The 572,204-nt window shown below is 40.5% G+C and overlaps 4 protein-coding genes and 1 pseudogene across 14 annotated transcripts; 2 read left to right on the top strand and 3 right to left on the bottom strand.

Moving 5' to 3' along the window:
* The first annotated feature begins 9,733 nt into the window (after nucleotides 1–9,733).
* Nucleotides 9,734–19,722, top strand: MTRES1 (mitochondrial transcription rescue factor 1). The gene is made up of 4 exons (XM_007190650.2): nucleotides 9,734–10,125; nucleotides 12,454–12,935; nucleotides 14,876–14,948; nucleotides 19,445–19,722. The coding sequence occupies exons 2-4, from the start codon at nucleotides 12,466–12,468 to the stop codon at nucleotides 19,622–19,624; spliced, it is 723 nt and encodes a 240-aa protein (XP_007190712.1). The 5' UTR covers nucleotides 9,734–10,125; nucleotides 12,454–12,465; the 3' UTR covers nucleotides 19,625–19,722.
* Nucleotides 19,723–33,551: 13,829 nt separating this feature from the next.
* BEND3 (BEN domain containing 3) lies at nucleotides 33,552–77,063 on the bottom strand. Of its 5 annotated transcripts, none has more exons than XM_057528149.1 (5): nucleotides 68,623–68,892; nucleotides 56,228–56,655; nucleotides 54,373–54,420; nucleotides 53,677–53,879; nucleotides 33,552–39,386 (listed from the first exon to the last, which is right to left on the bottom strand). In XM_057528149.1, exons 3-5 carry the CDS (start codon nucleotides 54,407–54,409, stop codon nucleotides 37,140–37,142), a joined length of 2,487 nt encoding a protein of 828 aa, XP_057384132.1. In that variant the 5' UTR covers nucleotides 54,410–54,420; nucleotides 56,228–56,655; nucleotides 68,623–68,892; the 3' UTR covers nucleotides 33,552–37,139. The 5 variants fall into 5 exon arrangements, with proteins under 5 accessions (XP_057384132.1, XP_057384133.1, XP_057384135.1 ...); XM_057528150.1 differs by having other exon boundaries at nucleotides 56,228–56,472; XM_057528152.1 differs by lacking the exons at nucleotides 56,228–56,655; nucleotides 68,623–68,892 and adding an exon at nucleotides 76,946–77,063.
* Nucleotides 46,207–46,760, bottom strand: LOC114238964 (60S ribosomal protein L17-like; annotated as a pseudogene).
* Nucleotides 77,064–87,800: 10,737 nt separating the features above from the next.
* PDSS2 (decaprenyl diphosphate synthase subunit 2) lies at nucleotides 87,801–373,007 on the bottom strand. 4 transcript variants are annotated; one of them, XM_007190653.2, is made up of 8 exons: nucleotides 372,446–373,007; nucleotides 261,794–261,928; nucleotides 204,270–204,468; nucleotides 183,674–183,748; nucleotides 144,781–144,954; nucleotides 143,709–143,840; nucleotides 124,406–124,438; nucleotides 87,801–88,375 (listed from the first exon to the last, which is right to left on the bottom strand). In XM_007190653.2, exons 1-8 carry the CDS (start codon nucleotides 372,724–372,726, stop codon nucleotides 88,295–88,297), a joined length of 1,110 nt encoding a protein of 369 aa, XP_007190715.1. In that variant the 5' UTR covers nucleotides 372,727–373,007; the 3' UTR covers nucleotides 87,801–88,294. The 4 variants fall into 4 exon arrangements, with proteins under 4 accessions (XP_007190715.1, XP_057383983.1, XP_007190714.1 ...); XM_057528000.1 differs by lacking the exons at nucleotides 87,801–88,375; nucleotides 372,446–373,007 and adding exons at nucleotides 91,035–97,890; nucleotides 307,537–307,595; XM_007190652.3 differs by lacking the exon at nucleotides 87,801–88,375 and adding an exon at nucleotides 91,037–97,890.
* A 30,901-nt stretch (nucleotides 373,008–403,908) lies between these two features.
* SOBP (sine oculis binding protein homolog) lies at nucleotides 403,909–562,576 on the top strand. Of its 4 annotated transcripts, XM_057528006.1 has the most exons (8): nucleotides 403,910–404,600; nucleotides 418,233–418,371; nucleotides 420,158–420,343; nucleotides 446,427–446,578; nucleotides 495,408–495,503; nucleotides 503,410–503,550; nucleotides 541,116–543,056; nucleotides 560,469–562,576. In XM_057528006.1, the coding sequence occupies exons 1-7, from the start codon at nucleotides 404,505–404,507 to the stop codon at nucleotides 543,051–543,053; spliced, it is 2,748 nt and encodes a 915-aa protein (XP_057383989.1). In that variant the 5' UTR covers nucleotides 403,910–404,504; the 3' UTR covers nucleotides 543,054–543,056; nucleotides 560,469–562,576. The 4 variants fall into 4 exon arrangements, with proteins under 4 accessions (XP_057383990.1, XP_057383989.1, XP_057383992.1 ...); XM_057528007.1 differs by lacking the exon at nucleotides 495,408–495,503 and having other exon boundaries at nucleotides 403,909–404,600; XM_057528008.1 differs by lacking the exon at nucleotides 503,410–503,550 and having other exon boundaries at nucleotides 403,911–404,600; nucleotides 560,469–562,574.
* Nucleotides 562,577–572,204: the final 9,628 nt, after the last annotated feature.

Here is a 572,204-nt window from a genome sequence, read left to right as displayed (position 1 = left end):
GAACACCACCCTGCTACCTCACCACCAACCAAGCAGATGAAAGTCACACACCCTGCAGCCCTCACCCCAAAGTTTTCCTATAAAAACCTCTCCCCAGGGCTTCCCTGGTGACGCAGTGGTTGAGAGTCTGCCTGCCAGTGCAGGGGACACGGGTTCGAGCCCTGGTCTGGGAAGATCCTACATGCCGCGGAGCAACTGGGCCCGTGAGCCACAACTACTGAGCCTGCGCGTCTGGAGCCTGTGCTCCGCAACAAGAGAGGCCGCGATAGTGAGAGGCCCGCGCACCGCGATGAAGAGTGGCCCCCGCTTGCCACGACTGGAGAGGGCCCTCGCACAGAAACGAAGACCCAACACAGCCAAAAATAAATTAAAAAATAAATAAATAAACCTCTCCCCAAAAGCCATCAGGGAGTTTGGGGTTTTTGAGCACAAGCCACCCATTCACCTTGCTTGGCCCTGCAATAAACCTTTCTCTACTCCAAACTTGATATTTTGGTTTGTTTGGCCTCACTGTGAATTGGGCACCTGAACCTGTGTTCAGTAACAGAACCAAATTTCTTTGCCAATTGCATTGTAATTAAATCTTTAACCATGCCATTTTAAGTCTTTTGTCATTTACAAACTGTTATAGTTTTATTCTGATGCTTTTGTAAAGTGCTTTATCTTCATGGAAGGAACTCTGAGTACACATTTCTGATAACTTTAAGATCATGACTTTTGTTTGAAAAATTGTTGATTCTTTTGAATGCTTTGTTTTTCCAGATGGGAGGAAATTTTCTCTTTTCTCTTAAGCTAACTCTGATTTACAGCAATTTTTAAATTATATCTTTGTAAGCAGAATTGAAACATTTATCTTTTTTCCCCCCTGCCTGATCCCTCCAGAATTTCGAAACTTCATGAGTATTCAAATACAACTCTCCAAACTAATATTTCTAATTTTTCTCCCACTTTTGACTTGGAATCATGGTGAGCCAGTGCTGTACCATTCCTGAAGCCCTGAAAATGGAAGCTGAACAACTTGATATAAACTTGAGAGAGATCACCAAAATAGTCCATGTTTAGAAAATCTTCAAGCCTATTGCTGTGCAAGTCACTCAGAAAGTTTACCTGAGCACCCAATGACATCATCAGAAACATTCTAATTGCAAAAGGTGCTTTGACCCCTACATCTAGAAATCTTCTGTCAATTGACTGCCCTCCAGACTCAGACTGAAACAGAGCAGGACCCTGTGGGGCTCCTGGGCACAGAAGCCTCTCTCAGTCCCCTGTTCCTTGTTTGTAGGAAATAGGCTTCAGCCTCCATAACCTTCCCTGAATTCCAAAGGGCATGTTCAAACAGTTGCTAATCAGGGAAGGGAGGGGATGCAGAGACAAGGGAGGAGTGGCCAAGAAACAGTAGTGCAGGCTTGAAACAGGGTCCTGGTTCCACCTCAAGGGATACACCTGACAAAATCTTTGAGCTCTTCTGCAGAACTAAAACCCCCAACAAATGGAAGATGTTAACTATTTGATGAAGCATTCTTCATTCCAGAGAAAAGGTCAGAGTGTGATAACCTTGAGAACCATAGAAGCTCATCAGGAGACCATCTGAGGCCAGATTAAAGGAATACAGGCCCTGCACATACCCTGATCCCTATCATCAACTCTGCTCTTGAACCATTGCTATAAAACTCCTCACCAAATCTCCCTGGGTTGGGAAACACATTTTTGAGGGCATGAGCCCACTGTGTCCCCCTTTGCCTGGCAAAGCAATAAAGCTATTCTTTTCTACTTGACTGAAAACTCTGTCTCCGAGATTTGGTTCGGCACCAGTGAATAGAGGCTGAGTTTTCGGCATCAAGACTGGCTTTATAACTTCCTCCAACCATTAACTTTTATTTTCGTTCTGTCTCTGTAGAAATGCTTCTTATTAAATACCTAACTGCTTGTACCCTTAGGCCTAACTTTGAGAGCCCACCTCTCTTTTGAAATGAGTAACTGAACTGACCTAGTGTCAGGACTAAGAGACTGGTTCAGTGAGATGAAACCATCTACCAACTCACCTTCTGGACATGAAATTTCTTAAAAGAAGTTTCAGAGGTGGTACTGTAGGGGAGCAAAACTTGCCACCCTAAAATATGTCTCTTTGGCATATTAATTGTTTTAAGCTGGTTATTCTCTGAAAATAGCAGACATGGGAAGGGCTCTGGAAACCAACTAGGAGTTGTCCTTTTGTAAGAAACATTTACATTTGTAAGAGAAATCTCCATTTGTAAGGGTGTCTCCCTCTCTGTGCCTGGAAGAAGAGGATGACCAAATCTCTAGAAACTCTTATCAGTGCAGAAGGCCCTAACTTAAATCTGCATCACGATCACCCTTGTTTACTGTGCTTTTCCTGGGAACCTCCCTTAACTGCCTCTCCTCACCCTCAACATCATCTTTTATCATTAGCTGAGGATGGTATTTCAACCATTTTGGTGATTCACTCAGTTTTTCTGGGTCTCTCTCATGTATACATGTTAAACTTTGATTTTCTCCTGTTAACAAATAATAATAAATTAAATTTAAAAAATAAAAAGGCAATTCATAAGCACATTTTCCATTATATCAAAACAAAAACCAACAAAAAACCTAGAAAGAAGTCATAGTCCATCAACAGAAGAATAAAAAATAATGGTACACTAACGTAAGTGGTAAAAGAAATGGGTGAACTACAGTTGCCAGCAACAAAAGGGTGTATCATGAGACTGAGTCCCCCTGAAACCGAATTCCCTTACCAAGTTTATGATTAACCTCTCTATCCAAAACTTTATTCCTGTTCTTGTTCCCTCTGATCCCTCTCTATCCAAAACTTTATTCCTGTTCTTGTTCCCTCTGTGCTAACTGAACACTAATCAACCATAGTGAGATGACTAAAACTGCTGTTGTGAATAGCATCCTTTTTTTTTTTTCTTTTTGTAAACTGATTTGGAACAACTGCTTTATTTTTTATTTATTTATTTATTTATTTATTTATTTATTTATTTATTTATTTATTTTTGGCTGCTTTGGGTCTTTGTTGCTGCACGCGAGCTTTTTCTAGTTGCGGTGAGAGGGGGCTACTCTTTGTTGCGGTGCCCGGGCTTCTCATTGCAGTGGTTTCTCTTGTTGTGGAGCACGGGCTGTAGAGCGCAGGCTCAGTACCTGCGGCACATGGGCTCAGTACCCGTGGCAGGCAGGCTCAGTAGTTGCGGCTCTCAAACTCTAGAATGCAGGCTCAGTAGCTGTGGCACGCAGGCTCAGTAGCTGTGGCAGTCGGGCTCAGTAGTTGTGGCTCTCGGGCTCTAGAGCACAGGCTCAGTACCTGTGGCACATGGGCTCAGTACCTGTGGCACGCAGGCTCAGTAGTTGTGGCTCACAGGCTCAGTAGTTGTGGATCTCCAGCTCTAGAGCGCAGGCTCAGTAGTTGTGGTGCACGGGCTTAGTTGCTCTGCAGCATGTGGGATCTTCCTGGACCAGGGCTCGAACCCGTGTCCCCTGCATCGGCAGGCAGATTCCTAACCACTGAGCCACCAGGGAAGTCCCAAGAGCATCCTTAATGTACTAAAATTGCTAGCACAGATATTGTCATAAATACATCAACTCACATTGTTTCTCGAGGGTAAGATGAGCTCACAGATCCCTGAGCCATGGACCACCTGGCCAGAGAATCATAAACCAGAGACATCCTGACTCTCAGAACCATAATTTAAGAAATGTCACAGAGGGAATTCCCTGGCGGTCCAGTGGTTAGGACTTGGCGCTTTCACTGCTGTGGCCTGGGTTCAATCCCTGGTTGGGGAACTGAGATCTCACAAGGCTTGCGGCATGGCCAAAAGAAAAAAAAATGTCACAGAGATGTCACAAGATGATTAACCCCAACTTCTTTGTTCTTTCCCTTTAAAACATCCCAAACTCAAAAACCAAGTTGGAGTGTATCTGAGGCTTTTCTCTGACTCCCCTGCTTGGTGCCCTGCAATAAACACTGTATTTTCCTTCATCACAACCTGTTGTCAGTAGATTGGCTTTGCTGCACTTCAGGCAAGCGGACCCAAGTTTCGTTTGGTAACATAGAAACCTAATGTTGAGTGAAAGCACAAGTCATAAACATATAGTATGTTGATGACATATAGCCATCATATGTGTGACATTTAGTATGACACAATTTATGTAAATTTTAAGAACAAAACGCCAATACATTGTTTAGAGAAACACATGTATGTGACTTTTTAATTTAAAAAATTTTTTTTAAATTTTTTATTTTTTTGGCCACACCACAGGCTTGTGGGATCGTACTACCCTGACTAGGGATTGAACCTGGGCCCCCTGCAGTGGAAGCACAGAGTCCTAACCACTGGACCACCAAGGAATTCCCTAAAAAACTATTTTTACAGATAGCAAAGGCATCATAGACCCAGATCAGAAGCATGGGTACTATGGCCACTACACTGCACAACCCCAGGGGTGCTATCTCCACTGCAGTTAATGTGAATGGTGCTGCAGATGAGTATGAGTGAGTTCCTAGAGTTATGCATGCCCATACGTGGTGGTACTGGCGTTTACCTTCGGGACAGGTAAAAGGAAAAGACAACTATTACAAAGAAAAGCCGGCAAAGGATATAAACTGGCAAATAAAAGAAGAGAAACCTGAAGAGCCAACGAATATATAAAAAGATATTCAATCTCACTACCAATCAGGGAAAGTTTACAAATTAAAACAAGGTACCATTTTTCATCCATGAGAATGATAATACTTAACATGAACTATTAAGAAGAATGGGGGGGGCTTCCCTGGTGGCACAGTGGTTAAGAATCCGCCTGCCAATGCAGGGGACATGGGTTCGAGCCCTGGTCCGGGAAGATCCCACGTGCTGCAGAGCCACAAAGCCCGTGTGCCACAACTACTGAGCCCGTGTGCCACAACTACTGAAACCCGCAAGCCTAGAGCCCGTGCTCCACAGCAAGAGAAGCCCCGCAATGAGAAGCCCGCGCATCGCAACAAAGAGCAGCCCCCACTCGCCACAACTAGAGAAAGCCCGCGCGCAGCAACGAAGACCCAACACAGCCAAAAATAAAGAAATAAATGAATGAATGAATGAATAAATAAAGAATGGGGAAAAATATGATGTTCATGAGCTTGTGCAAATGTAAATTAGTAAAATTAGGCCATTTTTCAGTAAGATTGAAGAAAATATAATTACTTTTGGACCCAGAGATTCCTATTCTTTTTTTTCTTTTTAAAAATATTAATTAATTTATTTATTTTGGCTGCACCAGGTCTTAATTGCGGCACATGGGATCTTAGTTGCAGCACGCATGCGGGACCTAGTTCCCAGACCAGGGATCGAACCCAGGCTCCCTGCATTGGGAGCTCGAAGTGAAGTTTTACCCACTGGACCACCAGGGATGTCCCCAGAGATTCCTATTCTAAGTAAACACCCTAGAGAAACTTTCAAAGGATGATACCTCCATAAGTAAGCTGCTGCAATGTTTGAAAGAAACTTTAGGAAGGAAACAACTGGGAATAATTTATATATGAATTGTATAAAGGAGTCAAAATATATGTATAAACATGGAAAGAATCTCAAAAATAAAGTGGACTGAAAAAAGTATCACCACATTATTTCTATTAAATTTTTTAAAATTTAAATATCTCATATATCTTAGCTATATATGACATAATCAGAACTCGGTAACATGTTGTGTTTGTGTGCTGGCAGGAATGATATGGAAGAGTGAGAAAGATTCAGGAAGGAGGAGACTCAAGAGTAAACTCCTTGAGAAGGTGAGAGAGGGTGGGGCTCAGAGTGGAGGGAGGGGGCTTTGGAACTGATCACGCTTAAAATATCTTTCTTTGGTGATTAGCTAACCTTGAGGTTTGTGGTAAGTGAGGAAGTGGAAGGAACTTTCTTCTCCAGGTAATTTTTCTTCACTTAAACAAGCAAACAAATAAATAAGTAGTAAATTGTAAGAGAAAATAAAAGAAAATAAAGCCTATAACAATGTTGAGAGTATGGAAAGTAAGGCTGCTCCTCCTGCATTAAAATATAACTTAAAAGTCACCTACAGGCCCCAACTAAAAGTGCTCTGATTTACTCATCACTTTATGTAAGATTAAATATTTGAGCTAAATTAAAAGCTGGAGCCCAGGGACTTCCCTGGTGGCGCAGTGGTTAAGAATCCGCCTGCCAAGGCAGGGGACACAGGTTCGAGCGAGCCCTGGTCTGGGAAGATCCCACATGCTGTGGAGCAACTAAGCCCGTGCGCCACAGCTACTGAGTCTGCGCTCTAGAGCCCATGAGCCACAACTACTTAGCCCGCGTGCCACAGCTACTGAAGCCCGCACACCTAGAGCCCGTGCTCTGCAACAAGAGAAGCCACCGCAATGAGAAGCCTGCGCACCGCAACGAAGAGGAGCCCCCGCTCGCCGCAACTTGAGAAAGCCCACGTGCAACAACGAAGAACCAACGCAGCCAAAAATAAAATAAATTAATTAAAAAAAAATAGAACTTCATTTAAATAAATAAGTAAATAAATAAAAATAAAAGCTGGAGCCCAGACTTGTAGGCTCAACTCTGATTTCAATTCTCAGTGTCTTTTGGTCTGATCCAGTGCAGCCCTGTTGATGGAGTGAAAATTTAGTCCACTAGGTGGTCTAAACCAGTCAGAACTACAATCCCTACAATGTACTACAGCAGGGGCAGGTTTCTGTGAAAAAAATTAAAAATCACAAATATGTGTATACACACATACCACTTCTTAATTTCACAGCAGTTTTTTATATTAATTAGCATTTTAAAGTTAAAAATCAACTTGATTCATCTAATGAAATGTTTATTTTTTTTAAAGGCCAGTGACTAAGTTGATTTTATGTAATCCAATAGCACTGAATTCTTTTATCTCCTTCCATAATCACGTATAACCATACAGCAATTTTGTCAGTTTATAATAATAATGATTAACTCCTATTCTTGGCAGATTTAACAATATATTTGTAGTCATTTACAAATGACTTAAACTAGTAAACGCAACTGTATATTACCTGAGTAAAATGTCAACAGTATATGCTAAACTGATACAATATATGAAGTTCTGTCACTTTAGCACTTGATACAATTTGTAACTGCCTTTGCTTATTTCACAAATGCAACCAAGCTGGTTATAAATTCTGGGGGGATGGGGGTGTGTGCATTTTTCTGGAGACAACAGTCTATAACTCTCAAAGATGTTCAAAGGGGTTGGCGATCCCAGAAAAATCCAAGACCCACAGCATTAAAATGAGTTCTCTTCCCAGAAATAAACCCATGAACTAATGGTCAGTTAATCTACAACAAAGAAGGCAAGAATATACAGTAGAGAAAAGAGAGTCTCTTCAATAAGTGGTGCTGGGAAAACTGGACAGCTACATGTAAAAGAATGAAATTAGAACATTTTCTAACACCATACACAAAAATACATTCAAAATGGATTAAAGACCTAAATGTAAGACCAGATACCATAAAACAGCTAGAGGAAAACATAGGCAGAACACTTTGACATAAATCACAGCAATATTATTTTGGATCCTTCTCCCAAAACAAAGGAAATTAAAAGCAAAAATAAACAAGTGGGACCTAATTAAACTGAAAAGCTTTTGCACAGCAAAGGATACCATGGAGAAAATGAAAAGACAACCTATTGAATGGGAGAAAAAAATTGAAATGATATGACTGATAAGGGGTTAATACACAACATGTATAAACAGCTCAAACAACTCAACAGCAAAAAAAAAACCCAATTAAAAATGGGCAGGGACTTCCCTGGTGGCGCAGTGGTTAAGAATCTGCCTGCCAATGCAGGGGACACGGATTCAAGCCCTGGTCCGGGAGGATCCCACATGCCGCGGAGCAACTAAGCCCATGCACCACAACTACTGAGCCTGCGCTCTAGAGCCCACAAGGCACAACTACGGAGCCCGAGTGCCACAAGTACTGAAGGCCGCACGCCTAGAGCCCATGCTCCACAACAAAGAGAAGCCACTGCAATGAGAAGCCCACGCACCACAACGAAGTGTAGCCCCCCTTTCGCCACAACTAGAGAAAGCCTGCGCACAGCAACAAAGACCCAAAGCAGCCAAAAATAAAAATAAATAAAATTTAAAATTTACTAAAAAAAAAAGATAGCTGTTAAAAATGGGCTGTTAAAAATGTTCAGAAGAACTGAACAGACATTTTTCCAAAGAGGAAATGCATATGGCCAACAGACACATGAAAAGATACTCGACATCATGAATCATCAGAGATATGCAAATTAAAATCACAATGAGAGACGAAAGAGGGAGGAGATATGGGGATATATGTATATGTATAGCTGATTCACTTTGTTATAAAGCAGAAACTAACACACCATTGTAAAGCAATTATACTCCAATAAAGATATTTTAAAAAAAAACCCACAATGAGATATCACCTCAGACATGTCAGAATGACTATCATCAAAAAGAACACAAATAACAAATGTTAGCAAGGACTGGAGAAAAGGGAACACTTGTACACTGTTGGTGGGAAAGTAAATTGATGCAGCCACTGTGGAAAACTGTATGGAGGTTTCTCAAAAAACTAAAAATAGAACTACCATATGACCCTGCAATTCTACTCCTGGGTATATTTCCGAAAAAATGCAAAAACACTAATATGAAAAGATAACATGTACCCCAATGTTCATAGCAACAGTATTCACAGTTGTCAAGATAGGGAAGCAACCTAAGTGTCCAACTTGGAGGATGGACTTGGAGGGCATTATCCTAAGTGAAATAAGTCCGACAGAGAAAGACAAATATTGTATGATATCATTTACATGTGGAATCTAAAAAACACACCAGCTAGTGAATATAACAAAAAAGAAGCGGACTCACAGATGTAGAGAACAAACTAGCTGCTACCAGTGGGGAGAGGAAAGAAGAAGGGTCAATATAGAGATGGGGGATTAAGAGGCACAAACTATTAGGTATAAAATAAGCTACAAGGATATATTATAGAATATGGGGAATATAGCAAATATGGAGTATAACCTTTAAAAATTGTGACTGACTATATTGTACACCTGTAATTTATATAATATTATACATCAACTATACTTCAATGAAAAATAAACTACTTAATTATTTATTTATTTTATTTTTGGCTGCATTGGGTCTTCGTTGCTGCCTGCAGGCTTTCTCTAGCTGTGGTGAGCAGGGGCTACTCCGTTGCGGTGCGTGGTCTTCTCATTGCAGGGGCTTCTCTTGTGGAGCACACACTCTAGGTGCGCGGGCTCAGTAGTTGTGGCATGCGGGCTCAGTAGTTGTGGCTTGCAGGCTCTAGAGCGCAGGCTCAGTAGTCGTGGCGCACGGGCTTAGTTGCTCTGCGGCTTGTGGGATCTTCCCCAAGCAGGGCTCAAACCCTTGTCCCCTGCACTGGGGGGCAGATTCTTAACCACTGTACCACTAGGGAAGTCCTACTTAATTAATTAAAAAGAAAAAAAAAGAAAAGCTTTCTTCCACAATGTGGAATCAATCACTCAGCGTGGGCTCCCCGCTCAGCTCAGAGCTGGCTCTGTACTCTCTCAGCAGCCCTCCCGGCGCAGTCCTCCGAGGCGCGGCTTCCAGCAGGGGTCGCTGTGCCGCCGCCATCGCCGCCCTGCCAGTGCGCACCGCCCAGCCTGCTCTCACCGCGCCGGCGCCGGCGGAAGGGGAGGGGCAAGGGCAGGGCGGGGTGTGGAGTCCGGAGCTCGACGAAGCCGTGGGGTGAGGGGGGGCGGGAAGGGGGGAGCGGCGCTGACGTACAGGTAACTGAGCCCCTGCCCGGCGTGCGGTGCCCCCTGTCCGCTCCCGCTTCTGTTGCTTCACAGCAAGCACATGGGAAATACGGGCAGGGCGAGCTCCAGTCCCCCGCCCGCGCTCCTGCCAGGTCTCCGCGTGAGTCTCTGGCGTCCTGCCCCAGCCGGGCCAGCTCGGGACGCCCCGTGGATCCGGGGGCTCTTAGGGGCCTTGCGAACCCGGCGGGCCGAGGCCGTCTGCCCGTGGGCCCGGCCGCTCCTGTTGGCTGCAGAGACAGACCGCGAGATCGAGGACGTTGGTGTCGTTTCCCTTGACCTTGAGGACCCGGGAAGGTGCGCAGCTCGACGGGGGTAGGGAGGGAGCGAGGGGAACATGACCTTATCTCAGCACTTGGTCAGCCTCTGAGGTCTCCAAGAGAAGAGAAATGAAGATTTTTGCTTGCAGTTGAACTAAAAGCAGTTAAATCAGGCTTTCCATACGGAGTAGTTAACAGGCTCAGGAACATGGAGGAATTCCAAATGTCCCGCAGGTCAAGGACAGCGTTGCCTCTACATTCCAGTCGTTGTTTTTCTTACAGCCTTCGGTTAGTTCACCGATTTTATATCTCTCCTGAAGATCTCACTCAAAACCTCCTTCAGGCTTCCTTCCGTGATACTCCCCTTACGTCCACGCTGTCGCCAAAGAAATCTTTTAAAAAGCACTCCCATCAGATCACTTCCCTGCTTAAGGTCTTGCTATAGCTCTCATGCGTTCTGGATAAGTCCAAGCTTTGATAGGAAAGGCCCTTGGAGATCTAGCCTCTTACCCATCAACCCAGCCCCATCATTGTTCTTCATTCTAATGCACCGGTTCTTTTGACCTACTTTCACAGTATTTAATTAAGCACTTACCATGTGTCAGGCACTACTCTGGGCACGTGGGATTGAGCAGTAAATTATATAACATAGCAGATAAGTGCTATTGCGAAAGAAAGTGGAACGGGGCAAGGGGAGATTTGGAGGACAAGACACCTGTTAAATGGAGTTGGAATGAGTAGACCTCATTGAGGTGAAGATGATTTATCCATGCAGATATCTGGGCTAAGAGTGTTCTGGGCACCTGGAACAAAGGAGTCTACCCAGAAGTGTGCCTGTTGTGTATGAGGATCTTCAGGAAGGAGCTGAGTGAGCATGGGTGAGAGAGGCAGGAGATGAGGTCAGAGCGGAAATGGAGGGGCCAGATCACACAGGGACTGTAGGCCAAGGGAAGGATTTTGCTTTTCTCCGTGCTTTTGTAGGGTTGTGAGGGAAGGAGTGACATGATATAAATTACTTTTTAAAAGACTCACTCTGACTGCTCTATGGAGAACAGACTGTAATGGAGCTTTTGTAGTAATCCTGGTGATAGATGGTGGCCTGAATCTGTGGTAACAGTGGGAATGGTGAGAAGTGATGGGACACTGGACATATTTTGGAGATAAGCCACATGATTTCCTGACATTATGGATCTGAGTATGGGGGAAAGAGAAGAGTCAAGAGTGACTGGAAGCTTTTGTTCTCAGGAACTAGAAGGGTGGAGTTACCATTAACTGAGATGGGGAAGGCCGCAGGTAGAGCAGATTTGGGGTTCGAGATATATCAGAAGTTTGTTTCCGGGCCAATTAAGTTTGAGGTGCCTGTTATGCACCCAAATGGAGATGTCGAATAGGCAGTTGGATATTTTGTCAGGATTCCCAGGACCACCCCTAGGTTCATTGATTTCACTAGGAAGACTCAACAGGACTCAGCTGTGGGTCATGGCTATGATTTATTACAGCAAAAGGATAAAACATGCAAGGTAGAAGATGCATGGGGCAAAGTCTGGAGGGAACCAGGTGCAGTCTTCCAAGAGTCCTCCCAGTGGAGCACACAGGACATGTGGCATGTCAGCACCTCTACCTCAGGAAACAATTACCTAGTTTGTGGGTCTCCAGGCCCCTTCTTCTCTGCTAGCTACTGCCTCTGTTAAACAGTGGGAAGAAGATGTGAAAGGAGGTGAAATGCAGATCTGTACAATTTGCTCATTCCTAGCTCTGATTTGCTGGAGTTGGAGATTGAAATAAAGTTTAGAGACTCACTGGCTTTCATGAAGTCATGATCTGGTATCCTTTGCAAAGTCAATATTGTAAGGATGTAATGTATGTCAGTAAATAGTCTTTCTCGTCCTGAGATTTTCCTTTTTAAAATAAATCATTGAGGGAGTTCCCTGGTGGCCTAGTGGTTAGGATTCCTGCCGTGGCCTGGGTTTAATCCCTGGTGGGCGAACTGAGATCCGTGCAAGCCGCATGGCACGGCCAAAAAGAAAGAAAAAAATCATTGAGAACTATTGTTAATATTTTTCAGTAGCAATCAGTACGCAAGCTAATTTAGGGGAGTGAGAAGAGTAGAACCTGTTTTCACACTTATTAGTATCTAATTCAACCTTCATGACCACGCTGTGAGGTCAGCACGTTAATTACAGCCAGAAGACTCACCTAGTACAGTGTGCATGGCCCTTGGTACATGTGGACCAACATGGCCTTTTGTAGGAGGAAGCATAAGTACAGTACTAGATGTAAAGTGTGCATGGTGTGTATGGTTTATGTTGTAAGAATGCCAGGATACCACACTTGGGAAGTAAAACTGAATTATTGTGTGTTTCAGGTCATATGAGCCATGGCTATGACTAGTGTCAGATTGCCCAGCGGTATTTTAAGAAAGCCAGATGCCTGGATTGGGCTCTGCGGAGCGCTACGAGGGACACCTTCACAAAAACACTGTGCTTCCTGGAATCGATACTTATATTTGTCTAGTACCAAGTTAAATTCTTCAAATTATAAAACATTTTTCCATAACATTTTCTCACTGAGACTCTCAGGGCTTTTAACATCTCAAGAATATATTTTCCCATTTTCCATAAGACTCAAAAGTAATGTAAGCTCTAAAAAATCCACTACAAAGACTCTGCAACAAGTGGAGGATGAAGGGGACTCTGATGAAGAGAGTGAGCGTCATGAGATGAGTGAGCAGGAAGAGGAGCCAGAGGACGACCCCACTGCGGTCAGAGACTATAAAGACCTGGACAAAGTAGTGCAGTCCTTCCGATACGATGTTATCCTAAAGACGGGCCTAGATATCGGAAGAAAGTAAGTATGTGCGTTTTAATACAAAATCACTTGTCTTCTTGTTGGTTATTTTAAAGCAGCATTACCAATTACATGGCTCATAGTATGGTGAAGAGTAACCATAGATGTGAAAGGATCTTATAGGTAACCTGTTCCAATTATTTCATTCTATAGATGAGAAAACTAATTCCCAAAGAAGTCAAGTGACTGCCTGCAAATCCCACATGGCATTATTTCCTTGATTCTAAGACACAATCAACTGTAAGATGAACCGTTGATGTAAAAACAGCTTCTTGAAAAAAAGAATCACCATGTTAGATGTATATAGCAAGCATAGAATGCACCTGGGTTTCACAAATGCTACAGTGTGAGAAGGTACCTCTTAGAATCAACAGAAGCAGTATAACATGGTGGTTAAGACTGCAGGCTTGGGGCTTCCCTGGTGGCGCAGTGATTGAGAATCTGCCTGCCAATGCAGGGGACACGGGTACGAGCCCTGGTCTGGGAGGATCCCACGTGCCGCGGAGCGACTGGGCCCGTGAGCCACAACTGCTGAGCCTGCGCGTCTGGAGCCTGTGCTCCGCAACGAGAGGGGCCGCGATGGTGAGAGGCCCGCGCACCGCGATGGAGAGTGGCCCCCGCTTGCCGCAACTAGAGAAAGCCCTAGCACAGAAACAAAGACCCGACATAGCAATCAATCAATCGATCAATCAATCAATCAATCTTTAAAAAAAAAAGACTGCAGGCTTTGTAGCCAGACTACTGGGGTTTCAATCCCGGGTTGTGTGTGACCTTGGACAAGTTACTTAAAATCTCTGTGCAGTTTCCTCATCTATAAAATGGGGGTAATAGAACCAGCTTTAGAAGGTGGTGGCTAGGATTAAATGAGTCTATCTACCTAAAGCATTTACAACAGTGTGTGGCACATAGTGGGTACTCGGTATGTTAGCTATGATGATGAAAATACTATGTGTGTTCATATATAGTGCATAGAGATACTAAGCGTAACTTTCAAGATTTCTTTAACATTCTCATTCCTTCTCTGCTAATTATACAAGAATAGTGATCCTCATTGTTCATTCATTCCTTTAGCAATCATTGTGTGCATACTGCATGCAAGATAAGAATTGTGGTATGAATAATAAATTAAGAAAGATTCCCTTGTGGAATTTGTATCTTTATGTCCTCATTTAAAGGCATAGTTTAGTTTTTAACTCTGAACCCACAGGCACCCTGATCGGGACTTGAATGTTCTCTAAAATCTGGCAGGCTCATGAGGGGCCTCTCCCTCTCTGACAGTAGTAATTGCCGCTGTTCTTATTAGGAGAACCCCAGATGTCAATTGCCTGGAGTCAGAGCACTAAAACGAAAGGGCACTCATTTTTGTGTGTATCCTGCCCTGGTCTGGTTACCCCAGTGATCAAATTCAGAGAGATGAGGAGCTGCTGGATTGGAATTTCCCCATCTCAGTGCAGATTAGCAGAGGGTTTCTCAATAGCCTCACCATATATGTGGTACCTGGTTTTTCTCGGAGCACATGAAGGGAAGGGAGTGCCCACTCATTTTGGCTGTCATGAATCACAGGCGCTACCACCTCTAAGGTGACTGCTGTAGGGGGAGTCACGTGGAGAGCGCCGGGCCCATCCTGAACGCGCTAGATGCCGGTTCCAGCCCACTTGGCAGCCCCAGCAGGGCGCTGGTTACCTGCCTGCTAGCGCTAGCAGGTCTTTGCAGCAGCCGGCATCGGCATCTACTCGGCAGTACCCTTTGGTCTCCCTGTTTAGACGCATATGGAAGCAGTTGACTTTCACTTTCCCAGCACCCAGAATGGAGATTCTGTGGGGAGGCCAGCCACTGTCAGGATAAGCATTACAAACAGCTGGTACTTTTCGCAAAATTATATAATTGTTTTGAATATATTTCTATTTTAAAGCACTTTGATTTTTTTTTTCTTTTTTTAGCAAAGTGGAAGATGCATTCTACAAAGGTGAACTCAGGCTGAACGGGGAAAAATTATGGAAGAAAAGTAGAACGGTGAGGGTTTTTTTTGTTTTTTTGGCTGTGTTGGGTCTTCGTTGCTGTGCCCAGGCTTTCTCTAGTTGCAGTGAGCGGGGGCTACTCTTCGTTGCAGTGCACGGGCTTCTCATTGTGTTGGCTTCCCTTGTTGTGGAGCACGGGCTCTAGGTGCGCAGGCTTCAGTAGTTGTGGCACGTGGGCTCAGTAGTTGTGGCGCACGGGCTTAGTTGCTCTGCAGCATGTGGGATCTTCCTGGACCAGGGCTCGAACCCGTGTCCCCCTGCATTGGCAGGCGGATTCTTAACCACTGCGCCGCCAGCGAAGTCCACGGTGAGATAATATGACAGCCAGATATTTTTGTCTATTGTTCTGCCAGTACTCAGTTAATGCCTCCCCCAATTTCCCCCAGGGCTCCTTTGAGGCATCAGTGGCTCCTCGTGTGTGTCTGTCTTGCCCCCTCTAAGGTCTCCCTCAGGCCTGGCCACACAGCTTCAGTTACACAGACCACTTGCTCTTTGCAGCCATAATGACTTTGAGATGAAGCTTCCCCTTTTGTTTTTAAATTTTAAGACAAGTCACTATCAGAACTGGCAAAAATCTATTAAACTTCTAAGTCATTAATGTTAGCCCCTGTGAAATCATAATAATCAGGCTAAATCCATGTAGAGGTTTCTTTGGCCTGCTGTTACCTGAGCAGATGTGCAATTTTGTTCAGCTCAGCAGTAGCCCCCAACCCCCAGTACCTGCTGGATACACTGCTCTGTGTGCAGGGCAGCCATCAAAACGAAGGTTCCATATTTCCTGACAGCTCCATATCAGTACTATTGTTAAGTGAAAGAATCACTCACAAGTGTTATGAGAAAATGTATTTCTAGTATCCAGTGTTATAATAAATGATATATATATTCTTTTAAAAATGTATTTTTGTAAAAAGTTACATATATACATACATAGAATTAAAATATTAATACTACTAGTATTTATCTTTGAGTGGGGCACTGTGGGTTATATGTTCTTCATGCATTTTATTTTCTGAATTTTTTACGAGTATGTCTCACTTTTGTAATTGGAAAAAATAATAATGATAGTAAAAGTTAACAAAACGATTTTAAAAAGTATATGACAGAGACCCTTAAAAAGTTTGGAAGACACAGACTGATGAGGCGTTGGCGGACATGATCTAACTCTTAGTCAGTGTCCAGGGAATAAATGTTCCATGGAAGTTAGACACACTTTTGAAGGTTGTTTTTGTTTTAGCTTCTTTCATATTTCAAAACACTCCTGGGATTGGAGGACCTGAGCTGCATCCTGTACCCCTGGGACATGGGAGGGTGTGAGCCATTGGCCATGGACCTGGGTGAGCACTGAGGCTGTCTTCAGAGTCTCTGCTCCCCAGACTCAGAGTGGTTCTTGCAGCTGAGTGGACAGGAGGGGGGATCCCCAGTACTTGTCTTGGCCGCCAAGTCACAAGGCCCAGATCCCTCTGATGGCACCTGACCTGACAGGTTCAGACTGCAGGTGTCAGTCCTTGCTCAGTGAGCTGCAGGAAATGAAGCACTCCAGACATGCACCTGGAGATCAGGTCCTTCTTGTCCCTTAATCGCTTTTCCCTGCTTGTAGCCCAGCCCCCTTCTCACCAGCCGCAGTGTTCCAAAGACAAGATCTGTTCTTGGTGCACAGTGTCTCTGCCAGGGCCTCATTTACAGACACCGTAAATCTATTTTTCTCCCTCTGCTTTGAGATATTGTTAACTACAGTCTAATTGCTGCTTCTTCATTCTGCCTTGGGTGTTCTGTTGTCTTGGCTGCCTTCCAGATTTCTCCTGAGGGTCAGCAAAGGAAGGGGCCAGCATTAACACTCAGCTGCCTTGTTACTAGGAGGCCTGGTAGCCATAGTAACTGCAGCTAAGGGGAGATTGGAAATGTAGATGCTTGGAACAGCCCCTAATCCCAGCCAGTTTTGCTTTGTGTCTACTGTGCCGTCTCCCACAGTGGAAGGGACAGGGCTTTGCAGGGAATGAGGAGCACCTCCCCTTCCGTGGCCTGCTCCGTGGGGCCTGTGCCTGGCTGCTGACTGAAGGGTCAGGCGCCTGTCTGATGCTGCAGCTCTAACCCTGGCTGCCTGCAGCTGAGCAGAGCTTTTTCTGTGAGTTGCACACCAGATGGGGCCCAGAGTGCTGTGGGTGCTGGGTAACTGTTGACCTAAATAGAGGGTGTATGGAGCCCAAATATGGGGACTGAAGCCTTCCTAACCTCACCTCTCCCTGGGATTGACCGGGTAAAGGAGAAACATTCCTTCCCTATTCTCTGCCCTAGAAGAAAGCCACCAGAACGATCCACTCTGCTCTTAAGGGGCAGACATCGCACATAGTATATCTATGAAAGGATACATAAGAAGGGTTGCCTTTTTCTCTGTATCTCCTTTTATACCTTTTACGTATTGTATCATGTGCGTATATTACTTACTAAAAGATGAATTTTAATGACACAAAGTTATGCCAAAAAAGGTAAAGCAGAGTTCCCAAGCCTTGTATTTCTTTTTTTTTTTTAACAAATGAGTGTTTTTTTTTTTTTTTTTTTTTTTTTTTTTAGAATGTATGTGTCTTTCATATCAGTGATGATGTTGTCTGAGGCATATGAGACCAAACCCCACCCAAGAGTTTCTTTAGAACCAATGTTTATAGCTACTTTATTTATTTATTTATATTTATTTTTGGCTGTGTTGGGTCTTCGGTTCGTGCGAGGGCTTTCTCTGGTTACGGCAAGTGGGGGCCACTCTTCATCGCGGTGCGGGGACCGCTCTTCATCGCGGTGCGCGGGCCTTTCACTATCGCGGCCCCTCCCGTTGCGGGGCACAGGCTCCAGACGCGCAGGCTCAGTAGTTGTGGCTCACGGGCCCAGCTGCTCCGTGGCATGTGGGATCTTCCCAGACCAGGGCTCGAACCCGTGTCCCCTGCATTAGCAGGCAGATTCTCAACCACTGCGCCACCAGGGAAGACCCCAAGCCTTGTATTTCTGAACATTGATTTTAAATGTCTACACAGTTTGGGCGAATGGTCATTTAAAAAAAAAAAATTGAATCCAGCAGAACTTCAGGAGGACTGACCGCCCCTCCCCGCAACTCCCCACTCCCCACCTCTGCCCAGCCCAGATGATGCCTTCAAACCCACAAGGAGAAGCAGTCTTCATGCCTCGCTGTGGTTTGAGTCTCTCTGCTTCTCAGCCCAGAGGGGAGAAAGTTAATGGTTTAAAATCAGCCCCTGTGAGTTTTACATCCAGCTGCCTGGATTGACCAGTGTGGCATCGTGGTGAGCAGGCGTGCATTCCCAGGTTGTAGACTTAGTATTGGGCCTACGGAAGCCTTGAGTGGGTGGCTTGCCCTAGTGAGGTACAGATATCCCAACAGCGTGAAGTTATGACTGCCTCAGGGCATTCATTGAAAAATGAGGCAAACAAGCATTTGGCACCATGCTCCTTAAACAGAAGCCCCCAAGTAGGCTTTTAAATGGGTACCTGTGCCCACTTACAGTCCATGGCCCACACATGGGAGTCTGTCCCTGTCTTTCTGTCCATCTCTTCACCACTGCCCCCATCCTTGGCTTGGAAGCGGTGGTGAATGGTCTGAGATGGCCTCTGGTCATCCTGGCTTGTGTTCTAGTAGAAGCATATGGCATCTGGATCAGTTTAGTCCCTTCCTAAGTTGCTGGGCAGATTCCCTGGGATCCTGAGCTGCCAGGACCAGGTGTCTCATGGGCTGTTTGCACCGTGGCAGCACCGATGTGACTGCCCCCAGGGCATGTCCTGCACTCGCTCAACCCAAAGCTCCCATCTGGACAAAAACGGGTTTGATCTCAGCCCTTTTAACCCAAGTCAGCATCCAACTCGACCCTCTTTTCTGTGGCATTCCATCCTTGTGCGTTGAGTCCTGTCTCCTCTTGATGATGTGGCATCACTGGCGCTAGCCAATGCTGGAAAGCAGTTTATTTACTTCGATTTCTTTAGGAGATACAGCTGACCGTTGTTCCACTGTGACAGATTTCCAACAAATTGTGCCCTGTCCCCAGTGGTGTAGCTTAACTGTGTTGAAATCAGTGAAAGTGTTAACAGTGAAAATTGTCTTCTCAGTGCATGTAGTAATTACTGTGCTCGTAACCTCTAAGGTTGTGCCCCGCTTCATCTTTTGCCACTGTTAACAAAATAAATGCTTCCGTTCAAGTGTTTCCTTAAGTCATGCAATAGACGTGAAAACTGAAGCCACACGGCCCTGTCCACAAGCAGCCAGTTGTCTCAGCCTGAAGGAGGGACACTGGCCCCTATTGAGCCACATGGGTCTGAGGCATCTGCCCGGAGAGGGGGGCCCTTACACCTGGAAGCACTAGGGAGAAGTGACCATTACAGAGGAGTCACCTGTGCCCCGGGTGGTGGTCGCCCAGTGAAAACTCAAAGGAGAGATGTTTGCATTGGCCGAGTTTCCCAAAATGTAATGAAGGTTCTGTTTTTTTTTTTAATTTTCAGGTGAAAGTGGGAGATACATTGGATCTTCTAATTGGAGAGGATAGAGAAGCAGAAACAGAGACAGTGATGCGGATTCTCCTGAAAAAAGTGTTTGAAGAGAAGACCAGCAGTGAGAAATACAGAGTGGTGTTACGGCGGTGGAAAAAGTTAAAATTGCCTAAAAAGAGTACGCTCAAATAAATGGATTGCTTTTTAGCGATAAAGCTGTGTTCTAGTGGTGGGGAAGGGGCCAGGTTAAAAAGAGGACGTTTTTATTAAAATAAAGTTCTCCTACCATTTGTGGAATCTCCTGAGCCAATTTTGTGGAAGTCAGCATTTGTATCGTGGCTCCTATAGACGCTTCCCTTGGCCTGGATTTCCCTCCCAGGCTTGATTTGTTCACATTTTGACCTCGTGAGCATGAGTGAGACATGCGCTGAATGAACTAAGCCCAGAGAGGGTTTTCATGACCAGCCTGCTGTTTCCCACGTTAACTACCTCAGGAGGCAGTGTAAAATAAACTGGCCTTGTTCTTAGTGTCTTCATTTCAGTTTTATCCCCGTCAACCAGCTTCCCTGGGTTCAGGCTTCTTAAGGCAAAACCAAGCTAAGTCAAGGTCCCCTTTATCTCCTTAGGGGAGCAGCACTGGCCTCTCTGAATTACTAACAAACATGCTGGCCTTAGTTCCCTTCAGTTTGTCTCCAGAAGTCTGGATGGTAAAGTTGTTCCAACTAATTCCAAATGGGCTAGTTAGGGCCCATTTAAAATTAATTGTTTAGAGCATGGGGTTGATAGACTAAGGCAGCTGGAGGCCTTTTTTTTTTTTGACATATGTTACATGGAGCTATCTATCTATTTATTTATTTATTTCCTTATTCATGGCTGCGCTGGGTCCCCGCCTCTGTGCGAGGGCTTTCTCTAGTTGCGGCAAGCGGGGGCCACTCTTCATCGCGGTGCGCGGGCCTCTTATCATCGCGGCCTCTCTTGTTGCGGAGCACAGGCTCCAGACGCGCAGGCTCAGTAGTTGTGGCTCACGGGCCCAGTTGCCCCGCAGCATGTGGGATCTTCCCAGACCAGGGCTCGAACCCGTGTCCCCTGCATTGGCAGGCAGATTCTCAACCACTGCACCACCAGGGAAGCCCCCATGGAGGCCTTTTGTATGGCATGCAAGTTAGGAATGGCTTTTACATTTTTAAAGGGTTGTTTTAAAAAAAGAGAAAGGAACATATGACAGAGACCTTATGTAGCCCACAAAGCATAAAATATTTACATTGACCTACAGAAAGAATGTGATGACCCTCCCTGGTTTAAGCGATGGTTTACTTTTCAGGTGAAAGTAGAAAATACACAGATTTTATCAGTAAAGAGAATAAAGAATCAGAGACTAATTATTCTAATTCTCAAGAAAGTGTTATAAAAGGGACTAAAAAAATAGAGTAGTAATAGAAAGGACACACACATAATACACATCATCTAAGAAAAGGGCATCTGCATAAATAAATTGGTTTGTAGATTCCCAGGAGCAGTGTGCTAGCACTGGAAGGGTTGGCTCAAATAGACTTATTAGACTGTGTTGTGTCATAAAGACCGACTATGTCTGGGTCCTTTTATTTGCCCTCCAGGAATTCTTGAGAATTCAGGTTAACTGATAGAGAAGGGAAACTTCTGTAGCCCAAAGCAGTGAGATGTTTGGTCACATGAGTCTGGAAGTCTTACCGGCTTAGATTTCAGAAGACTCAGGAAAATTGATTTTTTTTTTTTTTTTTTTTAAAGGATTTTCTTATTTATTTATTTATTTATTTATTTTTGGCTGTGTTGGGTCTTCGGTTCGTGCGAGGGCTTTCTCCAGTTGCGGCAAGCGGGGGCCACTCTTCATCGCGGTGCGGGGACCGCCCTTCATCGCGGTGCACGGGCCTTTCTCTATCGCGGCCCCTCCCGTCGCGGGGCACAGGCTCCAGACGCGCAGGCTCAGCAATTGTGGCTCACGGGCCCAGCTGCTCCGTGGCATGTGGGATCTTCCCAGACCAGGGCTCGAACCCGTGTCCCCTGCATTAGCAGGCAGATTCTCAACCACTGCGCCACCAGGGAAGCCCAGGAAAATTGATTTTTATTTGAAAGCTTAAATAAGCTCTCAGGAAGCAATAATATATACTGTGCAGTGTAACAGAAGGAATTTTTCTATTTTACCACTTGTTAATTAGGCTTTTACATCAGTGAAAATAGTATAATTAATTTCAACATGAGTTAATTATGAGTTTTAATTTAGGAGATTATAGTAACGATGATGCTTTTTTCTCATTTTCTTCACCTCTGTGCCTTTCTGTCTCTCCTTCCCTCCCACCCTCTCTCTCTCCCTTCTCTTGATTGCTCTTTGGAAAGTAATAGAAAGCCAAATAAGTCTTGCATGGTGAGGGGCAGCATGACCTAGTGATATGTCAGGGGTCCTAGTTTTTAGGCTCTGTCTTGCCCTTAGCAAGTTCGGTTACCTTGGTTATATTCTGGCCTTAACCTCTCTGAGCTTTAGCTTCTTCACTGGTCAGAAGGGGATCAGGATACTAATTTCCTTACCTTGTTGAGTTGAGTTGAGTCTTCGAAAGAGTTAAAATGTGTTGTGTGAGGCAAGATGAGTTGATAGTAGCTAGAAAGCAGGAAGGCCCATTTGAAAGGCTGTTGGAAGCTCTATTGGTAATTAAGTACCTCAACTTAGCTGGTGGGATTTGACTCATTACAGGCTTCTCTGTTTTTAAAAATCAAAATAAGCAAAAAGACGTCTGATGGTGGAGAATGTTGGTTTGGTCATACCACCTGGCAAAAACTGATCTCTCATAGTTGTCTACAGCACAAGGGATTTGGAACATATTTATGAAACAGCAGAAACAAAAGCAATTCATAAAGACTTATGGAACTCTTGCAGCTCACTCTTTAATAGCTGCTTTATAATGCCGTCCTGGCAAGGCTTCCTCAGTGAACATGTGACCAACATGATGAAAAAATTAAAACATTTGGATGTTTCTAATTCAGTGCTTCTCAACCTGGCATGATTTTACCCCCTTGGGGACATTTGGCAATGTCTGGAGATATTTTTGTCTGTCACAACTGAGGGGGTGGGATGGGCGTCAAATGGGTAGAGACAGGTGATGCTGTTAAACATCCTACGGTGTACAGAGAGTCCCCACAACAAAGAATGATCAGACCCTAAATGTCAGTGGTACTGAGGCTGAGATGCCCTGCTTTAACGGGGTGACAAGAATTTTTATTTTTTCAATAGGTCTGGCTTTCACAGCAGTCAGACAAAAAGAAAAGATATCCAAGTCGGAAGGGAAGAAGTAAAACTTATTATATGCAGATGACATGATACTCTATATAGAATACCCTGAGACTTCAGACAAAAACTATTAGAACTGATAAATGAATTCAACAAGGTAGCAGGACAGGGGCTTCCATGGTGGCGCAGTGGTTAAGAATCCGCCTGCCAATGCAGAGGACACGGGTTCGAGCCCTGGTCCGGGAAGATCCCACATGCCGTGGAGCAACTAAGCCCGTGTGCCACAGCTACTGAGCCTGCACTCTAGAGCCCGTGAGCCACAACTACTGAGCCCACGTGCCACAACTACTGAAGCCCGCGCGCCTAGAGCCCTTGCTCCGTGACAAGAGAAGCCACCGCAATGAGAAGCCTGCGCACCGCAACAAAGAGTAGCCCCCGCTCACCGCAATTAGAGAAAGCCCGCGCTCAGCAACGAAGACCCAATGCAGCCAAAAATAAATGAAATAAATAAATTTTAAAAAAAAAGATAGCAGGATACAAGACTAATATACAGAAACCTGTTGCATTTCTTTACACTAACAATGAAATATCAAAGAAAGTAAAAAAAAAAAAAATCTCGTTTAAAATCACTTCAAAAGAAAAACAAAAACAAAAAACAAATACCTAGGGGCTTCCCTTGTGGCGCAGTGGTTAAGAATCCGCCTGCCAATGCAGGGGACATGGGTTCGAGCCCTGGTCCGGGAAGATCCCACATGCCGTGGGGCAGCTAAGCCTGTGAGCCACAACTCCTGAGCCTGCGCTCTAGAGCCTGCATGCCACAACTACTGAAGCCTGCACGCCTAGAGCCCGTGCTCCGTAGCAAGAGAGGCCACCGCAGTGAGAAGCCCGTGCACCACAACAAAGAGTAGCCCCCGCTTGCCACAACTAGAGAAAGCCTGTGCACAGCAATGAAGACCCAATGCAGCCAAAAATAAATAAAATTTAAAAAAACCCCAAAACCCCACAAATACCTAGGAATAAACCTAACCAAGGAGATTAAAGACTTATATGCTGAGAACTATAAAACACTGATAAAGGAAATTGAAGATGATTCAAGGAAATGGAAAGATATCCCATGTTCTCGGATTGGAAGGATTAATATTGTTAAATTAATATTGTTAAAATGGCCATACTACCCAAAGCAATCTACAGATTTAATGCGATCCATATCAAATTACCCATGACATTTTTCACAGAACTAGGACAAATAATCCTAAAATTTATGTAGAACCACAAAAGCAATCCTGAGGAAAAAGAATGAAGCTGAAGGCATAATCCTTACTTCAGACAGTACTACAAACTTAACAGTAATCAAAACAGTGTGGTATTGGCACAAAAACACATATAGATCAATGTACAGAATAGAGAGCCTAGAAATAAATACACACTTATGGTCAATCTTCAACAAAAGAGGCAAGAATATACCATGGAGAAAAGACAGTCTCTTCGGCAAGTGGTGTTGGGAAAGTTGGATAGCTGCATGTAAATCAGTGAAGTTAGGACACACCCTCACACCATACACAAAAATAAACTCGGAATGGCTTAAAGACTTAAAATATAAGACATGACACCATAAAACTCCTAGAAGGGAACATAGGCAAAACATCCTCTGCCATAAGTCATACCAATGTTTTCTTAGGTCAGTTTACCAAGGCTATAGAAATAAAAGCAGGGACTTCCCTGGTGGCGCAGTGGTTAAGAATCAGCCTGCCAATGCAGGGCACATGGGTTCGAGCCCTGGTCCGGGAAGATCCCACATGCCGCGGAGCAACTAAGCCCATGTGTCACAACTACTGAAGCCCATGTGCCACAACTACTGAAGCCTGTGTGCCTGGAGCCTGTGCTCCGTAACAAGAGAAGCCACTGCAATGAGAAGCCCTTGGCAACTAGAGAAAGCCCGTGCACAGCCACGGAAGACCCAATGCAGCCAATAAATAAATAAATAAATAAAATCTATTTTAAAAAAAAGAAATAAAAGCAAAGATAAACAAATGGGGCCTAATCAAACTTATAAGGGTTTTAAAAAAAATATATTTATTTATTTGACTGCGCTAGCTCTTTGCTGCTGCATGCGGGATCTTCATTGAGGCGTGCAGGATCTTTAGTTGCAGCATGCGGAATCTTTAGTTGTGACATGCAGGATCTTTTAGTTGCAGCATACGAACTCTTAGCTGCAGCATGTGGGATCTATTTCCCTGACCAGGGATCGAACCCAGGCCCCCTGCATTGGGAGCGTGGAGTCTTAGCCACTGGACCACGGGGAAGCCCCCAAACTTTTTTAAAAAATTAATTAATTAATTATTGGCTGCATTGGGTCTTTGTTGCTGTGTGCAGGCTTTCTCTAGTTGCAGCGAATAGGGGCTACTCTTTGATGTGGTGCGTGGGCTTCTTATTGCAGTGGCTTCTCTTGTTGCAGAACGTGGGCTCTAGGCACATGGGCTTCAATAGTTGTGGCATGTGGGCTCTAGAGCACAGGCTCAGTAGTTGTGGCGCATGGGCTCAGTTGTTCTGCAGCATGTGAAATCTTCCCGGACCAGGGTTTGAACCCATGTCCCCTGCATTGGCAGGCAGATTCTTTTTTTTTTTTTTTTGGCAGGCAGATTCTTAACGACTGCGCCACCAGGGAAGTCCGGGAAGTCCCCAAACTTATAAGCTTTTGCACAACAAAGGAAACCATAAACAAAAAAGGAAAAGACAACTTACAGACTGGGAGAAAATATTTGTAAATGATGTGACCAACAAGGGCTTAATTTCCAAAATATGCAAACAGCTCATACAACTCAATAACAAAAACCAAACAATGCAATCAAAAATGAGCAGACCTAAATAGACATTTCTCCAAAGAAGACGTACAGATGGCCAACAGGCACATGAAAAGATGCTCAACATCGCTAATTATTATAGAAATGCAAATCAGAACTACAGTGAGGTACCACCTCATACAGGTCAGAATGGCCATCATTAAAAAGTCCATAAACAGGGCTTCCCTAGTGGCACAGTGGTTAAGAATCCTCCTGCCAATGCAGAGCACACGGGTTCGAGCCCTGGTGTGGGAAGATCCCACATGCCGCAGAGCAACTAAGCCCGTTCACCACAACTACTGAAGCCTGCGCACTGCGATGAAGAGTAGCCCCCACTCGCCGCAACTAGAGGAAGACTGCACACAGCAACAAAGACCCAGTGCAGCCAATAAATAAAGAATAAAATATATTCTTAAAAAAAAAAAGTCCATAAACAATAAATGCTGGAGAGGGTGTGAAGAAAAGGGAACCCACCTACACTGTTGGTTTGGGAATGTAAGTTGGTGCAGCCACTATGGAAAACAGTATGGAGCTTCCTCAAAAAACTAAAAATAGAGTTGCCATATGATCCAGCAATCCCACTCCTGGGCATATATCCAGAGAAAACTCTATTTGAAAAGATGCATGCACCCCAATGTTTATTGCAGCACTATTTACAATAGCCAAGACATGGAAAAAACCCAAGTGCCCATCGACAGATGAATGGATAAAGAAGAAGTGGTATATATATACAATGGAATATGATCAGCCATAAAAAAGAATGAAATATTGCCATTTGCAGCAACATGGATGGACCTAGAGATTATCATACTAAGTGAAGTAAGTCAGAGGAAGACAAATATTATATGATATCACTTATATGTGGAATCTAAAAAATAATACAAATGAACTTACTTACAAAACAGAAACAGACTCACAGACATAGAAAACAAATTTATGGTTACCAAAGGAGAGGAGGGGCAAATTTGGAGTATGGGATTAACAGATACAATCTACTATACATAAAATAGATAAACAACAAGGATTTACTGCATAGCACAGGGAAATACATTCAATATCTTATATAATGGAAAAGAATCTGAAAAAGTATACATATATATGTGTGTGTGTATATATATATATTTGAATCACTTTGCTGTACACCTGAAACTAACACAATATTGTAAATCAACTATACTTCAATTAAAAAAATAATAAAAATAAAAAATGTCTGGCTTTCCCAGGAAAGTCTGAAAATGCTTCTAGTGTATGTTTGTAGTTTTTTAAGGATGAACAATTTAAAGTTATGACTATTTTTGTAGAGCAGGGGTCCCCAACCCCTGGGCCGCAGACCCTGTTAGGAACCGGGCCGCACAGTAGGAGGTGAGCGGCGGGCGAACAAGCGAAACTTCATCTGCCATTCCCCATCACTCCCCGTAGCTCGCATTGCCACATGAACCCAACACCCACCCCCCTGGCTGTGGAAAATTTGTCTTCCATGAAACCGGTCCCTGGTGCCAAAAAGTTGGGGACTGCTGCCGTAGAGGCCTATCCAATCCTTTTACCAGTAATGGTTAATCCCTTCAAAGAAATAGCTCTCCCCTGGGCAATGTGATGCTAATTGCATTTCTCTGCCAAATAGCATTTACCATCTTCCATGGAAAATTATATAGACAGCTAGGGAATAGTTCCATTATATTTTTAGCATTTTGGGGAGAAAAGTAGACATTTGGGGGAAAATTCTTAGGTCACGGTTTATCTGGTCAATAATGATTGAGGGAATAGAAACTACCATTTTTCAAGAAACTAAAAACAAAACAGATTTCCTTTGGAGAGGTGGTGTATCTTCTATGAACTTTCTTAAAGGGTGTGCAATGTATACGAGGCAAGTAAAGAGACACTCTACGGAAGTCCTGCCTTATCTTGGTCGTATGTATTTTGGCTTTCAAAAAGTTACTGTCAGAATTAGATAGATAACCAACAAGGACCTACTGTATAGCACAGGGAACTCTACTGAATATTCTGGGATAACTTAGAAAAGAATCTAAAAAAGAATGAATATATGTATATGTATAACCATCACTTTGCTGTACACCTGAAACTAATACAACATTGTAAATCAACTATACTCCAATAAAATTAAAATTAAAAAAAAAAAGTTACTGCCAGGATTATCAGTCGGCTTACTGACCATCTTGAGAAATTAGAAACTCCATCGAGCAGACTCCATAGAGCAGAATGTGAGCATCTCCCAAACGGCTTTCGAGTCATATGGGTGGCTTAAGATGAGCCACGGTAGGAGGATTTTCACCTTGGAAATCAGCAAGCACCGTGAAACAGAATGGATTTTTCCCTTGGAGAGCCAGTTGTCACACATTTACCAGCACACCCCTGGGTGGAATGGGGAGGCGCACCCACAAGAGTCTCCACTGGGAGATGCCGGGGCACCAGTACCCACCCTCCAAGTTCTTCTTTCAAGTTATCTTTTCTCTTTTCTTGTTCTCACATAGTTCCACATGTCCTCCTCCCTTACTTTAGCTAATCATTCTGATGTGTTTAATGTGTATCTTTTTGTTGGTATGCCTTCTTATAAAATGTTTTGTTGTTCTGTGCACATATTATAAATATATTTATATATTATAAATAAAATTATATTTATTATAAATAAAATAAAATATATTTTAAATTTCATAAATGACATTACTATATACTTCATTTTGTATCTTACTTTCTTCACTAAGCCCATCCATGGCACTCGAGGCACATCTAATCCATTGCTTCTCACTGCTGCATGATAAATACTGGAGTACATCCACCACATTTTGCCCACCCACTCTCCCAGTGACATTCTCCCACCCAACTCCCCTCACCACAAAAAACACAGTGCTGCTTACTCTCCAGGATGGCTGCACCAGGCTGCCCTCCCACCAGCAATACCCAAAGTGCCTATAGACTCATAGCCTCACCCAGCCCCTGGCATGACCCAGCTTTCTAATTTTTGCCAGTCTAATTATGAGTATAAAGAGATATAGTTAGTTTGACATACACTCTTCGTAAGTTCTCTCCACAGCCTGTGCTTTCTGCCTTTTAGTAGCTGCTACAACCAGTCTGTGCTTGGCATTTCTCTGAGGGCTCTGAAATTGGACACAGCTTTCTGAGACTGCCACTCTCCTGTTCCTCTCAAAAACACGCTTGATGGCCCTGTCTTAAGTTTTTTTGTTCGTTATTAGTTAACAGAGCAGGTATATCAAAAGACGGATGGTGAAAGTCAACAATTTTGCAAGATCCCGAGGACACGGATCATTCACAATGCACTTCTTGATTCCCTTGTAGAGATGTCAACTGTATCCAATGGACCTTCGATCCTGGGACTTTATCCTTAAAGGTGGAGGAACCTTCCCCAGGGCAGACAAGTGAAGGCCCGAAGACTGACTGCAGTCAGAGTAGAACAGCAAGTATCTAAAATGGGCAATTTCTGTTTAGAAGTCTGGACTGGTAAAGCCCATTTCTGGAGTCCCACTCAGAATCCCTTAACTCTTGATTCTGAGACAGATAAATCAAAGGTGAGACTACAATAATAGCAGCCAATTCTTTGGACTCAAGCAATCAGTATTAATTATCTGAAGACAAGGCAGCCATCACCATATGCTGAAGGACATGCCTTGTCACGCCTGGCACTGTGCCTGCACTGAGATATCAGCTGGTCAGATACAGTGGGGAGACGTGGGTTTAATACCTCACGTCAGAAATAGCAGGATACTTAGCAACCGTGTTTCAGCCTGTGAGAGACAGGAGAGTCAGGAACATGCACTCCGGCAGGTGTGCCTCAGTCCAAAGCCCGGCCCTGTCCTCCTGCCACGGCCTCAGCTGTCTGCACCCGGGCAGAGCCGATGTCCTCAGCCTGCTTATACCCACATGCATCTTGAAAATCAACCGAAGGCAAGAGGCATCAGGTTTTGTACTGTTTACCATCAGAACCTTCTCTCCAAGCTCAAACAGGCTTCGTACCTACCAACTAACGAGGCTTGCCAGAATCATGAAACGGTGCCCAGGAGATAGTAGGGGTTACAAATATTTTTGCTAAATGAATGAACTTCCTTTAGGGGCAGAGATGAGTCTTACTGCATTCCTTGTTCTATTTCCTGTGGCATTGAGAGGTTTCCTGAGTCAGATACACTGACTGGGGTGGATCCAGAAGCTCAGCGACTGTGGACAGTCAGCAAAACCCCAAGTTAAACAGCCAGGAACCACCAGGCAGACAGACGAACAGATTTAGTCCACACAGCTACATAAGCGGCAGCGTGGAAGTCAAGAGCACAAACTGGGGAGTCAGCCTGGCCATCATTAGAGGCTCCCAGCTCTGCCAGCATTGTGACCTTGATCAAGTTACTTAACCTCTGAAAGCATCCCCATCTGTAAGATGGGGAATACAAATATCTATCCCACAGGGTTTCCGTGAGGAATAAATGAAATAACGTATGTCACATCCCTAGCACATTCCTGACCCACTGCAGGAGCTTAGAGAATGGGAGCTCTTCTGAAAAACACAACTCCCTATAATTTAAGGCCCCACCGTCACTTCTGAATACACAGCTGCCACACCGCAGAAGCTTCTGGAAGGAGAAGCTGTGGCATTCCATGTTCTCAACCTCTGTCAAGGACACAGTTCACCATCTGGACTACACATTCTAGAAGAACAAACAAATTCCTGCTCCTTAAAATAAAAGCAATGGACAGGCCTCCCCCTGCAGAAATGTTCTGGCAAAAGCTACCACATTTGGCCAGTGACCCTAAGCCCTGATGCTGAAGCATTTGTAAACCTGCCTCTTCCCACTGACCTGAAAGCTAAGATTTAGTTTATCACTAGTTAAGAAGAAGTCAGGATGGCAAGGTGACTAGAACACCAGCAGAGGAAGGCAGCCTTATTGGGCTGAGAAGGCAGAGTTCAACACGATTGTATCAGAACAGAATATTCCCCTCCCTACTTAGAACAGGTGAAGGGTTTCTTCTTTTCATACGGATCCAGGGACAATTTGGTGAAAACAAAGTCATACAGCCCTGGACTAATTCTGCAGGTTCACGAAACTCCTCCTCCTCCTCTAGTTCCAGCCCCATTGGCTTCCTTTTATTGTTTCCTAAGGGGTTCTTCTTGTACCCCAAAGCTTGTTTGCATGCTGAACTTTTCACCTAATTAATTCCTCATTTTCAAATCTAGGCTAGTCATCCATTTCCTTGGGGAAGTTTTCCCTGACAACTCCAACAAGGACCAATCCACCTGTTTCATAGTATTAAGTACTCCTCATTAATAAACTTATAATTTGTAATTTTAAAAAAGGTCAGTTTTATTTGAACACAACAGGAAACCACTTATTTCAGCTCAGATCTATTTCTACTAATCAGGAAAGTGCTAAGCCTTCAGTTTCTGAGATGTACACAGTGTATTTTTCGAAGTCACTGTCATGTAGTGGTTCTGCAGCCCCTGGACATCAGCACCAGCATGACTTGGGAACTCGTTAGAAATGCAAATGCTTAGGCACCACCCCAGTCCGACAGAATCAGAACCTCTGGGGTAACGTGCCCTCTGGTGGTTCTGCCCCTTAGTGGATGCTGATGGAGTCCCACCCAGATTCCCTTTCCAGCGCACCCGTGCCCTCGCTGCTGAGAGCCAGCTAACCACTCACAATGGCCCTTCTGGAACACTGCCCTTGGCAAAGGGAGCCACCCTGCCAGGCGAGCTACCCCTTTCCCTGGAGAAGACCTCACCGACCAACTGGCCCCTTTGCTGCACCTGGTACTAATTCTGCCAAACAATTCATGTTCTAGGGCCCCCCAGTGGATGGCAATGAGGCCGGACTGCAGAGGAGACCACACTCTTGCTCACAGCCTTCCCTGGGCCTGTCCTGCTTCCCATCTCCTGGGAGCAGGTCCTCAATCAATTGCACAAGAATCCTAGTCTCAGGCTCTGCTCCTAAGGAATCTGATCCATGGCAGTTACTTTCACCATCTCAAAAAATTTACTCTTACCAGAACATGTCTGTCCACAATTGCCACAATTATTTCACCCAGGGCAATTTGAGAACCGGCACCCCCATATCTAAGATCAGACAAACTGGGGCTTAGAGGATGTGGGTGACAGGACACCACTGACTTGTAACTGGTTTCAGGTCTGAATCTCTGTGTATTGTGTGTGGCTCGGGGGTGTTTAGTTTCTGAGATGGTACGGCGGAACGAGACAAACTTGGGTTCAAATCCTGGCACTGAAGTTTGCCAGTTGTGTGAACTTGGTCTGTAAACCTTCTTTCTGCTTCCTCACCACAAAACGGAGATAATGGCATTGCCCCAAGACACTGAGTTTTTATGAGAATTAAATGAGATAACACACATACCCTTCAGGGCCTTAGCTTTCTTGTCTCGACCGGCATAATTAGGGAACTTACGTCACAGGGCCTCTGAGATGATTACAAGCCGTGACCCAGGTGCAGCTCTTAGCAGTGTGTCTTGGCACTGTTGTATATACTCCACGAATGTTAGGTATGCCCAACACTGCCGTCACAGCAAGCAGGCAATGAATGTTCGTTCCCACCACTGGCCGAAGGATTTTAGATTTCTCTGGAAGCTCTCTTAAAGAGTCCATTGCATCTCACCGTTCCAATCTTCAGGATAATTTGGTGTGGCACTCTTATTTCTGAGAACCGCTTTTACAAGTGAAACCACATATACTGAAATTCTCCGATTTTTTTTTTGCAAGACCAACAGAAGCAAAGAGTTCAGCTTTTTTTTTTTTTTAACAGTTCAGCTTTTTGTTGAACGTGTTATGTTTAGTCAAAAAAAAAAAAAAAAAGTCCGTGTCATCATCAGACTCCTCAGATTCTTCTTTCTTTGCTTCTGCTTTCTTCTCCTCAGCTGGGGCAGCGGCGCTGGAGCGGGCAGGGCCGCCTCCCCCCGCCTTGCAGATGAGGCTCCTGAGGTTGACACTGGCCAGAGCCGCGGCAAACAAGCCTGGCCAGAAAGGCTCAACATTTACGCGGGCTGCTTTAATGAGGGTATTGATCTTACCCTCCGTGGCCGTCGCGTCACTCGTCGTGCAGGCCGAGGGCCGAGTAGATGCAGGCGGGCTCGGAGACGGAGGCCGCGGCGCGGGCGAGCGCTGGGCGGCGGGGCGCCGGGGGCGGCGCCAGTCGCGGCTGCAGGGCGGGCCTCCCCCCCGTGCGGCCTCCGCTTCCTCGGAAGCAGCGAGCACCTTCGCGGCAGCGGAGGAAAGGGACTTTTTTCTTTTCTTTTGGTCGAAAACAAAGATGCCCTCAGCCAGAATTGGACCTAAAGAATTTAGTCTTCCTTCAAGTCTTGCTTAAACCTGCTCACGGAGTAAATGTCTGAGGCTCCAACCCCGATCAGCCCTGACCTGCGCGAGGCTTACAGCACAGGTGTCAGGACTCAGGGCTGAGCGCTCCCGCCCTGGAGGCGGCGGGCTCCAATCGCAGGCCACAACTCACTTCAGCCCGCGCGAACCCCGGGTCCGAAACAGTGTTGCTCTGATAGCTTGAGACCTTATTTTTACTGTGAAGTATTATTCAATGATTTATAATTCACCAAAGGGGCGAGAAAAAAAACATGTATCCTTTTGTTACCAGTTAATAATACGTCAGCTTTGAGGAACGAAATCTCATTTAATCCAAAGTGGAAAAAAAAAGAGTGAACTGAAGCTCTGCTAGTTTAGCAGCAGGGCGGGTCTGGCACCCGACCAGGAAAGGGGGGCAGTCAGCCGCGCCCCTACTGCATGGCCAGGAAGCCGTTTGTGTGGAGACGTCTCAGTCACTCGGCTGTGACAAACTGCACCCCGATACCCAGAGCGTGTTAAGTCCGAGAGGCCGAGGTGCCCCGAGTGCCCGCGCCCTCCCCGGGGACAAGGGGGGAGGGGGGAGGCCGCACGCAAAGACAAACACACCCAGACATTCCGAGAGACCTCTGCCTTAAGAAAATAAGATGTTACGAGACCATATATTTTCTATTTTTATAACATTTTATATAACTCATAAAACAGTGCTTGTATAAAAATTCACACAAAGTTGCTAGAGAGCATACAATTTCCAAAAATGTCCTGGGTTTTTGTTACATTCAGTTTTCTAAGGATGCACTCAAATCAATGGTAAAATGCAGACATTATGCGATATTATCTTTGGTAAAACTATACTCATTATTTTGTCTCCTCACAGTATTAATTCTGATATCCACTTTGTGCAGGGTCTGCTGTCACTAGGATGTCAGAAGAACATTAAGGCTGGATCTACAAGAGGCAAGTATCTCCACGTGACAGTCGGAGCCCCTCGGCCCCCACCCCGTGCCCACTCCATATCATCCATCTACACAGCGAGGCAGGGTAAGAGCTCAATGGCCTCCAATCCGGGGTCTCAAGACCCTCCTCCTCAATCAGGCAAGAAGTAAACATTTGGGGGCAAAGGTGGAAACTGAGGCCATCTCTGCAGGAACCCGAGTAGCCATGCTGTGCTAGGGTAGGCCAGTGACTCCTAGCATTTAAACAGCTAATCCATTCACCACTAAGTAGATCCCATTGGTTGGTTGATGATTGCTGCTGAGGTGGTGCCCCTCCCCCCAAACTTAAAAAGAAAGGAAGGTTTGGAGCCAACACTGAAGGGGGAAGGGGCACACTAACACCCATGACACTGGACACGACTTTATTCCCTGTCAAACGTGTGTTGTCATGTAGACACAGCCAAAGTGAACTGAAGCAGGATTAGAACACTTAGTACATTCATGACTATCTTCATACATTCTTTTAAAACTTACTAACAGAGAAAAAACAAGGGACACTACCACCTATTGTGACTTGCTATTTTACTCAACATCAGAAATGTATCTGTGCTACTTCTTTAGTCCTCTGGACATGAAGGGGAAAACATTCCAAAAAAAGCAAACAAGTAAAAATCAAAGAATTTAGATGGGGAGGGAGACGGGGTTTTGCCAACAGATTTTATGGAAAACATTAAATTTTGAAAAAAATTTAGTATTTTGTACTTCTATTGCTTCGTGTAAAAAAAACTGGCCCTGGAGCCCACCTGTATGGCTGGAGCTCTGAGGACACCACACAGACAGACACGGGACCCACAGGCGGTTCCTGATGAGTCAGTCCAGAGAGACAAGAAACAGCTCACAGAGTGTGTCCACCTCTCTTCACTGGAAGGGACGCTAAGATTTGGGGGGAAGAAGCCCTACAAGGAAAGGTATTAAGGAAACCACCAAAACACGGTTTCCAAAAATTGAACATGCTTTAGGTTCTAAAGAGACATAGTTCATTCCTAGAACCTGTTGATGTCTCTATCGTGGGTAGATAGGATGATTTTTTTTTTTTTTAATTATTAAATGATTGTGCTTCTGAAGTTGCAGGGTCACATTCCACCCTCTAGAAAGCAGGGCAATTTTCACATGGCTTGGAATCCTCTTGGATACATCCTAGAGACCAGAACAAATTCCACGGCACCCTCCCGCCCACAGGGCTGGTGGGTGAGAGAGTGCCACTGCCATCTTTGGGTGTGTGCACGCGCGCGCGCAGGCATGCATTTATGTGCTGGAGAGACTAAGGCATAGAGGAAGGCCCAGGAGAGGGGAAGTGAGTCTCTGGCTGCTTCAGTCCTCCTCCTTTCCAGGCACAAAGAGGTTGAGCTTGTTATTCATGTCGGTCCCCTTCCTCTCACTTCAGTTTTTAACTAAGAAATGTGTGTGTGCACATGTGGGTGCGTGGGGAGACAGTCATTTATTAAGTCCCTGTGCATTTCTAAATTGCAATAATTTAGGCCCGCAGTTTCAATAGAAATAATCTGTAAATGACATTTAAAAGCAAATTTACTAAAGTTAGATCAGCAACTTTACACTGCTCAGAATCTTGTCATATTAAAAAAAAACAACTGCCCGCTGGGTGCAGGCAAAATTCTGTCATACAGCCACTGAAACTTAAGTCCTTATCTGTATGAAGAAAAGTCATAGATTGTTTCTATTTTTTCTGCATTTTAAGGTAGCAAAATATTAAGCCATTATATTATTAAATCAGTAACATTCCACAAGGGCTTTAGGACTACCCTGTGTGATTCAATTCATTTTCTAGCTTTCTGGTATGATGTACTGTGTTTGTTTGGGTTAGACTGTTTCCTTTCCCTCTTAGGCACTGGCCCCCACAGTCAGGTAGGTAAAAGTATTGTTTTTATATTAAGGACTTTACCTGTTGGGGAGTTTCCTCCAGGTTGGAATCCTGGAGAGCATGCCGCTGGCCTGGAGCAATGTGACCTTCCCAACCAGGGGAGAGAAAAGAGGTGTCTCATCCCAAGGCCAAGGGACCAGCCAGATGTAGGATAGCAGGACCTTCTGAGGGCCCAAAGGGAAAGCTCTGAGTGGACCCTGGGAAGGGATATGGGAGCCCCATTTGAGATGGCCTGTGTCCTTCCAATACCAGGTATCCCCAAGAGAGCCCAAGGCTGGGGCCCGCCCTGAGGAACAAGGATGTGTACTGACTGGCGGAGCTGACACTGAGGGGTGGTGAAGTCACTGTAGCTCCCAGAACCCGGGTTTTGTTTTGTACAAATACACACATGGAAAGTAAACAGTTCTTGGTGAGCCCAAAGGGGCCCATCCTTAGATCAAACAAGAAGCCAAATATCCACACACACTTTTCCAAGGTAATGTGTCTGCCCCTCCAACAGCATCCTTGCCTAGAGAGGAAAGGGGGCAGTGGGAGGACACAGCTCAAATGAAGACATTGTGAACGTGTTCCCACGTCTCTCTACATTCATATCATCATCATCATCATCATCATCATCATCATCCAGTGTTCTCGTCTACAGAGTGAGCACAACATTCTACCGGCGCAGCAACCTGGGCCAGGCCAGGCCAGGCCAGGCCGCCCCCTAAGCCCCTTCCTCGGCACCACAGTGGGAGGGAGAAGGTGACTGACCATGGTCAGAAAGACATCGCACTATTCCATCCCCTCCACCGCCATCCAAGAGGCATCCTGACTCTTCCAAAATCCGATGTAAAAGACAAGGTCAGTAAAATCCGTCTCTATGCCACCTGAAGCTATTAGCCATCATGCAGGAACATGGCACTTCTAAAAATTTCATTTATCTGAAACCGTCTTAAAAAAAAAAATTCCCAGCAACTGAAGTCATCTTACAGTACTTCATCTCAAATATTTAAAAGATTTTTTTTCTAAGTAAAATGGCCTCCACAGAGCCCAATGATTTTTTTAAAAAGGGTTTCTTTTTAACTTAAAAAAAATTGATAAAAGTGGAAGATGTAAAACGTGGGAAGAGGACCAAGAGGGCTGCTCGATTTGCATTTCAAATTGTGAGGGGACTGGGAGGACACTGCCAAGGAAAGGGAGCCCTGACTCCTGAGGCCTCTCTGCTATCACAGCTTGGCCCTCCCCAAACTCTGGCTGCACCGCCAGGAACACAGGACAAAAGTCGTAAGTACAAGAGGCCAAATGCGAGGCTTCTTTCTCGCGGCCGTGGCCGGCAGGGCGGTCACGTGTGCAAATGCAGCAGGCCCCTCCCCGCCGACGTAAGGTGCGCGGCTGTGGACACGTCGCGGGCTCCGGCAGAACGCTCAGTGCCCGCGGTGCCCATCACTTCTCCACCTTCTTGGCTTTCTTCAGGATGTCGCATTTCTTCCTGTTGGGGCGGCGGCACCGTTCGTCGATGCTGGGGATACATTCGTAGTGCCACACCTCCTCCATCTTCTCCACCGGGTACACGGCCTCCACGTAGTGGCGGATGAGCCTCAGCCGCGTGGGGTCCAGCTGCTTCTTGTTGCACGCCCCGGAGTGGTTGTACTGCAGCCGGAGGTTCTCGGCGGTGAAGAGTTCGGGGAAGAGCCTGACGAGCAGCCGGGCGGCGAAGTTGCCCACAGAGAGGCTCTGCTGCACGATCTCGCGCACCTCCTTGTCTGACAGCAGGTACGGCGAAGGCACCGGGAAGTCGGGCGAGGGCACCACCAGCTCGTCCAGGGGGATCTTGCAGAAGTCCTTGCTGCTCCTTTCGGGGGGCAGCGGGGGCCCCTCAAATTCCTCCCGGAACCGCTCGGGGTTGATTGCATAGCTGGCCAGGTCCCTGCACTCCGGGCCCGGCACATGGACCTTGCGCTGCTGCTGGTAGGAGCGCCTCTGCTCTGTGTCCCGGCGCCGGCAGCGCTCGTCCAGTTTGCCCACGAACTCCAGTGTCCAGACGCGGTCATTCTTGGCCCGCGGGTAGAGCAGCTGCACGTAGTGGCGGATGAGCTTGATGCGGGACGGGTCCAGCTGCTTCTTGCCCAGGGAGCCGCTGCAGTTGTACTGCTTGCGCAGGTTCTCGTGGGTGAAGAGCTCGGGGAACAGGTGCACGAGCAGGCGTGAGGCAAAGTTGCCAATGGACAGGCTGCTCTCGTAGATGCTGCGCAGCTGCTCCTTGCTGAGCAGGCAGTCGGCGCCAGGCACCTCGAAGTCGGGCTGCGGGATCTCCAGCTTGTCGAAGTCGATGGGCACCAGCCAGATCTTCTTGGACCGCCGGCCGGGCCGCTCGCCCTCGAAGCTGTCTTCCACCTTGACCACGGAGATGTCATCGGGAAGGCTGGAAGAGTCGTAGCAGTCGTCCCGCGGGGGCTCGCCCTCGCTGCCCGCGTCCAGCCCCAGGCCCTCCAGCTCGTCGTTCATGCGCTGGGCGCACTGCTGCAGCCAGGCCTCCTCCTCCTGCATGTCGGGGAAGTAGATCTCCGTGTAGTTGCGGATGATCTGCAGCCTCTGTGGGTCCAGCTCCTGCTTGCCTCCGTCCCCGTAGCAGCTGTACTGCTCGCCCAGCTTCCGGTGGTCGAAGAGCTCGGGGAAGAGCCGGTGCAGAAGGAAGACGGCGAACTCCCCGGGCGACGAGGCTTCGTCCAGGAATTCAGTTAGGTCCTGCGTGTCCACCACGTGGTCCGAGGCGATGGTACTGCTCCGGTCCAGGGACAGGGCCTCCTCCTGGTCTTTGCTGTCCAGGAAGTGGCCGGTGTCCACCTGCTCAGCCTCGAAGAAGCCGGCGACCTGGCCGCCAGGCTGGCTGTCCTCCATTTCCCGTTGGGCCCAGAAGCGGCTGAAGAAGTCGTTCAGCTGGGGCAGGCACTCAGCCTGCCACACGGCCGTGTCCTTCACCGATGGGTAGTAGACCTCCACATAGTTGCGGATGAGCTGCAGGTGCAGCGACTCCAGCTTCCGCTTGGCCGCAAAGCCGCAGGCGCTGCAGCCCCGGGAGAAGTCCACGTCGCTGAAGAGCTCAGGGAAGAGCTGCACCAGCAGGCGGCAGGCCAGGTCGCCGCCCGACAGGCTCTGGTCCACGATCTGCTTGAGCTCGGCTGCCGTGAGCTGGTACTCGGGGGGCGGCTGGAACTTGGCTACCATCTCGGTGGGGCTCACCTGCTTCTTGATGCGGCTCACCTCCAGGGAGAGCAGGTCCACCTTGCTGTGCAGCTGCGACATGTTGGAGGAGAGCGTGTTGAGCATGTAGAACATCTTCTGGATGAGAAAGTAGATGTTGGGGTCACCATCGGTGGCTGCCGTGGCACCGCCGCCGTCCCGCTTCTGTGGCTCGTTCAGGAGCCGCAGCGGTGAGGGGCTGTTCCTGGGGTTCGCCTTCTCGAAGAGCTCGAACGTGTTAAGCGCGTCTCCGGTGGGAGGGTTCTTCTTCTCCATGATCTTGTGCGAGATGCCGTACAGAGGCTTTTTGTAGGAGGGCGTGGTCACGTCGTTGCTGGGCTCCTCCTCGCCCGGCCACACGGAGCCCGAGCTCTTGCCCCTGCCTGCCTGCTCCCCGTTGCCCTGGCAGGGCGAGCTGTTCTCCCGGTTCCGCATGCCTGCTAGGAGCGCCTGGAAGACAAGAAGTGCGTTAGCTGAGGGCTCTGGTTTACTACCCTAGACACAAAGAGGGGCCAAGGTCGATCGCAGGAGCCTGTGAGAAAGTGTTTCCCTTGCCCGGGAATCACTCTGCCGGTACACAGCACACCACTAACACAAACCTGCATCCCAGTGCCAAACTTGCTCGCTCTCCCTACTTCCTGAGAGGCTCAGGCTGGACCTCGAAAGCTTCTAATTCCTGTAGGACACAAGCCCTGAACTTCCTGTCTACAAGGCCTGGCAGGAGACAACACAGATCCTGGCAAGGCCGGGCAAGAGTCCTCGAGGGATGGGAGAGACCCCGGGCACAGGAAGCACTCCTGTGGCAGTTTAGCCTTGGGCAGGTCACCTCATTGCCCTGACTGCTCTCAGACAGGGAGGATTCCTGCCAACGGCAGCTCCAGAAGGCAGCAGCGTGTTGTCCAGCCTGCAGCCTCTAGGAGAGTAGGTGTCTCCACTCTGGACAGGTCCCAAGATGCATGGTGTTGAGCACGGAAGAACTGGGGTCCAGCGGTCCCCAACCTTTTTGGCACCAGGGACCGGTTTCATGGAAGGCAATTTTTCCACGGACAGTGGTGGGCTGGGGGATGGTCCAGGCGGTAATGTGAGTGATGGGGAGTGATGGGGAGCGGCAGATGAAGCTTCGCTCGCTTACCCGCTGCTCTCCTCCTGCTGTGCGGCCCGGTTCCTAACAGGCCGCAGACTGGTAGGGGTCCACAGCCCAGGGGTTGGGGACCCCTGGTCTAGAGAGTGGCAGTCTGTTGTCAACTCTACCACTGCCTGGAGTCACATCTAATCTCAGACTGGAAAAGGCCCAGAACTCGCCCAAGCCCGGGCGACTGTGGATTCTGTGAAGTGATGAGGCCTCCCAGGTTTCCAAGTCTCGGTCTCCTAGCCCTTCTTGGTCCAGCAGCTCTTCTCAACCAGAATTGCAGAAGAGTATTAAGCCCCATGTCCTAAAGAACCCACTGCATGTACTGAATTAACACCTTTCCTATGCATCTAGAAAGGTACTTTCTATGTACTCTCCAGCCTTGCTCAATAGAGGACAGCGAGCGAATTAAGCCCTACCAAAAATGATTTCAGGGATTATCTCAACTCTCCCAAGGTTGGCACACTCTGCAGGTCCACTCCTGATGGACTCCCAGGGAAAGTTCAAGATAGACTTTTTTTTTAAAATAAATACATTTATTTATTTATTTATTTATTTTTGGCTGCATTGGGTCTTCGTTGCTCAGCGTGGGCTTTTCTCTAGTTATGGTGAGCGGGGGCTACTCTTTGTTGCAGTGCTCGGGCTTCTCATTGCGGTGGCTTCTCTTGTTGCGGAGCACAGGCTCTAGGCACGTGGGCTTCAGTAGTTGTGGCACGCGGGCTCAGTAGTTGTGGCACATGGGCTTAGTTGCTCCACAGCATGTGGGATCTTCCCAGACCAGGGATCGAACCCGTGTCCCCTGCATTGGCAGGCGGATTCTTAACCACTGTATCACCAGGGAAGTCCTGAAGATACCCTTAAAGACTCCAAAGCTTCATACCAGAAGGCAACTGCCCAGACCATTTGGGATCCCAGAGTCCTCAGCTTTCTTTAGTGGTTTTCCCTACTGCCAGGCCCTGGACGGTTTAAGAGGCTTATTTATACATATATGGACAAGTGATTTTCAACACAGGTTCAAAGGCAATTCAGTAGAAAAAGGAGAATCTTTTAAACAAATGATGCTAGAAAAATTGGATACACATATGCAAAAAAAAAAAAAGCAAAAAAGTTTCATCCTACATATATAAAAAATTAACTAAAAATGGATCATGGATGTAAAAATAAAAACGAACTTAAAATTCTAACACTTCTAGAAGAAAGCATAAGAGCAATCTTTTATGACCTTGTTTTAGGCAAATATTTCTCAGATACAATACCACAAGCATGATCCATAAGAGAACAAACTGATAAACTGATAAACTGGACTTCATCAAAATTTAAAACTTCTTTAAAAGATGAAAAACAAGCCCAGACTGGAAGAAAACTCAGGCAAATCATTTATCTGATAAAGGACTTGAATCCAGATTACATAAAGAACACTCAAACTCAATAATGACATACAACCCAATTAATGGCTTCAATAGTCACTTTGGAGAAGCCATATAAATAGCAAAAAAGCACATAAAAAGATGCTTAGTGGGACTTCCATGGTGGTCCAGTGATTAAGACTCCACACTTCTACTGCAGGGGGCATGGGTTCAATCCCTGTTTCGGGAACTAAGATCCCACATGTTCCACAATGCGGCCAAAAAATAAATTAAAAAAAAAGATGCTTAGTAACCTGCACATTAAAACCACACTGAGATACCACATCACCCCCACTAGGATGGGTGTAATCAAAAAGACAGACAGTACTGAATGACGGAGATGATGTGAAGGAACTGGAACTCTCACATGCTGCTGGGGTGGATATAAAATGGTATAGCCACTTTAGGAAACAGTTGCTATTTTTTTAAGAAGTTAAATATATATGGGACCATATGATCCAGGTATTCCATTCCTAGGTATTTATTTACCAAGCAAAATGAAAGCACATGATCATACAAAGACTTACATGCAGATGTTCATGGCAGCCCTGTTTGTAAATAGCCCCAAACTGGAAACAACCCAAGTTTTGAACAAGTATATAGATATACTGTGTTATACAGCAGAATGCTACTCAGCAATAGAGCTGATAAACATGATACTCATGATGAATCTCAAAATAATTAAGATGAGTGAAAGAAGCCAGTCAAACAAAAGAGGCCTGTAGGATTCCATTCATATAAAATTCTAGAAAATGCCAACTCATCTTTAGTGATAGAAAGCAGACTAGTGGTTACCTGGGGATGCAGGGAGGATGCAAAAGGGCACAAGGAAACGTTCATGGTAGTAGGTGATGGATATGTTTCTCATCTTGATTGTGGCATAGTTTCACTGGTATACACGTCAAAACTTATCAAATGGTATGCTTTAAATATGTGTCGTTTATATATCTCAGTCATAAATTTGTTTTTGACAAATGTTGAATTTGACCCCAAAACATACTGGAATATATTTTTGAGGGTCTAATGAAGCAGAAGAACTAATTGGTGAGCACCTGTGGGTGTCAGGGGAGCAGGCAGGGTTGAAGCACAAAGCATGTGCTTCCACAGACATGCGCATGCCTCAGGCAACTAGAAAATGGACAAGGACACAGGGCATCCTTACGATGCTTCCCCACCTGGGGAAGAATATGGTTGGCATAACCTGGCCCAGCCCAGCGCTTCTGGAAGTCTAATATCCATATGAACAGCCTGGGGTCTAGTTAGAACACAGATTCTGATTCAAGGCTCTGCATTTCTAACAAGCCGTTGGACCTCTTTGGGTGGCCAGGGCCAGGTGGTCTGCCCTCAGTTTATCTCATCCAGGCAGATTCAGTGTCATTTGTAAGCATTCAGATAACTAATGCCAGCACAGCACAGTACATGAGGTGCTTTTCTCTTGCAGCCTAAAAAAATGTAGGGAAGAGACACTCTCAGGGGGGCAGCCGTTACAACGGCAGGTGAGCAATACGAAGGCCTGAGGTGGAAAGAGACAGTGAGGCCACATAAGCATGTGAGACACTGATCCTTCTGAACCTCCCACGTTATTGTTCATTTAAATGAATGAATTACTTCCTGGACCCTCTCTTTTAAATAATGGAATCATCAGACTCATATGAGACAAAGGCTAATTTTTCTCTTCCATCTCTGTTGACAACAACCACGCAGAAGAACAGCTACTTTACTCTCTCAGGACCCTGAAAATAAAGGAATTCTTTCAAGTGTTTCGATTATCCCACCGAGGTAGGCAATACTTTCTTCAGGGTTTGTTTGTCTAAACTGATGATGGGGGCTTCCCCGGTGGCGCAGTGGTTAAAGAACCTGCCTGCCAACGCAGGGGAAAACGGGTTCGAGCCCTGGTCCGGGAAGATCCCACATGCCGCGGAGCAACTAAGCTCGTGCGCCACAATTACAGAGCCTGTGCTCTAGAGCCCACGTGCCACAACTACTGAAGCCCACGCGCCTAGAGCCCATGCTCCGCAACAAGAGAAGCCACCGCAATGAGAAGCCCGCGCACCACAATCAAGAGTAGCCCCCGCTCGCGCAACTAGAGAAAGCCCGCGAGCAGCAACGAAGACCCAATGCAGCCAAAAATAAATAAATAAAATAAATAAATTTATAAACTGATGATGGGTCAGAGGCCCCTGGCCCTCCTACCCCAACCCCCAACCCCGCCAAAAAACTTCCCCAAGAGCAGAGGACCAGGGGCCTGCTGGGCTGGGGCGAGCCTGCCACCTGCCCCTCTCCCTCGTGGGGTCTCCTCCCTGAGCTATCCCCATCCTCATCACACTGCACAATGGTTACATGATGGGACCAGGTCCTTCCTGAGTCCATCCCTAGTGTCCTGCAAAGTGCCTGGGACAGAGAAGAGCTCACTGAATGTTTGTCAAGCAGGGTAAAGTGTCTACCACCCTCAAATATATGCTTAAGAAAAAGAACCTGTTCAGAGAGGCCACTAGCTTAATGAATAACATGAGTGTAGGGAGGTATAAAGGAGTGGATAGGTTCTCTGCATGACCTTTCATGCTTCAGCTTCCTGTGTGTAACTCAGGGATATATCATGGTACCTGTCTCTGGGTACCAGGGTAGCTATGATGACCTAATGAGATAATGTATATGAAGCACTGAGCCTGTGTCTGAATCAGTAAGTGCTTAATAAATATTTACTGTTTTAGTATGATTATTATTAAACAACGCTCTTCCCAAGCTGCAGCAGTGACAATACTATGGGCCTTTTATTGAACTAGTTGTAATGGTTACTCTCAACCAGTAAATAAGAGAAGAACTTTCCTACAGTGCAGCAGGGTAAGTCACTCACGGAAGGCATTCTTAGAGGTCTGTTTGCTCTAAAGACTGGGGCTGGGAGGAGTACAGGAAGGACAGCTGAGCTCAAGGTGGGGTTTCAAGCTCTTTTCAGTTCTGTAGTTCTGCTACCTGGCAGAAAGCAGAGGATAATTTTAAAAAGGAAGGAAGAGGGACTTCCCTGGTGGTCCAGTGGTTAAGAATCTGCCTTCCCCAAGAAGCACATGAAAAGCTGCTCAGCATCACTAATTATTAGAGAAATGCAAATCAAACTACAATGAGGTATCACCTCACACCAGTTAGAATGGGCATCATCAGAAAATCTACAAACAACAAATGCTGGAGAGGGTGTGGAGAAAAGGGAACACTCTTGCACTGTTGGTGGGAATGTAAATTGATACAGCCACTATGGAGAACAGTATGGAGGTTCCTTAAAAAACTAAAAATAGAATTACCATATGACTCAGCAATCCCACTACTGGGCCTATACCCAGAGAAAAGCGTAATTCAAAAAGACACATGCACCCCAGTGTTCATTGCAGCACTATTTACAATAGCCAGGTCATGGAAGCAACCTAAATGCCCATCGACAGATGAATAGATAAAGAAGATGTGGCACAGATATGCAATGGAATATTACTCAGCCATAAAAAGGAATGAAACTGGGTCATTTGTAGAAACGTGGATGGATCTAGAGACTGTCATACAGAGTGAAGTAAGTCAGAAAGAGAAAAATAAATATCGTATATTAATGCATATATGTGGAACCTAGAAAAATGGTACAGATGAACTGGTTTGCAGGGCAGAAATAGAGACACAGATGTAGAGAACAAACATATGGACACCAAGGGGGGAAAGTGGTGGGGGTGGTGCTGGTGGTGGGATGAATTGGGAGATTGGGATTGACATGTATACACTAATATGTATAAAATGGATAACTATTAAGAACCTGCTGTATAAAAAATAAATAAAATAAAATTCAAAAATTCAAAAAAAAAATTATTAAAAAAAAAAAACCGAATCCACCTTCCAATGCAGGGGATGCGGGTTCGATCCCTGGTTGGGGAGTTAAGATCCCGCATGCTGCAGGGCAACTGAGCCCTTGCGCCACAACTAGAGAGCCCGTGCACCACAACGAAGATCCCGAGTGCTGCAACTAAGACCTGACGCAGCCAAAAATAAATAAATAAAATAAATAAATATTAAAAAAAAGAAAACTTAAAACAAATGAAAATAAATAAAAAGTAAGAAAGAAAGGAAAGAAAGAAACCGCATACACACACATCAGAAACTTGGAGAAAGAAAGGGATGGAGATGGTTGAAAATCTTTACTCCTGACACAGTGTGTTTAGAACTATGGGCTGTCACGTGACCCATTACTAAATGATGACATTGATTTGATGGGTCAAGACCAGCATAAAAGAGGGAGGGGAGAATTCCTTGGCAGTCCAGTGGTTAGGGCTCCATGCTTCTACTGCAGAGGGCATGGGTTCAATCCCTGGTCGGGGAACTAAGACCCTGCATGCTGCGCAGTGCAGCCAAAAAAACAAAAACAAAAAAAGAAAGAGGGAGGGAAGGAGGAAGTATGAGAGACAGGAAAGAAAGAAAAAAAGAAAACAATAGAAATATCAGAGGGCATTGAACACAGTAAGTAAATTCAAGAAGTTTTGTTCTATTGCTCTGTGTCTCTTTATTTACATACAAATCCATATATGTGAACCAGATGGCTCTATAAGGTGAATTTATAACTGTGGGTCACTGTTGAAAAGCACTGTCCTAATTCAAATTGTCTTACTTGCTAATTCCTATAGACTGTAAATTAGATTTTTAGCAATTTACTCACCGTTAAATTTTTTTTTTTTTTTTTACTTTTATTTGCATTTATTTTTTGCAGCATTTATTCCCGGGCCATAAGTTTTTGTTTCTTCAGTTTCTTCTGGGATATCTTTTTCTTCTGGGCAACCTCCTCTTCTGGTTTAGGAACAATCTGTTCTTTTTCAGTAAGGATCATCTCAATGTGGCAGGGAGAGCTCATGTATGGGTTGATCCCACCATGAACTCTGTAAGTCCTGTGCCACATCTTGGGGGCTTTGTTCACCTGGATGTGCTCAATGACCAGAGAATCTACATCTAAGCCCTTAAGTTCAGCATTACTCTCTGCATTTTTGAGCGTGTGCAGTGAAAATTCAGCACTCTTTTTGGGCCACTGACCCCGCACCCAGCCCCAGTGTTTGGCCTGGGCACACCTACCAACTCCACCATTGTAACGACGGAACGGCACACATTGCTTCTTTAAGGTGACATCCTTCAGATACTTGGTGGCTTTCGGATACGCGTACCCTTAACGGCCTGGGCAGTTTCACGAGTGTTCTTAAGGTGAACACGAAGATTTGAATCTCCTGACTTGCATGATTTTGTGGGGTTTTCTGGGTCAAGTGAATAGTGAACCATTTTTAGAGGTCACCTCAGGCCGCTTACCGGAAAGGAAAAAGCACTCACCGTTAAATTTTATTACACCAAAATAATTTTGGAGGTCCCATGGATCATAAGATTTCCATGAGGTTTTACCAATATAGAGTAATTTGAGTGTGTAATGCCAATCATGAAAAAAAAATCATAATTACATTACAACTGATTTTGGAAAGGGGCAAAGCAAAGGCTTTGTAACAAGCAGTTCCACTAATACATTTAAATAAGATTCCATGCAGAGAAAGATCACCAGAAACTCACATGCCATGCAATAAGAGTACACGTTCTAGGGGGTATCTGCCCTTATTAACACTCAGAGTAGAAAATAAGCACAGGGACAAGTTTCTGGGTGAACTATCTGAACAAAACAAACAGAAGTCGTTTGACTCCAGCACATTCCTATGGCGAGCGAAGAGCAGAGAGTATCAGAACTGGAGACCCCCCATAACTCTCACTAGTCAGCCTCATTAATAAAAACATTTCAGTTTCTACCAAGCATGTTAGAAACACTGCCATCAATACAAACATTTTTGGCTAAGTTGCTTGAATAAAAAATTAAGTTAGAGTCCCAGCAGAGGGCAACATTCCTCACTCCCAGAGACCTTGGACACACAATTCAACACAAAGCATGACACAAGCACCAAAGAGAAGGTTCTTAGATATCCCCACACTGGTGTCCTGTCAACTCAGTGCTCCAATTAATTCCACAAATGCTGCCAAGGCACGATGGGCTGGCTGCATTTGCTGCTGCTGATAAAATCTCTGCTCAGCTGTCTAGGAGTATCAAGAAATCTTTAAATCTGTGCTACTTGGCACTAGTGTCTGGCTGACACCGTTACCAGTTCTCCGAGGCTCATCTTCCAACCATATGTGAACTCTGCTGCACAGCTCAGGCTCTGCAGTGCCAGCGTCTCTCCTGGATCCGATCCGTGCATTTCATTCTACCACTAGCACCCTTAGGCTCAAGCGGGAATGCCCAAATCTCTTGGCTGGAGAGTCTGACCGATCAAAACGAGGTTGATGTAAGGTTACGGATGTGTCCATGCCCAGTGACATCTTGGGGACTGGGTCACCGTGGAGACGCTCCAAGTCCTGAGTCTTCCTCAGGACTCCAAATCCAAGAGCAGTCACTGAATTCAGTTCAACGAATGATGAGTGGCTAAATGGTGCCCAGTCAGCTAAGTGGAACACCAAGAAAGCAGCATGCCTTCAGAGGAGTAGGGAGTTGAGAATTAATGTGGCATCAAGGGCAGACCATGAAAAAGGGTTCCTAGGGGGCTGGCATCACCACCCACCTCCAAATAATCGAGACGGGGTGATGCTTTTCATTTTTAACAGAATGTTTATCTTCATCATCATCATCATTAAATGACCAGATGTAGCTAGCAATAAGGAATGGAAGAGCTCTCTACCACACAGAGTCAGTAAACAAACATTACTGAGTGCCCAACATCTGTCAGGCACTATGCAAAGCCCTGGGGACACAGGGAACAAGCCTGTCTCTGCCCTCATGGCTTTTATCCTTTGGGCTATCCTTTATACTGCTGACACTGTGTGGTGAGGATGGAGAATGTGTTATCATGCCTGAAAAAATAAGAATCCGGGGAGATAAAGCAACTTATAGGAAGGGAGAAGAGAAAGACCATAGGGATGGCGAACTATCAGGGCAGGGCATCCTCAGAGGCTCCTTACAGCATCTTACAAATACCGCACAGTGCTCAGGGCCACCAGTGTTTTTTTTTTGTTTTTTTTTTGCCACCAGTGTTTTAAGTACACAGTTCCAAATCAAGCAGGCTTGGTAGTGCTAGCTTCTCTGAGCCTCACTAAAATGGGAATGGCCCCAGTACCTATCTGCTAGGGCTGCTGTGGAAATGACTACGAATCTCCAGCTGGGACCATAGTGAATGACACCTAGGAGGTGTTCAGTACATTTGCACTGAGCGAATGAGATGGCAGTTCCATTCTCCAATTGAAAACCAAACTGCAATGACACTTTAGGATTAAAAACAAACAGAGAAACAAAGAACCCCAGGACAACAAGGCTAACTTCTGCCTGGCACAGGGCTCTTGAATATCACCCCCACTTCCATGAACAAAAAGATGATTAGCAATAAAAACGCTGGCTACTCACCTCCCACATCTGCGGTATCTGGCTATCATGCCTTTCCCAGCAGAGGCGCCAAATATGTCTTTATACAGCCTTTTGTTAGATTTTTTGAGGGAGGTTTTATTTTTCTTCTAAGCATTGTACTAAATGTCACTCATAAGCAGGCCGTCAGCACTGATGGGAGTTTGAATGTGACAGACCTTTAGCATCAGGGCCACCGCTCAAATCCTCCCCCCTCGCCCTCATCCCCCTTCCTTGGGGTCAAAGAAGATGGAAGGTGCTCAGAATCAAGGGCGCTCAGGCCGGGGGCGTCCAGGAGGGCATGAGGTGGCCTCTCTTGGCACTTCCATGCCATTTTCCTTCTGATAAACATGGAGGGAGGCAGCTGAATACTGACCGTAAGGGGTAGTAGTTGGAGATGGGGGTTGGGGAGCGGTAAATAAACATTTCTGAAGGCTGATGTAGGGCAGGCCCCGTGCTGGGCTCCTTCCAGGGGTTGTCTCGATCCACACAAGGAACCAGTGAGGAAGCAGTGTCACCCCTCATCACCATGGAGGGACCTGAGTTTGGGAGGTCACGGAATTGGCCAAAGGCTCCATGGTGAACTCCCCATTATCTGACTCCAGTCTCCATTCATTTTGGAACTGACCATTCCTACGGGCTGGATCAGAGAAGGTGGGGCTCACCTCCTGGATACAGAGCGGGGAGCTGAGTTTTCCCAGTCACTCCTGACACCTCACACCAGGAACAAGGCTGCCCCACTGGCATGCTGGCACTTGACTTTAACTTATGTCTGAGCTGGCTCTTCTCTCTGGGGGAGATATTAATTCTCTCATCACTGTTACACGGATTAAATGAAACAAGAAAAGGAGTGGGGTTATTTGTCAGGTAGGGAGTCAACAGCTGTTAACGTACATGCTTTCCACTTTTTTGGATTATTGCTTGTTTCAGCCTCCGTTCCTCCGTCTTACCCTGTGATGAAAGTGCTTAAGATAGTCGTATATACTCCCTGCTTCCACTCTCCCACCTCCTCCTTCCCCACCACACATGTAAGACGGATCAGAGAAAACCCAGGGAGAGAAGGATAAAGGGCTATCCACTCTAAATTAGGACTAGTACCATTTTGAAAAATCAACACATGCTATAATTTCATAAAACCAATGGATTGTTCTAAAGCCCCCAGGGTTCTGAGGCTACTGATTTACTGACATATCAGCTTATACAAACATTTAAAAGGAAACACTGCCTTGACTTCACATGACACCATTCTACAAGGAGCTCAAGAATTTCAAAAGGTTTATACTTACATATATATATATTTTTACAGAACAGGAAGGGGAGCAGGGCTATCAACCTCACATTATCTACACTAAGGGAAATGAACAAAGCTAACAGCACTCCCAAAATAAAACTCAGGACTTAAAGTGTCTTTTCTACTCCAAAATCTAATGGGTTACAGCTGCCTGCTGTATCCAATCCACTGAAAAGTAAACATAGGGGACTTCCCTGGTGGCGCAGTGGCTGGGAGTCCCGGCTGCCAATGCAGGGAACACAGGTGGGATCCTGGTCCGGGAGGATCCCACATGCCGCGGAGCGGCTGAGCCCGTGAGCCACAACTACTGAAGCCCATGCTCTGCAGCAGGAGAGGCCACCGCAATGAGAGGCCTGCACACCGTGATGAGGGGTGGCCCCCGCTCACCACAACTGGAGAGGGCCCACGTGCAGCAACGAAGACCCAACGCAGCCAAAAATAAATAAGTAAAATAAATAAATTTTTTAAAAAAAGTAAACATAGATGACCAATTAGAATATGTAAATTGGACAAGTCATATTAGAAATATTCAAGTATATATTGGTTCCCTTTTCTCCAAACATGTCAGAATTCCTGGATGCTGCTGAAGCTCCGGCCAGACAAAGCTTATTGCCTCACCAGATCTAGAAGAGCATCTGCAACCTTCAAATCATTTCTGTGATGCTCAGGCAAATCCTTCCATTGTGAACGTCAACGGCCCTTTCCCCAATGCAGGACCTTTCCTGACTTGCTTCATACACTGAAGGATTCAACTAAAATACAAATCATAAGAACCTTCTCCTTCCCCTTCTATGCCCAGAAGACGAAGATGCTCCCTTCTCTACGATGCCAATAAAATGTGTTGGATGAAAGGATGAAGAGTGACAACATTTGTGCAATGAGGCAATGGGGCCACCTTGGGCTGTCCACAAAGGCCACAAACCAGCCTACACGTGATCAGAATTCCTTCTTGATGCAAGAGCTGGCTGTTCCTTGCTGTGGTGAATTGTTTATAAAAATGGCCATCATAGTTCCCCTGTCCTTGTGTGGAAATCTCTTTGCAACATGACTTTGTTGCTCCCACCATCGGGGGGTGGTGTCTACTTTTCCACCCCTTGATCTAGATTTGGCCATATGACTGGCTTTGACTGGTGGCCCATGAGCAAATGTGTTGCAAGCAGAGGCATCAAAAGTGTTTGCTCCCCAGAGTTTGCCCTCCTCGCTCCTCCTTGGAAATCTTCCAGGCATATGAGTAAGCTTGGACTAGCCTCCTCCTCGTAGGGGGTGAGGAAGTGCATAAAGGGAAGCTGGAGTCACCCCACCAGCCCAGGTGAGGCCCAGATACGGGAGTGAGGTCCTCCCTTACCGTCTGGCCCCAGCCACATCAGGCCAAACCAGAGGAACTGCCAGCTGACTCACAGAACTGAACAAAACAGTGGTTATTTTAAGGCGGCTAAGTTTTGGGATGGTTTGTCACAGCAAAGGTGAACCAATACACTCAACTTTGTGCTCCATTTCTTGAACTCAAGCTTCACTTGTAAACGTGAAAGAGTTTGCAGAATTGATCATAAGCAGAATTTAATGTGACACACAGACGATGTTTCCTGGAGTTCCTTCAGGGACATACCATAGTGCTTCTCAAACTTCTCAACCCTTTCAGAACAACCTCGAGGAGCCTCACCCCTAGAATCACTCACAGAAGGGCACGAGGTTTATGGATATGGATACGGATGGTCCCTGTGGCACTATATGTAATGACATAAAAGTTCCTATACACCAATCGTTAGGGAAAAGGATAACAAATTATGGTTTAAAATAAAGCATTTTTTAAAAAGCAGATGGGTAAAAAGGTTTTTCAAACAAGCTATTGCACTAACCATCTTGTAGCTTCATTGGCCACAGCAGGCATCTCTCCAGTCAGGAATCTGAGTTTTCATCTACAATCAATACTTACTGCACTGGAAACTGCCGTCCACACATGAAACTTTCCCTAGAGTCCCAAGGTATGCAGCAAGTGGCTGGTTTAGGCAGCCAGAGTCAAGGGTGGGGTATTTTTAATTAATCCTTCATAAAAAAATGCTCATACAGGTATAAGAAAATTCAACTTTTTTTCTGGGTATTATGGATTTTCTAAAATGTATTGCTGGAGTACTCATGATAGTCAAAAAGTGGAAACAACCCAAATGTCCATCAACTGATGAATGATAAACAAAATGTGATATATTCACACCATGAAATATTATTTGGCCATAAAAAGGAATGAAGAACTGATACATGCTTCAGCAAGGATGAACTTTAAAAACATTATGCTAAGTAAAAGAAGTCAGATACAAAAGGCCACATAGTCTATGATTCCATTTATATGAAATGTCCAGAATAGGCAAATCCATAGAGACAGAAAGCAGATCAGTGGTTGCCAGGAGCTAGAGGAGCGGTGGATGGGGAGTGACTGCTTAACTGGGTACAAGATTTCTTTGTGGGGTGATGAAAATGTTCTAAAATTTATCACAGTAATGGTTGTACAACTCTCCGAATATACTAAAAACCACTGACTTGAACAATTTAAACTGGTGAATTGTATAGTATGTGAATTATATCTCAATAGAGCTGTTTGGAAAAAAATTCCAAATAAATAAATGAATGAATGTATCCCTCAATGTTCCATGATGTGGCATGCAAATCAGTCCTCATTATAATGTAATATTAACTTGCATATTGAAATCCTGGTGAAAAATCTTAATCTCATCACTTTACTAAATCTCTAAAACCTATCAATTCCCAATTTATTTAGATCTAGGGTAGCATCTAATAGAGGAGAATTAAAACAAACCAGTAACAACCCAGAGTCCCAGGCTGATACCCCATGGTGTACTGGCTAATGATGATGAGCTCTGAAACGTGGGCTCTATTGAACAGACATGCAGAAGCTGAAATGCCTATCTGGGTCCCTCACAGAGCACGCGCGCGTGTGTGTGTGTGAGTGGTGAGCAGCTGCGTTGGAGAGCTTGGGAAAATGTTCTTCTAAGAGTTTAAGTACTGTAATCTGCCCGTCTGTGGAGAGGCTCTGTGGACCAGGCATTCTGGGCCAGACACCTCATCTCCCAAACTCCCCTCTGTCCTCAGTCTTAACTGTTTTGTGTACCTGTCTTGTCTCCCATCTGGACTCCAGGCTACTAGAGGGGACTGCTATGTCCAGTTCCATTTTCTCTCTCTCTCAGAACTTAGCAAAGTTCAATATAATCAGCAGGTGATTAAGAAATAAAGCAAATTCATAAAATAGGTAGGTTAGGGGTCACGGCCATGTTATAAAATAATTGGTCTCTTTACAAAAAGATTCAGTGAACAAGCTCCCCTAATAGATGGATCTGATTTAGGAAAAGACCTGCTAAGTCTCACCTTCTCCAGGAATCTAGGTAAGGTGTGCGCTATGTGAAATGTGGTAGGCTTTCACTAACAGTCCTTGCTATCAACAAGTTCCTGCTTTCCCTGTGAGCCCTCACCTCGGGAATCAGCCGCCGCCTCTTCACGCTTGGGACGGAGTCCGGCGGGCCCTCGCCGCCCGGCTGCTTTCTCTTGCTGGAGTCCTGGAAGCCAGTGAAGACGCTGTCCAGAGCGTGCTTCTCGGAGGACCTGGAATTCACTGAGCAGTCCAGGGCCGCATCTTCGGCCTCTGTCTCCACTTTCACAGTGTTATTTTTTAGAACTGTGGCAGAGAAGAAATAGGGCTCAGCGGGGAGACCACCTGGCGGCGCTGGGATTAGCAGGGTCCCCTGAGCGGCAGGTTGTATGCGGCCGCCCTTTGATACTATCACTCAGATAACAATATCTGAGTAACAGATCACAATAAAACTGGCTTTCCAATCAAGCAATCTGTATCTCACCACACTAGTGCTATACAATGATACCATGTTCCAAGCACATTTTGTTCAAAACAGCTTTTAAAGTCTTTTCTCAGGGGAGGGAGAGGAGATGGAAGGAGAGAAACTACTCTTTTAAAAGATGCTTTTAAAAAAGTAACTCTGGAAAGATACATAAAATACCACAGGTGTGAGTGGAGAAGGATGGGAATCAGGGGTGAGAGGAGACTTTTCTTGATTTTTCATCAGGTATCTTTTAATATTTTTGAACCATGTAAATGTATCTAAAAAAAGTATTAAGTTAAAATATTTTTTAAAAAGAGGCTTTTCTTTTTTTACCTTCTTCTACATCTTCACTGAATTCAGTTGCATTCATCTTCTATTCCACTAAATGAAAAGACAAAGACAAAGTCTTGATTTATTGTTCGTTTTTTAAAATTTTACCCACCCATAAGAAATTCCCTTTCCCTCCCAACCCTGGCTCCCGGTAATAGAAGGTTAAGCCGATGCGACTCTGCAACATCAAGGAAAACTTCATCCTCTTGTTGGCAGTTGCTCAGAAACAGCCAGGCCTCCTGTGTGCTTCTCCAAGACTTTATGTGGGCAGAATGCATCTTAAAGCATCAACTGAGAACCACTTATAGAACGAAAGGAACATATTTGAGAAAATCAAGTCTTACAAAAGACCTCAGTTTGGATGATCTGTTAGTCCCTGCCTTAAACATTCTAGCCACAAATTGAAAAGGCTGACAAAGGTCCACAGGAGGCTGTGGACCCTGTGGACCCTGTGGACCCCGTGAACCCGAGCTAAGGTCTTAGGTGGTCCAAAAAGACCTGTGCTGTCCATGACGGTAGCCACTAGTCACCCATGGCTCCCGAGCACTTGGAATGTGGCCAGTGCAAATGGAGACATGCTGTAAGTTTAAGATACATGCTGGATTTCAAAGACTCAGCATAGTAAAAAGAATGTGAAATATCTCATTAATAATATATTGACTACATGTTAAAATGATAATATTTCAGATCTATTGGGCTAAATAAAACATTAGAATTAATTTCACTTTTTTTTTAATGTGGCTGCTAGAAAATTTTAAATTACATATGTGGCTTGCATTATATTTTTATTGGATGGTGCTGGTCTCGCCCTTCCTTCAGAAGCAATGAAGAGAAACAGGCACTGTGGGTTCTTAAAGCTCCCGAGCCATACGATCTGGTCCAAACCACTCTTTTTATTGATGAGGGAACGTGGCAGGAGGCAGTGGCGGCACCCGGTATGGGCTGCAGGGTCTGGGGCAGAGCCAGCCCCCGACTCTCGCTGCCCCAGCCGAAATGCAGTGGACACCATGGCTAAAAGCACCATTACGTCTTGGAGATCCTCCAGATTACATAACAGCATGTCCGTAACTAGGACAAAGTATAAATGAGGCAGTAACATGGCAGAAGAACACACATGACAGCCTCTAGTGTTGGCATTGAGGAGCTGTGATTCCCACAGCTGGTGAAGCTGCCCGCAAACCCTGAGTGCCCATTCTGCTTACGGGTCAGAGGGGGCAGGCTCTGGGGTATCTTTATGAAATTTCTATAAGCAGGAGGGATGCCATCCACAAAGTTCAGTAAACCATTCACGGAGCAGCTGTGGAATGGTGTGTGGTCCCGTTTTAGACGGATGGATGGGGAGAGAGCAAGACTGTGTCTAGGTGATCTGTGCACAGGATAATAACTTCAAAACTCACTAATAGGAGGGAGGGAGATGCAAGAGGGAAGAGATATGGGGACATATGTATATGTATAACTGATTCACTTTGTTATAAAGCAGAAACTAACACATCATTGTAAAGCAATTATACTCTAATAAAGATGTTAAAAAAAAATAAACAACTCACTAATACAGCAACACTCATATAGTGCTACGACATATGGCACTATTCTCAGTCGTCACTGTTACTTCATGACAGGCACAATTGTTTTCATCCCTGTACTACTGATTTTCAAAGGAATGAATAAGGAATTTTAAGATTTATTTGAAACTGAGATTAATTCCTACTTAACTATCTCCTGTCTGAAAAACATAACATGCAGGTGAGACTGAGTGAAAATAAACAGTAAGTCAACTTCAAGGGGCCAAGAACTATTTTACCAGAGGTGAATTTCAGCAAAGACAATTTCCATTGTATTTCAAGGAAAGAAATCTCACGTTTGGGTGTCTCTGAGGGGAGGGAGTCCCAGGCAGGTTAGGTGAGCACCAGTACTCTTTTCAGACAGCAAGGTTGGCCAACGCTGGGCAGAAACTCAGGCCTGATTCGCAGCCCAGACAGGGGGCTTCTCAAGGAGACGCAGGTGAGCCTCCCGCCGGGTGAAGGCCAGGGGTACCATCTGCCCCGGGAGGCCCTGCCGCACCGTCGCATAAGCCGTCTCCTCGAGTGAGAAGCTGCAGAACAGCTGAGGAGGAACGAGTACAGGGTTGCTGGAGAGGGTATGGTGTACTGAACAAATTACATTCCGAAGAGAAAAGGTGGGAAAGGGAGGAGACGGCACGTGGTTAATTTGGGGGGAAAAAAGGGTCACGGTGAAAAGCCACAAAGCCTCTGGCTAAGTGGAAAGCATGAAAACGACGAGCGAATCCTAGAGGAAAAGAAAACAGGAGTCGATGAGAAAACCCAGCACAGAACCACGGGCACTGAGCAAGGAGGGTCCGCTTGTCTAACACTCCATTTCTGGGAGCGAGGCGCGGGAAGGCGACTCGGTGCGCCGAAGCGTTTTCGCCGAACCACCACCAAGTGACCCTAGTGCAGGCAATCTTAGCACCTGAATTCTGAGCTCGCCCCGATTCTCGCGTCATAAAACGATGAGCGAAGGGCGCACACCCGAGCCACCTGCGGGTGGGAGGAGAGCCGGAGGGGGCTGGGCAGCCTCACGGAAGGGGCGGCGGCTTCCTGGGCGTTCAGGGCGCCCAGAGTGCATCTGCCTTGGGAAACATTTCCGTGTCCATTTATAGACCAGCGACAGACGTTAGATTGGCACAGAAGGAACCCAGAACGCAGTGTGGTGCGCCCCTTCCCTCCTAGCCGGCGAACAAGCCACGCTCATTGGGAAGCCAGGGAGTTTCCCGTTTGCAAGACCTGGAAAGCCAAGTGCCTGCGGCTCGTGTGGGGCGGAGCGAGGTGAGGGTCCCCGTTAACACCCGCGGCCTGCGCACTTGGGGCCCGGCCCTGCCTGCCCACTTCGTGCGCGCCTTGATCTTACCCTGAGCTATTTCAATCCCAAATGAATAAAAAAACTGAGGGCGTACACCTTAAATATTTACAATTTTTGTCAATTATACCTCAGTGAAGGTGGAAAATTATTTTTATATCATTTTGATTACAGAAATAAGATGTTTGACTACTGGAAGGGGGAGGAAGGGAACAGAGGGCAGGTACCTACCTGACCAGTATAACACAGCTGTTTGGTGGCAGAACTAGGATTCAAACCAAATCTGTGTGTATCTCCCGTCAGCCACCAGGAGAGGGAATAACAGAATCCTCATTCTTCTGTTAAGGTTCTTCTCATGAACACAGAGGCCAGTTTCCAGCCTTGGATCTCTCTGACCACTAGCAGCTGGAAATCTCCTTTCATCTCCGTATCACTAGCAGGAAAATGAGGCTGCTCTGTGCTTATATAGAGTCCACTTCGCAATACAGAAGTTGCTACAAGAGGGATGGGATGTGTGGGTCCCTTGCCAGCATCCCGAGCTGACGTAGACACAGCACATCAACACCGCCCGAGCTGGGTAGAAAGGGGATGGGTATCACACGTTGCTACCTCCGTTTCCTGGTCATCTGCCCAGATGAAGGTCACAAGGTTGTTCATCCTGGGCGGACACTAAACACCCGGATGCCAAGCATGCCGCAGAAATTCCTTTCGCTTACACAACTATAGGTTATGTAGGAGCTACCAACTCTGCAGCATCCGCCCGCTGGGCTGCTAGGATTACAATCTCCTTTGCCTGCAGGACTTTGTAGAATTTCTCATTTTAACATTCTCTCCTTCTCAAAACCCTCTTATTCCTCTCACCACGAATCTCGAATTGTGAGACAGTCTAACTATGCATCCACATGTTCCTGAAAATCAGCTTTTCCCCAGGGGGTGCCTGTTCCATGTCCCTGACCAATCCCAAGGGAAGATTTAAACGAGTGAAAGGGACGCGTGTCAAGGAGACACATGTAGCTTGCCGCTGCCTCTAGTTAAAACACACAGCTTCTAAGACATGGGTGACCTATGGGAGGGTAACTCTCAAACAGAACCAATCTCCAGTGGTTAATCCAATAAGTGAAAATGCTTTTTTGTTTGTTTTGAACCCAAATAGCCTAGGAAGCATCAGGCAAAGTGACTGTCAGCGGTAAAGAAAGGTTTTAAATATCGCAGAGCTCGTAGGAGCATATATCATTTTATTATAATACCTAATAGTCTCTATCTTTCTTCACAGGGCGAGATGACAGTGTTCGATTTTCCATGCAGGGCACATGCGTGGGGTGGGGGGGGGAAGCAGCTATCAGAAAACCTTCAGTTTTTACCAAAAGTGCAAAAGGAACGGTAATCCCAAATGTTTAAGATGCTTTAGACACTCAAACATCAAATTACAAGGATAAGTTGCTTAAATTGGCTACATAAATGCAGGACCTGGCAGGGCCACCTCAGGGCCTCCTGCTGCAGCAGTGGCTGGATCTGCCTCCTGCATTTCAGTGCGCCTGGCCCACAGCGGGAAGCAGGGGCGAAGCAAGACAAGGGGCAGGCAGAGCGGTGAGAACCGGTCACCGGCGCTTCGAAAGAACCAGTTCTAAGAGATGCCACAAAGAAGTGGAAAAGCTGAAGACTGACAAATTATGGATCAACTTAGAGAGTTCATTTTAAGAAGGGAAGATGCTTAAAGTCTCCTTTTCTTTTGACTGGATGGGCATGCATCTGACAATTCCAAAGGTATAAAAGGATATTTGGTTAAAAAGCCCACTGTCGGGGGCTTCCCTGGTGGCGCAGTGGTTGAGAATCTGCCTGCTTAATGCAGGGGACACGGGTTCGAGCCCTGGTCTGGGAAGATCCCACATGCCGCGGAGCAACTAGGCCCGTGAGCCACGATTACTGAGCCTGCGCGTCTGGAGCCTGTGCTCCACAGCAAGAGAGGCCGCGATAGTGAGAGGCCCGCGCACCGTGATGAAGAGTGGCCCCCGCTTGCCGCAACTAGAGCAAGCCCTCGTACAGAAACGAAGACCCAACACAGCCAAAAATAAATAAATAAATAAATAAATATTTAAAAAAAAAAAAAAAAAGCCCACTGTCCTCCAGTCACTGGGTTATACTCTTGGAGGCAACCTCGTCGGTTTTCCTGAGTCCTTCCGCAGACACTCTGCCAGAGGTCCTCAAAGTGCGACATGAAAGCAGTACGCTGCCTGCACAGGCTGCACGTCTCTCCCCAACTCCAGCACGAGTGGAGTCAAGTTGGTAGCTTGAAATTGGCACACCGTGGAAAGTGACACTTTTACAAATCAGTCCTGTTCCAGGCTTTGTTTTTTTCTTTCTTTTTTCTTTTTGGAGACCCAGTTTACTAGTACAGCCAAGGCCCTTTCGGGGGGGTCCATGAGATCAAAATTATTTTCATAATAAAACTGAGATGCTGTTGCCTCCTTCTTTTCACAGGTGTGCAGGAGAGTTTTCCAGAGACTACATGATACTTCATTTTGCAAAGATTGAATACAGAGGCAGATAGGAAAATTCAGCCGTCTTCTATTAAGTCAGATATCAGAGATATTTGCAAAAATGTAAACAATACCACTTTTTTCACTTCTTTGGAAAAATATCTTTTTCACAAAAATATTATTGACATTAACTTGTAATATATTTATTTTGGTTATTTTTCAATGAATTGGTAAATAAATATTTAAACGTTTTTTCTTTTTCTGTTTTAGTTTCTACCATGGTAAATACTGACAGGAACCCATATAAACAAAAGCTATTTGGGGTCCTCAATACTTTTTAAGGGTAGAAAGGGATCTTGAGACTAAAAGGTTTAAGATCCTTGCTCCTTGCTTCTTTTGCTTAATGTATCATGGAAATTTCGGTATCACTTCTTTTTTTAGTGTAAGTTCCCCCAGAAGTAGATTTCGAGACAAGGATTTGGAGTAGTCCCTTTGGGAGGAGACAGAGAAGGGCTGAAAACCAGTAAGGGGGCCTGTTAATGGGCATCCGATGGGAGAGTCCCTGGCTGAGGTCAGCCCTGAGGGTGCTAATGGAGGTGTCCAACACGGGTGTGGCGGGAGCAGAGGGACACCCAAGCTCACCTGGGCAACCCCTGGAAGGCAGAAACCCTGCCGTGCCATTCCCTTCCAACTCCTCGCCACACTGCCCAGTGCTTTTGCACACTTGACGGAGACTCAATGCAAACAACAGCCTACAATGCAAACAACAGCCTACACTATGGAAGATGCTGTGCTAAGAGCTCTACTAAGTGTAATTAACCTAACAATCCTAGGAGGTGGAAACTCTTCTTAGTCTCATTTTACAAGTGAGGAAACCGAGGCAGAGTTTTAGAGCCAAACGGAACCTCAGAAGTCATCTCGTTGTATAGGTGTGAGACCTGAGGCTCAGAGAGGTTCGTAACATGCTCGAGACCATACACTGGGAGTATGGTCTCCCTGTGTATGGTCTCCCTCCCTATCCAGGAGGCCTCCGGTCTCCCTGCCCTGTGCTTTGGTGGCTACACTCCCCACTGTGTAACAGGGAGCTGTTGGTGCCGGTGGGGTGACTGTCCTCTGTGCAGAGGGGATCGATCGACTGTATAGCTTATTTACAGGGATTGAAACCAACACAGGGTAGAGATGGGAGGACCTGGAGGATGAAGACAGAACTCTGGGAATTTCTGTTGGAGGGGAGGATGGGTAAACACTAGAAGATAACAGTAACAGGAAGGAAAGAGCAGTCAGAACCTCAAGGTTAGAAGATATTACATTAAGGTTTCTATAACAACTGTAACTCACATCTAATAAACACAGGCCGCATGCCACAGCTGTGCAGACCACCAGTGCTTACAATTTTGTGATCTGGATACAAATAATATTAAATTCTGACATATATCTACAAGATTTTTTTCCTTTGGGGTAAGAAATAACATTAAAGCAAATTCTAGGGGAAAATATTTGCTCTGGAAATAACGCTGTCAATGTGTAAATGGGCATATCTTGATCTTCTTCATCACTTTCAGCTTATAAAGACCTATAGACAAATTTTTCTGTCACTTAGAGCCTCATACACTTGAAAATTATGATACAAAATGAGCAAAGGCCAGAAGGGCAAAGAACCTGGGCCAGGGGGTCTTTTACTTCGAATTGATCTTAGGTTAAACACAGGCAGGAACTCTAGGGTCAGGCTGAGGGTGGAAATCCTGGTGCAGAGTAAGCCCTCTGTAACCATCAGTCACTATTAATTACTGACAAATTCCACAAAAAGCTGCAGAGAAGATGGAAGGGACAACAAACTCAATGTGACCTGGATTGAGATCACCTTTGATCACTATTGTTATTTCCAATATACAAAGTTAGAAAGTCAACTTCTACACATTTTTCTCAACACACGACTTCAAAACCTCTATTGACAGAAAGAGCCGAACATTAAATTATGTGTAAAGATTCAAAATCAGTTGTTCATTACAGGGCCACCCAGTCAATAACAATGTACTTCAAAGTTCATGGGGGATATCTTGACAATGTAATTGAAAAATGCCATAAAGCAGACAGAAGAAAACATGCCAAAATGTTAATTACCTCCAATTAGGATGATTATGGATGATTTTTCTTCTTTAGTTTCCTCTACTTTCCAAATATTCTACAGTGAGCATGCAATTCTTTGAAAATGAGACTTTTTTAAAATGAAAAAATAAGAAGTTTAGCAATCTTTACTGCTAGCCAGGTCATATTCTAAGTTATACCCATAAATAGCAACAAGCTAAGAATGTAAACTCAAATCATTTAAGTATTTAAAATACTGATGCTGGGACTTCCCTGGTGGTCCAGTGGTTAAGAATCCGCCTTCCAATGCAGGGGACTCGGGTTCAATCCCTGGTCGGGGAACTAAGATCCCACATGCCGCGTGGCAACTAAGCCCGTGCGCCACAACCACTGAGCCCGCACGGGGTGACGAAGAGCCTGTGTGCTGCAACGAAAGATCTCGCATGTTGCAGTGAAGATCCCGCGTGCTGCAACTAAGACCCGACGCAGCCAAATAAATAAAATAAATTAAAAAAAAGAAAAGAAAAGAAAAATAGACTGACTGTCCAGGAGCTTCTTGGGACCTCCAGGGCATCAGACTAGGAGGATATTTTAAAATACTGATGCTCTAAGAAACAATATATAACTGACAAACTAGTGCAGACCTTTCATTTCATAACTGTCTCTGAATTATTGCCTCTGAAGGTGTAAAAAGCTCCTCAGTATGGGGTGACGGGGAGATCAGAAAAAATTCTCAGTTCACAAGCCAAGGTGTGAACAAAAAGGTGAAAAGATCAGCTTTGAACACTAAGGAAATGCCATTTCCTGGTGGGTGTATTATAGGCCCCATTAGTGCATTGCCTGATACTTGGAGCGTTTTTCGAAATAAGTCAAATTTCATGGGAGGAAAAAAAAAAAAAACCAAACCAGGACCAAGTCTCCTGGATTAGGGATCCAAGCTGAGTGCTAAAGCCAGGTCATTTAGAGAGTCTGTGGCTGGCTGGAGAAAACAAATGGGCTGGAGAGCAGCTTAGCAATTCTCTAGGCTGGACTTGCTGGGTTCCTGCATTCTGGATGATGGACGGTGCTTTCTTTGGGGTTCTCTCATGCCTGTGTCTGAGCACCCTGGGAGATTTCTGACCCGAACCTGGAGCCCTCCTTCCCTGATTCCTCAAAACCGGACAAAACTGGGCAAATCAGGGGCCTGCTCTAGGGGCCCTGGCTCCAGGGTGAAGCAGCAGGATGCAGTGGGGAGAGGGGAGGGGAGGTCTGGGGAGCTGAGGAGTGGCTGGGCCACAGAAAAAGGAAGGAGTGTCCTGAGGTCACCAGCTCAAAGTGCGTAATAAGGAGTCACGCGAGAATCTGACTGGGGGGTTGGGAGAGCCTGTCTTTGTCAGGAGCTGGAGGCTAGACCACGGTAAGGCAAGCAGGGGGCACCTGGCATGGCAAACCCCTCTGCCCGCACAGGATCATTGGGCTCTTCCCTAAGCGCCCCACAGGTTTCCAAAGAAAAATGTCCTCTAGTGGCGCCCACAGGGGGCTGGGAGTGACCTGGGGTGCCTCTGCATTGAGTTATTTTAGGAGAATCTAGCCCAGGCTAATCAGAGGCGCTAGAGGCTTGCGGCTGCCCGAGTCTCACAGGACAAGCAGCAGGCTCAGAAATGGGAAGTACTTGGGCTTCCTGAAACCTCAACATTCAAATCCCAGGCGGCTGACTCAGGACTCTGCCCTACCACATCGGAAACGTCCACGGGACTTAGGACTCCCCCGCACGATGAGGTCAGGTCCAAAGACCTGGCCCAGCAGCCCGACCTCAGGCCGCATTGGGGCAAATCCTCCCGACCTCCACTCCTGTTTCCAGATGGAAAGCGAGGCGAACTCGCACCACCTGAGGGTCCCCTTGAGAACGTGAGCCCCAGAGCCCCAGAACAGGAATGCTCGGAGCCTGAGACCCCCGGGATGGTGGCTGTGCAGCCCTGCCACATACAAAAGGTAAAACACGGAGATCAGGCCCAGACCATTTTAAAGGTGATATTAATAAAATACATGCAAGGATTTAAACAGTTTAACTAAGACCTAACTAAACCTTACTTCATCTTGCCAAGCCATGTGATCTGACTTCATGAAGCCTCCCCACCACAGGTTATACTGATTTTTAAAAACTAAACATAGAAAAGGAGGACAGCAGCTGACATTCATGCAGTGCTGCCTCTGAGGTCTAAGTGTTTTACACGTTCACCGGTGCAGTCCTCACAACAGTCCTCCCAGTTTACAGACAGAGAAGCAGGGGGGCGGCGGGCTGTGCCTCGCTTGGGGTGGGTGCTGCTGAGAGCAAGAAGAGGGAAAGAGGCAGGTGGACTCGGGGTGGTGGCCTCGTTCCAGCCTTCCAAGAAGAGCTGGGACCGAAGGGGGGTGGACCATCCCCGCTCTGCCTTCCCCCTTCCCTGCGGAGCACACAGTTGTAGGCTGGGCTCAGATGCAGGAGCAAGTCAACAGGCCAGGTGGGCCTTCGGATCACGAAGGTACAGCTGATTTGGATGAAAATGGAATTCCCTACTAAACTTTAGGGGCAGAAAGACCTGTGTTCTATCTAACCCTGGCTTCACCTACGTTTAGCTTCTAATCCTGGGCAAGTGGCTTACCCAGCCAAGCCTTGGTGCTTTCTTCTGTAAAAGGAGCTGCACACACTACCTTTCCTTCTAGAGACTCTGTGAAAACTACAAAGGAAAAAGTGCCTGGCACACAGCACTCAGTAAACGTTACTTATTATAAAGCCTTTTTTTTTTTTTTAAAGATGTTTAAAGTGCATCTTAACGGTGAACAGTTTTAAAAACTAAAATAAAATGGTTTAAAACTTTTAAAAGGTTTTGTAATGTTTCTTTCAAATGAAAGAAAAAAGAAACGTTAAACTGGAAGGGGTGAAATCAAAATGCTCTCCCTAAGGACGGGAAGAATGTTCCCATGCCATCCACTCTTGCTGGGCTCCGTCTCTGGGTCTGCAGGAACGGCTGGGAGCCTTGGGGATCTCAGAACCCGGCCCTCTTGGCTGTGGCATCCAGCCCATGGGACTTGCAGGACATGTTTGCAATTTGTTTTTATTTTTAGACACATCTTCAAAAAAAGTTTGAAAAATACCAGTCCTCACAAAACCAGGGCAATGCTCCCGAGTTTCCTAAAGCTGTAATTGTCGCTGCCTTCCGCATTCAGAGAACAGCCTTATCTTTCAGCGCGAGCAGCGAAGGAGAATCACACAGCCCCGCCTGCCTGCGATGCGGTGTCTCACCCTTCGGAGACTACGTTTTCTGAATGTGACTAAATGTGATGTCTTCCTCAGCTAAGGGCTTCTACTTATTAAGCCCTCCCTGGCCTCACGAAGGACTGGCTACCTCCTTCGACATCAATGGTAGGAGGAGTCAGACTCTGCTTTTAACTTTAACCATGGAACCCAGAAGCTGGGGTCAAGGAGAAAAGGAGGGCCAGCATATCCCAGCAGCCACCCATGTGACTGATTGGACAATGGTGACTAATTTTCCTAGGAGGTATAAGCAGAGTTTCCTCTGTACTTCCCACTTTTACAAATGTGGTGTCTTGTGACCACATGAGCTAACTCGAGTTGGGGCATAGTCGTGTGTAAGCTACCCCCCTCCACATCCCCAGCCTCCCCCCTTCAATTTACTAGCTCCGTGCTCAAACCAACAGCCCCTGGCAAACAAGAAAAGACCAACATGTGATTTATTCAACTGAGCATTCAATGCCTTTACAGATACTGTGTTTCACTGGGCAGTGATAACTGATAACTGAAAATCAGACAAGAGGAGAGGAGAGGTGGCCGTTAGTAGAGAACAAAAACCTAAAAGTGCTGATTTTAAATAGTCAGCCTTCCAAATCTGTGGGTTCGAAATCCGAGGATATGAAGGACTCGCTGTAAGGGACTTGAGCATCTGTGGATTTTGGTATCTGAAGGGGGTCCTGGATCCAATCCCCCACAAATATTGAGGGATGTCCGTACATGTGTTTCAAGTTGAATTAAAAATAGAGGAAGGGCATGTTACCAGGTGAGCTGCTGAGAAAAACTCAGCTCTAAAACGATAGTTTGTAAAAAGTCTGATCATTCAGGGACTAACATGCCAGGCATTAATGCCACTCCAAATGAAATCACACCTCTCCTGTTGACACACTGAAGGCTTGATGCCAGCGTGGAGAGCCCTTAGCTTGGCATGTGCGGGTCATGTGTGGCAGCTCGTTCCAGAAACTACAAGAGCCTGGGCTGAAATAATGTTGCAAGAGATACTGGAACATCAGACGGGGGAGAAGAGCCATTGTCCAATGTGAAGTGGGAAAGAAACAGCAAGAGCAAGGTGAGGCTCACAAAGCACATAAAATATCCCTTTTGGGATCATGTTTTGTGTGTGTGTGACTTCAATTTCTATTTTTTTAAAATTACCATACAGTAAAATTTACTTTCTGGAGGGAGGGGGTGTAGTTCTATGAAAGGTAACACAGGTATACATCCCTGTAGCCACCATCAAGAGGATACAGAAAAGTTCCATCACCCCAAAGACTGATTCTACAAATAATTCCCCCAAACTTGCTTTAGCCAATAATAGGCACAATGAATAACGGGAGAGGAACCATAATTTGTCATCAAAATTAAGTGCCAGGAAAAACAAAAACATTACACCCCAACCTCCCATACACTAACACCAAATTATTTTCGCTGCTTGGCTAGCAACCTTCATGTGTCTCTACGTTATAAAATTTGAGGTCTTTAAAAGACAGATCCCCCAATTTTTCACCATGGTGTCAATACAATTCATAAAAAGCATGTGGTTTCTTTCCCTGTTGCTTCAGGGGCTTTCTAAACAGCTCTCCTGCTGGACTGTCCCACCTGTGGCAGGTGGAACAGTCCAGCAGGAGATTAAATTTTCACCTACTCAAACTTCTGTCAGGGTTGATTCCAGTTTTTTTCTTCCTAATTATTAGACATTCTACTCCTCTTTTGCTCATCTATGAGATACTTAGGAGCCCAGAAGTTTGGAAGAGGGTAAAGAAAATGTGTCCATGTGGTACCTTTAACAGATTATTGGGATGCTGGCCATCTTGTCTACTAGGTAGTAAGTGGTCTCTCTTCTATTACTAGTGCTTTGTACGTGGTGGGGGAAGGCAAGAACATAACACTTTTCTGTTAAATCGCTTCAACAAGGACATGGCCTCTACGGTAAAACCCACGTTCAGTGGTGGAGTGTTTATGTGACAGATTTTAAAGGCTCTGGTTTTTCCATGAATTTCATTTCAAGGGCCATGCACACGCCAGCTAGCCCACTAGCAGGAACAGCATGCACTGGCCCCGCTTTCTTCTGTAATCCAAGAAGCTCTCCGTTCATTCAGCAAAAATTTATTGAGCACCTACTAAGTTATCAGACACTGGGTTAATGGCTCGGGATGTAAAACTGTGAAGATACAGAATCTCAGCAAATCTCAGTACTGAGGGTGAAGGAAGCTGACAGGGTCCTGTACGGCGACATGAAACTGGAAATTAGGAATGGATGGTTAAAAAAATAAACAACAACAACAACAAAAACCCCAGAAAAACTGAGGGGGGCGGGTTTGGGAGTGTGGATAACAAAAGAATCTCCTTCGTCTCTGTCCCTCTGGGCCCATCCCGAGCCAGCCCCAGCCCGAGAACTCACTTCCTAGCCTCAGTTTCCCGAAGCCGCAGCTTTCGGGCACTCTACGCGTTGCCCCGAGGCACGGGGAACAGTTAAAAAGTTACAAAAATTACTTTTAAGAAGGTGAAGTTGACACCGAAGTGCTTAGCCCTGTTCCGTACATCCTTGCCTGGTTGGCATCTGCATGTAAAATTCTTCCGGACGGGCCACCTGAGCACTCAAAAGTCCTTTACCTCTGCAAAAAACACCTTGGGAAAAAAACTGTGTCGACACGCAAGGCCCTCACGCGCGTTGCAGAACAACTCACCGGCGCAGCGAGGACCAAGGCTGCGTGGGAACTCACGTTTACGAGAAAGAGGGGGCGGTCACGAGGGGCGGCGGGCGCCTCGGCTCCGGCTCGGCGGCCGGCCGGGAAGGCCTCGCGCCTGCCGGGCGCCCGCCTCTAGCTCCCGGGCAGCGGGAACCGCGAACCGCGCCGTGGATGGCCGGGGAGGGAGCGCTGCGCCCCCTGGCGGCGGGGCCCGTCCCTGTCCGCTCCCGGCCGCCGCCGCCGCCGCCGCCGCCGCGGGCCTGCCTCGCTCCATTTGCTGACTCCGGCGGCAGCGTCCCTCCGAGAGGCAGCTTCTCGGGCCTCCCGCTCCCCGCTCGGCATCTCCCTCCAGTCCCCGCCCCCTGCTCCTGCTCTGACACCCCCTTCTGCACGCCGAGTCGTCCCCAGCCGCAGCCCGCCCGAACGCGAGCGCCGAGTCCACCGCGGGCTTCGCAGAGCCTTCCGGCGGCTCCGGCCGCTCCATCGCGGCGCCCGGCGGGGGTGCGGGGCCGGCGCGCGGCGCGAGTGGGGCGGCGGCGCGGACTGTTCCACTACGCGTCCCCCCCCGCCCCCGCGCGGCGCGCGTGCTCCCCGGAACGACATGGAGCCGCCGCGTTCCGAGCGGGCACAAAGGAGCGCGCGGCACAATGGGCGCGGCGAGCCCGTGGGCACCGGGCGCCCGCTGCGGCGTCCCGGCCCTGCGCGGGGGTGGGCGCTCCTCCCGGCGAGCGCGCTCCGGGCAGCCCCCCTGCGCGTCTCCTCCCTTGCTCCCGCCCCCACCCCAGCATGGATGTTGCAGCCACTCTCCCGTCCGTCTGCTCCGGAGCCGCCGCCGCCGCCGCCACCGCGCGGCCGGCTTGAACCGCCCCGCACTTACCTGGGACACGAGTTCTGTACTTTGCAGAGCGGGCCCGCGCCGAGTTGGGGCACCACGTGGGGGTTGGGGGGAGCGCGGGGCTGGGGAGTGGGGGCCGCGCGCGGAGGGCCAGGCCGGGGCGGCCCGGGGAGTTGCTGGGGGCAGCGGGCGGGCGCCGTGTATTTTCCCCTCTCTTTGTGTGTGTCCGTGCGCTGCGCTCTCGCGTGACGTGACGGGACTCCGTGTGTCATTTCCGCACAAGGACACAGGAGCCCCCGCTGCAGTGGAACCACAACCCCTCCGCCCCCACCCCCGGCCCGCCCCTCCCCCTCAGCGGGGCACACGCGGGACCGGCGGCGGCGCTCGGGCGTGAACGGCCGCGGCAGGGAGCTGGGGCGCGCGCTCCGGGGACCCGGGCTGCCCGGCGCGCTCATCCGGTACCGCGCGGCTCCACGTGGGCCCGCGCCCGCTGCCCGGGGCGGGGAGCGGCGGCCGCGCACCCACGGTGAGCCGGGCCAGCGCTGGCTAACAATGTACCCTGCACACCGTGTGTTCTCCCCATCGCGAGTCATTTCTCTAAAACGTGGTTTCTTAGATACGAGGAGTTTGACCTGAAAAGCCTCTTTTTCTACTTTTTTTTTTTTTTTTTTTCCTCTGCGGATCGGCGACTGTACTGGGCGCCTCCCCTCGCGGCCGCGCCTCTCCAGCATTTTTGGTATCTCCGCCGTGGCCCTGGCCCCCCGGGCGAGTGTTCCCGCGCCGCGATCGGCACAAAGACATCGGGGCGCGGGGGCCCCGTGGCCCCGCGGAGCCGGCATGGAGTCTGGCGGGCCGCGGGAGAGCGACCCCGGCGCTGGGAAACACTGGCTCTGGCCACTCCCCCAGCAGGGTGGCCGCCCTCTCATGTAAGGCTGAGAGCTAAAAATCTGCCTTTTACTTGTAACCCGAAGTTTTGAGGTTTGAGGCCACAGAGCCAGAGATTCAGAAGTGCGCGCGCTCGCAGACCCACATGCCACAGACAAACCCACGGGGTATCTGCGCCAAGCTCTTAAAATAGAAAAACACGAGTCACCAACTCAGTAAAAGCTGATTCTTTCTACTCATGACTCCCGGACTGGAGATTCCAAGTTGATAAACACGAAACGTACCGCTCAGGTATTTTCTCAAGTCTCACTGACTTGAAGGAGTGTGGGGTGTGAGGGTCAGGGAAGCCCAACCCAACAGTTAAGCCACGTTTATATTTAAGGCAAACAATGAGAATGTAAATTTTAAAAAAATCCTTTAATTTGCCGGTCGAAGAAAGTATAAAAAGAAAAATGCAAATTATCCCATCTGCTGCTCACAGCTGACTGGCTGCAAGGAAGGGCCATGTGGCCCAGCCCTGCGCGGTCAGTGAACTGGTAGAATAGATTTTACAAGAAGGCATATGCTGGCTCCTTGCTGCCCAGGCGCGGGGAGGGTTTGAATTAACGTATCGTTTTGGATTACGTATCCTCTGCCAGACCGCTCCAACTGGGAATTTAGCAATTATGCAAGTTCTTCCCCTTCGGGTTTGAAATCAAGAGGCAAGAGGTTATCTAAGACCTTTGAGGAACTACGTGGAACGTTCTCGAACTGTATTTGGATAGCCGATTTTGAGAAGTCAGTACTAATTGCTATGCAAAATTAGCAAGCAGCCGGGAGAACCAAGCCCTGCATCCAGGGGGTGCTTTTATAAAAGAATCCATACGTGCTCAGTGTCATTCAAAACAGGATGAAGAAAAGAATGGGGCCGAGATAGCAGCCCTTCAAATTCAAAAGACTTGGGTTGCCCTATCTACATTTAAAATAGGGCGGAGGGAGGAAGGGAGGAGGACCGCTTGGGGCAGAATGGTTAATTTATACATTCCCTGAAGACAGAATGGAGGCACTTCGATTTCTGCCGGGAACTTGACTTTTAACATTCGCACATTAAATAACACGTATGATATAGTACATCACTTGACTTAGTTAACAGATATAGCAGTTTTAGTCTCACCTTCAATTTAATGTGACAGTTATAATTAGAATTTAAAAAGCATAAGTTGCATTTCATTAATTCAGTTTTCTAGGGTTTCCCAGTGGAAAAGTTAGGAAGAGTTAAGAGTAGCATTTAAGCTCACTTTGCATTTTTAAACCACTTTATGGTTTAAAAATGTAAAATGACCTTGTTACATTTTTACAAAAGGGACTAGATGAAATGTGTGTTAAGGGATATGTCTATAGCCAATCATTCACAAAACAACTCAGGTATTGGAGGAGAAATTAAATAATAAAACAATAGATATAAAATAATTAGAAATTAACATTTCTTTGTTCACATTGTTCAAAACCAAAGTTTTTGTCAAATACAATAATTTTATTAATAAATAGCATCTAAGGCAAGCAGCGTGCTTAACTGACTTAAACTGACTTTTCAAAACATAATCTCTCAGGAAATTACAAAGTGACCTTGAGTATTATTCAAATTAAAGTATCTTAATTTGCATAACTGGATCAGCATTGCTACTTAACAAAGTAAGCTGTTCCAAATAAGTTATTAACAGATAGGAATGGAAGTTATTGCTATGTGGGAAAGGAAACTACCTACCTTCAAATGGTTTTGTATGTTTATATGAATTTCTATTTTTTTTAATAAGGAGAAAGGGAAAACAAATGCATTGGAATTGTATTCCAGTTGTATCTTGGAGCCTTTAAAAAAACAATAGTTTTGAAAGTGCTATTGGATAAACGTAATGCCTTATAAAAAATATGAATAAACATGGAGTAAGATGGGGAGAGGAATGAGGTTTAAAAAACACAATGCTTGCCTGACACAATCTTAAAAAGTCAGTAGGAGTGACTGCTACTGGTTCATAAGGATACTTATAAAGACCTGAAAGAAATAACAACCTGAGATTTAGAAGTCTACTTGATTGGAAATTTCTTAATTAGCAATGCATTTTTCAAGATTTCAAATTAGAGTTGCTGCAATTGATCTAATGAATTCATTTCCAATTTTACCTGAGTAAAAGGCAGCAGGGGGTGAACTGGCTACTTGGCCATATAAAGGACTCACATAAACACTAACTGTAAAAACTCAAAAGGAAAATTACACAGCATTTAATGAAGAGTGGGATATCTTTAATGTCAATGTATATAATTAAGAGTGGCAGACAGACAGACATCAGGTTTCAGGTATCTTTTAGCTGTTTTTCTAAAAGTTTTGATCATCGCTAAAATGTATCTATAGTTGCCAAGACAGTATTTAGTAGGACTTTTTTCCCCCCAGTAGTTAAGTCAGAACAATGTAACAGATTTCACTGTTACTTGTAGACATTTCCACTTTATTTCTTGCCTGATGCATGTAAAATTTTGCCAAGCCTTCAACTTCAAACAGAAGTAGCTGGCAGATCCAGATTCCGTGAATACTCACAACCGAGAAGTAAGAGGGAAAAAGAGGAGGGACAGAGGAGCCTGTATTAACTTTATTATATAGAACCTATTGAAAGACACCTTGCTGAATAACTTGCAAAACTGACTTTTGTTTGGGAAGGTGGGCTCAGGGAGTTGAGTTTAACCCCTTGTGTGCTGGGAGGTGGCGGGGAAGCCCTACCTTCAGTGGAATCTGGAGCAGGTAATGGCACATTGTGACCCAATGTGGAAAAAAATGAGATTTTGAATGAAAAGCTGCAGAGACTTTATGCTGGGCAGCTTTCCTTATGAGTAGAAGAACTACTGAATAATTTATAGCACCTTGAGATTTTAAGCACCCAGCATAACCATTAGCATCTGATTTTAGTTGAGTATCTGGTTTGCACAATAGGAGTCTGCAAAAAGAAATATTAGGGAGAGTGAGAACTGCTGCAATCCCACTCTCAATCTCAAGCCCTTGAGAAAACAAATGCCAGCCTGAACTATAGCTCATTCTGAACCCAGAGTGCTAGCTGGAGGCGCTGCAGCCACCAGGGCCCCCGAGCCCAGAGGGCACTCAAGGGCCTGCAGTCAGGAGTTCCCCACACTGATCACAGCCGCAGCGACAGGCAGGAAGCAGGGAGCAAGGGGAGGCTGGTTTCCCAGCCAATCAGAGCCCACTAACAAAGAAAAAAAAAAGGAGATATAATACTGCTCTAGTAATTGGCAGGTTTTTAAGAAATTATTTCATGCTGTGGGTCAAAAGGCTCTAAATGAGATGCTCTCCATACATACATATACATTTTTAAAGTCTTAACTTGACTTGCCTGAAATCTCTGTAAAATGAAATACCTCGTAGAAATGAACTTGAGATCCAGTGATTCTACCTTTAGGAATCTATCCTAACTCAACCAAGGCTACATCTACAAGGATGTTCATTGCAGGATCATTCATAATAGAAAAAAAATTGGAGAGAACTTGGAAAATAGTCAAATGGATGACACATGCTATGTTATACTATGTCAGCTTTAGAAAGAGGGGAGGTACTCTTTTTTATGGGTACAGAAAAGTGTCTATGACATATTATTGAGTAAAAAGAAAATTATAGATCTCTATATAGTGTAATCTCATTTTTGTAAAAAAAGAAAAACATGTATGTACCTATCTGGATGTGAATAGAAAAGGTCTGGAAAACACAGGGGTAACAGTGGATACCCCTGAGGTATAGAACGGTGGGAAGAAGGACTTACTTTTTCATGTTAAACCTTTATGAAATGTTTGATTTCATTTTTTCCCCCCACAATGAGCATTTATTGCTTTTGTAGCCCTTTCCCCCTCCCACAGACCAAAAAAGAGTCGAGTTGTCACCTTGGCCTAAGGAACAAAAGTCACCCTGGAGTAGCTAAAAGTCATGCAACACTGGTGTGAGTGCCTGGATTGACACCCGTCACCTGACTCCCCTTTATCAATCTATTGTCATGACAGGAAAAAAAAAGAAGAGAAGAAATCTTAGTAATAATGCTCCAAAAGTAAATACAGTATTTGGCTACAGAATCCACGGCTCCCTTTCCCCAAGCTTCTAGTGTCAGCACGGTATTTTAGAGATGTAACCAAATATGTCTAAGGATTTCCCTATAATCACGGCACATTAGGGCCTGAGAAGTAATAGATGCCAATGGCCTGATTATACCAATAAGGAAACTGAGGCAAAAAGGAAAGGTAGCTTGCCCAAGGCACACTAGCCTCTGGAACGATGTTTTGGGGTTCCTTTTTGTATGTCACACCTACCAAAGGCCAAATAGGTTTAAAAATAAATGAGTCCGGGCTTCCCTGGTGGCGCAGTGGTTGAGAATCCGCCTGCCGATGCAGGGGACACGGGTTCGAGCCCTGGTCTAGGAAGATCCCACATGCCGCGGAGCAACTGGGCCCGTGAGCCACAACTACTGAGCGTGCGCGTCTGGAGCCTGTGCTCCGCAACAAGAGAGGCCGTGACAGCGAGAGGCCCGCGCACCGCGATGAAGAGTGGCCCCCGCCTGCCACAACTAGAGAAAGCCCTCGCACAGAAACGAAGACCCAACACAGACAAAAATAAATAAATAAATAAATTTAAAAAAGAAAAGATGACTACTATCTAAAAAAAAAAACAAAAAACAAAAACAGTGGGTGCCCTAACCCTTTAAAAAAATAATAAACAAACAAACAAATAAATAAATAAATAAATGAGTCCACCAAAGAGTAAAATATACAAGGTTAGTGTTTCACACAGTTGTATTCATTGAAGTAGCAGCTCGGGGAATTCTCTGGCCGTCCAGTGGTTAGGACTCCACGCTCCCACTGCAGGGGGCACGGGTTCGATCCTTGGTTGGGGAACTTAGATCCTGCATGCTGTCGTGCAGCCAAAAAATTTAATTAATTAATTAATTAAAAATAGTAGCAGCTCAGCCTCCAGCCTCATTCTTCAGTCCCTGGCAGCTTAGCTCTCTTCCTCAAGAGGCCTCGTGGGTCCCAGTCTGGGGTGGAGGCCCCTGCTCTGCACCTCCATGGCACCTTGTTCTCTTCCTGTCATAGAGGCTGTTATGGACTGAATTGTGGCCCCTCAAATTGAGGTGTTGGACTCCTAACCCCCAGTGTAGCTCAGAATGTGACTGTATTTGGATATAGGGCCTTTAAAGAGGTGGTTAAGGTTAAATGAGGTTATGTGAGTGGCCCTCAATCCAATGGCTGGTGTCCTTATAAGAGGGATGTGCATACACAGAGAAAAGGCCGTGTCAGGACACGTGGGTGGCTGTCTGCAGGCCTGGAAGAGAGCCTCAGGAGACCCCTGCTGGCACCTTGATCTTGGACTTCCAGCCTCCAGAACTGTGAGAAAATACATTTCTGTTGTTTAAGTCCCTCAGTCTGTGCTATTTTGTTATAGCAGCCTGAGCAGACTGACACAGAGACCTGGCTCATGTGAAGCTGTGATTGCCTTTTTATCTGTCTCCCCAACTAGAATGTAAACTTTTGGAGGGCAAGACCATGTTCCAACACTCTCTCCGAGTGCCTGGCTCTGTGCCTGAGACATAGTCAATTCTCAACAAATAGTTGCTGAAAGAATAAGTGAATTGTTGTTAGATATCATATGTTCCATTTCTCTTTCCCTCTCTATAGATGAAGAAACAAAGGGTCAAAGGCTTGGAGCAGGACAGCTCCTAGTCTATGTGAACGGCGCCTCCTGGAATTGTCCCTGCACCACCTATGTGTTATAAGGGAATAGCCCAAAGGCAGGCAGCTAAGTCATGGCAGGATCTGGGCCACATGCCAGAACCACCCCCACCCCACCCCACCCCACCCCACCCCACCCCCCCGCCCAATCTAGGGCTCCATCCACCCTTCTATACCAACTCTGGAATAATATCATACAGGTACAAAGTTCTTTCCATAGTTGTCTTAGTCTGCTCAGGCTGCTATAATAAAATACCATACACTGGGTCGCTTAAATAGCAGAAATTTCTTTTCTCACATCTCTGGAGGCTGGAAGTCCGAGATCAGGGTGCTGGCATGGTTGGGTTCTGGTGAGAGCTGTCTTCCTGGTTTGCAGATAGCCACCTTCTTGCTGCATCCTCACATGGTGGATAGAGAGCAAGCTCCTTCCCTGGTATCTCTTCTTATGAGGACACTAATCCCATCACGAGGGCCCCACACTTACAACATCATCTAACCCTAAATATTTCCAAAAAGGCTCCATCTCCAAATACCATTATGTTGGCAGTTAGGGCTTCAGCATATGAATTTGGGAGGGACACAAACATTTAATCTATAACAATAGCGTTTTCACATTTTGTCATCCTGTTTGCCCTTGATCACAGACCTGAGAGAGGTGGAATAGCTATATCACCTCGCCATACCAATCCACCCCATTTTTATTTATTTATTTATTTTTTGGCCACACTGCCCGCAGCATGTGGGATCTTAGTTCCCCAGCCAGGAATTGAACCCACGCCCCCTGCATTGGAAGCATGGAGTCTTAACCGCTGGACCACCAAGGAAGTCCCAATCCACCCCATTTAAAAAATATATAAATTTATTTATTTATTTATTTTTGGCTGCGTTGGGTCTTCGTTGCTGTGCATGGTCTTTCTCTAGTTGCGGCGAGCAGGGGCTACTCTTCATTGCGGTGCGCGGGCTTCTCATATTGTGGGGCAAGGGCTCTAGGCGTCCAGGCTTCAGTAGTTGCAGCACGTGGGCTCAGTAGTTGTGGCACTTGGGCCTTAGAGCGCATGGGCTTCAGTAGTTGTGGCGCATGGGCTTAGTTGCTCCGTGGCATGTGGGATCTTCCCGGACCAGGGATCGAACCTGTGTCCCCTGCGTTGGCAGGCAGATTCTTAACCACTGACCACCAGGGAAGTCCCCCACCCCATTTTTAAACAGATGGGAAAAAAAATAAAGCCCAGAGCGATGATATGGTTTGTAATTCATTCTTTCATTTAATAAATAATTATTGCAGGCCTAATATGTGCCAGACTCTAGATGCATAACTGGTAATTGGCATGACCAGCATTATATCCTGAGTACTAATTCTTCTGCTGTTTCCCAATTAAGTCTGGTTATTTTCCAGTTTAGTTGTTTGAAACATAGTAGTGCTGACCAGAACAGAATTTAATCTTTTCCTTTCAGAAAATTCCATTCTACTCTAAGACACACGGGAGTCCTTAAGCACTCCTTCCTGCTCAGGCTGGGCATTTCTCTCTCCTCTGCCTTTGCTTGTGACGCTTCTGTGGTGCCCTTGCCAACTCCTATTCATCCTTTGAAGCCCAGCCAAATGTCTTCTCCGTCGTGAGGTTTTCACCATCCCCCTCCCACACCAGAGGCAGTAGCACCCAGGCCTATGCTCCCAGGGTTCTACGTACTCCTTTATTGCAGACAGCCCCTATCTCAGCCTAACTGGCGTTACCTGACTGTACTGTTCATTCATGTTTGCTATGATGCTCTTGTACTGGACTCCACGAAGCCTCAGATGCATGTCATCCCTCCTGTTGCCTTCTGCAGTATCTCAAGTGGCTCTTCCGTGCTGTGACTGTGACACATGCACTCGACGCTCCAGCTGACTGGACTTGGGGCTGAAGCTTGAAATGTGGGTAGTCACTCGAGGCTGCATGTGGATGATGCCAGACCTTCCCAGGGGCTCGGTGCTAGCCCTGCTCAGCAGGCCTCTGAAACGGACAATGACAAACCCACGCAACCGAATCTTCCCTTTTAAAATATATATGTATTGGGTGATGTTTTTCTTTCCTAGGACTGCCATTATAAATTACCACAAACTGGATGGCTTAGATCATCAGAAATTTATTGTGTCAGTGGTTCTGGGGGCTAGAAGTCCCAAATCGAGATGTTGGCTGGCTTGGTTCTGTCTGAGGGCTGGGACAGAACCAAGGACTGTCTGGGACTCTCTCCTAGCTTCTGGGGACCTCAGGCATTCCTTGGCTCTTAGATGGCATTCTCCCTGGGTCTTCACATCCTCTCCCTTCTGTACATGTCTGTCTCTGTGTCTAAATTTCTCCTTTATATAAGGACACAGTCATCTTGGATCAGGACCCACCCTAACAGCCTCATCTTAACTTGATCATCTGCCAAGACGATCCTATTTCCAGACAGACCCTATTTCACAGACAAGGGGTGTAAGGAGTTCAACATCATCTTGGGGACACAGTCCACCTCATAACAGGTGGGAAAAAGAGGAGTAAGCTCACTTGGACTCGGTCCTAACCTCCCAGAAGCACTGGGTCACAGAGTGAATGTCTGCCGACAAGGTGGCTTCCTCTGCTACGGCACAACTCCAAGGATCACTGCCAACATCTCTGTCACTGCAGGAATCTGCTTTCCCTTTTCTTTCTAAAGAATGTGCCTGATTTAGTTTTGCTGCTCCTTGGGGACTTGGCCCTTTGCATTCACATTTCCATCCCTCCAGCCCTATTGCTGTCCTGCAGGTAGCAGGTGGTGATAAATGCTGTCACACTTGCTGGCTGTAGACTGTAGGGGCTTATGAAGCCCTGGATTTGAATTCAGGCTCCCACATGTACTAAGTGCGAGAGTTTGGATGCTGCTTAAGCTTTCAGCTTCCATTTCCTTTTTCAAAGCATGGGGCAACCCCACCCTACAGGGTGGTTATAAATGAGGCAGGCAATTATGGGTAGCACTGCAGAGCAGCTGGTATAAGGTTAGTTCAATAAAGAATAGTTGTTATTTTTATTGGTTATAAATGAGGTGAGCAAATTGTTGAAATAACTAGCCCAGGCACGTAACAGTTAGGGTTTTGAAAAACACACTTCTAGTTTAGCAGAAAAAACACAAAGGTTCATATGACCAGCCAGAATGCCATCTGGAAGACACCGCTTTAAATTCAAACTCCACCCAGGAAGGAAAAAAGATAGTGTCATATAATTCTAAAACATGTGATGGTCCCCAAACCACAAGTCTAATGTCCATTCTCCTTACCCCTCTCCTAAGGAAAGCACAGTGAACCTTGCCATCTTTCTCCAGGACAGGCCCTGGTGGCCTCTGTTGCATGTTCACTTTGGTGTCACCAAAGCCCTGAGCTAAATGACCAAGCCAGCCAGAAAGTAAAGGTACTGCAAGCAAATCTCAGTCGATACATTTGTGTGTATGAAATAACAATTTTTATACTTTACTTTCTATCTTGAGCCCCATCCTTTTGGAGTCCTCCCCACCCCCACCAGAAGCTTCCAGGGGCCTCTGCCCTCCAGGCATCTGCCCACATGGGTTCTTCCTTGTCTATCATCCTGCTCGCCGTGCCCTGCAGGCAGCAGCTCTGCCATGCCCAACCAGGGACACGTCGTCTCTTTGCAAGGCTGCCTAGAACAGGGATACGTGATGCAAATGCCTACAGGAAGTGTGTAAGGAGAGCTCATGAGTGAAGCAAGCAGTCTGCCTATTAGACACATAAGAACGTCTTCAGGTCTACAAAGAAATGCACCAGCTCCTCTGTTTCTTTCAGCATGAGCCATCTTTAGTCTATCTTGTATTTCTTCACTTACGGAAAAAATCTGGGGTAAAGAGGACCACCCTCTATCGTCTGGAGAGCAGCAGTGCAAGTGTCGTGATGAGTGGCAGCTAACCCTTGGCTTTAGCGTAGGGATGAAACACGGACTTTCAGGGACTCTGGCAAACTAGAGCGTTCATTCCTTATCTGAGGCAGGCAGCCTTGGTGCCATAAACGACTGAACACAGTGTGGCCCAAACTGCTAATTATTCAAGAGAAGCCCCAACCCGGACTTTTATGTAAAATTGCCTAGATTTGTAATGCTGAGCGACGGAAATTCACATGGCCAAACAAAGTCAGATGTAACCCACTGGCCTTTAGTTTGTGGTCACAACTCACCGCTGCAGCTTCTTGGGGGCAGGGCTGCCTCCCAGCCAGGCTGCTAGAGAGCCCACACGGCAGCCCTGCCTGTCCCCACTACTCTGTCCAGGGTCCTCCTGCTTCTGCCCAAGACATTTTGCCTATGGCTCAAGTCTTCTCCCTGCTGGGGCTTAAGCTTTTAGAAACAAAAGCTTGAGGGCGATTTCAACTTTCTGCCCCATCTCATCCCTTCGCCAAGATAATAAACCCAGATGGGAATATCTGCTAGGAGACAGGGAAGGGAAAGGAGGAAATACCAGGAGAATAAAAATATAGTTTAGTATCCCAAAGATATTATCTTGCCACACATACTTATTGAACATATTTGATCTGAGGCTATCTATAAAACAGTTTCAGAATTTCTCTACGCTATGGACTCTAAGGAAGGAAGCACTAGGAAACTCTTTTAGAAAGGAAATCCCAATTCAGCCAATTTATCAAGATTCCATTTTTCACAGTAAAATAGATGTATCTAACATAGCATCTTCTTAATAACATAGTATGATGTAACATTTACTTTTGTTACTATAGGTCTCTTGTATTCTTGATTCTGCCATGGGCAATTTCTGAATTCAATAATAAGGTTTTTGAAAAAATATGTAATACCTTGAAGGTTTGAGTTAATAGTAAACACAATACTAGTTATTACTGAGCCATCATGGATTTAAAGGACTAACGTTATTACTGAGCCATAACTGGTTTAAAGGACTAAAGCAATATAACCCTTGTGCTCTGGGAAGATGACAGATTTGGGAGCAGAAAGTTCACACTCAAATTACCTTTGTTTCACCATTTTCTTTGGTGGTGGGAGAGAGATGCTGGTCTCACTGTGATACTGATTTGAGTGGTCAGGAATGGGGCAAGAATATTAGAAATATACCAGATGAAAATCCTTCAAATAAATGAACTTATTACCCTCCTGACCTATATAATCAGCATGGAGCAAAGAGGAATAATTGCCCTGCGGCACACGAGTATGTGAATTTGAGGGAAAAGGTACCAGAGGAATCCAATAATCCACATGACCTGCTTCTTCCCTCTGCATATTTTACACTAGAAATTAGAGAAGTTTTGGGTTACTTTCCTCCAGTAAAGTTAAAAACATTTTTTAAAAGGAGAGTATTAGTATCAGCAGAAATAAGCAGCATATCTATAGTGGCAGGGAGAAACTCATGTTTTGAGACAAATATGGTGCTTATGTTATGATTCCCTAAGACTCAAAACATTTGGTATTTCCTGAATTCTCCTTCTAGAGATACTGAAGTTTTCAAATGGTGTCTATAATAAACTATATTACATCCAAGTTGACATCTAATGATTTAATAACATTTAAATATTAAAAAATTAAGACATAAAAGGTACAGCTTCTGTAGCCATGCAAATTCTTCGTGAGATGCTTGATGCAATCCTCGTTTTCAGTAAGTAAACTTTGTACTTGTGCAAACTGCATTTATTCAGCCTTGACATTAGGAAAGTAAGCAAATTATTTCAGTGCCAAAGGGATCGCTCATCTAGGCTGGAGTAAGTGAATGTGCTTTCCCAATGCCTACTCTCCCAGAGAATTTTTGCAGTGACTGAATTAGGCTCATGTCAATTGCAGAGAGAGGTGGGGAGACCATTAGTACCTAAATATAGGGCTGAGCACCCATGCAGCTGGCAGCAGGAGGTGAGACCCCTTTGGAAGATGGCGTGGCCGGCTTTAACGTGACAACAGCTTTCAAAATTAAACAAATATTTATTGAACACCTACGACTGCAAAGCTTTGAGTCCTTCGGGGAATTAAGAAACAGATAAGCAAGGTCCCTGTCCTCAAAGAGATGTCATTCTACCCCAGGAATCAATCATGAACCCTGAAAACTGTGATATAAAGCAGAAGGCAGCACCAGAGGAGAGATCCAGAGTGGGGATGAGCGAGGAGCCAGAATAAATCAGGAAGGTTCTGTGGAGAAGGGGCTGTCCTAGGAGCCCGCAGGAATGCTGAGCAGGATTCTGACCCACAAAGGCCGGGTGAGGGGCATTCTGAGTGGGGAAAACTATAAGCAGTAGCTAAGGCAAGAAACTGCAGGTCCTATTTGGAAAACTTTAAATAGCCCTTTTGAGTGAAACACAGAGAGCCTTCAAGTTAGAGGGTGGGCAGAAGAAGGTAAGATGAGAGCAATAGGTGGTGGACAGATTACGTCTTTCGCTGGTGTGTGCCACAAATCTTCCAAAATCCAACACTCAGCTTGGTGTTTGACAATTTCATTGAAGACACATGTGACCTCTGGCAGCCGTAAGGCAAGAAGACCCTGATCCCAAAACGCTACTTCTGCTGGTCTCTCAGACTGCCTTTCCCTGACTCCGTTTTAGTGATCCAGTGGTAACTCAGAAGTGGGAGGATGCCAGGAAGGGTGATGGGGACGGAAACTAAAGGTAACTGATAATTGATCACTGCCCCCTCTATAGTCTTGCACCTCCATGCAGTTTCCAAGAAGCCCAGTGTGTGTGTTCAGGGGGTGTACCTATAAGTACTGGAGCAGGGCAACATGTTTATACAAGGAAGGAAAAGCTCCTCCTCCAAATTAAGAAATTTAACAAAGAAATAACCCAGCTGAGAATTTCTAAACCTGCTGGGCAATAAGAGATCATCCACAAAAGGCACTCATAAATTTAAGATTTCATGGCATTCATGTAATAGGGTTAATATTCTCTGCATGGAATTTTCCACCTTTGCCTGTCTTCCCTTTTTTTACTGCTTTATTTTTTATTTTTTTGGTCATGCTGTGCGGCTTGAGGTATGTCAGTTCTCCGACTAGGGATCGAACCCAGGCCCCAGCAGTGAAAGCACTGAGTCCTAACCACTGGACCGCCAGGGAATTCCCTTGAATTTCAATTAGTTTCAACCTAATAAAGGCTTTTTATAGCCAACCAGAAACACCTGTAGTAATCAAAGGCTCTAAAATAAAAACTATAGTGCTACTATGTACTAAGCATTAGGGGATCCTGGATAAAGCACAGTCAAACTCCCTGATAATGCACCCATCAAAAATATAATTTTAGGGCTTCCCTGGTGGCGCAGTGGTTGAGAATCTGCCTGCTAATGCAGGGGACACGGGTTCGAGCCCTGGTCTGGGAGGATCCCACATGCCGCAGAGCAATTAGGCCCGTGAGCCACAGCTGCTGAGCCTGCGCGTCTGGAGCCTGTGCTCCGCAACAAGAGAGGCCACGATAGTGAGAGGCCCGCGCACCGCGATGAAGAGTGGCCCCTGCTTGCCGCAACTAGAGAAAGCCCTAGCACAGAAACGAAGACCCAACATAGCAAGCAAGCAATCAATCAATCAATAAATAAATCTAAAAAAAAAAAAAAAAGACTTAGAGGCGCCAAAACAATTAAAAAAATATATATATAATTTTAGATATACTTCAGAATTGGCAACTGGTTCCCATTTCTTGCCTAGACCCTATTTGAGAACAAGGCAGGGATAAGGGTCAGGGGTAGGTGTTAAAGTTCTACACTAGGGTGGGGAAGGGGATCTTGGAGTGGAGGCCAAGGTCATGAAGGTGAAGGAAAGTCATGGGAACTTGTTTCAGAAAGAGAAGAGGTGAAGGGTGAGTCCCTGGTCCTCAGTATTCTCCCAGATGAACTTCTGAATCTGGCCAACTAACTGGTACATCTCTGGGATCATGGATGCTATCCTGTTGCCTCTGGACTCAGAATTATCCCCAACAATATTTAAGTTGGAGCCAATCACCACCACCAGGTGGCACCAAATCACAGTTGAGTTGGGCATGAATTTGGATAGGGCAGCTAGACTCCCAGAATTCCTCACCAGCTAGCTCTATACTGGTCATTTTTTTTTGTTAATCTTACAAAAAATTGTGACCTCACATTTCATATCACTGAATTCTTTGGATCTCACATATCCAATTACCAATAATTGAGGCAAGTATTCTCTTAGTAGACTAAAGACCAAAAGAGACTAAATTAGACATTGTGCTAATTGCTTTAGAGACATTAGCTAGTTTAATCCCTCAAAAACCTATGAGGCATAATATGAAACTACCTATTTTTATAGGCAAAAAATTATCAACTATTGACATTTTCATCTAGTACAGTCTAATAGTTATTACTAAACTACTCCTTGGGTGCTGAACTCTATATATACACTTCATAGCTTGAGCTTATTAATTACCTGATTCAAAATTTTGATATGTGTATTTTATGTCTGCTTGATTTATCAATTTCTGAAAGATGTGGCTAAAATCTTTTAACTGTAACTTGATTTATCCATTTCTCCCTGCTTTTTTTTTTTTTTTTTCCAGTTGTTCTTTTGTATATTTTGAGGCTGTATTGTTAGGTGCATACATGTTTTTGATGGTTCTATCTTTTTGCTCTATTGTTCCTTTTATCAGCATATAATGCCCTTCTTTGTCCATTATATGTTTTTGCCTTATATTCTATATTGTCAGATATTAATATTCTTTTCCTTTTTTCTTTTGGCTCTTATTTTTTTCCATGTTTTATTTTCAATCTTTCTGTGTCTTTTTGTTTTAAGTTTCTCTTTTAGACAACTTATTATTGGATATTGCTTTTTAACTGAATCTGAGATTCTATTTTTTTAATTGGTGAATTTAATTAATTTATTATAATTCATTCTAATATAAGTACTAATTTCTGCCATTTTATTCTATATTTTTCACTTATTACACATTTTATACTTCTTTTCCCTTTTTTTTGCTTTCTTTTTTTTTTTAATTGAGGTACAAATACATATAACATAGTTTCAGGTGTGCAACATAATGATTAGATATTTGTATATACTGAGAGATGACTACCACAGTAAATCTAGTTAACATCCATCACCATACATAGTTAACAAAGTTTTTTTAGGATTTACTCTCTTAGCAACTTTCAAATATGCAACACAGTATCACTAGCTGTAGGTCACTGTGCTGTACGGTACCTCCCCATGACTTACATTTTATAACTGAAGGTTTGTGCCTTTTGACCACCTTTACCCATTCTCCTCCTCCCCCTCCCAACCCCTGCTGCTGGCAACCACCAATCTGTTCTCTGAATCTATGAGTTCAGTTTTTTTCAGACTCCACATGTAACTGGGATCATACAGTATTTATCTTTCTCCCCTTTCTACCTTCTATTGGGTAGGGTTTTATTTGTTTGTTTTTGCTGGCTTAAATGTTGAGCATTCCAGTTTGCCTGGAATCTGTCTTACTTCAAAACTCATGTTTTGTCTTTTGTACCACACCAAGAGTTAGATGTCATTGGAACCTTAGAAATTTGTCATCTACCCACTGAATCTAAATCTGGTATTTGTGTGAAAATTATTTGGAAGTTTATAAGAAATTGATTCCTGGACCTCTTCTTTAGAGATTCTGGCTCAGTAGGTCTGGGTAAAGTCCTGAATCTACAGCAAGCCCCTGACTTTGATGCAGGTGGTTCACAGACCACATTGTGGGAATACTGTTCTCATCCAACCTCACAGCTTTCCAAATAGCAAGCTTTACACTTCTCTTTGCCCTTTAAATATAGCTTTTTAAAGATACACCCCTGGGTGGGCTCTACAATCTCCTTTCTAGACCTTTTCTCACTTTATATTGTCCTATATGTTAAAAGAATTCTCTAGACCTACTTTATATATAATTTATATTCTTCTAATTAGTTTCCAATCCAATGCTCCTTTACTATTACTCTATTTTACTTGCTTCCTTCATCATTATAAACACATATTTCCTGGGAGTACCCTGGTGGTCTAGTGTTAGGACTCAGTGCTTTCACTGCTGTGGGCCCGGTTCGACCCCTGGTCAGAGAACTAAGATCCTGCAAGCCGCATGGTGGGGCCAAAAAAATGAAATAAAATTTTAAAAAATTAAAAAATAAAATAAAAACATATTTTCTTTGACAGCTTTTACTGAATGTCAACCTCTGTAATGGGTGCGGAGATAGGTGCTTTCGAGCACTCAGCAGCCACTTTGCTAGTAAGCATGACTGTCTCCACTTCTGAAAGGCAAGACAAAGCTTGGGGAATTTGCCTAATGTCACATTCAATGGGGAAGCTAGTATTTGAACCCAGATCTGTCTGTTCTATTTGTTATATCCCACTCTGCCTTCAAAGAGACTCTGATCCTCAGAAGCCCACAGTATAGTGGTGAAAGACACAAACAATCTCCCTCTCTGGTCATCTTCGTATCCAAGATAGTGCTTTGCACATAGTAACACTTAATAAATGTCAGTGAAAAGAAAACATGAATTTATCCTGGTTTCTTACTTCTTTCTCAGTTTATGGTTTCCAAGTCAGGGGAATCACAATCTGGTAAAAGAGAGAAGTAAAGAGGACCATTTGGAAAAACAAATTTGGAGACAAAACAGAAAGAACACTCTATGTCACACAGTGAGTTTCTTCCTCTGAACAGCTACTGTAACAGATCATCAAAGTCCCATTATGTGAAAATGCCCATTATAATAAGCTAGGGCTACTTTCATTTTGAACTCTTCAATTTATTTTTTCTAATTAATTCAGTAAAAGTCTTTAAGTGATACAATAATGTAATATTACTACTATTTTCTCCTTCCTGGACTCAGTTTTATAATGCTGATGTTGAACATAATAGAGCAAGCAACTATAGGTAATTGTAGACGTTATTGTTGGGAATTTGCATATGAAATACACACCTTTTACTGCCTCTAGTTGGCATTGTTAACTCGGTTATAAATAGTACAGCTGACATACTGCAAACAGAAAGTGCTTTTTGATGGGCAAAAATGGAAGATTGCTATGAATGGAGGAAGTGTTAGCACACAATGTTTAAGTTGGAAAGCTTTCATTAGCACTAGTCAAGGGGGAAAGTGATTAATTTACTAATCACAGCCTTGCTTAAGAATCCAATCATATAGAAAGACTTACGGTAAAGCTTTCTAAAAACAGATATTTTTGCTACTATTTAGGTAAACAAGTAATTCATCCAGTCTATAAACATATTTGAAGAGTGTCGACGGGCACTTTTAAGAAAATTAAGAGGTTCCCTTTGGATTAATCTCTTACTGTGTATATGTGGTGAGGCAAAGGAAGTAATAGGACTGAGATATAACATTGGAGAGTGCAGTTTATATTTATACCACTCTTGAAGATAAAGCTTACACTGGGGTCATTTTGCTGAAATCATCTACTAGAATTTGAAAATTTAAAAACTATTTGAAAAACTTTAACCATTGAGAAGGAACAAAAAGATGCCATTCATTGTGACTGTATGACCATAAAAATTATAATTCATAGGGCAGTATTTTTGCGGTGTTTTATACTGCTTGAGGGCAAAAATTCAATCACTGTTACTATGCAGGCTGTTTCAGTCATTACGAGGCACAGGTACAGACTAGTGATGACTTTTGTAAATGATAAAACATTTGCAGAAATTGTTATATTTTTATGGGCTGTAATACTTCAGTTTTCAAAAGTTTGGGGTTATTTTGTTTTATTTTGTTATGGGTATAAAGCAACTTTGACACAGAATTTTAATGCTGAACTACTCATCCAGATGACAGGAGAGGTGAGGGGGCTAGGGACAAAATTTTCTTCCTACGCATTTGTTTTTAGGCATTTATATTTGCCTGAGTGCTTTGGTACCATGGTGACAGCTTAGCAACAGCTAGATGCAAATTAAGGTAATCTGCCATGCCAGCCTCTGATCATAAAAAGTTGGTAGGTAGGACACTGGGAAGAAAAATACAGATGTTTAGACATTTAATGGTTTAATCAAAAAGAGACTTGCTCTCTCTATTACCTGCCCTAGTCCGTCTCTTCATCTTCTCTCTCTGTCTATCTCTTTATAAAGAGATGAGGATCTAAAAAAAAAAAACCACAAAACACCCAAACAAACCCCCGTATTTAAATTGATGAGATAAAACAAAAATTAAACCTTTTTAAATAGGAAATAAAACAACACTTTATTATTTCTTAAATAGGATCTAATGATCACAATGTGTGCATGGAAAGTGTTTTTTGTTTTGTTGCTTTTTGTTTCTGGCCGCGCTGCATGGCATGCGGGATCTCAGTTCCCCGACCAGGGATCAAACCCATGCCCCCTGCAGTGGAAGTGCGGAGTCCTAAGCACTGGACTGCCAGGGAAGTCCCTGGAAAGTGTTTTGCAAAGACATTTCCAAAGGGTTTTTTCATACTAATGGACATTTGATTTCTGTTGATGGCTATTAAAGGGACAAAGTTACATAAAATATAAATACCTTTGGACCAGCAGACTTGGATGACATGATGGACACTGTCATTTTTAAAGACAACATATGAGGTCTTTCATTATCTTTATTATAATTTATATGTAAAACAGAGAAAGTAAAATAATCTGAAAGGAAGAACATAACCTTTGGAAAGCTAGGAGGAAATTCAATTACCTTGATTTTCAGGGCTATTAATTTTATCTCAAATACCCTGGTAATGGTAAAATACAGGTTAAAGCAAATAGTCATTAGCTAGTTGAACAGACATGGCAAATGGACTTCAACTTGCGTGCTGGCTCTGACACAATAATAGTGGCTGCCTGGAGAGCTGTGTTGAGGAGGGTTCTGAGGTTCTGTAGGAAAGGGCTGTGAGTGATGAGTGAACGCCTGTCACAGCTGAGAGGGAGACTAGAGGGTAAGAGACTTGTTAAGTGCAATGTGGGGGGTGGAATGCAAGGAGGGTTAGCCCAAAGCACCCAAATACAGACTGTAAATTTATTTTAAGTCTTACATTTTATATTGTAATGAATGCAAATCTTACATTTAATTCCATAATATATATATCTGGTATGCTATACAAGTTTAAAGGCTCATTTGTAGTTAAATTACCTAACGTTAACTTTGTGGGAAAAAAATATGTTCTTAGACAATGTGCATATTCATTCTGTGGCTTCCACAGTACCTGGCAGGCTTCTGAGTATCCCTGGGAGTCTCTGCACCCCGTTTAGTGACACCCACACCTAGAAGATTGATAGAAATAAAACAGTTTAAATTTGTGCATGATAATGTAAGACTCAGAGAAGTAAATTAACCTGCTTGTCAGTAGCAGAGCTGGGATTTGAAGACTCTAAAGCCCAATTTCTTGTTTGTTTGTTTTTTTTGGCCGCACCATGTAGGATCTTAGTTCCCGGACCAGGGATAGAACCCATGCCCCCTGCAATGGAAGCTCGGAGTCTTAATCCCTGGATCACCATGGAAGTCCCTAAAGCCCAATTTCTTAACAAAGAGTCTGTCTATATTATTCCAAAGACAAGTACCAGGATTGCCTGGGATTCAGGGTTTGGTATTAAATTACTGATCTGAAAAAGAACTTTTGGGGCTACAGAAGACCATACGGTAACTAGTAAGTTGGCAATTTCAGTACTGCTGTTAAAGAAAAGCATGGTTTCCATTTGGGGTTACGGAAAAGTTATAGAAATAGTGGTGATGGCTGCACAACAGTGTGAATATAATTAATGTCACTAAATTGTACACTTAAAATTACTAAAATAGCACATATTATGCTATACATATATATATTACCACAATAAAAAAAAAGAAAATCGTGATTCATGGATTAGAAGATTAATATCGTTAAGATGGCAATTATCTAAAATTAGATCAATATATTCAATGCAATCCCTATCAATCCCAGCAGGCTCTTTTGTAGAAATTGACAAGCTGATCCTAAAATTTTTATAGAAATGCAAAGGACCCATAGTGGCCAAAACAATTCTGTAAAAGAAGAACTACAAGTGTAAATGCGGAAATCTGAATAAGATTGATGGACTGTATCAATGTCAACATTCTGGTTGTGATCTTGTCCTATAGTTTTACAAGATGATACTATTGGGGAAAATTGTAAAGGGTACCTAGAATCTCTCTGTATTATTTCTTACAACTACTTGTGAATTTATAATTACCTCAAAATTAAAAGTTTAATAAAAAAAAATAAGCTGGAGGACTTCTGCTTCCCAATTATAAAATTTAATATAAAGCTATAGTAATCGGGCTTCCCTGGTGGTGCAGTGGTTAGGAATCCGCCTGCCAACGCAGGGGACGTGGGTTCGAGCCCTGGTCCGGGAAGATCCCATATGCCGCAGGGCAACTAAGCCCATGTGCCACAACTACTGAGCCTGTGCTCTAGAGCCCGTGAGCCACAACTACTGAAGCCCGCGCGCCTAGAGCCCGTGCCCCGCAACAAGAGAAGCCATAGCAATGAGAAGCCCTCGCACCACAACGAAGAGTAGCCCCCGCTCGCCGCAACTAGAAAAAGCCCGCGCACAGCAACAAAGACCTAATGCAGCCAATAAATAAACAAACAAATAAATAAATAAAGATAAAGCTATAGTAATCAAGGAAGTGTGGTTCTGGCATAAGGACAGACATAGAGATCAATGGAACAGAATTGACAGAAACAGACTCTTGTATTTCGGGTCAACTGATTTTCTACAAAGTTGCTAGGGCAACTCAAAGGAGGAAAGAATAGTCTTTTCAACAAATGGTTCTAGAACAACTGGATATCCACATACAAAAAAAAATTAATTTAGTCCAGTGGTTTTCAATGGGGGCGATTTTGGCTTCCCAAAGGCAGGGAACTTTCGGCAATGTCTAGAGACAATTCTGATTGTCGCAGCTGGGGTTGGGGTGCTACTGGCATTTAATGGGTATACGCCAGAGATGCTGCTAAACATCCAGCAATGCACAGGGCAACCCCACAACAAAGAATGACCCAGCCCAATATGTCAATAGTGCTGAGGATGAGATACCTGGTTTAAACCTTTACCTCACACTATATACAAAAATTAACTAAAAATGCATCATAGACCTAAATGTAAGAGCTAAAACTATACAACTTTGAGAAAAGAACATTGGAGAAAATCTTTGTGACTTTGGGTTAGGCAAAGATTACTTAGATATGACACTGAAAGCATGATCTATAGAAGAAAAAATTGATAAATTGGACTTCATCAAAATTAAAGACTTTTGCACTTCAAAAGGAACCATTATGAAAATGAATTTAAGCTATAGATTGGGAGCAAATATTTGCACACCATATATCAGATAAAGGACTTATATTCAGAATATATAAAGAATGCTTATAACTCAATAATAAGACAAACAACCCAATTAAGAAATAGGCAAAAGATTTGAACAGACATTTCACCAAAGAAGATATATAAATGACTAACATGCTCATGAGATGATGCTTAACATCATTAGTCATTAGGAAAATGCAAATACAAATCACAATGAGATACAGTCTCATTCCTACTAGAACAGCTATAATAAAAAATGGAATACCAGGGACTTCCCTGGTGGTCCAGTGGTAAAGAATCCGCCTTGCAATGCATGGGATGCACAGGTCTGATCCCTGGTCAGGGAATTAAGATCCCACATGCCGCAGGGCAACTAAGCCCGCGCACCACAACTACTGAGCCCATGCGCCGCAAGGAAAGATCCTGTATGCCACAACTAAGACCCGACACAACCAAAAAAAAAAAAAAAAAGCAATAATAAAAGAAAAATAAATAAATAAAATAAATATTTTTTTAAAAAGGGAATACCAAGAGTTGGCAAGGATGTGAAGAACTTGGAACCCACATGTGTTGGAAAGGTAAAATGATACAGTTATTTTGGAAAACGGTCTGGCAATTTCTAACAGGTTAAACATAAATTTATTATAAATTTTACTCCTGAGGATCTACTCAGGAGAAATGAAAACTTATGTCCACATAATGACTTGTACATGAGTATTCACGACAGCATTATTAATAATAGGTGAACAGTAGAAACAACGCAAATGACAATCAACTGGTAAAGGGATAAATGAATATATCTGTTCGACGGAATATTATTTAGCAATATAAAGGAATAAAATAATGATTAATTCCACAACATACATAAACCTCAATAACATTATGCTAAGTGACAGAAACCAGATGCAAAAGACTAAGTATTGTAAAACTTCATTTATATAAAATGTCCAGAGAAGGCAAATCTATAGAGACAGAGAGTAGATTAGTGGCTGCCTAGGATTGAGGGTGGGAGAAGAGGTTGACTGCAAATGTGCACAAGGGATCTTTAAAACTGAATTGTAGTGATGCTTGCACAATTTTGTAAATTTACTAAAAAGCACTGAATTGTGTACTTAAACTAGATGAATTTTATGATATGTAAACTATACTTCAATAAAGCTGCTTTTGAAAATGCAATTAAAGCAATTCTAAATCTTCAAAAAAAGAAGAATAAAAGGAAAGAGAAGTACAGAACTGCATCAACAGGCAGCAATTAGGAAGCTCACAATTAACTGATCAGATTCCACATACACAAGTAAGTTTAAGTAACTGTGCGACTCATGATATAAGGGAGGAGGACAGGCAGGGAGACTTCATTGAAATGTGACAAGTGAGAAGTAATGCGAATAGTAAAGTTATGATGATTAAATTAAGGAAGGAAAGGTTGCAAGTGTAGTTTAATTCTTTGAGGATGATGCTGTTTTCTCTTCATTTGAAGGCTTACAAAAAAAGAAAGATCCAAACAAAAGAAGACAATAACAAAACACAATAAACTCATACCGTTATAGCATGAAAGATTTGAGTCAGATAAAGGTTATTTTGTTTCCCTTCAAACAAACCCTAGGAGTTTCCTTCTCCCAAGTCCTTGAAGAAGGAAAGACGGCTCCTCAACTCTTAGAAAATGGTTTCTCCATGGTTTTGGCCAAGAGCAGAACCTAAAACAACTGCCTGAGGGCCTTTCCCGTCCTAGGAGATTGTGAACCTCAGTGGGAAGAAAGAAGTCATCCTACTGAAGTGTGGCTGGCTGAGAACTTGCAGTGAAGCAAGAGGAAAATACATAGAGATGTGAATCCATTTTGAGCATCGTTTCGAAGGAATGGGAACGACCAACTGAAAAGATTAATCATTCAGGCTAAAGAATTTTAAGGGAATTTATTCCACAGTTTTAACCTGCTGCTGTGGAGAACCTGCAGGGGCACTATTTTTCCAAGACAAAGACTTTCTTAGTAGCAGGTTGGGATGTTGACTTATGAGTATTTACCATATACCCATTTATCCCAGAGAAACCAATCAGGAATAGAAACTCAATATACCTTGTTTAGAATTGAAGCTACTTATCAATAGTGGTTATGAAGACTGCAGCACCATGAAAATATGTTTATGATGTATTATGTAAAAACAGCAGGACCCAAAGTTGAATTTATACTATAATTAGAACCATGCAAAAAAGATAGGCATAGCAGAAAAGGCTGGGTTAAATACAAATGAAATGGTGATACTGATAATGTAAGCATGGTGAGACTGAGAGTAATTTTTTTCTATTTTCCAAAATTTCTTTAAAAGTGTTTATTTACTTAAATGCATCAGAAAGTGAAATCTTCCCAACAACAGTCAAGGCAGTGGGGAGCCTACTCATTTGCTCAGGATACACAGTGATGGGTATACTATCAGTCTTAGAAGTGAGCAGATCACATTGAAAGAAAGCTGATAGAGCTTTTCCATGAAGATGGAATCAGCATTTATAAAAAGAAAGAAAAGGAAGGAAAGCCTGAGAAACTTTCTCTTTCTACGGAAGAGTAAGAAATGCATATCTAGGAAGAACATTCCTCCACCGGTAGAGGCCTAAAACCTAGCACTTCAGCGCCCCAAGGGCAGGTGGGGAAGCTAAAGGGAGGGGTGGACCCCACTGTCAGTTCTGGCCCCTCTGGGTTCTCCCCAGGTGACCTTCTTTTTCAAAAGTATGTTATCTCCTTAATGTAAAGGCAGGATCCCTTCTGAAAGAATAAAACAGTTAATCTGAGAAGGGATTAGGAGTGACGGTAGGAAATGGAGAAAAAGGTAAATGACAGTCTTGTTAGATTGCTTTGTGTTTTAAAAAGAAAGTGCAAATAGCTTTATTATTACTAAAGGGTGATTAACAATAATGGAAACTATTAATAATAATGGAGTGACAATTGTGTCCTCACAAATAGATTAAAAAATCAACCCAATCCATCTCTGCCCTTTTGAGTTTTAGCAAAGGTGTGGCATGCCTTCTCCAGATTGAGAGGCAGTCATTAGATTCTAAAGATAAATCCTGGAACTTCTATTGGTCAGAAAGGTGAGATCTTAACAATAGGATTTCACAGTGGGAAGACAAATGAAGGGGCAGGAAAGAATCTTCCTGAAACTAAGAACTCTAGGAAGGAACGTGAAAAGGGTTTTCTGAAAGCAAGGTTCTCCTTATCTGTGATGGACCTGCTGTTTAGTTAGTCTTTTATTTTTTTTTGGCTGCGCATGTGGCTTACAGGATCTTAGTTCCCTGACCAGGGATTAAACCCAGGCCACGGCAGTGAAAGCACCGAGTACTAACTACTGGACCGCCAGGAAATTCCTAGTTAAGTCTTAAAAAAGAGAGAAAGAAAAAGAAGTTTCCTTTAGCTGCAATTTTGTTGATTAAACACAATTCCCCCAAAGCCACTTGCCCAAAGAGATCTATGTTACAGCAACTTGTCAGGTTTTGAAAGATAATCACGGATTATTTAGATTACTTTCTGGTCACCTGAGTTCATTGTGTTGTAGGTACTGGGTCTTAAAAAAAACGTGTACATCTTTTTGGAGCATTTTGCACTAATGTATATGTCTTTTACCCCAAGTTTGTAGGTTTCACCTGCATGCTGGGCTATAGCAATAACATTGGCATAGGTAAGAGAAAGTCTCAAACATTAGAGAATGAGACCTGGACCAGGCACACAATGTCACTGATGATTTATTTTTAGGTGTGACTAGGTTACCACATTATATAAGAAAACATGAAGAGGATTTAGTGTTGTCATCAAGTAAAACTCACAACAAAGTTTAATGATGGTCATAATCCTTATCTTCTTTCAAAGTAACTAATAGTGAATGGCAAATAACTCACTATCTAATCAATATCTAACTGATACTGTTTTTTAGAAACAGTTTTTCTAAGTTGGGGAATTTAAAAGAAGATGACTTAGTGGCACAGGAAACGGCTTTGTAGTTCCTCGGGAAATATAATTTAAAAATTTAGAAAAGAATGTCTCTAGAGGTGGGACTAAGAGAGAGACGTGTGAGACACAAAAGGAAGGGTAGTCAGAGAAGAGGGGAAGTGGGTCACAGGTGCTGGGGGGGTGAGGGCGGAAGCTGTATTAGCAAGGTGAAATGCTGTGGGGAAGTCTGCATGCAGGGGGACGGCTGGTAAACTTCACAGTGAGGCCACCATCTGTGAACGAGAAGGCATCTCAGTGAAGTAGTGCCGTGAGACCCGACAGATTTGTTGAACAAGTAGTCTTTGAGTGTCTACAGTGCTGGCGCTGGTCTAGATGGTGGGGACCCGGCAGTGAATGTAGTGAATGACCAATTGCAAGGGTTAGGAGTTAGTAGCCTGTAAGAAGGTGTGCTGCTAATGCTAGGAAGAAAAAAGTAGAGGTGGAAGGATAAACAGGGGAAGTGAGGGATGTCATTTAGGGGAGAACTGAGCCCATTCATAGCCAGCAGGGGAAACACAAGACTCAAGAATAGGGACATGAGGGAGACAGGAGGCTGAAGGCTCAAGATCTTTGGAAAGGAGTAGAGTCTTATCTGGAAAGAGAAGCAAAGGAAGAGAGAAAGAGGTGCTGTCTGGAAAAACTCTAAAGTGGGGAGATGGCGTGTGAAGGCAAGCCAGTCTGTCAGAGGCAGTCCTTTCTGCCAGCTCCTGCATCTATAAATGGGGGATTAAGTCTTACCCCCAGAGAGTGGTCGTGGGATTCGAACAAGACAGTACTGTTAAGGCCCTTAGCAGAGTGCCTGGTATACGCGCAGAGCCCTTACTATACTTGAAGAAAAGACTGATAGGGAGGAAGGAGAGTGCATGTGGGCTCAGGGGCCTGAAGTGAGTAAGGTTTGCAGGTCCAGGTGGGGGGAAGAGGGACAATGGTTAATGAATGAATTCTTCACTCTAGCAAGAAACTGGGGGTGGAGGGTGATGCAGAGGGGGTAAAGGAGGAGACATTCTAAGGTCACTAACTCTGCCTTGTCAGTACCTTCCCTGGCAGCACTCAGGCAGTAGGCCAAAAAGTGTAATTAAGTGCGTCTTGCTGCCCCCAAATTTCTCCCTAGAGATTGTCTGAAATTATAAGGGCTCAAAATGAATTAATAAATAAATATCCCTGAAGAAGGGGGTACGGAGAAGACTGTCAGTATTTAATACTTTAGACTGACTTAGCCAGCGTATTAGGTTTAACAAAAGCAGAGCTGTCACTCAACAGTGAGGGCAGGGCTGCTGCTCCCAGGGAGCCTGACGGCAGGCACAGGAGAGGGAACAGAGGCCTGGAAGGCAGCTGGGAAGATGAAAGGGAGGTAGGAAATGTTCCAAAGAAAGCAGAAAGGCGGGTGTTGAAACAAAGAGTCCAGGATTATAAGCCATACAAAGGAGAGCTGGGAATTCTTTAGGTCACCTGTGAGGCAGCTTGGCAAGAAGTCTGCCATTAAGTTTTATGCTTTCCTTCTCTTTGGGTTTCACCTTCCCTCTTCCCTGAATTTCACATAGCATCTTTGTTATCTAGAGAGTCAGAAATGGCAATCTTTTAGAAAATAAAACAAAGCTGGAGAGGACCTCATATATTCTCTTGTTTAACCTTATTTTACAAATGTGGAAACTGAGGCTCAGAGGGAAGTGACTTGTTCAAGGTCACACAGCGAACCAGGCGCTAAACCAGAACTAGAAGAGCCCTAGAATCCTGCCTTGTGTTCCACAGTACCCAACCATCTGCTTAATAAAACCTACAGCTTGCTGAATTTTCTGCTCATCCAGAGAACACAAAGCATGACTCCTCCTTTGTGGAAGTTAATGATTAAAACCTAGTCTGATCTAAAGCGTCTAACCATAGTTACTAATTAAGCCAATTTCTGTGAGAAAAGACATTTCAAACAGAAGAGTGGAGTGTTCTCTTCAGCTAAATCTATAGGCCTTCAAATTGTAGTAGCATAAACTGTACAATTACAACATTTCAAGTATGCTTAAAAATATTTCAAAATATAATACCTTAACCTCTGTAGCTTATATTTTCTTTTCATTGCATGCCACATGATGGGTCCTGATAAAACGGTTTTGTAACTTTTGAAGAAGGAATTTAACTAAAGTGACTTCACTTAGTGTTTGAGTGAACTAGGTAATAAAATCTGTTTGCTGTGTTCGCTGTCTCCAGATAGGGCTGTAATTACACCACATAAGGAAGAAAGGTAGCTGAGTCTCAATCTAGATCATTTATGTAAACTCAGCCTTCTTGTCAACGGTGTTCTCATATTGCATGCATGCAAACCTCAAAAATCATCTCCTATGAACCACAGAGAGACAGTGTCCAATTGCAGGCCTGTGAGATTGCTTATATTCTTTCTGTAATTGGATGTCTGTGGTTCAAGACCAAAATTTGACACTCTGAGGCTAAAAAAAAAAAAAAATCACCAATGAATTCCCCAGTACAACAATTATATATCTGACACTTGTAAAAATTAAAGGTATTCTCTACACCAACGTATTACAAATGAATACATTTACTTGAAAAAAAGAAGCATCCCGTTCAGCTTAAAAAAAAAAAAAAAAGTTTGGTTCTTTGAAATGCGTTTGAAAAAATTTGGTCTTCCAGAAAGAAAAACAGGCAATTCCTACTATAACCAAGTTAACATTTGATAACATTTTAATCTCCTACTTCAAATATTTGGCATTATTTTTTCAGCAGTTTTCCCCCCCCAAATCTTACAGAACCCAAGAAGCACAAAGTATATCCATACTGCATCTGTAAATACAAAGACATAATTGCAAGAAGACAGAGCATGTTTTTTTTTTCTTCATCATTAAGCTACCCTCCGTTATGAAAAATTGGTCACTGGTTTTTGATTTGACAGTCCTCCCTGGCTGGCATTGATAGTGTTTCTCTTGACACCTGCAGCTTCCAGCTTGCCCTGTCCTCTCTAGAAGGAAAACCACAGGCCACCGCCCTGGCGCCATCCCTGGCTCAGTCCAATCAATAAAGACTTATTTCCTGTCCATTTGCTGAGGTCACAGGCGCGAATCTCATTAATTATTTCTGCTTCTGAAGCCTCAAGTGTGCTTCTGGCGTGACAACTGAAAACTGCTTGACCTTTATTCTTCTAATTTTGTTTGTAGCAGTTCCAAAAAGAAGGCAGTATTCATTTAGCAGTGTGGTAAAAAGAAAAAAAATGTATATGTTGTTAAAGTCATTAACACATTTAGAGCTTTCATCATGAAAGCTCTCCCCATCACCTCATTCCCCAGGTTTTTTCAGCTAAGGAACAATAGTCTTTTTAATTTGGTGTCACGAAAATCTGGTCACAGCAAACACAATGTTTTCTAAAGCAGTTCTGGCCTCCGAGGGAGGAAAGCTCTCCAGGGCCTCCAGTGCCTTGTTTCCATGGTAACGACACAGGTCAATAGCTGAAGTCACACCTTTGCCAGCTTTGATTGTTTCTCGCAACTGTTAAGAAACAAATGCACAGTAAAAGTCAGTTTTTAAGGTACCACAATTAAATTGGGGAGGAGAGGTGGAAAACAAAGAAGGGGAGAAACAGTATAGATTCACTGTTTCTGCTTTTGAGGTTAAAGAGGACACCATTCTCCAGTGATTTTGAGGCACTAACATTCCCTAAGGCTGCTAGGTTTCAGCCCTCCAGAGCAGAACAATAGGCTCCAATTAGCCTAATCACACCTCTTCCCCAACTCCCGCCCCTTGAAGTGGGCCCTTGCTAGTGGGCCCTGTTAGGGGTGGCGGTGATGAAGGCGGAGGGCATTTACACCTCTGACATTTTGAATTCAGCAGCCTGATATTCTTAGGTGAGGAAGGCTTCATTAACATCCTAGTTAATAACTAATATTTTTACATTGTATGTTGACACAGTAGTCCATGTGAAAATTCCAGAAAGACACATAGTATTAGATCTGAGCACTACATTATGAAAACTGTAAGACTTTGGGAGGAATGAATTAAAATACCCTTTGTGAAGAATAAAGTCAACTCTTGCCCACAAATGGAGTTGATTTCCAATCCCTCTCCCTGATGACTGGAAAGGACCAATACAATGGTTACACTTTAGAGCTGAAAAAGACTTATAATGATTTGGCCGGTCCACTTCCCCTTGCCTTGATTCCATCTTCTCTTTCTCAGTGAATACCTCTAATGTCTGCTTTACTCCCTAAATCAGAAACTCGGGAGTCCTCCTTCATCCATTCAGGCAGCATGGCTCACCCATGACTGAACTTTCTGGCTCCCCACTAGGTTGGCTGGGGCCCAGAGACAAGTTCTAGTCCATGACACATGAATGGTGCATGTCACTTCCGGGCTGTAGCATTTAACAGTCCATGTGAGTCCCGCCAGAGGTCTCCCTCTGGTACATCAACCAGTCACATCGAAGAAGCTCCTCAGGTTGGATCCCCGAGTGGCCACAGTGAGCAATCACGGTGCCTCTCCAACCTGCACAGGACATGTAGTATGGGCAAGAAACGCATCTGTTGTCTGAAGAGACTGTCAGGTTGTCTGTGGCCATCTTGACTGATACACTCACTAAGTCCCAGCCACTCTATCTCATACAAAGTCCTCAAATTATCATCTGCTCTTCACTCTCATTGCCACATCAGTTCAGGCTATCATCATCGCTTGCCTGGGTTATTTTTGCAATCACCTCCTAAAGAGTCTTCCCACCACCAGTTCTTTGCCCCTGGACTCCATCCTTCATGCTGCCAAGGAGATCTTTATAAAAAGCAAATGTGATCTTGCTTAAAACCCTCCACTGCCTTCCAGTAGCTTTAAGGAAAAAAAAGTCCAAGCTCTTTCATGAGGCATGGAAGTCCTTTCCCTTTCCGCCATTTCATCATTACTTAGGGAAACTACTTGCAGCTGATGGCTTGAGACAGTCTCCACACACACCCCTTGCCCCATCAAGCTCCCCAAATTCCACTTGGGTGGAATGTACACAGCTAGTATGACAGCCCTAAGGGGCTAGGTGCCCTTCTTCCTTGGGGCTCCTGGAGTGCCCTGTGCATATGTGGAGTACAGCATTATTATATAGTGTTGTATTTTAATTTTTTTAAAATTTTTTAAAAATAAATTTATTTACTTATTTGTATTTTTATCTTATAAATTTATTTATATTTATTTATTTTTGGCTGCTTTGCATCTTCGTTGCTGCGCATAGGCTCCCTCCAGCTGCGGCAAGCGGGGGCCACGCTTCGATGCGGTGCACGGGCTTCTTCTCACTGCGGTGGCCCCTCCTGCTGCCGAGCACGGGCTCCAGGCGCGTGGGCTTCATCAGTTGCAGCACGCGGGCTCAGTAGCCGTGGCTCACAGGCCCAGTTGCTCCGCGGCACGTGGGATCCTCCCGGGCCAGGGCTCGAACCCGTGTCGCCTGCACTGGCAGGCGGATTCCCAACCACTGCACCACCAGGGAAGTCCCTATATAGTGTTGTATTTTAATTCTCCATTCACTTATCTATCTCTTCATTAGACTTGGAGCTATCGTATAATGCATGAAACATAAAGGAATAAAAGAAATAACCTGCTTTACTCCCCTAATTATATAGAGGAGAGGAGAGGGCCAGAGAAGCTCAGCGGCTCACACAAGATCATAGATGGATATAGTGACAAAGCTGCGATCAGAAGCCAGTTTTCCTAACCCCCAGTCCAGTGGCACTTAATATTATACTCCGCCAGACTCTCAGCATTCTACAGGTATTTCCACACTGCATATGAACTTTGGTATTGTTTCAGCCTAGGGTTCCCTGGTCTCCTGCCATCATTGAATGCATGAAGGCACTAAAATGGTCCTGGGTATCAGAGGTAGCCAGATTCAAACTCCTCTTCTAGCTCCCATCTTAGAGAGGCCAGTTAACTGCTCTGAGTTCTAAATGGGGATAATATCAGTCCCTTGTAGGACTGCTGGGTGGGGGGGTACTGCATGAGACAGTATAGAGTGCTTGACAGTGTCTAAAACACTATAGATATTCAGAACGACTCAATTCTTCTTCCTCCTCAAGCCCTTAGCCATTGCCAAGAAAGCTACCCCATCCACCAAGATCAAGTCTATTTTAGCTTGATGCACAGCAACCTCAAAGGTAGTTGAACTTGGATCAGACCAGCCTTAAAGATTAAAAAAAAGAAAAAGAAAGAACACGCTTCTTATTTTCATTATCTTTAATTCTTTAACCTAAATTAGACTGGCCAACATTCTCTATTCTGGACTTCTAGGTTGGTAGGTAACTGCAGGCAAGTGGATATCTGCATGACTGGATTTCAATTTGTAAATATTAATTGAGCACCTATTATGTGTAAAGAGTACAATGATCCTTTTTTGCTTTATGGGTCAGGAACTAACGAAGGGTATACTGTGAAAAGCAGCAAATGAAGGACTACAGATGACCAGAGAAATGAGAGAGCAACTTTGATTAGAAGAGATTTAAGAAGGCCTTACAGAAAAGGGATTTAAGGCATGTCCTGAGAATGTTGATAAGTAGTTATGGCGTCGGGGTAGCAAGAAAATTATAGGGAAAGAGAATAGCTTGAACAAAGGCACAGAGGAGACCAGAGTGAATGAAAACAGATTGGTGTGATACTTTGCAGGAGTAGGTGTGAGGGGACCCAGGTGGGCTCTGAAAACCAACCTAAGAACTTTATTAAAAATTTTTTTTATTATCAAATATTTTATTTATTTTTTATTTTATTTTTTTATTTTTTGGCTGTGCTGCGTGGCACGCGGGATCTTAGTTCCCTGACCAGGGATCGAACCCATGCCCCCTGCAGTGGAAGCGCAGTGTCTTAACCATTGGACCAGCAGGGAAATCCCTCAAATATTTCAAAAGTACAGAAAAGTTGAAAGACTAGCCCAGGAGTTGGCAACCTATGGCCTCAGGCCAAATTTGGCCCCCCTGTTTTTATAAATTAAGTTCTGCTGGAATATAGCCATGCCATTATAGCCATTATAGCCATTATATAGCAATATAGCCATTAAGTATTGTCTATGGTTGTTTCTGTGCTATAACGGCAGACCTACAGAGTTGAGTAGCTGCCACAGAGACTGTATGGATTGCAAAGCCTAAAATATTTACACTTCGGCCTTTACAGGAAGTCTGTGACTTCTGGACGTAGCATAATTAATGAACGTGTATCTTCTACCTAGATTCAACAACCATTAATATTTTGCTATTTTTGTTCTATCTACTTGTATGTGTGTGTTTTCTGAATCACTTGAAAGTAAGCTGTTTAAGCTGGTATATTAGCTCTCCAGAGGAGGAAAAAGCCCTATTTGTAGCACTTGCAGATTTCTGTGGTATAAATACTCCCATCACAGCTGATTTCAAGCTACCAAGGGTTGTAGAATCACAAAATTCTTGAATATTTAACAACTGGCTCTCAGCTGGTAGGAGGAGGCTTGGACATACCACAGGCTGCAGGATGCTTTACCCTTGTCTTGAGAAGCATCTCCAAAGATAAGAACATTCTCCTACATGGCCAGAATACTATTATCACAGCTCAGAAAGTTAACAGTAATCCTCTCCTATTATCAATATCTAGTCCATCTGCAAATTTCCCCAATTGGCTCCAAAATGTCTTTTTTAGCCTTTTTTTCCCCCAAACCACAATGAATCCTGGTTTACACACTGCATTCATCTGTTATGACACTTTAAACTTCTTCTTCCCTCTATGATATTGCCATTTTGAAAGGACCAAGCTATATTGTACAATGTTCTACATTCTGTGTTTCTCTGATTGCTACGTTTAGTTTGTTAGTCTGTAAACTTTATTCAGTCAGGCTCAACTGAATATTTGATGGTGACTTATATGGTATTTAACCCTACAATGAAGGGTAATTCAGACTAGGGCAAAATAGCACCCAGGAGAACATCACTAAAAGTTACTCAAGCCCTAAAAGAGTTAATTTTTCTTCCCCAATGACTACTGTACTTCCAGTTAATACTCCAATCTGCTCTCCACAGGGTTGGCTCCCAGGACTTTGCATACCAAGGACCCGATAGCTTCCACGTGTAAAATGCCCATTTCAGAACTCATCAGTAATCGAATCCTTCATGGAAGGTATTATTCCTCAAAGGCATCTGTATACACTTCCACCAACTCAACATAAACTACTGGCTCAAAGGAAATCCTTTAGATATAATTAATAGAGCATAAACGAGACTCGTTTTTACTATAAATTAGAATTTGCCATGAGTTTATCCAGAAGAATACAATCTTGTCCTTTGTAAATAAATGCGACAAAAGACACATTAAGCTGGAGTTCCTAAACTTGGCTGACCATAAGATTCATCTGGGGAGCTTTTAAATGCAGATGCCTAGGCCTCATTCCTGGAGATGGATTCAGTAAGGCCTAAAAAAAAAAATGCTTCTTTTTTTTATGCTTTTTTAAACGCATTTTTTTTTTTTAATTTTATAGCTACTTTATTTATTTATTCATTTTTGGCTGTGTTGGGTCCTCGGTTCGTGCGAGGGCTTTCTCCAGTTGCGGCAAGCGGGGGCCACTCTTCATCGCGGTGCGGGGACCGCTCTTCATCGCAGTGCGCGGGCCTCTCACTATCGCGGCCCCTCCCGTTGCGGGGCACAGGCTCCAGACGCGCAGGCTCAGCAGTTGTGGCTCACGGGCCCAGCCGCTCCGCGGCATGTGGGATCTTCCCAGACCAGGACTCGAACCCGTGTCCCCTGCATTAGCAGGCAGACTCTCAACCACTGCGCCACCAGGGAAGCCCTATGCTTTTTTAAAGTGCTAATCACTGGTCATTCCAATGATTAGCCAGATTTGGAAGTACTTCACTCGCTGGGGCATGTATTTTGAGAGATTGTATTTTAAAACTGTCATGTTGGGCTTATATCGTTTTAACCACACTTCCAAAGGGTTGTCCTTGCAATGCTCAAATTAAATTTAGCAAGCATTTGTTGGGCACCTATATGGTGTAGGTATATAGTAGGGGCTGGAGGTACAAAGAGAAACACAGTTGCTGCCCCCAGGACCACCTGTTAGACGGTTTGTCATAGGGCTACAGAACCAGAGAGGGTTGAATGGAACACTGAGGGATTGGGCCCATGACCTTCGTTCTAATAACTGCAAGAGAAAAGACCACAATTAAAAAACAAATAATTCCCGCTTTTGCCTTCCCCTACATTTTGACTGGGCAGATTCCCAATTGATGCATAGGTAGAACTTTCCATATTAGGATGTGGCTAGAAATGCTAGTATGCCCACTCTGGCCTTTACGGCCTGAAAAACACTTTAGCTGTAGGATAAATTAAAAAAATACAAAATGGTGAATTATCAGTCTGCATTTTATTTCCCTGATATAGTACTTTAGGGCAATAATGTAATTAAATCTCTAATTAAGTCAACTGAATAATTGTATAAGTGCAGAATCACCCAAAATAAATTAAGTCCAAATCCCCTGCTAGAGGATCCAATTAAAGATATTAACACAAAGAGGGTCCACAGTACTTAAAATGCATTATTATTTAACATTTATTAAAAGGTGTTATTAAACACCTTTTCCGTGATAAATGTTGCTTTTATGAGACCCTTTTGAGAAATCATTGTATGCCTCTGAAAACTATTTGGTTTGAAAGTCCTCTTAAAATATTAAAGGCAAGCCCTTGCCGCGGGATCTAAGCAGCTTTAGAAGATATGGAGGCAGCAGTCGCTTCTCTCCAATGAAACCAAAACAAGACCTTAGACCTCGAAGAAACCCCAAGCACCATCTTTGCTTCTCACCTCATTTTGCAGGAGAAGACACTGGATGAGAGAGGCTAAGTGATGTGGACCAGAGTCACGAGCAAATTTGAGAAATGGCCTAGGTTTCATTTCTGCACATCCAGAGCTCTTCTACTCTATAGCACTGGAAAAGATTTGGAGATAACCCCAAATTTTCTTTCACCCAACCAGATAGAGTGCTTAGAGAGAACAGGGATACTAAAACTCATCTGGAACACGGGACAGACCTTGTTCTGAAGAAACTGTATAATAGAGGGTAAGGGAGGATGAAACAATATGTTAAAGTTTTGTTTTGTTTTTAAATGGTTGAAAACAGCTGGATAAGGGTAAAAGGAAACAAATGGAAGCCATGCTGTTATGGGAAGAGACCACATACCTCTCAACCAAGTGGTAGAAGTGGACCATGTTTCCTTAATAGAGATTATACAGCTGGCAGAAAGGTATGATGCAGTAATGATACGGGACTTCAACCTCTGAACATCTGCTAAAAACTTGCATTCTATAGTTGACAAATTCCTGGTGTGCCTAACTGATAATCTTATGTATTAGAAGATAGAAGAAGCGCTTTTTGCTTAATTATGTCAGCATAATTGGATATAAAGGTCATAGGAATTAACAAAAAATTAATGCCATCTTGGTAGTAGAATCAGTCCTTAGAAAGGCCTAGCAGGAATGGGTTTGGACACCCAGACTATATGTTAGGAAAGTGCATTGCAAAAATAAGTTTAGTGAAAAGACTGCCATTAACTATAACTGGAAATAAAGTTCAAGGGTGATGGAAGCCTCTGAAAAACTAAATTCCAACAATGTCATACTTAATTATGAAAGTGACCAAAATAATGGCTACTGAATAAGCTCTCTCAGGGCTCTCATTTGAGAAGGTCCAGGTGTAAAAGGAGGAGCCTATGATCCCCTCCACTGCTGAGCATTTCCTCTGCACAGAGCACCACGGTGGAGACAGGGCACTATCCCTGTTTTGAAGGAGCTGACAAGAGAGAGGTATAAAACTGTAAAAATTGTGTGGGACTCCACCCAGAGGCTTGTATTGTCACCAGGACACTTGCCACAAGTGTTTTTAAAGTGCTGTTCCTCACAGAAAATGTTCAGAAACAAACAACCTTGTCAGAATCTGCTAAAGACTGATGGGCATGCATGGGGGAAGGAGATAATGACAAAAATAAGGGGCTCCCAGATGTAAAGGCTGTATGTTGAGTAAGAACAAGTATGTGCAAATATTTGCAAAAGATAATATACTATTAACACTCCCTAGCACCATACACAAAAATAAACTCAAAATGGATGAAAGACCTAAATCTAAGGCCAGACACTATAAAACTCTTAGAGGAAAACATAGGCAGAACACTCTATGACATAAATCACGGCAAGATCCTTTTTGACCCACCTTCTAGAGAAATGGAAATAAAAACAAAAATAAACAAATGGGACCTAATGAAACTTCAAAGCTTTTGCACAGCAAAGGAAACCATAAACAAGACGAAAAGACAACCCTCAGAATGGGAGAAAATATTTGCAAATGAAGCAACTGACAAAGGATTAATCTCTAAAATATACAAGCAGCTCATGCAGCTCAATATCAAAGAAACAAACAACCCAATCCAAAAATGCGCAGAAGACCTAAATAGACATTTCTCCAAAGAATATATACAGATTGCCAACAAACACATGAAAGGATGCTCAACATCACTAATCATTAGAGAAATGCAAATCAAAACCACAATGAGGTATCACCTCACACCAGTCAGAATGGCCATCATCAAAAAGTATACAAACAATAAATGCTGGAGAGGGTGTGGAGAAAGGGGAACCCTCTTGCACTGTTGGTGGGAATGTAAATCGATACAGCCACTATGGAGAACAGTATGGAGGGTCCTTAAAAAACTAAAAATAGAACTACCATATGACACAGCAATCCCACTCCTGGGCATACACCCTGAGAAAACCATAATTCAAAAGAGTCATGTACCACAATGTTCATTGCAGCACTATTTACAATAGCCAGGACATGGAAGCAACCTAAGTGTCCATCAACAGATGAATGGATAAAGAAGATGTGGCACATATATACAATGGAATATTACTCAGCCAAAAAAAATGAAATTGAGTTATTTGTAGTGAGGTGGATGGACCTAGAGTCTGTCATACAGAGTGAAGTAAGTCAGAAAGAGAAAAACAAATACTGTATGCTAACACATATATATGGAATCTAAAAAAAAATGGTTCTAATGAACCTAGGGGCAGGACAGGAATAAAGATGCAGACGTACAGAATGGACTTGAGGACACGGGGAGGGGGAAGGGTAAGCTGGGATGAGGTGAGAGAGTGGCACGGACATATATACACTACCAAATGTAAAATAGATAGCTAGTGGGAAGCAGCTGCATAGCACAGGGAGATCAGCTCGGTGCTTTGTGACCACCTAGAGGGGTGGGATAGGGAGGATGGGAGGGAGACACAAGAGGGAGGGGATATGGGGATATATGTATATGTATAGCTGATTCACTTTGTTATAAAGCAGAAACTAACACACCATTGTAAAGCAATTATACTCCAATAAAGATGTTAAAAAGAAAAAGATAATATACTATTCAAAGAAGACAAAGGAAATAGAACAACTGAAGAATGAGTTCAAAGTCGTAAAGACGGGCTTCCCTGGTGGCGCAGTGGTTGAGGATCTGCCTGCCAATGCAGGGGACACGGGTTCGAGCCCTGGTCTGGGAGGATCCCACATGCCGCGGAGCAGCTGGGCCCGTGAGCCACAATTACTGAGCCTGCGCATCTGGAGCCTGTGCTCCGCAACAGGAGAGGCCGTGATAGTGAGAGGCCCGCGCACCGCGATGAAGAGTGGCCCCCACTTGCCGCAACTGGAGAAAGCCCTCGCACAGAAACAAAAGACCCAACACAGCCATAAATAAATAAATAAATAAATAAAATTAAAAAAAAAAAAAAAAAAGTCATAAAGACTAAAATAAATTCCATGAAGAGGGGCCTTTAAAGATGAAATGTGCATTCACATAGCCCATTACAGGTTGTCAGGGGTGCCTTGGATGCAGCTACCATCCTGGCTTCTGGTGTCCTTTGCTTTCCAAGACCACCCACCCTCCCAATCCAAACATCATATTATAGGACAAATAACTGTGCAGCACCCCACTGAGCCCCTCCCTGCAGCAGCTTTCTCACTCTTTTTTTCTGATGTTCTTGTCCAGCTTTCATCCTCTAATACTTCCCTTCTCTGTCTTCCTCCTCACTCTGGAGACCTAGCTTCTGGTCTAGGGCACCTTCACAGACGCACCCACCCACCTCTGTTCTGCTCTCTCATGCTCAGAACGCACATAACTGTCCTTCCCGGCTACTGAAAGACTGTGAGAAATGGCACAGATGGGAGAGTCAAATGACTAATGCTTTCCAACACAGGACAAAAAAGAAAAAGATGAGGACGAATGTGCATTCTGGAACACAGATCTGTGAGCTTATGAAAATTATGGCAAAATTCCAGAAAAGGTTATTAAATAGACAGTTTGTGAGCTCTCGAGAAAAGGCAGCAGTGATAGCAGCCCCAAGGTAGGTGGCTCACAATGAGCACATTATGACAAAACACTCTCATTTTTCTTTTGATATTAACTTGGCTGTTAGCTTCAGAAATAGTAAAGATAGAGTATATTCAGATTATGGAAACTTAGTCGTGGATAAGACAGAGAAATGGGATCTGTATAAGAGTTTGGCAATATGGATTCAAATATGTAAAATAACTATTCCTAGAAAATGTTTAGTAGTGGATTTATATTGAGCAGAAAAGTGATCTCTAGTGTTGTGCTACAAGACTCAATACTTGGTTCCTTTCCCTTATCACAGTGCTTGAATGAAGATGAAGAAGAAATGTATATTAAATTTTAATTTTCGGATGTCATATAGCCAAGAGAGAAAGCCAACACATGGATAGCATCAAAATCTTAATGGTTTTGACATGTTGAGCAATAGACTGATACTAGCCAGATGAAATGTAACAGGGCAACTGTAGAGTTGAGCATTTAGGTTTCAAAAACTAATTGCAAAAGTTTAAACCTCAGTTTGGCAGTGACTCATAAAAAAACACTGAAAATCTTTGATAACCACATTCTGTATATAAGCCAAAACTATGATGTAGATACTAAAAAAAAAAAAAAAAAAAAAAGCAAACGCAAACTTTGGCAGTATAAACAGATGTACATGTCCAAAAGACAGGCAGCAACAGTCTCACCGCAATCTTTGATGGTCGATCATGTTTAGAAAACTATGTTCAGTCCTGGGTGCCATGTCTCAAGAAGGACACTGACAAGATAGAAAGGGTCCAGTGTTGGGATGAAGAAATATTTGGAAACATATCATTTAAGGAATGCTTAACCTGGAGGAAAGGATTAAAGGAAGATATTAAACCCATCTTCAAACTTCTAAAGCAATTAAATGGGAGAAGGAGCAGTCTTGTTCTATATGCTTCAGGGAACAGAACAAAGAGCAACAAGATGAAGTTTCTGGGAAGCTTTAATTTCAGTAACAAACAAGAAAGACCTTTCAAATGACTAGAGTTGTCTAACACGAATAGTCTTCTTTTTTGACAAGCTGTTAACTCCCTATTATTTAAAGTCCTCAGCGACTAGATGCCCACAGCAGAAAAAGGTATGAATGAAACTCTAAGCTCAAGGGGGGGGTGGCACAAAGCTGCCTCCAAGGTCCCATGCAACTTCAACATCCTAGCTGACACTGCTTCAGCTGAATGGTTTTGCCAGCTTCTGAGTGGCAAGACTTGGTACAAAAGGAAAAGCTACAATTAAAACCTTTCTCTAATACAAGAAACTGTGAAATGTACTACAAACAACATAAAAATTTCCTTTTTGCCTAGAATAACAAATTATTTAAAAGAATCTGTAGGAAAAAAAATCTACTGATCTACTGACCTTAATTAAATATCTTATTTTGGCAAAAGTGGAAGGAGGTGGAAATAAGAGAATTTTTAGTTATTATATTTCCTCAATCACATGAATTCATATGCCAACACACAATTAGAATGGTAGTGCTTCCCAATATTAAAATAGTAATAATATTAATAATGGCAATAACAACAAAGACAATCCCATACATAGTACTTACATGTGCCTAGCACTGTGGTAATACATTTATATCTATATAATATATATATATCTATAAGATATATATAATAGTACCTCCCTCATAGGACTGTTGTGAGGATTGTACATCTATCTATCTATCTATCTATCTTCTGTTCTATATACCCTATGAGGTGTGTGTGTATATCTGTCAATCTATCTATCTATCTATCTAGGAAAACATTAGAATTTCCTTTGAGAAGAGAACACATACCTATGTTAATAATGTCCTTTGCACAAGGGCAAACTTTTAAAATACACATCACAGATTAAAAGAATAAATCAAGTCAAATACTTTTGGATAAAACCATATTTACAGAGATGACAGAAAACTGAAGCCATCATTAGATTAATTATGTACCTCTATTACAATATATACATTTTTTTTCTACCACAAGTAAAAATGCCATATGGTTGTAGAACAAATGTCAATAAGAATTGGAGGTGGAAAATTTCCACATTTTCTGGGAAGAAAAAGCCATAAATATCTCAATTGATTAAGTATACTCTTCTGGACATTCTTTCTTTCTTTTTTTTTTAAACAAAAAGGCACTGAACAAGACTACTGCGTTACAAAACAAAACTAATATATTTGTAGTTTAAAAGTTCTTAATAATAAAACCTTTTTTTTTAAACTAAAAATCTCAACCAAAGACTCTGACTGCAGCAGTGGTATTTGGGGTTTCACACAACAACAGGACACTGCCTCATGTCATTTTCACGATTTTTTAAAAACCAATTTCAGGGTTCATCATACTACATTTAAGTCACTGAACAAAGCATTATTCAGTGCTAATAATAAAGCATTATTCAATGAGTTCAAAATGATAAACATAATTTATCCCATGCTTTAACATTTTTACTGTTCCCTAAAATATCAGAATATTTTTCTCTTGTAAAATAGCCTGCAAAATTACTATAATATAGATTTGTATTGAGCTTTAAGATATTCACTTTTAACAAGTTCTATTTATTGTTTTGCAGAATTAAAATCATTCTGTATAACTGTGTGAGAGCGCAGGACACACATGACGTTTATTACACTGTTCTTCTTTTCCCTGGCCAAGTTCTGGAAGCCCACGGAGATGGGAGGTAAGAGAGGTGGACTCTGGGAAAAACAAAATGCCATGTATTTCCAGACATGATGGTCTTTCAAGCACCTTGGAGCAGAATCCTCCAGATGAAGCCACACAGGAACCTTTTTTTATCCTATAATAGGATGAGATGTTCTCCTCCTAAGACTGATTAATTCATTTATGCTATTTCATAATAATATGAAAAATAATCATAGAGAGGCAGTGAGCAAACTTTGGTAGGGAAACTCTGGACCTGGACATGTGTGACCTTGGGCAAAGCAACTTCTCTAAGCCCACCTCACCTATAAAATCACAGAGGTACTATTTATGCCACAGGCAATTATTATGAGGAACAAATAAGATAATGTATGTGAAATTCCTCTGACATCAATGAAATGCTACACAAAGGCAAGGTTTGAAGAGTAAGTGAGCACTGGGTTCATTGCAAACCTTAACATGTAACATTTATAATGATGTACCTGCCTTTAACTATAAACATTCATAGATTATTTTATACAGATTCATGAAGATGTTATAAATATTTAAAAACTGTGATTATTAGTGAATAGGAAACATGCTTGTTTTGAAAAATGAATTTCCAAATCATCTTGACCATTTAAAATTCAGTCTATTCCCCTTAAAAGGAAAAAAGAAAAAAACATGATAAAGACAGGTAAGGTATCATTTTTCTCGCCCTCTCTTCCACACATGAGCCTGTTAGGCTCGGTCTGGACGGTGTGTGGCCTCCTACTGAGAGTGAGATTTCAGAACTGATTTCAAGGCTCAACCTCTCAGCTAAGTACATTTATGAGTCTGTGCTGTGAACTACTATCCACAAAGACCTGAACATAACCAAACAACTCATTTCATACAAATTATCATGTCTGAATATATATGTATATTATATGTATAAATACCTCTAAACAAACACACACATATATAGTTTAATATATATAACTATATATTATATATATATATATATATAGTTTACAGATATTTTCATTAAAAACATTTTACTACCGTAATCAAAACTGACCTAAACTGTTGACTCTGTGGCTGAGCATTCAGGCAAAGTTATGCTTGCTACTTTAAGAAACAGAGGTCAACCTTGTAGCTCACGATATGAGTAGATGTGCCTGATTTCAAAATGTAATTAAATGGAATAAATGTACAATTTAGTTTAGTTTTTAAAAGTTAACTTATAAACTTTCATTAACATTTGATAGGTAGGGTATCTGAAGTTAGTAATATGGAATTATATTAAATTGAGGCTTAATTCCATAGGAAAAGCAATCTTTGCTTCTTGGTTATCATGTCTTCTGAAGGAAAATTTAATGATTTATAAATAATCACTGATTTATCTATATCCTGACTCAAAAAGCTAATTTTTAATTTTAGTACTATATTCCAAAGAAAAACTTAATTCTATACATTGAAATTCAAAAAGCAAAACTGGGACCATGAAGCTTTTTAGCAAACTCTGTACTAGAAATTCAATAAGCAAAACATATCATAGGTTGTAGATTGCAGCAATGAGCTACTCTTGCCTGTAGCTTTTTTAGGAGTGAATCAATAAATAGTAAGCTCTGCAATCTCATGACAAATGCAATGCTGGTTATTTAATTAAAAAGAACACTGTGGGGGGCTTCCCTGGTGGCGCAGTAGTTGAGAATCTGCCTGCTAATGCAGGGGACACGGGTTTGAGCCCTGGTCTGGGCAGATCCCACATGCCGTGGAGCAATTAGGCCCGTGAGCCACAACTACTGAGCCTGGGCGTCTGGAGCCTGTGCTCCGCAAAAAGAGAGGCCATGACAGAGAGAGGCCGCGCACCGCAATGAAGAGTGGCCCCCACTCACCGCAACTAGAGAAAGCTGTCGCACAGAAACGAAGACCCAACACAGCCAAAAATAAATTAATTAATTAATTAAAAAAAAATTTAACTGGCTGTCCTCTATTCTTCTTAAAAAAAAAAAAAAAAGAACACTGTGGGACAAGAGCATGCACATCATGTAGGTAAACAGTCCTGGGGGTTATTTGAGGAATACATAAACTATGCAAGAATGAATTTGGGTTTCTGTTATTTTACTTGAGTCCATATCTTATACATTTCTTAAATCCTCCTCATGTCCAGGTTTTTCATCTGCTGATACCTGGGGATCAATTACCTTAAAACTACCATTACCATCGCCAACACCATCCACGTGACCCTAGGTTCTTGACATCCTAACATGCATCCTGACACAAGATGAGATCAAAACTCATTTATGATTTCTAGCACTAGAACGTACATCATATACAACTAGAAAACTACATCTACTGAGAGCAATGACAATGAAACCAATGTATACCTCAGCCATGCCTTCCAGGCAGATTGCATCAGACTGGGGGCAAATGCAGCAATCAATGTATGGGGTGACGCTGTTACTCTGTGCCATGTAACTGTAATCATATCTGCAGGATTAACACCTCTTCCAGATGTAGGAGGGCTCGACGTTATGGTGCTAGGGTATTTGTTAACATAGATCCTTACCTTCCTCAAGAGAGCAGTAATGAGAACTTGTTTTATTTACTTTTTTTGGCCACGCTGCATGGCTTGCAGGATCTTAGTTCCCTGACCAGGGATCGAACCTGTGCCCCCTGCAGTGGAAGTGTGAAGTCCTAACCACTGGACTGCTGGGGAAGTCCTGAGAACCTGTGTTATTTTTATTTATATAAATTTATTTATTTTATTTATTTATTTTTGACTGCATTGGGTCTTTGTTGCTGTGAGCAGGCTTTCTCTAGTTGCAGCGAGCAGGGGCTACTCTTCGTTGCGGTGTGTGGGCTTCTCATTGCAGTGGCTTCTCTTGTTGTGGAGCACGGGCTCTAGGCATGCGAGCTTCAGTAGTTGTGGTGTGCGGGCTCAGTAGTTGTGCCTCGTGGGCTCTAGACCGCAGGCTCAGTAGTTGTGGCGCACGGGCTTAGTTGTTCCATGGCATGTGGGATCTTCCTGGACCAGGGCTTGAACCCGTGTCCTCTGCACTGGCAGGTGGATTCTTAACCACTGTGCTACCAGGGAAGCCCTATATTTTTATTTATTAAAAATTTTTTTTTAAATTAATTTTTATTGGAGTATAGTTGCTTTATCAAGAACTTGTTTTAAATGGTTATATCTATAAAACTTTCTTGAAAGAGTGAAGAATGCTTACCAGCTTAAAAAAAATCACAATAATCATTGTACTGGTTCAGCAAATAAATGATAAGACAGTCGCTTACTAGACAATCACTATTTTTGAGACCAGAATTATGTTAGATTACAGAGTAATGCATACCATTTTCTGGATTTTTGTAAGACCACAGCCTGCCTACAAATTCTCTCTTACTTCTTTTTGTAGTATGTCTAAAGCACCTTGGGAAGCAGTATGGTAGTGAAGAGTACAGTGTGGAGTCAGCGGACTCAGGTGGAATCATGACTGTGAGATAGTTAACTGTGAATGCTGTTAGCTTATTCAATCTCTTCTCCATAAAATGAAGGGATTCAGAGACAGAATCTGATAGAACCACTTGATTAAAGTGCTTAGTGTGTGCCTTGAACAGAGTGCACAGTGAAAAACACACGTACGATGGCATGCATGTGACAGAGATCACAGGACGTCAAAAGGCCTACAACCTTTCCTAACAGGTGCACACAAATCTCGTCAGGAATGAAGATAAAAGGTAGCATAATTTCATTAGATCTAGAACAGGGAGACCTTCCATAGGGGGCACCATTGCACCATGCAGGAATCAATCTTCAGAGGTACATCTTTGGCTTTTATTACTATCTGGTGGATAGGTAAGATCTTTCATCAATCCAAAAAGTCAAGGACTTGGGGGAAAGAAAGGATCTACTCACCCGTAATCTTTAGTTAGGAGCACTGTACACATCACCGACCTATGTTACAGGTCCTGTGATCTCTACTGTTACCTCAGTAATTCTGTTTGAAAATCGAGGTGGCACGGTCTCCTTGCTATTTCAGAAAGGTGGTTAAGCACATCCAGGATCAATATTCTGTCTCACGTGTCATTGGGGAGGCTGAGTAGTGCCTGCAGACACTGCTTAGGAAACATGAGGGAATGTCTTCAGAGGTACCAAATGAACAAATTACAGCTTTCTGAAAGATCAGACATCTTGACTAAAATCCTTAATTCTGTAAAAAATCAGTCTGTAGGATTAGTGAATGAGTTTGAAAATATCAATCTAAGGTAATGACAAAGACTTCTGCCTAAAAGCCACATTCAACATCAACACAGAGATGCCTCCCTTTTCATTCTCTTTTTGGAAAACTCATGCCTCTCCACTGTTTTTTTTATGACAGGGAAAGAGACAGCATTCCCTTCAGCTCTACTTAAAACTGTTCCGTGGACTAAGCAGGCTCCTCTATGGGGACAGAAGGATCAATCCTCCACATAAAGTCATACAGGCTCTCCCTGTGCACAAGTGGCTCCTGATACCACAAACTGGGAACAATAATTGAATCCAGCCACCCTACTGTGCAAAGCATTTACCCACAGAACCAGCCTGGTGGGCATCTGTACTTAGCTTTCTAGACTAAGATTCAAAAGGTTACCCCAATTGAATCTTTGTTTCAACCCAGAGAGTATATGGCATTGAGGAGGTAACCATTTGATTAAAAATATACTTGGGGACATGCCGTGGAGCAACTGGGCCCGTGAGCCACAACTACTGAGCCTGCGCGTCTGGAGTCTGTGCCCCGCAACGGGAGGGGCCGCTATAGTGAAAGGCCCGCGCACCGCGATGAAGAGCGGCCCCCGCACCGCGATGAAGAGTGGCCGCCGCTTGCCGCAACTAGGAAAGCCCTCGCACGAAACGAAGACCCAACACAGCCAAAAATAAATAAATAAATAAAGTAGCAAAAAAAAAAAAATATATATATATATATATATATACACTTGGGGAGAAATAAGAGGAGCAAAGATGGAGTCAAATATGTCTTATGAATTAAAAGGAATATAGGCACAAACATCTGGCACATCTTGGGTTATTCATTCATTCATTCAACGGTAGTTCAGCATATATTTATTGGGCACCCAGTATGTGGCAGGAACTGTGTTAGGCCCTCAGGGTATAATGGTGTGCAAAACCAGACTCGATTCCAGGCTTACAATTAAGAACTGGTTTTCATCAACAATCTAAGTTTGCCTTAGCTTCCTGAAAAATGTTAGATATTATGCAGACATATAATTTTTCAGGACCCAGTAATTCAGAAAGATGAATCTAAGGATGGGAGAGATTGCCCCAATAAATACTATTGTCATAAACTAAATAATATTTTATATATAAAATTAGAGATGAAAGACCAATAAGCTAGGAATAAATGATTTGAAGAAAAATAAAGAAGATTTATAACTGCTTAGAGGATTGAATTTAAAGAGTATCAATAGGGCTTCCCTGGTGGCGCAGCAGTTAAGAATCCCCCTGCCAATGCAGGGCACATGGGTTCAAGCCCTGGTCCAGGAAGATCCCACATGCCGCGGAGCAACTAAACCTGTGCGCCACAACTACTGAGCCCGTGTGCCACAACTACTGAAGCCCACGTGCCTAGAGCCCGTGCTCCGCAACAACAGAAGCCACCACAATGAGAAGCCCGCACACCGCACCGAAGAGTAGCCCCCGCTCACTGCAACTAGAGAAAGCCGCGCACAGCAACGAAGAACCAAAGCAGACAAAAAATAAATAAAATTTAAAAAAATAAAATAAAATAAAAATTAAAGAGTATCAATAGTACTTGGGTGAACAAATGAGAGAGTGGCAATATTTTATGATGTCATAAAGAGGCTTATTTTTATCATTTAATAATTTTATTCATGGTCCACAAGGGACTAGAGATTATGATCATTAAATCTGTTGATGCCATTGAGGTGTGTGGGATTGTTAACACCTCAGAGAACAAGAATCTAATTTTAAAATAACATTAAGATATTAGTGGAATAGATCATCAGGGCAAGATGATAGTCACTGGGGACAAATGCATAATAATACACTCAGAGACCTAAGGAGGAAAAGCACTAGCTTTATAATGGGGAATGAATGAATGAATGTCCAGAGGGTGACTGTTTTGCAAAAAGACTTGAGGGCTCATAATAAGGCACAACTCTGGCTCAAGATACTGACTATTGCATGTGGAATTAGAATTTATTTTTTATTTTATTTATTTTTAATTAATTAATTAATTAATTTTATTTATTTGGCTGCGCTGGGTCTTTGTTGCTGTGCGCGGGCTTTCTCTAGTTGCAGAGAGCGGGGGCTACTCTTCGTTGTGGTGCGCAGGCTTCTCCCTGCGGTGGCTTCTCTTGTTGTGGTGCATGGGCTCTAGGCGCGTGGGCTTCAGTAGTTGTGGCTCGTGGGCTCTAGAGCACAGGCTCAGTAGTTGTGGCGCACGGGCTTAGTTGCTCCACGGCATGTGGGATCTTCCCAGGCCAGGGCTCGAACCTGTGTCCCCTGCATTGGCAGGCGGATTCTTAACCACTGTGCCACCAGGGAAGTCCTAGAATTTATTTTTGATTAAAAGTTTCACATGGTACAAAAGCTTCTTTGCTTTATTACAGACAGAAATTGATCAATGATTATTTTTCCATCATTGATAACTGTATTTTGAAGGAGATTTGGAATCAAAGCAGTGGTTGCAAAAACTGGCTTTAGTAAATTAATTGTTTTGAAAAAAAGATTAAACAAAACCTATTCATTATTGCTGAAAAAAAAAGAAACCCAAAACAAAAAATATCCCCCCTTTCTGAAATGTGATTGCCAAAAGAAAAACAACTGGTTTTATCTGATTTTTAAGGAAACAAGGAGTGGAGGATTTAAAACCTTCAGATGGCTGTTCTGGCAGTGTCTTCCAGCACCCACCCCTCTGCTGTGGGTAGGTCATCAGATCAGCGCCTGCACTGCGGGCTCGGTGTACGACGTTTCTGTCTTCCTCAACTGTTCCCCAGCACCTCAACCACAACTTCAGTCCTCACACAAAAATTCACAGTGTAAAAAAAATCACATTTCCGAAAACAAACTTATGGTTACCAATGGGGAAGGGGTGGAGATAAATTAGGAGTTTGAGATTAACATGTATATACAACTACATATAAAATAGATAACCAATAAGGACCTGTTGTATAGCACAGGGAACTATACTCAATATTTTGTAATAACGTACAAGGGAAAAGAATCTGAAAAAGAATATGTATACATATATTCAATTAAATATATATAACTGAATCACTGTGCTGTACACCTGAAACTAACACAACATTGTAAATAAACTATACTTCAGTCAAAAAAATTTTTTTAAAAACCCCACATTTTCCAACAGTGTATTCCTTCTATTGCCATAGAAGCAAGCAATTCTTTAGGAGCCTAGAATTAAATGCTGGTTATGTCACTAAAAACATGAGTTCAGGCAAGTTATTTTTCAATTCTCAGTAGCTCAGGTTGTAATCTGGAAAAATTCTAATTCAAATCAGAGTCTACACTTTTAAAACAGATACCTTTCAGAAAAAAAACCTGCTCAGACGTTATTACCTTAATGCCCTTATTTACATTTTTACACGTTGTCATCCAGTCTTTATCAAGCATATAAAATTTTATATAGCTGCATCCATATCATAATGGTATTTGGATTTGGATTTTTTTCCTTTAAATTGTATTATAAACATCTCATCTAATTGGACCACAAGCCCTTAATGAAAAAAGATGGGAGAGGGGAATGTCAATGCTTCTACATAGTCTCCATAATTATCACTAAAACAGAAATCCTAAATGTTAAGACAGCTTCAAGAGGTTAGAAGACATGAGAGGTTTAGTGCATACAGTGATGCTGTTTGGAATATTTTACCAAAGGAGCTAATGCAAAGTCCCAGGGTAGGAGAAGGAGCATCTGCCCAAGAAAGGGGTACAGGGAAGAGAAAACACAGCAACATCTGGTCTCTAAATGTGCCAATGTGAAAAATTCTCAGAGCCAGTTAGCTAGGGTTATGGGAAAGAACAAGCAGGAAAAAATTGTCTGCCAAAAAAAAAAAAAAAAGAGTCTGGCTTTGTCAGTAAACAAAGGACAGTAATACTTACAGAAAATTTCCTATACTATACTCAAGGTTCAAAAAAGAATTTTGGATTCAATAGGCAGCAAAATGGCTGAAGCAATCTATGGATAATAAATGAGAAGAAATGGCTAAAGGGCAAGCCTTGGAAAGGAAAGACTCTTTTTCTTCTTAAAGGGAAATGATGATATGTGATCATGCAAATGCAAATGTCTGTGGACAGCACAGTTTGCTGCTGGGAAGGGAATTTTAATGTGTACCCTATGCAAATGCGTTTTATAATAAAACAAAATGTGCAGGGCCTTCTGAGGGCAGGGAGGAAAGAGGAGGGCAGGGGCTCTAGACGCTGTGCCCGAGAGGCAGGGGAATGCGCTACTCTGGGACCCTGAACAAATTCCAGGAGAGGGGGCATGGCAAAAACCCACTCCTTTCAAAAAACCTCTCTCACGTTTGACTGAGAACTGGATGCCTGATAAATCAACACCTGCAAAATCTTTCTTTACCAAGTGCTTAACCCTGAGCAATTCTCTGTGCTTCGAGTGAACCTCAGTAAGAAGACATGAAAAACAACTTTCTTTTCTGTACTGAGTCATGGGGAAAATTATATGAACTACACAGTAAAGACTGGAGATGGATACAAAGAAAGCTCCTGCAAACTATTTAGAGTCTTTGCGTCAAAATCAGCATGACTGCCAAAGTCCATGTAAGGCCCAGTCCTAGGCACTTGTGGAAGAATAAGCAGGAGGCTGGCCCACGTGGCTGAGAGTCTGGTTTTGACCAAGTGATATTTATTCATATTTGTATACCTGAAGCAATTATTAACAGGAAATTGAGAAAAAGTCTGTATCTCTGTGATGGAGATATTTAAGCCAGCCTTTTTGAAAGTGTTAAAAAATTAAAGTTGTAGAAAGCCAAACCATAGGTGCCATGTTTTGCCTGAAGTGGTAAAAATACCATCTGCCTCAGTCTTTGAGCAGCATGCTTCTTTCAAGTAGCAGTAGGCTAAACTACCGGCATAAGCTCAGCTCCAGCTGGGGAAAATACACAAACGTTTGTAGATGTTTTTCTAAGTAAGAGTAGTCAACATGCTCGTTTTCCTTCAGACATATATATTAGTTACCATAGCAAACCAAGAGTGAATGTGGCCTGAGAAACTTCTCCACTGGTCCTGACACACGCCCATGAATTTCTACAATTCAATAGGTGGCACTCTTCCCTCTAACACTGAACTCAATCTGCTTGGGGCCAGAAACCTAGGGAACATGGACTAGTTCCGTATACCATGAGAGATACACACTCAGGGCTGCAGACCAATCACTGTAATGAAGATCCCCATTGCATCGCGCATATGAGCAAAACTGTCGGCACCAGTTATTTGGTCACAATTCACTTCTGGTAATTACATTCTGTCCAATAAAACTTCTGCAGTTTTAACTAGGTAAGTAAGATACTTCTTGTTTTTTTCATTTTAGAAGCTGGGTAGAATTGCATTACAGTTAAACAGCTTCCATTCCTCCCCAGCCCTGGGTGGATGAGCTTCAGGAGTAGGTAGAGTGCTCCTGTGCTGGTGTTAACCACCTTCCAGAGGCGGGAGAGACTTAATGAATGAGTAGTTGCTGAGTGCTTTGGTATCTTTAGATGAAAGGCAGTGCAGCAGTGTAAAGCATTCACATCCAGGCTCCATCGCCACAGGAACTCAATTAAGAAGTAATTCAATTTCTTTTCTGAGTGTTTGAGGACAGACCACTGTTTTGCTGAATGTGACAGGCACTCTCGAGATCTAGCTGAGACTGATTTTGATCGCCACTTCTGCCCTCTCCCCTGCTTCCTCGCCATTCTGAGACTGACAAACTTGGAGAGCTGGTATACAAGGCCATAGAGCACACAGCCAAAATAAATTTCTATGGTTCTTAAAATCTGATTTTTCAGATAAAATTTGGCTTTTGAGAAAACACTCACCACTTGGAAATAAAGAAATCTCCAGCAATAAATAAATTTCATGACACTCTCCAGAAACGGCCATTGAGTTTTTCAAATGTAGTTTTACAGAGGGACATCCCTGGTGGTCCAGTGGGTAAGATTCCACGCTCCCAATGCAGGCGGCCCGGGTTCAATCCCTGGTCGGGGAACTAGATCCCACATGCAAGCTGCAACTAAGAGTTCACATGTCGCAACTAAAGATCCCACATGTCGCAACTAAAGATCCCACATGCCGCAACAAAGATCCTGAGTGCCGCAACTAAGACCTGGAGCAGCCAAAAATTAAAAAAAAAATGTAGTTTTACAGATAAACCCACCAGGGGAGTCCTAAGCTGCCTAGCATGATGCCTGCATCAGTCAGCATGAGCACCAGGACCACATCATGGACCCATGATATGCTACTTAAGAGACAATACTGTGAGCTGGACCCTGCAGACATCTCCCTGACACTTGATAGTGATGGATATAATCGTTTTTACCCATGGTACTTGGATTTGGGTCCATGTATGGATGATAGGTCTGGGTTAATCGCCTAGATCCCTTAAATATCAGCACAGCACCACATACTCTAGCAGGGTGGGTTTCTGTTTATTGGCATGAGAAATATTGTCACTGGGCACTTGGGAAGGCAACCTTAGGGCTGCTGAACATAGGGATGGACTGTGTTATATAGTCAATATACTCTTTAAATGGCTAATTTGAGTCTACAAACCCCAATTCCAGACCTCTTAGCTTCCTGCACTTCTCCTAGCATCGCACTAATGCAGCACTCATCCATACGCATTTGTCATGCACCCCTATATATAAGCCTGTGCTGGGTACAAACGATGCAACCATGGACAAGGCCATTGAAGGCCCTGCCTTCAGGGCTCTTACATTTTAGTGGAAGAAGACAGAAAAAACAAGCAACTAAATAAAAATGATAATTTTAGATTATGATAAATGTTAAAGAGAGAAAAAACAGAGAAAAGGTGGACTTTCAATAGGAAGGTCTAAGTCAGTCCTGGTTGTGGCGGTAGTCAGCCCCAGCGCAGCGCCTCGCACACATTAAATATCAGATCCACAGTGCTTGGGCGGATGAAGCGGATGAAGGAATGAATCTGGACCGCAGTAGTACACAAGATAAGAATGTCCCCTCTCCCCCAAAAAAGAATGTCTCCTCTCAAATTTGGGCCTAAAGGGTAGAACAGCACTATTCTAAACTGCTCCTTTTATAGTAAGGAAACTGAGGGAAGACCAAAAAGGTTAAGTGGCTGATAACAGATTTTACAGTGAGTTGGTAACAGCCATTGCTCGGTTCCGGATGTTCTATCTGTGCCCCATATTCTTTTCTTTTCTTCCAGTCTCTTCCACTATCAGGTACTTCTGCAATAAGAAATCCTAAAGGAGTTCTCTGAGTCATAAATAAGCATCAATGAAAAATAATCACTCTATTGCCAAATCATGATGTCATTTCCCTTACTTTTTCGTTTATAAGTTATTTCCTTTACTATCACAGTGAAATCCCAGCATTTATCTCCAAGCTAGTTTATTACAACCTTCCCAAGCAATCTTCTTATCCCTGCTGATACCTGCAACTTGTGTCAAAAGCTTTCCTTTCCTCTCTGATTGAAATAAAAAACTATACCAGAATATCTCCTGTAACTAACTTCATGGGTCTTCTATTTTCTTATGGTCTCACTCACTCCCTCACCATTTACCAAGTGCCAAGCACTGTGTTGGGCACCAAGCATACAAATAAGATACTGTCTCTGCCCTCAAAGAACTCACAGTCTATGATCTGTCTCATAAATGGTCATTATAAAATAACAGAGTTAAGTGCAATGACTGAGAGATGCACAGTGTGTTAGAGAACAGAGGAAAGCCCTCATCCAGCCTAGGAAACCAGGAAGGACTTCCTCTTGGAGATGATGCTACATTAAGCCTTACAGAAGAGGCAGGGGTAGCCAGATAAAGGGGGACACAGCTGCATTCCAAGCAGAGGGGACAGCATGGGTCAAGGCACGGAGAATAGAAACAGTATGTTTTATGTAATTTGGTGCCGCTGGAGCACAGGGTAGGAGGGCACAAAGCTGGAGAGTCCCTCCAGGGGATGAGACCACAGTGCTTTATATGCCACTCTAGCAAGCTCTGAATTTGCCTTATAGACAACATGGAGCCAAGGAAGGGTTTTAAGCTGGAATGTGAAACTGCCAGATTTGTGGTTTAGTTAGACATTCTGGCTGGCGACGGATCTGTGGGGACAAAAGAGAGGCATACAGACCAGTCAGTAGGCTTCCTAGTGGTTCAGATGAGGAGACTCAACATTAAACAATGAAAGAGAGCTCAAGAGGAGGGGTTGGATTCAAGAAAATGTAGGATATAAAACTGATGTGAAAAACAAAAAACAAAAAAAAAACTGATGTGACTTGGTCATGGAACATAGGGGTGAGGGGGTAAGAGCATTTGGGAGTGACTTCTAAGTTTCTCACACGGTTGACTGGTGGGATGACAGTGCCAACATCAGGAGACAGAATAAGTAACAAGGACCAGAGATAAAACACTAAGACTGGACCCTAATGTCAATGATGGACTTTGGGTTATAAAGATGCATCAATGCAGGTTCACTGATTGTTAGCAAAGGTACCACTCTGCGGCAGGATGCTGGTAGTGGGGGATGCTGTGCCTGTGTGGGGTCAGGGGGTAATGGAAACTCTCTATACTTTTTTGCTCAATTTTGCTGTGAACTTAAATCTGCTCTGAAAAATAAAAGTCTATTAAAAAAGAAGGGACCAGAGATGTTGGGAAGATGCTGAGTTCAGTTTAAGACACTTTGAGCTTCTTTGCCTGTGGGAGACCATTTGGGTATAAGGCTCAAGTAGACATCTAAGATAGAGTGACGGATATAAAAGTCCTCAGTTTAGAGGTGCTCCTATTAATCTAATTTTTCTTGAAGAATGCAAAAGTTTGTGAGAAAGAGAAAAGGAGGACCTGCATTTCAGGCAAGGAAAAGGCAGGGAGCCAGGGGTGTGCACTTCAGGGCTGTCAGGAGAGCGCAAGGTTCTGGATCAGCCCTGGAGAGATCACTGAGGGTTTCGGTTGTCCCACTGCAAGCAGAGCCCTTACAGGTCCCACTTCTTCCTCCTTGTCTTTGGCGTGCAGGTGTGCTCACACTCTGGCTATTCTTGACTGTTGCAAAAACCAGATGGTTAGCATGTTCCTTTAGCCAAGCAGCTGTATGCATCCCATACACCTGCTAAAGTATTCCATTTGTTCCTCAGGAGAAAACAGAATGTGACCCAAGTGTGTTCACAGGCTTGCACCGGTGCACTGAAATCTGAAATCCCACAGCAGTTTTTGAACAAGGCTATGTGTCAGAATTATCTGTGGAGCCTTTTTTCAAACCCTTCCATCCTGCCCCTGCCCTGCTCTGCCCACCAGTGGATTTTGATGTTGGTGGAAGAGGGTATTATGCTGTGGTAACCCAGGCATGTATATGTTTTCAAAAGCCCCACAGGTGATATGAAAACTGCCTTTAGAAATCCAAATCTGCCCTGAATGATGCTTCCCAGGTATTAGCTGATGATGCTAAAAGCTGTTTTCCATAGTCCAAAGGCATCTTTCCAGCAATGGTTGGTGTTTACGCAGTTTTTCTTCACAACACTTACCACCATTTGACATTATATTATGCATCCATTTAGTTGTTTATTAGTTACCCACCTTCCCCACTAGCTTGTAAATGTCATGAAAGAAAGAGTTGATCTGGTTCACTCTTGTATTTCCAACATCTAACAGTGTCTGGAATGACACAGGCATTCAGTAAATAAGCTTATCATTAAATGAATCCTATTTTACCTGCTAATCAGCTTTGAATGTGATGACTCTCTTTTGACCTTTCAAATATAAACAAAAACCAAATGTCAAATTGAAATGTATAAAACTGTGTAGAAGGTACAAAATCTACCTACCTTAGCATAGTCTAATCTTCCTTTCCGTTGAGCCTAAAACAGAAAAGAGGGGGAAATTAATTAGTTCTTTAAAAATCATTTAGTACTTCTATAACTTTTGCTTCTCAAAGAATAAGTCAACTCTCTCCCCCCCTCTGTCTCTATATATGTATATAGTGAAATATATATATGTATGTATGTATATACATATAAATAAAACTCTCAAACATATTGAAGAGTTGTAGGAACAGTACCACAAGCACACATATACACTCTAGGTTTGACAGTGGCAGACACCATGACCCCTCACCCCTTCATGCTTCAGCACACATCTCGTAAGCATAGGACATCTCATACATGATCACTTTCAAATTGAAAAAACTAACAATAATGCCATATCATCTGACATACAACCCATGTTCAAATTTCTCCTACTGTCCCAAGAATATATTTTATTTTAGCTTTTTTTCTCAAACTAGAATTAATCAAGATTCACACATTGCACTTGGCTTTTATGTGTCTGTTTCGCCTTTTAAATCTAGACTAGCCCCTCCCTGTTTTTTAAGAAATGAAAATAAAAATCATTAACTTTTAAAATAATTGACTTTTTGAGGAGACCAGGGCAGCTGTCGTATAAAATGTCTCTTTCTGGATTTGTCATATTATTTCTTCATTGTGTCATTTAACTTGTCCCTGTGTGCTTACAAACTGAAAGTTGGGTCTGAAGAAGCTTGCTTAGGTTTAGGTTAAACATTTTTGGCAAGAATATTTTACATGGAATATTATATACTTCATATTGCATCAATGTGGGAGGCACCAAATGTCAGGCTGTCCTACTCTTAATAATGCTATAAATTTGATCACTTGGTTAAAGTGGTGACTATCAGATGGTTCCACCGTAATGACATATTTCCTTCTCTACAATTAGTAATCTATGGGGTCAAGTTTTCCACTTCCTTTGGCATAATTTTTAATATGTTGTATCATGCCAAAAGACAACCACCTCCATCCCACTGTCACCGGGGATGAGGAGAGGGAAGAAAGCTGGAGGTAGGAGACATCCTGTATGAGGTCAAATTTTATTTTAAATTATTTTTAGTTATTAAAGAACAACTTAAAATGAAAACATATACTCAAAAGTGTTATGTATCAAATCTGAACATAATAGAGACAACCAATGTGTTAGTATTTGCTGGTAGGTAAGCTCATTTTTTGTGGACTTCAGAACAAAACTCCTGCCACCTCTGCACAGAGCAAGAGCCCTTCAACTTATGAATAGGTTAGGTCTTGAGACCATTTTGTTCCTGAGTCCAAAATGATACTATACAGATAATAAATGTGGGCAGATTACTTTCATGAGAGAAAATGAGATCTTTATAACATTAGTCCTGACTCTTCTTGCTTCTTTATAATCTTTAAAAAATTTATCCAAAGATGCCTGCATTTTGTTTTTCTTGTATGTATAGCTGTTGGCACTATCACAAATGACTCAGTTAAAACTGTGACTTGTACACTTTCAATGAAACAAAAGGCCTCTGCAACAAATATACTATAAAAAAGAATTCGTGGTTTTCAATCTGCTCTTCAAAGTTGTTTTTGGGATCTAGGAGTTTCAGTGAACTAAGAAAGGTTTAAATTAGTCCTGAGATGCAATATACCAACAGGAATGAGAATCGGTTCTTGCAGGTATTTTAAAACCAGGCTCATTCTTCTCTCTGCTCAGATATTTCATATTTACTTGTTTGTTTGTCTATGGACATCTTTTTCCAAGATAAAACAGTTTTGTCTACACTGAAATCTCTCTCTCCCCGCTCTATAACTTCTGCAGGAGCAGTGTGGAGCCCTTGAGCACATCTGCATAGTGCACTCATGACCTAGCTACTCACTTTCATATTGTGCAAATATGAATTGGCCTTGATCTCATGAATAATCCATGGCTTGTGACCAAAATTTTAGCAGCAGCATTTCACAATATGCTTAGTCTTTAAGTTCTCAAACTCTCAGCTGTCTCTCGAATTCATTTTAGGTTAAGGGATATCTGACATGGAGGCTGATCCTGTGGTCACCAGCTTTCCACCTTTTCAATTGTTTGTCCTTTCCCTGTCTCTTGCTGATCAGCATGGGTTGCTCAGGCACAGCACTTTTCCAATGATGCACAAACTGGGACGCCTGTGGAATTATTCCTACTGTCAAACAACTCATTCCTGAAACACATCTGCCATTTCCTCACTACTTTCAGTCTTGTTTCTGTTCTAACCACCTCCTCTTCATTCTTGCACTTTCAACATCCTCACCTTACAGTGTTTAACACAAAGGACATGGTAGAAGTGTTGAAAGTGGTATCTGTTGAAAGTTAGAAAGTTGAGTACCTTTCATATCTTGAGGTTGCAGTGTAAAGTGCAGACAAACTATAATTTACAATGATGTAGGTGGACTTTTCCTTTTGGACGTATTGAGCCATTTCCCCAATTGTCTCAGAAAAAAAAAAAAATTCAGTTTTTTCAGGTAGTAACAGTAACTGTAATGCTGTTTACAGATAAGGACATATAGAGTAGTCTCATCACATACCTTGTTTATAAACTAATCATCTGAGAGAATTCTATTATTTTGAAGTACTTGTGCTTAATCAGTTACAAGCTATTTTCCTTTTTTAAAAAATTGAAGTACAGTTGATTTACAATATTATTTTAGTTTCAGGTGTACAATATAGTGATTCAATATTTTTACAGAATCACAAGCTATTTTCAAACCTTCTCACTTTATTTTGTATTACTAGCTTGGCCACCCCCTTTCACCCAGTGGAGATATACTTTGCTGGGGATGACGGCAAAGAAACGCCATGTATGTAAATCCCCATTTGTTCAACATCAGCTCTTAAATGTTTTGAAAGCTGAGACTAGAAGCCTACATAAAATGACAGCACGATTACCACAGCCATTACCACCTGAACAGGCTGTAACTGTTGATATGCTGCTCACCTGAATGTTCTTTTTATTTTATCACAACAAATATTCCAGTCCTGTGAAACCATTTCATCCTTGACTGCTTTAGCTTGCACATAAAAGTATCATTTATTTTATAAAACAAAATAGTATAAATATTTAGATCTTTATAGGTATATATTTCCAGCTGCTATGTGAGTTAGTATCTATGTATGCCAGACGCAAGCCTGAAAGTACACACTCTGATATAAAAATTTTTTCACAAAAAGCTTTTAGAGTTTATAAAGTACAGCAAATTAGAAACAAATGTAAATGATTTAATCCCCTACATAAGTAATATTTCTCATTGAACATTACCAAATTCTATTTCTTTTTGTGAAAAAGTTAATTTGGGAGGGGCTGTAGTTTCTATTTCATCTGATGGTGCTCATTCACTCAGTAATTGTCCATTGTGCACCTGCTATGTGTTAGGTATTGCTCAGGCACTGGAGACACAGCCAGGAACAGAACAAATAAAAATCTTCCTCTAGGGGGTTGCATCGTCTTGTTTTCACATACAATCTCCCTCTAGAACTTAAGCTCCATGAGAGTATGGACATTTTCTCTCCTGATCATAACAGTATTCCATGTCTAGATCAGTGCTTGTAGATAGTAGATGGTCAATATCTGGTGAATGAATGAATAAATGGATAAATGCTTTTTCTTAATAAGTGTTGGTTATGTACTATTTATTCAGGAAACTTACAAAGCAAAGTTCCTATTACTCTCTCCTAGTTCTAAGAAAGCTGGGTGTTTAGATTCAGTCAGTATGCAGTTAATGCGGAGCCACTATCTGGTGCCTTACAAATAATTTTTACTCATATTGAACAGTACCAAATTTTGACTTTATAACTCAACTTCTATTTAGAAGTAGATTGAAGAAGGGAATCTATAGAAAATAAATTCAAAGAATTCGTGAAACTCAAACAACAAAAGGATAGAACAAAAGAATAATCTACCAGCCTTCTCACAGATGCAGCGGTTTAGAGTAATTGAGTGCCTCAACCTTGGTATCAGTGTATTGAAGAGAAAAGAGCCTGAATGGAGGTCAGGAGACCTCAGATTTCAAATGTACTCCCCCAAGCCTCAGGTGGTAAGTAGGCCCTGCTACGGAGGGAAACAGGTAGCCTAAGCTCTTAACTATGACCACTCTAAGAGGCACTGTGACCTCCTAGGAAATGGGTATGCTGGGAGCCAGAAAATATGGTTTCTAGCCCATAATAGGTTAATGCCTCAAGTAATTTTAAATTTTTACGTGGGTCTTCATTTTCTTATCTGTAAAGTAAGAGTTCTGGGTCAGAAAAGGCATCCCCAAATGCTGGGCTGGCTGTATCAGAATCACCTGGGTAGCCTATTAAAAATGCAGATCCTTAATACTCTAGCCCTGAATTCTGAGTCACCTGAGGATCACTGGTGTGGACTATGTCTAACATCCTTTTCAATTTATGCTCTGTATGCATCAGTCTTTATTTCAAAGAGAACAACTATATAAACTTCGTAAGTCTCAAGGAGAAGGGAGTGCTGTAACTTTACCCTCTTTTTCTGACATCTGCCACTTACCATGTATATTTCTAGCAGAGCAAGATATTAAAATAACTTTCTCACTGGGGCCCAAAATAGGCTGATATAAAATAAATGCAGACGGTATTTCAATAGCCAGCAGTCCTGAACCTCTTCCTGCCACACTGTTCATCTCCAGAAACCACTGTAAATTCTGCCACACATGGCGATTCCCTGAGGGCTTCATTACTTGGGTCTTTAAAAGGGATTCACTCATCTTTTGCCTCCTGCAGGTGTGCTTCTTGTCAATCCAGGTCATGAGAAAAGAAAGTAATTTTTCCCAGTCTTTAGCAGTTCACAGAGAATGTGTGGTTTGAACCTTGTTTTATCGTAAAAAAATGTGAGAATAGACAAGCCAGTGTGCTCATGACATTGAAGGCCTCCTCTGACAGCTACAGTGAGCACTGTAAAACAATATTCTACACCAAAGCAAACAAAGCCAGTGCTCTGATTGAGAGGATGCACAGAGGGATTAATTCCAAAGGTTTATATACCAGTCTCTGCAGACCAAAGGCAGATAGATTCTCTCTTGGTAAGTAATGGATGTACAATGTGGTCTTTTACTTTAAGAAACAAATGCTTTTTTATAAGTCAAGTAACAAAGAAGGATTGGATGACATAAATGAACTGCTTCCAATTTCTAACTACTGTTATCTGGACTTGAAAACTGGATATGGAAAAACCTTTTTCTAAAAGCAGAAAACTAATATTCCACAGCAGGGAGTGCAGAAATTGCTAGAGACTGATCATCTCTTCTTATCATGTTATTCTTCCCCACTGTTACCAGCTATATTTTAGAATAACAATTTAAAAAATAAGATTCTCTTCTTTAACCTTCAAGAAAAACTATCTTTCTTTCCAATTTTTTAGTTGAAAGAACATAATGAACACCCATTTGCCCTTCAACTAGATTAATTAGTTGCTAACATTTTGTCATCTTTGCTTTCTCTCTAGATGATCATTTGCTGACTATGTGAGAGTAAATTATAGACATAATGATATCTCATCCCTAAATATGTCAGTATTTATCTCCTAAGAACAGTGTTCTCCTACGTAACTACAAACCCATGACCACATTCAACAAGTTTAACATTTACTATAGTATTTAAGATAATGTCTGTATTCAAAATTTCTGGTCCAACCAGTAGTGTCCTTTAGAGCTATGTTTATCCCAATCCAAGATCAAATTAAAAATCACACATTCCCTTTGGATGTCACGGCTTTTTAATCTCTTCTAATCTACAACATTCTCCACACCACCACCTTTTCTTTTATAATATGGCATTTTTTAAAAGAATACATGTCAGTTGCCCCGCAGAATGTCCCTTCTCCTGGACTTGTCTAATTGTTTTCACATGACTAGACTCAGGTTAAAATATTTTTGAAAAGACTCCTACATAGATGATGCTGTACACTTCTCCATTACATCAGGAGTCATACAATATCAGTTGTCTCGTTACTGGTGAGACTAAGTTTGTTCACTTCCTCCCTTTGTCTTCAATAAGTAATCTGTAGGGTGCTTTGAGTCCCTGTGAATATTCAGTTCCCTACTAAGCACTCATCTAATTGTTTTAACCAATTATTCACTAATGATTCTTGTTTGAGTAAAATATTATATTGGTGGCTACAAAAATAATGATATTTAAGAAAAATAATATTTTAAAGGTCTGCCTTGGTACTGGAAGAAATATCATCAATTCCTTTAGAGAAAACAGGTCTTACTGAAAACAGACTCTCTTTGCATTTGCATTGGTATTAAGAGGTTTAGTTAGTTTAGTATATATATGTAAGTTTAGTATATATATGTAAGATTTGTTGGTGGACAGAGGAAGGGAGAAAGGACACATCCCAGAATTGTTTTGGTATAGTGTATGAGGATTTTAAAAGGTCAAAAATCAGATATCTACTAGATCTGCTAGCCCCCAAGTTGAAGCAGCCAGCTAGCTGAGTTTGGTTTGGGAGGAGAAGCAATCCTTTCTGGGCTCTCCAGTTACGGAGCTGGAAAGGTGTCAGAATATAAAGGAACAGGGCAAGCCTTTTCGTTGCTATCTTGACCATTCTTACCTACTAATAAGAGAGCACAGAAGGCATCTGCAAGGAAGTGAACACCCTTCAGAACTGGACTGCTTGGGTACCTGATTTTACCATCTCCTTCACCAAGGAAAACTAATTTTTGGAGGCAAATTTCAATCTCAATGGAATTAACTTTCTCGTATTCTCTTCCTTTGGTTTGATGCGAGAAGAGGAAGAAACAGACAGATGCAGAAGGCTATGGTAACCCATTAAAAAAAGGGGAGGGGGCTTTTATTATTTACATGATAAATCTCTCTCTGTTCAGAAGTCCTGTTATCACTTTTCTTGTTTTTTTGAATTTTTGAATTTTATTTTTATTTTTTTATACAGCAGGTTCTTATTAGTTATCTATTTTATATATATTAGTGTATATATGTCAATCTCAATCTCCCAATTCATCCCACCACCACCACCCTCCCCCGCCACTTTCCCCCCTTGGTGTCCGCACATTTGTTCTCTACATCTGTGTCTCTATTTCTGCCCTGCGAACCGGTTCAACTGTACCATTTTTCTAGGTTCCACATATATGTGTTAATATACGATATTTGTATTTCTCTTTCTGAACTTACTTCACTCTGTATGACAGTCTCTAGATCCATCCATGTCTCTACAAATGACCCAATTTTGTTCCTTTTTATGGCTGAGTAATATTCCATTGTATATACGTATCACATCTTCTTTATCCATTCGTCTGTTGATGGGCATTTAGGTTGCTTCCATGACTTGGCTATTGTAAATAGTGCTGCAGTGAACACTGGGGTTCATGTGTCTTTTTTTTTTTTTTATTGAGTAGAGAACGAGATAGTTCTTGTTCCATAATCTAGAGATCTACTCAGTCCATTCCTTTTTTTTTTTTAATGAGGATCTTGAATCAGATGCGTATGTTTGATTGATTGATTGATTGATTGATTTTGGCTGTGTTGGGTCTTCGTTTCTGTGCGAGGGCTTCCTCCAGTTGTGGCAAGCGGGGGCCACTCTTCATCGCGATGCGCGGGCCTCTCTCGTTGCGGAGCACAGGCTCCAGACGCGCAGGCTCAGCAGTTGTGGCTCACAGGCCCAGCCGCTCTGCGGCATGTGGGATCTTCCCAGGCCAGGGCTCGAACCCGTGTCCCCTGCATTAGCAGGCAGATTCTCAACCACTGCGCCACCAGGGAAGCCCCCTCATGTGTCTTTTTGAATTATGGTTTTCTCTGGGTATATGCCCAGTAGTGGGGATTGCTGGGTCATATGGTAATTCTATTTTTAGTTTTTTAAGGAACCTCCATACTGTTCTCCATAGTGGCTGTATCAATTTACATTCCCACCAACAGTGCAAGAGGGTTCCCTTTTTGCCACACCCTCTCCAGCATTTGTTGTTTGTAGATTTTCTGATGATGCCCATTCTAACTGGCGTGAGGTGATACCTCATTGTAGTTTTGATTTGCATTTCTCTAATAATTAGTGATGTTGAACAGCTTTTCATGTGTTTCTTGGCCATCTGTATGTCTTCTTTGGAGAAATGTCTATTTAGGTCTTCTGCCCATTTTTAGATTGGGTTGTTTGTTTTTTTGATATTGAGCTGCATGAGCTGTTTATATATTTTGGAGATTAATCCTTTGCCCATTGATTGGTTTGCAAATACTTTCTCCCATTCTGAGGGTTGTCTTTTTGTCTTGTTTATAGTTTCCTTTGCTTTGCAAAAGCTTTTAGGTTTCATTAGGTCCCATTTGTTTATTTTTGTTTTTATTTCCATTACTCTAGGAGGTGGATCAAAAAAGATCTTGCTGTGATTTATGTCAAAGAGTGTTCTGCCTATGTTTTCCTCTAAGAGTTTTATAGTGTCTGGTCTTACATTTAGGTCTCTAATCCATTTTGAGTTTATTTTTGTGTATGGTGTTAGGGAGTGTTCTAATTTCATTCTTTTACATGTAGCTGTCCAGTTTTCCCAGCACCACTTATTGAAGAGGCTGTCTTTTCTCCATTGTATATTCTTGCCTCCTTTATCCAAAATAAGGTGACCATATGTGCGTGGTTTTATCTCTGGGCTTCCTATCCTGTTCCATTGATGTATATTTCTGTTTTTGTGCCAGTACCATATTGTCTTGATTACTGTAGCTTTGTAGTATAGTCTGAAGTCAGGGAGTCTGATTCCTCCAGCCCCATTTTTTTCCCTCAAGCAGAAGTCTTGTTATCGCTTATAATCCATTTTCCTTACTATGCACTCTTGGAATCCGGAAGAGACGTGAAATATAAAATTACAGTTTGACTAAGAAAAAAACATCTACCCAGGTCTCAGAAAGCCATGAGCAAGGAAATGAGGCTGACAGGAGAACTGAGCTGTTTCCTCCTGTGGCCAGGTCCCAAGATGATGTCCACCAACCCTGATGGTGTATCTCAAGCCACCATGTCAAAAATCAAACTTATACCAATGTTCCCACTTCACTTTCCTGTTTTTATTTATGGCATAATTCTTTCTGTTATCCAAGTTCAAAATCCTCGTTTTGGCCTCTGACCACCCCTCCCCAGTAGACATCTGCCAGGTTCTCCCTATCATATCAGTTTTCAGGTCCTATATATTTTCTCTCTGAAGTGAATTTTATACCTAACCTCCTTACCTTCCCATTCTCATGGCCAATACTCTGATTAGGACTTTTCCCCTGCACTTATCAACAGATTCCCCACAACCTCCTGACTGATCTCCTTTTTTTATAGTATCTCCTTGTTCTTCTGATTCTATATAACGTAGTTAGATATACCTCTCTAAAACACATTTCAAACCCTGACAATACCTGGCTCAGAAACTTCAATTTCTGCTCCATGACTTCTGAATCAAGTTCATTTTCTACAGACAAACATCGCAAAATCCTTTTTTTTAAATTGAGGTAAAATTCACATAACATAAATGTGAATTTATGTTACTCAGTGACATCTAATACATTCACAATGTTGTGCAACCATCACCACTATCTAGTTCCAGAACATTTTTGTCATGTTGTAACATGTATCAATACTTCATTCCTTTTTATGGCTGGATAATAATCCATTGCATGGATATACCATATTTTGTTTATCCATTCATCATTTGATGGACACTGGGTTGTTTCCACTTTTTGGCTTTTGTAAATATTGCTATACATGTTTTTGTTTGAACCAAAGTCTTTAAGTATAGTCATTATGTACTATTTTGGCAATTCTCCATCTATCCCTATACTGCCCCATGTTTTTCACCTTCCATCCAAATTATAATACTTCTTTTTTCTTTGAATACACTGCATGCTTGCCCATCTGCCACCCTTTTTCATGGTTTCTGTTGTGTAGGAAGCCCTTATTCCCATCTTTGTTGTCATGATCTTCTTCAAGGACTATCTCAGATATCACTTACTTCACAAACCCTTTCTTGACTTTTCCAACTGGATTCAAGCTCTTTTTCCTCTGAGCTGCCCCACTGGCATCAATTACAGTATTCCTTATATTTGTGTGCTTCTCTCAACAAGGCCAAGACAACCGTCAGGCAATTTACTGCTGTATCTCCTACAGTCAAGCACTTTGTTTCCTTAAGTGCTCAGAAAACCTTAAGAAATATTTTAACTTAGGAGATATTTAGAGCCATTTCATAGTCTTTGTGGTTTCATATAGAGTCCTTTCAAATGCCCACACTCTACACCCTCTATGGTAGAGGATGTTGTCAGTATTATTCCTTTTGAAACAACTAAAAATAACCTAAATAATTAGAAAAATATCATGTGGCATTAATGAGGACTCTCTGAATGTGCACTTTCTCTTTTCTTTAAGAATATATATGTGTTATATTCGTGCACATCAGCCTTGCCTAGAAACTTTTGTTTCATTTTTTGAATAAGAAGTAAAAGTAGGATATCTAGGGACAACTGAGTTATAGTTTAGCACTGGTAATATGTAGTTCACTTAAGGTATTTTATGGATGGTTATGACAGTGTCAGAATGTCACAAGTCTAAGTGACATTTCAGTACTTTCAGAAATAGCCAAGAAAAAAATAATCATAATTCTTATTTCTTCAGGTGACTTATAATGGCAGCAGAAAACTAGAAGGATCATTAAAAATAAAGTTTGCTGACCTGCAATAGCCTCTGGACTCCCTGAGAGAGTCAGAGCTCTGTGGTTCTCTGAAGGATTCTACCTTCTTTTATTAGGCATCAAAATGATAGCTGAGTAATGACTTCACCTCCCTAGGGTGAATCACCCATTCACTATCAGTATTTTTACCTGATCATTATTTTTCAGCAGCTACAAATTTAAATTTAAAATTAAGGTAGGGAGGGAGTATGGAGACATTGCTTAACAAATATTTTTCATCTGTTTCTGGTCTGGTCTGGCCTGGTGCTCTAAACTGCCTCTTACGAAAGTGCATAGTGTGTGTACACCTGAGGGTGCGATGGAAGAGAGCTGTCCGATCTTAAGATTTGGGGAGGACGGGGAAGTTGGAGGGGGTAACAGGGCCTGATATGAAAAATTCCAGAGGTGCTGTGCTTCTTGGCTTCGCAGTGATATTGAATGGGCGCTAAGGGTATGTGATCCCCTCTTACCTTCCTTTCCAGTCATTAATTCTCACTCTCCCTAAGCAGGAAATCAAAAGGGTAGATGGAACACAAACCTGTCTATAATTTTACATGTGATAATAACAAATCATAGTTGTCTTCCATCATTGGGAGCAAGACTTTTCTATTTCTAAGTGTCAAAGACAGTATTTAGCTTCTAATAGAGATAAATATTTTCTTATAATGCATCTCTTGCCTAAGAGATTATTTAAAGAAATTTCTTAGATTTATTTGAGAGCTGAAAGGGACCTTAGCAAGGATCTAGTCCAATGCCATCATTCTGCAAAAAAAATAATAAAAAGGATGTTAAAGAATGTGACCAAGGTAAACAGATGCTAGCAGAGCCCGAACTGGAATCCAGGTCTTCCAAATCCTGGTCCTCTATGGATCATTTCTGCTATACCAACTTGATTCTTTCTATTTAACAAAACAGGTTGCCACCAGTTTTGTCCCCCGAAGACCACACCACACACACTTTTTGACAAATACTAATTAGATGACTATTCCAAGTAAGTTACTATACAGGACTATTGGTAATTCAAAGGTAAATGCACTATGATCCTTAAGGATCTTACAATAAAATTTAAAACCTGGGAGAAGAAAGGTTTACAAAAATGCAGAGGAAAAAAATATCACAGAAAGTTGGAAAGAGAGCACTAGAACTAATTTCAGGATTAATAAGCAGCCTCCTTGAGATTCAGGATAGAATGTCCCCCTCAAGTGTTATGCAAATTGTGTCCCCTAACTCTGACTAGGCGGTGTTCACAGAACAAGATCATTTTTATAGAGAGCTTTATATAAACATGAATAAAATTTAGAATATTAAAATAAACTCAAGTAAGGAGTCTTTAATCTGAAAAATGTTGCCCCCTGCCTGACAGAAACTGATTTCTTAAATTTCTTATTTGCTTCAGACGAATTCACCTTCTCTTCTTCTGTGACCCTGTTCATGACTCAGACACGTAGATATAAGGAGAAGGGCCCGAAGTCCATGGAGCAAATCACAGCAGTCTGGTGGGGCCTTGAGGTGGGCAATAAACTGCCAGTTCTTCCTGAAGGGTGAGGATTTAGAGATGATCACAGGGGACCTAGGTTGGAGGATGTAACCTCATCTGCTCATGGGTGTCATCTGGCAGAGTTTACTGACCTCTGGACAAGATCTATTTAATTTACTTGAGATAATGCCTAAGGCATAGGCTATTTGGAAAGGATATCCCTTTGAACTGAAAGTCAAATTGAAGATAATGATTTGGGAATATTTCACCAGCTGTTTAGGAAATCCTGGACTCTCATGTAGTCTATATTTACAACTTTGCATGCCTGCAAAGACACTAACAGTTAAATATGTTCCTTTTCTGTGAAGCTTCTTTAAAATTCATATCTATGCTGCTCATACACACACACACACACACACACACACACACACACACACACACACACACACACATATATGTATATATGTGAATAGCCAACGGAGACTTGATAGCTTTCATTTAACATATTTAGCTGGATCTTTTCAACCAAAATGTATATCTGCAATGTATTCTAATGTAACCCAATTAGAGCTACTAGCACCATCTGTATATACATTTTTGGTTCAGCTGTCAAAAAACACACAAATACAACGCTCGTAATACAATATTCAATAGTGGTGTAATATTTTATTGTACTATACTTCATTTAACTTTTTTCTATTGAATTGAAAATTCAATTCAAATTTTTCAATTTCAAATTTCAAATTCAATTTCAAATTTCAAATTCAAATTTCAAAATTTTCAATTTTCATTTTCTTCCTTTTACAATTAGTATTTTACTACGTAAATCTTTGCCCACGTCTCTGATATTTTTCTTGGGATACATTACTAGAAGTGCAATTACTATAGCAAAGTATATAAACTTTTAAACCAAAGGTTTAAAAATATATATGTATGTATAGTATTTAAAGAGTCTAATAACACAAGACTTCTAACAAAATATCCTCGCACTCTCCAGACTTTGTCTGTCTCATTTCCCTCTCTTTAGCTGTTTCTTCTGTTTATCTTCAAATACTGTTTTCTTGATTTTTAAATTTTAAGACATTATCTATTGATCCTATGATAAAAGGAATAATTACATTTCTTACATGACCAAAAACATTCCTTTCCCCTACCCTCTCCCCAGTGATTATACTTTTTGGTTTAAATCAGTATTTGGTATTTACATTTTTATGCTATATAAATATTATCCTCTAAGCCATGTAAAGTATTATGATTACATTTTCTTTCTTATACATTAAAAATTTATTCACTACAGCTAAGAACTGCCTCATTTTATATCATATGTTTAATGTGGCTGTTTAAAAAAGTGGGTCCCAAATTCTTTGAAATTGTTCCCAGTGATAGGTGAGGTATACAGCCCCTCCCCTTGATTCTGGGTGGGCTTGTGACTATTTTGATAGGAGATCATGAAAATGGCAGGTGATTTCAGAGGCTGGTCATAAAAGAAGATGCAGCCTCTGCCTTGTTTGCTGGAAGGAACACTTGTGTTTGGGGTTCTGAGTTGGCAAGAAAGAAGTCTGACTACTCTGAGGCTGCCATGCTGTGAGGAAGCCAAGCCAAGTGGAGGAGCCATGTGTGAGTACTCTGGTTGGTAAGAAGCCTGGCTTTCTTGACAGCCCAGCCTAGGTGCCAGGTGTGAGTGGAGACTCCAGATGATTCCAGTCCCCAGCATCACTGAATCACCTCTAGCCTCTGGGTCTTTCCAGCTGAGGCCCCAGACATCATGCAGCAGTCATCCCTTCTGTGCATTGTCCAAATTCCTGACCCACAGAATCCATGAACATAATAAAATGGTTATTTTAAGCAGCTAAGTTTTGGGGTAATTTATTATGCAGCAGTGGTAACTGGTACCCTTAGTTTTCTATGTTCCTATTATTAATTTGTCCCTAAATTCTCAATATGGCCAAGTACATTAGGGGATCATCAGTTCCATTGTTTCCTTGGAGATATTACTTCTGGAGATCTCTGTCCTCTTGTCCCAGTTGAGCCTGGATGCAGAGCCAACAGCCTAGGACTTGCATGGGTGAGAGACAGTGTGGCATGTTATTGTACTTACAGATGTGGGCCCTGTAGCCAGGCTGCCTGGGTTTGCATCCTGGCTCCACCACTTACCAGTGCTGTGTGACTGTGCTCAAGTTAATCTCTCTCTGCTTCAGGTTTCTCATTAGAACAGTGGTTGGCACAAAGTAAGTGCTCTTATTGTTGGCATTCTTGTTGTTTATTATTCTTCCCTTCACATTGTCCTGGGAATTCCCATCATCTCACACCTATGTCTGATGCCCTAGTTCCTAAATTCCACATCTTTTTCTTTCTTGGTTATTCCCTTGATAGAATACATCACCAGCTCCCTAAAAAAAGATGCTTAGGAGGTAAGTTTTTTGAGACTTTATTTATGCTTTAATTGTCTTTATTTAACATCACACTTGATAGTATGACTGGCATAAAATTCTAAGTTGGAAACAATTTCTCTTTGAATGTTGAAGTTATTACTTCATTGTCTTGAAGCTTTCAGTGTCACTACTAAGACAATTCTGATTCTTGATCCTTTGTACGTAGGTTTTTCTTTCTGGAAGTATTATGATCTCTTCTTTATCCCCATTGTTTCAAAATTTGATAATGATGTCACTTGGTGTGGGTCTTTTAAAATTCATAATTTAGAGTGCCATTTCAATTTGGAGACACCTTCAGGTCCTTCATTTCTTAGAATTTTTCTTTTCTTTTAATTCTTTATTAATTTTTCACCTCCATTTTCATTAAGTCTCTTTCTGGGACTCATAATAGATATAAGATCTCTCAAATTGGTCCTCTAATTTTCTTATCTTTTCTATTTTCTATTGTCTTTTTAGTCAATTTTCTGGGAGATTTTTTTAATATCTTCCATTCTTCTTCTGAATTTTTTAAAAAATAAATTTATTTTATTTATTTATTTTTCGTTGTGTCGGGTCTTCATTGCTGCACGAGGGCTTTCTCTAGTTGCGGTGAGCAGGGGGCTACTCTTTGTTGCGGTACACAGGCTTCTCACTGCGGTGGCTTCTCTTGTTGCGGAGCACGGGCTCTAGGTACGTGGGCTTCAGTAGTTGTGGCACACGGGCTTTGTTGCTCTGCAGCATGTGGGATCTTCCCGGTCCAGGGCTCGAACCTGTGTCCCCTGCATTGGCAAGCGGATTCTTAACCACTGCACCACCAGGGAAGCCCCTTCTTCTGATTTTTTTTTTTTTTTAAATTCTGCTTTCATATTTTTGTACTTTATAATTCTGACTTCTTATTCTTTTTTTTTTTTTTTTTTTTTTTTTTTTTTTTCTTTTTTTTTTTTTTTTAATCTATCTGGTCTATTGTGTCATTTAAAGCTTGTCTTTCCTTATTAATTTTCTGTCCGGATGATCTGTCCATTGGTGTGAGGTGTTAAAGTCCCCCACTATTATTGTGTTACTGTCAGTTTCCTCTTTTAGAGCTGTTATCATTTGCCTTATATATTGAGGTTCTCCTATGTTGGGTGCATATATATTTATAATTGGTATATCTTCTTCTTGGATCGATCCCTTGATCGTTATGTAGTGTCCTTCTTTGTCTCTTGTAATAGTCTAAAGTCTATTTTGTCTGATATGAGAATTGCTACTCCAGCTTTCTTTTGATTTCCATTTGCATGGAATATCTTTTTCCATCCCCTCACTTTCATTCTGTATGTGTCCCTAGGTCTGAAGTGGGTCTCTTGTAGACAGCATATATATGGGTCTTGTTTTTGTATCTGTTCAGCCAGTCTGTGTCTTTTGGTGGGAGCATTTAATCCATTTACATTTAAGGTAATTATTGATATGTATGTTCCTATTTCCATTTTCTTAAATGTTTGGGTTTGTTATTGTAGGTGTTTTCCTTCTCTTGTGTTTCTTGCCTAGAGAAGTTCCTTTAGCATTTGTTGTAAAGCTGGTTTGGTGGTGCTGAACTCTCTCAGCTTTTGCTTGTCTATAAAGGTTTTAATTTCTCCATCACATCTGAATGAGATGCTTTCTGGGTAGAGTAATCTTGGTTGTAGGTTTTTCTCCTTCATCATTTTAAATATGTCCTGCCACTCCGTTCTGGCTTGCAGAGTTTCTGCTGAAAGATCAGCTGTTAACCTTATGGGGATTCCCTTGTGTGTTATTTGTTGTTTTTCCCTTGCTGCTTTTAATATGTTTTCTTTATAGTTAATTTTTGATAGTTTGATTAATATGTGTCTTGGCATGTTTCTCCTTGGATTTATCCTGTATGGGACTCTCTGTGCTTCCAGGACTTGATTAACTATTTCCTTTCCCATATTAGGGAAGTTTTCAACTATAATCTCTTCAAATATTTTCTCAGTTCCTTTCTTTTTCTCTTCTTCTTCTGGGACCCCTATAATTCGAATGTTGGTGCATTTAATGTTGTCCCAGAGGTCTCTGAGACTGTCCTCTGTTCTTTTCATTCTTTTTTCTTTACTCTGCTCTGCAGTAGTTATTTCCACTATTTTATCTTCCAGGTCACTTATCCGTTCTTCTGCCTCAGTTATTCTGCTATTGATCCCTTCTAGAGTATTTTTAATCTCATTTATTGTGTTTTTTATCATTGCTTGGTTCCTCTTTAGTTCTTCTAGGTCCTTGTTAAATATTTCTTGCATTTTGTCTATTCTATTTCCAAGATTTTGGATCATCTTTACTATCATTATTCCGAATTCTTTTTCAGGTAGACTGCCTATTTCCTCTTCATTTGTTAGGTCTGGTGTGTTTTTACCTTGTTCCTTCATCTGCTGTGTGTTTTTCTGTCTTCTCATTTTGCTTATCTTACTGTTTTTGGGGTCTCCTTTTCGCAGGCTGCAGGTTCGTAGTTCCTCTTGTTTTTGGTATCTGTCTTGGGTTTGTTTTTGAAGGTCCTTTTCTTCTCTTGTGTTTCTCGCTTAGAGAAGTTCCTTTAGCATTTGTTGTAGAGCTGGTTTGGTGGTGCTGAATTATCTTAGCTTTTGCTTGTCTGTAAAGCTTTTGATTTCTCCATCAAATCTGCATGAGATCCTTGCTGGGTGACGTAATCTTGCTTATAGGTTCTTCCCTTTCATCACTTTAAATATATCATGCCACTCCCTTCTGGCTTGTAGAGTTTCTGCTGAGAAATCAGCTGTTAACCTTATGGGGATTCCCTTGTATGTTATTTGTCATTTTTCCCTTGCTGCTTTCAATAATTTTTCTTTGTCTTTAATTTTTGTCAGTTTGATTACTATGTGTCTTGGCATGTTTCTCATTGGGTTTGTGCTGCCTGGGACTGTCTGCACTTCCTGGACTACCCAAGTAGTCCAGGCTTTTTTCTTTCCCATGTTAGGGAAGTTTTCAACTATAATCTCTTCAAATATTTTCTTTGGTCCTTTCTCTCTCTTTTCTCCTTCTGGGAGCCATGTAATGCAAATGTTGGTGGGTTTAATGTTGTCCCAGAGGTCTCTTAGGCTGTCTTCATTTCTTTCCATTCTTTTTTCTTTATTCTGTTCCATGGCAGTGATTTCCACCACTCTGTCTTCCCGGTCACTTATCCGTTCTTCTGCCTCAGTTATTTGGCTATTGATTTCTTCTAGTGTATTTTTCAGTTCACTTATTGTCTTGCTCATCTCTGTTTGTTTGTTCTTTATTTCTTTTAGGTCTTTGTAAAACATTTCTTGCATCTTCTCGATCTTTGCCTCCATTCTTTTTCCAAGGTCCTGGATCATCTTCACTATCATTATTCTGAATTCTTTTTCTGGAAGGTTGCCTATCTCCACTTCATTTAGTTATTTTTCTGGGGTTTTATCTTGTTCCTTCATCTGCTACATAGTCTTCTGCCTTTTCATTTTGTCTATCTTTCTGTGAATCTGACTTCTTATTCTTGAATTGTCCTCTTTTACGTATCACCTGTTCTTATTTCATGGATTTAATATCTTATCTCACTGAATATATTGATTGCAGTACGTTTGGAAATGTCTTTTTTCCCCCTTGCACTGCCTCTGTTTCCTCTAAGTTCCCTCCTTTTTTTTTTTTTAATCAGTTTGCTTTTGACTTGTTCTTTCATGGCAGAGGCTGCTCTCAAACACCTGGTCCTTTATTAGCTATTCTACTTCAGTTGGATATTCTGTGCCCTTGGATACTCTGAGGCTTGTCAACTGGTGGACCTCACTGTAAGGCAGCTGGCCAGGGTTACGGCATGTTTACTGAGGGAGCCCCAAAAGTCCACACCTGCAGGGCTTTTCCTCTGGGTTTGACAGTTTCCCCAGAAAGGAATCCTCTCATTTTCTACCTGGTGAATATAACGTATTTTAAGCTGGCTGTAAGTATTTTGAGATTAGGGAGGAGTGGTTGGAGAGGGAAAATCTTATCTTTCCAAAAGCAGATATCTTAGGCTCTCTCTACTTGAAGTGTGCCATCTACCTCTGCCTCAGCTGTGCCTACTTTCCCATGTCCAGTCTCAGACTAACCCAATCAATTAGAACAACCAAGTTAAATAAATTCCATGAAGTTTTGGATAAAAAGGCAAGAACTTTTTGTACCTGGATTTAAGAAAAACCCAAAAAAGCTCCCTCTCATCTTCCATACCTTCCCTCCCCCACAAAAAAGTAGAAAATTCACCCAAGTCCCTTTACCCCTCCTACTTAACCATACTTTTTGTTTTTTCCTTTGATAATGCCTCAGAACTTGAGTATTCAGGATCCAAGTTTGTTTTAAAATAACCCAATGAAGTGACAGGCGGAGCTCCTGGAATTCTGCAGCTTGTGCTAGAGTCTACATATGGGAAAATGCCGTCAGTTAAAGGGTAGTGCTATTACCATAGCCCAATTTTTGAAAGCCTTTAGAAAAAAAAAATCATCTGAGTTAATTAGTATTCACCACAGGCACAGATTTTGTATTGCAGTATTCTATGAATTCAGATAATAAGAAAACACAGTACTGCAGTCTCTAACTTTTAACTAACATTTACCTCTCAAAAATGTATATTATAAATTAAGAATTTTACCTGTTACATGAATAAGCTCTTATATGACTGATCTATATGCTCCATATGGCTGATTAGTCTTAGATCATCATAAAATATGAGCTATGTTTTAAAATCAACCAAATACTATTGGTACCTAAAATAAGAGTAATTTCATTTTACCTCTCTGATCTGCTTAATCCACAAATCTCTTCCAAGAAACTCCTGATGTAAGACTACAGGAGCTGAGTTTAGATTAAAAGTCAAGGAGTCACTGGTCTTTTCTTTAATAAAAGGCTGGAGATCAGAATTTATCTAGAAGGAGTAGTGAAAAGAGTCAAATCAGTGAAATGCATATACATTGGCATGTTTTAATCATATTCAGAAAGCACCAGTTACTACAGTGAAAAATTAAGCTTAAGGAACTCAGTTTTTAGATGTACTTTAATAAGCAAAAGAACAGCTCATATGATTAACAATAATCTTAAAAAAACTTTAAAAATAGTTTTCCCCTAACATATTCCTTTTTAATTTGGCAGCAGCCTTTATTTTGCTTTTTAAGTTCAAGGTAAGGATCAGAAATTATATTTATTTAATAAATATAATCAAATAATAAATAAATTAATCAAAGATTTAATAAAGTACATAAAAACTCATCTGGAGATGTTACATATTTTTGTATATATTTCCCCTTTCTTATGAGCTATTTAAGTGACATCTAAGAAATATGTACTAAATGGAATTTAAAATTACATATACATGGAGGTAACAAAATAACAGCTAATCTTGAGACATTTTATATTTCATTATGCCCATTCAAAAGAATCAGTTATTGGAATTAAAGCTTTCAATTTTGCTCCATATATTTCTAAATTTCATTAACTTTCCACAGTTTGTTTTACATAGGAACTATAAGGGAACTGTAACAAAAATGCAAATATTCTTCCATTTTGTGACTGGCAACATTACATGTTATTTAATAATTTGCAAGAGTTCTTTCAAGAACCCTTTCAGGTGGTAAGAAGAGACAAACATCACAAATATGGTTTAAGTAAGCTGTAGCTTTCTATCAAAATTATGCAGTACTCACCAATCGTACTGTTTATATTATGTAATAACCACCACGAATGATAGATTTTATGTACTCAATAAACAGTTTTTGAGATATAAAAGCAGTTTATTAAATGGTAAAAGGTTTCTTGCGTATCATTTTAGCTATTTAAATACAGAAAAAATAGAAAGGGTATGCAAATACCTTATGACTCATGGCCATGTGCTTCCCATACTGAAATGCCATATCCTGAACCTCAGCATCATGCTTTGCTAATTCCATTGCAGCTTGGCAGCTCTTTGCTAATAAGGCACCATGGGAGAGAAAAGTCTGCTCCTTCCAAGTCAATATTCCAATATCATCTGTGATATGATTTTCCTAAAAATTACAACAAAAGCCAAGATTAAAAAGGTTTTAGGAGTAATTTAATTGTTTCGGTTTTTGAAGAATAAGCATTAAGAAATGAACTATTCAAAACACTCAGGCTGTTGCAACAAGACAGAACTAAAAGATGCTGACCATCACCTCTACCTAAAGAGAACTAAGGAGGTGGGAACTGCTTTTTTAGGGTAATTGGGAAAAAATGAAAGAAATGCTGAAGCAAATTTTATTTTGAGCTAGGGAACTTCTATTAAAATATACTTATAAGGCAAAATTAGAAACTTAGACCTTCAAACTAACTCTCTTCTAGATTCATATCAGTTCTTAATTAAGTGCTAGTATTCCAAAATACAAGGATCCTATTGTCTTTAACTTATGTTAAAATGTCAAGGGCATAGTGAAGGAACTGCATTCTCTTATAAGCAGGTAGATAGAAAAATCAGAGAGAAGGTAACCCATTACAATGGAGTATGATTAGATCATACTATTCATCAAAGTTTATTCCCATAAGAAGAAACAAGATGATAAGGGAAGACATAACTGTAGTTTATTTAATTTCATCTTTTTACATTACGAAAATCATGGTAGTATCTTTAAGTAAGCATAAGCATACACATACCTACTGACTCTAGACCAGTGATGTCCAATGAAATTATAATGTAAGCCCCATATGCAATTAAAAATTTGCTAGTAGCTACATTAAAAAAGTGAAAAGAAACAGGTGACATTAATCTTAATGACATTTTATCTATCCCAATATATCTAAAATATTACTATAATAAAATAAAACATATAATCAATATAAATTAATAATATTTTACATTCTTTTTTTACACTAACTTTTCAAAATCAGTGTGTATTTTACACTTACAGCACATCACTAGTGACATTTCAAGTACTCAGTAGGTACAAGGAGCTGGTGGCTACCCTAGTGGACAGCTCTGCTTTAGGCAGTTAGCTCTCTGAGGACAAGAATGATGAAGCCATATACATAATGATGCTCATTTTACGGTGTTTCTTTGAAACCTCAAGCTAACTAGAACCCATCCAGAAGGATTAATTAACCCAAACACTTTACTTCCTGCCGCCCATACCACAATCCTTCTCCTTCCACCATTATTTGGGGACAAAATAAAAAATAATAAGAAAACTTAGACACCATTAAAAAATGATCTTAGATTTAGCCCCACCTCTTTCACCATGTTGAAGGGAATCTTCAACCCATTGGTCAGATCAAATTCTCAACTTAATTTTATACGCTTTTAAACAAAAAGAGAGTTCCACTTATAGCAACAGTTACAAATATGCAACATGGTATTGTGTAATAATCAAAAAGCCACTTGGGGAGAAACAGTGCATAAACTGCTTCATAAAACGTTACGGGGCTTCCCTGGTGGCGCAGTGGTTGAGAGTCTGCCTGCTAATGCAGGGGACACGGGTTCGAGCCCTGGTCTGGGAAGATCCCGCATGCCGCGGAGCAACTGGGCCCGTGAGCCACAATTGCTGAGCCTGCGCGTCTGGAGCCTGTGCCCCGCAACGGGAGGGGCCGCGATAGAGAAAGGCCCGCGCACCGCGATGAAGAGCGGTCCCCGCACCGCGATGAAGAGTGGCCCCCGCTTGCCGCAACTGGAGAAAGCCCTCGCACGAACCGAAGACCCAATACAGACAAAAATAATAAACAAATAAATAAATAAATAAATAAAAGAAAATCCTTTAAAAAAAAAAAAAAAAAAAAAAAAACGTTACGAATAAATAATATCATTTAATTTTGGAAATCTGAGAATGGATTTTAAAATATGTGAAGTTAATATCATATTAATAAACCTAGATAAAAACCATATTATCTCTCCAGATATACTAAAGATGCATTTGACAAAATTCAAGTCCTATTCTTGATGGGAAAAAAGCACTGAATAAAAACAGGAACAGATGCGTATTTCTTCTTTTTTTTAAATGTATATACTGCAATTTTATTTCAATGGCACAAATGAAGTTAGCGTGTAGGAAATTTATTTATTTATTATTTAAAAAAATATTTATTTATTTGGTTGTGCCGGGTCTTAGTTGCGGTGGGCGGGCTCCTTAGCTGAGGCTCAAGGGCTCCTGAGTTGCGGCAGCCAGGCTCCTTGGTTGCAGCTCCAGGGCTCCTTAGTTGAGGCATGCGGGCTCCTTAGTTGTGGCATGCAAACACTTAGTTGCAGCATGTGAACTCTTAGTTGCAGCATGCATGTGGGATCTAGTTCCCTGACAAGGGATCAACCCAGACCCCCTGAATTGGGAGCACAGTCTTATCCACTGCGCCACCAGGGAAGTCCTGCGTGTAGGAAATTTAAATGAAACAGTATGCTAAAAATAGCAGAGAACCAAAAAATCTAAAAAGCAAGTATACCTAAAGCATGAGAATTCATTAGTGTTTCATCTTCAATTTTGACTGACACCTGATGCTTGCAAATTTTGAAATAAACTTTGAGATCATGATCACTATTCTGAAGAGATTTCAGCACGAGCACTAAGATTTGTACATTCAGTTGGTTTGCAGTTGACTTGTTAGCCATTTACATACTATAGTACAGATTTGTCACAGGTCAGATCACAGTGTTGAAGGAAAGAAAGACCTTCCTGTAATTATATAGAAAGGATCCCCTACACTGCACTCAGCTTAAGACATCCAATGTACAAGAGCACAAAAACCATCATAGTAATGTGGTTCCAAGGAACATAGTTTTGATAAGGAAAATAACCTAAGCTCCTGTTTCCCATTTTAATTACTGAAATCTCTACCAATGACAAAAATGTCATATAGGACACTAAATGTATACAGTAATTCAAACTTCATGCAAAGAGCACATTTAGCAATCTGGGATAATGCAAAATGACCGGAAATATAACGAACGTGATTCAACACTGGTTCTTTTTGTCATTTTACACAGACGTCATGTTAATATTAGACCAAAGCACAAAATGTTTAGTGCATAAACCAGTTTCTTTTTTAAGATCTATCATTTTTATCGTAGTTTTTTATCTTACTTTGGACCACTTGTACCCTGTACTCTATCCTACTATAGACTGTTTAACTTAATCAACAAAATCAAAAGTAATTTCTGACCAGATTTATGGGGGACATAAAAATTTATAACATCGAAGTGTCTGCATAACCAAAAGTACAATAATAAAGAAGAAAATGCCTCCTATTTCTTTTAGAAAATAGTACTTTGTAAGCTTGCTGCATCTTTAATGCTTTTACTATTGCATGACAATGAATAGTTGATAGAAAAAAAGAACTGTATACTTGAATTATGATAGCTCATCCATCACAGATTAATCTAATAATGAAGTTTCTGCAGAAACAGGAACTATTTTAACAAGGAAAAAAAAATGCCCTTATTCCAGATGTATATTTCTTTAATACGACAGGTGCCTGTGTTCGTGTGTGTGTGTGTGCACAAGCATGCATGATCACCCAGAAGTCAGCAAATACTTTATGGGGAAACACATGAGCCCTTCTTCCTAAAATCAGGAACAGGACAGAGATGAACACAATACCATTGCTATTTAACAATGTAATAGAAGAGGCAAGAAAAGGATAGCTGTATAAAAATTAGAAAGGAAGAGTTTAACTATCACTATTTGAAGACAGTATAACTGTATATTGGGGAAGACCAATATACAAAACTCAACCAAAAAACTACTAAAACAAGAAGATAATTCAGTAAGGTAGTAGCATATAAAATCAATATAATTTATAATTAACATAATAGATGTAACCATAGTTTTCATACATAAAAACTAATCAGAAAGTATTGTAAATAGGGTCTTTTCTTCCATTATATCTATGAAAAAAAGATTAAAAAGCTGGGAATAAACTTAGAAATGTACAAAATTGATATAAAGAACATGTTAAAGTACTACTGAAGGAAAGCAAGTTAAATAAATATAAAGGCATATCATGTTTAAAGATAGTAAGATCCAACCTCATAAAGTAACTTCAATAAAATTAACACCACCCCTCCCGGCCCCCAACTTAGGCAAGCTGATTCTAAAGTTCATATTGGAAACAGCATGAAGAATAACCAGAATAAGCAGGAAGCCATGAAAAAGAAGAGCAGTGTAGGGTGAGGTGGGGGGAAGAAAGGTAGATGAGGAGAGCTAATGATGTCTAGCCCTACCAGATACTATATTATAAAGCCTCGGTAATTAAAAAAAAAAAAAGCGCACTTTTTAGATAGACAAACTATGGAACGAATAGAAAGTCCAGGAATCAATCAAACTATACACAGGAATTTACTATATTTTAGGGAAAAGTTGGACTTTTCAGTAAATGGTGCTGGTACAACTGAATAGCTTTCTGGAAGAAAATTAAGACTGATCTGCATTTTACACAATTTATCAGGATAAACTCCACATAGCAAAAAATAAAAGCAAAAGAACCACAGACAACAATAGAAGACAAAAGACAATAAGGAAAGGTATGTGCACTTCCTATCACAGATGAATGACAAATCTCCCTGTGGTAGGCTAAAAATGGTCCCACACAGATAGCCACATCTTAATCCCTAGAGTCTGTGAATGTTACCTTACACGGTAAAGGGGACTTTGCAGTTATGTTAAGTTCAGGATCTTGAGATGGAGGAATTATCCCAGATTAACTGGATGAGCCTAATGCAGTCAAAAGGATCCTCATACAAGGGAGGCAGCAGGGTCTGAAGATGGAGGATGAAGCCATACCAAGAAATGAAGGTGGAAACTAGAAAGGGCAAGGAAAGGGATTCCCCACTAGAGCCTCCAGAAGGAATACAACCCTGACAACATCTTGATTTGGGGGCTTCTGACCAAAAAAACCAAAAACAAACAAACCACTTTCCACCGCCTTAAAGCATCATTCAGTGTTAGTGAGGCTGTGAAGAAACAGGCATCTCAAATATGACCGGTAGAGTCTGTCATACAGAGTGAAGTAAGTCAGAAAGAGAGAAACAAATACCGTATGCTAACGCACATATATGGATTCTAAAAAAATGGTACTGATGAACCTAGCGGCAGGTCAGGAATAAAGACGCAGATCTAGAGAATGGACTTGAGGACATGGGGTGGGGGGAGGGGAAGCTGGGGCAAAGTGAGAGGGTGGCATGGACATATATACACTACCAAATGTAAAATAGATAGCTAGTGGGAAGCAGCCGCATAGCACAGGGAGATCAGCTCGGTGCTTTGTGACCACCTAGAGGGGTGGGATAGGGAGGGTGGGAGGGAGACGCAAGAGGGAGGAGATATGGGGATATATGTATACATATAGCTGATTCACTTTGTAATACAGATGTATTACATCTGTACAGAAACTAACAAAACACTGTAAAACAATTATACTCCAATAAAGATATTTTAAAAATAAAATAAATAAACAAATAAATAATGATACTAAAAAGACATGAAAATGAAAAAAAAATGACTGGTGGAAGTGGAGATTGGATAGAAATTTTGTAATGTCTATCAAAATTACAAACGTATCTGCGCTGTGACTCGGCAATCCTACTTCCAGGAATTAATCCTACATACAAGCCCCCACACATGTGAAATTAAATACATACAAGGTTATGGTCTATTGTTCATCCAGCTGCCTGGGTGATCCTTTTAAAACATAAGCCAGACAGAAGCATACTGGCCTTTGTGCTGTTTTGCAAACACTCCGGGCCTGTTCCTCCTTCAGGCCTCCATACCTGCTATTCTCTGTCACTTACTCTCCCCAGATGTTTATATGGCTCAATTCCTCATTGCTTTTGGGTCTGTAATCAAATATCAATTCCACATCCCTTCCCCATCATTTCCTGTCTCTCTACCTTGCTTGAAATGTTTTTCCTTGATACTACTGGACCCCTGATATAGTTATTTGTTTAATGGCTTATTGCCTGTCTCCGTCACTAGAATGTCTGCTCCATGAAAGCAAGCCCTTCGTTTTGCCCTCTGCTGAATCATCAGCACCCAACAGAGTGCATTAAGTGTGCAATAATATTTGCTGAATCTTTATCTTTCTTTTGGTATCTTTCTCTTTCCCTCTTTTCCACCTTCCCCTATTCTTCCTATATTGAACATAATAAAGAATTGAAATAATTTTCCCTGAATGCCTTCCTACCACCCACAGAATCAAGATAAGTTCTTATAGCATAGGATTCAAGGCAATGGTACCAGGCAATACTTCTGGCTCCTTCTCCTACCCCAAATAGCCCCTCTGAGACCTGCATTTCAACAACACAGGACAATTTGGTGTTTCTTGAATAAAATACGTATTTTCACACTTGGGTGAATTAAAAATATTATTCCTTTCAAAGAGACTATCATCTCCTCCCATTAAATTGAACACATCCAGTTCAAATATCACTTCTTTGAGAAACATTCTCAAATACTCTCAAGAAATACTTTCCTCTTTAGACTAACACAGCCTTATTCATATTTCAAAATAGCCCTTAATTCTCTCTGAATTGTATGACTGCTTATTTGTTTGTTTCCTTGAGGACTGGACAGTCTTAATCACCTTTACATTTTTATTCACTTCGGCCACATTTAATTTTCAACAAATGCTTGTTAAATGAATAGAACTGTGTTCATCTGTTACATTAAGTAATTGTGTTCTTTTAAAAAATTTAAAAATTAATGAGTAGCTATACATTCAATGGAATGCTATTGTGCAATAAAAAGGAAGAAAGCGCTGACACATGCTATGCCATGGATGAACCTCAAAAACACTACGCTTGGGCTTCCCTGGTGGCGCAGTGGTTGAGAGTCTGCCTGCTAATGCGGGGGACACGGGTTCGGGCCCTGGTCTGGGAGGATCCCACATGCCAAGGAGCGGCTGGGTCCGTGGGCCACAACTGCTGAGCCTGCGCATCTGGAGCTTGTGCATCTGGAGCTTGTGCTCCGCAACAAGAGGGGCCGCGATGGTGAGAGGCCCGCGCACCGCGATGAGGGGTGGCCCCCGCTTGCCGCAACTAGAGAAGGCCCTTGCACAGAAACGAGGACCCAACACAGCCAAAAATAAATAAATAAATAAATTAAAAAAAAAAAAAAACAAAAAAAACACTACGCTCAGTGAGAGAAGCCATCCATGAGACCACGTACTGAATGATTCCATTTTTATGAAATGGAGATTAGTGGTTGCCTGGGCTGGGGGTGGGAACTGTAAATGGTCATGAGGGACCTAATAGGGTATGTGTGAAAATGTTCTAAAATTGATTTATGGTGATGGTTGTATCACTCAATAAAGTTACTAAAAATCATTGAATTGTATGCTTGAAATGGGTTAATTTTATGATATGTAAAATATATCTCAATAAAGTTGCTAAAAAAGAAAAAGGGGTAATGAATATAAAATTTTACATTTCTTGGTCTCAAATGCTTAACATTTTAAAAAGTTATATGATTCTCAATTAACTTTTCGTGGTTTGTATACCATCCTCATGTATTCATATAACAAACATTTATTTAGTTTCTATTATGGGTTAGGTTCTTTGTAAAGCAATATAGATATGAATATATTTATTAATAGATATTTATTAATGAATAGCCTGTCCTCAAGAAGCTCACAATCCAGGAATGACATCTATATCTATCTATATGTGGATATTAATATAATAGATAAATCAATATAGTTCTATCTCAGAATAATTCTTGGAAGATCTCCAATGGTCAAAGATTCAGTTTTATTATATTTTCCTTATTGTGATTAAGACATTTTATTATTCACCATTTCTACATTTTAATTCAAGTAATACACGATCTCCGAAAAAAAAATTAGAAAATTCAGATAGCCGAGAAACAATTAATATATAGTCCCTTGAAATCTGCTATCATAAGTTAATCAGGTCATAAGTCAATAATTCTGTTCCTAAATTAATCAGAAAATTTATTCCCTGAACATTAAATTATTACCTATCGTGACCTTGGTTACAAATGAAACAAAGTCCCTCCATTCATTTCTGTCAGCTTCCCATGTATACATTAAGAGAGCATGCTTTATTACAAAGGAAGAGTTAATGTACAGTTGTAAAATACCAAGAAACTAGTTTGATAACCACATCCAAATTAGTATCTTCAGACATCAGATATACAGAATTGGTGTGAAATGAACGAGTGCAGTCAGAGTAAATGAGATTCAGATATACTTACAGCATCAACTTACATCTGTACAGTTTATAGAAGGAGGATACATTCAGTGAACATTGACTTTTGATGGGATTTTCTCTTTTTCAGAAAGGTAATATACGTCAACATACCTATTGAATGACTGTCAGACTGAAGGATATTAATTTTTAAAACGTAGGTCTCTCATTCACTGTAACATGACCTTTTTGCTCAAGCAAGGTTAGTTCAAAAAACACACAGGAAAAAAACCTGAAGCTTGCAAGATGATGTTTCCCAAGATAGTGGCACTGGTGGTTGTACTCAGATATAATATTCTGTTCTGCTACTGAGCTGTCTGGGGAATGTGTACTTTGAGTTGCTTTCCTAATGGTAGTAATACATTTGTACATACCTATTTACATGAAAGAAAAGTGTGTTTGTAAAGTGGCTGCTTGGGATTAAAGGTCTAGTCCATGGTCACAGAACAAAGGCAAACTAATTGATTCAGGAAGATGTTCAAGCCCCAACCAGAACCTGCCGAGCCAAACTTCTATCTTTCATATTATCAGAGAAGAAGAGTGTTAAAAGTATTTTAAAGAAAGCATGCAAATATTTCCTGTTGTCATGCTTCTTACTTCAGATTCATATACTGAGCTGCTACCTTTATAATTTATCTTTAAAATATATCTTTGTATATTTATGCAGCATAAATTTTGGTCTGATAAGAGATCAGATCTAATGCCACATTTCACCATTTTAAATGTTTGCTTTGAATTAGCCTTTTCAGCTATTTTGAGAAGCTAAACAACAGCCAAAATGTTTACCAGCTTTATTTTTTTTTAAAAAGTCAGGGAAAATTTCAATAAAGACTCCCTAAATTTACAGATAAGAAGAAAGCAAGGGGGAGAACAGAATCTAATATTTCCTGGGAGTCAACAATATGTGATGACACTTTCATGTTCATTATTCTATTACCTCTCAAAAATCTTAATTATCATTATTCCCATTCAATAGGTAAGGAGACTGGAAGACTATTTCGATCATGATCAGACATTAGTAAATGGCAGAGATGGGTCTTAGCTGTATAGCAGTCGGATTCTATTTTGCTTAATACATAGTAGAAATACTTAAAAATATCTTTTATAGTTTAAAAAGTAGGTTGTATTTAAGAGTAAATGACATGTTTCATTTATGTATCAACAAAGCATTTTAAACCTGTAAATTAAGTCTTTTAATAATATCCACTGAAAAGATCCAAGAATCTAGAGCATATAAGTAACAAGATTAGGAATAGTAGATATCATAGTATTTTTTCAGGAATCCTGAGGAAGGGAGAAAGAGTATAACATTTTAACAGCATCATCTAATAGGATGAAATAATTTGCTTTGATTTATAATCCAATCACACTGGAGATAGTAAAGTAGGTATCTGTGTAAATCATGGGAGAGAAACTGATGTGATAAATGTATAATTAAAGTCTGTTTTAAAAAGTGCTTCTATATAATAAATAATGCTATTAAAATTTTACTCACACATTAGAGAGAACGGTTGTCAGGGAATTTAAAAGTCAGGAATTCTTTGGTCTAGGGCTAGCCAGCCCCTTCCTGTACTCCCCACCAGTCAGTTCTTGCTGAGATGTATGGGAATGATATGTTGAGGAGGGGTCAGGATGGAGAAGGGAAGACTATTTTACAGCTCAAATCCTTCAGCAAGGGGTATCCTTGGGATGGGGAAAGCTTAGAACAGCTAGAGGGCAGCAGATAGTCTTCAGAGGGGTTGCACAGTAGGGGCAGTAGGGAACGCTGATTAATTCTTTGAGATGAACAAACAGCACCAAAGGGACACTTGGCTTGCTCTGAAACGTGCAGTGTATGTTGGTGCTTGACATACCATGCAAATGTGCAGTAGATGCAGTTCAGTTAATTTTTGTGTGTGCTTACTACGCCAGGCACTACAGATTTGAGAATTAGGTATTACTCCTTGACCTTTAGCAGAAGTTCAGTAAGGGAGAAAGACAGTACACAGGAACTAGTTTGGTATGTGAAAAGAAAGTTATGCTTACAGCACAGAGAAGGGAGTGACCAGATTTTACCAAGCAAGGCTTCAGTTGGAGAACTGTTAGCTGAATCAGGTTCTGAATAATAAACTGGAATTAGCCAGGAAGATAAGGTATGAGATGACTTTGGGGCATCAATATTAGTTCCATATTGTTAAAGCAGACAGTGGGAAAGGTAGATAAAGAAGGACAAGACTAGTCAGGTAGGTAAGAGGTCCAGAGGGTTGGATCTTATTACTTAGGTGCTAGAAAACTGTCTTCAGCAGGAAGTTATATGACTACACATGCAGTTAGATGGGTTGCTTTGGAGGCAGTTTGGACTGGAGGGGCAACAACTGGAAGATCCATTAGGGGTTAAGTTATATTCCAGGTAAGCAGGGATGACATATAGTGGTGGCCAGCGGGAACTGAGAGGCAAGAGCAATCTGAGCTGCTCAAAAAGTGAAACAAGATAGCTCCCTACTGTGTACATGACAGTAGCTCACCGAGGATCTACTTCCCTCTCTCTCCTTACTAACAAACCCTAATTTTGTTCAGGTAGTCACTGCTCTTGCCAATGATTAATTTAGGAATGGGCATGTGGTCCAATTCTAGGCAATAAGACATGAGGAAAGTCTACTGCAGAGCTCCTAGAAAGAGATCCAGGCAAAAGTGGCACCTGTGGATGTTGCTCTGTCTGGATGAGCCACACCCAGGACTACTGTAGCCAAACTGCCACAAGCTTGATAATAAAGAGGACACTAGGAAGCAGAACAGAGATATAGAGAAAACCGTGATATCTGGAGTTGTCATGTTAACTGCCCCTTGATGCCTGACTACCTCTGCATGCTCAGTTAGAGGAAAACATGTTTTCTTACTTTTATATCTATTTAACTGGATTTCCCATTTTTTGCAGCTGAAAGCATTTCAATGAATTAATTCATTCCTTAAGATGAAAAATGTTTATACTATATAAAGTCTGCATTTGCCAACATTAGCAAACTACTAAAACATTTTAGGAAGAATTTCCTTAGGATGGAGTATTAGTTATCTATTGCCACATAGCAAATTACCCACAAATGTAGCATCTTAAAACAACACACACTTATTATCTCTGAGTTTCTGAGGGTCAGGAGTCTAGGCATGGCTTAGCTGGCTGTTTACGGCTCAGGATGTCTCAAGAGACTGTGGTTAAGCTGTTCGCTCAGGCAACAGCCACAAAAAGGGTCTGGAGAATCCGCCTCCCAAGCTCACTCGGGTGGTTGCTGGCAGCAGGTGTTAGTTCCTTGCCACGTGGGCCACTCTGCAGTGCTGCTCCCATGACATGGCAGCTGGCTTCCCCAGAGCAAGTGATCCAGTAGAATGAGGGAGAGTGAGAGCACATCCCGGCGGGAAGCTTCACAATCTTTCATAACCTAATCTTGGAAGTGACACACCATCATTTCTGCCATATGCTATTGGTCACACAGACCAACCTAGTACAGTATGGGAAGGAATTAGACTCAGAATACTATGAGGTGGGACTCATTGGGGGTCACCTTGGAAGCTGGCTACTAGAGATAGAGTCTATGATTAGAATTACTGGGTCAATAGATCTGAACATTTTAAAGTTTCTTAAAATATTCTGCAAGTTGTTTTATAGAAAGGTTCTGATATGCACACTGACCAGCCAAGTTTGAGACTGTCTTGTCACTGAGTAGAAATATTGTTTTACTTGTGAATTTAACAGGTGAAAAGTGGCATTTCATTTAAATATGGGAAGTAATTTCATTGATTAACCATTTGTATTTCCTCCATTCATTCATCTGTTTATTTACTGAGTATCTTCTACATACAAGGCATTGTTTTAGGTGTTCACACCAGTGAGCAAACCAGAGAGTCCTTGCATTCACAGTTCTTACAGTCTAGAAGGGAAGCCAGACAATCAGATAACTACACAGATAAATATGTAACTGCAAACTGAGATACTTCCAATGGGGAAAATGAACATACTTTTATGACAGCAGTAATAAAAGAACCTGACTGAGACTGGGGCTTTGGGGAATAGTTTCCTTGAGGAAGTGACACTTGAGCTGACACAGGAAGGATGAATAAGGGGTAAGTTAGTAAAGGTGAAGAAGTATGCAAGGATTGTAAATACAAAGGAGAATGGTATGTCTGAGGAATGAGAGAAGGCTATTGGGGCTGATATGCAGACAGTGAGGGTAAAAATGGTACAAGGTGAGGTTGGAGGGATAGACTGGGTCGGATTATGCAGGGTCTTTTGGGTCACTTTCAGGATTTCGGTATTTATCCATGGACTGATAAGATGTTACTGGGGGTTGAAATGAAGTAATAGCAGCATCAGATTCGCATTTTGAGATCTCTGGTGGTGTGGAGAAAGACGAGAAGATGGGAGGATTGCACACACAATGGGAGGTGAAGGAAGAGGTTACTGGAATTGCTCAGGCAAGAGAGGATGGCGTCTTGGACCATGCAAAAGGGGGAGGCATGGGGTAAAGCCAGGCTGCAGCCTGTGCCATCGGTGGTGGGGGAGTGAGGGCATCAACAAGGCACTGCTCTTGACTACTGTTGTGGACCAAATGTATGTGCCCTTGCAAAATTCATATGTTGAAGCCCTAACTGCCAGTGTGTTCATATTTACAGTAAGTATGTAAAGAAGGTTTAATGAAGTCATAAGGGTAGGGATTAGTGTCCTTATAACGAGAGACACCAGAGGGCTTGCTCTGCTTTCTCTCCACCGTGTGAGTGCACAGTGAGAAGGCGGTCATCCACAAACCAGGAAGACAGCTCTCACCAGAAACTGAATTGCTAGAACCTTCATCTTGGACTTCTCATCTCCAGAACTGTGAGAAAATAAATTTCTGTTGTTTAAATCACTCAGTCTATGGTATTTTGTTATGGCAGCCCGAGCTGAATAAAGTAACTACCTTCTCTATAAATCTTAGGATTCAATCAGTATGTTTTGGAAGTATATTTATACTGTTTCTCCCAACATCTTTTCAGCATGGTCTTAACCAGCATGTTGGAAAGATCTATATTCTAGTTATCTATTTCTGTGTAACAAACCACCCCAAAACTCACGGGCAAAAAACCCACCACCATTTTATCATGATCACAGATTCTGTGGGTCAGGAACTCAGGAAGGGAACAGAGAAGACAGCTTGTCTCTGTTCCATGATGTCTGGGGCCTCAGGTGGGAAGGCCTAAAAAGCTGGGGATGATTCAGAGGGCTGGGGCTGCAAGAGCTGAACTGCTAGAGCTCCACTTCCAATGAACTGGCTGAGTCCCCCACACATTAGGCCCATCTGGGATAGGGGGCTGGAGCACCTACCCATGGTCTCTCACTGCATGGTGGTTAAGTTCTGAGAGGGGGCAGAGACAGGGAGCGTTTCAAGAGAGTGAGCAATTCTAAGAGACCCTTTTATGGCCCAGCCTGAGAATTCAGGTAGTGTCACTTCTACACTATTCTATCAGTTGAGGGGCTCACAAGCCCACTGAGGTTCAAGGGTCATATATCCTCACCACTCGATAGGAGACAATGGGAGGAGAGTTAAAGAATTTGTGGCCTTTTTTTGGTTTGTTTTTAACCACCACAGTCTACTACTGAAGAGAGTGCTGAGGAAAGCAACTTGCTTTCTCTGATACAGGAGATGGAGTAAGGCAGCCATGGGGCTAAGCCTGGTGAGGGGCAGAAGTACTCAGGATGACTCGTAAGTTTTTGACTTGAGAGTCTGGATGAATGGTGGTGCTCTTCATGAAGACAGAGGACAATGGAATGGGTTTGGAGAGAAAGGTCATACATCTGGTCTTATAAGTACTGAGTCTGAGATGCCTGAGATACCACCAGGTGGAAATATTGAATAAGCAGCAAAATATTCAGTAGTGATCTGGGATGGAGATTAAACCGGGACTTACTGGCATATAGACAGATGGTAATTGAGGTCTTGGGCTCATTTTCTGAATGGTCTATTCTTGTCCTGTGATCAAAATGGTATTCTATTAAACAATTTACAAGCTTAATAGTGATGTTTCATCTCTCAGGCAAATAAACTGCCTTTTAAGATGTTTTGCTGCGATAGCTGACAGTGAGTGACCTGGAGTACCTCTAAATGGCGTACAAATTCAATTTAAACATTTATCAAATAAAAACATTCACCAACCATACCCACTCTAAACTTGAGGGCCTGCTTAATCGAAAGGGCTATTATACACACTTAGCTTTCTCAGTCACCAAGAGCTTTTCTGCCTTCTTCATATCTGTATCAACCTTTGCTTTCTCACCTTTGCATATCTAACATAATATTCCTATATTTGATTTCTAATATGCTTACTTCACAATACATTTGCTGTTTTTTCTTTTAAATAAAAACATTTTGTGGATTAAAAAAAATATAGACAGCATTATTTCTTAAATGTGGTAGTGGGCACCTAGGTGTTTTATTTTATTTTCAGTCTTTAAACTGTATATATCTGTCATATACACTCTTTTGTATGCTTGATATATTTCATAATAAAAAAACATTTAAACCATACTCAATAGCTTTTAAATCTGAATAAATTCAACAGTTTTATTTGCAACGAATGACTTAAGACTGTGTCTACTTTATGAAAAAAGGATGTTAGTAAAATTATAGGTATTTATTATCACTACCACCAGCATCTTTGAAGTCTTGGATATGTGAGTGATACAAGCTTGAACAGATGCCCAGTAAACAATAAAACATGACATGGCATGTTTTATTAGCTCGTTAATACATGCCTTGGGTACAATGAGAGAGACAGGTTGTGAGTAAATGTACCAATGAAATACACCCCAGAGTAGCTTAATGCTTTTATACTGTACTCACTGTTTCACTTTCAAACCTCTTAAAATGCGTTTTCTTTTAAAGGTAGTTTTTACATGTATATGTACTTGGGATATTTTTTACTTCAGAGAAAGGAAAATGAAATTTTCCTATTTCTAACCTATAAAAGAAAATTTTCAGTGTGAGCTCCATTCCACTTTAATAAGGTTAATTAGCCTCTTTGAACTCAAATGCACTTATTTCCTTTCTCTAGTCAACCTCCCCTGGCCACCTTCACCCATTTTTATGGGAATAGTCTGCAAAGCTCTGAATTTTCCATCACTTTCCCGTGCTTCTGTTTGCACACTGCACAATAATGTCTCCATATAAAACACTGTAGTCCTCTCTGGCTGCTGAGGATCGACTGCCATCATGAACAACATGGTATATATCCTAACCAGGAAGTGCATGACCAACCAACTACTTCAGTGGAAACAAATGATCACTGATGACCTTCATCCTGGGAAGGAAGGCAACAGTGCCTTAGACAGAAATTTGGGAAAAACTTGCTAAAATGTACAAAACCACACTTGATGTCATCGTTGAATTTGGCTTTAAAAAAACCCATTTTGGTAGTGGCAAGACACCTGGCTTCAGCATGATTTACAATTCATGAAGCCAAACACAGACTTGCAAGACATGGTCTTTATGAGAAGAAAAAGATCTCAAGAAAACAGTGAAAAGAACACAAAAACAGACTGAAGAAAGTTGGTGTTGGCAAAAAGAAGGTGCAGATTTTGCAATGACTTTATTTGTGGTGATTATGCAGATTTTTCGTAAGAGAATTAATAAACTATGGAAACTTTAGGAAAAGCACAAAAAAAACCCCACTGTAGGTGCTTCATGAACAGTCTTGACATGGATTTCCTGAAACTCCGAATACCGAACCTCTGCTCTCTCCAGCCAGGGGGCAGTTGGCATTCCAGTTACTAAGTGGGTCCTAGACCTAGGAGGCAAGGCTTCGGTACTCAGGCTAGAAGCCTCCAATTAGCTCCTCAAATCAGAACCCTAATTAAGGGCTTGGCCTAGACCTTCAGGTTCCCATGGATTCTCTGACTCCATCTGACTCCAGTTCACTAGTGGTAAAGCTACCCCCAGACTCAGTTGATTCAAACAATAATCATTTATTATTGCTCATGTGTCTGTGGACCAGCTGGGATTCAGCTAATCTAGATTGGTGGCTCTGCTTCTCAATGCATGTCTCTGGGTTGGCTGGAGAGGTTCTGCTCCAAGTGTCTCCCGTTCTTCTTGGACCAGCAGTCTAGCCAGGGCATGTTTTTCTCATGGTGATGGCAGAGGCCCAAGAGAGCCTCCTATTAGCCAAAGCAAATCAAATGGCTAAGCTTAGAGTTAAAGGGAATATAAGAACACCCTGTTCACATGCATCACAATTACATGGCAAAGGACATGGATGTGTATATTAATTATCTATTGCTGCATAATAAATTACCCCAAACTTAGTGGCTTAAAACAATAATAAACTTTTATTGTGTCTCACAATTTCTTTGGGTCAGGAATTCAGAAGTGGCTCAGCTGGGTGGTTCTAACTTGGGGCTTCTCATGAGAGACTAGAAATGCTATATTTTGCAGACAAAGAGACTGAAATGAACCTGTACAAATACCCTATATTTCTAATTATTGTCTATCACTATTTTTTTTTTTTGCAGCCATATCAATGAAGGCAAACACTCTTTAATGTGGTATATAGTTGTGGACTCTGATGATTATAAAGTAGCCTCAAATAGCCTCCTTATTCCTTTCAGGGATGGAGTTTTTTTTCCCCCTGCACAGCCATGCTGTTCTTTTGCCAGTGACTCATTTGTCCATCTTATCTCTCATGAAACACACACACACACACACACACACACACACACACACACACACACACACAGAACCCAGTATGAACAGTATTTCTTAAATCACCACAGGTACTAGTACCAAACATGTAAATATAGGTAAAAAGCAGATTGGGACATTGATATCAAGGTAACAGTAGTGTTTTTTTTTTTTAATTACACACATCTATAAACCTAATAAATAGGTTTTTTCTTCTTTTTTTTTTTATACAGCAGGTTCTTATTAGTCATCCATTTTATACACATCAGTGTATAAATATCAATCCCAATCTCCCAATCTCCCAATTCATCCCACCACCATCCCCACCCCCTTGGGTTTCCCCCCTTGGTGTCCGTACGTTTGTTCTCTACATCTGTGTCTCAATTTCTGCCCTGCAAACTGGTTCATCTGTACCATTTTTCTAGGTTCCACATATATGCGTTAATATACGATATTTGTTTTTCTCTTTCTGACTTACTTCACTCTATGTGACAGTCTCTAGATCCATCCACATCTCAACAAATGACCCAATTTCGTTCCTTTGTATGGCTGAGTAATATTCCACTGTATGTATGTACCACATCTTCTTTCTCCATTTGTCTGTCGATGGGCATTTAGGTTGCTTCCATGACCTGGCTATTGTAAATAGTGCTGCAATGAACATTGGGGTGCATGTGTCTTTTTGAATTGTGGTTTTCTCTGGGTATATGCCCAGTAGTGGGATTGCTGGGTCATATGGTAATTCTATTTTTAGTTCTTTAAGGAACCTCCATACTGTTCTCCATAGTGGCTGTATCAGTTTACACTCCCTCAACAGTGCAAGACAGTTCCCTTTTCTCCACACTCTCTCCAGCATTTGTTGTTTGTAGATTTTCTGATGAAGTCCATTCTAACTGGTGTGAGGTGATAATTCATTGTACTTTTGATCTGCATTTCTCTAATAATTAGTGATGTTGAGCAGCTTTTCATGTGCTTCTTGGCCATCTGTATGTCTTCTTTGGAGAAATGTCTATTTAGGTCTTCTGCCCATTTTTGGATTGGGTTGTTTGTTTTTTTAATATTGAGCTGCGTGAGCTGTTTATATATTTTGGAGATTAATCCTTTCTCCATTGATTCGTTTGCAAATATTTTCTCCCATTCTGAGGGTTGTCTTTTTGTCTTGTTTATGGTTTCCTTTGCTGTGCAAAAGCTTTTAAGTTTCATTAGGTCTCATTTGTTTATTTTTGTTTTTATTTCCATTTTTCTAGGAGGTGGATCAAAAAAGACCTTGCTGTGATTTATGTCAAAGAGTGTTCTTCCTATGTTTTCCTCTAAGAGTTTTATAGTGTCTGGTCTTACATTTAGGTCTTGAATCCATTTTGAGTTTATTTTTGTGTATGGTGTTAGAGAGTGTTCTAATTTCATTCTTTTACATGTAGCTGTCCAGTTTTCCCAGCAGCACTTATTGAAGAGACTGTCTTTTCTCCATTGTATATCCTTGCCTCCTCTGTCATAGATTAGTTGACCATAGGTGCGTGGGTTTACCTCTGGGCTTTCTATCTTGTTCCATTGATCTATGTTTCTGTTTTTGTGCCAGTACCATATTGTCTTGATTACTGTAGCTTTGTAGTGTAGTCTGAAGTCAGGGACTCTGATTCCTCCAGCTCCGTTTTTTTCCCTCAAGACTGCTTTGGCTATTCGGGGTCTTTTGTGTTTCCATACAAATTGTGAAATTTTTTGTTCTAGTTCTGTGAAAAATGCCAGTGGTAGTTTGATAGGGATTGCATTGAATCTGTAGATTGCTTTGGGTGGTATAGTCATTTTCACAATATTGATTCCTCCAATCCAAGAACATGGTATATCTCTCCATCTGTTGGTGTCATCTTTAATTTCTTTCATCAGTGTCTTATAGTTTTCTGCATACAGGTCTTTTGTCTCCCTAGGTAGGTTTATTCCCAGGTATTTTATTCGTTTTGTTGCAATGGTAAATGGGAGTATTTCCTTATTTTCTCTTTCAGATTTTTCATCATTAGTGTATAGGAATGCAAGAGATTTCTGTGCATTAATTTTGTATCCTGCAACTTTACCAAATTCATTGATTAGCTCTAGTAGTTTTCTGGTGGCATCTTTAGGATTCTCTATGTATAGTATCATGTCATCTGCAAACAGTGACAGTTTTACTTCTTCTTTTCTAATTTGTATTCCTTTTATTTCTTTTTCTTCTCTGATTGCCAAGTCTAGGACTCCCAAAACTATGTTGAATAATAGCGGTGAGAGTGGACATTCTTGTCTTGTTCCTGATCTTAAAGGAAATGCTTTCAGTTTTTCACCATTGAGAATGATGTTTGCTGTGGGTTTCTCATATATGGCCTTTATTATGTTGAGGTAGGTTCCCTCTATGCCCACTTTCTGGAGAGTTTTTATCATAAATGGGTGTTGAATTTTGTCAAAAGGTTTTTCTGCATCTATTGAGATGATCATATGGCTTTTATTCTTCAATTTGTTAATATGGTGTATCACATTGATTGATTTGTGTATACTGAAGAATCCTTGCATCCCTGGGATAAATCCCACTTGATCATGGTGTATGATCCTTTTAATGTGTTGTTGGATTCTGTTTGCTAGTATTTTGTTGAGGATTTTTGCATCTATATTTATCAGTGATATTGGTCTGTAATTTTCTTTTTTTGTAGTATCTTTGTCTGGGTTTGGTATCAGGGTGATGGTGGCCTCATAGAATGAGTTTGGGAGTGTTCCTTCCTCTGCAATTTTTTGGAAGAGTTTGAGAAGGATGGGTATTAGCTCTTCTCTAAATGTTTGATAGAATTCACCTGTGAAGCCATCTGGTCCTGGACTTTTGTTTGTTGGAAGATTTTTCTTCACTGTTTCAATTTCATTACTTGTGATTTGTCTGTTCATATTTTCTATTTCTTCCTGGTTCAGTCTTGGAAGCTTATACCTTTCTAAGAATTTGTACATTTCTTCCAGGTTGTCCATTTTATTGGCATAGAGTTGCCTGTAGTAGTCTCTTAGGATGCTTTGTATTTCTGCGGTGTCTGTTATAACTTCTCCTTTTTCATTTCTAATTTTATTGATTTGAGTCCTCTCCCTCTTTTGGTGAGTCTGGCTAATGGTTTATCAATTTTGTTTATCTTCTCAAAGAACCAGCTTTTAGTTTTATTGATCTTTGCTATTGTTTTCTTTGTTTCTATTTCATTTATTTCTGCTCTGATCTTTATGATTTCTTTCCTTCTGCTAACTTTTTTGTTCTTCTTTCTCTAGTTCCTTTAGGTGTAAGGTTAGATTATTTATTTGAGATTTTTCTTGTTTCTTGAGGTAGGCTTTATAGCTATAAACTTCCCTCTTAGAACTGTTTTTGCTGCATCCCATAGGTTTTGGATTGTCGTGTTTTCATTGTCATTTGTCTCTAGGTATTTTTTGATTTCCTCTTTGGTTTCTTCAGTTATCTCTTGGTTATTTAGTAATGTAGTGTTTAGCCTCCATGTGTTTGTGTTTTTTACGTTTTTCCCCTGTAATTCACTTCTAATCTCATAGCACTGTGGTCAGAAAAGATGCTTGATATGATTTCAATTTTCTGAAATTTACTGAGGCTTGATTTGTGACCCAAGATGTGATCTATCCTGGAGAATGTTCCATGCACACTTGAGAAGAAAGTGTAATCTGCCGTTTTTGGATGGAATGTCCTATAAAGATCAATTAAATCTATCTGGTCTACTGTGTCATTTAAAGCTTCTGTTTCCTTATTTTCATTTTGGATGATCTGTCCATTGGTGTAAGTGAGGTGTTAAAGTCCCCCACTATTATTGTGTTACTGTTGATTTCCTCTTTTACAGCTGTTAGCAGTTGCCTTATATATTGAGGTGCTCCTATGTTGGGTGCATATATATTTATAATTGTTATATTTTCTTCTTGGATTGATCCCTTGATCATTATGTAGTGTCCTTCCTTGTCTCTTGTAACATTCTTTATTTTAAAGTCTATTTTATCTGATATGAGTATTGCTACTCCAGCTTTCTTTTGATTTCCATATACATGGAATATCTTTTTCCATCCCCTCACTTTCAGTCTGTATGTGTCCCTAGGTCTGAAGTGGATCTCTTGTAGACATCATATATATGGGCCTTGTTTTTGTATCCATTCAGTAAGCCTGTGTCTTTTGGTTGGAGCATTTAATCCATTCACGTTTAAGGTAATTATCGATATGTATGTTCCTATGACCATTTTCTTAATTGTTTTGGGTTTGTTTTTGTAGGTCCTTTACTTCTCTTGTGTTTCCCACTTAGAGAAGTTCCTTTAGCATTTGTTGTAGAGCTGGTCTGGTGGTGCTGAATTCTCTTAGCTTTTGCTTGTCTGTAAAGCTTTTGATTTCTTCATCGAATATGAATGAGATCCTTGCTGGGTAGAGTAATCTTGGTTGTAGATTCTTCCCTTTCATCACTTTAAATATATCATGCCACTCCCTTCTGGCTTGTAGAGTTTCTGCTGAGAAATCAGCTGTTAACCTTATGGGAGTTTCCTTGTATGTTATTTGTCATTTTTTTTAAAATTTTAATTATTCTGTTTATATATATATATATATATTTAAATTTTATTTATTTATTTATGGCTGTGTTGGGTCTTCGTTTCTGTGCGAGGGCCTTCTCTAGTTGTGGCAAGCGGGGGCCACTCTTCATCGTGGTGCGCGGGCCTCTCATTATCGCGGCCTCTCTTGTTGAGGAGCACAGGCTCCAGACATGCAAACTCAGTAATTGTGGCTCACGGGCCCAGCTGCTCCGCGGCATGTGGGATCTTCCCAGAACAGGGCTCGAACCCGTGTCCCCTGCATTGGCAGGCAGATTCTCAACCACTGCGCCACCAGGGAAGCCCTGTCATTTTTCCCTTGCTGCTTTCAATAATTTTTCTTTGTCTTTAATTTTTGCCAATTTGATTACTATGTGTCTCAGCGTGTTTCTCCTTGGGTTTATCCTGTATGGGTCTCACTGTGCTTCCTGGACTTGGGTGGCTATTTCCTTTCCCATGTTAGGGAAGTTTTCGACTATAATCTCTTCAAATATTTTCTCGGGTCCTTCCTCTCTCTCTTCTCCTTCTGGGACCCCTATAATGCGAATGTTGTTGCGTTTAATGTTGTCCCAGAGGTCTCTTAGGCTGTCTTCATTTCATTTCATTCTTTTTTCTTTCTTCTGTTCTGCAGCAGTGAATTCCACCATTCTGTCTTCCAGGTCACTTATCCGTTCTTCTGCTTGAGTTATTCTGCTGTTGATTCCTTCTAGTGTAGTTTTCATTTCAGTTATTGTATTGTTCATCTCTGTTTGTTCTTTAATTCTTCTAGGTCTTTGTTAAACATTTCTTGCATCTTCTCGATCTTTGCCTCCATTGTTTTTCCGAGGTCCTGGATCATCTTCACTATCATTATTCTGAATTCTTTTTCTGGAAGGTCGCCTATCTCCACTTCATTTAGTTGTTTTTGGGGGTTTTATCTTGTTCCTTTATCTGGTACATAGCCGTCTGCCTTTTCATCTTGTCTATCTTTCTGTGAATGTGGTTTTTGTTCCACAGGCTGCAGGATTGTAGTTCTTCTTGCTTCTGCTGTCTGCCCTCTGGTGGATGAGGCTATCTAAGAGGCTTGTGCAAGTTTCCTGATGGGAGGGACTGGTGGTGGGTAGAGCTGGGTGTTCCTCTGGTGGGCAGAGCTCAGTAAAACTTTAATCCGCTTGACTGCTGATGTGTGGGGCTGGGTTCCCTCCTTGTTGGTTGTTTGGCCTGAGGCAACCCAACACTGGAGCCTACCTGGGCTCTTTGGTGGGGTTAATGGCAGACTCTGGGAGGGCTCACGCCAAGGAGTACTTCCCAGAACTTCTGCTGCCAGTGTCCTTGTCCCCACGGTGAGCCATAGCCACGCCCCCTCTGCAGGAGACCCTCCAACACTAGCAGGTGGGTCTGGTTCAGTCTCCCTTGGGTTCACCGCTCCTTCCCCTGGGTCCCGATGCGCACACTACTTTGTGTGTACCCTCCAAGAGTGGAGTCTCTGTTTCCCCCAGTCCTGTCAAAGTCCTGCAATCAAATCCCACTAGCCTTCAAAGTCTGATTCTCTAGGAATTCCTCCTCCTGTTGCCGGACCCCCAGATCGGGAAGCCTGATGTGGGGCTCAGAACCTTCACTCCAGTGTGTGGACTTCTATGGTATAAGTGTTCTCCAGTCTGTGAGTCACTCACCCAGCAGTTATGGGATTTGACTTTGCTGTGATTGTGCCCCTCCTACCGTCTCATTGTGGCTTCTCCTTTGTCTTTGGATGTGGGGTATCTTTTTTGGTGAGTTCCAGTGTCTTCCTGTCAATGATCGTCCAGCAGCTAGTTGTGATTCTGGTGTTCTCACAAGAGGGAGTGAGAACACGTCCTTCTACTCCGCCACCTTGGTTCAGGCCCGTCTATTATTTTTTAAAACATAGTTTTGTGCAATGCATTTTATGGGAAAATGCTGTTTAGAGAGTTCTTAGCACCAAAATAAAGTCTGTGATGTGTAAGGAACAGGTTAAAAAATGGTGAACGTTGACTCAATTCCACAAAATACATAGCAAGAGATTAATAAAACAGGAGACATAAATTGCAAATCACTTTAAAAGTTGAGAGATACGATACTTGCGGAATTCCTGGGCCCTTGCCCTATGCTTGTTTCCACTGCCAACAGTCTTGTCTGTTGCTTCACACCTGTGTAATTTCAACACTCTTCCAGCTGATACCTCTGCTTCTAATTCCTCTGGCTTCCTTATTCACAGCTTCTACAATAATCTTTATCAAAGATCTTCTCTTTGTGTAAGATCCTATGGTACTGTCCTTCTACTTACTATTTTAAATCCAAACTCCCCAATACAAATGTTCAAGATCTATCCATTGATTCATTGATTTCTTTTAAAATTATCACCCATCCCTAGCAAATGCCCTTTGCTCCAGATCTGACTATAGCTTTGTCTCCATCTCAGCTCTCAATACACATGCTCCAGATTTGTCTAGCACAGCTGCTAGCGCATAATAGGTACTCATTTACATCTGTTGAATGAGCAGACCTAGAAAATAACTAGGTAACCCTAAAACAAAATTATAAGTTTCTCTTCTCAGTTTTATTTGAACCTGTGTTCAAAGCACCTTCATGATTGAGTCACATATATTGCCATAATACCTGTCTGCCTTTCTAACCTTACCTCCAATCACTCTTTTGTTCATCTACCATGTTTCATCTGAGTGGGCCTTCTTTCTGTTTTTTGGATACATTAAGCTGGTTCCTCTCTCAGGACCTTGCCTGAGTTGCTTGCTGCTTTTTGTCACTCAGATCTCAGCTTAGAAGTTATTTCCTCAGGACTTTCAAGAACATTCACTCTAAAGTAACTCACTTAATCCTTCACTATCACTTCTCCCTATTTAATTCTATGCTGTGCAGTATCAGTTATTTCTCTTGTTCATTTATTTATCTGATTAATTGTTTATAGTTGGCCTCTCCACTAGGATGTAAGCTCCATGAGAACAAAGATGTCTTATTCACCGAGCTCTTATACCACTAATGTCTGCCACATGGCAGATGCTCAAAAAATATTTTAAATGAATGAATAAACAAATCTGACCTCCCAGACAATGCTCTGATCCCAACAAAACTCAACAACTTCTCCTAATTCTACTATACCTTCTAAGACCCAACTTAAAAGAAAATTAGCTCCTCCAAGAAGCTTCCCCTGAAATACTTCTGTTTATTCTTAATGTTGCACGTTCACCTAAATATTTAGCCTGTATCATATAATTTGACATGTGGTCTTATGGGTAAACTGCTATCCAGTGGTTTCATGCACTTTTTTTCCTCTGACCTATATGTATCATCAGATCCCTGAGAGAAGGTTTGTGTTTTTTGTTGTAGCTTTGTTTTCAGTGCTCTGGTAGTACTCAGTGTACTATTGTAGATAGAGAAGCAATTCAATACAAGTTTACTAATAAGCACTTTATCAAAATGGCCTAATTCAACGCTATGGCTAATGCAGAATTCATGATAACAAACAAGTCAACCAGAATCCAATGAGAAACACTTTATCTAGATTTGCAAAATTCAATCTCTTTATTATGTGAAAGTATGAGGAGACAGAATCTTACTCTCCCAGTTTTCCATCACAAGAAATATCTTCACTGTGATATGAATTACTACATATCCTCCAATTTCTGAGTAGATGCTGGTAGAATGCACTGTTTGCAATTTTATGTTGAAGGTACTATTCACTATGTTCGCCAATATCCCTTACATAGGGGTCCATCACATATATCCCTATTTGTTTAATTTTAGGAGAAAATTTCTATATAAAAATTATCTGTAGCATTAGTCATCAAATAATCAATTCAGAACACAACATATTTCTCTTTCAGTCTTAGTTGGGAAGAAGTAGTGTCAAATTCAAAATCCACTTACAGTGCATCCTGGTAGTACTGATTGCCATATCTACCTCCTTTGTATTCTCCATTCTATTTTTATTTTTCTAAACTTTTTTGTTTCTTTGTCTACCAAAACTCATTTACTTATAAGTTTACAAAGAGAATTTCCCATATTGCCTCTATGGAGCTCTTGACTCTCTCTTTCATCTAGAGAGTCTGCCAGCAGCTCAACATTAATCTGATATCAACTAAACTCATTCACTTCTCTTTATAACCTATTCTCTTTTATGTGAAATCTAGCATCATTTTTCAGTCAACCAGGTGAAAAACATTGGAGCCATTGTTGATTTCTTATTTTCATGGATGAAGTACCCAACAGACACACTAAAATAAGTATTTTAGGGTACCAACACCCTAAAATTTATAGGCGGAAAATTTTATACTTGTTATTTTTTAAAAAGTTATTGTAATGTACACTAAAAAATAAAATTATGAAGACTGGCACTTCCAGCAAAATGGAGCAATAGGATTTCTCACACCTGAAACAATTAAAATATTGCACAAAATACATGAAACAAGAGCTTTTAAGTCATTTAAAATCAGTCAACAGAGGACAGTGATCTCTGAGAGACAGGAAATAAATGAGTCTTACAATTGTTCCAGCTTACTGCCTGGAGAGAATGCCAGGTTGTACTAGAGCCTTAATAGTTTCCTTGAGTTGAGGAGATGGACCTGGATGTCTAGAGAGCACAAAGGGGTTTGAGTTAGGCGCCAGAGTTCACAGGACAGAGTATTCAAGAAAAGAGAGCTGCACAGAGCTCTGGAGGGGTATAGAGGGTCTCTTGAAAGTCTTTAGCTGAGTATTCCCAGTGCATGGGTGCAAAGAAACTACAAAAGTCTGGGGAAAGAATCATTCAGAACGTATGGAGGGAACAATCCCTAGAGCTCACACAGGGCTGGGAATAGTTCCTGTTCCCACCAGCTGGAGTGGGAAAACTCATAATGCACAGGGTATCAGTAAAGTATTCCGAAGGGTTTGCCTTAGCATGGGGAAAATTAGCCCTAGACTAAATGCCACTCTGGTCCTGAGTAACAAAGCTTAAAGGTAAGACCTGAAAGGATCAAACTGTTTCCAGTAATTTAACTGCATTCCAGAAGAAAGCTCAAGAATATTTATAGAGACACAAAAATATCCAGCATCCAACAAAATAAAATTCACAGTGTCTGGCACCCAATCAAAAATAACCAAGCATGCAAAAAAAAAAAAAAAAAAAAAAAAAGGGAAGGAAAATACAATGCATAATGAGGAATAAAATCAGTCAATTGAAATCAACTTAGAAATGACACAGATGATAGAATTAGTAGATAGGGATATTAAAACAGTTTTCATAACTGTATTCCATATGGTCTAGGAGAGCTAGAAGAAACATTGAGTATGTTAAGTAGAAACATGGAAGATATAAATTGGTGAACTTGAATGCACACCAACAGAAATTATCCAAAATGAAATGCAAAGAGAAAAATAGGGGAAAAAAAAAAGACTACAGCACAGTGGGCTCTGCGATAACTTCAAGCAGCCTGGTGTCCCTGTGATAGAGGAGAAAGGAGGAAAGATCAAAAAAATATTTAAAGAAATAATGACCAAAATTTTCCAAAATTTGATAAAAACAATAAAGTCACAGATCCAAGAAGCTCAATGAATCACAAGCACAAGAAACATGAAAAAAAAAAAAAAATGACACCAAGGCATCATAATCCAATTGCTCAAAACCAGGGGTAAAAAGAAAATCAGAAAAACAGCCAGAGAAATTTAGACATGCTATGTACAGAGGAACAAAGATAAGAATAACAGCAGCCTTCTTGTTGGAAACAATGTAAGTTAAAAGACAATGAAGAAATATCTTTAAAACATTGAAAGAAAAAAATAATCAATCTTGAATTCTACATCCAGTGAATATACCTTTCAAAAGCAAGGTTGAAATAAAGACTTTTTCAGACACACAAAAGTTGAAAAAATTAATCATCAGCAGACCTGCACTATAAGCAATGTTAAAAGAAATCTTGGGGGCTTCCCTGGTGGCACAGTGGTTGAGAATCTGCCTGCCAATGCAGGGGATACGGGTTCGAGCCCTGGTCTGGGAGGATCCCACATGCCGCGGAGCGACTGGGCCCGTGAGCCACAATTGCTCAGCCTGCGCGTCTGGAGCCTGTGCTCCGCAACAAGAGAGGCCGCGATAGTGAGGGGCTCGCGCACCGCGATGAAGAGTGGCCCCCACTTGCCGCAACTGGGGAAAGCCCTCGCACAGAAACGAAGACCCAACACAGCCATACATAAATAAATAAATAAATAAATAAATAAATAAATAAATAAATAAATAAAAAAGAAATCTTTTAGGAAGAAATAAAAAAATACCACAAGGAAATTTGGATCAACATAGAGAAATGAAAAGCACTGAAGATATTAACCATGTGGGTAAATATAAAAGACTTAAAAAATGAAATCACTTTAAAATATAATTGAATGTTTAAAGCAAAAATAATAATTTATTGTGGGATTTATAATATATACGGAAGTAAAATGTATGACAATGATAACATAAAACCTGAGAGAGAAGAAACAGAAATAAACTTTTGTAAGGTTCTTATACTATAAGTAAAGGTATACTATCACTTGAAGGTAGACTGTGATAAGTTAAAGATATATATATTATAAACTCAATAGCAACCACTAAAAAAATGCATCAAAGATTTATAGTTAATAAGTTAAAAAAGGAGAAAAAATAGCATCATGTAAAATAATCTAAGAGAAGGCAGAAAAAGAAGAAAAAGGAAGAAAGAAAAAATGAGACAAATAATAAATAAATAACAAGATGGTATTATAGATTTAAACTGAACCATATTAATAAATGTATCCAGTGTAAATGATCTAAATACACAAATTAAAAGGCAGAGATCGTCATACTGGGTAAAAGAGCAAAATCCTGCATACAAGAAGCCCATTTTAAATACAAAAAAAGCAAAAGGATGGAAATATATATATACCATGATAATTTTAATCAAAAGAAGGCTAGAGTTGTTATATTAATATCAGATAAAGTACATATTGAAAAAAATATAAAGAATATTACCAGAGATTACAAAGGTCAGTTAACAATAAAGGGATGAATCGTCAAGATAACATAACGAGGGGCTTCCCTGGTGGCGCAGTGGTTGAGAATCTGCCTGCCAATGCAGGGGACACGGGTTCGAGCCCTGGTCTGGGAAGATCCCACATGCCGCGGAGCAACTAGGCCCGTGAGCCACAATTACTGAGCCTGCGCGTCTGGAGCCTGTGCTCCACAACAAGAGAGGCCGCGATAGTGAGAGGCCCGCGCATCGCGATGAAGAGTGGCCCCCGCTTGCCGCAACTGGAGAAAGCCCTCGCACAGAAACGAAGACCCAACACAGCCATAAATAAAAAAAAAAAAAAAAAAAAATTTTAAAAAAGATAACATAACGATCCTAAAGATAATATAATAATCCTAAAGGTTAATGTACCTAAGGCAGAGCTTCAAGACACATGAAGGAAAAAGTGATAGAACTGCAGGAAGAAATAGAAAAATCCACAATCACAGTCAGAGACTTTAACACCTTTCACTCAGTAACTGACAGAATAAGCAGAATGAAAATAATAACAAATATAAAAGACTTTAATGATACTATCAAATTGACTTAATTGATATTTATAGAACACTCTAAGAAATAATAGCAGAATACATATTCTTTTTTTTTAACATCTTTATTGGAGTATAATTGCTTTACGATGGTGTGTTAGTTTCTGCTTTATAACAAAGTGAATCAGTTATACATATACATATATCCCCATATCTCTTCCCTCTTGCGTCTCCCTCCCTCCCACCCTCCCTATCCCACCCCTCTAGGTGGTCACAAAGCACCGAGCTGATCTCCCTGTGCTATGCAGCTGCTTCCCACTAACTATCTATTTTACATTTGGTAGTGTATATATGTCCATGCCACTCTCTCACTTTGTCCCAGCTTACCCTTCCCCCTCCCCATATCCTCAAGTCCATTCTCTAGTAGGTCTGCGTCTTTATTCCTGTCTTGCCCCTAGGTTCTTCATGACCATTTTTTTTTTTTTTAGATTCCATATATATGTATTAGCATACAGTATTTGTTTTTCTCTTTCTGACTTACTTCACTCTGTATGACAGACTCTAGGTACATCCACCTCACTACAAATAGCTCAATTTCGGTTCTTTTTACGGCTGAGTAATATTCCATTGTATATACGTGCCACATCTTCTTTATCCATTCATCTGTTGATGGACACTTAAGTTGCTTCCATGTCCTGGCTATTGTAAACAGAGCTGCAATGAACATTGTGGTACATGACTCTTTTTGAATTATGGTTTTCTTAGAGTATATGCCCAGTAGTGGGATTGCTGGGTCATATGGTAATTCTATTTTTAGTTTTTTAAGGAACCTCCACACTGTTCTCCATAGTGGCTGTATCAATTTACATTCCCACCAACAGTGCAAGAGTGTTCCCTTTTCTCCACACCCTCTCCAGCATTTATTGTTTGTAGATTTTTTGATGATGACCCTTCTGACTGGTGTGAGATGATATCTCACTGTAGTTTTGATTTGCATTTCTCTAATGATTAATGATGTTGAACATTCTTTCATGTGTTTGTTGGCAATCTGTATATCTTCTTTGGAGAAATGTCTATTTAGGTCTTCTACCCATTTTTGGATTGGGTTGTTTGTTTTTTTGATATTGAGCTGCATGAGCTGCTTGTAAATTTTGGAGATTAATCCTTTGTCAATTGCTTCATTTGCAAATATTTTCTCCCATTCTGAGGGCTGTCTTTTAGTCTTGTTTATGGTTTCCTTTGCTGTGCAAAAGCTTTTAAATTTCATTAGGTCCCATTTGTTTATTTTTGTTTTTATTTCCATTTCTCTAGGAGGTGTGTCACAAAGGATCTTGCTGTGATTTATGTCATGGAGTGTTGTGCCTATGTTTTCCTCTAAGAGTTTAATAGTGTCTGGCCTTAAATTTAGGTCTCTAATCTATTTTGAGTTTATTTTTGTGTATGGTGTTAGGGAGTGTTCTGATTTCATTATTTTACATGTAGCTGTCCAGTTTTCCCAGCACCACTTATTGAAGAGACTGTCTTTTCTCCACTGTATATTCTTGCCTCCTTTATCAAAGATAAGGTGACCATATGTGCATGGGTTTATCTCTGGGCTTTCTATCCTGTTCCATTGATCTATATTTCTGTTTTTGTGCCAGTACCATACCATCTTGATTACTGTAGCTTTGTAGTATAGTCTGAAGTTAGGGAGTCTGATTCCTCCAGCTCCGTTTTTCTTTCTCAAGATTGCTTTGGCTATTCGGGGTCTTTTGTGTTTGCATACAAATTGTGAAATTTTTTGTTCTAGTTCTGTGAAAAATGCCAGTGGTAGTTTGATAGGGATTGCATTGAATCTGTAGATTGCTTTGGGTGGTATAGTCATTTTCACAATGTTGATTCTTCCAATCCAGGAACATGGTATAGCTCTCCATCTATTTGTATCATCTTTAATTTCTTTCATCAGTGTCTTATAATTTTCTGCATACAGGTCTTTTGTCTCCTTAGGTAGTTTTATTCCTAGATATTTTATTCTTTTTGTTGTAATGGTAAATGGGAGTGTTTTCTTAATTTCACTTTCAGATTTTTCATCATTAGTGTATAGGAATGCAAGAGATTTCTGTGCATTAATTTTGTATCCTGCTACTTTACCAAATTCATTGATTAGCTCTAGTAGTTTTCTGGTGGCATCTTTAGGATTTTCTATGTATAGTATCATGTCATCTACATATTCTTTTTAAGTGAATATAAAACATTTACCGGGATAGTTCATATCTGGGCCATAAAACAACTCTCAGTAAATTTAAAATAATTCAAACCATATAAAATGTTCCCTAGTCACAATGGTATTATAAATCAGTAACAGAAAGACATCCGTAAAATCCCCAAATATTTGGAAACTAAATAACAAACTGTAAAATAATCCATGAGTCTAAGGAAGAGAAAAGAGAAATTAGTAAGTAGCTTGAACTGAATGGAAATGAAAAACAACATAATGGAAATTTGTGGGATGCCACTAAAGTAGCACTTAGACGGAAATTCATTGCACTAAATACCATATAAGAAAAGAAATCAGAGTTCAAATACATGATTTCAGCTTAAAAAAATAAAAAAAGAAGAGGAAATAAAACCAAAGCAATCAAAAGGAAAGAGATTATTGTAAAACTCAGAGTGAAAAAATCAATGTAAAAGAAAGGAGAAAAAATAGAGAAAGTCAATGAAACCAAAAGCTGGTGCTCTGAGATCAATAATACTGTTAAGCCTCTAGGAAAATTAGAGAGAAGATACAAATTACCAGTATCAGGAATGAGAGAAGTGACATTACTGCAAATTCTACAGATATTAAAAGGATAATATGGGAATATTATGAAGAACTTTAGGCCAATAAATTTGACAACTTAAATTAAATAGAGTTTCGTTGCAGGGCACAAACTACCAAAATCTTCTCAAGAAGAAATACATAACCTAAATAGTAGGATACTTTTAAACAATTGAATTTGTAGTAGAAAAAAAAAAAAACACACAAAAACTTTCCCATAAAGAAAGATCCAGATGGTTTCATTAGTGAATTCTATCAAATATGTAAGGAAGAAACAGTACTAATTCTACACAAAATCTTTCAAAAAATCAAAGAGGAAATATTTCCCAATTCATTTTGAGGCCAGCATTATCTTGCTATTGACAAAAGACATTACAAAGAACTGAAAATAGCACACCTCATTCCTCACGAATAAAAATGTAAACATTAACAGAATTTTAGAGTATCAAATCCAACAATATAGAAAAGGGTGACTGCATCATGATCAAGTGAGGTTTATTCCAGGAATGCAAGGCTGATTTAACATTTGAAAATCAATCAATTAAGTCACCATATTAACAGACTAAAAAAGAAAATCCCAAAAGAGAAGAAAACTAAAAAAAAAATATATATATATATGATCACCTCAATAGCTCCAGAAATAAAAATGGTCAAAACCTAACATTAATTTCTGATAAAAAACCCTCAGGAAATTAAGAATATAAGGGAACGTATTCATTAATGAGGAGCCTCTATCAAAACCAAAACCAAAACCAAAACCTGCAGCTAACATCATACTTAATAGTGGTCAGATATTGAATGTTTTCCTCCTAGCATCAGGAGGAAAGCAAGGATGTCCATTCTCACCACTTCAACATTATACTGGAGGGTCTAGTTGTTGGATCTGGGATTTGCTTTTATCCTACATACATACAACCTAGTGAGTTAGTCTGTTACTGTTTTGCTGTTTTGTGGATGCTAACAGAAGACATAAGACTCCTGGTTCAGAGATAAAGGACTTTATTATTTATGGCACGGGAAGAAGCATGTGTATTAGCATATTTGTGTTGGTTATCCTTTACCCCAAATCCTGCAGGGGCAATGCAATGGGCTCAGAAGGATGCTATGCCTTCAGTGGATTTATGTTACAGCTAACAAACACTGAGTTTGGGGGATCCACTGCTTTTGCAGCAAGGAGTGATGTATATATTTATTATCTTGATTGTGATGATAGCTTCATTGGTGCACACATATATCAAAACATATCAGACAGTGTACTTTAAATATTTGCAGCTTACTTACACCAATAAAACTGTCAGAAAAATGAGAAAAATCTTCCATTCCAAGCATTCTAGGCTTTTCTATATCATTAATTTAACAAATATTTTTGGGCTACTACTAATGTGCTAGGCACTGTGCTGATATTGGGAATACTATGGTAAACAAAATCCTTCCTCCCATGGAGTTTATATTCTTGTAGGAGGAGACTGAAAGTAAACAATAAGAAAAACATCAGATGGTGGCTACTGTGATTAAGATAAAGAGAATTAAGTAGGGTGGCTACTTTAGATTGGGGGTGGGTCATCTCTCTGAGAAGATGATACCGATGTAGAGATATGAATATCAAGAAGGGGCCAACCACGTCGAAGTGGGAGAAGAGCACCTCTGACCTTCATCATTATTTTGGCTTTCTAACTGTTCTCATTTCCCTCCAATCTCCTGTAAGCCATGCTGAATTAACTTCCCCAAAGGTTAATATGATCATGTAATTACTATGTTTAAAAACCTTCATTCTCTCTCTTATCTCAATTACTAAAAAGGATATTAGCTCTACATTCCAGCATTATGAGTCTTCTTGCATATGACAAAACCTACTTTTCCAGTCTTCTCACTATTCCTTTATTCTAACATGGAGAAATCCCTGATCTTACGTATGCTTCCCTACTTTTGATCATGCTGTTTCTTCTGCTTGAAATGCCATCCTTCTCCTCAAGGATGCCATCAGTAGACATCCTTCCTATCCTTAAATGTCTGTCTCAAATATCACATTCTCCTTAATATGGTGGCGCAGTGGTTAAGAATCCGCCTGCCAATGCAGGGGACACGGGTTCGATCCTTGGTCCGGGAAGATCCCACATGTCGCGGAGCAACAAAGCCCGTGTGCCACAACTACTGAGCCCACGCGCCTAGAGCGTGCGCTCCGCAATGAGAAGCCACCACAATGAGAAGTCCGCACACCGCAATGAAGAGTAGCCCCTGCTTGCCGCAACTAGAGAAATCCCGTGCACAGCAACGAAGACCCAATGCAGCCATAAATAAGAAATAAATAAATAAATAAATAAATTTATTTATTTATTTATTTAAATAAATTTATTTTTTTAAAAAAAGGGTCCACATCAAAAAAATCTTTAAAAAAAGAGTAAGATAAAACAAATAAGTGGATAGAAGTTATCTTGCCCCACAAAAACAATGATATTCCTCATAAGAGAATAATCTACTGGAAATATAATGTGTTTAGAAAAAAATAGAACGGATCTTTACAATTTCAGTGACTCTGTTAAAATCAGTTCTTTTCCAAGACAATTGGATTCTCTTTAAAACGCTCTCACTTTCCTGAGACTGGGACCAAACTAACATGAGCAGAACCTCTGAAAATAGGGAAGAAGTCTGCTGTTCTCCATCTCAACACAAGATGGGTTGAAGACACATGCCTTGCAGAGGACCTTGATTAGATTCCTAAGGAGGGAGCAGGAGTGGATGGGAAATAAACAATAAAAAATCAGAAAAAGAGTGTGTTGGGATCCCCAAGATCACCCCCAGGTTTGATGGTTTGTGAGGAGGATACACAGGACTTAGAATATAGTTGAACACACAGGTGTAGTTTATTACAGAAAAAGGATACAAAGTAAAACCAGCAAAGGAAAAAGGTGCAGAGATGAAGTCTGGAGGAAACCAGGTGTAAGCTTCTAAGAATCCTTCCTCTACCAGTGGAGTCACACAGGATGGGATTAATTCCTCCAAGAATTAACATGTATGAAAACACATGTGAAATGCTGTCTAGCAGGGATATTCACTGGAGACTCAGTTTTCAGAGTTTTTGTTGGAATTGGTGATGTAGGGAACCTCTGCCTAGCATGTATCAAAATTCCAGACTCCCAGAAGGGAAGCAGGTGATCAGTATAAATAACATTGTTTGCAGAGACAATTTAGGTACAGTGAACTGCCCTTATCAGTTAGAGAATGGTGGAAACATCCCTAAAATCCAAGGGCCAACCTTACAAGCAGTTTTTCTAAGGACAGTAGTCCTTTTCTGTATAGGGATATATTGAAAATATTCTTACTTTTTAAATTCAAGGATCTCACTTTCAGATTTTTTTTTAGCAAATAGTATGAAATAGAGTAAAGTTATGTACACTAAACTGTTTATCACAATATTGTTTAAATTAGGAAAAAAAACCACAAGGTAAGTGTCCAAAAACTGTGGACTGGTTCAGTAAATTATAGTACAGTAGTATGAAGAAATATTAAACAGCCATTAAATATTTTTGAAGACTTTTAATAACAAAAATGACTATCCTGGAGAGTAAATCAGGATGAAAAATTATATGTACAATAATAACTCAAAAATGGGAGAAATATAGAATGAAATCTAGAAGGAAATACACTAGAATGTAATCATGATTCATTTCTGGGGGATGGCTTATATAAAATAATTTTTATTTTCCTCTTGACCTTTTTTGTACTTTCAAGTTGTATTTAATGAACATGTATTTACTTTTCTAATTAGAAAACAAGTTATAATAATAAGGTAATTGTGTTAAAAAGATTTTAGATATAATGGCCTATGGAATCAAAGCAAATTTTGCTAAAATGTAAAATATTCAGCATGCACAGTAATACGAATACAATGACTAGGGAACTCTTAGGATGGCAAACGACCATTTAAAGTGCACTTTTTCTATTTGATGTGCTTCTTTCTTCAATTAGCTAACAAAAAAAGAAAAAGCAGGTAAAGGGAAGGGAGATATAAACACTAAAGAAAGCACAATGGCTAATTTTTATTTCAAGGAAGAAATGGTTCACAAACTAGCAAATGCAAAAATAAAAATGTTATTTCTCAATGGACAGAACAAGGATGAATTTCCTAAATAACACTGAATCCCAATTTACGTACAATCTGTTAAGTATTACTAACATAAGTCACATAAATTTTCAGAGTTTTAAGGAGGATTAGGTAATTACTCTACAAACTTCTGGAGAAGGTGATTTCTAACATATTCAGTTACAATTCCCCTCCATTTGCTTTAATGCATCTACCCTAGTCACAGAGATACTACTCCACAGAAAGCTATTTTTATACTACCCAGCTTCTCTATCACTGTATTAAGTAGCCATATAGAAAACAGACCACTATTGTATCCTCTTATCCCTGGAGAGATGAAACGGTTTGCAGCTTATTTTAAATCACAAAGCAATTCTTTTGTGTACTGAATTGGCCCCAGGCTACGGAGGTTGTGCAACTCACTTCCCACATGACCTCCACTTGTGGCTGCTTCCCAATCTTGTCAGAACATGAAAACCTTGAAGGCACTCCATGTGGGGGGCAGTGCTCTCTCTGCCTCTGAAATGATTCCTGGGCCAAGTTAGAAAAACCAGATTCTGAACAGCCACTGTAATGGCAAGTGCACGCAGAAGGGGGAAAAAAAAAAGCTCAGAATATTTCTGGTTAGGAAGGGAAATGTGGTTAACCTAAATTGGACCTAAAGAGCAAATGGAGGCATCAAGAAGCACTCCCACTGCTTCAGTTCAACTATGCATTTTTGTTTCCGTTATAAAAAAAGAACAGCTCTTTAAATGGTTTGGCTATATTCAGAAATGTAACTGCTTAAAAAAGTTCTCAAGTGTTTGAAAGGACTGTGTTTGGGAAGGTGGTGGGGAAAGAGGGCAGATGACAAAGCATTGCTAGAGTCTTTTGAGTAAAACTTAAATTAGATAATCAAAGTCAGCAACTGGTGCTTGCTAAGTGATGGTTCATGTATGATCAACAGTCCTTCAAAGACTTTGCTGCTGCCTTTCTTCTCTTTCGCAGGAAGAAAGAGATTATATAGGACTTGGAGTCAAAAAACCTGGGTTCAGATCATGTCACTGTCAAACATGCATTAACAATTTCCAGACACTATGCTTTCTTGGCATTTGTCATCTCTGAATTTTAGGCTTTTCCTGTATAAAATGGGTACCAACAAATGTCACCCTTTTCATAGGTGATTATGTAGAAAGAAAGTATAAGCAAACTGTGAAGTGCTAAGCATTTTTATTGTTGTTGCTAGTAGGTCTGCTTGAAATATAAAAAGTACTTAACAAATGTTCACAAAATTATTAATAAACTGGAGTAATTATAGTGGACAAATGGTAAGAGTGAATAAGTCAAGAACCTTAAAATCAACAATAATACTTTCACTTAAAACTTAACAGATATTTAACTATAAAACATTAATATCTTATATGGAACTAAACTGAACACCTTAGAAATATCCTGGGGGGAAAACAATGCTTCAGCTGCCAGAAGAGGTCACTGTAATCATCATATATGGTAGGATCTCAGGTATGGCAGAGGCATGCTAGCATATCAAGTTTCATTAAGGTTACAGAGGCAGTGAATGAGAGGTTAAGAGCCTGAGCTCTGAAGTTCAATCTCAACTAACAAGTTGTATGACTATGGGCACATTACTTAATCTTTTCTAAGCCTCAGTTTTCGCAGATGTAAAATGGGGAGAGCAGCAGTCTCTGCTAGCAGGATTACTGTGAAGACTTTAAGGAAGAAACAGGTGAATTACTTACCACAGTGTTATTTGCTTACCTACCATTGTCTTCATCATACTATATACAAGGTGTCTTTTTATGAGTGGGACTAGACCAGGAGTCCTCCATTTTACAATCTCCTATTAACCTTCAGCCATGGTAGAGAACTATGGTATGTTTTTGAAAAACACAGCAAAGGGGGTCTACTGTGGTCATATACCCTGCCAGGTCCCCACACAGCACTATGCTGCTTAGGTGAAGTTCGATATGCCTGCCAGGAACTATGGCTCCCTGAACCAAATGTTAGCAGATGTTCAAGGTATAATTCTTCATATTTCACTAACCACTCTCTGAACCATCCAGAATCCCTGGGTTATACTTTTAAATTTTAAATTTCATATCCAAGTTGCTCATGCCCTATGTTTCACTTCCAGTAAAATTTGTCTTTCTTTTTTCAAATAGAAATGTCAAAAACTTAAGATGTGCATACATGCATATTTTTTTCTAATTTGCAGTGAGTGAAATCTTGCTAATACAGAAGCTAAAGAAGTTAGAATAATGAAACACTAATATAGGAGTCCCTTATAATATCATATAACATGTTAACTGATGGTGCTGGTCAATGAAGCAATTGCTTCACATTCAATATCCTGCTGAAATGAAATAACTGCATTTTAAGGAAATAAAACGTAACCCTTTTTGAGATGTCCTGCTAAATGAGTCAAAAAACCTTAATTCTAGATCTATAAAATTAATCAAAATAATCCAACTGTGCAATCATCTTACATCTTATCACAGAGAATTTAATAATGCAGTAAATTCTGGATCTTGGATATAAAAGACATTCCTCCCTCATGCCCCCAACAGTCACCTTCTTGGGACCGTGTCCACTCTTTTGGGACATGGAAAGCCCCTTCTCCTGAGGAAAGGCTGGGTCCAGCCACCTCAGCGTGAGCTGCTTCTCCAGCCTGCCTGCCTTTTTGACAGTGCTACCTGCCAGCCACAGCATCTTGTTGTCTTCTGGGCTGCTGCAGATTGAACAGACTTTGAATCCAGCCAGAGGGTAAGAGGTTGTTTTAATTGGCTAAATCTGCTATGTGCAAAGCATAGGACCATGAATTTGTAGCCAAAACACTAATCTAAAAAAATGTCACGAACAATTTAAACACAAAACAAGAATGATATTTTTGCTTGTCAATTCTACTTTTGCCACGAGGGTTTTTAACCTAACATTTTATAATGACTACCAAATCTTTACCTTTGCTGAAGTAGAATTTTCATGGTATACTCCTTGTACCAAATCCATAAGAGCACTTGCTAAAAGTTCCACAACCTAAAAAACAAGAAAAAAATCAAAAGAAATAATTTAAAAAATGTATCCCTATTTTTACCTCAGAATGCTTCACAAGGCTTAGTAGCAAGGCAGTATTATGCTTGATAGAAAAAAAAAATGGGGTTATGTGCAAAGATCCTGGCAAATGGCATTGCCCACCTGGATATTAGAGCTGTGATCCAATACTTCCCATCATAATTCAAGCAAAAAAAAAAAAAAATCTTGTAAGCATAGCATTTAATATACGTGAAAATCCAGTAATAGCCATATTGAACATAAGCTTAAATTTCAGATAACTAATGAAAATTTTTTTTTTAATTAATTTATTTTTGGCCGCGTTGGGCCTCCGTTGCTGCGCGTGAGGTTTCTCTAGTTGCGGCGAATGGGGGCTACTCTTCGTTGCGGTGTGCGGTCTTCTCATTGCGGTGGCTTCTCTTGTTGTGGTGCACGGGCTCTAGGTGCACGGGCTTCAGTAGTTGTGGCACACGGGCTCTAGAGTGCAGGCTCAGTAGTTGTGGCGCATGGGCTTAGCTGCTCCACGGCATGTGGGATCTTCCCGGACCGGGGATCGAACTCGTGTGCCCTGCATTGGCAGGCGGATTCTTAACCACTGCGCTACCAGGGAAGTCCCTCAGATAACTAATGAAATCTTAACCCAATTTATTTGCTGAATGTTTATTTCTGTCAGGTGGATACTTTTTCAATATCCCCGTTCTGGGAGGCATCACAATGCTAATTTTCATACGTAATACAGAGAGAAAAGCAACCTTTCTAACGTGTTCATTCTGTTGTACTAAAAATGCACTGTGGGGGCTTCCCTGGTGGCGCAGTGGTTGAGAATCTGCCTGCCAATGCAGGGGACACGGGTTCGAGCCCTGGTCTGGGAAGATCCCACATGCCGCGGAGCAACTAAGCCCGTGTGCCACAACTACTGAGCTTGCGCGTCTGGAGCCTGTGCTCCGCAACGAGAGGCTGCGATAGTGAGAGGCCCGCGCACCGCGATGAAGAGTAGCCCCAGCTTGCCACAACTAGAGAAAGCCCTCGCACAGAAACGAAAACCCAACACAGCCAAAAAATAAAGTGAAATTCTTAAAAAAAAAAAAAAAAAAAAAAAAATGCACTGTGGATATATTTGGTGTAGGGCCCCTGGGTCAAATGTACCATAAACACTGAAAATTTTTACAGAACTGTAATATTGAAATTGTATCATCAAACCTGTATTATTTTCAAGGCCCAGGCTATTAAAAAAAATCAAACAAAATCAAAAGCTTTGAACTTGTTCCAGAATGTAAAACAAGCAGAAAATAGTAAATGGTCTCTTTGCAGCTACTGTACAATTTAGAGTTGTTTGCATAAACCATCTTAATTCAAGAGGATGAAACAGTGGTATTTATTATAATGTTCAGTTCAGCCATTTCAAACAAGAATTCCTCAAGGCAACCCTACCCGCTTCTTAAGAAGTCTTAGTATCTTATATACTTAGCTTCCTATGTTATGCAGTCCTGTATCAGATTTCCACTCTTTGCTTCCTAAAATTTAGCTCAGTTTTGACTGAATTAAAGGATTTTGTTTCAGCTTTTATCATTCTTGTAATTGAAGACATTATTAAGCCAAAGGATACAAACCCAAACAACAAGATACTTCAATCTCAGGTACTTAGGATTTAATAAACATTTTCTTAGAGGCAAATGACATTAATTTGTAGAAAGATATGCTGTAAAATTTTAACACATAAGCATTTATCTCCAAATTTATATTTACATGCATCCTGCATAACACACACAAGGCTGCCGATATGGAAATTTTGCTGATTAAAGGGATTATTTTTTTCTAGCTCTGCAGATGGGTTAATTTGTAAGACCTATACAAAGTCTTTTTTTTTTTTTTTAATCGCATTGCCCTTTAGGTAACCAAATACTTAAGAAATATTGTAGCAATATGAGCTGCAGAGGAACTGCGAGGACAATGATCCTACAGTGTTACCAGATGTGTTGAGTTATTTAAGTGGGGAAAGAGAGAAAAATGAATGGATTTTTTCCCCCCTGAAGGTATCAGATAAGCTCTATTCCCAAATCCAGGAGGATAGAGTATTGCCAATAGGTCTATGAAAGACTGTAACTAAATGCACAGCATCAGATTGGATTACAGTTTACACAAGCAACATCCCAAGATCCCTCTGATGGCTGGACACATAATACAGATCAATCAGTCACTAAGAAATGTTATGGTTTTGAAACAGTTTGAGGTCTGAGACCAGCACTGGTAAAGTGAAGAGGGATTTACAAAAAGAAAGTCCGACACTAATTTTAACAATGGATCTGGTTTTGGATAAACAGAGTGTTCCTTTACTTCCCTGAAATTCCAGACCAGGAAGAAGCAACAAAAACTTTTTATTCTCCAATTCTTTTTCTGTTAATGCAATTAGCAAATATATGTAGATCTGTACTTACAAGTTTATAATTTATAAATGACCTGTACTTCCAAACGGCCATCCTTGCTTAAGCAGAATACACCTCCACTGCCAACAGCAACCATCAAGGAAAAAGCTTTGGACTTCCTTAGGTTAACAAGTCCAGGAAGGCAAGAGAGTAAAAAAAGCAGTTTAGCCTAGGGGAGTTGAATATGTCCCAGGCAAAAGTGACTTATCCAGCACACACTTAAATATCTTTCCACTGCCTGAAATGTTTACTTTTAAAATTATACCAAAAAGAGATGTAAGTATTATCCTCCTTTAAAATTGCAAATATTTCTAGGAAGACCACAGGGCTAACAGCCCATACATACGTTAACAAGACCATTTAATGATCTCATCTTTTTTTTTCATTACATGGTTTACTACCACAGGCATTCACCTGTTTAGATAACTATTGTACTTAAATCCAAGAAGGCACCTGCTGGGACTTCCCTGGTGGCTCAGTGGTTAAGAATCCGTCTGCCAATGCAGGGGACACGGGTTCAAGCGCTGGTCCAGGAAGATCCCACATGCCGCGGAGCAACTAAGCCCGTGCGCCACAACTATTGAGCCTGCGCTCTAGAGCCTGTGAGCCACAACTACTGAGCCCATGTGCCACAACTACTGAAGCCTGCGTGCTCTAGGGCCCACGTGCCACAACTACTGGGCCCGTGTACTGCAACTAATGAAGCCTGCGCACCTAGAGCCCATGCTCCTCAACAAGAGAAGCCACTGCAATGAGAGAAGCCCACGCACTGCAATGAACAGTAGCCCTTGCTCGCCGCAACTAGAGAAAAGTCCGCGCGCAGCAACAAAAACCCAATGTAGCCAAAAGATAAATTAAAAAAAAAAAAAAGAAAGCACTTGCTTAATGAGCTCCTCCCTTCCCTCAGATTACTGAGGAATGATTTGTTCAAGCAACCTAAAACGGTAGCAAGGATAACGTCAGCCAGAAGAGAATCTAGAGCTCAACTGCCAGACTGTCTGAGACTAAGAGTCCCCGTCCCAGACTTTTTGGTGCTCCAGAGAAAGACCAAGGACTTCTGTTCCAAGCCCAGGGGGGCAAACAAACACTTTCTACTAGAAAAAGTGGGTTTTAATTCAACAACAGAACACATGAAAAGACTATTTTAACCAAAATCAGAGGTCTCTGTAACATTGACTTGTTGCATCCTGAAACATTATTTCAGATTATATGACTGTCACCAACATTATTATAAAGTTTAGTTTACCTGCCTAGAGAGTAATCAAATAGGAGATATGTTTCTTCATTTCTGCATTTCTGGAGGTTGTGAGAATAGCAGAATTGCTTACCTGTACATGCAAATGCAAATATGCTTTTTTCTTTTATTTGTGTCGTGTTTAACTCTACAGCAATGTCATACACTATCTCCCAATCTTTTAAGTAACACCTTAGATTTCAGTGAGCCAGAAGTGGTAACCATTCACAATGTCAGTGTTATGAGCTGGTTTCTCCTGCCACCTCATTTTTGGCTACCAGACAGAAGGTTGCATAGGAAAGAAAGTGGACATCAAATTGCTGTTCTCAAGCAAACAGCAATCTCTGTTGATCTCTCCCATTTTAATCACTACCCTCTCATCAAAGATAAGGAATAGGTAGTATTCAGATGTGTCTGAACCTTAGCACAATTACAGATCCAATATAACTGACCTTTGGAATGAATTTCTTAAATGGTTAATTTACAGGACAAATTTTACCAACTGCAACGGAATATGTAATTGCTTCCTTCTTTATCTTTTGGCAAAGGTAACTACAATTCAGTGATTTTTTTTAAACTGAAAAACTAAAGTGATACATACTCTTACAAAAGGTGTTGTAATTATTATATAATAAAATTATAATATAATTATATATTATATATTAATATAATTAATTATACATAATATAATTAATTATATATAATTATATATTATAATATAATTATAATAAAATTCTCAACTTAAAAATTAGAAATTGAGAGAAGTAGGAGTTGGTAATGACCAAATGGCCAAAAAACACCCTCACTTACTGCTATACAAAGATTTCTATAACATATTATTAAGGAAACGAAAAAGAAATGCTGGTTACAAAACAGAACAACATGATAGGTATTTTTAAAACAAAAATGAGGTCAATCTATGTGTTCATATATGCTGAGAAAAAAGTCTGAAACAGCAAAATATTGATAATAATGATAATCTGTAAGTGGTAAGATTCTAGATGTTTTTAATTAAAATTTTTTCTTCAACTTTTCTGAATTGCTTAAATGTACAATTGCTTAGTACATAATGTACTACATTTTCTCTCCTTTTATTAGCTTGCTTTCATAATCAGATAAAATAAACCTACTTCTAGGGGGTGGGACGGGAAGAAGCATACCCTGTTTCAGTCTCAGAAAGGCTTCAAGCTAAGCTGTGTCCACAAATTGATTTATGGAATATAGCAATCAATAGTCTCTGGATTAGCAAAAATAAGATCAGTAAGTGGTGATAAGCATTCTGTGCAGACAACTTGTGCCTTTCTCAATAAATGTGATTCAGGAGTACTGTCAGTCAGCATTTGACAGATGGAATAGACTCAACAGAGCTGTACATGTTTCACTAGTAAACCAGACCACTTTGGTTTGAGCAAAGGAGCGCCTATCCTAAATTTAAAGTAAAATACAACTAAATCTTTAGAAAAATGTTAATTATAAACTAATGTGGCCCAACTGAAACTCAAGTCAGCATAAGCTGAGCTGATGTCATAAGGTAGTACAGTTGTACTTTAATTCACTTTTAAAAGGTTGCTATGTACTTAATTTGCTTGGTGTACTAAAACTGTGGAGGCTACTACAGATTTATAATCGTCTTTCAAAAACTTGCACTGGGAAGGTTATTTTAATGACATTTCTTACTACAGCGTGGAATGACAGGACAACGTGTGATCCATCACTCTATTTGGGAGGCAAATGTACCCACAGCCCCTCAGTCTTTAGTACTCTTACCAGCTGCTAGCAAAGGAAACAGTCATGTGTGTGCACGCATCTGCAGTTCTGATGGCATTTAATTACACACAAATCTATTGCACTCCTCCCCCAATCCCCAGGAACAAATAGCAACGCATGAAGCAGTAGCAAAGGTAAAACACCCTTGAGGGAAAATTAATTCTCATATACATCCTGGGAGGAACAAAAGACAGATTTAGTGTAAATATGTTCTTTTCAAAGTGCTTTGGCATTTGAAGGGATATTGTCAAGATTTTTTTTTTTAAGCCACAAAAACTATATTGTCAGTGAAAATATTTTACAGAAAAATACTTTTATAGATAAAGGATGCTGAATAGCCTGCTAATGGTACCCAGAGTGGTCAGCTTCACTCTTCCGTTCCTCTTCATACAAATGGAGCACAAAGTATTTGAGAGTTGCTTTTAAAGAAGAAAGATTTACCTACATTACCAAGGTGAGGTAGAGAAGGACTGGTAAAGGAGTAGTGCTCTCCCATAGAGGCCAATAATATCTAACATTTGTAAAGCACTTTATCATTTACAAACTGGGTTTAAGCAAACTATCTGGTTCCAGGTAGAGTCCTCAGTGCCCAGCCAGATCTTCCAGGCTGGCAGCCTCGTTGGAGAAGCAACCTCTGAAGAACACAGGGAGCAGAAGCAGTGGCCAAATAAGGGGTGAATCTACTCACCCACCACCTGGGCACACACAACCCAGATGAGCCCTAATCTGCATGCTGATTAATATAAATGAGTGGCTTTAATAAGCCATTGATGAAGTCTGTGAAAGAATGGTTCTCTCCACTCCTTCCTACCAGACAAGGACCAGGTTTAATGAAGACAATGATGAAAGGTCTGTTGCAGTGAACATACCACTAACTCACAGGAGTTCTGGAAGAAGCTTCTAACTCGGCTTTTTGAAGGGAGCCTTTTCAATGCTGCCAAATGTGTAAGGCTGTGCTTATTTGTGGGAGGGATGGCAATCTGTTCTAGTGAGCTGGGAACTTCTTTCTGGCTAAGGGGGAAGAGCAGAGAGAGAAATGGCACTACCAGTAGGACAGGTGCAGCAAAAACTAAGCAAATTGGTAATCTTAATTTTTAATTTAGAACAGCTGATACATTGGTTTATAAACTCTAACTACTGGTAACATTTGTCAAAATGGTTCACGAAAATTCAGTGAACTCCAGAAAAGTAAAATCACAGCTGATAGAACTTAAATAGTCCACAAGTTCAGGAAAATGGCTTGAGTATGAAGTGTTGAAATTTAACATTATATTGGCTGGTGCACTCATTTCAGAAACATTTGCTGATAGCCTACTATGTACCTGGCACTGTACTAATGAGACTAGTGATGGCCATATAAAGGCCATTTATTTGTCTTTGATCACCTAGAGGATTAATACACAGATGAGCTGCATGACCTTGGGCCAGCACATCACTTCTTTGGGCCTCAGTTTGCATATCTAGATAAGAGGTATCTGTGCTTTATCAACAGTAAGCCCCATGATCAGAAACACCTAAATGTGCAGCTGCACACATTTTTTATTCATAACAATTGTAAGGAATAGTCAATTTGCCAAAAATGTGGATCTCTTTTACTAGCAATACAAAAGTAATCCAAAAAAGTTGTTCACTTTTTGAATGAAGGTGCATGATTTTTGGCCTTGTTTGTCACTTAACAATGAAAAATATCATTTATTTATTTAAACAATGATTAGGTTCCTGAAAAGTGGCAGATAATTTAAAATGCTGACATCAAGATGAAACTTTTCAGAAGAAATAAAGAAAAAGGATGCTTTCCAGTAGGTTAAAAAAAGGTTGTGTCAAATACCTTGCATTGCTACAAAAACTGTAAATAGTTGCTGAGGATTGCATGCTCAGTCATGAAACAAAGCAATTCTGTCTGTCATTATCATACAGCAGTCAGCTGCTTTATTTTCCACCTTCTCCAACATGAGAATTCCTGCACATGAAGTCTGTTGGACTCAGGATGGTCCACGTTAATATTCTCTTTACTTAAGGGTACTGTTAAACCATGTTTTGACTGGACTTTCTCTGAAGAGAATCATGTCTGCCATTTCAATGATCTGTACACTTTTCCCCACGTAGCTGATAACCTACATTTTGCTTTCACTGCTTCTTCATTTGAGTGCCCTCTCAGTGATGTTAACTAAGGTTTTCCAAGTATGATTTTACTGAAAAGTTAACCCCAGTTTTGAGACGTTTACAATGTGAATCTTCAGAACACCAGAATCACAGTACAGTATTTCATGCAACTGAAAGGATGCTGTTGGCTAGAACACTGCCTAGTAGTACCAGCTTTCAAAATTTTTAAACTGTAACCCAGAGTAAGAACTATATTTTACATCGCGACACAGTACATGCATACATGCATATGCACAAAAATGAGTGAAAAGTTCTATAAAACAAAAGTTTCATTATTCTTATTTTCTTTTGCATTTCATTAAAAAAAAAAGTGTTGATAGTGATTTACTAAAACAATTTCACCACCCACCAATAAACAGGATGTGATCTGTGGTCTGAACCATTATCTTACATCATGTTGATATAAGTCATGTATAGCTCATACTTTGGTTAGCCACCTGAATTGCAAACAAAGTCCTCAAATTTTCGACATGCAGTTTAAACATTGTTATTCTGAAATATATTTGTAAAGGTGTTAACTTCTTTATCACTTTACAACAAAAACATGTAAATTAACTGAGTGTAAACAGAGGCAGGATAAAACAATCATTCTTGGGTACTATGGGATATATTCTGTTAGAGTGCATATCAATCTTGGTTTACATCAACTGATGCTGACTATTAGCTTCAATCTTATTAGATTCATGAAAACAAATTGGTTTAGACCACATTGGCCAAAGAGTTAAAAATTTCAGGATTTTTCTGGAATTCACACATACATCTTGCAAATTCCAGGGATACCATGTCCTTTGGGTAACACAGTTCACCTTTCAGCACAATCAGTTCCTCTTCAAATTGCCACACTGAAAAGCAGATGTTTTTAATTTAGAGACATCCCAAGGTCTGCACTTCAAAGGCAGTCACAGAAACAAAAGCATGACTCATATGCATTAAAATCCATGCATCTTGTCTAAAACTGTAATTGTATTTCTTCCAAATACCTTCGCAGCTCTTCAAAATCTGTGATTCAATGAAATTCTAAAAATAACTGGCCCTACTAATAAATACTGCATTCTAGAAAATTAGATAATACATTTTCCCCTCCTTTAAAAAAATTAGGTAGTAGAAACTTGAGACTAGCTGCATTGTACCCTTGAATCAAATAATGGATACCCTTGGGTTAGAAATTCTCAAATCTATAAAGATATACAACTGACTTTTAAACTGTTATCTCTAATGCTTAGCACATGTACACAAAAATTTTCGTTGAATTACCAATACTCTTCTAATATTTGAATTCATTGTATAAATCTTAACTATTTCAAAATAAATTTGCACAGTTACCACTTTGTTCAAACACTATTTTCAGAAATTTACATCTGCATATCACCTTATGGCTTAAAGTACTTGAAAAAATAAAGTCTAAGTTTCTCATCACATGGGCTTCCCTGGTGGCGCAGTGGTTAAGAATCCGCCTGCCAATGCAGGGGACACGGGTTCGTGCTCCGGTCCGGGAAGATCCCACATGCCACGGAACGGCTAGGCCCGTGAGCCACAACTACTGAGCCTGTGCATCTGGAGCCTGTGCTCCGCAACGGGAGAGGCCGCGACAGTGAGAGGCCCGCGCACTGCGATGAAGAGTGGCCCCCGCTCGCCGCAACTGGAGAAAGCCCTCGCACAGAAACGAAGACCCAACACAGCCAAAAATTAATTAATTAAAAAAAATTTTTTTTGGTTTCTCTATTACACCTTTGATTTTTATTAACAATTTTTCTTGATTTCTTTCTCTTCATATTTAATGCCCTTGTCAGAATCTGGTTATATATTGTACGTTTACACTCTTTCCTACAACACTCAGAATTGCAGAATATTGGCACTGGCAAGGAGGTAGGGGATGGAAATAATGCTGCCTTTATTTTATAGATGAGGAAACTAAGAAAACAAGTTGCCTTTGCTTAGTAGTTATTTCTCTAAAATGTTTTATAAAGCCCTATTGATGTTTGTATTGTTTATTCCAATATTTAAAAACCACTAGTTGCTTAAGATATTATAAATTCCAGTATCTGTAACTGCAAAATTGCTGGCAAAAAAGGCATCATGGTTCGTTGTTGGTTTGTCTTCTACTTTAGCTAAGCACGAGGATTTCAGAGCCGTACTGCCTGGATTTAGGCAGCAGCTCTACCATTTATTACCACAAGGAAATTATTTAACCCTTTCCTCTGTCTCAGGAGAGATTAAATGGGTTAATACACAAAAAACACAACAGTGTCTGCTACATAGTGAATACTCAAAAATATAAGGTGTTTTTTTTTAATGTTTGGTAGTAATTTTAATAACTATTAAATATTCTATATTATGAAGTTTCTAATTTCATTTCGAAAATGGAGTATTAACACATTAGATAAACAATCTGGAGAAAAAGATCTCAACTGGAGTTCTAAGAGATAAAATGAGCTGTCCAATGTTAAATGGCGAATTTAAAAAAAAAAAGGTAGGGATAGGAACTAGGTCTACAGACTTCTACTTCAGGGCTATTTCCATGCCTCTTTGTAGCTTTATATGTCATCACTGAGGAATATAAAATAGATACGTGCTATAAAGCTCAACATATGATGAAAACATAATTGATCCACAAGAGTGCAGCTGCTTAGTAATGAAGTAGTTAATCTGATATTCTAAACAGGGAAACTGCCCTTTAAAAACTAAAGATTGAACACAGACACACAGTATAGTTTTGATGTTTACTGATATCTGACTGACCTGAACAAAGAACAAAGACAATTAAGTCACATGAATAACAACAAACAACTTAATGCATTTTCCAAAATTCTTAAAAAGAAAGTTCCTTGGCATAGCCATACTTTCTAACAAACCCACTTTAATGTTTTCAGTTTACAATATCAGAAATGACCTCAGGGTCAGGCATTTGTCAGTTAATGACCTGCTGCGCTAATGGCCTTCAGCTTTGCCTTGGGCACACAAGTCCTCCAGTAGGTCATTAGCTGCCAGAAAAGGGCTCTTCCCCAATCACTATTGCTAAATAAATAAAATTTGCTCCTGGGTTAAGGCCCTGTAAGCCAACTTTGGTTTAGAGTGAATTTTTTCGTTGAGTATTTACAACTCAGAGGAAAATGATGGAAATGCTAAAACCAAAGCTATATCAATAAAAGTAATGAAAACTAGTCACATGGATCCTTTTGGATGCTCTTAAATTTTCTTTTGCTTATGGTGTTGAAATTCAGTATTAATTTAATATAGCAGGCACCAGATTACAAATGCACTGCATTTTGGAATTTCATCTATAAGTAAATTTTTTGGAGCTTATACTACATTTTCCTAAAATAAAAGGCTATAAAAGATGGCTAGGTTCCCAGGGCAGCCCACAAAAGCTTAGTTAGCCCATAATATTAGAAATACCATATACTTGTAATTAAAAATAGGATTGAAAACCACAATCTTCCAATACTTGCAACTAAACAAAATTGGAAAACAAAACTAAATAGGAAATATTTTTAAAATGATCTTTAAATGTTGCTGGTTGCAGGGAAATTTGGTTTAGTAAGAGAGTAAGGGTAGAGACACTGGTTCTTTCCTATGCCTATTTCATTTCTAATTATAATTTTCCTTTTTCTTAACACAAGAGTATACCAAGCTTTACTCTGTATTCTTCAACTCCAAGTTTCTTGGTTTATTTTTCCTCTTGAAAAAAGCAAAGAGAAGGCAAAACGGTGGATGGCAATTTTTCTGAAATAACAGGTAAAAGAAGAATGAAAAACTGGAGGAAAACAGTTGAAGAGGATGTGTATACATTTTGGAGATTGTCTAAGGTGAAATGAACTGAGTTGTGAACAGTAAGAGACAAAGAAAGGGGCACTGTGTACAAGTCTACTGGGTGAAGAAAGGATGGTTGGAGAAGAGACTGGGGTCAGGTGGCTGAGGATGAAGAGGAAGGAATCAGCTGTTCATCTGTCTAGTACTTTGTAAACTCTGAACTCAGGAAATTCCTTGAGTAAAATCATTAGAAAGGCAAAAGAAGAGTACTGAATAACTCAAGCTGGAAAATACATTTTTTTCTCTCTCTGGCTTTGGAGAAATAGCAATTTATGTCAGTGAAATTGGAGGAAAAAAAAAGCTGGTTTAATTAATTTTACTTCTAGAAAGTGGGAAAAGGGATTTACAAAAATTGAGGTTGCTGAAGTATACAATGAGATTGCCATAATCAGTATGTTTCTACCTCTCATGGCCAACCACGGTGTGGGGTTCAACTGTACCCATTTCAGAGGGTGTACTTTTGTAGAACACAGAGTTCAAAAAATGGGTTTCTTTAAATGCCAGGCATATGGAAGAAATGCTTCTCTTGCTCTTTTTTTCTTGTCTTCAGGTTTCTGGTTTGACAGACACTCAGAGAAGTGTCCATTTTGCATGATGGCATTTGACCTTCCTATGACAAAAAGATACTTCATTCCATTGTTTTATGGCACCACAAGGGTAAAGTTCAAGGTTTTAATGAGATAATACATTTTAAAAGAACATAATATTTTGCCTTTTTAAAAAATTTATTGATTTATGGCTGCGTCGGGTCTCCATTGCTGCGTGTGGGCTTTCTCTAGTCACGGAGAGCGGGGGCTGCTCTTCGTTGTGGTGTGCGGGCTTCTCATTGCGGTGGCTTCCCTTCTTGCAGAGCATGGGCTCTAGGCGCGTGGGCTTCAGTAGTTGTGGCACGCAGGCTCAGTAGTTGTGGCTCGCTGGCTCTAGAGTGCAGGCTCAGTAGTTGTGGCACACAGGCTTAGCTGCTCCGTGGCATGTGGGATCTTCCCGGACCAGGGCTTGAACCCGTGTCCCCTGCATTGGCAGGCATACTCTTAACCACTGCGCCACCAGGGAAGTCCCTGTCTTCTTATTTCTAGTACACATCTCAAACATTTATCACTTTTACTTTAAATACAAGGAATCAGACTCAGAATGTCTGTTTAATATGTGGCTATGTTAGCATGTGATAAGAAAAAAGCTGGAAAAATTATTTTGGGGATTTTGAAATTGTAATTTTATAATAGCATTTTGACCTCTCTGATATGGAGATAGTTTCCTTTATCGTTACAACATATGACACCCCACTTACATTCTGCACATATTTACTCTAGTCATGAAAATGTACCCTTGACTGAGTCATATGAAGAAAAGAACATTAATCCCGGGTGTCAAACTAAAGAGGATGAAAGCAATTAATTCAATAATTTCCACAGGTAAAATACTTATGACAAGACTGTAAACACACAAGGTCACAATAATGTCTATTTTAAATGAATATGACAGGGAAAAACTTAAATTTCATATGACATAGTATGTTTTTAGGTTTCACTTTTCAACATGAACTTGAAAGTAAAATTAATATAACAGATAAGAAAAACATCAAATAACCAATAGCAGCTGCTTTATTAAAATATATAGATGGTATAAAAGGAGATTTATATGCATAAATTGAGCATATTTATACAAACAAAATTCTTCCTTGTAAACAACATATTTATGCCTTTAGGAAAACAAAGTTAACATAAGGAAATACATCAGCTATGCAAGGACTACATCTGTGCCACTGGTTATTTAGAAATATAAATCACTAATGCTTAATAGAATGGTCCCCAGGAGTGACATCACGACAATGTTCTGGGATGTTTAGACAAGACCCCAGAACTAACTAACTCACAGATGTATAATCATAGGTCCATTAAATGAAAATCACTGCAAAGATTAAAAAAAATAACATGGTGAATTAAATTCTTTACTAGGGTCATCACTGTACATATAAAACACTATGTTGTTTTTTTTTTAAAAAGATGACAAATAATAATGTGCACAGTCTTATTTACACTGTGGCTTAATCTTAAAATACAAATCCAGTCTACAAGTAAACACACAGACGAGGGAAAAGCTGTAATGGTCAGCCAGATTTCTAAATTATAGTGCTTTTCCATGTTATTATTTTTCCCCAATTATTCAGCATGTCTCATTGATAGCTTGATGCTCAAACACTAAAATTTTAGATTCTGGCATGACCCCATCATTTCAGCATTCAGTGATGTTCTACATGAACACAACATAGAGCAATTTATTTCAATGGAGTCAGGGAATTTATAGCTTAAAAAGAGGCATCTGAGGTCTCTTAGTTCAGGGTCTTTATACAGTGAAGTACTAAAATAAAAAGTTGCCCTTAGGTCCCATAATTGAAAATGAATGATAACTCAAGCATTAATTTTTAAACTCACTACTGAATTCAAAATCTTGTTAATTCACACTTACGTGACTACAGCTGTAACTGTAAGAAGACAATTATCAGAGGATTAATATACCAATTTCTATACTTAAAGATATTTAAAAATCTAAGTGTTACCTAAGGCAATTACCTTGAAGACCCCTAATATCTTCAGGGAAAAGCCAAAGGGAGAATAATTGACTTTGCTAATTTTACCCTTGGAAATTATAAAACAGCTCTGAATTTCATATGACTGCAGAATACTTCATCTAATGGCCTGTCCCAGCAGAAGTACAGTGATAAACACATAATATAGAAATTCAGACAAGAATTCAGTAGCAAAAGAAAATGGGAAATTGGTAGAATGAGTAAGTCAGAAAAAATTAAAGTTGCTACAAATATGCTAATTTTAATTACCAAGTTAAATATACACCCTCAAAGAAAAAGCAGGCTGTTACTGTGGAGGAACAGAAAACTATACACAACAATTCTGTGTTATGTTCCACCGGCTCCCTTATTTCTGTGGCCTCTATTTATGTTGCTATTGCTGACAATTTTTCTTTCTTATAAAAGAAAATTAAAACATCATTAAATAGAATCTAACTTTACCAAGATATTAACCATATGTAGAGAGCTTATTTATCGCCACCTCTTCTTCCCCTTCAAAACCCCCCTTTTAGTAGTTAGTATTATACTTAACTTAAGCTTCTGGGAACTCATTTAATAAAATTATTCCTCTTCTGAGATAAAACTTTACTTTCCTTAAAAAAAATATTCCAAGGGGAATATTGCCATGTATTTAAATGAAAGGTACTGGCTCTGAATATGGGAGATTTGCTTTATCAAAGAAAATTCTTTGATAAAGCATTTTAGTTACCCCTTACAATCTACTCAGTTTAAAATACTGTTCACATGATTTGGAAATCATCTATTATGATTAAAAGAGGGCTACAAAAAGCCTAGATTTGTAGAAGATCAATTATGGACCCCTGGACATGGTAGTCAAGGTCTTTCACAAAAAGTGAGCCAGTGAAGCATCTTTTGAAATTGACCTTGTAGAGCCTTCAATGACCCTTTGAAGAACAATGTGCAAAAGATCCATGTTTTGGATGAGCGGGGTTGTATAGAATAAAGGCTTCAATTTAACACACAACTATCAAAGTCAGAAAAAAACATACCATGGCTTAAAAAGGAAAAAAATTCCTCACCAGACAAAGGTTGATAAAATGCAAATCTAAAGGTGCAAACCTGTGCAGAGACCGTGAAGGTACAGGGCTCACTGGAGGGGAAGGGAATGCCTGATCATTCTTATTCCAAGGAGAAGCTTCAGGCTGAACCGTTGCTTGGATATTCTAAGCTTTTCTGGGGGGGTGGGGGGAGTAAATCAAGTAGTGCTACTGAAATCCAGTGCCTAATGGAGCAGATGGTGGAGGTCTTAGACTCTGGAACATTTATAGTGATGCTTCTGAATGCAAAACACCAGGAGTGGATTTCACAGGCTGTGAATCTGATTTGATTTTGATGGGAACAAAGCCTCCATTTTCTCTGAACTTGAACCACACTGAAAGAAAGAATGTGTGAATGATACAAGCTAGCTAAGAAAAAGGAACATATTAAATATTATTCCCATAAAGTGGTTAACGCAAGTGAATTCTTGTTTGTGTCATTATAGCATGTTAATAATATTTGTACTTAATACCACCATCTTAACCTTATATAACATTTCATCTGAATAGCTTAAGTGAGTTAGATCTGATAATCAGAGCAAACAGATATAAATTTGTCTAAAGGCAATAAGCTTTTTTTTTTTTTTTTTTCTTTTTTAATGGTAGGGGCCAGGCTGAGGGCTAATTACTGAAATGTGGACCTAGTTAGTATGGCTGTAACATCTCTTCCTCTCAGGTATGTGGGTCTAAACCATGAGTGGCCAGTGTGGGTGGCTAGTCATGTGCAGCTCAAGGCACCCAGAAACCATACCAGACCTGCACTTTCTGAGGCTTCCTCCTTCTCCAAGACCCAAAGTTCAACACAGACCATAGCAGGTACGGTGAAGAGGGAAGTTGGACAATGCAGTCAGAGAGTGGCTCCCAAGTCAACTGAGATTATTTATTATTCCATTTTATACGGCCAATTCATTTCTTTCTTTAGCTTCCTTTTCAGATGAATATAAACTATATATTAAAGGTACCATACTATTTTCTCCCTAAAACCAGCAGGTCTGTCTTATGAAAATATGTGCCAGCCAAATGTGGGATGGGAAGGTAGGGCAGAATGCTACTTGTCTCCCAGTATCTATTCTCTGCATCTTCCGGATTTTTGGTTGGGCACATGGCAACCCCACAATCAAGTTTCTTAGTCTCCCTGACAGCTAGGTGTGACCATATCATTAAATTCTAGCCAATAGGATGTAAGCAGAAGGATTTCAAATAACTTCTGAGAAATGTCTTTAAAGTGGTGACACTATACAATTTATCATCCGAACTGGGCCATGTGAGAGTAAAAGGGAGTGCTAAAATAATTAAAATTTTGTACTTTTTGAAACTGGTATTTATTAACTAACAATTGATTTTATTATACTGGGGGACTTGTTAACTAGTTCTATTCAAAAACCATTTTCAAAAATAAAATTTCAAAAGAAATAAAAATAACATATATCCATGTACATTAAAATAAAATAAAAAAGAACTTCTTTATATTGATAATCTGAATATTAAAAAATAGTCAGTAGAATAATTATTCTTGGTACATATTCACATGCTTTATTTCTTAGCAATACCTGTCTCTAATATTGTGTCACTGGCATTTTTCTGAAGGATGTGTCTGTAAAAATATGGCATTTGAAAATAAAACTGCTAGCAATATTCTTCACAGTTGCATTTTATAATTAATTAATTTGAAACTACTGATATTTTAATTGATTCTTATTGGTAGACCATAATATTTTTAATTGAGAAAGATGCTCTTTCTACAGGTTCTGAGTTACTTGGTAAGCTCAGAGCAAATTTGCTAAATGGAAGAGACAATTCTAATTTTTTTTTTTCACATTGAAAAGTGTAACTATTCCACCCCAAATATTTTCAAGGTACTGTTTTCTTGCTTCCTTCAGAGTACTTTTCTTTGGCAAATATTTTTAAAAGATAAAACTTGTCAAATAAATTGATTCTATGATTCTTTTGAATGTTTTGCCAAAATTAGATGCTGCAAAGTCTAGGCCTTCTCAATTTCATTTTATTCATGTATGTGTATAATTTATTCAAAATAGGAGCACCACCAAAAGATTCTTCCTGCAAGATGAAATATTCCAAATCAGAAGTACAGAATTGCAAATTTTAATCTTGTAGAGCATTTGAGTTCTTACCATTTATTTTGTTCAATTCCTTCTTTCCTTCCGTAGGGAAAAATTCCAATGGAAATTTTGTTTTCATTAATTGCAGTTCTATAAAAGCTTCATTGGGTGTTTCAGTTGTTGAACACTTGATTTCAGATTTCCAATTGATTTTGAACAAAATGTCACCAAAACTTTGATGAGCCATTTATAACAAAGTTCAATACCATTGTTGGGCATAAAGATTTCTAAAATTTGATTGATGACAGGCAACAAAGAGAGAAGGCACATACTGTGGTGCTGAACTATATAGTTTTATACTCAACATCAGCTATATCCCCCAAATCTTGTAGCCCAGAGACTCTGACTATAAAGATATTTGTAAATTTTTGTAACAATAGCTTCTATTTCAATTAGTAGAATGTTGATGTTTGCTTCGATGCAATTATGAATTATGGCTATGCCTCAACCAGTTCCAAGTACTCCATAGATTTCTCAAGATAGTAAGACGGTCATTTTTATCACAACACTGTATGTGTTTCACCTAAATTTGTACTTGTATTAATATTGTAAACTAACAATTTTATCTTTCATGTTCAACTTTTTTTTTTAAGTCTTTATTGAATTTATTACAATATTGCTTCTGTTTTATGTTTTGGTTTTTTGGCTGTGAGGCATGTGACATCTTAGCTCCCTGACCAGGGATTGAACCCACACCCCCTTCACTGGAAGGCGAAGTCTTAACCACTGGACCACCAGGGAAGTCCCTCATATTCAATTTTTAAACTGAATTTCCAATCTCACTCAAAATGTCCTTACCTTTGATAGAATATACTTCCAAAAGCTTTACCTTGATTCCACGAATGGATGGAAAAAGAAAACATTTTTAGAATTAACTAAAATGATTTAATTACTTGAAGTACCTGATAACATTCAACTGAAACTGGAATTATTTAACTGTTTGCAAAGTTCTTCCATCATTGGAGACAACAAACATAAAGCTGTCGCTTGTAGACAAAAATGAGTGAAATCAATTTAGAAGAATAGTTATTTATCTAAACAAAAGTTAGGCTTTACAGAGTTGTATGTATACTTTCTTCAGCTACATGGCTTAAACCATTTAAGCCTCCCTAAAGTAACACTAATTTTGGAACTAGATCCTGACACTTTTTCAGCAGATTCGACTCTTCTTGTTTTCATGTGGTCAGTGATACCACTACGGTCTCCGTAGTGGACTGTAAACGTCAATAAACATTTTATGCAAGTTACACATTCCTTATTAACTTTTTTGAGAAACAAAAATCCAGCACTTTAAAAATATAAAATATATACTTTTATTTTTTTGAGCTGTTGCCAAAAGGTTTATTGCAAAAACAAAGTACTGCCAGGGACTTCCCTGGTGGTCCAGTGGGTAAGACTCCACACTCCCAATGCAGGTAGCCCAGGTTCGATCCCTGGTAGGGGAAATAGATCCCACATGCATGCCACAACTAAGAGCCCACAGGCTGCAACTAAAAAGCCCACATGCCGCAACTAAGATCCGGTACAGCCAAAATAAATAAACAAACAAATAAATAATACAACGAAGTGAATCAGCTATATGTATACCTGTATCCCCTCCCTCTTGGACCTCTCTCTCACCCCCCACCCCCATCCCACCCATCTAGGTCACCACACTCAGTCTACACAGAACTGATCAGCCTCGATTTCCCACATGTCTATTTCATAGACAATGGACCTCTAACTTACTATATTTCCCACTGAGCTTTTGGACTGGTACCTGGTGGTTTTATGACTCCTGAAGGCCAGACTTGGGCCATACAATTGGGTGATACACCAAATGGCCAGCTGGGGCAGCAGTGTCAAATACTTCTACCACCTGAGACAGAAAGGAGTTAACTGTCTCTAGACATTCAGTGTACTTTGTTATATTAACAATTGCCCTGCATTCTGTCCTTGATTGCGAGGTGTCTGAAAGCACTGGGAAAAGAGAGGCGTTATTGCTGGTTGTCTTTCAGATTTAATAATAACTTAACATGAGAACTCCCCCTACTGTACGTGGGTCTCACATATTATTGGCCTATGTTAGACAAAAATTGAGGCAGAGGCTGGGAGTAGAAAGCGGAGATCTATCAAACCCATGCTGGCTTATTCTAATGTAATTATTAGTAACCATCTCTGTTAAAAACAAAAAATCCAGGACAAATGCTAAGTCAGATGGGATTCTGGGACAGCAGACTTACACTGAGACTGTCCTCGGTGTCCAGGATGTACATTTACTTGATCTTCAACGGAGGAGATCTGCCCTTCTTTGCCCTTCCTCCTTCTTCCTTCCTATTGACTGGAGTGAAGGCATGATGGCAACTATCTTGGGCCACAAAGTGGTAAGATAGGAATGGCAGAGCAGTAAGATAGAAGGAGCCTAGGTTCCTGACTTTAGAATCACCATATCAACCTTGGACTGCCTACTCCCAGATAGTAAAAATATGTAAAAAATGAGAAAAATAAATTCTTATCTTGTTTTGGTCACTGTTATTTTATAGTCATACCTAATCCTAACTGATAAATAAGGACTACCTCTACAATCTTTCTAGAAAGCAGCTTGGCAATATATATCAAGAATACTAAAGATGTTTAAACCCTTTGAATCCTTCTAGGAATTTATCTTAAAGAAATAATCTGGAATGAGGAAAAACTGATGTGTAAAGATGTTGTGTAAAAAACTGATGTGTAAAAATAGACTGCAAATCTATTTATGATAGTAAAATATCAGAAGCAACCTAAATGTCCAAAAATAAGGAACTTCTTAAATAAACAATATTACATCTAAATAATTGAATATTGTGCAACCATTAGAAAGTTTATGAAAAAAGTTAATGACATGGGAACATGCCCACATCATATATGCCATGGGAGAAAATAGGCGGGATTAAAAAAAATCTTGCACATGTACGTTCTCACTTATGTTACCCCCAAATCCACATATATAAAGGTATGAATAAACAAACAAAAAAAGACTGAAAGGAAATACATGAAAATATCAACCAACAGTGATTATTTCTGGATAGTGAGTTGATAGGTAATATTTATTTATATCTTCTTTATATTGAATATTTAACATTACCTTATAATTAACAAATAATTCCATCTGTAATCAGAAAAAAATAGAAATTAATTTCAAAACTCTTTCCTAGCATTTACCAGTTTTAACTGGTGTTGACACTGCCATCATCGTCATTATCATCATCACAATTTTACTGAGCATCTATGTGTGGGGAGTTGAGGCAGCAGGGTGTCCAGACCTCTGTGGCTCTTGCAGTCAACCAAAGGCCATCCAGATACAAGCAAACCCTGCCCAGTTTTACCTTGGTGTTCTGTAGCAGAGCTAGTCCATTGCAGGCATTTGCTAGAAGAAAGTCTCCACTCAGGATAGCTATTTTATTTCCAAACTGCATGTCTTTCAGTGGCCCATCAGAAGATTGCAATTCATCTAAATTTACTATCCCACGATGTACAAGGAGAGCAGTGTGGATAAGTTCTGTGATCTCTGCCAAACTTCTTTGACTAAAACATAAAGGTAAGACTTGTCTGAGTATAAAGAATACCAACTTATCACTAATGTCAGACTTCAGTTTTCAACAACAAAATATTTTATAGATTAGTGTTTCTTTTTTAAGATTATCCCTTTTTCATGAAGTTTTTTTCTATTGAGATATAACTGACATAACATTATATTAGTTTCAGGTGTACAACATAATGATTTGGTATTTGTACATACAGTTGACCTTTGAACAACACGGGATTGAACTGTGTGAGTCCATTTACATGAGGATGTTTTCAATAAATACTTAGGTATTATACAATCCGAGGTTGGTTGGATTTGCAGATGTGGAACCACAGATATGGAGGACCGGCTATGGGCCTGAGCATCCGTGGATTTTGGTATCTGAAGTGGGTCCTGGAACCAATCCCCCGTGGATATCAAGGGAGGGCTGTATTGCAAAATGAACACCACAGCAAGCCTAGTTAACATCTGTCACCACATGTAGTCACAATTTTTTTTTTTCTTGTGATGAGAAGATCTACTGTCTTAGCAACTTACAAATACACAGTACAGTATTATTAACCACAGTCACCATTTATACATTATATCCCCAGTACATTATATCTTCATGGCTTTTTTTTTTTTAAATAACTAGAAGTTCGTGCCTTTTGACCACCTTCACCCATTCTGTCTCCCTTCCCACCCCCCACCCCCCCGACTCCAACCTCTGGCAGCCACCAATCTGTTCTCTGTATCTATGAGTTCAGTTTTTGGTTTTGTTTTGTTTTTTTTTATATCCCACATATAAGTGAAACCATACAGTATTTGTCTTTCTCTGACTTATTTCACTTAGCATTTTGAAGTTTCATGGGGTTTGTTTTTGAAGGTTTCAAATGCACTTTTTTTCAATCATGCCATATTTTAATGGGTACACAGTACTTTTACTTGGCATCAATTATGAGTTGGTTTTGAAGCAATCCAGTATTATACCAGCTGGATGACTGGTGATCACTGATCTCTCCATTCTTTTGGGGTGACTGCTAGCAGGGGACAGGTTCCACAGTATTCCAATTTGTGTTGCTGCATATACCCATATAGCAACACAAAGTGGCCCCACTAGTATTACCAGTTTGTCATGGAAATCAGGTGTACGTTTCTGGTGTCTCTGTCTTGCCATTGTTAGCTGAATGCTTCAAACTCAGGGAAACATCATGAAGCTGAAGACAGAACTGTGGCAAATGCAGCTGAGGGTTTGGTGTAACTTCGTATCAAGCACCCTCGCAAAGACACTTGAATGAAGTTTTTATTAGAGGCCTTTCCATCAAGTAGTTTGGGATCCATAAGCAGATCCTGACACCTTTCTTCTCTCTACCATTTCCCACTCTCTATCCCACGAGTCACCAGGATTCCCCAGAGAGAAGCTGACCAGTAAGGGCCACCCTCCACAGTTCCATTTAGATACTCTGTTCTCAGTATAACTTTAAGATTTCTGAGAATTCTTACTGGTATCTAATAAAACTCCAATTTAAGTGGGAATATAACTTGTGCCAGACATTAGGTTAAGCACTTTTATGCATTATTACTTTTAATCCTAAATGCAAAGCTGTGGGATTTACAGAGATGAACAGAATGTGGTCTCTTCCTTCAAGGACCTTATCTTTCAGAACAAGAACCAAGATACATATCTACAGCAGTAATTAAAATAGAGAAGGCCCTTGAGGAGCTTATAGTATAGTACTGTATCAGACGGGATTTCAAAAGATGTTTGTTTTCTTTTTTATACTTTTCTATAGTTTGTACATTTTCTACAACAAAAGTATTACTTTTATAAATTTATTTATTTATTTTTTTTAGCTGTGTTGGGTCTTCGTTTCTGTGCGAGGGCTTTCTCTAGTTGCGGCGAGCGGGGGTCACTCTTCATTGCGGTGCGCGGGCCTCTCACTATCGCGGCCTCTCCTGTTGCGGAGCACAGGCTCCAGATGCACAGGCTCAGTAGTTGTGGCTCACGGGCCCAGTTGCTCCTCGGCATGTGGGATCTTCCCAGACCAGGGCTCGAACCCGTATCCCCTGCATTGTCAGGCAGATTCTCAACCACTGCGCCACCAGGGAAGCCCTATTACTTTTATAATCATAAAAAAATCAACAATTACTAAAAAATTTAAACCTCATAACCACCCTATGATAAGTATTACTAACCTCTTTTTATAGGTGAGAAAATTGTTGTACACAGTTTAATGACTTGCCCAAAGGCACACAGTAATACAGAGCTAGAAATCCATTGAAATCTGTTACAAATGGCCCCATGTGAATCATGCCTCTTCGTTTCCACGCTCCTGTGTAGTTCCCTGCACACTAACTTTAGGCTTCACCATGTGACTTACTTTGGCCAAAAAGACATTAGCACACGTGACATAAGCAAAGCCTTCTAAGTGTTTATGCATTAAGGCTTGTCCAATGCAGTCACACGAGCAACCCCAGAATGTAAGAAATAAAATGGCTGTTTCAAGTCACTAAATCTTAGGATAGTTTGCTATGAAGCAATAGCTATCTGATACAGAAACTGGTATATCTAGGAGTGGGTGCTGTTGCAACAAAAGCCTAAAATATGTGTCAATGGCTTTGAGTCTGAATGTTTGGGGCTAGAGGTAAAGGTAAATGGCAAAGTCTTAGTAGAATCTGGAAAGGCAGTGAGGAAACTGTTATTGGGGGATTGAGCAAAAACATATGGTGTTATAAGGTAGGGAAACAACTTGCAAAACTTTTGTCTGTGGTAACTTGAAAGATAGAAAATATACCTAAATAAAATATTAAAAAGTAGGTAGTGAAAGTAGAGAGATCAGTGGAGGAAGCTATAACAAAGGCCCAAGTAATAAAAGGGTTTGACCTAAAGGTCAAATTTAAGCATTTGACCTAGAATAACAGCCTTAGACAAGGAGACAAATAAATATAAGACAATCAAATAATAAATATAAGAGACTCTTCTCTCAGAAAAATGTAGTACTCGTTTAACAACTATAGTACAGTAATTACATAAAGATGTAATAAAGTAAAGGAGCCAAAATACTTGGCATCTACAAAAGAAAAATTACGTTTCTAATTTACTCCCCTTGCTTCAAAAAAAAACAAAAAACAAAAAAAGTAAAAGAATATGTAAAAATGACCCCGTGTACATACTGTATCTGACTACAAATTGGGGGTGTAGGAGAAGATGAACCAGTGAGTTAAACAGCTTCTGAAAAGAGTAAATTCATGGTTTAGATTAAAACCTCACTACATCCCAAAGAAAATCACCAAGGATGGAGACTTATAAGACTATTGAGAAGTTAACAGAAAACATTTTTAAAAAGGGAGCTAAAATTTAAAACTATCCTTTAAAAGAGTGACTAAAAGAAAGGAATAAAAATATATTTTATTAGTACCCTGCAAATGTATTCTAGTTTACGAAAAAGTTCGCTGCTACATTTCACAAAAATTGCACAATGAGATTATGAGCAAGTATAAAACTCAAGAAGGGTTAAGCACTGGATAAATCTCTCATGCAGTTCAGCTTATGAAAGAAAGTAATAACCAGGGAAGCAGAAGTTGTAGGTGTTCTGAATTACCCTAAGGATGAAAATGAATGATTGGGAGCTTTTAATAAAGACATCTATAATCATAAAACTGCATTCATTAAACAAATGGCAATCTTTAAATGCCACATGGCCAGAAACAACAAAAACAGTGGTAATAACAAAAGTGAAAAACCATAATATGTACAGTACCCACCATTCGCAAAGAACTTTCACTTATCTACTTGTGATTCTAATTACAGCAGGTGTGGGAGGTTAAATACCTGGTCGGAACATTCAGTTTATAAAGGACAAAGCTGGAACTCAGAGCCACCTTGTCATAGTGACCAATGATAATTTAAAATGTTTATTTACCTAATGAATAGTAAATGGTGGTAGGGGGCCAAAGCCACCAATGTTACCAAGATTGGTATATGCCCACCACAAACTTGTCCAATTTTCATCCTTAGTTCTAAGCACTACAGAAGAGAATTTTTCTAGGAGAAAGTATATTAATGACTAGACTTGACTCTTTTTGTTCATAGTAGCTAGGGAAAGTAATCAAGTTGTTTCCAAATCATTTGGTTAGAATCAAATCAAGTGATTTAACTCAATCAGTAATCTGGATAACAGTTCTACCTCTGCCTATAACAGACAGGTCGTGGGCAAATCCCTTAAACTCTCAGGCCCTTGGTCTTCTGAACACTGAAAGGAGGGGAACTGGAGAAACAGTCTCTTCCAGTTCTAAGATTCAGGGATTTCAGTCCTAAAATTTAAGATTCAGCTCTAAAATTCTAAAATTTGGGGATTAAAAAAAAATTACTTAGGCTGGTAGTTAATAGTTAAAAAGAGACAAAATTACTGCTATTATTGGTACCTACTTTTCTACAAGAAATAGAAATGAACTGATTGGTCATCTTGAAATCTGTCCTGCAATTCCACTATCTAGTATGATGCTCTCAACTTCTAAGATTTTACCATTAGATAAACAACTTCAGGCCACATTACACAAGAGTTAATTTAGCATACAGCAGAGAAGCAGTGACAATATGAAAGAATCTGGGAATTTTTCCTTTTCATTATGTTATTCCTATTTTAGCCACCCAAAGCAATCTAGTAAACTTTCAATGTACTGGATTTTTAAAATTATCTTATATAAAAGTCTTCATGCAATCTTATGTACATACATTTTAGTACTTGGGTATTTTTCATGCTAAATCTTGATTGGAAAAGTGTCACAAATGAATACTGCTTATGTTAAGTAATCAGAGTAAGGAAGTAATTACTACATTGAATGTAACCCCGAGGATTAATCAATGTTTTTACACGAATTTTCACCAAATTACTTTCTTTCAATTATATGTTAAACAACTTAATCTGCTTTGATCCATATTCTTCCAACCATTCTCCAATTTTTTTAGCATCCTAAGCTTTAGAAATAAGATAGCAGACATTGCTAGTTACCTCTTCACTCTCTCCTTCCTCACTACTAACATACCTGTAGTTACAGTTGGAGAGACAATGTACTCATTTAAAAATACTCACCTCCTCAAGATCCCTTGAGGCTAGAGGTGACTGTGTAGCACAGTTTGGCCAATGAATGTAAGCGGAGGTCCACAAGGTGGAGTTTCTGAGAAATCAAATGAGTTTCTGATATAAGGCGACAGATTCAGATGGCATGCCTTTGGCATTTTGAGCTTAGCCCTTCCTCCTGTTTGGTTATGGTCCAGCTGCCTGGGGGCACAATGGAAACTTTAAGGATCCTAAGAGGGCCCCCAACCTAAGGATGGTAGAGCAGGAAGAAATGAGAAGCCTGGACCCCTAATGACTTCTTAGGGCTGCACCAGCTCTGACATGCCCATCTCTAGACTTCTTGTTATGTGAGATAAATAAACACTGCATTCCTTTAAGCTACTGTTTGTTGGAGTCAAATAAACTCCTAAAAGATACGGTCAATAAAAACTATATCACAGGGGGTTCCCTGGTGGCGCAGTGGTTAAGAACCCGCCTGCCAATGCAGGGGACACGGGTTCGAGCCCTGGTCTGGGAAGATCCCACATGCCGTGGAGCAACTAAGCCCGTGCGCCACAACTACTGAGCCTGCGCTCTAGAGCCCGCGAGCCACGACTACTGAAGCCTGCGTGCCACAACTACTGAAGCCCACATGCCTAGAACCCGTGCTCTGCAACGAGAAGTCACCGCAATGAGAAGCCCGTGCACTGCAACGAAGAGTAGCCCCCGCTCGCCATACTGTGCCATACTTTTGCTGCTATAGGGTGAATGATAAATTTTTGTTTAAACAATTCTTAAGAATCAGCCCATGCGTCACTTCTCTGAAGTCTTCCCTCACTTCCCCAAAGTTAAGTCCTTCTGTGCTTGAAAGCCTTCGAACATAGCTCAGTCATTTGTTGTACTATGTTGTAATTATTTCTTTAGCCATATTTCGTCCTGCTCTCTCTCTCCCTCACAACACTGTAAATGATACTATCCTATTTCCCTAGCCTGCCTATAAACATTTGTTAAATGAATAGCTCTTTACTTAGCAATCAATTTTATAAAGGTAGAGGGGCCAGCTATCACTCTGAGTTTCAAAAGGTAAGGAATGATATAAACTAAAAAGTCAGATTTACAGAATCAGAGTTGGAAGCGACCCCATAGGTCAATTAAGCTCAATTAGCCCCTTCCAGGGATGAGTAATAACAAATTACACAGGAGCCAGGTCTGCTGATGAACAGTTTTAATTATCAGAAATTGTTCCTAATATTAACTTGAAATCTCTTAAAATGTTTTACATGTTTAAGTTGGTGTTAAAATAATAAAAGAGTCAATAGTGTTTCACCACACAGGCAAAGGAGATAAAAGATAATACAGTCTTCTTTCTCTTTCTTTCTTATTCTATTTTTTCCTTTTTACCCCTCCTTCCTTCTTTGCTTTCCTTTTTAAAGATGCATTTCTTCTTTTTTTTTTTAAACTTTTCTTATCTTACATTCAGTGCTCTAATTTCTATTTATTTATTTATTTATTTATTATTTTTGGCTGTGTTGGATCTTCATTTCTGTGCGAGGGCTTTCTCTAGTTGCAGCGAGTGGGGGCCACTCTTCATCGCGGTGCGCGGGCCTCTCATTATCGCGGCCTCTCCTGTTGCGGAGCACGGGCTCCAGACGCGCAGGCTCAGTAGTCGTGGCTCACAGGCCCAGTTGCTCCGCGGCATGTGGGATCTTCCCAGACCAGGGCTTGAACCCGTGTCCCCCGCACTGGCAGGCAGACTCTCAACCACTGCGCCACCAGGGAAGCCCCTAAAGATGCATTTCTTGAAAAAACTTTTTATTTGGGGAATTTTCAAACATAACAAAAGTAGAAAATATAGCATAAAGAACCTCTGTGGACCCTAATCTTGTTTTAGATACACCTTTCACTCTCCTTCCAGATTTTCTTCCTTCCAGATTATTTTGAAGCAAATGTCAGACATCATGTCATTTCATCTGAAAATACTTCAAATATCCTATTTTTAAAAATGCCTAATAGCAGAAATGGCTCCCACTTACTAAATTAATTACTTTAAGCCAATTAGTTACTGTATGCTGAGCAAGTTTATATAAGATAATTTTGCAAGCATAATAATAATTCAATTAACAGATTAATAAAAATAATGTAAAACTCACAGCAGCTCTCTGACGTAAGCATTATCTCTATTGTATAGAAGGAAGCTGGGTGGGCAGGCTAAGTAACTTGCTCAAGTCTAGCTGGTAAACTGCAGAGCTGGAGTTGAAGCCCAGGGTTCTCTGATTCTAAAACCCAAAACACAAAATATACAAAATTCCGGGTGTTTCTGAAAGTATTAAAATGGTAGGCAAGAGTCATTTATTTAAAATCATTTTATTTGAGCCCTAAAAGGTTTTTTTTTTTAAGTTGGAAAACTGACTTTTATGTTCATGTGGGAAGAATAAATTTGAAAATTACAGAGAAAATTTTGGAAGAGGCCTGTCATTCCAGATTTTAAAACTTATTATGAAGCTATTGCAATTTTTAAAAGAATAGTAATATCACAAGAACAAACTAATAGATTAGTGGAATGAACTCCAGAAAGAGATCCAAATATACTTGGAAAATTAATTATTTATGGTAAAGATAACATTTCAAATTGTTAGGGAAAAAATGGAATATTCTTACAAAAACTGTTGGGGCAACTGGCTATCGATTAAGGGAAAAAAATAATGAAGTTAGATACCTACTGTACTCCGAGGATAAAAATATATTTAGATGGATCAAATATATAAATGTGAAAAACGAAAGTATAACTTTAGGAAAACATTCTTATGACCCTGGGCTGAGAAAGCCTTGCAAAATAAAACAGGAAGTCATGAAGTCATAAAGAAAATAACAGATAAAATTGAGTAAAATATACAAATATGTTTATATAACAAAATATAGGCTGATTTGAAATAACAGATTTGAAATAACATATTTGCAACACATACAATAGACAGAAGATTATATTCAAAATACGTGTGGAGCTCGTCCAAGCTGGACAAGAAATTAATAAGAAAAAGATAAACAGCTCAAGAGCAAAATGGGAAAGGAAATGAAGAGGTAATTCCAAAAGAAACACAAATGGTCAAAACCATATAAAATGACGCTTAACTAATAATTTGGAAAAGGAGTATTATAATAATAATGAGATAATATTTTTAGTCCATTAGCTTTGCAAAAATGAAAAGATTAGAAATGAGGCAAGCAGGAAGATGAAGAAACGATGAAGTCCACCACTTTGCTCCTTTGTTCAAAACCCTCCAATGGCTCCCCATCTCACTCAGGGTAAAAGCCAAAGTTCCAACAATGGATTCCAAGGCCCAACACAATCTGCCCCTGCTCCTCTAACCCCTTAACTCTCTGACTTCATTTGCTACTCTCTTCCTGTTGCTCACTCTCCTCCAGCTACATTAGATTCCTTGGTGTTCCCTGAACAAGCCAAGCCTGTTCCTACCACAGGGCCTTTGTCCCTTCCTCTGTCTGGACTAATCTGCCCTTATATATTTGCAAGGTTTAGTTACTTGTTTCCTTCAGGTCCCTTCAAAGTGCACCTGATCAGTAGGGCCTTCTCTGACTACTCCACTTACAACAGCAACCTTCTCATTCCTGCCAGCACTCTATGTCTCTACTTCCTGCTTTTTTTTCCCCTCCATAGCACTTATCGTCATCTGACACACTAGTTATTTCATCTGTGTTTTGCTTCTCTCTCCAGGGCCCCACAGAAAGAAAGCTCCATAAAGGAAAGAATGGAGAAAGTAGAGGGGAAAGCTGATATGAGCAACAGAGTTCCTAAAATATACTTCAAAAATACCAAAATATCAAAAATACTAAGATAGCAATAATAAAAAGGAAAAGTATATGCTTTTAACGCCAGGTGAAAGAAACTTTCATGGTGATAACTTTAAGTGTCAAATATTACTTTTTAATAAGTAAGCTAGGCCCAAAGTCCTAAGAAATTTATTCAATTCATTGTAAAAATTACAGAAACATAATGATTCTCCTATTTCGTCACTTACTCACATTGATATCTTTGAATTTTAGGTTTGCCATGACCACAGCATTCAAAACTAATCTTGCTTCATTCCTTCATTTGGCAATGAGAATTCTGATTTTAAAAACAGTGACTGAACCCAAAATCTCAAAGCTGTAGGTTGCAGTAATGGTAACTTCCAAATAGAGATCAAGTCACAGATTCAAGGGCTGAAACATTGCCCAGGTCTTACTTCCAGCTCTGACCACACACACTAAGCAATCACTCAGAAGGACTGAGGGCTCTGCATCTCTTTTAGGAAAGCTCACCTGACATTCTAAGTTAGAATACATAGAAAAGAGGCAGAAAGCAAAAAGTCTTTGCATCTGGTCTCATTCAAAGAGATTAGATATCCAAGCAACGTTAAAATCTTGCCATGCCATGAAAACACAAGGTCTGGAAGTGAGGGGGAAGAAAAGACAAAAAAACCAGGGAAGTCCCGACAGTTCAGTATTGATGGATTCTGTAATTAGTTCCCTCCATACCTGCCAACCAATCTACAGAGAGGTGAGCTGCCTTCAGTGGTGGTATTCATACTTGAGAAAGCAGAGGATGTTGGGACTCAGCAAGGAATCACAATAGTTATTACCAGAAATTAGCCAAACAAAACAAAATTTGTGGGACTTCCCTAGTGGCATAGTGGTTAAGAATGTGCCTGCTGGGGAGACCTTCAAGATGGCAGAGGAGTAAGACATGGAGATCACCTTCCTCCCCATAAATACATCAGAAATACATCTACATGTGGAACAACTTGTGCAGAACACCTACTAATTGCTGGCAGAAGACCTCAGACTTCCCAAAAGGCAAGAAACTCCCCACGTACCTGGGTAGGGCAAAAGAAGAAAGAAAAAACAGACAAAAGAACAGGGACGGGGCCTGCACCTCGGGGAGGGAGCTGTGAAGGAGGAAAATTTTCCACACACTAGGAAGCCCCTTCACTGGTGGATATGGGGGGTGGAGGTGGGGAAGCTTCAGCGCCACAGAGGAGAGTGTGGCAACAGGGGGTGCAGAGGGCAAAGCGGAGAGATCCCCGCACAGAGGATCCATGCTGACCAGCACTCAACAGCCCGAGAGGCTTGTCTGCTCACCCGCCGGGGTGGGTGGGGGCTGGGAGCTGAGGCTCGGGCTTTGGTCGGATCCCAGGGAGAGGACTGGGGTTGGCTGAGTGAACACAGCCTGAAGGGGGCTAGTGTGGCACAGCTAGCCAGAGCGAGACCAGAAAAAGTCTGGACGTGCCTAAGAGTCAAGAGACCATTGTTTCTGGGTGTGTGAGGAGAGGGGATTCAGAGCAGCGCCTAAACGAGCTCCAGAGATGGGCGCAAGCCGCGGCTATCAGCACAGACCCCAGCGACGGGCATGAGATGCTAAGGCTGCTGCTGCAGCCACCAAGAAGCCTGTGTGCAAGCACAGGTCACTCTCCACACCTCCCCTTCCGGGAGCCTGTGCAGCCCACCACTGCCAGGGTCCCATGATCCAGGGACAACTTCCCCGGGAGAACGCACGGCACGCCTCAGGCTGGTGCAACGTCATGCTGGCTTCTGCCGCCGCAGGCTCACCCCACACTCCATACCCCTCCCTCCCCCCAGCCTGAGTGAGCCAGAGCCCCCTAATCAGCTGCTCCTTTAACCCTGTCCTGTCTGAGCGAAGAACAGACGCCCTCAGGCGACCTACACGCAGAGGTGGGTCCAAATCCAAAGCTGAACCCCAGGAGCTGAGCGAACAAAGAAGAGAAAGGGAAATCTCTCCCAGCAGCCTCAGGAGCAGTGGATTAAATCTCCACAATCAACCTGATGTACCCTGCAACTGTGGAATACCTGAATAGACAACAAATCATCCCAAATTGAGGAGGTGGACTTTGGGAGCAACTGTAGACTTGGGGCTGCTGTATGCAACTGACTGGTTTCTGGTTTTATGTTTATCTTAGTTTAGTATTTAGAGTTTATTATCATTGGTAGATTTGTTTATTGATTTGGTTGCTCTCTTCCTTTTTTTTATATATATAGATATATACATATATTTTTCCATTTTCTCTTTTTGTGAGGTGTATGTGTATGCTTCTTTGTGTGATTTTGTCTGTATAGCTTTGCTTTTACCATTTGTCCTAGAGTTCTTTCTGTCTGTTTTTTTTTTTTTTTTTAGTATAGTTCTTAGCACTTGTTATCATTGGTGGATTTGTTTTTTGGTTTGGTTGCTCTCTTCTTTCTTTCTTCTTTTTATTTTTTTTACTTTTTAAAATTTTTAATAATTTTTAAACTTTATTTATATTTTAATAACTTTATTTCTTTTTATTTTATTTTTTACTCCCTTTTCTTCTGAGCCATGTGGCTGACAGGGTCTTGGCGCTCTGGTCGGTTGTCAGGCCTGTGCCTCTGAGGTGGGAGAGCTGAGTTCAGGACATTGGTCCACCAGACACCTCCCAGCTCCACGTAATATCAAACAGCGAAAGCTCTCCGACAGATCTCCATCTCAAAGCTCAGACCCAGCTCCACTCAACGACCAGCAAGCTACAGCGCTGGACACCCTATACCAAACAACTAGCAAGACAGGAACAGAACCCCAACCATTAGCAGAGAGGCTGCCTAAAATCATAATAAGGTCACAGACATCCCAAAACACCACCAGATGCGGTCCTGCCCACCAGCAAGACAAGATCCAGCCTCATCCACCAGAGCACAGGCACTAGTCCCCTCCACCAGGAAGCCTACACAACCCACTGAACCAACCTTAACCACTGTGGGCAGACACCAAAAACAATGGGAACTACGAACCTTCAGCCTGTGAAAAAGAGACCTCAAACACAGTAAGTTAAGCAAAATGAGAAGACAGAGAAACACACAGCAGATGAAGGAGCAAGGTAAAAACCCATCAGACCAAACAAATGAAGAGGAAATTGGCAGTCTACCTAAAAAAGAATTCTGAGTAATGATAGTAAATATGATCCAAAATCTTGGAAATAGAATGGAGAAAATACAAGAAACGTTTAACAAGGACCTAGAAGAACTAAAGAGCAAACAAACAATGATGAACAACATGATATATGAAATTAAAAATTCTCTAGAAGGAATCATTAGCAGAATAACAGAGGCATAAGAACGAATAAGTGACCTGGAAGATAAAATAGTGGAAATAACTACTGCAGAGCAGAATAAAGAAAAAAGAATGAAAAGAATTGAGGACAGTCTCAGAGACCTCTGGGACAACATTAAACACACCAACATTCGAATTACAGGGGTCCCAGAAGAAGAGAAAAAGAAAGGGACTGAGAAAATATTTGAAGAGATTATAGTTGAAAACTTCCCTAATATGGGAAAGGAAATAGTCAAGTCCAGGAAGTGCAGAGAGTCCCAGGCAGGATAAATCCAAGGAGAAACACGCCAAGACACATATTAATCAAACTATCAAAAATTAAATACAAAGAAAAAATATTAAAAGCAGCAAGGGAAAAGCAACAAATAACATACAAGGGAATCCCCATAAGGTTAACAGCTGATTTCTCAGCAGAAACTCTGCAAGCCAGAAGGGTGTGGCAGGACATATTTAAAGTGATGAAAGGGAAAAACCTACAACCAAAATTACTCTACCCAGCAAGGATCTCATTCAGATTCAACAGAGAAATTAAAACCTTTACACACAAGGAAAAGCTAAGAGAATTCAGCACCACCAAACCAGCTTTACAACAAAGGCTAAAGGAACTTCTTTAGGCAGGAAACGCAAGAGAAGGAAAAGACCTACAAAAACAAACCCAAACAATTAATAAAATGGTAATAGGAACATACATATTGATAACTACCTTAAATGTAAATGGATTAAATGCTCCCACCAAAAGACATAGACTGGCTGAATGGATGCAAAAACAAGACCCGTATATATGCTGTCTACAAGAGACCCACTTCAGACTTAGGGACACATACAGACAGAAAGTGAGGGGATGGAAAAAAGATATTCCACGCAAATGGAAATCAAAAGAAAGCTGGAGTACCAATTCTCATATTAGACAAAATAGACTTTAAAATAAAGACTATTATAAGAGACAAGGACACTACATAATGATCAAGGGATCAATCCAAGAAGAAGATATAACAATTGTAAATATTTATGCAGCCAGCATAGGAGCACCTCAATACATAAGGCAAATGTTAACAGCCATAAAAGGGGAAATCAACAGTAACACAATCATAGTAGGGGACTTTAACACCCCACTTTCACCAATGGACTGATTATCCATGATGAAAATAAACAAGGAAACACAAGCTTTAAATGACACATTAAACAAGATGGGCTTAATCGATATTTATAGGACATTCCATCCAAAAACAACAGAATACACTTTCTTCTCACATGCTCATGGAACATTCTCCAAGATCATATCTTCGGTCACAAATCAATCTCTGGTAAATTTAAGAAAATTGAAACCGTATCAAGTATCTTTTCTGACCACAGTGCTATGAGACTAGATATCAATTACAGGAAAAAATCCGTTAAAAATACAAACACATGGATGTTAAACAGTACACCACTTAATAACCAAGAGATCACTGAAGAAATCAAAGAGGAAATCAAAAAATATCTAGAAACAAATGAAAATGAAAACATGATGACCCAAAACCTATGGGATGCAGCAAAAGCAGTTCTAAGAGGGAAGTTTATAGCAATACAATCCTACATCAAGAAACATCTCAAATAAACAACCTAACCTTACACCTAAAGCAAGTAGAAAAAGAAGAACAAAAAAACCCCAAAGTTAGCAGAAGGAAAGAAACCATAAAGATCAGATCAGAAATAAATGAAAAAGAAATGAAGGAAACGATAGCAAAGATCAATAAAACTAAAACCTGGTTCTTTGAGAAGATAAACAAAATTGATAAACCATTAGCCAGACTCATCAAGAAAAAAAGGGAGAAGACTCAAACCAATAGAATTGGAACTGAAAAAGAAGAAGTAACAACTGACACTGCAGAAATACAAAGGATCATGAGAGATTACTACCAGCAACTATATGCCAATAAAATGGACAACCTGGAAGAAATGGACAAATTCTTAGAAAAGCACAACCTCCAGAGACTGAACCAGGAAGAAATAGAAAATATGAACAGACCAATCACAAGCACTGAAATTGAGACTGTGATTAACAATCTTCCAACAAACAAAAGCCCAGGACCAGATGGCTTCACAGGAGAATTCTATCAAACATTTAGAGAAGAGCTGACAGCTATCCTTCTCAAACTCTTCCAAAATATAGCAGAGGGAGGAACATTCCCAAATTCATTCTATGAGGCCACCATCACCGTGACACCAAAACCAGACAAGGATGCCACAAAGAAAGAAAACTACAGGCCAGTATCACTGATGAACATAGATGCAAAAGTCCTCAACAAAATACTAGCAAATAGAATCCAACAGCACATTAAAAGGATCATACACCATGATCAAGTGGGGTTTATCCCAGCAATGCAAGGATTTTTCAGTATTTGCAAATCAATGTGATAAACCATATTAACAAATTGAAGGAGAAAAACCATGTTATCATCTCAATAGATGCAGAAAAAGCTTTCAACAAAATTCAACATCCATTTATGATAAAAACCCTCCAAAAAGTAGGCATAGAGGGAACTTACTTCAACATCATAAAGCCCATATATGACAAACCCACTGCCAACATCGCTCTCAATGGTGAAAAACTGAAACTATTTCCTCTAAGATCAGGAACAAGACAAGGTTGTCCACTCTCACCACTATTTTTTTTTTTATTATAAATTTATTTATTTATTTTTCGCTGTGTTGGGTCTTCGTTTCTGTGTGAGAGCTTTCTCCAGTTGCGGCAAGCGGGGGCCACTCTTCATCGCGGTGCGCGGGCCTCTCACTGTCGCGGCCTCTCCCGCTGCGGAGCACAGGCTCCAGACGCGCAGGCTCAGTAGTTGTGGCTCACGGGCCCAGTTGCTCCGCGGCATGTGGGATCTTCCCAGACCAGGGCTCGAACCTGTGTCCCCTGCATTGGCAGGCGGATTCCTAACCACTGCACCACCAGGGAAGCCCTCACCACTATTATTCAACATAGTTTTGGAAGTTTTAGCCACAGCAATCAGAGAAGAAAAAGAAATAAAAGGAATACAAATCAGAAAAGAAGAAGTAAAGCTGTCACTGTTTGCAGATGACATGATACTATACATAGAGAATCCTAAAGATGCTACCAGAAAACTACTAGAGCTAATCAATGAATTTGGTAAAGTAGCAGGATACAAAATTAATGCACAGAAGTCTCTTGCATTCCTATACACTAATGATGAAGAATCTGAAAGAGAAAATAAGGAAACACTCCCATTTACCACTGCAACAAAAAGAATAAAATACCTGGGAATAAAGCTACCTAAGGAGACAAAAGACCTGTATGCAGAAAACTATAAGACACTGATGAAAGAAATTAAAAGATGATACAAACAGATGGAGAGACATACCATGTTCTTGGATTGGAAGAATCAACATTGTGAAAATGACTATACCACCCAAAGCAATCTACAGATTCAATGCAATCCCTATCAAACTGCCAATGGCATTTTTCACAGAACTGGAACAAAAAATTTCACAATTTGTATGGAAACACAAAAGACCCCGAATAGCCAAAGCAATCTTGAGAAAGCAAAAAGGAGCTGGAGGAATCAGGCTCCCTGACTTCAGACTATTCTGCAAAGCTACAGTAATCAAGACAGTATGATACTGGCACAAAAACAGAAATATAGATCAATGGAACAGGATAGAAAGCCCAGAGATAAACCCACGCACCTATGGTCACCTTATTTTTGATAAAGGAGGCAAGAATATACAATGGAGAAAAGACAGCCTCTTCAATAAGTGGTGCTGGGAAAACTGGACAGTGACATGTAAAAGAATGAAATTAGAACACTGCCTAACACCATACACAACAATAAACTCAAAATGGATTAAAGAGCTAAATGTAAGGCCAGACACTATAAAACTCTTAGAGGAAAACATTGGCAGAACACTCTGTGACATACATCACAGCAAGATCCTTTTTGACACACCTCCTAGAGAAATGGAAATAAAAACAAAAGTAAACAAATGGGACCTAATGAAACTTAAAAGCTTTTGCACAGCAAAGGAAACCATAAACAAGATGAAAAGACAAACCTCAGAATGGGAGAAAATACTTGCAAATGAAGCAACTGACAAAGGATTAATCTCCAAAATTTACAAGCAGCTCATGCAGCTCAATATCAAAAAAACAAACAACCCAATCCAAAAATGGGCAGAAGAGCCAAATAGAAATTTCTCCAAAGAAGATATATAGATTGCCAAAAAACACATGAAAGAATGTTCATCATCACTAATCATTAGAGAAATGCAAATCAACACTACAATGAGGTATCACCTCACACCAGTCAGAATGGCCATCATCAAAAAATCTACAAACAAAAAGTGCTGGAGAGGGTGTGGAGAAAAGGGAACCCTCTTGCACTCTTGGTGGGAATGTAAATTGATACAGCCACTATGGAGAACAGTATGGAGGTTCCTTAAAAAACTAAAAATAGAATTACCATATGACCCAGCAATTCCACTACTGGGCATATACCCTGAGAAAACCATAATTCAAAAAGAGTCATGTACCACAATGTTCACTGCAGCTCTATTTACAATAGCCAGGACATGAAAGCAACCTAAGTGTCCATCGACAGATGAATGGATAAAGAAGATGTGGCACATATATACAATGGAATATTACTCAGCCATAAAAAGAAACAAAATTGAGTTATTTGTAGTGAGGTGGATGGACCTAGAGACTGTCATACAGAGTGAAGTAAGTCAGAAAGAGAAAAATAAATACCATATGCTAACACATATATATGGAATCTAAGAAAAAAAAAAAGGTTCTGAAGAACCTAGGGGCAGGACAGGAATAAAGACGCAGACCTACTAGAGAATGGACTTGAGGATATGGGGAGGGGGAAGGGTAAGCTGGGACAAAGTGAGAGAGTGGCATGGACATATATACACTACCAAATGTAAAATAGATTGCTAGTGGGAAGCAGTCACATAGCACAGGGAGATCAGCTCGGTGCTTTGTGACCCCTAGAGGGGTGGGATAGGGACGGGGGAGGGAGACGCAAGAGGGAGGAGATATGAGGTATATGTATATGTATAGCTGATTCACTTTGTTATAAAGCAGAAACTAACACACCATTGTAAAGCAATTATACTCCAATAAAGATGTTTAAAAAAGAAATCTGCCTGCCAATCAATGCAGGGGACACTGGTTCGATCCCTGGTCCAGGAAGATGCTACATGCCGCAGAGCACCTAAGCCCATTTGCCACAACTACTGAGCCTGCGCTCTAGAGCCCGCGTGCTGCAACCACTGTCCCCTGCATTGGCAGGTGGATTCTTAACCACCGCACCACCAGGCAAGTCCCTAATAACATTTTAAGAAACATTATTCTGAATAACTAGGCACTACTTGATACTGTCAACACATAATTATCCTGCTGGTTAACTAGATGCTTGTTATGAGGAGAGGTAGCTAACTAAGTATGTGGTTTCTGGAAACAGTTTTAAGCTGGGCTGTTTTCTGCCAGAGAAACAAAGGGCAAGCCTTGCTAGGCCTCCTTATCTAGGTCTCTAAAAGTACTTTTTGGTTTGGGTATCACAAAAGGGGTTAAAAATACTTGAGACTACCAAAAAAGCCTAATAAGACATCTGGGTGCTGTGGCTGTCACTGTCAGGGCAGCCTTGGAGGGAATGCCTGTATCAGTTCAGTTTATCAGATGGACAGCTGATCAACATAAAACAGATTTGCTCTGGGCAGACGGAGCTGAGATTCCTGACATGAATTCCAATGAGAGTCCTCTGCACTCTACCACTGAGCTCTGACATTTTTTACTGTTACAGCTCCCTGGACATATGGGAATCCCTAGTGATGAGCACATAAAGCTGCCTCTAACTCAAGTGACGGCTCATTTCCCCCGGATGAAGGCAGACATTAATATCCTGAGGAGATCAGACCCGCCTCTCTGACCCCCATCTACCGAAGCAAAACGACTGTCCTATTTCTTCATTTAATAAGCTTTTAATGAAGAAAAGCAAAACCCCCTCTCTGACTGCAGCACAGTTCTACATGAAAAGGTTATACAAATACATCTGATTCTGTGTCAAAGTTTCCAAAATACCTGTCCCCCTCCCCACTGGAGTGTAGATCCTGTCACTTGCCCTCCCACAGTGCTCATTCTTTCTGCTGCAGTACAGGAGTTTGGTTCTCTGCTCTGATAATTATGAGCCGTCGCTACGTTATGGCAGGTGGAGGATTAAAGAATTGATTACAAAGAGCACGCTGGTGTTTCCATTTTTATTACAAACCTCTTTCTTCGAAGGTTCATCATTTAGCTATGAAATTTGCTACAGGCTCAACCAGACTGGGAGAAATCGCAGTCCAGTGAAACCCAGATAATACACCAGAAAATGCTTGGGAGCTACGTTAGAATAGGAGAAAGCTAAAAATATTTGGTGAATTGGAGTTGCCATGCATAGTTTGGTTTTAGGAGGGATGAAAGGAAGAAATGTGTGATGGCAAACGAAGAAGACAAGCAGATTTTTACCTGTGAATCTTGGAGATTGTTTAAAAATCTGGGGAATCAGAATCATTACTGAACTTTAGTGCTGGGTCCAATACCTATTGGCAGGGCTCTGTGAGTTCTGAATTGTTCATGAGAGGCTGCGGTTTGAGTTTTCTTTTGAAAGCAAGTAGGGGTTAGGAGAAATGCAAAGGCTGCATGTTAAATGGGGCACAGGAAGCACTGTGGGATGGAAATGTCATTCTGCAAAGACCTCTCCAACTGAATAACAGGAGGCAATGATGTCTGAAAAGGCAACTTTGGCAGGCTTCGTTTAGACCATGAAATGTGTCTAAGGCTAGGAAATGTGAAGGTAAGGTGAGCGTAAAGGGGCAAAGATTTCTTTCCTATGAAAAAAAGGTGTCAGGGTATAGGCTATAAAGTGATGTGCTTTACATTCGATTGCTTACACTTGCTATCTAATCAACCTAGGAATCTAGAGTCACAGATCCTAAATGTTCCCCCAAATATTTTGTGACTAAAAGTAGAGTGGTTCCCCAACATGTTTAAACTACAGACAATAAAAACCATGGACAGGGGTGGCTCGGAAGATGGCGGAAGAGTAAGACGCGGAGATCACCTTCCTTCCCACAGATACAGTAGAAATACATCTACACGTGGAACTGCTCCTACAGAACACCCACTGAACGCTGGCAGAAAACGTCCGACCTCCAAAAAGGCAAGAAACTCCCCCCGTACTTGGGTAGGGCAAAAGAAAAAAGAAATAACAGAGACAAAATAATAGGGACGGCACCTGCACCAGTGGGAGGGAGCTGTGAAGGAGGAAAGGTTTCCACGCACTAGGAAGCCCCTTCGCGGGCGGAGACTGCGGGTGGCGGAGGGGGGAAGCTTTGGAGCCACGGAGGAGAGCGCAGCCACAGGGGTGCGGAGGGCAAAGCGGAGAGGTTCCCGCACAGAGGCTCGGCGCCCAGCAGCGCTCACCAGCCCGAGAGGCTCGTCTGCTCAGCCGCCGGGGCGGGCGGGGCTGGGAGCTGAGGCTCGGGCTTCGGTTGGATCGCAGGGAGAGGACTGGGGCTGGCGGCGTGAACACAGCCTGAAGGGGTTAGCGCACCACAGCTAGCCGGGAGGGAGTCCGGGGAAAAAGTCTGCAGCTGCCGAAGAGGCAAGAGACTTTTTCTTCCCTCTTTGTTTCCTGGTGCGCGAGGAGAGGGGATTCAGAGCACCGCCTAAACGAACTTCAGAGACTGGCGCGAGCCGCAGCTATCAGCGCGGACCCCACAGCAACAGGGGCGCAGAGGGAAAAACGGAGAGACTCCCGCACAGAGGCTCGGCGCCGAGCAGCGCTCACCAGCCCGAGAGGCTTGTCTGCTCCCCCGCCGGGGCGGGCGGGGCTGGGAGCTGAGGCTCGGCTTCGGTCGGATCGCAGGGAGAGGACTGGGGCTGGCAGCGTGAACACAGCCTGAAGGGGTTGGCGCACCACAGCTAGCCGGGAGGGAGACCGGGAAAAGGTCTGCAGCTGCCGAAGAGGCAAGAGACTTTTTCTTGCCTCTTGGTTTCGCTGCGCGCAAGGAGAGGGGATTCAGAGCGCTGCCTAAACGAACTCCAGAGAAGGGCGCGAGCCGCGGCGATCAGCGCGGACCCCAGAGACGGGCGTGAGACGCTGGGGCTGCTGCTGCCGCCTCCAAAAAGCCTGTGTGTGAGCACAGGTCACTCTCCACACCGCCCCTCCCGGTAGCCTGTGCAGCCCGCCACTGCCAGGGTCCCGGGATCCGGGGACAACATCCCCGGGAGAACGCACTGCGCGCCTCAGGCTGGTGCAACGTCACGCCGGCCTCTGACGCCGCAGGCTCGCCCCGCCTCCTCTGTACCCCTCCCTCCCCGCGGCCTGGGTGAGCCAGAGCCCCCGAAGCAGCTGCTCCTTTAACCCCGTCCTGTCTGGGCGGGGAACAGACGCCCTCAGGCGACCTACACGCAGAGGAGGGTCCAAATCCAAAGCTGAACCCCAGGAGCTGTGCGAACAGGGAAGAGAAGGGGAAATCTCTCCCAGCAGCCTCAGAAGCAGCGGATTAAAACTCCACAAACAACTTGATGTGCCTGCATCTGCTGAATACCTGAATAGACAACGAATCATCCCAAATTCAGGAGGTGGACTTTGGGAGCAGGAGAGATTAATTTTTCCCCTTTTCCTTTTTTTTTTTTTTGTGAGTGTATATGTATATGCTTCTGGGTGAGATTTTGTCTGTATAGCTTTGCTTTACAATAGCTTTATTTTACTTCACTATATTATAGCCTCTTTCTTTCTTTCTTTCTATTTTTTCTCCCTTTTACTCTGAGCTATGTGGACAAAAGGCTCTTGGTGCTCCAGCCAGGCATCAGGGCCGTGCCTCTGAGGTGGGAGAGCCAACTTCAGAACACTGGTCCACAAGAGACCTCCCAGCTCCACGTAATACCAAACGGCAAAAATCTCCCAGAGATCTCCATCTCAACATCAAGACCCAGCTTCACCCAACGACCAGCAAGCTACAGTGCTGGACACCCTATGCCAAACAACTAGCTAGACAGGAACACAACCCCATCCATTAGCAGAGAGGCTGCCTAAAATCATAATAAGGCCACAAACTCCCCAAAATACACCACCAGACGTGGACGTGCCCACCAGAAAGACAAGATCTAGCCTCAGCCAGCAGAACTCAGGCACTAGTTCCCTCCACCAGGAAGCCTACACAACCCACTGAACCAACCTTAGCCACTGGGGACAGATACCAAAAACAACGGGAACTACGAACCTGCAGCCTGTGAAAAGGAGACCCCAAACACAGTAAGATAGGCAAAATGAGACGACAGAAAAACACACAGCAGATGAAGGAGCAGGCTCAAAACACACTGGACTTAACAAATGAAGAGGAAATAGGTAGTCTACCTGAAAAAGAATTCAGAATAATGATAGTAAGGATGATCCAAAATCTTGGAAATAGAATAGACAAAATGCAAGAAACATTTAACAAGGATGTAGAAGAACTAAAGAAGAACCAAGCAATGATGAAGAACACAATAAATGAAATTAAAAATACTCTAGATGGGATCAATAGTAGAATAACTGAGGCAGAAGAAAGGATAAGTGACCTGGAAGATAAAATGGTGGAAATAACTACTACAGAGCAGGATAAAGAAAAAAGAATGAAAAGAACTGAGGACAGTCTCAGGGACCTCTGGGACAACATTAAACGCTCCAACATTCGAATTATAGGGGTACCAGAAGAAGAAGAGAAAAAGAAAGGGACTGAGAAAATTTTTGAAGAGATTATAGTTGAAAACTTCCCTAATATGGGAAAGGAAATAGTTAATCAAGTCCTGGAAGCACAGAGAGTCCCATACAGGATAAACCCAAGGAGGAACACGCCAAGACACATATTAATCAAACTGTCAAAAATTAAATATAAGGAAAACATATTAAAGGCAGCAAGGGAAAAAAAACAAATAACACACAAGGGAATCCCCATAAGGTTAACATCTGATCTCTCAGCAGAAACTCTGCAAGCCAGAAGGGAGTGGCAGGATATACTTAAAGTCATGAAGGAGAAAAACCTACAACCAAGATTACTCTACCCAGCAAGGATCTCATTCAGATTCGATGGAGAAATTAAAACCTTTACAGACAAGCAAAAGCTGAGAGAGTTCAGCACCACCAAACCAGCTTTACAACGAATGCTAAAGGAAATTCTCTAGGCAAGAAACACAAGAGAAGGAAAACACCTACAATAACAAACCCAATACATTTAAGAAAATGGGAATAGGAACATACATATCGATAATTACCTTGAATGTAAATGGATTAAATGCTCCCACCAAAAGACACAGGCTGGCTGAATGGATACAAAAACAAGACCCATATATATGCTGTCTACAAGAGACCCACTTCAGACCTAGGGACACATACAGACTGAAAGTGAGGGGATGGAAAAAGATATTCCATGCAAATGGAAAGCAAAAGAAAGCTGGAGTAGCAATTCTCATATCAGACAAAATAGACTTTAAAATAAAGACTATTACAAGAGACAAAGAAGGACACTATATAATGATCAAGGGATCGATCCAACAGGAAGGTATAACAATTGTAAATATTTATGCACCCAACATAGGAGCACCTCAATACATAAGGCAAATACTAACAGCCATAAAAGGGGAAATTGAGAGCAACACAATCATAGTAGGGGACTTTAACACCCCACTTTCACCAATGGACAGATCATCCAAAATGAAAATAAATAAGGAAACACAAGCTTTAAATGATACATTAAACAAGATGGACTTAATTGATATTTATAGGACATTCCACCCAAAAACAACAGAATACACATTTTTCTCAAGTGCTCATGGAACATTCTCCAGGATAGATCATATCTTGGGTCACAAATCAAGCCTTGGTAAATTTAAGAAAATTGAAATCGTATCAAGTATCTTTTCCGACCACAACGCTATGAGACTAGATATCAATTACAGGAAAAGATCTGTAAAAAATACAAACACATGGAGGCTACACAATACATTACTTAATAACGAAGTGATTACTGAAGAAATCAAAGGGGAAATCAAAAAATACCTAGAAACAAATGACAATGGAGACACGACGACCCAAAACCTATGGGACACAGCAAAAGCAGTGCTAAGAGGGAAGTTTATAGCAATACAAGCCTACCTCAAGAAACAGGAAACATCTCGAATAAACAACCTAACCTTGCACCTAAAGCAATTAGAGAAAGAAGAACAAAAAAACCCCAAAGCCAGCAGAAGGAAAGAAATTATAAAGATCAGGTCAGAAATAAATGAAAAAGAAATGAAGGAAACAATAGCAAAAATCAATGAAACTAAAAGCTGGTTCTTTGAGCAGATAAACAAAATTGATAAACCATTAGCCAGACTCATCAAGAGAAAAAGGGAGAAGACTCAGATCAATAGAATTAGAAATGAAAAAGGAGAAGTAACCACTGACACTGCAGAAATACAAAAGATCATGAGAGATTACTACAAGCAACTATATGCCAATAAAATGGACAACCTGGAAGAAATGGACAGATTCTTAGAAATGCACAAACTGCCGAGACTGAACCAGGAAGAAATAGAAAATATGAACAGACCAATCACAAGCACTGAAATTGAAACTGTGATTAAAAACCTTCCAACAAACAAAAGCCCAGGACCAGATGGCTTCACAGGCGAATTCTATCAAACATTTAGAGAAGAGCTAACACCTATCCTTCTCAAACTCTTCCAAAATATTGCAGAGGGAGGAACACTCCCAAACTCATTCTACGAGGCCACCATCACCCTGATACCAAAACCAGACAAAGATGTCACAAAGAAAGAAAACTACAGGCCAATATCACTGATGAACATAGATGCAAAAATCCTCAACAAAATACTAGCAAACAGAATCCAACAGCACATTAAAAGGATCATACACCATGATCAAGTGGGGTTTATCCCAGGAATGCAAGGATTCTTCAATATACGCAAATCAATCAATGTGATACACCATATTAACAAATTGAAGGAGAAAAACCATATGATCATCTCAATAGATGCAGAGAAAGCTTTTGACAAAATTCAACACCCATTTATGATAAAAGCCCTGCAGAAAGTAGGCATAGAGGGAACTTTCCTCAACATAATAAAGGCCATATATGACAAACCCACAGCCAACATTGTCCTCAATGGTGAAAAACTGAAACCATTTCCACTAAGATCAGGAACAAGACAAGGTTGCCCACTCTCACCACTATTATTCAACATAGTTTTGGAAGTGTTAGCCACAGCAATCAGAGAAGACAAAGAAATAAAAGGAATCCAAATCGGAAAAGAAGAAGTAAAGCTGTCACTATTTGCAGATGACATGATACTGTACATAGAGAATCCTAAAGATGCTACCAGAAAACTCCTAGAGCTAATCAATGAATTTGGTAAAGTAGCAGGATACAAAATTAATGCACAGAAATCTCTTGCATTTCTATACACTAATGACGAAAAATCTGAAAGTGAAATTAAGAAAACACTCCCATTTACCATTGCAACAAAAAGAATAAAATATCTAGGAATAAACCTACCTAAGGAGACAAAAGACCTGTATGCAGAAAATTATAAGACACTGATGAAAGAAATTAAAGATGATACAAATAGATGGAGAGATATACCATGTTCCTGGATTGGAAGAATCAACATTGTGAAAATGACTCTACTACCCAAAGCAATCTACAGATTCAATGCAATCCCTATCAAACTACCACTGGCATTTTTCACAGAACTAGAACAAAAAATTTCACTATTTGTATGGAAACACAAAAGACCCCGAATAGCCAAAGCAATCTTGAGAACGAAAAATGGAGCTGGGGGAATCAGGCTCCCTGACTTCAGACTATATTACAAAGCTTCAGTAATCAAGACAGTTTGGTATTGGCACAAAAACAGAAATATAGATCAATGGAACAGGATAGAAAGCCCAGAGATAAACCCACACACATATGGTCAACTTATCTTTGATAAAGGAGGCAAGCATATACAGTGGAGAAAAGACAGCCTCTTCAATAAGTGGTGCTGGGAAAATTGGACAGGAACATGTAAAAGTATGAAACTAGAACACTCCCTGACACCATGCACAAAAATAAACTCAAAATGGATTAAAGACCTAAGTGTAAGGGCAGACACTATCAAACTCTTAGAGGAAAACATAGGCAGAACACTCTATGACATACATCACAGCAAGATTCTTTTTGACCCAGCTCCCAGAGAAATGGAAATAAGAACACAAATAAACAAATGGGACCTAATGAAACTGAAAAGCTTTTGCACAGCAAAGGAAACCATAAACAAGACCAAAAGACAACCCTCAGAATGGGAGAAAATATTTGCAAATGAAGCAACTGACAAAGGATTAATCTCCAAGATTTACAAGCAGCTCATGCAGCTCAATAACAAAAAAACGAACAACCCAATCCAAAAATGGGCAGAAGATCTAAATAGACATTTCTCCAAAGAAGATATACAGATGGCCTACAGACACATGAAAGAATGCTCAACATCATTAATCATTAGAGAAATGCAAATCAAAACTACAATGAGATATCATCTCACACCGGTCAGAATGGCCATCATCAAAAAATCTAGAAACAATAAATGCTGGAGAGGGTGTGGAGGAAAGGGAACACTCTTGCACTGTTGGTGGGAATGTAAATTGATACAGCCACTATGGAGAACAGTATGGAGGTTCCTTAAAAAACTACAAATAGAACTACCATACGACCCAGCAATCCCACTACTGGGCATATACCCTGAGAAAACCATAGGTCAAAAAGAGTCATGTACCAAAATGTTCATTGCAGCTCTATTTACAATAGCCAGGACATGGAAGCAACCTAAATGTCCATCGACAGATGAATGGATAAAGAAGATGTGGCACATATATACAATGGAATATTACTCAGCCATAAAAAGAAATGAAATGGAGGTATTTGTAATCAGGTGGATGGAGTTAGAGTCTGTCATACAGAGTGAAGTAAGTCAGAAAGAGAAAAACAAATACAGTATGCTAACACATATATATGGAATCTAAGGGAAAAAAAAAAAAAAAAAAAGGCCATGAAGAACCTAGTGGCAAGACGGGAATAAAGACACAGACCTACTAGAGAATGGACTTGAGGATATGGGGAGGGGGTGGGGTGAGATGTGACAGGGTAAGAGAGTGTCATGGACATATATACACTACCAAATGTAAAATAGATAACTAGTGGGAAGCAGCCGCATAGCACAGGGAGATCAGCTTGGTGCTTTGTGGCCGCCTAGGGGGGTGGGATGGGGAGGGTGGGGGGGGGAGATGCAAGAGGGAAGAGAGATGGGAACATATTGTATATGTGTAGCTGATTCACTTTGTTGTAGAGCGGAAGCTAACACACTATTGTGGGGCAATTATACTTCAATAAAGATGTTTGAAAAAAAAAAAAAAAGATGCTATTCTAGGCCATATTCAAAATAGAGAAATAAATCATAATTCCTGCCTTCAGTGAGTGTAAAGTTTAATGTGAGAAACTATATATGTATACAAGTAACTATAAGATAAAGTTAAAAGTAGGTCTATTAAGAAGATTAATAAATCAATGTGGACTTTCAGAAGAAATAATAATTATTTCCAGGTAAGAAAATCAAAAATCTCCTTTTTTCATGAAGGAAATACTGTTTGAATAAGGTAATGAAATGTAGGTAGAATCTGGACATGTTGAGACTGAAAAGAACATGCTGGGCTGTGGAGAAATATGTTGAGTAAAATCAGAGAAGTATTGTCAAAGATGCATGTGAAGAACTTCAAATGGTCCAGTTTGATTGTATGTAAAACAGTATGACTATAAATTTTGAAAGCTATGTTGGGGCAAGATTTTGGAAAGCTTTAATACCAGAGTAAAAAGATTTAATTTTCTATGCACTGAAGAGCCATTAAAGTTTCTTTGTATGAAATTAAAAAAAAAAAAAACAAACCATGGACAGGTACTCAGTGTGCACAATTCATAACCTACTACATCCCAGATATTATGATTTTTAAAAAATAGAATCTCATTTAATCTTCACCAAGTTTAGTTATTAACCCTATTTTACAGATGAAGAAATAGATTTCCACAGGGGAAAGAAATGCCAGAGAGCCTCTACAGGAAATACTACCCAAGAGAGGGAAAGACATACAATCTGAACATTAAATGAAAGGAATATTTAAAAATCAAATGGCATTTCTAAATACCACTTTAAACAATTAGATCCTACAAAATACTCTTTTTACCATGCATAGAATTATTTTCAGACTATAGTTCACTGAAGGCTACTTTATCTTCTTTTTAAAACAGCTTTACTGAGATATAATTTATATATTACAAAATTCACCTATTTTTAACTGTACAATTCACTGAATTTTAGTATTTACAGAGTTGTACAACCATCACTACAACCTAATTTTAGAACATTTCCATCACCCTAAAAAATAAACCTTATGCTCATTTAGAGTCATTCTTAATTTAGGCTATTTGTCTTGATTTTTGTTTTAATTTTTCAAGTATTTAAAATTTTAAATGAAATTAATTATAAAGAGCAACAATTATAAAATGGAAATGTCAACATACTTTTACTAAAAAAATATTACAATCTGTGACAAAGAGTGAAATGTCCACATGCTATACATGTTCTTCAAAGCCAAATATAAATGACAGATCTATTAGGTATCTGAAAGTAATGCTTGTTTTTAAAAAACTGACTATAAGGTATCTCAAAGGACATATGCAGAAAATGGTATCCATATACAGCTTTCAAGCAAATTACTTTGAAAGACAAATGTATAGTTTGTTTATTCACCAATAAATAAACAAACAAGCCGTATTACTTTATAATCACACCCCACACCCCAGGCAACCTTTAAGTTTCACATTTCTCATTTAGTGTGTTTCTGTTTACATCCAAAGAAACAACAGAAATGTTCAAAAGGCTGCCACAGGAAAGCTGCAAGGAAAGGAGTAATACATACATAAGAAGTAATGAAAAACTCTGTGAATCACAATTTAGATGCGATAAAAAGCTATCTCCATTTGTTTTTTCAAATTGTACTACTTTATTTAATTCCAATATAGACTTAATGTGTGTTCACTGGAATGCAAATCCATGACTACTGATTTCAAGTGAATCAAGCATGCCATCCAAATTTCTTTTTCATAGAAAAGTGGTACAGGAAGATTAAAACTCGCCTTTAAAACATCACGGCAATTAAATGGTCTACTTACAAAAATAAATCATACAAGTCAGATGAGAAAATACTCTTACTATAAAAAAATCAAAACAATACAAAAGTATATTGAGATAAGCTGTTCAGTGTGATAGACACTAACCACATGCAGCTATTAAGCACTTAAAACATCACCGGTCTGAACTGGGATGTCCTTAAGCATTAAAGACAGTAAAAATTTTTTTAAAATCTCAATAATAAGTGCTTTATATTGATGATGTTAAAATGATAATATTTTAGCTATGTTAGTTTAAATAAAATATATTATTAACATTAATTACACACATTTTCTTTTACATTTTTAGTATGGTTACTAGCAAATTTAAAATTATATCCTGTGGGGTCCTACCAGGTTCATTATCCCTCCATCTTACTTCCTTCCCCAGAAGTTCTCTCCCTTACAGTTTAGCATATTTTCTTTCAGACTTTTGCTATATGTTTTTAACATGTTTATAAACATATAGCAAATGCAATGCATTTATAAACAGAGCAAATGCCATGCATTTTCCTATAAAAATGAGTTCATACTGTATATATATTGTACTGTAACTTGCTTTATTCACTTAAGGTAGTTTGTAGAATTTTCTTATCACTACATATGGGACTACTTAATTCTTTTTAATGATAGATATTTATGGATATACCACAATGTTCTCCAGACCTCATTAATAAATATTTAGGTCATTTCCTATTTTCTAATATTATAAACAATACTTCAGTGAACATCCTCATACATATATCTATGTGCATAATGTGGAAGTATTTCTGTAGGATAAACCCCCTAAGAAGTGAAACTGTGTTAGATATTGCTAAACGGGCTATTCTACTTTCAAAATAAAAAGAAAAATGATCTGGTTTGTGGCAGTCCATAATTTCTCCATGAGTCTCTGAAATGACAAGGACATAAACTTCATGTCAGAGACTCAGGGAAGAAAAACAATTCTAAGCTATGTCCTGAAGTCAGCCCAGACTTAGCCAATTGATTATTGTGGTGAACACCTTTTGGGTGATCACTCTGATAACGATTCCCTTTTCTCTGGAAATGCTGCCTCCTCATCCCCTACTGAGATTGTAACGTGGGTAGTAGCTGTCATGTCTCTTCTATGTGGGCTCAGTCTCCCCTGCCCTGGCTGAGTGACCTAGAGCTGAGCACCTGACCTAATTAAGGGCACTCAGATTCTTTCTTCAGGGAATCTGAAATTCAGGGTTATCTGGGAATTGCAAAAGGCAATGCTCCAAAGCAGCATTTATGATCTTCAGATATTCAAGTATCATACTCAAGTATGCAGTCATTTCTGCATATACCACATATACGCTTATGTATTTAAGGTTTTCTTTAAATCTTATCTTCAAATTCTCTTTTAGGATTTGTTTAGAGACACCTTATGGCAAAGAGCTTAAGAGTGCAGATTCTGTAGCCAGACTGCCTAGATCCATATCTCAGCTCTGCCATTTATTAGCTGTGTAATCGTGAACAATTTGCTCAACCACTCTCAGAGCCTAGTCTTTTCATCTGTAAAATGGGGATAACAAAAGCACATGTCAGTGTTGTGGGCGTCAGATGACTCTATGTATACTTCTTAGAACAATAACATCACATAGTAAGGGCTCAATAAACATTAACTATTACTGCTTTTAAATCAATTCACCTTTCAATTAAAATAAATCTTGAGAGGAAACTTTACATCCCAATTATCTCGTTAGTACATGTCAGGAATGAGGCACCTACAGAGCAGCAAGACCTGAACCTGTGGTGACAGGGAGTCATCCATTACAGTACCACAGGCATTCTTACAGGGGCATCCTGGGCTTGGTATAGACCACAGAGTCCCCTGAACTTCTGGATGCCTCCCTTGGTGATGGGCAATCCTTTCCTATCTCTCTAGTTCAATCCCCACTCCCTACCCCTGTCCAGCCCTTGAAGTTCTTCTATGAATCTTTTAAAAAATTCACTGATCTAGACTAACACATCTATATTACAGATGAGGAATCAGTAGATTGAAAAGGTCTACTGAATTACTTAAGGTCCCATGGGTTGTAGGTATTAGAACTAAAATCCAGGTGCCCTAACTCCCATTCTGTGTTTTTCCTTCTATACTCATTAAGTTTGTTTTATGAGCAAAGAAAATACTTTTTTCATATTGACACCTCACCTACTTGAAAAGAAAACTGCTCAGAATTGCAAGTAATCTCAATGGTTGAGCCAGGTACAACTCCAGAAAGGTGGTAAGCTTGATTTCTGTGTTCCTATCTTCCCACAACACTTGAAGTATCTGTGTCTTCCTATTCTAATCTTGCCTCCTCACATCAGAACCTTTGGGAATAATTATGAGTCATTTATACTTTAAGATGAATTAAGTTTATCTAAATAGTGACTTTTGTTATCAGAAAGCTCTGGTTTTAAATCCTGGCTTCATTTCCTATGAGCTGCAAAACCTTAACAAGTTATTTCATCCCTCCCAAATCTCGGTTTTCTATTGTTTGAAAATGGGCCAGACAACAGGTATGTCATATGACTTTTGTAAGGAAGAAGTAAACTCCATTCATTGAGCAAGCAATAAAGATTTATGTAATACGAACTATCGGCTGGGTAACAGACAAGGCTTTTTCTTAATTACACTGATTGCTTAAACGGGTAGACAGATAATGAATGTCTTATTTCTTTTTTCCCATTTTCACAAAATGGGACTAGTTCTCTAGCTCTATTTATTCATTCAAGAGACATTTAGTAAGTAGCTGTTATCTGACAGGTACTACCCAGGCACGAGGAATACAGAGTAGAGTAGGCTAAAACATGGTTCCAGAAACCTATACTATCGTGGGAAGGGGCTTGACATGGTTCTTAGACCTTTCAAAGCCAAACACCAAATTTAGGACCTTTTTCAGAAAAGAATTATAATGAGGACCTTGGATGCCCATCATCCAATTCTGCTGCCTCAGTTACAGAGGTAGAAATCTAGGTCCAGAAATTCTAAGTACTTTATTCAAGGCCATACAGGTAGTTATCCATTGTATCTAGGAGTACAACCCTTATCTTCTAATCTTTTCTATATATAATGCTACCCCAAGGAGCAGATAAAATAATTTAAGTGTAAGTTTTCTAGATGGAAGTTTCTCAAAAAATTTCTGTTTAGTGACAAAATCAGGTGGCACAGAATAATCATTCTTTTATTATGCTGGAATGTATATGTTCCAGAAATTATAACTTATTAGTGGTCTTTCAGATATGTATATGGCATGCAGATATTCAATATACAGAAATTAAAAAAAATTGAACTAGTATTTGACAAGCAATCTTAAAAATCAATTAATTTGATTACATGGTATTAAATAATCAAAGAGGATCACAGAGACGAATTTCATAATCCAATTTGTGAAATTTTTCTTTTTCTGCATAATAAACAGAAATAGATATATTTGAAAATAGCTCCCGATCACCTCAGAAAATACATTAGCTTTACAAAATATGTTAAGTTTGCAAATGTTGGCTTCAAACGCCAAATAGTTCTGAGCATAAGTATCTGGTTTTTCTAGAGACTTCTAAGACCACGTTACTTTTGGTTGCACCCCAGTGATCGTTCTCTTTCCCTGTATGTAACCATGACTTCTCATCCTGGCCTTCTGGATCCACAGTGCTCACCTCTACTCCTGGAAAGGCAAGTAATATGCTTATTTAAATATGCACACATTTTAAGAACATACTTTTTAAACAAACAACTAATAAAATGTACTTTCAAAGAATGGCCAAACGTGCACATGGCTCTGCCAGTCCTGTATATTGTGAGCTGTGATGTGCCAGGCGTCGTGCTTGGCGCTGCCTTTACCCTGTGAACACGCTGGAGTACTGTTCCCAAGGAGCTTAAGGCCTGGCAGGGACAAAAAACAACAACAACAACAACAAAACCAGAAACAGACATCTAAACACGCCCCCTGTTCACCCCAGAAAATACATTAACTTTGCGAAGGGATAAAACTATATATCCTAATCAGGAAACATTTTATTCATGCTTTCAACTGAAACACAAGGTAGCATCTCAAAAAGTCTGGACTTAAAGAATTAAATGGAGGGAATTTCCTGGCAGTCCAGTAGTTAGGACTCTGCACTTTCATTGCCATGGGCCCGGGTTCGACCCCTGGTCAGGGAACTAAGATCCCGCAAACCGCCCGGCACGGCCAAAAATAAAAAAAAGAATTAAATGGAGACCTTGAAGCTCATCTAATATACTTCCAACTCATAGACAAGCACTTCTACTCTATAAGACTTTTCAGTAAGCAAGCAGTTGAGAGTGTGGTTGCCTATATGATTGTGCTTATTCTGAGCAAACTCTGCAATGTCTAACTATCCAAGTAATCTGATTTTTTCCATTTCTTGTGGGCTTTATCTTGCCTTTCATGGCTTTATACATTTCCACATTTAATCATCTTGGCACTCTACTACCATTATTATCTTCCCCACTCACTGGTCTAGTTAATTCTTATGTCCACAGTATGATTTTCTTAAAGGAAACCAGCTTCCTTTCACCACTCTGCATTTTTAGACGTTCCTCCAATCAAGTCCAATCACTTAAAGAGTAATCTAAGCCTACAGTAATCATTTAAAAAATACTGATGACTCTTCTTATAAATGTGTTTGTAAGTTTAAAAGATAAGAAGGTTGTAAGGAATAAGATAAACCTAAAATATCTGAGTATAAGTCACCAACTTCCCTTATTAAAAACCTTGCTGATAGTTGATGATACCAAATGGTTCACAAGCTAATTTGGAAGTCAAAGATCAGCAGAATGTAATAAGAAAGGAGAAGGAGTCATTTAATAAACACTCACTCAATTCAGATTATATATAGCCCCATTACAGTAAGCTAAAATATGTTAACCTTAATATATGTATTTCACAACCACATGAAATAGCTCACTCCTGAGTTAATTCATGGGGAAAAAAAACTTTAAAAGCAAAATACTTTGATTATTTGTAACTTAAATGAGTCAGAACAGGTGAAAATTGAGAAAACTTAACCTGGGTTATCTGATTATCACTATTCTCAATAAAATTATTAATAGAATACCCACTATGTGTCAGACCCCAGAAATAGAAATTGTAAGTGTTTTTGTTCTATCCCTGAGTATGTATCGAAGTATGAGTGTATATGTATTCTTTCTCTTAAAGTTGTTTAAGACATGGTCTCTGCCCTGAGGGCTCACAGTTTAGTTGGGTATAGACCACAGTGACACAAAAAAAAAATTTAACAAGAAAACGATATAGCATATAGCAAATGTAAAATGAATGCCACAGTCCGTAGTTGCCGTAGGGACACACAGCGCTGATCGCTGAGGACATGGGGGAGTAACGGGAAGGCTCCATGGGAGAGGTAACAGGAGAGCTGGACTTTCCTCGATCAGTGGGAGCAAGGGTGCTGCGGCTCACCCCCCGCCGTGCCGTGCGGGGGCTGCCACAGCGCTGCTGGGGGTGCGTGTGTGCGAGGGCGGGGGCGGCTTTCCGGTCCGCTTGCTGATGCTACTGCTGCTGCTGCTGGTCCCAACAGGGCTCACTGCCCCTGCCAGACAATGAACAAAGTCGACAGCTGCCATGGAGTGGTTCGAGAATGGCCTCAGCCAGCAGACAGAAACAGGAATATGGGCGGAGCGTAGGCTTAGGACAAAGGCTTGGGTGTCTCCTCTCAGACAGGGCCTGAGAGGAAAAGAAATGAGAACAATACAAGTAAGGAGGAGAAAAGTCCAGGAACATCCTTTATCCTCTGGCCATAGTACCAAATGGCTTGGATAAATTAAGGAGAACGAAATAATGGAATTGCTACTATTTGCCCGAAAGTCATTTTCACACAGAGACAGAAGAAAATTAACATGCTTCTTATTTATATTTTGCTTAAGTAAGGTTACCTAAACCAAAGAAATGTGAATTAACAGTTGGGTCTTAGAAACTGCAGTAAAATATTCACTGCCAATTAATTATCAGAATGTCAAGTCATTATACTACCTAATTTCACCAGCATACTTTCATCTGGACACAAGTGCCCAGCTTGTGGTCTAAAACAGAGGCCTACATATTAATCAAAGTGAACTGACAGAATTAACTCAGATTGAAAGCAGAGAAATGAATAAGCTAACTTAGCCCTTTGTCTTCAATCTCATTCTGAAGAGAAGAATGCAGTGAAGACTTTATCAGGGGAGGTGATACAGAGAACACCCTGGCTTGCCCTTTTAGCAAGCCCTCTTGAAAGATAAAAAGGTACCCACAGTTCAGCCTCACTGGGTCTTAGGTTTAGGCAATAATTTAGATACTTCCTAATTGAACTGCCTTCTGCTGTAAAGGTCTTGCCCTTCTCCATAGGAAAGGACTAAGCCAGGAGTCCCGAGAGAGGGGCTTGAGAGGGGATTGCTGGTGAAGTTTTGGTGCCCACAGAGACAAAAGGGCAGGATGCTGGGTTGTTCCTCAGGGGGCTAAAGGTAAGTGGCTGCCATTCTGAATCCCTGCTAATAGCCGCAGTTTGATTTCTCTGTATTTCTACAAACACTTTATAGTTATTCGAATCATGTTATTAATGGCATATCTTGAGTAGTTTTATGGTACTACCTTTTCTTGGATATTTATCATGTTAAATTATCAATTATGAACATTTATTCATATAATATTTGATTTAAATCCTAAAGCAAGATCTAAAGTAACCTACCCAGCAATATCTGTATATGGTTTTTACTGATTGATAATATGTTAAAGTCAAAAGAAAATTACGTTAAACTTTGCTCATTACAAAACACATTTAAAATTCAAGTTCATTTAGAAAAAAATAAGCATGTTTTAAAATTCCATTTCTTTCTTTTCTAAAGCACAATTTCGATAGGATCTAGGGTAAAAAAATGAGTAAAATACAGTACATTCCTTGACGGGTTTGTAATCTGATTATGTGAAAGACAAAAGCAGATAATGTCAACAAAGCATGGTAAATACACTGCAGATATTAAGAATATGAGTCTGGAGTAAGAAAGACCTGGTTTAAATCCCAGATCTGCCACTTACGGCTGTATGATCTTGGCTAAATTATTTAATGCCCCCAACCTTCACTGTCCTCATCTATCACTACTGACCCTTTAAGACTGTTGTGAGACATGAATGAGATCACATGTGTAAAGTGCTTTCAACACCATGCCTGGCACATGGTGTGTACCCAGTGCATGGTAGCTATTACTGCTATCACCACTAATATTTGTATAGTCTTATGCACAGTGTGCTATGGGAGCCCAGAAAAGGGATACTTAGCTTAGCCTGGGGATCAGGGAAGGTTTTCTGGAGAAGATGAGAGCTAAGCTGTGTCTTAAGGAATAGGTAAGAGTTAGTCAGATGAAAAGAAGTAGGAATGGCATTCCAGGCTGAGGAAACAGCACAGTATACAGGGCACTGCAAATATTTGGTATTTGCTGGCAGGTCTAGTATAAGAATAGATGTCACTCAGTTCCCCCTTTCCTTGGCATCCTATAGCATAGCTGCTTCTTTCTCCACATAGTTTACCATCTATCCTCCCCAGAAATACCCAGCCTACCCCTGACAGCTACGTTGGCTTTGTCCTTTAAGGATAATTCAGCCTTACAAAGAAAAGCAGACCAGGCCTCTCTAGAACCTTACCAGAACCTGGTCTTTCCCTTTGTGACATGAGAAAGGGTAAACTGCAGAGGTAATGTAGCTGAGTTGAAGAGTCTGGGCTCTGGAGTTAGACTGCCTGGGTTCAAATCCTGGCCCCATCACTGTCACTCTGGGCAAGTTGCTTCACCTCTGTACTTCAGTCTTTTCTGTCTGTTAAAAGGGGATGATAATAATCTCTTAGGTTGCTGTGAGGATTCAGTGAGTTAATACATGTAAGAAAATTAGAACAGGGTCTGGCTACTAACAAAGATTAGCTGTTATAAGCTAACAAAATTAAAATTCCATGTTTCACGGGCAGGACATCCTTGAGAAAGTAGAGACTGCACTAGATTAGAAACGTCATCTGTGAGGGGTGGAAGGAAGAAGGGAGAATAAAAGGGCAAAAAGAAGTATAATATTTACTGAGTACCTACTAGGTACCAAGAGTACTACATTAAGTGCTTCATATGTTTTTCCAAATGATCGTTATTACAGCTGTGCTAGGTAGGTAGTATTGTTCCTATTTTTATACATGAGTACACTGGGGCTCAGAAAGATCAAGAAATTTGCCTAGATAAATGGACAGAATCACAATTCAAAACCATGGGTGGATGAATACAGAGCCATGCTCTCTCAAACACCTACTTCTCTTCACCAGAATGGTGAAAATGGGCCTCCATCTTCTTAGCTTGAAAATTATGATATCAAACTTCACATTGCTAAGAAGAAACCTGAGAACTGCCTAAGTTTTCACATGATTTTTTGGGCCTACTCCAGGAAATATAAACATTTGTTCATGTTCTGATTTCATGTGTTTTATGCTGAGGATTCCATTTCATAAAGATCATGAACTATAGGATATAAATCAAGAGTACATTTCCTTGTCCGAAGTTCAGAGCATATTACAATTATACAATGGGTAACAAAAATATTATTCTTCAGAACTCCAATTTTACATTTTCAGACATAAACTGACTAGGACTACATTTGTTTTATAACATGAGGCAGGCCCAATTCTAATCTTTAATTTACATTTTTTTTCCAAGCTTAAATATTCTGTAAGGTGTTCTGTGGGTTTTTAATATCCTTGAGATTCATAATTTCATAGTAATTTGGCTTCTCAGGTATCGTTTTTTTCTATCAAAGAATATAAATTTCTTATAACAAAATGAGAATAAAGTTAGGAAAAATAAAGTTAAAGAAAACCATGGGAAAGGTGAATAATATCAGACTGCCTGGCTATAAAGCATTAACTTCATGAGCTGAACCCAGAAGTATAAACTATAGTCTTACAGATCTTATACATACCTAGGAGCTTTTCATATTGTCACTTCTTTGTCAATGGAGATGTCTTTTTCAAGTGTGAAGGAAAATCAATCTCTCTCTCTCTCACACACACACACACACACACACACACACACACACACACACACGCACACGGGACCTGTCACATGTTGGTCCTATATTGATAAAAGAGCACCAATCCTCAGGGGAAGCTTCAAATACTCTAAGACAAGAAGCTGCAAAGTGAGGTTGGGGGGCAGAGGAGAGCAGACAATCCTCTATAGAGATATTTTATATATATACATACAATTTTCTTAACCTAAAAAATATATATATTTTTTCTTTAATTACAGTTTCCCATATAACCATTAGTAGGTTCCAGCGATGCAAGCCATATTTATTAGAAGCAGCATGTCAAATAGGAGTTGACAATTACAGTCTCTATCAATACATATTATGCCAGATGGTAATGAGCCATCCACAAAGGGCTAGCCATCCAAAATAATCACGCTGCTTTCCAGAGAAATGTCGAAGAGGTTATGGTTTATTACACAGTGCTCATTAGATATACAGTGGCAGCATTAGCAATTTTTCCTTCATTTGTGTCTCATTTAAGGATCTGCCCCCACAAGCACAGTCAAATTAGTATACAAGGTTAAAACCATTATGCTCAGAAAAAAATTAAGTTGCATTCTATTTTACAGTAATGGTGGATCAAAGGTCCTTGGAATCTATTATTTGTGACACCATTATGTAACACAGAATATTAACAAAAGGGAAAAGAAAAGCCAATGCCCTGCCAGCGCAGCTTTGACAGGAACAAAGACAGACTGAAATAAGCAAACACCACATTACTTAATTAAGTATCCCTTAAAAAAAAAAAAACTATTTTAAAAATAATACCAAGGTTGTGATATCAACTGACAAAAGTCACAAAACTAAAGTTAATGAAGAAGCACCAACCTATACTTTGAAATGCTTTGTTCACCTATCAACTTATTTTAAACATTTTTTACACTGCCTTTGTGCACAATTTGGTAATAAATTCACTTATTGCTATAAAGTATTTATTTTCTTAAAAAGATAACCTAGGTTCTCATCTTTGTGGCAAACCCACATTTATTAATATTTAATAAATTGGAAATTTGGATAGAACTATTAAAGCTGGAAAGATCTGGTCAAAAAAGCAAATCTTGGAGTAGGTAACAAAAACTAAAATAGAAGCTACTAAAAAACAGCTACTTAATGGATTTTGTTAAATCATCAGATAACTGATTAATAGCATCTGAATTACTAACAGGGTAAACAGTTGTAGCAAAGAGTTCTTTTGAAGAGATTTCTAAAGCCCTGCTTGGTTGTTAATAAAATATTACAGTTAATTATAGTTAGAAGGATAATATTTCAAATGTACTTTCCCCATATTTTATTATTAACAGACTGTAATTGTAGTGGATATTCAAAGACCTCTTGCTTTCATTTAATGAACATTTATTTAGTGCCTGCCACATGTCAAACTGTGTGACAGGTTCCGAGAATTCGTCCCAAAATGGGGGGATGGGGACAGAAAACTATAGCTGTGTCCTTAAGAAGCTCATGGACAGATCAGTGAAGGATTCAGACAGGAAGTGAAATGATTTCAATCCTAGGCAACAACTGCTATCAAAGAAGTAAACACACGCAGGGGGCCAGGGGAGCCCAAATCTTGCTGGAGTAAGGGAAGTGTTCCCAAAGAAAGTAACACCTAAAGTGGGACCAAAAGGATAATTCTACCTAGTAGAGAATGAGGGGGAGAAATACACTGAGAATGTGGAGAAGTGGAGAGTGAGGGAGCTGAAGTGGGATCATTTACCTCAGAGAATCAGAAAACAGTTTTAAGGAATCTCTTTTAAAAGCCAATCCAAATTAGAGGAAAATATCCCAACATTGGAATGATGGACTTTATGAAATAAAGTCAGCAAGGAAGGTCTAGGAAGTTCAAATGATCATGTTAAAAAAAAAAAAAAGGTATCTTAAGGAAAACATTCCCTGGTTAGGTCCATGTATGATTAATGAAATTTCAGAGTGAATAAATGTATCATCCATTTAATGTTAACTCTAAGTCCAATTGAATAACTTGCCATGACCAAAGTTTGAATTTCACTGGCTGTTCTAATTGTTCTTTACCCCCTCAAATGAGAGAAGTATCCTTGTGTCTTTCCTCTTAAACTGATAAAAGTATGAGCTGTAATATACTATAGTCTAATATATGTGTGTCTACTCTCGAAATATGTGTAAAACATAGCAAACTTTTAGAGGGCAGAGAATAGAATTATTTCATTCTTTTGGTATGGTACCCACTACAGTTCAGGTATAATCAGATACCCACAAAAATTTGTTGTTGTTGTTGTTGTTTTAACAGAAATGCCATTATGTCCTAATACAGCCTCTATACATAGCTATGGTCTAGGATATAATTAATTCCTGAATGGATTGTGGCATCATGATAGTAATACTTCATTTCTTCCAGAGTATAACAGATATCCTCTTTTTTGAGTATTGTGATATTTCTAAACTAGGTCCTATATATCTATGCTGATTTAGTTTCTTATGTAACAGTCATTCCCCCTTCCTAAATAGTGTTTTAATTCAGTAGTATTTGACCTTCCAAGACATTCATCTATTGAACAAACATAAGTAAAGATTCCAAAGATTTTTAAAAACTATACGTAAGATGACATCTATAACTGTGTACATATTATGTACATATAGCTTTGTGTAAATAGTTGCAGCATCATTCCTGACTTTGAATTTTGCATGGCTCAATTTTTTTCTGTCAGGAAAAGCCCCAGATAAAGAACATCAGAAGTCACAAGAGGTATAGAGCATCATGAGATGGTAAGTGTAATACAACAATAAGAAGTCATATTGTTAAACTATAGAAAAGGAAAAAGCAATGGGGCCCCATACTGATTATTTATTGCTCTAAGTTCACATCATTACTATGTGCAATTATGAGCTGCAAGGAACAAAACAAAAATGAGACTGTTGAAGGTGCAGAGAGAGAAGAGCATGCGTGGCCCACTTCACGAGGGCATCCAGAGGCCCTGCTGGAGCGGCTGTTTTGTCAATGTCTTTTCTTCCCACCATTCTAAGGACTGTAATTTATTCATTAGCTCTCATCTCTGCCTTATTCTAGAGTTTAAAATGGTTTAGGTATTACTAGATGATGTTCAATAACAGATAAAAAGCACAACCAGTAGATGTGGGGAAAACATGAGACAAGAGTGTAACAAGAGATGAAGTATGATAAATTGAGAAAGAAAGGCACAAAATACAAGGGAGGGGGGAACACAGAGCAATAACAGTCTGAATTATAGACTTCAGTGAAGCACTCAGAAACAGAGCCTTTTTCTGTGTGTAGCAAACCTGCTATTTTATCTCAAAATGTTAAGATGTTTGAGTTTTAGGTTTGATGACTATGCATCACCAAACCAAACACAGTACATAGATTAAAACCTTGCCTGACCTCCCAGTTTTAGGAAAGAAAGGAATTCTGTTTTGGAAACCATCAGGGCTTTGGGTTACATCTCCAACTCCTATTCTACGGGTGCAAATAAAAGCTTCTGATTCATCATTTGTAACAGTAACAGAGGGGCCTCACGTTTTACTATTTGAAAATGGCACTAAATTAGTAATGATCACCATTTGTATAGCAAAAATATTTGAGCACTTATTGCTTGATAATACACTCTAAGTCAGTGGTTCCCTGTCTGGATTTCCTAGATCTTTAAGGATTCTTCACAGCAAGAATTCTTCAGAGAAGTGAGTTATTTTCCCCTTTCCAAAATGTCTAAGGAAAGCCATTCATTCACCCCTGGATAAAGGAACATCTATTAATAAAAACATCAATTTCCTTTAGTTCTGTACTCATTAATAAGATGTGATAGTAGTGGTTATGCCTTGGTCATGAGGCACCCAGTTACAAGTGTATCTGATAAAATGGCAAATCAAGTAATCATTATTTTCCATATAAAGTCTGTTTGGTAAACAGACTCCTTTACAGAAGGGCAGGAGAACAGCAAAAGGAGTCCTGAGTGGTGAAAAGGCTGAGAGGTTAACGTCATGAAGTCTACGCTGGCTAACTTCCCTCTACTTTTCCTTGGCCACCCCCTTTCACCAAGGTATTCTACGAGAGAGCGGCTGTCCACTTCAACAACACATCTAACAGGAGGCCAGAAGAGGTCAGTGGAGAGCAGTGCTGGGCCCCCCCCTCCTCGCACCCAGACGGCTGGGCTCTGGTACATCTCAGGTCTCTGTTTACTCAAGACGAAGAAGCCAAAAAGACAGAATAAATCCTTACGCTCAACTTTTCGCTTTGTCATGATCGGAGATGACTTTAAGGCTGTTGTAATGTTTAACTTAAAAAAGAAAAAAAGGTTTGAATTAGAAAACAAAGAAATTCTCCTGTGACAACGTCCCAGCTTCTACATTAATTCTAAAACAAATAGGAGAGTGGAACAATTAAACATGTTGCTTTAAATGTTTTAAATATTTAAATACAAATTTTTCCTCTCTTTTAACTCCAGGGAAGTGTAAACGAAATAGAAAGCTCTTCCTCCATCAAGAGCCGAAGAATTAGAAGGAAAAAGGCTTTTAGATACCAGTTCTTGTGTTTTTACTTCTCTCTTAGGAAGTTCCCTCACTGAAGGCCCACCTATAAGGTACAGAACCTAAAAGTGAGCCCTAGTCCTTCACAGAGGGGCTACTTTCCCATCAAAATGGAGGTCATGGTCTGCGGCATATTTATCGAGTATAAACTTGCAGTAGTGTACTAGGCACAGAGAGAATGGTAACCACAAAAGACTATGTAGTACCTGACTTTAGGGGCTTTACGAATCTAAGAGTGGAACCAATAAAATTAGAAAATGCTAAGGAAGGACCTAAAATGGGTGGATTACAGAGAGGTCCATGTTACCTTGCCTACCCTTCTAAGTATTCCTGAGGAAGATTAACTTCCAGCCAAAACGGTATAGATAAAACAAAATTTGCATAAGGTACCTTTGAAAAATAACAAGTTGCCTATTAAACACTGTAGGTGTGTCAAAAAAAAAACAAACAAAACAGCTTTTGCAAAATTGAAGCCATAAATTGACTTAAACCCTAGTAATTTAGTACTATTCCATTTAAATTCTCTGACAACTGATTTTTCAGCTTATTGTTTTTGTTAAATTAAAATTGCTCTGGCCTCTACAAAAAGAGATAAAAAGTAAATTCCTATTTCTAAAGTTCTGAAGTGAATGATATAAAATTAAGTACAGAGACGCATTTTAAGTACTAAGTATCCTTCTGCTGTTGCCAGAAAACAACTAACAAAGGGGAGTTAAGTAATTTCGCAGCCGTATTTTCTCACTCTCCTTCACTGAGTGAGAAGTGAGTCGTTTGCATGGCATAATAAGCTGTAAATTATAAACATTTTTACATAGCCTGCTGCAAAGAAAAGTCTGCCAGCTTTCTACTATATTGGATAGGGTTCAAGTGATTAACTACAGCTTTGGAAAGAAGGGGTGGAAACTTGTTTTGCGTCTCAGTTTGTTGGTTCTCTTATGCACAGACTCTAAAAATCCGTTACATCATTATTTGCAATGAATATGTAAGTTATTCATTGTAATTATAGTAGGGTAATAGAAGCTCCATATTACTGCAGGATGTAAATTACCCATGGACGGCAGCAAATCTTGTAGGTGCATAATTATACAAGTATTTCCTTGAAACCGTGTCTCCAATGAGTATGAATGTAATGGTTTTTCATACCAAAATTTATAGCACTGAGCATTTCAGGACTAATGACAAATGAAGTACACTTTGTTTTTTGTCTATAGGGAAAGCCCATTAGACAGAACCTCTATTTGGGGCAGGTCTATTTAAAAAAATGGTTTCTGTATCAAAGAAAACATACAGGTATCTGTATTTCCAATAGATAAAAGAGTAAAGGAAATGTGCAATAAAAGAGGTATAGCCTACAAACCTAAATGTTTTTATTTTTAAACTGTATAGAACACTACCATGATCCACATTCAACCTCTAAACAAAAGGAAATTTTGTCTGAATAAATCAGCAATAATTCATGGAGCACTTGAGTGCCCACCACAGTGCTTGGGCTTTAGAGGCCAAAGAAAAAAGTCTATAACCTGGTTTCTAAGCACTATGCAATTCAATACCACCAAACATAAAGATCTGCGCTCAGTCTTGAGGATGTCAAGATGAAAAAGAAAGTACAGTTGGCCCCCATATCCTTGGGTTTCACATCCATGGATTCAACCAACCGTGGAGCTGGCTAAATCTGCGAATGGGAAACCTGTGGATGCAGAGAGCCGACTGTATTCACTGTACTATACCATTTTATATAAGGGACTTGAGCATCAAAGTGGATTTTGGTATCCACGGGGGCTCCCGGAACCAAGCCCACGTGGATACTGAGGAGCAACTGTATATTTAGGGCACTCTAATTCAGAGGCTGTCTACAGTAATGGAAAGAGCACGAATTCCATGGTCAAATGGGGTCTGAATTCCAACTCTGCCATTTATTTACACTACCAACTTTGTCAGGTTATTAAATTTCTCTAAGCCTGTTTCCCAAGAAAAGTGATTTTTTTGTTAACCAATATTGTAAGGATTAAATGAGTTAACATTTATAAAGCACAGGGAACAGTACCAGACATATAGAAAATTCGATATGTGTTAGCTATAGTGATTATATTTCTATGTTTATCATAGCTTTGCACATAGCAGGTGCTCAACAAATGTTTGTTGAATGAATGAATGAATCAGTCAATGAGTGATAAGATAGGTATACAAATTACTACAAAATAGATAAAAAGTGCCTCAAAGGTACAAGATGTAATAAAAGGCTCAGTGGTGGGAGAGGTGTTGAGTTGGAAGATGGCTAAAACATAGGCCCTGACCTCTAGAAGGTACTATCTAGTGGGGAAACATATACATAAATCAGTCATTACAAAACAATGTGTTAAGTGTTCTAAAAATTCACAGAACAGTCCCTCTAGGTTCTGGATCTAATTGAGCCAGAGCTTTTCCTGGGGTACCAATATCCCTGTATCTTTGTGAGTGGATATACTTAACTTCCTACAAGCCACAAACTGAGGAGTTGAGAGGTGGGACTGGTGCTTTGTTTCTGCACCGTCTTGAGAAACCACTGCTCCTTTGCAGCAGCTCTACTTTCCACCGCTCTCTTCTCTGTCACCCTGCATTCACTGGAGTCCTCAGCACTTCGCTTAGTTCTGTTCTCTTGCTTGACTTCAACCACGTGAACTGCCCACCTGTAGTTTCTCAATCTACTCAATTCAAATGCTGTCAACCCCACTCTCAGGAACAACTGGAACTTACCATTCAGAGCTGTTCTACTTCTGAAATCTTCAATTCACATATCCTACTTTCTATCTATGACCTCCTAACCTCTCAGCTCTCTCACTGAATTATTACTTTTCCCCCTAAAATATGAATCTTCATGACCTCCAATCCTTGATCACTATTTTTTACCTAATTTTGGACTCCCTCAGCCTTCCTTCCTGATTGAGCCTAAACGGTTCTATTAGGTCAACAACCATTCTTTTGCACATACCTTTTTCTTGGTGGGCAAAGAAAAATCACGATCATGCTTTTACCTCCATCACTTCTACTCTAGGGCTGCTAGGAACTAACTGCTGCTGTTAAGGAATTCGGATTTAATCCTGTAGAGAGTGGGATACTATTGAAAAATTAAGGATATTTTATTCCACTTAAAAAGCTGAGCAGAATAGAAGGGAATAGGGCAATCTTAATAATAGAAAATGGACACTCAATATGCCAGTGACTATAGAGAAGAAGGATTACAGGGTTAGAGATAACCAACCTGAGAATCTGCTCTCTTTGCCTCTATTACCATTACCACCCAGCTACCCAGTCCAAGAGCAAGAACAAGAGGATAGCAAAGAAGGAGCTCCTTGGGCACTAAGCCACCTGTAGATGCCAGTTTTTCCTAGCATCTTAGGTGAAGGGTATTAAGGACTGTCTTTAATCAAACAAATGGCTGTGAGTGGACATGGGTGGATTGTGGACCCAAGAGTGAATATGGTTACAGCTCTAGAAATTAAGCTCCAGAAACAGAGTTCTAGAAATGAAATTGCATCAGTAGTGTCAGAAGACTATTAGATGCATAAATTGGAGGTCAAAGACTATTGTCACTGGAGGTCAAAGACTATTTCTTATTAATATTTGCATTTCCTTCAATGCTTAGCCCTGTGCCTTGCAGAGAGGAGGTGGTCAGGATGTGCTATATTGGACCACAGGCTACTCGAACCTAGCTGGATATATGCCCGTTAAGCTCTCTGACTTAAAGTCCATTTTATCCCTATCTGCCTTATAGATGAGTAATCACACAGCATGATTAGTGACTTGCTTAAGATCAAATAACTAATCAGTTACAGATTTGAGACAAGAACCCAGATCTCTGGCCCTTTACCCAAGTATCTTTTATATCACACTGTTTACCACTGGGGGTGCCTTGAGTTTGGGTTCAAAGGATAACAGTAAGTCATGAAGCTATTAAGCAAACTCTGTCATTAAACATTTTAAATGACTGCAATTCTTCTAATAGAACTAACATTTTACTACAGTAAGTGTCAAGAATTAAGCACAATTTAAAATTTAGAATTAGACACTGGACAATGCCTTTGACTGTGGCTTCTTACTAGTCAACATAGAGCCCTTCTTTAAGGAAAAGATTTAAACTTTTTCACTATTGACAAAACAATTTATGCAGCTTGTTTTTTGTTGTGATATAGTCAGGCAGGCTAATCTGTACCAAGATATTTATATAGGATTAACTCTCAGCTGAGTAGATTAGTAACTGAGCCCACCTACTTTCTGTGGTGAATTATACTTGTTTTTTAAGAGGCTGTTCCTATTTTGTGTTTTTCCAACAGCTCTGGTGAAGTAAAGACTTCTGAGGTACACTACATGGAACATAAAGAGTCTTCCCCTTTCTTACTCAACATATAATTGCTGCACTTGTGCATGCTGTGTAGGTTGAAAAATAACAATAAAAAGTTAATGAAGAAAATAAGTATTGGTTGTAATGAATTAGTAATATTGCTAGATTTGTACCTGGAGTTTATTTTTCTTGTTGTAAATGGAACACAATCAATAGGAATATGTAATCAAACTGCACATGCTTTCATCTCCTGAGATCTCTCTGAAAAGGAGCTGAGATATCTTTAGGAAATTATCTTCAAAAGCCTACTCTGAATTCAATTATTCAGCATAATCATTTTATTTTTTTAAAGTCTTCGTGTTGCCTTTTTAAAAAAAAATTAATTAATTAATTAATTTTTGGCTGCGTTGGGTCTTCGTTGCTGCGCGTGGGCTTTCTCTAGTTGCAAGGAGTGGGGGCGACTCTTCGTCACGGTGCGTGGGCTTCTCATTGCAGTGGCTTCTCTTGTTGCAGAGCATGGGCTCTAGGTACGCAGGCTTCAGTAGTTGTGGCTCGTGGGCTCTAGAACGCAGGCTCAGTAGTTGTGGCTCACAGGCTTAGTTGCTCTGCGGCATGTGGGATCTTCCCAGACCAGGGCTTGAACCCGTGTCCCCTGCATTGGCAGGCAGATTCTTAACCACTGCGTCACCAGGGAAGCCCAGCATAATCATTTTAAATCACTGTCAATTCCTCATTTTCGAGGTTCTTGTAGTACAAAAAGATACATTTCTTAAATAGGTTGTTATTGCTTTATAAGTATGAAATATAACTTTCTTTTAATTTTCAAGTTTATTTTAATTGGATTTTCTTTATTTAAAAAAAGAAATATTACAAATAAAGTTCCCTTTGACTACCCCCTATACCTGTTTCCAAACCATTCCCCCTCCCCACTTCCTCCAACCATAGTTATCATCAGGTGGGTGAAGTTTCTTCCAGACTTTTTCCTATGCATTTACACATGCCATCTTTTTTTCTTTTGGCTGCATTGGGTCTTAGTTGCAGCACATGGGATCTTTGATGAGGCATGCGGGTTCTTTTCTTTCACTGTAGTGCATGGGCTCTTCATTGCAGCTCTTGGGCTTCTCTCTAGTTGTGGCGTGCGAGTTTTCTCTCTCTAGTTGTGGCGTGCGGGCTCCAGAGCGTGTGGGCTCTGTAGTTTGCAGCACGCGGGCTCTCTCAATGAGGTGCGCAAGCTCAGTAGTTGTGGTGCGCAGGCTTAGTTGCTCCGCGGCATGTGGGACCAGGGATCGAACCTGCGTCCCCTGCATTGGAAGGCGGATTCTTTACCACTGGACCATTAGGGAAGTCCCCTACACATGCTATCTTAAAAAAAATAAATAACCATAACTTTTAAAATGCTATCTATTTCAATATTAATCATTTCACATTAATAAAACTGAGCCCTAAATCAATAATATAATCAACACGTTCCTACTTAAGTGTCATTTCTTATGGTGTTTTCTGATTTGGTCAATCACCAAGAGAAATATGGTTTGTTAATTCTGTTTGGCATTTTTAAGTGCCAGACAAATTCTAATATGCAGTGTGAAGGTGAGGATTGATAGTCACAGCCTATTGTTACTATAATTAGAAGTCATCAGAAGCTAATTAGTACCACATTAAAAATGATAAATTATGAACCATAATATTTGCAGCTAAGACCTAGTCCAATTCCCTAAATTTAAAGATTTATTAAAAAAAAAAAAAAGACTTGCCTCTTTCACAGCTTTATATTCTCCACTTGTCTTTGTAAATTATATAGGCCTCCAAGTATTCCACCACCACTTCCTCTAACAGCACGCCAAGCCTGACCAATTTTCACTTAAAGGAGAAAGTAATGTTAAGGTCAGTAATCTGATTATAAGATGTTTTCTAGATTAACTTAGTTATATTTATAATGCCTTTTTTCTGATTAGTCCTTTAAGCCCAACAATCACCTTTGCATGTTTAACCTTAGTCATTAATTTAATCTTAATCAATTGAATGATACACTGAGTTAGAATTAGCACAGTTACCAAGAAATTGATAGTGTCCATTTTAACATGGATGGTAAACCTAAGAAAGTTAATCAAAAGATAGCATTTTGCTTCACTCCTGCTTTCTTTATTTATAAAACATTTAGAGTTTATGCATTTTCATAGGATATCTGACCATGTCAAAGAGGGCAAGAGATAAAAGTTTAAGTCAGCTCAGGGCCTCTAAGGCCCTCATTTTAATAGTAGGATAGAATTTCTAAGCTAACTACCAACACTCAACAAAAATTTTTACTAATTTTTAAGAAGTACATAAAATAAACATGTATAAATTAAAAATAATTCAGCCCAATGAAGAGGACAAAGAATGAACAAAGTCTTTCATCCCGTTTCCCTCCACAGCTGCCGCTCCCCAGAGGTGACCACTATTAACAGCTCTTTGTGTCTCCTTTGAGATATTTTTCATGCAAATAAAAATCCACTGCCCACCCAGTCAAGCCCAAAAAGGATCAAACTATAATACGTTTCTCAGTCTTGCTTTTCTTACATGTTCCTTGAGCTCTTTCCAGATCAGCATATACCGATCTCCTTAATTCTTTTAAACGATCCTTTGATACTCCCCTGCATCAATAACAACGTGTGCCCTCTTGGTGGACACTTCGGTTGTTTCCTTTGTTGCTGTTGTTCTTGCAAAGTATACTGCAAAGAGCATTCTTATACATACATCTTTGAGCACTTATGCTAATACATCAGTACACAATTTTGCTAAATCAAAGGGTAGCTGGATTAAAACAAAATTTACTGCTATTACCAAATTGTTCTCTAAGCAACTATACCTATTAACATCCCCACTAACAAAACATTCAAGTGCCTCTTCCTCACAAAGAAATGCTGAGTATCAAACCTTTTCATCTTTGCCAATCTGACAGGGGGAAACTATGATTTTTAAAAAATTTGCCCTGTATGATGAGGTCCAGTCTTTTCCCCCTTTTGTTTACTAACCATCTATGAGTTTTCTTCACTGAACAGCCTGTTCATGTCTTTTGTCCATATCTGTGTTGTACTATGTTCTTCCTGATTCATAAGATCTTCAACTGATTTGTTTATTAAAACTCGGACCCTTGTCATGTATGCTGCAAATATTTTTATAATTTTGGCACTTATCTTTGGACTTTATGGGAATTTTTTTCCATTGAAGAATTCTTTTTTAATGAAGTCAAATGTGTTAATCTTTTTGTTTATAGGTCCAGAGTGTTGAAACATTTTAGAAAGGTCTTCCTTGCTTCAAGATTAAATAATAATAACAATAATAATAGATATTATTATTCAGCTGTAACCAAATAGTCACTGACTGTCATCCATGTGCTAGGAACATGCTGAATGCTGGGCTAGTATGAAGAAAACACATCATCTGAACTATGTTTAATGGCACATAGAGCACACAGTCTTCTTTTATCAGCACTACAAATAAATACAGAAAAAGATCAGTCTATAATTTTATTCCTATTCATCAGCTCACCTGCCACTCAGAAGCCAAATAAGTAGTAAGATAAAAGTACTTGCTTTACAAATAGACTTGGCATGCTTTAAAATTCACTAGTACCCACATGTACCCCGGCCAACAGACCATCTAAAAGGCGAAAATAACAATCACTTTACCCCTGACTCATTTAATACTTTTTCATTCTTGCATGTTCTACTTATCACAATTTATCTCTAGCAAACAGAGACAGAGAACGGTGAGCAAGAAGAAGGTGGCAGCATGTGAGAAATCCGATAAAGGACACAAAGCAGCATGACAGGGGTCTGGAATAACAATAATAGACAACACTTGTTAAGCACAGTCTACACACAAGGCACTGTTCTAAGTGTTTTATTCATATTATCTTCTTTAATCCACTCAACAAACCTATGAGGTACAGAGAGGTGACCTAACTTGTCTGGGGTCACATAGCAAATAAGTGATAGATTTAAACTAAGGCAATTTATAACCAACATGATATACTTCTTCCCCTACTTGATCACTTAATGTAGGATCTCAGAAAGTTACTTCATCTTTTTGAGTCTCAGTTTTCTGGTTGGTGACTCTGTTATTTCTGCCTCACAGAGTCCCCATTAGGGTTCAAAGTTAGGTACCCTAACATAAAATAGCGTTTACCAAACTGTTTTGCAGCATTCTACAAGATGTACTGCTGACAGTCAAAAAAAAAAAATCATAGTTTCCCCCTCTCAGATTGGCAAAGATTAAAAGGGTTACAGGGTTTTATAGTAAAATAACTGGGAAACAGTATCTCTTCTTAAAGATTCGTGATGCATGTCACATGTACCTAACAATTCTTCAGATTTCTGAAATGAAGCAATCTTTTGGCATGCCCAAGTTTATCTGACCACAGGACCTTCTGTCCCACTGACGACCTAGTAAAACCTTCATCCCTAATGAAGCACAAATTGGGAAATGTTGGTAGAAAACGGCATGAGATCAAAGGACCTAATGAGTCTGTGTCTGAGTCTGGCTTGGCCAACTGCTAACCTCTTGTTTTAGGTAAAGACTCCTTAACCTCTCCAGGTCTCTGTTTTCCCTCTCAGCAATCACCTAGACTACTTCAATAATTCCTTGGCTGGTTCTCTCTACCTCTTGGACCTCAACTCTCTGGGTTATCTTCTCAACTAATTACATTCTATAGTACAGATATATTAATGTGACTCCTTTGCTTAAAGACCTTTATAATAGCTATGAATAAGAATAAACACTTAGGGGCTTCCCTGGTGGCGCAGTGGTTGAGAATCTGCCTGCCAATGCAGGGGACACGGGTTTGAGCCCTGGTCTGGGAAGATCCCACATGCCGCGGAGCAACTGGGCCCGTGAGCCACAATTACTGAGCCTGTGCGTCTGGAGCCTGTGCTCCGCAACAAGAGAGGCCGCGATAGTGAGAGGCCCGCGCACCGCGATGAAGACTGGCCCCTGCTTGCCACAACTAGAAGAAAGCCCTTACACAGAAACGAAGACCCAACACAGCCATAAATAAATAAATTAAAAAAAAAAAAGAATAAACACTTAGAGAATGCTTACTATGCTATGCATTACTCTATTCACTCATTTAATTCTTAAAACCATTCTCTGAAATGTGAGAGCTGAAATCTGAGGCACAGCTAATAGGTGATATAGTCTGTTTCCAGATTCCAAGTCTATTCTGCTGCCTCTTGGATGGCTCCCCACTGTTTCTCCAGGATATAGCTCTAATTCCTTAGGCCCTTCACAATTCAACTTCAACCTTTCTTTTCTACACCATCTCCTCATCAGTATTCTGTAATATATTAGTTTGCCAGCACTATGAGGGAAGAACTTGTTCTAGGTCCCTCTCCTTGGCTTGAAAAAAAAACCATTTTCATGTTCACAGGGTGTGCTGCTGGTATATGCATGTTTGTGTCCAAATTTCCCCTTTTTTAAAATAAGGACACTAAATTAGGGTCCATTCTAATAACCCCATTTTAACTTGATTATATCAATAAAGACCCTATCTCCAAATAAGTCCACATTGTGAGGAACGAGGGGTTAGGACTTCAACATATGAATTTTGGTGGGGACACAATTCAATCCATAACATCTATATACATGAACCTGGTCTCTATTATGTAAATTCATACATTCATATAACAATTATGTACTAAGTGCCCACTACAGTGTCAGCACCCTGTGGGCCCTGCTATGTACTATGTACCAGACCACATGTCTTTGGTCAGTCTGTTCCTTACTTCCTTTGCCTAGAACGCAACCACCTTTTACCAAACCCCTTGACTACCTGCTTTCTTCCAACTGACAACCTCCTAGTTACCTTCAAAACCCACTTATAAATTCCCTATTTTGTAAAGTTCAAATGGTCTCTTTCTCTGAAATTTTCTCCTTTCCTCTCCCAACATATTTAATTGCTGCAAAGAATTCCGTTTATACTTTACTTACAGTATCTATAGCATCATATTACAATTGTTTGTAAACTTGTATGTTCCCTGGCTTGATGCTAATAAGGTCACGGAGGGTAAATACTATACAGTATTCAGCTTGTATCTCCTGCACTAAGCATAGTGCCTGGAACACCACACAGTAATTGCTTAATAAGAGTTTGTTTAATGAGTGATCAAAGGAGGGTGTTCAATTTAACAAGACCCAATAGGAAAAAATTGAAGGAGGAACATCTAGAGACACAGAGACCCAACAGACAACTATTGCTAAAATCTAAACGTGAAATAGGGCTTCCCTGGTGGTGCAGTGGTTAAGAATCTGCCTGCCAATGCAGGGGACATGGGTTCGAGCCCTGGTCCAGGAAGATCCCACATGCCGCGGAGCAAATAAGCCCGTGCACCACAACTACTGAAGCCTGCGCACCTAGAGCCTGTGCTCCACAACAGGAGAAGCCACTGCAATGAGAAGCCCACATACTGCAATGAAGAGTAGCCCCAGCTCGCTGCAACTAGAGAAAGCCCACGCGCAGCAATGAAGACCCAACGCAGCCAAAAATAAAATAAATAGATAAATAAGTTTTTAAAAATAAAATAAATAAATAAACATGAAGTAACAAAGACCTGTAACAGGAGAGTGGAAAGTTAACTGAAAGAAAAAGAGACCTGGAGAAACTTGTGAGTTGGTGGTTTATTAGACACAGAAGATAAAAGAGTGGGAGTAACCAAGGATTACCAAATTCACTGGGATAACTGGGTGACAGAAACAGCAAAATATTAATTAAGGTGTCACTGTTATTAACAGATAAACCCTAAAGTTTAAGTGGTTGAACAAACAGATTTTTCCTCTCACACATCAAGTCAACATGGATATTCCTGATGGACAGGTGGCTCTCCTCCAAGGGGTGCAGGTACCTTTCATCTTGAATTGGTCACTTCCAAAATCACCTGCTTAAGGTATACGGCAAATGTAAGATTTTTATGGTCAGGAAATTGTAAATTTCATTTATGCTTATATTTTATTGGCTAGATCTCATTCATATGGCCCAGCCAACTGCAAGGGAAGGCTGGGAAATGTAGTCTAGCTGAATACTCAGGAAGAAAAGAAAATGTGCTTGGCAAACTTGTTTTAGTCGCTTCTAATACAGTTAACAAGAGGTGGTAGGAAATTTCAGGGAATGAAGGTAGAGTGAAAATCTGTGGTCTGTTTATAATTGCTAGTTAGATGAGAAATATTTGAGTCAGGTCTTCCTAAACCAACTGAGAAAATTGAACCATTAGTCACAAAATTCACCGGCGTTTCTTTAAATGTAATAATCATGTAACACTAGAGAAGTCTATACTTTGTTATGCTATGTATTATATATTACATTATCTATCTTTTGTACACAGAATATAAACATCTTATCATTAAGAATAAGTTATGGGCTTCCCTGGTGGAGCAGTGGTTGAGAATCTGCCTGCCAATGCAGGGGACATGGGTTCGAACCCTGGTCTGGGAAGATCCACATGCCACGGAGCAACTAGGCCCGTGAGCCACAATTACTGAGCCTGCGCGTCTGGAGCCTGTGCTCCACAACAAGAGAGGCCGCGATAATGAGAGGCCCGCGCACCGCGATGAAGAGTGGCCCCCACTTGCCGCAACTAGAGAAAGCCCTCGCACAGAAATGAAGACCCAACACAGTCATAAATTTAAAAAAAAAAAAAAAAAGTTATAAACATTTTCTCAGTTGTGGCTAGGGATGCTTGTAAATTTAGTAATACTTTTTTTTGCCTGATCACCTTTGTAACCAATTTTTAAAGTCAGGGTCGGGTCGGTGGAATAAACCTAAAGTCCATGGTCTTGCTTGAAAAAGGTTATGGCAGATGTTTACAGTGCATTTTTATAAATGTGACTCACCTGTTTTTCAAAATGTAGTTATTACATTTTAGCCTAAATTCTGCCTCTCTTGGCCATTATATGATAAGTTCACGAGACACATCCACAAGATACACCCAGCAGTTATATCCTTAGGCCAAACAAAAGAGGTCACCTAGCTCACTTTTGTTCCCTTAGGTAATTTACTCAGGTTTCATTAACTGACATCAAAGTCAAGTTTATGAGAGAAAAACACCAAAAATGTAAATCCCAGTAGTTTAGAGGTGAATTTAAAAGCTCCCAAATCAGTACTTCCCTCAAATGTTAAATAATTCACTGTGGCATTATAGATACAAGCCTCCAGCAAAAGTTACACTTGAACAATTAAGCTAGCAGGAGCCAAACAAATGACTTCAGGGATAGAGAAACAAATGAACGGTTTCTCGTAGTAGTATGCCAAATTACATTTTCACATTAACCAGCGTGTAGAACACCCAAGCATCACCAATGACTTACTAGATAAAGTTTGATTACAGAAAAACAGCCCGGAACCACAAACCAGGATTATTCCCTAAATGTAACTGTGGATTCTATACACTTGGGTATGAAACCCATTTATGCCATTTGGAAAAATTTTATATTCATAATGTACCACCTACTCTTTTGCAGAGTTCTTTTACAACTGCTCATATTACAACGACCATCTACCAAATGCATTATGTTTCTGTAAAGGATCAGAAGGCGATGCAGCTATTTCTTAGAGGCTAAATAAGAAATTGGAAACATGAGGTCACAACATAGTGCACTGTGTACATACAATAAAGATAACAACATCTGCATAGTAGAAAGAAATACACTTTAGATTTAAATTCCAACTCTATCACTTTCTACCTAGAGGATTTTAGACAAGTCTTAATCTCAGCATTAGTTTCTTTTTCTATAAAATGGGGACGATTCACTTATGCAATAAATATTTACTGAACACCTATCATGTGTCAAATACTTCCAAGTGTTATTTTAGGATTAGTGATAGTAAACCATAGCTGGTATTCATTAGAGGCGTGTATGGCTACCCAGATGCAAGAGCAGATGACTGACCATGGACTTCCCTGGTGGTACAGTGGTTAAGAATCCACCTGCCAATGCAGGGAACATGGGTTCGAGCCCCGGTCCGGGAAGATCCCACATGCCGCGGAGCAACTAAGCCCGTGCGCCACAACTACTGAGCCCGCATCCCACAACAACTGAAGCCCGCACACCTAGAGCCTGTGCTCCACAACAAAGACAAGCCACCACAATGAGAAGCCCGTGCACCGCAACAAAGAGTAGCCCCCACTCGCTGCAACTAGAGAAAACCCACGCACAGCAACGAAGACCCAACTCAGCCAAGAATAAATAAATAAATTTAAAAAAAGAGCAGATGACTGACCAATAAAACGGTTAAAGTCGGAGACTGAAAAATCAATGGAGTTCCAAACAGGAAACAGAGATACATGGTTACAAGGTGATGTGAGGTCTAATTCCTTTCCAGGGACTAACAGGTTATTGGTATTCATTGTAGATGTTTATGTATTTTCTCTAATTATTTCAACTGAACTCAGCCAACAGCTTTTCTACAAAATTTATAGGGTAAGATTTTGAGCTCCAATTCAAACAGGTTGGGGAAGGATGTAGATAGATATATTGAAGATTTGCCAAGTTACTGTCCGTTCATAAGTTTTCCTAGACATACTTAAGGGAAGACCTTTTTTGGTATACTAATTTAATGGCTAGTCTAATCTACAAGTGAAATAAATTTTTTGAATCAGACTAGAAAAGCTGAATAAAATTAAGAAGAAAAAAAACCCCAACAAAACATGAGATTTGGAAGAAAGAGAACTATAGTTAGAGCCTGAACTTTTCCTCATTTGCTGGTCATGTCACCTTGAAAAACATCTCAAGGCTTCTGAAACTCAGTTTTCTCAAGAGTAAAATAAGTATAACGACAATTCTTACCTATGGAATTGTTGTAAGGATCAAATGGGATAACTGTCATTAAAATGATCAGTAACCTACAAAGCACTAAATAAATATAAATTATCTCAGAGTGAACAGGAACTGAAAATGATCCCAAGATATTTCTTCTAGTGAAGACACTTACGTGGATCAATGGTAAACGCTCTGCAAAATTACCCTGGCTAGAGGAGAGGCCATTTGTAACCCCAACAGTGATAATTTTTGCTTGCTTGTTAATGAAGAAGGTCACTGGACTTCATAGCAGGCAAGTTAGTCATCTTTAATTATTACAGAAGAAAAAAAACATTTATGGGTAAGATTACCAGGAATTTTAAAAAAATCTAAGATGTGGATTTGTTTTTAAAGTAAATCAATAAAAGATATATTAACCGTAAGCCAAAGTTTCTAGAAATACTTCTTTTTGTGAGGAAAATTTTCCTGTCACCTGTGTTTCCGGCTGGTTTTAATTTCAGGTGCCCAAGTCCACTTGCAGACTATTACTTCCATACAGGCTTTTAACACAGTGTCAAGTATACTGCTAAGATCTGATATATTATTACTAAAAAACATGCAGTCATTTAAAAAAGCAAAACTTAAAATTTAAAGTTTGTTTTATATGCAGCAAAAATGACTGATATGTACTCATATATTTATTTTTTAATCTAAACGTGTGAGATGTAAAAGTTTCTTATTCCAGTCACTTTAATAAAAACCTCTTCACCATAAAAATAAGCAAAATAAAATAAATGATATAGCACTGAAGTAGACATCTCCTAAAATGGTAGTTGCATCATTATATATACAACTAAGTTATCATATTGAGTAGGTTTAAAAATCATGAATCCTGGACTAAATGACATAGAGTTCTGTAAAGAAAAACAATGATACCATGATGAGGCAGGAGGGTAGTGTTCAATAGGAAAGTTTAAATGCTCACGGCAGAAATGAAAGTATTAGACACAAAATTTACCAGAGTTACATACAAAGCAGCTAAGCCTATTAGATTTGTTAAGAATAATAAAAATCCATGTTTTAACTTTACAAAATATTTTAATCTATCTTTGAATCAGAGAATGACAAAAAACTAAACAGTGATTTCTACAGACCACTGTAAGAAAACACGCTTTACAGAGCAATGTCAAAATTTCTTCTTACCATGAATAGATACCGCTGACCATGTCATAGCTCTGACATGAAGCATTCACACTGCTGGGTCCAGCTGCCTTAGAAATAAGTAGCACCACCAAGCCCCTCAACTGGAGGTTATTCTGGCTGTCGTGTACAAGGCCCCTGCCAACAAGTAAAGAAAGAAGAGGATTAACACACCTTCACAAAATCAGTCAGATCAAATTAGAGAATTGCTGCAAATACACCCATGCTTCCAAAATCAGACAATGGGACTTGTTGAAAAGAAATAGGATTGGTGGAAGAAAGAGTTAACAGGAGGAAGCAACAAGTTCAGGAAACAACTAGAGAAACCCATGGCTGGTTTTGAAAGTGACAATCTCAAAATTGTGAGGCCTAATGATTTGGCTTCCTCCTCTTTCTGGGTTTTCCCACTGTCTATACCCTACCACGCAATCTTAACCATTTGCTCTGATAATGAGAGGAACCCATAGTTTTAAACTGTTTGTTCTGTGGTAGTTGCCAGCAGGTGAAATACAAATTGTATGGCTTGGATGAAGTGGTATTATGTGGCGATGATGCTGGTAAGGGGAAGTGGTAAAAAATGGTTTCTGTCTTCACAAGTAGAAAATTTATTTGAGAAGTAAAATGGAAATGAATGCCATGGGCAAATATCTTGCCATTTCTTATTTTTTATGCAAAGAATAATCATTCTAGACAATGTTAGTCTTTAACATAGAATGTAATTTTTTTTGCTATGAGGATTGAATTTTTATAATTTTTACTACAACTAAGGTCAGGAATACTTTCTAAGATTACATGTTTGTTTAAGTATCGCAAATGGTTGTCATACAAGAACTAAATGGCATCATTAAAAAAAGAAAAAAAGACAGAAAACTATGGGTAACATATTATAATAAATTAATATTTAGAACAATGTTCATGAGCATTAATCAAATAGGTTATACTAAAGTATACATAAATAATAAATAAATATAATTCTTGAATGTGGTGAAAACAGTAAAAATTTTTTTATTAATTTGTATTGGAGTATAGTTGATTTACAATGCTGTGTTAGTTTCTGCTGTACAGCAAAGTGAACCAGTTATATGTATACATATATCCACTTTTTTTTAGGTTCTATTCCCATATAGGTCATTACAGAGTATTGAGTAGACTTCCCTGTGCTATACAGTAGGTTCTTATTAGTTATGTATTTTATATATAGTAGCATGTATATATGTCAACCCCAATCTCCCAATTTATCCCTCCCCACCTTTCCCCCTTGGTAACCATAAGTTTGCTTTCCAAATCTGTGACTCTGTTTCTAAAAACAGTAAAATTTTGTATTTTAATACTTTACTGAATTATTAAGACTTCCTTGGGTGAATTCTGAACAATGAATTCATTTAAAGTAAGTTAACATAGCCAAAATTAATGAGTCAGTCCATTACTTAAGAAAATTTTCACCCTTCATGCCTCCAAATAAATTTTTAAAAGGGTCCCTTCTTGCTCTTTCAATAGTTTCAAAATAAGACAGATCTTCAGGCTCTCTGCAAGACAACAGTTACAGCTCTTTCTCTACTTATATTTTCTCCTTAATCTAGTAAGTGACCTTCAGCAAGTTAGAGGGGTTAATGATTTTTACAAAGAAGTTCTAATTTCTGTTAATTTAAGGTAATTAAGCTATATTATAGTAGAAACAAATAATCACCAGAAATGTCCAAAGCTCTGTATTATTATGTAACAAGCTACTTAAATCCTACAGACCTGAACGGTCGGGAGGCTGGGAAGCACCTTATTTTGGAAGAAGAAAATGTAAAATGGGAGCGCTCTCCAAATTTTTTGCTTTGAATTACAGATTTTAACTTATGCTACTAGACCCTTATTTATGTATTACCTGAGGTAAATAATAATAATATTAAAGAGAAGCTCTGAATTGGCTCCTAATTCTAGAAAGGGAAAAGAGGAAGGTGAGGATGTGTGTGTGGCTGTGTGTTTGGGCAGTTGAGCCTGGTTAGGAATGAAGGATGTGAAGGTAAGAACTCATATCCTCTAATGAAGGATATGAGGGTAACAACTCTGACAGCTGGCCAAGTCACGCTGAAGAAATAGTCCTGGTAACAGTTCTGACAACACCTTCCTCAAATTTCTCAGAGAGGGGACCTTTCACAGAGGACACATTCATCATCATCATCATCATCATCAAAATACAACAGCAGCAGCAGCAACAACAAATCCTTACATAGGACTTTATATATGCCAGGGACTATTCTAAGCATTTTACTATATATTAATTAAATTAATTCACAACAACTCTATGAGGAAGGTACCACAATTATTTTGATTTTACAGATGAGGAGAATGAGGCACACAGAGAGATCAAGCAACTTGTCCAAGGTACCACAGACAGCAGGCGTTAGAGCCTTGATAGAGCCAGAATGTGAACCCAGGACACCTGGCCCTAGAGTCTATATACATGCTTACCCATTATGCTATAGTGATTCTCCATCTGCTTCACCTCATGTACCAACTATTTGCTAAGTCAGTAGAATAGTGACCGCTTTAGAACCAGGTTTGAAAAATCCTTCTGCCGTTTATTAGCTGTATGACTCAGACTATCACCTCTTCTGTAAAATGAGATTAACAACATCTACTTTCTGTAGTCATTGTATGGAACAGACAACGTGAGTGAAGCATAAACCACTGTGGAAGCACATGGAAGGTGATAAGGTGATCAGAAAACTACATCTCTCTCATTACTTTTTTAAAAAAATTAATTAATTAATTAATTTAGGCTACATTGGGTCTTCGTTGCTGTGCACAGGCTTTCTCTCTAGTTGTGGCGAGCGGGGGCTACTCTTTGTTGTGGTGTGCGGGCTTCTCACTGCGGTGGCTTCTCTTGTTGCGGAGCACGAGTTCTAGGCACGCGGGCTTCAGTAGTGGTGGCACGCAGGCTCAGTAGTTGTGATACACAGGCTTAGCTGTTTCGTGGCATGTGGGATCTTCCCAGACCAGGGCTCGAACCCGTGTCCCCTGCATTGGCAGGCGGATTCTTAACCACTGTGCCACCAGGGAAGTCCCTCTCCTTATTACTTTTTTGCCATCTATTTTTTCTCAACTCTTATATTTTCTTTTTCTTTTACTGTTTCTCCTTCTATCTCTCAAAGTCTTACCCACTACCAGCATATATAATTTCCTATAAATGCTGTTTCCTTTTCTAACGTTAGAATCTTTTTTTTTAGAAAAGAAATCTAAACTTTTCTAACTTTAGAATCCCTAGGATTCTAAACTTGCAGAGTTAATGTTTCATATAGTCCAGGTCATACTTCACCTGGAACACTATGATTTATTCTGAGTGCCTCTCTTAAGGAGAAATACTGACAAGCTGGAGCATATCCAGAAGATGGTGAAATCATATACTGCCACATGCTTGGCTGACCAAAAAAAAAAAAAAAAATGAATGCTAGCTTGGAGAACAGTAAAGTTGGTGTTCTCAAATTTATGCAGTCAAAAATGTAGTAAATGCTTACTACATGTCAGGTACAGTGCTAAACAGAGAGTGGAGGACATGATGGTGAGCAATGGTGAGCTGTGGTCTCCCTTCTTGTGGATAATACAGTCTGGATTTAAAATAATAATAAAATGCGGCATGAGCTACTTTAGGAGATGAACAAGGGCAACTAACATCGGCACAGAGAAAGGGCAACTAACCTAAGCAGGGGTGAAGGAGTGGTGAAAGGGACCTCCCTGAGACCTAAAGGATGAGACGAAGTAGTCAGGGGAGCTGAAGCAAGGAGGGGAAGTGAAAAAAGAGTGTTCTAGAGAGGAGACAATATGTGTGAAAGTTTGGAGGAGAAAGAGGACACAGCTGTCTCCAGAATCAATAGGGCAGGAACACAGTGTGTGAAGGGCAAGGCTGGGAGAATTAAAGCTAGAGGAGTACATGATGACTGTCTGCTCATCTGAAAGGGTACCATAAGGATAGGCGATAGACCTGGTAAGTATTACTTTAGTAGAGACTGACACTAATAGACAGAAAATATAGCTGGTGAATTTTGGCTCGACATGAAGAAATTAAAAAACAGAGGAGTCTCTGTTGATGCTGAGTCCCTTGAGAATAAAGATGTTTAAGAAGCTGCACAGCCTCTGATACAACACATTAGAGGGAAGCCTGGACTATTCAACATCTGGGTTTTTCTCTTACTCTGTGATTCTTTATTATCTCACTTTACTACATTTAATTATCTAGGGCTTCCCTGGTGGCGCAGTGGTTGAGAATCTGCCTGCCAATGCAGGGGACACGGGTTCGAGCCCTGGTCTGGGAAGATCCCACATGCCGTGGAGCAACTGGGCCCTTGAGCCACAATTACTGAGCCTGCGCGTCTGGAGCCTGTGCTCCGCAACAGGGGAGGCCACGATAGTGAGAGGCCCGTGCACCGCGATGAAGAGCGGCCCCTGCTTTCCGCAACTAGAGAAAGCCCTCGCACAAAAAACGAAGACCCAACACAGCCATAAATAAATAAATAAATAAATAAATAAACCCAAAGTTAAAAAAAAAAAATTGCTTTAAAAAAAAAATTATCGGGCTTCCCTGGTGGCGCAGTGGTTGAGAATCTGCCTGCTAATGCAGGAGACACGGGTTCGAGCCCTGGTCTGGGAAGATCCCACATGCCACGGAGCAGCTGGGCCCGTGAGCCACAGCTGCTGAGCCTGCGCGTCTGGAGCCTGTGCCCCGCAACGGGAGGGGCCGCGATAGTGAAAGGCCCGCGCACCGCGATGAAGAGCGGTCCCCGCACCGCGATGAAGAGTGGCCCCCACTTGCCGCAACTAGAGAAAGCCCTCGCACGAACCGAAGACCCAGCACAGCCAAAAATAAATAAATAAATAAATAAATAAATAAAATTAAAAAAAAAAAAATTATCTAATACTCTACAATATGTATAATAAGTATAAAAATTGGGAGAATTCGTTAACATCATCAAAGTGTCATAAACGAAAGCAATATTTAGTATCTTGTAATCTTTATCACTAAAATTCTACAGAATTGTTTTCCTTTCACTAATATATATTTTAAAAAAAAAACCCCAAATCCTTTATCATTCATTCAACTAATGCAGACCAAAAACCTTCCATACATCAGGCACTGTGCTTGGCATAGATGTCATGGTGAGCAAAACCAGGCACAGAGCTTGTGAAGCTTACAACCTAGTGGAAGAGACTGGTAATAATGAAAGAATGACAAATAAATGTAAAATTACAATAGTAATAAATACCACAAAGGAAAAAGAGAGATGATGCTGTGAGAGCTTACAACTGGGAACTAGCCTAGCAGGGAAAGTCAGAGGCTTCCTTAGGAAATGATGACCGAGTTGACACCCAAAGGAAGATGTAAAAGAGGGGTGTGGGAAGAGAATAGGTAAGGGGAGTGTCTCCACAGCACAAGAATGAGCACATGCAAGGCTGAGTACACTGTACAAAATGAGGCTAGAGGCAGACAGAGACCAGACCACACAGGTCAAACAGGCCATGATTGGATGTTAGCTCTTTATCCAAAGAGCAATGTGAAGCCACCACAGTAACTTAAGCATCTGGTCATGTAATCAGATATTTTTTTAAAAAATACAAAAAAAGAAAGAAAAAAGAAAAACTTCTATCATCAGTGTGGAAAAATGACTTAGGTGTGTGTTTGGGTGGGGGGACAAAGTGGATATGAGGAGACCGGTTAGAAAGCTTTTGTGGCAGTCAATGAGAAATATGGGGGTAGCTTGGTGGACAAACAAGAGGTGTAGCAAATCTAAAGTAATATTTCAACTCAATTTAAATATATGTCAGATACTATGTAGTCCTGGGAAATTAGCTAATATAGATATATCACTAATTTAAAATAATATTCTGAAAAGTCTGTAAGTTGAATTTTGGGGGGACAAACTTGGCCTTCAAAATTGTGCTCCAGAGCTACAATAGATCAACAGTACACACGAATATTCTAATAGCTTTACAATTTCATGGAAATAAGGATTGAACAGGTGAACTCTGTGCAACCCAGCTCTATAGCCTTCTCACATTATGGCTTCTATGGCTAACTGCAGTTCCTACTGCATCATCCTATCTTTCCACAACTATTAACTAGTTTTTCTTCCTTAACCCTATCCTGTAAGTATTTCAAATCCTCAAATGACAGTTATGGCATCTTTCCATATTCTCTCAAATTCTATTTCTTCAACACTTATATACTAAGAGGTATACAAAGAAATAAGAGGTCTAATAAAAGAGCTATAATAATGTGTTCCAAAAATGGTTAAACTGTATAATATTAAGGAACAGATAACAAAGACAGTAGAGTAACAAAAAGCTACTCTTTTTATTACAAAAAGTAACAAAGGAAGAAAGAAAACCACTTCTTGCTATAGGTGTGCCTCACAGTAGAGACAGAATTCAGACTGCGCCTTAAAGATGGTCAAATTTCCCTGAGCAGAGAATGGAGGAAGAAGTGGGATGGAGTTATTGGAATGGAAAGAATGGTACTTTAGGAGAAAGGAACAGGTTAGAGTAATAAGCAGGTAAAAGTATGGCGAGCAGGCTCAGGAGCTGTGGGGCTGCCCATTTGGGCAATGTGTGAAGGTGAACAAGCCCAGAAGACAGCCTGAAGAGTGAAGGGCCTTGAAAGGTTTAGAGTCAGGGCTTCATTCTGCAGGCAATCTGAAGGCATGGATGATTTGTCAGCAAGGGAGTAATGTGATTAAAGCTAAAGACTAAAAGTGTTACTCTGGGCCTAATATTGTTACTCTGGCAATAGTGTGCTGGGTGCAGGGGAAAGGAAAGGGAAGATTAGTTAGGAGTAGTTTCTTCCAATATTCCAGGTGAGAGATAATGAGGGCCTAAATTAGGGTAGTGGCAGCAGGGATGGGAAAGAAGAGCTGAACGATGGCAGCAGCATGGAGGTGGATCAGGCTAGTCTGGCCAACTGACTGCACGAGGGAGGCATCAGGAAGGGATCAGGAAGGGATCAGGAAGCAAAGGAAAGACAAGGGCTGAATTTAAGATTCAAACCTGTTTGCCGGAGGTGATTTATGCTCAAGCAAGGACTGGAAAGAAAATGAGTGTTAATGGGGAATTAATGAGTTCAGTTTTGGACATGTTAACTTTGAATGCAAGAAGGACTTCCAGATGGAGATGCCCAGCAGGCACCTGGAAATGCTGCCGGTATAGATTTGGGAAGCATCTTCGTAGAGGATGATGGCTGAAGCAGTAGGAATTGATGGATGAGATTTTGGGGGGAGAAAAAGGAGAAAAGAAGGGGAAGGGAAGAGGGAAAAGGAAGGTACGGGAAGAGAAAGGGAATCTTAGACAACTCCTATATGTAGGGAACTGAGGAAGGATGAGTGACCCATGTGAAAGAACACAGTATGTCCACAAACAAATAAAAGGGGTCGCCACAGACACCCAGAAAGAAGAGTGAACATACATGCACAACAGAGGCAGAGAACTGTGTGCGGTGTACAGGAACTGGGGCCAGGTATTTGCCTCTTCCATGGGCTTTTAGAGTATTTATTATAAAGTTCTAGTTTGGCACTTAATACACTGAATAATAAAAATGACAAGAATGACACAGACAACAGTGCTTACAGCATACTATAATGCCAGGCATGCGCTGTTTTACATGCATACACTCTTATTCTCACAAAAACCACGTAAAGGAACTGGCAATATCTCTTTACAGATGAGGAGAATTAGCAAGCAGGCTTAGAGAACTTAAATAATTACTTGTTACACTAGTCAACTAGTAATATAAGTGCCAAGATTTAGACATAATTTGGACTCCAAAGTCCAGGAGCCTTTGCAGCCTTGCTATTTAATTATTTGTTCTCAGGTACTCCTCACGAAGCTATGAGAACCTTGAGGGCTCTCAGGCTTAGTTATCTTTGGATGCCCTGCACCAAGCAGAGTAACTGACACAGAGTAGGTCTCAAAAAATGCAAGATGAGAGAATAAATAACTTCCAAGAAGTAGAGAAGCAGGCACTATCGTAAACATCTTTCCCCAATAGACCTATTGCTATTCCAAACTTTCCTCATCTCTCCTATCATCCATTTGCTACATTCAACCATCCAGCTCTGAAGTCTTGAGTCCCACCTTCCTAAATCATAGTGGATTCTTTAAAAGTGACAGCCACACAGGAGAAAAGCCCCAATACATTCCAAGAAAACATGCTGAGATTTATTTTAATGCAATGTCGAAAAGTTACTGTATATAAGAATCATGTCATATCAAAGGACCTATCTTAAGTTTTAAATAGAGAGAACTCAATATACTGGAGTGTTTATGTGTTTTGTTTCTTCATTTAGGAGAATTGACTGAATTCACTACTGCATCAGTACCCGTGAGAGGAGGCTACCCTCACTTTAACAGAAGGTAGGGGTAGTTCCAGATGGAGAGCTGAGGTAGGATGGCAGAATTGGAGCATGAGAGAAAACTTTTGAGATTTATGCTCAAGAGTTCAGAATTCTTCATCAGTAGAGAATTGTTTAAATAAACTGTGGTACATCCCCACAATGGACTATCAAAAAAAAAAAAAAAAAAAAGAGTTCAGAATTCTAATGTATGCCAGTGATTCAAATCACAATCTTTTGGTAAATTGATAATCAAATATTAAGGAAACAATTTATCACCTACAAGGGATCATCACCCTCGAGTTAGCTCAAAGCTCCCCAGACTAAAACTGAATGGGAAAAATCAGCACTTCCCAGACCCCCACAAGGAGAACTCCCTCCAGTGCTAAAATCTAGAGGTATAGAGTTTGTTTCACAATTTGATTACCCCACTTTAATATATCTAATTCTAATAAATCAATCCAGAAAATGTAAGCATAAAAGATGCATGTCAAATCTAACATACATGAGGTGGGTTGGTTGATAAGACTCCTAATAATGCTTGTGACTGTGACCCCTAGTCAAAAAATTTTTTAAACTTACATACAGATAACTGAAACAAAAGAACTGACTAGAAGATGCACAATTTTTGCCAAAGAATCACAGGAATACCCTGATCTTCTCTATTCTTTTTTTTTAATGTTGACTGTAACCGGCTAAATTGATCTTGTGACCCAGTAATGAGTTGCAACCTGCAGTTTTTTGAAAAACAGTGTTTTAAGTCATGTCTAGTATGTGATATATTAAAAGAACTAGAAGTAAATGTAAAATTAATTAAATAGGAATAGAATTATCACTATTTAAAAACAGAAAATCTGTGCATACACTAGAACAAATTTTTTAGTGTTGCAACAAAGCATTAAACAAATTTTAATGATATGGGAAAATACTTAAAATGTTAAAGACAGAATTATAAAACTGTGTATATAACATGATCCCAATTATGTTTCAATATATGCACACATATATACATATGAACAAGGCCAAGAAAAAACTAGGAATAAATATGACAAAACATTAACATTTTATTTTTTTTGAGTGAAGTATAGTTGATTTACAATGTTGTGTTAGTTTCTGGTATACAGCAAAGTGATATATATATATATATATATATATATATATATATATACATACATACATACATACATACATACATACACACACACACACATATGTTCTTTTTCATATTCTTTTCCATTATGGTTTATTATAGGATATTAAATATAGTTCTCTGTGCTATACAGTAGGACCTGTTATCTATTCTATATATAGTAGTTTGTATCTGCTAATCCCAAACTCCTAATTTGTCCTTTCCCCCAACCCCTTTCCCATCTGGTAAACATAAGTTTGTTTTCTAAAACAGTAACATTTTAAATCTGAGTGTCATTATATAGGAGTCAATACACAAAGTGTCCACGTATTTTTTGTGTGTGTTTAAAATATTTTGTTTAAAAAGTGAAAAGAAACAGATAGGAAGAAAATGCCCCTAAATTGTAACAAGTGTTAATCAATGGATTTTTAGATTAAGGGTGATTTACTTTCCGAATTGCATAAGAGCACAGATCTCTTTGTAAGTCTGGAGAAAAAAATAACTGTATTTTTAAAATAACAGAATTTTAAGAAGGCATATGGCATACTGCATTATAGCTGTATTTCTCATTTGAAGAAAAAATTTAACTCACCTTTAATGAACCCCAAAGTCCTATGCTGGGTGCCTTTTGGGTTCTCATATTTCACCTTTAATTTCTCTAAGGTTTAGATATAAGGCCAAAGTTTAAATGGTATCAAAGAAGCGATGTTAAAAATATGTATATGATTAGGAATTCTGTGACAGTAATATTACTCAGTTGTAAAAGAAAAACATTAACACTCATGAAAATTGTCTTAAAGCACTATAATTTGAGGGAGACTAAAAACAGTCTGCATGTCACAGATTTTTACATAAAATTAGCAGAAGAGCTGGAGGTTAATTTCCATTGACAAAATGACCCAGATTGTATTATTCCTGCCATATCTATCCTGAGACTAAAATGCCCTAGACTTGAAACAACTTTAGGGCCTGAGGTGACCAGCCTTTAGAATCTGGGAGCTGTAGCAGCCACTGACATGGCTCGAGGGCCACCTGCACATTCCACCCGCATTAAATCCCCAAGGGACAGTAGGGCCAAGGAACTGCCTCACCAAAGCTCTCCCAAAGATGCAATTAGGTTTGATGGGCATGTGGCAGAAAACAGGCACTGGAAAGAAAGGAAGAGAGAAGAGAAAGTAGAACAGGTGTAGGGCACAGGGGTTGTTGAGCAGAGGGGAAATCAAGCCAGGAGCTTTTTAGAAATAGTTAATGAATGAACATCAGTAGTTTAATGAAATATGACTGAAATAAAAAACAAGTATAAAATGATGTTATCATCAATCAAGTTTGCAGCAAGATGTAAGCTGGCCACTTTAGAATTAAACTATCACGAGGGGAAAGAAAAACCAACAAAGATTTCCCCATTCAAATGATAATTGAAGATTTATTTTAAAATACTAATGTAGTAAAACAGGCCATTAAAAAATATTCTGGTCACACTGAAAACTCTGTTAAAACGATCCCTTACAATAAGTTCTACATATAAACCCCTTTGTTCACATTAGAAAAAGATCAATTTAGTTTCGAAGCAAAGGGGTAGAAAAACCGAGTGCTGGAATACAGGCATCATTACACTATACAGACACACGAGACTCATACCACCACTCAAGCAGTGACACTGGCTAAGAGCTGACGTGCGGTGAGTCACACCTCCCACTACCACAGTCCGTCTGTGTAGGGAATAAATCAACCAAATGTGAATGAGTGTTCCCTTAGTGCTCAGTGCTTTTCTCAACTTGCAGTCCTGATTTCAAAAGACTCTGTCATTCAAATGCAAGAGAACTGCTCTCAGATTAATCCTCTATTATTATTATTATTATTATTATTTGGTTTTACTCGGGCATAAGCACATTTTTATCAAAAGAATATCTCAATGTAAGTAATAAATATTTATTTAGTACTTGATGGGTCAGTCCTACTAGCTAATGAAGATGGTTCAATTGTGCAAAATTTAGAATATTTGCATTAGGACAAGTTGGAAAAGACAAAAAGATAGAAGGTCATTCAATTGGCTTTACACAAGATATTATTAAGAGGCTAAAGCCAAATGTAGAAGATACAACAGGAGATGGGAGAAGCCAGTAAAAATAAGCAAGTTAGAAAAAAAATTATAAAACACTTTATAGAGAAACAGGTAATACCCCAAAGGCAAATGGAGCTGGGAGTGGGGGGAATAGCAACACATCATGGGTTTTAGTTGGAGAAATGAGTTTTTTTTTAATGAATGGAAAAAAAAATCAAAACCTAAAAATATTATTGCAACATGATGGTTCAGAAATCAAGTGCAAAATTTTTAGGAAAATCTCATTTATTTTTCCAAAATCAACACTGAAATCAAGGTACAAGAGACCAAAACATGGGAGAATTAGAAGTGATGGGTGCAGGACATAGACTGCTTGCTTTCATCTTCCACAGAAATAACTTCCACCACAGAAAAGATCCCATGTTTGGCTGCCTAAGTTAAAATCTATTAGCTCTCAAAATCACAAAAATTGCCACCCAAATAACAATAAGACCTTATAGATATTTAACATAGCTACCAACAGAGGTAAAGGAAAATGATTACCATGATAGTGGCATGTATCAAATTATGCGTGTCAACAGGAAAACATGATTTGATTTTTAAAAGTTTCATTTACATGGTATTAATTAATAGATGGCACCTACTGAATGAAGAGAGAGACACTTGGAATAAATTACATATATGTTACTCTAGCCAATTTAATCCTCAGAGAACATAACACTTGCTCTACTCTAGCAGGTCAAAAGGGTCTGGGAAGAAATCCCTTATTTACCAGACTGCCAGCAAGCTACCTAGAGGCAGACTGTCTCATCCATCCTGGTATATCCTCAAGCCTTTACAGTGCCAGCTCATCTAACCTGACAACTATCCTGGGAGGTGGTAGTTTTCCTCATTTTATTGATGAAGATACTGAGGCTCACGGGGCAAGTTTATCTTCTCCACATCAACGATTAACACTGATAAACTACATATTTGTCTTCATTTATTTTGGTTATTACTTGTCTTCCTTGACTAGAACATAAGCATGTTACAGCACATTTACTTGTCCACAGTTGTATCTCCAGTGCATAGAACAGTGCCTGGCACACACAGACATTCAATAAATACTTGTTGAATGAATTAATAAGGTAACCTGCCCAAAACTATATAGCCAATAAGTGAGAGACCTGGGGCTCGATTCAGAAGTCTGCCTCCAAAGCCAACCTAGAGAAATAATGATCGCAGCAATAACATACAAAGAGTAAAAAGGAGCTTAGAATTAGAGCTCAGAAAGTACTTTACAGGTAAAGGGAGTGAAAAAAATTTTTTAATTCATTTCTCCTCCTTTCAAGCACCTCCTTGAAACTTTTCTTGATTACTTGCTGGTGTACTGACAGCTGGACAAGAAGCTGGGTGCTGCCCTCTCCTTATAGGCAAGTTCAACAAGACTCCCAAGTAGAACAGAGACAGAGGATTTGTGGTCCATTAAACACAGAGCCATGGGAAGCCTTCAAAAGCCCCCATTCACGCACAGGCTGAGAAAAGTTGGCACTGCAGTGAAAGTGCAGTCCAGATTAAAAACCACAACTTTTAAAACAACAAAAACCCGCACAGACTGCAGGAGTAACCAGGGTCTACACCACAGCCAAGGAGTCTTACGCTGATCTGCATAGGCCCAGCTTGTGGCATATGGCTCTGTGCCCTTCTGGTGGCCTGTGACAGTTGATCCTCTAAAATACTCCACAAAATTATAACTTTTAGGGAAGGAGGAGATCACATTTTTCATCATTCTTTACTGAATACCTCAGATCCTTTCCTTGAAATTGAGCAGAATGTACATTTCTCTATGGAAATAGTTGACTGAAGGACTACTACTCCAAAAGTAGCCAGATAAATACTAAATTTAGAGATCAGGTGAAGACTGTGGCCAATATATTTCAGGACTATTTATTTTGTTCATGCACAGGTAAAATCTAGAAACTTATCAATAGGTTATTTAGGCCTATCAAAATGTTTGACTGTTTGGATGTGTTCCTCACCTTCAAATACTGTGTATTTAAATCAATGCCTGGTGAATGGTTCTAACTGCTGCATATTATTCAAGAGCTGAAAAGTATTTCACAATATATAAGCACTAGCAATCATCACTGTATACCTGGTCCCCATTCCGTCTGGTCTCAAAATGTGATATAAATGCTGTGCAAGCTTTTGCCTAGATAAAAAACAATAGTTAAAATTCACAATTATGTAAGTGTATCTAAAGGGTCTAATATTCTTATTCTTTCCAAAAAAGCTATTATTCTCTGTGTCTGCATTCTTCCAAAATGTTCTTTAGTTAACTATAGTGAGATGCAGTAATTTCTTATCAAATTGCAATAGAGCCATTTATTAATATACATTTCTGAAATAATCTTTCAGATGACAGAAAAATGTTTTCATATTTTTAGATTTTAGGGGAATGGGTTAATAAGCTAAGACTGGGGGGGCAGAGTCAAGATGGCAGTGTGGGAAGATGCCGTTAGCATCTCCCCACAACTAGGGCACCTGCCAGCTGCTGGTGGGGGACGCTGATGCCCAAAGAGATGGGAGGAACCAACCCCCAAGTGAACCGGTAGGATGTGGGGGCACTGAGAGAGGAGGAGAAGTGGAGGCCAGACAGGATCGGTGCCCGAGGCTGGGGAGATCAGGAGAGGCAGGAGGGAGGGACCCTCCGGGAACAGCGGAAGAGAAGTGGCAGGCGATCTCCTGGCCCACTCGGGCCAGGGAGCCTGCTGAGCTCCCAGGCTGGTAAACTCCTCCAAAGCCCCCTCCAGGATGTGTGGGTCCTGGGGGCATAAGAGGGAGGCCGGGAGATCAGGAGAGGCAGGAGGGAGGGGCCCTCTGGGAGGAGCAGGAGAGAAGAGGAAGGCATTTGCCCTGCCCACTCAAGCCCAGGAAGCCTGCTGGGCTCCCTGGTGAGGTCCTCCGCCCTCTGAGACTAGGGGTGTGGGGCATGCCTGGGCCCATTCTGTTCCTTGAGCCTAAGCTCCACCCCCTACAGCCCTCAGGGCCTTTTCCAGCCCTGTGGGTCCTAAGCATAGGCCCTGCCCACAACCCAAACCCTGCCCTTGCTTAGGCCCCGCCCTCCACAGCCAAGGCCTTTTTTTCCCTCCTCCTCTTTTTTACTATTGTGAGTGAGGTACCTTCCGGTTGTTGATTCATCTATATTTTTATTTTTGTATTTTTTTCTAACATATCTATTAGTTTCCTAGTTTAATTTTATTTTTTACTTTGTTATTGTTCTTTTTTTTTTTTTTTGGCCAACTCACACAGCTTGTGGGATCTTGGCTCACGAGCCGGGGGGTCGGGCCGAAGCTCCTGTGGTGGGAGCTCGGAGTCTGAACCACTGGACTAACAGAGAACTTCAGACCCCAGAGAATATTCATTGGAGTGAGGTCTCACGGAGGTCCTCATCTCAGCACCAAAACCCAGCTTTACCCAACAGCCTACAAACTCCAGTGTTGGAAGCCTCAGGCCAAACAACCAGTAACACAGGAACACAATCCCACTCGTAAAAAAAAAATAAAAACAAAGAGACAGCAAAAAAATATGTCACAGATGAAGGAGCAAGGTAAAAGCCTACAAGACCAAAGAAATGAACAGGAAATAGGCAATCTACCTGAAAAAGAATTCAGAGTAATGATAGTAAAGATGATCCAGAATCTCGGAAATAGAATGGAGGCACCGATTGAGAAAATACAAGAAATGTTTAACAAAGATCTAGAAGAACTAAAGAACAAACGAACAGAGATGAACAACACAATAACTGAAATGAAAAATACACTAGAAGGAATCAATAACAGAATAACTGAGGCAGAAGAATGAATAAGTGAGCTGGAAGACAAAATGGTGGAAATAACTGCTGAGGAGCAGAATAAAGAAAAAAGAATGGAAAGAATTGAAGACAATCTCAGAGACCTCTGGGACAACACAAAACGTACCAACATTTGAATTATAGGGGTCCCAGAAGAACAAGAGAAAAAGAAAGGGTCTGAGAAAATATTTGAAGAGATTATAGTCAAAAACTTCCCTACCATGGGAAAGGAAATAGTCACCCAAGGCCAGGAAGGAGAGAAAGTCCCATACAGGAAAAACCCTAGAAAAAACACACCAAGACACATATTAATCAAACTAACAAAAATTAAATTCAAAGAAAAAATATTAAAAGCAGCAAAGGAAAAACAAAAAATAACATACAAAGGAATCCCCATAAGATTATCAGCTGATTTTTCAGAGGAAACTCTGCAGGCCAGTAGGGAGTGGCAGGATATACTTAAAGTGATGAAAGAGAAAAACCTACAGCCAAGATTACTCTACCCAGCAAAGATCTCATTCAGATTTGATAGAGAAATCAAAAGTTTTTCAGACAAGCAAAAGCTAAGAGAATTCAGCACCACCAAACCAACTTTACAATAAATGCTAAAGAAACTTTTCTAGGCAGGAAACACAAGAGAAAATAAAAGACTCACAAAAACAAACTCAAAACAATTAACAAAATGGTAATAGGAACATACATACTGATAATAACCTTGAATGTAAATGGATTAAATGCCCCAACCAAAAGACACAGACTGGCTGAATGGATACAAAAACAAGACCCATATATATGCTGTCTATAAGAAACCCACTTCTGACCTAGGGACACATACAGACTGAAAGTGAAGGGATGGAAAAAGATATTCCATGCAAATGGAAATCAAAAGAAAGCTGAAGTAGCAATACTCATATCAGATAAAATAGATTTTAAAATAAAGACTGTTACAAGAGATAAGGAGGGACACTACATAATGATCAAAGGATCAATCCAAGAAGAAGATATAACAATTATAAATGTTTATGCACCCAACATAGGAGCACCTTAATACATAAGGCAAATGCTAACAACCATGAAAGGAGAAATCGACAGTAACAAAATAATAGTAGGAGACTTTAACACCCCACTTACACCAATGGACAGATCATCCAAATGGAAAATAAATAAGGAAACACAAGCTTTAAATGACACAACGGACCAGACAGATTTAATTGATATTTATAGAACATTCCACCCAAAAGTGGCAGAATACACTTTCTTCTCAAGTGCACACAGAACATTCTCCATGAAAGATCACATATTGGGTCACAAATCAAGCCTCGGAAAATTTAAGAACATTGAAATTGTACCAAGCATCTTTTCTGACCTCAACGCTATGAGACTGGAAATCAATTACAGGAAAAAAAACTGTAAAAAACACAAATACATGGATGTTAAACAGTGCACTACTAAATAACCAAGAGATCACTGAAGAAATCAAACAAGAAATTTAAAAAATACATAGGAACAAATGACAATGAAAACACGACAACCCAAAACCTATGGGACACAGCAAAAGCAGTTCTAAGAGGGAAGTTTATAGCAATTCAATCTCATCTCAAGAAACAAGAAAAATCACAAATAAACAATCTAAACCTACACTTAAAACAACTAGAGAAAGAAGAACAAAGAAAGCCCAAAGACAGTAGAAGGAAAGAAATCATAAGGATCAGAACAGAAGTAGACGAAAAACAAAGAAAACAATAGCAAAGATCAATAAAACTAATAGCTGGGGGCTTCCCTGGTGGCTCAATGGTTAAGAGTCAGTCTGCCAATGCAGGGGACACGGGTTCGAGCCCTGGTCCAGGAAGATCCCACATGCTGCGGAGCAACTAAGCCCGTGCGCCACAACTACTGAGCCTGGGCTCTAGAGCCCTCAAGCCACAACTACTGAGCCCGTGTGGCACAACTACTGAAGCCCGCACACCTAGAGCCCATGCTCCACAACAAGAGAAGCCACCTTAATGAGAGGCCTGCGCACCGCAATGAAGAGTAGCCCCCACTCGCCACAAATAAAATGAAAGCCCACACGCAGCAATGAAGACCCAGCGCAGCCAAAAATAAATAAATAAATAAACTTAATAGCTGGTTCTTTGAGAAGATAAATAAAATTGATAAACCCTTAGCCAGACTCATCAAGAAAAAAAGGGAGAGGACGTAAATCAATAATATTAGAAATGAAAAAGTTGAAATCACAACTGACACCACAGAAGCACAAAGAATTATGAGACTACTACAAACAACTACATGCCAATAAAATGGACAACCACAAAGAAATGGACAAATTCTTGGAAAGTTACAATATTCCAAGACTGAACCAGGAAGAATTAGAAAATATAAACAGACCTATCACAAGTAATGAAATTGAAACCATAATTAAAAATCTTCTAACAAACAAAAGTCCAGGACCAGATGGCTTCACAGGCGAATTCTATCAAACATTTAGAGGAGAGCTAACACCTATCCTTCTCAAACTCTTCCAAAAAATTGCAGAGGGAGAAACACTCCCAAATTCATTCTACAAAGCCGCCATCACCCTGATACCAAAACCAGAAAAAGATATCACAAAAAAAGAACATTATAGACCAACATCACTGATGAACATTGATGCAAAAATCCTGAACAAAATACTAGCAAACAGAATCCAACAATACATTAAAAGGATCATACACCATGATCAAGTGGGATTTATCCCAGGGATGCAAGGATTCTTCAATATACACAAATCAATCAATGTGATACACCACATTAACAAACTAAGGAATAATAACCATATGATCATCTCAATAGATGCGGAAAAGCTTTTGATAAAATTCAACACCCATTTATGATAAAAACTCTCCATTAAATGGACATAGAGGGAAACTACCTCAACATAATAAAGGCCATATATGACAAACCCACAGCAAGCATCATACTCAATGGTGAGAAATTGAAAGCATTTCCATTAAGATCAGGAACAAGACAAGGATGTCCACTCTCACCACTCTTATTCAACATAGTTTTGGAAGTCCTAGCCACGGCAATCACAGAAGAAAAAGAAATAAAAGGAATACAAATTGGAAAGGAAGAAGTAAAACTGTCACTGTTTGCAGATGACATGATACTATACATAGAAAATCCTAAAGATACCACCAGAAATTACTAGAACTAATCAATGAATTTGGTAAGGTTGCAGGATACAAAATTAATGCACAGAAATCTCTGGCATTCGTATACACCAACAATGAAAAATCGGAAAGAGAAATTAAGGAAACACTCCCATTTACCATTGCAACAAAAAGAGTAAAATATCTAGGAATAAACCTGCCTAAGGAGGTGAAAGACTTGTACTCAGAAAACTATAAAACACTGATGAAAGAAATCAAGGATGACATAAACTGATGGAGAAATACACCATGTTCTTGGATTGGAAGAATCCATATTGTGAAAATGACTATACTACCCAAAGCAATCTACAGATTCAATGCAATCCCTATCCAACTATCAATGGCATTCTTCACAGAATTAGAACAAAAACTTTACAAATTTGTATGGAAACACAAAAGACCCCAAATAGCCAAAGCAATCTTGAGAAAGAAAAATGGAGTTGGAGGAATCAGGCTCCCTGACTTCAAACTATACCACAAAGCTACAGTAATCAAGAGAGTATGGTACTGGCACAAAAACAGAAATATAGATCAATGGTACAGGATAGAATGCCCAGAGATAAGGCTACGCACATATGAGCACCTAGTTTATGAGAAAAGAGACAAGAACATACAAGGGAGAAAAGACAGCCTCTTCAATAAGCTGAGCTGGGAAAACTGGACAGTTACATGTAAAAGAATGAAATTAGAACACTACCTAACACCATACACAAAAATAAACTCCAAATGGATTAAAGACTTAAATGTAAGACCAGACACTATAAAACTCTTAGAGGAAAACATAGGAAAAACACTCTTTGACATAAACCACAGCAAGATCTTTTTTGACCCACCTCCAAGAGTAACAGAAATAAAAACAAAAATAAACAAATGGGACTTAATTAAACTTAAAAGCTTTTGCACAGCAAAGGAAACCATAAACAAGACAAAAAGACAACCCTCAGAATGGAAGAAAATATTTACAAATGAAACAACAGACAAAGGATTAATCTCCAAAATATATAAACAGCTCATGGAGCTCAGCATCAAAAAAACAAACAATCCAGTTAAAAAATGGGTGGAACACCTAAATAGACATCCCACCAAGGAAGACATAAAGATGGCCAAGAGGCACATGAAAAGATGTTCAACATCACTAATTACTAGAGAAATGCAAATCAAAAGTACAATGAGGTATCACGTCACACAGGTCAGAATGGCCATTATCAAAAAATGCTGGAAAGGGTGTGGTGAAAAGGGAACCCTCCTGCACTGTCGGTGGGAATGTAAATTGATACAACCACTATGGAAAACAGTATGGAGGTTCCTTAAAAAAGTAAAAATAGAACTACCATATGACCCAGCAATCCCACTACTGGGCATACACCCTGAGAAAACCATAATTCAAAAAGAGACATGTACCATAATGTTCATTGCAGCGCTATTTACAATAGCCAGGACATGGAAGCAACCTAAGTATCCATTGACAGATGAATGGATAAAGAAGATGTGGCACATATATAAAATGGAATATTACTCAGCCATAGAAAGAAATGAAATTGAGTTATTTGTAGTGAGGTGGATGGACCTAGAGTTTGTCATACAGTGTAGTAAGTCAGAAAGAGAAAAACAAATACCGTACACTAACACATATATATGGAATCTTAAAAAAAAAAAAATGGTACTGATGAACCTAGCTGCAAGGCAGGAATAAAGATGTAGACATAGAGAATGGACTTGAGGACACGGGGTGGGAAGGGTAAGCTGGGATGAAGTGAGAGTAGCAGTGACATATATACACTACCGAATGTAAAATAGTTAGCTAGTGGGAAGTAGCAGCATTGCACAGGGAGATCAGCTCGGTGCTTTGCGATGACCTAGATGGGTGCGATAGGGAGGATGGGAGGGAGGCTCGAGAGGGTGAGGATATGGGGACATATGTATGCATATGGCTGATTCACTTTGTTGTACAACAGAAACTAACACAGTATTGTGAAGCAATTATACTCCAGTAAACATCTATTAAAAAAGAAAAACAGTGATACGGCTAACAGAACTGTATATACTTATCAGACATTAAAAAAAAGAAAAATAAGCTAAGACTTTTTGGTAAAGAAACTTGAGCATCACAGAAACCTGACTAACTTTGTCAATTCAAAGCCCTGCTGAGTCCCATTTCACAGTATCACAGTTTTTAAATGTCGCTAAGAAATGTTCTTTGTATTAAAGCAAACGATCATAAGAAAATGCAACAATAACAGTCACGTTTTTCAAAAAGAGCAGAACATTAACCATAACTATTAAGTTAGTATTGTTATTATGAGTTTTTTTTTTTTAAAGATTCTTTAACTTTGTAAGAATGGGCCATGATTGACCATCTTCTAATTTTTCAGTATCAGAGAAAATATTCACACAGACTCAACTATACTAAATATTCCCAGACAGGTCAATAATAGGAAAAACAAACAATGATCTTAGTTTGGCACTTATAGTTGAATACATGGAAATAAGGATTTCCTCCAATTTTTAGTATATGAAACTCAGCAGAAGATTCTAAAATTTTATTATTAAAAATTATCTTTTATGAATATGTAATTTTAGTGCAACTTACATTAATTACTCCATTTGTTTCATTATGCTGCAAAAGTTTTCAAAATCCGGGATAAAAAAAGCTATCATAATACATGGATTCTGGTTAAGTTACTCAGACAAGTAACTGAACAAAACTGGAGAGTAGCTCGTATTAGAAAGGATGGTAGTAAGGGTATACAGCATGTGAACAGCAGGAAGTGGTTTACAAACTATTTCTACCAGAAAAAAATCAAACTGCTGGTTCATCTACAGCAGTGGTTCTCAGATGGGGGGCGATTTTAGTCCCCCAGGAGACTTTGTCAATGTCTAGAGATATTTTTGCTTGTCACAACTTGAGGGAATGCTATTGGTTTCTAGAGAGTAGATGCCAGGTCTGCTGTTGAACATCCTACAACATAACTGATAGTCTCACACAACAAAGAACTACCAGCCAGCCCAACATGTCAATAGTGCCAAGGATGAGAAAACAGAATTTAGAGACTGTACTGTGTACTTACAGGACTTACTTCATAGGATTATTGTGACGTTTAAATATAAACATTTAACATGTAAAATGCTAAGTATACTCCCTGGCACAACTATGCACACAATATGCATCAGTAATTACTATTATCAGTATTATTACTGTTACCACATAGACAATGATTTTTGGCTTTAGTGAAAGCTGGAACAGATGCAATCCTATTTTACCTGCCCCAGTGTAAAAACATCAAGAATAACTTTTAAGATGTTGGAAAAAAAGATTTTTTAAAAAAGAATATAGCAAAAAAGCTTCTTGAGTGTCTATATAGACCCCAGGTTTGCGTGGATGCACACAATCATTTGGGATTAGAAAAAATTAGTTCTAGATTTTCATTTACAGTAAGAACAACAGTCCAACATATATTTCACTTCTTTCTTCCCTAGGGAGGATTCCCAGGAATATCAACTGGTTTTATTTACAATTATTATAACAAAATATTTTTTAGTAGCCACAACGTTTAAAGTCAGAACCATCCTGTTTAAAGCCAAGTACTCGCCTGCTGTAATTTTTCTCATATTAGCTAATATGACAGCAATAACTAAACATGGTTAGCCATTTTAAGTACATTACAACTGCTTTTCCTCCCCAGATAACCACGTTATTATATTTGTCACCTCTTCGGCCTCCTTTCTATTGTTACACTAGTAAAAAGTTTTTTCTGAAGAAGTAAAGCCTTTACTTATAAAGATAGGTGGCAGCCCTCAATAGAATAGTGCTAACATTTTCTCCCCAGTTCTTGAAAATGCCAAAGAATTCTCAAATTAAGAGTCCCTCAATTTAATTCATGAAATCCTGAGGCAAAATATCAGCCTAGAAATAATAAATGAATTTTACAGAGAAATGACTTTAGGAAAATCACTGGAAATTTTTAAACGTATTTTTCTATTCTTTTTCTCAGGAAAAAAAGCTTATGTCTTTAAAAGGTTGGAGAATTTAAGCAAATACTCAGTGGTTTTGGAAATGTAGTTTCCATAGCAACCAACATGGTCTTCTTTATATAGCATTATAAACAGATGGTAAAGAGTGGTCATGTTTGCTTCTTTGCCAGTACATCAATAACACTGCTGTAATAGAGTATTGAATACACTTGAACTATTTAATAAATTTAATATACCAACCACGAGATCTAGTAATTTAGACAGACAAATATCATTAACCAGTATCTGGGTGGGGTTTTTTTTTTCCCCTTTTTAATAAACATACGAGGATCTTGAACAGTGAAGTCACTATACTCCACAGAGTCAACAGTCTTTCTTGGCAAGACTTTGTGTAAATGTTTTCTCAACACTTGCCATGCAGGGCATATCACCACAAATATGAATCTGATGAGGAGAAAATAATGCATTGAAATGATAAAAGTGGAACCACATCTGTAAATATATTCCTTGGCCATCTGTTCTTAAAGAACAAATGAGAAATTAAGAAGCACAAAGAGTTTCTTTACAATAAACAATAGGTTGTAAAGCAAATGGCAGAACTGTTGTTGTTTAAAAATCAGATCCATTCCATGTACAAAGTAATGCCTTCAGAAATGCAGGTGCTCTGAACTCCACTGATTTAACTGTGGTAACTCGCTAGGTACTATTTGCTAAAAAACTAGTAAGCCAAGAAACTATAAATGTGAATAGTCTGGCAGCAAAAGTTTGAAAAGCCAATTCCTACGTGAATTATCAACACATCTGAGGCAGTGACTGTGTCTGGAAGGCAGGCAGTCAGTCAGAAGCGGCCGTATGTGAGTCTGTGGCTCTGCAGGGGCACTGGCGTCCCTTCTTAATAGGCCCATCTTAGAGGTTCTGACATATTTCCCAAGCAAGGCAAGGAATGCTTACCTTAAAAAAACTGGGGACAATACTATTGTAAATTATATAAATGGCCATTTTGATTACACTTATAAAACAACATTTGGTAAATGGTACCTGTACTACATTCTCCCTCTCGTGTATCTATCCCTAAATTTGATGATTTTTATCATTTTTAAATTCTTTCCATGCTTCTCACATCAAAGCAAGTTCACTGGAAATGAGATCTTTCATTCTGCAGAACAATCCATGATGGAAATACAGAAAAGGGGTCTGCATATTTATGAAAGGAGTGAATTTGAACGATGTAAAGTGTATCATGGTTTAACTGAAAAGCAAAAAAATCTGAATTAGGGACTTCCCTGGTGGTGCAGTGGTTAAGAATCCGCCTGCCAATGCAGGGGACACGGATTCGAGCCCTGGTCCGGGAAGATCCCACATGCCGCGGAGCAACTAAGCCCGTGCACCACAACTACTGAGCCTGCGCTCTAGAGCCCAAGAGCCACAATTACTGAGCCCGCATGCCACAACTACTAAAGCCCATGTGCTTAGAGCCCGTGCTCTGCAACAAGAGAAGCCACTGCAATGAGAAGCCCATGCCCGTGCACCACAACGAACAGTAGCCCCTGCTCACCACAACTAGAGAAAGCCCGTGCACAGCAACGAAGACCCAACACAGCCAAAATAGATAAGTAAATAAATAAATAAATAAATTTATATAATATATAATTTATATAAAAATTTTTGAAAAATTAAAATTTTTGAATTCAAACATTTTAAAACTGGTAGAAACTGTCTCAGATTTATATTTGACTCAAAACTGGGAAAAGTTTAAAAAATTATGTATCTTGGATGAGTTACAGCGAACTCCACAGTCTACCAAAAACTGCTCTCATTATACAATTTTGGGGAATTATTTAAACCTGGAGAACCCAGGAAAGAGCCTCCTTTCTCATATGAGGCTGGAGAGTCTCCAATAAGGTACCCAGCTCATCCCCCAAAAAACATGCCTACCTACAGCAAGTGATCACTATCTGAGTGACCATGTAACCAGAAGGCCTTTTCAAAGGATTTTCAGTTTGCCTTCTATAGTACTTGTAGTGTGGGAGAGTATCAAGCAACTAACAGCCCCTAGTTTAGGTTAACTTCTCCTAGGAGTGGTTCTCAACCCTGGTGACAAAACAATATCACCTGAAAAGTTTAAAATATAACAATACCCGCAGCATATGCCAATTTAGGCAGAATCTCCAGAGGTGGGGGCCAGGCATGGGTAGTTTAAAAATACTCCTCAGGTATTATTTTAATGTGCAGCCAGCATTTAAAAAAACAAACAAACACCAGAGAGACTGTGACTCACATTTCTCTTTACCCATGGTGAGAAAGAGATCTCAAATCACCACTTTCATTTTTTCAGGATACACAGTTCAGAGTTAGATTTCCTTCTCATTACAGATAGGCACACAACTAAACAGGAATTGCTGGACTGATTTATTTGGTGTGGTAAATTTTATTATGAAGGAGTTCAACAAAATACAAGACTGAGGTGTGAAAAAACTTTTCCTGAGAACTATCCCAGATAGTAATGTTTACCTCTTAAGAAGACTATCATTACCAGGAAGACTCGTGAATGGTGAATTTATTTTCACTCCTTTTGGGATATACTGTGTGTCTGAGCTGGTTACGATGTATTCTCCACCTTCAACAGTCACAAAATAAGTGCTTTCTGGGTTTCCAGTGTACTTAACAGATATTCTGAAGAACTGATTTAAATGATCAGCAGTGTAATTCTCACTTGTTACTTCAGAGATATGATATTCTCTTTTTTCAAGAATGACCTTTAAACTATCACCAACAGCAGTGAAAATTCAGGTGTTTAGAGCAGGAAAAGCTGCATAAGAAGGATGCCATTTATCTTCTTCTGTAGCACACATTAAAAAAAAAAAAACAATTTTAAGAAACCTGTTAATCTACTGTCCCCAAAAGGGAGTAGAAATGAACGCCGTAGATCACAAATGTTATTTCAAGCCACACACTCATGGCAAAATTCTACCATGTAGAAAAATGCAAAGGTCTGATAGATTGTGATAGTAGTTCTTTATATATGATTTTCTCCTTTCAAATTATTTGTAAGAAGACCAATGACTTTTGCTTGCTATGAAATAGCAAACAGAAATAAAATAACTACACACTCTCCAAATCGTCAGTGATAGAGAATAGGGAGAGGAGTGCACAGTTAACTCAGAGAATAAACCATGATAATACAAGGGCCTTGGAGTCTACTTCTACATTTTTGTTTGTTTTCTTACATTTCCACAGGCAACTAAAATTTCCACAAGTCATTTATTCTTTCCTTGAGAAACTTTATTTGGCTATTTTTGTGTCTGGTGCTATTAACTCATCATAATTTTACATCAAATCCTCATAACATAACATGATTGAGGTTTAATTCCAAAAAAATTCAAAACACACAAAACAGGAAAAAATATCATCCTAATGTATTTGGGAAGAAACAACCTATTAAAGGGAATAAGTGTGTCTGGCAGAATTCTAGAGATGACAGAAAACAAGAGGAAACAACATTTCTTAATGTTATTTAAATATGCACACAGGAGACAGGGAGATAATGCTAGGACAGAGAATCAACAGGAACTCTAGTCTTCCTGCACATAGAATAGAGCTTCATTAACAATAAAGGAACAGGTGTCTGGGGACCCATTTATACAGGCTATTAACTATTATGAGCTGCTGGTATCCAAATTTATTTTAGTACTAGGCAACTGGTTAAAAATAAATACAAATTTAAATTCCATCTATTAGCATGTGAAAGCAATGCCTAGCCTTCCAGAGCCTAATTTAATATAAAGGTATTTTTCTATGGTCCTGATCACAGAGGATACCTAAGTTCATATATAGTACTTCCTAAGTCCCCAAATAAAAACCTTCATATTAAACCTCATCTGAATTGATGTAAAAAATTGATGAGTGGCCTTTTGTCTTGACTCGACAAGGCCAAACAAGCTTTGTTTACTAAGAACAAAATTTTTATTCAAACTTAAACAAATAGTGAAACAAACATGCATCTATCTTTTTAAAACTGGGAGAGGGAATCACATACACTCCCACTCTATTCAGTGCATTTCACTGCGTTATATACTATTTATTTTGAAAAACATGAGTATCAATGGTTATCTTCTGATAATTTTTACTGTCTCATCTATAAATACTGGTTAATAAACTAAATATTTGAGTATTTATGAGGAATCATCTGTACATCTTAATAAAAATACTTAGAATGTTAGAGTTGGAACTGCAGCAGGGATAATCCAGTTCAATATACTTTTTACAGTACAAGAAAATAAAGTACAGTGAGGCTAATTTGCCAAAAATAAACACAATAGCAATATGTGACCACATAAACTGTCAAAATACTATTATACTGTAAAACTAGTATACTAGTAGCTATCTCCCAACAATGTTATGAAAATTCAATGTGTTATTGTTCTTGATGTTATTTCAAACTATTACATTTACCGGCATCTAGTTTTTTAAAAAAAATTTGGTTTATTCACTTATATATGTTCTAATAGTGATATTATTTCTACTTATTCCAGAAGTATGAAGTGATTATGAAGTTTGTGCCATACTCCACAGAGAATAAAGGTGGTACAGCAAGATCTATATCCACAAGAATGTAGTAAAAGCCACTGTAGAAATGAAATGGTGAAAAATTTGAGGGATTGATGAGTAAGTCAAAGACGATGATTCTTAAAAATATGGTGGTATTTTAAATGGAAATAATTTGATAAGACCAGTGTTTCTCAACCTCGGCACTACAGGCATTTTGAGCTGGAAAATTCTTTGCTGTAAGGGTTTGTGCATTGCAGGCTGTTTAGCAGCATCCCTAACTTCTACCCACTAGATGCCAGTAGCACACCCCAGTTGAAACAACCAAAACCGGCTCTAGACATTGCCAAATGTCCCCAAGGGGCAAAATCATCGCTGGTTGAGAACACTGGATAAGGCAGACTAATATACCTTATGTTGCTTTTCAAGCTAGTGATACATACTAAATATCACCTAGAGACAAAGCAAATCTGAAGCTTTAGTATTCTAAAGCTATAAAGATAACTTCAGCTCTAAGGCATCAAGCATTAGGGTATTGAATAGAGGAATAAAAGCACAAACTCAATATCAAGTTGTGTCCTGGGTTCTGATTCTACAGTTTTCTGCCATTAATTTCCCAAAGTCCAAAGAAATATGAATAGGTCCATGTTCCTAATGAGAGATAGGTTATCTTTCATTATATTAAAGTTTCTCAAATTAGAAATAGCTCTGCCACCTTCCAAGAAATCCTTAGCACTTCCTTTCTGACTCTTCCAAAATATAATAACTTGTCAATTTGCTAAAGCACAAGTTTCTTTCAAGTACAATTCCAGGCTGGCATTCAGGAGCAAGCCATTTAGCTTATGTGTAACCTATCCAGTGGCCTAGAAGCATTAAAACAATGTGGTTTTGTTCTCTGTGTATGGATTTTATGGGGAAAATTTGTTATAAAACCATTCTCATATTTCACACTTTCCAAAGGTCTCAAAAGTACTGAAGGTTTATTATACTGGAGATTTCTAAAATGTTAGATTAAGAACCAAATAATTGAAGTGGCAAGCAAATGTCAGGCCTATATAATATATGAAGGGGAAGAACTGACCTCCTCTGCCTCATGCATCGTCTCTTGCTCTCTACTCTAGCCTTCACTCCTGCTGAAGTATGACACTCTAAACAACTGCTTGGTAATGATAGCACCTCATTAAATATCTGGGGCACAGGGCATATCAAAGTACTCTATAAGAAGACCACTAAGAGAGAAAGATGAAAAGGAATGTCTGAGAACCAGTGACCAAGCATGAGTTGGCTCAGAATCAATTTTTAAAAGAATTAGGGAGGGAGGGGATATGGGGATATATGTATATATATAGCTGATTCACTTTGTTATACAGCAGAAACTAATACAACATTGTAAAGCAATTATACTCCAATGAAGATGTTAAAAAAAAAAAAAAAAAAAAAGAATTAGGGCCACTGGAGGCATAGTCCATGAGATAGGACTGCTATTAGTGCTTCCTCCACTTCTGGGAACCTACCGGCTCCGCACTGAAAACAAACAAACAAACAAAAAGTAGTCTGGACAACTGACGAATTTGGAAACTACAAACATCAAGAGGAGAGTGTTGCTCATTTTGGTTTTGCCTTCACTTGAAAAGTTACCAAGTGGTCTCCATTTTACCTACTCAACAAACTTCTGTTTCTTTAACACTGTGAAAGAAGAGAGCGGTCTGTTTTCACAAAGGGATGCCTACAGGCTGAAAAGTTCTATTAATACTATTTTGTTTTGACTCTATGTATAGTGATATCTCCAACATTAGAAATTTGGACATAATCTGCTAAATATGAATTTACATACTGGGCAGTATTTCCTTTAACAAAGTCTAATTGGAACAGTAATTTTATGGTACATGAAAATTTAATTTCAAATGTTAGATATACTAAGAAATCTGATTTAGATAGAAGACAACTCATTTTTAGTTACAAAAAACTGCAATGCCAAAGTATTTTGCATTTAATGCTATAATTTACATATATTACAATATTCATGATACCTGATAAATACCCAAATCCTATTTGGAAAACCTTCATTGTGAAAAATTAGAATTTTAACAAAATGGTGTTTCACATTTTAAACAATGTCCTCACTTAGAAAAAGAAATAAACATATCAATTTGGCAAATGATATTGAACCTATGACTAATAAATTTAGATTCCTTTGATATTCCTTGAATAATTCTAAATATTAAACACTATGCATATGCTAATAAATTTCTAAATTTATAAAACAAATAAATAGGCACCCTCATTTTAGTTACACATTGTGGACATTTCACACAGGTACAGGATTACTTTAACAAACAATTCTTTAGTTATTACAGGCAACCTGCTGCTACAAACTAAAGAGGAAAGAGCTCTAAAAAAATTGAGCTCTCTGACCCATTTCATTTATAAATTTGTGTTTCAAGGAAAATGTTTAGGGTTGACATTTTCTACTTGACCCTACAAATGTCTTTTCTCTAAAGTATTACTTCACTTAGGTAACAAATCATCTATATTTCTACACAATGGAAGTGAAAACTTCCCCCCAAAAGACTAACCAATGAGACATTATTTACAAATAATACCAAAGGATCACACATGTAACATAACCCAAATCACTACTGCTTTAAAATGTATAGAGACTTCGGACTACCTCATGAGTGAGGTGGTGGACAAACCCTCCCTCAGCAACTATAAAGCTGGACAAAACTGTCAAAAGCAACAGTTTTATTAGCACTCTGGAATTTAAAGGCAGGAACAGTGTGAGTCTTGCCTGGGGCTGCTCCACAACTATCCCTGGCTTTGTCAGTGCAGCAGTTCAATCAGAGCAGGGCAGGCTGTGCAAACCAGCAGCTTTGTCACCTCTGCCAGAGAGGGATCACTTGATCTGGAGCACTGTCAGTTACAGTGGTAATCTCTGTGGCAAGCAAACAGAAATGGTCAGTGGCTCTGTAAGCCTGAGTAAGCAAATCTGAGTGGGGCAAGTAGCAGACAAGCAGATGAGCCAGGGATTTAACAGGGAGTTCCAGCAGGTCAGACAGCCAGAGGGGGCTTGACCTCACATGTTTGGGGTTGACTAGAGGCTGTATGCATTGCTGCAGAGGACAGAGAGGGCCCATATATCCCTGGATGATGAAGACTCAAGCATGTGAGGTGAGACAGAAGAGGGCCCAATGAAAAGTAAAGCCAGGGCAGCCTGAAGTGTGAATGTGCTTCCTCAGTTTGCACACAGATCCATCAGGAGAGATTAGAAGCCTTACTGGCTTGAGGTGTTTCAGCATTACTTTTGACCAATCTTTGGTCATTAAGTTATGCAGATACAGGGGTAACCCCTAGGAAGCCAGGCTTACAAATAAAAACAAGGGAAAAATAGTGAGCAGAGATAGCAGCAGCTGCACACTGAGGGGGATTACAGACTTCAAAGGTTCAGTCCAGGCAAGTTATTAAACAAACAAATGAAAACAACAACCAACATCACCAGTGCACAGGGAAAGTCACTAACTACAGTTGCTATAATATATTATCTAAAATGTTCAGAATTCAACAAAAGTTATGAGTTATGCAAGAAACAAGAAAATGTGATCCATAAAAAAGCTGTCAACAGAAAATGTCTCCAAGTGTCTTTAGATCTTGTATTTAGCAGACAAAGATTTCAAACTAGCTTTTATATATATACTCAAAGAACTAAAGAAAACCATATTTAAAGAATGACTACGGAATTTCAGTAAAAGTTTAGAAATTATTTTTAAAAGAACCAAATGGAAATTCCAGAGATGAAAAGCACAATAACTGAAGTGAAAATATCACCAGAGAGGCTCAACAGTAGACTTGAGATAGCAGAAAAAGATCAGTGAATTTGAAGACAGATCAACAGAAATTATTCAGTTTGAAGAGCACAGGAAAAAAAAAAAAAACTGACTAAAGAAAAATGAACAGACCCTCAGAGACCTATGAGACAATACCATGTGTACTAAAATATATGTGATAAGAGCCCAGAAAGTAAGGAAAAGCAAGAAAAGGGCAGAAAAAAATACTTAAACACTGGATGAAAACTTCCTAAATCTGAATAAAACATTAATTTATAGAGTCAACCTACTCAATGAAATCCCATGCAGGACAAGCACAAAACACCTAGAACCATCATTAACTGTTGGAAGACAAAGAGAAAATATTGAAAATAGCAAGAGAAAAATAACTCACCAGGTACAAAGGAACTATAATACAATGGCGGGTGATTTCTCACCAGAAACGATGGAGGCCAGAAGGCAGTGGAATGATGTTTTAAAGTGCTAGGGGGTTTGTATGGAGACACAAAAGACCCCGAATAGCCAAAGCAGTCTTGAGGGGAAAAAACGGAGCTGGAGGAATCAGACTCCCTGACTTCAGACTATACTACAAAGCTACAGTAATCAAGACAATATGGTACTGGCACAAAAACAGAAATATAGATCAATGGAACAAGATAGAAAGCCCAGAGGTAAACCCACGCACCTCTGGTCAACTAATCTATGACAAAGAAGGCAAGGATATACAATAGAGAAAAGACAGTCTCTTCAATAAGTGGTGCTGGGAAAACTGGACAGCTACATGTAAAAGAATGAAATTAGAACACTCTCTAACACCACACACAAAAATAAACTCAAAATGGATTCGAGACCTAAATGTAAGACTGGACACTATAAAACTCTTAGAGGAAAACATAGAAAGAACACTCTTTGACATAAATCACAGCAAGATCTTTTTTGATCCACCTCCTAGAGAAATGGAAATAAAAACAAAAATAAACAAATGGGACCTAATGAAACTTAAAAGCTTTTGCACAGCAAAGGAAACCATAAACAAGACAAAAAGACAACCCTCAGAATGGGAGGAAATACTTGCAAACGAATCAACGGACAAAGGACTAATCTCCAAAATATGTAAACAGCTCATGCAGCTCAATATCAAAAAAACAAACAACCCAATCTAAAAATGGGCAGAAAACCTAAATAGACATTTCTCCAAAGAAGACATACAGATGGCCAAGAAGCACATAAAAAGCTGTTCAACATCACTAATTATTAGAGAAACGCAAATCAAAACTACAATGAGGTATCACCTCACACCAGTTAGAATGGGCATCATCAGAAAATCTACAAACAACAAATGCTGGAGAGGGTGTGGAGAAAAGGGAATCCTCTTGCACTGTTGGTGGGAATGTAAATTGATACAGCCACTATGGAGAACAGTATGGAGGTTCCTTAAAAAACTAAAAATAGATTTAACATATGATCCAGCAATCCCACTACTGGGCATATACCCAGAGAAAACCATAATTCAAAAAGACACATGTACCCCAATGTTCATTGCAGCACTATTTACAATAGCCAGGTCATGGAAGCAACCTAAATGCCCATCAACAGATAAATGGATAAAGAAGTTGTGGTACATATATACAATGGACTATTACTCAGCCATAAAAAGGAAGGAAATTGAGTCATTTGTTGAGACATGGATGGATCTAGAGACTGTCATACAGAGTGAAGTAAGTCAGAAAGAGAAAAACAAATATCGTATATTAATGCATGTATGTGGAACCTAGAAAAATGGTACAGATGAACCAGTTTGCAGGGCAGAAGTTGAGACACAGATGTAGAGAACAAACATATGGACACCAAGGGGGGAAAACTGTGGTGGGGTGGGGATAGTGGTGTGCTGAATTGGGCGATTGGGATTGACATGTATATACTGATGTGTATAAAATTGATGACTAATAAGAACCTGCTGTATAAAAAAAAAAAATTAAATTAAATTAAAAAATTTAAAAAAAAAGAAATTTAAGATACAAATTGAATGAAAAGAAGTCAAGTAGGTAGAAAAGGTCAATGTTAAAAATTAAAATGTGGGAGTAAAAAAAAAAGTGCTAGGGGGAAAGGGAATTCCCTGGCAGTCCAGTGGTTAGGACTCCACGCTTCCACTGCAGGGGGTACGGGTTCCATCCCTGGTCGGAGAACTAAGATACCGCAAGCTGTGTAGTGCAGCCAAAAAAAATTTTTTTTTAATAAATAAATAAAGTGCTGGGGGAAAAAGGCTGGCAACTAAAAATTCTACATGCTTTAAAAATAAAAGTGAAACAAAGGCATTCTGAGATAAACAAAAGGTGGAGAAAATTTGTTATCAGATTTGCCTTACAAAAAGTACTAAAGGAAGTTCTTCATATTGAATAGAGTGATATCAAACAGCAATCTGAATCCACATGAATAAACAATGAGCATGAGAAATAGTGAAAATGTGAGTAAATGTGAAAGATTGTGTAAATACATTTTTTCTCATTTCTTCTCTTAAATTTTATAAAAGATGTAAGATTATATAAAGCAAAAATTATAACAATGTATTGATGGATTATAACATATATACAGATACAATATATATAATAATAGTAATACAAACGAAGTGGGGGAAGGAGATATATTGGAGCAAGTTTCTACATTTTGCTGGAATTGAAATTAGTGTTATTCTGAAGCAGACTGTGATAAATAAAGATGCACATTGTAAATGCTAGAACCACCACTAAGAAAATAACTCAAAATCATATAGTTTAAAAAAAAGCACAGGGACTTCCCTGGTGGCACAGTGGTTAAGAATCCTTCTGCCAATGCAGGGGATACGGGTTTGAGCCCTGGTCTGGGAAGATCCCACATGCCACAGAGCAACTAAGCCCGTGCGCCACAACTACTGAAGCCCGTGCACCTAGAGCCCGTGCTCCACAACAAGAGAAGCCACTGCAATGAGAAGCCCGCACACCGCAACGAAGAGTAGCCCCCGCTCGCTGCAACTAGAGAAAGCCTGCGTGCAGCAATGAAGACCCAACACAGACATACATACATACATAAATACATACATAAGTACATATATAAATACATACATATATACATAAATAAATTTATATTAAAAAAGCACAGCAGAGAAATTAAAATGGTACACTAAAATATACATATTTAACATAAGAGAAGGGAGTAAAGAAGGAACAAAGGGACAAAAAAGACATGAGACAAATACAAAAAATAAATTAAATGACAGACTTAGAGCCAACCATATCAATAATTATATCAGATATGCGTTGTCCAAATAACCTACTCAAAAGGCAGGGATATTCAGACTACATTAAAAAGCAAGACCCAACTATATGCTGTAGCCAAAAGACACACATTAGACACAAAGACATAAATAGATTAAAAGTAATAGGATAGAAAATGATATGTCATACAAATAGTCACCATAAGAGATCAGGAATGGCTATATTAATATCAGACAAAACATACTTTAAGGCAAGAAATGTTACTAGAGACAATGAAGGACATTTCATAATCGTAAAAGCATCAGTACATAAGGAAGCTATAACAATTATAAAAGCATATACACCTAATAATAGAGACCCAAATGAAGGAAAAACTGAAAACTGAAAGGAGAAATAGGCAATTCAGCAATAACAGATGGAGACTCCAATAGTCCCCTTTCAACAATTGATAGAACAACTATACAGAGAATCACCAGATATAGAAGATTTTAACAGCACTATCAACCAATATGATATAATTGACATTTATAGAGTATTCCACACAATGAGTATAGAATACACATTCTTTTCAAGCACACATGGAACATTCTCCACATGCTGGACCACAAAACAAGTCTCAATAAATCTAAGAAGACTGAAATCATTAAAAGTATGCTCCATGACCACAAATGAACTAAGTCAAAGATCTCCAGTGGTAAGAAGTCTGGGAAAACTGACATATTTAGAAATTAAACAACACACTTCTAAATACCACAGGGATCAAAAAGGAAATCATAGAGAAAATTTTAAAAAATATTTTGAACTGGATGAAAATGAAAACACAATGTACCAAATTTTATAGGATGCAACTGAAGAAGTGATTAGAGGTAAATTTATGGCTTATAAGCAGGAAAGGTCTGAAATCAATAATCTAAGCCTCCACCTTAAGAAACTATACAGGGAAGAGCAAACTAAACCCCAAACAAGCAGGAAAAAAAGGTTAATAATAAAGTTTAGTGTGAATATCAACAAAATAGAAAACAGAAAAACAATAGAGAAAAATCAATAAAATCTCAAAGTGGCTATTTGAAAAGATCGATAAAATTGACAAACCCTTACCTTTAGACTGATCAAAAACGTTAAGAGAGAAGACACAACTTACCTAATTTAGTAATGAAAGAAGAGACCTCACTACTGACCCTACAGGAATTAAAAGGACTATAAGGGAATATTATAAACAACCTTACACCAACAAATTAGACAACTTAGAAAAAATGGACAAATTCTTAGAGAGAAACAAATTTCCAAAATTGAGCCAAGAAGAAATAGAAACTATGGATAGACTTGTAACAAGTAAATAAATTGAATTTTAATTAAAAACCCTCTCACAAAATCTCAGGATTTGCTGGCAAAATCTATCAACTATTTGCAAAAAAGAAATAACCAATCCTTCACAAACTCTTAAAAAAACAGAGGAGAGAAACTTCCCAACTCACTCTATAAGGCCAGTACTACCCTCACACCAAAGCCAGATAAAAACATCACATGAAAAGTACAGATCAATATCCCTCATGAATACAGACACAAAAATCCTCAACAAAATATTAGCAAACTGAATCCAGCAACACATAAAAAAGCTCATACATGATGACCAAGTAGGATTCATCCCAGGAGAGCAGTTTAACATCCAAAAACCAGTAATGTAATATACTATATTAACAGAATAAAGAACAAAAACCAAATGACCATTTCAATAGACATGGAAAAATCATTTAACAAAATCCAATACCCATGATAAAAACTCTCAATACATAAGGAACAGAAGAGAACCCCTCAGCCTAATAAAAGGCATCTATGAAAAACCTACAGCTAACATCATAAAACAATCAAAGACTGAATGCTTCCCATCAAATACTGGGAATAAGATAAGAATGGAAGTTCTTGCTTTCTCTATTCAACATTGTACTAACATTTCCAGCCAGTGTAATAAAAAATTAAAGGCATTCAGACTGGAAAGGAAGAAGAAAAAAAGTTTTTATTCAAGGGTGATCATCTTTGTACAAAATCCTAAGGAATCTACAGTAAAAATACTAGAATTTATACATGATTTTTGTAAGGTATCAGGACATATGATCAATATACAAAATAAATTGTACTTCTACATACTAGCAAAAAAATGCAAAAATAAAATTTAAAAAACAATTCTATTCCTGATAGCATCAAGAAGAATACTCAGGAATAAACCTAACCAAAAAAATGCAATATTTGACACTGAAAACTATAAGACTTTACTGAGAGAAATGAAAGAAGATCTAAATAAATTGAGACATTCCATTTTTATAGACTGTTCACCTCAGTATTGTTAAGATATTAATCCTCCCAAATTGATATATAGATTCAGTATAATCGCTGTCAAAATTCCAGCAAATTTTTTATAGAAATTGATAAGGTGATTCTAAAATTTATATGGAGATGCAAAGTGCCTAGAATAGCCAAAATGACTTTGAAAACAAAGTTGGAGGACTTGTAATACCTGAACTTACAAAGCTACAGTAATTAAGGCAGTGTAGTATTAGCCTAAAGATAGGCATACAGATCAATGGAATAGAGCTGAGAGCACAGAAATAAATCCTTAACATTTATGGTCAATCATTTTTTACAGAAGTACCAAGACAATTCAATGGGCAAAGAATCTTTTCAACCAATAGTGCTGGAGCCACTGAATAGCCATGTATATGACTTGAATAAAAAGTTTTATTTCTTCCTTTCCAACTGGATGTCTTACTTTTTTACTGCACTGGCTGTAAACTTCAATATAATGTTGAAAAAAAGTGGCAAGAATTGGCATTCTTACCTTGTTCCCAATCATTATATATATAAGCTCAGACCCTCACCCCACACCATACACAAAAATTAACTCAAATGAATCACAGACCTAAGTAAAAGAGCTGAAACTATGTCTTCATCAAAGAAGATATATGAATGGCTAAATTCCCTTTCCATACTTTCCTATACAGTTTTCTTAAGCTGTTAATACCTACTACTACAATCCAAAGGACACTTGATTTGGGTTATTTTGGGCTTACCAAATTTCACTTGAAGGAAAATGACTTCAACGTACTCTGCCACTTAATAAATTTGAGGATCAGTCCAAGACCATGCCACAGAGGCTTAAAACAGAATCCTGGATTTTCCTCCTTTTTCATTCCCAGATCCAATTATCAATCAGAAACAGCCTGAACTCATAACACTCTGGTTTCAAGTCAGAACCTAGTAGCCAAGTAGTTCTAAAATCTTTTCACCCCAGCAATTTCCCTCTCTACATTCAACTTTTGTCAAACTATTGTATCATCTGGTTAATTCTGTCAGTTTCATCAAATTACAAACTAAACTGAGGGGAAAGACTGTTTTATTCATCTTTACATCTCTTCTGTATTACAGTGTATTACATGAATACATTATGTGTCTTTAATAAATGTTTAGAAACTTTCAGTGTATCCTTTGTATGATTTCCTTATACCAGATCTTTATACATTTGTTCTTAACAATTTACCTGTTGCTTGAACAAAATTTCCTTTTCAATGTCTAGTGCTTATCTTTGTTATCTGTGTGAGACAGCTTCTCCAGAAACATTAAGAGAATGTTAAAACAGGAGAGTACTTCAGCTTAGAAAACACCTAATCCATTTTATCTCTCAGATACCAAAGGCAGTTGTAGAATACGAATAGGGCATTGCAAGCAATCTGGGCTTGACATCAGCTTGACCATTTACTTACCTAGACGGTTTGGCACAAGTCACTTACTTAACTTCTCTGAGTTTCAATATTCTTATTAGTAAAACCAGGACAAAATCTACTCAAAGGGTTTTGTGAAGATTATAAGAAATAGCCTGGAAATAAGCTCCCCTAACCAGCCTTCACTGCATCTGAGCACCAGAGAGTTAAACTGACTTAAACCAAGAACTCAAGTCTCCATTAGCATTCTTTCTACTTCATTAAATGGAGAATAGAGTACCACATAGTAAATCACTATCAATTCATTCAGAGAGTTCGCTTATGCAAGAATAAACATATTTTACCAAGTGTTTGGTGCATCTTTGAGATAAAAAGAATATATATTTCCTATGACATTAAGAAACAATTAATTAACTATCTTTCAGATCCAGCTTTTACACGTTCTTCTTTAGACATTTGTCATCCAGGCCCAACTATCTCTTTAAGTAGATCAACTGAATTTTATGGTAATGATTCTTTTTTAATACATCACAATGTGTTTGAGGGTGTTTCTTGTTTCCACATAAGATAAATTTAGAGTATACACATAAAGCACTAAGGGATAAGCATGACAACTGGACAAATATCTATGGTATAATTTACAATTGAAAATCTAGAAATAAAAGGTCAAATAAAAAGGAAGTAGATTTAACTGGACAGAATGTTAGACAGTCATTTAAAAATAAATATGAAGATTACAGTACTATGGAAAATGTGTACATTTAGCCAACATGAAAAGTCGAACATAACACTACATATACACTATGACTACACCTACGTAAAACATATAAACATGAATAAATTTGGAAAGGAAAAATATTGGAAGGTTGCCCCCCAAAACACATGTTATATTATCATGATGGGATTATAGGGAAATTTATTTTCTTTTAGTACTGATATGATAAATATATATCATATATATTTTGTATTTGTTTGTTTTGACCCATGATAAAGCTGACAACTCTTTTTTGTGGATATTTTTAACTACTAAGAAAAAGGAACCATTAGAAAAAAGACAACATACATATTTCTATCAATACAAAACTTATTACTATTAAGTGATTTAAAGAACTTAGTATTAGTAATAAGCAATTTTAAGGTACAGAAAGAACGCCAAAAGATCTTCAACAATGAGAAATAGTTTTCTCAACTCTGAAAAGTAAACCACAGTTTTGAACTTCTAAGTTTTGGAACCACTAAAGAGGTGGAGTGATGAAGGAGCAAGAGAGACCTTGGAGAACATCACCTCATATCCCATCCTGTAGTTGCAGTTAGCTCTGGATTATGCTCAAGAGTTGTGGCAGCTTTGGTAAAACTTACAGAATCATCATCCTGAGGTCCAGATATTTTTAGTACAAATTACCAGCAAGGTCTTGAGTAATTCAGATAATATTCACCAGTGATAAGTGGGATGTGTACCAGTGAATGAACGCATCAGCAGCTCTTCTTTGGATCACTTATACAAGATCACCTTCAAAAGTTTCCCAATTTGTAGGGCTATTTAAGTATCCCAATTTGAAGAAAATAAGACTAGGCAAAGATCTGAATACCCTACCAGACTGATTTCCACAAAGAATTTCATCAGTAAAACAAAGATTCTTGATCTGCAGTTTCCATTGGGAACTTGGCATCCAATAACATCTGCAGAATTAAAGAATCTCCAAAGATAGTATGGTGTGGTTTACAATGCTGAATCTTAAGTCTGCCACCTAAGCATAGCTGGAGTGTATTTCAAAGATAAGGAAGTACATATTAAAAAATATTGAAATTTTAATTTCTCCCTCTCCAGTTACAATGCAGGGTATTCAAGTATCAATTCTGTTCTTTCCCCATTTAGCAAACATCAGTTCTAGACCTACAGATAACAGCTCTAGAATAATGTATTTTATCACCTCCTCTCAAGCATCAGAAGGCAAGACAGCGCTTCATGATGCTAAGAAAATATAGGTACCTCTGAGCCTCCAGTTTCTAGTTCACAATCAGAGCAATCCTTCTTTTTTCCTCTTTAAATACAGATGTAATGACTGCTTTAAGAAAATGCCAACTACCAGAAGCCAAAGAAAAGCTTACTGAATATGAGATTTCCCTGTAAAACATCATTAAGGAAGGTTGATTTACAGGTTACCACAGTTATTTAACCTGGATTAAATGGACCAACTTCTTTTTACCAAAGGATTGGGATACCCAAAATTCAGGTATAATGGAAAAGGAAATAGAGTATTTTAGATTTCCCTTCTAGCTCCCATATTAAGAGGAAGAAAATGTTTAAGAGTAAACTGAATATAGCAAGATTCAAGGACAACCTGAAGTAGCAAAGAAATTATCTGCATGTTACATGTTCCCATATTTTCATTTATTTCAACTGACAGTTTCTCTGTAATCTACTAAATAATTATTCTAGTAAATGTTAAGTGTTCCCTGGCATGCTGATTTACGTTATTTTAGAGTAACATTACTCCTGTGTAATGTAAAATTGGTAGCTATCCATTAGTAAGAATTAGTAAGAATAAAGGAAGACAGACAACTCCAGGACCAAAAAAATAGCTCAGTCTTAAAGAATCTTAGGGTCTATGACACTTTAAGATGCCAGTTCCTTGAGGAACTATTTACAAACTAAACAATTTGTCAAAGAGTCTAACAAGAATGGAAGGGACCTAATATCTTCTGAGTTCCTATTCTGATGCAAGCACATGTTAGAGAATATGCATTATCTTCATAACAACCCTGACAGGCATTTTGTCTCCTCACAGATAAGAAATATGCTATTCAGAAGAATTAAGTAATTTGCTTACAGTGGGACCAAGGCAAAATTCAAACCAAGGACCCAGACTCTAATTTTTTCTTTCATATCTTACTACATTCATTCAAAATATTAGAGATTCTATTCTTTTAAAAGATCCAGTTATAAAGAAAGTAATAATCATTTACTATATCCTGATGTTATGGACTTTCCATATTCTATTGGGCAGTCAGGAAAGTGGCCAACAAACTGTGCTGCAGGCAAGGTACGCAGGCAAAGATTCCAGCAGGTACCAGCTTTCTTTTTTCATTCTGGCTCTTGGTTTCTCTTTCACTGTTGCACACTGGTGGTTTAAAGACCATGGTCAGTAAGTATGAGTGAATCTCAAAGCTCAGTAGTATAGCTATTCTAAGAATTTCTAGGTAGACTGCTTTTAGGGAAAATTCATGGCAACTGGATTTAGTCATGTGGGCAGGGGGTAGAGGGAACAAAAATAATTCTCTCCTTGGTCAAAAGTGTGTGACATCAATATCACATAATTCATGCTTTAACCCTTCTATATTAGCAACTGAAAATTTTTGAATTACTCAGTTCTAGTCAAATAATAAATTTGAATGACCACTTTCCAATTCTAGGCCTCAATTTTTCATGTTTCCCAATATATACAGGCAATTGTAAAAGAATTCCAAAACTAAACCTATGCACTAGACTTTTTTTGCTTGATAAATCCAATAATCCATTTTATAAGCAAGTTGAGTAATGGTGAGTAATTTCTTAGTCTACTGCGGCTGAGTGAAAATAACAGGCTTTCAAAAGAACTAGAGCTAACTTAAGAAAATGAGTTTAACTCAAAGAAATAATTTTACCTTCTTTGTTGCAATATTTTTTTTTTTAAGGATTTTCTTTTTAATTAATTAATTTATTTATTTTTGTCTGTATTGGGTCTTCGGTTCGTGCGAGGGCTTTCTCCAGTTGCGGCAAGCGGGGGCCACTCTTCATCGCGGTGCGGGGACCGCTCTTCATCGCGGTGCGCGGGCCTTTCTCCATCGCGGCCCCTCCCGTTGCGGGGCACAGGCTCCAGACGCGCAGGCTCAGCAATTGTGGCTCACGGGCCCAGCTGCTCCGTGGCATGTGGGATCTTCCCAGACCAGGGCTCGAACCCATGTCCCCTGCATTAGCAGGCAGATTCTCAACCACTGCGCCACCAGGGAAGCCCTGTTGCAATATTTTTATACTATTATGATTAATACTACCTACAAACAGGAAGCAATGTGTTAAATTTACATTTTAGGGCTTGTTCTGAATCTAGAGATAGCTTAGAGTCTTATTTTGCTCCCCACTATTCCTTGTATTCTCATATGCTCAACCAGGAATTCTCGAGCTGGGCCTACCTATCTTTCCTTCAAAAGTGCCATCAATAACTTTTATATAAAGCTGAAAGGAGAAAGCAGCAAGCAGCCCTTCTTCTCCTCCCTTGAGCCACCTACTAGCCTAATGCCTCTCTATAAGGACCGGGAAGGAATTATCTATCACCCACCTTCTTTCTGCTAGAGACCATAGTTCGTCAAAGCACAGAAGCTACGGTTCTGGGGATCAAACCTACTGCTTTTTCTCACTCTGGATGATGGATAAAGTAGAAGTTTTAGCATGGCCCTCTACCCCATTTCCAGACCTGGGTTACTACCTAAGACAGGAGGGAAACCTCTTTTTCCTTAAGCAAATGAGTAAGATTTTCTCTTCAAAAAGGAGGATCCCATGAACGTCTTATAAATTATCACTAATTAAAGCAACTAAAGGCAGCTAATACTTTTTAGTACTGTTGCCAATGTCAGTGCTGAATGTTAGATACAAAAACTTGATCCCTTTATCCAAACTGATAACTGAACTGATCTAATTCTTTATTTTTATAATTTAACATGGAATTATGCAATCTTTATTCAGTTTGACAATTGCTGAGAACCTACTAAGTGCCAGAACTGTGCTAAGTCTTGGATATGAAAAGAATAAAGTTGAGTTGCTACCAAATCCATGTGCTCAAGACTTAGATTGGTTTTGGGTGGGAGGGTGCGGGGGTGGAGGAAGCTCCAGCATAGAATGTTAACAAAGTGTGTTAAATGCCACAACAGTGATTTGCACAGCTTACCACAGAGTATAGAAAATAATTCCTAGAGGACATGGTGCTGGACTTGAGCATTTTCATAGTTTTTTCTTTATTTTGATTTCTTTTCCCTGTTTTCTCTCTTTAATCATTTTAAACACTTACTTTATAGCCCCTTTCATATTTTCCTATATCTTAGGTTCCCGAGGTGCTAACCCTCCTGCTTCCTTTTATTTATGGTGAGTAATGTCCACAGTTTGTCATTTCTGTTCGTGAGTGTACCGCCAGGTATTATTTTCATTGTGGTAATCTTAGATGTTCTGGATTCTAGCAACATTACACCAAAGCAGTTTTGCATTTGTTAACACTGCAGTCCCAGCAGACCAAATTATGATGTGGTTACAATGGAACCTCCACTCCTGATTCTGGGCTTGAGGATCCCATACCACATAGGTAGGATAAAATCAGACTTGAAACTCACAATAAGACACAGGTTTGGGGATGGTGGCAGACTATATTTCCAAATTTGGCTGCAACAACATCTCCCATTTTAAATGTTCTTTGCATTGAGACCCTGACATTCCTCCCATGAAGCAGTATAATCTATGTGCGCTCTCTCGAAACTGGATGGGCCTTTGTGACTACCTTGACAAATAGAATATGGTAGAAGTGACACTGGATTCCAAAGTCTAGGTCATTAAAATGCCACAGACGTCCTCCTAGTTCCTTTAGGTACTGTCTGGTACCCTTGGGTATTTGTAGCAAGAGGGGTTCCATATTATCATATTCTACCATGTTGCTAGAACAGCGAGCTCTTTAGCCAAGTAGAGAGAGAAGGAAAAACATTTTACATAGAGAAAACGGCATCTGCAAAGACTCAGTTGAGCAACAACTTGGTTTCATCCTGGAACTCCACTATGGAAATCCACTATTGTTGCAGGGCAAAGGTGATACAAGGTAATAAGTGGCAAGAAATGAGATGCAGAGGCAAGTAGTTGCTGGATTATAAATACTTTGTAATACAAGCTAAGGAGCTTGAATCTTTCCTGCAGGAAATGGGGAGCCACCAAAGACTGTAAAGACATATTTCAATAAATCATTTCAACAGATTATGTGGAAAATAGATTTGGGTTGGGGGTGGAGGGCCTGACAATAGAAAGATCATTTATCTTTGGCGGGGGTTGGGGGGGGGGTGGAGAACAAAACACAGGCCAAAGATGAAGCTCTGAACTATGGCAGTAATAGTAGTGACTGAGAGGAAGGTAGAGCTCAGAAATTTAAGGAGTTACAATGAATATGGATTACAGAATCAGGAAGAAGAAAGAATTCAGGCTATCTTCCAGATGTGTAGTGTGAGCAACCAAGTGGATAATGGGAATGCAGGAGAAATGGGTTTGGTATAAGGATTTCGATTTTAGACACATAGTCAATATCCTGATAGAGATGACCAGTGGGCAGTTAGATATCACTGCCAAAGGGGAACTGTGGGAAATGGAGCGACCCTAATTCCACGTGGATTCTATTTTTATTCTAGGAATTTGCATGTCCAACACTATCCAGTTGACATTAATAGTGTCAAGTATAAGCTCATCCTAGCAACCCAGGAGACTGAAGTTAAGCCTCTGAATTCAGGTATCCAAGCTACAGCTAGCTATGGCAACCATATGTCTTAGGTTTTCTGAGACACTCAATTTTTGGTTAGTAAAACATCTTTACTGAAGCTATATCATTCCAACACATGCATTGAGAAAGGCATTTAAGCCACATTTTCCCTGAGCACTAAGTACCTAAGAAGAAAAAAAAGTGGTCCAGGTCAGAAACAAAATAGATCATTTGAATAGCCCTGTGTGCTTATCAGATGATGACCCAGGGTGTCACTTCTTATTTTTAAACCCTGTCCTTTCTTTCCCCAACAAGACTAAGATGGGAAAGAGAAATTTATAAAGTCCCTCAGATATTAATTAATAATTTTTCAAGTGCCTAGAGCAAAACTCCTTGTATTTTGTTGAATAATTTTTTTCTTTCAACTTTTAATTTTGACATAATTTGAGGCTCACAGAAAAGCCGTAAGACTAGAAAGAATCTCAACATACAAATTTTAACAATTTACCAATTTGCTCTATTATTTTCTCTATGTAAAATACTCATTTCTTCCTGAACTGTTTGAGAGCAAGTTGCTGACATGATGCTCTTTTACCCCTAAATACTTCACTGTTTATTTCTTAAAAACAAGGTCATTCTCTTACATAACTCAGTACAAATATAAATATCAGGAAATTAATAGTGATACAATGATTAATCAACAGACCTCATTTGGCTTTGCCAATCGTCCCAAAAATGTCCCTTACAGCAAAAGAAAATCCCAGATCACACTGTATTCACTTGTCAGTCTCCTTAATATGGAACAGTTCTTTAGTCTTTGTTTTTCCTTTTGATAGTAAAGTTTTTGAAGTTATTTTGTAGAAAGCCTCCCATATTGAGCCTTTCTTAATTTTTCACATGATTAGATTTCAGGTTATGCATTTTTGGCAGGAATACCATGGAAGTAATGTTGTGTTCTTTTTAGTACAAGAAGCATACAAGGTTAATTTGTCTCAATATTGGTGATGCTGGGTTTACAACTTTGTCAAGGTGGTGTCTGCTAGTTTTCTCCAGTTACTGTTTTTCCCTTTGTAATTAATATTATGGGTAGATACTTAGAAATTATTAAAATATTCTATTCCTGATCACACTTTACCTACCAATTTTAATGTCTACTGATGATTCTTGCCTAAAACAATTATTATTTTGATGGATGCCAAATGGTGATTTTCTATTTCTATTATTTTTTCTACTTTCATAGTTGGCATTATATTGTACTTTAACAAAGAAATTTCCCTTTTCTTTTATCTACCTATCTATCTATTTATTTTTATCAGTATGAACTCATGCATTCTTATTTGGTTCAATGAATTATAATTCATTATTTTCACTCCTTTGATACTCACATTGTTTGAGATCTGGCGTGTGGGAGTTCATCCAATCTGGTTCCTGTCCTTTGGACGTGACCTCATCATTTCTGAGCACTTCCCATTTTTGGTCACAAAAAGATGTTCCAGGGACATCTTGTCCTTTCAAAGGGGACTGTGGTTCTTCTTAGTGGAGAAGGTATGTAGTAACCATTATATGGCATGAAATGTCCTCATTACTACTGGGGTATCATTATTTCTAAGTCCTCTCTGCAAAAAGAAATAGGAAATAGATGGGTATATACGTGTGTATGTGTGTGTGTGTGTGTGTATATATATATATATATATATATATATCAGCATGGATGTTTATTTTATACTTTGGGTTTTTTTAATTTGTAAAGTAATTTCTGGCTTTACCGCATTTTTTAAATTAATTTTTATCGGAGTATAGTGGCTTTACAATGTTGTGTTAGTTTGTGCTGTATGGCTTTACTGCATTTGATCAAAGCATGCAGCTTCTAATATTTCTATATTATGACACTTAAATGATGTTTACTTTTGTGACCTAGTAATGATCAATTTTTGTGAACATTTCACATGCACTTGAGAAAAAGATGTATTTTGTATTAGAGCTTAAAGTTTGATATATATACACATACCTATCTATTTGATTATATTGTTAAGGTCTTTTATATATTTGTCTGTCTTGTATTGAAAGTGGTGTGTTGAAGTCTCCCAGTATAAATTAGCATGCTTATGTCTCCTTGTATGTCTTGTATTTTTTGCTTTATAAATGTGGGTACCATTTTATCTACTGCATAGATACCTGTAACTGTTATAACTTCATTATGAATTGTGGCTTTTTATATTAAAATGTGTTCTTCCTCATTTTTAATAATTTTTGACTTGGCTTCTACTTTGCCTGGTGTCAGAACTATACCCTCTGCTTTTTAATCATTTTTGATTTGTGTGGTATTCCTTTACTCACCCCTTTATTTTTGGCTTTTCTAAATCATGTTGTTTTAGGTGTAACCCTTGTGCACAGCATATAGTAGCTTTTTTTGAAAACACCAAATTGAAAATATTTTTTTGTTAATAGGTGAGGTGAGTTGAGGCTATTCACACTTACTGATATAATTCATATGTTTGGTCTTAACTATGCCACATTATTTTATAATTATTATGTTTATATGTTATATTTTATTTCTCTATTACCTGTTTTCTTTGGCTTTTTCATTTGTAAGATTTCTTTTATATTTAGGAAAGTTTTTTCCCCCTGTTGTAGTGATTGCCTTTGTGCTTTACTGAAAACAGGCCTTTAGCGTGAGGTTATATGTTTATCTGCCTAGGAGCTAGGCTGCGCTTAATGTTTGCTGTAGCTGTAGGCATCAGAGGTTTCAATTTCCTCTAGTGTCCTTTTTTTGGTCTTTCCTGTTATCTTTGGGTTTCCCTAGAAACTCCCTCTTAAATAGGGTCTGTGTCTTGTAGCTCTCTCAGTTGTAATCCATTGTTACTTTACTGGAGCTCTGTTGATGTGGTCTGAAGGTACTGTGGGAGAAGTCTTCTATATTCTTATGATTAAATCTCAGGTTTTTTTTAGTGGGCCTGAGCCCCTGGGCTGTAACCTTCAGAAGAGATTCTTAGTGTTTTTCCATCCTCTTATATGAGAAAGAAAGGATACAGGGGGATAAGCTGCCTAACTGCCCTTTCCCTAGGTCAGATAAAACTCTAGGAGTGTCCTTTGAGGGCTGGCCTTCCTTACTGAGAATAGAAGTGGGAGCGTTTCAAAATGGTTACTTTCCCCCTCCACCTGTCAGAAGTATGAGGGGATTTTTCTCAGATCTTCAGCCTGAAAAGGTGGTGAGACACCTGGAGATAAAAGTCATGAAAGTGTGGGGACCTCCTTAAACTGGATTCCCAGGAGCTTTTAACTCTCAAGCTAGTCCACACTCGGTCCTCAGCAACTAGTAAGTTATCATTTAAGTGATCCTACCAGTTGCAGCAGCTCATGCTCCTAGCAAGCTGTGATTCTCCGTATTCACCTGTCTCTCTAGTTTTCAGAGTGGTGATTTGCCCTATGACCTCAACTCTCTGAGAAATCTATTAAAAGTTACTGATTTTCAGTTTTTGAGTTTTTTTCTTGTGAGAAGGGGAGCAACAACTTCTAAGCTCTTTACATGTCAGAGCAGAAACTGGAAGTCTCTGTAGATTTATTTTTCTACTATTTCTTTCTTTCCCCAAAAGTTGTTAATAATCTGAATTAAAGAATGGAATGTGCTAAAAGAGGTAAAAGGAAAACTTAAAGGTTTATTTTAGGAAAAACAGTGCCCATTGGACTGTATTTTATGCCATCCCCTCATTTCTCTTTATCAGTCTACCCTATCAACTCCTAAACTCCCTGATGGCAGGCGCCTTGTTTGCCATGGCCATACTGGCAAACATACTGGTATTCCTGGTGCATAAAACAGTATGCGGCACATAGTAAACATTCAATAAATATTTGTTAGACTAATGAGCTAGTCTTGACTTTTCTTGACTCTGATCTCCATTATCATAAGGCTGGAAAGGGGCCAAATCCAGCCCTTGTCTTCTGGGTTTTGTATTTCATCACCAATTGAGATAGAAAACAGTTTTAAATCAAAGAGCATATGTAAAATACTATTAAATACTCAGTAACAACAGAATTTATGGCAACAGAAAATTGACTCATTCACCTTGGTTATCTTGGAAATGCATTTTTTTTTTTTACCTCATTCATGGATATGTTCCATTTTCTTATGGTGCTGCTTATGTTTACTTACCATATCCAAGAAATTGAAGTAGTAAATTCATTACGTGTTTTTTTTGTTTGTTTGCTTGTTTTTATTTTTGGCTGCATTGGGTCTTCATTGCTGAGCGTGGGCTTTCTCTAGTTGCATTGAGCGGGGGCTACTCTTCGTTGCAGTGCGTGCGCTTCTCATTGCAGTGGCTTCTCTTGTTGCAGAGCACGGGCTCTAGGCACGTGGGCTTCAGTAGTTGTGGCACATGGGCTCAGTAGCTGAGGCACGTGGGCTCTAGAGCACAGGCTCAGTAGTTGTGGTGCACGGGCTTAGCTGTTCCATGGCATGTGGGATCTTCCCGGAACCAGGGCTTGAACCCGTGTCCCCTGCATTGGCAGGCAGATTCTTAACCACTGCGCCACCAGGGAAGCCCTGTTAAGTGTTTTTTTAAATAAGCCAGGCAGTATGGTCAAAGGCATAATTTAATATTTTAGAACATTTGGCACATTCAAAGACCACAATTAGATAGACTTGCTATGATCTAGTTTCATGCAATGCAACTACAATGCTTTCACTACTACTATCTCACTAAAGAGATAACTTTTGCAACTGTACTTTTTGACTTCCTTATTAAGATGTCAATAGACTCCTTTAAAATACTTCATATTCCTTATAAATACTTCATTAAAATTATAGCATTTAATTAAAGTATATTCCAATATACAAGCCAATACTGTAAGAGCCTACTGCAAATTTTTTATAGCTACAGATGAATTTTTAAAAGGTTTAATACAGGGTTTACACAGTCTATAAGAAATATTCACAAAGGAGGATAGCAGAGAACTTACTAGAAAGATGTTAATGTTGAAAAAAGTTCTCTTATAATTAGATAAGATAAAGTGATCTTATAATTAAATCAGGAACTTGAACACCATCCTGAAAGTAATGGGGAGTTACTGAAGAATTTTAATCAGGAAAGTAGCCAGATTAGATTTATTTTTATAAAGATAATTTTGCTTAATTCCCTTCATCATACTAATTGTTTTAAACTTATTTATTGTGCTTTTGCAACTAGAATGTAAGGTCTACAAGACTATAGATTGTATCTGACATATTCATCATTATACCCCCCAATACCCATATAATGTCAAGTTCAGCAAGTAAACAAACAAAAATGGTTGAATGAATTAATGTAAAGAACCAGTTAAAGCACATGTACTTGCTGAACTGAATTAAAAAAAAAAAAAAAAAGAAGAAGCAGTTAAGAAGCTACTGCTTTTGGGTGGGGGTGGGGGTGCAGAAAGGAGGTCTGGGCAACAAAACAACAATAACAACAAACAACTAAGATCCTAAAACAATGAATTGTTAGTGGGGGCACAAATAGTCTCACACCAGTCTGAAAAATATTATAAAGTGAGAGTTGAAAACTGGTAACCAAAAGGATGTGGGCAATGAGGAAAAGTACAAAGTAAAAAAATCATGTGTGGAATTTCAAAACTTACTACAAAGCCACAATAATAAAGACAGTGTGGCAATGGCATAAAGACAGACATACAGATAAATGGAACAGACTTGAGAATACAGAAATAAACCCTTACATTTATGATCAACTGATTTTTGACAAGGGTGCCAAGTTCATTCAATGGGGGGAAAGAACAGTATAAATAGTATGGGACAACTGGGTAGCTACATACTAAAGAATGAAGCTGGACCCTTACCTCACACCATAGACAAAATTTAACTCAAAATGGATCATAGAACTAAACTATAAACTCTTAGAAGAAATTATAGGAGTAAATCTTCATAGCCTTGTATTAGGCAATGGTTTCTTAGATACGACATGAGCAACAAAAGAAAAAAATAAACTGATGTCATCAAAATTAAAAACTTTTGTGTTTCAAAGGATACCATCAAGAAAGTAAAAAGACAACCCACAGAATGGAAGAGAATATTTGCAAATCATACAGCTGATAAGAGTTTGTACCTAGATTATATAAAGAACTCTTACAACGCAACAACAAAAAGACAAATAACACAATTTTTAGATGTGCAAAGGATTCAAGTAGATATTTCTCCAAAGATACTCAAGTGGCCAGCAAGCTCATGAAAAGATGCTCAATGTCATTAGCTATTAGGGAAATGCAAATCAAAGCCACAATGACATACCACTTCACACCCATTAGGATGGCTATAATTAAAAAAGAGACAACAACAAGTGCTGATGAGGATATAGAGAAACTGGAACCCTCATTCATTGATGGTAGAATTGAAAAATCACATAGTCACTTTAGAAAACAGTTTTAAAAGATTAAACAAAGTCACCATATGACCCAATAATTCCACTCGTAGGTATATCCAAGAGAAATTAGAGCATACATCTATATAAAAACATACAAATGTACACAGCAGTATTATTCATAATAGCCAAAGAGCAGTAACAACTCAAATATCCATCAGCTGATTGATGGATAAACAAAATGTGGTAAATCCATGCAAAAGAATATTATTCAGTCATAAAAAGAAATGAAGTATTAATATATGATACAAAATAGATGAACCTTGAACACATTATGCAAAGTGAAAGAAGCCAGACACAAAAAGACAAATATTCTATAATTCCGTTTACATGAAATGTCCAGAATAGGCAAATCCATAAAGACAGAAATCAGATTAGTGGTGAAGAGTTAGCAGAAGTGACCACTAATGGGTACAGTTGTTTTGCGGATGATGAAAATGTTCTAAAATTAGACAGTGGTGATGACTGCACAACTCTGTAAGTATACTAAAACCCAAAGAACTGGACTCTTTAAAAGGGTGAATTTTATGGTATGTAAATCATTTCTCAATAAAGCTATATTAACATACACACACACACTTGTGGACTTTTGAATAGATCATTCGCCTTCCTGGTGGTTTCCAGTTGAATGCTGCAAAATGCTCAAATTCCAAAAATAAAAATATACCAAAACTCCCCCAGATTTATAACTATAGGCCCGAAAGTTAATTTAAGGAACTGTTAGAGTGTGAAGTCCTTGACAGTCACAAAACTATCAACAGCGTAGTTCTATTTCCCTTCATTCCTGACCCCGTTGTTTACTTCCTATCACATTATCTTATACGTAGTAAGTACTCAATAAACTTTTGCTCCAATGAATCTTCAAAAAATGTCTAGGGAATGTGAATGGTTAGAAGGAAGTACTGCTATAGCGAGGCTTTCCAGAGGAATACTGATTTCTGAATTCCATCTCTTTCTTTATTAAGTCTTCAACCATTTTGGGGGGGGGAAAGATTTGAGAAATCTTCAGAACATGACCCTAATATAAGGGGTGCTAGCATTACCTTCTCCAGTGTTTTAATTAAAAACATCTTTCATGCAGAACATCTCTACAACAGAGTTGAAGTAAAACACAACAAACATGCTGGTACTCTCTTGGATCGGGGAATGGGGTATTCTTGTTAATATCCACTTACTAAACATAGATTAGTACTTGTCAAATGAATTGGAACAAAATGCACAACAAATTGAGTTGATTATGATCTTATCTTTCTTGAATAAATCAGAAAGCATTTAGGTACCTTGCACTGCCCTAGGGTCATGGTTATAACCAACGATCATTATTCTCTATGTTAGGTTGTTGTTGCATGTGTACTCAGTGAGGAAGTTTCAGTTAATGCCAGACAGACTATTTTTTACTATAGGACAGTGAAACCAAGAAAATTGAAAGCTCAAGTCTGCAAGCTGAAACATCTTTTAAAAAAAAATAAATAAAATAATTGGTAATTCACCACTAAATTATGAAAGGAAGCAAAGAAAAAGCTGAATGAAAGCTTAACTAGGAGGAATGCTGGCATTTGTGAATCCTTACAGAGAGGAGGGATCAAAGGAGGAAGTTTCATACAGTCTTTCAAATATGAAATGTTTGATTCCTGGTGGACTGTAAAAAGAGGAGGAACAGAAGGAACTCTGCAAATACTGGTTTGATGAAGACATGAAAAGAGAAAAGTCCATTTATTTCTTTGTGCCTTTTAATGGCATTCTCTGTGTCCATTCCAAGAATAAGACAACCACACCAGGCCAAGCAAACATGGACACAGAGTTATAATGCTCCTTTACGTGCTTAGTACACAGCAGCAATTTTATGTGGCCTCGAACTTGCATCAAATCTGTTTCCGGGTGCTGTCAATTCCACCTTAAAAAAGCACTACCGTACATCAGCAAAAATACATGACTCAAAATATGTTAACAGGATTGCTTAGTGGAACAAGAGATATCATTCCCTGAAAAGTATAGTAAAAAGTCTACAGAGGGACTTCCCTGGTGGCACAGTGGTTGGGAGTCTGCCTGCCAGTGCGGGGGACACGGGTTCGAGCCCTGGCCCGGGAGGATCCCACATGCTGCGGAGCAGCTGAGCCCCTGCTCCACAACTGCTGAGCAACCCCCGCTCTCCGCAACTGGAGAGGGCCCGCACACAGCAACGAAGACCCAGTGCAGCCAAAAATAAATAAATAAAAATAAATTTAAAAAAAAAAAAAAAAGAAAAAAGTCTACAGAAAATCATATGTAATATTTAAATATCTTATTAATTGTTAAGTAAATAGAACATCTATCTTGGAACTTCATGTTAAATGAAGGTAAGGTTAACCTACCTTTGCCCACGCTCTTCATTCTCTAGCCTGTCCTCTAAGAAAGTATCTTTCAAAAGGCAGCTACAAATTTTTCTCTTCAAAAATCAACTCAACAGCATACTTTTTGATGAATTATACTTTACAAATAATACAGTGCAATAGTTAACATAAAAAAAAAAATCAACTCGAACACATTTTTAAAAATTAAGATTATATTAATTATTTAATAAATAGTTATATGTATTCACAGGGAAAAAAAATCTGGCACTGAACACAGTGATTCACTTTTCTTCTGGGTTCCTATATACAGGAATCAAAACAATTTACAAAAGATATTTGTACAATAAAAATTTAGACTTATTGATATTATAAAGTAACTTCATGCATGTTAGATACATGCAGAAAGGTTATAATTGTAAACAGAATTATATTGGAGATATAGATTTCAAAAAAAAATAAAAACAAGAACTGGAAAGTTGACCCTATATTAAAATGTCATTTGAACACAGTAAACATTGTTCTGTGTTCTACTAATACTCACAGTAGGACTAGGCTTACATTTAAATCATTGACATTATTCAGTAAATGTTCATTTTAGGGTAAAATCTAATACAGCCACTCATGTCATAAAACCACATACTACAGAGTTGGAAGGTATCCAAGAGCTCACTAGTCCAAATATTCTCATTTTACAAAAGAACGAAACAGGGCCAACTGGGTAACTGACTTGTCCAAAATGCCTGGTGCTCTCAAGATTAGGGCACAGCATAGCGGTAGGCATAATATTTTAACACTGAAGCTAACTGAATCACATTCAACCAGAAGAAATATCTTTCAAAGGCTTAATTTTTTTCTTCCACCATAAAGTGATTTTCTGAATTTGAAAGAACATAAAGATCAAATAGCAATCACTTTCAGTAATAAAGAAAATATTCAAAATATTTCCTCAAGATTTAAAGCAATGGAAAATTTTAAAATAATCCAGGATAAACAACAAGGTCCTACCGTAGAGCACAGGGAACTAAATTCAATATGCTATGATAAACCATAATGGAAAAGAACATAAAAAAGAATGTGTGGGGCTTCCCTGGTGGCGCAGTGGTTGAGAATCTGCCTGCCAATGCAGGGGACACGGGTTCGAGCCCTGGTCTGGGAAGATCCCACATGCCGCGGAGCAACTGGGCCCGTGAGCCACAACTGCTGAGCCTGCGCGTCTGGAGCCCGTGCTCCGCAACAAGAGAGGCCGCGATAGTGAGAGGCCCGCGCACCGCGATGAAGAGTGGCCCCCGCTTGCCACAACTGGAGAAAGCCCTCGCACAGAAACGAAGACCCAACACAGCCAAAAAAATAAATAAATTAATTAATTAATTAATTTAAAAAAAAAAAGAATGTGTGTATATATATATGTATAACTGAATCATGTTGCTGTACAGCAGAAATTAACACATTGTAAATCAACTATACTTCAATAAAAATAAATAAATGAATAAAAATAAACCAGAGAAGTCCAAAGTTAGGGTTCTCCTTGCCATCTTTCTCCCATAGTAGTAGATGCACACGAATATTACATATGAATTTGATCTAAGGAAAGGAAAATCACTAGTGGAGCAATTTAATCCACAAGTTGCCATCTCCTCAAATAAATCTGACGGGTTTGTCAATTTTCTGCTAACCACTGCAATCTGCTTTGGTATCCTGACCATTGTGGACTAGGCATTCCCAAAGAGGTTCTGACTTGACCCACTTAGACCTTGACATCTGGAAACTGCATCATTCCCCATCTTCTTCCCACCACCTATGAAAAAGACCAGAAAGGTTGGTTGGCGGTTCCTAAACATGAGATGACAGGCCTGTAGATGCACCTGTGGCCTCTGACCTGTGAGCAGAATTCTCACTTGCATGACTAAGTGAAGCAGCAGCCTGGCTTTCTAGAAATATTAGCAGTTTTCATTTAAATGAACTGTCCCTAGAGATCGTGGGTAGATAACACGAATGAACTGCTCATAAATTATCTCAGCAAATCTTTAACTCTCATTTTTTCTGACACCATTATTTTTGTATGAATAAGGAAGAGTAAGTACAGAGATATGAGCATAGAAAATTTTTAAAGAAAGAAAAGCATTATTTGCTCTGTTTGGCTTCAAGATAAGACAAAAAGGGCACATGCCCAAGGCTAATATGCAGCATGCCAAAAGTGTAACTGAAATATCTAACCCCAGAATCCAAAGAATAAATATGAAAATTAAAATAACACTGAGACACAAAGATCTGAAGGCTAAGGGGTACCCACATTTAGTTTGCAGGTGTTCCACAGACAAAGATGGCTTTCTGGCCTTGCTGACTTTCCCTAGAGGCTTCAACCTTAAGTCTGATACAGAACTACATTAAAAGCTGTAATGGGGGGATTGGAGAAGATGGCGGAAGAGTAAGACGCGGAGATCACATTCCTTCCCACAGATACAGTAGAAATACATCTACACGTGGAACGGCTCCTACAGAACACCCACTGAACGCTGGCAGAAAACGTCCGACCTCCAAAAAGGCAAGAAACTCCCCCCGTACTTGGGTAGGGCAAAAGAAAAAAGAAATAACAGAGACAAAAGAATAGGGACGGCACCTGCACCAGTGGGAGGGAGCTGTGAAGGAGGAAAGGTTTCCACGCACTAGGAAGCCCCTTCGCGGGCGGAGACTGCGGGTGGCGGAGGGGGGAAGCTTTGGAGCCACAGAGGAGAGCGCAGCCACAGGGGTGCGGAGGGCAAAGCGGAGAGGTTCCCGCACAGAGGCTCGGCGCCCAGCAGCGCTCACCAGCCCGAGAGGCTTGTCTGCTCACCCGCCGGGGCGGGCGGGGCTGGGAGCTGAGGCTCGGCTTCGGTCGGATCGCAGGGAGAGGACTGGGGCTGGCAGCGTGAACACAGCCTGAAGGGGTTGGCGCACCACAGCTAGCCGGGAGGGAGACCGGGAAAAGGTCTGCAGCTGCCGAAGAGGCAAGAGACTTTTTCTTGCCTCTTTGTTTCGCGGCGGGCAAGGAGAGGGGATTCAGAGCGCCGCCTAAACGAACTCCAGAGAAGGGCGTGAGCCGCGGCTATCAGCGCGGATCCCACAGCAACAGGGGCGCAGAGGGAAAATCGGAGAGACTCCCGCACAGAGGCTCGGCGCCGAGCGGCGCTCACCAGCCCGAGAGGCTTGTCTGCTCCCCCGCCGGGGCGGGCGGGGCTGGGAGCTGAGGATCGGGCTGCGGGTCGGATCGCAGGGAGAGGACTGGGGCTGGCGGCGTGAACACAGCCTGAAGGGGTTGGCGCACCACAGCTAGCCGGGAGGGAGACCGGGAAAAGGTCTGCAGCTGCCGAAGAGGCAAGAGACTTTTTCTTGCCTCTTTGTTTCGCGGCGGGCAAGGAGAGGGGATTCAGAGCGCCGCCTAAACGAACTCCAGAGAAGGGCGCGAGCCGCGGCTATCAGCGCGGATCCCACAGCAACAGGGGCGCAGAGGGAAAATCGGAGAGACTCCCGCACAGAGGCTCGGCGCCGAGCGGCGCTCACCAGCCCGAGAGGCTTGTCTGCTCCCCCGCCGGGGCGGGCGGGGCTGGGAGCTGAGGATCGGGCTGCGGGTCGGATCGCAGGGAGAGGACTGGGGCTGGCGGCGTGAACACAGCCTGAAGGGGTTGGCGCACCACAGCTAGCCGGGAGGGAGACCGGGAAAAGGTCTGCAGCTGCCGAAGAGGCAAGAGACTTTTTCTTGCCTCTTTGTTTCGCTGCGCGCAAGGAGAGGGGATTCAGAGCGCCGCCTAAACGAACTCCAGAGAAGGGCGCGAGCCGCGGCGATCAGCGCGGACCCCAGAGACGGGCGTGAGACGCTGGGGCTGCTGCTGCCACCTCCAAAAAGCCTGTGTGTGAGCACAGGTCACTCTCCACACCTCCCCTCCCGGGAGCCTGTGCAGCCCGCCACTGCCAGGGTCCCGGGATCCGGGGACAACATCCCCGGGAGAACGCACTGCGCGCCTCGAGCTGGTGCAACGTCACGCCGGCCTCGGCCGCCGCCGCAGGCTCGCCCCGCCTCCTCCGTACCCCTCCCTCCCCGCGGCCTGGGTGAGCCAGAGTCCCCGAAGCAGCTGCTCCTTTAACCCCGTCCTGTCTGGGTGGGGAACAGACGCCCTCAGGCGACCTACACGCAGAGGCGGGTCCAAATCCAAAGCTGAACCCCAGGAGCTGTGCGAACAGGGAAGAGAAGGGGAAATCTCTCCCAGCAGCCTCAGAAGCAGCGGATTAAAGCTCCACAAACAACTTGATGTGCCTGCATCTGCTGAATACCTGAATAGACAACGAATCATCCCAAATTCAGGAGGTGGACTCTGGGAGCAGGAGATATTAATTTTTCCCCTTTTCCTTTTTTTTGTGAGTGTATATGTATATGCTTCTGGGTGAGATTTTGTCTGTATAGCTTTGCCTTACAATAGCTTTATTTTACTTCACTATATTATAGCCTCTTTCTTTCTTTCTTTCTATTTTTTCTCCCTTTTACTCTGAGCTGTGTGGACGAAAGGCTCTTGGTGCTCCAGCCAGGCATCAGGGCCGTGCCTCTGAGGTGGGAGAGCCAACTTCAGAACACTGGTCCACAAGAGACCTCCCAGCTCCACGTAATACCAAACGGCAAAAATCTCCCAGAGATCTCCATCTCAACATCAAGAACCAGCTTCACTCAACGACCAGCAAGCTACAGTGCTGGACACCCTATGCCAAACAACTAGCTAGACAGGAACACAACCCCATCCATTAGCAGAGAGGCTGCCTAAAATCATAATAAGGCCACAAACTCCCCAAAATACACCACCAGACGTGGACGTGCCCACCAGAAAGACAAGATCTAGCCTCAGCCAGCAGAACTCAGGCACTAGTTCCCTCCACCAGGAAGCCTACACAACCCACTGAACCAACCTTAGCCACTGGGGACAGATACCAAAAACAACGGGAACTACGAACCTGCAGCCTGTGAAAAGGAGACCCCAAACACAGTAAGATAGGCAAAATGAGACGACAGAAAAACACACAGCAGATGAAGGAGCAGGCTCAAAACACACTGGACTTAACAAATGAAGAGGAAATAGGTAGTCTACCTGAAAAAGAATTCAGAATAATGATAGTAAGGATGATCCAAAATCTTGGAAATAGAATAGACAAAATGCAAGAAACATTTAACAAGGATGTAGAAGAACTAAAGAGGAACCAAGCAATGATGAAAAACACAATAAATGAAATTAAAAATACTCTAGATGGGATCAATAGTAGAATAACTGAGGCAGAAGAAAGGATAAGTGACCTGGAAGATAAAATGGTGGAAATAACTACTACAGAGCAGGATAAAGAAAAAAGAATGAAAAGAACTGAGGACAGTCTCAGGGACCTCTGGGACAACATTAAACGTGCCAACATTCGAATTATAGGGGTACCAGAAGAAGAAGAGAAAAAGAAAGGGACTGAGAAAATTTTTGAAGAGATTATAGTTGAAAACTTCCCTAATATGGGAAAGGAAATAGTTAATCAAGTCCTGGAAGCACAGAGAGTCCCATACAGGATAAACCCAAGGAGGAACACGCCAAGACACATATTAATCAAACTGTCAAAAATTAAATATAAGGAAAACATATTAAAGGCAGCAAGGGAAAAAAAAACAAATAACACACAAGGGAATCCCCATAAGGTTAACATCTGATCTCTCAGCAGAAACTCTGCAAGCCAGAAGGGAGTGGCAGGATATACTTAAAGTCATGAAGGAGAAAAACCTACAACCAAGATTACTCTACCCAGCAAGGATCTCATTCAGATTCGATGGAGAAATTAAAACCTTTACAGACAAGCAAAAGCTGAGAGAGTTCAGCACCACCAAACCAGCTTTACAACAAATGCTAAAGGAAATTCTCTAGGCAAGAAACACAAGAGAAGGAAAACACCTACAATAACAAACCCAATACATTTAAGAAAATGGGAATAGGAACATACATATCGATAATTACCTTGAATGTAAATGGATTAAATGCTCCCACCAAAAGACACAGGCTGGCTGAATGGATACAAAAACAAGACCCATACATATGCTGTCTACAAGAGACCCACTTCAGACCTAGGGACACATATAGACTGAAAGTGAGGGGATGGAAAAAGATATTCCATGCAAATGGAAATCAAAAGAAAGCTGGAGTAGCAATTCTCATATCAGACAAAATAGACTTTAAAATAAAGACTATTACAAGAGACAAAGAAGGACACTATATAATGATCAAGGGATCGATCCAAGAGGAAGGTATAACAATTGTAAATATTTATGCACCCAACATAGGAGCACCTCAATACATAAGGCAAATACTAACAGCCATGAAAGGGGAAATTGAGAGCAACACAATCATAGTAGGGGACTTTAACACCCCACTTTCACCAATGGACAGATCATCCAAAATGAAAATAAATAAGGAAACACAAGCTTTAAATGATACATTAAACAATATGGACGTAATTGATATTTATAGGACATTCCACCCAAAAACAACAGAATACACATTTTTCTCAAGTGCTCATGGAACATTCTCCAGGATAGATCATATCTTGGGTCACAAATCAAGCCTTGGTAAATTTAAGAAAATTGAAATCGTATCAAGTATCTTTTCCGACCACAACGCTATGAGACTAGATATCAATTACAGGAAAAGATCTGTAAAAAATACAAACACATGGAGGCTACACAATACATTACTTAATAACGAAGTGATTACTGAAGAAATCAAAGGGGAAATCAAAAAATACCTAGAAACAAATGACAATGGAGACACGACGACCCAAAACCTATGGGACACAGCAAAAGCAGTGCTAAGAGGGAAGTTTATAGCAATACAAGCCTACCTCAAGAAACAGGAAACATCTCGAATAAACAACCTAACCTTGCACCTAAAGCAATTAGAGAAAGAAGAACAAAAAAACCCCAAAGCCAGCAGAAGGAAAGAAATTATAAAGATCAGGTCAGAAATAAATGAAAAAGAAATGAAGGAAACAATAGCAAAAATCAATGAAACTAAAAGCTGGTTCTTTGAGCAGATAAACAAAATTGATAAACCATTAGCCAGACTCATCAAGAGAAAAAGGGAGAAGACTCAGATCAATAGAATTAGAAATGAAAAAGGAGAAGTAACCACTGACACTGCAGAAATACAAAAGATCATGAGAGATTACTACAAGCAACTATATGCCAATAAAATGGACAACCTGGAAGAAATGGACAGATTCTTAGAAATGCACAAACTGCCGAGACTGAACCAGGAAGAAATAGAAAATATGAACAGACCAATCACAAGCACTGAAATTGAAACTGTGATTAAAAACCTTCCAACAAACAAAAGCCCAGGACCAGATGGCTTCACAGGCGAATTCTATCAAACATTTAGAGAAGAGTTAACACCTATCCTTCTCAAACTCTTCCAAAATATTGCAGAGGGAGGAACACTCCCAAACTCATTCTACGAGGCCACCATCACCCTGATACCAAAACCAGACAAAGATGTCACAAAGAAAGAAAACTACAGGCCAATATCACTGATGAACATAGATGCAAAAATCCTCAACAAAATACTAGCAAACAGAATCCAACAGCACATTAAAAGGATCATACACCATGATCAAGTGGGGTTTATCCCAGGAATGCAAGGATTCTTCAATATACGCAAATCAATCAATGTGATACACCATATTAACAAATTGAAGGAGAAAAACCATATGATCATCTCAATAGATGCAGAGAAAGCTTTTGACAAAATTCAACACCCATTTATGATAAAAGCCCTGCAGAAAGTAGGCATAGAGGGAACTTTCCTCAACATAATAAAGGCCATATATGACAAACCCACAGCCAACATTGTCCTCAATGGTGAAAAACTGAAACCATTTCCACTAAGATCAGGAACAAGACAAGGTTGCCCACTCTCACCACTATTATTCAACATAGTTTTGGAAGTGTTAGCCACAGCAATCAGAGAAGACAAAGAAATAAAAGGAATCCAAATCGGAAAAGAAGTAAAGCTATCACTATTTGCAGATGACATGATACTGTACATAGAGAATCCTAAAGATGCTACCAGAAAACTCCTAGAGCTAATCAATGAATTTGGTAAAGTAGCAGGATACAAAATTAATGCACAGAAATCTCTTGCATTTCTATACACTAATGACGAAAAATCTGAAAGTGAAATTAAGAAAACACTCCCATTTACCATTGCAACAAAAAGAATAAAATATCTAGGAATAAACCTACCTAAGGAGACAAAAGACCTGTATGCAGAAAATTATAAGACACTGATGAAAGAAATTAAAGATGATACAAATAGATGGAGAGATATACCATGTTCCTGGATTGGAAGAATCAACATTGTGAAAATGTCTCTACTACCCAAAGCAATCTACAGATTCAATGCAATCCCTATCAAACTACCACTGGCATTTTTCACAGAACTAGAACAAAAAATTTCACTATTTGTATGGAAACACAAAAGACCCCGAATAGCCAAAGCAATCTTGAGAACGAAAAATGGAGCTGGGGGAATCAGGCTCCCTGACTTCAGACTATATTACAAAGCTTCAGTAATCAAGACAGTTTGGTATTGGCACAAAAACAGAAATATAGATCAATGGAACAGGATAGAAAGCCCAGAGATAAACCCACACACATATGGTCAACTTATCTTTGATAAAGGAGGCAAGCATATACAGTGGAGAAAAGACAGCCTCTTCAATAAGTGGTGCTGGGAAAATTGGACAGGAACATGTAAAAGTATGAAATTAGAACACTCCCTGACACCATGCACAAAAATAAACTCAAAATGGATTAAAGACCTAAGTGTAAGGGCAGACACTATCAAACTCTTAGAGGAAAACATAGGCAGAACACTCTATGACATACATCACAGCAAGATTCTTTTTGACCCAGCTCCCAGAGAAATGGAAATAAGAACACAAATAAACAAATGGGACCTAATGAAACTGAAAAGCTTTTGCACAGCAAAGGAAACCATAAACAAGACCAAAAGACAACCCTCAGAATGGGAGAAAATATTTGCAAATGAAGCAACTGACAAAGGATTAATCTCCAAGATTTACAAGCAGCTCATGCAGCTCAATAACAAAAAAACGAACAACCCAATCCAAAAATGGGCAGAAGATCTAAATAGACATTTCTCCAAAGAAGATATACAGATGGCCTACAGACACATGAAAGAATGCTCAACATCATTAATCATTAGAGAAATGCAAATCAAAACTACAATGAGATATCATCTCACACCGGTCAGAATGGCCATCATCAAAAAATCTAGAAACAATAAATGCTGGAGAGGGTGTGGAGGAAAGGGAACACTCTTGCACTGTTGGTGGGAATGTAAATTGATACAGCCACTATGGAGAACAGTATGGAGGTTCCTTAAAAAACTACAAATAGAACTACCATACGACCCAGCAATCCCACTACTGGGCATATACCCTGAGAAAACCATAGGTCAAAAAGAGTCATGTACCAAAATGTTCATTGCAGCTCTATTTACAATAGCCAGGACATGGAAGCAACCTAAATGTCCATCGACAGATGAATGGATAAAGAAGATGTGGCACATATATACAATGGAATATTACTCAGCCATAAAAAGAAATGAAATGGAGGTATTTGTAATCAGGTGGATGGAGTTAGAGTCTGTCATACAGAGTGAAGTAAGTCAGAAAGAGAAAAACAAATACAGTATGCTAACACATATATATGGAATCTAAGGGAAAAAAAAAAAAAAAAAGGCCATGAAGAACCTAGTGGCAAGACGGGAATAAAGACACAGACCTACTAGAGAATGGACTTGAGGATATGGGGAGGGGGTGGGGTGAGATGTGACAGGGTAAGAGAGTGTCATGGACATATATACACTACCAAATGTAAAATAGATAACTAGTGGGAAGCAGCCGCATAGCACAGGGAGATCAGCTCGGTGCTTTGTGACCACCTAGAGGGGTGGGATGGGGAGGGTGGGAGGGAGGGAGATGCAAGAGGGAAGAGAAATGGGAACATATTGTATATGTATAACTGATTCACTTTGTTATAAAGCAGATGCTAACACACTATTGTAAGGCAATTATACTTCAATAAAGATGTTTGAAAAAAAAAAAAAAAGCTGTAATGATTTCATTTTCTCCATCTTTTGAGGTATTAAGAAAGGTCCAAATTATGGTTGGACTGCAAGATTAAAAGTAAAAAAAAATGTACAAAATTACTTGTGGGTGCCATTTCAGAAAGTGAACAGACACCTAGAAGGGTGGTATCAAAATGAGTAACCTCAAAAAGAGATTGGCACTCATTACATGATGTCGACCCGATTTAATCAACTGAATTACTTTTTTTCTGATTTCCTTTACCTATTTATTTCCTTAATCCACCATTATTGAAATTAGAAGATCTAAAATCATGTTCCTAATGAGGAAAATCCTAACTCTCAAAAAAATACTGGACTCAGTAGAGTCACCAAAATTCCTCACCAGTAGAGTCACAAAGCATAAGAAGATAGAATATGTTATTATGCTTACTTAATACAGCATAGTTTATCATACAAACCTGGACACTATTGAAAGTGAAAGGGGACACTTAAAAATTATACTAGGCAAGGATGCAGAGCAACAGCAACTCTCATTCACTGCTGATAGAAATGGAAAATGTTAACAGCCACTTAAGACAGTTTGGCAGTTTCTTACCAAGTTAGACATATATTCACCCTACAATCAACTTAGCAGTCATGCTCCTAGTTATTTACCCAAGTGAAATGAAAACATGTTCATGCAAAAATTTATATGTAAGTTTTTACAGCAGCTTTATTCATAATCACTAAAAAATGGAAGCAACCAAGCTACTGTTCAACAGGGGAATGGATAAACAAACAGTGAGACATCCATACAACGTAATACTATTCAGTGATAAAAAGGAACAAGCTATTGATTCAGACAACAAGATGGATATATCTTAAATGCATTTTGCTACATGAAAACAGCCTGATCTGAAAGGTTACATATTATGAGTCCCTTCATTTGACATTCTAGAAAAGGCAAAACTAAAAGTACAGAAAAACCGTTAAGTGGTCACCAGGAATTGGGGGGAGTGAAGAGCAGTTTACTAAAGAGGACACACAGAGGAATTTTTAGGGTGGTGGAAATATTCGGGACTGGTGAATACATGACACTATGTATTTGGCAAAGCACAAAGAACTTTACAACACAAAAAGTGAATTTTAATGTATGCACATTAAAAAAAAAATCAACCAAGAGGTTGGGGACCCCAGGCTGGAATGCAGACTGTGTCAAAAGAATATAACTGTATTATAAATGTATGACATAATCTCACTGAAGAGGGTACAAGAAAAAAAAAAAGGCGCTGACTTAAAATTATTTTGGAAAATCATGTTTTGACTGGAAACAGTAAGGGTAGAAGAAAAAGGAACTGTACATGAACACTGTTTTCTAGTTTGGGTAGAAATTATCATTTCTGAAAACTGCTTTACATGTATACTACAGTTGAAGAAATAAGTAAATGGATGATGGATGGGAGAAGCCAGGTTAATCACAGCTGGAGAGGGAAGTTCAGATAAACAAAAGGGGAAAGCTAAAAGAATTCTACGCTATTGGATTAGTCAGCATCATCAGTATGAACTCATGTTTACCTTAATATACATACAGATGAAAAGATACAGAGATATTTATAGATATGTGTATATATATGAATTAGTATATATACATATATTTCTTTGCTCTGTCTGTTGAGAAGGCCTAGAAACAATGACATTCTAGTAGCAATGAGCATATTCACTGCCCAGATATTGGTTTCTAAATACCACTAATCATGGAACCAGGGCTCCTTGGAGAAATGGCTGATTCTAGGACTAGGGTAGGGAAAATACAAGATGAGCCCACAGCATCTTGTAGTGCCAGAAAGTAAAGAAGTATTCAGAAAACCAAAAGGATGGGGGCATGTCAAAGGGACATAAGAGCCAACCTGAAAGAGCTTCCATCTGCCAAAGTTGGAACCATTTGAGCAACAAAATAACATAGTAAGGAACTATAACTCAAAGTATAAAATAAATATGCATGAGTCCACATTGATATAAATAAATGATTGAAGAAATAAATGGGAGAGAAAAGATCTTCCTTACAGAATTCCAAATAATTTATGTAGATACTCTAAAAGCTTATCCTACCCCCTCCTTTGAGCATAGGCTAGACTTAGTGACTTGTAAAGAACAGAGTATGGAGAGTGGGGGTAACCTTATAGTAGAGAAGCCTAGCAAACACTGCCTTGGCCAGATGACTCCAGGTTAACACCAAAAATCGTAAGTCACATTAATAGAACGTACCCCTAATATCATGTGATGAGAAGGGCAGTTTATTTCTGTGGTATCATTCACAAAAAAACATAAGCTCAGTCTATATGAGGAAAACATCAAGCAAACCCAAACTGAGATAAGCTCCACAAAATAGTTGACCAATATTCCTCAAAACTGTTAAAGTCATGAAAGATAATTAAAGACATAAACTGCCAAAGAACAGAGGAGATGAAGAGACATGACATCTAAATGCAATGGGGTATCCTGGATTGAATCATGGAACAGAAAAAGGACGTTAGTGGAAAAGCTAGTAGAATCTGAATAAAGTCTGGAGTTCAGTTAATAGTAATGTACTACTGTTGATTTCTTAGTTTTGACAAATGTACCATGGTTATATCACATGTTAACAACAGGGAAAATGAGATGAGGGGTATACAAGAACTCTGTCATATATTTGCAACTTTTCTGTAAATCTAAAATTATTCCAAAATAAAAAGTGCAGTTAAAAAGTACGCCACAGGGGCTTCCCTGGTGGCGCAGTGGTTGAGAATCTGCCTGCTAATGCAGGAGACACGGGTTCGAGCCCTGGTCTGGGAAGATCCCACATCCCACATGCCACGGAGCGGCTGGGCCCGTGAGCCACAGCTGCTGAGCCTGCGCGTCTGGAGCCTGTGCCCCGCAACGGGAGGGGCCGCGATAGTGAGAGGCCCGCGCACCGCGATGAAGAGTGGCCCCCGCTTGCCGCAACTGGAGAAAGCCCTCGCACGAACCGAAGACCCAGCACAGCCAAAAATAAATAAATAAATAAATAAATAAAATTAAAAAAAAAAAAAGTATGCCAGGAAAATAGATATAAGCCAGGAAAAAGCAGGACATTATGCTCATCTGATGTATGATCCAAGTCTACCTTCATTCTTAACATCCTCTGTTGAAAATCTAGAGCATAGCAGTTGAGTTTGTGCTATTTGGTGATCAATGGAAAATCGAACTGGATTCCATCACTGCTAAAAAAACAATTTTTAGATTCTCTTTTATAATTCCTAGCTGTACAAAACAATGCTTTAAACAAGGCTCCTTGAACTGGGGGGAAATGCAGAAGAAAAGATGATTTGTGATGAAACTGTGAACTTCCTTTCTGTTCAGGTTTTATATTTAGGGCTTAAGTATTTTATTCTTGTGGAAGAGATAACGACAACACAGCAATTGGAAAAGAAATCCCACTACTCACAAGACCAGTGGTGAGCTGGGGACCCCACAACACTATACTACATCTCAAGAGAGATAAGAAAGAAACAAATTGGTAGAGTTTAAAAAGACCACTTACAAGGATAAGAGGGAGTAAAAGACAAGGATAAGAGGGAGTAAAAGAAGATACTGAAAACTGACAAGCCGCCTTCTATCCTGGCTGGGAGCAAACAGGCTATGTTTTTTAATTAACTCTTTGTACAACTCTGCCTGCTGAGGTAAGGACTAACATTCTCCTTAGAGAGCTCCTGCTGCCAGAAATAGTTTCTGTGCCGAGCAGGGGGGAAAAAAAATTACAGAGAGGGCACAGAAATCATTTGGAAGCAAATATTTTTCTTGATGCTTTTCCCCCTTCAATAGCTGTATGAGGAAGGTAGGTGTATACTAAAATGGCATAAACCCACATATTTCATCGGGAGGGGGGTGTGCGTAACAAACTATAATTACTGACAAAATGACTTTCCAGTATGTCCAATATACCAATGCGCATTATAACTAAACCTAATATAACAGTAATATAATAAATATTACCCTTAATTTTCCCACAGAATCCATTTTATTCATTCATTTATTCAGTAAATATTTACTTTATGTTTCTTATGTGCTAGGCACTTTTTTAACAGTTCTATGGTTTTGGGAAGAAAAGATACATGTTCATTATTTTAAAATTCAAGCAATTCAAACAAGTACAAAAATGACAGGCAGTAAAAATCATTCTACAACCTACCACCCAGAATTTAACATCTGGTGAAAAAGAATCCAGGCGTTTCTCTTTTGTCAGACACATTAATAAATATTTTATAGAAAGCACTTTAACCACTTTTCAAATAAGAAAAGTTTTCTTTTAAAAAAAGGATAACCCAGCTATAAAGTTTGAATTTTCTATCAATATTAATTCTAGACTCCTCTCTTATTAAAAATAATCTGAGAATTCAACCCAATGATTTTTCCTTCACCTGAAATGTACCTAGCAGAACTTTTCTCTATTTCTACTTAGCCTATAGTACATACAATGACCGGTCAGCTACTACCTGCAGCAGTAAAAAGTAACAGTAAACAAAACAAAACAAAACAAAACCAGTAAAATACTTACTGTTAAAAATCACCTTTAAAAAGGGGGGTGGGGGGAGAGGAGACTACACAAGCAGTTGCATATTTCTGTTGATTTTCACTTCCATGTTCATCTTGAAAATTCTCCAAAGAAAAATGTTTAGGCATTTTCTTACTAAATACAGTTTAACTTAACTTGAGCCTGATTCATTAGGTTCAATCTGAGAGTGAAAAATGACCACATCAAAGGCTTTGGCAGCATCTGAATTTTTCATGCAGAAATAGTCAAAGAGGGCTTCCCCGGTGGCGCAGTGGTTGAGAATCTGCCTGCCAATGCAGGGGACATGGGTTCGAGCCCTGGTCTGGGAAGATCCCACATGCCACGGAGCAACTAGGCCCGTGAGCCACAATTACTGAGCCTGCGCGTCTGGAGCCTGTGCTCCGCAACAAGAAAGGCCGCAATAGTGAGAGGCCCACACACCACGATGAAGAGTGGCCCCCGCTTGCCGCAACTGGAGAAAGCCCTCGCACAGAAACGAAGACCCAACACAGCCATAAATAAATAAATAAATAAATAAATAAAATTAAAAAAAAAAAAGAAATAGTCAAAAGAATTTTTTACAAGGGCAAACCAAACATTACTCTCTTCTAAGTGGTAGGTTATCCCTGCCCCCCACCTACCTTTCCTTTCATGCCCAGTTACATTGATATCAAAAGATGACTTGTTGCATCCCCTGACTTCCACCCTGGCCTCCCTTCACTGTCTCCTCACCTCACTTTAGTGTCAGAAGTATAGGCACACTCTGGATTGATCCCAGAACAGTTCCACTAAGAACTCAAACTTGGCGTTCCCCTTCTTGAAGCCTAGCCTCTGTTTTGGCTCTTCTCTTGCTGCCCCATAACTCAATACATTGTCTTTACGCCCAACTGGGGACTGCCCATGTCTCTACCTACTCTTCTTCTCAATATCATTTCTGATACTGGTGAGGCTATTGATCTTTTCAAAAAACAGCATTTGATTTTATTAATTTTTCTCTATTGTTTATCTATTTTCTATTTCTCTGATTCCTTCTCATCTTTATTTTTGCATTCCTTCTACTTACTTTGAGTTTGCTTTGTTCTTCTTTCCTAGCTTATTCAGGTAGAAGATTAGACCATTGTTTTAAAGTGATAAATTCCCCTCTGAGCATTGTTTTAGCTGCATTCCACAAATTGACATGTTGTTTTTTCATTTTCATTCAAAATATTTTCTAATGTTCCTTGTGATTTATTTTATTGATGAATTATTTAGAAAACTGTTGTTTAATTTCTAAATATTTTAGAATTTTCCTGATATCCTGCTAGAGATTAATTCTGGTTTTGGTCAGGGCACATTCTCTGTGTGATTTAGAAACTTTCAAATTTATCAAAACTTTTATTTTTTAATCATCCAGCATATGGTCAATCTAGATGAATGTTCCATGTGCACTTGAAAAGAATGTTTACTGCATAGTGTCGGGAGGCATGTTTTATAAATGTCAATTAGGTCACATTAGTTGACAGTGTTGTTTAAGTCTTCTACATCCCTATAAATTTTATGTACACTTGTTCTATCAATTACTGAGATATGAATGTTGAAATCTCCAACCATAATTGTGGATTTGTCAATTTCAGTTGTCAGTTTTTGCTCCATGTACTCTGAAGCTCTCTCATTACAGGTATATGTATTAAGAATAGTTATACCTTCTTGATGAATTAACCCCGTTATCATTTTCAAATGTTCCTCTTTATCCCTTACAATATTCTTTGTTCTGAATATTTGTTTAATTCTTTGAAATTAATATAGCCATTCTAGCTTTCTTATGATTAGTGTTTGTTTGGTATATATTTCCCCACACTTTTGTCTTTATATTTAAAATGAATTTCACATAGACAGCAGAGACTTTATATGCAGCCTGAAAATCTTTGGCTTTTAACTGGAGTATTTAGATCCTTTATAGTTAATGCAACTACTGATGAGATTGGATTTAAATCTACCATCTTGATCTTTGTTTTCTATTTGTTCCATTTGTTCTTTGTTCCTTTTTTCCCCTCATTTCCTGTCGTCCTCTGGATTGAGTTTTTTTGTTTTGTTTTGTTTTTTAGTATTCCATTTTATCTCCATTATTTGGCTTATTAGTTAACTCTCTTTTTTTAATGTGGTTGTTTCAGGACTTGCACTATGCATCTTTTACTTATCATGGTCTACTCTTTCATGTATAATAACTTTTTAACAATATACTTCCATTATCCCTCTCCTATTGTTTGTTCTATTGGTTTTATACAATTTACTTCCTTGTATGTTATAAATCCAACAGTATACTGCCACTATTTTTGCTTTAAACAGTTAATTATTTTTAAATTTTTAAATGAGGGAAAAGAATTCTGTTTAACCACATGTTTAGCATTTTCAGAGCTCTTCATTCTTTCATGTAGCTCAAAGGTTCCATCAGGTATTATTTTCCTTCTGTCTAAAGAATCCTGTCTAACATTTCTGTGGCAGTAGTCCGTTGGTGATGAATTCTCTCAGCTTTGTTGTCTGAAACAGTATTTCACCTCCTTTAATGAAACACATTCTCAGTGGATATAGTAATCTAGGTTAACAGGTTTTTTTTTTCCTATCAATACTTTAAAGATGTTATTCTATTATCTTCTCTTTTTATAGTTTCTGATAGAAGTATACAATAACTATTATCTTTTGTCCTTTGTACTTAATGTACCCATTTTTTTTTCTACCTGAACTTAAGAATTTCTCTTTATCACTTTTTTTAGCAATTTGATTATGATTTATTCTAGTGTGATTTCCTTTATGATTATACTGCTTGGGGGTTGTGAAGAGCTTCTTGGATCTGGAAGTTTACACTTTCCATCAAAGTCTGAAAATTTGGGACATTATTTCTTCAAATAATTTTCCAGTCCCCACCTTTTGGTGCTAAAATAACTTCTATTTTAAACCACTGGATATTGGTCTAAATAAAAATAAGGCTCTGTAAATATTTTCAGTCATTTTCCTATGTTCATTCTGGATCACTATTTTTTTTTTTTTCAAGATCACTGATCTTTTCTTCTGTTAAGATCTAACTTGTCTGTAATCCCATCAAGTGAAATTCATTTAATATACTTTATTATTTTTTTTTTTAAAAGGGGAAGAGAAGGAAATGAGGAGCTTTTTTTTTTTTTAATTTATTGATTGATTGATTGATTGCTATGTTGGGTCTTCATTTCTGTGCGAGGGCTTTCTCTAGTTGCGGCAAGCGGGGGCCACTCTTCATCGTGGTGCACGGGCCTCTCACTATCGTGGCTTCTCTTGTTGCGGAGCACAGGCTCCAGACGCGCAGGCTCAGTAGTTGTGGCTCACGGGCCTAGTTGCTCCGTGGCATGTGGGATCTTCCCAGACCAGGGCTCGAACCCATGTCCCCTGCATCAGCAGGCAGACTCTCAACCACTGTGCCACCAGGGAAGCCCCCATTTAATATACTTTATATTTCAACTCTAAAAGCTCCATTTGGTTCTTTATATCTTCCATTACTCTAATTATAATGTTCATTATATTTTCCTTTAATAACTTGACTATATTGAGCATATTTATTTTAGCTGTTTCAACATTCTTGTCTGTTAATTCCATCATTTCTGCCTTTTCTGGGCCTGTTTCTCATTTGGTTGTGAGTTATGTTTTCTCACTTCTTGACATGTCCATAATTTTTTTATTGTATGCTAAATATTGCTGATTTATGTTCTTGTTAGATTTTGTTAAAGAGGATTGGACTGTGCTCTAGTGGGCAATTAAATTACATGTAAACCAATTTGATCCATACTGGGTTTATGTTTAGGGTGGGTATAGAATAGCCTTTATTCTAGAGCTAATTTAGTCCCACTACAAAGGGGGTGACCCTTCTGAAGTCTTCCCTGAATACCCCATGTATTCAGAGAGGTCTTTTTACTCTGGTGATGGGAACCCAAACAATTTCTGATCCTGTATGAGCTCTGGGAATTGTTCAGTTTACAGATCTCAATAACTTTTTTCCTAGAAGTTATTCTTTGCCAACATCATGGTGTTTCACCACAGCCAATGTACAGAATTCTGGGACTCCTATACGGATTTCTAGAGCTCTTCCTCTGTAGAACTCCTTCCTCTATGGTATATTACCCTGTAAATTCTAGCCACCATGGCTTCCCCAAACTCTGATCTGTGTCTCACACCACTCAGCAACACCACAGGGTTCTATTTGGGTTTCCCCTCCCTGCACCACAATCTGAAAATTGCCTCCAGGCAAAAAGCCAAAGCAATTGTAGAGTTTACCTCTTCTGTTTCCCTTCTTTTAGGAATCAGTGTTATGTTGCCGTGGTCCAGTATGTGAAGATAGTTGTTTCAAGTATCTGTCCAGTTTTCCAGTTGTTTATAGAGAGCCAGCAATTCCAGATCCTGTTATTCTCTCATGGTGAGAAGCAACAGTCCTTTCTTACAATATTTGATTGTATGTCAAACACTACATATAAAATAACTGTAGAGACTATACTTGATATTATTTTCCACAGAGGATTGCCATTTCCTCTGTTAGGTAGAAAGGACTGAACTGGATTGGGACTGGAATGTAGCTTTAGTTAGACTCCATTCATTTCTATTTTCAAATGTCTCAAGGGTAAAACTGTCAAGTGTTTGTTGCAGGTCCCTTTCCCCAGATTAGTGGTTCTCAAAGTCTAGTCTGTGAACCTCCAGGGGTCCCTAAGATTTTTTTAGGAGGGAGTCCATGAAATAAAAACTATAATATAATAATACTAAGATATTATTTGCCTTTCTCACTCTGTCGACATTGACACTGATGGTACCAAAGCAATAGCAGGTAAAACTGCTGCAGCCTTAGCATAAATCAAGGCAGTAACACCAACTATACAACTATATTCCTCAGGGTCATGCATTCATAGTAAAAGAAATATCACTTTGACTTAAGAATATCGCTGATGAAACAGTATGGTTAATTTTATTAAATCCCGACCCCTGAATATATATCTTTTTTATAATCCAAGTCACAAAATCAAAGCATGTACAAAGTATTCTGTTGTATACCAAAGTATGGTAGTTGTCTTGAGGAAAAGCACTTATGTGACTGAGTCACCAGCTGAATTAGTTAGTTTTTTTTTCATAAAATACCATTTTTACTTGAAAGAACAACCAATTGATAAATTATGGTCTTTCAACTTGGATATTCAGCAGGAGTTTTCTCAAAAATGAATGCAGTGAGCCTATTACTTCAAGGGATAAAAACAGCAGCATTTGTTGCCAATAATAAAGTTTGAACTTTCAGGCAAAAATTAGAATTGCACAAAACATATCAGTCACCATAATCTTGACAACTTTCCAATACTTAATACTTTTCTGATGAGCTCAGTGGTGATACTAACAAATGTGTGGGGTTTTTGTATTGTCTACAGAAGATTTGCACACCTCAGTGAACCACTATTTCCAAATAACCAACGCATGATACAAAATTATGTGTGGGTAAAAGATCCATTCAAAATAAAAGACAGACAACAGATTTTAATGTGATAACATACAAAAAGTTCACTGAAATGATTTCAGACTCCACACTGCAACTAACCTTTAAGAAACTATCACTTATCAAGTTTTGCCAGAGGATCAAAGATGAGTGTTCACAATTATCTGAAAAGACTATTAAATTACTCCTTTCTCCAACTACATACTGTGTAAGGCTGGATTTTCTTCATTTACTTCAACCAAAACAACACTTTTCAACAAACTGAAGGCAGAAGCAGATACAAACAGTCAGTTGTCTGCTATTAAGCCAAAGATTTACAAAAATATTAAAAAAATAACTCTTTTCAATAACATATTTTTTATTTTCAAAAATGTAATTCTTCAAAAAAAAAGCCTATTAATGTTAACATGCAATGACTTTATTATTACTGTTATTTTTAAATTAATAAATATTTTAAATTACTCTTATTTTTAATTTCTGAATTTCTGATATAGTAAATATCAACAGATATAATCCATTGAAGCAAAATCTCCTTGGTGTCTTCAATAACTATTAAGATTGAAAAGGGGTCCTGAAATCAAGAAGTCTGAGAACCTAGCAAGTCTCCTAAGTACCATGAGACTGCAAGAGATTTTACTCAGTTTTACCAGGCTAGCTCCAGCCTCTGACACTGCCCCGCCACTTAGCAAGTGTCTAGTGGAGAAAAAAAAAGCTCTGCATTTTGGGCTCACCTAGATTTCCATCTGTCAAACCAGCCCAGGCAACTGCTAAAAGCTCTTTGATTTATCTTTTTCCCTGTGGACTCCCTCTGCCTGGATCAAACCTAATCCTAAGAACATGCCCATATTTGGCAATTGCTCTCAGGGAAAAAACAGCTGGCTATCTCAGTTCACATAAGAAGGGAGACCTAGAATTTGAGTTTACCTCCTCCTCTTTGCTTCCACAGCACCATAACTTTCAAAATAAGATTTTTGGAATTTATCCATTTTCTACATAGGAGCTATAGCCTGCCACTACTTACTACATACTACTCAGGTCTTTTAATCCACTACCAAATAACAGTAGCCAACACTTATATATCATTAACTATCTGCCAAGCAATATTCTAAGCATTTTATATAATGCTTAGAACTCATTTAATTCTGAAGAGAACATAATAAGGTAAGGCCACTGAAGTTATACAGCTCATAACTGGTAAAGCCAGAATTCAAATCCAAGCAGTTTGGTTTCAGAGTCCTGGCCTTTAACCTCTAACAAGCTATCCTTTGCCTTATCTAACACACATTTTTCCCTCAGGAAACTCAGCCCATTTTCATGGTTGCTACTATCATCTCAAGATTGAAGATACTTAAATCTTTATCTCCAGGTCTAACCTGTTTAACTGCTTGCTGAACTTCAACCTGGATATTCCACATATCTAAAACCAATGCATTGGGACTTCCCTGGTGGTCCAGTGGCTAAGACTCCGTGCTCCCAATGCAGGGGGCGCAGGTTCGATCCCTGGTCAGGGAACTAGATCCCACATGCCGCAACTAAGAGTTCGCAAGCCGCAACTAAAGATCCCACACGCGGCGAGGAAGATCCTGCATGCCGCAACTAAGACCCGGTGCAACCAAGTAAATAAATAAATATTTTAATAAATAAATAAATAAAACCAATGCATCTTCTTCGCTCCCTGAAAACTTTCTTTTCCAAACATTGCCCTTTCACTGGCACCATCCTTTCCACCTTTGGTCAATCCAGGCAATTATGATTTTCCTTTCCTCTAATTTCAAGAACATTTATAACTGTACCAGTAATCCCCAAATATTAATTCACAACTAAGTCTACTGTGGTGCATAGAAAAAATAGTAATATAATGTGCTGTTCTATTTTAAAATCTGTCCTTAATTCTAAGATAATTCCTACATTTTATTGTTAGAATGATTTTTCTTTTGTGAAATTGTGATAATAGATAATTAATGTTTTAAAATAATTTTGTGTGTGTGTGTGAACTGAAAAGTTAACAACACTATAATAATTCCCAAAGTTATTTGGTTGATTTGTTTTGAAAATTACTGATCCAGGAAATTTGAAAATCTGCAAACTACTGGTCTATACCAACGTTATTATCAATTTATCAGGATCTGCTTTTGACTGTCCCATTGCTTCTCTAATAAAGTCATGTATCCATTTATCAAGTCAGGTATCCTGCTCAAAAAGGCCCAAACAAAAGTAATAAAAGTTAGTAACTCTTGTGGCAGTATCAAAGAGTTAGAAATGTATTGAAATTGTTTCCAAGTAGTATCAGTTGGCTTTTCAAAATGCTCAAAAGATACTGCCTTCTTACTGCTTTTAGACTCAGTTAACTATTCTTAAATTCATTCTCTTCTCACATAATATACAGCCCCGCTTATCTATGCAATAAGGAATTAAGTTCCTTACTTAATTCTTAAGCTATTTCCAACAGCCCTGTATAGAAATCTTTTTAGAGTCTTAATCATTGTAAAACCATCTCTACCAAGCACCTTCTGATATATAATCTTATTTGATTCACAGACACCTAAATGGATTTCCATCAATTTTTGCTTTTACCACCATGCTGAAAGCAAGTAGCATGTTTTAAATGATAAAATATCACTGAGAGTTAGAAGAAATCAGAAATATCTTCTGCTCCAAAACTCTTCATTTCATGATTGAGAATACTGTAGCTTAAACTCACACAGCTAATTAATGACACAGCTGACACCAGAAAGCTAAGCCTTCTAGATATCTAAGGAGTTGCATGAAGAAGGTATAGAAAAGAACACATAGTCATATAGAATCAAGTCAGAAATCACTATACTCCTAGAATTAAGCAAGAGAGTGGGTTAGGATAAGTTCAGAATATACATAATACAACAGCTTCACTAATGTCCAAAGGAAGCAGAATTGCTTTGGGTTCACAATGACCAAAAATCATGCTGATGTGCAAGGCTCCTAGGGAGATTTGAGAGAAAGAACACCAACAAGCCAGTGAGGATGAAGAACAAAAAGGATCTACCCTCCAATTTAGCCACTAAAGGAAGGTGCAGTACAGTCAAAAGATTAGAGTTCTGATCCATCAACAGATAAATGAATAAATGAAATGTGTTATATCCATACTATGGAGTATTATTCAGCCATAAAAAGAATGAAATTCTGATACATGCTACAACATGGATGAACCTTGAAAACTTGCTAAGTAAGGCAGACAGAAAAAGACAAATATTGTATAATTCCACTATATGAAGTACCTAGAATGGGCAAATTCATATAGACAGAAAGGAGAATAGAGGTTACCAGGTCTGGGGAGAGGGGTAATGAGGAGTTACTGTTTAATGAGTACAGAGTTTTTGTTTCAGATGATGAAAAAATTCTAGAAATGGATAGTGGTGATGACTGCACAGCAATGAAAATATACTTAACATTAGTGAATTGTACACATTAAAATGGTTAAAATGGTAAATTTTATGTTATGTATATTTTACCACAAGGAAAAAAAGAAATGGAAGAAAAAGAGTTTTGAAGGTGTGAGGAATTTTTGGTTTTCTAGGCCACTTACCAACTTGTCAACTTGTTAGTAATGAGTTATTTCCCCTAAAAACATTTCTTGAAAAAAGTAATAAACATTTTCACATCAACAGGTAACATATTTTGACGAACTTAGAGGAATTACAGGAAGCTCCAGAAAACAGTCCTGGCAGTAAAACCAGTCCTGACTGGGTAGTATTATAGTTCTTATTCAATGGTTATTTAATCATCCTAAACTTATTCCTACAAGACATCCGTAGCCATTAAAAAAAAAATCTCATTTACCAGGGAGGGACCAAGAACTCCCTTGATCAGGATGCCACAGGGATGGAAGACCTCTGAGACTGTATAACAGAATCAGCTCAGCAGACCACTGATTTTAGCCTCTTTTGCTCTTAACCTAATAGCATCCTACCTCTCTATGCCAGAGGTCACAATCTCAAATGTCTAAAGAAGCCAGAAGCCAGGCAAGGAACGTAAATTAATGAAGCAAGCGGGATGAATCTGGGGAGAAGCAGGGAGACAGAGAAAGCTACGGCAGCCTCGAGTGTTTCTGTCACACCTACAGAGCACTGTCAATTGCTGCCAAGTGGTAATGCTAGCCCACTGTTGCCATACCTTCTGAATTTTTAAAAGAGGCTGGAAATTCAGATTTTTCAACTTACTCTACAAGCTAAGCAAAACAGATCTGAGAACCCCAAGTAGCCTACAGACCCCCAGTTTGTGCTTTCTGCTCCATGCATATCCTTCTCCAAGCCATGAAGGAAAATGGCAGGAAACAATACTTTACAGTTATGCATATCTCATTTTGCATAAGGACTCCAATTCCCTGAGAGCAGGGCAGCAGGCAACATTCAAGGAACATAAAATAAAGAAACCAAAGGAGTGAACCAAAAAGGCAATTTACCTACTTAATATATGAAAAGTGAAAACTTGTGACTTCAAATAATCTACCAACTTTCAAAATGTCAGGAACTGAGATGAGGCTATGGTAACTGGAGAATGCTGGAAGAAAATATTAAGCAGCTAGAATACAATTTTTCAAACTCTTTAAAGCCACCCTACTATAAATTACACGATAGGGAATATGATCCCAGTAATTCACAATAAACCTGTCCCCTATGGCACAACATGAAATGTCTGTTGTATCATTTTGGATCCCACTGTCTTGAATTCTACCTGATTTTTACAACCTTGGTTGATATGACAAATACAGAACTTCAAGTGCACGTACAAATTCCCAGATTCCAAGTGAAAAATTCTATTTTGTGAAATTTTTTGAAGCTGCCTTATTTGAGAAAGAAAGAAAGAAAAGGAGAGAGAGAGGGGGGGAGAGAGAGAAAGAAAGAGAGAAAGAAAGAGAGAAAGAAAGAAAGGGAAAGAAAGAAAAAGAAAGAAAAGAAAAAAGAAGGAAAATAGAGAAACAGAAAGAAAGAAAGAAAGAGAAAGAAAGAAAAAAGAAAAAAAAGAAAGGAAGGAAGGAAGGAAGAAGGAAAGAAAGGAAGGGAGAAAGAAATGCAACTGGAAAAGGGGAAAATATTTTGGAAAAAAGCTGCTTTCTTGCAGTTTGACAGATACAGGAGCCAAGAACAGTGGAGAAGTAAAAGCTAATTTTTCTCTTTTCACAAAAAGACTAGCTACTCCCCTCCAAAGGTAATCCTTCTTCTGGCCAAGAAGAGTCAGAATTCTTCCTTAAACTTTATCCAGTTAATTTATCCACAGACAATATCATTTCCTTCTACTAAAAACAAAATATATAGCAGGATCTAATTAGCATTACACGCTTACGTGCTAGGTACCAGGCTAAGCACATAACATGTATCATCTCATTTAATCCTCACAACCCTATGAAATAGGTATTTTTATCTCTGATCAAAGTAATCATGGTCCCTACCCTCATGAGGCTTATTTTCTAGTGGGAGAGACAGACATTAAACAATCCCAACAAAGAATGCACAACTGCATTTATAACCAGAGTTAGAAAGGAGATGGGCAAGGCACTACTAACTCACAGAAAAAGCAAATTTGATCTTACCCAAGAAGGCATCTTTGTAGAAGTAACTATTGAGATCAAAGGCTAAACATGTTTTAACTAGGCAAAGTCTCCTGTCAGGGGTAAGAGCATGAGAAAAGGCCCTGTGATGGAAGGAAACACAAGGAGTTTGAGGTAGAGAAAAAAGGCTAATGTGGCCAAAGCAGAGAGAACAAGGGGAAGCATGCTGTGCCGTCAGGGCAGAAGAAACAGGCCATCCAGGGCCCTGCTATTTACATTAGAAGTCTCCATCCTCAGAGCAACAAAAACCACTAAAATTATTAGGAGAAGGGGGAGAGGGGATGATCAGATTTGTGGCTATTTTTTATGCATTTTTTAAATCAAAAGAAAATAAAAAGATCTCCTCTCTTAGCAACTTGCAAATATACAGTATTGTTAACTCATCATGTTACATGTTAATCCCTAGGACTTACTTATCTCATAACTGGAAGTTTGTACCTTCTGACCACTTTCAATTATTTTGCCCACCCCCCACCTCTGGCAACCCCCAATTTGTTCTCTGTAATCTGTAAGTGCTTCTTCTTCCTCCTCTTCCTCCTCTTCTTCCTCTTCCTCCTTTTCTCCTCCTTCTCCTTCTTCCTCTCCTTCTTATTCTTCTTCCTCTCCTTCTTATTCTTCTTCCTCTCCTTCTCCTTCTTTTAGATTCCACACATAAGTGATATTACACAGCATGTGTCTCTCACTGTCTGAGAACACACGGTATGTGCCTATCTCTGTCTGACTTATTTCACTTAGCATAATGCCCTCAAGGTCCATCCATGTTGTCACAAAGGCAAGATTTCCTTCTTCTTTAGGGTTGAATAATATTTAGTGTGTGTGTGTGTGTGTGTGTGTGTGTATCACTTTTTCTTTATCATTTCATCCGTTGATGAACACAGGTTGTTCCCATGTCTTGGCTATTGTAAATAATGCTGCAATGAACATGGGGGTGCAGATATCTTTTTTTTTTTTAAAGGAATTCCTTTATCTTTATTTTTTATTTATTTTATTTATTTATTTTTGGCTGTGTTGGGTCCTCGTTTCTGTGCAAGGGTTTTCTCCAGTTGCGGCAAGCAGGGGCCACTCTTCATCGCGGTGCGCGGGCCTCTCACTATCGCGGCCTCTCTTGTTGCGGAGCACAAGCTCCAGACGCGCAGGCTCAGTAGCTGTGGCTCACGGGCCCAGCCGCTCCGCAGCATGCGGGATCCTCCCAAACCAGGGCTCAAACCCGTGTCCCCTGCATTGGCAGGCAGATTCTCAACCACTGCGCCACCAGGGAAGCCCCACAGATATCTTTTTGACATAGTGATTTTGTTTCCTTTGGACAAGTACTCGGACGTGAAATTGCTGGATAATACGGTAGTTCTATTTTCAATTTTTTTCAGTACTCTCCATACTGTTTTCCATAGTGGCTGCACCAATTTACATTCCCACCAACAGTGCAAAAGTGTTCCTTTTTCTCCACATCCTTGCCAACACTTATTTCTTGTCTTTTTGATAACAGCCATTCTAATAGGTGATATCTCATTGTGATTTTGATTTGCTTCTCTCTGATGATTAGTGATGTTAAACACTTTTTCATGTACCTGTTGGCCATTTGTATATCTTCTTTGGAAATGTCTGTTCAGATCCTCTGCCTATTTTTTTTTTAATTTTATTTATTTATTTATTTATTTATGGCTGTGTTGGGTCTTCGTTTCTGTGCGAGGGCTTTCTCTAGTTGTGGCAAGCAGGGGCCACTCTTCATCGCGGTGCGCCGGCCTCTCTTGCTGCGGAGCACAGGCTCCAGACGCGCAGGCTCAGTAATTGTGGCTCACGGGCCCAGGTGCTCCACGGCATGTGGGATCTTCCCAGACCAGGGCTCGAACCCGTGTCCCCTGCATTGGCAGGCAGACTCTCAACCACTGCGCCACCAGGGAAGCCCCCTGCCTATTTTTTAATTGGATTGTTTCAGTTTTTTCCATTGAGTTGTATGAGTTCTTTATCTACTTTAGATATTAACCCCTTATCAAATATATAATTTGCAAATATCTTCTCCCATTCAGTAGGTTGCCTTTTCATTTTGCTGATGATTTCCTTTGCTGTACAGAAGCTTTTTAGTTTAATGTAGTCCCACTTGTTTCTTTTTGGGGTTTTTTGCCTGTTTTTGGCGTCAAATCAAAAAAAAAAAAAAAATCATTGCCAAGACCAATGTCAAGGAGCTTATCCCCTACGATTTCTTCTAGGAATTTTATGGTTTCGGATTTTATATTCAAGTCTTTAACCCATTCTGAATTGATTTTTTTGTGTATGGTAAGATAATGATCCAGTTTCATTGTTTTGCATGTAGCTGTCCACCTTTCCCAACCTCATTTATTAAAGAAACTTTAATTCCATTGTATATTCTTGGCATCTTCCCCCATTGTATATTCTTGGCTCCTCTGTTAAATTAATTGACCATGTATGCATGGGTTTATTTCTGAGCTCTCTACTTTGTTCCACTGATTGATGTGTCTGTTTTTAAGTCAATGCCATAATGTTTTGATTACTACAGCTTGGTAATATAGTTTGAAATCAGGAAGTGATGCCCCCAGATTGGTTCTTTCTCTAGATTGCTTGGTTATTTGGGGTCTTTTGCAGTTTCATACAAATTTTAGGATTGTTTGTTCTATTTCTATGAAAAATGTCACTGGAATTTTGACAGGAATTGCAATGCATCTCATATTTCTCTTCTGACTTTGCTTATGGTGAGTTTTGGTCATGTACATTTTTCAAAGGCAAATAAACCAACCTTCTGAGTTTAGGATTTTGAGTCATAATTTTAGAAAGGCTTTATAACTCTAAAGTTATAATTAAATTCTCCCATGATTTCACATTTTATGTTTAAATCTCTGACAAATCTGGAGTTTATCCAAATATACAACGTCAAGTATGGACCTAACTCATTCTCTTTCCAGATGGCTACACAGTTATACCAGTACCAGTTATTAGAGTCCATCCTTACTCCCACTGCTATGATACTGCTTTTTACCATATCCTAAGTTGCTATATTTTCTAATCTATTTCTGAATTTTCAATTCTGCTCTATTAGTCTGTCAATTCATGCACCAGTATTACATTGCTCTAATTGAAACTTCATAGTATGTTTTAATATCTGGAAGGGCTAGTCCCCCTCTCATTGCTCTTCTTTTTCAATGTTATTCAGGGTTCAATATGCACTTTACAATTACTGTTTCTAGTATCTTCATTGAGATCACTTTAATTTGTAAATTAGTATGGGAGATCAGCACTTTATGATGCTGAGATTTCCTATTCAAGAACATGGTATGTTTACGTTCACATCTACTTTTGTGCTCTTCAGGAATATGGGGAGTAGATTGGAAGGAGGCCAGGTGCATAGGTTAGACTAATGCAGATTATTTCTGGTAATTGAAGAATACGGAAGGGATAAACTGGAGAAAGAATAGAGTGATAAGAGGGCATAGCAACATTTAATCACCTGGACAAGCCTGCCACAGGGGGAAGGAATGGTATAAAGAACAAAATCAAGTAAAGAGTATTTTTCAAGAAAAAAGAAAATATCAACAATACAATACAATACAAGGACAAAAACATTTTCAAATAAATCCATTAGATTTAGTGATATGGAAGTCATTAGTGATCTTAGTAAGATCTATTGTGGGGAGACTTATAAGGCTGGAAGCCACAGTGGGACTTTCATTCCAGTATGGACAAATATAACTATTTTGCTCTGATTTGATCTTAAAAGGGTCTTCCTGAAGTCAAAATGCCACTAAATTTGGAATATAACTGTAAGTTATTATTCCCAAAATGGAGTTCAAACATAGTCTTGGAAGAGGGTTCTTGAATAATTCATGCAAAGAATGCATGGATCCAGAAAATACTCCCAATAGAAGGAAATATCAGAAACCAGAGTAGGAAATAACAGCTACAGAGCAAAGGGGGGCAAACATGAAGCAAATTTTCTCCAAAGCAAACTAAGCTATAACTTCACAGAATGATTTGGCTTGGAGTTAGGCCCTGCTAACATTCTAAAAAGCACAGCTGGAGATCCAGATAAAATAGGTAACTCCTTAAATAGGATGCACAGAACAAGCCCTGGCTGCTCAGAAATACTTCCTTCTGCATCTTTTCAAGATACCACTCTCTCCCTCCCTCAACTTAATCTCCAAATCCTAATTGTGGCTTCTCTTTTGGATAGTCCCAATAGAAGCATTCAGACTTCCCTGGTAGGAAAGTAAGGATACTGGTAGGAAAGTTAGGGTTAGAATTATTCCTAATTATTTCCTAATATTCAGACAGGATAGTACACAGGATGTAGCTTCAAGGAGATACCAAGAGGGGTCAGAAAACAGAGGAGTCAAAACAAAACAAAACAAAACAAAACAGAGGAGTCAATAAAATAGTAACAATGCCTTGGTCAAATCCAAACTGGGGCTGAACAGGTCCTAAGGAGAATATTCCATGGGAAACTCCAGAAACCTGGGACTGTGTGAAGATGGAGAATACACACAGAACGAGGCAAAGCATTCAAGGGACATAATCATAGAATCTTAAGGGGAGACCTTAGATGTCATCTAGCTCAGAAAGGATGCTTTAAAAAAAAGAAGCGTGATTTTACATTACAATTTTATCACTTATATTTGAGCCAAACAAAACTAACACTCTCAAATGGAACAGATTACTGAGAACTTCCTAGGTTTAAAAAAAAAAAATTATTATAGTTCTGCAGAATTCTTCAGAACAGAAAGAACTTTCAAGCCCACCTGAGTTGATTTGCATGCCAAAACCAATCTGCAATATGGAAAAATATGGTAAGTGAAATAAACCAATATCTTTTGACCTTTCATTTTAACACAAATTTGGACCAAGAATGGAAACAAAAAAATCATGACACTAAAATGCAGAAGTTCCAGGTCCCTTCTACCACTTACCAGCTGCATGAACAGCGGAACATCCACCGTGACAGTGTTATACCTAAAGCCCTGGTGAGATCTCCTTTAGGTATAAGATCCTTGTCCATAAAAAGAGGATACTCTCAAATAAGAATTATTACCTTCTTTGCTTGCTAAAGATACCAGGCAGGATCAGCAGATTCAACTAAAATCATTAAGGTAGAGATAGAAGAGAAGGAAAAAAGGGTCTCTGGAATAGAAAAGGCAATTAACAGCTCTTCACTGCAACTACATCGAGGAGGTGGAGTATAATTTTCCTTAGGTTGTTCTACACAGTTTTGTGCCCGCACACTGCAGCCCCACTCCAAAGTTCAGCTTAACGTGGTGGTATTCAAATATACTGGGGTCAACTAAGGAAATGTAATGCTTCTAAATTAGGCTGTGGAACTAGTGCCATTGGTTGTTCATTCTGCCATCAGCCTTAAGTGGTAGAATTTTAAGAAGGTACTGCGTCAGAGAAAGGCGTTCACTTGGTAAAATCTACTCCCTAATATTAATTTTCTGCACAAGGTTGTCGCAAAAGAAAAAAACAAGAGCTGTTTCAGTTTAATCTGCATACTTCTTTTTTGAAACCAGCGGGAAGTAACAGAGGATATGAAAGGCTGTGGTGGCTATTCTAGGGGGCAAAGTTTTTATTTCTTTATAGAATTAGAATTGTTAGTTCTTACCAGGGCAGCAAGGAATAAATCACATATTAGTACATTATGGTGACAGTTTATTCTGTTTACTGTTACTGGGGGGAATACATTTTATTCTTACAGTAAAGTGACAGAACTCTCTCCCAGGCATGTGCCTAAACCTTATTTCAAGAAAAAGAATTTGTAAGCACAGGATTCTACCAACTTACAGCAGGCTGAGTGGGGGCACAGGAGCCATGAAATGGGAAACAAACAGGAAAGAAATTGGGCACAGGCATTTGAGGGTAATAAATATAACAGCAATCTAGAAGATGAACGGTTCATGTTGTTTGTGATTACAGACTGATTATTCCTCTAAGTGCAAAGGCTATCCAATAAGTCATATCCGGGTTGATTTGTTATCAAGGTACTTTCACCAGATAATAAATTAGAATGTAATTAAAGTACATTCTGTCTGTTTATCATGGACTAAGATAGCTCACTATAATTCTCAATTATCTGCATGAACACACAACATGACAGGCATGGTGAGTAAACCTTTCAGCAAAGGGCAAAAAACATCTTAGGAATGCACTAAAATTGCTGGATTCTTCTCTAGTCCTTTTAAAAATTTGTTTCCAATTTTGATAAATTATGTGAATGGAACCAAATTAATTCAGTACTTGCTTTCATACAGTAAGTCATACAGTAAGTTTAGACTCATAAGTCTCCAAACTTCCTAGTTTGCTGGTAATTTGCTAAGGGCAGTGACTAAATCATGAAAAAAATCAAAGAAAACAAAATTTAATATTTACTGCAAACCTCTGCTAGGTGGAAAAACTTAAGCACAGAGAAAACGGAAAAATCACAAAGGAAAAAAATATATGAACATTTAAAATTTAAAAACGTGTTTAAAAAAGCATTTGTAGCATATAAGACAATAAATTCACTATATAAAAATCTCATAAGTATTAATAACAAGAAACTCAGACCATGAGAAATAAAAGAGCAAAACATACAAAGAAAAACCAACAGAAACATAAAAAACAATTTTGAGTAAATTAAATTTAAATCAGGCTAATATTTTTCTATCTATCTAATTAGTAAAAAGTCTTTTTTTAAATGATAATGACCAATATCGGCAAAAATATAGCGCCACTTATACTCTCATACATTATGATTATTTCTTATAATAAATTGGTTAGAACTCTTCAAAATTACAATTTGGTGTTCTGAATTAAACAGTATAAAAATGTTTATAATGTTTTAGTTCAGTACTCCCACATCATGGAATCTATCTAATAAACAAAAATATTTATCACAGCTTCACCTATCAGTAATAAAAATCTGAAACAACAAAAATCCAACAACAGAGTAAAGACACAATATAAAATATGATATAATCATGGATGGAATATTATGTGGCTATTTTAAATGATGGTTATGAAAACTAAGTAGAAAAGGCTAGAAAACTGTATGTGTAAGGTGATCACATTTAAATTAAAAATATGCATATTAAAGAAGACTAGGAAGGAAAATACCAAAGTAATAATCATGTTAAGCTGGTATGGTACTCTGAACAATTGCCCCCCCCCCCCGCCACACCACACTCCAAAGATGTCCAGCTCCTAAATGCCTGGAACATGTGACTGCTACTTTACTTGGCAACAGGGACTTTGCAGATGTGATTAAGGATTTTGAGATGAGGAGACTGTCCTGGATTACCTGGATGGGCCCAACACAATCACAAGGGTCCTTACAAGAGGGAGTCAGAAGAGTCGAGTCAGAAAAGGAGATGTGACAACAGAAGCACAGGTTGGAATGATGTGACCACAGGTCAAGGAAAATGGGCAGTCTCCAGAAGTTGGAAAAGACAAGAAATGGATTTTCCCTAGAGCCTCCAGAAGGAACTCAGCTCTGCTGACACCTTGATTTTATCCCCATGAGAGTCATTTCTGACTTCTGACCTCCAAAAAAGTTAGATAATAAACTTGTGTTGTTTTACGCCACTTAATCTGTGGTAGTTTGTTACAACAACAGGAAACTCATAGATGGTAAGATTGCCCTTTCTAAACTTTCTGTAATGTTCAAATTACAGAGTTCTATTGATGCATTCTAATACACAAATTTAGCTAAAATTTAAGATTCTAGATGAAAACTTACTCTGCTGTAGTGGTTCCCAACCCTGGCTGCATATCAGTACAGACATACCTTGGAGACATTACAGGTTCGGTTCCAGACCATCAGAATAAAGTGAATATCGCAATAAAGCAAGTCACAGGAATTTTTGGGTTTCCCAGTGCAAAAAAAGTTATGTTTACACTAAGTCTATTAAGTGTGCAGTAGCATTATGTCTGAAACAACAATGTACATACCTTAATTAAATAATACTGTATTGCTAAAAAATGCTAACCATCACCTGAACCTTCAGTAAGTCATAATCTTTTTGCAATAGTAACATCAAAGCTCATTGATCACAGATCACCATAACAAATATAATAATAATGAAAAAGTTTGAAATATTGCGAGAATTACCAAAGTGTGACACAGAGATGCAAAGTGAGCAAATGTTACTGGAAAAATGGTGCCAACAGACTTGCAGGGTCGCCACAAACCTTCAGTTTGTTAAAAAATGCGGTATCTGTAAGCACAATAAAGCAAAGAACAATAAAACGAGTATGCCTATATCAAATAATCAGCTTTAAGAAAAAAAAAAAACAATAATACCAATGCCATGCTTTCTTCCCAGTCCCAGAGATTCTGATTTAACTTTTGTTAGGCTCAAACATCAGCGCTTTTTAAAAGCCCTAAACACTACTGTGCAGCCAGGGTTGAGAATCACTGCTCTAGTGTATCAGCTCATGACCGACAAGTTTCCCTAACCCCAAACAGGAATGTATACCACTCTAAAACTGCATTTCTTTCAAGAGTTCTGCAAATGAAAACACTCAACGACAGTTTGTCTTAAGACTGGAAGCTGTGACCTAGTTTAACTGACACTGTCAAAGGAAAAGAACAGAAAAAATAAGGTCACTCTTCTTCCTCAATGTTTTTCATTTTTGTAGTTCAAAGGACTCTTTAGAGATACTGTGCTCCAAGAAAAAGGTTCTTATTAGCTGTTACCCTGAGGCCCCATATTTAAATAAGAGTAATTCATAAGAAGAATTGCTCTTCCTTTGCTTCTCTATTGACAACTGACTTAGATTCCTAAAACTACGTAAGATATTTAGTCTTTGAATTTTTATGGTATGTTTTAGAAATAGTATAGACTAGCCAAGACTGTCAAATTCCACTGATAATGTATTCTTCAAAGTCATATTTTCCCTCTATTTTCCAGGTAGCAAGCTTACTTAGACAAAACACACACTTTAGTATGTTTGTGAGCAAAAGTATAGAGTTTTCAAATGTGTGATTCTCAGCTAGAAAAATCACTGATAAAGTCTTATGCATCTCTTGGTCAACTCATTGCAGCAATATCCACATGTGAGAGACATTGTTATCAACCAAGTGTGTCCAAAGGTTGATCTCCATAGCAACTGTAACTCTGCCAAATGCAGCGTATAAGGCATCAGAGTTAACACCACATGCACACAAAGTGTTGGTATTATGTAGTCTGGATTGTTGCTGTAGAAACCTAAAACCAAGTCTCTGACAACCATGGATAAAACGAAAACAACAACAGAAGGGTCCTTGAGTACTCAGCCATATACTACTTTGCTTTCAAGCAGGACAATGCCATTCTAAACACCACATAGTAGTCTTGATATCACTAAAGGAAATAATATTTAATGATGTCATGTATCTGTTTAACATTAGGAACTACTTTGTATTCCCTAAAAGGTTGTCCCTCCCACCCTGGGCTCAGATGAATGTTCAAAAGCTCACCCCAGCAAAGTACTGTCACCTCCTCCTGGCCTCAGCCAGAGCCAGTTCCGCACCCTGGCAAGCTAGCGAGGTACCAAGTTTTGCTGCCGCCACCATGATAGCTACAACAGATACAAACAAGCTTATTCGAAAACAATTTTGCAAAAAAGAATAAAGTAGGAAAAATCACTCTATCTGATGTTAAGTCTTACTATACAGTCATCATAATCAAGACAGTGCAGTACTGGCAAAAGAATAGAAACATAGATCAATGGAACAGATAACCCAGAAATGGATCAATACAAATGCACCAACTGATTTTTGATAAAGGTGTAAAATCAGTTTAATGGAGAAAGGAGAGTCTTTCAAACAAATTATTCTGGAACAACTGGACATCCATAGGCAAAATAATAATAATGAACCTTGACTTAAAACTCATGCTATATACAAAAGCGAGTGCAAAATAAATCATGAATTTAAATGTAAAACACAGAACTACAAAGCTTTTAGAAGAAAACACAGGAGAACATTTTGGGACCCAGGGCTAGGAAAAGAGCTCTTAGATATCACATCAAAAACTTGATCCATAAAGAAAAGAAAATCAATAATTGAACTTCATCAAAATTGAAAACTTTTGCTTTGTGAAAGACCCCATTAACAAGATAAAAAGATGAGCCACAGACTGGAAGAAAATATTTGCAAATCACATATCCAAAGGACTTGTATCCATAGTGTATTAAGAACTCCCTGAACTCAACAGTAAGAAAACAATCTATTTGAATATGGCAAAAAGACCTGAACAGACACTTCACCAAAAAGTTAAGATAGGGCTTCCCTGGTGGCGCAGTGGCTGAGAGTCTGCCTGCCAATGCAGGGGACACGGGTTCGAGCTCTGGTCTGGGAAGATCCCACATGCCACGGAGCAACTAGGCCCGTGAGCCACAACCACTGAGCCTGCGCGTCTGGAGCCTATGCTCCGCAACAAGAGAGGCTGCGATACTGAGAGGCCCGCGCACCGCGATGAAGAGTGGCCCCCACTTGCCGCAAGTAGAGAAAGCCCTCGCACAGAAACAAAGACCCAACACAGCCAAAAAATAAAATAAAATCAATTAACTAATTTTAAAAAAAATGGTGCCAATAGACTTGCTCAATACAAGGTTGTCATGAACCTTCAATTGTTAAAAAATGCAATATCTGTGAAGTGAAATAAAAATGAGGTACACCTGTATTGTAATTGTTTTGGCCCTTTTAAAAAAAAAAAAAAAAAAAGTTAAGATACTAAGATGGCAAGTTAGCACATGAAAAAATGCTCAAAATCATCAGTCATTAAGGAAATGCAAATTAAAACGAAGATGAGACATTACTACACACCTATTAGAATAGTTAAAATAAAAAATACTGACAATACCAAATGCTGGCAAGGATGTGGAGGAACTGGATTTCTCATACTTATATATACATTTACCACACAATCTAACAATCACACTCCTGAGCATTTATCTTCGAGAAATGAAAACTTATGTTCACATAAAAACCTATGTGTGTTCACTGCAGCTTTATTTGTAATAGACAAAACTGGGGAGAGAAAAAACCCAACGGCCTTATGGTAAATGGATAAATAAACTATGGCACATTGATAAAATGGAATACTAATCAGCAATAAAAGGGAATAAACTATTGACACACACGACAACTTAGGTGGATCACGAGAACACTACGCTGAGTGAAAATAGCCAATCTCAAAAAGTTACATACTATATGATTCCATTTCAAAATTACAAACATATAGAAATGGAGATCAGATCAATGAATGCCCAGGGTGAGGAAAGAGGTGAGGTTGAGAATATAAACGGGTACCACTAGGAAGTTTCTTCATGGTGATGGAACAGATGTATAACTTGACTGTGATGGTTACACAAATCTGTACATGTGATCAGTTTACAGAACACACACACAGGCACACACACAACTGAATGCATGTAAAAATTGGTAAAATCCAAATAACATCTGTAGTTAACAGTATTGTACCAATGTCAATTTCCTGGTTTTAATAATGTTCTATAAATATGCAAGATGTTATCCTTGTGGAAAGCTGGATAATGGGGACAAGGGACATCTCTATACTATTTCTGAACTTCCTGTGACTCTATTATTTCAAAACAAAAAAGTAAAAAAAACCAAAACTTATATCCACCAAAAAGCCATGATAAAATTTAAAACTGGGGAAAAAAAATACAACATTTGAGAAAAAGTAGAACCCTTAATATACAAAGACCTCTTATTTGTCACTAAGAAGATTAAATGCAATTAATAATGAGCAAAAGATATAGACAACTCACAAAAGAAGAAATAAAATTGGCAAATAAACATAATAAAAAACGACTCAATCTCACTAGTATTAAAATTTTTTCAACATAAAACAAGATGTTTTTAGCACCTATCGAATTGGCAAAATTTTTCAATATCCAAGGTTGGCAAGAACAAGGAAAACAGGCACTCCTATATAATACTATGGATAGAAACTAAAATATGAAAATATTTTCAAAAAAAGATACACATACCCTGATTCCCTAAAATTCAAATCTAGGAATTATCCCAAGGAAATAAACAAGCATGCAATGACATACACGTAAATTTCTTCATCATAGTACTATCTACAATAGTGAAAAATTTAGGGGAAAAAATGTCCAACAAAAGAGGATACTGAATTATACTATGGTATATCCATACAATGGAATATCATGTAGTTATTTTAAATTATGTTTATTTAATATTAAATGCAATTCTCTATATACTGCTATGAAAGAAAGGCAAGAAACAAAAATACACACACGGGACAAACTCATTTTTACAGTCTTGCAGCTATATACCAAAATATTAACAGTAGCTATCTCTGAGTGGTAAGATTATGGGTACTTTTTGAATAAATCTCTGTATTGTCTCATTTTATATAAAAATGAGAAGATTTTTAAATCAAATAACATACTAAAGAAGGCTCTTCGACTACAGATTTTTATATATTATAATGCTAAAACCCTACTTGATATTTTAGTTTCACAGAAAAAAAAAAACCACCCTGTCTAGTACAGCAACATTTGCTTTTTCTTTATGATTCCTCCAGGTTCCTGAAAAGATGCCCTTCATTTCTAGTCTAAAAACAAACAAAACTTGATAAGATTTGCTTTAAAAAACAGTCCATGCAACCCAAGGAATGTTTATGCCCATTCCCCATGAAGTTGATAATCTCTACATCTCTACTTATATCTAATTGTAAATGGCAACAAGTACAGATTTAGATATTTTTTAAATAGATAGTTTATTAAAACATACTGATAAGTGTACCCTACAATAAATATAGTAAAAGAAAGACAGGAAAAAGGGAAAAGTGACTACAATGACAAGAATGATAATAACATCTTCTTTAACATGATCTTGACAAACAGAAGCACCTTAGCTCTAAGGACAAGGAAGAAGGAAAGCTTTTCCTCTTTAGTTTGGTAATTTGTATCAAGCTCAGAATCTCTGAAAGCTTATTTGATGCTCTGTAGTTAACAAGGCTTATTATGTGTTGAAGGCTAAGGTTTCTCTAGTAGAGACACATTGCTCCTTTGAACGTGTTCTTTCCCTCAGTTAAACTGCTTCAAGTGTCTGAGCTTAAAAATGTAATATTGCTGCTTTGATAGTGAATATCTCAGATGGCATCACTTGCTCTATTCCCTTCTAGCATTTAAAAAACTTTTTTGTTTTTGTTTTATAGGCCTGAATTAATGGGACTTACAATATGCCGAAATCATCAAGAGGTTTTCCCTGGCTCATTAAGTTAAAATTCTCCCACATAGTTAACTGCTGATTTTCACTCAAAATTACCATGACACTAACTCTGCTCTTCCTGACTTCCACACTTCAAACTTTGTATGTTTACATCTAGTTTCCTCAAGAACGCCCTCAGTTCTCTGAGAATAGGAAGCCCTTTTACCTCAACACACCCCTCACTGTTTTAATACATAGTAGATGGTCAATAAATATTGGTTGGCAACACAGCCACGCTTTTCAATTCCCCTCCTTAATTGATACTATTTTTTTCCCCCAAGCCTTAGCTATTATTCCTCCTCCATTCCCTCTGCCTTACTTATAAGGACAGAACCACAAAGCAGAAGCTGAAGACAAGGACTTGGAAGGGCATTGTTTTCTCTTTGTCTCCCTGCAGAAACTTGTTTAAACATTTTAAAAGAGAATAAAACTAAATTTATACCTTTGGCACATGTCTTTGAAAGTAAAACAACCATCATTTAACAAATAAGCTACCTTTATTGGAGAACAGTCTAAGGGAAAAGCTGAGGGAATAACCCTTGTGCAGTAATGGATTTTAGAGGATTGCTTTCCTCTAAAAGCATATGAACTCCATCAGTCTTGGTCCCCAGTGCTCCGAAACTCTGCACTCATGACTTGTGGGAGCCTTCATGAATTCAAATATATTTTTACCAATCATGTGACTTCTATCTATCCAAGAGAATTTTTCAGTGCCAGTAAAGTTTATGATTAGGGGTCCATTCTTTTAAGAATATTTATATTGCCTAAATAACTCCAGATGTTTTGCTTTGGTTTTTGGTTAAGGGGTGGAGGCAGGAGGGCAGGAATCAAAATGAAGACCCTCCCAATTAGAAATGTTTGCCATTCCATCCTAAATGAGCTCTTTCTTATATTTCTGCTTGGAAGTCCCAGAATTTAAACTTATGACACTCATGTGTAATGCCAAAATATGAGGATTTAGATAGGATTGTTACTTTAAAAAAATGGTTTGTGGATAGCTTACATCTAAATTATTTTTACAAATCACAATCATATGAAACAGAGATTGCTTCCTGCATTTGCAATTAATTTACCAACAGTTTGAAGCACTCTTTAGAGACACCTGTTTTTGATAGAGGAGCAAATTATGGAATGATAAACTCCATATTTTTTGAGAATTTGTGCACCTGCTGATTAGAATTTGTTCTCAAATTCTGTCTTAACCTACAACATCTTAAAGCTAATATATTTCATACTATGTATTAAATATAGTCAAAACTGTCTGAAACATTCTGAACATCACTAGACTCATAAGGAATTTAATGTTGCTCTTTCTGTCTTCAAGAAGGCGTACGCCAATCCCATGGAAGATTTCAAAATAAAAGGATGCAACAGCATCTCGTAGTAATCCATTCCTAAAAAATGTTATATCTAGGAAAAAGTTTCCCTACCTAACTGTAATCAATTCTGCTAAAATTTAAGAGCATTTTTCTACCTTCTCTGTCTTCAGGAAGAGTTGATCACTATCTTCAACTATGATATTCTAGGCTATGAAGAATAATATGTAAGATAAACACCATGATCTAATTAAAGTAATGAGTAAGGCAAAGGTCAGGAAAAGGCCTCTGGTTAGGAAAGGTTTTGCTTTATTCAATTCAATTCTGTGAGTACTTATTGAAGGCTTTCTATGTGTCACGTATATGCCAGGGCAATATGAATATACAGACAAAATCATCTCTTTCGAAAAGTTCACAGTCTTAGAAATACTTATACCCAAATCAGAGGTCCAAAATAAGGATCCACAGAAGCCAATTAATCCATGAAATGGCCAGCTGTAACTGAAGCATCTCAAATGGTGAACTGGAGAACACAGGCCCAATCTTTTTTTTTTTTTCCAGCTTTATTGAGGAATAATTGACAAATGTAACTGTATACATTTAAAGCGTACAACACATGCCCAGTCTAACGCAGCCACCACTTGACATGAGCAGATTAAGACCATGGAGAATGCAAGCTCAATAGCGTCACAGCTTCCAATTTTTTGAAGAGAATGAAAGTTAGAGGAATGAGCAAAATATTTAACCTGGAGAAAGTCAGGGAATGCTTAGCAAAAGAGCTAACACTTGAGTCCTAAAGGTGAAGCAATGCTTACCAGGTATGAATATAGATGATTTATCTCCTATGGCCACAACTTAGGGTGGAAAGGGGGTAGTGGCAGAAGTGACTAGAGAAGAAGGAAGGGATGTTTTGCCATGCACAGGCCAAACTGTATACTACAGAACATGGGAAGCTACTAAAGAGTCTGTGACTCCGCATCGTAGAAGGGTACAATTTATCAATCTGTAGTAAGCTTTACCAAAATGCTATCCAGTGAGAGGTCAAGATTTGATAGGCATATAAAGAACCAGGCACCTTGCTCATAATCCATAAAGCTAGAGTGGGCATCACCGTACCTAAATGCTTGTCTTAGGCCTCCAACTACTGTGATGTCTAAGTGTCCATATGGTTCCAGTAGCAGCAATGACTGCTTAAACAGCAGCCAATTTACCCATGGAAAAGAGTATACCAAACCCAAAAAGAAAGTTTTGTGAGATCTACCATCCCCAGATGTTTCCCCTTTACTCTTGGCAAGGGTTTAAAAAAAAAAAAAAGTAATACCTTAGTCATTGCTAAAATGACCTAAAGTTAGCAAAACATCTTGACATATATTATCCTCTCCCATCTAAGAGATCCTCGGCTCCCTATTTTCTACTTTGGGTTTATAAAACACCCACAGCAGCCAACTGTATTCATATTTTGAACTCCTTTCTTTATACTAAACCACTTTGAATTCAAGAGTACTAAAATCTAATTCAGGGCCACAGGTTAACCAGCACCCCTTTCTTCATCCTCCTAACCCATCAGTCATCGTCCTAACCCATTGGTCAATCCTATTTTACCTGCAATTCGGTAATGAAAATATAATCAACTCTAACCCAAAATTAATCTGCATTTTGTTTCAGAAAGAATGTTTATTTTTGCCAGGGACGTTTCCTATTCTCCACTTAGAAACAGGGAAAGAAAACTATGTTGTCCTCTAGGCCTTTCATTCAAGCCTCACAACAGGATAGGTATTATTATTCCACAAGATAGCTATTATTATTCTCATTTTCAATGATGAGAAAACTGAAGCTCTGAGTAGTCAACTTGTCCAACAGCAGCTGGTAAATGACATAAGCCAGGTTTGAACAGGTCAATCTGCTTCCAATACTATGTTCTTTCCACTATACTACACAGCTTCAACTGCTGTTTCTAATAATAACAGTCATAATACTCCACTTCCACCTTATATTTGTACAGTGTGGTATACCTTTCAAATAATTTTCATCTGTAATATTTCTCTGGGTTCCTAAAACTATCCTTCAAGCAAACTTAGGCAAAGGAAAACAACAACAAAAATAACCTAAGATCACAGAGAAAGGATTATTGGGCACAAACAATAGCTAATAACAGCAGCTATGTTTATTGAGCACTTGAGCTAAACATTTTACAGTGTTGTCATGTAATTCTCATTACAATCCTGTGAAACAAGAATAATAACAATCTCATGTCTTTTACAGATGAGGTAACAAGGCTCAAAAAATTCTGCAGTTCACACAGCTAGGAAACAACAGTGTTGGAATTCAAGTTCGGGTACTGGTTAGCTCACAAGCCCATGTTCTTCTCTACAACCTCAGCCAATACTGCCTCCCTCCCTCGCGGTGCTCCTCACAGAATATTATGCTTTCACTGTAATTAAGTTAAACTAAAATTAGTTGGAATCCCAAGTTAAAATCTGTATGCATCCCCCAACCCACTATTAAATAAAAGTGGTAGAAGCAGCAAACAGGTGGCAGGATAATATCGACCCGGAATTTAAAAGAAATTCTTCACTGGAAAACCGACATGTAGATAATCAGAAACTCAATATAATTTGGAGGGAAATCAAACCATCAAGCTCCCAGGACTGCCCTCTTATGGGGCAAGAAACATTACCCTGACCGTTTAACAAATGAACATATTATTCTAACATACATTCAATATCAAGAAATTATTTTTTTTAACATATCCTATGCAATAGTAAAAGTTATCAAGGATGGAAAAAGATCCATTCCAGTTTTTTTTCTAAGTTGCCCAGGTACATCCATAAGTATTTTTAAAGTTAGGTTAAAATACTGGGGCCAGGACCACTAACCTCTAGATGTTCATTTCTGGGGCTCCTTTCTATGTACTCATAAAATTATACCAGGCACACTTTATTGTCATATAGTCATACTTGTTTTTAATCATGGGTACTATGGAATAAAAAGTACATGAAAAAATAAATAATATTTAAAAATAACAGAACTACATAGAAATGCTTTTAATAAAAGCTTTGTTAGTATTAGTCCTGTGAAACTGACACTCCTTTAAGTACACAGTAACATAAAAGAAATAGCCTAAAGTTAGAAAGAAATGTTGAAGATTTGTGAAACCATTTTTATTGAGGATAAAATAAATTTCATTTATTTGGTGATATTTAACCATTTAAGATATAGAAAGCATCTGTCACAAAGCCCTGTAATTCACCAGGGATCGAATCCATGTTTTTTAGGACAATAAACTGGAACAGTGAAAAACTGAGAGTATTAAAATTTCAATTAAGACATTGGCAGTGAAACAAGAAAAGTGAAATTAGGCATACTGAAAATTAAGAGAAAAAGCTTTAAGAGAAGTTTGGAGATACAATATGATATTGTTGGGAAATAGATTTTTTTCTTGAGAAACAAAAATTTGCACAAACACAAAGTAGACACTGGCAGTAAGGTGGGAAGAAAAATGAATAAGTGACTAAAACCATTATGTATGCACAAACTTGGAAACCTCAGGGAAAATTTGGCAATTCTTGAATTTTCTCTCAGTACCTCTCATTCACTTCCAACACTATCTAATAAATAAATAGCACAACTCCAATGATCAGAGTATCCCTGGAGAATAATAAACCATGCAGGTATTATTATTTTAAAATATTAACATCACCAATTTGGAATAATACAACTAGAAATTTCCAGAACATTTTTGAAGATACTCTTCCACTTTACCTTAAATTTTTCAAATTTGGCTTTTTAAAAAAACAAGTTGAATTTTTATTCAAATACTTTCTTAATAAGAACACATTTTAATAGTCTAGTGGTTGCACATGGGCTTTATTTTCCTTTAAAAGAATTTCACTGACCTACTCTACCCTTCTTCCACCTGGTAATTTCTACTCCAGCACAGAGGAGAAAGCCAAGATATAATTGACAACCTAGGATATAGTACATTGACTCTTGAGCAACACAGGTTTGAACTGCACTTATATGCAGTTCCACTTATATGCAGATCTTTTTTTCAATAGTAAATACTTCAGTAATACACAATAGTTGGTTGGTTGAATCAGCAGATGCAGAACCACAGATACGAAAGAACCACATACTATATACAGAAAGGGACTATAAATTATCTGTGGTTTTTCAACTGTGGGGAGGGTGGGCACTCCTAACCCCTACATTGTTCAAGGATCAACTGCTTTTCAAAAAGTCATCTTCCTTTCTATGGAGTCCACTTATTAACGGTGTTTTAAGTTCAGAGAAGAAAGAAGAATTCTATTCTACAAAGGCACATAAGAAATATTTAAACTATAAACCACCACCTATCCCAAACAAACCAAAGGAATCTCATTAATGTCCCACACAAACTGTCTTAGGAAGGGAGGAGTATTTCCCCATCCCAAGCCCCCTACAAGCAAAGAGACACCAATGCACAGAGAGATCATTTCTCAAGTGATTCGCAGGCATTTGGAAGGTGGCATATTGAAGAAGACCAACGTGCCTTCTGTTCCAGCAGGGCCTTTATTTATGGAGGAGTTGTGAATGTGACAAGTGCAAGAACCATATCTATTTTATCATCCACTAGCTCGCACACTACCCTGCATAGGCATTCAAGAAATATGTCTGAGTAAAATGCCATTCAAGGATAGCAAGAGAGAAAAAGAATACAGCTGATGTAAACTCTTTATTTCCTTAGAGACAGATATATTGAGAATTATTTACATTTAGTATAAGAATCTTAATGTATAAGGAGGCAACCCTGCCAATGCAGAGACTGAATACTCTGGAAGGTCATTAAGAATCAAGTGCTGATCAGTCCACATGCAGAACCAAGACAATGAAAGCGATGGTCTGGACAAGACTAGAAATGAGACAATTCCCACCTGGTGGGACTTTCTTAGCTCACTGCATTACAAAGTTGGAAGGTAGATATTAGAGCTACAAAATATCAGTTTATTATATATGTGATCATGCTTATTTTATATGTGAATAATATATATGTATTTTATATGTTTGTTTTACATGTAACCATATTCTGGAGTATGGATTATCACTCTCAATGTAGCCTTTTGATTTTTTTTTTTTACTTTGGAACTCAGTGCTTTGTATTTACAGAAGAAAAATAATAAAGCAAAAGTCTGAAGCTAAAAAAAAAAAAAAAGCCCTGTAATTATTAAACACTATAAAGAATATGCTCATGCAAGTTACCAATGCTTGAAAAATTCAAAACACTACTGCTAAGTTTTTAGAATATGATATAATATTCACTAGAAGTATCTCTAGCCTCACAACTGTGGAAACAAAACCAATTCAGTGTGCTAAAAAAAAAATCTCTGGAGCAAATGAAATAAACTTCCAAGGAGATTCCAAGAGAATGGTAATTTTTAAAGCTATTTTAAAATATTTGTTAAAATGAAGTTTCAGTGCACAAAAATAGAAAAAAATGAAAGGCTTTCAGAAGACTTTGGTGAGTCACAGGAAGAAAAGCAAATCCAGCTGCACTCCATAAACTAAAGATTTGTATCTAGAACTTCGGATAAGTATTAAATCAGAAACAACTATCTGAATGGTTAACATCTAGTACCCATTTTTAAAACCTACTCTAGGGTAGCTATTCTTGGGAAAACATTCATTAAACTCTTAAAACCACAAACACAGATAAATAAATGTTGGTAACTAAAGAACCTCCAAGGTGTGTAAAACACGTACACACACACACAAGAAGATTCTGAATCCTACAGAAGAATAAAGAAGGAACAATTACAGAATACAATATTGATGAAAAGCATTTGGCAATACAGCAGTAATGACCAATATGAGAAGAGAGATGTGGATGCCTGAATCCTAATTCATTAGAATCTAACCACAAAGAATTAAGGATTATAGCACTTAAGAACCTACAACCAACTTATCTTTATTAACTGGGCCCAGAATTAAGAACACAGACTAGTCAGTATTCCTCAACCTTGAGTAACATTTGGAATATTTTTAAAGGGTAAAAATTCAGTCATCCAGTATTGCCTTAAATGACTTTTATTAAAATGTTATTTAAATACATATTAATATAAAAATTATAAACACTGTATGGTTACGGTTCTTAAACAACTAAAATAAATAAAATTACAAACTGAATAGAAAACTTATTCAAAGTGGCATTAATTTACTATGACAGGTGATGGTACTTGACTTAAACTAAATTGCAATTCCGTGTATGAAAATGGTTCTGACCGTCTGGGGCAGTTCTTTGGAATAAGGGAATCCGATGGTAAAGATGCTATTCTCTCACCACTATTCTCTACTCAAACTATATGAAACTTTTATTCATTTAACACACTGCTTTTACCAGGTCTCCTGACTGGGCCCACAAGATTCTCTCTTAACTCTTGACACAAGAAAAAGATTGGTGAGGAGCATACCACAATCATTACTAATCACTTTAGTGGCTTCTAGAAAGGGCTAAAGATTTGGGTGGGAGGGACTACAAATGAAATGGACTCCCTGAACCCAAAAAGCAATGGGAGGAGCCCAGGGGAGGCTGGGTCTAGGTGGTAGCAGTTAACTGCCAGAAGTAAAGTGGGCATGGTGACTCTCACAGGCAGCAAGGTGGATATTGGGAATATTAGGTAATCTCAGGCTTCGTTGTGATAAGCAGAAATCCCTGTCTATATTTAATTGGTCAGATTCAAGAATTCAAATCAATAGCCATCCACTAAGATGTTTTGATTTAAATAACCAAAAACAAACAACTCCAGGTCTAGTGAACAGAGACCTCTCTGAGACGCTACAGTGGAGAGTCTTGGCCTCTCACCCAAATCTAAGACCCACAGTTCTTGAATGAAGAGGAGGCCAAATCCCTTCTGGAAGATTTTTTTCCCGAATGCATCTCTGGCCATTACCCAGGTAATGATGAGTTGGCAAAAGGAAAATACCCAATCCTCTTGAGGATTATTACCTACTAGCTCTGAGCTAACGTTAATTAGTAGGAATTAAGAATACCACTGGTCCCATTACTAAGGCATAACTTTTCTGGGTAAAGTTCTGGGCACTTCTCTAGAGTGCCCAGCTGTTCAACAAGTTCTTTCCACATTGTCCAGTCAGAACTTGCACGTCTCCCAGCTCTGGGAGAACTCTGACAGTTGTACAGCTTATAGCGCCCAAGCATCCTATGTGTGTGCTGCTTAGTTTTCAATAACAGACTCAAGCGGGCACCTTAGATTTCTGGAGCCTTTCTGTGCATGCTCTCTCCTCGTCTGCATTCTGTCCCACAATTTCCAGCTGCCTTAGCCTCCCCCAAATCTGATCCGTCTCTTCAACTCAGCAGTGCCAGCACCCTCTGCTCGAGTTCCCCCTCTCTGTGCTGCTATTTGGAAAGTACCTCTCAGCAGAAAGTCAGAGTGATCATAGCTCTCACCTCATTTGTTTTCTCACTCACAGGGATCACAATCCTGTGCTCCCTGTACTCTAAGCAGAATATAGTTGTTTCATATATATTTTATCCAGTTTTCTATTTGTTTACAGCATGTTATTCTAGCTTAGCAGAAGCAGACATTTCCAATCCATCCTTTTTGCCTTGTCTATCCCTTGTTCAGCATACACCAAACTACTACTTCCCTACACTTTGCCAGGCAACTCCTTGTGGCTTATTTTTCCCTGCCTTGGTCATTTCCTTCCCATCCAACATGACCCAACTCTTATGTCACCTCAACTTTGGAAGTCTTCAATTTTCTCTAGAGAGAGATTTTTTCCTCTTTCTCTGCCTCTACAGCATATTGTTCACACATACTACAGCATTTATCTCAATATCCTCTATTTGCATGTCTCCCCACTAAAATGACTTTCTAATAATAACGGTAACTGCTAACATGTGACTACTTTCTATGTTCCAGGTACTCTTCTAAGTACTTTACCTATATTTGCCCATTTACCCTTCATAAAACCCTAAGATATAGGTACTATTATTATCCTCATTTTACAAATGAGGAAACTAAGGCACAGAGAGGTGAAGTAAACTGCCTGAGATCCCATACCTTGGCAGTGGTAGAGTCAGGATATGCATCTAAACAGTCTGATTCCAGAGCTCATGCTCACTATACTGCCTCTCACGAATTCCTGAAGGGCAGCAACTATGTCTTATTCTTATTTGTATATCCATGCCCAGAGCACCTCAAATATTTGTGGAATGAATTAAAATTTATAATTTTCTCCAAGTCTTCCAAGAAAAAGTTCTTCATAAGTAATGTAGGCTTTCAGTACAGTAATTACAGAACTGAATCTAGAAAGGGTCTTTCATAAACATGTGAGAGACTAAAATTAAATTTCTAATAATAAATTCAAAGAGCTCTAAAGAAGTTTACCATGCAGAAAAAGACTAATAAGGTTTTTTAGGTAGCTAAGTAACTAGTGAACTCAGTCAGGAACAAAAAGTCTCTACCCAGGAATCAATACCCTCTAAGAGAGAGACTAAATGTCACAATTTGTCTCCAATAAATGCATACCAAATTGATCCCATCTATCTAAACGTGAAATAGAGATCACAGTTTTTCCAAGGCAAAAGTAAAAAGACAGAATATTTAAACAAAAATTTAATCCTAAGAGCCAAATCTGTCAAGAGTAATCAATGAACACAAAGCCACATTGCTCAATGGAATTAGCTATGTTAAACAACAAGAATTTAACCAATTCTATATGAAAAAAAGTACTGTTATTATCTTTGAAACAATTAAGTGTCCTCCATATGTTTATTAAAAGCTCTTAAGTTCTTGACAGTAGATAGTAATGCAGTGAATTTATAAAAGCTAGAAGTACTTAAAAATAATACTGATTTATAGAAATTTAAGTGACTAAAAATATATATTTTGCACAAATGGATAATTACATTTAATTAGCAAGATAGTAATGGCCCATAGGGTTCAAGCTGTACTGGGAGAAAGTGCAGATTGATGCACTGTCACTACCTTCAACCTCTCCCACACTACCCATCCACATCACATACCTGGACTTCAACATCATCCTACATATAATACCACTGTCTAGCTTGGACAGGTCCACAATCCCTCATCCAAAGTCCTTGAAACCAAACGTCTTTCAGAATTTGAAATTTTTCGATTTTAGGAAGGTGCAATTCACCCAGCACTCCAGAAGAATCTGGGGCAGCACCCTGTAATCAAACACATTAATATTTCTGTAGCAAAATGCAAGAATATTCACATAAAGTGGGATAAAGAAGACTATAAATGATCTCACACCAGTTCAGGTCAGATTTGTGAGTCTAAGAAAACATTTTTTCTGAGCTTTCAGGATTTTTAAACAGTAGGAAAAGGATGATAGATTGTACTATCAATATATATTGCATTCAATCTGCTCATTCCCTGCCTGAGAAGTGACAATAGCTCCCTTAGCTGCTATGTTCAGTTACAACACTAATTTCTACTAGTCCAGAATTGGCAACACTTTTGGAAATCATTTAGTCAAACTTTCTACTTCACTGCTTAGGAAACTAAAGCCCAGAGATGGAATAACTCGCCTAAGGTCACACTGTTTCCTACTGACAGAGATCAAACTAGAACATACAAGCCTCCTGTCTCCTAGGCTTACTTACTGTTTGTTCATTCATCCATCCATCCATCCATTCATTCTCTCTCTTTTCAAAGTGATTTCTTTTAGCTTTTCAAAATAACGAAATAATTATAGACTCACAGAAAGATGCAAAAATAGTACAGTCTTCCCTAGGTATCCACAGGGGCATTGGTTACAGGACTCCCTGAGGATACCAAAATTTGTATTGCTCAAGTCCCTTTTATAAAAGGGCATAGTATCTGCATATAACCTATGCGCATCCTCCAGTATACTATTTTTTTTGGCTGCATTGGGTCTTCTTTGCTGCACACGGGCTTTCTCTAGTTGAGGCGAGTGGGGGCTACTCTGTTGCGGTGCACGGGCTTCTCATTGCGGTGGCTTCTCTTGTTGCGGAGCACGAGCTCTAGGCGCGCGGGCTTCAGTAGTTGTGGCTCACGGGCTCTAGAGCGCACGCTCAGTAGTTGTGGCGCACGGGCTTAGTTGCTCCGCAGCACGTGGGATCTTCCCGGACCAGGGCTCGAACCCATGTCCCCTGCATTGGCAGGAGGATTCTTAACCACTGTGCCACCAGGGAAGCCCCCTCCAGTATACTTTAAATCATCCCTAGATTACTTATAATACCTAATACAATGTAAATATCATGTAAATAGTAGTAAATACAATGTAAATGTTATATATAAATAGTTGCCTGGCTCAGCAAATTCAAGTTTTGCTTTTGGGGAATTTTTTCCCCCAAATATTCTCTATCTATGGTTGGCTGAATCCACAGACACAGAACTTGTGGTTAAGGACTGACTGTATAAAGAGTCCTTATGTATCTTTCATCCAGCTTCCCCCAATATATAGCTGTAGTACAATATCAAAACCTAAAAATTAACATTGGTATATTATTGTTAACAAAACTACAGACCTTATTCCATTTTCAGCACTTTTTAAAAACCTGCATTCATTTGTGTGTAGGTATATACTGTTCTACACAACTTTATACCATGTATAGATTCATGTACCTACCACCAAAATCACAATACTAAACTGTTCCATCACCACAATATACTCCTTTGTATTTACACTCCTCCCTGTTCCCCACACTGTTTCTGACTTAGTAGCCACTAATCTGTTCTCCATCTCTATAGTTTTGTCATTTTGAAAATGTGGTATAAATGGAATCATACTTTTGAAATTGACTTTTTCCTTAGTTGTGGTAAAATACACATAAAATTTACCATCTTAGCTATTTTTAAGTATACAGTTCGGTAGTGTTAAGTATATTCACATTAATAGTTCATTTCTTTTCATTGTTGAGTAGTATTCCATTGTATGGTTGTACCACAGTTTGCTCAACCATTCACCTTTGAATGACATATGGGTTGTTTCCAGTTTTTGGCTGTTACAAATAAGGTTGCTACAAGCATTCATGATAGGTTTTGATATGAGTTATTATTTCTCTGGGATAAATGCTCACAAGTGTGATAGCTGGGTTGTATGTTGTGTATGTTTAATTTTATAAAAAATTTTTACCATTTTTACATTCCCATCAGCAATGTATGAGAAATCTAGTTTCTCACCAGGACTTCAGATTGTTTTTATTTTAGCCATTCTAATAGGTTTGTAGTGGTATCTCATCATGGTTTTTTGTTTTTTTTTTAAAGAAATTCACGGTCTTTTATTTATTTATTTATTTATTTATGACTGTGTTGAGTCTTCGTTTCTGTGCGAGGGCTTTCTCTAGTTGCGGCAAGTGGGGACCACTCTTCATCGCGGTGCGCGGGCCTCTCACCATCACGGCCTCTCTTGTTGCGGAGCACAGGCTCCAGACGCGCAGGCTCAGTAATTGTGGCTCACGGGCCTAGTTGCTCCGCGGCATGTGGGATCTTCCCAGACCAGGGCTCGAACCCGTGTCCCCTGCATTGGCAGGCAGATTCTCAACCACTGCGCCACCAGGGAAGCCCCATCTCATCATGGTTTTAACTTACATTTTTCTAATGGCTAATAATGTTGAACAACTTTTCATATGCTTACTTGCCATCTTTATAGGCTCTTTTCGCCCATTTCCTAATTGTATTATTTGTTCTCTTACCACTGAGTTTAGAGAGTTCTTTACATATTCTGGATACAGGTCCTTCTTCAGATAGTGATTTGCAAATGTTTTCTCCCTGTGGCTAATCTTTTCATCCTATTACAAGGTCTTTTTGCAGAGCAAAGTTTTCAATTTTGATGAAGTCCAATTATTAATTTTTTTCTTTAATGAACTGCATTTTTGGTTTCATGTCTAAGAACTGTTTACCTAGCCCTAGGTCCCCAAAATGTTCTCCTACGTTTTCTTAAGTTTTATAGTTTTACATTTCACATTTAATTCCATTTTACATAGCCTTTTTTTTTTAATATGGTGTGAGGTTTAGGTCAAGGTTCATTTTCTTGCCTATACTGTCCAATTGTTCCAGCACCATTTGTTGAAAAGACTATTCTCCCTCCATTGAATTGCTTTTGCACCTTTGTCAAAAATCAATTGGATATATTTGTGTTGATCTATTTCTGAGTTCTCTATTCTGTTCCCTCAATCTGTCTATTCCTCTGCCAATACAACACTGTCTTGATCAATTAAGCTTAACATAAGGTAGAATGACTCCTCCCACTTTCTTCTTTGTTTTTTTTCAATATTGTTTTAGCTATTCTAGCTCCATTCATGCTGTTCATTTTAGTTTACTGTACTGCTTATTCTTGCTTTTAAGGTCCTCCCTATGCCTAGTAGAGGTATTACAGCCTGAGAAAGAAAGAAGAAAAAAGAATCAAGAAGAAAAAAAATTGTAATATAGTACCACCGCTCTAAAACACCACCCATGTAATTTCTATCCATCTATCCCAATCACGTCCTAGTTTCTTCATGAAAGGTTCTCTACTATTCCAGCCACTTTATTTTTTTAATTTTTGTTACTGAGGTATAGTTAATGTACAATAGTGTATGTTTCAGGTGTACAACATAGTGAATCACAATTTTTAAAGGTTATACCCCATTCACAGCTATTATAAAATATTGGCTATATTCCCTGTGTTATACAACATATTCTTGTAGCTTATTTGTTTTATACATAGTAGTTTGTACCTCTTAATCCCCTACTCCTATCTTGCCCCTCCCCCTTCCATCTTCTTACTAGTAACCACCAGATTGTTCTCTGTACCTGTGAATTTGTTTCTTTTTTGTTATATTCACTAGATTGTTTTATATTTTATTCCACATATAAGTAATATCATACAGGGTTTACCTTTCACCAGGCCACTTCAGTATCTCTAAATGTAATAGCTAATATATCTCTACTACTCATTAGTAACAAGTCATTTCCCTCCTTCTGATATTTGTAAACATATTTGTGTCCAACACAATGTCTACTCTCAAAGGACATGGTCCATGTTTTAGAATTCTTTATATTCCTCCATAAGCTTTAATAAACATTGAATTAAGGATTATTTATCTAATTGGAACTTACAACACAGAGAAACTAGAACATCTAGAAGAACAAGAGTAAAAAATTAGCTAATTGCTACATTGTTCCTAGTAATAAGATCATTATCTCACTAAATCTCAAGATTTTAAATTTAATCTCATTTCTCAATTAAATTGTTATAAAAATATAGTTCTAGGCTTTTTTCCCTTTTCTTGATGAGATAACTTAGGTAAAGAAAGAGAAGGTAGTGAATACTGAATTATGGTGATTTCCTTTTTTTCTCCTCCTGTTTGCCAAAAATGCCAAAAAATACATCTAAATTTTAGGGCCATATGATTCACCCCTAATATATCAATACCATGTATATCTACCCAAAAAGTAAAATGACCCAAGGGATTAGAATACTGATTTAAGTAAATAATGTAAAATGTAAAATGGAACTAGTAAAAGAATTTACCAAATCCAATTTCCTACTGTTCTAACTATATTAACTATATGGGGTATTTGTGTCCTTTGGATAGCATACTGAGAGGCTCTCTCTCTTAATTATCAATGCTTTGCTCACAAGATTTCGACAAAGTAAGGTGCAGTATGTGAAACAATATAGCTGCTTAATCTACGTTTTTAGCTATAATTTACAGTAACCACAATCTGCCTACCCTATGGATCAAATGCCTGCTTCTCTGCTAAAACAGATATATGCACGACCCCTTCCCCAAAAGTTTTTTGTTCATTAGCTGCCTGTGAGTTTAGACTGTTTAAATAATTTAAATAAATGTAATAAAACTATATGCAGATTAGCTCCTCCTTTTCTTACAAAATAATCTATATATGTTACTACAACTTTGCTGAAACTTATTATTTTGTTCCTCTTCAATTCTTTCACTGTAATATGGGACTAGGCAGGCAGGGTAGGCTACATACAGTCAGGGAAGTTTCAGAGCCATCAGTCTTACAAGCTTTCATCTAGTGTGTCTCTGGTGCCCTCAGAAGGAATCTTCTCTAAGACCCCAACTGATGCTCTGACAATTAAGTAGATGAACTGCAATTCTCAGAATACATACATTAATAAGGCTCTTTCCAGTTCTGCCCTTTTCACTTCAACACTTTATTACAGAGACTACAATATGCATCTGCACAACGTAATATACAGTCCAGGGGGTTTGGAGCCAGGAACCCCCATGGATATCAAAATCCAAGGATGCTCAAGTCCCTCATACAAAATGGCATAGTATTTGCATATAACCCAAGGCACATCCTCCCCTATACTTTAAATCATCTCTAGATTACCTACAATACCTAATACAATGTAAATTCTATGTAAATAGTTGTAAATACAATGTTAATGCTATAAAAATAGTTGCTGGTGCACAGCAAATTCAAGTTTTGTTTTTTGGAACTTTCTGAAATTTTTCTTCCCCTGCATATTTTTGATCCACACTTGGTTCAATCTGTGGTTGTGGAACCTACAGATCCGGAGGGCTGGCTGTACTACAACCTCCACCGCTAACACTATCATTCCCATTACATACAGAAAAACCCACTATTTGATTAGCAAAAATGAAGACACTTCATGGTTCGTGTGTTGTGAGAACACAGAGTAACCTGAACTCAGACACTGCTAGTGAGAATGTACACTGGTACAACCACTTTGGAAAACAATTTACTGTCTCCTAAAGCTGAACACATGTGCACACACGCCTTTATTCTCTCAAGACAAGTACACCAGGAGACGCGTGCTGCATATTCACAGCAGCACTTTTCATAGCACCAAAAACTGCAAACAACCCAAATGCTGATCGAAAGAAGACTGTGGTATATTTACACAGTAGGATTTTACACACCAGTGAAAAACTAATGAAGTATAGTTAAACATAACAGGGATAAATCTTAGAAACAATGATGAATTTAAAAGCAAGTCATAAAGGACTGCATGCAATAAACTAGTATATTTATAAATTTCAAAAATGAGCAAAATTAAACACATTACTATTTAAGGAAACACTCGTGTAATTTTATGAGGAAAAATAAACACAAAACTCAGTATAGTGGGGATCAGGGAGGTGGACCAGTGAAGAGAGAAGGTTCAATAGGATTGATAAAGTTACACTTCTTCAATTGGGTGGTAAGCTCATTCGTTTCATTATTAAGCTTTAAAATATATATGTATGTGTGTTTTGAGTGTGTATCATCTAGAATCTCTGGTGAACTAACATTCCAGCTTCAGGACAAGTTTAGCCTACTCATAAAATGACAGTCCTGATAACTGGGAATGATGCCAAGAAATAAAATCACTCTACTATTGCTATTTGGTAACTAGTAACAAAGAAATAGCAAGTGTCTCATAAAAAATTAAAGCAAGAGGATGGGCAAGGGAAGTGAGGGTGGCTATAGAAGGGCAACGTGAGGGATCCTTGTAGTGATGGAAACGTTCTGCATCTTGACTGTATCAGTGTCAGTATTCTGCTTGGGGGGAAAACTGCATAAAGGGTACATTGGCTCTCTCTGCATTATTTCTTCCAACTGCATGTGAATCTCCAATTATTTCAAAAGTTTTTTTTTGTTTTTTTTTTAAAGAAAACATTTTAAAAAAAGATAATTTTTGTCCAGGATTTCTCCACCTTGGTACTACTGACATCTTGGTGCACCTAATTCTTCATTGTAGGGGGCTGTCCTGGGCATTGTAGGGTGTTTAACAACATCCCTGGCCTCTACCTACTAAACACCAATGTTCCCTAGTGGGCAGACTGCGCCATTTGAGAACCAATGCTCTAGTCATAAAAGTGAAGAACTGTGGAAATATTCTCAATTGAAGGAGACTAAAGAGACATGACAACTAAAGTAATACCTCATCTTAGGCTGGATCCTGTACTAAAGAGGAAAGAATGCTATAAAAAAAAACATTATTGGGTCAATTAACAAAAGTGGACTATCAATGGTAGGTTAAATAAAAGTACTGTATCAACATTAAAAGTAAATTGATTAATGTAGTTATGTAAAGAATATCCCTATGGGGCTTCCCTGGTGGCGCAGTGGTTGAGAATCTGCCTGCCAATGCAGGGGACGCGAGTTCGAGCCCTGGTCTGGGAAGATCCCACATGCCGCGGAGCAACTCGGCCCGTGAGCCACAATTACTGAGCCTGCGTGTCTGGAGCCTGTGCTCAGCAACGAGAGGCCGCGTTAGTGAGAGGCCCACGCACCGCGATGAAGAGTGGCCCCCGCTTGCCACAACTAGAGAAAGCCCTCGCACAGAAACGAAGACCCAACACAGCCATACATACATACATACATACATAAAAAGAATGTAAGCAGACAAGAATAGCATTAAAAAATAAAAAATTAAAAATTAAAAAAAAAATCTGAAAAGTTTAAAAAAAAAAAAAAAAAAGAATATCCCTATGCTTATGAAATGAAGTACCTGGAGGTAAAGGACCATGACATATGCAATGTACCCCAAAATGATTCAGGAAAAATATATCTGTGTGTGTGTGTATGTATTTTGTTTACATATACATGTGAATAGTATACGTATATATGTATACCATAGGTGAATATGATTATAAAGTACGTTCTTTGTATTATTTTTATTCCTGCAAATCTTCAGTATGTTTGAAATTATTTATTAATAAAAAGGTGGAGTTTTTAAAAATGGAATCAAAAGTTGTGGTCCTTAAAGTCCTAATGGCAGGTTTCACAGTAGTAGTTCAGCATAAGTGATAAAAATCCCGAGGGGAAAATGACTACTGACTAGATAAATTCCTACTTCAAGCCTGAGACAAACGTTGCAAGTAACTAATTTTCGTCCTATCTCCCCCTCCCCATTCTTTCTAGAGGTGACCTCTCGAATAATGCGGAACCGAAAATAAACCTATCCCACTTTAAAAGACCATTTCTAGGAAGTGACTCAAACCCACATCCCTACTCGATTTCTCCACAAATCATTGAGGCAACTTCACCTTAAGTAGTTAAGAGGCAAAAAACGCGAAAAGCGCACGTGTTCTCATTCTTCCTCCGCAAACAGAGTTAGTAAGTTAAGGTGAGTAGACTAGAGAAGACACAACATCGAATGCCTAGAATGGCTGAGGAAAGGAAGAGGTAAAAAGGGATAAGCAGGCAGTCAGTCTGAGAGAGGGAGGAAAGGGTGTACAGGCCAGGAAAAAGAACCCAAGTGGGTGCGAGTGTGTCAGGGCGAGAGGGAGTAGCTCACCTGGCTGTGGTAAGCAGAGGGTGCTGAGTCCCCACCAGCTTCCGCACCTGCATAGCGATGTTGCTGAGCTCGTCGCTCAGCAGGCAGCGGAGGCTCATGAAGGACGTGGGGTAGCCCACGATCTTCTCCGCCTCTGACACCACTTGGTTCCAGTGGGCCGGGGACCTGGAGGACTGACCACGCCAGGAGACCACCGAGGAGATGGTGTCGAGGGGGCCACGCCGGGGGCCCGAGGCCCCGAGATAACAGGGCAAGCGCAAAAGCAGCTGCCGAAGGCTCATAGTTTGAGTCTGGGGGTGTCAGGGACTTGAGGGTGTCCGGTAGTGGCGCGGAAAACAAGCTAGGGGCAGATGAGGAACTTGCGGTAACTAGAAGGAAGCAGCGATTCTTGACCCTCAGAGGAGGGTGGGTTTCTGGAGCCGTGACCAGAAACGAGCTTTAACAGCAGCTTTCTGCAGCCTGGGTTAGACAGACAACAGCCCCAAGTCAGCGCTGCCCACGGCCATCTAGGGTAGCATCCACAGCACTGCCTAAGTGGGGAACGCCATATTGGGAGCGTCAAACGCGGCTTGCCGTAAAGACGGAGGCGGGCTGTTCTGCGGCAAAGAATTTTTTCCTACTTTACGGCGCAGCCGTGAACGGCCCGAAGGGGCGGGGCTTTGGAGATGAACCCCGGAAGGCGAGGTAGGATGAAAGCGTCAGCCCCTCCCACTTTCTCGTCCCGGCCTGCGAGGACAGAGGGTGATAGAGATCGGGGTGTGGGCCCCGAGTGGTGCCCCAGCCCCTTGAATCTGGGACGTGTCTGATTCGTCGTAGGATGCCCAGCGCAGAGTGGGCACGCATAAATATGTGTCGTGAACGAGGGTCGGTGTCTAGTAATGGTCTTTTCGCGGCCCCCAGCCCTCCGGAAGGAAGTGCTCGGGCGGAGGCGCCAGCTCCTCTGGGAAGCCATCCGCCGCCAAGCCCTGGCAGTGGTGGTGGACTGGCGTGAGAGCCGTCTGTCGGACTGTGGGGCTTCAGGAGCTGTGGGCCACGGCTCATGTGGAGTGAGGTGGGAGGCAGAATCCGGACGTGGGGCTGAGTGCTCGTGAACTCTGCTCCCAACCTAGGAAAGGTGGCGTGGCCCCAAAGAAAGGGTTTTTTTTGTTTTTTATTTCCCCAGGGTCTGTCCTCATTTCTTGTCTCTGGCCGCCTCACTGAGCCTCAGTTCCCATGTGTACAGCTCAGGCAGAACCCCGAAAGGGTGCAGAGAGGCACTTCTAGAAGGAAGCTCCGCCCACCATCGAGAATCCAAAACTACCACTGACTCCAGTGCTTCCACTTACAGCTCATGTATTAGTTCATTTAATCCTCAAAACAACCCCGTTAAGTAGATAATATTAGTATTCTCCGTGTTTCATATGAGGAAACTGAGGCACAGCCAAGTCGTGTAAATTGCCTAAGGCCACACTAGGCAGGAAAGTAAACCCAGGTAATCTGGTTTCTGAATCCATGTTCTTAGCTACAACATTACTGTCTAAGTAACAGGTTACCAACCACTTCTCATTGTTGTCAGTGTGGTCCTGTAATGCTACCTATTCTTTATTATGTATGTCTAGCATCCTGACCCTCTTCTCATCACCCAAAACAAGTGTTAACAAACCCTTGTTAATAATAAATATATATTACTGAGTTTTACACCCTAAAAAAATAGCTTGTAAAACTCTCTTTAACTTTCAAAATCCTTTCAAATTCATGATTGATATTTTTAAAATTAGCATCATGCCTAATACTGGACTAGATTCGGGCTACATAAAAAATTCAGACTTAAAAACGGGCAAATTAAGGAGTAATTATTCACTTTGTACAGAAGATGCTTTCTCTAAAAAGGTTTAGCCTCAGACTCCCTTTGAATAGCAAATTTCCCTCGTGATTTAACAATCCAATTTTATTTCCAGAAATTCAGTTTAGGCATAACTTTTCAAGGGTACGTTTTAGATAAAGTGAATTATGCTCATAAGTATTAAAAACAGTCTGGCCCGGGCTTCCCTGGTGGCGCAGTGGTTGAGAATCTGCCTGCCAATGCAGGGGACACGGGTTCGAGCCCTGGTCTGGGAAGGTCCCATATGCCGCGGAGCGACTAGGCCCGTGAGCCACAATTGCTGAGCCTGCGCGTCTGGAGCCTGTGCTCCGCAACAAGAGAGGCCGTGACAGTGAGAGGCCCGCGCACCGCGATGAAGAGTGGCCCCCGCTTGCCGCAACTAGAGAAAGCCCTCGCACAGAAACGAAGACCCAACACAGCCATAAATAAATAAATAAATAAATAAATAAATAATTAAAAAAAAAAAAAAAAAAAAACAGTCTGGCCCAATAAATAAATAAGGCAGGCCGAAGTTCAAAAACAATTCCTGTGAAAGCGATAACACACTCCCGGCAATAAAATTCAGGTCTGTTCTAGATGAAAATAAATGTGGAGAGTGAGATACCTTACCATTCTAAAAAGTTCCAAGGCCTGAGCTGGGTTATCCAAGGTGAAAGAAGTCATGAAAAAAAGGAAGGGAGATAAGGACTGAATGTGATATATTGTGCACCTGAGGCTGTTTCTTTAGCAGCGTGGTACTTTAAGACTAACTTTTCATGCAATTTCCTTAATACCAATTCACAGCGTGTACTTTAGTTTCTCCACAGAAGCCAAGTGCATTATTCTCTGGTCATACTCTATTAACCAAGTTTTTGATTATTCATGGGACTTTTAGTCCCATTTACTTTAAATAAATAGCACTTTCCTTTATTCTTAGAGTTAAAAGGTTGCATTATACCTAATGATAATCAGTTTTTAGAAGGTTAAAATGGTATTTATTATTCAATCTTCCAGATAAATACATAACTCCTTAGAGTCTGACTAAAGAGATATCTGAATTGCTAGTGACTTCTGGAGGTGCAGAGAGGGAGAATCTGTGACTCTGCCCTTCCTCTGTCACTGATAATAGTCATTTTGAGGATGTCTGTAAATGTGTGCATAAAGAAAGAATACAGCAGGGTTCCTTACCTTGGCATTAATGACATTTTGGAGCAAATAATCCTTTGTTATGGTAGGCAGGGGGCCGGGGGTGAAGGCTGTCCTGTGCATAGTAGATGTTTTGCAGCATCCCTGGCTTCTACTCACTAGATGCCAGTAGTACCCCTCTCCAACCAGATTTGTCTGAGGACCTGGCCAAATGTCCTCTGGGGGGCAAAATCGCCCATAAGAATACAGGGAAATGGGAGATGCTGAAAGAAAAAAATTCCCATCCATGACATTTACTCCTACAAAGCAGCAGAAGAAGAGGTCCTGGGTGTGAGCAGCCCTGCAGATTAGAGAGTAGTCACTCTACAATCTGTGGAGACCTCCAGCCATACACAGGGACATCTTCTCCTTGGCATTGGGATTGTTCTGGAGACAGAAAGCTGACAAAAGATGGTCACAGTTCCTCCTTCACCTTTCTCAGGATCCTGAAGCTGGTAAAGTACTAGTGGACTCCACTTGCTGCCCTCTCTGCATTCTGCTGACCTTAGAAAGAAGTGAGGTCTTATTTGATGTCCTTTTCTTTGGCCAGAAACTCGAACCAGCCTTTGGAAATACAAGGTCTTAACACGGATGGTGTATGCTTTGGGCTTTGGCATTTCCATGATTAGGTGAGTGGAAATAGATAGGGATACTGCAGCCACCCTCCTATCACCCTCAGAACAATCACCTATTGTTTATGCTAAGAGAGTTCTTCCAAAAGTAGATGAAAGCATGGCATATATCTTGGGGCAGAATGATAAAAGGAGGCAATTAATCTGATTAGCAAAAATCCAAAAGTTTGACCACCTACTGGGTTGGCAGGCTAGAGAACAGGGATGGTACATATTACCAGTAAGAATGTAAAATGCTGTGTAAACAGCACCTATGGAAGGGAATTTGGTAATCCCTAGCAAAATTACATATACGTTTATATACTTTGTGTAATTACAATATACATTTGACCCAGAAATCCCAATTCCAGAAATCCTTCCCAAAATATAAAATGACTTATGCACGAGGTTATTCACTGCAATATTATTTGTAATAGCAAAAGACTGGAAACAAACCAAATAACCATAAATAGGGGACTAGTTGAATAAACTGGGGTAGATCCATACAATGAAACACTATGCAGCTCTGAAAAAGAATGAGGGCCATCTCCAGAAAATATGTCTCGTATATCTCCAGAAAATATGTCAGCTTTAAACAACAACAAAAGCACAACCAAGGTGCAGAACAGTATAGTATGCTTTTTTGTAAGATAGGTGAACTACAAATATATATTTGTATACATTTGGGAGGGGGGAAAACAGGTGGAAAGGACAGGCATGGAAGCAAAGTACTCTGATGAATATACCTTGACTATATAGTTTTGACTTTAGAATCATATATATATATTTTACATATTCAAAATAATTTTAAACTCAAAAGAAAAATGTGATTCCTAAAATTTGAAAACAACTGAAGCAAATTACCTAACTGTATATTAAGTTGGTGGTATAATTGCACCAAGTAATTAATTTAATGACTTTAGAAAATACTGTTTTCACTGTACATTCACAGAGGAATATGCTCTCAGGATAAATAGATTTACAAAGAAGTCTTAAACTTCATTCAGTGTCTTATTGCTAGTAGAAATATAGATATTATTACTTTCAAACTATTCTTGTATATTATAGGTAAAAACCAATATTAGAGTTGTTATGAATGATTTTCAGAGTAAGTAGAATCCATGTAAGATTAAAGGTGAATTGGAAATAGTATGAACTTATGATTTTTCCTTTTGAAAAGTGTTTCTTATAACAAAAACAGACTCACAGATATAGAGAACAGACTTGTGGTTGCCAAGGGGGAGGGGGGTGGGGAAGGGAAGGATTGGGAGTTTAGGATTAGCAGATGTAAGCTATTATATATAGGAATGGATAAACAACAAGGTCCTACTGTATAGCACAGGGAACTATATTCAATATCTTGTAATAAACCGTAATGGAAAAGAATATGAAAAAGAATATATATATCTATATATGTATAACTGAATCACTTCGCTGTACAGCAGAAATTAACATAGTAAATCAATTATACTTCAATAAAATAAATTTTTAAAAAATAAGTAAGTACATTTCAGGAAAAAAAAATGTTTCTTATATTCCAACAAGGAAAATTTTATATTTATTGAAGAAGGAAAAAAACATTTACTTGCTTTATCCCTTGAAAAGTCCTAGAAGTAATGATAATCGTGTACCAATGAGCACCTTTAGTGTTCATACTGTACTTTTAATACATCATTTCCTATTAAAAGGAAGGACGTTCTTTGGAGGAATGACAGATATCAGGTCTGGGGCTAGAAATGTGCATGATGAGCCTGGGACACCCTGTTGTGCCAGAAGCTATTAAAGTCTAAAGTCTAATGGGACAAGTCAAAGGGAAAATGCTATCAGCGTAAAGGAGCTTCTACTGGTTGAAAAAGGGACAATCTGAGCACCAGAAAAGAGTAAGACAACTACAACTGATTGAAATTCATTGATGACATATAAATCTTTTTCATTATTAGACATAACTAATTGAGTATTTGCAATATAATGAAAGAATTGAGCATTTATCCTGCCCTTCCTGCATGAATTACATTTAGTGGTGTCTTAGTCTGGCTTACCCCCTTGAAAGCTGAACCTGAGACAAGGGCTTACTTTTAGGTAGTTTATTTTGGACAGCATTCTCAGGAAACAGCAGCGGATGACTAGGAGAGTGAAACAGGGCAAGTGAATACAAGGGTGTTCTTGAGTTAGTCATCACAGTGGGCAATAAGGCCTTGAGCCTGCAGGGACTCCTTGAGTTGCTATGTAGAATATACTTCATAATTGTCAGCATGATGCAAGAGAGGAGCAGTTATCAACCAGCTTCCACCACCCAGTGGTCCATATTTCCCCCTTGGGACCTTAGCCCCCTCACATTTCTAAGCTGTCCTGTGAGTGCTAGCAGATGTCCCACCTTCATGGAGTCAGAGGAACTCGGGGGTAGAACGTGAGATGTATGAGGAGCGATGCTGTCAGGTTACACCTGCAGGAAGCAGGTTGCTTTAGCAATGGCTGTAGTAGGAGGCGGGCTGAGAGGATGTGAAACTGGGAACAACTGCCTCTTCTAATGTGGTAACCAAATAGCTCAGGCTGGTGAAAGAAAGTTTATAACACAATTCCACTTAATAGAAGGGGAATAAAGGATAGGATTAGGAAATCACCATATTGTAATTCCTTACGAAATAATCAATTCAGGCAACAATCATCAGTAGATGAGAGGTTGGTGGGGAACTTTGCAATGGAGGCCTCAGGCCGACACCACCTGCAACCACTAACCACTAACAGCATCACTAGGAGTGGGGAGTCCACATAGATGTGCCTCCTGGTGTGGTGCATTATGAAGTATATAAAACTACCTATGAAATATTCTTGCCCATATAGTTGAATCTAAATCTCATCAAGCCTGTAGGTCTAACTTCCAATTTTCTAGAAACATAGGAGGGAGATGAACAAGTGAAATAGCTTCACAAGGAAGCAAACAGACCAATCCAGCATGCAAGATATTCTACATCTGACTGAATTTATTCAACAAGGCAAGAGGGTAAAATGGGAACGAGTACAAGGACTCCTCTAAGTTGAAAGGTTTTTAAGGGGCATACCAAACCAAATGTAATGTGTAGACTTTGTTTAAATCCTGATTCTATCAAACCAACCGTAAAAAAGTAAGTTTTGAGACATTTAAAGAAATCTGAGCCATAGTTTTGATATATTAGATATTGCAAAGGAAGTATTAATTTTATGTGTGAGTCTACAAGAAAAATGTCCATATTTTTAAGTGATACATACTAAAGTATATAGGGATAGAATAATGCAGTGTCAGGAACTTGCTTTATGACACTTCAGGAGGGGAAAAAATAGATAAAGCAAGTATGCTAAAATCTAGAAAGTTGTTGATTTAGGATGATGAGTATATGGTATTTGTTATTCAATTTCGTGTGTGATTGAATATTTGCATAATTAAAAAAATTTTAAGAGGCAAGTAAATATCCTCATCCCTTTTTTATAAATGGAAGGAAGTCAAATGAATCGCCCAAAGTCATAAAGCTGGAAAGTGGTAGAGCTAGATTTAAAGCTCATCTCACTCCTTCCCCTGTATCCTGTTGTCTTCAGAACTGAATGCATTTATTTATTTATTTGTTTATTTTCCAGCTTCAGGTACACATAATTGCTTCTTAACACACTTTTATCATTGGTCCATGCATTGTTCTTTTTTATTTTATTATGGTGGTAGGCAGCCTCCAAGATGGTGCCCAGTGACCCCTGCATCCGAATAGTCATACCTTGTGTGGTCTCCTTCCACCTTGTCTCAAGGTTGGTATGTGTGATCAATAGCATGCAGCAAAAGTGATGGTGTGTTAATTCAATATTAGTTTTATGAAAGACATTGCAGCTTCCCTCTTGGTCTCTCTCTTTCTCATATTCTCTCTGTCTCTGTCTGTCTCTTTCTCTCTCTCATTACTTGCTCTGGTGGGGGAAGCCATGTCATGAGCAGTCTTATGAAGAGGCCCATGTATTGAGGAACTGAGCCTTTTGCCAAGAGCCATGTGAATGAGCCATCTTGGAAGCAGATCCTCCAGCTCTTTTAGAGACTGCAGCCCTGACTCACAGCTTTACTGTAACCTCATGAGATACTCTGAGCCAAACCACCCAGCTAAGATGCACCCAGATGCCTGACCCAAGGAACTATGTGAAATAACAAATATTGTTTTAAGTTGCTAAATTATAGGATAATTTGTTATGCTACAATTAAAAAACTATAAATCCATTATAAATTATAATTATATAATTCATAATTATAAATCTTTGTAAAATATATATATAGTGAACCCACCACCAGCACAAGCACTAGAATATTGACAATAGCTTACTTCTGATAGTGTGGCCTTCCTCCATCCCATTTTCCTTACTTCCTAATCCAAGGTTATCTTTATCCTTAATTTGTATTTATCATTCCCATGATTTCTAAGACACGCAGTTTAATACTATATGTATTCCTAAAAGGTATATTGTTTAGTTTGTTATTTTTAGCTTAAAAAGGAGATCCCATGCTAGATGTAATTTTCTGTGACCTTTTTTATTAACTCAACATTATTTTCCTGAGATTCACCCATATTGATGTTTATAGTGGCAGTTCATTTGTTTTGACTGCTGTTTAATATCCATACCACACTTTATCCCTTCTCCTGTCAATGGACATTTGGATTGCTTCCAGATGGTTTTTTTTTTTTTCTGTTACAACAATGTTGCCATGAAGAGGTTTACAAATGCCTCCAGGTTCACATGCTAAGAGTTTACATCTAGCATTGGAATTACTGGGTTGTAGGATATGTGAATATTCAACTATAATAGATAATGCCAAACAGCTTTCAAAAGTAGCTTTTCCAATTTACACTTCCACCAGCTATTTACGAGAGATCCTGTTGATCACTCCCTCTCAACATTTGATATTGTCAGACTTCTTAAAATTTCCAACAAATGGGTATAAAATGGAATCTCATTACAGCAGGAATCTGCATTTCCCACATCACTGAATGTCCTCTCCATCTTACAGATTAACCTTCAAAGATGATGTGGGAGAGTATATATGACTATAACTCTTCATTTTAATTTTCCTTCTCAAATCCTCCCCATGTTCACATGTTCTTTCTTGACATCTTCTAATGTTCTGAGTGTTTTACCTTAGAACAACTGTAATTAGGGAGGAAATGGACCAAGACGGCTCTCCTTTTTTCCTAGTTTCTCTCCCTACAGAACAGCAACCTGGAATTGACTAGCAATGCTGCTAGTTAATGTCACACTAGGATTAGCTCAGTGGGTGGGGGAAAAACTTGGTCCTTTTCTTTTACAAAGACTCCTTCCAGGAGACTATTTTCTTTTAGGAACTTGAAATGGAAAAAAAAAAATCTGCTGAGACGGTTTTTACTTGAACAGGTTAGCAACACCATACTGAGAGCTCTGCCGCGCTTGCTCCCACTGCTTTGGTTTCCATCTCTAACTTTGTTTCCTGCCCCTGGGCGCTCTCCTCCCTTTCTTGGAAACCCAGCTTAATTTTCAAAGGATGTTTGTAAAGTTTATCTGTATTTCTGGATGTCTATAGTAGAGACGTTTTCTGTTCTCTAATTTACCATAAAGGTCTGTTCTGGAAGTTTCCACCCTCGTTGTCCTCTCTTTCTCTTTTCCTTCCCTTAAAAAAAAATTAAACTTTTTATTTTGGAGTAAATTTAAATTTACAGAAAAGTTGAAAAAAAAATGGCTAGTAGTCTGAGTTCTACAGTTCTGTTCTGAATCACTGTATGATCATAGGCTAGTCATTAATGCTTCTAAGTTTAAGATTACTAATCTGTAAAACAAAAGTAAATGATCTCTGAGGTCCAGTTAAGTATCAAAATGTTTTTATTCTATGACTGAAATTAACTAGTAGACTAATCTGGTCCTTATGGTCATTTCAGTCTTTCTCTGTCTCTCTGATCCAAACAACACAATTGATCTTGGCATTAACATAGGTTGTAACACGAGGCCCATAAGGAAGATTTCAGAGAGGACCCTATCATTCTTCTTTAATTGTTCTGTTTGTCATTGCATCCCCACTCTTAATACAGTGTCTGCTGAAGAATAGACACCACATAAATATTTGTTGGTCAGTTGAATGAATACTGAATGAATGAGCTGGGCCTTTATTCTCCATTCCTATCTTTACTCCATCATCACACTCAAGTTCAGAAGTTATTTTAGTTGTATTTTATTTATGATAAGATCAGTAAACCCAGAGCAAAGAATGTCTCCATGACTACAAATTCAGCTAGTTCTCCATTGCCACTTAAACATTTCCCATGAAGACGAAAAAGTCACCATAACTAACTGAATCAAAATCTCTGGACTTGAGGACCAGGTATCAGTATTTTTCAGATACTCCTCAGGAGATTCTAATATGCAGCCAGGGTTGAGAATAACTATTCTAGAAAAATGATAATCTAACCATTTTTACTATTATTTCTTGTTGGTTCTCTCTCTCTCTCATTCTCTCTCTCCCTTCCTATCTACTTTCCTTATTTTCTTTCTTTTTTAAGAAAAATAAATATATAGGTCAGACTTCATTCCCTAAGGTTCTAGAGAAATTGTGATAGAATTCTACATGTAGAAAAATCCTCCTTTTGTTGCATAGAATGCATACATAGATAACATCAGGCAGAAGGGGGTCAAGACATACTGCATTTATTATACATAGAAAGGTTGACAACTTCAAATTATAGAGTTGTCAAGGCATCTTATCAGTAACTGCTGCCCTGTAGTAATAAATATAACTCCTAAATTACCTGAAAATATTTCCTCTGTCTTAAAATGCAGCTTTCTTCTAAAATTGGAAAATGGAAAATTCAAGGATGGATGTATCTATGGATGAACAATCAAATAAGTATGGTCAGTTAATTCCAAAAAATCACTTTTCACAAATTTACTGAAACAACTCAGTCAAGCCATTCTTTTCATAAGTTCAATGACCAAGTCAACTAAATAAGTCAATCTGAAGCCCCATGTAGACTCACACTAATTCTTATCTAGAAATAGCTATTCAAAGTCCCCCAAATTAAAGTCATCATATGCAAAGGCTATTATGGTGTGGCCCATAGATAAATATATCTTTAAAAACTATTTTTTCCCAAATAAAGATAATGTGTCTGAAATGAGAGGGAGAAAGAGAAAGAGATTCCATTATTAAACCTGGAAATATGGAAGCAGTGGTATCAACTTGCTGGGCTGAAGAAAATCTGTGAAAGACCATCTGAGATCAGATGATTAGGAAAAAATCATGTAAGGTCATTTCCCAACAGCTGACATCCACATAAAAGAGATGTCATTGTCAACTACTATGGTGTCAGAGCTCTTTCTCAAAAGTACCCTGGTTTAAATCAATCAGAAGAGCTCGCTGTGATGTTTTCTGTTCTTTGAAATCATGCTATAAGCAAACATCTGTAATAAATATGTTTGAGTATTATAGGGCTGGTATGACCACGTTGGTAGTAATAGGTTTGAAGTGCATAACAAAATAAAAGGAACATGCTGATGTCAAAGGGAGTAAGAGTTGCTTTATTTTTCTAAGAATAAGAGAGACTGGGTCCCCAAAGTCTAAACAAAGAACAACTCTACAAGACACTCTTTCCATGGAGAGTGACAGAGCTTGGTGATGAAGGGATCAAACACAAGAGGCAGATTCCCTGCATTTGAATCCCAGCCTTACTATTAACCAATAGTGCAAAACTGGGCAAATTATGTAATTTACTCTCAGTGCTGTGGTTTTCTTAGTTGTAAAATGGGAAGAACAATATTACCTATATTAATGGGTAATTTTGAATATTAGCATGAGTTCATAAAGTACCTAGATCAGTGCCTGGCAAATCGGAAGCTTACATCACAAACCCGCATCGTTCTCCACTATTCAACCATAGGTCCTCCTGACTTCAAATCAGTAAAAAATATAGATATAAAGTGGTTTCGTTTCTTATACTTCTAGGAGAATGGCTATTTTTAACTCCAGAACAAATCATACAATTTACCCACATAGCATACACATGTACGTACAAAAGACAATTGAAATGCTGTGTTGCTTGTGAATATTATGGTGATGTGTTCTTTTAAGGATGTTGCAAGTTATAGGGCTTAGAACTTACTTTATTTTAGGTAGAAATCCATTCACTTTTGAAGCCCTCTTTTGAATTATTAGACATCTCTTACAGAGGTCTTTTTGTGATATTTTTAAATGGGTATTTTTTTTTACTTTTTATTACTTTCTATTATAGTTTTAAAACTTTACACAAAAGTAGAAAAAATAGGATAATGAGACCGTATGTACTTATCCAATTTTGGCAGTTATCCACATTTTTCACTCCCCTTCCCAACAGTGCTGGAGTATTTTGAAGTAACTCCCAGATATCATATTTTGCCTCTAAATATTTCAGAATTTATTTACAAGAAATGAAGACTTCCTTTTTAAAAAAGTAATCACAATACAATTGCACCTAACAAAATGACCAAAATTCTTAACATCAAATTGTCTCAAAAATGTCTTTATATGGGTGATTTGTTTAAGTTAAGATCCGAACAATGTGAAACGGGTAGTTTAAGTTGTAGCTATTTGGTTTTATATGTTGGAAGATGTTTCAGCTTCATACTTTTTCTAAAGGGAAATGAATGACCACAGCTGCAATTTGAAGTTGAAATCATCATAATAATAGAGGAGAGAAAGCTAGAGTAAGAAGTGGGAGTCTCTCAGTAGGTTTGGGCTTTACTTGTAATACTGACCCAGGGGTCTATTTCATGACAGTAGATTCTTTTGCTACTGTAGAAAGAAGAAAAACAATTCTTCTAAAGTACTTGTGATATAGGAAGCATATGGAGTTTAAAAAACAGCCTGTCTGTGGGCATTCCAAGACACTGAAGCTGAATGAACTGGTCAACATCTCAATCTTTGAAGTCCCCTGGGCGTAGAACTCTCTCCTGTTTTTCATTTATCCCAGGCTGTAAGAGAGACAGTCTCTTCTTTAAAAATATTTCCAAAGGATTTGTTGGTGATATTTGCACCTTCGTTCTCATATTTTATAATCATGTCTCAGGTTTTTTTTTTCTCTACAGGACTATTTGCATGCCTCTTAAGGCTCGAATCTAATGTTTTTATTGGATCTCATTGTTTTTAATATTGATTTAATATGACTGCCATTGAAGGCCCCAAGCGTTTTTACAAGGAGACACTTTATAATTCCTTTATAGGTTACTTGTAATTATCAGAATAAATGAGATATCCCTTTCAAAGGAGGTGGATAGGAAATAAGTAACAAAGGTAGTATTTATATAGATAAAATGTTAACATATTTGTACGGTGTGGGGGGAATCTAAAAATAAATGAACCCACATCCTTCTGTGGATTCCTACAATATAACCTCTTGCAGCTATGAAAACTAGTGAGAAAATCATCTTTATTGATTAGGAACTCAAAATAGAGTCTCTTATCTTGTGTACTTCTTTTCCTCGGGTCCCATTTTTTATTGTAAAATTACCACTGCTTCTATATTTCTCTTTATAATGCCTTCTGGAGTATGGTTTGTTAAAACTGTATAGAGTGATAGTTAAGATACTAGGCTCTGGAATCAGGCTAGATCTAAATCTTGGTTCTATCACTTCCTAGCTGAATGTCTTTGGGCAAGTCACTTAACCTTTCTATGCTTTGGTTCATTCATCTGTAAAATGGGTGTAAAATACCTATATACCTACCTTATTATAAAATATTTTTGATTATAGTTCAGCAAATATTCACTCCCATCTCCCTTGGGGTATGACCCCCACCCCGCCCCATTGATGTTGGTCTTGGTCATGGAATACTGGTAGAAGTGACAGTGTGCCAGTTCCATGCCTGGCAGCATGTGTTTTCACTTGCCCTTTTGTTCTCCTACCGTCACCATGAGGAGAATATGCCCCAGGTAGCTGTTCTTCCCAAAATAATGAGACACTTATGGAGCAGATCTAACCTAACACGCACCCTGGAGCCAGTCTCCCCTGCCACAGCCTGAAGTAAAGCTGTGCAGCAGAGCTCAGCCTAGATCACCCAAACAACAGCTGGCCTGCAGAGGGATGAAAAAGAGAATAAATGCCTGTTACTGCAAGGTACTGGAATTTGGGGTGGCTGTTACGAAGCATTATTGCAGCAGTAGCTGACTAATACATAAGACTATTGTGAGGAACAACTAAGATAGTTTAGATAAATCATTTAGCCTAGTGCTAGGCATATAGTCAGTGCTCTGCTCAATTAATGTTTACTATTATTATTATTATCATAATCATCACTTTCATTTTTTTTCTGGATAAAAATATCCAAATTATATATTGTGATTAATTTATACATATTCAGTGTTAGACCATATACAGTGAACAATATAGTAGTATATAGTAATATATAGTAGCTGTGTAGTCAGCACCTACACAGCTCCTGGCATTGGCAATAGATGGTGCTTGTTCTGGCAGATGCTGACATCTCTGAAACTCTGTGGCTCATGTGGTTCCACCTCTTCCCTCCTTCAGCCTATTCAGTCTCTTATCTAGTTTGGAGAATATGAAAAACCTGTTTCACAAGCATACATTTAAATATTTTGTCTTATGTTTATGCCAGTGGCTATGAACTCCATTTTTGCTACCTTTGTTCTCTGTTGGCCTCCAAATAATAGAATACTAATATCTAGTGTATGGGCTATGGAGGGGGACAGATAGAGAAGGAAGTCCTCTGAGATATAAGTCAGGAAATTATATGAGGTGTAAGGAGTGGGGACAGATGAGAAGTAATGAAAAGTCCCAGCTTGCCTTTTATTTAGTTTGAACTTTGCTTGCTATATAAATTTTAGTTTCCATTACAGTTAATACCTAAGGTTATACTGTTACATATAATGTGTTAAAAAGAAAAGGTGTGTATCAAGAACTCTCACTAAAAATATGAACTCCACATCATCATGTACATAAAATCAAGTCAACAAATATTTATTGGGCACTTGCAATATATCTTATGCTGATATGGGATAACATATAATACATACCGTATTTTATTGATCCTAAGACACACATTGGTTCACATTTTAACATCTCTGAAACCAACATGCAGCTGACAATTGTTGGTATGCGGTAGGTTAATTGTCATAGCTTTTGTTGTGATTATCGATATCTCATTGGCTTACTATGAAACCTATTTCTTGTTCACATTATGTAGGGCTGTGGGTTGGCTGTGGCTCCACTGGCCTTTGCTCTGGTTGGTTTGACTGGGCTTGGCTTACCTCTGCACAGCGACATATGTCGTTCTAGAATCCAGGTGGAAGGACCAGCCACTTTCTGGGACTATTCTACCATTATCTCACGGTTGAGGGAAGGAGCAAAAGCTGAATCTAACCTCACAAGCACATTTAAAGCTGCCTGGATATGGTCTTTGTCACGTCTATTCACATTCAGTTGGTCAAAGCAAGTCACATGGTCAATCCTGACAATGGAGCAGGGGAAGTGTACTCCACCCACCCTGAGGCTGGGAAGGGGCTGTGGGCACAGAGGAATAATAACGCAATGTACCACAGCAGCGTTTTTTCTTTTTTCATGGTACATAAAACAATGGTGTGTCTCACAATAGTTGGCATCTTAGAGGCAATGTAATACGATAATCTATATTAGGATTTAAGAGAATCTGTTCTTTAGGCATATTATTTTTATGAGCTCGTTTTTACTTTTCTCTAGTTGGGTTTTAAAGGCTAAAGGCAGAGATTCATTTACTGTTTCTGTGTTTCTATTTCCTCATTAAATCAGAACACTTAACAATGAAGGTATAAGAGACTTATTGACATTCTTTTGTTAATCCTGAGTTAAGTCATTATTGTTACCTAACTTACCCTAATTTCAGCAGGTAAAAGAGGCTGAATTATGAAAAGTGATCCAAGGACTAGTCTCTTGACATCATTTATTATTAATTCATTTGTTAACTTATTTGTACAACAGATACTTATAGAGCACCTACTACTTGCAGGCACTTTCCTGGCACAGGAGATTCAGCAGAAATAAGGCAGACAACAGTCTCGATCTTATGGAGATTGTATTCTAGTGGAGAGTGACAGACAACAAACAGATAAGTGAGAAAATTTAAGGTGCTGAGAGTACCATGAAGAATAGAACTCATTCATGATTATGTAATAGAGAACAACACAGGGGTAGGTGTTTTAGATGAAACAATGAAACCTGGTAGCAGGGAGTCAGCCATGGGGGACTCCTGGGGGGTGGGGGGAAGCATTCCAAGCAGAGGTAACAGCAAGTGCAAAGACCTCAGGGTAGTAGAAGAGAAGAAAGAAGATCAATGTGGCTAGAACGTGGTAAACAAGGAGCTGAGTAAGTTAACGTATAGGTTGGGCTGTTGTAGTAAAGAGAACAAAAAATGCAATGATTTAATGCAAGATATAGCCCTGTGTCTTGCTCATGTTAAAGACAAGACAGATCTGGCTTAATGGTATTGGGGACCAATGCTCTTATCCTGTTGCTTTGCCATGCTTACCATGAGACTTCCATCTTGTGACTTGAGATGGCTAGTCCAGCTTCTCTTTAACCATCAAACTGGTATTCTAGTCATCAGAAATGAGGGGAAGGGGAACAGAAGCCACATTCCTTCTATTTAAAGGCACAACTTGGGAGTTACACACATCTCTTTGCTCACATCCTTTTGGCTAGAATTTGCCATATGACCAAATCTAGTTGTGAGGGAGGCTAGGAAATATGGTCATTAGTTTGAATTCATATATCTGGATAAACTTTGGTGACTCTATTTCTAAACAAAGTAGAGACAATTAGCTGTTAAGGGACAACTAATAGTCTTTTCCACAAAGTGAGTGGTAGATAAAATTAGTAATATAGGGGCTTCCCTGGTGGCGCAGTGGTTGAGAATCTGCCTGCCAATGCAGGGGACACGGGTTCGAGCCCTGGTCTGGGAAGATCCCACATGCCGCGGAGCAACTGGGCCCGTGAGCCACAACTACTGAGCCTGCGCGTCTGGAGCCTGTGCTCCGCAACAAGAGAGGCCGCGACAGTGAGAAGCCGCACACCGCGATGAAGAGTGGCCCCCACTCACCGCAACTAGAGAAAGCCCTCGCACAGCAACGAAGACCCAACACAGACAAAATAAATAAATAAATAAATAAAATTAAAAAAAAAAAAAATTAGTAATATAGGCAGAATTCTAAGTATGTAGAGCCTTGCCAGTCATGGAAAGGAGTTTGGATTGTATTTTAAGTATGTATATTAGTTATCTATTGCTGCTAACAGATTTTCCCCAAAACATAATAGCTTAAAATAATTATTATCTCATAGTTTCTGTGAGTTAGGAATTTGGGAGCCAAATAGCTGGGTGGTTTTGACTCAGGGCCTCTCAGATAATTGGAGTCAAGATATTGATTATGGCTACAGTCATCTGAAGGCTTGACTGAGGCTGGAGGATCTGCTTCCAAGATGGAGGATTCAATTGGCTATTGGCAGAAGGCCTCAGTTCCTTGCTGACTGTTGGCAGAGGGCTTCAGTTTTTCACCATATGGACCTCTTTGTAGGGCTGCTTGAATGTGACATAGTATCTGTCTTCCCACAAGTAAGTGATTGATTCAAGAAAAGAGAGCAAGAAGGAAACCACAATATCTTTTATGTCCTAATCTTGGACATCACACACCATCACTTTTGCCACATTCTGTTTCTTAGAAGCAAGTCACTAAGAATAGCCCATAATCAAGGGGAGGGGAATCAGGCTTTATTTTTTCAAGGGAGAAGCAACAAAGAATTTATGGACATATTTTAAAACCATCACTGTGTGACAGGAAGTCACTGGAACATTTTCAGCAAGAGGGTGCAAACTCTCTTTTACATTTTTGAAGAAATGGTCTGGTTGCTTTGTGGAGAATGGACTGCACAGGGACAAGAGTGGAGGCAAGGAGCCCAGGTAGGTGGCAGTTACTTAAGTTTTGGCAATAAATAAATGGGCCTAAGATTAGGATGGGTGTGGTGGAATTAGAGAGGATACTGAGATTCAGGCTATGTTTCAGGAGTAGAACAGACAGGACCTCATAAGATATTGCAGAATCTAATGTTATTGGGTATCATTTCCTTTTCAGATTTTCAATTGCAGTGCTTTCTTTTTTTTTTTTTTTTTTTTTTTTTTTTTTTTTTTTTTTTTTTTTTTTTTTTTTTTTTTTTTTAAAGTTTTACTTGATTTTATTTATTTATTTATTTATTTATTTATTTATTTATTTATTTATTTTTGGCTGTGTTGGGTCTTCGGTTCGTGCGAGGGCTTTCTCCAGTTGCGGCAAGCGGGGGCCACTCTTCATCGCGGTGCGGGGACCGCTCTTCATCGCGGTGCGCGGGCCTTTCTCCATCGCGGCCCCTCCCGTTGCGGGGCACAGGCTCCAGACGCGCAGGCTCAGCAATTGTGGCTCACGGGCCCAGCTGCTCCGTGGCATGTGGGATCTTCCCAGACCAGGGCTCGAACCCGTGTCCCCTGCATTAGCAGGCAGATTCTCAACCACTGCGCCACCAGGGAAGCCCTGCAGTGCTTTCTTAAGTTGACTGATCATCAGAATCCTTGGAGAGCTTTTAAAATATGAATTACTGGTCTTCACTTCCAGACAATCTACTTCAATAGGTCTGGGCTGGGGAGGTGATCAATCAAAACTGGAATCCACTGCTCCACTTATTCAATGAGCCAATTAGAAGTGCAATTTTTATTGTTGTTTTTGCAAAAAGGAGTTAGTTACTATGCAATGGGCTCTATTATCCAAATACTCACTTTTTTCACACAATCTCCCCTCCCCTCTGTTCAGTCAGATACCAATTCCTATGGATTCTGTCTCTAAGGTAACTCGTAGAAAGAATTCCTTCGAACTACTACTGCACTAGTCTAAGCAATAATTTATTACCTCTTGGACTTTTACAAACACCTCTTATGTAATTTCCTACCTCTGGTCTCTTCTTCTGCCTTTTACCTCTTGTCAAAGTGATCTTCCTGTCCCACATTTATGATCTTATCACCTTCTAAAAAAGACTCAGTGGCTTCCTAGGACTCTCAGAAAGAAGTCCACGGTCCTTTAGGATGGTATTTGCAGCCATTGACAGTCTGGTCCTATCCTACATTCGGGGTGATCTCATAGCCCCCTTTAACATACTCATCCTAGGCCCACTGAATTATTCCCCCTTCCTTTACTCCATTTGCACTTTCACGTCTTGACACTTTTCTTCATACTGTTCTTCCTGCCTAGGATGCTCCTCCTTCTTCCGCCCTCATCTGGCAATATCCTACTTCTCATTCCTCAAGGCCCAGCTCAGATGGTTGCCATCTCTATCCTTCACTCAGAATTAGTCATCCGATTTTCTGAATTCCCATCTCATTTTAAAAACACATTCCTCAAGGCCCATCTCAGATGGTTGCCATCTCTATCCTTCACTCAATTAGTCATCCGATTTTCTGAATTCCCATCTCATTTAAAAAACACCTTTATTATTTATGTTTATGTTCACAGTGCCTAGTAGTATGCTTGCCCTTAGTAGGCTCCAAAAAAAAAAAAAAAAAGTTTACGTGGACAGAATTTACTTCCTCCTCTTTATCTAATTTTTATGCAATGGAGAAAACAAAAGGCAAACTCATATCAGAAGTTTGGCTAATGAACGAATATTGGATGCTTTCATGGCTGTTACATTTTCAAGATCAAATCGTATTATATGTTTCTGCATTTGTAATTGACTATATAGCCATTTCCCCTTTATGTTAAGAGGTGATAAATCGGATCTGTACACATTCAGCACAGTCTATACACATTCAGCACAGTCTATACCGACTGCACTTTACAACCACATATGGTGGCATCAGTAATTCTGAGGAATTGCAAAATCTTCACAATCCAAATATTTTATTAAGAATTCCAGTGACAAGATCTGAAATATAAAGGCTTGTGGGTCTTTTTAAAGGCTTAATCACATTTAGTTAGAAATTTAAGTTAACAAGAACATTCCATTCCCTAAACATTCCAATTAATTGCTGTTTAGCATATGGGTTACCAAATTTGTCTTTTTGAAGTCTGCATTTAGAGATTGCAAATAAATCTATTAGGATGAAATTCTAGGTCAGTCAGGTTTTGATTTGCAATATTTAATGTTTGCACGATTCCACCTTTGCCTGACCTTTCAAAATTATTTTAACAGCCCTACATTTACTTTCCTAATGGAATGATTTGCTACAAAGTGGCTACAGCTGGTAGTCTGGAAGGACATTATAACATTCCTTTGGCTGTCAAAATCCATCTGTCCTTGCGTTTAGGGGAATTCTTCATCGCGTGTGATCTTGGGATATAAGACCTCACTTTCCACTGTGGATGCCAAACAGTTTGAATCTCACTCTCCCCACCCCCTGGAATATGGAACAGGGGATCCAACACCTGGCCGTGGACCTTCCCATCCAGGCCTGTGCACCCCGAGATGAAGATGAAGGAGAAGTGTCTGGGGCAGCTCATGGGGTCAGCCTGATGTCCAGTTGTCATTTCTAGAAGGTGTGGTATAGCAGAAGCAGAGATGGTGGCATCTTGGATAGGGTGTTCCTGTGGCCTGGCCTCCTGAGGCCCTGGGTTCTTGCCTGTTTCCCAAGCCTGTTCTCCCAGCCTCTTGGATTCTGTGAACCCCCTTTCCTACAACTTTTTTTTTCTTTAGACAGTTAGAGCTCGTTTTGTTACTCGCAAGCAAGACTCCTCACCAAAACCATTGGTAATACAAGGTGGCAGGGAGAATTCTAGACTCTACTCAGACTGCTGGCCCACTTACTAGGCAAATGCTGAATGTCTTAACTCTCCATTTCCTCATCTGCAAAATGGAACACAATCTGTAATTGTGTCAACTGTGTGAAGATTGAATAAAATAATCTCTGTAAAATATTAAGCATGGTCCCTGGTGCATAAAAAGCATTCAATAAATAGTAGCTTTTGTATTACTAAATTCTATATAATTGTCCATGTGTTCAGCGACAAAACTCTACTGCTCACCACATAAAAAGATGCCTCTGTGCACACTCTGTGTTCAGTGTTGAACTTCCTTTTTTTTTTTTTTCCCATGCAGCGTTTTGTTTTGTTTCCCAGTTTAGGGCTTCGGCACCTTCCCATACTGTACATCCTGAGACTTTCTCAAGGAGCGCAGCTTCTAGCCACTGTTCCCGGATCTTCTCTCTTCTCTTCCATCTGTCCCTGCCAGCTCTCCCTCACCTCCAGACTCAAAAGGAGATCAGCTGCACTAAAGACTGGCTGACTTCAGATGGCAAGGGCAAAACTGGGTTGAAGCAAGAGTCCTTCTTCAGCATCTGGTACACAGATTTACTGACTTTAATGGAATTAAAAAACAAAACAAAACAAATGCACAGCCTATATCCCAAGACTTATTATAGCATCCTTAATTTATCTACTTAGCTTTTGATGACATTTTTTTTCTTCCCCTGAAATGTATAATGTCTTCTCATAGTTAAACTGTGGAAACTTTTCCACTCAACGTCCTCCCTCTGGGATGTAATAAAGAGACAAGTCATGGCCGAACAGCACGTTGGAGACAAATTTTCTGTGAAAGAAAAATGTTTTTTACAACATGTAATGTTTCTCAAAGGAGGTGGGTCAAAACATAGATATCAATCCTCTGTAACCATTTACTGAATACCATATTTTTGAGAATATTAAAATGTATTATGTCATTTTTGAAAGGTGGAGTATTTTGTTACGGATGTTTTAATTTCTATAACATTCATGTAGAAATGAGAATTATTTACAGTATTTGCATGCTCTCTTTTCCAAAAAAAAGGTGATAGAAGGGCTGAGCAGAGAAGAGCAGAACGTGGTGTAGGTGAAAGCATATCTCACCTGTCTGGGAGTCGGCCGACTGGGGACTTTTATCAGGGATCGGCCACTTCCTAGTGTGACCCTGTGCTCAGCTTCACTCTCCTAAGGTGTGAAATGGGAACAAGTGTACTCTCAAGCATGGTTGTGAGAAATAAATGACATAATTTGCACAAAATACTTGGCTGTAGCAGGAATTCAAGACACGAGAGTTGATGATATAACTCAACATAGGATTGTCAGAGGGCTAATTGTTTTAATGGCATTTGATTATCTAAAGGAAATGTGATATTATTGTAAGTCTACATTAGTATCTATATAAATCTAATACAGAGAAGGGTTCTGATTTCATCAATGGATGTCATCGAGGAAGGCAATGACAATTCAAGATAACTCAGATACTAAGTTGAAATTTATATTTACTAGAATTTGGCCTAATTATTAAAAATGTTCTGTGTTTAAGTTGGTCTTATTATGATATTAAGGCCATAACCTCAAGGAAACTATTCTTGTTTGGGTGATACTATTTAGATAGTAAATAATTAGGCAGATAATGCCCAAAATTTACTTCAGGAGCCAGAAAACTCCATTTTTAAAAATCATTTAAAAGCAAATTTGAGTTATAGGGTAAATATTATGTGTGAGCTATAAGTATCAATGTAAAAACTTTAGGTATTTGCTACATGTAAACTTTTTCTTTCGTTATAACTGAACCCAATCTCTGTTTCACAAGACTACTATGCTAGAAGGTAGAAATGAAACCTTCAGATAATCTCAGCTGATATAGTCTTCTCTCGTGTCCATCCCCTGCACTTTTCTCACTGGGCTGGCATCTACATGACAGGTGGGTGGGTGCGTGGCATTTACTCCTCAGCCACTGTCACCTCTCCAGCTGGCATCCTCTGATGTGGAAGTCCTCATGGAATCTCTGATCAAACATTTTGGGGGCAGGCCTACTTCAATTTTGTAGTCTCATGGAAGCAACATAAATGCCCACCGACAGATGAATATACAATATAAAGAAGTTGTGGTGTACACACACACACACACAATGGAATATTACTCAGCCATAAAAAAGAATGAAATAATGCCATTTGCAGCAACATGGATGGACCTAGAGATTATCATACTAAGTGAAGTAAGTCAGAAAGAGAAAGATAAATACCGTATGATATCACTTATATGTGGAATCTAAAATATGATACAAATGAACTTATTTACAAAACACAGACTTACAGACACAGAAAACAAACTTATGGTTACCAAAGGGGAAAGGGGGGGAGGGCTAAATTAGGAGTTTGGGATTAGCAGATACAAGCTACTGTATATAAAATAGATAAACAACAGGTCCTACTGTATAGCACAGGGAACTATATTCAATATCCTTTAATAAACCATAGTGGAAAAGAATATGAAAAAGAATACATATATATGTATAACTGAATCACTTTGCTATACACTAGAAACTAGCACAACATTGTAAATCAACTATACATCAATTAAAAATTAAGTATAAATTTTAAAAAATTCTGCAGTCTCTCAGAGCCACACCTGCTCCACTCTCAGCCACACATGAAACACACACTATGGTGAGTGGAGAGTATTTACGGCAACCCCCGGACCTTCTGTCCAAGCTCTTGCACACCGCTGTGCCTACCCACACTGTGCCTGGCTGCACCATGCTGGACTGGCACTCTTCCAGGCTGCAGCTCAGAAAGGAGGCACTATTCGCCTCTACTCTCTGCCCTCTGCCTTCAGATTCTCTCAAACCTAGCAAGAGTGCCAGTTGCTTCTCTGACTCCCCAGGGAACTGGGACCCGGGTGGGAAGCTTCAGTGAGCCTCCATCCCTTGTATAAACTCCTTTGCTCCCTCTTCCCCCCAACCACACAGAATCGTAATCCATTTCTGGATGGGGAAATCTTCCTTTGGCTTATCATTTCTTTTTTGGAACCTATTTTTTAAGGCATAGACTTTATTTATTTATTTATTTAGGCCGTGCCTCACAGCTTGCAGGATGTTAGTTCCCCTACCAGGGATGGAACCCTCGCCCTCTGCAGTGAAAGCACAGAGTCCTAACCACTGGACCACCAGGGAACTCCCAAGGCGTAAATTTTATCATCTAAATCCTTCAGGTCATTGGGTCTTGATACTCAAAATCTAGACTTTTGAAATTCAAAGAAGAAAGTTTTCTCTCAAACTTTTTTTTTCTGCCTTGAATTTCACAAGCCCATTCTAAATCTCAAAAGTCACAGACAACTCATAGTTTTCTGTGAATTTCTTTTATAACAGCCTTACCCTGAAGCAATGGATGCTAAAGTCTAGTTTAAATGAATGAGTGCATGGGATAGAAAGGAATTAACAGGTACAAACAAAACACTTCTTAATACATCAAAATATTGTCTCACCACAAATGGAAGTTGCCCTATACCTGGATTTAGTTTATTCTTCATTGCCTGGCCTATATTATTTTCTAGTTAATGGCTTGAGAGATTGACTATACAGTTGGACAATGGCCAAACCATGTACAACAATAGGGCTGTGACCTATTCTTTTTTATATTCTTTTCCATTATGGTTTATCCCAGGATATTGAATATAGTTCCCTGTGCTATACAGAAGAACCTTGTTTATCCATTCTATATGTAATAGTTTGTGTACACATAACTGAGTCACTTTGCTGTACAGCAGAAATTAACACAACATTGTAAATCAACTAAACTTCGATTTAAAAAAATTAAAAAAAAGAAAAGCCAAAAAAAAACACACTGACCCATAATCTCCGAAGCAACAAGTCAGAGAAGCCAAACCAATTTCTCCACAATCAGCCCAGAATGACTGGAACTTGGTAAAAGACTGCCAGCTTCCCAATTCCTTACCACCACCCACTTCCAGCTCAGGACGAACTAGAGAAAGCCAATATGCTCCCCAAACTGATTTTCCCCCAAAGTAGGATACCCTGCGTCTAGTTAGCCCTCTCCAGCTTCTCCAAGTCGGCAACCTCCAATCAGAGCACACCTGGAGCCTTTTTTTTTTCTCCCTATAAAGTTTTTTCTACTCCTATGCCTGCCTTTGAGTCTCTGCCAAATGCAAGTGATGGTGGCTAACTTCCTTGCTCTAAATAAACAGACTTTGCTTGTTCTCATTTGGATGGTCTTCATTTATTTCCACAGGTTTACTACACATAATGCTGTTATATTCAGACATACACATTGGTAGTTGAGCTTAACATTTTTTTTTTTTGAGCATAGAGATGCTTGGGGTAAATAAGCACTAGGCTTTGATCTCTGCTTCAATGGATAAAATTAAGAATTATAACTCGAATTGACCATTTCCTTGAACTTACAGATACTGATATGCTTGCCTCAATGGATACGGTAGAAATGTTCTTGAAAGTGTATATGAAAATCTCATTTTTATACGTTAAAATTATTACATTTTAGCAAATTACTATTAAAAAGGACCCTGGTGTACATTATTTTGAAAATGAAGGACATTTTTATTATGTAGACGATTATTCCTCACGTGTCAGGTTTCCTTAAATTGGCACACATCTGTATTAGTCTGTACATATAAACCTAAGGCTATTGTAAAATAATAATGATCCTCAGAAGAGCAGATGATACACGATTGCATACAGAAATTTGTGCAGTTTTATTTTTAGTTCACTTTAACGGACATTATATGGACATAACAGCACTCCAAAATATAACTCACTATTCTCACTTCACAAATGAAGAAATGAATGTTAATGTAAAATGACTTGCTCAAAGCCTCACTAAAGTATGAAGCCCCTTATTCTCCTGCAAAGAATGTTGAGTCTGTCTGAAGCTACCAACTGGGGAGTTTCTTACAGCCCTATATCTGACAGAAGGCCTCCATTTTTTTTTTTTTAAGGAATTCCTTTATTTCTATTATTTATTTATTTATTTAGCTGTGTTGGGTCTTCGTTTCTGTGCAAGGACTTTCTCTAGTTACGGCAAGTGGGGGCCACTCTTCATCGCGGTGCGCGGGCCTCTTACTATCGCGGCCTCTCTTGTTGCGGAGCACAGGCTCCAGACGTGCAGGCTCAGTAGTTCTGGCTCACGGGCCCAGCTGCTCTGCGGCATGTGGGATCTTCCTGGACCAGGGCTCGAACCCATGTCCCCTGCATTGGCAGGCAGACTCTCAACCACTGCACCACCAGGGAAGCCCCAAGGCCTCCATTTTTTTGAGAAGGTCATGGTCTTTGCCATGACACCATGGCAAAGGGGGTGAGGATGTTCTTGGAACAGCAAGGAGGGAAGGGGATCCCCACTCAGGGAGGTGTCCAGCTGAGTTAACCTGCTGATTAATGGCAGAGCTAATCATGGCCTGATGATCCACACATACAAATAATGGAACCAGAAAGAAATGTAGGCCTTCCCATGCAAAGGGGGTTTCTTTACACTGTGCATTTGTGTACCTTGATCTTAAAATAAAATTCTGATCTCTTACCCATCCCTTATGTGCAGGCCCCATATAATCTGGCCTCTGCATTCCTCTTTCACTACTTTTCCTACCACTCTTCATGCTCTAGATACTTTCAATTTCTCCAACGTGCTGAGTACATTCTTCAGCTCCTATAGAATTCTGACCAGAACACTTTTCTCCAGGATTACAAGACCTCTGCATAGGCAGTCCTTCTCATATTTCCTATTTTAGGTCAAATTTCTCCTCCTAAAGGTCTATCTTGACTATTTTAGCTAAAGCAGACCCCAACCTCTATACCCACCCTACTCCAGTTCCTCTTTATCACAGTGTCCTTTTATGTCACCTATCTGGATCTAAAATTGCCTTCTTTTATTGTTATTATTTTAAATTTTATTTATTTATTCTTTTGGCTGCGTTGGACACAGGCTTCCTCTAGTTGCGGTGAGTAGGGGCTACTCTTCATTGCAGTGCGCGGGCTTCTCATTGCAGTGGCTTCTCTCTTATTGCGGAGCACAGGCTCTCGGAGCATGGGCTCTAGGCGCGTGGGCTTCAGTAGCTGTAGCACGCGGGCTCAGTAGTTATGGTGCATGGGCTTAGTTGCTCCGCGGCATGTGGGATCTTCCCGGACCAGGGCTCAAACCCGTGTCCCCTGCATTGGCAGGTGGATTCTTAACCACTGTGCCACCAGGGAAGCCCTTCTTTTATTATTTGTTTGCTTATTCATTGTCCCTTTTGTACACTATAAGCTTAGTGAGATTTTGGGAACTTGTCTGTCATCTTTGTGCTGGATCCAAAGCACTCAGAACACCATTCCTGGAATATAGTGGGCTCTCAATACATATTTGTTGAATACAGGAATGAATAAATCATGAATCCCAATTGAGAATGACAGATATGTACCCATTCCTCAGAAAAAAATGCACTGAATATTTTGTATATCATTTCAGGAGGTTCCAAAGCCCTGGAAGCTCACCTGTAGGCTCCTGATTAAAGCCCCTGCATTATAGTTATGTTGTTTCATAACGTTCGTTTTGAAATTAATTCTGAATTTTGTTCTTTGAAGTTAAACATGAGCACGAATTTTGAATGTATGCTTAAGATGGACTAAAACAAATCACAGGCCAATTGCTGCTCACTGGTTTTGAATAAAATAGATCTATGATATTTACATGACCTGATCCTAATGACCATATTTCAGTGAATGAAGATAACATTGCGGTACAAATGTTAAATGCTCATCCATATCCGGTTCTCCTGTCCTTTGGGGAACATGGTGGATTCAATTCCCAGCTTCCCTAGCAGTTGGGCAGAGCCATATGACTAATTCTAGCCAATGGATTGGAGGCAGAAGTGACCTATGTCACTGCCAGGCTGGAGCATTTAATTGCTGTGTGAGATCCTCCAGGGCTCCATCTTCTCCTACGTAGTGGCTATGGAAGTACATGCTGGTACAGAGGTGCAATGCCAAGCCGTCACATGGAAGACAGTTGCTCTGGAGAGTCACACAGATCTTCAGCAGACTTTGTGTGAGCAAGGAGTATAAACCTCTTTTGTTTTAAGTCTCTTAGATTTTCTGATGATTTAATATTGCAGCATAAACTACCATAACTAAACATGCCACTGATTGGAAAATACGCTATTATTTCATATACCAAGGAGGGGGAAAAAAGTTGTCACTTATAATCGAAAGAAGTCTTGTAAGATATACCACAATCTCAGAGATGTTAAAATTAGAAAAATGTGGGTCTTAGATTATATAAAATACAGATTGCTGAAAGGAATTTGTCAAAGAAGATTAGTATAGTGTCAAGAACTCCAAATCCAGAGGTGAACAGAAAGTTATGGATTCAAATCCCAATACTTACTAGCTTGTGACTTAATAACTTAGCTTGTGTAAGCCTTAGTTTCTTCATCTGTGAAATGGGGATCACAGTAGATGCTGCCTCATAGGGTTTTGTGGATGTTAGATGAGACAGTTCTAATAATGTGTTCAGCATAGTAATTTTCCCACATATTTTAGTCACCACATTTGGTTAGATCACAGAGCTTGTTCAAAATGAGCATTAATTTCAAACAATATACAAAAGTAAGTTTGTCATTATGTCATACTGCTCAATCAGCAAGTATCTATTAATTCCTTACCAGGGATGAAGACTGGGCCTCTAGTTAGGTGTTCTTGGAGATAACAAAGAAGCAGATCTAGGGGTTGAGGGTTGAAGGCAGATCACCCTGGGGTCTTCCTATCCACTCTCCAATGTATTTTCTGGAGGAATCAGGCTAGAATGAACATCAAGAGCAACCTTGAAGAGTAAAAGAAGTCACAAAAATATAACTGAGGAATGAATGTATGAAAGGTCAGTCCTGTGCTTATTTTGGTGACTGGTAGGACTAGTCACCAAAGGGAAAATCAAAGACTTTTTCTATGTCCATTGTCTGTCTTTGGTGCGTTTGTGTGTGTGTGTATGTGAGAGAGAGAGAAAGAGAGAGAGAGAGAGAGAGAGAGAACAAGCTGATGATTGGGGAGCATAAGGGTAAGACAAAGAAGCAAAAGAGTGGCTCTTCTGAGATAAGTATGAGATTGATTGTTCCTGTCCAATAAGGGTATACTCTTACAGACTGTATGAAGTTATCCAGGGAATATTATTGGACTCATGGTATTCATCAAGCAGCAACTTGTTATAATTGTCCTCATCTGTAGCACATTTGAAGAAACCTACGCCTTGTCATTGCCAATGTGCAACAATCACCAGCTCTGAAGTTTATTCTAGACTAAAAGTCTCCTCACACATACTTTATGAGCTTTCATTCTGTCACTGAAGATGTGCATTGTGGATTGTAATTCAACATTCTCAGCTCGGTTTTCTGGAGGACATATGCCTTTGAAGGAACAGGTGGCTGATTAATATGACTATTTTTATTAAATGCCTGAACAATGGCAGAGCAAGTAATTTTCTTTAAAGGAAGTATAGCTGCCTTTAAATATAACTCTGGGCTACAGTTCACCTTTTCTGTTTATTCTTAACTTGTGAAACTGTATCTTAGGACTTGGGGTATATAACTTGGTATTTGATATCAGCTGAAACACAGTGAATCAATTGTAATGGTTCTGGCACCAAAGGAAACAGAGGGGACTTAAATATGTTTCCAGAAGACAAAAAGCTTCTCTGTGTACACTTTACAACATATGTTTCCACACTTCTAGAATATTCGAAAGTCCAAAAAAAGTTTTCTCACTATTTTTCATTAAAGACCAAGAGGACAAAACAGAGAAGACAAACTATCTCCAACCCACATATCATTTATCAGATGTTTTGGATGAAATTCAGATTGAAAAATCAAAAATATTCCCTCTTCTTCTCTCCCTTCCAGCAATGGCATTAGGATGCTTATTCCTCACTGAGAAATACACCCACTCTCACACACTCGGAAGTGTTGTGTTAACGTTCCAGGAAGGGGAAGGGGAGGTGTTAGTGCAAACAGGTTTGGGCTCCTCCCCGCATCCTTGCTGCCTGGGTCGTCGTAGATCAGCTGTGGGCTACTGCGGGCTGCGTGACCTGGTCAGAGAACTTGGGCTCACAACCTGTATATACCTGGGTACACTCCCAGAGGCTACCGGTAATATCTCGAATAGGGGACCCCTGTACAGCAGAGCACTCCCTACAACCTCATCGACCCTCGCCTCTTGACTTTTTCGCGTCCGGGATAACCGCCCCAGGATTTTTAACTTTCCTTGGGGCGTTTCGCGCGGACCCTTTGCAGGCGCCGCGGAGCCTACTTCGGCCCCGCTCCCTCTGGCCTCTTGGCTCGCCTGGGATCCACTAGCCACGCGGAGCGGGGTGCAGCTTCCTCTCCAGACAGGGAAGAGAAGAGGCGAGAGGAGGTGCTCAGGTCTCCTGGGTACCCTCCCAAGCATCTGTAATTTGACTTTTAGAAAACAAAATGTTGCTAAAAGGCAAAATAGCCAACATGGAGGTACTCAGCCCTCCTGAGTACGCTCCCAAAGAGCTCTAATTTGACGTTTAAGAAACAAAACAATGCCAAAATGCAAATTAGGCAGTGTAATACCTAATTAAACGAGGATGAGCCTCGTTTGACAGGCCAAACTGAGATTTTAATGGAAAGGTTATTCATATCCGCACACCGAATTCATTCTTTTTTTTTTTTCATTCTTTTAGTACTTTAAAAAAAATGTGTAATTTTAAGTTCCACTGACTTAAAATTCCATTGACTGTCACAATGCACACTCCACTATAACACTCAGTGGAACAATGGACACCCCCATATCGCATTGTGTCAGGTAATTACGAAGTGTCGCGGCGCGGGAAAGTGAAGCCCGGAACGTCAGTGTCCCCCGCCGCGTGTACGAGCGGTTTAGGGCTGCGTGTCTCACCGAAAACTCATGAAAACGTTCAGGCCAATGCCTCAACCCAGAGAGGGAGAAACGCCATCCGAGCTTGGCCCCGGGCGTGGACAGAGAGGCCCAAAAAGTAGGCGAGCGAGCACAGGGGGAGCGAGCACGTCTCGGGGAGAGCAGACGCGCGCAGGGAAGTCTAGGGGAAAGAGGTCACCCAGCGGGTAGGGAGGGTCCCGCCCGGAGGGTCCCGCCCGGGGTGGCTAGGGGTCCCGTTCCCTGGAGAATGGAACCCCACGCGGGACCCTGCGCTCCCAGCAGCACCCAATCTTTGGGGGGTTAAACTCAGGGCACCGGGACAAGAGTGCGCGCGGGGTCACAGGGTAAGGCTGTTACTTTGTAGTGAGACGTTGTGTGTGTGTGTGTGTGTGTGTGTGTGTGTGAGAGAGAGAGAGAGAGAGAGAGAGAGAAAGAACTGGAGGGAAAAGAAAGAAAAAAGAGCAGGGAGCTGAAGGCCGAGATGTCCTACTTCTAAGTGGTTCATTGAGAGGCAATAGCCTTCTAGCAAGCGCAGTCGTACGTAGCCCGCGCCGCATTGGGGACCAGCCGAGCAGGGCGCTGGGGTCTCTCCAAGGGGCCTCCAGCCTCACGAGCCCGGAGGTGGCCCCCAGAAGGGGACACTGTCCTGGCAGCTGTGCGGAGGTCGGGACTGTGGTTTCCTTCTCCCGAGACCCCGGCGCTGCCAGCCGGAGGGGGCGAGCTCAGTCTGCCTTCTTCGGGGAGGAGGAAAGCGGACCTCTAGCAACGCGACCTCGGGTCCCCGCGCCCTCCCACCGCCCAACCTCCTCCCCTCAGCCACATTCATTTTTCCTCAGCAGCTTCTAGTTGGGGCTCAAAACCCAACTCCGAGCCCACCCGGGCCCTCATCACGGAGCTAAGGGGGACGGCCGGAGTCGGAGAGGGCCCGGGGGGGCGTCGTACCGAGGTAGCGGCCGTGAGGGGCGCCGCGTCCCGCCGGTGCCCGCCGCGGATGAGCCAGCGGCCGCGAGCAGCCCCCGGAGCCGCGCAGCATCGGCGTCTACAGTGACGGTGGAAGCCACGCCCGCTCGGGAGCTGGGGGCTGTCCTAGCCCCCCCACCTTTCCCCCGTCCGCCCCCTCCTCCCGGCGCCGGCCCGCGGCCCGCCCCCGGCTCGGCTAGCGGGAGGCGCTGGGCGCCTGGGCTGGCGCGCTCTCCTGGGCGCACACACACGCACACACACATCCACGCACGCACGCCCAGAGCCGCTCTCTCCGCGCCCGGCCCACGTTCCCCTCGCCCATGCAGACGGACAGAGCGACGGAAGATGGCTGACGACTCCACGGGGCACCGAGGATGCAGCCTGGCGGCGGCGGCGGCGGCGGCGGGAGCGGCAGAAGCAGCGGCGGCGGCAGGGGCAGCGGCGGCAGCGGCGGCGTTGGCGGCGGCGGCGGCGGCGGCAGCGGGAGCAGGAGCGGCGGCGGCGGCGGCATCCCCGAGACTCCTCGAGCTACCTTTCCCTCTGACAGCCACTGACGTTCTCCGCCGCTAGAAGAGACCCCGCTTCTCCGGCGCCCGCCTTCCCTCCCCCCCCGCCTAGCCCCAGCCCCAGCCCCGCCAGCACCGCTACCTCCGCCAGCCTTGCCACCATCAGCACCACCTCCACCGCCGCCGCCGCCGCCGCCGCCACCACCGCCGGCGGCGGCAGCAGCCATTTCATCTCCACAGAAACCAGACACAAAAACATGGCAGAAATGGAGAAAGAAGGGAGACCTCCGGAAAATAAAAGAAGCAGGAAACCGGCTCACCCAGTGAAAAGGGAGATCAATGAGGAAATGAAGGTATTTTTGGACTTCGGGGCCAGAGAGCCTGAGCTCTTTCTTCCGCCTGCTCCCTGTGGGCCGTTGTATAGATTCTGAGGGTACAGGGGAGCGCTTGTCAGTTTCTGTAGGATGCCCAGAACGCCTCAGCTCCTCCTCCAGGTGCAAACCGAGGCCAACTCTCGGGCTGCATCCCCGAGATTTGCCTGCCTCAGATTTGATGGGGGTGGAGGGGCGGCCGGGAAACCACATACTATTTAACCTTATAAACCCCAGGTTGGTAACAGGCGCGTTTCAGAGGGAGGGGACCGGGAGCCCAAGTGGAGGGTGGGTATGGTGAAGAGGCTTTCCTAGTCGATGGGGTAGTTTTTTCCTCTTCCTCGGGAACCATCCCCCGGATCCCTCCAAAGTTAAGAGCCGTCGGGCCGGAGCAGCCGGGGAGCGCTGGATTCCACCCCTCTCCCCAGTTCATCTCCCCGTTCCTCGATCCCGCTTCCCGCCTAGAAGCCAGCTGCGACGGTGTAAAGGGGCTGTCAGTGCCGGGGCGAGTTGTGGCCCGAGCGGCGCGGGTCTGGGTACCGTTTTGACGGCCGGCTCGCTTCGCCCGCAGCTGCTCGCTCCTCTCACTCGGCTGCCTCCGCCTCCCGCTCCCCTTTGCATGCTCCACTTCCCAGTTAAGCAGACCCGGGCAAACCCTGGTGCAAAAGATAGCTGTCTGAGGGGCGGCCTTCGCAGAGCGCCTGCCCATTGTTCGGAAAGGCCAGCCCGGAGTCCTGTCGGCGAGGCCGGGCTCCCCGCCAGGCCAGCGGTGCTCCAGAGGTGGCGAGCGCAGCAGCCTGGCGCTCCAGCTGTTCGCGTTGGAGTGATTGCACAAGAGCACCGCTCGGCTCCGGACCCCCCTCGTCCCCCCCACTTATTTTCCATGAAGTTGCAGCTTTTGCCCCGTGAGGGTTTTGTTTTGTGTTGATTTCACGAGTCTGTCTTGATTTTTTTTAAAAATTGTTTTATTTGTATTTTTTGTCTTTCTGTGAGTTACATACAAGTAGCAGGTTTCAGGGGGGACTTTAGTTTTCATTCTGCAGCCGTCTTGGTGTTCCCCATCTTCTGCATAGAATCCTTAACACTGCCCACTGACTTGGTCAGGTTGGTTAAGTTGGTATTTAAAAGGTAAACGATGAAGATGGCAAGCAACTAAGTAAAATTTATTGCGGTTTAACGTTGTCTTGATTAGAACAAGCATATTCTAGAGAGTGCCTTGAATGAAGCCCATGTTTAGAAAGGGGCACACGGATAATACCTCCTATATCTGTACCTAGGTGCATATGCTTAGCGTTCCTTTCTTCCAGAAAATGTCTGTAGCAATCTGCATTTTGGAATAAGGGTTTTTATTTCTGGGTGACAAATTTAGTGCCTGGAAGCATGAGGTGCAGCATCAGTCCAAGGAGAGTTAAGGAAGATTTGCCTTGGAAATCAGTGCCATTCCTTGTGATGGAAACCTCCATTGATTCCATTGATAGACAGTTTTTAAAAAAAGAGACCAGCAGGAGTTGTCTTCCCATGGGGATGGAATTCAAACAGTTTACAATAACCATCCTTCCTCACTCGCCTTTCCCTCCTGTCCTGCATTTCCAGATTACTTTTCCATTTCATTTTAAATTGGGGGTGGAGGAAGAGGAGAGAGGTAAAGCCACTAAGAAATCACAGTGTGCACTGGCCCTTTAAAACACTGTCTAATGTGATCTATATGGATGGCAGCTTTTAAGTTTCATAGGTTCTAGAATTACAAATTAGCTAATTTTAATCAAAACATGTGAAATGTTATCCCGGCTGGATATAAAGGCTGACTGTGCTCGATGCTTGGGGCTCACGTTGTTGACTTTGGCTGCGGGAGCACTCCGTGGTTTGGGAGATAGTTGTCCTTCTACAGTATAACAGATGTTTGTCTGAACTGGTGAGGAAGAAACAAAAACAACATTGTGTGAAGGGGAAAAATTACACAATTTTTAGCCAATGCTGCAGGACTAAGTATGGAATTAACCTTCGTGCACAGAATTTCCTCTTTTTAAAATGTTATTTTTCTTCCAAGTCACCACCTACTATTTGAAGTTTTAATCCTTATCATTTCAGTTGCTACAGAGTAGCATTAAATAGGAAGTTTTACACAGCAAATAATTCAATTGCCTGAAGGATCAGTATTTTCTCCCTAGTTTGGAACAATGTGTAAGAGACACTGGGTCAGAATCTTCAGTCGTGTCAATGCATATCATGCCAGTGAGTCATGAAATCCCATTTCTAGTGGAATTGTTCAGTATGCATTCTTCTAATATAATAGCACCAAAAGTCCTCATTTTAAAAGTGATTTCTCAAAGTCAAAAGCTGGAAGGGTTATTTTGAACTCATCAATATTTTTCTGCTTTTAATGTTAATAACCACATCAATAAAACCCCTCCCTGAACCCCATGGTATTATTACCCCTCCATCTCCCCAAACCTAAAGTGTAGAGTAACCTAACAAGTTGGTTGCCCTGCATAAAAATATGTGCAACAAAATGTCACCGAGAACACAATGTGGCCTTGTGCAGCTTCATATCGGTGGCGCTGGAGCTGCCTGGCTGTGTTTGCCTTCATCTGAACGGCTTTCATCTGGACCAGTGTAAACTAAGCCCTGGTAAGTAATCACAGCCCGGCAGAAAGAAAGGAATGTATACAGCTAGCACGGCCTAAGCTGTAAAAACGGAAACCTGAGCCCCACCGTGGATCACATATCAAGGCTTGAAGGTAGGGGAAATGAAAGGGGGAAAGAGGAGAGAGCGAATGCAAAAGTCAGCCTGGGAAGTGGAGAATCAGGAGGAGGCCCCCCTTAGGGAGAGCTGGCTCAGGGATTAGGGAATTTTATCGTGGTGTACAGTGACCTACTCAGGTTTCAACACTGGTTGGATCAAGTTGCTTCTCTGCGAGCTGAAAGAAAAAGGACTGGTGTGTATGTGATTTTTTTTCCCCTTCGGGTAATAGAAAGGACATTGGTATAAGCATCTATTTTAAGTACAGCAAATGCAGGGAGCTGAGAATGAGCAACAAAATTGCCTCATAATAGAGACTTCCTTCAAGATTTCCTAATTGAGATAGTCACAAATTTATTTAAAAATGGGCAGAGAAGACACACTGGCAGAGGTTTAGCTGACACCAGTAATGGCATTGGAGATTGTCTTCATGTGGCTGGGAGCTAATGTTGGTTGCTGTTTCACTAGATCAGATATTGAGTTACATTTTCGTTATCACTGGTTTAATGTACAAAGCAGTTGTAACAAATTTAAATTTGATACAATATAATTTTGTGTGTGAAAAGTACATGACTTGGCATAGCTTGCCTTTGTCCTTTAGTGAAAATATCTTCAAGTAGAAATGTTTGTCTCATTATGACCTTTATAATGTTTTTTTATCTTTCCTTCTCCCCCCCACTCATCCTGGTTTTTCTTAATTAAAAAGACTTGTTGCTTTACTGTACTTACAGTCAGTCTGCCCTATTTAGTTAGTGACCAGTAGAGAGGATTTTAAAAAATCAGATGGCAATTCAATTTATATTTTGACTACTTTCGGTTTCTAAAGCGAATATTGTGATTGTATCTAATGTAATATGCCTTCAATATATTGTTAGCTCACATGTATCATAATAAATGGCTCTTAGGAGGGAATTCTGATATATGGAAGTGTTAATTCGTTTCAGGTGTTCATCCAGAGCATAACATAAAAGCTAGATGTAATATTGGATGTGCAAATGTAAATATATGAGTAAGTGTAAATATAGTTGCACTTAAGGGTGTATATTTTACGTGCATAGATCTTGGTGAACATGGTTAGTGACTACCAAACAGTAATACAACTCAACAAAGTGTAAACTATGAGTAGAGATAATGAGTCAGATTTTCATCTTTTAAAACTCTTTGACAAAACCGTTGTGATTAGATCAAGCACTCTGCCCTGGAAACTTTCCTAAACAAACCATAATTAATGCATTTACAATGTTTGGCTTCCTTATCAATTGCTCAACTACAGGATAATCTGTGTTAAATGTCTTAGGGTCTTTACTGAAGTTCTCTGTCTATAAATATTCTTAGTAAGTAATTTGTACCTAAAATTATGCTTCAGTCCTAATGCCTACAGTTAGAGTCAGGCACATCTGTTAGAGTTTAGTAGTAAACTCACCATAAGATTTTCTAGTTTAGTTTCTGATGGTCTCCATTTGGCATTAAAAATGACCTGTGTCAATTGCACAGACAATAAAGCAAGTTGCAGAGCTGAGCTGGTGAGTGCAGTGATTTAAATAGCTTGCCATAAAATAAAATAAAATAGAGATATCAGAGTGTGGATTGGAAAAGTCAGCGTGTTTAAGGTGGAAATCAGCTCATTACTAAAACAGGTATCTTTTAAGTTTTGCTCCTGAAACTCCATCCTGATGTCAGAAACAGTGAGTCTCAGGAACCTAGAAAGTGGGCTTGGGACCAGATCTCACTGTGGCATTCACGAATTATGTCAGACCTCCCTGGCTGAGCAGTGGTCTAAGGTGTGCCACGTGGCAGGGCTGGGAACTGTTGTCAGTCGGAGCGTGGTGCTTGCGCCTTGGAAGCTGGTGTAGGATATTCCCGAGCCCACCAGCCCTGTCCTCTGTGTTGCTCGCGGTTGTCCTGCTCAAGGCTCTAGCCTCAAACCATAAGAGAAGGTCCTGGGAGGGCACAGAGAGCTATGAATTCTGCTCTGTTCAAACCGGGAGTTTTCTGAAAAGAGTCTCTTTCTCCATCTGTGAACTGGTGAGGATAGTGTGTGGTAGAGCGAGACTCTCTAAGCCTTACACAATTCACAGGTTCCAGAGGGGAGGAAATGGAAAGGAACCACTCCACTTCCTCCCGAATCTGAAATAAACATTTGAACTAGAAGAAAATGAGTCTGACAGACTCATTCCCTTCTGCGTTTCCTGCCTCTGTGCTTGCCAAGCACTGCTCTGAGAAGCCAAGCCCTACTCTCCTTGTGTGAAAGACAGACTCATAGAAACCAAGAGGTAACAGAGTTTTTAAATGAAAGTCAAAAACAGGGCCTCAAAAAAGGCAAATATCAGTGAATACAAGTGACTGTCTGAAAAAGGAGAGTTCCAGGGAAATAGAGGTGTCTTGCAAGGGTGACCAGACTTTTTGTATCTTCTAAGGAAGTGTTCTTTCTATTGAGTCTTTATACATTTTATTTTTTTGAAAAAATTATGAGAAGTAGTAGAAGGTGGATCATTTAAAAATCTCTGAAGTCTAAAACTTCCTCTTGCGGAATGGGAAGTCAGCCATACTTGCACTCAAGCTAATAAGATTATTGAATATTTTCCTAAAAGAGAAGGGATATTCCAGGGTAGAATGAAAAAAAAAAACAACTTTGTTTTTGATGGTGCCAATTGAAACATGTAAACAGACATGAAAGCCTGTGCTGGGTGAGATTTGCTGAATGTATATTTTAGAATCTGTAGACTGATAGGTGTTAATATCTCTCATATAACTAAAGGGCTGTGGAACTCTGTCCTGCTTTAAGCCCAGTGGCTTTTGGCATGGACAGGAAAACAATGTAACAAGTCTTGGTGATTTTAAGGCCAGTGCTGCAGCTGTGATAGGACACAGCTGCACACAGCTGCACACCTGCCATGCCTGCTACAGTGTTAGCCCCAGGGCTGGTCTCCACAATTTCACACATTTGTTTGACCTTTTTAGGACATTTGATGTCCTGGCCACAGATTAAAACATGGGGGCATAATTGTCTGCTCTGTGTCACAACAAGACAATAAAACAACATAGATTTTTATATGTGGAAACGCACAATTTTGGTTTCATGTGACAATAATACATCCATCTAATTCAGGCTGTGTCAATAAGAGAACAAGACTTTCTCCTCAGGCCTGCTCCAGGTCGGAGCTGGATTTTAGTGTTTTGATGTGTCCTCTGCCTTTAGAACTGTGTGCTAATCATTGTGTTGTGGCTGAGAACAATGCTGCAAAATGACCCAAATGGAGCTCAGTGACCTTCTTCAAAGGATTTCAGGCCAGAAATCTGTATGCAGTTCAGATACAAACAGCAGGGCTCAATGGGTAAAGTCTGCACCAACAGTATGAATCTGGCTGCTCTTAACATAACATGCATGTGGATGACCCTCAAATGGGATGTCTGTGGGAGTGGCTTATCCTTAGGATACCATCAGACCCAGTAGGATCATGAGCATGGAAGTACTTTGTAGTCTGTAAAGGGCTCTTCCCACAGTTCTTTTGCACTATTTAAGCTTCGCCTGCTTCTTGGTAGAAACTTAAAATAAAACCGATCCATTAGATCTGTGTTAAGAGAGATGACTTCCAGTCAAATCAACTTGAATTCCCAGTAGTCTGAGAGTGCTCATTAACATTGGATATTATAATTCTTTTAACTTTCAGACCTGGGGATAGGTAGAGCTAGAAATTGATTTCTAATCAAGTTTAATTCCTACTTCCTACAAAAGAAACTGCTTCTCTTCTGCAGCTTCATCCCCCCAGCCCTTTAAAAATCTTAATTAGTGAACCCAGTGACGCTTAATAGAAATCTACCTCAGAAGTCAGTCAGAACCCATGGAGGTGAAAAGGGAGATAAAATATTTTCCAGAAATAACCATCATTCTATTATTCATAACCTTAACTGGCAGTGATACCAGCATTTTTTCCCCCCACCTTGTAAATTGTTCAGGATTGGGGGTTTCCTTTTCCTTTGAAAGTATTTCTCATATGCTCCGCTTTCTTGGATAATGTGTGTAAGAATGTTTTGAAGTTAAGTAATGTAACTGGCAGATCCTTTTTACTGTCATTAGGACTGTGAATATGACTGACATGGTTGTCTGTGAGAAGACTATGTGTTAATTAATTTTTAATTAAAACTATTTTTTGATTTTTATAAAAGTAATACATGGACATGACATAAATAGTAGAATAAGCAATATAAATAAGCAAAAAGAAAAACAAAGCCTGTAATTTTCCCACCCAGACACAATTACCGTCAACATTCTGATGTATGTCTTTTCATGTCCTTTTCTATGTATGAATGATGAATGTTTTTTTTTTTAAAAAAACCAAAAAACAAAAATGGTCTTATAGTGTGCTAACCTTCCATTTAAAACTTAACATATTGTTAATAGCTTTTCATGGCAGTAAAAATTTATCCACAGCATATATTTAGTGGCAGAATAGTATTCCATTTCAGTAATTTCATGACTAGTCTATAATTTATTTAACTGAATTCCTATTGTTTGGCATATAGTTTGTTTCTAAGAAAACAACACTGAGATAAACATTCCTGAACATTCATATTTTTGTACCTATTTCCTTTGAATAGTCCCTACTATGCCTAGAAATAAAATTGCTGAATCAAAGGGTATGTAAATTTTTAAGCTTTTATTGCAGAGAGTCAAGTTACCTTTTCTAAAAGTTGAATTAACTTGAATTCCCAATAGTCTGGGGGTGGGACTTCTCTGGCTGTCCAGTGGTTAAGATTTTGCCTTCCAATGCAAGGGATGTGGGTTCGATCCCTGGTCAGGGAGCTAGGATCCCATATACCTCGAAGCCAAAAAACCAAAACATAAAACGGAAGCAATATTGTAACAATTTCAATAGAGACTTTAAAAATGGTCCACATCAAAAAAAAAAAAAAAAAAAGTCTGAGAGTGCTCATTAACACTGGATATTATAATTTTTTAAGCTTTCACATATTTATTTTTAGGATCAGCTGTCCTGAATTTTGTTTGATAATTTTTCTGTATTTACATATTTTAAAAAATATTTATGGATGTATCCAAATGTGTTAGCACATTTATTGATTAGATTCTAAGTGCTAGGCATTGTGCTAGATGGGACATAAAATGAAATAAAGGGTTTCTGCCCTCAAGCAACTTATAGTGTGTTTGGGGGATAGATGACATATTTTACTAGCACTGTGGAGGGATGTAGGACTTGGAGTGGAAATGGGAATTATGTTTGTGGGAAGAGGGAGGACGTGGCTTTCCCCTCTGAATGAATGATTGGGAGCTCTCTGAAAACTTTCTGCTTTCTTGGGTAGGATACCAAGTTGAAAACACATCTGACATTCAGTTATGCAAGGCCTGAGATAAGAGAAATTGGTGGTACCTACTCTGTATTTTAAACTTTGGTGTTTTCAGAATAAAATCATTAGTCCTTTTTGAAGACCTTGAAGTACTTGCATTTCAGAGGTATTTTGAGGCTTTGTAATTACTGTGATTTTCAAAATGACTTGAAGTCAAGTCATTATTATTTACCTGGTAAAATGTTCAATTAAAAACCATTTAGAGTGAACTTTGACATGCATACAGTATTTCTAGTTGAATAAGGAGAGTGTCTAATGAATGTCCTGGGAATTGAATTCCAACAAAAATAAACTTTGCCAGTGTAGAAAGAACTCAGAGGAGTGGGGAAATAGTTGTTTCCTGTCTTTCCACTATCTTTCTATGACCTTTTTTTTTTTAATTCTAGGAAAAGATCATGCTTTCAGATTAAAGGTTAGGCTTTTCTTCTTTCTTTAGGAACCCTGGAGGTGAGAGAGGGGAATTGGAAAGGGAGAGGAAGGGGTATGGAGGTATAGTATTAAAAGTGCAAAGCCATTAGAGTCAGATGTGATGTCAAAAAATTGTCCAATGAGAAGATTAAATTTTGATTATGAATTTTAAGAACCCCTATTCCAACAATAAAGACAATTAAGGAGAGTAGAGGTCAATGATCAAGTCGCAAAACAAGCAAAGTTTTAGCATAGGTAGATATGTCCTGGTTGGAAAGCTCTTTGTATGTGACATTGACATCAGTGATATGATTTCTTTGCAATACTGTTGTTGGTCCAAGGAGGTAGCTCCTTTGGAGTTGCTGACACATTGGACTGTACAGAATTTATAATAGAAAGAGTCCTGGTATAAGAATCAGAAGATCTGTATTTTTGTTCTGACTTTACTAGGTGATCTCTTATGCCTGTCATTTACCTTCTGTATGCTCCAATTTTCTGTCGTAAAATGAGGATGTCACAGAGGTTCACCAAAAGTTTACTGTGGAAATCAAATACCTAACTCACAGGGTAATTGAAAGGAACAAGAGAGTTAAAGGATGTGGAAACACTGTAAAGTGCTATAAGAGTGTTAGACATTATCATTGTAATTATAGTGACCTATTTTCCAAACCCAAATTGGACCACATGGTATGAGAGAGGATTTTTGTGCCACTTCCAAGGGTGAGAGGCAGTCTGCAAAATGTGTTTTGGATGCCAGAGTATTGAAATTCTGGCACATTTTGATGGTTTATGGGAACAATGATAAAATATTTGAGATAGTGGCTGTTCAGTAAAATTTATGCTGTGTGATCACTGTAATTATGATACTTCTTTGCAACAGACAATTTATTTCTTGTATAAGTAGAAATTCTTTGATTTCACAGGATCTTAGAGCTGGAAGGGCCTTTAAGAGATTCTACTTGAGTTTCCTGCTCTAAGTCTCCAGGAGAAATTCTGGGTGAAGATTTTTGGGGAAGCAAATTTTACAACTTCTCTTAGAACAGTGGCTTGTCCTATTATCGAACAGCCTTACCTCAAAAGTCTCTCTGCACTTTAACTCTTATCACCTTAATTTTCTGGTAGAAAAACTTGAAAACCCTTATGGACCATAAACATTTAATTCACTTCTCCTAGAATATATTATGTTTCTTGGATGGTAACTGCAAAAATCCATTTCATTTCCTTTGGTTTAGCACCATAGCGAGCCCATATGATGTCTAGCATGAAGTTCTAACTAGAAATTAAAAATTATTTATTCTTTGGGGTTCTTTGATTTCTTAACGCAATAGTATATAAGCCAGAGGTGATACCTATTCTTGTAGTTTGGTGTTTCTTTTTCTTTTATCTTGTTCGACTTTTTATGAAAAATTTGAGAGTTATGGCTCAAGACTTTATAAACCTTTTGTTTTCTGCTTTTCCAGTCATATATCAAAACATTATGATGTTTCTTTTTACTTTCAATGATAGGAAAGGGAATGTTTTAGAGTTTATTTTCACTGACATTTATAGTAACTCGAAAATCATGGAATAGGTCAATTCCATATTGATCATATTGATTGTTCCATGAAGCCTCTGAGTTTTCAGGACAAACCGTAAACTAAGTGATGCACTTAAGATGCCCAAATAATATGAATTTGGTGTTAATAATCCAGTTGAGGGTTCAGTATTTACGCGAATGTCTGAAACTTCTGGATCCCATCCCTGGGATTGGTTCTGAAAGGCTGAACGGATTTGCAGCTGGACTAAAACAAACAAATCTATATCCTTAGCTGGGAGGTTGCTCCATGAATTATGCATCTGTAGCTTTTGTGTCGCTTCAGAGGTTAGACAGAACCAGAGAAAGAGGTGCCCAAGATACAAATGGTCTAGAAAATTAGATATGGTGGCCAGGAGTTACTATGCAAGAGATTTCCTGTTTTTTGGGCACATTTCTCTTAGAGATTGAGGCAAACAGCATATAAACCAGTAGGATGGCTTGAACTTGGCTTTTAGCACTGTTGGGAATTGTTTTTTTGACGCAAGGTGTAATCCTTATCCTTGGAGATTTCTGCTGCCAGACCCCTGATAGAGGACCTCGGTTTGTGTGCTTAGGGACTGTCATTCTCCAGTCCAGGCACTCAGCTCAGTGAAAGAAATTGGGTGTTAGGGGAGACTGACACCTCATTAAAGCAATCTCTTTTGATTGAGTAGTGCAGCATTTAGCCGAATCCTCCTCGGTGGTATTCCAGAAGTTGCTGAGCTTATTATACATATCGATCATATCATCTTTGTGCATTCATGAAAAGAATGTCTATTTAATGTGGACATGACCAGCCATCAGAGAGAATAAATACCTCACTAAAGCTTGATATGGCTGACTGTTGGCCTTGTGGATGGTAACACTGAATCAATCTGGCTAGATTTTTAAAAATTGCTTGTGCATTATACCATCACAGATTGACCCATTTGGAGCTCTGAGCTCAAGTGGGTACTAAAGCAAAAAAAAAAAAAAAAAAAAAATCTAGCATCCTGTGGGTGGTTTGAAATGCCAGGTTTGTTTTTATGGAGTAGTGTAATATCCTTCCTTTTTTTAATATTTATTTTTACTTATTTATTATTTATTTAATTAATTTATTTTGGCTGCACCGAGTCTTAGTTGCGGCATGGGGGATCTTCCTTGCGGCATGTGGGATCTTTTAGTTGCGGCATGTGGACTTTTAGTTGCAGTACGCAGGCAGGATCTAGTTCCCTGGCCAGGGATCGAACCCGGGCCCCCTGCATTGTGAGCACAGGATCTTAGCCACTGGACCATCAGGGAAGTCCCTCCTTTCTTTTTTTATGCAACCCCTGCTGAAATCTAAAGTGAAATTCAAGAGAACATGGAACTTACACGTTGAGGCTGTGCACATGCTGGTTTAGCCTGGGTGCTTGTTTCAGGTATAAATTATACATCCCAGTGTATTTCAGAAATGACAACTTCTAGGGAGAATGAGAAAAGATTCTTTGAGCCACAGAGAAGGTTAGAATATATAGTTTTTCTAGCTCAGTCTAGGAGGCTCAACCTGCCTTGCCTGATAAAGATGCCTTAAAAAAATTCATTCAACAAACATTTATTATCTTACTCTGTAGTATAGGATCCTTCTTTTTATTAAAATTTTTCCAGCTTTATTGAGAAGAGATATAATTGACACAAAACATTGTGCAAGTTTAAGGTGTACAATGTATTGATTTGATACATTTATATATTGTAAAATGACTACTACCATAGCATTAGCTACCACCTCTATCCTGTCACATAGCTACCATTTCTTTTTTGCAGTGAAAAGATGTAGGATCAACTCTCTCAGCAACATTCAAGTACATGATGATGTTGTTAGCTATAATCACCATACTGTACACCATGCTATACTATATACCCTTTGACCAATCTCCTCATTTCCGCTGCCCCCAGCCCCGGGTAACCACTTCTCTACTCTCTCTTTCTCAGATAGAGATGCTTTAAGGCACCCACAAGCATTAAGATATACCAGCTGTTAAGTTCATTAAAAATAGTCACCTGGTAGTATAAGCTTTAAATCTGTCCAATTATTATTTACCCATTATTTCCACAGCTTGATATCTATAATAACAACAATAATAATGCCTTATATTTTATAGAGTTGTCCCTCCAAATCCACAAGGAATTGGTTCCAGGACACCCCACACCCACACCAGAATCCCTAAATCCGCAGTGCTTAAGTCCCTTATATAAAATGGTGTAGTATTTTCATATAACCTACACACATCCTACCGTATACTTTAAATCATCTCTAGATTATTTATAATACTTAATATAATGTAAATGCCAGGTAAATAGTTGTAAATACAATACAAGTGCTATGTAAATAGTTGCCTGCATGACAAAGTCAAGTTTTGCTTTTTCAAGCTTTCTGGAATTTTTTTTCCAGATATTTTCCACCTACGGTTGCTTGAATCTGCAGATGCTGAACCTGCAGATATGGAGGGCTGATTGTATATTGATTTATAGTTCATAAAGTGTTTTCATACATTATCTAAAATCTGAGCTGGCTAGTAAACTTAAAGTTATTTGGTACTTTTATGTTACTTGTCAGAAGACAATCACAGTAACCTTTGATTTCATGGGGAAAGAATCTGTCACTAGTGGAATTCGTGAAGGAAATTATGCTTCAATGTTTAAAGAATACTGTTACAAAAGGGAAAATTAAAAAGGGAAACCCTTGTAGACTATTCAGCTTTCTGGATGGTAGTGGTTGACAGTTGAGAAATTATTTCTTTGCTTAAGAAACAACACCTAAATTAGAAAGCAATTCTAGTTTAAATTAATCTGAGCCACAAAATGGTCGATTGTTTTCAGTTTCAAAATTTCTTCTTAGCTGTTTTTGTGCTTTTACCTTTAAATATTTTTGTATTAGTGAAAGATATAGACTTTGCAGAAGAATATGCCAAAATATGACTTCCTATTCTTTTTTTTTTTTTTAATTTTATTTATTTATTTATTTATTTATTTTTGGCTGTGCTGGGTCTTCGGTTCGTGCGAGGGCTTTCTCTAGTTGCGGCAAGTGGGGGCCACTCTTCATCGCGGTGCGGGGACCGCTCTTCATCGCGGTGCGCGGGCCTTTCACTATCGCGGCCCCTCCCGTTGCGGGGCACAGGCTCCAGACGCGCAGGCTCAGCAGCTGTGGCTCACGGGCCCAGCTGCTCCGTGGCATGTGGGATCTTCCCAGACCAGGGCTCGAACCCGTGTCTCCTGCATTAGCAGGCAGATTCTCAACCACTGCGCCACCAGGGAAGCCCTGGCTTCCTATTCTTAAGCAAAACTGACAAATACCTTTTCTCTTGTTATCTTTAAATTGCAAATGTCTGAAGGCCTGTCATAATTGGATGCGTCATCCTGAGATTTAAACGCATGACAGTTTTTTAACGTGATTTGAAAAATGAACGTGACTCTAAGGGAGGTAGGGCGGGGCTGGCAGAAAATGGGTAGTGGAAACAGAATTCGATTTATGTGTTCTTTTCAAATAGTTATTGATTATATACATAAGTAGCCTATGCTTCTCTTTCAGAACTTTGCAGAAAACACCATGAATGAACTTCTTGGCTGGTATGGCTATGATAAGGTTGAATTGAAAGATGGTGAAGATATTGAATTTAGAAACTATCCTACAGATGGAGAGAGCCGGCAGCACATTTCTGTTCTCAAAGGTAATGACATTCAATGTCCTTTTGTTCATGCAAACAAGGATTAACTATCTCAACCTGCCGGAATTGAGTTGCTCTGGGACTCCTTTTGTTCATGATGCCAATGGTTGATTTAAATGGACATCCCCATAAGCAGAATTCTGCAGAATATAAGAGCACAACATAAAACAAAAATAGACACAGCTTAATCTCCATCCAGCAATGGGAGAGTTAGCTAGACAAGGGCTAGCTAAGTGCTGTGGTCCTGCCCACAAATTGATAGAAAGGGACAGTGTTGGCTAATTTCTAGTTTCCTGAGTCCTTCAATATATCAATTGTTAAGGACTGGTGCTTTCTGTTAAGTGAAATGTTAGGTTTAGATTTTCAGACTGTAAGAGACAATCATGGTTAGTTTGGTAATTTCTCCTCCCCCCCTTTTGGGTGGGAATTCTAAAGGAAAGCCCTATTTCTGTTTTCTGTTTGAAGTTTTCACCCTTGCCTCATCCACACAGCCTTGGATAGGGTAAGAAGAAGAGTAAGAGAGTAGTAGATGGTTGGGTCCTATATAATTCCATAAGAATGATCATCAAAGCCCAGCCAAAGAGTAGAAATTAGAAGGTTGGTGGAGTTGAAATAACACTGATTCTCCCGGTGGGTAGCAGTGCCTGATATTTCATGAAGCCTAGAACCATTGGTGGGTGTTGATCTGCATACTGAATTTATGAACCTAAATTTGGATAGAGGGTTTGTTTGTCAAAGAAAAGGAGTATGTGAAGAAGCAATCCATTTGGGGAACTTTAATAAAATGTGACTAAAACTAATTGTGTGATATAATTGGCAATTTGATCAGTATTTTCATTGCATTCAATATCTATTGGCATAAACTACCTGTTCATGCATTTTATTTCCAGTCTCTAAGATAGTGCTTTCCCTTCTTGTATGCCAAGCAATGAAATGTAAATGAGCTGTCCTGCAGGCATGTGGAATTGAACGTATGTGACAAATTTTATGTTAAGCTTGGTATGAAATTGTACACATCATGTTACAGAGATAGTATCATCAATTTCACTGTAAACGAAAAATGCAAGTCATGAGTTTATATTCTGTAAACTAATAGCTCGTTTAACACTTGGTCTAGGTAATAATCTTTACCTCTGGGGAACATGGAGAGAGTGCCAGGATATGCTATTGGAGGGAAAAAGTTGTTTTCTGTGGTTGAGTGTTGTTGTTGTTGTTTTTAATGATTCACATGCAAGGATAAAATCCACAAAGTTCATATCATTATAAGTTTTCTTTATGATCATTTTTGTTAATTTTTAATGGGTATTAATGGGTTAATTTAATGGGTCTACCCTGTGAAACAACAGTTTTTTCCTAATCATCAGCTTCTTTCTCATTGGTTCTTTTGATTATATTATCACTCAAGTTTACAATACAGTGGGACCTGGTTACAGTGCTACGGGGGCACTTTTTAAGCTTCTCCCCTGGTAGCCAGAGAGCGATGTCTGCTGTATATCACTTTGTACGTGGAAAGGGTTAATTGCCTCTCAATATTCTATGGGCTTTTACAGTGCTAAAATTCATCACCACAGTACAGTTGAGATGTTAGCTATCATAGTGGAGCAAATTATAAAGGAGCCCTTTGGAAATTTATGGTAACACATATGAAAAGGTCCAGGATGGTCTGTGGACTTCTGGTAAAGTGTTTAAAGATTTTCAAGAAAAAATTTTTATTCCATAGCCATTTTACTTGAGAAAATGTGGTTGTAAGCCCTTTCGTCATATTGAATGTGATTTTCTTCTTTTACAGAAAATTCTTTGCCAAAACCAAAATTACCTGAGGACAGTGTTATTTCACCCTACAATATAAGCACAGGCTATTCAGGGCTTGCCACAGGAAATGGACTCAGTGACTCACCTGCAGGGTCAAAGGATCATGGCAATGTGCCCATTATTGTACCTTTAATTCCGCCACCTTTTATAAAGCCGCCGGCAGGTAAGTCAATACTGGGGTTTCCAGTGATAATGATTGATAGAAAATTGTTTTAACCGTCCTATGATAATTATTAAATGCTTAAGTTAATTTTGGAAAAGACTGTTTTAGGGACTTTGCAGCTAAGAAATGTTAGTGCATGTGTTATTTAAAGTAGTATTGTTTTATTAAGCCAATCTACTATTGCTTAGGCTGTCAACTTTCAACTGACAATAAATTTTTCCTACCCCTGGCTACAAAAAAAAGTTATTTTCCTTCTCTGAAATCATCTGTTTAAAATAAAAAAGGATGAACTAATTAAAAAAATAAGATATATACTGCCTGGTTAGCAAGAAAAAAAGGAACCATGGTTGAGCTGGGTGGTGGTGCCGTGAGGACCATATCTCCTCTGTGGGTTTTGCGAAGGAAGGGGCAATTTGTAAAGTGTGTGTGGCAGGCTTGTTCCCCAGTGTGCCTTCTTATAAATCCACTTAAGAAACAACCTAGGTTACCCATCTCATACAGAGTTCTTTCTAATTTGTGCAAAGCTCTCTTTGAGAGCTTAAAAAAAATGGAGATCTGAATTTCATTTGCATGAAAATGTAATCAGTTCTTTTATATTTCCAGAAAATTAGATGGCGGTGTGTTAAGCTAGATGGCAATGGGCTGAGCATGATGTTGTATTGCAAGCTAGGTTACACTTATGCTCCACACAGAGAAAGAAGTTCAGTAATATTGTATCTGGCTTGCTGTAAAACGTCAGAATTAATGCTAGAACGCTTAATTGCTACACTGGTTATTTTTCTGTATGTTGAATTGAACAATGATAAATACTGAGTTTTGATAGCAGTACTTATCATAACTCACTAAGGTTAATGCTTGTATTTTTTTTAAGGAAGATAGGTGTTTGGTTATGTTTCCATAAATAGTGAAGATATTTGTAGATATAAATTCCTTGGCTTATATTATAGATATATTTGTACCATCTTCTAAGTGTTACTAACATTTTTCTTCATGGTATGGGCACATTCTTTTGCTTGGCCTATGACATTTTAGCAGCAAAAGTGTCCTTTCATACTGAGGCCCTCAGATATGTCATTAAAATCCATTTACCTATCAAAATCACTTGTAATCGTGTTTGTCTACTAAATACTAACATAATTTGTGTATCATATAAAGTTTGTCTTTCTAATGCCACTATTCTCCTTTGGTTTTATGGTGCAGAGGGACCCAAATTTATCTCCTAAAGGTCAAACACATATTTTGCATAGGACAACTGGAGAGAAGGGTGACTAATTTTGTTAAATGTAGGGTTCATTGTTTGAATGTATGTCCAGTGGCTTAGGTGAGTGGTGATGATGATGAGGGTCTCAATAAAACAGTGTGACTAAGTGAAAAGAACATAGGCTTCACATTCAGACAGATTGTGTTCAAATCCAGGCTCTGTCATTTACCAGCTCTGTGAGTGTAGACAAGTTATATGATTTCCACATCTGTAAAATGGGGATCACAGTTTCACCTTATGCGGTAGTTGTGGCCATGAGATGAGAAAATGTATGTAAAGCACCAGCACAGTGATTGCCACATGAAAACCATTCAGTAAACACCATGCCTCTTCTTTTTTTTTTCAGTCCTTATTCTGCCCCAGAGTTATCATGCACATAATTTGTGCAAAAAAAAGTGTGTATCCAAATGCAAATTCCCCTCTAAGATTTATTTGAGCAAAGCAAACAGCTCCAGAAATTAGCATAGCTGAGGCTAACATGAGTTTGGCATGCCAAAAAACCTGCCCTGGAGTTTCCTGCTGAGCCAGCCACGTGGAATTCAAGCACACAGCTCCTATTTAACTCTAATTCCACATCAGATCAGGAAATAAATATGCAAAGGATAGAGGCCAAAAATTGAGCCTTGGAAGTCTTAGATGTAGGAACTCTGAGGATTTAGAAGCCAGAGTAACTGAACACCAGTGGTTTTATGCTGTCTTCCATGGAACTCCAAGGCACTCATCTGTTGAAAACAGAATGTAGGGAAGCACATGTTTAATTTTCTGTATCTGCTCTAAGCCTTGACTCGATCCTACTCCAGGGTTCTATATGACAAGAAAAAGATACACAAAGGTTCTCTGCTTTCAAGGAGCTTACTCTATTATTCCCTAAGCAGAAACTTACAGGAGAGATGAATTTTGATTTAGTTATGTTATCTAGTGCAGGGGTCAGTAAACTTTTTCTGTAAAGGGCCGGATAGTATTTTAGGCTTTGGAGCTCTACTGTCTCTGTCACAGCTACTGAACTCTGCGGTGGTAGCAGAAAAGCAGCCATAGATAATACATAAACAAATGGGCGTGGCTGTGTTCTAATAAATCTTTATTTACAAAAAAGGCAGCAGGCAGGGTTTGGCTTAGGGACAATAGCTTGCTGACCCTAGCACTAGGGTAAGATTGGCAAACGTCTCATAATAACAGGAAGGTGAATAGAGTTTCTAAGAGTCAGGCTATGAGATTTGTCAAGGTGCTCTGTGTAATATCGTGAGGAAGGGACAGTGACAGGGCAGGAAAATAGTGGGGTTTTCAGGGTATGTGGTGAGCTCTGGCACATAATAGGTAGTCCACCAGTGTTTGTTGAATAAATGAATGAATGACTGATATTCAAATTCCTTTTGCACATGCAGAAGATAGTACAGGCTACTTTGTTGTTCACTGGGAAAGTGCTAGGATCTTGTTTGGATTAGTCTCAATCTGTCTGACCATGACCATAGCCTCTGTGACAGTGATGTGAGTACTTATCCATAGATAAGTGTAAAGTCCACAAATTATCCAAAAACTTCCATCTAGTTAATCATTTCAATTTTTCCTTTTGCTAAAACTTTTACCAGAGTTGTTATTCAAGGTAATCAAGTTGAGGGACACTCTGTCAATGGTCTAGCTGTATATAGGTTAATGGGGCATTTCTGAGGGAAACTAATAAATCATACGATGGTTAGGAACAAAAGGCCCCTTGGTAATCAACCCCTGAATAATTCAGAGTTGACTGTATCATGCAAGTGTCCACTTCTCGGGATAGGGAAGAAGAGGATTGTATGTGTGCTCTGGATTCCTGGAAAGAAAATAACGATTAGCGTTCAAATTATTCCTGTTATACTGTAAACCGGCTATGTGAAAATGCTAATAATACCTTATGTTTGTATTAAACCCTTTACAGTTATGAAACTCATTCAAATTTTATTATTTTATTTAATTTGATCTTTACAATAACCCTGGGAAATAGCATTTGAGATAGCATTAAATAAAGAACTGAAGCTCAGATAGGTTAAATGGCTTTCTCAAGGTCAGGTGGCTTCTAAGTACTTGAGTCAAGACTAGTACTAAGGTCTTCTGACTCCTAATCCGATATTCTTTTTAATATAAAGTTCCCTTGTCAGCGTATATATACGAAACTTCCCTAGACTGTATCAGAATAGGAGTATTTATTAATCTGCTACTTCAGATTCCTTAGTGACAAGGGATACAACTTGTTCCTGCAAAAGGTTATTTTTTCAAGTCCACATCCTTTGGGAGACTTGATGAGTTCTCTAACTCTAAGCATCTGTGGTTCTGTGAACCAGGATGACCTAGCAGTGGTAAACCCCCAGCTTGGTTTTAAAGTCTCACCATCATGAAGCAAGTTGCTCCTGCTTCGAGGTACCAGAAGGCTCCATCTGGTCAGGCACTAGTTCCAGAGAGTGTTCCATGTGCTCAGGCAGGCTCACCACTGGATCCCATCCACATTTGGCAGCCAGTGGGCCCAGTGGAATACTCGTGATCGGGAACACAGTGATACCACACTCGCTTGGATTTCCACTCTTCTTTTGCACAGCTGCAGACAGAACTGTGGGGGTAGCTTATTTCTGGGCCTGGGGGACTGGTTTTCTGTTCCTGCACCCTTTTTCTTCCGAGAAGGGGAACTTCTTGCACCTTGGTGATTACCACAAGCATTAACCCTGCTTCTGCTGCACACGTTTGCATCCAATTTCATCCGATTTCCAAGGCTAAGCTGCCCTTCCCCCCTCAGAGACAGAATCTGGCCCTTGGTGTAGGGTTTGTGACATCACAGTCGTTACTATGGTAATAGACTTGTTATAAACACAGAATAATAGCCCTGCTTTTACTTTTTTCTTTTCCCTCCAAGCAAATGAAGGGAATCACCATGATCTTTAAATAAGAATCACAGACTTTTCTGCAGTGGACAGAATAAGGTTTTGCCATATAGAGTCACCATTTAAAAAAAACTATAAGAATATAATGATAAGAATAATATTAGAAAATAATAGAAAGAATCAACCAATTCTCTTTTTACGCAAACATTCCTTTATCCTTTCAGTTAGAATGAATATGAAAACCTCCTTCTTTGCTAATTTATAAAACCACAGCGTGAGCATAGTCTGAAGTGGCAGAATATATATCAGCAAGAGTTTTGAAAGATAACTCAGGTTAATTACATTGTAACCTTGCTGTAATTCTTCTCATATTAGAGATTTTAATATGGGTTCAATCCTTTGGGACTTCATTCAGAGAGGGTTGTACCAGTAAAGGACTTTCAGCATGGATTGGAAGAGCTGTACAATAGTGAATCTCCATCAAAATACTTACGCCTGCTCTGCTCCCATGCAAGTTTGACTATTGAAGCAAAGCCATTCAAAATGAATTTTAAATACATTTTTTTTTTTTTACAAAGACCTTATATTGGTCTTTATTGCTTTACAAGTGTAATAGCACCCAGTTCCACTGAGCAGACATCAGCCCTCTGCAGTGGTTGGGCAAGCTTGGGTTGCCTACTTCTGGTTAAAGTAACCAGCTGGGACTTGAACCAGGATTTTTTATCTCCTGCTCTTAGACTTGCTCCATGAACAACATTTTGCTCCCAAGACTTTGAAAAATCAGTAAAACAATTAGTGCAATTTGTTTTTGTTCATAAGGTAAAGATGAAATGCAAAGACTTTGCTAGTGAAAGTTTCACTAAGCCCAGTTGCAGAAAACACTGTGTATCTAGGAAACAATATTTTAGATCTGAGTCTTTTGTCAGGTTTTTCCAGAGGCTTATAACTTGCCTATTATAAGTCCAGAATCCCTCTAAATCTCTGAATACTTTAAAATAAAATGAAATGTGAAAAAAGGAGGGAATATACTTCTCTGGATGCATTTATATGGCAATTTTGAATAAAATGTCTCTTACCTCAAATGGTAAGTGACCTTATTCTTATTCCCCAGTATGTTCCCGTGTGTGAAGTGAAAGGCAGGGTCCATCCACACAGCACACACAGGTTTATGTGGAGGGACATGAGATTAAGCTTCTAAGACCAGCTTGATTTCCTTTGTGCAGGAGCGTCTTGCCTTTCTTGGAAAACAATGACCATTTCCTGTCTTCCAGGATGGTTTGCTTTCAGTGAGCTTTCCAAATTTGTGTTCAGTCATAGTCATGGAAATGTGATATATTTTTTCAGGCAAATCTTGAAATTCTTAAGAGGTTATAAGAACTGGGCTCTAAGGAACCATTAGCTTAATTGAGAATATGGAAACATTCACGTGATCTGCTAAGCTCTATGGGTATAGCTGAGTAGCCCACAGTTAATAAGCATGTTACTTTTTGGCTTTTGTAATTCTTACATGGAGTTGTACTTGCAGGGAAGTGGAGATCAGAATGTGGTTTGCATTATGATCATTATTTATTTTATCTGTTATTCAATATTCTTGGGGCTTGCATATGAATGCTGTATTCCAAATAGCCATTGAGAAAACAGGATTTAATAAAAATTGCTTTGCCATTTATTTATTTGTCCAACTTTTAAAATATGATTATTAAATAAAATTACCTAGAGTTAATGGGATTTGGATGACTTACTATTTATGTAGTAGATACATTTCTCAATAAAAAGAAGAGGTTCACTGAACCCTCAGATTTGGAGATTTTTCCAAACCGCTTAGGACAAGGACAGGAGGAATTACGGTGAATGACAGGAAGAGGAGTAGTTAGTAACAGTATTGCTATAATCTCATCAAGCTAATATTTTTTGAGCACTTATTACGGGCCAGGCATTGTGCTAATAGATTATCTCATCTAATTTTCAGAAAGACATTGTGTGGATGCTATTATTAACCTTGTTTTACAGATGAGGAAACTGAGACCCAGAAAAGTTAAGCAACTTGCCTGAGGTCACACAGGTAATAAGTGGCCGAGCTGGTAGCTGAACTTAGGCACAATGTCTCCTTAACCCGTATTCATACCACTTGATTATCCAAAACACTGTGTCAGTCTTTTAGTCAATAAGGTATTTACTGAATATTCTTTATATTATACGAGATAATACAAATATATACAATATAAATACAAATTATATATATGTATATGTTACAAATATATATATCATCCCTGATCACCAAGAACTTACAGTATACTTGATATATAATCAAAACATTATTCTATTTGACTTTGGAAAGTATGAAATAATTTTAGCAGCATTTGGAAGGTGCATGGTGGGAGTAGAAGGGCAGTTAAAGTGGAGTAGCAGAAAGTCTATAGGCAGATACTCAGGAACTGTTATGTTTGTACAGTTGGGGAGAAATGGCATTTGAAACATAATGTAAGCTAGAGATAGTCATTTGAAATTCAAAGTGATAAAAAAGACACAAAATGAAGCCTTAAAATGTTAGCTACTATGACATGGGTCCTGTTTCATCTTTCTTTATACAATCAAGGGGTCTTGTAAAGGTGTAAGTCAAATTTCAGTATGTTCAGTCATTCCTAATGCCAAATGGAATGCGTAGTTTGAATGGTAGCATGATGTGGTGGAAAGACCACCACAGTAAGAACCAGGAGACCTGGACTGTTAATGCCAGCTCAGTCATTTATTGGCTGTCTAATCTTGGATAAGCCACTTAGCCTTTCTGAGCCTCAGTTTCCTCGTCTGAAAAATGATGTAGTTAACTAAGGTAATCTGTAATTTCCCTACATTTATAAAATCTTGGTTTTGTGACTGGTATAGTGAAATGCCTAGATGATTTAATATTTGAAAGGGTCTATTTTAATATGTCATAATATGTATTTGTTAATTGATTGAATATATTTAAAGCCAGTTACCTATGTGTGTAGTTACAGCAGCTGAAATTCTGATGGAAGATTTATGCTACTTAGGACAACTTTCAATGATTGTTAATTTTTACTCTGAAAGAGTCACAGATGTAGAAAACAAACTTATGGTTACCAAGGGGGAAAGAGGAGGGAGGGATAAGTTGGGAGACTGGGCTTGACATATACATACTACTCCATATAAAATATATGTAACTAGTAAGAACCTACTGTATAGCAGAGGGAACTCTACTCAATACTCTGTAATGACCTATATGAGAAAATAATCTAAAAAAGAGTGGATATATGTATATGTATGACTGTTTCACTTTGCTGTACAGCAGAAACTAACACAACATTGTAAATCAACTATACTCCAATTAAAATTAATTAAAAAAATAAAATTTAGAAAAAGTGCTAGAAAGGTGAAATATGAGTATATAAAAAGACTGTATCACCCGTTTGTTATTAAACCTAATCATTTTGATGTTATACATAAGTTGTGATCACTGGAAGTAATTCCCAGAATTTCTGCAAAAGAGAAGTCACATTACATCGAATTTAATTTACCAAAACAGGCACAAGAATAGATAGAAAACCTGAGTAGTCCTACATTTCCTGAGTAGTAAGGAAATTAAATAATTAAATCATTTTACAAAGAACATTCTAGATCCAGATAACTTCAGTGTTAAATTCTATTATCTAAGGAAAAAATAAAAACAAATTTAGAAGAACTCTCCTAGAGAATAGAAATCATTTTATGATCCCAGCATGACCTTGATCTCATCACATGACAAAGGCATTAGAAGTAAAAAATGATAATTTAATGTAATTAGATTACATTAAAATGGAAAACTTCTGTTTAACATGAACAATGATTCAAAAATCCTGAACAAAATCATAGCAAACCAAAGTCAGTGATATAAGCAGTAGGATAATGCATCATGTCTAACTTGGATTTTTTTTCTAGGAATGCAAGGTTGATTTAAATTTTGAAAATTAGTCAATATAATTAACCACATTAACAGAACAAAATAAAGCTCATACAATATTCTCAAAAGATGCAGAAACACAATTTTGTAAAAATTTAACACAATTAATAATAAAAACTCTTGGAAAAGTAGGAATAGAATGAAACTTCCATAATGTGACAAAAAATATCCACAAAAAACCTACAGCAAACATCATACTTAATGGTGAAATATTTAAAACTTTCCTTTTGAGATCAAGAATAAGATAAAGATAACCACTATCACTACTTCTATTTAATTTTGTACTAGAACTCATAGACAATGTAACAAGGCAAGAAAAAGAAACAAAAAAAATAAGATTTGAAAGGTAGAAATGCTATTTTGTTTAGAACCTCTCTCCCCCACCAATGAACAAATAAACTATTATAATTAATGAGTGCATTTATCAGGGTCTAAACCCCCAAGTCAGTACCCCCAAATCCATTATATCCCTATATACCAGCCACACACACACACGAAACCTTAAAAATACCATTTAAAATAGCATCAAACCATCAAATGCCCAGAGGAAAAAATATAACAAAATGTGTGCAGGATTGTTACACAGAGAAGTATAAACATTGTTGAGAGAAATGAAAGAAAACCTAAATCAATGAAGGAACACACCATGTTTATGGATTGGAGACTAGATATTCTAAAAAGGCAGATTCTTCCTAAATTGATCTATATATTTAATTCATTTCTGATAAAATTTCATCATAAAGTATTGTGGAAATTAAAAAGCTGCTTCTAAAATATACATGGAGATGCAAAGGGGTAAGAGTAGCCAAGATTATCTTGAAGAAAAAAAGCAAAATTTGAAGACTTATACTATGAGATCTCAACATTTATTATAAGACTAGAATAATTATTAATTGATTAATATTATTAGTGTTAATTGTTGCTGTTGTTATTCTTCTTTTGACCATATTTAAAATTATCCTTCAGGAATCTATTGATCTATATTTGAGACATAAAAGAGGAAAGAACACTTTCTGTTTCATGTCAGTTCTCTTTTGGTTTAATTTTTGTAAAGAACCTTTTCTTGCAATTATGAAATATATACATTTTGGAAAAGTGCATAAAACATAAATGTATCCTTTTACAAATAGTGATCCTTGTCTACTCACACCTTCTTTCCTCCAAGAGGTAACCACTTTTATGGTAATCATTACCTTTCTTTCTTCTATAGTTTAAACACCTCAGTATGCCTCCCTAAATAATATAGTTTATTTTTGCCTATTTTTGGACTTTAGATAATGAAATTATGGTAGCCAGCTTCCAAGATGGCCCCCAATTATCCTGGCTTCCTGGTGGTGTCTTCCTACATTGAATCAGGGATGGTCTGTGTGACCAACGTCTAAGGCTGTCGTAAAAGGTTATTGCAGTTTCTGCTTAATTCTCTCACATTATTCACTCTGTGGGAAGCATGAGGAAACTTAAGCAGTCCTGTGAAGAGGACCATGTAGACAGGAACTGAGTCCTCCTACCAATAGCCAGCACCGACTTGCCAGCCCTGTGTCTGAACCACCTTAGAAGTGGATCCCCCAGCCTGAAGTCAAGGCTTCAGATTACTGCAGCCCCCAGAGACCTTTGATTGTAACCACATGAGCAATCGTGAGCCAGAATTGCTCCAAACCACTCTCAAATATCTGATCCACAGAAACCATGAGCAGTAATAAATGATTTCTGTTGAATTAAAAAAAGACAATGAGATAATGACATAAAGATATACATATAAACCATTGCAATAGAATCCAGAAACAAATCTAAATTGATAACTTAATTTATGACAGATGTATTAGTCAGCTTGCATTTCCATAATAAAATACCATAGCCTGGGTTGCTTAAATAACCAAAATTTACTTTCTCACAATTCTGAAGAATGGAAGTCCAAGATCAAGGTCATCAGGGTTGGTATCTGGTAAGAACTCTCTCTGTGAGTTGCAGGTGGTTGCCTTTTCCCTGTGTTCTTACATGGCAGAAAGAGATAGCAAGCTCTCTTGTGTCTCCTCTTATAAGGGCACTAATCCCATTAGACCAGGGTTCTACCCTCACAACCTCATCTAACCCTAATTAACTCTCAAATACCCCATCTCCAAATAGTATCACATTGGGAATTAGAGCTTCAACTTGCATTTTGGAGGGACACATACATTCAGTCCATAAGAACAAAGGTGACAGTGTAGAGCAGTGAGGAAAGAATAGTCTTCTCAATAAATGTTCTTATGATAAAAAATGTATGTTGATTCTTTACACCATTCACAAAAATCAGTTCTAGATGGATTGTTGATCTAAATGCGAGAGTTAGAACAATAGAGCTTGTAGAAGAAAGCCTCAGAGAATATATTTATGATCTTGAGTAGGCCAATACTGCTTAACTTATATACTGCAAGCACTAACCATAAAGAAAAAGGTTGATTTAATAGACTCTATTAAAGTTAAGAATTTCTGTTGATTAAAAGACATCTTTCAAAAAAATGAAATGGCAAATCACTGAGTGGGAGATATGTTTATAAAACACGTTCCACAAAAGACTCACATTCACAATATATAAAGAACCCCTAGAAATAAAAAAGAAACATCCCAATAGCAAAATGAGCAAAAAATATAAACAGGCACTTCACTAAAGAAAATATCCAAGTGGCCCATAAACATATTAAAAGTCGTTCAACCTCATTAGTCATTAGGAAAATAAAATTTAAAATCACAGTGAGACATAGCACAGGGAGATCAGCTCGGTGCTTTGTGACCACCTAGAGGGGTGGGATAGGGAGGGTGGGAGGGAGACGCAAGAGAGAGGAGATATGGGGATATATGTGTATGTATAGCTGATTCACTTTGTTATAAAGCAGAAACTAACACACCATTGTAAAGCAATTACACTCCAATAAAGATGTTTAAAAAAAAAAAAAGAAACACAAAGATCCTCCAGGAGAGCCCTCCAATCTTTGTATTCTGCTCCACTTCAGTATTTACATGTATATGTTGTGAATTGAATACAGATATAATAAAGAAAAAAAATCACAGTGAGATACCAGTGCACAAACATTAGAATGGCTAAAATGAAAAAGACTGACAGTACCCAATGTTGAGAAGGACACAGACCAACTGGAACTCTCATGCATTGCTGCTGAGAGTGTAAATCAGTATAACCACTCTTGAAAGCTGATTGCCAATATCTATTAATGCTGCACTAAACATATCCTATTATCCCATAATTCTATCCTAGATATATACTCAACATAAATGTCTGTCTCTCTCTCTCCGTATGTGTGTATATATATATATATATATATACATATATATATGTATATATATATATATATATATATATATATATATATATGGCCAAAAACATTTGGAAGAACCTTTATAGGAGCATTTATTTATAATAGTTAAAAACTGGAAACAGTTTAAATGCTCATCAACTGTAGTTAACATTGTCTCCTAGGGGTTCCTTGGATGGGCTTAGGTGGGTGAGTGTGGGCCTTGAAGTTGAATGTGAAATTATGTGGATATTACATATGCATAATTCAGAGAAAAAAATCCTTGTCTCAAAAGATATTGAGTCCTTGACTTAAAGACCTAGGTTTCAAAATTAAAAAAAAAAATTTAACTCCTTCTTGTCTTGATGTCAGCAACTAAACCCTAGAATGTAATTTTAACATTTTTATCCTATGTCTAGTCTGTTCATAGCTTTCTCACATGGAGTATTTAAAATCTCATCATTCCTTATTATTAAGGAATTATCATCTATTTACGTGAACTATATCATGGTGAAGCCTAAAAATTAAGTTATAGGCATGAGACATAAATATCTCTCACAGTGGTCTACTTGAGAGCTGCTTTTGATACCGTGTAAAGTGGAGAGAAATGAAGGGGCACTGGGTGAGTGACAAAAGTAGGATACACATTACTCTACACCAGTGGTTCTTATCAGGGGGTAAATTTGCCCCCCCCCCCGGGGACGTTGGGCAATATCTGGAGATATTTTTGGTTGTCACAGCTGGGAGAGGGGGCGGTCCTGGTGTGCAGAGAGTAGAGGCCAGGGATGCTGCTAAACCTCCTACAATGCACAGGACAGTCCCACACAAGGAATTATCTGGCTGAAAATGTCCATAGTGCCATGGTTGAGAAATCAGGCTCTATAGTGATGACAACTGAGTATGGGACACCTCTTATGTGCCACCCCAGATCCTCTTGGCCCCATAGTGACTGCTATAGTACTTTGACAGCTTAGGTGTGTGCATTCTGAAAGGATCTTGCCTCATGCTTGTGGCATATGTCCCTAGCTTCTTGCTCTGGGACTTCCCTGGTACGGCAGCACGAGTTTCGTGTAAATCTTTTTGGCTGCATGCCCACAAATGCAAACCAGAAATATAGGGGAATTAACACACTAGGTCAATGGGGCATAGATGTGATGAATAAATTCTTTCTCCTTTTTGTCCCCTGGGTAAAGGGTTATGAAATGTATGTCACATACTCCAAAGATTGTTCTTTATGATTGAATACCAGTCTTCCTTAATAGTGGCCAACTTAATATCACATCATTACATTGGCCCTTCATCCTCCCCAGGTTCACTCCCCTTGTCCCCACCGCTACTTCCTGGAATCACACGCCCAGTAAACCAGCTGCATGCAAATCTTTGTCTCAGATTCTGTTTTCTGGGAAACTCGGCATAAAATACCATGTGTGTGGAGCTCCACACTGAAAGGTCAGAAGTTAATGGAAAATAATATAAAAAGTTAGAATTTTATAAACATTCATGTTTGTCCCTTTAAAGTGAAGCATACATATATAATAAAGGATTAAAAAGAGGGTACCAGATTTGTGGTGGTGCAAATATTGGAGAGCTTAGAAAGGTCCACTTCTAAAATTGTCCCATCAGCCAAAGAATTTTCTAAGCCTCTTGTGGTAAGGGCAGGGGACAATAGTGGTGGCCATACAGAAGGAGAAAAAAGGAAGGAAATGAAGTGAGGCGTTCAAGAAAAAAAAGGAAAAAGATTACCCCTTGGCTGCACTCCTTTAAATGGATCTTGTTATTTTGAGAGATTTAGAGTCCTAGATTTTTAGTTAGAAGGGACCTAGGAGATCAGCTAGCTAAATCTCCTCTTTTACAGATGAGGAAAATGAGGCTGGAGAGAGTAAATGACCTTCTCAAGGTCACTGAGTTGCTTTCATGGCAGAAGTAGGGACACCATCTAAACATGGATTCTAAATCACACACCTCTGTGGTCCATGAGGCAGCCTGGAACTTTTCTTGGCATTCTATAAACTCTTTTTGGGGGTATGACCTAGCTAGGATTTTAGAACACCCTGCCCCAGATCACCAAAGAGCTAAGATGCTAATAGGAAATAAGAGGAAATGTCAGCTGTACTTCCCTTTGCTTGTAGAGGGTGGATGTGTTTCTGGAATTAACTTAGACTTGACTGAACTGTTTGCAATAAATTATTTGAAGGTATAAATAAAGTTTGGTTAAGAGAGAGGAGTGATGGTGAAGTTGGTAACTCGTATTATTCTAGGGACATTCCCAATGCTGACTTCTCAAAGTTCTTGTTAAATTGAGAAGACTTAGTTCATGGACTTGGCCAAGGAGAGTGGAAATAACGATTGCATTCTGTTCTGGGGCTTTTCACTGGTGTTTCCCTCTAAGGTAACTTTGTTCTGAGTGATTAGCAAAGATGGTGCCCTTGGCTTCCTCCCCCACCCCCTGCCCCCGCCCTGGACATCCAACCACCCAAGGTACATCTAGTAAGGATTCTGCTTTTTCTTCTCCTTATGCTGAGGCCCAAAGTCAGACATTTAATTCTAGTGAATAAGACATATATGGTCCCTGTCTTAACTAGCTCACAGTCTGGTGGAGGAGACAGACATTAAAAAGAAATCTCAATCAAGTGTGTTGATGATCAAGTCCAGGGTGCTTTGGGATCTGACCAGGTTCAGGGTCAGGAAAGGCTTCCATAGGAGGACATTTAAGATATGGAGGAGCAATAGGACTGAATTGGTCAAGGATTTTGAGGTTGTGGGCGAGGGAGGAAGCAGCACATGGAAAGACTCAGAGGAGAGCCTCAAGGAAAGCAAAAGAAGCCACAGGCCCGAGAGTAGACAAGCTGTGAGACTGGCCTCGTCCTGGGAGCCATGGAGAGGCCATGCTGAGGAGTTCCAACTTCTGGAGGGCAGTGGATGCCACTGGAGGGTTTTGGGCAGGTGAGAGCAGTGATCAGACTTGTGTTTCACAAGAATTCCTCACCTCCAGAGTGGAGGGAATGAGCTAGATGGGAGTGAAATGGGAGGCCACCTGTAGTACAGGTGAGAGGTGTTGGTGGCTTCACTGGAACGGACAGCAGTAAACTCCATGAGGACGGGTCTCGTATAGCCTAGAGTAACGCCTGGTACGCAGTTAGACTGGGTAAAGAGTAATTGAATGAATGAATGCAATATTATAAAAATACTTAGGAGGACCTGGTGATTAATCAGAATGTGGGAGGTGAAAGGGGCAGGAAAGATACCAGATTTCTGCTAGCAGGTAACTGCATGGATGCGTGGGCCAGGAACTGAGATGGGAAACACAGTGAAGGGACAGGTTAGGGGAAAGGTGTGTATGTAGCTTTGGACGTGACAGATTAAGATGCTGGGAGGCAGTTGGAAATAAACTGAGAAGTGACTGTGTTGATTTGGAAATCTTCATCTTATAGATGGTAGCTGGAGTCACAGGAGTGCATAAATACTGTGGCCCAAGGGGACTATGCAGAGAGAAGAGAGGACTCTGAAAGGTTTCAGTGGGTGTGACCCTCCCCCTTTCCCATAGTGGGGCTGTTCTAGCACGTAATGTCCCATCACATTCCCAAGTAGGGATTGGCATGGGGCCCCTTCAGAGAGCCCCTCAATCATTAATCATTCTCATTCAAGAAATCTAAATGAATATTTTAAGACGGGAAGGTGAAGAGGGGAGTAAATTATCTTTTTGACAGTGTTCCAGCAGGTTCATCTTGGTTCTTTTAACAAACTTAGTTGAGTGAAGTTCTTCCCACTCTTCAGTCTGCTGAAGGAGACTGAAGAGGAGGGGCTGAGGAGGAGACAGTGGTGCTTGATGCGAAGGCTTTACCCTCCCCACGTGTCCGTTTGACCCCCTGGTCTCTAGCCTGTCAGTTCCCCTCCCCTAGGATGGTAGCCCCAGCAGGTATGCTGCTTAGTGGAACTGCCTGGAATGCTGAGAGGTGGGACTTGGTGTGCTGGTCAGTCACAGTGGGGCTGCTTATACCTGCTTTGTGGTCACCAAGAACACCTGGCTCCTGTGACACCCCCAGTGGTGACAGAGCCCTGGGAGCAGGCCTGGTTTTCCCACGGTCCTTTTCTACTGCATGTTGGCATTTTATGCTAGGGGCAGCCATGGAAACTTCCTTGAGGATTGGGATCATGTCTGTCTTGTTTGCCAGCGTATTTGCAGCCCCTAGTATAGTGCCTGGCACAAAGTAAAGTAAATAAATGAATCCTTTGTCTACAATTAAGGTTTCCCCTCTGGGGAGATTTGTCAACCACTGTGGGGCCCATTAAGTGTAATTAATGGGACAGCCAGATTTCAGAAGGGGAAATGAGCCCTTCAGATAAGTAGTGGGTAATGGGTATACTTTTCCTGCGCTGAAGTCCTATATAAAGCAGCTTGACCCTTTAGTCCTAATATGCTGCTATTTGTGTTTCTTTGGAGATGATGCCCCTCTATGCAGGGCAGGGGCTTGAAATTGCTTTTCCAGCAGTGATGCATGTGCTCGTGTACACTTTTTGACCTTGCTCCCTTGTCCCTAATCATGTGCATTTGTTGGCTAGATGCTGGGACTCAGTGTGTGGACTTCAGCCACGTGCGAGAGAAAGGTCCGGTGGAGAGCAAACCCATCATTGTCCCAGGGCACCTGAGATTGGATAGAGGGTCAAATCCAGGACTCAGGGATGGGGGACAAGAGTTTACTCAAGCTTCTTTTCCATTGCAACCATCCAGTGAACATGAATTATCCAGTCTATTAAGAGCAGTGTTACTCTCCCATTGCCTTATTATTGATTTCTGCCATTTTCTCTGTAGGACTTTACAGGAAAAGGGTTGCCTTCTCTGTATATGATGCCTATAGCAGACACCACAGGACTTAGTGGACCATGGGTGTCTTTGTTCAGTCTGGTGGTGTTTATTGAGGGCTGGTGGGTGTTGGTCAGCAAACCCAGCACTGGCCACATGGCTGCTGGACTTCTTCTTCTGCCCAGTGCAGACAAAACTCCTGGCAATGGAGGATCCAATTCTGGGCAACAGAGGAGAAACCTTCCTGATAATTAATGGCCCACATGGAAGTGCTCATGCTTCAGCACTAATGTAGGGTAGTAGAGCAGAACATCCCAGGGAGACGTCCTTAGAAATCCAGTCTTGTGGATTCTCTGTGAAAATACCTGTCCCTGGTCAAATTTGTGAAATACAGCCATTCTTATCTACCTCTTGAAGATTTCTAATTACACATTGGTGGAGCCCAAAAGTCTTACAGTAAAGAACTTGTTGTTTAGCCCAGTGTTTTCCATAAATATTTGACCATGGAAGTCTTTAAAAAAATAACACCCCTTTAAGTATCCCATGGTATTAGTGTTCTGTGGGGGGTGTATTTTGGGAAATGTTGCATAGAGGATTCTGGGTTTTCCTTACTCTTAAGTTCTATCCTCTTCCTTTCTTATTCCAGCTTCTTAGGGTGGGTACACAGGGAAGACAAACTCTCTATAATGAGTACTGAGACGTGGAGGTGAGATTGTCGAGGAGACTTATCAGAAGTCCCTACTCTGGCTAATCAGTGAAAGTATTTAAGTTAATGTCAAGGAGCTGCAGACACATGTGCTTAGTAGTGTCTGTTAAAGAATCCAAGTTCAGTAAGGTATTTAAGAGAGAATTACTATTTTGTGACTTTATGGGTTCTCTCCTTTTATTACCTTCTTTGTTCGAATGTTGAGAAAATAAGTGAGGAAGGGACACTGGAAGTAAAGCAAAATCACTTTGAATTTGACTACAGAGTCAATTTTCACAAAGAACTCTTTGGACTTTTCCCTGGTATGCTTTGACTAGAGACACAGGTAGATGAATTCTCTGAATTTGGGTGAGTTACATTCTTATATTTTGGTGATTGTTTTAGTCTCACTCTTAAATCTGTCCTTTCCTTTTCATTTCTACTGTTAGAAATGTTATTCTATGGGTAGAGAACTTCATCTCTTTTCCTCTGCATCCATCCATCCATCCATCCATCCATCCATCCATCCATCCATCCTTTTATTCATTCATTCAACATAGCTTAAGCATTGCTATGTACTAGTCACTGAACACACAAAAGTGAATGAGTCATTGAGGCTGCTCTCATGTTGCTTATTTCTAAGATGTGGAACAAGAGTACAGTCTTCTGAATTCTGATCCACCCTGCTGGGGTAACATTTCTCAGCCCATCTCTGCTCCTGTCATGTCCTGTGAGAAATGTTTGGGAGCTTCTCATTACCTGTGGAAGAGGAACCCCTCCCACCCCAGAGCAAGATGATATTCAAGGGACTCCTCATGCAGGCCCCACCAGCCCCAGTCTAATTCCTACTTTTCTCTTCATGCAATTGTGGTAGCTGAGCTACTGCAGGGCTCCTCCCCATCCCTGAGTGTGTCTGCCACTCCCTGGCTCCTGCTGGTCTGCTGTCCTTTCCCTCCTTCTCTTGAACTTTCTCCCCCTCCAAATCCTTCAAGACCCAGCTCACAAGCTGTGCTCTCTAGGCTCGAAGAGGCTTCTGAACTCCTCTCTTATCACATTCTCCCTGTCAAATGATGGGTCACACACTTTTCTGCCTGTTCTCTTGGGAGCAGGGCCATGTCCTAGTCAACTCATCGTTCTTGACCAGTGACATAACACAGGGACCTGCACCTGGATGTAAATGTTTAATTCATTTTGAAGTCACATCTTTTACAAATACGTGTGTGTATGTGACCTGTATATCTATATATGTATATACACACACACACATATATATACACCCCATGTATATGTATCATATATATAAATAATTTAAAATCAGCTAGAAAACTTCCATTAGAAAATTGAAAATTAATTTTAAATTCCATCATTTTCCTGTCATTTTGTGTAATATGTGCTCATTCCTTTTACATACTGGAACCAAATTTTAGTTTATATATAGCAATTTAGATTTTATTTTGGGGTTAAGTACTACTCTATTTAGAGGGATGTTGACTATTTAAAATCTTGAAATCACTTCAAATAATTCTATTTCCAAAAGAAAAATAGGGATAATTTTAGGTACTATAAAGAATCATAATTGTATGGAACTGCTATCATTTAACTGCATCTCTCCTTTTAATGAGAAATAAGTGCAATAAAACTGTATTAATTCAGACTCTATTCTTTGGCAATTTTTGATAGTTCGGTTACCAAGGTGGCAGACATTTTCAGTTGTTACTATGATATTTCTTAAAAGAGCAAACTTCTCAGGTGTGTAGAAAGATCCACCCATGTGTGGATAGTTGATGTGATAATTACAAAGAATTCCCATCTATTAATTACAGAATATCTGGCAGTACAGTGATATATTTGGCAACACCCTGTCAACTATTAACTCAAGTTAAGTAATTTTTAAAAAGAATAAATGTAAGTGAAGCTTTTATTAAATCTAATGGCTTTCTTCTTAAATAGCCTGAGTTATTGAAATTTAACCAATTACTGGGTTTTTCTTTGTGTTCAGAGTTAGTGAGTCTACAGATGTCATCCATTGGAGGGGGATGTGATTGAAGAGACTGGTGCCCGCTCATTGGGCCTCTCCAGATCGCACACAGCTGACACCTACCCTTTTTTTTAACATCTTTATTGGAGTATCATTGCTTTACAGTGGTGTGTTAGTTTCTGCTGTGTAACAAAGTGAATCAGCTATACATATACATATATCCCCATATCCCCTCCCTCTTGCGTCTCCCTCCCACCCTCCCTATCCCACCCCTCTAGGTGGTCACAAAGCACGGAGCTGATCTCCCTGTGCCATGCGACTGCTTCCCACTAGCTATCTATTTTACACTTGGTAGTGTATATATGTCCATGCCACTCTCTCACTTTGTCCCAGCTTACCCTTCCCCCTCCCCGTGTCCTCAAGTCCATTCTCTACATCTGTGTCTTTATTCCTGTCCTGCCCCTAGGTTCTTCAGAACCACTTTTTTTTTTTTTTTTAGATTCCATATATATATGTGTTAGCATACGGTATTTGTTTTTCTCTTTCTGACTTACTTCACTCTGTATGACAGACTCTGTGTCCATCCACCTCACTACAAATAACTCAATTTCGTTTCTTTTTATGGCTGAGTAATATTCCATTGTATATATGTGCCACATCTTCTTTATCCATTCATCTGTCAACGGGCACTTAGGTTGCTTCCATGTCCTGGCTATTGTAAATAGAGCTGAATGAACATTGTGGTACATGACTCTTTTTGAATTATGGTTTTCTCAGGGTATATGCCCAGTAGTGGGATTGCTGGGTTGTATGGTAGTCCTATTTTTAGTTTTTTAAGGAACCTCCATACTGTTCTCCGTAGTGGTTGTATCAATTTACATTCCCACCAACAGTGCAAGAGGGTTCCCTTTTCTCCACACCCTCTCCAGCATTTATTGTTTGTAGATTTTTTGATGATGGCCATTCTGACTGGTGTGAGGTGATACCTCATGGTAGTTTTGATTTGCATTTCTCTAATGATTAGTGATGTTGAGCATTCTTTCATGTGTTTGTTGGCAATCTGTATATCTTCTTTGGAGAAATGTCTATTTAGGTCTTCTGCCCATTTTTGGATTGGGTTGTTTGTTTTTTTGATATTGAGCTGCATGAGCTGCTTGTAAATTTTGGAGATTAATCCTTTGTCAGTTGCTTCATTTGCAAATATTTTCTCCCGTTCTGAGGGTTGTCTTTTCGTCTTGTTTATGTTTTCCTTTGCTGTGACACCTACCCTTTTCTTATGGCTCTAATTGCCAGTAATTCTAAGGAAGGCTCATTTACATGAAGAATGTGCCTACTTTCTCTCGATTGATCCTCACCACAGCTAGAGTTAGGGTGGGCATTACTACCCCTTAAGTGACTTGCCCACATCACACAACTAGAAGGGGCAGTATTAATACTTTCATCAGTTTCCTCTGTCTCCATCTCTCCATACTCCATCACAATGTCTTTCAAATAATAGTGACTTAGGTTCACAAAGGAGTATATATTTGTTACCTCATTTGCTTAACAAAAAGTCACCCCCTTGAGCTGTAATAAGTGGATCTGCCTGTTGCTTTTCTTTTCTAGAGATCCCTAGAGATATGCCATTCCTCCCACCTCCTTCAACTTCTACTGTGCTTTAAATTCACATCTAAAAGTCATTCTGAAAATATCTGAAATTGTGCTACAGTATGATCAGACAGTAGTTTTTCTGTCCACTCTGCCTTCACTTGGCAGCCCTCAGCTTGCTCTTCCTATATGCCCAGGGCTAGACATCAGCAAAGTAGTGACCAGAGGCTTCTTTTGTCCTAGCCTCTCCCATCTCTGCCCTCCTCTTTTCTCATTGGAGCCCTGTCCTTAGCCCTTCTCCTCACTCTCTGTGAAAACTTGTTCTTCAGAAAGAATCACTCATTTTAAAGCATAAATCATTATAGACAAATACATATCAAGCCTTCTTGCTTTCAGGGAATTTGTGTTTTAATAGGATATGAGAAATATTTAGCCCAGGAAACTACTCTCTAATGGTAGAATTAAATTTTTGTGAGCAGTTGAGGATACTTTTTGAAGCTAGGATATTCTTATTGGCATCTTTGAAGTTACACATGTAAATGGTTCCCCACTTCACCCACATGGAAAGTCAGTCTTATCCATGTCCTGCTGTGACTGCCCTCCCTTACAAAAGAAAAAGCTGGGAAGAGTATTGCTTGCCTGTGAGTAGAATGACTGCTTCCTGAGATCCGGGTATATTGGTTCTGTCTCGTCATTTAATGTTCAAGTGGCACTTGCTGGTCAAAGTTCAGACAGAATGTTTGCAGCAAATCCAAGTCTCATAGTCATAAAGAAATAAAGGCTTGCACTGTGGGCCTTTAACTTGTTTTTTAAAAAATCAGTCAACAAATATCGATTAACACTTCAGCTGTCTCCTCAAAGACTTTTTGACCTTTTGGATTCCATTTTCTTTGTCTATTAGTGTGTCATGGAGCAGTGTGCTGCGTAAGTAGCAGAGTCTGTGACACCTTTTAGTCCTTTTTGTGGAGGGACGTCTGTGTGGATGGTGTATAATCTCACACATTTAGAAAGGCTGTGGTCTCTAAGGTGTAGTGGTCAAGAGCTTGCGCTCTAGAGTCAGGTGCCCTGGTCTTCATCTTGGCTTTGGTATGTACTGGCTGTGTAATTTGGATCAAATCACTTAATCTCTAAACCTCACTTTCCCCATCTGCACAATGGGGATAATGTTGGTGCCTGCCTGCGGGTTAGTGGCTGTGATTAAGATTAAGTGATGGATTTAAAGAATTTAGCACTGTGCCTGGCACCTATTAAATAGTAAATAATGGCTAACTATCATTATTTTCCTTTTGACTCAGTGGTCCAGATTTTCTCTGGGTCTCCCTTATGTTTATTTCTGGAACACAGGGAATTGTACAGAAGCTTCTATAGGACTCTTAAATTAGAGTCTTTATAGAGACTTTTAAATCAGACTGCCTTAAAGTTTTTGGAATTCAATTATTCCAAGAAGGGCTGCAAAGAAAGCAAACTTTAATCCTAGTTTTTTGCCTGCCTTTCAGGCCATGTCTTTATTCTGTTCTTAAATATAGCTTCTTCAACAAATAGATTGATAGAGTGTTACCTGTGCTTTCATCTCATGGCGTGGAGAACACACAGGAATCACTTCAGATTGTCTGCAATTTGTCTCATATAATTCAAGTCTTGAAATGATTATCTGGACATGTGCATTCTAGGAACTGTTGGAAGAGAGAAACATCACCAGCAGATACTTTCAGACTTTTTTCCTCAGTCTTGGATTCCCATGAAAGTTACAGAGGGGTGGTAAATCTACAGTTTAATCACTTGGGGTCCGTTAAGGCCCTCCTGATTTTATTTGGGCTCTGGTCAGGTAAGCTAGTATACATGTTCGTAGCCAATTAAAATGCCCCTAGAATGGCCATCCTTATTTTTAAGTCACCAGATAAAGCAATCTCTCAAACAGCTTCAGCAAGGCATTCCAGAAATGCTTGACTTCATACTTCTCTGCACTATGATAAATAAATACAATTTTGATTTTATCTCAGAGTAATTAATCTAAATTTCTCCTTCTGGGGCGTAAAGTAGAATAATGTTCTATAGCTCTTTAAACATTAGATTGGAAAGAAAATGCCCTAAATATTTTGCTTAATTAAATCCTAAAGAGGTGGTACAAACTTTTCATGATTAACTGAAACATGCATATTTTGACTGATGCATATTTATATGATATTATCATATGAAAAATTTATTATGTTATATAAACTATTCACTTTGGGAATGTGATTTAATGCTGTAAGCATTTTGCATTTGTTGCTGCATTGTTCATTATGAAAAATACACAGGCTAATAATGGCTGTAAGGAAAAATCTGTTACGTGAATTTTCTTTGAGGTAATCTCATCTCTAATGGCCGGGACCTTTTGCCTAAATATAAGAAATCAGGTTTTTCCCTACTTTGAAGAAATATTTTTTAAATAAAAAAGTTTTGAAGGCAGATAAGGTTCAAAAAGCTAAAGGGCTGGGCCCTTTATTTTGCTAATATAAAGCATGCACACAATACCTTGGTTTCAGATTAAAAAAAAAAAAAAAGATGCGGTTGTTGAAATGAACCAATCCCCTTGGCTTTAACCACTTAAGAAGAGCTGACTTTTCTAGGGGTGCAGTCATATTGTTTAAGATGGGGCACCATCTCATGTCTGGTGGCAGAATTTTGAGCTAAGTTTTAGCTGACAAAATTAATTTTAATAATCACAGTTCTTTCTTAATTTCTTAAATATATTAATAAAAATGACTTTTATAAGACTAGAATATCTGAGATATCTGAAAATGTTTTCTTGAACTTTTGGAATAATCCCTCTATCAGACTCTTCTTTGGAGCATTAGCTATTGATAGCAGTTTGGTGACAGAAAAGCAGGTGTCTGCAGGTGTCTGATGGAAGTTTTCTAAAGGGTTTGCCTTTATGAAACAGAATTTTATGAAAAAAGGATGGGGATACTGAATTATTTAACAAGGCAGATCCTAACCACCATCCTAAGAGTTTTCCAACTGCCGGCTACAAAAGTACGCAATTTCTTTTGTCTCATCTTCCCGTTTTGTTACTTTGTAGTACAAATGATTTATAAAAATAACCTGCTTTAAAATTCTACTTTTTGTTTATTTGTTATCTCTGTTGTAAGAAACTACCCTTGCCTCCCCTAAAAAAAAGACAAGTAGGTCTGTGCAGTGATGATGGAGTAAAGCGTGAGAAAGACCCGTGAGTGGCCTTTTTGCCCCAGGCATCATTCCTTCAGGCCAGGCCAGAGCTCAGGCCCGCTGCCCAGTCTTCTTATAGCTTTGCTCTCTACCCTCTGTCATCTCAGTTTTAGTCTATGATAGTTAAAGATCTAGGACTAAAACACTTTTTTTTTCCCCCAAAGCACACTATTGAAAGGAAGAAACTGAAAGAGGAAACCTAATGCATGTTCTAAAGTGAATCCTTGGGAAGTGGGTTCTCCTCGTTGAACTCTGTGGCCAAATAATTTCCCCCATAAAATCTTTTTTTCCTTACAGATTTCACCAGAATCAAGCTTATTGCCAACGGATCATTTGTGAGAGTTCTGCTGTATCATATTCTTTTTCAGGAATTTAAGATTTTAAAGCAGCTAATCGATTGGGAAAATAGAAACTATTAGTGCTAGTTAGTTTAGTAATGATAGATGATTATTTTCTAAATATAGTCTTTCTAATTTAATTTTTAAAACTCCTCCATACTCTAAGGTAAATTATAGAGTCTTGTTAATTTTTCATACCATGTAAAATGTCTGTATGTAGACAGATGCCATATTAGAAATCATACAAAATATAAATAAATCTTTTTTTTGAATAGAATAAATTATTAAATGCAGTCATTGTATGACATTTGAATTCATGTTATGACTCCATTTAAAGAAAGTTATTTTATCAAAAATGTTTGATTAACATCAAAGGTTGCCTTTTACACTGTCTCATTTGATAATTAACAATAAATTACAACATGTAATTTGTGAAATAAAAATGATCATTAAAATGACAACATTTATTCCATTAAGGTAAATAAAATGCTTTACATAGTTCTGAGTGATGACACTCAGGGGGAAAAAATGCCATATCACTGCACTACAAATTAGTTTGCTTCTAATTTTGCAGGCTGATGACCGCACTGCCTCAAACCAAATCTTTTCCCTGGAAATGGAATGATTGCATGACAGACTCTATGAACCATGAATATGTCAACAACTCATGGACCAGGCCTTGCTTAGCAATTAGTCTTTGGGGGATTTTATTCAGAAATCAGACAACAGTATACCAGAGCTTGTTGGGGATTTTATGATTACCAGTCATATCTGGAGCATGAGTCTGGGTTAGTACAAAAAAAATTCATAAAGGAGGAAGAGATGCACCTAATAGTGGCAATCAGCCATACACACACATACACACACACACACACACACACACACACACACACACACACACACACACACAGTCAATGGGGAAGACTGAGAAAACGTAAGATATAGTGAAAGCCCCTAGGAGGCAGCAAGAAAATATTTCTTAGACTTCTACTTGTAGTCTCTCCTACAGTCACTCCCTGTAAAGAGACCACTGTTTCCCAGACTTCAGTCATTTGAATATCACCATCACATTTTTGTTACAGCGTCTTACCACCTGCACTATGATTTCCTCAATATATTTTATTAACTGACTCACTTTAAAAGCCTTTCTTTGTTTTAAGCAGTAGTATTTGTGATATCCTGGGCTTGTTGTGCTAGTAAAACTTGTTTTCTTCTCTTACAAAGGAAAAGGAATACAGTAGTTTAAATACTGAAAATATCTGCATACCACCTAACATTATTCTGAGCATTCCCATGACATGGGTAGCAGGTGCTACAGGAGCTGCAAGGACCACCAGTCTGGCTGAGAATGATCTGGGCAGATGTGTGACCTCAGGCCTCATGGCTGACACCCCCATTACCATTCCTCCATCCAGGGACCACGAACCATATCACATGGAGGGGAATTTAAATCAGGCCTGCGCCTCCCCGAGGACAGCAGTGCGGGAAGGCTGTATCACAGCTGACTGTTGTGTGAGCCAGGATGGTGCGTTTTCATCGTGAGAAGATGGCCACTCACATCTTTCCTTTCTTTGAGTAACAGTATCACTCGGGAACCATTATATTGCAAGAGTAAACAACACCCCCTTTCATGTAACAGTAATAGGGAACAGGTCAAGATTGAGCCTGGCTCCTGACTGTCCAAGTTCACATGAGGGCATCACATTTGTAGGTTAGCGCTGGGCGACCCACCCAGTGTGGATCTTGTAGGCTGTCAGCAGTACCTTTGAAGAAATGGGTCACTTTACAAGCTTTATTAGTACTGAGCCTGGTTTAACCAGGCAGAATAAGCATTTGTACCAGGATACCAAGTGCTAGGAATCCTCATGGCTCTGCAGTCATGCTCTGGTTTTTAAATAAATGATGGCTTTTGGAAACTTAGGAGACAACCAAAAAAAAAAAAAAAAAAGAAAGAAAAGAAAAAGAAAAAAGCACTGAGTCTTCCCACCAAGAGCTGGCTATCTACTAGGTCAGAAAGTGGTGAGGTACTGAAATTAAGATCAGACCTCAAGTAGCTCTGTGAGGTTCAGGGTGTGTCTAAGTTTGAAGGGATGTTTGCTTCTGATATGAACATTTTTCTTATACTTTTATTATAGAAGATGATGTGTCAAATGTACAAATAATGTGTGCCTGGTGCCAGAAAGTGGGAATCAAGCGCTATTCCCTGAGTATGGGAAGTGAGGTGAAAAGCTTCTGCAGCGAGAAGTGCTTTGCGGCCTGCCGACGAGCCTACTTCAAGAGAAACAAGGTAAGAGCACCGTAGAGAGAGGCGGCCCGTGCAGGCCTCACCACCCCCGTGCGCATGCGCCTCTTAGCTTCTAGCCGAAATCACTGCGCACCCCGTACTTTTATTCTTTCTGTTTTGTCTGTTCTCTTTCTCTGTCACGCTTAACCTTCTGGAATAAGGAACCCTCTTCTAATGTGTAACCTGCTCTTCAGTTTCTCTTGTCTTGGTGTTTGAATTCTGAGAGGGTGAATGAATCTGATGAGGACATGGTGGTCGCAGCTGGTATCCTAAGTTACAGTGTCTCTCCAGCAGTAGAGTGCTAGACTAGGGTCCATGAAAGATAAGTGGTAGAGATTTCTTATCAAGGCTGAGAAACTAGCCGCAGAAGCATGGCCAGAAAGCTTTAGTCCGCTCAGCTTTATACTTGTTCCCATTGCGAATATTGCTCTGGCTCTTTCCAAAATCTGATCCACAAATTCTAATCAAGAAAAACGTCAAGTCTCATCTTGACACCTTACCTTAAAGTTGATTGGTATTGAGAAAAGATGAAATAATGAATACATGAACCAACCTTGCTCACGCAGTCAAGCGTTTGTGAGAAGCATGGTGGATGAACACAGGAACAGCCATAGTTATGGTTTCTTTGTTTGTTTTGTTTTGTTTTAAGACATCTCAGATATAAAAATGTCCTTTTAGAATAGCATTAGCCACCATTGATGGGAAATGGAATGCATGATGTTTTTTACAATCAACACACATATATACACACAGCTAATTTCTTAATCTTTTAAGAACCGCTATTGCATTTTGCCACCAATTACTGAAATAAATTGCTAGTTCTTGATTATTTTCCATTGATCTGTAAATCTTCCTTAATTCATAAAATCATCCACATTTTGCTAAGCATTTCCATTTCCATAATACAAGATCAGAATCTGTCCTTCTTTGAAGTAAACAATTACTACTTTTTTAAGTCTGTTATTTGTAATCCTGAAATGCTAATTTTGTGCTCACTGCATTGCAAGAAGCACTGTTGCAGCAAATTATCTCCTGCAAATTTGGGTCACATTATTCTGCCAAAAAACATAATGCCGAAAGAATTAGGCTGCAGAATTCAGCGGGGTGGAATTTTAGTAGCAGTCTCTAAGAATTAGGCTCATAATCTTCACTGGAACAGGGAGGCAAGTAAGGAAATTGTCTGGAATTCTTTTGGGACAGTCAGCAGTTCACTTTCCCTTGGGAGGGGCTGGTGAAGCTTCAGAGGAGGGTAGTTAGAGCAACGCATGGGAGACACGTTTTGTTTTAATATAGGGGGATTAAAATGATCTCTGAGACCCTGGGGCTCCCGTTTTTAATGCTGAGCACTGGGGTAACAATCACAAGAGTGGACCAAGTGCTTTCATCTTCAAAGCCTTACTTACCACAACAAAATACTTTGCATTCCATCCCAAAGATGGCTATAGAACAGGGGTTTTTGTCTCTCTATGATTCTGAAGGGTTATGCGTCTGAATCTTGATGGACTGCCTGTAGTGAATAAAATCAAGCAAGATGAATTTGTCACAATCCCGGTGATACATGTTACACTTTGCATAGTGATCCAACTTTTCAAGCCTTTGATGAAAGGCACCTGATTGAATTTGAAAAAACAGTTCATAATAATATATATATATATGTATAATATATATCATATATACAATGTGTACATATTTGTAATTATAAAGTTTAAGGTCAAACTGAATTTAAACTTCCACAGCATACAGTTTTGAAAAATAGATAACTGGGAGCCAAGATAGGAATTAGTATTTGGAATACTTATAGTAGGTAAAATCAGCAAGGGGAGAAAGACCATTACTTTTCACTACCTGCAAGGAGTTACTGGGGTAGTTCTTTGAACATCCTGCAAAACCTGGGAGTCGCAGTGGCTTGAAGTTTAGCCAGTGACTTTGAGAGCTGATCCCAGCAGCCCATTAGTGTACATACAATACCTGTCTTCTCTGCAATCTTCATGCTTATTTATGTATTCCAAAGCTCTGCCACACTAGACATTCTCGTTTTTCAAATAGAGAAATAAACTGGTCACATCGCTTGCTGGATTCTTTTTTTTTTTTTTTAATTTTAAGAGTGTTATCTCTGCAACAATATCCTATTGTGTTACAATAAACATGTACAGCTGCTGCATTTCTGTTAACTGATAGGATTTTGTGGTCATTTCATTTAGGGCTTGGGTTTCCTAATGGATTGTATTAGATACCAGTCTCCATCCTGCCATTTCTAAGAACTGCTGTAATAAGCCCCAGGGTGTTCCCCACTGAAGACAATAGCAAATAGCTACTTCTGTTCTTGTATCATTTGACAAAGTCTTTAGTCCTCATTATTAAAACTGTGGACTTTCTTAATCTTAGAAAGAGGGCAGAATTCTTCCCATCCCTACCTAAAAGATTTTCTGGCTAAGTTCTACACTTTTAAATAATGAGAACTGGATGGAAAACAGTGAATAGTGTGTATGCAGAACAGAATTTTGCCTTAGGTATAATGTAGAATCTAAAAAAACATGTAAAATTAACTATGCTGTAAATTATGCTTTATAATGACAGCCCGCTTCTTGGTGGATAGCATGCTGGGATCTAAAAATGGTCTCTAAGTTGAACCCAGATTGCACGTATAACTTTACAAAGAAAAATCCTAGTAGAAAAGGTAGCTAATTAGGAGCAGTATTCAGCTGACCTCTGTTTTGTGTCTGAGCAACACCTGCATTTGTGAATGTAATTTGGACAGCTGTGCCTGTGCTTCCCCTGCTATCCTCGTCACACATGCTTGGGGATAGAGGCAGGAACTGCTTTTCTGCTAAAAACAAGGACAAAAATAGCCCGGCTCTCAAAATGAAGGCCCACTGAAAATTGGCTCTTTAAATTTCATTTGCTTCTCAAACCTTTTTCCAGAGGTCTCTGTGTTTGTTTGATGGAGTAGGTTAAGAATGTCACATCCCTCTCTCCTAAACCCTGGTGCTGTGAAGTAAGGTGGGATGGACTGAAGCCAAGTTAACCCTTTAGGGCACATAGGTTATATTTTTAAACCAATTTAAAATTTAATTCGAAGAGTAGTTTGGATTACTCTAAGTATGTACGCTTTCTTCAGAATGCTTCTGCTAGAACTGTGAGTCACAGCTGTATTCATTTAAGGAACCTAATTGCTAGCGTACACAATTCAGGATGTTGGCTCTAAGAAGGGTACAGTATTAATTCATAATCATATTTCGTAGAATCCTTATCCCTATCAGGCTCAATTGCTGACTCAAAAGTGTTTGAAACAATGGGTAAGAAAAATACTTTTATAGTCTATGGGCATCAGCCGAACAATGGGATGTCAATCTCATTACTTGATGCACTGGAGACTTTTCGGGGAACTAATAGCTCATTCTTTTCCCAGCCCCTTCTTGAGGCCACAAGGAGAGAAGAACTTGAGAACATTTCTAACCTAGTGATTTGCCTAGGAGTTGGAAAGTTGTAGACTCCTTAGTGGTTTTGCAAGAGATGCTGAAGTGTTTAGTCCAACTAATACCAGTTTTACTCTGCACAATAACAGACACTTAAAAATATTCTTTCCTAAGGGAGTGATGCCTTGTAACCATTATCCCACTTAAAACAAGAGTAACAAACAAGATCACAAATAGTAGTCATTTCCAAATATCCTGTGTTTGATCTTTTTCCTTCTGCATAGGAAATATCCTGTTGTCTAAACTGATGCCCACAAATCAAGCAAGAAATCAAAATTCAAGACAGATGTCCAACGCAGGCAATGTAAAGAATGATTGTTTTCTTTCCTTGTTCAGATACCAAATTTATAGTGTTCTTTGTGGATTAGTGGCATCAATACTTTAGTAATAGACACAAATTCCTAAGAGTACCAAAGTTTGCTTCCTTGTTCTAGTTTTTCCATAACTTGAGACAAGAATAGATAGAAATACTTCTTCAATATCACAGTGTTGCTGTTCCTCCACAGACTATAGGGGGAAGAAACCTATGTAGATAATAGATAAGGATGAATTAAAAATAAAAAGGTTATATAGATAGAAACAACATTTGCAGATGATATCATTAAGATCTAACAATCATGATAGTAACAAATGTTCAACGAGGGGAATATTGTATAATAAGCATTTCCTTTACTTTCAAACTATATCCCTGGATACACAGCATGTATCATCATATTATTTGGAGTTACATTTTATTTAGACTACTGGTCTTTTTATTAAACTTGAATATATCCTGGGGAAGATTCTCAGTTTCAGACTTAATTACAGAACCTACTAGTGCAAAAGAAATGTGTAACAATTGCCTTGTTAATCTTGTGATTAACCTGTCTACTTTTTTTCCTTTAAACACCTGCAAGATTTAATTTGCAAAATGGCTATCATTCATGAAGGTTTAGGGAAGGACATTAAATTACTTGTAATTAATGTCCCCTGACTGCCTGAAGCTCAAGCCACAGACTTGCTTTTGCCAGTTGTTTGCAAATATTCTTGATTGACAGGAATGCTTAGGGAGCACTGGATTTCTTCCTGTGGATTCACTGTGATTTTATGGGGTGCCAGTGAGCCTGTTGGGTCTGTCTACCTGCACCCTGCCCTGCGGGATGATTGCTTTGCTTCTGCAGTGTCTGTGCTGCAAACCTGCCCACTGCCTGCACATAGCATGGCCTCTGCCTTTAATCTGCAGGCCAGTGGCTGAGTCAGTTCCCTATTGGTTGCAGCAAACGGGGGTGTCCTCTGGAAGCTTTGGGGAAAGAACAACAAACCCACCTGTTTTCTTGTTCTCTCATATTTTGAAATATGGGATGGAATATTGATGAGCTGCTGCAAATGAGAACCTATGAGAAAAGCACCAGCAGAGGGGAGGGACGGTGTTGGTCCTTTGAAACACATTCAGGTTGAGGGGTAGAACAGGAGAATTCTGGCCAGAGAAATAAGATACAGGTCAGGTTAAAGTGATGCCTGGGCTCTTGAAGAAAGGCAGAAAGCATCCCAGGACAGAGCTTCTGCAGGCCAGATGGGACCCAATGCCCTAGGAAGCCATCGATCAGAAGCCTGGGGGAGAGGCATGTGATCTTGTGTTTACCAGAACACTTGACCACCACTTGGGAAACACTGGTCTAAGGAATTCCCAGAACACAAACAGAATGGGGCAAGCGAGTCTGTACTGAAAGAAAGGAATAGCAACCACGTCTAGTTTTGAATGGGCTACATTTGGGGAGGTTGTGGGGGAAACAGAGAAATAAGTTTAATCTGTTACCCAGAATAGATGTCAACTTCTGAGTAACACTAGATATTTTAGATTAAATGTGAAGAGATGATTAAAACTCCAAATAGCTTCAAGCCCCAATACTATTTCTTTCCAACGAGCAGAAGGAAGAGGGAGTACTTTTCATAGATCTGAATCTGGTCACCTGGAGAGCAATACACAGGGCTATTGACATAGATGCTTGAATGTTAATTTCTGTCAGTCTCTGGCCATCCCGGTGATAGCTCCTGCTACACACTTAAAGCAAGTTTTTCTCATCTGAACTGCCGGTAATTATCCAATCCATCTCAAAGGCACGCTCCCTTTTAACATTAAGCACAGTGTCAGATTGCATCAGCCGGATTCTGCTCTGGTGACTGCGGCTGCAGAGTGATGAATGTGCTTGCTTCGAGTTCATAGTCTGGTGTCTGTTTGGGTAGTGGGCAGTTCAGGGAAACAGATGATCAGGAAGGGATCTAGTTATTTGGGACCTGCATTCTCCTTATTGATCCAGTCATTGTCTTGCCAACTTTCTCACCTTGCTGCTAACAGTGTTCAGGTTTATCTGAAGAATGAGCTTTTAAAGAATTATCTAATGGGTCATTTTCATGTGCTTCTCCAGTCATAAGCTACGTGCAGCACAGTTACTCTTTGTGCCTGATTTTAAAAGGAAGGTGTCATGAGACCTTACTAGTAATGACTAGAGGGGAGAGAAGTTTCTAAGAGTGCTTAGTGCACTGTCTAGATAAACCAAGAGAGATGATTGTGCATTTTCGTGGGATTGTAGTTATGCTCTGTTAATTCAAATGCTTTGTTAAAAATGTTAACTGTCTAAAAAAGTGCATGCATAAGACAGGCCAGGTGGCTTGCTATGAGATATTTTAAGATAGTAGTTTGAGTCCAGAATTTCTCTCATATACTTTTTCAATGTCTGGTCATAAAACCTAGTACACCCAAGAGGGCCATATGCAGGAGATGCAAACTATAGACACACCCGTGTTTATTTTTATTTCTCCCCCATCTCAGTACCTCTGGATAGCTTTTGTACACATAAGCAAAAGTGTGAACTGGGCAAGCCACGTGCAATTCTTTGTTCCTTGGGCTCTTTGCTCTTTGTTCTTATTATCACAGATTAGGAAGGAATAAAGAAAATCTTGCTACAGAAGGCCACTTAATTTCTGCCCCAGCTGCTCAGACTGAGAATGGGAAATTCCCTAAGTTACAATCCACTCATAGGGTGGCCATGCACACAGCAGAATCTAATGTCTCCTGACAGACTGCCTTTGGAGGTTACAAAGCCAGTCTGTTGCATTCTCTGTAAACACAGGCTGTGGGCCAGAGCGGGGCACTACTACAAGCTCTAGAAGGCAGATCAATGGTTTAATGAATCCATAAAAGATGCTTGAACTCTGCTGCAATTTACTGAGCACTCTAGTTAAATGAAACTCCTGTAGTCTTTAACAAAGATAGAGATAATCAATGGCTGGAGATAGAAGCCAGTGTCCAGTAATCACAACCTCTCAGAATTTGTGTTGTCGTCTCATTGCTAACAGAGGGTTAGTCAGGTCCAGCCTTCGGAGCGCACCACATCTATGTTGATATTTTCTGAATGTTTGAGCTGAATTTGGCCCAGAGATGACATAAGTGTAGTAGCGTTACTTCTGTGAGAACTATTTGTAAAAGCTATGGAATATTAATTAAATTAACATTTTCTTAAGGCAGTGAGATTAAGCTTAAGAATGGCGAGCTTGACATGTGTTGTCTTTGTAAGGCATCCTGATGATGAAAAGTAAATAGGTGAATAAAATTCTTTCTTGATTAAGTCCTCAGAATGTCAAATTGCATAGTGTTAAAAGAGCCCTGATTAATCCTTCTGTGGTAAAATATTCCTCATTAGTTTGCTATGGTTAAGGGTTAACCTCTCCTATTATAAATTCAGATATTAATGTATTTTCTGCTTAACTCATCTTCTAGTAGAAGAAAATACAGTTAGTAGATATATATTTTTTACTTCCAAATGTGCCTTGGAAACATTATACTGATTTATGAGAGAGCTTTGGAAGCATGTAGAAAAATTCCTTCATAAATATGTTGAAATGTATTTAAAAGTATTTAACCACTTTTGACTGTGGAAAAACAACTGCCTTGACTTTGAAATTATTATTTTTTTCCACAGAGATAGTAGAATTTATGACATAAATGAAAGACTTTGCATCCAATTTTTGTCACACAAACTTAAACTGAGTGTTTCACTTTCTTAACTAGCTAATTAGTATAAAGAGAGCAGGCTTCTACCCCAATAAGTATATTTTGGGGGTTCAATGTGTAATAGGAGTTTTGAGGTATGATGACTGCTAGTCTGCTTCACAGGCCTTTGCCAAACATTCCGTGATAAAGTGGTGATTTCTATATGGATCCAATAAATGATGTGTTGTCTTGTATTCTGTTCTGATAGAATGATTTCATATTACTTAAAATATGGCGAGCAGTTCTGTGACTGCACATCCAACTCTTTAGAAGAAGAACCTTTGAAGGCCCTGACACTTTCTGTGATCATTTGTAGGATTGTATGTGTCATAAGTTGGAGCAATTTAAGTTGTTGGTGTCAAAGGATTTAGAGATACGGAGACCCAGGAGTAGGTGAGATAAAGCTGGGCAAGTAGCTAAAGACAAGGGGGATTTGTCCAACCAGAGATGAGTGCCTCTGTGCTGCTATTTTGTTTGTTTTTAAGAGGAAAAAAAACAACCTTGTTACTTATTCATCCATTCATTCTTAGAAAATAAAATGAAAGGATATATTAAGCTCCTATAATGTGCTAGGTACTGTTTTAGGTTTGGTGGACACATCATTGAACAAGAGAAAAACCCTGCCTTAAAGGGACTTGCATTCCATTCTCTAAGGGAGATGGATAATATACAGGTTAAAAATATGTATATATCTAACACAATTTCAGGTAGTGATAAATGCTATGAAGAAAAAGCAGGGTGAGGGGTTGGCTAGTGACGAGGTGCTGTTTTGTATCTGATGGTCACAGAAGTTATCTTTGAGGAGGTGATGTGTGGGTAGGGATAAAATGAAGTGAGGGAGCTAGTCAAGTGAAGAGCTTGTAGCAGAGGGTTCCAGAGAGGAGGGGGAGCAAGTGAGAGGAAGAGGTCCTCAGGCAGGAACAGGCTTGGCATTTTTGAGCAACAGCAAGAAGGTCAGAGTGTCTGGAGTTGAATGATCAAGGTGGTTAGGGGCCAGATCATGCAGGCTGGAGAGGTAATAGTTTGGATTTCATTCTAAGTGTGACGGCAGCTATTCGAAGGTGTTGAGTAGGGTACGTGACATGACCTGATTTTTGTTGTTGATTGGATCTCTGTCAAGGAAGTAATACGTTTAAGATCCTGGATGGAAAGAGGATTTGGAGAGTAAGAAAGGCAACAGCATTCCCATCAAAGTTGGGTGTGTCTGGCAATAGAAAACTAAAAATATCATATTCACTGAATTATTCATTGGTAGTTATGAAACATTTCCCAGTAGCAAAAGTGTGTTGAACCAATTTAGGTTTCTTTTTCTTTCTTTCTTTCTTTTGGCAAACTGTGGGAAGAAATGAACGGAGGATGGACGTTGCTGGTTAAATGTTCTGACACAGCAATTTTCTTTCTGTAGGGTTGACAGGGCTTGCTCCCAACCTAGTGGGGAGGTTTAGGCCTCAGGAGGCAAGCTCAAGCTCCACGCAGAACCCAACTCTTGCCCTGGGAGACCTATAGCATATGCAGGTCTTCTCAAGCTCTACCCCTCAAAGTAGCATGAGGCAAAGGAGATGGTAACTTTGAAGGGACCATCTTTGGATTAAATCACTCTAAAGTTTATTTTATTCTAAGAGTAGACCTAATTTGGTGATTATGTACTTTCAGGGTGTATCAGGATTTTGAACACAAATAACAGAAGACCCAACTCAAACTGATTTACACAATGAAACGCATCTTTTATCTGATGAAACTGTAGAGTCCTAAGCTACAGTATGCTTCAGGGTAGGTTGGTCCTGCAGTGCAGTGATCTTATCATGGTCTTATTTCTTCCCATCTCTATATTCTTCTGTATAGAGTGTTGGCCATATTACAGTGCAGGCTCCCCAGAGGCCATGGGATGGCTGCTAGCAGCAATCAGGGCTATATGCCTCCTTGTTCACATCCAATAGAAGACAGAGTGCCTATGCCCTAGCATTCCGAGCAAGAGTCTTGAAATTCACACTCATTGTCTGTGCTTAGGTCACATGCTCATGCCTGAATTTGGGACTATGACCAGGGCAATGGATGTTTGAATTAGCCTGAGCCAATCAGGGCTTCCTTCTGACATTGGTGTTGGGCTCATTTTCCTCTAAAGCCCATGGGAAGCTGCATGGGGGAAGAGAAGCTACCAGAATGAAAATCTGGAAACTGTTTAAAGAGGGAAGAGGTCAGAGTGATGGCTGATGGTAGGTGCCAGTAAATGTCCACTAGAGAGGAGAGGTGATCTCATGGGGTTGAATTCTTTACGCAGTGAATGTGTCATGCCCATCGACTTTTGTCATGTGGAAGGACTTTGAAACCCATGTGTGGATTGAAAGATAAAAACGTGGTTAACATTCATCATAGGGCCCTTAGATGAACTACCTCTTCTACCCAGGACCAGCTGCTTTGACAAACCCAATAATTAGAATGTTGGTTTTAGTGCCAGGACCAAAGTGCTGACTCTTTCTATTCTTTTTGGAGTCTATAGTACATGAGATTGCACAGAGCTAAGACAAAGGGATTGTAGTTAGCTGTTACATATACTCATTTAGGAAGAGGAACAAGGGTGCAGTTAGAACAGCAGATAACCCAGCATGTAGTTTAATCAGTGTAAGTGGCTTGGGAGATGTTGGCCAAGGACCATATTGAATGTGGGGAGGCAGATGCCTGGGACTAGATGGGTGATGGGGTAAGGCTACTGCTGTTCCCCATCAAGAGTTAGCCTGCTCGCCCACATTTAAGCCACTTTCTCTGTGGCTGAAAACTGTGTCTGCTAAACAGAAGGGAAAGGAGAGTGTTCAAACAAATTGTGATTTAGTCTGAGGCTGAATACATCAAGTTCAGGTGGCCAAAAGAGCAGAGACCTTGGAGGCTGCAGCTTTCACAGTAATTAATTAATTAATTCAACAAATATTTGTCAAGCAGCTACTATGTGCCAGACACTGCGCTAGTCATTGGAACTATAGTGGCAAAAAACAAAAAACAGCAACGAAAAAACCCCCTGGTTCCTGCCCTCACGAAGCTTACACTCCAGTGGGGGACAGATATTTATTTAAATAATAACACAGATGTGAAATTGCCACTGTGGCAAGTGCTGTGATGGTGTGGGCACAGTGCTGTGAGGGCCTCTAATAGGGAGATTTGACTAATCAGGAGATCTGAAAGTTTCCCTGAGGAAGTAGTGCTTGAACTGAAATCTGAGAGATGAAGAGGTGTTAAGTAGGGGAAGAGGGGAAGGAAGAACTTACTGGGCTGAGGACACAGCAACATGATTTCCAATCCTGGCCCTGATTTGCTCCTTCTTTGCTCATTTCAAGTTCTTTTGGAAGGGATGGAATTTTACCTGCAAACAAGAAAACAGTTGAACAAATGAACATTCCCTAGAACCATAATCTCACTTATCCAATTGTTTGGGTGTCCATTTAGTTATTCATTCATTCTTTCATTCATTCTACCAACCATTGGAGATTTGTTGCTTGCCTTCTAGCCTCTGCCTTCCTTGACTGTTTACTCAACTTCATAATTACAGAGTTAGCACGTTAGTACTAATTCATTTCAGGGAGTAAACTGACAGCTTGTAACTCCTGGAGGCAGAAGCATTTTGTAAACAAATAATAATAATAAAAATAATGATAACAGTAAGAACCCATGTGTTTTTAGTTATCAAATGTATCAGAAAAGCAACAGTGACCACAGAGAAAAGATTGGGTAAAAATGCCCTGATTTGAGAGAGAGAAATAGTGTCATTATTGTCTGACAAATGTTGTTAGATGGTTGAAAATAAATGGGGTAAACTACTTTAAGATGGAAAGATTTCCCCCCAACCCCCCACGATGCTGAGTGTGGACAGATGTGTGGTTTTGTTATAGAGAGAAACTATAGAGCTGTGTTAATATTAATGTGAGGGCAGACAGGAAGTTTGGGTGATGATAAACTCCACCAAAGAGGAATGCTTATTGACACTCTGGAATGCTTATTGACAACTGTGGTAAAATGGAAACAGAGCAGCACGTCTTCTGGCATGCGAACAGAGGGCACTTCTCATGGCATACTGGCGTGGCGGGAAGGGAGGAATCTCTGCCCTTTCTTTGGATTCTTTGTTTCAGCCTGGTATTTCATAGGATCAGAATGACAAAGTCATAGGCATGTGGTGATAACTAAAAAGGCAGGTAAGTAAATCAGATTTAATATTCCTGGGTTTTAACTGGGTGATGTGGACATGGCTATTCTAAATGAAAGGGGTCTCCATCACTCTTCAGGATGCCAGATGGAGGAGATGACCCTTATCAAGCTTAACCATACCTGCACCTGCCTCAGATGACTGTGAATGGAAACCACAGTACAGTTCGGCTGGAGTCAGTGGCCCCCTTTCCAGTTCCAGTAACTTCTGAAAACTACGTATAGTGACAGTCATTTCCAAAAGAGGCTGATTTTAAAACTGTGATGAAAATGGCTAACAGCAGGCTGAAGGTTAAAGTAAAAAACTTAAAAACCATAAAATCTGCCTGGAGGCTATTTAAGCAAACTGTTTTCGAGGCACAGATGGTTCATATACCTCTGAGCCAAAAACAAAAAAGTAAAAAAAGGGACAGTAAAGCTGGCGTGATTAAGCAGACAAGTATGAAAGTTTTATTAGTACTAAAAAGGCATCCTTTAGAAAAGTGAAAAATCTGTCTCCAGAAACTCAGAAGACATGTTAAAGACCAATGGGAAATGGAGAGGGCAAAAGGATGACATTTCAAAAAGCAACCAAAGATGGTGAAAACACACAATGTGTTTATGTACCTTGGGTATCAGAAACTGTGCTCTAAGGAGATCAGAAAGAAGTGTGAGAGAAAGACATAGTATGTGGAGAGTTGGGCTTCCCTGTCCTGTATTTTTGATGCCAAACAGTTTTCCTAGGGATTTGCTGCAACTTAAATGGTGATTTGAATCTCCAAGAATCTCCAAGAAAAATCAGCTGAAGCAAATTTGAGAAGCTTAAGTGCCGTGAATCAGAAGGTCCAAAGCACATGAAGGAAATCAATTACGATGTCACTGTTAGTGTTATTAAAAATTGTAAGCATACCTGAGAACTGGGAAATCACTGGGTGGGAGGGCCTCCAGCCTCTTTTGAGGGTACCCCTGAGTGCTTAAGTATGCAATCCTCCAAGTGTATTGCTCTGCGCCTGCAGTGCAGGGGCATACGTGTATACATACGCAGAAAATTCCTGGATTTTAGATTGGTGAGCTTCTGTTATCATAATTTTGAGAGAAGTCAGACTCTGAAGAATCACAAAACAATACAGAGTTTGTAGGGTCACCATTTGAGAAGCCTCCTCTGAGGAGAAAAATAGTACTTGTGTCTTGAGTTAACATTCAATATAAACCTAACTAAAAATGACCAAATACGGCCTTGCAAAAAGTAAGGTAGATTTGGATTTTCAAAAATCCAAGTAATTCACTTAGAGTTTGGCTGACTCCCTCTGAAGGGACCCTTGAGGAAAATAAACAACTGAAGGCAAGGAATAAAGCCTTGCCTTGGATTAAGAACCTAGGTAAGGAATGGATGATATTCCTCAGAGTACAGTTAAATTAATAGCATACCATCCCAGGGGTTTATTATTAAGAGTAGTGTCACTTAATATACTGATTGCTTATTTGGAAGTAGATGTCAGGAAGGAGGAGAAGGTTGTTTTTTTCTGTTGCTTTCATTTGAAAAACCACAGAGGAATATCTCCCCTCTCTCCCCCTGCCCCCACTACCCCCCAAAACCCCTGCTCTGCAACTATATAAATATAATGAGGTAACCTGACATCAGATGCAATTCCATTCACTGAGCTGCCAGCTAGCATAAGGAAGCAAAAAGTTTCAATCTCCGTACTCCCTGATATGGGCTGTCTCTCAGCATCTCCAGAGAGGGGAACTTGGTCCTCTGTGAAGGGGGCTCAATTTTGTTCCTTACCTAGACTAAAAAAAAAAAAACAAAAAAAACCCTTTTAAATGTTTGACTGCATTAAAGACAATTTTTTAAAGTGGACAAAAGTACATCAGGTTATATGCTGATAATCAAACCTTGTCCCATCTTCACAGGAAATGTGAAGTTCATTCTTCTTTAACCTGATTTTTATGAAAGGTTAATGCTGAACTTTAAAAGAGTTGACATAGAGGATTAAATATATTTTCATTAGACTCCAGGCTATACAAATATGAGACATAAGAGCCTGAAAAGGTATTCTGTTGAGGACAAAAGAACCAATAATAAAACTAAGAATTAGTACAGATAAATGTAATGAAAGTGTACCCTGCCTCTTAACACGCAGGGGTAACCTTTGCAGTTGGCCACCATGGAGAAAGACTGGGTCAAACTTTGTGGCAGATGGTTTAATACATGGTGCATATATTAATCCACCGAGGCAGCCCTGGAAATGCAAGCAGGTTGTTAATGATCGTGTATAGCAGTTGTGAGCTGCTTCTGCTCTTGCAGTAAGGTATTCAGATGTCATGCTTCAGGGTTCAAGTTGATGAGTTTCTAGGGTGGGAAAACATCTCCCCCTTTGTATTGCACTGCACAGCTGATGAGGCATGCTCCAGGGAAGGGGTGATTTAGACTATGTCAGGTGAATGGAAGGAAGAGAAGGTAGACTTACATCCCAGATCCATGATTTAGTTTGACTTCTTACTTCTGGTTAAAGTGGTACCATTGAGAGTACATAGGGTATAAGGAATGTGTGAGTCAAATGTGAAGGCAGTGGACATCACTGCTGTAAATCTAGTGAAACTTTGAACCTGATTAGCAAGTCAACACTGAGTTAAAAAAAAAAAGAACCCCCAATCTTATAGCCTGTTAGCACCAGAGAGAGCCCTGTACCAAAGATGTAATTTTCATTTTCCTGTATCCTGAATTGTTTAATAAGTAAAAAAAAGAATATTGGCTTCCCAAATTCCAGAGCATTAAAGTTGACGTAAAGAGTAAATTAAAAACAGATAAACTCCAGAGAATTAATTATGAAGAGGCATACTCCCAAGGCCAGGGGCGGAGCTCATAGAAATTATTTGTATTTATTGAAGCTTAAGTCAAGACAGCCAGAATTAAATAGAAATTTGGGAAGAGTTGGGTGAAAAGTTTAGATGCCTTATCGTGTTTCATTTAGGGCATTGTTTTGTATTAAATGTGATGAGAGAAGAAAATTAAAGTGCACCAAAGTAAACAGAGGTGAGATTAACATTTCCATTCCCCACAAGCAGAAGCCCCCTCCTCGTTCAAGCCCTTTTGCTCACTTCCTTTACATTTTGAATGCAGCCATTTGTCACTTAGCAAATATCAGTGAAATTTAAGTCTTTATAACTATGAAATTCAACTCTGGATAAGGAGATGTTTGACACCCCAGGACCTGAATACTTGGTCAGGGGCTGATAATGGTGATGTAGACCTCAATTTCTTTCTCCCTATGTATGTAGGGAGATTGGAAGATATATTAAATAAAACCTATATCAAAGTGATTATTACAGTTTTCCTCCATCGCGTGTACTCTCCAGGCATATCCGGGGCCTGGTAGCCACCAGGCTACCTGTTGCCTGTTGCTCTACACCAGCTGTGCAGAGCATGAGACGTGGAGAGGTGAGCCTCACTCACTCCTGGTTAGCCCCGCACCCATGGGGCTCCTCCTCTCCGCACCTGGAAGGCCCAGTTTCCTCCTAGTGGGGACAGGAAGAAAGTTGGTTGCTTCCATCTTGGTTGTGGGTCCTGAAATAACTCCCTCTGTCACTCAGCCCCTTCCCAGGGGCCGCTGCCAGCAAGGCCAGGAACAGTGGGGCCCAGCACTCTTGGCTTGGGCCAGAATACCGGCCTAGGTTGCAGAAGTAACAGGCTGGAAAGAAGCTCAGGGATTTGGGTACAGATCGTGTCTGTGCAGCCAGTGAATGAACTAGCAGCTCAGTTAGCTTCTCCGAGGCTGGACTTGTCTCAGGGCTGGGTGCCATGGAACACAGAAATCTGAGACGTGGTTTCTGCTCAGAAGAATGTCTGCCTGAGTGTGTGCGTTTTCCTGTGCTTGCGTGGAAATTGACTTCATGCCGCACGTTTATTCCCTTACCCATTTATGTGGCGTCCACAGCACGCTGGGCATTGCTTTGTGGCTGCGGAGACAAAGATAAATAAGGAGAGGTCTCTGCCTCTAAGACTGTCATAGTTGAGTAGGTGAGACTGACAAGTAAACAGATGATATGGTGTGAGGCGGGCTGGAACAGATGTGGGTAAGAAGAACTGGGGACCAGATGGTAACTTCTCCAGCCCAGGGGCCAGGCTATAGGCACAAGTGAGCACACGTGAGGATGGAGACCAAAATGTAAATTCAGGAAATGATATGGCTGGGAACAAAGCTAAGGATGGTAAGGCAGGAAAGAAGGATCTGAGTCAGGAATGAGTGTTCCACATGCCACACATTAAAAAACAACTGTATAACCCTTATTGCAATTCCCACATTATGTTTTAACATTTTAAAACATTACAGACTTTATAGGAACACTAAACATCATTTTGTCCTTGGGTTGGATTATGAAGATTCTTCTGCAAGAGATAAAGGAAGCAGCAAAGGAGACAATAGACAGACAGGGCTCATGACAGACATGTGAAGAATTGCATGCTTATCTGCATACTTCCTGGACTGTTCAAAATGAAAGTGCTATTAGAAGGCTTCTTCAACATCCTCCTTGTACAGAGGAGAAAACTGTGGCCCTGATGAGAAAACTGTGGCCCTGAGTTAGTGAAGGGCAGATACCCCAGATTCTGCAACTAGGATGAGGTCTCGGACGGCAGCCACAAGAGGAGAGTTGCATTGGCAGTTGTCTGAAGAGCAATGGAAACTGCTCTTCTTTCTGATTAGAATATCAATATTAGTAAGTGCACATATAAACTTTATGAAAGGGCTTAGTATGCTATTTTTCAAACTTTTATTTGCCATGAACCTGTGGTAAGAAATAAATTTCGCTTTGTAATTTAGTATACCACCCCCCCAACACACACACACACACAAACTCATACCGTATTCATCGTATCTAAGTTACTTTGATGCTGGCGTTTTCTTGATTTTACCAGAAAGTGTCATCAGGAGGTTTTCCCGCAATTATGTCACAGCGGCAACCTGGCTGACAACAGTCGTTAAGATGCACCACAATTTCAGAAGTACTAAAATGTGAAAAAAGGTTTAAGCTTTAGAATACACAAAACAGGGCATATCTATTTAAAACTGAAACAAAAGTTTCATGAAACAATACTTACTTTTGTATGTGATATACTCTGATATTTTCTGTTTCGTTCTATCTCATTAAAAAGTTGCTGTTTGGGACTCATGAATGGACTGAGAAACCAGCTTGAAAATAGATGAATAGATAGATTTGTATTAAATGTAATTATTATGGCAGGATAGGGGACCCTTCAAGGTCTCACCATTGGATTCTCCTTGACCTTAACTCTACAATTTTACCAGGTTAAATTGAGGTATTTCTGTCAGCTATTCTAAGCTTTCCTTGTGGACTCTCTTAACGGAGTCACGTTTATCCCTTAAAATGGCCCATGGCTGCCCCATTTATAATTTGTTTTTAAGTATGCATTTGTCCTGATGGAGAACTGGGGGTAATGGGTATACTGATCAGACAGTCAAAGGGAATGCTCACATTTAAAATGTGCTATGTCAAGCTCTTGTATCAGGAGAAAATGAAGTCAAAGAAGGCAGAGGTGACTTGGTGGAGAAAGCCAGGTGGGGTGGAGGAAAACCAGGCAGGGAGGAGGGGCCAGAGAAGCGATGTGAAGGAGGAGGAGCAGCTTCCCAAGCAGCTTCCACTGCAGTTCTGAGCCTTGGGCCAAAGGTGATGAGGAGTTAAATGGGGGGACAGATTGTTGCCATGTTTGGCCCGGTCTTCTCATCACGGTCAATGAGACAATGGCCAGCTCATCCTTTACAAGGGCTGGCAACGTCCGGGGAATTGTTTGGGAGGACAACTTGGCTGCCAAGGAAAGAGAGTGGTTGAATCTATTTTACAGTAGGCTGATAAAGAAATGACAGCGAAGACTTCCCCGTTTAAATAATTTGATACTCACAGCCAGATCAGAGGCAGGATGAGGGCGGAGTGGGGCACAAACCTGTATAGAAAACCGTCTGGGGCAGGGGTTCTTAACCTCTTGTTTGAATCATGACCTTCTTGGACAATTCAAGAAAACATCAGAGGGGACCTTTTCTCTAAGAAATAAACACGCACACAGAATTTTACAGATAATTTCCTAGGTTCATGGACTTTCTGAAATTCATTTGTGGACCCCTTGAATCCAGGTTTAGAGTCCTAACTAAGGGTTATTGGAGGTGGGGGAATTTGGCTTCTCATCTGCTCTTCTAAAAACTAGAGTTCTTCCCTTAAACCAGAGATAGAAGACAAAAGGTTTCCTGACCTATGCAGCCTGGAACAGAGGTTTGGAACAGGTGGAGGTGAGCCATATAAATCCAACAGCATTAGGGACAGTACACGCAGACTCGGGGTTGACTGGTACTGCTTGATGTCTCCAGGCAGATCTTTAGAAGAAGCGTCCAATAATAAATAATGACTTCTGCCTTAGCGCCAGAGATGATGCTCCTTCCGTAGGCCTTGAGAATCAAATGACACAATTTTTCACCAATTTGTCCGATACTTAGCGCAGACAGATACTTCTCAAAATGGATGTCATTAAAGTCACAAAAACTGGTGATGTTATGGACGGATTCTTCCATTTGTATTGCAGAGACATAACAGATGTGGGGAAGCGCCCAGTCTTAGCAAGATGTTGGATTAAATAACGCTTGCTGCCTAGATGTTCTGTCAGTTGCATTATAATACTTAACCGAACTCCTTGTCACTTCTTAAAAGGAATTTAACTGTCAGCCCATTTAATGTCCATCCCTAATGTGAAATTTTTAGATGAAGCCAATTTAGCTTAATTTACCAAGACATCCCTTCATGTTTGGGGGAGGAAAAGCAGGGCTGGAGTCCATTGGAGCCGGCCCTTTGCAGAAGTCTGGAGCACACATGACACAGAATGGCTTCTGTGGGTCACTGTGGCATTTGTTAGGGAAAAGCAATGCCATCCTGCTGCTGCCTCCCACTCCCTCTCTGGAAAAAAGTATCATTCATGGCGCGTTCGTACAGACACGGGAATGATCTCAGGAAGCAAGCACTGACCATTCTTTCTTTAGGGTTGGGGGGTGGGGTGGGAGTGACTGTAGTTCTGAGAGCCTGCCTGGGACTGTAGACTGAAGGGCTTGGTCAAGTCCAGCAGCTTTGTGCTGCAGTTAGTCGTTTCACCTTTTTTTTTTTTTTAACCCCCTTCTGAGGGAAATCTGTGATGACATTTTTTTTCTCTGCACAGGTGCTAGAATGCATTGCGCAAATACAAACATATCCCACTTCATGAGAGAATTTGGAAGTCATTTTCCTTCCATCTGTCTAAAGTAGACTGTGCTCTAAAACTGGCCACGCACCCACCCATTCTCCCACGCACCTTCTCGGTGACAAGGAGGAGATGGCATTGTAAGAGCAGGGAAAAAAAGAAGAGATAAATCCCGAAAGGCATTTAAAAGGATGGCTGATTAGTATCATTTGGGCAGCTATGAATAACACATGATCGCTCCTGGGGCTGCATATCATGCCCAGAAGAGTAGCCTTAATTTTCCATCTCTCCTCTTTCCCGTTCCAGTGTCCCTTTATTAACAGATACCTTTCTCCATCTCATTCCCAAATCCTTGCCGAACCTGAGCATTGTTTGATCACAGATCATTTTCCTATGTCCACAGTGAGTTCTCGCCATGTAGGTAGGTTAGCAATGCTCTTTTAGAAAAGGGAGGCAGCGCCTGGTTCCAGAGGATGCTGCAGCTGTATGCGCTCCGCAGCCAGACAATCAGAGGCCCAGCGGGGCACCTTCCGAGCGCAGCTGCACAGACAGCTCTCCTTGCAAGCTCTCCAAGGCACTGGGCCCTACGTGCGGATTCCAAGCTACATTGAACACAATTGCCCATCAGCACTTAGGAAGCAGTTACCACAGAAACCCAGCAGAGACCAATTAGTCACATGATTAAATTAATTAAAATAACCCAGGGCATCTGCCATCTTGCCTCTTTCTGCTATAGATAGCGCATGACCCAGACAGAACTGTAATTGGTTAGCAATACTGTTGTGTCTCCAAATCCTAGAATTGTCTTCTTACCGTGAAAGGGGGTTCTCCTGATTTGCTTTTCTTTCCCTAAGAACTCTCTTAGGTTGCTTTGGAAGATATTCCTTCCGTATAAGCCAGGCAGTATCAAACTTACAAAACATCAGATTTAATAAACAATGGGATTTGTTATGTTGGGGATAAGAGGATTTGGAAACATTTCCAATTGCACAGTTGAAGACTTTTGGAGGTTTTTAAATGAGGGCTTTAACAATACATGCCAGAGGGTGCTCTGTAATATGCATTTACACTTGACCTGAGAATTCTGTGGCAAGTCAGGGAAACCAGACCACGGCTCTGCTTGTTAAAGTAATAGAGGTGTTATAACGGTGCACAGGTGGCCTGTGTTCTCAGATGGTCCTAGGTCAAGGGTGGTATGCAGTGATCCCACTCAGTGGCTTGTCATCTGTAAAAGACAGAAGTGCACACTCAAGCTAACACAGTAAATCAGTGCTTTGTCCTTGATATGCTGAATGGCCTAATAATGGCCTCTCCAAAATCTCCATGTAGTCAAAGGTTTTCTATTATACCAGTGCCATACTTCTACACACGCACACACAGATCAGCTTACCTGAAATCTCATGGTGCTCACAGCAGCGTGATTTCCATCACCTCAGACACTTTTCTGGAGGCCCTTCTGATCCATCGCACCTGAGAGCGAGTGATTGAACACAATTTGGAGATATCAAACGGGGGTAATGGTGTGGTTTCCCAGTGCTCCTTCTTTGTGAATTGGCTTGACAAAATGGCATGAATTAATTATATAGTCCGACTGCATTAATTTGTGCCTAACAAAGCAAGTGGCACAATCTCGTCTACAAACCTTGACTCTGAGCAGGAGAAACATGGTTATTATACATGAACAAGAGGTAGCATGTAAATAATCATCTGGGACAGATCTTTCGGCAGCTGTAGGCATTGGGTTTGTTTGAACTTACTTCTTCCTGGGTGAATCAGAGTCTAGTCAGACCTCAGAACAGATGTGTCCATCTGGCAATTCTGAAAATCAAGTGACTGATAAAAGAGAGCCACATGGTAATTCAAAAAGCTGTGGCCTAACCTATTATGTAATGAGCCTTAAAGGAAATTAATTGATAAGATGTCACCAGTAGCAACAATAAGTATACACATTTGTATCACATTTTATAATTTACAAAGCATTCACATACCTCTTAATCTTTCCTCTCTGATCTTTACCAATTGTGTTATTTAATTACATATATTTTGTGTGCACTTGGTACATTCACTTTGTTATTGGTGCAAGGATTACTTTGTACATAAGACAAACATAGTATGAAGGCAAAGCAGTGCTAAAACTAAGGGATAGAAAATATATTTCACATTTCAGAGGGTTTTTTCCTTTGAAATAAACAGAAAAATGAAAACATACAAAACTTTCTTTGCATAAGTAATTAATACCTCCAGTAGAGGTGATTTGAAAAGTAAAAAATATATTTTAAACTATTGTATTATTAAATAAAATATTAACAAATATTTAGTAAATACTAATGCCTCTGTGACCCATAGGCTTACTTTTACCAGCAAAAATCTACTTCTGCTATTTCCATATAAAAATTTTCTCAAGCTATTAAAAATTGTGGAAGACATATGGGACTTCCCTGGTGGCCCAATGGGTAAGACTCCATGCTCCCAATGCAGGGGGCCCGGTTTCAATCCCTCGACGGGGAACTGGATCCCGCATGCATGCCACAACTAAGAGTCTGCGTGCCGCAACTAAGACCCAGCACAGCCAAAAAAAAAAAATTATGGAAGATATAGCCATTTGAAAACTGTTAATGGCTACTCTTTTGAGAATGGCAAAATGAACCACAAATCAAAGTGTATCTCAAGTCCTATAATTGCATATCAGATGTGGTCAAAATAAGTCAAACTTTCAGAAATTTATTCTAAAATGTTTTAACAGATAGACGCCGAGTGCCAAGTAGTAGATTTCAAACAGAGATCTCACTTTATCTGCTAACATTTTCTGCAGACTACACTTGATTATCCATGAATTGAGTTTTCACAGCAATGCACTGGGTTGGCTGTCATCATCCTCATCCTAAATTCTGGCTGTCAAGAGGAACTTTGAGGGGCCAAGGTTGGTTATGGAGGGGGATTTTAGTTGTGCATGTTCCTTTGCAAGTTTTAGATTATCCTTTGTCCTGTGTGATTCAGACTTCTCCCATCCTACCAAGGAGCATCAGCAAAAGATGACGCCTCACAATTTATGAATAATTTCTCCCTTCATTCTGCCTCCACTCTCCCATGTCATGTTAACGTTCATTGTATATCTACCAGAATATGAAATTTGAACATTTTAGACTTAGGATGCTGACTTACCGGATCAATCCTGATATGCGTCTGAGACTGACACATTGTGAAAAAAAAGTCACAAAGTTAAATTTCTACGAAAATTGGGATTATAAGAAGTGGTTGCTGACTGTATTGATTTTTAGCCCTTTCATTTGATCTTCCTGGAAAATCTTGGTTCTGAGTACTTACTGACACACTTAAATTGTCAAGGAAATCAACTTGAGATGAGAGAAAATGAAATATTTTGGAAATGAGTTTGTGTCTCTTCTGTTTTCATAAAGATCTAGTTCTTTAATAGTAAAGGGACAGGGCAATTTGTGGAACTGCACAGTAGCTCTACCATGAATCTTTTCGGGAATGAGACAGCATATGAATAAATTAATAAACAAAATTGAATTAATAAGTAAAACTGCATAATATCAGAGCTACATGTTTGTTCCAACGTGCTAATTCATAGCACACTATGGAAGATAAGAAAAATTTTAAACTCACCCTAGTGATATTAAAAATTGAGCACTTGTTATTTTATTCAACAAATACCTATTTAGATCAGCAGTCCCCGTCACTCTTTAACTTCGTACAACTGCTTTTCTTTTCGTAACATATAATACTACTGGATATCATATATTTTTTATAGATATTTGCCTCTTGTCTGTACTTCCCATCATAACAAAACCCTATGAAGACAGCGATTTGTCTGTCTTGTTTACTGGCATATCCCCAGTGTTTGAAGCAGTGTCAGCCATATAAAAGATTCTTGATAAATAGTCACTGAATGAATGAATGAATGAATGGACTAGGTCTGAACTAAATGATGAACTCAATAAACTAGACCAGACTTTTTGAAATAGGGATCATTGAAAGGAATGTTAATTTGTTTATCAAATTAGATTAATTAAATGTTAAAAAGAGCTAGTTTGTAGACTAATAGATAACCTCATTTTATCATCGTGTTGCATTTTTTAATTTTTTAATTTTTAATTTTTAAAAATTAAAAAAAAATTTTTTTTTAAGTGTTGCATTTTTTGAACCTGGGAATCTTTACAGAGGATGTGAAGGCTGCAAGAATAAATGGTAAACTAGTTGATCGTCGTAGTTTTTTCTTCTTTCAATATGCAAATACTTTGGCACAAAGAATCTAAGTGGATTGAAGATGAAAAAATTCAGATGAAATTTATTTTAGCCAAGAAAACAATAGAAACAGGCATAAAATTAAGAAAAAGAGGAGATATTGGAAAATGACTGAGAACTACAATGTATGCATAATCCTGTCTGGGGTAAATGGACCCAGAGTCGGGGGTCCTTCATCTCCTGATCACTTATCCCACATGGCTTTGTTCCTGAATCATTGGGCTGTATAAAACCTCTGCAGATTAACTAATCTGTCTTCCCGGGTTTGTAGTAGTAGGAATAATTATTTTATTCTCAGCTATTCAGTGGTATCACCGTACAAAACTTATTTTGTATTGTGTGAAAGAATATGGATTTGTCTGAAGTTTGGGTGACAAATAGATTATTTTCTCTTAATACCATCCACATGTAGTTTGTACCTTGCAGCAAACACAGACTCTTGTAATCTGAAGTAGAAATCTCAGTCATCAATCACTCACTGGTTTGCAATATACATGTCAATTTCTTTCTCCTTTGAAAAGGCACAGTGTTCAATGCATTGCATAGAACTGACTTATAACCCCATGAGGAAAGAGGGCAACAATGGGCAGGGAGGAGTCTGATGCCCCAGTGTATAGCAAATGGAGCCCAGCAAAAGGTAGAAGATAACTAATTCAAAATGACCTTTTATTTTTTTTTAATTTTTAAATTTTTTATATAAAATTATTTATTTATTTATTTATTATTTTTGGCTGTGTTGGGTCCTCGTTTCTGTGCGAGGGCTTCCTCTAGTTGCGGCAAGCGGGGGCCACTCTTCATCGTGGTGCGCGGGCCTCTCACTGTCGCGGCCTCTCTTGTTGCGGAGCACAGGCTCCAGACGCGCAGGCTCAGTAGGTGTGGCGCACGGGTCTAGTTGCTCCGCGGCATGTGGGATCTTCCCAGACCAGGGCTCGAACCCGTGTCCCCCGCATTGGCAGGCAGACTCTCAACCACTGCGCCACCAGGGAAGCCCCAAAATGACCTTTTAGACAGTTGAAATAGTACTGTGTGCCATAGAAGAACCTCTCTTTTTTTTTTCCCCTCTTGTCCGTCTGGTGATTTCTGTTTTCTTAGCAGCTTCCTGCCTTCATCTTACCCATCAGACTTGTAAAAAAGAGGATTTCAGGAGCCTTACCTAACCTTCCCCATCCCAAGTGATGTTCAGATAAGCTTTATGCAGCTCTCTCTTGGGTCTCCTGTGTAGATTCTCATGGTAAGGATGGGACTAGCTCAGGAACGATTTGAGAAGACTAGCTCAGGAAGGATTTGTCCCCAGCTCAGCTCCTGGGGACCTGTTTAGGGGACAATGCAACACCAGGATGAGAGAACAGCCGACTGCAGGAACCTCCAGGTGTCACCTCCGCCCACCACAGGAGGGGTTCCTTCCTCTCTTGTTCCTCTCCTTCTAGGATCCTTTCCCCAAATCCTGGCCCCAAGAGCCTTCCTGACCCCCAAGGGTTATTGTGTTAGCACCCTCTCTATACAGCTGTGGATGCTCATAGTTCCTCCTGTTTTTAAAGTTTTTACTACATGAGACAACGAGCCAAGCACTTTGTGTTGTTTAATCCTCACAACAACCTGATGAAAAGGGTATTTTGTCCTATCTTATATGGGAGGCACCTGAAACTCAGAGAAGTTAAATAGCTTCCTCAGATCAGGCAGCCCATAAATGACCAGGCTGGGAATGGGCCCGGGTCTCTTTTCCCACCAGACTGTACTTTTGACTATCCCTATACCAGGCTGAAGGTGGATGCAGCAGTGCCATGCACACGGTCCCTGATCTGTTCTGTTCCTTGTCTGCTGCTAACACAACCTAAATCCCTGGAAAAGCCCAACCACCTTTTCAGGCTTTTTTTTCTGAGAGACTCAGAAATGTGTGCTTGCAGGGAGACCACTGTCAGTGTTATACTTGCTTTCAGTTTCATAAACACTTCTGATGCCCTCTCTCTGTAAAGTTGTCTCCGGGGTTACCTGATCTATTAGGGCAAGATGCCAATTAAATCTACCTGTAATCTAAACATTTGCAAATCAGGGCTGTGCCGAGTGTGGGGTTGTCAGCACCCTCCTTGGGAGCGTCCTAGCTAGTAGATAGAAGTTTAGGTGAATGCTTCTTCCAGTCTTTGAAACATTCCAGCTTAATTTGACCTGAAAGATATTAGGAAAAGGAAAGCAAGGAACCTATATACTTCATATATGCTTTTTTTTTTTTAAGATTTAAAAAAAAATTTTTTTTTAACTTTAATTTTTAAAGTCTTCATTGAATTTGTTACAGTACTGCTTCTGTTTTATGTTTTGTTTTTTTTGGCCTCGAGGCATGTGGGGTCTTAGCTCGCCGACCAGGGATCGAACCCACACCCCCTGCATTGGAAGGCGAAGTCTTAACCACTGGACAGGCAGGGAAGTCCCTTCATATATATGCTTTAAATAAATTTAAAAAAAAAAATTTTTTTTAAAAGAAAGAAACCCAAGCTAAAATTTCATCATTGTTGGAGAGAAGTTGCACTTAGTGTTTTCAGCCAGATGTGTGGACAATTCCTCCAACTGTAGCCCTTTAATGGGAATTATGTTTTCCATAGCCTTTCATTTCCTTGAATATTCTGTGCTTGCACTTTGTGCCTCCAAAAAACCCCCGCTCTGGCTGCGGAGGCCTTCTCCATGAAGCTGAGACAAGTCACTGGGCTGGGCTGGGCTGGGCTGGGTCATCCCTCTAGGACGAGGCACTTTTTCTAACCTAATCCTATGCATGTGCAGAGCTGCCTGGTGAGGAGCTCTGAATAGCAGAAAGGAGCTTGGCCGGTCAGAATCCTTGTCAGGTTAAGAAGCCCTTTGTTTCTGTTTAGTTTTCTGAACCAAGACAAATTATGATATTTTCTGTTAATTTCTTTCCTTAATGAGTTTCATTAAAATCAAAGCTTCCGGAAGACTGAGCCTTGACAGCTGTCTAAGGGCTGTTTCATTTACTGGGGGCTGCTTAGACTGAATAATTATTACAGCTTGATAGTTTAAAAAGAAGTAAGAACAACAGAGAGAAATAGATCCCTTGAATGGTGTGTCATACGTTGCTATTTCTTTCCAGGGTCTGGGATTCTATGGTGTTCAAAAGAGATCATTAAAATCATGAAATCATGTATTCTTTGAACTAGAATATTATTAAATCATCACACGCTTGCTTCTTAATGGCTCCCTGGTTCTTAAATACTGAATTTCACTTAATGTTGGTAGATTAAAAGGAAACCTTTTAGAGGTTAATAAAAGAAATTTTAAAGAAAGATTGTCTTTAGACACTGGCAGGTCACTCAGTACATGGTGCTGTGTTGTCTTGATGAGAATATGGGCAGCAGCATATTTTATCTTATGGTTACTGAGTGGTATAGTTATGCACATTAACTTGTCTTCCCCAAGTAATTTTATATGCCAGTTTGGCAGAAAATTTGAATTTACGGCCAGAATCTCATATTTCATGATAGGGTGTTCTTATTTGTGAGGCAAACCTTTCCCCCACCCCTCTCACCTTCTCTCCAAAGTAGAGACAGTGAATGTGACATATTGAGATGATGAGGTCCTCTGAAACATTCTGAGATGGTTTACCTGAAGGCCAAACCTGAAAAATCTCAAAAAAAGGAAAATAAAATAGTATCAAAATTATGCAAAAATTGATAGAATGAAATGTACACTGCTGTGTATAAGGATGAAATGACTCAGAATTACTCTAAATAATTCTGCAAGGAGAAAATGGAAAGAAGGGATGGATGAAGTAAGTGGGGTAAAAATTTGATACTTGTTGAAGCTGAGTGATGGGAATTTGGAGATTCACTATTCTATTATCTTTATTTTTGTGGCTATTTAAAAAATTCATAATAAACATTTTTTAAGTGATAAAATATTAATAGGAGCATGATATGTACGAGATAGAAAAATAAGAATCATGAACTGTAGCAATTTGGTGGTCCAACATAATTTCACAAGAAAAGCTTTACATCATTTGAAAAAAAATTATATCATTGGTGGAGCTTCCCTGGTGGTTCAGTGGTTAAGACTCCATGCTTCCACTGCAGGGGGTGCAGTTTCGATCCCTGGATGGGGAACTAAGACCCCGCATGCCGCGTGGCACGGCCAAAAAAAACCCCAAAAACAAAAAAACAGTATCGTTGGGAAATTTACATAACTGAGAAAAAATTGAGACACAACTCTGCAATCCTTCAGGTTCTGATTTTTTCAGCAGATAAATTATTGATTTAGGAGAAATTAAACTGGGGAAATACTCTGTATTTGGGGGAAGTATTTCTAGGAACAGATTTGAATTTCACAAAGGAAGCACCATCAGTAAAAATGAGTTAGTGGCTCATGTGGAAGAAAAGAAATTGGATATAAACAATGAGGAACAAACTACAGAAAAGAATAAGCATTTTCATTGTTCTTATTTTATCCCTAGCTATTTACAAAACTTGTAATAGACAAAAAGGGATTCACCTGTATGCTCACGGATTCACCTGTATGCCCAGAAAAGCAGAGGATCCCCTTCTTACAATGGTATTTGGCTTATAGGGGATGGAGTCTTACAGCAACACTCTCCATGAATGTGGAGGTTCAGGGAAGCCCCCCTACAACTTGAGATGGAGAGCCAGCTAGCTTCATCTCTCAGCAGGAATCTGTTCCTTTGGCTGTGCTACCCCTTGATAACATCCCATAGGGTTTCATAGCCTCTCTGGAACACTTCCAGGCTCCCATTTTCAGAAGTTCTACTTAGTAGTGATGGAATTGGATGGGTAGTTGGACCAGAGAGTTTCTAAGTTTCCTTCAAATACTGAGATTTTTATAATTATATAAGACAAAGAGAAATGAAAACATCCTCAGCGGTAACAGTTGGATGCAAGATAGGTATGCCTGAGAATGTGACTCTGCACGTTCCCTGTAAAGGGAAGACGTATCCATATTGTGAGCTGTAGGCTGGCTGCCCACCTAGTAGCAGACTGGATGTAATCTGGTCCTTCTATTTCTTAAAGCTTTTAATGCCAAGGAGCCTGGTCTCTCTCAAGAACTCCTCATTAAAGTAGAAAACACTCTCCCGTAGTTTTGACGCTAGGAAGGCGCTCTCCTTCCATAAAGTCTATTGCTATCTTATGGAAATCTCTCCCCTAGGAGGTCACTGAGCCCAGAGCTGCAGCTGTGTTTTAATAAGGGCTGGATAATTTTATGACCAATAACATTTGTCGTTACACATGCTACAAGAAGGTTAATCAAATCTCAGCCTTCAAGGCATAATCTGGGTTCCCACAGGAATTTTCCTGCAGAATTCTGTGTTTGGCTAGGGAAGCTTACTTCCCTCCTCACACATTAGTTGTTGACTGGGGCTCCATGATTCTGGATTTGTGCCGCGATTGTTTCTTACTGTCACTAGCATATTTCGGTGTTGAAATTGTTTGGGGGCACCAACCCGAGTGGCATGGCTTTAGGAGGCTGGCTTTTAGAGCTACTGTGCTTTCAGGCCAATACTTTATTTTTTCAGCTTGAAACTTTAGTGAGACTGGAGTATTCAACCTATCTGTTTCATTTGCCTCAGGGAGCCAAAGTTTAAGGCAACTTTCAGACCTGAGATACCAAATATTTTTCCAGCATTTCTCTGTTGCTTAGGAAACTCATAAACTAGTTCAAACATCTCACTTGGGGAAATATTGAAGTGACATTTAACTCAGAAACAAACTGCTTTTGGTCTGCTAAAGAAAACAGCATCACTGCCTGAAAGGGCAGCAAATCAAAATAAAGAGGGCAAGAGAGAAAGAAGAGATGCCTATTGAAACCTGAAGTTTGGATGGCAGCAACACAAAGTTTGAGATTGTCCATGTTTTCTCTTTGGTTTGGATTATATGACTAGATCAACTTGTGGTATTTCAAATCTTGTTATAATAAAGGAGTGGAGTCCCCTTGTCATTTGAAGGGTCGAGAGACCTCAAGAAGTCTTTTCTTCAGGACTCAGTGATATTTAATGACGCAAAGGAGGTGATATAGACAATCAGAAATAGGACCTAGCTGTCCATGGGTTCTAGAGTCTCTGTTAGGTCCCACTGAGCTTGCCTCTGTCTGATCTGTGGTAGACTGTCTGCACAAAGTTGTCCTTGCAGGTTCCGTGTGACTGAGGCCAGGTCGTTTCAGAGTCTCCACCGTGGTAGAGAGTTCTACCTCCCCACTCCTCACCTTCTCATGCTGGGTTCTCCAAATCCAGTATGATGCAGGTGCAAAGGGTCTGATTCAGGTTGGGTGAGTACTAGAAGGGGTGTGTTTGTGTGTGCATGTGTATGAGAGAGAGAGAGAGAGAGCAAGCGCTAAATCTGACTCAGTTTCCATATGGTCACCTGGGTAGGAGGTGACCTGAGCCTACTCTAGGTTCCCAGGGCTCCTGGGCTAAGAATGGAACCAGGTAGGTATGGGATGGATGGGGGCAGGGGGAGTGTGGAGCCCAAGGAGACGAGGCAGAGTTCAGGGAGTAACTCTTCCCTCCTTCGTACTTTCTTGGACTTTGGCTGTTAACTGGAGGTATCTGGAGATAAGTGGAATGAGTACATAATATTAACTTAAAAAAAACCCAGAAAACAAAAATGAGGTTCTATTAAATGGCAGAATATACGCCTAATTTCTAGGCATTAGTGCAGAGCCAGAGACTGAAAAATCAAAGTGCACCTAATTCGAGTATTCATATTAATTGACCAGTTTCTGCACCTTCCAAAACTGTAAGCTAGAATATGTTAAATGGAAATAAAGGGAATTGGGGAGGGAAGGCGCCCTGGGTCATCCCGCCCCTCCTGGGCAGAGAAGGCACTGGAAGCCATGTTCTCCAGCTGCTTCGAGCGTAATCTTGTAGTCTCCCCAGTGGGCTTCAGCTCAGGTTGTGTCAGCTTATGTGTACAAACAGATTTTAAAAATTGTCCCTTGCTAAGGGAGCTGACATCTGCCACTCTCAGAAATTAGAAATGACAGATGCCCCGAAGGGTGAAAGGCTGTGGCTGATTTTCTGTAAAAAATAGAATCTACTCAGACTCCACTCTTCACCAAACAGACAGCATTGTCTAATCCATGCATTTAGTGGTGGTTTCAGGTAACGAAGGAAAACAGGCAACCTGGTTGTGCTTGTTAACACTGCTGTCTTCTCCTGCAAAACAAAACCCAAACCGTTCTCACTCCCTTTCCTAAGATTTAATGCAGTGCCCTGTGTATCGGACCCAGCAGGTGATGGAGGTTTGTGATGAGATACTTGATGGTTGCAAAATCCTCGTTGTTTGTTCACCCTTTGAGGCCCCTTCCATCTGCAGTAGCCACTTTCCCTCTCCACCATGGGAGAGAAAGAACACAAGCATTGAGACTTTTGAAAGGGAAGAGAGTGGAGTTAAACTGAAGAGAGAAGAAGTTCCTGTCTATTTTAGCCAGGCTCTTTAGGGAAGGGGAGCTGGAATTGGAACCAGAAAGCAGTGAGAACTGAGGCAGCTTTAGGGCTTGGCTTCTCTCCACCTCCTCTCTCTTGGTATCTCTGAGTTTCTCTGGCTCTCTGCTCCATGTTTTTCTCTCTAGCAACCAGACTTCGTTGCTTCCCCGCAGTTCCTGATCCTCGTCACTTCAGCGCACACAACTCCATCACAGCCTCTCCAGCTCCTCTCAATATTGTGATCTTTCAGTTCAGGTCCCATCCTTACCTGTTGTAGTCTCTTGCTGTGTTCTAGTTCTCGTTCCTGAGAGAGGAAATCTGATGGAATCGGTCTGTCTTTTTGCAACAGGGCACATCGTGGGTTGCTGGACAGCTTATCTAATGGCTGCCCTTGGGTCATGTGCATATCCTTGCTCCAGTCAGCTAAGGCTGGGTCACATGGTAAAAAACAGGGTACACAGTCCCTTGGAAAGGGATGTGATAGGTAGACACCTTGACTGATATCTCAAGTTTACTGCCCAACATTTATTGAGTGTTGACTTGTGTCAAGCACCTTGCTAGGTGTCAAGGGTGATCAAAAGCCTTTCATTCATTTCCTATTTATGTAGTAAGGAGGAAAGAAAAAAAATGACTACATCTAGAAGTGGATAAGAAATGGCAGGAAGCACGTGGGGAAGATGGTAGAAGTATAGGGTTTAATAATCTAGAACCAGACTTGTGGTTCTGATCCAAAAGCACACTTTCTTCCTCTTTAGTCTTGCTCCTTGAGTGTGAAATTGAAAGATGGACGGGACCTTTAAAATGACTAAAAAACCCTATTGAAAGCCTCCCTCCAGGGCTCAGCTAAATTCCATCTCCTCCTGACCACCTTCAGCCCAAAAGGATACCTCTCTCCCATGGCCTTGGCAAGCAGGGTACATATTTAAACAACAATCTGCCAGTTTTTTCCTCTCTTTAATGTGTGTATGTCTAATCTTCTTAACCAAGCAGAAAACTCCTTGAGAGAAGGGGCCAGATCTTACATAATTCCCATAATTCCCATAGTTGATGAGATAAGGAAAATGAATTCAGAATGCTGGAAGAAGTTCATCTAAGAGGAGCCTTGGTTAAGGATTGAATATATACTGTGTGTGAAAATGCAATCCAGTCTCAGAATTTGGTTAGTAAAATATGCAGGTATTTTGATGATACAAAACAAAATAGCAGTACTTGAAATACCCAAAAATATAGGCTTTGAGGGGGTAATCTCTTGGTTGAGGAAGGACGTTGTGGCGTAGACAGTGGTTGCTCATTCAGGGGTGAGCTGTGATGCTGAAGGTGTGTCTTTGCCCTGGCAGGCCTGGCATGGAAGGGAGGTTTGAAAGGGAGAACTAGTAAAGAGACTCTGAAAGTAGCCCAGAGGCTCTCCCCTGGCTCTGCCTTTTCTGGCTCTAGCGTGGGTGTGTAGGAGGAGGGGCAGTATTTAAACGCAACTGGCTGGTTCTCTTATGACCTTGTCCATTTTAAGGACCTGGGGCTTTATCCAAGTATGTAATATATTTCTTTCCCTTCGGTTTGCATAGACTTCTCAGAAATCTCCATTAAGAATTTCAAATATATCAGTAACAGTCACACACTGTTGTCAATAGGTAGAGTTAAATGGCAAGAGTCACTTCCAATGATTGACTTTCTTCTGTATATTTCAACAAATTAAAAAAAAAAAAAAAGGCAGCCACAAGAACAAAACAAAGAAGAATAAGACAGGACAAAGTGCTGAACAGTGGAAAGTGCGGTGAAGTTGCCTGTGGAGTCCTTATAAAACACAGTCTTTTAAATATGTATTTTATTGTTTCTAGCAACTCGACAAACTAAAAACATATTGAAAATGAACAACTGACTGAAATAAGCCAGAGCATGCCTCAGGCAACTCCAAGCTTCCCACCAGTTTGGGGTTGACTTCCGTCACTCCTAACATGTGTGAGAGGATGATTCTGAATAACATGGAATCGAAATCACGAATTCTACACACAGATTAAATGAGGGAAGGGGCAACACACGCTTAGCATCATTAAGCCTGTGGCTCCTTTACAACCTCTGATGTTGCACAGACGAAAGGGTTAGGAGGGGAGAGATATGTCCTTGAATAAGAAAGAGCTGCCAGCAGATAGTGGGGACTATATTGGGTATTACCCTGGGGACCCTCTGCTCTTTTCCTTTTATCCCTTAACCAGTCAGTATCTTGCCATGAACCCCATATTATAATTCTTTTGTGCCTTCAGTTGGATCACCTGGTTACATCTCAGTATCTTCATTTTTGAAACAGGGAGACATTACCACTCTCAGCAGGCTGAAGAAGAGCAATGGAAACCTTAATGCATTGACCCCTGTAAAAATTGTCTTCATTTATTAAAGAAACCTTTACACTCTCGCACCTTTTCCCTAGACATGTACAAGGCTAACAGAAAAGAAAGGAAGAGCCCTGATTTAAAGGGAGAATGGGTTTTTATATCAATCTCCTTAATTAGGGACCATTTATTTTAAAAGAGTTACTTCAAGAAATCATACTTTATTTGGGGGTCAGGTAAAGGAAGAGTGAGAAAGAAGGAAGGTCAGAACAATCCAGCACTTTGGCCCTTTTACATCCCACATATACAGGGAGTTCTGAATCCTGAGCAGTATCAGATTTTGCTTTTAGAAACACTTAAGGAGTGAAAATGTTGCCATTGACTCACTAGGGGCAGTGGCATCCCGTTGCAGCATGGTCCGCTAGAGACCTCAGGATGAAACAGAGCACAGAAATAGCCATTTCATCACTAGCCTCTTCCAAGGTCAATCTGAGAAATTTCACTGATATTTTTTCCATATAAATTTCAAGCATTCCAAAAACTAAATCGGCAATGGATACAGGCAGAGGTTCCCCAGGGGCATCGTGTGTGTAGAAGGGAAACCCATCCGTTGGGCCTGAAACCGCAGGATGAAGGGGAATGAGATAAATGCTGGCTGTGAGTCCCTCCCTGCCTTGCAGAGCTGCCTTTGTTGCGATGAGTGTGAAGCACCCGCCTTAACTTTTCGTTACTTTGGCTTTTTTGGCTAGTGTCGCATCTTATAAGTCACAGTCTAGCTTCTCCTGTCCGTGTTTTTACTGCACAGAAGGTTTCCCAATTTGCAAGCGTTTGCAGCACGGCTGGGCCCGGAGATAAAACAGAATGTGTATGTAGTACAGCATGCATTCAACTGATGCACAAGATTCTTTCCACCATATGTGCAGAGTAGTGTGCTTTTCCCCCCGAGGTGCCACTGCCAAAACTGCCAGGAGCGCCTGAGTAAGTGGAGGAGAGACACCCCGAACGCAATGCGGCACCAGGCCTTGCCACCTCCTTGGAAAGAGACCCTTGCTTTCAACACCCACCTGCATTTTTTTACCCCCCCCCCCTTTGTTAGCTCATCTGTCCCACTCTTTTCCACTCACCTTACACAGTGCCCCTAACCTCATCCTGCTCCCTCAGCCTTGGTCCGGGATGCCAGGCGTTGTTGAGGCCGGTATGGAGTTCCGGTTGCCCTTCCGGTAGGAGAGGAGAGGTGTAATTAGCACTTGTGCTAATGAGGATAACAAGACTGTGGTTAAAAACTCATCAGTTACAGAGGAATGACATGAGAGGAAAACCAGCTGATTTTTTTTTTTTCTTCCCCGTAACTGTGTCTTGTCCTTCATCTCATGCAAAGCATAGCTTACCAAGCCTTTTTACAGGAAAGGAACGTTAGTCTGGTCTTTATAGGTAAATCTTCTGGTGGAACTTCTTTTATGATAAGGAAAAAAAAAGATGAGAGATTTAAGATAATTGTACTTTTCACTCCTTGTATCCTTTAGCTGAAGTGAACCAATTCAGAGAGTTGTTTGGTTAATTGTATTTTACCTTCATATTTGCTGCTGAAAATTTGAATCGTCACTACTTTTGGCTTTACTGGAAACTTGTTTGTTTGAAAGCATACAGTATTTCTGACCAAAAAATGTCTGCTCAACTCAAACTCAAACTCTCTTCGTGATCTATACGTATCGGTGTAACATGGAGGTTATAGCCACTCTCTCACTAAACCGAGTGTGGGTAACAAGTACGAGCCCTGCTTCACAGATGGGAAACCAAGCCACAGGGCAGTAACTGCCTTTTACCTGTCCTTTAACTTCTTTAGCCGCCAGTCTGGGAGGTAGGGCTCCTCCACCCACAGGCCCTGAAACAAGAGGGGTTGGGTTATTATATTTGCTGAAGCATAATAACAGTGCTATTATAATCGATCTGTTGTTACTAAGTCATTATCTCAACTTGCTACATTGATTTCATGTGATTTGTTTGCAGGCTTTCTTCCCCAGCATGTTAACAAATAACCTTTGGGCAAATGGAAAGTGTGATTTTTGTGCTTACATTGTTTGTGAGTGCTGATGGATTTGCTACTGTTGACTGTACCACAACGTAGAACGACACGTGTCTCCGTATAGGCTACCTGTGTGGTACCCCACCTTTCCCGAGCAGTAGGTCCGGGGAATTCCTTGCCTGGGAGGATAGGCTTGGAATGGCAGGGCTCTTGGGTTTTAGGGGTCTTTTGTCACTGTGGGGTCTCAGGGAAGGTGATGTACACCATGGGGGAAAGAATAGGCTGATGGTAGATACTGCCCTGTTCATGTGGAAATCTGGGTGGGCAGGCAGTCAGGTGGGTGAGCACCTCTGGGTACTCAAGGAGAGGTGAGGGTGATGTGTTCTGGAAAGATCAAGGACAGGAAATGGTAGGGATACTGAGTTGCCTGGGAGATCCCACAGACCATCCATGGTGGCCCTGTTGGAAGCTTCATTCCTAAGGGCAGGGACCAGGGGAGAAATGTCCTGCATTTTAGCAAATTTATCGTGGAGTAGGAAAGGCTTCTCAGCCTCGGAGAGCATCCTTGGCTGGGGAGGAGCACATCAGAGCCTCTCCTTCAGGCCGTGTTTTATTTATTTATTTTAAATTTATTTATTTATTTTTGGCTGTGTTGGGTCTTTGTTGCTGCGCGTGGGCTTTTCTCTAGTTGCGGCGAGCGGGGGCTACTCTTTGTTGCGGTGCGCGGGCTTCTCATTGTGGTGGCTTCTCTTGTTGCGGAGCATGGGCTCTAGGCACGTGGGCTTCAGCAGTTGTGGTGCTTGGGCTCAGCAGTTGTGGCACGTGGGCTCAGTAGCTGTGGCTCGCCGGTTCGAGGGCAGGCTCAATAGTTGTGGCACACGGGCTTAGTTGCTCCATGGCATGTGGGATCTTCCCGGACCAGGGCTCGAACCCGTGTCCCCTGCATTGGCAGGTGGATTCTTAACCACTGCACCACCAGGGAAGTCCAAGCCCTGTGTTTTAGAAGCACATCATCACTTTGCAATGGTGGCGACAGTCACACTGGGGCTCGACTCTCATTCATTTGGTAATTGGTTATTTTAACACAAACTGTGACTAAGGAACATGATTACACACCTGTCAGCCATATGACGGGAAAGAGAGATGTCTGTGAGCAGGGGAACCGGCTGCATTTCCACCCGGGGTCTCCGTGGAGTCTTCTCCATCAAAGATGTCATTTTTCATTTTTACCTTGAAACAAGACAGACATTATAGCTACTGCCTTGTCTGTATCATTTATAGGAATTGCTGCCACAGATGCTAATCTAAACCAATTCTGATTATATCTTTGTAGACATCAGATCCTAGAGCAGGAGGGCAGGATGTATATAAAGAAACAAATGAGCATAAAAATTATATGGTACCCGTATGGCAGCTTCCTGTGACAGGGCAAGGGGTGGAAAGAAATGAAAGTGTTTTGTACAAGGAGGACATTTTACTTTAAGATGAAATAGATCAGTAAAATAAAAGAAAGCTGTTTCTGATTGTACAGGTGACTAAGTGGAGGAGGGGATTCTCACTTACAGCGAGGGGATTGCCAGGTGATTCAGAGTCCTGTCTAAGGGTTGGGAAGGAGGGATGATGTGTCCGAAAGATGAAAATAAACACAATAAGAAACAAACACACAAAAAACCCTCAAAGGCAACAATATTGAACCGAATTCTAAAACAAATAAGGACCTAATAAAAGCTGCAACATTTAAAAAAAAAAAAAAGTTGCAACATTTAGTTTTAAAAAGCCCTAGCCTTTTGAATAAGAAAATAATATTCACTCATTTGCACATTTTCTGAAAATGGTGAACCAAATATTAGATTGTTTGGAAATTCTTCCTCGCCTTTATTTGTCTGCTCTTATCCATCTTTGGTGAGGCCATTCAGTTTGGAAAGAGTGTGTGGTCACCACGTATACATGTCCAACCTCTGCTGAGCATTGAAATCAGCAAATGATACGGGTGTCCTCTATCACTGAGTTAGAAACAAAGTTGATACAGGATGAAGTTAGTAGCTGGAAAATAGGGAATAAAGGGGGATGATGTGAATGGTAAAGAAGGGTACCAGCAATAAAACCTTGGTTATTAATTTGGCAGTAGTGTGGTGAAGGTGGTGGAATTCAACATGTAGCAGTCTCCAGGAATCCCAGGCTGCTTATGTGGGTGGGAGCTGCCCAGTGAGGGTGGAAAGTTTCTTGATGGAGATATTACTCATGAAACATAAGAGGAGATAAAGAGGTAAGAAAACAAAACGATGCCTTATTTGCAGAGGGCACAATGGGTAGTCAGATGGCAGAAGAGAGATAGAAGCCGTCATTAAGTACCGATGCTGTGTAGGGGGTTAGGATCCTGATTAGAGGGTGTGTTTATGCATTTCTAAAAGCCCTCAAACCTTCGCCAGTGTCTTCGCCTTTGCCTTTGGCTGCTGACCATGCCCTATAGCTGCCTGCAACTTGATTTTAATCAAGACTTTAATGGTAAGAAAAGATACTGAGTCACTATGGCCTTCCTGCCAGCTGAGTTTTTCTCTCCAGAAAAGAAGTGGGCTTGTGAAATTTAAATAACTGTCATCTATTGAGTTCTTACTCTGTGCCAGGCATTGTGTGGGACATGTGATGGATTTTCTCATTCAATCCTTGCAACGAATTTCTAAGCTGGATGTTATGTCCCCTGTTTTTACTGGTAGCACCGGAAATCACACGCAGCTCGTTATTGGCACCAAATGGCTCTCCTCACCCCTTTCTGTACGAACATCTTCAACCAAATGGCACAGGGGTGCTCAACCTTTCAGAATTTGCTCTTGCTTTTTCTCGGTTTTTACTTCCTCATAATTCTTGTGTGTTTATGAGAATATTTTCTACTCCTTACTTTTTGTGGTTTACTTTTATTTACCTTTCAAATTTATAATTATTTAAAAATCTAAATTTTAAATAGGATATAAATGTGTGATATTTGACACTCCAAAAAGTGTAATGTTAGACCTTGGCAAGGGATCATTTGATCTATTGTTATCATTGAACTTCAAAAATTAAAATGTGTTGAACGTGTGGGCTGGATACCATTCATTTTGGATACTTAGTTGTAGATGCTCAATGAATGATGAATGAGACCTCAGGAAAAAATTATGTAAATGCTCTTGTCATTGCTGTCTGTTTTCTGTGAAGTCACAATGCCACACAAAGTGGTTTGGTATAAATTTGGAGTAGTGCAACCTACAGTTTATGAATTTGGGCAAAACATTTTAATATAATCCGAAGGCAAAGGTCTGTCATCCCTTAAGGCAAAGAAATGAATGAAATTTCTTTATCACACTAGGATACTTGATTGCATCCTGCTTGTTATTATTAATAAAGGAAAGCTAATACTAGTAATAGTTATATCAACTGATCATTCTTATTCCCCTTTTACTATTTTCCACATCAAACCATAACAGTTTTCTGTTCTATGCTTCGGCAAGAGCCACAAGAAGAGTTTTATGAATTTAGAATCCTTTGTCCTTGAAAACATGTCTCAGTCTATCTTGATATCCAAGAAAAGATTTGGGCTCCCACTCTCACCTTAGGATCCCATAATCTTATATTTGTAGGGTGAAACCAAAATATAAGAGAGATTTGAAAACAAGCAGGCCCCCTAATGAGAAGTCTGTCAAGTTCAAGGATGTGTCCTTCCCCATCTCCATGCAGAGTTTCTCCTGCTGCTGTACAAGACTCCTCGGCACACTCCCATTTCGATGTCCACTCCTCACCCTTTCTCCCCTCCCATCCTTCCCCGTCTCTGCCCCATACCTCAAGGGCAGAATACTTGGAGAGGCCATTGCCCTCCACCTTGGTGGGCTCAGGATTTCGGTCTGCTCAGGCTTTGGCTGTCTTCTTGTTGCTTGTGTTGGCTGTGGTCTAGTAGACTGCCCCTCAGGCCCTTGTGGTGTGCCAGCTTCCGTGACCACCTCCATTTGAGCTGCGTTGGGCATCAGTGCTTCACCATGAAGAGGGGAGACCACAGGGCAAGATTTCCCTCTTTCCCACCAGGACCCACAGGGACGTTTGAGCCATCATTTCTCTGCCTTCCAAAAATGTCTGCAGTTTCTCTTGCTCATTGTCAGCCAGGCTTCCTCTGCTGGCTGTGCCGCTGTGGAAGAGCCCCTGTGGTGTGGAGACAGGAGCCTGTGCCTGCTGTCGAGAGACCTGCCAAGCTTTGTCTTTATCAGCTCTTTAGCTTTGGACAAGGTACTTAACTTGGCTACACTTCAGATTCCTTGCTGGCAAAATGGAGGTGGTAATGGTAATACAGACCTCATAAGGGTTTGGGGAGCTTTAATGAACTGAAGTCTGCAAAATTCTTAGCATGGTGTCTTGCACAGAACAGACTTGAGTCTTGTGTTACTGTCAAAGTGACTTCTATATTGAGTTTTCTTCCTTTGTGGTAAGAGCCCTGTGGAGCGGTCGCTGAGTTGGAAGTTCTGGAAGTGGTAACGTTCTCTCCAGTGCGGTCCAGTCTGTGGTCTGGGAACCTCCTTCCAGTGGGGCTACCACTTATCTCATATCTAGAATCACACTGGGCAGCTGAGATACCAGGGTGCAGAGGAACTGGAATAGTTTGGGAATTTTGGTACCAGAATGGTTGGGTGAGGGAGGGATTAAAACAAATGGGGGGAAGGGGGAGGGCCACTCACTGTGCCGGGAGCCTACGCGTCCCCTGTTCTCAGTTATTCTAAAAAGGGAGAGGACATGGAGACCCAGGTCATTTTCTGTCTTTTATCACCTGGGCTTTGATTCCAAAATATACTTCCTGGAAGTATAATAATAATAATAAATAATAATGATAATAGTAATAACGACAGAGGAACAAGTGTTAACTGAAATTGTCATCCATAAATGGACTTTAACCTGATACTCGGCTGTTGGCCTCGACAGGCCTTTCTGTCAACACCAGTCAAATTCTGCGTGAATGATTATCTCCTATTTAAACATGCCACAATCCCACCTTTTATTACCTCCATTCATCATCTGCAGAATGACTGGGCTTTAAAAACTAAGACTCCAGAGAGTGTTGTTTGAGCAGAGGTTGTTATTCATGAAGCCTCTGTGCCGCCATCTTTGCATTTGGGTCCTCAGAGAGGCCGATTGGTCCTGGGCTTGGAAGCCAGGTAATTTAGACTTTGTTCCTCTAAGCCTGATGGTGCCTCTGTTAACAGGTCAAGGTGCACGTGGATCGTAATTGGAGCTGTCAGGAGGACCATCCTGTTCAGAATCACATTCTGACTTCACGATCTGAAAGACCCGGGGGCAGAGCCCATGGATGGGTCACCCTGTCTTTCTTCTTTGCTTGCCTCCTCCACATAAATCACAGCACCGCTCCAAGTCAGTCAGAACATTTGTGTGGACAGTGCACAGTGACACCTAGTCCTGGTCTTTCTTCTTCATGTTCAGGCCAATTTTAGATCTTTACAAACATTGCATAATTCACAGTTCTGTTTCTTGCTAAAAAAAATCGTATCTTTAAGACAAACTGTACTTGGGGCACCGTTATTGGATGCTGACCATAAAACTGTCCCAGGCCAGAGCAGTGCCCAGAGGAGCCCTCCTGTGGCTGTCCAGAGTGGAGGACCAGAGTGGCCGGTCCAAAGCTAAGTCCATGAGGGATTGCAAGCTCCAGGCAGGCCAAGTGCACAGATCAAAGGGCCCAAGGCAGGGCCAGAGTCAAGGGTGAGAGTGGAGAGCTGGGAGTGGTATGGAAGTGGACTCAAAGCCAGAGCTGGTAAGGAACCAGTGACAAGAGTGCCGGCTGATTGCTGAGATCAACCTCTGGGTCTCTACAGTCCCGCTCTGCAGGTTAGTGGGCACCCAGGGGACGGGGTTGACTGCGGCTTAGCATATGAACTGTCCAGAGAAGATTTAGGCAACCCTGTTGTATCTGCACCTTGATTATGGCATTTCTGTGGTTGCTGGTCGGAGAAAAGAAAGTCATCTGTGTTTCCCTGCCTTGTGTTTCCCCTCTAGGGTCTCAGGGTAATAGATGCAAATGAATAGTGAAAAGCCAAAAGGCAGGCTATGGGCAGAGGTGGGAGGTGGGGAAGGGGAGCAGTCAAGGAGTCTGGATAATCCACTGTGGATCAAGGGTCCTGGGATGGTCAGAAGCTGATTGGAATGTGATGGTGATGTCGCTTTAGCTGAGAATTGAAAAGAAGGGGCCACATGCCCCAGTTGCCGGGTCTTACCTGTGGTCACTTTGGAAAAACAGTTCTTACCAAACAAAGACACTCAGGTGACCTGATGAAGAGCAGTGCAAGATGAATCCAGAAGGGTCACCTGTTTGATAAAGGGAAAATAGATTTAAAAAAGGAAAAGCAAAAACAGGGATTTCAGAACCACTTAGCAACTGCTCTGATTATTCCAGACACAGCTGTAATGTGCTGGATTGAGGATGATATATTTTAGTCCGTGTGGTAGCTGTATTTCAGGCTGATGTGGAATCTTTTGCCGTAACTGTCATGCAATCCATTAGGGCCCTGAGTGAGGGCAGCCATTAATCAGGCGCGAGATCAGCCCTGTAGCTTCATACACTCGCAGGTCTGAGCAGCTCTGACCTGACATCGTTTAAGGAGATGCTCATGGAGGCCATAAACATGATTCGATTCCCATTATCTTCATGTTGCATGTTTGTTACCGTTATTCTTTGAAGACTCCAAATTGGATATTAAAACTTTATGATACATATAAAGGTTTGTATGGAGTGAAAAAATAGCAGCAGCAAATAGGTCCATCTCATCCATCAGAGCTGTGTGAGCTGTCAGAGGGGCCTGAAGAGGTATGGAGAGAGCCCCTCTGCTTGCCAGTTGAGGAGGATGGAGAATTAGGAGGAACTTCGCTGGGGAAAACAGCTTCTCCCTTGGCCCACATGCTAAGTGGGAATTTAAATACATTTTGTTAAAAGAACAAAGTAAAACAGCACCACTGCAGAATCCCATAGTCAGTCTTCAGTGACAAGCTAATGAAAGGGAGAGCAAAGGATCGTAATGCAAAGATTGGTAGCAACATGAATTGAGCAGATGCCTGGCTCCACACACTGAAGTTTCTGGGTGCCTGGGGCATCTCCAGAGCAGGGAGCCTGATGCCAGGTGGGAGGCCTCGGTCTAGAAAGAAAGCTCTCTGCCCAAGCTGCCTGCATACACAATCCTGTCCATGACCCATCTGCCTTCTGATGTTCAGTGACTTGAATATGTACCTGCATAGAAACAACCCATCTGTAGAGGTAGGCATCTCAGAGTAGAGAAAAAAGGGCACTTCTGGGTCTTACCTTAAGGAAGGGCAAAGGATTAATGAATCCATTCAACATATATTTATAGGATTGTTATACAAGGTACTCGCTGAGCATGGGGGCTTCATACATAATGCACGGTCTCTGCCCTCAGGCAGTTTCCATTCTGGTAGGGAAGGTGAGAGAGGAGTCCTAACCGGGGTGAGTTACACCAAGGAGTCCCAGATGGACTTGGGGCACTATGACTAGGTGAGATAAAGAAACAGGGAGCGAGGCACCAGGTTGGTTGATCTAGGAACGGAATTTTGGGGATGAGAGTTTCGTAGGCAAAGACCAGAGGTTAGACTGATCTTTGTTAGGCAAAAGTCAGTCCAGGTGAGAGGTGGAGGAGAGAAACATATGGGACAAAAGGATTATTGGCTAAAGTCCAAATTGAGTACAGGCTTTTCACGCTGAGACCCTAGTGACTAACCAAGTGGGAGGGACAATAATCAAGTTGGGCAGAAGTTCATGGAATAGTCGTTGATGGTCCAAGTGTGAGGCAGATGAAGTCAGAAAGCTCCAGCAGAGGCCTGCTGAGACTCAGTATGGAGAGTTCTCCTCGGTTCAGGGGCAGAACATTCACCTCTGGGGACTGGGGTGCAAGGCAGAATGTCCAGTTGCTAGGGTTAAAGGATAGGAACTCATTCATTCATTCATTCTCTCACTCACTCACCATTTATGGAGTCTTTATAATATGCCAGGCACTAGATGAGGCCCTAGCGATTTGCAGCTGAATAGACCACAGCTTCTGCACTCAAGGACCACACAGATTAGTGGGGAAGGCAAACACAGAGATGGTCATAGTACAGTGCAATGGATGGAGTGGATATAGAGAGAGATGGAGGGGTACAAAGCCCAGGTTAGACCAGGAGGAAGAGGTCTCAAGTGGGTTCCTAAAGGAGCTGCAGTCTGAATGAAGGCTTAAAAGATGCCTAAGAATTTTCCAGGAGAAGGGGGGGAGGAGAGATGGAAACTGGTTTTACCCTGAGGAAATGAGGTAAGGGACAGGAATCCAGTTGAAGGGAACAGGGCTTTCAGTCATGAGGAATTGGGCCACCGAGATGAGAGTAACTTGGCGGTACCTCAAGTGGAAGCAGGAGCTACTCCGGAGGCCTCCCTGTGCTAGTGCAGCCCAGGGCCAGCACTGGCTGAGCTTCACTGAGCGGCAAAGAAACTGGGCTGTTGTTTACGTCAAGTTCACAGAGATGTTCGTGACACGCTGAAAGGCCACATGTGGCAGCTGCTGTTTATTCCTCTCTGTGCTTCCTCAAGACAGTGTGTATAGACATTCAACAAAGGAAGTTCAGATCAGAAATGGTACACCAGAAAATGAAATTCCAAGGGTTTTCAGAAGTGGTCTCCCCGTGATAAATTCAATTTATCTTGAATTTTGAAAAGAAATTCTATTGCTTCTGGTTCCAAAAATTAGTTATAAAATCTAAATTTTTTGCTCTAGAGCTCTGCATCTCTAAGCGTACTCCTGCAACTTTGAGATGCACTATTTTTGATGTTCCCAAGTCTAGTCACCGCAGCACATGTGTGAGCTGACACATGCTACATCTGCTAAAGGGCTGGAAAGCAAAGTCTGGAAGCTCTACAGCGTTCCCCCGAGCTCTGATTCCAGGCAGAACCTTTTCTTGTTTTCCAAAGAAGTTCTGAAATCACAATGATGGGGAGGTGTAAAGTCCCATTCCTCACAGGGAGGTATTAACTCCCAAGCCTAGTTATCTTTCCACTTAAATGGCAACAGTGTTAACCTTTTCATTGAGTCAGAAACATTGCACTTTTCTGGGGTGGGCCAGTGGAGCTGTTTTTAGAATGTTCCACATTTTCTAAAGGAATCCTCCAGAGGAGAAAAGATGCTGATGTTGCTTGGATATGCACATGACACCAAGGCTTTAGCCCAAAGGAATACGTGGATTCTTTGAAAGAAGAAATAAAGTTTGCTGAATGTAAGAATCAGAATTTAAAAAGTAAATTAGTGACGATTCACAGGGAAAGAGAGGTGAAAATAAAGTTTGTTTAAGCCAGAGGTGTTTCAGGTAGAGAGAAAATTAGTCTAAGTTTCTCACATAATCTATTATTTATTCAAATGCTAGGCATGGCATGAAAATAGATGTATGACTGGCAGTGAGATGGGGAAATCCCCTTGCAGTTTAACTGAAGGACTTTAATTTTTATTTCTATTCCATGGCAAGAAGTGAAGCCTTCTTACAATAATAGATCAAAAATGCACCTTTGGTTTGACAATCACATTTGTAGTAAAGTGTGGAAAACAGTTTCCCGTTTGCTTTTCCCCATAGTTGGCATAAATATCTAGCATATTACTCAGAATAAAGGTGTTGAGAATAAGACCCATGGAGAGAGTTAGTTCATCATGACGTGTTTTGACATTCCTTCTGTCAGAACTGGTCACTTTATTTATTTATTTAAATAAATTTATTTATTTATTTGTTTTTATTTTTGGCTGCGTTGGGTCTTCGTTGCTGCGTGTGGATTTTCTCTAGTTGAAGCAAGCGGGGGCTACTCTTCGTTGCGGCACGTGGGCTTCTTATTGTGGTGGCTTCTCTTGTTGCGGAGCACGGGCTCTAGGCACGCGGGCTCAGTAGTTGTGGCTCGCAGGCTGTAGAGCGCAGACTCAGTAGTTGTGGTGCACAGGCCCAGTTGGTCTGCGGCATGTGGGATCTTCCCGGACCAGGGCTCAAACCCATGTCCCTGGCATTGGCAGGCGGGTTCTTAACCACTGCGCCACCAGGGACCCCCAGAACTGGTCACTTTAGAACAAAGTCAGACATCAACACAGGTCTCCTGGCCCCAGTGGATACCACGAACTGATGGTGGGGTGGTCCGCCTCGACACAGGCCATTAGAGGAGACACAGTCCTTAGAGAATTCAAGAACAATAATGAAACCAGCCGAAAGTTGGTCTGCTTTGTGTTATTACCGTGAGCAGTGATTTCGAGCAGCTTCAGTGTTTACATACCCTCCCTGCAGGGGTCGTGGACTCCCTCTGTCTACCCGCATGGTACGCCATTGTCTGCCACCCAAAATGGGGCAGATGCAGAAAAAGGCAATGGCTTCAATATACAAATGAATCTGAAGTGCTGAAATGAATCTGCGCGTAGGGTAAGGAAGTTCTAATGGATTTTGTCTAACGTTGCCGCAAGTTGCTGTGGAATGATAATTAAACTCGTTCCTACAGAGCGCTTACTATGCTCCAGTCAGTGGCTGGGGCCGACGATCCAGTGGCGAGAAGCCAAACATCATCCTGCCCTTAGAAAGCTTGCAGTCTGGTGGGGAAGACAAAAATTACAGCAGCCAGTGTAAGGGTGCACGTGCGTCAGGCCTAAGAGAGGGCAGAGTGGAGGTATTTGACTTGGTTAGTGAGGTTCAGGAAGGCCTTTTTGAGGAAGAGGTATAGTCGTTCTTCCAAGATTATTTGTCACACCAGAAACTAAAAATAAATAAAGAGAATTTTTTGCTTACAAGCAGCTAGTCGTGAAATCTCTAAATCTTTGGAGTAAACCCCACTGCTGGAGACACATTCTGTATCCTCCTAGTGTTGCACAGCTGTTCACTCCAGTGGGCCTGGGGCCTGGCTGGAGGCCATGCTGACAAGTCTGCTCAGGGCCCCCTCTCAATACCCCCCCTCCAGGCACCCTCCTTACATCAGTGGTTCTCGGGCTGCCCGTGCATTACTATCACCTGAGAGCTTAAAAAAAAAAAAAAAATCCATGTCGAGGCCCCACCCTGGACCAGTTAAATCAGAATCTTGGAAACATAGTGGGGAGGGGGGAGTTCAGGCATCAATATGTTAAAAAAAAAAAACCACCCCAGATGATTCTCATATGCAGCCAGAGCAGAGAACTACTGCCTTAGATGAATGCACTTAATTTCACTTAGTCCAGTAATAATAATTTAAAATTTTACATTAAAAAACTTGAGAATGCAAAGGGAATTACGTCAGTGAGAGGTGTGTGAGTGCTTGTGTGTGCACACACACATGAGGGTGATGGTGCTCGGTCTTCTTGCATGTCGTGTGCTTTCCATCTCTGTGGCATGTGGTGGAAACACAGCGAATGGCTGGAGGATGGAATTTCTTGGACTCAAGAATCAGGTTGATTATCAGAGGCAGACCATTCCAAGCTCCATAGAGTGTGATGCAGAGGCAAATACACGGTTTAATAAAGAAGCAAATTTCTGCCTTTCTCTCTCCACTTCTAATCACTCCAACCCTCCTCTCCTTTCTCTTCCACTGCTGTTTTATTTACTCTCATAAATTATGAGACTTTATATAAAATCCTGTAGCCCCTTTGAGGAAGCACAGTCAAACCTTAATGGGTTTTTTTGTCCTTTAAAAACATAAAAAGCATTGCGAGCACCTTACATGTAAGTGGAATGAATATATTTTTGCCACTAATGTTGAAAATATCCCCAGGCATCTGGTGTGTATGAATGTGTATACATAGTACATGCATAATAAACATCTTCCACCTTATGAATATTTATACACAAGATACATATATATTGAATATAGACATACATATGTAAATAGTAGCCCTTGTAAACTATATGCCAAGTATGTTTCCAAGCATATGCATCATAGTGCATCAGGAATATAATAAACCTACCACCAAGTTTAGCATATTTTGAGGTGGCGTCTTCTACAGAGTTGTGGTAGGGTCTAGTTACTAACCAAGTATGGCTTTTTTTTCATCACTGAAATGTTTGTTAAGCACCAACTAAAAGTAAGGCGCTGGGCATAGTAGAGTAAGAAAGATGAAATAGATGTCGTCCCTGCCTTCAAGAGACCTGCACCTCACAGAGTGCCTTAAAATTCACTTAAGAATCTGACATGTTTGCTACCCATTGGCATCTTATTGCTTTTTATACAGCTGCCTTTTATGTATACACTCTGCTTTAAAATGGGCCTCATTTAAGGCTCTATTGGCTTAAACGCTGACGTAGCTGCATAGTAGAACTGATGCTGTGAGAAGAAAACATCACTGGTTTCAGTGCCTTGATTGGACATGAGCATGCTTACACATTTTTTCTGTCACACATAGTCCAATCCTGCATTTTCATTTTACTCTGATTTGGTAGAGGGGGGAAAAAAGGTAAAATTAAAAGGCACCAAATCCCAGAGATGTTTGTAAATCTCAAAAATACTTTTTGTAACCCCAGTATTACTACCCTGACAGTCCACTTCCAAATTCCATCAGTTCCCTCCCTGCAATAAGTGGCAGAAGCCTTTATTAAAGGCAAGCTGTACATTCTGAAATGTACAGAATAGTGATCCCTTTCTAAAATGACAATCCCTAGTCTAGCTGAGAGCTCTGAGTGATACTTGTCAGGGGCAGATTTCACGCCATTAAAAGAGAAACAATACATCAGCGCCGTCATCGCTGTGCACAGATGTGTGCTCATTGTTTTCTCCCCCTCAATCCATACATCACAACAGGTAGTTCTCAGCTGTTCCCCTGGTGCCAGACATACATTTTATCTAAAGAGACAGCAGATAGAACTACCTGCTGCTTCCTGTGCGGCTCTCCCTGTGTTTCTCTCCCTTTTCCTACTTCACTTGGGCTTTTAAAAATCAGCTGGCAGGGAGCCAGGAGCTCATCATTTTAATGCAGTGCAAAATGGAATATGCATAATTGTATGCAAGCCATATGTGAGGGAGACAGCTCAGCTGTGAATTTCAGGAGGCCAGGAAAGAGAGAGCAGTTAGGGCTGAGATAAGAGGAGTGCAGAGCAGAGTGCAAGTGTCACCCAAATGAATGGTTTAATGAGTGTGCTGCAGACACGCCTCCTTTCACCTACCTCTTTCTTCTCTCCAACTCCAAACCAGAAACCAATGGAGATTAGAAAGGGAAGACTGTATGCAAGGGGTATTGCTAATGGGTTCTGTTAATGTCTCCATTTAAACTTCAGCTTTCTTAATTAACAGTGTAGATGAAAATAACCAGTAACTTTTAATGCAGCTTCTTAATTAAATCTTTTTTTTTTTTTTACTGCATTTGATTGAAGAATCATTGTTCTTACTAGATCATTGCTCCTTTTAGATCTTTATTTAAAAATTGAGGGGAATCAGTTTATCTCTAATAGTATTACAATGCAAAATATAACTATGCAAATTGCTTTTCTTATGGCCTTGCTATTAGAATTTTTTAAAAGTGCATTATCTAGAGATTGCTTAAGCATGCCAAAAAGTTTAAACACGTATGTATGTCATATAATCCTAAATGTGCAACAAAAGTCACTGGAAGTCTGAAGTGGTGGTAATTTTCAACAAAATTATTTGCTTTTGGTTTGTTTCGTATCATTTTAAATATTACACCACAATGAATTTGCATGTTCAAACTGAACTATGTAAAGAAAAATAAATCCCAAATTTTGATATCTAAAAGGCGTACTGCGTATTTAAACAAATTTCTTATTAATGTTGTGATTTCTGGATTCCCGTTTGTTTAATGATCTGAGCTGTTATGCTTTTAGCTTTTTTTCTTCCATTATTTGTAAGTCCCTAAATAGGCCATTATATTTCCCTTCAGGCTAGAGATGAAGATGGACATGCTGAAAATTTTCCCCAGCAGCACTATGCTAAGGAAACTCCAAGGCTTGCCTTCAAGAATAACTGCGAACTACTTGTAAGAATAACATACTTACAACAAGTCTAGAATGTTACTTTAGCACAGTGAAAACAGTTTTTGAAAGGGTTTGTTCATTATTACATAATTTTTGAAGTATTATAGTTTTTCTGTATAGAGTTCTAAATGCTAATTCTGATATCACTGAATATTAATTATAAGATCTCAAATTGTTTGCAAATCTTTTGTATCTGATTATAGAGCTTGGATGGCCCTGCTTTATTAGCTTGTTCTGTATAGTAGTTGATAAGCAGCCATTTGGAGAATGGCTAGTAAAGTTAAAAATATAGAAAAAGACAGTTGATGTATGTAGCTTGGAAAGAAAAAAAAAATCCCATCCCCATCCCTCCTCCTACTTCCTAATTGTACACTATTTTAGGAGACAACATGGTAATATTTTGTTCTGCTAGGAAAGATAGCAGAGTTGACACGCAGTACTCCCTTTAGAATTCAAGTATTCCTACACTCTCTTGCCAAACTCAATCAGGCGCTTTCTCTCTCCTATGTAGAAGTCAAAGCAGCGACAGGATGCGGGGATGTTTCCAAGTCGTGAGAGAGAGGATCTCAGCTGTGACAGGGACTCTGTTCCAATGCAGGGTTAATTTGCTGTTCATTTTAGCATTTATAGCGAGACAAGATGAAAAGCGAGCAGGAATGCCTATTATATTTCTATTAAATGAATCTGTTGGGACCTAATGTTCTTGATTAGCTTTTGAAAACGAGTGCTCTGCAATGCATTTTCTGTTTACCTAAAGTAAACAGAGAATGAATTGTCATTTATTTAGAGATTCAAACACTGCTTTTGAAAATGAAGCTTTATGAGGGATCTAGCTATGTTGTCCCTAAATGTTCTTTTCTTTTCAATTGCATTAAAGCAAAACATTTGCTCCAACTAAACGAAAACACTGAAAGAGAATGAGGATGCTCACTTGTTACATTTTGAGGTAGTCTCTTTTCTGTTTAGTTTTTTGGCCTAACAGAGCACAGCCCTGCCAGGTCTCTGCATTAGGAAATCCCACATGTAACAGTCTTTGGACTTAGCTCTGATACCAACTGTTCATTAAAAACAAAGTGTCCAAAGAGCAGGAGAAGAGAGAAAAATACAGTTCTTTCTCATTCTAGCCACAGGAGCTGGATGTTGACAGTAAGAAACTCCTTCCCACTCCACAGTTTGCGTGGTTACAATAGCATCACTTATTCTGTGTGTCGTCCCTTGACCAACCAATCCACAGGCATATTTGTTGCTTATAAATGCAGTTTTTTTCCCTGACATTTTAACTCACCTTATATTTCATCTTAGGGCCCTTAAACTTCCAGGCTTGCTAGCATTACCTGTTTGGGGGAAACCCTTTTCTTTCATTTTCGTTTTAATGTTTTACTCCGTAACTCTGATTTTCCAGCAGAAGACTATAGGGGCCATTTATACTATGTTTTGGTATCAAAATGCTTTTGAGAGTAGCTTACTTCTTTTTAGAGATACTGTTAAAAACTAATATGCCATATTTGATTTTTTTTTTCCTATTTATTGGAAAAATGAATGTGCTTGAGTTCTGGTTGTGGTCAGTTTATACTGGAGAAAGTAAAACATATATGGGAACATCTTTTCCAGCTATCTTTAGAGAAAATACATGTTTAGTCATTGCTGTGCTTAAACACGATATTGTGTTGGCAGTAGTTTTGAGAGATTGGTACAATCTTTGTCCTTTTAGTCGCTGTTAGAAATGCTTTATTTTGGTCAGCACACTTTCTTGTGATAAAAGAAAAAAAAAAGGAATAGAGAGAAAAAACAAGTAAGCTTATTTCTCCAAGGAGAAATGTAATTTTTTTCAGTTGCAAGAGAAAGGATGGTGTTTGGCTGGTTATGAAGCCCTGAGAAGTTATGCTTCTGTATGAAAATGATTTGTTCATTCATAAGAGAGAAATAGGAAGTCCTTGGAGTTTTCTTAGTGCAGCTTAGGGCAAATTTTAAAAGACTTGGTGAGAGAAGATTGCAAGCCCCACTCCAAAGGGCTTTTCTTAGCTTAAGGGTGGGTCTGCCATCTTGCATGGTTCGCTAGAACAGGGGTGGCTTTAGAAAGTGGGGAAGCTCTTTGGAAGATGGTGATGGTTCTTGGGAGAAAGCCTTGAGGGCACAGGTTACTTCCAGGCTCCCAGGTGATCAGGAACACATGGCTGGAAGGCTAACCCTCTGGGCCACAGGTGCTGACAGAAAGTGCCCTGGCCAGGTAGATGGGACATGGCCTCTGACTTTATAACTGACTATTGATTGTCTCTGCTTCTTGGAAGAGGAGGAATATTAAGTAACCTAAACAAAAGCAAAGTAGAATCGATGCCTAGAATACACAAGTGTGTGTAATCAGAAGGCACTGACAAAGAAAGCATTGGCTGATAGAAAAATCTGCTATGTGACTGTCGATTTCCTGTAGGTATTGATTTGCCCATTTAAATCTCAAACTGTGATATGTGCCTTCACACTTAATGTACAACACAGATGACTAGATATTTAGCTTGGTGGCCAAGATTCTTTGGTTGGTGACTGTGTGGCAGTTTCCTTATGCTTTTTATTAATTTTGAAAATGCAAGGCTGTCAAGATGAGTGGTATTAGATAAAACTTGAGTATTATTTGATATATCACAATTCAGTGTGGCCCCATCTACCTCTTCATAGATAGATGTAGGTACACACACACACACACACACACACACACACACACACACTCCTCAGGGTCTTTTGCTGGTCTCAGTTTATGATCAAAGCAAATAACTTTCAGTAAAAGAAAATGTGGGAAATTCACATCACTTTAACAGCAACATGGCTTATGAGAGCCCAGAAGAGGGAACACTTAGAGCCAGCCTCAATGACTAGCACTTGTCCCAAATTCCAACTCTGTTGCTAGTCCCTTTACCATTATTGCCTCATTCTTTTGGGACTAGAAGGCCTTCTCATTTCCCCTATTAAAATGCTCATATTGATGGTGGGAATTGCATTAAGAGCCAGAGTGGGAGGAGGACCTAAATCACACCTCTCTTAAGCGAGTACTTGCTCAGTTCTTGAAAGCCACCAGGGGTAACACCTAGCAGAAGTATAGCATATGCTGAGTCCTTGGAGGGAGAAGACTTCTAGCTAGAAAAAAAGGAACGTTGAAAGAGTTTGGGGAAGGAATTGAAGACAATTGGGCCTACTCCCCAAGTGTTCTTAGGGGGCAGAGAGCATCAGTCCAGAGAGCATCACTGTATTCAGGAAGAAGGTCAAAATATGGTCAGAGATTAGCAGCAATCAGTGTGGTATAATTTGGTTGGAAAGAAACCAGGTTTAGGAAGTCTGAAAGGGGAAATAAGAGAAAGAAAACTCAAGAGGAGAACAGCCTGTCTTCCTTAGTTCCAGATTCCCGGGTCATCACCTAGACAAAGTTTGACTCCTTTTGGCTTTTCCCTACTCTGTTGAGGGTGGGAGTTTTGCAGAGGAAGGGAGAGGGGGCCCTTAGTTGGGAAGCTAAATAAAAATAGCATCAGGGAATAATACTTTCTTCTTTCTGAAAGAAGAATTCATTCTTTACAATGCCAATGTAGGGAGAAGATGAAAACTGTTTTAATTTTGTGGCCTTGTGAATAGAGCTGGTGGAGAGGAGAGTGGCCTAGGCAGTTCTGTGGGCTGATTTGTCCATCTTACTTCCTTGTGGAGGCAGCGAGGTGGATTATAAGAGTTGGATATTGCCCTTAGGCAGAACTACTCTGTATTAATGCAGTGTTCAATTAACAAGATATTATTGATCATCTTCTATGTACAAGGCATTTTACTAGACAGGGCTTTTGGGGTTCACAAATAGAAAAAGACACAGTCCCTTCCCTGAAGGAGCTTACAATTCAGTAGGAAGAATAGGCATATGCAGTATTGTTAACCATCAGGAATGTGGGCCTTCCGGTCTTCCTGAAAGTTAGAATTTTGTCTCAACTAGACTTTATACCATATCACTCTGGTGGTAGCTAAGGATCATAGGCACAAAGGCTTAATATTTATGGTGATACATCTGGCATCATATCACATTGGACCCCCATTTCGCCTCTTGGACCTCTTTGCATTTCAGATCTTCATCTGTAAAATGTGATAATAAAAGGGTAATAGTCTCAAAGGATATTGTAAGGATCGAAAGTGATGACATATCGAAAGTGCCTGGTACATACAACATTCAGTATATATTCATTGCTATTATCATGATGCTTCTTTTTTTCATGATTATTATCATTACACAGTGAGCTGTGGTCCTAGAGAGCACCAACAAAGTTCTGGAGTACAAAGGAGGAAGAGATTATTTCCACATGCCATAATTAGAGACTTAACAAAGGAGGATACCTTTGATCTAGGCCTTCCGTGGGTTGGATTTTCCATAGTCGGAGCTGGGGTATAAGGGAAGGGGTCATTCCAAGCAGAGGAAAATAGCATGGGCAAAGGCAAGGAGGTGGGAAAGTACAGCCCAGGTGACTCACACCTCAGTTGACAACTAAGTTGGCTGGAGCATAAGGTACCTGAAGGATACAGGGTGAGCTGGCAGGCCGGCCCATTTGCAGAGGTCTAAATAACTGACACCATCCTTTCAAGTCTAGACTTCAGTAGTTCTGCTTCATGGAAATTCCTAGTACTTCTGTGGATTAAAAAAAAATTATTATGGAAAATTCCTGACACATACAAAAGTAGAGAGTCGTAAAATGAACCTCCATGTACTAACAATTATCGACTATTAATCTTGCTTCACCTACCCCTTTACCCATCCCACCCTTTTATTCTGCTGAAGTATTGTGAAGCATATATGTTTTTTTGTTTGTTTTGTTTTTTTGTAAAGACTAGCACACCACTTTTCTGGCTATGAAGAATCCATTGAGACTGAGTAAACTGGGAATTAGAGCTTTGTGACTATGTATACATAAAACCAATGAATCTTGGTTATGCAGTATGCTCTTCCCTCCCTGCTCAGCACAGCCTTGTAAGGCTTGGACGATCAGATGGAGTTTTAAAAACCCTTAAGGTGAAAGACTTGCCACAATGCTAGTGATGACTTGAGTCTTCTTTGTTCTTCTATATTTTAATTTTTCTTTCTTTTTTTTATTGATGTATAGTTGATTTACAATGTTTTGTTAGTTTCTGCTGTACAGCAAAGTGATTCAGTTATACATATGTGTACATTTTTAAAATATTCTTTTCCATTATGGTTTATCACAGGATATTGAGCATAGTTCCCTATGCTATACAGTAGGACCTTGCTGTTTATGCATCCTATATAGAATAGTTTACATAGGCCCCTAGTTTTAAATGTATTTATTTAAAAATAAGATCAGATCTCTTTGCAACCCAGCCCATCTCACCAGTACATGTTGGCCTCATCACGGCAATGAGGGGGAAATCTGGATTGCTGTCAGATATCAGCTATTACTAGGCCTTTCTGGCTAGATCATGGAATCTTAATGAGAACCCCCAAAAGGTGATAAAAACAGCCACATTTCACTTGAAACTTGATAGGCTTTTCAAAATAGGTATAATTGACTGAAGACCTCCCTTAACACTGCTAGTCTTACAGAAAGCCAGATACATGCCCCAGCTCAACTTGAATTGACACACTGTTTCTTTGCTGTTACAACTGAGCAGCCCAGGCACTGAGAATTAAAATTCATGGTGACACACTTGGACTCCCATCACATCAAATAAAATATCATATGATGTACGTGTATGTAGTATGCTGTGTACCGGTTTCCTGAAATAGTAATTGTAAAAGCCCCAAAGGTGTAAAATGACCCAGAAATCCCCAGGGATGGGTTGTTGTCTAGAGAGAGTTGGCCTATCCAACCATTTTTTTCTATCCACCCTCCGGATCCCTTTACTCTGGAGCTATTCCTGTGTTCCCACAGTTCTCTGAACTATTTTTTTAAAGAAAAATTGACCGTTTTAGAAAGAAGAGGACCAATCTTAGACTGAACAAGGGTCAGTTCCAATAGAGGTGGCACCATTATGCTCTCCATCTAGACCATCTGGACTTTAACACAGGCAGAAGAGTGGATTCCACTTGAGTTGTCCTATTTCACCTGCACATTCCTCTGTTTCCATCTGTGCTGTTGTTTCCCCTGGCTCTCCAGCTGGCTCTGCTGCTTCTCTCTTTCTCTTTGTAGCCCCTTGGCTCTCATTGCTGCCATGGTCTTGTGATTTAGAGCCTTTTTCTTCTCCTGTACAAAGACCCTCTCCCACAAAGACCATCTCCCCTCACCTACCACCCGTGGAAACCCTATTTTAACTGTCCCTTTTAGTTTCTTTCTTTGGGGGAGAAGCTCTCTGCAGGAGGGCTGGAGTTCCCCTGCTTCTGCTCTGGTGTAGGTACTCTGCTTGGGATTAGATTTGATTGGAGACCCTTGGTCCCCTGCAAGCTCGCTTTTCCAAGGCATGGAGATCTTCGCCTTTCCCATTCCAGGGCCATTGTGCAAAAAGGTCAGAGGCATATGGTTTGGTGTTCATGCCGGCTTACATGAGCAGTCCATCACACAGTACATCACAGTGGTTCTTGGAGCCAGAGAGAGGTATCGAGGACCATGTGTTCTCCTGGGGAGGCACTGTGGTATGGTGGGTAAGAGTGGGTGTCCCAGGCCCAGCTCTGCAGACACGCCAGCTGTGCAAGCTGGGCAACTTTCCTACCTGCCCTGAGCCTCAGTGCCTTTATCAATACAATGAAGATAAATATAGTAGCTGCCTCGTAGGGTTGTTTTCAGGAGTAAATGAGATCATGTATATGAAGCACTTAGTGTGCCTGACACATACTAAGAAAAAGTTCAATAAGCAGTAGTCTTATTACTAATAAAATGGATCTAGGAGGTGACATTAGTTTAAACAAAATCTTCAGGCAAATGCTGGAAGTACCTGCCTTTATTCTCTAACAAGAGTCTCTTTCCAGTGGGGTCGGATAGAAGCCCATAGGTAATATTTTAATTTAGGACAAAACTTCAGAGAAATCCTTGAACATCCACTCACTTGCCTATTTATGCTGAGGGCACTAGAGATGCCTGTTGGCTGCATAGCAAATGTTGCTGATTTGTGAGGTACTAAAATGTTGGAGGACTTTTTCAAAGAAGAATTTAAAACTTCCAAAAAATAGTACGGTGTTGGGGTGAAGAGCTTGGGCTCTTGAACCAGACTATTTGGTTCAGATTCAGGAGGCTCCACCACTCCACCCACTGGCTGTGTGACCTTGGGCAAGTCACTGAATATCTCTGTGTCCATGTCCTTGTCTGTAAAATAAGGACAACAATCCTATGTATCCTGTAGGGTTGGTGTGAGGTCTGAATGAATGAATACCCCTATGATGCTTAGAACGGTATTCGGCAAACGGTTGGCATTCAATTGAGGTTGTTGTAATTATGATTATTTCTTTCAAGGTTGCATACTTACTAGCACATCATAGAATACCATTGACCAAATTTTCTAGCAACAGATTATCTGAAAGTCTTGAGTATTTATATTTGCATGCAAAAGCCACAGTAATTCCTTGTGAACAATAAGAGGGACGAGGTGCATTACGCAGACAATTCTCATAGCTAAGCTTTTTAAAAAAATATGTAACTGTCCAAGAAGATTCTACGTGATCCAAGACCCCTTCATCTTGCTCTCCCCTTTAATACTAAAATTGTTCATCTTAGAAATATACAACTAAGAAAATAAATGCAAAGCAAGGGAAAAATATAATTAACACATGTAAATGTCTGCAGTAGCAAATGGATGTGCCTCTGATAAGCCTGTTAAGGGAAGGAGACAAGAAACCATCCTTTGTGGGGCGCCTCCAATGTGCCGTTGTGCTTGGTCTTTACAGACCCTTTTTTAGACCCTGTACGCTTTATACCTTTGCTAGTAGATATTGTTATTATTGTTTTACAGATGGGGAAATTAAAATTCGGGGATGTTACGTTCCTTGCCCTGGGAGAGAGGAAGGGATCTAGTGAGCAGGCGCAGAGCCTAGATTTGACCCACATCTCTCTGACCTGTGCTCAGGCCAAGACACACTGCCACCTTCTCAAGGTAGGGACCGGGTCTGATACATTCTTCCATCCCAGGGCGAGAGAAGGGGTTCAATCTATGTTGGTGACATGAAGGAATTAAGCAATTAATCCAGAATCGCTCTTTGTAGCTTCTTTATGGTAACAATTCTTTGGTAGAATTCTGAAGCCAGAAAGAACATCTGTGGGAATGTTAGGAAGGGGAGTTTATTCAGAAAGGCATGTCAGTGTTTGAGAATTTCCAATGAATACTAAATTGTAGGGAAAGGAACCAAAGTATATATATTTTTAAATTTGGTACTCTATAGAAAATATAATTTTCAATGTGTTATAAGCGTTTGAGTGGGTTTTTAAAAATCTGACAGCAATAGATGATATATGATAAATGTTAAATCTTCTTTTGAAGATTTTGATTCTTTTTACAATCAGTAAGGCCGTTTCAAAAAAGGCTTGGCCTCTTTTGATTTGGTGGGGTTGTATTCCTCGGGGTGAACTGATCTATTGCCTTCAAGACTTCTGGCCATCAGGTAGCATACTGGAGTTAGGGGTCAGTGACGTTTTCCCTCATTGTTTTAATTGCTAGAACTGAACAATTACCTAAAGTACCAAAGAGAGTTCACCTTTGATGGCTTGATAGAAACTCTACATCATATATCAAGCAAAGCCAGAAAACCAGATAGGATATCAATTATCAATATAAAAGTGCCTAAGAAACCAGCCAGAACTAGTATTAATCATATTTAGTCATATGCTTGGTTTATGGCTAGAAGAACAAGCTAATGAAAGTCTCTTGGGAGAAAAAGGGAAAGGGAATAAAAAATATTTGGACTTGAGAAGAATGACATCTGAGTAATAAAGGAGGCAAGAAATCGGAGATGGGAATGTGGGGGTGATGGGGGACCGGTGAGAGGAAATTTCAAAAGAAGAAGAAAGATAGACGGCCATGATTAAATGGCAAATAAGCAAGTTCAGGCAAATAAGGTCTTTAATGTGTTTTCTCATTGAATTTGGCTTAAGTGCCTTTTGTAATCATGTTTTTTGTACACTTCCTACTCTTCTGGTTTGAGGCATCGGACTCTCCATGAGGGCTGTCTTCCCAGCTTCTCCTGCCTGGCCACGTACAACCAGAAGTTGAGATAACCCTCTTTTAATTCCAGATGAGGCTCCCCTAGCTGAGAGCTCTGTGAGGCAAGACCTTTGTCTTTCCTCACTGTACCCCTGAGAACCATGCTTGCCCAGCCCGTATTTTATGACTCCAAGCTCTCACTGCCAAGGGCCCAGGTTCAATCCCTTGTCGGGGAACTAAGATCCCGCGTGCTGTGCAGAATGGCCAAAAAAAAAAAAAAGGGGGGGGGGGGAATTGCATGTTACAGTTGATGACGTCTCATTTTTTTAATTGGCAACATTTTTTCCTAGTGGTATAAGATAATAGCATCTTAACGATCAGTGGTGATATAGATTCAATGATCTGTGGAGGTAGGTGCTCAAAAATTATTTGTTGGTTGAACGCATGCAATAACATATCCCCCTGGTTCTAGTTCACATAAAAACGAAATGCTTAAGGTTGGGTCTGGATTGTGCATTGGCCACGGACAAGGTGGAGTGGAGGGTTGGTCTGTGGTTGTCTTGGCTGAGAATTTTACTGCTGTATCCTTTCCCTTCAGTGGAGCTGATAGATGGCTTTGTTCATAATTTCAAGTGAAATGTTGAACCAGTTAAGACATACTCCCGATAAGCCAGGTTTAAAATAATAAGCAGTACTTTTGCCTTAATTATCCAGAAAAGTGCTTACTGTTCTACTTTGGATTGCATATCCATCAATATTTCTCTTGAAAATCCATGAAGATACATTGGTGGAGAAGCAATGGTTTCTCTCTCTCTCTCTCTCTTTCTCAATAGAACGAGCTGTAGATTCCATTAGGATAAAGTATGGGGTTTTTAAATAAATCAGGATAAAGTATGGGTTTTTAAAATAAATCAGGATCTTTTTACCCATCATCATCACCAACACCATCATCTCTTAGAGAGGTTCCCAATCTACAGAAGAGACAAGTACACATAGATAAGTACATTTCCTACACTTCAAATCTGATAATCCACCTTCAGGATATCAACTAAGTTACACCCTATATTTAACTTTGTGAAATACTCTGCTGTTTTATAGTGTTCAGATCTCAATATAGTTTGGTTTCCTTTGAATGGAAAATTTGAATCTGATTCTGATATTGCAGCAGGATCTGTTATACTCTTCTTTGTGTGAACACAGAAGGGGAAAACCACATAAACCTTTTTAAATGTCAAAGCCTGAGATGGGAAGGGAGGCGATATTTAATATTGAGCATATGCTAGAATAAGGCCTTCAAATGAAAAGTATCCTGATTATTAAGATATATGAAATACTTTGGGGTCTCCATTATATAGCCATTTCAAGCAGTGGTGTTTTTAACTTCTAAATTGTCTGATAAATGTGTTAGGACAAAAATGGTGTAAACACTAGTTTTGGCTTAGCGTAATATTTATATATTTGCCAGAGAGCTTGAATTTTGACAATTTGTGACATCATTGTGTATATAAAATACAGTATATGAAGGCAAATTATATATCCCGTGCAGAAATGTGGATACATACATAAAGGAAAATGAAAATAAACTAGAGCATTACAGAAGTGCTTATGAGCCTATGGCATTTAACACATCTCAATCATTTATGCAGTATTTGATATAAACATCAAAAACATAATTTGATGTTTATATATGAACACATAAAAATAAATAACATGGAAAAATAAAGTTGTAGTGAAATTTTCATTTTCATTTTTCCTTAGCACTTTTATTTTTAAACAATGTTATGACTGTCATCAAATCAGCCAAGTTGAGAATTGAGCTGCATCAGTAGAGACAGCCGGTCTTGATAATTCAAACCCAAAAGACCTTTTCTCAAGGGATATATTCTCTGGTGTGTTTGGTCTGGATAGTTTCTTACATCTCTAATTTATTCTTCTGTGTACCTTGCATGAAGACGATATCTATAATTCAATGCAATATCTGTAAAGATTTAAAACCTTTTCTAAAAACCTGGGTATTTAGTGTCATGGACACAACTCAGGGCATAATATGAGAGTAGGTGGTGATGGGATATGTATGTGACCCAGATTTTGAAGATATTTGTCTTTCAGTCGAGGTGCATTTATTGAGTACCTACCATCTCCCCAGTGCTGTGCTTAAAAGACGTGTGTTGCAGTGCAAACACAGCATAAAATGTGGATCCTTCTCATAAGGAGCTTACGTGCAAATTGTGCTGATATGAACAGTGAACTTCCAGTGTATATTAAAGTGCCAGATGTGGTGGTATGCTGATTAGAGAATAGAAATATGTATTAAAGTATCATGAGTACAAAAAGGAAGTAAAGGGTCATTTAATGGGGAAGAGATGGTGGGCTGGAGTCATCAGGAATGGATCCTCAGAGGAGGTGGGGCCTGGGCTGGTCCTTGTAGGAAGGGGAATGGAAGTATATCTCAGAGAAAGAGAAGACTGTTGGTGGAATGATGGGAGGGAGGTGAGCAGGGAGCACGTGGGGGTCATCAAGACACTGCCTGGCATCATTTTGTGAGTAGTGAGAATAGAGTTCACTCGGTAGGTTGTGGTCAAATAATAAAAACAGTGAAAGCCAGACAGCTAATTTTACATTTGGTGTTTTAGGCTATGGGATCTGTATTAGGTAACTGCGCCAGGAAGTGCTATTATGAAAGCAGTGCTTTCACGCCTTGGAGGACACGAGCAGCAAGACTTCTAGAAGGTGGTTAGAACAGTCCAGGCACACTGTGATGAGGACAAGTGCTTCTCACAGCTGGAAAAGCAAGAAAGAGACTGCAAATGACTGTCCAAAAATATTGGCCATCAAGTTCTTATGACCATGTTAATATAAGTAACTGGCAAAGATTTCATCTCAAGCCAATTTTCTTATAAATTTAGATTTTGGATAAGAGTCGTAATTGAGTTAAGTAGGTAGTTGTGTACAATGGGAAAAACTGAGATCAAAGTAGAAGCAAGAAACTGAACTGTGATCCAGAATGATTCAGGGATCATGGTGATTTAAATACAAACTAGGGGGAAAAGGGTCTTAAATTTGTATTAAAGAGGGATAGAATCTCCCTTAACAAGAATGCAATAACCCCTTTGCCCAGAGAACAGCACAGAGGCAGTGCAGCGTATGTGCCCTGGAGTCACACTAACCTGGTTGTGGGGTGACTAGCTTTGTGGCCTTGGGAAGGTCGGTTTCTGCATGTGTAAAACAGGAATGATAGCTGTATACACCATTTAGAGTTGCCATAAAAGCTGAATGAGATAATACATATAAAGTGCTTGGTGTATAATAAGCACTCAATAAAAGGTAACTAATAAAGGGAATAAACCCCCTTTTTTGTATTCAACTTTTAAGAGAAAGAAAGAAATGCCAGTAAATAAAACTCACACGAATATTTAGATTCCTTGTTTTTTAAAAATGAAGACAAAAATCTTATAACACATAGCTTTGGATTGCGTGGATTTAGCTTACTCTTTACACCTTGCACATGTACAAGACTCTAGAAGGAGAACGGGTATTTATCCAGTAACGACCCTAAAGATTTTCAAGATCTTCATCAAAGAAGAAACATCTTATTGAATTTACTGTCTTTACTAAGATAGAGTATTAGACTAATATAAAATGGTTTTGGGGGAAAAAATTCTTACACAGAAAGGGCTTGCTAGTTAAACCTCCAAAGCAAATTTCTTATAATCCCACATTCCCTGATTTTCCTAATTACCTGACTATTTAAAACTTTACTTTTCTTTTGGAAGTAAACACCATCACCCACTTCTTTGGCCATCTTCTTTGTTCATATGCTGATAAGTTTCAGGACGTATCAGTTAGGCACTTAATTACTGATTTGATAAATCAGTTTTCCTTTGGCCTGATTTAGCTGTCTAGAATGCATGTGGAACTTGTTACAGTTGTAAAAATGAAAAAAAAAAAAGCAAAAATCCAAAATAATGTGAGCAAAATGTCATTAAGTGAACATGATAAAGCTGGAAAGCATCTCTCTTGGTTAGAACTCTTCTCTGAAATTGTTGGGCTGCCTCTCTCCTACACAGATTATCAAGGTCGTGTTCAAGATTAAAATGAGCTGTGGGACAATAAATTGCCCTTTATAGCAGAAAAACATGCAAACAGAAAATGAGACCTAATGTCTTTCCACATGCCCTGATTTTTTTTCTTTCTGAGCCTAATACACCTATTTAGTCTAATTTAGTTTTAGCTTTAGTTATGGTTTCTAAAATTACAATGTGTGTGAGGACTGGAATTTTTTTCTTCCAACAGCAATTAGAGTATACGTAATATGCTTTTCTCTCCTCCTTTGGGGAAGGGTAAGAATCACGTATCTCCCTACTGTCTCTGTGTCTAGTCAGCCTGCTGTGGGGACGCCTCTCACGGGGCCCAGGGTGGGAACAGTGCCTCTCAAGAGCCAGCAGCCCCATAGCCTTGCATCTAGACTGGCTCTCATGTCATCAAAGTGTTAGCCCCAGCAAACAATGAAAGAACAATAATGTCTTTTTAGATTGTGAAACTAACCATACAGAGTTATTTGTAGATTTGAAAGTACGACTTAAAAAAATGTAGTTGAAGCCACTGTTTTTTTTTTTTTAAATGACCACAGTACATGGGTTTACATTTTAAGTTTTCTATCCCAAGAAAGAAATGACAGGACTGTTAAGGATGCTGATGGTTAGAGCAAGAAACCTGGGAATAGACAAAGGTTCTGCAATCAGTTCTCCTTCACTCTCAGCTGCCATCATCACCATCTCTCTGGCTTATCCTGGCCATGCATTAACATCTCTTAACTGTTTCCGTAAATTAGAGAACTTTATGCAGGTGCCACACAGAATCATGCTTTCCTCAAAGCCCACGTCATCAATTTCTTCCATCATTCAGTCAGCAAGCTTTTACTGAGTTGCTTACGATGTGCAGGGCGCAAGATCATCTTGGATAGGTACGAAATGGACTACATCTTCACAGAATTGCCCCCTGGTTTTTATAAGTTCTTTGTACATTTACTTTATATTATAGTTAGATGATAGATAGATAGATAGATAGATAGATATAGACATACATAAGTATTTATAAAATCATTTTACTAAAGGCTTTGAATAAGCGCTCAAGAAATACCTACTGCATGAATGAAGGAACAAACCGTACCGGTGTGGCTCCCGTTGGCACTTTTCCACAGCCAGCTCAGACTCCAAGGTCTCTCCTGCGTCTAGGGAGTTGTCAGGAATGTCTGGAATGCGGCAGCACTGGCTGAATGGAGTTCCTCTCTGATAGATTTCTGAGTTGTCTGGTTTCTTGGGCAGAATGAATAGTGGCGGAAGGTGTAGGAGCCACTTCTGAGCTCTGAGAACTATCTGGGGTTCCCTCTCTGAACTGTGGCGTACCTCATAGTCTCCCCGCCACCCCAGTCACCCAGGTTTCTTTCCCACACGAGAGTGGGGCCTGGAAAGAATTTTCTCCAAATTGCATTCAATGCCGCATATCCATGTTTGTGTTTGAATTGAGCTACTAGAGAAAGTATCAGATGTAGTATTCAAGGCATTAGATTTTAAAATATGTAGTTTTCATTCTTTTCGAACTATTTAGATTAAGATTTTAAATGAAAGAATTGCTTAGGCAACACGACTACATTCCTAGGTTTAAGTGAGACACTCGGTCTATCTGGTCTAGGATGGCAAGCAAAGCTTCCAGAAATCCCCCTAGCCCTCTTCCAGCTCCTTCTCTCTCTCAGGTGATTTTCATACAAAATGTCAGTGGCTCCAAGATGCAGTTTTCTCAGAACCCAGTTCTGTTGAATTGGCCCCATAGAATGATCATACTTCTTTTTGAAATAGAACTATGCAAAGTCTTGAATTCTATTACAGAATTTAATACCAATAATTACTTAAAATTTAATGAATTTCACTACTGACTTAATTGCTTTTGAGTAGTTCCACTTAACTTATTAAAGACAAGCAAGGACATATTCATTTAATAAGCAGCAGAAGTCTTGCCCTCACATCTGCCTACGTTCTCTTTTCAATTAATCAATTATAGTCCGATGGTGTGTAATTACACATTAAGAAAGTTATTGGATATCTCAGCATGTCTGTCCCTGGGGGGCTCATGAATACACTAATATAACACACCTGTAATGACCTGTGCTTAGATCTACAACTTACACTCATTTCTGTCTCTCTTCCTCTCTCTTTGCTAAATTAAGATGAGAGCAATTACCATTAACTTTTTGAGTCACATCTAGTCAATGTGATATGGAGAGAGAAAGTGAAAAAGACTGAAAGAAAAGTAAAAATGGAGGAAAAAGACTTTATCTCCAAGTATGAGTAATCTGCCTTTTGAAATTAAGCTTCCTGAGACCTGGTCTTGAGAGCCATTGTAGCAGTGGTCGGTGGTCGTCCATCAGAACTGTGTCTACTGAATCGTACCGAATTCTTGAGAAAATCAGGCCAGCATTATTTGAACTCAGATAGTGTCTTGCTTCCCAGCTTCCTTCAATCTCCTGATGAGAGAAATAGGAAAACCTTTTGAAATCACATTCAGGCAAATTTGCTTGGCTTGTTTCAAATCAAACCAAAGTCTGGAACTGATCCCCAAGCAGGAGCGCTAAGCCTCCGCATAGCAACTAAGCCGCGTTAAAAAAAATAATAATAACAAAGAAAGAAAGAAAAAAGAACCCACTAAAAACGCAGCACAAACAAAGAGCAAATTTTACTACGTTCATGGCCTAAAGGCTCTGGTTATGTGAAGGGGTCTATTCCAGTATGTCCTTCTGATTTATGCTAAATCAGTAAAACCCAACAAGAACCTCTTAATCCAAATTATATAGTCAGAGACATTCTAAATGCCTAAACCAACCAAGTGATTTTAAGCAAATGCCCTGTTAAAATAAGCTTTTGATGTCTGCACAACTCCAACTCAAGAAGCAATCTGTTGACATTTTCGGCAAATGCTATCTTCGTCTGAGACAGAGGCAGCCGTGGCTTCTTCAGAGTATTTTTCAGAGTAAAGCAATTCTTCTCTCCTTCCCTCCCTCCTCCCCAACAGAAAACCCTGCTTCTATTATCCCCTCATTGAGGTACTGACACGGTCAGGTCTATTGTGATGAATGGCTGTCCATCAGGATACATTGGTACTCAGCTAGCAGATGCTCATGAACATGCAAATGAATGTGGTGAGCCTCCTTGGTAGGGAAGGATTTGCTTTGTTGATGTTTTTAACTCTACAACCAATTTTGGGCATTTTGTGTGCTGTTTTCCCTGCTTACAGCCACTGGCCGCGCATACCCCACTGTCACTTGGGCAAAGCCTGTCTCTCCGTGTGCCTCCTGGGGATGCCCGAGACCCCGCTGGCCCAGAACAGAGGATGTGTGTCAGCGGCACAGAGGCACCCCATGTACTTTCAGGGTGTGTCCTTTCCTGGCACCCCTGGCCTGTCGGGACAAATGTCTCTACTGAAGGGGCTGTCTTCCTGTGTGGGCTCCATTTGTGGCATCTCATGGGCCTCCATGGGGTTGGATTGTAAATAGTGGTCACCACATAAAACATACCATCTGTACCCCTGTGGGTAGTAGGATGGAACACAAAAAAGACTTATTCCAGGAATATGAACTGATGTTTACAGACATGCCAGGGCTGGCTTTGAAAACACAGTGGAAAACTGTCTCAAAAGCAGTTTAAGTACCATGTAATAGGAGTCTCAAAAAAGTGCTATAGGAGCATGAAGGAAACCTCTATGTCCAGGGAGATGCACCAAGCTGATGTGTCTGCACCAAGCTGGTGTTTCCACACCAGTCCCCTTCCCCCCGGAGATGGGAGGTCCCATGAGGGAAGGCAGGGCCAGAAGGCGGAGGGTGCCTGTGGCTCTCATGCTTTGGGGGCCTAGAGTCCCCCCAACCCCCAACCCCTGTAATAATTCCTTAAAAACTGGAGGGTAAGGAGATAAGTTCAGATTGAACAAATTGGATTGCTCTTGGGAAAGTTGCCTTATTTGCTGGGCTGGGATTCAGGGCTGTGTTGGGGGGTGTCCTTTGTTGAGGGCATCATACCCACAGGCAGACACAGGCACCTTGGCTATTGGGGTGATGACTGCACATCCCGGGATTTGCACAGCCTTCCCAATTTCACGTTTATCATCTGTTTTCACAAACCAGTGGTCCTCAGATGAGTTCAGGTGCCCAGCATTTGGAAGTAGCGTCACTCTTGGGAACACTATGAATTATTGACCTATTTAATCCCCACTGCGTGAACTAGGAGTAATTTTTGCCATCTGTAATACACATATGAGATACAAAGTCATAAACAGTTCAACAAATATATTATCAAGCTAACTAAGCAGGAGTGACAGTTTCTTGTTTCCCATTCATATTCCTTTGCTGCTTGCCCATTGGTTTTGTCATCTTTGAATGCTTTGCCAGCAGGCACTGCAGCCTTGGTCTGTGAGATAAGTCCTTTGCTACTGAATCTGGGTAATTCCTCTTTATGCATGCTGTGGTTACTGCCTTGTGATATGAGTTTATTTCCCTGCTCAGCCTGTTCTGGAGACCTGGCCACTCCGTTTATGAAGAGACTGGGGTCTCACCTGAAGGGAGTGGCATCTCATATTTCTAAACTCAATCCCGCATCTCTACCCCGACCCCGGTTGCCACCTATTTCCCCTTCCCACCTCCTTCCCTTCGGAAACTAAGAAGGGTGAGGGCAGGGGATAGGCAGACTTTCTTGACCCTCACTACAGTGTGGATGTCGGTGGGGGCGCCCCCTAGTGATTTGTGGTATAATAACGCCCTCCAAGTTGGCCCTGAAGTTGGATCCTGTGTCTCGACCCAGGCCTGCAAATTGTGCCAGTACTTTAGAACCTGTGAGTTTGATATATTAGATTCTCTGAGCCAGACTGTGTGTGTGTGTGTGTGTGTGTGTGTGTGTGTGTGTGTGTGTCCCTGTGGGCGTGTATGTGCATGCAGCAACTTTTTACTGAGGGCTTTTATATCACAGGACTGTGAGAAGCTCAAATGTGACATTCCAGTTCATAAAAACTTTTCAGCCCCCAGGAACTTCTTCCTGGCTGCATTTCCCCACAGGTTACGGTCACCTGTCAGTCTGCTCAGAGACATCTTCCCCTCCTCCCATTTCCTCACCTCACCTTTCTGTCTGTTCATACCCCGTGCTCACATTTCCCTCAACTTTTTGTGCTGAACAGACCAGCCATTGCCCAGCAGCCTTTGTGCTTCCCGTATTCTCTGAGTATATTTCCCTTTTGTTCTCACATATTGTATACTATAATATCTTTTTTGAAGTCCCACAGGGAATAAAGCAAGTCAAAGGAGGGCTGATGCTTGTGCCCGCGCTTTACAGACCAGGCAGCTGCCATTTACAGACCCATGCGGGGGGCCAGCAGGGCTGACGTGGGGCAGCCCCAGAGGTGGTGAAGCTCAGGGGTCTCTGCCTCTGCTCAGTTAGCTGCCCTTCTCCTACTAGAAGTTCTCCTGCCATAACTAAATCTTGAAGTCTTCTAGTTAAAGCTGAGGAAAATATATAGGAGAAAAACATAAATTTGCAAAATCAGTGCATTAACATTTCTCCTCAGTGGTCTGGGAGGAGACAAAGTGATTTGATTGAAGTAGCAGCTCCAGCTGGTCCAGCTTACAGGCAAACAGTGTGTCCTCGGGAGCTGAGTTTCAGAACCACCCCCACCCCCCCCAAGTCTCTGAGAATGTCCCAGGAAGTGAGAAGCTTCAGCATCCTGGTGTGGCTTCCACACTGCCTCTGGCTCCCGAAAGCAAACCCCAATCTTCCCTCAGACCATAGGCCCTGGCTTGGGGTTCAGAAGATATGGTTCCGTTGACTGTGGGCTGACCCTCCCACCCCAAGTTGTGTGTAGCCCCTCACTATCAAAATGTGGTCCACCCACTGGCAGCCTGGACTCCACCTGGGCCCCTGGCAGGATTGCAGACTCTCAGGCCCTACCCAGCCATCCTGAATCAGAACCTGCATTTTCACAAGATCCTGGGGGGAGTCATGTGTACCCTACAGTTTGAGAAGCTCTGGGCTAGGGTATTTTCATCCTGTAAATTTGGGTCTGCTTCAGCGGGCTCCTTATCATCATAGGACACCTGCCCACAACGCATCCAAAAATTCACACCCCGTACTCCTTCCTCCGCTGGAGTCTCTTTCACAGCCATTGAAAACCTTATCCCGTACAACAGGTAGAATTGGTACCCTCAGCTGAGAGAGTATCTTGCTGGGAGTCTCTAGAAGGAGCAGGTTGGGGGCTGGTAAAGGTAGCTGGGATGGGGGACACAGCCTCGGGAGACCGCAGCTCCACGGGAAGTTCAGCCCACTGCTTTAGCGCCTCTGCCTATTTGAAGTCTGAGTTTTAGGGCTCCAGTTTGGGAAGAAAAGGTGAGGCAGTTGATGGGAAACTGAATTCCAAACAGCTTCTGGTGCCTGGCATTTGGGCCTCATTGTTTAATCCCCGAAGGGGAAAGACAGGGTTCCCGCGTGGCATCTCACCCTAGGAGAGGTGGCTCAGCCTGGTGGGATGGGAGGTGGGGTCCACAGGCTGGGCAGGGTGGAGGATAGAGGGGCAAGGTCTGAACCAGGATTCACCCCGTTGTTTTCTGCCTGGAGGACCAGAAGAGGCTGGACTTGGCTGGCTTCCCTCTGCTCAGGCAGGTGAACGTGTGCTGTGGGAAGGGTAGCCTGAGCAATCCCGGTCCCCGCCACGTGACTTCAAAGTAGCTGTCCACAGTGGTGCCCAACTTGGGGCTTAGCACCGCCCCCATTCCTCCCTTCCCTCCCCACCCTGTGCATTGAACAGGTGAGGGAGCTTAGCACATGGCAGACTGGGAGGCCTTGGGTTTCTCATAGTCTGGGTACAGAGTCTGTTGTCCACACCAAGAAAGGGAACTGGGAAGAAGGTGTGTGTGACAAGGGATTAGGGCCAGTGAGCATTTGACCTTAAGTCCACTCCTGGGGATGTGCTCTGGGTGATGTTATTAATATGGCTACTGTACCTTTTCCAGGGCACCTGGTTTCAAATGTTCTGCCTGTTGTCACTATAAATCAGCAAGATGACTTGGGGCTTCAGCTATACATCCCAGTCTGCCTTACACACCGTGGCAGAATAAATATAGGTCAGATCATGTGTCCTGATTTTTTTTTTCAGGCAGTTGGTGACAATTTATTGCACAACAGGAAGTGGACAGTTAACTTAAAGGATCATGTCTATGGCCACCTGGAATTTCTGGGACAGGTCTGATGTAAAATATTCTGGCCTGTTATCATTAAACTCCCAAGGAACACTGGTGCACCTCCAGCTGGGCCTTCATGTTCTGCTGCTGATATCAAATATGGGCATTGTTGCAGAAAAAATTAACTTAATGAATATAGGGACTTCCCTGGTGGTCCAGTGGTTAGGACTCCGAGCTTCCACTGTGGTGGGCGTGGGTTCGATCCCTGATCGGGGAACTAAGATCCCACGTGCCTCGTGGTGCAACCAAAAAATTTTTAAAAATGAATATAATTTTTTCCATTTAAGAGTTTTTCTTCTAATTTTTCTTAAGCATTTGGTACCTGGTACCTATTATAGCGAGCATATGCTAGCACTTGACAAACTGAAGAAGCAATACAGTCAGTATAATCACATTTTTCTGGGTATAACATTGTTTTCAGTCCGAATGATAGAATTAACCGTATCAGCATTTTATGCTGTCCTCTGACCAGATGTGAGAGACTGTGTCAGTCAGGGTCCTAACGGCTGCTGGAGCTTTGGACCTCTTTACAGGGCCAGCTGGAGAGAGGTGGATTGGTTTGTAACCATGAATATGCTGTGATTTGAAGGGCTACTCAAAGGGAAGGGATGGCCACCCACTCACCTGAAATTCTACCATCAGAGGTTATTTGCTTTGGGTTTTGATGCTATCTAAGGTGAAAGCCTTGGTTTGACATTTGGGTTTTATCTGTCTTGGATCAAGGCCCTGAAAGAAGGATAGATAACCAAGGGAGAGACAGACCTATGAAGGAGAAAGTGGGATAAACATCTTACATCTCACACATCACTAGTTCTGTTCAGAACCAGGCTTGTCTCTTCCTCGACTGCCCAGGGGAACAAAGCGCTGTCAGTGACTTGGTTGGAATTGTGCTGTTGCTTCCCTCCGCCTCAGTTGTTTCTAAATGGTGATCCCTGGACTGGGACATGATGAATGGGAAAAATGAGGATGCTGTTTAAATACTTTATATGGAGGTGTAAGGTCCCAGTCTTTTTGGGGGAAGGCTGATCTTTTCTTTCTGAGATTATGTCTTTTAGTTGTGTGGCATTGAAATGTCTTTTTTCTTTTCTTTTTTTAAAATTGAGATTACAGTGATAATAAATAGTGGTTTTTAAAAAGTCTTCAGGCAAAAATGAATCAAGGGACTTACTTAGGGTGGCAAACTTAAAAGCTGTTTTTGAGTTTTCACTGAGCATGGAATCCAAAGTCAGGGAAATACTTAGTGCCCAGGGACCTCACTATGACATGGTCATCTCTTTTAAAATGAAAGCTTTATGTTTGCAAGGGTTCTCCATCAGATACTGTATGCAAAGCCTTCGGGAGATGAGTTAAGAAACAGACACTGCCCTCAAGAAGCTAAGAGTCTAGGACAGACATGATAAAAACTCAAGTAACATCAGAAATTACAGTGACCTGAGCTTTGAGCGAGGGAAAAAGTGCCAAAGAAGGGTCCCAAGGAGGGACGAATCACATCCGATCCATGAGAGGGAATCAGGTGAGTCTGTTAGATTTGGCGTCAGAAAGCTCCTTAGGCTGACACAGAAACAAGGGGCATCCATCACTTTGGATCTGCTCTTTGTCACCCTCCCCAAAGAAAAACCTAAGGAGCATCATCCTTGCCCCCCAGCTATTCACACCCTAATCTACCACTTTGAGTGTTTCATAAAAAGTGAGGCCAGACTGTCCCTTAGACCTGTGATCTCAGTGGGTTTTTGATTACATGCCCCACCAGTAAAAAAACAAAAAATTAGACACCCTAATATTTTCTTCCATCACTTCAGTGGATTGTCTTTGCACCCTCTGAGGTACCCTGCCCCACCTCAGAGATCAACACTCTAGAGAGGTGCACATAGGCTGCTGAAGGAGACTGGGTTTTGTAGGAATAGCTCCTCTAGACAAGAAGAGCCTCAGGATGTATACTGTTAGGCTACACGTCCTATTCCTCAGCAAATCTCAGGAATACGTTGATGTCTATGGATGGTAGAGAGAAATTACAGAACAACTGTGGGGCACAATGCTGAGATTCTTGGTCGTAATTCAACTTGTAGTGCAGAATTTGTATTTAACACATAGGTAGTTGATACATTCCCCAGGACCTCTCTGCCGGATCCCGAGGAGTTTTCAGGCTGGGATGGTATGTGGTGTTCGCAGCCCTGCTCAGTGGGGTGATCTTGCCCACTGGCTCCATTAGGGCATTAGGAATCCCAGATGAAAGGAGGAGGACAGAGATTCTGGAAGGTCTACCTGGGAAGCCCTGCACCCTATCCCTGGGGAGGACTAAACTGGGAGGGAGACACTAAGTTAGGGCTGGGCAATGGGGTCATAATCTTAAGATGCTGCCCAAGCCTTCCCAGGGCTCCATCCTCTGGTGCTTTTTGACCCATTCCTGACCTAGGGATCCAGTTCTAGGAGGATCCCCCCCACCATAAACACACATCTGCAGTTTCCATAAGCCAGGTCGGGGCCCACAGAGGGATCAATTCATAGGAATTCATTTAAAGAGCCTTCTTCTTAGTCGCATCTCCTCTCCCAGTTGGAGGCCACCTGTCCCGTTTCACAGGTTGTGTGCTCTGTGGAAAACTGAGAAAACACCTAACACTTCAGCAAACCTCTGTCAGGCACCTACCAAGGGTCAGGTACTTGGGAAGAGCTGGGAGCAGAAGGGGAATGAGACGGATTCTTCCCTTCCCCCGGTGCTCATTGGGTCCAGAGCTGCCTAGGGTCCCCCAGAACAAGGCAGCTGGGCCACGACTGCAAAGCTAGCCCGTCTTCCTTTCTGGGGGAGAAGGAGCCATAACAGCTCTCTGGACTGTCTCCCGTGAAACGTTTCACAGCCAGAATCCTTGCCAGTTCCTGAAGAGGAGGGCGTACCCGAGGTGAGTGGCCCGCAGAGGCGGCAGGGAGTGAGGAAGGCTAGTCTGGGAAGAAGGGACATGGCACGTCTGAGCAGCCAAAAGATCGAAGAGCCGACCTGTGGCCTTTGCTCAGGAGGCCAGGGCAGGTGCCACGTGGCTGCCACGCAAGCCCTGAGGGGACCCCACCCGCTGCAGACCAGCTGAATCAGAGCCCTTGGGAATGGGGGCCGAGAAAATCTTTTGCAGTGATTCTAATGTGTTGTGAAGCACTTGGAGCATCTACAGGCGCTTAGGTCCTGTTCCAAGCAATATCTTCTGGCTGGTTCTGAAAATACCTAAGGCAACGCTTACCTACCTTCCTCCTTCCCTCCCTCCCTCCTTCCTTCCTTCCTTCCTTCCCTCCCCCTTTCCTTCCTTTCTCTCTCTCTCTCTCTCTCACACACACACACACACACACACACACACCTTGGGCAGGAAAGAAGGAGAGAGAGAGAATAATAAAGGCTATTGAACACTTGCCTTGAGAAGAATTGAACATTTGCTCAAAATGCATCATTACCATAGTTACCATTTGCTGTGTGTGAATATAATACCTGGAAAACAAAATTATTCCAGCATGTGAGAGAGAGCAGGCTGTCTGCTTGGCCATTGCAGGCGTGGCTGCCAAGTGGCTCCCAAACACAGGGGTCTCACCCTCTGGTTTTGCTTCCCAACCTGCCAAGTCAGTCCCATCAGGCCCCATCTTTTACTGCTGAAGGTCAAATGATTCTGCCCCTGGTGCTGCCCCGGTTCCCTCTTCCCTAAAGACTTCAGAGGCGAGGGCCTGTGATAAGGACTGAGAACCCACGTGAGGCCTTTGTGGGACTGTCTGAGCCTGGGGCGTTTATCATCCTTCTGAATGGCGTTCTCCTGGGGAGGGGGAAAGGGAGGGGGAAAGGGAGGGGGCCCTGGCGGAGCCAAAGAACAGTAATCTTTGGAAAAGAAAGAAAAGGGCCAGCAACGGCAACAAAAACTTCCTGCAGATGTGGAATTTGAAGGAATCCAGAGAAAGCAAGCCTATTTTTAGCAGGAGTGAGAGTGCAAACCGTGATAGTCTCCACAGGCTGCTGTCACTAACATTTGTCTATAAGCAACATTTTCATATTTAAACACGACAGCCCTGCAAATTGAAAAGAACCAACACTTTATCTGCTTGCTGAGTAAAAGCTATCGTCTTCCCTCAGCCCGGTGGGAGGACCCGCTCCATCCGTTGGCATTGGGCCAGGCGTTGGGTTCACCTGTGTTGCCATGGATATTCATGTGTCAGCCATTGATGGCAGGCTACTCAGCAGTGGTGACGAGCATGCTGTTCCTTCCGGGTGAGAAAGCTGTGCCGTGTTACCTCTGCAGGGAAAAACGTCCAGTGCACTTTGCTCAATTAAGCATGCATGTGTGGAAATACAACACTCAAATGAGCAGGAATAAAAATATATTAAATTTGAAGAAGTTTAGTAATACCGTCGGGAAAACCAGTGAACTTGACGTGAACCCAAAAATGTCAAAAAAGAGAATCTCAGAAATGTGAGCCTTTCGGCCTTTTACCAGACCCCAAATGAGACATATGCATTACGTCCTCTATGCCCCGTACGAATATCTTGCCCAGATCAATATCAGGAAGCCTGGCACGCAAGTTCTTTTGAAACTTTAGGCAGCAAGCGCTTTTCTAAGCCCTATTAGAAAATAATTCACCGTTAATGTGGTGAGTTTGGATTGGGGAGGGGGACAGTCCTCCGAGGATGAGACCCTGAAGATGACTTCTCCAGGCCCCCACTGCACATTCTGACTTGTACCTGTCCCTACCCTGCTGAAGTTGGTGTTAGTTATTGGCATTCCTGCTGGTCAATGGTGGCTCAAAACTGAGTAGAAAAAGAGCGAGAAAACCACAGGGAAGCACTGAGAGCCTCAAGTTGGCCTGGATGCAGCTGTTTTATTATTCCCAGCTTGGGTTGACATTGCTATACATGCAGAGAAATTTGAGCTTTTCTAGATGATCAGCAAAGCAAAGCAGGAGAAGTTGAAGGGTTTGCTTAGCTTCATTGTGGGCTGGTGGCCGTGGTTTCAAAATGTGGTCCCCAGGCCAGCTGCATCGGCATCACCTAGGAACTTGTTAGAAATGCAGATTCTTAGACCCCCATCCCAGACCAGAATCACAAACTCTGGGGGTGTCGCCCTGGAATGTGTGGGGTTAACTTTTTTTAATATTGTGCTAAAATATAATGTAACATAACATTTGCAATTTTAACCATTTTAAGCATATAATTCAGTGGCATTCTCAATGTTGTACAACCATCACCACTATTTCCAGAACTTTTTCATCACCCCAAACAGAAAATCTATAATCATTAAGCAATAACTCCCCTCCTCCCTCTCCCCCCCAGCCACTGAGAACCTCTAATCTACTTTCTGTCCCTATGAGTTGCCTATTCTAGAGATATTTCATGCAAGTGGAATCATGCAATATTTGGCCTTTTGTGTCTGGCTCCTTTCACTTAGCGTAATGTTTTCAAGGTTCATCCACGGTGGTGCAGCATGTATCAGCACTCTGTTCATCTTTATGGCTGAATAATATTTCATTGTATGCATGTGCCATGTTTTGTTTATCCATTCAACTGCTGATGAACACTTGGATTGTTTCCATCCTTTGGCTACTGTGAATAATGCTTCAATGAACCTTGGTCCACAAATATCTGGAATCTGTGTTTTAACAAGACCACCAGGTGATTCTGATGTGTACCTAATTAAGTTGGAGAAGCTCTGGCTCAGAGCCCCAGAGCTGTCTTTCTCTAGAAACTTGGAACACTCAGTGCAGTCTGCCCTACTGCAGCTTCATCCATCCCAGCCAGGGGTCAAGGCTGTGGCCACTTACATTTCATTTATGCTACAGAGATCGATATTTAGAGTTTCTCAAGGGTCCTTCTAAGACTAATCCCAGAAGAAAGATACCTGTTCAGGTTAGGGATTCTCTTTGACTTTATTTCAAGGGTGATGCCTCAAAATATTTTAAAGGGATGGCAGAAAAACATTTATTAAAAATACATAACCATTCAGTTGTTGATTGGAATTTCACTCACATGTTTTGTGTTACCCTATGATGACCTCAGTATTAACTATAACAATGACCCACTCTACTCCTATCTGTAGAAAACAGCCCTTTTTTTCCCCTGAGAATTGTAGAGGTAGTAAGTGGGAAGAAAAGAAAGAGAAAAGGAAAAATGTATTTGCTATAAGTTCACAGATACTTGGGTAATGTTCAAGGACTATTGTCTTAATTTATAGGCCCCAATATGTTATTCTCAGCTAATCATTCTTCCTATTCAGAAAGGTTAAATAACTTGCTTGTGGTTGCATAGCTAGAAAATGACAAAGCCAGCAATTAGAATCCAGCTCTCAGTCCAAAGTTGCTGAATAAATCAATTTATACCGGCTGTGTGTGGTTTAAAATATTACCCCGTTGGGGATATTTGGATTTTTAACAGAGGACTCCTGGATATGTATTATTTTAACCTAAAGAAATAAATCTTTAAAGGTAGAATGTCATACCTGAAGAAGAGGAAAGGAAAACCTTTCCAACAACCACAGAACCACACTGTGGAGTCCCCTGCAAGCTAAGCGCTAGCGATCCCTGGAGGGCAGGCTCAGGAGAGTGTTGTGTTTTACCTTGGGTGTCACATGTTGAGAATGAAATGAAGGTGAGATGGAGGCGGCCAGGACTGTGACAGTCTGGAAGTCATAACGCCCTAAGGACAATGGAAGTGACTGAGGTGAGGCCAGGGGAACACATATGGCCCTGTTGCCAGGTAGATTAACGGCAGCTCTGCGGAAGAGGGTGCAACCATGCTGAGTGGCTCTGGGGGAGAGGGCCAGGCCTATGGGTAGGGGTTGCAGGAAGGCAGATTTCTTCTCAGTATCAGAAAGAGTTTGCTCACAAGAGTAGGATGGGCACCCTTGTGAAGTAGTGAGTTCCCCGTGGGCAGAAGCATCACAGCTGAGTCTGATGACCAGCCAAGCAGATTGTGGCAGGGCTCCCTGCACTGAATGGAAGGTGAGACAAAAATGACTCCCTGGTGCCTGTTCAACTCCAAGGCATTATGACCTTGAACTTAGTTGCTGAATTGTTATATGCCGGATGCAAAACCAGTATCGAAAGGGAATTTGATAGTGATCGATCATTTTCACTGTTTAAAGTATGTCTCTCCTTTAAAAAAAAAATCACTCAGCATCACTGATGGACATTTCTGAAATATTTAGAGTTAATTATTCTTTGGGGATTTTGTCTCCTTTTTATAAATTCAGTGGGAGCATCAATTTGAATACCCTCTGATAACTGTGTACCGCTGTGACCCGTTGGCATTTCCCTTTTTAGGCTAATAATTGGAAAACTTAAAATGGAGCTGCTCCGTGGGTAAGGATCTTGGGAGATAACAAAGCAGGGAAGACCCAGCTGGAGTCTGAGGCAAACACAGGGACTTTTTGTATTATCATTCTTCCTGTTGCATTCGACTCACATTAGTGAGGTCTGAGGATTTGGGTGGTTGGCATGATCATGGTCTTCAGACATCTGAAGGATGTAAATACTGAGGAAGGAAGGAATTTATTTAGCTCGAGACAAGGGGTATATATAATTAAGGTAAGAGTAATGGAATGAAATTAAGCAAAGAATGATTTAGACTGAATATTAGTGGGCTACTTCCAAGCAATAGATTGATGAAGCTTTTAGATATCTTCTAGGGAATGCTATCCTACGTTTTCCAAGTCACTTGAAAATCAGAGGGACAAAGGCTGAGATAATCTTGAGGAAACCACAGTCTCTGTAGATCAGGCAAACGGAGAGTGCTTAGCTTTCTGCTTTCTAGTCTGTCTCATAAACATGAAAAGCTCAGTGGGCAATCTCCTCCTGAATGACTTCTGTCCGCCTATAGCAAGTGCTTGCTTTTCTTACAACCAGGAATTTTTGAAACGTTGTTATGTTCCCAAGGGTAAAATCCAAATGTGAGAGTCAGAGGAGAATTCTGGAGAGAATCTGGGGTGGAGCAGGCACCTGACTTCTCTGCCTGCTTGTTAGTGGTGCCTCTAAAGGGCAGGAAGAGGAGGCAAAAGTCAAACGTTCCTGTGATGGGTGGGAAAGGATCTTGAAACTCTGGGTCAAAAGGAGACACCTGCTGCAGGGAGAATTGAACACAGCTGGTTGAGGAAGATGGAGACCTCAGCCATTGCAGAACCCTCCATAAGCCTGGAGCTTTACTTCTCCTCTGGACCATTTCCCCTACATGCTAGGAATCTACTTGTTCCTCCCAAAGTCTAGTACAGACAAGTCTTCCAGGATGGGCCCAGATTCTGGGGGTCACCAGTCACTGTCTAGGACTTGTGGCCTTCCCGGACCAGCCATGTGGTCCGGGACCAGCTGGTCACATGCGCCCATGTGACCAGCCATTGTGGGCACGTGCATTGCCTGGAGGGTGTGGGACTGGGCTTCCTTCTGAGACTAATGAGAGACATTTGCAATGAGGTATTTTGCATAAGCCATTCAATAGTACTGACAGGTAAAACAATAGAAAGATATACTGAATTTGATAGAGATTTTTATGTTTAACCTCTTGGGGGGTGTCAGTACTCCCGGCTTCCTCTGTGGTCACAGAGGTGGGCAGTTGGGTAGGGGGGCTCTTTTTCTATAACAAGGGTAGCTCCCATGTAATTTTCCACTTTGAATCCTACATCTTTTTTTATTAAATAGGATGGAGTTTTACTCTTTAAAACAGACCATCGCCGGTCTGCCCGGCTAGCTTTGTCTTAAAAGGGAATAAAATTCTTAAGTTGAAACCAAATCGGAGACTGTTCTATGGTGCGCTCTGCGAGGGGCGTGCAGAGACGTGGGTCTGCTGATTACCTTAATTGCGGAGACAGCGGGGTCCATAATCTCCGGGGCAGTGGACACTCGCTGCGTGTGTTCTCCCCGTCCTTGGATTTAGACAGCCTTTGATCGTCCTGCCTGGCCTAGAATCCCGAATTCCACTGATGACCAGCCTCAGGCCGTCCACTGTTGCATTCAGGCATTCGGGAAGCCCCCTCTCTGTCTCCAGGATGTTCTGGGTTGGAGCCGGGAGAGGACGGACAGGCAGCAAAAACCAGAGTCAGAAACCCCCCAGCAGCAGAGAGAAGGGCCCCGGGGAGCTGCTGACAGGGATGAAATGGGAGGCGGAAAGGCCGCAGCGGAAGCAGCAGCGTTCCCCAGGAGGACCGTGGCTGCCGGGCACCCGAGGAGACGTCCCCTCGGCATGAGGGCACTGTGTAAAGCAGGTTTAGCCCTTGGGGAGGTTTTTATGTGTACTCCGGCTTTTGAATTTTTCTGCTGGCATCTCATCACAGTGTGGGGTAGTAGCCAAGGAAACCCTCAGGTGCCTTCCTCGTCCATTTCCAACCCTGGTTCTGAAGAGGGCAGGGTGCCCCTTGCCCCCCTGAGGTCTCAAGGGGGAGACCTTATTATAAAACTCTCCAAATAAGACGAATTTGGATTCTTGCTAATTTAAAAAGTCAGTGTAATAATGAGTGTGTTGGAAAATGGAAGAAACTACCTTCTCAAAGGGGGGTTAATCATGCTACAGCACCGGGTTGAGCTGAGGGTTAGTGTCGTGTTTACTGTCACTGAACATCAAAGATGTCTTAAGCTAGGAACACAGTTGTCTGTCTCAGTGTGACTCCTATTTACTGCGTGTCAAGCTGCAGGAAGTCCGGCTGATGTAAATAGATTAATATTTAAAAAGTAATACAGAAGAGTAAGGTTCCAAACATGTAATGTTTAATTATTAAAAACCCATAATGGAATTCCATTCCGAGCTCACGTCTCACGTCTCACTGGTGCTAAGCAAAAAACTCAATTAGCCGGCGAGTCTCCTCACTCCACAGCTCATTTTGACTCTCCCAGGGCCAAGCCCGTGTTCTCTTAAAGTGTCTAGAAACATAGGTATGGGCAGCTTAGGTAGTACTAGGCTTTCTCATTAGACAATTGTCGCAACCCTTTTCAGTCAGATTGTTGGATAAAATGACTGTACATTGTTAACAGGACTTAGGAAAGAATTTGAGTTACTTCCAACTGATAGGACTTGGGAGAGGAGGTGATCTGTTAGAAGTCACAGTATTAGGGCCTCCGTGCTCCTGTTAGGTTTATCAGGCTACGAAGTATGTGTTACAGGATGCAGGTGTCTGATTAGAAAAATGGACTTAGCCCAGGGATAGTTAACCACCCGTTTTCCTTTTGAGACCACAGTTCTCCTGGCCCTTTAGGACACACTCTTTTTTTCTTTTTTCTTTTTCATTTGTTAGTTCACTTTATTATTCATTCAACAAATATTTACTGAGTACTATGTGCCAAACACTCTTCCAAATGCTTGGGATACACATTATTTACACAATGGACAAAATTAAATTTCTTCATCCACTGTGCCTAGTTGGCAGCATGCCTCAATACAGTGGGGTGAAATATTCTGCTAAGTGGTGTTCCTGCTATCAATTTTGCACAATGTAACCCAATGTAGGACACACTCCTGTGAGGGTGAATTTCTCCTATGGTGGAGAATAGCCAGAGGAAGAGATAACATGACCAGTGTGGCTTGGAGTAGAATAAACCCTCATGGACCAGTCGAATCCAGTTCAGAATCAGTGTGCCAGCAAGGCTGATTGGGGCAGTAATTCTTGATTTTATATTTTTTATTTAGCAGGACAGATAAGGATGTTCCTTTGTATATGAATATGAAAATACTGGTAGGCCATTTGTTTTTCTTGTTGCTGTGCTCTAAGAGTTTGCCCCCTCGATTGTGGAGCCTCGATTCCCATGAGATGCTCATGCATTCATCTATAATGCAGAAAATGCAGTGGTGTGACCTAAAATGCTCTTGGGTGGAGCTTCAGGGTTTGGAAGGTCACACGAGAGGTAACAGTATTCATGACATCCTGTGGGCTGGCGGGCTGTGTGGGGTAACCAGAACTGAGAGGACAGAAATTGAGTTTGTAGTGACTGCAGAAGCTGAAACCACAGGGTGAAATGTAATAGGGTCCAGACCTCGATGAACACAGGAAGCTGATGAGAGGGGAGGAGGGAGCTGTAGGGCTGAGAAAAGGGCTGCAAGGGGACGAGTAACCTTGATTCCCAGCAGGGCAGAGCCTGTGAACATGTGGAAGGGCAAAGGCATGGGAATCACCTTCGCCTTCTCTTACAATTCGGAAAACAACCAACAGTTGCACGTGGGAAGCCTTACCATGTGCAAGACAGTGCTCTGGGGTGTAGAGGCCCAGGCCCGGTACCACAGAGGAAAGCTTTAAGCAAACGAAAAATGTTAAGGCCTAGGTTTCCTGGCTCTGTCTTACAGGCATCCAAATCATTACAGTAGCATTTTCCAAAGTGATTTTCTACAGGATCCTACTAGGGAAAAAAAAAAAAAAGATTTCTATTTTTGGAAAGTTGAGGAAACTCTGGATTACTGAAGTTAAATGTTTCTTTTCTGCAGAACTTCTCAGCGGCTTAAATATGGCAATGTGCAATGAGAATCTTCCAGAGGAGCATAGGGTGTGCAACTTTTCCCAAACTCATTTGACCATGGAATCCTTTTTTAGGGGCAGAACACTGATGGGACTGGTGTTTCTCAGGATCCCCTGTAGGCGATAGATTTGGGACAGGAGTAGTCAATGAGAAGGGGAGCAGGGTTTGCAGTGGAATTAGGAACAGGCAAGGACCTGATGTGGCAGTCACATTTCCTTTCTGTGGTGACCCTCAGAAATAGTGCTGGTGTAAAGAGGTCTGTGTAAGAGGCATATCCTGGTGTCACCTTCCTGCTTTCCTGGGCCGAGGCTGCCCTGGGCACCCCACACCCACAGCAGGGTACATGGTAGGATGATGCCACAAGGAGACCCTTAACCACAGGAGGAAGTAGTGTGGGATCAGGAAGGACTTTGAAGTCCCTGACCCTTCCCAGATTGTCCTCATCTTTTAATATAGAGTAATACCGGAAAGGGCCGTGGTCAGGATTAAAGTGGAGAAGGTTTGTAAAGCTGGGTTAGATTCTTGGTCTCCCTGAAGTTGGAGGCTCGCTATATAGAAGCTCAAGGAAACAAGCAAGGCAGGACTAGCCATTGCTGCCCATCTTCCTGGAGCCTGGGCAATTGTTCTGGCAGCAAAGGTGGCCCCACAGTGCTAAGAACTGGGCAATGGGACTGTCTTTTTGCCCCCAAGGAGTAGACACCATTGCTTCCTGCTCTAGCACACGGCCTCGGAGGACCTGCAACTCCTGCTGCGTGACTTCCGGTCGTGCCACTTCCAGCCCTCTCCTCTCCACTCTGCCTCACCACCTGTGCTGCCCCGGCGCTTCTGCTTACTGCCTGTCCTCTGTGGTCCTCTGGCTTTCTGCCCACGGCCACTGTTCCCACCACTACTTAGTCTCTTGAGGTCATCTTGATTCCCAACTCACCAGAGAAGAAAACCTGATTGGCTTGTTGCATTGCTTTGTCCCTGTTAGGCAGAGTCCCCACCCCAGGTCTTGAGGTATCCTTGAGTCCGGTCTGCTAAGGGCAGGAAAGCAGCGGGCAGTGGCCATAGCAGGCACTTAGCGCCTGATGGCTTCTGTTCTGATACACAGGTAGTTCCTACACCATTTTTTTTTTCTCCTCCTCCTTCTCCCCTTTCCTGTTCCTCCCCACTTCTGGACATGCCAGTCCATACCAAGGGCGTGCCTTGATATAACACAATATATCCAGTGACGCCTGTTCTTTCACTCTTAGATACTAAGCACTAGAAGAGAGGCTCAGCCTCACATATTTCGATTATCCCCTCGTATACCCTTCTTTTGTATCGTACCAGATCTGAGGTCCATTGTACAGGCTACTTGGATTAGGCAGTGCATCATACTCATTTCTCTTTTCACCTAGGACCCAATAGTCCAGTTGTACAGTGGGTCAAAAGGTAGGATCCTTTTCCATTTCATTTCCTTTCTTCAGAGGAGACCAAAGAATGATGTAGTTAGTCATACACGGGTTATGAGATGGGGGCTTTTACCCAAATACTGATTATGGATATATAATTGTTGCTAGTCTTAATTTCCTTATCTCTAAAATAAGGTCTGTTACCTGGCTGCTGATCTCTTTACAGACTTTTGGTGAGTGGTATTGTGATAGTGTCTTTTGCACCACTTGAATTTACTGGAAGAAAGGAGTTATAGAAATAACAGATGTGTTTAAACATATACGAATTACATATCTTTGTCCCAGATTGTCTTGCTTCATACCATTTAGCACTTCAGACATTCAGCCTGGGTGGGGAGATTGGGTGGAGCTAACCCAGGATTTGCTTATGAGGATGGAATCGTAAGAGGGGTGCTCAGTGGAGAATCTAGCATTAGTGGAGTGTTGGCTTTCAGTTAAGTAGTTAGCTCAGCAGGGTGGCTGCATTCATGGAACAAAGATGGAAGAGAACTAGGCAAGCCTACGGTCCACAAACATCCAGGAAGCTTTTCAGAGACAAAGGAACCAACATGGGGATCTGAAGTTGGAAGCAGTCCAGCATATCCCTCACAGATACCTAACAAACTGTCACTAAGTAGGTGCTCTCACACTGGTTTTAATTAACTAAAAAGTCAGCAGATAGCCTAAATTATTTCTTTTCCCCAAGTTTTTGAGCCCAGTACTCTGGGCCTTTTGAATTGGTAGCATTGTGCACCAGATGCCATAAATGTCACATTTGTGTGTAACTGAGCATAAGGGATTCCATTGGTGACTCTGGCCCGGGCGACTGGTGCTGGCCTGAAGCTGAGCCTAGGGCTAAAACATCCGTGAGCTTAAGACCACAACCTGGCCGGCAAGTCTCCTCATTATTGCAATTATGTTACTGTCAAACACTCTACAAGCCCTTGGAAACACAGTGGAGAGAATATGGGGGTCAAGTGTTTTGCTGATTTGGGTTTCTGGGTTTTATTTTTGTGGTGTGCTTTTGATTTTGAAGTATGCATCATAGGAAATTTCATAGTAGTGAATTTCCTCTTTGTTTTTAATAACTGAGATTTAATAAAAGAATGAGTAAATAAGAGTTTAGTTAAACCAGTTGGCTCTCTTTTAAACCTGTAAAACTGGACCCAGTGAAGGCAGCAGATATGACACAGGAGGAGATGGGATAATGAAAAAGGGGCCAGTCCCTTTCAAGAGTAAATAAAGTCACAAGCAGGAACAAACAATGGCTTCTGACATCTTTCTACCAATGCAAAGAGTGGGAATGACCAAGTTACCCTGGGTTGTGGGCACAAAAAGATAAAAATGATCTTGGAGATACCACTGAGACTTGGAGGGGGGTTAATGCCTAGATGAGAGAGGACATATAGAACTAAAATGTAAAACACCATATCCCACCAACATATCTAGTAGGTGCGTAAAATTCTGGAAAATATATCCTTGTATGGCAATCCATGCACCTGAGGGGAAATACAAGGTGGGAATTTTAAGAAAATAAAAGGAAACATCAAAAGAATTACTTGGCGGGGGGTGGTGGTAATTGAGTACAAAATATGAAGTAGATACTGAAAATAGATTAATTAGCAATTAAGCAAGATATGGGGCCATTTACCTAGACATCTGCTAAGAATACTATTCTGTTAGAAACAGAGCGATTGATCCTCCTTCCCATGCCTTGTGCATAGTTCTGAGAAGGTGGAGAAGCTGTGAGAGGAATCCTACTTTGACCACCATATTGATTAATACAGGGGAGAGCAGCTTGGTGTGTGGATGGAAAGAAGAATTGACACAACCATCTTGGGATGTGCATGGATATGATCAACCATGTTCCCTAGAATTTGGATAAGCAGACATTTTTAATCCAAGGAAGGTTGATTTGTTCCCCAAATCAGAGGCTCGGTGTAGTTTGTGGGGGTGGGGAGGGCAAAATGGAGGGCGGGAAATTCTGAAAATGAATATTGTGTCAGGAAGGCAAGGGTGCATGAAGGGATAAACCCTTGGGGGAACTGCCCAAGGTAATTAAAGGAAGTATTAGGGCTATGCTCATGGAAGAAGCAAGAAGCAGAATTGGAGAGATCAGTGTTTAGAGCAAATGGTGTAGTGTTTAACAAAAGAGGATGAGAAGACAAGGCTGGGCAACTTTTATTTGTTTTTTTCCCCATTGTCTCCATAAAGAGAATGCGCTTTATACTGGAAAGGGTAACAGAAACCATAAAGAAAACTATGAATCCCACACTGGGGGCAAAGAGATAGGCAGAGAGCACCTGCTACACTCACCAAATTTAGCTCTCCCTGCCTCTTGGAGGGAATTTGAGGATAATTTCATATTTACTTTGGGATAATCTTTGTTCTATCATGATGAATGGAAGAGGTTTTCAAAAAGACAGAAATGGACTAAAATTTCAAAATTGGGAAAGGGTTTCTGATTTCTGAAACTCTAGACCAGTAGGCTTGATGGCTTACCCTCAAAAGGCCTTGAATATATCATTAAACAAGTGGTTGATAAGCACTTTCAAGAAAAAGGTTTTGGTTGACCAGAAACTCAGAGTGAAGCATGCAGCATGGTAGAGTGAAAAAAGGATGGGTCGGAAGTTCTGATCTGGATCCTGGCTCCATTATTTGTAGGCTGTGAGACCTTAGGGAAACCACATCATTTCTTTGAACATTTGTTTTCTTATCTTCAAGCAAAATGGGAAAAACAGTAGCTCCTTTACAAGTTTGTTGTCAGAATTAAAGGAGATCAGTGAAAGCTTCGGGCTTAGTACATAACAGACATTCAATAAATGTTTGTTTTGAAAAAGCAATACCTAACAGCGGGATACGACTGCTAAAAAAGCACATGTGTTCTAGGGTGGCGTTAGTGGAGCTGCCGTGTTCCATGTGAGGGAGGGGAGAGTTCCCTGGACTCGATGCTGGTCAGGCTGCTGCGTTCTGTTCTGGACCCCACCCTCTATGAGGGGCATTACCAAGGTGAAGTATATGCCTGGGTAAAAGACACAGGAGGACAGACAGGATAGGAGGGCTCTGGGAACTTGTCCCTGGGGAATGGGTGCAGGAACTGGGGAGGTTTAAAAATAAAAATCTGGGGAAAATAAGATGGCTCTTTTTAAGTATTTGAAAGGCTGAGCTTTGGAAGAGGAGTTGACCTGTGCTGAGAGACCCTGGCGAACAGAACTACTATCAATGGGTGGAAGTGACAGGGACATTGCATGGTTAAACTTTCTGACACTCAAAGCTGTCCGACAACAAAACAGGCTGCGTAGGACTCTGCACTATATTGCAACCCTCTTTAGAAAGATCACCTTTGTGGGATTCACTCTTTGGCTGTGTGGATGAATCAGGATGGTCTCCCTGTCGTAGGAAGATGAGGGGCACCAAGAAGACCATCTGTGTAGAAGCAAACCCACGTTTGCTGGGGGAGATAGGTTGGGCTTGACCCATGAAGTTCCTTAGAGGTCTAAGTGTCTGTAATTCTGAAATTTCAAAACAAAGCTATTATCAAATACAGACATACCTCGGAGATATTACGGATTTGGTTTCAAGCCACTGAAAAAAAAAGCAAATATACTAGTAAAGTGAGTCACATGAATTTTTTGGTTTCCCACTACATATAAAAGTTATGTTTAAACTATGCTGTAGTCTAAGTGTGCAATAGCACTATGTCTAAAGTAATGTACATACCTTAATTAAAAAATACTTTATTGCTGAAAAATGCTAGCTTTAATCTTTTCGCAAGAGTAACATCAAAAATCACTGATGACAGATCACCATAACAAACATAAAATGATGAAAAAGTTAGAAATATTGTGAGAATTACCACAATGTGACACAGAGACACAAAGTGAGCAAATACCATTGCTCACTGATAGACTTGTTCAATGTAGGGTTGCCACCAACCTTCAATTTGTAAAAAACACAATATCTGAGAAGTGCAAACGAGGGAGGTGTGCCTGTATTAGTCAGTCATCTTACTTCTGTAGTTTTAAAGGAAAATGCCAAAGTCCTTGAGATAGTGGGGCAGTATGGGCTTTGAAGCCAGACACATCTAAGTTAGAATCTGGATCTGCCATCTCTTATCTGCATAGGTAATCTTGGACAAGTTATTTAAACCCCAGTGATCTATATGCTAAGGTACTTGTGGAGATTAAAAGAGGTAATCCATGTAACATGCTTAGCATGGTTACTAGTCCTTAAATAATGCAAGCTATTGTTACTCGTATGATCTATTATTATCACATCAAATTGGGGCTTCCAGTAGGCACTGTAATAAAAGCCATAACCTTTGTTGGAGTGTCCTGGAGAGATTTGAGGACTGGGCAGCAATGGACACCAGGGGCTGAAGTGGGGCAATCCTGGCATCCACAGGTAGGAGCTGGTTCAGTCTGGAAACCAGGAGCACAGAAATGTTCAAGACTGCTAAAAGGGGATTGAATGAAGCATTGCAGGTGAAGCCCTTTGCCAGGTGTCTGGCAGATTTCAAGCAATCACTATATAGTTGGTAAATCAATGAGAGTCACTAGGAGCAGCTGCGAGCCTTTGAGAAGCGCCAGAGAGGGAGCTGAGGAGCCGTGAATTCTGCCTAGCAGCGCCCTTGACCTGGACCACCTGCATACACACAGCCTTGGTCCTATGGCATTTCAGTGGCGCTTCTCATCGCTGATGCCAAGACACAGCCTGGGTGGATGAGGAGGCTGGGAGGCAGATTCAAATAAAATCCCTTGAAAAAAAGAGACTGTTTCAAATATCACAGATAATAATAGCAGTCCTTCCAAAAAGTCCTATTATTGATGTACGATTAGCTGTGTTGTGGAATTAAAGCCATGTGTTTTGAAATATGATTTTTGCCATTTTCTAAAAAGCCTGTGTGAAGGAAGAAATGAGGTGAGTGACCACAGATAAAAAGAAGCCAGATAATTAGTACACTTCACTTTTTTAACACATCACTTTGGTGGCGCTCCCTTTATACACAGGTACAACCCAAGGTCCCTCCCTACAGTTTTTTCAGACAGAGAGAGGGCTCTTATAGTCACACATAATGAACTTCAAATATTCAAGTATGCATTTAGAAAACAGCAAGTAATGATAAAGGAGATCAAAGACACATTTGAAAAGAGATTCAGATATCTATTTTGAAAACAAGGAGAGTTACAATAACCAAGGTAAATATACATCTGAAAAAAGATTCAGATATACATTTGAAAAAAGAGGAGTCACAGGGTTAGAAGAGCAAAGGGGAGTTAGATATTGAGACAGTAAAATATTAAGACTGTTTTTTAGTTAAAAACTGTTCGTTGCATTTAGAAGAAATCTGGGGACAGGAAGTGCATGCAAGTTTCTCCCATGACTGTTAATAGACAGATTTTGAGTTTCTTGAGGGCAGGTGCTGAATCTTTCCCATTGTTTCACAGTTCAGTGCCTTCTTGAGCACAGCTCAGTACTTACTTTGAAAAAATAAAAGCATTACAAATAGAAGCTCAGTTTTTCTCAAGCTTCAGTTTGAAGCAAGGATGGTTCAGTAAAAACAAAACAAAATGCTGCAGGCCTCCTGTTTCCTGCTGTAGATGCTAAGCTGTATGAGGGCAGGGGACGCATCTTACTTAACTCATATCCCTGGTTCCTGGCTCAGTGCCTGACACAGGGTGGGCCCTCAGTGAATGAATAAATTGGATTATGTGATGGCAAAATTTTCAGGGCAGGTCACAGAATACCTGGAGTTGATAAAAAGGAGAGAGAAAATCGAGTCACGGGGCATGGCAGCAGCGTTTCAATGGGGCATGGGGTAGGACATGGCTCTCTGCTTTTATGGGGCACGTTTTCCAAGTCTGCAATCACTTGCTGGTTCTTTCTTCCTCACGTGTTTCCTGGGCAGTGCGTCACTATGGATGATCTCAGTTTACAGCTGAGCACCTGTGGCTCAGCGTGGTTAAGTACCTGCCCCGCCAGGAGCTGGAGGCTGGAGGAGTGGACTAGATGATCTCTGAGGTTCCCTTCAGGGCTAACTTTCATTGCTCTGAGATCTCCTGGGCTACTTCTGTGTCCTTTCACGGCCACAGAACTGGAAAACAGAGAGGCAAACATTTGGCATCAGGTGGATCAGATTTTCCAATGTTTGAGTTTTTCAGTTTCCGTCTGGGTGACCTGTGTTAAGAAGAGGTAAGCTGCATTTATCCAGTTTAAATGAAGTGGAGAGTTTTGTGATGATACACTAATACACTTAGGTGACCGAATATGTCAGAACAAAGGGAAACGTCACCTTCTTCTGAATCATGTGTTTGGCTGTGAGGATGGAGCCTCGGTCATGGAATACAGTCCAGGACTCCATCTCTTGCTTTGGCTGTAGAAACAGAGACTTGGGTCAGTAAGGAGCCATTTGTCAACGCTCATTGAAATTCTGGAAACCAAGCCCGTCTCTGCTCTGCATTTCAGAGCTCATGGCACGTGTGAAAGAGAAGGATCTGCCCTGGTGACCTGGCCCAAGGTTTCTGAAATCCAGCTTAACTTATAAGTAGTACTTGAGTCATGGTATAAAGTTCCTACAGGGCAGCATTCTAATGAGATGTTCAGTTCTAACAAAGATGCTTGTTAGTCTCTCCTTGAGTTCCAAATCCTATGTGAGGGGAGAGAGAGAGAGAGAGAGAGAAAGCCAAACTGCAAAGCAAAACAAAAAACCAAATAAGACCCTTAAACAAAAGGAACTGTGTAGCAAACATCATCACGTTGGAATCTAAACCTGCAGAAAGTTTATTTTGCAAATGAACTTCTCCATGAATTGGCTTAAAAAAAAAAAACAGCCCTTGCTCATTCTAAATCCCGCTCCTGATTTCTGTGTAGCTGTGCACGTCTAAGGCTAGGTCATCTTTTTCCTTCCTTCACTGTAACCCAACTTTGCAAGGAAACTTGGAATGGTGAACTTGGTCCCCCCATCAGAGTTTGGTGCACCGCTCTGTGGGGACTCGCCCTCGCACGCATTCTGCCATGCCGGGCTTGGGTCAGCCTGTCTTCAAGGCATGTGATACTGTGGCTTCTGGCCCTTCCTTTGGAAGATAGTTCTGCCATGTAATGAGTCAAGCAGATCGTTCATCAGCTCTGTTTTTTAATAAAACATGAATAGTACAGTTTATGGCTTCTACTGTTCAAACAGAAGTTGAGCCTAAGAGGAATTATTCATCTTAATGGTTCTAACACTCATTTCCAAGCAGCCATGCTGCTTTATCAAGCTTTCACCTGAATTAGAGAGTGACTGGCCTTGGAAAAAGTGGGCTCAGCAGGAGCTGAATAGAGCCTTCCCAGGATGTTGGGCAGCTGGGATGCACGTAGGCCTGTCATCTGGTTAGTCCCTCTGTCACCCCTGGGACGGCAGGATGTGGGATGGGGGCTGGAGTCTGTGAGGTTCAGCATGTGTTTGCCCGTGTCTCAAAGACATGCAGACTCCTAGGAAAGCCTAGATGAAAACCTCCCTTTTCCTCCTCACACTGCCAGAAAAACATCCTCCCATTAAGTTAAACTGAACTTAAACCTATGGAATGTTCCTGGGAAATCGGCAACCATGAGGGAGGCAGGCTAGGAACTGAAAAATTACTCTATGCAACAAGGTTACTGATATGCCCAGCACACCAGCGTTGCTTGTTACTACTATTAGCTCCATTTCAGAGGAAGAAACTGAAGCTGAGATTTTCATAAGAGAGAATGATGGAGCCCACATCTTCTGATTCCAAATCAAATGTGCTTTCTATAGCATCCTTTGCTGCCCAAGTGCACCGAATTAGGGCCCTGATGGAGGCAGAGTCTAAACCCAAAGGAACAGTTGATGCTGGGGCCATGGGACTGCAGGGTCGAGCTGGAAGCAAGTATTCAGGTGGGATCAGTCTGAGGCCCTCAACTCATGCCTATGAGGTGACTATCTATAGGTAAGGCAGACCCAAACCCTTCAAAACACTGATCACCCCTATCCATGTCTCTCCAGCCTCCTTTGCTTCACTCTTAGGTGAGCTCATGATTTTTTGAGCTGCCCTGGACTGCAAGATCAATGCCATATTTAACAGGCCAAGATCTAGAGAACCAGCCTCTTATGGCAAGCTCCAATTTTGGATAAGGGGCTACAACTTCTGAGCTGTTACATGGGTGCTGTATTCGTGAAAAGTCAGGAGCATGCGAAGATTTTGTTTTGTTTTTCAGATTGTTGATGGCATTCAAGAGATTGCTAATATCTTTTTACTGTTCCACTGCTGCAAATGCCTTTGCCCAGATAAGAAAGATTTCAGCAAAAGAGTTTCTTAATGAAATATTGCCTGATGCCAGGTTACCACTCAGAAGGCAGCGGTGGATGGGTTCCATTGAAGGATGAAGTTCATTCCCACAGCTGACAGCTGATTAATGTGTGTTAATTAGGAACCCTGTCTCCCTCCCTGATCACCCGAATCTTCTTCTAAGCCCAGCAGAGTGTATATATCGTGCCCATGTGGGTAACCTCATGGCATACTTTGGCTTTGACTTTGGACGTTTATATAAAGGCTCAGTTGCCAACATGAATAGCTTTCTTTCTTTCCAGGGGAAATACAAGATGGAAAGAGTTATAGGAACCAGAAGTCCTGCCTTTCAGTTTTCTTATATCAAGAGCAAGTGATATTTCTGCTGAGGCAGTGTCTTTTGAGCAGTTTAGCGGTGTAGGTTGCCACATTTATTTCACAGGAAAGGAGTGAATCCATCAGGCCACTGAGCTTATAAGTACTACCCTGGCAGTCAGCCACCAAAATATAAATACTCTAAATGGACTAAAGGAAATGTTCATTCTGTTGTTTAGAATTGGACACATCCCAGGAAGGTAAACTTAATCTTTTTGAGGACTGCTGTTATAGGGCTGAATGGAATACGCATTTGTTTATCTCCTTTGTGATCTTTTTGTCTTCCCGGTGATACATTATGTATTTGTGATACGAAGCATTTCAGCTGTCTCGCTCAATAGCCTCGCATTAGCTGATTGTTCTGTCCCCAGATTGCCATCGTTAAAACAGCTTCAGCCTCAGCTCCGTCCAATCTGGGACCTGTTAGGGAGAGAAGTGGAACCAAAGAGGCCAGATTCCAACAGAAACAAAGCCGGGTGGAATTAGGGGGAAATCATTCCAGAGCCCAGTGAGTTGAGCTCTGCACTTCTTAGTCTTTATCTTCTAAAATATCTGAAGGAATTTTGGTACTTCTTGGCATAATGAGGGAAAAAATAATGCCTCAAAAAGTTAAAAAAAAAAATTAAAGCCGTCTGTGGAAAAAAGATGGGAAGAATACCCCATAACACCACAGTTCAGAAAAACCATAGTTCATGAGACACATGCTGTGTAGTTCATGGATATGCAAATGTTCTTTTATTAAAGAGAAAGATCTACAGTATATATTTTCACCTAACTACCACATCTTAAGTAATCAGCTCAGGCTCTTATGATGAAATCTTTAATTACTAGAAGTGTATTAGTTAGATGTAGAATGAATGATGTGCTGCGTTTTATTGCTTCACATGATACAGCCATTTGTGCCATAAATGCATTGACCTAGCCTTAAACGATGTGTCCTGTAAGACAGACATGAGTCATTATTTCTTAAGTGACAATTTTTTTCCCAAATAATTTTTTGCTTCACCAGAAAGATTGCCTTATTGTATTTTTAGACTAGTGTTCGGAATTGAAATGTAATAAGACAAGGATACACACACATTCACACTCCTTACCCAAAATGAGATTGTCATAAACTGTCACACTATTACCTAAACACTGTGGGATGCTGCAGAAAATCAAGTAGGGTAACCATTAGGCTTTTGCTTTAACTGGAACATTGTATGAAATAGAATTTGCTTCAAACTTTGATGTCTGTAATTCTTTTTATGTGAAATAGATAAAATATGGTGGAGAATCCTCATTGTATAATTGGGATAGATCTGTTAGCATTCCTTATTCGTCAATGAATTACTGAAAGTGAAGGAAGTGAAGGGAGAACATTTAAGTTATATTTAGATTATTTTTTGTGACTCTACTTGAAAATATTTATTTAGCTTGAGGAAACAGAGGAATCCTCTGGAGGCAAATAATTCAATCTGGCAATTTGAAGACCAATTAAGGATTTCAGAAAACTCTTTCCCCTTATGGTTAAAAAATACGATCCAAAAGAAATATGCCAGAAAATTTGGTATATTTTTTTAATTAGCTTAATTCATTGATAATTTTTTTTAGTTCATAATTAAAGAAGCTATATTTGATCCTTCACTTCAAGCTTAAAAGTTTACATTTTAGGCTCCCTATGGATGCCTAATATTGAAACAGAATCAGGTGGCTTTATTTCATATTGGAATTTAAATGTCATGTCATTATACATTAACTTTTAAAAAATGATCAGGTTTTAAAAATAATAACTTACATGCATCAAGTTTTCACTACTAGTTTATTTAACCTTTATCTAGATGAGAATTTTGAGAGTCTGATAGATTCTGTGTGTCTCTTCTCATCAGAGGCAATTCTGTGCTTATTTGTAAACTAGACATCTCAACTATGAAAAAAAAAACCTCTTAATTCTGGAGAAACTTGAAACACTGTAGTGAAACACAGGAGTATCTTAGCATTGATTTTATTTTTTTTTTTGCAACAAGCATTTTGAAAGTGTATTTTCATATGAGACTAAACAAAAAGCTAATGTGTGCCAATAAGTATTTGTCATTCAGTCTCACACCATCAAGTATATCACCTGCAGATATCAGTGGGAAAAAAAGTGAGAAGGAAAAGAGCGGATTTACACAAACAGACTTACATCTGCCACGAGTGTGTACACTCACAATCATATACTAGCATGCCACCACTGTTTACAGTCTAGGAAAGCTGAGAGTTCAATGAGATGAGTAATCAAATGCCCAGCATATGTTGTTTTTGCATTGTTTATGTGACCAATCATTATTAAAATTTATCATCTTTTAATGCTATCAGTTTACCATAGTTAAAAAAGCAACATGCACCAGCAACAGAACAACAGACTCTCTCCTCAACAAAAACAGGGTTCCATTTAGAGCAATACTGGAACCAGGGCTTTACTGAAGAGAGAAGCAAATTCAATGAACTCACCATCGCACTGTGTTTCACAATTCTTCCTCTGCTGCCATATGGCTTGAGTGCTAAGGAAATGACCAAAAAAAAAAAAAAAAAAAAAAAGAAAGAAAAAGAAAAAAAGATTGTGTATGTAATGTTCAGTCAAAAAAGTAAGGCACTGAAAGAACCATTGAAAATTTTGACATCTGTTTATCTGTTTATAGCTATGGCAAGATTACTCGTATTAATTCTTGTTTAAAATGCCATATGAAGGAAAGACATTTGTGCAAACAAGAGTCGTATTTGAATTGTAGATCATGTCTTCACCATCTGTGAGAACTGATGGTGTTACAAAATTAATGTGTTAATGAAATCACAATAATTTCTCCAAAGTAATGGCTTCTGAAGCCGAGAATGACTATTTTTTGAACTTTGATGTCTAGTGATTTCCAGTTGGGAAAAGCTCTCAGCCTTTAATTAGTTCTGCAGCCCAACTTTAAAATAAATTTGGTGATGTCTCTCTTTTGCCAGGAGTAGATTTGAAGGGGGGAAAAGCCATAAAAACTTTTGGAAAACGTTCTCTGGTGTTTGAAAAGTTGTTAAATAAGACTGCCTGCCAAGAAATGTCACCAAAAATTCTGACTACTGAGAGAGAGTGGGCAAACAGCTCAAAAAATAATTCTAGCTTGCTGCAACATCACAGGTTGGGAATAGCTAAACCTCACACAGACTTCATGACTAATTCCAAGTTTCTCCTTGGAAGCCAGACATAATGATGTTCAGTGCTATGTGTTATTGGTTAACACAGCACACCCCTTCCAACTGCATTATCCAACAGTCAATAGTGTAAAGTGAATTTGCATGAGGAGAATTTTAAGGGTCTATATTTCAAAGTCCACTGAACTTTCTGGAGAATTCTTCTCACCAAAACTCTTTAGATTTGCATGTACAATGAGCCTCTTTGACCAGTGAAACTATGTGGGCAGGTATATGTACTCTTTTTTTGTTAGATCTACCTTAAAGTCATGCTTAAATGGGATAACACAGTTTCTTTTTCTTTTTTTAAAATAGGAGATGGTGGTAATTGCTATTCTGAAGAGTTAATATTTATAAAGCAATTCTGGCTTCCAAAGAGAAATTGTTTTACAAACATTTAAGAATTGTACCTTTTAGAACGAAACACTTCCGCCTGTTTGAAATATTATGATAAAGTTTGAAAGAAGCTTCATGTAAAACATGAAACGCTGTCTACCAAAGGAAATTGTTTACCTTACTTTTTTCTTCTTTATTACTGTGTTGTAGGTATGTGACTGGTGTAAGCACATAAGACACACAAAAGAATACCTGGATTTTGGGGACGGGGAAAGAAGGCTTCAGTTCTGCAGTGCAAAATGTCTCAATCAGTACAAAATGGACATTTTCTACAAAGAGACACAGGCCAATCTTCCAGCTGGGCTGTGCAGCACATTACACCCTCCCATGGAAAATAAAGCAGAAGGCACTGGGGTGCAGCTGCTCACTCCAGACTCTTGGAATATCCCTCTAACAGATGCTCGCAGGAAGGCCCCCTCCCCGGCGGCTGCAGCTGGCCAAAGCCAGGGCCCTGGCCCATCGGTGTCCACCACCGTCTCTCCATCTGACACTGCCAACTGCTCTGTCACTAAAATCCCTACGCCAGTGCCCAAGTCCATGCCCATTAGCGAGACTCCAAACATCCCTCCTGTCTCCGTCCAGCCACCTGCTAGCATCGGGCCTCCCCTCGGCGTCCCGCCTCGCAGCCCTCCCATGGTGATGACCAACCGCGGCCCGGTACCGCTGCCCATCTTCATGGAACAGCAGATCATGCAGCAGATCCGCCCGCCCTTCATTCGCGGACCGCCGCACCACGCCTCCAACCCTAACAGCCCTCTCTCCAACCCCATGCTCCCCGGCATCGGGCCCCCGCCCGGCGGCCCCAGGAACCTGGGCCCCACTTCCAGTCCCATGCACCGGCCCATGCTGTCGCCCCATATCCACCCCCCGAGCACCCCGACCATGCCCGGGAACCCTCCGGGTCTGCTACCCCCGCCACCTCCGGGCGCGCCCTTGCCGAGTCTCCCCTTCCCGCCAGTGAGCATGATGCCAAATGGCCCGATGCCCGTGCCCCAGATGATGAATTTCGGGCTGCCGTCGCTCGCCCCGCTGGTGCCGCCCCCCACCTTGCTCGTGCCATACCCCGTGATCGTTCCCCTGCCCGTGCCCATCCCCATCCCTATTCCCATCCCTCACATCAATGATTCCAAACCCCCCAACGGATTTTCCAGCAACGGGGAGAACTTCATTCCGAGCGCCCCCGGCGACTCCTCGGCGGCAGGAGGCAAGCCTGGCGGACACTCCCTGTCGCCCCGGGACTCCAAGCAGGGCTCGTCCAAGTCCGCGGACTCACCGCCCGGCTGCTCCGGCCAGGCCCTGAGCTTGGCGCCCGCGGAGCACGGCCGGAGCGAGGTGGTGGACCTGACGCGGCGCGCCGGCAGCCCCCCGGGCGCGGGCGGCCAGCTCGGCTTCCCCGGCGTGCTGCAGGGCCCGCAGGACGGTGTCATCGACCTGACGGTGGGCCACCGGGCCCGGCTGCACAACGTGATCCACCGCGCGCTGCACGCGCACGTCAAGGCGGAGCGCGAGCCGGGCGCCGCGGAGCGCAGGACCTGCGGCGGCTGCAGGGATGGCCACTGCAGCCCGCCCGCCGCCGGCGACCCGGGCCCTGGCGCGCCCGCGGGCCCCGAGGCCGCCGCGGCCTGCAATGTCATTGTGAACGGCACGCGCGGCGCCGCCGCCGAGGGCGCCAAGGGCGCGGAGCCGCCGCCCGAGCAGCCCCAGCCACCGCCGCCTCCCGCGCCCCCCAAGAAGCTGCTGTCGCCGGAGGAGCCCGCGGTGAGCGAGCTGGAGTCCGTCAAAGAGAACAACTGTGCTTCCAACTGCCACCTGGACGGGGAGGCGGCCAAAAAGCTGATAGGGGAGGAGGCCCTGGCGGGAGGCGACAAGTCAGACCCGAACCTTAATAACCCCGCGGACGAGGACCACGCGTATGCTCTGCGTATGCTGCCCAAGACGGGCTGCGTGATCCAGCCTGTGCCAAAACCCGCGGAGAAGACTGCCATGGCGCCGTGCATCATCTCCTCGCCCATGCTCAGCGCCGGGCCCGAGGACCTGGAGCCTCCGCTCAAAAGGAGGTGCCTCCGAATTAGAAATCAGAATAAGTAAAAGGTTTGTATGTACACCGGGGCTTTTCTCCACACGAGTCAGTGCACCCCCTCCTTACTTCTTACAGGGCAGAGGCGCGCGAGAGAGTTGTATTGATAATCATGGTTTTACCTTACGTGTTTTACAGTACACCTTGTGTGGTCACACACTATCATCATCTTGATCCAACATCATTCCCATTTTACAGATGAGGAAACTGAGTCACAGCATGTAAGTGCCATGCCCAGGGTCACTTAAGGATAAAGCCAATTCTTGAACCTGCATTGAAACACTACTAATTACACTTTTATTATTAGGCTCATCCCTGTAAGTAGAAGAGGATGTGGGGAGGAAGGAGAGATTACTTGGGACCAGTAAATGTTCAGTCATGAGGTTACAGGACTGTGGTAAAAGGCAAGCTGAGCCACTTCCTGGAGCTGGTAGAGTCACTGGCAGAATGTCCTAATTCACCAAATGTTCTCAATAACCAGGGGATTCCATTTGCAAGATGAGAATAAAATCTAACCTTCTTACATGCTATGCCAACTGAACCCAGGCCACAAAGCCCCATTTGCCTGGTAGGGTGTTGGAGCAGCTCGTGTTCATAGGATCTCTTCCTTCATTTGTCACCAACCAGCATTTCCCAGGGTGGGCCTCAACATCACAGACCAGCTTTGCTTTCTCCCCTCTTGGGGCTCAGCAGCTCAGTGGGTGAGGTGCTCACCTCTCCAGGCAGTGGGAGGCTTTGACAGGGAAAAGGGCAACATCACTGAAATGGGTGAGAGCGCACATCTCTGACCTCTGGCAGGGGAGGGTCCGGAATCCTGCTTAATACCAAGTGAACCATAAATAACGAGTCCAGAATTTCAGTAAGGGGGACGGAAACTAGCCTGCATGGCTGCCCACTGTAGCCAGATGTGACCTCATTTGTTTGATCCTCCCAACAATCCTGGTGGAATAAGCATCGTCTGCGTCTTACCAAGGAGGAAAGTAAGGCTTGGAGATGTTGCCCAAATCAGAGCTGGTAAGTGAGGGAACCGGTATTCAACTCAGGCCTGCTGGACCCAGAGCCTGAGCACTCTCCTCTGTCCACAAGGACAGCAAACAGGCTAATGTTCTGCTGAAGTTTATCAACTATTTATGGAGAGGAAAGGAAGGGAAATGAATATTTACTGAGCACATAACTTATGCACAGCTCTTTCCAGGAGTTGGGGGTTACAAAGGTGAATATGGTGCAGTGCCTGCCCTCAAGGCACTTATAGTCTGGTGGAAATGTACACCGGGGAGGAAGGAGGCCTGGGTAGGAGAAGTGGACCTTCTAGGAAGAACAGTTGCTCACATTGGTATGTGCAGGTCCTTCTCTAAGTGTTTTTCAGTAGTATTTATTTGGGTCAGGATCCATTTGGCAATTGTTATTGTCTTCATTTTACCGATGAGGAAACTAAGACATAGAAATTAAGTAACTTGCCCAAGATTACCAAGTTAATAAGCAGCATTGAGATTCAAATGTAGGCTGTCTGACTCCAGGGCTACATTTTCTTTGAACCACTGTAGGAGAATAGGTTAATTGGTCCCTTTATTACCCTACTTGATAAAATTCTTTTATCCACCTCAGTTGTCTTGGGGGAAAGTTCCTAGACAAAAACCAAGCCTACCTACCAAATTCTCTAAATGTTTAGATGGTGTTTGTTTGTTTGTTTTTAGCATGCTCAGTTTTTTTTTCAGCAACAACAATGAAAAACCTAGAATACCAACCCATTACTCCACGGTAGGAAATATAGATGTGGACCAGAACACTTGATGTGGTGTGTCCAAACCATTGTCTCTAAGTCAGCATATTTACATGGGCACCTACCTCACTTATAGCCAGGAGTTTTCTTGGGAAGCTCAGAGCCAGTGAAAGGGGCCTTGCTGGGTGGTGTGAGAAGGCTTTCTCAGCCGCCATAGTCTGAGGCTTCCTTTTCCATTGATGGCTTTGCCAGTAGGAGCAGAATACTAAAAATCAGTTCACCAATCCTTGATTTTATATCTGTAAGTTCTGCTCTCCAAAGACAGTCTCGGCCTTCTCATAGTCACCTCAATTGAAAATGCCCCTGATTTCTCTACCAGAGTAATTTAATCTGGTTGACAAAGCAGTGAGTAATGGGAAGATGTGGGACAAAAAAAAGTGATGGCCTTTAGAAAGCCAGAAAAGCATCAGGAATTGTAATTTTAAACACATTCTAGTGTCACTCATTCAAATGACATTAAAGGAAGAACGAGACGGTGAAAGATTTTATTACTATTACTAAAGTGAGAAGTGACCAGGTCAAGAAGAGTGTCACTAGTCCATAAGTAGTATAGGGTCAAAAGAACATAAAAGCATGAAATATATGATGGCTATTTGGATGATATATGTTTCTGAATAAAGAATCAGGCTAGGGTCTTGTATGTGGACCAGAGTCGTTACTAAAAATATTAACCTGGCTTCAGTCATTTTCAGAAGATGTAATGATGAAATTGCCCATATCCCCCTGAGATTGGAAAGTTCTTTTTATGATGGGTCCCGCAAGAAATTACAGCTTTTCTCTAAAGCCAGAGACTCTCAGGCTTTGCCAGCTACAGTGGGGTGACAAGGCGAGTGATTTAAGGTGGGGGAAGAACGCCTCTGCTCCACTAAATCACATTGCCTCTTGCCCTCTGTAGTTCCGTGTCAGCTCACAGCACAGTCTCAACCTGCCGTAATTCACTCACATTCTCTGACCCTTCCTGATTTTCTGTGCACACGTGGTGCTGTTTTTCTTCTATGCCTTCAGAAACCCAGCCTATGCATATGGTTACGGAAACTGGAAATGCATCCGTTAATTAAAGAACTGCATGGCTTTTGTGCCCTGACAGTGAACACTGTTTGGTGACAAGTTAAAGCCAAAGGGGAAAGCATTAAAAAACCAAAACCAAACCTGGGCTGAGTTGTGGTGGATGAGGCGCAGGTGAGTGATTTCTCCTTGTGCTTGTTGGTGACTCATTGTCTGTCAGTAACTTTCGTCTGGGTTCTTCATTTTCACTATGCCCACCATTTTCATACTGTATTACTATTTTTAAAAATCATTTAAAATAGATTCAAAGCAGACTGTGTCTTGAAATCAGTAATCCAGGCAGCTACAGTTATCTTCGAAGAAGTCATCATTTTTGCTAGTTCTTGGCAAATCACAGGGTTTTTTTTTTTTTCCATGTTGAAGTTATTCTGTTCCTGGTTACCTGAATTTATGCATTCTGGTTTGTTGATATGATTGCAAATGATTTAATTGAGCAGATATTTTCCTAGATGCAGAACTAATTAAGTTTAGTCGAAGATTTTAAAAGGTTGGAAACTTCCTTTAATCTTCAACTTTTAAGACGCTTCTGTAAGCTGAAAAAAAAAAAAATCCCCGCAAATAATAAGGAAAACAATGTATAAACATTTCCCAAACTGTTCTCTCCACAAAGAATTCCATTTATAAATGGAATACTCCTTGCTTTGTCTTTGCCTTTGAGCTTGGGGGATAGCTGTTTGTATTTGTACATTTTCTGAATTTCTACAGTTTACACTTGTTTATGGTACATTGGGGAGTTCAGAGTAACCATTTGCAAATATTTCAAGATATGCAAAAGAAAATATCCCCCCCTCCTTGATTTTCCAGGGAAATGACATCTTCTCTTTAAGTAAAATAATCAATGGAAAAAATGTGTACCATGAGTAACCCTTTCACCCTCACTTTTTCCATTCCCGACGAGCGGCAAGACCAAGAACTTCCCACCTTTGTGGCTCCCAAATTTCTTATGTGTTTCTAAAACCAGAAAGAAAATCCAAGAGTCTTGTCCCCGGCCCCCATTCCGAGATGCTCCCCTAGCCTCAGCAGCAAGAGTTCCTTCCACTTTTTGTTTTCTCTGGGAGAGCTGAAGAAGGGGGGCTGTAGTTTTGACTTCTTGGAGTTTAGAGTTTAATTATTAGTCTGCACAGAGCCACAATCCCAGAAAGGACTATTTCAAGAAGGGGGCAGGGGGCTCGCCTCATTAGGAAAGCCACAAGGGTGGAGGTGGCAGGTAACTTTTTGCCAGTTCGGTTTCTCCAGCTGAGAAGTTTGAGAGGATCGGCTGCCTGCAAAGTCAAGTCCATGCAGTTGAAATGTGACTGTGGGTGCCGACTACGAAAGCAAGGAAAAGAGGAAAAACTGTGACTGAGAGGAGGAAATCAGTACAAGTAGGGTGTGCTCAGATCCTCTGCCAGACTTGAGATTTTTAATGTTCTAATATTTGCTTATTGGAAGTGTTCATTGGTGACGTAATCCCTGATGTTCAAGTTCTGCCCGTCTGTCAGAATGCAGATGGCTGCCCAGCTCTAGGTATAGGTTATTCAAAGAGCCAGCAGTGAGGAATGGCCAGGTCTGCGTCATGCGCACGTGTGAGTGGTGAGGACCTGAGAGAGTGCTTGCTGTGATCATTTCAGACTCATAGAGGAGAATTTTCTGGATGAACAGTGTCAAGGTTGGCCTTAAACACATCTCGTTCAGTGTTGCCGGGTCTCTTTTAACCTTTAGGACAAGGGGGTTGAAGGAGGGTTTTAATGTGCAGGCACCTGGCTTTAGATATTATTTCAATCAGATTATGATGGAATAGGAAATGACATATGTGACTGGGTATTTAGTTCTTTCAGATGTAGCCATAGGCTTCCATCGTCAGCAGGGCTGGGGCTAGGGTGAGGGAAGAGAAGTGCTTAGTGCGTGAGCTTTAGCGAGGATCCTCAGGGTCAGGCAGTGCAGCGCGAGTCCTGGCCCTGATCTACAGACCTCCCGATCTGTGTGTCAGCTCCCCGGAGCTGGTCTCCATGGACTTGTCCATGCACAGCCTTCAGGTATTCCCTCTGGAATTTTGTGGAAAGCTTTATGTGCTTGTGCACGGAGGTGTTTTCTTGGGAGGAGCAGTCCATAGATTTTGGCTACAGAAAAAGTATGCCTTACATCTCTGAAAGATTATTTTATATTATCACCAAACAATACCTGAACAGAAATTTTTCTTGTTACTCTGAGGAAGCTGAATTAATTGTAAGTTTCCCTTAAAACTTGGAATTTATTTTTAGCAATTTTTGCTGTGGACCTAATATTGCAGAATCACTGTTACAGCTACATAATGTCGCCCTTGCCTCAATAAGATTGCCTTAGTGACAAAATGCAAAGGGTGATAGACTTTTCTTCAAGTTACTATAACCTGTGAGTGCCTATGGGAAAGAAGAAAGGGGAAGCAAGGAAAGAAACAAGCTAGACACTTCCCCAGCACTTGGACTTTAAAAGTTTGTGCTGTATAGGCAGATGCTGTCCTTCAGTGGAAAACCTTCTACCCTGCTGTTGAGGCCAAGGGAGGAGAATGGCTTGAGTCGGAGAAGTGGATGGATCAGTAAACACCAGGGCATTGGCATGGCCGTGTCTTGGAGCGCTACCAAGCCCCCTAGCTCCCTAGCATGCTTCTTCACCTGGAGAGAGTGTACTTGGAAAGGTGAAAGCATTCAACCAGCTACTAACAAGCCATTGCCCAGAAGGGCACTAGAAATAAGCTCCCTGTCTGGTTTCCAATGAATCACTCCCTTCCTGGCTCGAGCGACTGCCTGGGCATCAATCATTTACACCTACCTTCATGCAGACAAGCATCACAGAGGGGCACAGGTGTTTGAGGACCAAAATACACTGCAGCCTGGAACACTTACCTCTTGTAGTGGAACACCACCCACCACCAACACTCTGCCTTTTCCAGACTCTCTTGTGGAAGCGATTGTGTCAAAGGGACAGAGGGTGGCCATTCTGTTTTCCTTCACCCTATCCCACCCAGAGTTATTTTGTATTCTTCAGTTGCTGGTTTAAATATACGTGGATGCATGTTAAGGCAATGCATTCTGCATGTGTAAACTTTTTTTTTTACAAATGCCTCAAAAACATAAAAGGAATTCATTTCAGAGAAACAAATAAATTAGTTTAAAAGATAAACAATTTAGCACTGGCATCATTTAACAGGGTCCCATTCTCAAGGAAAAGGAGTAAATGCCATCTCAGATGCCAGCTCGAAATACTAACCACGGAGAGCTCTTCTCCAGATTTATGGATTTCCACAGCATTCTGCTTGAGAAAAAAGTAGGGTGGGGTCAGGCTTGAGAACGTGCAGCCATCAGCAAGGAGGGGAAATGCACACACACAAATTATTTCAAGGGGGTCATTTAAAAGATTCTAGTGAAAATGACTGGAGCAAAAGCAAAGAACAATAAGAACAAAACTTTTAAAGCATCTTTTGTGCTTTAAAAAGCTCCTGAGTGTACTAAACATTCTTGAATTGGACACCATTCAAGTAGCTCCTGATATCCCTTAACTCTGAGCTCCTAGGACTGAGCTATGGCCATAAGCAACAACATGCTTGTGCAATTTTACCAAACACACAAGTCTGAATAGAGAGAAGGGAACACGAGAGCAGAATTGCCTTTCCACGTGGGCGTGGGGTCAGGACTGGGACAGTCAAAGCTGTCCAGCACTCCCCGGCCTCATTCCATCCAGAGTGTTGGCTGTGATGCTGGTTGTCTCATCAGTTCCCCCTTTGAACCTCTGGTTTGTTGTCTTTCTTTGATAGCAAGCTGTGTTTTGTTTTGGGTAAAAAGGGAAGTAAGAATGTGACAGAAGAACAGAAGGGAGAAACATACATTATGGACTCATTTGATATGAAACATTGACCTAATGTCCAAAAAATGCAATTAAAAAGTATATCTCTCCCTCATTTGCATGGCTTATTTCCCCAGACATGTTTTTGGTATTGAAAATGAATGGTATTCCCATATAACATGTGTCTCAATTTGTAATGATATCCTCCTTGCAGCTGGCTTCGTTCTCCAACTGTTTCTAAGATGTTACTGTCTTAAATTTGAGCCAACCTACAATAACAAATTATCTAGAAGCAAAGTGGCTAAGTTGCATTTGGTGAGAGAAGGGGAAACCCTATATTTCATCCTTCAACTCTTGTTTTGGAAATTCAGACTGTAGCATGATCTTTTCCTAAGGAAATCTACACACGCACACTTTAAAAATTGTTCCTATTGGGTGTTGTGAGAGCAAGAATGATCAGGTTTAAGTTTCTCTGCAAAGTTCTGCATCCCATCAACAAGCCCTTTTGATATTTTAAACCCATATTTAGAGTAATTTCAAGATATTTGGAGCACATGTGGTTAAATGTAAAACTTTGTCATTATGATTTGTTAGATGCTTATACTTTAAATATTTATAAGCCATTTTTAAGTACTTTATCCAAAAGCTTTCTCCCAGTAGAATACTATAATTGAGTGGTATCTGAGCATCATCTGAGCATATAGTAGATACAGGGTGAAGTCACTGCAGCATGCATGCACGTCCTTCCTGCTTTTCTGGTTTTAATTCAAATGTCGTTTTTAGTAGATTCAGCTTATTTTTTAAATGTATAAAAAGTCATAAACAGGATTGGTTGTCTGTGATTTTTTAAAGAATTACCAAGTCCCCCAAAGGTAAAATGTTCAACTTGAATCATGTTGATTCCTACCTCTTTTTCTTATCCTAAGAGTAATTAGTAAAACTTTCCATTAGAGTGTTGGATCTGTGTCCAGAGGAACTTAAAGTGTCATATTGTTCCTCCAAAATGTCTTAGAGGCAGTTTATTGGTGGTTAGATTGAATTCTTCACTATTCACCCTCAGCCATCTTGGAAACTGAGACATAGGATCCCATCTTTATCATAAGTAGCCTGTTTGAGCGCTTAATATGAAAAAGAGGAGAGGGAAAAAAAGCTTTTTCCAAGTCAGAATCCATTTAAGCTTCAGAGGTTGTAAATTTCAAACTGACCACAGGCCTCTGGGGCTCACACTCTTTATGGCTGGCAAAATACAACTTTCTGGCAAGAACGAGGAAAAGAAGGCTTAAAAGGGCTCATAAACTTGCTTGGACATCTAATAGCTCTTACCAAACAGCATTTTCATGAGTTAAGTGTAAATGAGTCAGAAACATATAGATTGAATTTCTTTTAAAATACACATGGGTTTAAAAATTAAGGCCAAAGTGCTTGGCAAAATAAGTTTTGGTTTTAGCCAAACCCCAAATGTTTGGAAAAAAAAATAGTTTTACAATTTGCCAAACCAAAAATATATCCAGGTCCCTCCATTCCTCTCATTTAATACGATGACATCGTAAACATGGGACTGAAGGTCTATTTTCATATCCACCAAGGTCTGAGCAACTTGAATCCCAAATACTAGTTGAAAAACTATGAAAAATTTTTTGTGGAAAAACCTTATGACCTTGCAAATGAAGCTGAGCGGTCACTCATTCAGGGTTCTGATTTTGATAGCACCTCCCACTGTCTGATCCTCCGATCAACTCGTTCTGTGTCTCAGCTGTGTGTGTGTGTGTGTGTGTGTGTGTGTGTGTGTGTGTGTGTGTGAGATGCACAGGGATAGTAACTTTTAAAAAAACCTTATATTTAGAATGGTTAATTTATACTTAATTAATATATTACGACCCACGAAAGTTAATAAACTCTTAATCATATCCGAACAGAGGGAGGCAGTCCCCTTTCACTCATTTGTGGTTCAAAGATAGTCTTCATTTATTTCCCTGGAGGGTAAAACATACCATTTTCAACTAACTGTATTGAATACTGACTCCATGCAGGGGCACTGTTATTAAGAGATGGAAGGAAGAAAGAAAGGAAGGAAGGAAGGAGGGAGGGAGGGAGGGAAAAGAAAAAAAAAGTGGGAGAGGCAGTGGCAGGAGTTTTAGACCTGTTTTGAGGAGCTAATAATCTGAGAGAGGCAAGAAACAACCAAGGCCACTATTGCAAGCATCATGCAGGACCTGCAAACAGATATGACACTGTAGACAGCGGGCTTTGGTGAGGGCTTTGGTGTGAACGGGGACAGTTCACAAATTGTTGTAACTGATGACCTAGCTTGGGGCTGGCAGAATGGGCACATGAGTATTTATTGAGTGAATGAACGAGAAGAGTGTCAGGAGAGGCATAGTTAATGGAGTTACCAGGATAGGGTTCCGTACAGCAGGTGGGTTTGGAGTTAGGTTCTAAAACTGGGGAGGGCCTTGAACTTGCAGTCGGGAGTGGAGGAATAAGAGAGGCAGTAGGATGTCAAGAGCCACAGGTGCGGAGAAGAGGAAGTCAAGTGAGGGATGACCTTGCCCTTTGCACGGCTGGAGTGAAGGGCTTGGCTGCAGACGGAGAGGAGGGGGCCGCTGCAGGAGAGCAGGTGGGCAGTGGAGCTGGAGGTTGTGGCACTTGTACTCTGTACGTTAGGCAACGTCACCACGACCTCGAGCAGAGGAGTGCCAGGAGGAAATCTGTGTTTGAGGAAAATTACTTCAGCAGCTGTTCGTGCACTGAAAAGGAAGCAAGAGAAAGACTAGCATTGCTGAGCTGATCATTGAATTCTGATGACAGGCTCATTACCAGCGGTGGATTCTAAACATTGCGGGATGTTATCGCTGCAGTGCGAGCGGCGAGAGCTGCCACATCTCTGTTTTACGTATGTAAAGCCATCGTGGCAATGCAAGGGGAGGATGAGCTCTTTTGTTTGTGCCCAGAGCAGACCTAAGAGGTTTCATAGCACACAGTGGAAGGAAACCTCACAACATTCCAAAGTTCAGTCAAGGGGGATGCTGGCCAGGCCCCAGATTGCTGTGGAAATAGGGGCTCCACCCTTCTGACTGCCCCGCTGCTCTGAGCCTTAGGTCAGTGAGGCAGGGCGTGGTGCAGGCCGTCGGTCGCCCAATGGGTGCGCAAGGCAGGCAGCGGCTCTCCTAGCGGAGGACTTCCCTGAGGATGGACTTGGAGCCTGGACGGTGGCCCTAGTGATGCCCAAAGCTCTGTCCCTGGAATGAAGAGCAGCCACAAGGCTTGCGTGGCTTGCTCAACCTCAGACACCTTCAGAGATCTTCACAGAAGCTGAATCAGATCCTCCCAGGGCTGGCAGGCACTTTTAAAGGGGTGTGGCAACTTTTGAAAATGCCCTTTTATCTTTTTTAACTTCCCAGGTCGTACACCTTCTGAAGCTTCCACGTGCGGTGACAGAGGGCTCCTGGTAGTGAAGGAAGGCAACGGTGTGGTTTAGTGGATACAGACTTCTGCTTTGGGGTTGGGCCAGCCTGGGTTCAAATCCCAGCAGAGCCAATTAGTAAGTGAGGGAAGAAGCGACTTTACCTCCCCAAGCCTCAGTCTTGAGGTCATAACATTGCTGGGAGGAGCAGATAAGAAAACATGGGTAGCGGTGCCCAGGAAATGGAGTTACTGTCCTATTAGGCTACAATGCCTGGGAGAGGAGTCCAGGGCTGGAGTGAGGTCTGCTTGGATCTGAAAACCAACTGTGAGTTTGGACCAGTTTCATAACCTCTTTATGCCTACATTTTCTCATTTAATAATTGTAACAGCTAATATTTGTTGAGCACTCTTTATATGTAAGCAGTGTTCCAGATGTTACATGCCCACAACAACCCTCTGGGGTACCATTATTAAACCCATTTTATAGATGAAGAAACTGAGGCATAGAGTGGTTGAATATCCTACCCAGAGTCACTGGCCAGTAAATGGCAGTGCTGGGATCTGACTGGCAGCCTGGCTCCAGAATCTTCCTGCAAAACCACTGAGCATGTCTTATATACAAAAAAATGAAGATAATAACCCATAGCGTTATCAGGCTCCAGTGTAAACAACAGAAGTAAAATGCCCACCTGGCATATATATACTAGGTGCTCATTATAAGAATTGTAATGGTAGCCCTTGCAGCCCAGAACGTTTTCCCTCAATGTGTCATGGGAGGTAACGAAACATTTCCATGCTGTCAACCTCGGAGGCTAGGGAAATGATTCCAGAAATTCTCCTAAGATGTCTGGTTCCACTTTTATAAGTAGGGACTGGGACAAACAGAGCAAACGCTCAAGGTCACAGAGTGGCGCAGCCAGGATTAGAACCTGAGTCCTCATCTGCCTTTCCCCTCAGTGGGACACGGGATACGACCAGAGCTGCTTGAGTTACACGCCCTGTGCCAAGGACCAGAGTCATACTTTTGCTACCCACGGCATCACTGCCTCACACCGGGCAGCTGATTTCAGAGAGGAAATAGGTTGTACCTGAACATCTGGGGTGGAAGGGTGGAAGGGTTGCAGAAAAGCAATTATTAAGCACACTTTCCATCTCCTTGGCTGTTAGAGGGGGGTAGCAGGGAAGCAGTATGCTTGCTCTTATTTTTTACATGAAGTTTCCGTGAAATGAAGCCCTTCTCTCTCTCTCTTTCTCCCTCTCTCTTTCTGCTAAAAGGCTGGTTGTAAAGAGTAAATAAAGTGTCAGACCTCTTTTCCAGACCCAGCCTAAAATCTTAAAGTCTGTTGATCCATAGACAATAGCTACTAGCCATATAAAGCTGCTCTTTTCTCTAGGTTCTTTTTTTTCTTTTCTTTTCTTTCTTTCCTTTTTTTTTTTTTTTTTAAACTTAGACTGCCTGTGTTCAGATTATATAAATAAATAACAGACTCAATCTTAGTACAATAAACATCTACTTTTGTGTCCAAGGCAGAATTTTTGGAAGGCACATGAACTAGCATCAGCTAGTTTGTGTATTGGATAGGACTTGAATGAAAATGCAATTATTATTTCTTAGCAAATAATTTCTCGGAGTTTTGTCTCTAAGGCCCCTGTCAACTTTGACATTGTGACCCCTGCTTGTCAGGGTGAGGAAGGGGAGAGGTGAAACCTGGGCTAGGGGATAGCACTCCGAGGCGAGCATGGACTTTGAGGTTGTAGGACCTGGACTTCAATCCAGCTTGGCCCCTTTCTAGCTGGTGAACTTGAGCAAGTAAGTTCCTTAACCTTCTTGGGAAAGTTTCCTCATCTGTGAAATGGAGACAGTAATAAATACTTCATAGCATTGTTGTTTCAATGAAATAAGTATATAAAATATATTTGTTTGTAAGTGAAATAAATATATAAAAGTACCTAGCGCAGTATTTGACATTAAGTGCTCAGTAAATGTAACTTCTTTCTTTGAAAACACTGCAACTTTCCCAAACCATAATAGGACGTGCTTGGTCCTGAAAGCCAGGTGGCACAGGGCTCGAGGCTCTTATTCAAAATTTCTTGTAAAACATTAGCTATATCATGTAATTCTTCATTTTATTTTTCTCTTTCACGAATGCACGTAGCCACTTGCTCCAGTGCATTTGTAAAAATGTGTGCAGTTAGTCATGAATCCCTGCCTGCTTTTAGAAAAGGACCAGAGACAGGGTAATTTGTTTAGCTTAAACTCCCAGGTTTTAAAAAAAGATTTGAGGTAGCTAAAGAGGATCCATTGTCCAGGGTGAAGATAAAGGCTTTTGCAAGTGCACAAGAGGGGGTTCTGTGGCTCAGGGTTCTTTGTCCCCCAGGATCTTGTAGAGGTCAGCAAGATAGCATTGGCCACTCATATGAATAAACAGGTCTCTCTGCCCATTTAACTCCTAGAACCAGCTAAGCAAAGAAAACCAAAATTTAAATTTGTAAAACAAAAAAAGAAAGATGGAGTTATCTCAGTAGGGGGTCTTGTATGGTTGGGATTTTTATTGATTAAAGAGTAAAATAAGAGAGGTTGCTGAAGGAGAAAATTATAAAAAAGAAAAGCAAGGCCTCATGTTTGGTTTAATTTTCTTTCTTTTAAATAATATGAGCCTTAGCTTATCAGAGCCAGGGCGTGGGCAGCTCAGTGGTGCTGGAGCTCACCCTTGGCCCTACTCCCCTCTCCTCACCATGGGTTATTTCCCATAGCAATCATGCTAGAAAAGAGAAGCGATGTTTTTAAATTACTTTCATCCATTAGCAAGCTATAAGAAAAGAGATACCATCCACTTCGTAAATGAAAACGGTTTCCAACTTGGTAAAAGCCATTTCAGAACTCTTCATGAAGCGATGGTCGATGCAGGAGAGGGGGAACCATTTTTTGGCAAAACCTCACCAAGCCGTAGCCCTTTCCGGGATGGGCTTGATGCGGAGACCACTGTCTGGCATCACACCCAGCCTTATCAGCTGGTGCAGGCGGCTCTGTTCATTGACCACGGGGTTCTACCCTTGTGAGCGTCCCAGAATAGCTGTGGCTACCTGAGAGCAGTCCAGTCCTCAGGGACTCATTATTGTCCCAGATAAACAGCGTGGCCGAAGCCAGCACATAATAGCTGTATTTAACCGTGGTAAATGATGGGCCGATGTGCCCGAGTGGCATCACGGGCAGGGCTGGGGTAACTGGACAAAGGCAAGCCGGCCTGGCAGCGAGCATCTCTTGCACATTGTAGGGTTGATGCCACAGGATTTTGGACTCTGGGGAATAAATATGATGGACCTGGAGAGCTTGCCTTCTAGACAGGTAAGACAGGACAGACCTACTGGATTTTGATTATGCTAATGACAAAGGTATTTGAGGAAGCAAAGAAGAATAAAAGTTTGGAAAACAGATTAGATTAATGGAGGCAGGCTGCCTGGTGGAGGTGGAATCTTGTGCCATGGGGGGACTATAGTGGGATGTAGAACAAGACAGACATTTTCTTTGGATACACATTTACTTTTGGGAGTGGTTGCCTGGAAATTATAAAATTTCCTTTTAAATGCAACCTGCATACATCTTAGGCTGTAAAGGTCAAAGGAGAAAAGGTGAGGATGATGGTATGTTGACAGTATCAGCACTGAAAGAAGTTATTAGTACTCAGGCCTATTTTTGTTCTCTATGACACTCTGACAATGCTTATGCGGTAAAGGAGAAGTAACTCAGTCACATTCTTAGCAATGCTTTCCTGATGGAAAGGGAAATTGCCGGTGGTCAGAGGCTTGTTCAGGGCACTTCGTGTGCAGCTGAGTCCATGAGGGAGAGACTTGATTCTTCTGGCCAAAAGGGGCAGCTGGGCCTGGAGTTCTGCAGACGCTGACCGTACATGCCTGCTGGAGACCACGCACTGTGGAGCTGGTCTTCATACACGGTGCAGTGTGGTCCATGGGATGGGCTGTGTGTGTGTGTGTGTGTGTGTGTGTGTGTGTCTGTGAGATGTTCCGTATGGCAGGGCCCTGGGTTGTCCTGCCTTCAGACAAACCCCAATTCAGAGGAAAACCCAAATGTGAGGCACAAGTAGAACCACTTCCCCAGAACCCCCTGCATTAAGGGACACTCCAAAAATCTCTGCCAGAGGTGAGAGTGTGTGTATGTGATTAATAGAAAGAAGGAGACTCTTTCTGAAACTTGGGACTTCAGGAGAGAGAAATGAATAGTCTTTCTTATACATGCATAACTGCGTACCACCATACTTGATGATGGCTTTGGTCCAAAGATCCTACAATCCGAGAATATGAGAGATGGAAGATGTAATAGAAAAATCTCACCCATGCCTTCATTTCACAGAGGAAGAATCCAGGCTTGGGGAGGTTAAGAAAGAGATCCAAGGTCACACGGCTACGTAGGGTGTATGCTGTAACCTGCATCTCTGTCTCACATATTGTAGAAATTTCCCCTTTACTCAGATCAAGAAATTTAGACAGAGAGGACCGACTGTTCTATAAGACGCCTCTGCTTAGCTGAGTCGGAACGGACTTGGGCTCTGGAACTTCCTGCCATGATCACTTTCTAAAACTCCAAGGTCACTTCCTCCCCACTCTTGAGTTTCACACCTTGCAAACGAATAACTCTCAGGAAAGTGATGCCCAAGCTTGGTTCTTCATTTTCATTGATTCCTGTGTCGCCAACATGGGGGCTGCCCTGAACCAGCCAGAGCCAGGAGGACAGAGGAGGGGGCCTTCAGTTTACCCCCTCCTCAAATGTTACCGCTGAGAGGGACTTGCACTGCCACCAACTGGCCTGGGTGGGTGTCCCAGACACAGCAAGTGTGTGTTGAGAGGGAAGGAAACAGCACAAATCCTCCCTTTGCCGTTCTCTTGAAATAAGCTTGGTGTGAGGAGGCTTTCCGAACAGCAGAAGCAGGGCTGCAAAAAATAGAGTGAGGTGCAGCTGCACCCTGTAGAACTTTGGGGGAAAACACATATTATTTACCAGACAATAATAGATACCAGAGAATAATAATGATTATTAGCGTGTTTGGGATGGCAAACGCTGTAGTTAAGGTTCCAGAATGGCTCTCATTATAATCCCGTTTTCCTAGTCCCTTACGAAAGCCTTGAGATTTTCTCTAAGTAGGCTGATGCTGTCCATGTTTGGCCTTTGTCCAAAGGTGATTTCAGTATAAGGAAACTTATTTGAGAAATAGTCCTCTTTAGGGGGCCATGATTACATTAAAGAAAAAATTTACACCCTTGAAAAAGCAGTTGCAGCATTCTTGAGTGAGTAATTCAAAATGGAGGTGTTTCTCAGTCACTGGAAGAAACCATTAAACACCTTTTTTTTTTCCTTTTCCTTTATTAAAGAAGGGATTCAGAGGTCCTCTCTGACTACAAGATTTGGTCACTCTTAGTCCCAAAGCCCAGAGGTAGGTATGGTTTCCCTCCCTCCAAAGCACGTTCCAGGCTGTGCTTCCTAAACAAAAGTAAATCCTGCCCAGAAGAAGCTACAGTATGTCTTAGGGTCCATTTGGGTCCATTTCCAAGGCCTCTTCCCAATCCTTTGTGACTTCTCATTTGTTGGTGGCCCGTGGTGTTTTTGTTTTTGTACCTCTTCTCACCATTATGTCTTAGAAAGAAAGAAGGAAAGAAAGGGAGGGAGGAAGGAAGGAAGGAAGGAAGGAAGGAGGGAAGGAAAAAAGAGAGAGAAAGAGGAAGGAAGGAGAGAAAGAGAGAAAGAAAGAAGGGGAAGAAAAGAAAGAAATTAAAGTGAGCTCTTTATTCAGAGATAAATATCCACATTTCCAAATCTGACCATGCCAAATGAAAAGGTTTCCATGACCTTGTAATTCCACTCCCATTGCATATTTGTGGTGTTTTGCATTTTCACTTTGGTTATTTAATATACATATTAAATGCACACAGATCTGGTGATTTAATGTGATTTGGGGAACTCAGGCATTTCCTGTCATGCACATTCAGATTTTCAAACCTTGTTTTTGGCTGATCATTATTATGGTTGCCATTAACACCAGTATTTGGATAGCAGGGTTCAAAGCACTTAGTCCTCCCAATGGGCATTTTGACCTTCTCACACTTGTGCTAAATTCATGCTACAGACACTCTGAACACTCCAGTTCTCTTTGTGGCCTCCATTTCTTCATCTATAAAATGCGGAAACTGTATATATTATCTCTGGGGTCCCTTCAAGTTCTACATTCTATCACCTGAAATTATTTGTTCACTGGTCTAGGAATAATCTCAACAGTTGTAAGGATGTTTACAAGTCCTCTCCCACCACCTCACGTTAGCCAAATTTTCCCATTCACATATCTGACATCCCCATTTATTGGCAGGAAAAAAAAGTACCGTTTTGGGACATGGGGGACAAGAGCTGTTTGACTCTCATTCTTTTGACAAATGTGTGTTGAGCTGAATACATTTGTCCCCGGGTGTAGGGATGTGAGCAAAACAGACACAGCCCCAGACCTCAGGGACTTCACAGTTTAGTTGGACGACTTCTGAATGGCTGCTTCCTGGGGGTGACGGAGTGTCCTTAGGAGGTTTCAAGCCAAGAGACTGGTAGCAAATGAAATAAGCCAGTAAGGATAAGAGAGGCAGAGCCCAACATCTGTGGAGAAAGTTGGGGTGGACAGTCCGCAGAAACCGACTTTCCTGGTGAACAGTCCTGTTCAGACCTTCTGCCCTGGGATCCCAGTCCTATGCTTGGTCTGGATATGAAGCGATGTGAGTGGCTCACCTTTGTCAGGCAAGACCCGCAGAGAGGGGCACTTCTCCCGGCTCAGTCGCCCCTGTAGGAAACCTCTGAAGAGTGGTCTCTGTGTCCCAGGAATTTTTCACGTGCTAAAAAGTCCATCTCATGGCCTTCCTCCTTTGCAGCAGACACTAGGGCTGTTACACGGGGTACAGGCTTGAGGTCTGCAACACCAGGGTCCCCCGATGACCTTGCCTGGCTTTGGGATGCCCTTGGGCAACTGCAAAGACCTCCTGCCAGTTAAGCGTGCAGTAACGTGGAGAGTGAACGTTGCTGGGTTGCAAAGGATGCTGCTGCAGTCTTTGGGTGAGGGCGTGGTGCTCCGTGCTCATTACGGTATTCCAAAAAGCGACTCGAGTTTCATTTCCTCACACAAAGCTGGCAGGGCTGATCCTGCGCAGAACCGTGAATGAAAGTTGTGTGGAAATCAGGCTGCGCCGCCCCAGTTCTGGGGCCTTGTTGTAAGTCTGACCTGACAGCTGGAGAGTGTGCTGCTCTGACTCATGCCCGGCTTCTCCCCAGCCTGGGGGGTGGGGGTAGTTTGGTCTAGTGGATTCTAACAAACCCCTTTTCCTCTTTTTCTAGGAATGCTCGCTCACAGGGTACCTTGCATGGAGAGAGGGCGCAGAGCAAACCATGTCTCGCCATCCAGTGACACCAGCTGGTCAGCTCACCACCCCCTCTGGCTAAAACTCAAGCAAATAAAGCCGCTTCCTGTCATTAAGCATCTCAGAGGAAGCAGCCCTCCCTCGGTGGCCTCTAGCCCAGAGAAGCCAGCACGTCTTGGACCCACCAAGCGGGCCCAGCCTTCCTGCTGCCACCATCTCTGCTTCTCCCCAGAGGAACTTAGGGATTTTGCCCCTGGTTTAAAAGAAAAAAAACAAAAACAAAAACGACAAAACACCAACAAGTCACAAGGACCAACGTAGGTATTCTCCCTGCCCCATCTTCAAGGCTCAGAGGGTGAGGCTGGAAGATAATACAGATTTGAAAACAAAAATCTTTTTTTAATCTTTTTAAAAACTGCTGTGGTTTTGCTGCTACACGAAGAATTGTGATTTGCATTGTACGGTTTTGGACCTATACTGTTCACGTTTTGACGGCGGAGAGGGATCATACTGGAGTCCCATTGCTTCAGATTCATCTCTGTCCTGCCCAGGATGCACTTTTAAATGAAGAGTTAGAATATTTTATTGGCTAATATACTTTTCTTGTTATTTTTACAAAGGCCACCTTTATCCTTTTTAATGCCATATTTTCAGTGTTACACTTTTATGGCTTTTAATTTTCGATCTGACAGATGTAAGAAGCAGCATGAATAGTTTATACTGTGGTTTTTCAGAGACTGAATGCCAAGAGAACTCGGTAAATGTTTATTCTTCTCAGCTTTCTCCTTAAATTCCCTTAAATAGCGCCCCATTTGGGAACAGAGCAAGAGTGTTGAACTGAAGACCAAAATGCCCTCAAGGTGTAAAATAATCCGAGGGGGAATATTTGCTGGGCGTCACGAAAGACTTGGATGAAATTTCAACCCTGATGGCTTTCGGTGATCCAGGAAGTCAGTGAAGCAATCTCTCTATACGCAGAGCCCTTTCATGATAATTAGAATGGTATGGACAAACCAATGAAAACAGGAGGGAAAGTGAGAAAGCTCACCCATGATTCTGTTTCACTGTTTGCTTTCTCCTGTCATGGTTAAGAGAAATGTGCAATTCGATCCTCAATCAGTGGTTGGAGGATAACAGGGTAGATTTTCTTGTGTGCACTTGTACAGTTGTAGCTGCGAGTCCAGAAGTCCTCTAGAGCATGTGTACTGGCACTGAGTTGGTGAGACAGTCGTGGAGTATCCCATTCTGATGAGTACAGAAAAAAAAAAAAAAAGAAAAAATAAGAAAAAAAAAACAAAAAAAAGAAGAAAACTAAAAAAAAAAAAAAAAATCAAATCACCTTGTGATTCAGTGTATCTGTTTACTAACTCCAATAAAGCAATTGTTCTCTCTGGAGGGGTCCAGGTGCCCCCGCCCACAGGCCGCTGAGCCAGCAGCAGCGGGGCGGTGGGGTGTGGTGGGCAGGCGAGGCCAAGACAGAGTCACGCTGGCCTTGAAGCACCACGGGGCCGTGGATGCGGTGTACATACTGTATTTCTATATCCTCCTTTGTACAGAGTCACTTAACAAGTCAAGCTACTGTTTTACAGGTGCTCCTTATTTATTAGAGCTGTGAGAGCTTGGGGACACACCTGGCGAGCGAGCTCGCTTTTTAAAAATGAAATTGGGGAGCAAGGGAAGGGGGCGGGAGGGAGGGGAAGCTCGCAAGTCTGGGGAGAGATTTATAAAAGTGAACAAAAGGAAAACTTCCAGCAACCGATTAAAGCAACCAACCGACCCTAACACCAAACTTGTCCACGCAGGATGCAGAAGCCCCACCTCTGGGTGCCCCTTTCCCTGCGGGGCCCCCAGCATTCTCCTCTCTCCCTGACCAGTGTCCGATTCATCAAACAAAAATAAATCTCTAAGAAAGAAAAATGCACTTACATGTGCTTATTTTGCTTTTCTCATTATTATGACTATTGTTGTTATTTTCCTTGTTACAGAAGGTGTTCATTTCTTTCCCCCAGGGAAATTTTTTTTTAAATAAAGCTAGTAAGTTTTAGAAGATGTTGAAATATCAGGGTGATGCTGGCCCTTCCCAACCTGCATCTCTGCAAACAAGAGCCCACCTGGCCTTTTCGAGGGTCTGCTTCCCCACCGTGTCCATTGTTGACAACACACAGTGCGTGTGGAGTGGGCTTTTAGGCCTGTAGACTGGGGTGTCCCTTCCCAAGTGCTCTCCAAGTCCTGATCTTTTTCAGCTCCAAGGGTTCTGGTCGAAGGCTCAGGAAGCACCATGCAGCAGAAGCAAACCTCCCCAGTGGACTCTGGTCCCGTTAGTACATCATCTCACTGTAGGTCGGGAGTGCTCCTGTGAACGACAGGGGTCAATCTGGTTTTGCCTTGGTACCTGAATTAAACATCAGAAAGTTTCTAAGATGGAAAGTATATTGATACCTAGTTCTAATCAATGAAGATCTAGTCTAATCTTCTTGTTCTACATATGAAAAAAACTGAAGCCTAGAAAGGTGAATTGACCTGTCCAGAGTCCACACTGAGTTGGTTTAGCTTGTCAGAAAACAAATGTTCATTAAAAAGTTAGGCACTGGGACTTCCCTGGTAGCGCAGTGGTTAAGAATCTGCCTGCCAATTTAGAGGACACGGGTTCGAGCCCTGGTCTGGGACCATCCCACACGCCGCAGAGCAACTAAGCCCATGTGCCACAACTACTGAGCCTGCGTGCCACAACTACTGAAGCCCACATGCCTAGAGCCCGTGCTCTGAAACAAGAGAAGCCACCTCAACGAGAAGCCCGTGCACCGCAACAAAGACCCAACGCAGCCAGAAAAAAACTAAATAAATAAATAAATAAATTTATATATATATAAAAAAACTTAGGCACCATCAGCAACCTTCTATATATAACCATTCTAGGAGTGGATTCTGGTGACCCGGTTTCTTTCTCTCGTGGAGCCTGAGGGATCTCGGAGGCTCCTGGTACGGGGTTATGGTTATGACTCCATGGGAACTCCTCAGCCCCAGCCAAGGCCATGCAGGGGCGGGCACCCAGCTGGGGCTGTCTGGTGCAAAGTCCCTGATAGCGTTATTCAGCTGGACTTGGCCATAGATGCAATCGCCCAGGGTATTGATTTTGCTTTTGTCTGTAGTCCAAGATTGTCCAGCAAACATGTTGACCCTTCAGGAAACAAAAGGTCCCTTTGTTCCAACAAGAAAAGATTCTGTGGCATCTCATCAGACAGCACACCTTTTCCTCTTTCTCTTCCTTCTCTTAATCTTAGTGTTCCCTGAAATACAGAATCCTCTCGGGCTATCAAAACTGTATAGAGAGAAATAGAAATAATAATGTCAATAATTACAAGCACGTGCTGAGTACATGTACATTAGCCTCACTTACTCCCGGAAGGTCCTGATATCTCCCCTTTATTGCATGTGAAGAACGGAAAGCCCAGTGAGTTTAGTAATCGCCCGAGATCACACAGCCAGTGAGTTGCAGAATAGGATTCAAACCCCAGGGGGTTGGTGCCAGAGCCCAGGCTGCACGTCCAATCTGCAGAAAAACTGTGGACATCTTCATGAATTGTCATTTTCTGGCAGTAATTCAGTTCTGTAAGTTTCTGGCAGTGATTCAGCTTTGTTCTAAGTGACCCTCATCTTAAACTAAGCCAGAGAGTTGAGTGTTCATGGTTACTGCCCTCCACATCTTACTGGGTGTGTGGATGTGCTGAGGCCACTCTGCTTTCTGAGAAATTAGGCAATGAGTTCCCTGTTGGTTATCAAAGCCTCACTGAACACAAGGCCCCATGTGTGATGCTGAGGGGAGACCGGAAACGAACACAGCTCAGCCCCCGCCCCAGTGGCTTACATGTAACGGGAAGATGGGGCTGTGGAAAGGAAGGACCACTTCTTGGTCTCAGCAGGATCTCTCTGGAGGTTTCCAGAGTTTATATGAATGCACGTATGGAGCCTGGATTCACAGCTTTGCAAAGCTACCCTCCTTTTGCAGGTGTTCCCTTGACACTGGAAGGGCAACTTGAGCTGCAAGCAGGCCTAAAGGTCCGGGCCAGTTCTGCCCACAAGGCACAGCCAAATGTCAGGGCTGGGGCCCGGGGGCAAAGGCACTCGAGACTCACACCGACTCCCTCCCCTCCTCATCTCCCACAGCTCTCGGTTAAATGGACCAAGGCCACTTCTCACAGGGTCCTTCCCACATCATCCGGGCCCTTAAAGGCGGGCACCGTGGTCTTCCTAATTGTGCATCTTTGAAGAGCTCTTGGAACAGAAAATGTTGGCTGAGTTGAGGTACTTTTCTCCCACCAGCCTGATGGGAGCAGAGGACAGGGAACCCCAGAAGCCAGAGCTGTCGTGCGGCAGACACAGGAAGGCTGCTTTCGGAGTTTCATTTTGTTTCTGGTGCTCAAGGGAGGAGGCGCCAGCAGCAGCCCCCGGGTCAGCACATCTTCAGGCTGCTTTTGAAAGCAAGGAGTGACACAAGGGGAGAAGACGCAGCCCTGCCCTGGGCTTCTGTGCTGTGCGGTGACTCCAGGCCGCAGACGGTTACACCTTTTACCCTGAGGAGCCTTGGAGATTAGATCATTCCTTGAGCCCCAGACACACATAGAGATGGAAAGTTAGTCTTCAGCACCCAGAAAGGACCTCTTATTCTATCTTCTCAACCGTGGATGGAATGAACAGTTGCCACCAGTGTATGGAGCTCTTCTCATGAAAGGAGCGGCCTCAGCTGGTTCACAATGAATTAGCTGCTTCCTCTGTGCACGGCCCCAGCTTTACACACATCTGCTTATTTAATTCTCACAGCAGCCCTGTGAAGGAGGTGCTGGTATTACCACATCCCCATTTCACAGTCAGAAAAAACTGAGGCATGACGATGAAGGGGGTTTCTGTCCACAAATAGAATCAGAACCCAGCAGTGGGCTCCAGTGGCCACCCTCCCCGTTGGTCATGCTAAGCATGACCTCACCAGGGCCCAGGACGCCTGGCGGTTCAGGGAGAGTTCAGGTTATTTACTTGGTGCCTAAACCATGAGTTGGAGACATCTTTGACCTTTATATTGTGTTTGGAGAGGAAAAAATAATCTACTTTTCTTGATGCCTGGTTTTGCACATCACCAGAAACGGAACAGTCAATGATTCCATAGGGAAAGTTTGAGGGAGATGGGAAGGGGGCCTGTGTCAACAGCTCAGAGGAGAGGAGAGAGAGGCAGACTGGTCCTGTGTTAGATTCCTGGGGCAGGAAGAAAGGGGGCATGTGGGCCAGGGGCTGTTTTCCATTTCCCCTTATTCTGATCTGGGGAGCTGTAAGCTGGGCTTTCTCCTGCGGCACTTGTTTGGATGGGTGAAGGGGTGTCAAAGAAGAGCAGCAGGGGGGCTGCCAGGGCCACACAGGACTCCTCCCTCTGCCCAGAGGGCAGGGAGCTACAGCCAAGCCTCACAATCACTCTGGGGCTGGGCCACTGGATCCAGGGTCAACTAGCTGACCGAATGAATGGACGGAAATGTTGAAAGTCCCCACATGCCAGACACCACACCGGTCAGTCACACAGACCGTCTCAGGCAATTCTTATTAAACCACATGCTATACAGGCCGTGCGATCCTCATTTCTGGATGAGGAAGATACAGTCCGGGAAGGTTAAGCGATCTGCTCAGGTCACTCAGCTAATAAGTCAGAGAGCCAAGATTTGGACCCTCAGTCCCCATATGCAATGCTCTTTGAAGGCACCACAGCAGCAGAAATATCAGTGTCAACTCAGGTCACAACTCAGTATGAATTTGAATTAGCCAATGGGACACGGGCCTGATGATGTCATTCCAACCTGCTTCCAGATCTCTGGGAACAAATCACGTTCTCTTTCCTCGCCCATTCCTCACCTGCAGGGCTGGGCCAAACCAGCAGACGTGAACCCCTCCAAGAGGGAATGCTAATCTTAACGACATTTATCCAATGTGTACTAAATGCCATTTTGGTTGCATTATTTTATTTATGCCTCACAACAACGCTGTGAGGTGATTACTATGATTATTCCCATTTTATAGATGAGGAAGCTGAGCACACAGAGGCTAAGTGAGGGCAGAGCGTGCTCCTGCATCTGGGCGTTTGGATACCTAGCCCTTCCCTCACCAGCACGCTCACGTTTCCGCTTCCCTCTTGCAGGTGCATGGATGCCTGAATGCATGAATGGAAGCGCATTTAATCGAGTACCTCGAGGGACGCCAAATCTTACACTTTCACATGTGTCATCTCATCTTTGAGTGTGACTGGAGCATCAACCCTGGAAGTGATGTGGATGAGCACAGAAATGGTTCCCATCTCCTGAGTTATAGAAAAAGTCAGTTTCCCGTATCTCCTTCACCTAACCTCCCATCAATTCCTGTCCTGAATGAGAACTCTTCTTCGCAAACACTGCCGGCCTCATAATGTAACAAAGAAGAACGCGCAAGGGGATTCACTCCAAAGCTCTTTAGGGTGCTTATTTCCACTGCCGTACTTTCCTCTAACAGCCTGGGAGCAAGCACCAGGGCTAATTCATCTTTGCATTCCCTTCAGGCACCGGGCACGCAGTGCGCTCAGTGTCGAAGGACTGAGTTGCTAGGCGTGTAGATCCCGGCCGCCGTGCCTCCCCTCCCTGTGGGAACAGAATCAGTCGAGTCCCTCGAATCTGCTCCACACCCTCTGTGTCTTCGAAACCCCCTTCTCCACTTTCTGCTCTGGGTTCCCCTCCAGAGCCTCTGAGCAGCAGAGAGGGGCCGCCACCTGCCCAGCTGTGTGGATAAGGCCGGCTCGGGAAGCCTCAGCTGGTCGGGGAGAACAAGGAAAATCCCTCATCATTTCCCCTCTCCTGCTTCTCATGCAAACACCTCACATTCCATTTAAATGCTCCATCTAAGATAATTTCTGGTATTGGAAATACTTGGAAAAAAAATTTGTTTAGGAAAGGCTGGTGGTGGAGGGAGTGAGCTCTGGAAGGCGTGCCTCCTGACCTTGATCAAGAAAGGGAAGGTCAATGCAGAAGCATATTTAGCCACAAGCTTTAGACTATGCGGTATTCTTTTCCCCTTCTTTCTAGGTTTACTTAAACAAAAGGGAAAGATGAGCACAACATAAAAACAATGAAAACAATTATAGACAGAGAAAGAAGAGTTTCATAAAACAACAGCACCCAGGCGGGGCCTTTTGGATTGCGTGCTCTCAGCACCCAAGCCCCCAGCCCACACCGAGACCTGCCTTCCCGGTCTCAGCCATTTGCCTCAGGTATCCCCTTCACGTACGGTAGCTGGATTAGGGCTCAGGACCAAAGGCCAGGAATGCAATAAGATACTTTTATACATATTGATCCTTTAAAAAAGAGTTTGTTTTCATGAAACTTTAATTCACTTTTTTTTTTTTTTTTTTTAGCTTTTTAGCCTAACTGCTACACATTTTATCCCTGTTCTTTGTGAAATGCTAATCCAGCCCGAGGTTTTCATTTTCCGGGTGTAACTTTTCAGAAATTGTATATCTGCATAGCAACCCAGCAAGAGCTGCCTATGTCACGGTATCACATGTCAGAAAGATGAAAAGGACTCCAAATCTCAGCTCTCCACAAACTTGGCCCTCCAATCCTGGGACAGAGAGCTTCTTGGCCTTAATATAAATGGCAGGAGAGCCATTTCAGGGCCAGAGAGGTGCAAACTTTTATCTTGTTGATGACAGAAAACGACACATGACCTCAGCTCAGCTCAGTGGGGACGAGCAAACCAGAAACAAAGGCCGTATTTTTCTCTGCTCTCGTCCCTGCTGTCAGCTTCCAAGTGCAACCTGAGCCTGGATTCCGAACCCAGTGTCCAGATTAGAGATTGTTGACTCAGATTTAGTGGTGAAACGTGAGCCCGACTCTGTTGATGGCAGGCCTTGAAGGAGCAAGTTTACTGAAGCCAAGAGAGATTGTATGTCAGACGAGAGCCTGGCTTCTCTTTATCACAAACTTCCTGATCTGCCTCTGTTTTAATAGTTTCCATCAGCACCACCAAAAGAGAGACAGCGAGAGAGAGAGAGAGAGAGAGAGAGAGAGAGAAACAAAGACGGAGAGAGACAGAGACAGAGGGAGGGAGAGACAGAGGAAGCCTTGCCCTCAGTTCCATCTCCTCAGTGTCATAAATCAGGAAATTAACAAGTGTGTAACTGGCCTTTGCCACAGTCCAGGACAATGACCTTTTTGTGTTTCTTACCGGTGGCCAGCACTTAACATAATCAACGGAGAGCTCCACTCAGAAAGGATGTAAAATGGGGGCTTGATCTTGCCATTTAAAGGAGATTTCCCAATACGCAGGCACATGGCTTTTATGAGGCTCAAACATGGCTTAGAAACTCGCCTCTTCGGTCTGAAGGCAGGTCATTAAGAGAAATCATTACATCGCTTTCCCTGTCTCTGTCTCTCCGTTTTTTACTTTGGCACCTTCCCGGCTTTTCCTTGGCTTCTGATTTCATCCCTCTTTTAGATCCTCCGTGCCGTCAGTAATTTATGTGCAAGATATTTTCCCAACCTCCAAATGTTTTTCCATTTGGCAAACCACGTCCCGAAGCTTCCACACAATGTAACTGTAGAGTTCATTTACACTAGAAAACATAAGCTTGGTTAATGGAAAAGCCTAACAAGCCCATGTCGGTGACCCCGGGTGCAGGGCCGAGTCACAGACGATCTTCCAGGCCACCCCTGGGGACGCAGTGGGGGTGAGTGTCAAGGAGGAGTGTCTTTCCCTGGTTCCACAGATGCTTGGCTTCGACCCTTCTTGTCTCCGAAAAGGAAAGAATTCCTTCCAAGCCCCTTTCTCGTATAGTTTTTGGAAGCTTCAGGGCACCATATGGAGAATCATTTCATGATTCTCCTGATGGCTTTTACGTGAGCAGCTATAAATTGAATGGTTTCCTTCAGTTCTGATATCCCTATGGTACCTGCTAAGGATTGTTGGGAATGATCACTGAAGGTGTTAGTCCTGTGCTGTTCTTGATAGGAGAGAAAACCCAGGCCCCCTCCTGGCAGGGCACAAAGTTAAGGGCACCCGGGAGGGGGGGTGTGGGATGGGGAAGGCCGCACAAGCCTTTCCAATTGGTCACAAGGGTGCTTTGCCCCCAGTGACTTTTTCATTCCAAAGTCATGGATTTAGGACGGAGGCGGAAGTTGAGTCCCCGTCCCCGCCCCAGTGCGGGGCTCCTGGGCTTGTCCCAGGGCTCTCGCTAAGCCAGGCCCAGCTGGGCCCCTCCGTGATACACACTTGAGGCTGATGGACTGGATTTATGTCCAGTCCCTCACAGGGCACATCTAGACAGCATTTTGGCTTCTGAAAGATGAGTTTTATTCACTGAGTAACTGACACTTTTTCTTCCTAAACAGTTGCAGTGATACAAACTCCCTGTGTTTTACCTTTTAGAAGTGGCTCGTGACGTGCTCTCTCTCTTGACCCAATACTCTGTTGATTTAATAAGCCAGTCAAAGGTAAAGAGCCATTCTAATAAGGATAAGACTGTAGGTGAGTCTTTTTAGGGTGTTTATTTTGCTTGGGTAGCATTTCCTTAACTCACTGAATTTCTTTGGCCCTCTGGATCAGTGCCAGGGGGGCAGAGGGTGGCAAATATCTTCTACAGAACCACCGATGAATGAGGCACCGAGCCCTTAAACTGTTTCCCAAGAATGTCTGTTAAAAAAAAAAAAAAAAAAAAAAAGACATAAAAATCATAGTACTGAAGATTGGTTAGCTCTAGGAGCTCATTCCCTGGGATACATTTTTAGGCTTTTGTTTATCTTTCTTGATTGATAAAGTGATTATCAAAATGCGTTAGAAAATAATAGCCAACTGGTGAGAAAAGGAACAGTTGGAGGAAGCAAAGCAGTGGAGGAAAAGCATGCGCAGACTCTACCCCAGGCTTTCCAGTGAAACTCCATGAAAATTCATCTTCTCTTTTGCCTTTCCCTTCCTCCGGGGCTGATCAGGGCACTGGCTTGATAAAGGCTCTCCATCACACGGTAGCTAATGAACTCCTCGGGAAAGGCTGCTCTCATCCTCCCTCCCCGAGTCCCTTCTCCCTTCCTCACCTTTTCTCCATCCCTCTCCACTCTGAAGTCTGCCACGGGCCAACCAGAACCCCAGCAGATGTTTGTGTTTTATGATCCAAATGGGAGCCCAAAGGATCAACCAAATACCAGCCCCAGTGAGAGAAGGAGCCAGGCCATCTGACATCAGAAACACGGAACGCCCACCCGTCCAGCCGGGCCTGGGCTTCCAGGGAGCTGAAGGAGGGCTAGATAATTAGCTGGCACAGCCTACGTGCTGGCCCATTGCTCTGCCTTCTGAAGAGCACACAGAGTCCTTTCATGGAGCCTCAGGGAGGTTGGGCAAGACCCTCCATGAGTCCCCCTCCCAGGATGGCAGTCCTGGCACACAGTGGTCTCCCCTCGTGCCAGAGCACCATGTGGTGCCCTGACTGTGCATCCTGGCCCAGGACAGAGCTGGAGGTTAAGGACCACTACCGTGGGGAGCTGGGAAGTGCCATGTGGCTCACTAGGCAGCCCTAAACCCCACACCAGTGCAGGAGCAAACAAGGAGAGTGGACAGAGTGTGGGTGGACAGATGGGAGGTCTGAGCTTCTGTCTCAGCTCCACCACTTACACTGCTATTGGCTGTGTTGGTTTTCATTGTTCCTCCAGCCATGACATGGAGATTGTAATGCCGACTCGTGGAGTTACTTCCAGGATGAAATGATCCTATGTGTGCCAGCTCTGGGCCTGTTCCTTCACTTTCCCTGCTCTGCCTTGGATGGGAGGGGACCGGACCCTGGCTGAGTTCAGCCAATGGGAACATGGGGGAAGGTATTTCCTTGCCCGTCTCTCTGACTCAGGCAGCTTCTCCGGCAGCAGCTTCCTCTCTGCCAGGCCTCCAGTCCCCTCCGGAAAGTCCTTAGTACTGCAGCTCCCGTAATGGCCTCCTCCCTTTGTCCCTCAGCCTCAGGGTGACCTTGCCATCCCCTGTCCAGCTGCTCAGCTCACCATCACCATCACCATCACCTGTGTAGCCAGTCCCCTTCATTGAATTCCCTTGCATGTGAATGTAAGTGCTGAGGTGCTTTCTGTTTTCCTGGTGGGACCTTAGGCAATAGAGCATGTGAACATGTAAACGTACTGGACACCTAGATGGAAACAGAAGCTCTCATTGCACTAAGTGCGAGGGGAGAGGGCTGCTTGACCTGGTTCTTCTCACTCTAAGCATCAGATCCTGGACTTTAACCCTGAGGTCAGGATCCTCCTGGGCCAGCTGTCAACCGGAAACACTTTCCAGAGGGGTTCTTCAACTGGGGATTTTATAAAGACAGAAAAATTGGATAAGACCTATATATTTTTTAAATCATACATTAGTTTAAATACATATGCTATAATAAAAATATCCAGTGGACCTCTGGTCTGCCTTCCATTTACTCTCCGCTCAGGCACCTATAGGCGATGTGGTCTGGCGTGTCTAGACTCTTCTATGCTCTGCTGACCTTCTCCTGAGTCTCCTGCTATTCCTGTTTCACACCTGGGAGCATTTTCTCATTTCCCAGCCTCATCCCCTGCTTCAGTGAGTGAGCGTTAAGGGTCGTCTCATCCCTGTACTACTAAGGGGGGGTGTGTGTCCATCGACCCCCCTGCTCTGTCTCTCCCGGGTTTGCTCGGCTTCCGTGCTG

The sequence above is a fragment of the Balaenoptera acutorostrata genome, chromosome 14 (assembly GCF_949987535.1).
Source record: "Balaenoptera acutorostrata chromosome 14, mBalAcu1.1, whole genome shotgun sequence".
Taxonomy (NCBI): domain Eukaryota; kingdom Metazoa; phylum Chordata; class Mammalia; order Artiodactyla; family Balaenopteridae; genus Balaenoptera; species Balaenoptera acutorostrata.
Note: the sequence above shows the minus strand (reverse complement) of the source record. Positions and strands in the feature narration are given on the sequence as shown.

Bases quoted from the DNA above. Each gene is read 5' to 3' on its own strand.
- MTRES1 (XM_007190650.2), top strand. From the start codon at position 12,466: ATGGCTATGACTAGTGTCAGATTGCCCAGCGGTATTTTAAGAAAGCCA. The intron at 12,936-14,875 runs GTAAGTATGTGC...TTCTTTTTTTAG, and splicing joins GGCCTAGATATCGGAAGAAA to CAAAGTGGAAGATGCATTCT. The intron at 14,949-19,444 runs GTGAGGGTTTTT...TTTAATTTTCAG, and splicing joins TATGGAAGAAAAGTAGAACG to GTGAAAGTGGGAGATACATT.
- PDSS2 (XM_007190652.3), bottom strand. From the start codon at position 372,726: ATGAGCCTTCGGCAGCTGCTTTTGCGCTTGCCCTGTTATCTCGGGGCC. The intron at 204,469-261,793 runs GTAAGAAGAAAT...TTTATGTTTTAG, and splicing joins GTCAGCGGTATCTATTCATG to TCAAAGAAGTTTGGCAGAGA. The intron at 97,891-124,405 runs GTAGGTAGATTT...GTTTCTTAACAG, and splicing joins GAAGATTAGACTATGCTAAG to TTGCGAGAAACAATCAAAGC.
- SOBP (XM_057528006.1), top strand. From the start codon at position 404,505: ATGGCAGAAATGGAGAAAGAAGGGAGACCTCCGGAAAATAAAAGAAGC. The intron at 446,579-495,407 runs GTAAGAGCACCG...ATTTCCCTTCAG, and splicing joins CCTACTTCAAGAGAAACAAG to GCTAGAGATGAAGATGGACA. The intron at 495,504-503,409 runs GTAAGAATAACA...ATTGTTTTACAG, and splicing joins AGAATAACTGCGAACTACTT to ATGGGGAAATTAAAATTCGG.
- BEND3 (XM_057528152.1), bottom strand. From the start codon at position 54,409: ATGAATGCAACTGAATTCAGTGAAGATGTAGAAGAAG. The intron at 53,880-54,372 runs GTAAAAAAAGAA...TCTCTGCCACAG, and splicing joins CAGTGAAGATGTAGAAGAAG to TTCTAAAAAATAACACTGTG. The intron at 39,387-53,676 runs GTGAGGGCTCAC...CTTGTCTTCCAG, and splicing joins GGCGGCGGCTGATTCCCGAG to GCGCTCCTAGCAGGCATGCG.